Consider the following 489,211-nt stretch of genomic DNA (forward strand, 5'->3'; position numbering starts at 1 on the left):
TGACAGCTTAGGTGGTGTGGGGTTTTGGAGCTCCAGTTATACTGGCAGGAAGAGCTGCTTTTCAATGGTGTTTTTAAAAATGAGCTATGCAGTACTGGGGAAGGGGAAGCAGGGGGGTATTCAGTTATATTCAGAAACTGGCACATTAAATGAAAGTGGAAAATCACCTGACTTTTCGGGTAAGCTACAGTGACTGTAGATTCACTACAAGCCAAAGCTGACGGCAAACAGAAGGTTCAGAAGGCTTCTGTAATAGCTGTGGCTGAAATCCTTCCCTGTATTTTTTAGTGGTAGTGGCAGTAGTCTCATTCTGTCTTTCCCTACCCCAGCTCTACAGATGGTTGTGGCTGGTGGACTTTCATAGAGACCCTGTCCTTCCCAGACTCCCCTTCAAACTCCACTGTGCCAGGACCACCCCCCACGGGAGAGTTCTCCACCACACATGGATGGCACATGCTCCCAAGTGCAGGCCAAAACCACACCCGCGCTGAACCTTCACTGCCATTGCCAGAGAGGAAACTGCTGCCCTTTGCAATAAAGGAATACAAGCTGCATGCAATTAGTATAAACGTATTTTGCCCTTCCATGGCATGTTCTTGCTAGCACCACAGCAGCCTGTCATACTAACCCCTGTTAGAAAGGGGTGAGGTGGAACCGCTGAGGCTACCCAGCAAATCGGGAGCACTGGGAGCAGTACGCAGACCGTCTCACGCTTGTTCCCATGCCTTAGCTGAGAGCCCACATGCTGACTTCCCCGCTATAACTACAGCCATTACTGCAGTGTAAAAGGAAGTGGTAGATAAACTGGGGGAGATGTGGGAAAAGCCTTAATGAAAGCAGAAATGTGCGTGAGACTTTAGCTCTTCAAACACGTCCCAGACACACACATCTCCCAGCAAACTGTTTTAGTCTGTCTGGCACTAGGAGCTAATCCTGCTGGATCCTGAGCACATCCTGAGAGGGGCTGTATATCATAAAATCCCATGGGTGTTAGTGGAAGCTGCGGTTGCTCGGTGCCATGGAAGAGCTGCTCAGCACCTAAAAGGATTAGGATGTGATGTTGCTAAGCAACAGCTAGACAGCTGTTCTCTCCAGGCTGTGTATCTCCTCCTAGCCCCCACCCGGCTTGCCTCGGTAGGTACCGAGACATCCAGGATGCAGCACATCCTTTCCCTAGCGAATCGGTGTGAATGCAGACCTGTCTTCAGCTACAGCTGCAAATGAAAATAATGAGTCTCTGAAGGAAACAGCAAGTCAACTTTAGCTGTTCTTCTTGTGACCTATTAGAGACCATTCTTCTCTCTACAACTAACTGGCATGTTTACACCAGCGTGGCTGCCTAGCCTGGCTGGGATGACCTGAAGCTAAGCATCCCTTGCCTATTTTCTCCTGCCCATATGCTCCAGCCTGGATGTACATGGGCGAAGACACTCAGAGGTCATCCCTAGTGTCTGCTCACAAGCATACCAAAGACAGAGGCGTTCCCAGAAGATGCCACAGACCCAGGGGCTCCTGATAGCTCCACATTTTGGGTCGGGGTGGTTTGGTCTGAAATCAGGCTGAGCCACTCACCTGTTTTGTAGCACACCATGTCCCGGGCCCTTTGTTTCTCTGGAGCTGTATTTCTCTAGAACAGTGGTTCCCAAACTGTGGGTCACAACCCCAAATAGAGTCACAACATCAGTGGATGGGGTCACAGGACAGCACTCCCTCCTGTGCCAAGTCCCATCTGCTGGGCTGCAGAGGTCTGGGGGAAGGGCAGCAGGGCACAGAGCCCCAAGCCCACAGTGGGCATCCTCCCTCCTCCACCAAGGGATCCACTATGGTTGTGCTACCCATGGGCAGGGGGCAGGGAGCCGGGATCTATGCTCCGGCCTCGGCAGCTGCTGCCTTCTGTGGGGAGCAGCAGGGGCTCAGGCACTGCTGGGGTGGGAGGCAGGGGGCTGCGGGTCCAGGCCCTGGGGCACCTGGGGAGAGTCGGGGGCTGCATATCGGGAGTGAGGGGCACCAGCAGGGCCAGAGGGTTGTGGTTCAGGAGTGAGGGACAGTTTGGGGGGGGAGCTACAAGTTGGGAATGAGGGGCCATGCGGAGGAAATGGGGTCATGCTGAGGAAAAGTTTAGGAAGAACTGATCTAGAGTGTCTTTGCCGGCAGATTTCCAAGCATGGAGTGTGTGATCAGAAGCAGGAGCAGGAAGACCCAGCTGGGATCACCGCCCACTTCAGTGTAGATATGTCCTTATTGCAAAGGAACGATTCAGTGTTTTAAGAGTAGCCAGATTATTTACTTTACAGAATTACTTCATAGCTAGGAACCTCCCAATTCATATTTCACAGTAGGTGAAAGAAAAGGCAGTTTCATTAGAGCTCTTCTCTAATCACCGGTGCTATAAATGTCCAACCAAAACAGTTATGAGAATGGAAAGGGCAGAAGCTGCATCAAAACTGCAGTTGTTGGGCCATGTCTATGTGATAAACTTACCATGTCTGACAACAGCACTTCCAAGCATCCTAGGCTGCTGTGAGCAGGCTACCTCCCAAAGAGAAAGGAGTAGCCTCATCCCCAGGGCACTTCATGTAGGCTAATTAGGGCCGCTGAAGGATGGAGTCAACCAGCTCATCACCAGATTAATTAGCCACCTGCAGCACCATGCAGAGAGAGCTGCTGTTTTAAGAGGCAACCCACCCAGGGCACTGCCTTGTGCTTCAAGGCACTTATGCCAGGCACAGCAAGCTGACCATGTGGATGTATCCTGTGTCCCAGTGAAATAACTTCAGGAATCTCAGGACCACTGCAAGCTCCCATCTGTTCACTTAAAGGTCACTTGTACACGTGCCAGGGGTTTAGTTCACCCAAAATTGAAATGGTGGGTTTTTCACTGATGGGTTTTTAATTGTGTCGGTTAAAAACCCACCGTTTCAATTTAGGGACTTCCACTGTGATGGAACAGTGATGCCCTCTGTCAGCTCATGCCCCCCCCCACACCCCTACCACAGGTAGGCTCCATCGAAAAAGAAGAAAATAAAGCAGTGAGGGGCCCTTTTCTTTTTAATTTTTTTTTCTCAGAGCCTGCCCGTCTCTCCCATGGCCAGGGAGAGAATTGCCAGCAGACCCTGAGCTGTGGGGGCACCAGTCCATTCCTCTGTGGCGGCAGCACCTTCTGGGCAGCACCCGCGTCCGAGCAGCCCGCCAGGGCGGTCCCCAGGGGTGCCACCACCATGGAGGGAAGGACCGGGGCCCCCCTGCAGCTCAGGGGCTGCACTACTTGGTGGCAGCTCCACTGAGAAAAAAGAAAAGAAAAAAGTGGTGAGGGGCCTGATCTTTTTTTTTTTTTTTTTTAAACTCTTGGAGCCTGCCCACATCTCCCACAACAGGAGGATGAGCTGCCAGCACACTAAATGGCCCCTGAACTGCGGGGGACCCGGGTCCTTCCCTCCGCGGTGGTGGCGCCCCCCAGGACTGCATGCACAGGGTGCTAGCGGCCGGGTGCTGCCCCAGCGCACAGGCAGTACCTGCTGGATCCAACGGTGCAGGGGCACTGGAAGCCCAGGCATGCTTGGGGAAGCTTGGACTTGGCAGGCTTCCAGTGCCCCGGGCACCATCCCTGCCACCATCTCCGGATAGCTCGCTGTAATTTGTTACAAAGCAAACTCAGATACATCAGATGTGTTTTACTTTGCCACGTAACAAAGTCAGCTAAATCAAAATACCCCACTGCAGGTGTACGCTGTTACGAAATATAAGCACAATATGCCACCACACGTGTACACTGTGATGCAATTAAATCACTAAAAAGGGCAATTAAATTTTTAAAAGGGGGAATTTTGTCATGTCTGCAAGAGCCCTTCGTCACATGCACGAAGGCTCTTAGGTGTTTGTTTCACCCCACACCAGAATATTGACGAGCCTATCAATCAAATGCTATCTGAACTAATAGAATCAACTGTAGAGTATTTTCATAACAGTTGAATGCCTTGAAGCACTGTTAATAGCATACAATCAATTCTCTTCTTGCCTTGAGGGGGGAGTAATCAAAACTCCTTGTTGTTCAATAATTTAGATAAAGAGGATCGGATTCTTAACTCAGAGAAGTACTTACTGACTTCTTCACTTTAGGTCTGTGCTTAAATCCTATTGAACTCAATGTGAGATGGACCTGTTTTACACAGGGAAGTTAATTCAAGTTAAGGAAGGGGGTGAATTTAAAGCAAAAGATTTATTCCTGATTAACTTCCTTATTCCCAAACAAAAACATTTTATTTCAAGTAAACTTATTTTCCGAAGTAGATCAACCTCATTCAGAATGACGCAGCCTTATTGTAGAGTTAGTGGGCACATCTACACAAGATGCTTTACTTTAATTAGAAATTAGAGCTAAGTACTGCACATTAAGTGTCACCGTCTACATGTGCAGATGCTTACTGCTCAGTAATTTGCTCTAAGCCTGAGTAGATGTACTACCTGTAAATACAAGTAGCAAATTTACTTGGGAGTAATTGCACATGTAGACGGCTGACTGGGAGCAAATGTTCTCCTGGTCAGCTAGGCAGCAGGGGGCGGGAGCTGCATGCTACCAGGGCAGGCTCCACCACTGGAGCCCAGATGGGGACACTGTTCCCTGGCCCTGGCATCAGGGACCTCCCAGCCCCCACTTTGTGTTCGCAAAGAGTCTTATCTCCCAGCCTTGGCTCTGCAGTCACAACCAAGGAGCATGGGCTGGGAGCTCCCTGCTGCCAGTGCAGGGGGACATTGTCCCCACCTGGGCTTCAGCGGTGGAGCCCACTCCAGCTGCAGGCAGCTCCCAGGGGGCAGGGAACAGTGTCCTAATCCCCACCAGGAGGCAGCTTTCTCTTGGCCCCCTGCTCCCTACCAGCCCCTGGGCTAGCACCCAGGGGGAGCCTAAAGCTCCTTCTGTCTGCAGCAGGGGGCTGGTGCCAGGCCGGTGGGGGTGGGATCAGACTGCTGCCCTGAGCAGCAAATCTTCTCCTGTTTCCACACATGTGTAGATGCCTACCTAGGGTGAGTTTACTCTACTAGTAAATTACTCTAGAGTAAACCCACCCTGGAGCATTTGCACATGTAGACGTGCCCAGTATATCCATACATAAAGTTGATAAGGGATAGCTATTCAGGAATAATCTCACATGTAGATAAATCCCTAAGGGATGCATTAAACACACACATAAGTGCTTTTCTGAACTTTCCCTCCTAAAGCAGGCCTCAGTGATCTCATACACAGCAGTTTAACACCTGTGTAACATGCTGACTTCCCTGGTGTGAGTGAGATCATAATTAGGGCCTTGAAATGTTTGTTTGCAACGTTCCAATCACACAATCCCCTTGTGTAAAATAGCTAGGGCAGTGGAACTGACACTTCCCTACGAGATGAAGTTATGCAGTTATACATCTTGCCAGTACGAAGTAAAGTTGGTTCACATTGTAATTATGATATGGAAGCTTATTTTGTGGCTTCTTGTTTTATATTACATTCCTTGGCTTCAAGAATATATGAAGAAATATAACAACTTGTGTATTACCTTCACAAGTTTCATTTAAGAAATAAAACTAGAGTTGGCCAGCGCTGTTCTGACAGCATATCATCCAATCCATATTCTAATAAGATAAAAAATATACCTCAGGGTTTGCCAGAGATTCTATTTTCATATTAAAACCACAGCCCTCTCTGTCCTCCCTGATCTGCCTTTGCTAAGTGCCTGGAAAATGAATTATCAGAGTTCTCCGTGCACTTTTGTATGTGTTAATGTATTCACCTAAATTATAGGAGAAGAGACCGCTGTAGAATCACAGAAGCCCAGTGGTCATTGGGAGATAAATTGCTGGCTAATCAAGAATAACCAATTTTCATCTATCCTAATTCAGCAAATTTTGGACCAAATTCTTTCAAGCATCAGTTAGACATGCACATTCACATGTTTGTAAAGAAGACTTAGTTCCTAAGCTAAACAAAGGCACTGGTGCTTAAGTCTCTGTTACCTGGGGGTAACTAATTTGTTAATCCTGGTGCTAGTTTACATATGTTACTAACACATTTACCAAATGCACCTCACATTCCTAGTCCAGGCAGGCCTACAGAGGTCATGCAAAGCATTGCCTTCACAGAGCTTCCAAGGGGCCAGAATCAGGTCGTGGAAACCTGCTGCAGCAGGAAGTTACAGGTCAGCGTGCATGCACGCTATCGGCAAGCATGTTACCCTTCACGCTCAAGAGTATGTGCAGTATTGTTTGGTTCAAACCAGCTCACAGTTCTGAGCTTACCTCTAAATATACTGGATTATAATGGCCACCAAGACAAAGGCCATGTCTACATGAGACACTGACTGTGCAGTAGCTTGTGACTGCTGCACAGTAACGTCACATAGCAGGAAGCGTGACATGATACTACTGCACAGTAGTAATAAGCTACTGCACAATAAGTGTCACAAAAAAGCTGTTTGATGCTACTGCGCAGTAACTCCAGCTACTGTGCAGTAACCCCGGTTACTGCATGGTCATTTAGTACTTGTTTATACCAGTCATACTTGTTTATACCAGTTATACTAGATGACTGCGCAGTAACAACTATGCAGTCAGTGTCTTGTGTAGATACAGCCAAGGAGTCATAATTTTGCACTTGCATTGCCTCTGCTCCTAGTAGAGTTGGGAAGCAGAGTGCCAGTTCTGCACAAAATGTCAAGGTTTTGGAGATTTTTCACCCCAAATTCTTGTGGAATGCTTCCATTTTGATTAATCAGCATTTTCAAAAATTCCATGGGAACATTTCCAAACAGCTCTAGTTCCCAGGGAGAAGTGATTTCTTGCTGGTCTATTATTCATTGCCACAAATTTCTATGCCTTGGCTCAGCTACCATGGCTGGGAAATGGACTTCATTCCTGACCCTGTTCCTGCCAAACTGCTCCACAACAGGACTAAATGCACTAGTAACTCATTCATATCAAAGCACTGGGTTGCGCACACAGCAGTGCAAAAGGGAGTTCTTGTTTCATCCTGGTGGGGACGTGGAAAGAACCGGCATCTAGGTGTCTCTATTTTTACCCCTCCTCCGTGAGATAATTGTACAAAAGACACAGCCCAACAGAAGTACAGCTGTGCCACTGTTGTTCTCAGTCAAAACAGAACGTTCCATAAGGATTTAGATATTACAGAAATCACGCATCTTAGCTGTGCTACTTTTTTATATTACTTGGAATTTGAAGGGGGAATTACTTCTGCAATTGAATAAATCCGTGGTTCTCAACCTTTTTAGACTTGAAGCACCTCTGGATAGATTCAATGCAGCCCTTGGAAAATGCCAGCTCTGAGTTTCCACTCTTTTTTTTATCTATAGAAAAAAAAAGAGCAAATTTTCTGTTTCAGAGAACTTAGGCTACACCTATGGATTTCTGTTTGAAATCTCTGGGGTTATCTTGTGAATCATGTTTGTAAACCTAACCACTAATGTTGTGTGACACCGCATGGCACCCTTGAAAGGATCCAAGGCACCCCAGGATGCTTTGGCACTCTGGTTGAGAGTCACTGGAATAAATTAAGAGTTTTCTCTTTAATATTTAAACTTTGAAATATATTAGGTAATGCAAAATGTATCCAGCAAGTGAAAAAATGTTGCAAACTGTCAGGATTAGGTATAGTGAATGACTTGAAGTACTGTGAGACACACCACATGTACACCCCTTCACTTTAAAGTCAGCTTAGGATAATATCCAGGAAAATGTGAAATCATCTGGGAAAAATACATTCAGTCGCAAAACCATATCGCACGCATCTGGAAACCAGCTGGACAATTAACTCTGTTCCATAATTCTGCACTTCTTTCAGGTGTTTAATTGCTAAATCCAGTTTAAAAATTGTTAACAAAACAGTATTGCAGAGCCTAGAAGTCATTCAGCTGTGTGCTGCTCACTAGAACAGCTGCCTTCCAGAGCTCTCTAATGACAGACCTGCTGCTTCCTGCTGTACTCAGGGGTACCACATTTCTTTGAGTATGCAGCAGGAAGCCATGTAGGAAAGAGGCTGAGGAATATTCTAGGCAGAAACTTGAAGATGAAGCAAAGATAATGAGTCTTTGGGAATAATAGTAATACTACTATTTTCTTTTGTTAGTGTCAGAAGAAAGTGAGCTAGTCTTTACTGTTGTCCCATGCAGAAAATAATCATTCTTGACCACCATCCAGTACAGGAATTTAGCTGTGAATGGGATGATTCCCACGGGGACTGCTCACCTATCCCCATAACTGTTGCAGAACCAGGCTTGCTATTTGTAACTCTTCTCTGGTGACCAGTCACACAGCTCTTGTTACGAGTGTTCAGCATGCAACCAGGTTTTTGCCAAAGGAACAAAAAGGCTGCTACTCAGTTAAGCCATCAAAATACTTTGCCAAATGCTGTCATTTAAATACATAGATTCATAGATTCATAGATGTTAGGGTCGGAAGGGACCTCAATAGATCATCGAGTCCGACCCCCTGCATAAGCAGGAAAGAGTGCTGGGTCTAGATGACCCCAGCTAGATGCTCATCTAACCTCCTCTTGAAGACCCCTAGGGTAGGGGAGAGCACCACCTCCCTTGGGAGCTCATTCCAGACCTTGGCCACTAACTGTGAAGGAGTTCTTCCTAATGTCCAGTCTAAATCTGCTCTCTGCTAGCTTGTGGCCATTATTTCTTGTAACCCCCGGGGGCGCCTTGGTGAATAAATACTCACCAATTCCCTTCTGTGTCCCCGTGATGAACTTATAGGCAGCCACAAGGTCGCCTCTCAGCCTTCTCTTGTGGAGGCTGAAAAGATCCAGTTTCTCTAGTCTCTCCTCGTAGGGCTTGGTCTGCAGGCCCTTGACCATACGAGTGGCCCTTCTCTGGACCCTCTCCAGGTTATCCGCATCCTTCTTGAATTGCGGCGCCCAGAATTGCACGCAGTACTCCAACTGCGGTCTGACCAGCGCCCGATAGAGGGGAAGTATCACCTCCTTGGATCTGTTCGTCATGCATCTGCTGATGCACGATAAAGTGCCATTGGCTTTTTTGATGGCTTCGTCACACTGCCGACTCATGTTCATCTTGGAGTCCACTAGGACTCCAAGATCCCTTACCACTTCCGTGCCACCCAGCAGGTCATTCCCTAGGCTGTAGGTGTGCTGGACATTCTTCCTCCCTAGGTGCAGCACTTTGCATTTCTCCTTGTTGAACTGCATCCTGTTGTTTTCTGCCCACTTGTCTAACCTATCCAGGTCTGCCTGCAGCTGTTCCCTGCCCTCCGGCATGTCCACTTCTCCCCATAGCTTTGTGTCATCTGCAAACTTGGACAGAGTACGTTTCACTCCCTCGTCCAAGTCACTGATGAAGACATTAAAGAGTATCGGTCCAAGGACCAAGCCCTGCGGGACCCCACTGCCCACACCCTTCCAGGTTGATACCGACCCATCCACTACGACTCTCTGGGTGCGACCCTCTAGCCAATTCGCCACCCACCGGACTGTGTAGTCATCCACATCACAGCCTCTTAACTTGTTCATCAGTATGGGGTGGGATACCGTATCGAAGGCCTTCCTGAAGTCTAAGTATACGACATCCACCCCTCCTCCTGTGTCCAGGCGTTTCGTAACCTGGTCATAAAAAGAAACTAGATTGGTCAGGCATGATCTACCTGCTACGAACCCGTGCTGGTTTCCCCTCAGCATAATTTGTCCTGCCGGGCTCTCGCAAATGTGAGCCTTGATAATTTTTTCAAAGACTTTACCAAGGATGGAGGTGAGACTGACTGGCCTATAGTTGCCCGGGTCCTCCTTCCTCCCCTTTTTGAAAATGGGGACCACGTTGGCCCTTTTCCAGTCCTCCGGGACTTGGCCCGTGTGCCACGAGCGTTCAAATATTCCCGCCAGTGGCTCTGCAGTGATGTCGGCCAGTGCCTTCAGCACCCTCGGATGGAGCTCATCCGGGCCTGCCGACTGAAAGGCATCCAGTTCTTCCAAGTGACTCTGCACCATCTCAGGGTTTATGCATGGAAGTCTGACGCCTTGCTGCTGCCTCTCTACAACCCCAGTGAGAGACTTGTCCTGCCCCTCACTTAGGAACACTGAGGCAAGGAACTCGTTGAGGAGTTCAGCCTTGTCCCCCCGTCCGTCACCAATTGTTTCTGCCCATTTAGCAGGGGTCCTATTCCTCCCTGGGCCTTCCTTTTACTCCCTATATATCTAAAAAACAATTTCTTGTTGTCCTTTACTTGGGATGCCATCCTCAGCTCCATGGTAGCTTTGGCCCGTCTAACTGCCTCCCTACAAGCACGAGCAGAGGAGGTATATTCATCTTTGGTGATCTCTCCCTGTTTCCACTTTTTATGTGCTCCCCTTTTGGCCCTTAGGCTGCCCTGGATTTCTCTGGTCAGCCAGGGAAGCCTCCTGGCCCCTTTCCCTCTTTTGCCTTGCTTGGGGATCGTCTCGCTTTGTGCCCGAAGGATTGTTTCCTTAAGGCACAGCCACCCTTCTTGGGCACCCATCACTTCAAAACTCCTACTCTGCAGTGCGTCCTTGACTAATCGCCTGAGTTCATTGAGATCAGCTTTCCTAAAGTCTAGCACCTTCACCTTACTAGTTACCTTACCCACTCGCCGTCTTATGTTGAATTCTATTATTAGGAGATCACTGTCCCCCAGATGGCTACCGATCTGGAGGTCCGCTACCATGTCATCCCCCGTTGCCAATACCAGATCCAGTATGGCATTCCCCCTAGTGGGACCATGCACCTCCTGTGTCAGGTGGAGGTCCTGTGCACAGGTTAGAAACTTGCGTGAGCAGTGGGACTTTGCTGTCTGTGACTCCCAGCAGATGTCCGGGTAGTTTAGGTCCCCCATGACTACCGCCTCTTTAGCTTTTATGGTCTCTGAGAGTTGCCTCAGGAGCCCCGAATCTCTTTCTTCCCCTTGGTGTGGGGGTCTGTAGCAGACCCCTACCACCAAATCCCTTTCTCCTTGCCCCCCATGTAGCCTAACCCACAATCCTTCTACTTCCTCATCCTTGGATTCCGTCTTGATGAGGGTTGATGTATATTGCTCACTGACATAGAGCGCAACCCCTCCCCCTTTCTTCCCCGACCTGTCCTTTCTGTACAGTTTATAACTCTCAATATGTACCGCCCAGTCCTGGGAAGAATCCCACCAGGTTTCTGTTAGCCCTACTAAGTCATAGGTGTTTAGTGGAAGCAGGAGCGCTAGTTCATCCTGCTTGTTCCCCACGCTCCTAGCATTAGTATATAGGCACTTGAGCCCTGTGACTGGCGCCTTTGCTGCCCCCCAGCTCTGATTCCCAAAGGGCCCCTTATTGCTTACCTGCTTATTGCCTACCTGTGCTGTACTGCTGGCCGCCCCATGGATTGCAGGTTCCCGATGTTCTTCTTCTTCAGGCTGGGCTGTCCTTGTGGGTGCCACATGGTTTGGTGGTCCACGGCTTCCCCCGCCCTCATCTTCCCCTCCCCCCGATGAGCCTAGTTTAAAGCCCGCCGGAGGAGATCCGCCAACCTAGAAGAGAACACACGCTTACCTTTGGGGGACAGGTGAAGCCCATCCCAACTGAGCATGTCCCTCGTGTAGATACTTGCCTGGGAGCATCGACTCACTAGTAGTTTACTTGTGAGTAAATTGCTCCTGGATCTAATGCACGTGTAGACACACCCTGTGTAGCTCACGTATGTTTTGCCTGGTGCATAGATAACCCAGTGTGGGACTGGAATATTATTAGGCTGATAGAAACTTTGCATATAGAAATAGGAAACTCATGAGTGGGAGCAGAGGTAGTGGCACCTCTAGGTACAGAGGCAGTCACTCTGTAACTGGAACACTGTGTCCGTACTTCCAGGAAGTAGTTGGAAAAGTCCAAAGGCTTCAGAAAAAGATTACAAGAAGAATTCAGAGTTTGGAAAACCTGCCTTACAGCAAGAGACTAAAGAAATGTGCCAAAAGAGAATGTGAAGAAGTGACTTAAATCTAGGGTGGTAAAATTTTAATGGGGTAAATTCTGGATTGATGTTATCAGTTACAGCGCAAGGATTGTATGCGTAAGTGCATTCTCTTCAAAGAACCCAAATCACCATGATCTCCTAGCTGACAGTACAAGCTGCTGCTTATTTAGCATCATATTTACAGGACCTCCCCCTGGAAAGTGCAATGCTTAGATCTATTTTGTAGTAATGTTCAGTTCAAGTTTTATCCTTGGCAGCCATCAGTTTAGCTTTTCAAATCAACCCCATTCTTTATTTCAAGTCCAAACATCTTTGTTCAATGTGATACAAACATATTATAGTCTTAGCATAAAGCATCTTGCCCTCAATGCAGAGAAGAGAGAACAGAGGAAGGAGAAGGAGAGAAATCCTAGCCTACAGCCTACTTTCCCCTGAGGAAAGATCTGTACCTTTTGTGGATGGGTCTGTGGCTCAAGGTTTGGACTCTGAAGTCACTTCATGACCCATCAATGAGCCACAGTAGAGATCATTTTTAATTGAGCGATTGCCAATGGCGAGTCTTAGCAGGGTGCTTATATGTATTTTTGGGTAAATCCCCCTGCCAACTATACACAAAACCCTAGAGCATGTGTTTTTTCCCCTGTGAACCCATGCTTACCTATTTAGCTGGGGTGAAATTAAACCAGAAACCAACTTGGCAAGTTCTTGCAAAATCACTTGAGTGCTTACAGCCTTCCAATGCCCCTTCTGCATTTCTACTGGCTGGGACAGACAAGATTCACTCAAGTGACTGGGACAGAGTTTGTCACCAAGAACTATCAGCTGCATCTCCACACACACATGTGCCTGCAGAAACAGGGAAGACAGAGTAACAGAGTATGCGTTTACTATGAGAATGGTTATAATTCGGCCAGGCTAGCCAGATGTTTAGGTCTAGATGCCAGTGACCCAGACTGACTATGCAATGTAGACACACACTTGATGTAAAGAGCTTGGAAGCATTCTGGTTAAGGCTCTAGAGTAGAATTCGTCTTGCTTTTTGCCTCTCTTTTCAGTGTACTACAGATTTCTTCTGTGAATTTGAGCAAGTCGTTTTCTATGGGATGAATCCACAAAAGACTCAGAAAGGCAGATGTGTAATGATGCAGATGGGTGCCCAGGGCAACTGTGACACACAGGGACAGAGGTAACTTCTGGTTGTTGCCACTGCCAAGGGTGTAATTGCATGGCTGCAGCAGCAGCCATTCTTCTCTGGCCCCTAAGTCGATGCCCAGGGCAGCTGCCTCAGTCACCCCACTTTAGTTATGCCACTGCAGGCACTTGCAACCCCTGGGTCTTAAGTGCCCTGGCGCCTAGTAAAATCCACAGCCCCAGGTGCTCAGACTCTCTGTAAAATGCATGGAAAGAGTTAGGCACTAGCAAAAGTCATCCTGCCACATGGAAAGCTACTGATGTAGTCAATGGGAAATGCTAAAGAAAGGGGGACAGCTCAAGCCCAGCCTCTGTCATAAAACTACGTACCTAATTCTGAGCTGGGGAAGGCATCTTCCTCCACGCAGGATATGCAGCCATGAGCCCTTTCTGAAGCAGGTGGCTAACCAAGGGTAGTCCTTCTTTAGGGGGAAAAATAAGAACAAGGACGCGTCTCCTTCTTATGGCCAGCTGCCCATTAATCAGACCATTTAGTTGTGATATGGGAGACCTGACTTTAAAACCCAGCTTCTGTCAGGTATCATCTCTATATACAGTCTCTCCTTTATTTGTGGGAGCAGAGATTGAAACCAAGGTCTCCCACATGTATTTCTTGATCACCTCTCTGGCCCAATGGATATTTAAGGGTCTAAAAGTAGAACAGCTTCAGCAGGAGAGCCTGAGAGAGCCACCAAAAATATGTCTAGTTTTGTGCTTGAGGAACTCTCCCTGCTCCCAGCTGGGCAGAGAATGATTTAGCCCTGGGTCTCCTGCATCACAGGCAAGTCCTCCTGGTGCTGGCAATAAAGGAGCACCAGTAGTTCCTCCTCTCCTGCCGTGTTTTCTGTGAGGCCTGCTCTGAGAATGCTGAATAGATTTTGCCCAAATATTGTTGAATTTTGAGAAACCCAATATAACCAGACTTGTTGCTCAGAAACCAGAGCATGATTCAGAGCTTACACATGACATAACGGGACCATGGGGAGAAAAGATGAACAGCAGCTTCCCTTACTGCTCTGCTTGCCACTCCCCTTTTCTTTTTCATGGTCTACAATTTGCTCCTCAGATGTTGTCCTGAGAAGCATGTCCCACCCACTCGTGCCTGCTCCATGCACACCCCATCCTGGGTAATGCCCATATTGCCTCTTAGGGGTAGTGTAGAATATGTACCAGAGACAGAAAGCCCAAGACTAGGTCTGAGGGTGTATCCAGCATTGCTCTAAAGTAGCTGCATTGCCAAATTTCCAGGATTTAGTGCAAACAGAGTGGGAATGAGTAGGTGGGGTGGTCTTCTCAGCAGCGCTCTTGGAGTTGAGCACGGAGGTAGTCAAGACATGCCCAGGCATTATCTCCTTATGTACTTCACAGACTAACAATTATACCCGGTACATGCAGGTTAGAAACTGTTCGCCAGTAGTTTCCATTAGTCTAACTGCAGTTAAATTGACGACTGTAATTTGACAATTCAGTTATGACTTAGTGACAATCCCCCACTTCCTGCATGCTACAAACATAAGTAATGAGTCCCTTGCTTCACACTGTATAGACAAAGCTGCAAGCAAACATCTTAATAACAAGTTAATACAACTATTCTTAAAATCAAACTACTTGTGAAATAATGAATCCCTGGAAGCTAAAGTCCTACATTATACTTCCAGACTAAAAGCTATTCTCCCTGAAGACATGTTTTTTTGTAATTCCTCCTCTAATTTATCCACTGTATTTATAACAAATAACAAAAGCTCAGGCTTCCAACCCATTAGGCGAGGCGCTGCAATTCCTGATCTAGATGTGTTTAGGGACATTAAGTTCAGGCACGTAGGTGTCAAAGCTTGGATCAGAATGCACATCATGACTTCGCACAAGCAAGTCAGCGCCAGTTCTAAGGTCACAGCCCCTTTCACTGTATTGATTGCGCATTTAGTACATCCAGCTGAAGAAGAGAAAGGAAAGGCAATAAAGCTTGTGGCTAAACTGGAAACAATCAAATAAGTGGCCACAGTACACTTTATCAGTCAGCTGGACTAATCTGGTAAATGTGGGTGCTAGCTGAGAACTTCGCTAGGGACTGAGGAGCATTATAGATCTGCACAGATCTTGTCATTTGGTGAGAGCGTGGCATAGGCACATGAGCCTGAATCCCACCTTCTGACAGCAATGGAAATCAGGCACCAGCCACTCTGAGTTTTTCCTTTGTCTGACCACTAACAAGTGAACTTCAGCACACCCCTTTCAGATACCACAGTCCAGAACCCCAGTTCTGGCCCGGTTGAGAATAGATGTTGATAGAGACATTAAGAATAGAAATAGAAAGGGTTAAAAGTATGATGAATGTGATTAAAAATCAGTATCACATAAGGCATAACCAAGGAGATGTTGAGATCACTCTCTTCCACTATCTGTAATAAATCAGGGGTAACCAGATCATAGATATTTTCTGACCCGTGAAATGCCAGTGGAAAACTCCCTTGAAAAGATTAATGCCAGTCCAGCTGGCGCTGGGCGTGCCACAGAAAGATCACAGCATATCAAAAAGGGAATAAGCAATTCAGAGACGTGTTTTGTTGATTGATGTCTATATTCCCAATTATAAATTCTGGAAATATATGCTGTAAGACTCTGTTAGTTAATACACCAAAACACAGCTTTGATATTTTGTAATACATGTTGTCCCGCAGTCTGACACACTAGGTTTTTTTATTTTGGGTTTTTTTCCTATATGCTATATCATAGCCTGTAATATATGAGCTACAGTGTAAATCTGGTTAATGGTGGTTATTTCCTCATGTGCTGAAACCTTGGAAGGTTTCCTCTCAGTGGCTGGGTCTACATGAGCGGCGGACTGTGCAGTAACTGGGGTTACTGTGCAGTACCATCGCCACACAGTTTTTTCCCAAAACTAATGCACAATAGCAACAAGCTACTGCGCGGTAACTTATTACTACTGTGGAGTATCATCATTGCACAGTTAGTGCCTGGCAACACTACTGCACGGACACAATGAGCTACAGCACAGTAGCTCGTTGCTTCTGAGCCATAGCATCTCATGTAAGATGCACCCGGTCACACCAACTTCATTTTTTTTCCCAAATAAGCTCCTGACAAGAAAACAACTTATTATTAGCCTTATTTCACACTTGAGAATTGTTACTGTCATAATTTTACTGTTGTAGAGTCAATAATAGTCTTCAGTTTGTGAGCTTTGAAAGGATCAGCCATTTCACCAGAGGACACTTGGCTCTAAAGCTTGTCTGACCGCTCTCCCAACTATTGTTGGTGCAATAAAAAGTGCCACAAGAAGTCCTTGCCTCTCATACCATTTCAGCAATGCATTTTTGGGCACTGCTATGAAATGATGTGCAACATTTCATCAACACATGTTGTAGCTTTAGTTTTTCTTATAATGCAGGGAGGCAACATGACCCACTGTGACATATTTACCACTACTGTTATACGTATGCTTTGGATGTCATTTGCCAAATACCCTGGTATTATATTAATGACATATTCACTTGGAGGACCTGATGTTTGACCTGGAGATTTTTTCCCAGAATTGGTCCATGTGTAGTGCTTCCTTCACCCTTCTGGATGAGTAGCCCAGTAAGCAGTATCCACCAGTTGGTGTTTATCTCAGGGGATAAAGCAAACACAGAAGTTTCCCTTGAATGGACTCAATTGATTTGCACAGAAATATTTGTTCATTTTCTTTTTGTTCCCTGTAATTCTCACCTTATACATTAAGGACTTCATGTATGAATGAGGACGTACAGCCCTTACCATTTACTGCACAGGCTGTGATCACAAAGCCATTACCTTGTCACCTATCTGTCTTTGCTTTTTGACACCCAGTATCAAAACAGGCCTTTGCTTTTTGCTGTCAATGTCCTAACTACTCTGCTACAAACAAATGCATTTTTCTTATTATATGAACTCCAGCCCCTCTACAAAGGTTATCCTTTCTCTTGATCCTGGTGGAAACACCATATGTGTTCTTGAGTACTGCCCTGTTATTACTTCAGAAGCGGAATTTGAGGGTGTTGCCTATGGGCCAGCAACAATAAAAGTAAAAAGCTATCCCAATCCTCCCCATTGATCAAAATAAATTTCTGAATCATAGTTTTTAACTAACAGTTCGCTCTTTCTACCAGTCCAAGGAGAATGGGTGATAAGCAGGAATTCTGGTTTTCTGTGATAAAAAAAATCCCCTATTTTCGGATTTAAAAAAGTAACCCTGAATCCTCATTTTTTCATGATTAAAATGAAACACCACTAATATTCACTAATGAAACACCACATAATATGTGCCCTGGATTAGTGCCCTGTGTAGACAAAACGAGGGGCGTGTGCGCACAACACTTTAAAGCGGGCTAAACGCTTTTGCACCACTTTAATGGTGTTGGTGTTTGCACGCCTCGGTGGTGTATTGTGCATTAATTCAAGCCGCTGTAGGAAATTCGGCGGTGTAATGCACCTTAAATGACTTAGGGCACAGCAATATAAAACTCCTGCAAGGGGTTTTAGTTTGCTGCCCCTACAGCCACAGAGCGAAGCACCAGGCTCAGTGCAGCTCAGAGGCTTTGCAGGAAGCCCTCCAGGCAGCCTGGCAGCAGCCCGGGAAGGCAGGCTCTGCCCAAGAAAAGCAGCGAGCCTGATCTCCCCTCCCCGCCCCTGGAGCCTGCCTGCCTGAGCTGCGCAGGGGCCCTGTGCTCAGTGCCCCCCTCCGTGGCTACAGTGCCCCTGGGACCGCCCGAGCCACGTGCCTGCGGGCGGGTACTGCTTGGGGGGGCTGCTGCTGCCGCAGAGGGAAGTATCAGCCCCTCCCACAGCCCAGGGACCACTCCACCTGCCAGCAGCTCGCCCTCCCCTCCCCTCCCCGCCGAAGAGGCAGGTAAGTCAGCGGGGTGTGCACATGACACGGGGGTTTAATCGGCCCTAAATTGAAGCAGCGTTTTTTAAAAACCACCACTTCAACTTAGGGCCCCCATTTCATCTACACACAACCCAGTGGTAAGTAGTGGCCTCAAAAAATCTAATGTGCAACAAAAACGTGGTCCCTCCTCTTCCTCTGGCCTTAAAGGAGTCAGGCTTTTTTCAAGCATGGAATTATTTTCAGCATGTCCTCAGCAGTTTTTGCAGTAATCTTGGTCATCCTTTTTTACTGAGAACCACAAGCAGGCCATTTGTCCCGTTTTCCAGCATGTGTCCAGAGAAGTACATGCATCTGCAGAGACACCAAGGTAGGCAGATGATCAGAGAACAGGGGAAACATAATCTAGAACAGGACTCCACAATCATGATACTACATATAGCAGTCACTTGGATCTCCATGGACAAAGTAAAGCACCTGAAACACTAGTTCCGGCTTTTTAACCCAAAGGGGACTTTTCAGCAGTAGTTATTAGCAAAGGGCCTACATTAGAATTGCTGTCAGGCTGGGGTATGCAAAAAGGACAAGGAAGAAAACCAACAATAATTTTACTAACAAAAAATCCGGGCTATGTAACAAGTGTCCTTTTCAGCTGAAGGAGGGACTCTTCAGGGCTCTCTTTCTAGGGCAGTTAGCAAGGACATCTCTGTTTTTCCTTGTAATGTAAATAGCATTCAGCCTATTTAGCCCTAATATTGGCAACCTATGGCCCATGGGCTGGATTCAATCCACTTAGCAATTTCATCCAGTTTGCAAAGCCTGGATATTGGTGTCATTTCAGCAATGCAGCATTTTGGTGACAATTTAGTGGTAAGGGATTCTGTGATGGGGTCAGTAGCTGGATCATGCATGCCAGTGAACATGCTGTAGTGGGAAGAAGTGGCCATTAGTTTCCATTAGTTGCTTCCACAGCCCCTGTCTTCTGGTCCCAGGCTGAGGAGTGCCCTCTGCAATCTTTGGCTTGTAGTTTTTCCTTCCTGCGGTGAATTTTTCGCTTTTCTGGTGGGCCACACCTATCAGCTCTTCTCTCCCAGCCTGGCACATAATACCCTGAAGAAAGGAGTGGTCCAATGGGAAATTTTTAAACCACTTCAAGGTTCAGTCTGCCTCACCCCATCCACTTCCCACGGGTGATGTACAGTTGAGCAGATGTGGTTTCATCCAGCTCATTCATTTAATTACTACTGTTTAATTACATTAAGGACTAGAGTTCGAAGTCCATAGAAGGATCCATGGCAATTATTACTGGAAGATCTCATGTAATAATGAATGTTTCATATGTTCATGATTTTAGTCCTTGCTTTGCTACTATTTCCCATTTACCTGAATCCAAGGTGATTTTGAATTTGATTCTAGACATGGAAAAATGTATAACTTTGTTATAGCATCTAATTATTGAAGGGTCATCCTAAATTTGTCCCTCCTCTCTCCCTCCTCCCCACTGCTGCAGTGGAAAAAGCAGCAGGAGGGAGGCAAGCAATGGCAGGGGGCAGGCAGTAGGGGAGCCAGCGGTGGGGGGAGTCAAGCAGTGTGACCCCAGCCATTGCTCCCCCAGTACCTTGTGCCTGCTCCCCCAACCCTGCACTCGGCTCGCTCTGCTGCCTGCCCTCCACCCTGCACTGTCACTAACTCTCAGTTGCGGTTCGGGGTCCAGCTCCAGCTCTGGACCAGCTCCGGCCTGGGGCACACAACGCCTGGTGGTTCTGGCCCAAAATGCCAATAGGCAGCATTAACAGTGGTAAAAACTCTGGCCCTGATCCCAGCCTGGAGCTGGTCAGAACCAGAGCTGGGGCCAGAGCTACTGCCGCTGCCAACCCTGCTGCTAGGCTGGGTGGAAGTTACAGCCACCATGTGCTCCATGCCGCCGGGCTGAAGTGGGTCTGGAGCAAAAGCTGGAGCCATGACGGGGGGTAAGCATCTGGGGTGGGGGTGGGGGAAGGAGACAGCAGGAGGGACCAGGTGGGGGGAACAGAATCAAAGTGGAGGCAGTGGCTACGGCTCTGATCCTGAGCTCAGGTGGGGGCCAGAGCCATAGCCACAGCTGCCTGCTGTCTCTCCCCCCCACCCTAGCCTTGTACCTGAATCCAAGATGAGAGTCTTTTTTCCCCCATGTTGAATGGGTAAGGGCAGGGAAAACTCATCAAATCCAGTATATTGATGACCCAGTAGTTGGTATCTAGCTGTGCACGCTATGGGAGCTAATAGGTGCACTGATTGTACAAGATTTTAATTGATCTTCATTTAATCATATGCTTGAAATACTGACAGAGGTAATCTTTTTATGATCATATAATATAAAATGATCGTGTTTCAAAAAGGAATTCATATGTGCTCTACCTTATTCCATTCCATGGAAAGTGCACATAGCTTAGTGAGAGCAAATAACTGCTACTTCCCTTCTCATGATCTGTTTCCTCACCACAGGATGAAAATATTTCCTTGTTGCCTAGCAGTAAGACGGGAAATTTATTGATATGATTATGTCTGCACCAGTTCTTTAGACCTGGTGTAGTAATGCTAGGAAACCTGGCCGCGTCTACGCAAGTGGCAGACTGCACAGTTGTTAAGTACTTACGTAAGCAAGTACTTGCATAAGTACTTGTTAAGTATATCATAAGCAAGTACTAAATGACTGTGCAATAATCGGCGTTACTGCACAGTACCGTCGCTGCACGTTTTTTTCCTGACGCTACTGTCTTGTGTAGACACATCCCCTGGTTTTAGCATCTTGGCTCTGATCTATAGCTCCTAGAGGAACTAATCCAGCTCCCCAGACTCTAAAGGCTCTAGGTAAAAACCGTGAGGGGAGTGTCCTTCACTCTCAATCAATCAAGTTATTTTCCAAGACAGTCCTTTCTTCCACCTTCAGTCACCTGCATGACACTGATTGGTTGGCTCCAGTCATTTTGAATGTTAAATGATTAAATCCCAGTTCTAATTCCAAAAAGCTCTTTCATAAAATTGGTATCCTAGAGTTTTGTGTTTATTACCCCTTATTTTCCAGACAAAATCTTTCCTTGCAATTTAGCGTTTGCAAATCAGAATGGGATCTTTCTGAATTGCCCATGCCCAACAATGAGAGCAAGTCTGTTGGTAGTGCATGAGCCAGAACAGACACCAGCTTACTCCCCTTCCAGCTGCATTGGCTTTGCAGGGATGACAAGAGCAGTAACAATATATTTCTGAACCTTCACAGGGAGCAGGTCTGCTGAGTATCAAATGATGTTCATCTTTCAGAGCAGCCCTGTATTTTATGAGAGTTTTCATTGGCTGAGACTTGATTCTTAATTTCCCAGGGTTTGATCTGTTTTTACCAAAGCAAAGGTCATCTAGCTTAACTGCTTCACTTACCATGTTAATGAGCAGTAAAAAATGAATAGGTAGGGAAATGAGCTTCTGGGTAGAAGGCATCCATCATTCTGCAAATGATATGAACCAAGGAAAGGCATTTTACGCCGTTGTTCTACCAAGATGCCAAAACAGGGAGTTCCTTCTGGAAATTGTTAAAATAGTTACTCAAAGATACTCAGTGATTGAAGCTAATTATTCTTGAAATAACATTGCTGATTTGGGATCTGAAGGGGCCAGTTGAGAAACACTTAGGGGGAACACTTACGTATTCATCAACCTATGTTATTTTAACTGACGAGAATGAAGTACTTGGGATTCATACTTCATTTCTAATTGTCTTGCAAGTATAATCTGGCACTCATACTTCTCCTTAAACTGTCTGGCAGGGAGCACACATCATAGACCAGATAGTGCTGTGAGATACCTGGGCTCTACATGAAATTAGAGGAAATAAGGCCCACGGGCAGTCCTAAGCCTTGGTCTTCAGGACAGCACTGTACAATTCCAAGGTGCCTCCCCCTTGACAGCAGGGACTTGGCTTTGTAGGAACTCCAACATATCACTCAGAGCTGACCTGTTATATATGGACAGTCTATTAAGTGTTTATTTCTTCTGAACTTTAAAAATCTAGGAATTTAGATTGAAGGGTCTTCTGATCAAAACTGAGCAAAGCTGCTTCCTCATATCTACTTCAGTACAAATGATACAAGAAAATTATGTGAATTTTTGACATGACGTGACAAGATGGCTTTGTTGCGATGGCATTAATATTATTTAGATAGAACATTTTGTGCACCTGTGGGTAGAAACCGATCAATATTTAACTTGTAAATCACGGGCCAATTTTGCAGTGGCTAGCTCCTCAAAGCTAGATTGGCCCCTACAGCTTCAGGAATGATGTAATAGGCACAATTCACTTCATAGTTAAACTTGGTTAGGTTTTGAAATATTAAGACCCGGTGTCAGGACAGGCGTTGAGGAACTGCCGAAGCGGTACCTCGGAAGTTACAGTCTCGTGTTTATGTATGCAGTCAGTATTTAAATTTGGTGCCAACCCCAATGACTTAGTTAGGCTCCTCATTGCCTTTTTGTGCTTCTTTTCTTTCTAAATGGTTTGTCTTTGAATTTAGCAGTGGTATGAAAAAAATACCTTTTGTACCCATTCCTGTTCCCACCAATACCAACGGCATATGTCACATTGTTCACTTAAGCGTCACAAATGTTTCATCCACATTATGGAACCACAAATATTTAAAATGTTTATCCAAAAAAGGATCAATTCTTGCTTTAAAAACAGTTTGCATCAAAACATCAAATCTTTAGCTGATGCAAATCAACTGAGTTCTGTGGGTATCACTGCATCAGTTTGCAGTTTGTACCAGTTGAGGATCTTACCTTTGCATATTAAAAACTGGGTGATCAAAAACTTAGGCAAGTAAGAATGCAGACATAGACTTAGCTGAAGCTGCAAGACATATCTCCCCCTAAGTGTCCCACCCAGAGCTTTAAGAAAGAGATCCATAGCCAGATACTTTTAGATCAGTGCTAGATAAAATATCAGTATTTTCAAATTATCAGAAAATCATACTTGGCTACATCAATACATTTTTATATTAATTTCAGGATAATCTGGGCAGTATTTGATATTCATTCCTTGTAAATCCCTATGAGACCTTCTGAAAGCTTTCTATGTTAATTTTTAGCTTTCAGTTTTCAGATGTGCACTTCCATTTTTCTGCTAATTATTACACTTCTGAGCTAAGCTAATTTTTTTTCTGTCAAGTCAGAAGGATTTTGAACTTACATTTAGGATCAGAAATACAATACCCAATGATTTGTTGAATCCTGTTTTTTATTACTAATCTATTCAGCACACTGATTATGTGTAGCTAATCAATGTAACGATCATTCTTAACCAGTGTGGGAAATTTACTGACAAATGTGTTTTTAGTACGAATATCAGAAAATGTGTGACTACTGGAGAAAGCTGCATGTATGACCTGGGATTCAACACAGATTATAGAAACCTGCCCTGGACCCTGGGTATAGATTCAGCCCTTTATTGCTAGCCTGTGGAAAAGCCTATGCTGCCATGTCTTCACTGCCATTGTGAGACGTATTACCATGAATAAAGTCAAATCGGATATGCCTACACAAGCTGCACTGACACTACCTGTCTGTAGTGTAGATGGAGAGCAGAACTGAGATCAAACTGAGATGGAGAGCAGAACTGAGATTTTGACCTCTTCAGATCAAAATATTCTATACCTCAGGAGTGACTGAGCTTGCTGCTATATTGTAAATCTGGGAAATGAGCAATTTGTTTATGAAATTCTGACAATGAGAAATGTATCAAATATGTAATCAAACCTATTAGAAAAAATTATGAAAAATGAATGCAGCATAGCTTAACCTCTGTACCCTAGGAAAAGAAAGACTTATGTATTGAATTACAAAGTAAAAAAGAAATCAAGCTGGCCAAATGTTCTGTAGCAAGTAATGCATTCAGTCAGTCTTCTTTACAAATTATGAATTCTTTTGCAAAAAAGGAATTCAATCAGTCTTCTTTGCTGCTTAGGGATTGCCCAAAAGCCATTTATGATTTCCATAAATGTACTGCTTGATATTATTCACTAGATGATTTCAGTACGTCATCTGTCTATATGTTGTTTGTGAACAATTTTGTAATCATTCAGCATACAAAATATGAAATGAAAGTGTCTGATTAGCTGATTGGGCCTACACATCTCATGGTATAAATTGCTAACTGGTTAAATAACTCTTAGAATCATGTTCCTGGAACAAATACTTGTGATAACAAGGGTTTATACTTGTTCAACATAACCTTTCTAATGCATGTTGCTGAAAATGATCCAGGGGTCTAATCCTACATGCATATACTCATATTAATTGTCCTAATTGAGATGTACATACTACTTTTTAGGGTTGATTCTGCCCCTCAGTGGATTTTATCTTGGTGCACACCAAACACCAAAGGAAAGACAAGTAATGGGCAGGCTGATTCCCAGAAAGTTGCCCTTGACTTCCTCTAGGTCTCCCTTTTTGCAATCAATTGGGCAGCTACTTGTATCTCTCTTTTTGTGCTTGGCCCTGATTACAGCCAATAGAGAGAAGTAGGGCTGGAAAAGCCTTGCTGAAGGACCAGAAGTCCTAATTATGCAAGCATACTTGATATTTTATCTCATCAAGCTATCCAACTGGCAGCCTACTGGCCACATGAAGTCCACGAGGGATTAATCTGAAGTCCCTGGGCTCCCACCTAGTTGTCGCTCCCCTCATTGCTCTGGCTGGTCTCCAGGCTCCTCCTCCCTCCTCCAGCTTTTGATTCTTGCCCCTGCTGCAAGGGGTGGCACGGTGCAGCGCAGCACAGCACAGCTCACAGTGCCAGGGGAGCCAGAGGCTGGGGAGCTGAGGAAAGAGCCTCCCCACGTGTAGTATGGAGTGAAGAAAGAGGGAGGTACCGGGGGGGGGGGGGGGCATGGCTGCAGTCCCCACCTGCTTAGAAGTTGAGCAGCCCTGCCCTATATTTATGCACAAAGGCCAATTTCCAAAACAGGAACATAATTAGTGTATGCTTGGAGCCTGAAAAAGGGTCTTCAGATTGCAGTTGTACATTTAACTCCCCCCCGGTCATGTGTGAAGTCAGGCTACCTGAAAATGGGTCAACTTACGCAGGTACCCAACTAGGGGAACAAGGGCCTACGATTAGAAACCCAAGTTTGAGTTGGACTTATCCTCTCTGCCTCCATTTCTCAACGTATGTGGGGTAATGATACCGACTGTATGTGCCTCCCAAGGCAGGCATGAGGATTATCTATTTGGTTAATGTTTTCAAAGTCCTACAAAGACATGCACTGTGATTTTCAAAACTGTCTGAGGATTTTCACACTCGGGCTTCAATTTCCAACCTTTTGATAGGAAATCAGGTCTCCAATCCCACTTGTCAGCTTTACACATCTCAACCATAACATGTATATGTGTTGTAAATATTATTCCTAGAATTGTTATAATTTTCTGCCCGGCTCCATGTAACTCAGAAGCCACAAAGATCCACTGGGATTACAAAAGTCCTAGTACTAGTTTCCAGGCTTACGTGTCTCCTCTTATAACATGCTGGGGAGCCTATCCAATGTTTTCATATCTATAATTGCAAAATGACTTCTTCACCTATTGGGCTCCATCTCACACTGATTTCACAATGGGACAATGTAGTGAGGACATAAACAGCATACTGAATTCCCTATTTAAGATGCCTTTCATACTCCAAGAGGATAGCATTACTGAGGGAATGTACTTGGAGGAATGAAAAGACTCAAAGAAAAGGCTGAAAGTGCTCTGGAACCAATGCCATTTTTCATGCTCTACTTCTGATTTCACAGCACTAAGTGAACGTCAGTCATCTGATGTTGATGGGAAAGCCAGGCTCCCTACCAAAGACGAGCAAAAAGGTTTCAGCTTTGTCTCACGGGTTCTGAATGTTGCTTTTGTACCAGACATAGAAGCAACTGAAAAAATGCCAGTCGCTTTGCATCACTTTATTATTTTTAAAGAACTGCAGTGACGCTGAACTCGCCTGCACTGGTTGAAGTCAGGACTAAGGCTTCAGAAATCAGTGGAGTTACAGCAACATTACACTGATAAGAACATAAAGAGGGAGGAAGTGCCATGCTGAGTCAGACCAATAGTTCATCTAGCCCATTATACTGTCTCTGACAGTGGCAGGGGTAGATGCTTTAGAGGAAAAGAGTTGTACCCAATATATCTAGAGCAGTGGTTTTTAACCTGTGGTCTGCGGATCCATGGGAGTCCATAGACTATATCTAAGGGGTCCGTGAAAGGTGACTCTGATCAATCAAAAGTATGTGAATATCCACACTTAAAATCCAAAGGGTAGGCACCTCCATTCAAAATTTCCAAAGGGGTCTGCACCTCCATTCAAAATTTTTTAGGGGTCCGCAAATGAAAAAAAGGTTGGAAATCACTGATTGGGAGTGATTTATCCCCTATTTGTTACCATTCCTGGCATCCACCAATATTGGTTTAGAGATACCAAAGAAAACAGCTCCAACCATTCAGTTCAGAATTTGTCTAGTCCCTTTTTTAACCTGGCTGTGCTATCTGCTTCTGTCACCTCTTGTGGCAATGAATTCCACAAGTTAACCATGCACAGTGTAATAATAAACTACTTTCTTTCATTAGTTTTAAACCTATCTTCTACTAATTTCAGTTGGTGCCCCCTAGTTCTACTACTCTGAAACTTGGAGAACAACACTTTGTCCATACCCTTCATGATTTTATAGACCTCTATCATATTCCCCCTAAGCTGTCTTTTTTCCAAACTGACCTTTCCAAACTTCCAAAGGAGTCTTTTCTAGTATGGAAACTGCTCCAGACCCCTGACCATTTTGGTTGCCCTTCTCTGTACCTTTTCAAATTCTACTACAACCTTTTGGAGATGTGGAGACTAGAGACCAGTACTGCACACAGTATTAAAGATGTGGGCGCACCATGGATTTGTATAAAGGTGTAAAAAGCAAAGCAAGCCTACAGGATCTGTCAGCACACATAGGGCACACCGACACCACCTCCACTTCCTTTTCCACCCAGGAGGGAGAAAACTCTGCCAGCTGCTTTCCCTCGTTACTGGTGCACGTGAACCAGAAGGTTCTTCAAAAATAATGGCATGGACTTTGAAAACTGCCCTGGGATTGTGCATGCTTAGAACCAGACCTAGCGTCTGCAAAGCTAATTACTCCTTGTGCCCACACTCAGTTGGTTAGCTCAGCTAAGGAAGGAGCACTTGTATAACACAGAGGAGCCAGCTTTGTTGGCCTTTCTCCTCAACTGCAGCTCCTGCTCTCCTAGGATGCATCTAGTATTGATTGTTTATACTTTAAAGCCAGATGCGACTAAAACAGATGTGACCTCCTTTCATTGCTCTATACAGGTGAAGCCCAGTTGGCTCAGCACACGCAGGTTGAGAGACATACCAAAGAAATGCACTCTGACTCCAGATGTATCTCTAAATTACCCAGAATTACTACCAAAATATACATACTCCCAATCTTCAGAATGTAATCACTGTGATTATCCTGCAAAAGAAAAGACAATAAAGGAAATGAGGGGTTAGGATGGGTTCGCCTTTTAAAAGCAGATCTCTTATTATGAGCTTTGATGTGGTACAGATCTGTTTGTTCTTAGTCTTTGGTTTTTATAATTCCTGTATCATTTAGTTTCAAGTGAAATTCAGTTTTCCTGAGTATGATATGGGTATTCGGGTAGTCTAGGTAACTGCCTTGTGCAGTGAAATTTTGCCAAAGCAAAGTGACCTTGTGCATTTTTTACTTCTTTATGCTTGATTAAAATGAACTGGCTATACGCTGTGACTTTTGTAACAGGAGCGTGGCAGCCTAGCTTCGTGACCTTCAGGATAAAGAAGTCGAATACTTTCAAGCCTCATACTGGGAAGTGGGCTCCCGCACAATGCTGAGAACATGGCGTTAAACTTTGAGCTGTGCTATCTATTGTATTTGATGATAAACCAAGATCTTATCTGTGGGGTTTAGGGTCTCATGTTGTTTACATGGAAAATTAATGAAGATCTTTTCCCTTGAAAGAAACACGGGAGCTTTGAGAGACTAGATTTAAGCTAGCAGCCTACACAGCAGAGAAGCTCCTAGTAAGGACACTGCCCTTACTTATTAGTGGGGGTCAGGACTCCATTGGGTTTTTTTCCAAACCAGTTTATATGCTTTTACATTGGGTATTAGCTTCTGTTCAGTTCTGCTCAGTGTTTATTCTTATTTCAGCTACTTTGAACTGAGAGCTGAGAGCACAGGTAATAAATGGTATGAAAGATTATCTGTTCTAGAATTTCACTTACGGTTCTACCGATTCCTTCATCTCCTCAAACAGCACAAAGAAGGTTTGAGACATATTGAACCAGCCAGGGATAATCAGTAGCTTGCTCCAGACAGATGCTGAGCACCATACAAATGCACTCCATTCTTGCAGTAGCATCAGTTCACAAATGACTCCCAGAGGGCTGCATCTAAAGCTTTGTGAAGTGTATAGGTCTTTGAACTGAATTCATTGGGCTTTGGATGAGGTCCACAGTGGGTAATGCTATCATAAACTTCTTTGCTATATATCTTTCCTGCAAGGATATATTGCTACTAGCACCTCCTGGTTTTCTAGCCTACCTGGCTGCAGAGAAAACCTGGAAGGTGCAATCCCAAAGGCCCCCAAAACAAAAGACAAAATAAAAAGAACCTCTCTCTCTCTTTCTCTCTCTCATGAGGGTTTTATATTATATATATGTGAGTGCGTGTGTGATTTGTAAGCCAATATAATCATTTTTGGAGTCCAATTCGTGCTTTTTTTGAATGCCTTGGTTTGGCAATACTATAAATGAAAATGTCTACATACACGCATTTATGTTTCATCACAAATACCCTGGCAGCTAAAGCAAGAATTGTCTGCTTTTGTTTAAATGTTCATTGCAGTCTGAATATCCCACAGTTAGAGACCTAATAACAAACATTTTAGCATTGAATTCTTTTTAACAGTTCAGTTGGGTCAATGGGGCCTACTCATACTGAAAACAAACCTTGGGTCAATCTAACTGTAATAACAAAATCTCCATAAGGATGGGTGTCATCTTTGTTTTGTTTTCATTAGTCTCTTTCCGCTCCAATACAGCATCCCATGAAAACATCCCATACATCATGTTAGTGTGAAACCCATGGACAATCCACAAAGTCACTTCCAAACAGTTAATAGTCCCCATTGTGCTGTAGAAAAATCCCTGTACTGGATTTGTTGCTGGCATGGAGGAAGGAAAGCTGAGATCTTGCACTCAGCAGACTATATATAAACTCATGTTTCACAAAGCAAATAACACGCAGTAAAAAAAAAAAACCCAAGAAAAATAGGAAGGATACTTCAAAAGAACAAAGACTGGCCCACCATTGGGATAAAGTAAAAGTCTAACCCAATTGGCTAGCATGGTCAAGGCAAAGCCCTTTCTATCACTAGCAGCAGACATAGGAGTGCTGGAACTATAATGTGTTCAGCCTTTTGATTCTCCAGGCTAAATGGCCACATACCTTTTTACTGATGGGGATAGCCTTTAGCACAAGTCCGGAATGAGGTTCAGACTCATGCTTCTGGAGCCATAGGGTACAGTTGCACATTACACTTTGCCCATACTAAATCTGTGGAATGCTAAGCAGTGTTAAAGTCAGACTGTGCTGTGAGCAGTTGCACATGAAGCACATGAATACCATTTCTTGACTGCACAGCTCTGACTTGCCATAAAGGGCTGGCAAGTAGGGGCATGGCTACTCTAGGACATCCAGGCTCTGTCCCTGCTCTGGCTGGTGGGGCTGGCAGGGACTAGTGCATCCTCGGATACTGGAGGACTGCAAACTGCTCGTGTTATCTCTGTGGAGCAGACTGAAGTTACCCTAACACGAGCCAGGCAGCACAGCCCTCATGTGAAATGGCATATCTTTGAGACACTCAGAGGGCAGTTAGCACAAGTTAGCAAGCTTTGACATGCAGGTACTCATATTCTAAGTGCCCTTAGTATTGTCTAACTGTAACATGTAACTTCACCTACATAGAGACACCTTAGCCCCTTTGCCACTTAGCCCTCTAGTGCAAGCAAACTAAAATACAAATTAATTCTGGTATGCTTTGGTCTAAAATCTCCAGTCTAGTTGTGATCTTGATGTGAGCCCGTAGCGCAACGTTCTATCAATAACCATAACTTGAATTATAGCAGCTATGAGCTTACCTTGTCATGAAAATAGCCTTGTTCATGTCGATCAGAGCAGAAATAGTACGATTACATGCATGTGAGTAAAAGGAAAGACATTCTCCTGTATCTCTATGGATACATCGCGGCCCAAAGCAGTTCTCATTCTTCCAGGTTACTAAGGCCCTTCTTGCAATGAAGTGTTTACAAAAGCACTTGACATTCACTGGGAGGTCTAACTGTAAGCTAATTAGAATGATACTTTGCATTTATTTGGGGTGCTTCATCTCATAGCCTCAAAATGCTTTGCAAAGATTTCTGGGTACTTGAGGTACAGAGGCTGGACTTTTCAAAATATGGCTTGCTCAGATCATTGGTGAAACTCCCATTTGTTTCCATGGAAGCAGATTAGGCAGAGCTTGTAGCCCTGTTTTATTTGTAAGGGCCAGAATGTTAAAGGTATTTAGGACCCACATCCTGAAATAGGTTTAGGCGTCTACATTTCTCTGAGACTCTAAGATGCAGATTGGCCACCCAGTGAGATTATCAAACGGTACTGAATGCATATTGAATTCAATGACAGTTGAAGCCAACCAATTGAGTTGGTCTAATAAAAGATATCAGATTTATCCAAAGAACCTTGTCTGCCTATGTCCTTAAACCAACACGGCTACTACCTAGACCACTATTGACTTCAATGGCAGACAGCCTGTGAGGGTGAAAATCCTACTATCTGCATATTTGCTTCTGCCCTATTTGACTTTCCCAAGATCTTTGGCAAAGGCATGACTACAACTCAGATCTCCTTGTTCCCAAATGTTGATTACAACACACTTCTTCTCAGAAAAGAAGAGCCAGACATTAGCTTGCATGAAGCATGAGCCATAGACATAGAAAAGATAAATGTGCATTTAATATCAAACTAGGCCTATAAATACCTGCTGGTTTTTTGCAGCAACAAGATGGATTTTGTCTCTTGTTCCTTGTCCATAGTTCAAGGATTTTATTGGGTCCAGAGCCTTCAGTAGAAGGCTAATGCTCTTTTAAATCAAGTACTCCATTTCAGCCAGATACCAGGGGAGAAGGAGACTTGCATCCTCCAGCATTTCAAGCAACCTGAACTGATCCTGTGAGCTGATAGCAACAAGAAGATCTCTGAAATGACTCATGTGAAAAATGCTTGGAACCTTTACAGCTCCCAACTGTTGGTGCCAATAAATATTATCAACATCCCGGAGACTTTTTCTTCCCAGTGTGTAAATATTGTTAAATGAAGTGGCAGGATGAAGGAGGGGAGCTAAAGAAAGCACTTCAGATTCATTTAGCAGGGGACAAAGTAATAAGGTGAGGGGCAGGAAAATAGGAGAGCAGGAGTATTACTTCCCCCAGATCATCACTGTAACAAAACATAAAGGATCTACAATAGTAGCAGCAGTATGTGAAGATGTCAAATATGCTTCTAAGCAACATGAGGCATCAAGGACAGAAATAACAGTGAAATGAAGACTAGCACTTACCTAATCTCCTTCTTGAGTCACCGTCCCCACCAGAGGAGTCAGGATCCAAGGGCTGTCTAGCAGCCAACAGCATCAAGGTATATCTGTTGGCTCTGCTGCCAGTGCTGAAGAGTGAATGAAGAATCTGGAGGAGAGAGAAAGTCTACGTGCCTGGCTTGCTTCTGTCAGGTTAAGACTGTTTTCCCCAAACTCTTCCTAAATGCTGCACCTGTTCCCATGCTGCACACACACCAGTTCAGTCAAGCAAAAGTTGGGTGAGGAAGAGTGCCATATAGCCATACCTGGGACTCCACAGAGATATGAGGCCATGTTGTTTCCTGGCCTGTTTCATTTCACGTAGCAGGGAAATCGGGGCTTAAGGGCTTGATTCTCCCCTTTTGTTACACCAAATGATCCACCTAAAGGGCACAAGAGCATGGAGAATCAAGTCTTTCCAGCCACCTTTGTGTCTTCCCTTAAGCAGTGCTGAGCTCAGAAGCAGCAAAGCAGAAAACTATTTTAGATTCTTATGTGCACTCCACTACCATTGCACGAGAGCTCCCTTGCAGCTTGCTTACATCAGAAATGTAAGTCCCCCAGCTTGCTTACATGCCTTGCAGCTTGCTTACATGCTTACAGCTTACATCATCCATGTACAGGTTTTAAAGTACTTATCTTCACACTAGACCTTAACACCCTGGAAGTCAGGGGCAGAGCCAGGATTTTTTGAACCCAGATCTCCTGGGAGCCATGCTAACACCCTCCCATCGGGATCACACTTCTTCTCTGACACCATGATCTCTTACTTTTGAAATGCATAGACATCTTTTGCCTATGTTATTTTAGAGTTTGCTGTTTCTTGGTGTTATAATATTAAAAGATAAAAACAATAATTGCTAGCATTAGGATAATCTTTTTGCATTATGCTCTCAGCAGCACTTATAAAATAAAATAAAAGCCATTTTCCCCACCACTGCACAGAGAGGTAGAGGCTGAAGTGAACTAAAATAAACTGCGCTAATTCTGCAGATCTATGCTGAATCCTTAAATCTGCCATGTAAATATTCCAAAACTAACTCAGTGGTATGTTGCTGGCTCGTTTGTGAATACAAGGAAAGGGCTTATTTTAATGCTTTGTGAGTAGCGCTGTCCATGTGGGAAAATGTTTTTTGACCTTCTGTACCAAAAATTAAGGCTCCTTTTTCATCTGTTTTCAATTTCATTGTTTGTGCACCTTGTTGTATTTATTATTGAATTCCTAGTTTCTTCTCCTTGCCCCATGTTCCAGTAACTTATGAGAAACTGCTGATCCACTTATTGTCTTTGGCATCCGGTGACTCAGTTCAGATGGTCCCTTAAGAACCTGGAGGAATGCTCAGAACATCATCCGTGCAACAAAGGAAGCCCAGTGCCCTCACCAGCTGTGCCAGTCTGACCTGGGGGAAGATTGCTTCCTGACCCCAAATTTGGCAATGTTTATGACAGTGAGCAGAAATGCAAGTCCCCCAAGCCAGGAACCTCTGGGTTTTCCAAGTACTGGCAGGAGCATCAGCTCATCCTAGCCAAAAACTTCCAGCCTGAGCTGTGGCCAATGTCCCAGTGCCTCAGAAGAAAGTGACCTTTCTGCACCCCCCACTTTCCCCGTAGCTAGTAGCATTCATGAGAGGATGGTCTCTGTCCAGTTTTCAGGAGGTGAGCAAAGAAGGTGACTGACATTTTCAGTAGGGAGGCTAACACATGAGTGATCCAGGAAACTGTAGGGGCTCTCTAGGTTAGGACTGATTTATTAGGTCATAGTTGGTGCTGTACCTGTGAATAACCAACCCAAGGCCACTAGTCTCAGAAACTACTATTCAGCACCTTTCCTATGCATAGTTCACAGTAAGTTACTTGTGTTCCTTGAAGTTTCCTCTCACTGAAGACCTGCTTCTACATCATTAATACATTACAAAGATTTAGTGCATCCATCCTACCGTGCAGGGCCTTTTTTAGTACTATAACTGTCCCTGCTGTCAGTGTTTCATTAAGCATCCTGCTCCTAAATATTAGATTCACATATATGGGACTAACCTAAAACCCTGGACCCAAATGGCTCTGAGCTCGGGAGAAGATAAGATCTAAATTACAGGCTGGAAGCACATAGGCTTTGTACAAAGGTGCTGCTTGACTGCTATAGTAGGTATCTACATCTTTGCTCCAGGAGAGCTGCACTGACAAATGCTATTTTCTTTGCTTAATATGCTTGTGGAAGGTATTTTGGGCTTGATCCTCAGAGATCCTTCAGTGTTGCAGTGCAATTCTCAGTGTCACATTAGGTCTCCAAGCTTCCCAAACAATGCCTGGCAAGAGAAGGTACATTAGGAGGGCCCCTCCACAAACCAGCTGTGTGTGGAGCTACCCAGGCTAGGCAGGAATGAAAGATAGAGGAGAAGAAAATGCACCTGCAAAGACAGGCCTAGCTGAAGTCAGTGGTGCGTCTCACTGTTCAGGCTCCTGGTCTTTGAATCCTCTCCCAGAATTAGGTACCTAAAGCCAGTTTTCCCATCTGTAGAAAATTAGATTGCCCTCCCCTTCTCTATAATATCCAAAAGTGATTGAAACATTCCCTTGGAATAAGCGTTCAGGTTCTAGTCTTAATCAGACAGAGAAGAGATTTGAGCCAAAGCACCCGCATCCCTGATCTAACTGCTAGGCCATTGGCCATTCTGGAGGACACACATACCACTCATCCCCTGGCTCTTTTTTGGGGCTGGCAGTGGCACGTTCTGAACACCTGCAGAACTGGGCCATGCTAACAAGACAGGCAAGGTGAACACCTGCTCTGCGAATCCCACTAGTTAGGTTACAGTTGAATGGTGATTCTTGGCATTGACAGAGGCATTTCTAAATGGTGGATACTAGTGCTAAAGAGGCAGACACCTCAATATGCTTGAGGATCTGGGCCTTAGACAGGATGGGGTAAGAACCTGAATGGACTATGGGAAGGCCAAACCTCTTCGTGTTCTTTTCTGCATATCTTCACTGAACTCAAATATATATCTTGGGTCTTCACTGGACTCAAATATCTCAATAAGGTGCAGTTCACATGTGCAGATCCACGCTAACTCAAGCTGCGGGTGGAGCTTTGGGGTGTTTCATAGATTTCATAGATTTCATAGACATTAGGGCTGGAAGGGACCTCGGAAGATCATCGAGTCCAGCCCCCTGCCCAAAGGGCAGGAAGTCAGCTGGGGTCATAGGATCCCAGCAAGATGAGCATCCAGTTTGCTCTTGAAGGTGTTCAATGAAGGTGCTTGAACCACCTCTGGTGGCAGGCTGTTCCAGACCTTGGGGGCTCGGACAGTAAAGAAATTCTTCCTTATGTCCAGCCTGAAATGGTCTTGTAGTAGTTTATGACCATTCGACCTAGTCGTCATCCCTTGGGGCACTCTGGTGAACAAACGTTCCCCCAGATACTGGTGGTCACCCCTGATAAACTTATAGGTGGCCATCAGATCACCCCTGAGCCTGCGCTTTTCCAGGCTAAAGAGCCCCAGGGCTCTCAGCCTGTCATCGTAGGGTCTGCTTCCCTGACCTCTGATCATGCGCGTGGCTCTTCTCTGGACTCTCTCAAGCTTCTCCACATCCTTTTTGAATTGTGGAGGCCAAAACTGGACGCAGTACTCCAGCTGCGGCCTCACCAAGGGCGAGTACAAGGGGAGAATGACGTCCCGGGATTTGCTTGAGAAGCATCTACGGATGCAAGCCAGCGTTTTGGTCGCTTTACTAGCCGCAGCATCGCATTGCAGGCTCATGTTCATCTTGTGGTCAATGATGACCCCCAAGTCTCTTTCTTGCATAGTGCTAACCAACATAGCACTGCCGAGCCTATAAGGATGCTGCGGGTTTTTCTTCCCAAGGTGGAGAACCTTGCATTTATCGGCGTCGAACACCATCAGATTCTCGTCCGCCCACTTGCTGAGCCTGTTCAGGTCAGCCTGGATTGCCCGCCTGTCTTCTGGTGCGGATGCTTTGCCCCAAAGTTTGGTGTCATCGGCGAACTTGGCCAGTCCGCTTCTGACTCCAGTGTCCACATCATTAATGAAGATGTTGAACAGTATGGGTCCAAGGACAGAGCCTTGGGGGACCCCACTGGTCACCGGACACCACGATGAGTGACTTCCATCAATTACTACCCTCTGGGTCCGACCCCGGAGCCAATTTTCCAGCCAGTGGATCGTGGAGGACCCAAGACGACAATTGGCCAGTTTCTCCAAGAGGTGATCATGGGAAACCAGATCGAAGGCTTTTTTGAAGTCAAGATATATGACATCAATCTCTTCTCCCTTGTCCAGGTGATAGGTCACCTGGTCATTGAAGGAAATGAGATTGGTCAAGCAAGACCTACCCGCAACAAACCCATGCTGGCTATCCCTTAAGATGTTGGCGTCGGCCAGTCCATTAAGGATGGCCTCTTTAATAAACTTTTCTAAGATCTTCCCCAGGATAGAAGTCAGGCTAATGGGCCTATAGTTAGCCGGATCCACATATGAACATCCCTTTTGATTTTCCCTTGCTGTATGTTACCATTGCATGGCACCTCACGATGATCCCTGCCAGTGAAGACAGTGGCATTCTCCAGCTTGAGGTTTTCTCTCAAGGTTGTGTCTCCAGGCCTCAGCATCTGTAAATTAATGTCTAGCTGCACAGCTGCCTCCTGCTCAGTCTTGTCCTGCTTTAGGACCATTCTTCAGCTTCTCCCAGAACAGTTTTAGTTTCTCTGTTATAGTGAATTCAATGGAACCGTATCTGTTTACACCAGTTGAGGACTGAACCCATCATTATCCTTGGTTTGTGCCTGTAAATCTCTCTTTTCCTTTGTTCTATTAATTTTAAGTCATAGCTGCAGCTGTTATGAAAGACACTTAATGGAATAAAGTCCAGGCCTGCTCTCCCCAATCCTAAGGATGACCTTTGACTTCAGCAAGCATTTCTCATTCTGAGGAATTGCATTGTTTGTTTGCCTCATCGAAGGCCCTGGGACAGGGACTATCATCCACTGTGTACTGAGCAGTTTCTAGCGCGCTGATACAGAATAAGAACAATAATTTGTATTGTACTCCCTTGAGCCTGGAAGCATGTCTGATGAATGTTAACAACAACAAAGCATTGCCTTCCAGATGAAATCCTATGCACCATACTTAAAGATGGAGTCTTATATAAACCAGAGATTGACAATGTGGCATTCAGAAATTCTGACAAATCATACTCAAGAAATAATATTTCCCATGCCATGGAAACAAGTGAAGTCCCAGGCAAGGTCTGTGAAAAGCAAAATACTCACTAGTAATTTAGATATAGCATGCCATCTACTGGCACATCAATCCACTTGCAAGTCTGAATAAAACTACGTCATGTCTCAGCAAATAACAATACAAATGGCGACAGAGGAGGATTGGGCAAACACCAGGGCTAAGTACAGCCAGTCAAAAAGCCTGAGGCTGAATTGATTCAGTTTTTGCAGGTTGGTCTTAAACTGCATAGATTGAACCAATAAGTAAGTGAATACTATTCACCTTTGATTTTGGAAATGCAGACACATGCCTGTAATGGTTCAGGCCAGAAGGGGGGGTGGGAGGGGCTATAGCATGCTTCCCTGCTCAGCTGGAGCCAACAGCTTGGGCCAAGAATAGCCCGCCCACCCTGCAATGGGGGTTTGCAGAGGCAGTGCAAAGCATCCTGGGATGCTGGGGCACTGTGAGTTAACTGGAATCTGGAGGGGATCTGGGACAGAAGTTCAATAAACTGATTTAGTCTAAATCAGTTAAGTCTGATACTACATCCATCCAGGTTTATATTAAACGGGTTTCAGTCATTATGAAAGCAGCTTATGTGCACTGACCTTCTGTTGTGTTACAGATTTGAACAGGTTTCCAATCACTTATACCAGTTTATGTGCAATTTCTATCCCTAGCCTTTCTGCTGCTCAGATACGCCCCATCACTTGGCTGTTTAACTAAACCATTTGAAATCACTTGCCTCCCTGCCATGTATGAAACCAGAGAAACCGCAGAACTTAAGTACTAGCTGAAGTACAAGCATCAGTCACATAGGTGGTCCAATAAAAGTTATCACCCTTAGAAATCCTTGCCTCTTGGATAATTTCTGAGCCATCACAGCTACAACATCACTCTTACACTACCATTATTGGTCAGGCATTTTTATGAGAACTGAAATTCAGAACTGAGTTAGGGAGATTGTGCTTTGATTTCTTCTTTATCAGTTTGCTTGCTGTAGTTAGGTAGGAATTTAAGGAGCTGCTTTATTATTAGCTGGAGGACCCAGCTGAGATTGGGACTGGATCATGGTAGTCCAGACATAGTGCTGCAGAGTTCCTTCCCTAAAAAGCATACACTGTAAATAGTTGAGGGTGGATGTGGAAACCAAAGCACAGAGAAGTAAAGCAACTGCCTAGCATCCCACAGCCACTCAGGAGCTCGGTCACAGTCCAGTGCCTGCTCCAGGGGCTCATTCCGCCTCTTACACATAAGTAAATGTCTCATTTATCATTATAGCTACAGTGAAACTGCCTGTGATTGGCTGACATGTGCAAACCGTTTCCCATCATTTCTTTCAGAGCAAATCTCATGGCAATTGTTTGCTGTTCAAGATTTGTTTTCCTCTTTTAGAAAAAAACCCGATATGTAATGTAGCGCTCTGTGAATCACCGTATTTTGCACCAGACAGGAGGTTATACAAGGCTAACTAGGAATAACAATAGCACCTCCTGCTTTCCCCCACTGAGCTAGTGACTCAAGGGCACAGTGTAGCTCTCTGCCCTTGGTGGGCAGTGAAGGTTAGTACCTAACGGTTGTCAGGAAATGCCAATTTCCATACACTTGGGACTCACTTAAAATAGATACTAGCAAGCTGTTGCATGTGTTCAAGTGCCTATGAAAAGGGCTAGTGAGAGAAGAAGTAAAGAGAACAGGAAGGCAGGATGCAAGGAACATGAATATGAAGAACCAAAAGGCTGAAGGGAAAAAGGAGATGGGGAGTTTGATCCTGGCTGGTGTGGATGGTGAGGGATCTTACTTGCAGTGTGATGAGAGGAGAGAGTTTACCCTAGTCCTGGGGGGTGAGCCTATTATTGCCCTTTGGAATAGCCACTGCAATTTGGCTAATAGCTCAGTCTCAGGGGAAAAAAGCTCAGGGCATGGGCAGGTGTTTGTGGAGCTACAACATATCCCAGCCCTTTGTAGCATTATAAAAATATAGGCCTGTGGGATCATCAAACATCCCAGCCCCCATAACGTTTCCCTCGAAAGCACGCTCTCCAGCCAGAGGGAGATGGACTGGTTTTCTTGCCATGGGAAATGGGGGCTTTTCCTGGTGTTCTTGCAATGCTGGTTGCAGCTCTTTGTGCCGCTGCAGGAAAAGTAGCTCTTCCCACTGTCACCTCCCAATGGTGCAGGCAGCGGGGATCCAAGGTCTTTAACAGCTCTCCTCAGCAGGGTGAGCTGTCAGGAATCAGCTATTCTCCCTCCCTCCTTCTCCCTCCTTGAAGCACTAATTTCCCCTCTTGAAGCTGCTCCTGCAGCCAGCATGAAGGAAATTCACTTGAGTGGATTGCAGAGGAGGGAGCACAGGGGTGAAGGAAACAGGAGAAATTAGGGAGCATGAAGGAATATGAGACAAGTGCAGAGGGGAAGTGCCAGGAACTGGTTTGAGTTTGAAGTTCAAAACCATTGCAGAGGTGAAATCTTCCAGCAGATCTGTTCCTTAGCAGTAATAGCACCTCAAATTATCCCATTAGCTTAAGGCCAATTTTGCCTGCTTTCCTTGCCTCCCTGTGGGTGGATGGGTGGAACAGCCAGTAAATACGGAAACCTGTGGATCAGTTGATGTAAAGGCCTCTGGCTTTATTTCCCCGTTTCCTATTTATTTGACTTGCTACCCACGTACAGAGCCAGTTGCACACGAGACCCTGGGAAGTGCAGCCGCCTGGATCAGTTATGCTCTTTAGTCCTTAAGGTCTACATGATAGTACAGATATGTTCTAAAGAAGTGATGCTCAAACTTTTGGGCCTGCAGGTCAGATGAATGGCCCAGGGCCAGTCAGTGAGCAGGATTGGGACCAGCAGGACCTTGCTTGGCCCCCCTGCTTTGGTCCCACTTGGCCTGGGAACCCTACGCCACCTCCCCATGCACTAGTCAGGCCCTGTGTGCCAGGATCAGGCCCTGCACTTCCCTGTGCACCTGATGTATAGCTCAGGGCTATGTTATCTGGCCTGTGGGGCTCCCCACAGGTCCAGAAGTTTGGCAGTGGGAGAGCAGTGCCATCGCTCCACTGCTGCCAATGTTTTGGACCTATGGGGAGTCACATGGGCCGAATGACACAATGCTGGGGGTGGATCTGGCCCACAGGCCAAGGGCTGAGCATCCATAGTCTATGGCAGTGATTCTCCATCTGGGTGCTGCAGAGTCCATGAGATCCTTTTAAGGGTGCTGCACAACCTTAAAAGTGTGCGGCACCCTTAATTGGTGGGTGTGTAAACACCTATAGATGATTCGGAAGATAAACCGAATAGGAATCCACAGTGTCAATCAAGCCCATGCTGAGCTGTTGTGGTCTTTCTGAGTTCTTTGCAATGGAAGAATTGCTCTGTTATTTTTCTGTAGCCAAGAAAATGAGTGAAATCTAAGATCTGGCTAAGGGGTGCCTTGAGTCTAATGAGGGATAACCTTGAGTCTAAAAAGGTTGAAAATCACTGATCTAAGTAAGGCCTTGACTGTAAAGAGGAGAGTGTCTGGTCAGAGCTGAGAGTAGTCACGTAGCAGTGTGTTCTTGAGTTACAGTGTGAACCAAAGGTCATGTTATCATTGACATGCCTCAGCATTTCTGTGTGTGGCTCCCATTCCCACTAATGGGAGTTGCACATGGCAGCCCTCCCGGTGGATGATAAGAATCTAACCCTTTTTTCAGTTTCCAACATCTTGCTGGGGAGCTACTGCTTCTGGCATCAACCTGCCGAATTGAAAACAGAAGGATGCCAGAAAACAACCTGAGATTCTAGATAAAGCTGCATAATAATGTTAAACTGCTCTGTCTTGACAGCTGCATAGGAAACAGACACCTACTATATATCTGAAAACCAGACAACCAACACTAATGCTGTATTATAGTGGACTAGCTAGTGTGAATGTGCAATAATGAATCATTACTTCTGAATCATGGGCCCCGTGTCCTGTACTGGTGGAAATACTCCTGTGGAGAGAAGCACCCGAACTTGCGTGTTAAACTTTGGGCACAGGACACCATTTCTATTTTGTCAGTCTCCATAAATTTCCAAATGCCAAGGAATGCAGCTAACTGTAACAGCCACCTGTAGGGGCAGGCATGGATTGCAAATGTGAGTGACTTTGTTCACTACATGGATTCCTAGGAGACTCAACAAACCATGGGGGACTATTAACTGATATGCATGCTGTCCACAATCATATTAGCTAAGGTTTAAAAAAAAATCAATGCAGAACACGCAAGCCTTGTGCATCATCAGGTGCTAGTTACTAAGTGCCTGGGGTTAAAAAGAAATCTCTTCCAATTAAGGTACATTACGGCCTAATTGTCCACAGTGGGTGTTTTGCATCATCTTACATGGGGAAATCCCTGCTCTGATCCAGTACAGAGCTATTTCCTCGAAGGCTGTGTACTTCTAAGCCTTTCTTCTACCCCTTCTCACTTTTCATGTGCCAAAACAGGCCTCTGGGAACCATCTGGCCCTGGCTGTGGCAGAGTGCCAGAGACCTGGGATTCCAGGCCATGAAGGTGAGTAAAGTTGAAGGGCTTTACTCCATTAAAGTCAATAGCAAGACTCCCAATGGACATCCCGAGTGATAGGATTTCACCTGCTCTCTGCAGGTCTATTGCAGCTCCAGAAAGCAGCTGCTGGCATTTCACATGATGATCAAAGACCGCCACAAAAACCTCAGCCCCTGCTGTGGGAGAAGCAGTCTGATTTGTGAGTGGGCAGACCTTAAACTGTCACTGCCATCACTCCAGCTGTGCTTTTTTTGCTTTGAGAAGAGATCTAGCCACTGGGTGAACCTCCAGCCATGCATTTTGTGAGTGGCAAGCTCAGCTTGATTCTAATCTTGTTAATTCCTTAAAGAAGGGCACCTTCCTGGCCTAACACTTCAGGTTCTGTTTTGCTCGCTTCCTGGCTGGTCCCATATCATACCACACCTGGTCTGTTTGAAAGCAAAGTCTATGTAAAATTATAAAAGCACTATTACTCTTCTCAGGGTTTTCAGACATGCTTTTTCACTTTATTATGTATAGTGGCATCTTTTCTATGGCTTTAATGAGTGACACTAATCTTGCAAATAAACCCATTTGTATTTAAATGAGCCTATTCTCTTCCAAGTAGAATACATTTTTATTTTAACACTAGGTTGAAAAGTATATTCAAATACAAAGTTCATTTGCATTGTGAAATGTAATTCTGCTAAGATTTTTTTTTTCCTGGAGTGCTTGCACTGAATTGTATGCTGAGCTGTGCTACCACAGATTCAGTCTGGGCTAGATTCCCAAGAGAGAGCTAAATTAAGATGCTCACTTCTACTTATAAATTTACTGTTGCTCATGTCCTTGAGTGATCCATAGGTCTTATGCTAGCTCTGTGCACCAGAAGTGAATTTCATTTGGTTTAACTTTGGGCAGATCACTTAACAGTTATGTGCCTTGGTTTCCCCGCATCACAGGGATGTTGAAATGAGCCCACATTTATTTGACTCATAGCATGAGGCTTCAGCCCTCCTCCATTCCAACTAGCGTGATAAGGCAGTGTGAAAATGCAGCGTATATACAGATCAGAACTTTAAAGGATACAAACTTCTCATATGGCAGTAGATCTGAAAGCAGTTTGTTTCAAATGGTGACTGGAACATGGCTGTTTAGTTTAACAATTCAAAAAGTGCACACAGGTGAAAGCCATAAAAAGGTGGGCATTTGAAAATTTCACTGAGGTATCAGTCAGGGCACACAATCAGGGTTCATGGAATAATTATACCTTTTTTTTAAATATCAGGTTTAAAACCTGAAATGAGTCTGTTGCCAGTCTGTACCCGGCCATATCTGCAGAGTGAAGCTGCATTTGCTGTGAAATCCCAGCCCTTTGTTTTCATACTTTTGAATAATGGTAAGATATTGCACTTGGGCTGAATAGCTGCATAACAGGCAGCATGATTTAAAAGGAAGGAAAGAAAGTATGGCAATGTTATGCTATTGGGCTTGATTTGATTCAGGGTTATACTATTTAAGTGGAATGTTTTTGTTGTGTCAGCCTTTTTGAAGGACATATTACTGCCTGGAAATGTGACCCTTTGAATACTAGGTGGGCATATATTTTGGGATATAATCATTACTCATGTCACTTCTTGTTTAACTAAATGCAGCAATAAAAAGAAAAGAGGCTGGTGTGTTCCTGTATGTAACACTGGTACTTTACCATCAAAAGACTGTTTTTTTCCCTCCTTTCTAGTTAATGTTAGATTCCAAATGGTATATTCCTGTGAAAACACCTAAAAATCTGAAGAAAAACCTAAAGAATGCAACTGACCTCAGGTGAATTACTGCAGATTTATGTTGCTCTGAATTAAAGTTGAAGGAGAACCTAAGAAATTTTGCCTATAGATTTCTGATTAAACTTGGATCAGCTCTGCTGGCAAGATATTTCTTAGGTTCTCTTAAACTACATTATTATACATTTTGTAACAGTAGCAAAAATATTTGTCTTCAGGTACCATCCAACCTGAAATCTTGTCCACTAAAAGAGCAGTCCCTCATCCTGAAGAGGCACTTGAACTAACATTTTCAAAGCTAACCAGTAAGTTGGCATCTCAACTTTTGAATGCCTGGTTTGAGATGCCCAGAAGGGACCAGATAGTCAGTGAGTGATCAGCACATATTAAAGACTATCGCAATGACTTTTATTGCTTTCCTCAGTGTTGTATCCACATATACCAAGCCTATTCAGAAGTGGGAAGGGAATTAAGTTTGGTAGCTGGCAGTCCTTATCATACCCTCCCTTAAAAGTCTTGTACGATATGCATCTTTCAGAATCCAAGACAAAGAAAGAAAATACTCCTTGTCACCATACAGAAGGACCATACAACTTCCAGAGTAGTTGTCTACCTGTCTGCCTGCAGCAAAGTATACTATCTTGCTTGAGGTATTTTATTTTAAATATAATTAACTTGTCCAAAAAGTAGCTCAAAGCAGTTGCAGCTGATGATTTACAATTGTCCAATTTAGCTTGCAGCTCTTAGACTTATTTAAGTTGCTGTAGTTCCTCTAAAGGAAATTAAGTTATTTCAACAGGTAAGGACCTGCTGTCCGGGTTTTGATTGTTTTATGATGCAATTAAAAGCAAATGAGAACAAAAATGTAGAAGTTAGGCAGTGGAAATTTTCCAACTTCATCTTTCTCATTTTTCCTTGTTACCTGGAACTCAGAAAGTTTTGGTGTAGCATAATTAAGAAATGATGAATGAGCTGCACATTTTCAACAACATACTCTCCCTGTTGTATACTTCATTTGGATTTACATGGTGCAAACAGATGTCAAGTAGAACTTAAAAAATCCATGGCTTGGAATTTGTAGCATTTTTTTTCAATAGGTAATTTCTGTACGAGATGTCAGCAAAAAATAGTGCTGACATTCATAAGCACACCAGGAAGCTCAGCCTTCACCAGCTCCACTTACTCATAGCACTCAGACCTGTTAGGCAAGCAGAACATTTCAATATTATACTACAACCTCCTATTTTACTATAAGAATAAATACTGCATTGTTTAATCCATAGATATTACATGGTTACCTCATGCTGAGCTTACTTTGTAAGTGTGTTTACAGGAAATACTACGTAGATCCCATACCTATCTTTCCTTATTATGGAAGCTGAAGTCCTCTTGAATTAGTAAGATTTTATCTACCCCACCATTAACTTTCAATACAAGAAAGCAAATATTCTACTTGCACAGCTAATACTGTATTCATTAAGTGTTTGAGTTGGAAAAACTTATTTTGAAACAGGAGAGTGGTGGCAGAGTGGATAAGGTGTCTGAATTCAAGCAGTACTGTAAACTCAGCCTGAGGGCTGCCTCCCATTGATCCAGCTCTAAAATGGATACCTAACCATTTGGACTGGGGAGTCAAAAGTGCATGACACTAGCTCTCTTTTGCATTCATGCCTTATCCGTACCAGCTTGATGGCCTGCTAGGCCTCAGCTATCTTCTACTAATTCTGAAACACAGGGTACCCTACAAATAAGCACAAGTATCTAAAAGGGTAAGTTACACAGAGCGTAAGCATCTAACCTGGGACTAAATGGAATCACCCAAGGTTGATTCATGGAACCCCATTTCACCACGTAAATGCCTGTGTCTCCAGGCACATAAACTTCCTAGCAAAAGCCAGCAAACACCTGAAGTTCTCAGCATGTGCATCCCCACAGGTGTTACCATCTTCTCTAGCTAGGTGCCCATTTCCCATGCTATGCATCCCCATGCTTAAGTTCCCAGAGGACCCTGATATAGTAAGCACACTCAGAGCTCATTGAGTTGATACTGTGATGGCCATCTTTTGCATATTTTTATGGTTATAGCACTTGGGAAAGTGGGACAGTTGGGTTCAAGGCCCTCAGCCTGAGGGCTTCAAAACATCTGTCCTTCCTTAGAAAGTGACCCAACTGCCCAGGGCTGGGACAGAGGAATCCGCACCCCACCTTACAGGAGCCGGTCAACTGCAGTCAGAGTACAAGAGGTAATAGGGCCCAAGGGAGATCAAGTCAGATGAAACATGCCTATATCTCAGGGATGTTCAGTTTAAGTAAACATATACATATTAAAATAATGTAAGCTGAACATTTAGGGTGTCACAAAGGGACTTAAGGTAAGATGCATCTGAAATCCTGCCTCTCATAGGGAAGCAAAACTCAGGACACCCCCTGCTGTCCCCGCTGCCTTTACCACTGAGCTTCAATCATGTAAGACTTGCAGCTACATTTTACTTGTGATAAAAACACAGCATACCTGTTTTATATTCCTGTGGGGCTTATTTAAATTATTTAGTTCTGGGATTTGAAATCTGTTTTAAATGCAGAACTACATGGTTCCCTGTTTAGCACAAAACCAACAAAACCAGTATAGTCAAGATCAGGGGTGGGTAAAATGCAGCCCGCCAGGCCATTCTATTCAGACCATGTGGCCCCTAAAAAATTTAGAAAATTATTAGTCTGCTCTGGGCTGCCCTCGATGGCTTTCCAAAACTCAGTAAGCAGCCTTCTGCCCAAAATAATTGTTCGCCCCTGGTCAAGATCAAGGAATTAAAATGCAAAAATAACAACCAAAATGTAACATGCTTTAGATGGGAATCAGTAGGGATTTCTTTAGTTTATTTCACTGGAGAAGTTTGTATATACTAACATTTATTGTTTTTTAAAGCTGGTATTTTCAGTTTTCTACCTCAAAATGGAGATTTAGATAACTTGAAGATACCGAAACATTATGGGATCCATTTATTCCAATTAAAAAACAACCCTACTCCTGGAATATAACTTTAGACTTGCTATTTCCATGTAAATAATGTTGACTATCAAGATCTGCTTTTTTCTACTACAGCCCATAATATAACTGAATATTACTTCTAAGCATTTGAAGGAAAGATGTTTTTTCAAAAACACCTTCTGGGGTTTTTTTTGTTGTTGTTTTTTTTTTTTAAACAGGTTTCTGTTTTTGTTTTTAATAATTTGCTGTACAGTAATTAAATAGAGTTTTCAACACTTCAGACTGTAGTGTTTGACTATCAATCCAGATTGATGGTGACATTGATTTTTCTGGATCACTGAGATTCTGGTCTAAGAGGGCCCTAATGTCCCATCTCTTCCCCTGAACTTCAGAGGAGTTACTCTAGTATGAACTGATGAAAGAAGAGATTTGTAAATCCAGTACAGCTCACTCTACTGGCTTTTTACTGAGACTGCTAAAGAACAGGAAAGGTTAATAAACTGAACCACACTTGAATAGGAAGTATTTTCCTAAACAAGGTACAAATTCTTTATTCACCAATAAGTTAAAGTGCTCTCATAAATACTGGTTTAGTCTTTTGTACACTGTGTTTAAGATGATAAAGTAAGAGCTTAATTCATTCCTCAGATTCTGATCCCTCCTCATCTTGACTGATCTGGAAATAGCGCAGTTCATAAGTCTCCTTATCAGATGCAACCACACGAAGCCAGTCACGAAGATTGTTCTTTTTGAGGTATTTCTTTGTGAGGTATTTCAGATACCTTTTAAAAAAGTAAAAATATATTAACATTCTATCAGGGTTTACTGCGGTCTTGTGTTGCATGGCATCTCGCAGGTGACAATTCTGAATTTTGCAGCAATGAACGCAACAAGCAACACTGCATTTCCTTTTGGTGGTTACCAAACTTAACACTGCAAGTGATTCAAGTTATTGATTATATACATGTATTAATTCACATACATAATTTCACTTCTGATGGATAAACTTCTTGCAGTATTTGATGGTCTGCTATAGTCAAGCTATTCTCCAGTGATTTGACACTACTTAACACCAAAGTTTTACCTACAATTAGTTATCTATGATTGATAGAAGTGAAAAGTTCACAAACCCTACAGTATATGCTGGCATACCAAAGTCTTACTGCTAGAATAGGCTGTTTCATTTGGGGAAATGGCATAAGCTGTAAATCATCTCCTACTGGGACTCAAATTATATCCATACCAAAAAGAAGCAATATCTAAACAAGTCCTTAACATGTTTAAGTGCACTCTCTAGCCTAAGGGCTTGAGAATCACCCTTGAATGTACTAGGATAGGGACGGTTAGATGAGCATAGGTCTGTTTTATAATCTGAGGGATATAAGATGCATTCGTACGAGCTACCTTTTATAGCAGCAGAACAGAGACTCCATTCGGTGTTGCAGTAATTTAGTTATTTTAGTAAATAAACAACATACAGAGAACAGATTTAGCCTTGATATCAAGAAAAACTGTATGGTAAGGGTGGCCAAAATTTGGAATGGGCTTCCGAGGGAGGTGGTGCTCTCCCCTACCTTGGGGGTCTTTAAGAGAAGGCTGGGTAGGCATCTGGCTGGGGTCACCTGACCCCAGCACTCTCTCCTGCCTAGACAGGGGGTCGGACTCGATGATCCGTAGAGATCCCTTCTGACCCTAGCACCTACGAACCTATTCCATAACATGCGAACAAAACAGTTAAATTGGTACAGGAGTGGTACTAACAGGCCTATGTTACAAAAATTACCTTCAAAATGCCTCACCAGTTCAGAATCAGCTAAATCACAATTAAAATCAACATCTTTAGAGGCAGAAAAAGATGCCCACCTTTTCGAGAACTGTTTCTCAGATGTCACCGTGATCTTGTTCTTCAAACGTTCAATGTGAACGATGTTCCCCAGGTTTCCAGTTTTTCCATTGACCTTCACCTTCTCCTTCAGGAACTGCTCCTATTCCAACAAGAAAGAGAACACTAGGGAATGGTGCCCTAGGTGCGCGCCAGGGGAGTGACCCTAGCCACAGGATACATGTTAACAACAAAGGTTTAATTTGACAGGCTACATACATGTATACATTACAGTAAAGTCATGCCACCTGCAACTAAAACTAGGACTCGGTGTTTGAGCCATCAAATAAAGTTCAGTCAACTGACCAAATATTGGTCAAACCTGTAAAAAATTACTATCATGTCCAAATACTAAACAAAGAAGTGCCGTGTGTGTCAAATAACAATTTTTAAAAAGTATTCCTGTCAGACCAACTACAACAAAACTTTCTTTTTCAAAATCGCCATTTCTCAAAAAATATGCAATCAACCGAGCGCTCGATTGACAATGAGAGCGGTCAACGGGCCAACCCTAACCAAAACCAGCGCGTCAGAAATAACGCAGGAACCAACCGACTCGAAATCAAGTCGATACCGTTTTTCTCTAAAAGCCGTGTTAATTTTACAAAACTAAAAAAATCATAATAAAGTACTTACGAAGCTGCCCGAGTCGAAGATCCCGTCTTCCACGGGATGGGTGAGGTCCAGGCTGAACTTCCAGGCCGCCCGCTTGGCCTTCCTGTCCTTCTGTGGGAACAGGGAAGGGCGTGACGTCACGGCCGGCGGCGCGGACACACGTGACGTCACGGCCGGCGGCGCGGACACACGTGAACCTGGGGCGCACCACGCTGGAGCGGGACACGCCGGCCAAGGCCGCGCCAGCTACAGAGCCCCGAAGCCAGGGCCTGGGCCTAGGGCCCGAGGCGGAGCCGCCCCGCACTCCCACCCGCCCACGCCCGCGCCTGGCGGACACACGTGCGGCCGGACTCGGGCCGCGGCCCCTTTAAGCCGAGGGGGAAGAAGGGAGCGCCCCGCCACCGCGCCCGTTGGAGAGGGGAGGGGGAGGATGCGCGGCCTGTTTAAACAGCCGGGGGAAGGGGCTCGCTCGACACCGCGCGCCGCTGACCGCTCGCTCACCGGCGCCATTTTGAGAGCGCGGAGCCTGATGGAAAAGGCCGGCGTGGGCCCCAGGCCGGAACTTTATAGTTTCCCGGAGTTACGTCATCACGCAGAAACGCGAGCGCGTTTCGAGCGGGCAGGGGCGGAGCCTAACACGGCAAAACCTCCTCGGTCACATAAGGGGCGCGACTGCGCCTGCGCGCGCCCGTGCAATACCATTTTGCAGGGAGTGTAAGCACAGGGTCCTCCAGCGTCCCACAGTGCAACGTTCCTGCCCCTAAGCGGGGCGGGGTGGGGCGGGGCTCTGCTCCCCCCACGCGCAGCTGCGGGCGGAGGTTTGTGTTCAGGCGGGGTGTCTCGCTCTGAGGTCCCACCAGCAGGCGCCCTGCCCCCACAGCGCAGTGCAGGGAGGCTGGACTCAGGAGGGGTTGAAGCCTGGGAGAAACTAGGGTTGCCAACTCTGAAGGAAGCTATTCCGAGAGATTTCCCCCTACCCATGATGTAATGTCATTAATTTAATTTATTTTCTTAAAATCTCCCCTGTTGCTGTCAGTCACTGGGAGATGGATGCCAGCCCTAGCAGAAACATAGGAAGCTGGAAAGCACAAGGGAAAGGGGAGACGGGACCAGGAAGGAGGGAGGCACATGGCATGACAAAAGGCAGCGGCAATTCATCGACCCGGCAAAAGGTGCGCTCGAGCCTTGCCCGTGGACACGGGAAGTACCTGCACGAAGAGGAGGGAGAAAGGGCAGGATCGCTGGGAAGCCAGTCGGTGCAGGAGAGGAGTCCAGGTTTGCTGCCTGTACTTGAAAGAAGTCTTACTGGGAGTGCGGGAACAAACCATCCCGAGGCGCAGGAAGACTAGCAAGTATGGCAGAAGACCAGCTTGGCTTAGCAGGGAACTCTTCAGTAAACTAAATCACCAAAAGTAAGCTTATAAGAAGTGGAAACTTGCATGGAAGTAGGGAGGAGTATAAGAGTATTTCTAAGGCATATAGGGATGAAGGCAGGAAGGCCAAAGTGCAGTTGGAGTTGCGGCTAGCAAGGGATGGGAAGGGTAACAAGAAGGGCTTTTACAAGTGTGTTGGTAGCAAGAGGAGGATCAGGGGAAGTGTGAGTTCCTTACTGAATGGGGGAGGTAACGTGGGGTAGCACGTAGGGGGTGCACATGGCAGTGCACCACCTGCAAAAAGGTGCCACCAACACTGTTGGCACCTGCAGTCAGTCCACCATCGCCCCTGGCCACAGCCGGCAGCACCTGTGGGTGGTTGCCAACCCCTAGTCGGCGCTCGCCACCCCCGCCAACGTCGACAGCATCTGTGGGAGCTCCCTGCTCACCGCCACAGCCGTGCCCCCCCTAGCCGCCTGGCCCGCCATTCATGGAGGTAACCTTGAGACAGAGGATGCAGAAAAGGCTGAAGTGAAAAAGGCATTGAGCACCTGTCTTCATAGGCAAGGTCAGCTCCCAGACTACTGCACACAGCACAGTTTGGGGAGGAGGTGAACTGTCCAGTGGTGAAAGAACAGGTTAGGGATGATTTAGAAAAGCTGGACTGGTACAAGCACCCAAGGGTGCTGAGGGAGTTGCCTGATGTGACTGCCAAACCATTGACCATCATCTCTGAACACTCAGGGCGATTGGGGAGGTCCTGGATGATTGGAAAATAGCATATTGCCCATATATGAGAGAGGGTCCAGGGAACTACAGACCCGTCACCCTTACCTCAGTCCCTGGAAAAATCTTGGAACAGATCCTCAAGGAATCCATTTCTAAGCACTTGGGAGAAAAGAAGGTGATTAGCAGGGATCCTGGTTTTCCGTTATAAAAAAAAAATTAAAAATCACAAATTCTCCAATAAAAAGCCTAAAATCCATTATTAAAATTAAAGGCTCCCCACAGCCCCACCCCACCCCTGCTCTGCTTATTTCTCATTCAACCCCACAGCCCCAACAGCCTTTAAAACAGGGGGCCCCTTGCCCCCCACCCACAGCCCCTGCTCCCCCAGCTGCCAGGGCTATGGACCCAGGTCCGCAGTCCCCTACCACTGCTTCCCCCTGCTGCCTGTTGCAGGGTGAGGTGCTGGCTCCCGACTGCTGCAAGAGGGACGGGGGGGGGGGACCTGTGCCCCCCCAGATGTGTGTGTGGGACAGGCACAGGCTGCAGGCATGGGCTCCCGCCCTGCTGCCCTGCCCCAGGGCATCCACAGCCCAGTGGGTGCCATCTAGCATGGCAGGGCTGCATGGAGAAGCTTCTGGGAGCTCCCTGCAGCCCTGGCGATGCACTTTCTGCACATGGGGCTGTGCTAAGGGCTGTGGCATGGGGTTGCACCCCTCAAAGCAGCCCCACGTGCAGGAGGCATGTCACCAGGACAGTGGGGAGCTTTCAGCAGCTTCTTCACATGGCCCCGCTGTGCCCTGCTTCCCTCCCCCGGGGCCTCTGCAGCCCAGCAGGCAGGACCTGGCGCAGCAGGTCACAATGGGGTGCGCGGAACAGCTGCTCCCCTCTGTGAGCCCTGCACTGCCCTGGCAATGCACCACCTGCAGGCAGGACTGCTTTGAGGGGCACAACCCTGTACTGCTGCCCCCATTGCAGCCCTGCATGCAGGAGGCATGTTGCCAGGGCAGTGGGGAGCTCACAGCAGCAAACAGCTTACCTGTGTGGTCCTGCTGTGCTCTGCTGCAGTCGCGCCCACTGGGCTGCAGAGACCCCAGGGAAGGGCAGTAGGGCAGGAGCACACACCTGCAGCCTATGCCTTCCCCGTGCACAGATCTAAGGGGTGCAGGTCCCCCCATCCACTTTGGGAGTGGACACCGTGGTGGATAGCCACTCCCCACTGCAAAGACAAGCTGCCTGGGGCCCCATCCTGCTCGAGCCCTGCCCCCACCTCCCCCAAGCTGGGGAGCAGCCCCAGCCCTGCTCAGCTCCCTCCTTCCCTGGGCCTGCCAGCTTGCAGAGAGCTCATTGGAAAACTGGAAAATCCACTGGTTTCTCTGGCAAAACAAGATATTCACGTTTGCCTCTAGCAAGAGGTAAAATCTGCTGTTTACTCCATTTTTCCATGGGAAATGGAAAACCCGGATCCCTGGTGATTAGGAACAGTCAGCCTGGATTCACCAAGGGCAAGTCATGCCTGAACAACCCAACTGCTTTCTATTATGAGATAATTGAATGGATGTGGTATACCTTGATTTTTAGCAAGGCTTTTAATACAGTCTCTCACAACAGTCTCACAAACAAGCTAAGGAAGTAAGGGCTAGGTGAATGGATTATAATATGGATAGAAAACTGGCTGGAGCATAAAGCTTACACGGTAGTAATCAATGGCTTTATGTCTAGTTGGCAGCCAGTATCATGTGGAGTGCCCCAGGGGTCAGTCCTGGGTCTGTTCAGTGTCTTCATCAACAATCTGGAAGAAGGCAGAGCGTGCCCTCAGCAAGCTTACAGATGACACCAAGCTAGGGCAGGTGGGGGAAAAACAGTAGATACACTGGAAGGTAGGGCTAGGATTCAGAGTGACCTGGACAAGGGGGTACTTGGAAAGGGGCTGGGGGGTATGTGTGGGCAAGCAGGGACAGAGTGCCACCACATACCACCCCACCTTGCTGCCCCCCAGGAGCAGGGGTGGGGGGGGCAGGGGCAGTGGCTCCCCTCTGCAGGCTATATAGGGGCCACCTGGCCAGCCAGGGGTGGAAGTGGGGCAAAGTTCACACAGTGGCTGCCGCCACCATCCACCACCCTGTGCAAGCCCTGCTCCCTCCCACTCCGTCTCCTGCTGCTGCTCCACTCCCCACTCCGCCAGAAGTGTATCCAGAAGGGGTACACTCCTTAAAACAGGTTGAAAACCCATGACCTAGACAAGTTAGAGGATTGGGCCAAAAGAAATGAAGCATGAAGTTCAATAAGGACAAAGCGCAAAGTCCTCACTTAAGACATAACAATGCCATGCATCAGTGCAGGCTGGGGGCTGACTGCCTGCGCAGCAGCTCTGCAGAGGAGGACCTGGGGGTTACAGTGGACAGACAATAAGTTGAATATGAGCCAGCAGTGTGGGCTTGTTGCCAAGAAGGTTAACGGCATCCCGGGCTGTGTTGGTAGGTTTGCTGCTAGTGGGTCAGTACAAGTGATTATTCCCCTCTGCTCAGCACTGGTGAGGCCACATCTGGGGTACTCTGCTCAGTTTTGGCCCCCCCGACTACAGAAGGATGTGGACAAATTGGAGAGCCCAGCAGAGAGCAATAAAAATGGGGCATATGACTTATGAGGAGAGGCTGAGAAGACTGGTCTTATTTAGTCTGGAATAGAAAAGACAGAGGGGATTTAATAGCAGCCTTCAACTACCTGCAGGGGGGTTCAAAAGAGGATGGAGCTGGGCTGTTGTCAGTGGTGGTAGATGACAGAACAAGGAGCAACTGTCTCAAGTTGCAGCAAGGGAAGTTCAGGGTGGAGATGAGGGGAAAAAGAGAACCCTCATTTTAGGAGGATAGTAAGACACTGGAACAGGGTACCTAGAGTGTTGTAGACTACCCCTGCTTGGAGGTTATGACCCAGCTAGACAAAGCCTTGGCTGGGGTGGTTCTGCTTTGAGCAGGGGGTTGGACTAGATAACCTTCTGAGGTCCCTTCCTACCCTAATTGTCTAATTCTAAAGTCTATGCCATCCTCCAACAGGTTAAGCTACAATAGGTTTTTCCTTCAGGATAGCCTTCATTTGCTAATCATTTGTACATGCACACTGACAGTTTAAGAAGTAATTAAATTACATCTAACCTCATTAAGCATTCACTGCTCACTTCCTTATTAACCCTGGGGTTAAATTTACTGTGACCTATTCCTTCACCATCTTCACAGTGTCTGAAAGGATAAAAGATGGACTTATTTTAGCCCAGTAAAATAAGGCAACTATCAACCTCTAACTCTCCCCCTTGCATACTTTTTTCATTTGCTATTTGAGTTTGGATGCAAATAGATTGGATTCCTACATATTTGTAACAAAGGCTAGATAGCTCAGAACAGCAGTTGCAACCATTTTAGCAACTGCTGCCACTTCTTTTCTCTTGCTTCTGCAGCTACTGCTTCTCCCCATGACAGCAAAGAGAGCTACCATCACCAAAACTTCACCTCCATGGGCCAGATCAAATGGCCCCTATGGGCTGGATCTGACCTACAGCCTGTCAGTTGCCAACCCCTGGTCCAGACAGCTTTGGTGTAGTCATCTGCTTCAGCAAATACCATCTTCCTTTAAAATATTTTTTTGTTTTGTATAATACACCCCCCCCCCCAAAAGAACCAGTGGGCCTACTCCAAGCTCTATTTCCTTGCAAGATTGGATTTGATTCTTTGGAGTGTTGTCAATGAGAATTCTGCAATCACTTTAATGCATAAAATTTAAGTCAGTCTTTGGTGAGCTATAACTTAGTTGGATCCTCAAAACTGCTATACAGGGGAATATAGAACCAACTTAAGAGAGATACCCAGCATACACATGACAACATTATGAACAGTTAAATTAGAGAAAAGTATCAGCTTTTAGAACTTTGCTCTCTGTACTCAGGTCAGAAAGCGTAGAAGTACGCCAGCTTCCTGACAGAGTAAAATTATTGCCTTCTCCACATTGAGAAGAAAACAGCTCTATTAAAACTAACTTAGTGTTTCTCCAAAATGACAGGTTGCAGCCTTTCTGATCTGACATTTATCCTTCCAGCATGAGGAAAGAAACTTTTATACTCCCCAAGTAGAAAAACATTTTTTCATTAAATCTAGTTTTTACCCCATGATTCTTCACCACAAATTTGACTGAATTTTTTCTTGAAGTAACATACAACTATCACAGCTTGTGTCAAGAATGAGAGTTTATTTCCTTTGATAGGAAGGGAAACATTTTCTCCCATACAACTTCTATGACACGCCCTTCCAGAAAATATTTGTGGCAAAAACAGATATATTGCTAAAAGGTATTGAACAAAAAACCAAAACAAAACAAAACAAAAAACAAAAAAAAACCCCCAATACTTCAAGACCGGACCTTAAAATTTAGCTTTATTTTTTCCTTATTGTTCATGAACTTTGACTTTAGTTACATTTTATAAAAGCATTTTAGCGAACTTTAAGTGTTAAAGGCTTTCTTTAAAACAAATCTTTGTAACCTTAACATCTTTTACTCTTAGTAACTTTGAATACTTTGCTATTACAGAAGGGTAATGTACAGTTACATCTCTCAAATTACTGTTTGTGACTTGGAAAGCAAATATATCTTAACATATAAACATTTGAACCCTTCCAGTTGACCAAACAGATCCATTGCTTGCTTATCTCTAAGACTAAATAAAATAGCATACAAAGTATTTTTCTCCCTTATGGTCAGTAAAATGACCTTGCAGGTAGAGTTTCATTAAGAAACATCTCTCCTCTTCCCCAGACTTTTTTTTTTTTTTTTTTTATTAAAAGGTACACTGAATAGCAGTTGGTATGTTTACAATTTAACGTGCAAACAACAGGTATTGTATATTTAGTATTATGTGGCTAACATTTAAACTAACCAAAAATACTTACTTCCAATTTCACACTGGCTGTAAACCACAATACAGAATCATTCTCGTAAGCTAACTACTTTAGGGGGTAGACTAGAGACATTAAAAAGTGAGACTTCTGATGTTTTAAGTGTACCCTGCAAAATATTTTTAAAAATCCACCATATACTTAACATAATGCCTTTTAAGATTTATGCCTTCATTAAAAACAAACAAAAAAACAACCATCTCGCTATATATGTTCATTGCTATATTGCCCCCCCACAAGCCTTAGTAAGTGTAATTTTTTTTTAACCAGAGATTAATCTTACTGTGACACACTTCATTCTAATTATTCAACCAAAACAAAAAAAGTAAGTGACTGTCTGAATTTTGAAGCCAATTAACATTTAACATGCTTAACCTTCAGTAACCATCAGCTGACTTGTCACCAGTTTTGATTCTTGAACAGATTATGCAAAATACAATATTCTGAGATTGCAGACTATGCACCATTTTGGGCATGTTATAGATTTATGAATTAGAAAAACCCTGCAAGAGACTTACAAGCAGTTACTGTTAATGCAATGAACTTCAATTAATTAAAATTTTTAGTAAAAGCAGCCCTGAGAACATGGCTCAACTAGCAAGTCTAGTTGAAAAACCACCATAATCAAGCAAAAATTAGGAAGATCCATTTAAGTTGTTAAATAATATTTACCAATATTTGAGGCAAGTAACAGCCTACAGCTCTCCGAAGAACTGGAAAGACAGAAGGAAAAACCCCAGAAGAACAAAACAAAAAACAAAATAGGAGTAAAATATTTCCTAACTCCACTCCCTCCCAGTTTTCAAAGTCTTTTAACTTAAGCAAGTTACAGCAACTACTAGAACTTGCAGTTTGTCCCAATATTACAAATATCACCTTAAAAGTTAAATTTAGAAGCTAGTGCTACAAACCACACAAACATGCCATTAGTTTTAGAGTGGAGCTGTGAGAGGAAAGAAACTCTCCCCAGTCAAGTTTTGTTAAATTGCTACATTTTTCATGAAATATTTTACTGGAGCTAGTCAGAATTTTTTTTAAGTGGGCTGTAAATGACAGTGAGCTAAGAGATGTTGCTATGAAATACATGGTTCAAGTGTTTGTCTTGAATTCAATAGGAACCCTTTAACATACTTCACCAGTTAAGTTTTATGGTATTATCTGCAAGATGATTTAGCGCACACAGGTTTATGCATGATCTACAGGCAATTCCATGTATACGATAACTTTCATCGATCTTTAAGTGCATTATAAGGTGGATAAACAACAGGTAAAATTATCACATGCAATTAGATTCATATAGACCCAAACGGATTCTTTTAAAGGTACCAAGTCTTGCAGAATTGAGGGCAGTTTTACCCCTTAGGAAGGCATTTCTGACTACTTGAGAAATAAATCTTTAAAACTTCTAGAATTCAATTTATTTAGGTGCATCATAATAGTACCCAGAAGCCCCAGTCAGACCAAGACCCTACTACTGTACAAACCAAGGCAGGGGGGAAAAGGGTAGAAATGGAGAGGATTACAGACGACAACTAAAGTAAAAACATAAGAGTTGCAAGCAAGTTGTATCCAATATTTGACTGCATCAAATGTTGTTTTGAAGGCTGATACACATTTAAGATTTGTACTAAAGCACAAAGAGAACAGAAAGGACTTGAATTTGTCCTGCAACATTTATAGCAGTGATAGCATCTGGAACTTGCACTAACTAGGTTATATCACTGTTAGACTTTCCAGTTGATATCAGGCACCTCAACTTGTCATTGACAATATCAATAGCATTAGTCATATCTGAGCCATGTGATACCCGTCTTTCAGAATACACACTGCCCCTTCCACATAGTTTCCTATTAAAAGGGGCCAGCAAAAAAAAAAAAAAAAAAAGAAGAGTAGAGCAGTGCGAAGTGGCTTTAGCTATTAAGAAAGCACTTTTAAACCTACTTTAGTTTGGACCCATTTCAATCTGTAGTCAGGTCCAGAGCCTTGCCTTATAAATCAGATTTACCAATGTGTGCGAAAGAAGGCAGTTCCTATAAGGTCCTATATAAAGCCTATATGGAGAGGCAAGTAGGTAGCAATATTTACATGCTGCTAAGATTTAGTTACAGTTCATTGTGCTTTAATTATGGACAAGGCAGCTATTAATGGCTAGCTTTAAGCTGCATTGTGCTTCTCCCCATGTCATGAAGAGACTGGCAAATGGGCGCATCTTGTAGAGGCACACTTCAAATTGACTAAGGTTTACTATAACCAAGATGAGTTGTATGTACAAGTTTGTCTCAGAATAGCTGCTTTGACAACTTGTGAGATATGGAGAATTCCTACTGTGGGGTTTTTTGAAAATTAATTTATAGCAGCATAAAGTCTGGCTCCTACTACCAAAGAGAAGCAAGTGACTGAACTATGCATTTTTTTTTTGGTATGGCAGCACTCCAAATGTTTACAAGCTGTCCTCAATTAGTTAACAGCCATTAAAACTTCAAGGCAAGTTCATAAACCAGTCTGTCAATTGAAGTGTTACTTGTGAGGTTTAAGCCACAAGCTAAATGGTTGTTTTAAAAAGGGAAAAAAAAAAAAACACCCTCAATTTAAACGGAGGGATGAAGTTTTCAGGTGTAAGATATAGACAAAGCAAGCTAGTGACTCTTTGTCACCACTTTCGCAAAGCTTTTCAGGTTCGTTAAGCGTATCATGCATACATATTCTTGGTGAATCAGGAACAACTACTCTGCTGATGGCAGAAACCAGAGAATTTGTTGTGTACTCATAGTTAGATAAAGTAACTAACTTCTAAATTGAGCCATGACTGTTTAGTGGTGTAGTCTGCCAAGCCTAGAGTTGGCATTTCAGTTGCCCAAGATTCAACTTAGTTTCCTTTACATGAAAAGGCTGTGCATTTAGTTAGATGCTACAATGTATTTTGTTTTCAAATATTTTCAGTCCATGTGTTACAAAAAGCAAGTTTAACCTGAATGTTTACACCTAAACACTGGAAGCACTGCAACTGATTCCTGGGGAGTGTGTTACCCCTTTTATAGACCAAGATAAATACAATAGAAGAGAGCAATTGAACTGCATTTTTCTATTTTTATTTTTCCAAGTCTGACAAAGGCCTCGAGTGAAAGTCTGTAGCTTTAACATCCATTCTCACCTTTGTGTCCGCTTGACCCAACTATGCAATAACTACCCAACATTCTGATTGCCTGCCTCGACCACAGGTAGGCTTTGACACCATTTTTAATATATAACATTACAATAAGTAAGCCAACAAGTTGGCAAAGAAGAGTACAGAGGTAATACAGTTAGTTGCACATGGCCACCAGGACTTTGTCAAGCGAGCTGGCATTTTTGATCACTTGAGTTTCTTGGTCTAAAACTTGTGATTGGCACCTACAGGTCAGTGAAAGTCCCAAATCACAAAATAACATTTAAGTTAAAAAAAAAAAAAAATAAACCCCAAAACAAAAAACCACCACACAAACCAAACAAATAAACAAAACCCCCTACATTTATTATGTCAGTTCTACCTAAAGACCATGTCCAAAAAAGAACTATTTGTGCTCTAGGTTAGTTTTTAATCCTAGATACCCTCTATCTAAAAGCCCCCTGAATACTGTACTTTGTCTGTTTGGACAGACAAATGTTTTGCTCAAGCAAATAAAATATACCCATTAGTGACACCTGATCAGGTTTCTTAGACCTATGAACTGAAACCCACAGGAATGTTAAAAAGACAGTCACACAAGTCATAAGGAATTAAAACCTCAGTGATTTTGAAAACTGCCAGTTAGCCTGCAACATTAATCTAGAATCCAGCACTATTCTGAAACAATTAAAAAAAAAAAAAAAAAAAAAAAAGGAAAAAGAAATGAGGTTGTTTGTGAAGGCCAGAGCTTTGGTGACAATCAGAACCAAATTTAAAGATCTGTAGTTTGTCCAGACCTGAGCAGTTGCTCGAGCCTGGTGATCTTGTTTATTTGCAAGGCTTTATGGCTACAGCACATTCTTCATTCATTGCACATATAACTGATATCTAGAAGACAAGAGGAAAAAAAAAAGTGTTAACAATGAAGTACACAAGTACTCAAAACTGGGTACAGGACCATTTCCCCTTGCCCCCATGGTCTTTTTTTTTTTTTTTTTCTGTTGCCTTGTTAATTTGCTTCCTTGATACCCTTTTTTGGGGGAGGAAAGAGAACACTGCTTACAGATGGGAAAAACAAAACAAAAAAAAAAATCCAGTACCTTACTTTCAGTTCAGTGTGACAGCACATGCCCAAGAGTAGCAGCACATTTGTTGAGCCCAGTCAAACTAGTGTCTTTATAGATTGCATATTGTTTCAGTGGGGCTTTTTAGTGCTTGTATCCAATAGCTCACTGAACCAGCTTTAGATTAAAGCACCAAAAAGCCCTGCTGAAGTGCCTGATCTGTAAAGACACTAGGGAGATGGGTCAAACCGACGTACTTCCTCTTTTGGAGAAGTACTGGATATTTTTCCATATCTGTCACAGGCCATAATTGATGCAGCTAGCCCATCTGTGCTAGAAAGTTATTAGGAGGGGTTTGTACAGCTCTGGAAAAGGTTTGTGTCTTTGTTTATTTTTGCTGCTAGTCCAGCTTTTACTTACCCCCAAATGAAAATCAAGCTATATAAAGAGAGTGTGGCCACATGCCCCAAAAGGGTGGGCTTCTGCTGCCAATGTTAGCAGGCATGCAAGATTCTTTTACACCCCTAATTTCACTGCAGAAATGCATTTCAATCAGATACTAGCTCAACTTATTTTCAATGCCCCATCAGATGATGGGTATACTGAACCTAAATTGGAAATCCTGCAGAACCTTAAGGAGGTCCTGGCTGCTTTCTGAACATGAAAGTGGCTCTGCTGGCTCTTCAACCGCTTTGTATTTTCTTACCTGCACATCTTCACTTGCATTGAATTTCCCTTCTATTTCTTTGCCCAGGTCACCTTCTGGCAACTTCAGATCCTCACGAACTTCACCACTTTCTGTTAGCAGGGAGAGGTATCCATCCTGAATACCAATCAGCTACAAAGAAAAGTTGCACTTTATAAAACTTTGCCACTTATGTGCGCCATAGATTTGCTGTTTGATAAGTTTGTCTTGTGTTGAGTCCAAGTATCCTCTAGCAAAACAGATTAGAGGCCTCTTTAAGCACCAAGTACTAGGTTGCTAAGCACAAGCCATTTCATTTTAATATCTTCTAAAAAAGGGCTATTTTTAAGACTGAGAATTACAAGCATCTCCTAAGCTAGAGTTGCAAGTCTGACATCAGTGGTCAACTTTAAGACTCATTTACAAAGCACTTTGTAGCTGGCAGCATGACAATTTTACATCCTACAAGTCAGCTAGGCAACTCTTAGAATCAATGTAACCTGATGGGACGATGATCTGAAGACCACTCCAATAGCTCGTTTGGTTATTTAAACTTCTAGATGCAGCTACTATTTATGAGTCTCACGGCTGCAGTTTTAGTCAACTGCTTATTCTACACACTGATCTTCCATGGAAGAGCTGGATAGCATTGTTAACTGAAACATCTTAGAGGCCTATGACAAGGGGCAGATGATACAAGTGATATGCAATTTATCTGGTAAATTCTGGGCCACTGTTAATCAGAAAGTTGATTTCTATACCAAAAAGTTAAGTTCCCCTATTTAAGTAGGAACAGTAAGCAGCTAGTTCTGGACACAGCAGGCCAGAAGTTGCACATCGGGCATTAAGCATTGGCATTTTATATTTGGCACACTTATGGGCTTATAAGCCTTTAAAAGCCACTCAAGGGGGGGGGGGGGGGGGGGGGACCTACAAGTCAAGCTGAAGGAAAAAAAAAAATCAGAGTGGGAGAGTAATATTGAAACAGGAAACTTCAAGTTTAACACTTCCAGGACCGCCCCCCCAAAAAAGCACCACGCAAGCACAGAGCCAGGTCATGCAAATGACAGACACAAAAATATTTAAGGTACAGACATTTACATTTCAAAAAAGACTGGAGCTGTGAAATTCTAGGGAGTTCCTTGGACAAGCTGAGAAGGATACAAAATTAACAAGACTTCTAACTTTAACACTGGATGAAGCAATGCTAAAAATTGGGGTGGTTTTGCTACATTTGTATCCTTCCCAGTTAATCCACATAACACTTCAAAAAGGCCAGCAGCTGTTAACTCTTTAAAAAACTGTTCCAAAAGGGTGCATTGTCCACTCTACAGGGCAGAATACATGATGTGCATTGGAGCAATACAACAACTCACTTCACACTGGTGGGGAGAGGTTTGCCTGTCCATTCTCTACGCCCACCAGATCAAGTCTTTCAATAGATGTTGGTACAGTCTCGGTCCAGATTAGATGGACAGAGCCAATTTAGTTTATGATCAACATTAACTACTGTACCATCTCCCAACCCAATATTCCAGTATTAAACTCTCAGTAACTGAGGCCAAGTTACTTGCCTTTTCTTAGAAGCCAGTTTTATCGAGAGCAATTATTTCATATTGGATTTATGGGCAATTGACAGCTTAAGTGGTAACCTCTGCCAAGTGTAGTTCTTTCAGTTATGCAAGTCTATTCACGAAGCAAAGGAAGTTCCCCCCCCCCCTTTCAGACAAGTGTTACAACTACTATGACAGCAGTTTGTGAACATAGTCCCTTTTTCTACACTTTGAAGGTTGGTTTCAGGAGCAACAGAGTCTCTTTAGAAGAACTAGGCAACATACAAAAGTTAGAGGCTGAAGGCAAATTAAGTCTTACTCTCAGGAGTCATTTTTTCTCCCTAGACCACGTAGTCAGACTAGTCCCCTACGCTCTTTAGTGAGCATGGAATCTCCTGTCCAAATTCTTAGCTCATATTACCAGCTTGTATTGGCTGACAGCAAGATGAAGACTCCTCAGATTTCAGGGGAAGGTTTTATATAGTGTTGGCAGTATAAGGAAAACATAACCAAGAAAAGGTTATCATCCCTAAGAACTGGGAAAGTATCTTCATTTCATGAAAACACTGGACCCCATTATAAATTTTCTGCTTATAGAGTTATTAGCAGTGCATGAGCTTAGTTTCTGATGTTTTTTTAGTCCATTAAGTGTTACAAGCTAATTAATGCCAGGTCTCAACAGGAAGTTTGCTGCACCTCTAGGTCACCACTGCTAACCAAGTTCTTAATATCCAGAAGATTACATTATTTAGCTTAACAGTATGAGTTTACTTGTCTTGGTATCCAGGTTTATTGTGGTTACAGTTAAGAAATTCTGTAGTCAGTTCACCAACTCACTTGATAGTCACTCCTCTTGATATTTGGAACATCCATGTTGTGAGTTGATGGGCAGATATCTTCATATTTCTTACCGGTAAAGATGTCAATACCAACCAGATGGACCTGCAAGAAGCAATTAACATCAAAACAAAGAATAAAAGCCTCCACTGGCAAAATGCTAAAATCAGACACAGGGGGTGGAGAGATGGAAAAACACTGTTTTATGCTATGGAGGCATCTTTAATTCCACCTAGATGACAGAGAACCAAGAGATTATGTGCAATTTGAAATTTAACTGCATGTTTCTAGTGGGACAGAGGGGAGGGCAAAATTTTTTACAAATAGACTGTTTTCTGTGAAAAGAAGTCTTTGAGAGCCAGTTACAATGGCATCACTAGATTAGATATCGCTATAACTAGAGTCCTTCCACCAGTATAGTTGTACCAGCAAGTTTTCTAGTTTGGCAAAGTCTACTTTGGCCAAGTACAGGAATAAGCACCCCCTTCCACTTATTTCTACATTGGCTGCAATTCTAACAAATTGATTATTACCAAAAAACATGAATGGAGCCCCCCAATCAAGCACAGGCTTGTTTACTACAACGCAAAAGGTAGTTCTTGACTATGGCAGGCAGAGAAAGTAACACTGGACTAAGCTATTTGGATAAACCTCAAACACAAGCAAGATGCCTCTTCCAGCCAAACGATCCTCCAGGCTCAACCTGAAATGTTCTACTGATCTGCTGACGCTACAAGACCCAGACATTTCTAACAAGGACCTAACCTCTCACTCGCCACCAGTGACAGTTGTTTGATATTAGAATTAACTTTAAAAAAAAAACAACACAAAAAAAAAAAACAAAAAAACACTACTGTCTTTATCAAGAGAAAGCTGGGGGTCTGACTACAACTTTGACAGAGGGGCAATAAGGTTTCGCCGCTCCCAGAGGTGTCTAGTGAAAATGACCCAAGCTAGAGCGCTGTCTGCTAGCTAGAGCTAAGCAGCATGGGTTAGCGACTGTCATGGGCGGGATGGATGCGGCCCACGGGTCCCCTAAAAGATATTAGAGCATTAATATTTATCTGCCCCCAACTGCCTGTCATGCAGCCCTGAACGGCTAAATCTCAGTAAGTGGCCCTCTACCCAAAATTAAGCTGTCCGCCCCTGGGGTAGGTCTTTATATTTCTGCACCGTGAATGCCAAGCACATGGACTCAGCTCCCTGCAGCGGTGGCGCAATTGCCTGCCCTGGCGAGGCCTTTCCAGTTCTTGGCAGCCGCTTTCCCCCGCGGGGAGGGGAGAACCGGAGAGCCAGGGCACAGCCCCGGGGGCCAGGCCGGCCCAGAGCCCCGGGGTAAGGCTCGGTTAGAAACCCCCCCGCCCCCGGAGCGGCCCTACCTTGGCGTGGCCGTGCTTGCCGGTCTTGGACGTGGACATCTCGACGATCTTGCAGGGGCGGCCCTTGAGCACCACGAAGCCGTTCTTGCGCAGCGCCGAGCACTGCATGGGGTAGGTGGACGAGGCGCCCGCATCGCCCGTGGTGAAGTCCAGGTCGTCGGCCATGGCAGCAGCGCGGGGTCCGGCGGGGCCTGCGGGCGGCGGGGGTCAGCCACGTGCGCCGCCCTGCCCCCACCCCGGCGCAGCCCGCGCCGCGCCGCGCCGCGCCGCCCCGCTCCCCGCCCGGCGCGGCCCGCACCTCCCGCCGAGACAAGGCGCCGCGGCGCACCGCCGCCCGCCCGACTTACCTGGCTGCAGCGCCGGCGAGAAGGGAAGAGGCCGGGAGGGAAGGGGGGAGGAGCACCCACAGCTCGGGGCCCCCCCCCACTTCCGCTTTGAACCCGCAGGCGCGGCCCTGATTGGCTGCGCCGCCTTCCCCCGGCGGGGGGCGGGGCTCCGCCGCCCTCCTCCCTCTCCATGTGGCTCGGGGCGCACTCACTTCCGGGTTGCCGCCTTTCCCCCCCAGCCGAGCTCCGGCATTGGCTGCGGCCCAGTCACGTGGTGCGGACGTTCGTTTCCTCCCCCAGTCGGCGCGGCTCCGGGGTGGCGCCTCCCTTCCTCCCCAAGCACGTGGCTCGGCTGCGCCATGTCGCCCTTGCTACAGAGAGCGGAGTGGGTCATAATAGTCCCGCCGCGTCACGTGCTACGGGCGGCCATGGGGCTCCCTGTGCTGCGTCAGCCGCCAGGGGCCGCAGGAGGTCCAGAGCGGGGCTCGGGGCGGCGGTCTGCAGTGCACGCCCCGCTGCAGAGCAAGGCGCGAACCCCCTGACCAGGGGGAAAAGTCCTGCCTGACCCCATATGCCAGGGGTGCCCCCTAGCCAGGACCCCTGGGGTTTAGGTCCCATCCCAGCCTTGGCTGCAGCACCCTGCATTGCCTCTGAAAAAGGCTTTGAAACATCCCAAAAGAAATGCAAAACCCTAGAGCTCTTGGTTGGGAGGTGACCCCTTTTATTAGACTAAGAAATTGCAAAAAACAAATGATCTTTTTCTGCAGGCTTTCGGGCAACTTCGTTTTTGCACTTTTTTGTTTCTGTCTCTGGGGACTTTTTTACCACCTTTAATTTTCCTTGAGCCTGAGGAAGGGCACGCGTGCCCAAAAGCGTGCAGGAAATTTTTTTTTTTTTTTTTTTTTTGCAATTTCTTACCCTAACAGAAGAGTTCCAGAGTTTTGCATTTGTTTTGTCTCAGACCAACACGGCCACCAAACGCATCCCTTAAAAATCCTGGCACCTGTAGCTGCAGGAGGGGGGAAATTCCTGCCCTGCCCCAAGTGGGAGCCAGCAAAGCCCAAACGCATGGGAGATGCCCAGAGGATACCTCACTCTATATGTTTGTACATCAGCATTGCCATGGCAAGGGAAGGGACCGCGGAGTAGGCACATGTACGCCAATGACCACCCCGCCCACGACCCAATCATCCCAACCTGCAGTTATTTGGGGGTGTCCCCATCATGGATCCGACGTGGCGGGAACGAAGCCATCCTTGGTTAGCAGACATCCAACCACCAGTTGGCTTGTCGGCTCTGAGGTGATTAGCCACAGATCTGTAATGACCCCGACAAACGAGCTTCCAGCGGGCAGTAGCCACCCACTTCAGGACTGCTGTTGTCCCTTGACTCCAGTGATCCCAGGGGTGCCTTGAAAGCCTTTCACGGGTGTCTTTGGGTGCCACACAATGTTGTTAGCACTGTTAGGTTTGCAAACATGATTCACAAGATAAACTCAGAGATTTCAAAGAGAAATCCATAGTTGTGGCCTTTCTGAGTCCTCTGCGACAGAAACTACTGCTCCTTTAATTTTTTTTGCAACAGAAACTACTGCTCTTAAAAGTAAGAGCTGGCATTTCCCCAGGGGTGCCTCCTGCCTAACAAGGTTGAGAAGCACGGATGTAATCTTTGCATCTTCCTCTGTTCCTGAGCGGGGGAAGCTCCTGGCACCGCTTGAGGAATTGGCCTGTCTGATACATTCTGGGCCGATCTCCGGCGACCCTGTGTCTTGCGGTCTTATCACCTCATGCACACGGGCCTCATCCAGAACCACTGCAAAGCATGTCGAGAGGTTGTTCCGTCACCATGGGCAGAGAGAGAGAGAGAGAGAGAGAGTGTGTGTGTGTGTGAGAGAGAGAGAGAGAGTGTGTGTGTGTGTGTGTGTGAGAGAGAGAGAGAGAGAGAGTGTGTGTGTGTGTGAGAGAGAGAGAGAGAGAGAGAGTGTGTGTGTGTGCGTGTTCCCGCTCCACTTCCTTTCTGTATGCTTTGCGGCTTTGCGCACAGCCTGTCTTTTAAGGCAGCACCTCAATGCTTTCCTGTGGCATGCAGCCTCAGCCACGCCTTCCGTCACCACCTCTTTTATATACTCTTTTTTTATACTCTATTTTTATACTCAGTGTTTTCATCTTCCCAGGAAAATGAGAGTTGAACAAGTGCTGGTGGTGGCTTAGAGCAGGACTTATGCATTCCCTGTCACCAGCTAGGAAATGAGTTGCAGAAAGAAATTAGTATGCAAACTAGTTCAGTTTCCCCGCTCATACCATTCTGCCTGTGATCTCCAGAAGGGTCAGACAAGTCTCTCTCAAGACCCAGCCAAACATTCAGAAAACGGCTTAGGTCTAGTCTACACTGCAGAGTTCTGCTAGCAAATCCAAAGCTTTGTGACTGCAAAAAGCTCCCCCCTGTTTCACCACCTGTGATGGGCAGAGGAAGACACCTGCCACGGTCCAGCAGCCGGCAGAAGGCACAGGAGACGGGAGCCTTCCCAGGGTGCAAGTGAGAGATTTGATGCCATTGCTGGGGGGGATGTGTGCGCACTCTGGCAGCTAATAGCAAAGTGAGGCAAGTGAAGACAAGGCTGGAGTTGTACGAACCTGGAAGCTGGAACAGGAGTTGTAGGAGGAACAATTTGGAGGGTGACTCCAGTACGTGTCCAGGAAATTATACGTGCTGAGGCAATGTGCTGCAGCAGCGGGCACAGTCCACCACAAAGCTGGAAGCAGCTCAGGGATGCTACAGTCATTTAAGCAAGGACATAGAGCTCCCAGAAGAGTTTACAATAAGATTCAAAGGGATGGGAAAAACAAAAGGGCCTAAAAGAAGAATATGCTTGGTAACACTGAAACACGTACTGCACAGTAGACTATAGTCACTGCTTACCATCCAGTTGAGTCATGGCTGACTAGGGTTTATCAATTAGAGTTGAAGGGATTTGAAACAATCTTCATCTAGTTGCCTAACCACCAGATTACTTTTTCTCAGAGAAGCTAAACCAAACTCCCTCTCTAATTAAAAGTAGGCAGTACACTTGTAATTCAGAATGAAGAAATCTGGGTCTTAATCCCAACCCTGCCAGGCCTCCCGTATGACTAGAAAAGTCAGTTGATTTTGCTTGCTTCACCTTCCCTATCTGTGTTTACAGTGCTATAGTGAAGGCAAACTTCATTCACATCTTCTAAGGAGAGGTGCTAAAGAAGTGCAAAACATTAACAGTACTGTAGTTAAAGCTGAGAAGAGCAATTCATTTTCAGTCTTTATGTTTGCTCATAAAACTCTCCACGGGAAATGGCTCATTACAATATACCTGTTCTCTCTGCTAACCTCCTTGAACTCCATAACTAATAACATGATGCTTCCTTTTTGAATACTCTTACTCTTTTGTATAATTAGATGATGTATTTTAGTTGTCTTCTACTTGTTTTGTAGATACTTCTATTGACTTCTTTTTGCTCCACAGGTTTATTCTCCGCTTCTTTAAAGTGACCATTTTCATACAGAAGTTAAACATAAGTCCATATCTTATCTGGTATTTAGCACAGGCTGTATCCAGTTCTCTCTCATGCCTGAGGGAGGGGACTTTGTGCCTAAACTTTTGTCTAATATATCTCCCTACTTTACAGTCGGTTCTGCAGAAAAATACAGGTACAGCAGAGGTAAATAGCAGATGGACCAAGGGCTTGTTCAAACTATCACTTAGCACCACCTTCATTAGGGTAAGGTGCTAACAATCTGCTTACAACCACTAACAGAATTTATCCAGAGAGACAAAGGGACTTGCATGACACAGTGCCAGGGCAGATAGGCTCACCTAGCACATGGTAGACCCTAGTGAATAAATGAAGTTAGTTCAAACAGATTGGATTTTTGTGGTGCAAGGCCTGGCTTAGACGTCAATTTTGTTCCAGTAGAGTTCTAGTTCCAGCGTATTGCTCTGGAGTTTGTTGCTCCTGGCATGTGTTGGCACTTGGACTCAGCCTGTCAGCCTCCCCACACAGCTCAATGTCCCGCAGAGGGGCTGGCTGGGGCATGAGGGTGCTTCAGCGCTGGGCTAGCCAGCAGGCAGCTCTCCACACTGAAGCACTCTCGTGCTCCAGCCAGCTGGGGCAGCATCTACATGTGCACTGCTGCAGAGTAAATTAGTTTACTCCAGTCTAATAGCGGTGCACATCTAGACACCTAGATGTTTACTGTGCAGCTGATTAGTCAGCTAGAACAGAATCTAGAAAAAAAAAGCGGCAGTTTCTTGAAAGACACCCAGCATTTCAGCCTCCCTCTGAGAGAAGCCTCTGTTGAAAGCTTGCAGATGCAGTTTTCTGTTCTGATCCTGCAGATGGTGCTGGTGATTTCAAGTAATGGAGAACACCTAAGCTAAATAGACGGCCTGTCTGTTTATTATGGGCATTAATAACAAGCACGGTGTAGCTAATGGCTGGATGTGGGTATGGACGTCACGCCAAGGAGGCTATTGCAATAAGCAGCCTGACAATATTTTGTAGACACTTGTATTGGTTGGCTACGTGCAGGGAGATCTAACATTAAACTCAGTGGCATTTTTGATCTATACCACGACACCTTTGAGGATCACATCTGTTCAATTCCAAAATTTAGGGGAATATTTTAGGCATTGCTGGAAGAGCCCAACTGACTTGGATGATTGTTAAAACTCTGGAACATTAAGCAAGCTTCATTTCCACATAACAAATAAAACTGCAGGTTAGGCGTGAGGTGCTTTGACAGAGTTGACGGGACGTCGGGTTTCAGGATTGGATGAGCAGAGTGGCGGTATAGGTGTGAGAACAGAGGCTCTTGCTACATTGTGCTGGGTGAAGAAGGCAAGATCACTGATCTTTGTCCAGGTTTTAAACTGAGCGGTGCCTCTTGCATGCCTGGAGAAGGAAGATTTCTCTGTCTTCAGCAGCAACAAGCACCATCAGAAGGAGAAGTATGAGTAAGGCAGGCACTGCCTGCAGGGTGAGGGTTGAAACTTGGGCTGCCAGGGGAGATGGTGATGATGACACCGAATGATCTCTGATGGCACAACGCTTCCCGGCTCCTCTGCCTGCAACAGCCAGTGGTCACTGTCAGGATATGCCAAAAACCCTGCGAGATGCATCGTGCAGATACCTGCGCTAGCCTCCTCTCTTGAAATGGAAACAGCATAGCCATCTTGCTTGCAGTTGGGGAGCTAACGGTGGGACCCTCTAACATTGCTTTAGGGAAAGAGACCCCATTTCTGCCCCTTCCATCACCTGTAAGCTACATAAGCAATACAATGTGTAACCCTTTAGTTCAGCTGCTTTGCTGGAATATAACGGTCTCTGGAAAACTATTTTGGAGTAGGCAGAGGGCAGCAATAAGGAGAACTGGCCATACAGAGGGCTTGCCAGTGTCTGTCTGTAACTGCGATAAGATTTAATTGCCAAATGTTAGGGAATGTTCTTGGCCTCTTGGGCAGAACTTGGTTGATTTTGGTGGACACAGGAAACAATGAAAGGGGAAAATTGGACACGTGCACTCTCTGGCTTGGAGACCCAGCAGCTTCAGTCACCTCAGGGACGGTCTGTAGATCAAAGAAACAGGTAGCCTTTAATGTAGGGGTGGGCAAAATACGGCCTGCAGGCCAGATCCAGCTTGCCAACTGATTGTATCCAGCCCGTGGCTGTTCCCAGGGCTCTCCAACTTGCACCCACTGACGGCACTGCCCCAGCCCCAGCCCCTGCCAGCGCACGCAGGTGTGCAGCAGGGCTGCTCCCGCCACTGCTGCAGCAGCCTGGGTACTGCTCAGCTCCCCCTGCCTGCAGTGCCTCCTCCTCTTCCTGCCCCGGCTGTGCTGCTCTGGCAGCAGGTAGCATAGGGAGGTGGCAACAGCTGTGTGGATGCATGCTGGGCACCACACAGACAGGCAGGCAGTGGGGAAGCTGCAGCTAGATGGCTCCTGCCCCAGTGCATGGGGCTCCAGCTTCAGATCCCGGCCACCACTCACTCAACTGACCAGTGCAATGAGTGACCACCTGCAGGCGGCTGAGTAAATGCCAGGAACCTGTGCACACTGGCCAGGGCTGAGGCAGTGCCAGTGGTGGGTGTAGGCAGGAGTGTGGCACAGGCTCCCCTGGGATGGGGCTCAGCCCCATGTGGAGCACCATGAGGGCAGCCGCGGGCCGAATGGGAAGGGGGTCGGACCACACCTGTACCTGCGTTGTACCACCTGGGTAAGCTCTGCTGCATGTGCCCTTTGCCCCTACTTCCCTCCCTAACCCCCACCCCTGGCCAGCTCCCGGGACTCAGCATGTGGGCAGCCTCCCACACACACCCCACACCCACCTCCCCTGCCGCACACAATGTACAAGAGTAAGACTTCATTTTGAGCTATTATGGAATTGCCTGTATATATCCTACTCAAAGAACATAACATCAGGAAAAAATATACTTTTAAATAAAATTAAAATATGTTATAATAGATGTTTGATTTTAATGTGTACTTTTTTTTATCTATCATTTGATAAAATGATATCTTCTGAAAGATTTTACATGTGCGGCCCTCCAGAGCTCACCAGAACTCGTTAAGGGGCCTGCCAGCTGAAATAATTGCCCACCCCTGCCTGAATGCATCCCAACATAACAATACCCCCCACCTCAGCTTCACTCATCTTCCCTTACAGCTGAACACACTGTAACGAGACCTGCCTGGCAAATAGAAAAGAAAGAGAAGGGCAGGGTGGAGTGGGAGCATATACAAAACACCTGGTGTGGGGGGAAAATGATGGTGCAGGGGAGGAAGAAAGGGTCATACTCGGACCCCGCTGGCTTTGAGTGCAGAGAATGGCAGACCTGATTATGAATGGGAAGAGGGAGAGAAGGGGAATATCCTGGTATGAAGGTGGGGGCTTGGGGCTTACAGTCAGTTTCTAAAATAGTGCATGGCAGCGGGCACAGGGGAGCTTGCTGAAAGAAATGAGAGATGCATGGAGCTGCAGTGTGAGCCTCCAGAACCAACCCAATGTGCAGCCCCCAAGATCTTTGACATTTGGACACAAACCAGTCAAACATCCTGTGTGCGAGCAGGAACACTGCAGTCTTCAGACGAACGGAGATCCTGCTTATAGGTGAGAAGGGTGCAGGAGGTAAAGGCAGCTTTAAGAAGTCTTAATGCCTCCCTCAAAAGTAGACCAACAAGAAGCAAGCCAGTCACAGAGCAGCCGTAACTGGTGCTGGCTGGAACAATCCCCAAGAGACTTCCTAAAAGAGGCTGTCCAGCAAATCCTCTTCCTCTTCTGCTGGCCCTGTATAATCCAGGAGGGCCAAACTTTGCCAGCCCAGATGTCCCCAGGCTAGAAAAAGTCACAGATTCTCTACTGAGGCGTCTTTGAAGAACACCCAGGTGTCACCCGGGTGGCATGAAGTAACTTCAGCAGAGCCCAAGATCTGGCTGCTAAATTCTCTATTGCATTTTTCTATGGGCATGATCGATTAATATGCAAGTACTGATTGAGACTGCAGTGCTAATTACTCGCACAGTGCTTGGATCTGAAGTGGGTGCTTATGTCCTCTAAACATAATGGCAGATTCCTGTGTTTTTAATGTACTTGAGATGTCTGTGACATTTCAGAAGCATGGAAATGTGAGTCTAGGAGCTGGCACTTCTCTTTAATTTACCAGTTAGCTCAGACATGCTTTCCACTCTTTCCTTTCTTCCTTTGCAGTTACACACACATGCACACAGACGCACACTCTTTCCTGTATGACTGTTGGAGAACAGAGAAATATCTTTTTCAGTTCGTGTTCCTATGGGGCTATAAAAGCAGTGGGGTCTCGTCCCGTGGATGTATTGATTAGTTTAATAATCTTGAGACGCATTTTCCAGTGCAGTTGTTACAATCTCTTTGTGTCTGTCTAGGATGTTTTAACAAAATATTTATATGAAAGGCAAGTAGTTTTGACCCCCAACGTACAGTAATTTTGAAATACACTGGAGAATTTTGGGATATTTCCAAAGTCTGTCCGGGTTAGACTTTTTCATGGATTGTTTTAACTGCCAATGGTAAGGTGATATCCTTAGCTTCACTATTAGTTGTTAGAAAATCAGAAACAAGATCATTTTGCTAGTATCTGTCAGCCCAAGGCACTACAAACTGTTTAGAAGCAATGATTAAACTGATTTTAATTAATTAAATTCAGCTTCAGATGACTCTGGAAAGTGTGCGCCTTATCCATTTATCTTAACAGAGCAAACACAGTGGTGTCCTACCCATCACCAACTTCATGAATTGCATACCCCTAATTATCCTGTTTCTTACACATTGCTGTGCTGCCCATGGGAAGAAGTACTAGCAACCACCGTAATGTCACAAACGCTCTCATAAAGCTAGCAATGGGACCCAGAGCAGAGCAGTGCCTCTTAGTTTTTTGGTGGTTTGGTTTTTTTCAAATTCCCACATCAGTTCCTATTAGCAAGTCTGCAAAATCCATTCACTAACCCCTCTCCTCCCTTGGTAAAGAGCATACCCGCTTAATTACTACTGAGCTAGAGAGATCACCGTCAATCCAATTTATATAGCTGACTCCAAACAACAGGTGAATAACTGTGCTAAGTGCTGTTGTGCAATGTCCATCTAAATGCCACCCCCTGGTGTGATCACTAAATGGGATCTCCACTGCGAGACAAGGTTCTTTGGGTAAATCTGATATCTTTTATTAGACCAACTGCTATTTGCTTCCTATTACAGGGAGCTCTGTTTGCTTCATACAACTTCTCTTCTGTCCTGGCTGCTAAGCTGATCAATCTTCATTAATGTTTGAATGGATCATTGCCAATCCCTAAAAAAGGCTTTAATTTAATTGGTTAGATTCTTGTTTGTTTTATCCCACGATACCTGGGCCAAAGGTTTTGAGCCCATTGGGCTAGCGTGGTTAGGGCAGACCAGTAGTACGCAAGGGGGTGAAGTGGATAAGCATCAGGTCTGCCGGCCTTCGATGCCCCAGTCGGGTTGACATCCAGAACTTGGTGGATGGTGGCAGGGAGCGGGGCTTAGACTCATGGCCCTGGAGCTACAGCAAGACACCTTAACTTCCCTATTGTCCTCCCACATCATCCCCCCTTGCATGCAGGTACTGCCCAAAATTGTAAAGCATATAACAAAAATATAAGGCCTGATTTTCATTTACACCAGGACTCCATTGCAGGTCTCTGCCATACTAAGGTGGGAAGCCCCCTTACCATTACAGAAGGATGTAAAGGGGCTTTATTGTACAGTCTCAGAGTCCATTCATAGCCTGTGGAAAGTGATGGTTTTACGTGACACAGATCTGGTCTGTATTTTTCTCTTTACGTTCTATGATAAGCAGAGTCTGGGCTGGTGCAGCATAAATCATTTGTAACAGATGCCTGAGTCTGGACTATTTGTTAAGGGATTTTACTTGTGTACTGTACATTCGGTATGCAAAAGTGTCTGCCTATAGCTAGCTGTCCACGCTTCACTTCCCCTGAAATATCGATATCTAGCCAAATGGATGGAACAATTATTTTATATCTCCGATCCTGAGTTGCAACAGACTATGGCTGGGCAATAATGATATTTTCTTTGATCAGTTATCACATGATGTATTAGGATGATTTTCACAATTAGCAGTTTCATTTTAATGACTTGAAAATTGCTCCTCTTCAGAAATTAATTTCTTTGCTAATGTGCAAATGACTGGTTTCAGCTGTGATATACTGTTGAAACAAGCAACAGAACTAGCCAAAGACAATCTATTCATCAGTGAGTCAATAGAAATGTTATATACGCACAGAGTGGAATTTGGTTTCACCAATTGTTACTTGGATGGATCAACATTTACTTTCTAAACCCTGTTTTCTAATATTGTTGAAGTATTCTCCCTCACATGTACAGAACAATAGCAATTCAATTTCAAACAGAGCTTAACTGAAAATGTTTCAGGTTTTTTTCATTTTAATATTTCTTTCTGGGTCACGTGTGCTTAAAATTTTAAACAGTTGGGCCTTTCACATATCTTTTTGCCCTCATGGGATTTAATTCATTAAGCAGGAGTAAGTGTATCATGTGGTGGCTTTTAAGTTCTAGATAGCAATACAGGAGTTTGATATCTTAAAGGAAATGCAAATCAGACTTGAAGCATAGACAAGATGCAACTGTCTGGGGTGGAGATCTTTTTACCCCAAGTCCCTCCCATGGATCCAGTTCAGCAAAACTCTTAAACACATTTTTCAACCTTAAAGCAACTGTGACACAAACAGTTTGTGAATCAAGACTTAAATCTCTACCAAATTAATGAGGACTTTGCAACAGAGCTGTAGTCGAAGTGTGAGTCTCACTATAACCCTGAAGGACTTCCTTCTACCTTTTTCTGAATTCCCAAATCCTTGTATTTTCAGGTGTTGGCTTATCAGGTGACAGGGTAATCAATAATCTTTAAGTTGTTCGCCATTGTTCCTATTCTGCATGTTAAGATGTATTTCTACATTGCAGTTTCCTAATCATTATAGATGGCGCGTGTGTTGTGACTTTCCAGCTCTTCAGCAGTGAATTCAGAACAGTTATTCTGCTCAGCTCAGAAAGACTGTGACAAAATCAAATGAAACTAAAAGGAGACTCAGCCCTGGGCAGATCTAGGATTTTGAAAAGGGGAGTGCAGATGGTGTGGCACATCATCACGTATAATACAACACATTTTTCTCCAGTTAAAGAGAAACTAGATGCTTTACTAATATGCTAGGGGGCTAGCTCTATATTATTCAGTTTAATAGCAAAGCAAAAACAAATATACCTATTGGAATATGCACTATTTTGCTAGATGATATATTACAATTAAAAAACACAACAGGGCGAAAAAAGAGTCAAAACAGTCCAAAAGATATTGCATCAATCCTGTATTCATTATAGGTAAATGTACATCTCATTCAGATTCACAAAACAAAATCTAGTCCTCCTGTCTTGACAGTGCCTCCAGTACTTCACTGTCAGTCATTTCTACAGTTAACATTACCACACCTGAGTTAAGATTTTTAGCTAGACCTAAAAACAATCTGCAGGGCTGTGAAATAGTAGGCGTTACCAGGAATGGCTAACCGATGGCAAAATAACAGGAAAAAGAAAGATCGATTGAATAATGGAACATCAAAACCATTAAAAGATCAGAGGGTCGTTACCACCTGCGGAGTAGAGAGAGCTAAGCAGGAATCAGGGAGCTGATAACGAGCCATGAAGTCAACTGGTTCTTTCAGCACTATCTAAATAGAAATATGGCTGTTCCTCGCGGGCAGTTCGTTTTAAAGTTCAGGTGGAATAGGAATCAAAGAGGGTGTGCCACTGCGCACCCCCTCAATCTGCCCGTGGATTTAGCAGAAAACGTCCCTTGCACCTCTTGCAGATAGTGGTGGCTTTAATAAATGTATACTCAAGTGATTTGCAAGAAACAAATCCATGGCCTTCCTGATAAGAAATCCTCTCTCCCTGGCCCCATTCCCCCACTGCAGACTAGGCTGCATCCCTAGCTGGCCTTCCCCATCCACCTCCTTGTCAGTCATCCCTCACTGCTCCAGCTAGAGAGCAGAGGGGAGGAGCTGCAAAGCATGCTTGGAAGTTGGGGGACTCTGATTTAACTTGAACCAGGAAGGGGTCTGGGACAGAAGTTTCATAAACCGGTTTGACCCAAATCAGTTTAGTCTGAAACTACATTCAACCAGGCTTATCTTAAACCAGTTTCAGCCATTTTGAAACTGATTTATGTGCACTGCGCTTCTGATGAAGCACCCCTGGACTTTCACTTAATTTTAACCAGGGAACAGCTTTGTATGTTTTGAAAAAGTATTTTATCTAACCAAGGGCATAGAGTAGGTTGTTTAGGCTGGGGGAGATCGCTTGTTGCTTAGTTGCTTAATTGCTGGCCTCGCTAGAAGGAAAGCTGTATCAACAAAGTCCGGAGCTGGAAGGGGGGTTACTTGGGGGGGAGCTGGAAGGGGGGTTACTTGCTGGGCTTGCTATACATTTCATCACATCAGCAACTTTAACCTGTTACGTAGCTATATAAGGCAGACACCCACTGGGGTGTGGGTGCTTGCTTTGCGAATGATTGCCAAGCACCACTTTCTGCGCAGAAATAAAGATTAAGTTGGATCCTTCACCCCTGTGTGTTTATTGGCACAAGCGCACCGGGCATGAACTCACTGTCCTTTGGGGACAACACTTCTGTTGTGTTACAGGTTTCAACCAGTTTCTGATCACTTAAACCGGTTTGTGTGTAACTTCTGTCTCTAGCCTCAATGGAGTCAGTTAGTCACCATCTAAGATTCAGTTAATCTGTAAGATGCACCTCTACCTTGCCTTCTACCTGATTTCAGACTAACATGGCTACTTACCTCTCTGACATTTGCATACCATGAGCTTCTAACATGGCCTCTCCTGATCACTTAAGCATAGGAGGAAAAAAAATTTGTGATGAACTAATCACAACTGAGACTCTCATCAGAAGTCTGGGAACTAGATTTCTTGCAGTACATTGGTTATACATTTCAGCAAGAGGTAATAACGACAGAGGAGAAGCAGAACTCAATTCAACAGACCAATATTAATTAAATTCATAAGGGACAATTTTGACTCCATGCCTCAGCCTCAAGACAAGGGAGCTGGTGGCAGTAGGATTTGGAGAATAAGGCTAAGTACAGACAGCCAAAAAAGCCCAAGGCTGACTTCATTCAGTATTTTCAGGTTAGTCTAAACTGCATAGATTAAACTGAAACAGAAGTGAACAGATATTTACCTTTGATTAATGAAATGCAGCCACATGCTTGCAGTGGCTGTGGCCAGAAGCCAGGGGGCACTAGAGCACAGCTGTCTGGCATGTAGCCAGCATGGGCTATACGTTTGCTTTCTCTTCCTGCTGCCCCTGATGTCTCTGAGATTTGTAATCCAAAATCACAGCAACAGGATTCTGCAGAGTTGCTTATCACTTCCTCTTCCTGCTTCCAGGTGCCTCTGGGATTTATAATCCACAGTTGCAACCAGCAGTAAATTTGAGTGGGGGAGGGGCTATACAACTCCCCTCCCTGGCCCCAGATTCCAGCTGGGGTTTGCCTGGGGGGGCCAGTTCCCCCCACCCCGCAGACTGGGCTGCATCCCCAGCCGGGCTTGCCCCCTCCCACCCATTGTCAGCCAGCCCTCACTGCTCCAGCTAGGAAGTAGAGGGGTGGGGCCAGCCCTGCTCTCTGTAGCAGATGGCACATCCAAGCCCAGGGCTGCAAAACGTGCTGGGGACTGTGATTTAATTTGAACCAGGAAGGGGTCTAGGACAGATGTTTCACAAACCAGTTTGACCCAAATCAGTTAAGTTTGAAACTACATTCAACCAGGTTTATCTTAAACCAGTTTCAGCCATTTTGAAACTGGTTTATGTGCACTGAGCTTCAGTTGTGTTATAGGTTTAAACCAGTTTCTGATCACTTAAACTGGTTTATGTGTAACATCTGTCCCTAACTTAAAAGGAATAGATTCACCATGAAGGCTAGGAACAGACGTTATACATAAACCATTTTAAGTGATCAGAAACTGGTTTAAACCTGTAACAGAGGATGTTCAGTGCACATAAACCACTTTGAAAATGGCTGAAACAAGTTTGAGATAAACCTGGTTGAATGTAGTATCAGACTTAACTGATTTGGGTCAAACCAGTTCATATAATGTCTGTCTCAGACCCCTTGCTGTTTTAAGGTAAATCAGACTCCCCCAGCATCCCAGCATGCTCTCTGGGCTGGGCGGGGCTCTCTGCTCCACAGCAGAGCTGGCCCCTCCCTTCTGCTCCCTGGCTGCAGCGCCAAAGACTGCGGGCTGCTGCTCCCACCCCCTCACCACTCCCTGCTAAGCAGGAATTGCCCTCTCCCCTCTGCCTTGTGGAGAGGTGTCTGTGTATTAGCTAGCAGACCACACGCTGGCTATGGTCCATGCTGAATCAATAGACAGAATCAACAGGTAGCTGGTAATGTCCCTCTGCTGTTTTCTTAGTGGAGTGATAAACACGGAGTTGGGGTGATAAACACTGTTATCAATTCCCTGCTGGGCTAATCAGTGTCCTCCCAGGGCCTGGCCACGCCTCCCCTCCTCAGTACTGTACAAGGGAAGGGAGGGCTGCTGTAGCACCCCCTTGCCTTCTAGCCTGAGCCACTGCAGGTATGTGCCTGCATTCTGGGATGTCTGTCCAGTTACAAAACTTATTTAGCATAGCCAGACTAGACTAACCTGTGAAGATTGAATCAATTCAGGCGCATGCTTTTTGAATGTCTGTCCCTAGCCGAAGTAACCTTTTAGGAGGTGCGCTCGCTACATATCAGGGTAGTGAGGAGTTTAACATGGGCTGCAGCTGGGGAAAAGGGCAGGGCTGGTGGAATCCAATGATATGGAATTGTTTCCACCATAAAGCAGGGAAGGATGTAGTGGCCATAGTAGTTATCTCAATCCTGAGGCTGATTTAGAGCTACAGGATGGATTTTTTTTTTTTTTTTTTTTAAGATGTTAGGGTCGGAAGGGACCTCAATAGATCATCGAGTCCGACCCCCTGCATAGGCAGGAAAGAGTGCTGGGTCTAGATGACCCCAGCTAGATGCCTATCTAACCTCCTCTTGAAGACCCCCAGGGTAGGGGAGAGCACCACCTCCCTTGGGAGCCCGTTCCAGACCTTGGCCACTCGAACTGTGAAGGAGTTCTTCCTAATGTCCAATCTAAATCTGCTCTCTGCTAGCTTATGGCCATTATTTCTTGTAATCCCCAGGGGCGCCTTGGTGAATAAAACCTCACCAATTCCCTTCTGTGCCCCCATGATGAACTTATAGGCAGCCACAAGGTCGCCTCTCAACCTTCTCTTGCGGAGGCTGAAGAGGTCCAGGTGCCCCAGTCTCTCCTCATAGGGCTTGGCCTGCAAGCCCTTAACCATACGAGTGGCCCTTCTCTGGACCCTCTCCAGGTTATCCACATCTCTCTTGAAGTGTAGCACCCAGAATTGCACGCAGTAGTGGTCTGACCAGCTCCCGATAGAGGGGAAGTATCACCTCCTTGGATCTATTCATCATGCATCTGCTGATGCACAATAAAGTGCCATTAGCTTTTCTGATGGCTTCGTCACACTGACGACTCATGTTCATCTTGGAGTCCACTAGGACTCCAAGATCCCTTTCCACTTCCGTGCCACCCAGCAGGTCATTCCCTAGGCTGTAGGTGTGCTGGACATTTTTCCTCCCTAGGTGCAGCACTTTGCATTTCTCCTTGTTGAACTGCATTCTGTTGTTTTCTGCCCACTTGTCCAACCTGTCCAGGTCTGCTTGTAGTTGTTTTCTGCCCTCTGGCTTGTCCACTTCTCCCTACAGTTGTGTGTCATCCGCAAACTTGGACAGAGTACACTTCACTCCCTCATCCAAGTCGCTGATGAAGACATTAAAGAGTATCGGTCCAAGGACCGAGCCCTGCGGGACCCCACTGCCCACACCCTTCCAGGTCGAAACCGACCCATCCACCATGACTCTCTGGGTGCAACCCTGTAGCCAATTCGCCACCCACCGGACTGTGTAGTCATCCAAGTCACAGCCTCTTAACTTGTTCATCAGTATGGGGTGGGATGCCGTAATGAAGGCCTTCCTGAAGTCTAAGTATACGACATCCACCCCTCCTCCTGTGTCCAGGCGTTTCGTAACCTGGTCATAAAAAGAGACTAGATTAGTCAGGCATGATCTACCTGCTACAAACCCGTGCTGGTTTCCCCTCAGCATAATTTGCCCTGCCGGGCTCTCGCAAATGTGAGCCTTGATAATTTTTTCAAAGACTTTGCCAAGAATGGAGGTGAGACTGACTGGCCTATAGTTGCCCGGGTCCTCCTTCCTCCCCTTCTTGAAAATGGGGACCACGTTGGCCCTTTTCCAGTCCTCTGGGACTTGGCCCGTGCGCCACGAGCGTTCAAATATTCCTGCCAGTGGCTCTGTAATGACGTCAGCCAGTGCCTTCAGCACCCTCGGATGGAGCTCATCCGGGCCTGCCGACTTAAACGCATCCAGTTCTTCCAAGTGACTCTGCACCATCTCAGGGTCGACGCATGGAAGTCTGGCACCTTGCTGCTGCCTCTCTACAACCCCAGTGAGAGACTTGTCGTGCCCCTCACTTAGGAACACTGAGGCAAAGAACCAATTGAGGAGTTCAGCCTCATCCCCCCTGTCCGTCACCAATTGCTTCTGCCTATTTAGCAGGGGTCCTATTCCTCCCTGGGCCTTCCTTTTACTCCCTATATATCTAAAAACCAATTTCTTGTTATCCTTTACTTGGGATGCCATCCTCAGCTCCATGGTAGCTTTGGCTCGTCTAACTACCTCCCTACAAGCACGAGCAGAGGAGGTACACTGCTCTTTAGTGATCTCTCCCTGTTTCCACTTCTTATGTGCCCCCCTTTTGGCCCGTAGGCTGCCCTGGATTTCTCTGGTCAGCCAAGGAAGCCTCCTGGCCCCTTTCCCTCTTTTTCCTCGCATCTTATTGTTGTTCTACAACCTGGGGCTGGAGAAGGGCTGACTATATCAGTCTGGTTACGTGGGGTGTGCCTCGGAAATAGAATTTCTCAGCAAGGCCCTGAGACTCCCGGACCCTCCTGAGCATGCACTCAAATTCTGCTGAAGTTAAGCAAATGTCTAGGTGCTCTGCTGAATCAAAGCCTACAGCCCCAATCTCAGAAGGTCCTGGTACGTCCTCAGCTCCCACTGACTTCAGAAGGAGATGAGGATAGTCAGCACCTCACAAATACATAGCAACTCAAAGGATGAAAACCCTGAATTTAAAGCAGAACTGAATCCGCTTGTTTCCCATCAACTGCTTCATTCAGCAGAGAGAGGATATCCAGTTCAAAGGAAATCTTTGTAAACAGGATGAAGTGGGGCAGAAAATTCTGTGATAGATAATATGAAAAATGTTAATGGAACCAAACACCCTGAGCTTGTTGGAATAGGGAAGTTGGGCTAATTTTAAAATGATGCTTGGAGAGTTGGAAAGTGGATGTTGTCAGCCATTTATCTGACAAAACAGAAGAATCCTAATGGCAATAATCTCAGCACGTTAGGAAAACACCATCAAAGCTCTTGCTGACAGAATGCTTTTCCAGGGATTATTAATTATAACGCATTATTAGCTAACCACCGTACAGGAACATCCTTTGCATGTTAACTAAAGTGCAACGACCATTTAGCTAATAAGTATGACATGGTCTTCTACATTTTCTTAATGATTAGCAACTTAGTAAAACTGTAACAGTGAGAGATAAAAATAACAATTGAACAAGCTATATCTCAAGAACAAGTTTTAACTGGAGCTAAACATTTAATGAGGGCAGATAAAACAGCCGTTCTAATTGCCAAACTGATATGAGGAGAGAGCAGTAAACATGTTTTTGGATTGTTTCTCTAATGACCGTTTCCTTTGTAAGTCACCATAAATGTAATAAAGTACGTTTGCAATAGCCTAAGCTAAAGCATTATATTAACACTTGCAAAACGTCCTGCGTGCTAAAGCCCGTATACCATGTCGAATCCAGAACCTTTTCTGTATTACAGCCTGGTTCAGCGTTACTGGTAGGAAAGATGTTAACTAAACAACAATGATGGGATTGAAAAATCCCAGCGTAGACATAGCCCTCGTCTCAAGGAATCTGAAGACAAGTGAAGGGACTCTAGTAAAAACTGACCAAGGAATATTATTTGAGCACAGATGGAATTAAAAAAACCTCATAGGCTATAAAACAATTGAAATGCTTTCCTTGGTTTATACAGCAGTACAGGAGCTAAAGAAGTGAGATGTGGAGCTCTGAACCAAAAAACTCAAGGTAAATCTTATTTAGATCAGCTAAATCAAAGGATGCAAATAAGTTTATTGTAAATTGTCAATACTGTTGGACTTCTACTCCAACCCATGTGGGCATCACTTCTAATCTCAGTGTAAAGCTTCCCAATAATCAAGGGTAAAATGAAAAAAAAGAAAGCATTGCTTAAAAGTACAAAACACTTTTAATAGTCGTATTTCAGGAACCATTTAAAAAAAAATGGTTTTGGGCTCCTCAGCAAGATGTTACTTAAAATTCAGGAATACATTTATCAGTGTCATTTATTAATCTGATACATTTGCTGATTTACAGTAACTGAATCTGAGTTTTCATTGCCCTTCTTCTTCTTCTAATACACATGCTCTTAAATCAGGAAAACAGACTGGATGGTTCATGATACTCCCCCAGTGAGGGCCATCGTTTTTGGCAGGCATGCCACAAGGGAAGCCTCACACCCTCCCCAAGCACCGCTCTAATCCTGGTCCCTTGCCCCACGTGTTGCTGTGCTTTCTCCTCCCTGCCCTGTCTGTTGCTGTATTCCCTCCTCCCTCTTTGGCCTGCTATGTGCCACACAAAGAGGCTGCCCGTACCATTTGTAGCATGGGTGCCACAGGCTGGCCACCCCTGTAATAGTCTGAATCTAGCTCAGATTCACAGAGCACATTATATACTAACTGAACACCCTGGTCACCACATTTATGAGATATCGTTAAAATATTCAGAAAATAGAGAGCTCAGCTGAAATCAATCCAGAAGCTTAGTGACATTTGCTCATTGGGGTTGTACCATCTCCACCAATGCCTCCTGCTAAAATCTTGTTTTTCTTGAAATTAGAGCCGGCTGGAGAGTTATAATTGAAACTGGTATTTCTTCCGCGTGTGGGGGCGTGGAGGTTGGGGGGAGGAATAAAAAAAGAATGATAACACAGTTTCCTTGAAATAGGATCAATTTTCAGCTCACTATCCTTTGCCACCTGCCTTGGTCCAGTAGAGGAAGGCCTTGCCAAGGAAATGAAAGTAAGTGCCTCTTATGATTTTTGTTCATGGAAAGATTGAAAAGATTCCCTCCCTTTATATACTATGCCGTCACAAGGCTGTGCTTTGATCCGCCTGGAATACCTATATTCCATTCTATGTAATCGGCCCAAAGACATTGAAGGAAAGAATTTCAGATTTAATCCATTTTAAACGGTATTGTAACAATTTGGGGGACTTGGCTGCAGGGAGGGACTACTAGGTCAGTCAGATTAGGCCTTTTTGTAGTGCTGCTAGCGTTTCAGGCTGGGGTAGCCTTAGAGAACGTGAAATCTCCTGGAGACTGGAGTCTGACACTGGAACTTTTTCATGCAGAATTGCATCCAGCTGGGTGAAGGGCATGAATGCCGTGTGCCCCGGCGGCTGGTGGGGCATGGTGGTGCTGGCGGTGGCGGGAGCGCGGCGGTGGTAAGTGGGGAGCTCCCACAGACGGCACCGGCACTGTCGGCAGTGGGGAGGTGGTGAGTGCCGACCGGGGGTTGGCGACCACCCACAGACACTGCCGGCACTGTCAGTGGTGGGGGTGGTGAGAAGCGCCTTTTTGTGCGCAAGCTGTTGGAAGTTTGCCCTGTCCAGGAATCTCACAAACTATCATATTTTCCTCCGTATGAAAAATGATGAAGCATCACCTACCGGGAACTGGGGAGCAAAGGGGACAGGTCAGGTTCAGATGAATATGAACAGGAGGCTGGACTAGGATGCAGAAGTTTGCTAACAGCAGAACTGACCTCCTCCATGTCTTTCTTTCCTCAACCCAGACTGGGAGGACCAGGGAGCAAACTACTACTGTCCCCAAGAAACTTTTGCATTTAATACAGCCACTGGGACATATCATTTGTGCTGCCTGATGCAATGCTGGAATGCAATGACTATCTTGACAGAATTACAAAGAGAGCAGTAGATTGAAACATGAGGAAAGATGTACTTATGCTTGCCACATCTGTAACCTGGTTTTCTTTTAAAGAAGTGCTAACTTAGTAAGAATTAATCACTAGGGTTTTGTGTATGTTTTGCTTTTTTCTGTTGGATAACCTGTGATAGCCAAGAGAGAGGGACCAGAGACATGGTCTGGCTTCTGCCCTCCATGAAGACATCTTATTGCTTGTAATATCCTCCATAACAATAATTGTATTCATAACACGTAAGTCCTTCCTCATAATGCTGCAAATCCTCCCATAATACAACAAAGATGGTAGGCATCACTCACCCAGCTGCAGCTCTGACTTTGATGCCACTTCCTCTCCAGGTTTATCCCTGAACAACGCTGTGGTCTGTTTTGGGGTCTATCCCTGCACCTCCACCAACTTTTCCTCTAGGATCTTGTCTAGTAACTCCTCCAGGGATCCCCATCACTGTTTCCTCAGAAGCCTGCAAGCACCTGGTCAGATCCTTGTTGCAGAGGTAGGTAGAGGAGGAGCAGTTTCACGGCCTGACATTGGTATCTTTTGCCTTGCGGGAAGTGCTCTTTAGTGTGCTTTCTGCGTTGTATTCCATCTGCTTGATGCCCACTTCTGCCAGCCTCCTCAACATGCTTTCATCTGAGTACAGATTTTGAGTGTTTCGCCCCAAATCATGTTCCTTGCTGTGCTTACATTACAGATGAACCAGACTCCTGGCACGATCCTCCAGCGAGCTAGCAGTGCTCTGCACGGCATGTTCAAACGCTGTTGGCTCAGCCGTGCAGATCACTGCGTGACCCAGGGGATGAAGGGCTAAATGTGAAACAAGTGCATAGAAGCTGGTGGGTAGCTTCCATGCATACGAGGCTAGTGGGAAGTAAGTAGAAAGGTCAAAACATATAGGCCCACAGGAGCAGCATTGGAGGATTGGCTAAACAAGATCTCAGCTACGCATGCCGTATCAGCATCCATACCGCAAGGTGGGTCAGAGCCAGTTTAAAGCCTTTAACCCATAGTGCCAGGAAAGCAAGCTTGAATTCAAACCACAGACATAAGGAAGTGAAAGATGTATAATGGAAGAGCTATTGGGCTAACCCATAGGTAAGAAGTACAGTCCAGTCGTACCCTATGAGGTGGTGGCACAGCCTGGAGCACAAATTAAGGGGACATGCAGCTAATTCCTGATGACTTAAGGTTAATCAACCCAGGATTCCCAAGTCCCAGCCCCGAGCTTTAACCTTTGGCCCACACATTTTGCCCAGAGCCAATGCATTGCAATGTAAGGAGGGTACCGGCCCCGAGAAACTAGCCCCTGTTTTCAGGGGCTCTAGCTCTTACCTTCACCACTGACAGAGGACAAACAGCAGGAACAAAAGCCAAAACACACTGAAAACATCATGGACACTTTTTATGTAACAGACGTACATAACATGACTGAAGGCACAAACTTCATTTTCTTTACATTCAGAACAACTATTTTAATATTTAACTTACTGTGATATCCCTAGTGTAAAACTCTTGAGTCGGCAGTCTCAGCAGCTTGCCCTATGTGCTAGCTGTACTATTGTACTGTTGCCCTGTGGGGTCAGGCCAACTCTCAGTGGGTTGCGTCATCTTTTGTTTCTTGAATGCTGATGGGTGGCTCCAAGGGCTCAGTCATTGGTCCAGGTACTGGTGTTGATGTTTCAGTCATTCAGAGGGAGCTATTTTTAGACCCACTGCCATTGTCTCTCAAGCACCCTCATTCATCCCCATTCATTCAGGAACCAAGTTACGTAGGAGGAGTAGGTGTGAGTCATGGGTTACACAACCGAGCATGGGGATAAGATGGAGGCTTGACATTACAAGATGGAAACTTGACATGACTTATGCTAACTGACATATATAGGCCTAAAATAGTAATCACACAATATAAAAGCAGTAAAAAAAAAAAAAAAAAAAAAAATCAATACAAACATAATAATTATCACTTATAAAACAGTGGCTATCTATATCAAAATAGCAGGACACTTATTAGCAAAGAGGGGAGAGAAAAATAAAACTTACTACCTAAAATAAAATGTTAAAGCTTATCCTACATCTTAGCCTACTTATACTTCTCTATAGGGAATAGAGAGGGAGAGAAAAAAGTCAGAAATGGTTGGGGAAGGGGAGGGAATGCATTTTAAAATAAATAAAAAAAGAAAAACTGAGGGTTTTGCTACAGTACTTGTGAACAAGAGTTGCAAGGTCTGAGACATGGGAACACTAGTCCAGTGCCACTGATCTGCTGTCCTGTTCTAATGAATGGCAGTCAGCAGCTCTGGCTTTCTTATGATCTAGCACATTGAATTTCAGGTGTGTTCCCTATGACCAATTTATCACATGATATCTATTGGCTAAATTCCTCTCTAAGCATAACTCTGGTGAGGACAACTGGCATTACACCAAGGATGTATTTGACCTGTTATGCGCTTCTTGTTACTCAAATGTACAATCTGGAGCTAAATCCAGGTCCCACTGAAGTCAATGACAAAACTCCCCTTAACTTGAATGGCAGCAGAATTTAACCCAATGTCTTAAAGCCAAAGGAGTAACATCCAGAAAGGACACTGATTGTCTCCTGTGTGAATGGGCATAGCTCCTTGCTTTCAGTGGAGCTACCTGCACCTGCAAAGGACCCAGCCCTCGGTCATGCGCTCTCTGATAGTTTTCATTAGGTTTGATCCACTGAACATATGATTCAGTCAACATATGATATTCTCACTGCATCAGCTATAAACATAAATACTATTGACTTAGGTCAGCCTGTGCTTCACACTGCAATACAATAATGAGCATGTGGCATAATGTGCTCAGATGCCACCATGATGACTTGGTCCAGGGACCTCAAGAGGCATAGAGCAGGTATTTCACAGAGCAGCAAAAAACTAAAATAAATCATGAGTCAGGGTTTCAAAAATGCCCCACAGGTCATCTCTTGAGAGGCTGGAGCAAACGCCTCTGGAACTGAAGGATATCCAGGATGAACATCTACAGTTAGGGAAAAGCCGCACAGCTCTGATAGAGCCCATGAGGCTTGAAGTTAATAATACTACACGTACTACACAGTAGCTGAGGAGCTTCCCCTGCTTATAGCTGTTTAATGCTTGTCCTACCACAGTGCCTTAAAGCCCAAAAGAATGAGAGAGATCCTGCCCTGAGGAGCTCACAGTCTAAGCAGACAAGACGGGCAAGGAGGGGAGGGCAAACCGCAGCAGAGGTGAAGTGACTTTCCCAGAGTAACACGGGGAGCCTGTAGAGATAGGCATAATAATCCACCTCTATTCACTCCCGGTACAGGCAGGCCTGTGAGGCTACATTACTGCATGTTGATATCTCCTGAGCAATTGCCTCACCAAAAAGAAAGAGCAGTGAAAGATTTTTACCCACAAATATCAATGGGCAACTTCTCTGGCCAGGATTTATTAAATCTGTCTTCAAATGAGCAGTTCAGTTGGAAAATCCTTACAGAACCAGGCAGCATTTCTGTGACTATTTCATAGTAAATCAAACAAGCAAGGTTTAGGTCTAGCACATTTTTATGGGAATGGTATCCTGCCACTCGGCAGGGATTTGTCATATAAGACTAGGATGTGCATACACTCAGTCTTTTATCAGTAGCCCCTTCCATTTCTTATTGTTTTGTGCTCATGTGACCTCTACGGTAGTATTTAGTTTCTCAAGGTGTCACTTATTTAAGCAGAAGGACTCAACAGGCATGAGAAAGAAGGGTGGAATCATTACAAGTCTAAATCACCTCTTCTTTACCATAAATCCCCTCTTTCCTTTCTTCTGTTCCTTCTGCATGATGCTCCTATTCAGTCCTATACTATTCTCTGGCAAATGCAGAGTGTTATCCTTCTGAATCAATGCAGTGGAGCATAGAAGCCTACCTCCATATAGTCTTTCCTTTCTTTTCTAGATATCTCTTCATACAGCACACATATATTGCTCCTGAGAGTGTAATATGGATCTGAGTCTTTAGGGCGGTAGGGTACAACCTGCCAGTCCTGTTGGTCTGAAGGCATTATACTGGTTTAACCTACTAGTGTTTTTGCTGCCATATCTTTATAAAACAATGCAAGTTCTTTGAGATGCCTGTGAAAAACATGCGTCTTTAATCTCCTTCTTGTAGACATCTGGGAGTTTTATGCCTCTTCGGTCCCTCGAAGATCCTCCAGTTCAGTAGCAGCTTTGGGTCCTTTCATTGCCGAGCGTCTCTTGCGGCGAAACTCAGCTGAAATCTCTTCAAAAGACTTCCCTTTGGTTTCTGGCACTTTAAAGATAGCAAACACAACGAAGCCTAGGAGCAGAGCAGCAAAGATCACGAATGCGTAAGATCCACACAGATCCTGTCAGAGGCAAAGTGAAACAGAGCCATAATTAATACCAGCCTATTGCTTGCTTACCATTTTTAATGCATCTGTTAAGATTTTCAAAGCAGTCTAGAGCAGGGGTGTCAAACTCACCTGTGGGCTGGATGAGGGACATGGGCCCAGTCTGTGGGCTGCATCAGACCCACAGGCCAACCCCACGCACCAGAGGCAGCACACAGGGCCGGTCCAGTGTGGGCATCTCAAGCAATGTCCACCCCAGAGCAGCCCTTCGCACTACCTGCAGTGTTTGCTGGGCCAGGTCTGGGGCTTGTGCATGGGGCATGTGCTGCATGAGGTGCCTCCACCAGACCGGCCCTGTGTGTGGGGCTGATCTGGACCAGCCATGAACTCAGTATGCAGAGCTGGTTGGGTGGGCACCACATGTAGTGCACCCCCCCCCCCCACCAGACCCCAGTACCATGTGCAGTGTGTGTGCCTGGTCCAGGCAGGGCATGTACTATCCGTGTTACATACTACCTAAGGCGCCTGCACCAGACTGGCCCTATGTGGTAGCTCTTCCACTCAGGAACAACCTGTGGGCCCAATCCAGCCCAGTCCCAGAGCCAGTGCATAGGGCCAAGCCAGCGTGGATGACCTGGACCAAATGCTGTGCCATGTGCAGTGTCCACAGCAGCAGGTCCAGTGCATACTGCATGTGGTACATGGGCTCAGTCTAAAACCCACAGCCCAGATCCGGCCTGAGGGCCATATCTAGACACATCTCTTCCATTTATTTCCATGGGAGGTAGATGTACGTCTCCGTAGAGCTCCTTGGGAATCTCAATGACTGTTGATGCTCATTTGCAAGATGTAGGAAGGTTTCTTACCGCAATGTACTGGAAGCACATGCCGATGATAAAGTTGCAGGTCCAGTTGCAGAAACCAGCCATAGCGATGGCAGCAGGGCGGGGCCCTTGACTGAAGAGTTCGGCAACAATAAACCAGGGGATTGGGCCAGGCCCAACTTCAAAGAAGATTACAAAGAGAAAGATTGCTGCCATGCTCACATAGCTCATCCAAGCAAATCTTCCCTATAAAGACAGGAGAAGAATAGTGAATTTACCACGAGTGGTTACATGCACAATACATTTACCTGTGGTTATTGTCGTCGTATTTTCTTGCATACAACATGCCTTGAATAAAATATGCACCTTATATTTGAAGGGGAGAATGAAATCAAAATGATCCATCCTTGGAAGTAGTGTTAAGTACGGTATTTTCTCACAGAAAACACAGGCGTCGCACTAGCAAGGGAGCAAAACATTGTGGCTGCTCTGTTAACCCCTTAGCTGCAGGTATCTCAGCCAGTAAGCTGAGCCAAAGTCCCTAACCCCTCTTCCCTTCTGCAGCTGAGCTGTGTAGGCATCCAGCAGTGCCTGCCAGCTTAGCTGAAGACCTAATCCAACCGGGAGCCCCTGTGGACTCATCTGAGCTGATTTAACAGGAGCCTCTACCCCAGCCCCCGGGGCTCAGCTCTGCTTTGGAAATCCAGCAGAGCCAAGTTTCTATAGTACGAGCCTTTGCTGGGGTAAAGAGAAAGTGCCCACAGCCAGCAGCTAGGTAGACCCATGCGCTCACAGTGCTGCCCCCTGTGCAGCATGGGCAGCATTACTTTCTCCCCACCCTCCAGAAAGGCTCATGCTATTACTGTATTTCCTCACTTACAATGCACACCCCAATGTCCAACAGCTGATTTTTTGGGGGAAAAAAGGTGTCGTATGCAAAAAAAATGGTAATTACATTAGTGTTCGGTTGCAAAAGTTTCTTTTGACTTAAACAACAGGGAAAAATACCAGACACGGGTAATTAAATTTGTAACAGATTGAAGGCAGCAGGCCATGTCCTGCTCTCAGTCTTATGGGGGAAAATCCAAAGTAGCTCAATTAACTTGAGTTGAATTACTCTGGGTTCACTTGAGCTGTTTAAATTGGCATCTATGGCATTTCTGTGGAGCACTGCTGGATATGACCCTCTGAGTGAGGTCCTTAGTTAGCATAAATCAGTGTAGCTCCAGTGAAGTGATGGAGTGATACTGAGTGATGCCAGATGTAGATCTGGTTTATAGTGGATGTGTTGTTCCCTGCCTGCCATGAAGATGCTCCTGAGCATGTCCCATCCACTTGCTTCTGCTTGCATCCACCCAGCTCAGAAATGTGGTGGTGAAGCCATCACAGCTACTCTCAAGACCTCCATCTCCATTACATTTGAGAGCTTAATGGACACCCCGAGGAGCTTCATTATGGCATTTTTGGATTTGGTGCACGTGAGCAGGAGGGCATAACTCAGCAGCGTCCCTGCCCGAGAGCCCTGTGGAAGCTGTGTAGCTATACCCAAGGGGGCTGAGTCACAGGGGCTCAAAGCTGGTGAAACGTATGTGCTGTGCTTTCAGATAGATGCAAAAAGTAGCAGGAAAAGCAACAGGAAAATGCAAGGATGTGGTGATTAAAGGAAGTCACCCTTCCTTTATTTGATATTTTCCTGACATTGATTCAACAGGTCTTACAGTAGGAGGTTAAGTCACAGTGATCCAGAGGAAAGTGATAACACTGAGTGAAAGAGAAGTGTTTGGTCCTTCGTGACCTCTGCAGTTCTCAGCTCATGCTCTGATGCATGTTTTGTCTGCATCTACCTTACTGTGCATATCTGTAAGTGTTATGAAATGTCTCCAAATTGGCCAGCTCTCCAATTTCAAGGAATAATCTTGAATTTCCTGAAGGGCTGCATATCTGTGATGGTAGTTCCAACAGTCTCATATTTGTTTAAAGTGCAAGTTACAGTGTTCACTTGCATCAATTGTCTAAAGTACAAGTCGGGAGTATTTTATCTGACGTAGATGATGGCTCTTAGCTTGTGTGCGAGGGGAATTGCTTTCAGATCATGCTCCTTGAAATAAATTTGCTATATATTGTGTTGTAAATATTCATGGGAAGTTTTTCTTCCCTAGTCTATGAATTGGGGAACAAAACCAGAAAGAAAAAAAGAAGAACCTACCAGAAGTTCAAGTCCAACTGTCATGAGTATGGCACTTCCTAACATACCAATCAAACCAGCAATAAAGAGGGACCGTCTCCCTGCTTTCTCCACCAGGAAGACCTGGAGAAATGCAAGTAGTATATTGGAGTTATCAGCTCTGCTCTCATCAATCAGCACTCAGCAATACAACTTATAACAATGCAATCATGTTATCACATAGCTAGGCTACCTGTGTGATATACCTGGGCATGAAGCCTTCAGCACTTAGCAAACTCCAACAAGTACAATGTGTATCATTGGCAATTCAGGCTGCCCTCAGCAGACCAGTCTTGTCCTCCACTTTCTGAATTCGATTCACATATTTTGAATCAAGTTCAAAGACTTGGTCTTTTTCTTCAAGGTTTTCCATGGCCTGGAAAGGTCACCTGAAGCTCCAAGATGAAGACGGCATGAGCACTGACATAATGGCATTCTCTATGATAAAGATAAAGCCTGTCTGTGTGTGAGGCAGAGCTATACTGGGGGCTGGTTTGAGATGGAGTGAACTCCCCAGGAATGAAGGACCAGTACAAGTTTCAGGATGAGTTTGCTAGTTGGGCCTTGTTCACACGGGGGGTTTTATCCACACAGATTAACCACACTACTGAAAGTTTCAAGCCAGGTAATATGCAGCAGGCAAATCACGGCTTGCACTCATGAATTGTGTCCATCCTAGGGTTTGTACACACGCACACACAGTTACCATCTGATTCCTGCAGGTGGGCTCTGGACGTCTCCTTTGATAGCTCTCAACCTAGATTCTCTTTCCAATTGCCAGAAACCTTTCCTTCCTTTATACATAGCATACCTGGCATATGTCCACACTGTACCCTTAGCACTCCTGGGGAGGGCTGGGCTCAAGCCCATTCCACCCACCTGTTTCCACTTGCCTATACCAAATGTCGAAACACGACAGTGAAGCCACTCCAGCATGTCTGCCATTGCTGCTGTCATGCATACCAACAGGGAGCTTAAAGATTGGCCATGGAGGGTACCCCCAAATCCATTCAGCAGCCACATTTCTTGGTTGGACGCGAGTGGGAGTGTCTGGGCAGGATGTGCTCAGAAGCAGCATTCCCCAAGGAGCACTGGGGTACAGATCTGCCCCTGGAGACTGGCGGGGACCACTGGTTTTTCTAAAGGTCAAGATGGGACTTTCAGCTCAGGCAGTTCATCCTGCTGCCTCACTGATTTGCAGAGAACAGGGTCTGATTGTGATCTCTGCTCCCCATATCAGTGTCCAGCACAGCTGTCAGTAGGCTCTGTAGGCCATGCCTGTTGATCAGGACAGTCAGTTTGTAGTTGATTGACAAATTTTAGGTAATATTTAAATGCTCAGGGTCAAAGAAGTGGAGAGCAAACATTCCTAGATATGAAGGAAAACACCCCTGCTGCTGCTGTCCAATGACAGGAGAACCTCGTCAGGTCACAGGAACATGGGCTGAATGTCTCATTTCCCAATAACCCTCAACAAATCTTTTTCTTTAAGGGGTTGCTGATGTATTCCACTAAAGCACCTTTGCCTAAACCTTGGTGGGTAGATTTGTTAATGGAGGATACACTGGCTTATACCCTTAGATCACTGGTTGAAGTCCAGTCCTGGTTGTTAGTGCATAAAAAAATTATTTAAATGTGTATATTCACTTTCTATTGTATGAATGCCTGAATTAAATATATTTGACAAGTAACTGGAATGTTGTTAATATTGTAGATAAGTCATAGGGATGGGATTTTCGCCCCTACAAGGTTGAAGGTTTGAAAACCAATTAGGGATGTATACAGCTGCAGGAGAGATCTGCACGGGACCATGGTGGTTCTCCAGCTGAGTGGAAAAGTGATGCCTTTTAAATAAAAGCCAAGGAAACAGTTGCATGGCTTCTCCTACATTCAACAATTGCTGTGAAGTATGTGGTTTGTGAACCACCTGGATATGAATGATCTGGGCTCTTCTGTACCCTCACCAGAGAAAAATGATCAAATATAGGCTGTGGAGATTGGCCATGTTCTGTATCACTACAGAACAGCATCTAGATATTGCCAGGATGAGTACTATATAAATTTTATTGCCATCAAATAGCATCTTGTCATTACCAGAATAGGTGCTATATAAATACAGTAGTGAAGTCTAAAGATAAAAGATAAGATAGATGGCTGTGGCACACTGATATTATAGCAGTGGAAAGCATTCACTGTCACAGCCTAGGCTAAATCTGTCCTATAGACGAGGAGAAACTAAAGAGGGCTTCAGTCTCCCTAACTCAATTTGGGAAGTTTTAGCATAATAGAAGTAACCAACTAACAGAGGGTTGGAGTTTGCATGCAATGATGTGGAGTCTTCAATCTTGGTACATTTTGACAGTCTGAGCCACTACTCATACAAGTAAGTAAAATAAGGTTTCCAGGGTCAGTCATTTTTCACTCACTCTTTCAACCTCAGCAGCATAATGAAATCTTTAGCCTGTATGGAAATGATAGTATACATGCTTTTTACTGGTCCACTGAACTATCCAGCACAGAGATATTTACTTACAGAGATAACGGTGAAGACAGTGTTCACAACACCAACGCCAATGGTTGCATAAACTGGTTGCTGAACTCCAGCTCTTTCAAAAATATTTGTAGAGTAGTAAAAAATCTATCAAACACAATCAAATGAAGAGTTAGACCCCACTCAGTGCCCCTCTCTAGTGTCCTATTTCCCAGGCATGTGGGGAGACAATGGGTAAGAGTAGCTCCCTAGTCCAGGTGCTGTGAAGGTAAGTCCTTTGCAGACTGACTATGGTATTGTGTCCATATAAATATTTAAAACAGTGGCTATGACGTTGTGTCCATATACATATTTTAAACAGCTCCTTGGCTTTATGTAGAATACACAACCCTTACCTTTCCTCCCCAACAAATGATTTCAATGATTAACTCTCTCTTAAATACTGATGATGTAATTTAGCCTTAGATGTTACTAATAATATTGAGTTATGCACAGATGGTCCACTTCCAAATCCACTGAAGTCAAAAGAGACTCCTATTGACCTCATCGTGCTTTGAGGCAAGATCCAAGCACCATGTTGTACATGCCTTTAGGAAACGAATGTTGCTGGGGAACTTACTGCATTGATTCCTGAAAACTGTTGAGACACCTGAACCATGAGTGCCACGAGGATCGGCTGCCTGTAACTGGAAGAGGCAAAAAGCTTCTTTATGGAGACTCTCTTTTCACTGGCAGCTTCTTGTTTTTCCTTCTCCATTTCTGCAATCTCTTTCATGGGGTCATAGTTTCCTCTAAGCCTTCTCAAACCTTGAGAGAGAAAAAGATCATGATTTCTTTTCAAAGGAAATTTCACACAACTAAGAGTTCAGTAACAAGCAAATCTCTCCAATCAGAGCAAGGAGAGAACGAATGAAGGTTAACCATGTTACACACATGAAGGTCCCCATACTATGGCCCATGCCATTGTTCCATGAAGGGAAGGAACATGACATTGTTTCTCCTCTATGTGCCCGAACACACGCGTGCAAGCAATTCCTTTGCTGTCACATATATTGTGCAATTTCAAAAGTTGGTCATAGGACAATGTCTCTATATTAGAGTTGATAAATAAAATTCTGAGAGAACATTTCTGTTTGGGAAAATGATGACTTGTCAGATCAAAATCAAGTTTGGAATTGAGGAATTTCACACAAAACTGGAAATTGGTCCTTCAACCTCAGTCTGCATTCAGATGTAAACCACATCTGGAATATGGAAACATTCAACAGCTCCCACAGTTGAGAACATAAACGGTAACATATGTCAGGCATGCATTATTCAGCACAAATGCATTATTCAGTGAATATACACAGGTGTTTGGTGTCTGGGGCTGCCAACAGCACAAGCCTGATGCATGGGACAAGCCTGATACAAGCCTAAAAATTGTACTAGTTAGTGATCAGCCAGGTTCATCCTCAAATCTGGCACAGTTTTAAATACAAAATACAACTCAGAATCTGTTTCTTACTTTTTTTAGCTTCCTCCACCTTTCCTAGTTTAATGTAAAGATATCTTGGGCTTTCTGGGCACAGTAGAAGGAGGAAAAACTGAAGGACAGCAGCACCGCCAGAAAGGCTGAGGAGCAGAGGCCACATGTCATCATTGCCCAGCAGAAAGTCTAGTCCAAGGATCTGAAATGATAGATCTGGGTCAAACGTAGCAGATTAAATTATATCATAAAACAAGAACCTCAGGAGTAATATTGCACTTTCTGAAAACAGCTGAAGAGGAAGTTGGCAAAAATTGGAGCTCCTAATCTAGATTATGGACCATACTCAGAACAGAGAAGCTAACAGATGGCACGAAGTCTTGGACAAATTGCTTTGCTTATGCTGTGACCCAAGCTGTGCTCTCAGGACATCACTGGAAAGGTGAAGAAACACCAGGACTTCAATGGAGTTTCTCCATATTTAAACTTGTGTAGCTCACAGTTGAATTTGGTGTTCTGTGTCACTGGCAAATCAACAGTGCTTATACTGTAAAGCTAGCTTATGTTGTTAGCAGAGATAGGACCACATGAGTGACATCCTAGGCATGGTATTACTGAGGAAACTACTTCTACAGCCACACCATAAATAGGCACTTGCTGAAGTCAATGCATGAAGCAAATGAGAAATTAAACTTTTGGATGAATAACTCAAGAAATATAGAAATGCAGGTAAAATATGTTTGCAGATATGAAGTTTGCACTTTATGTGCACACATGAAGTCCTTCTCTCAACTTCTTTCACTCTCTGGTTAGAATCACGATGACTCGATGTAAATCTCAACGTGCCTGTGTAGGTATCCCAAGAAACTTTACAAAGGGCAACATTTTTTGTGACTAGTCCAACCATGAAGTGCATGCTGTATTGATTTGTTACACATATCAGTCACAAACCAGCACAATGTGAATTCTAAAACTGGAATACAAGATTTGCTTTCAGCAAATACTCAAGCTTAAAATCTGTTTTGCTTGCGTGTGTGTGTGTTTGAGCCATTGAGAAGTGACCATCAAAGGACTGGAAATACTTTCAGACTGAAATTCATTTTCTAAATCAAGCTAATATTAGAAAAATATCTCTGTTCTCTGTCATCTTAGCTCTTCTCATAGCTACAACCAAGGAAGGGAATAGCGTGTTTTGCTAACATTTCATTCAAGCTTTTTCCAGAAAGACACGGTGAGTGAAATTCTTTGGCCTGGATTATACAGGAAGCTAGATTAGGTTTACACAGGGCGTGTCTACACGAGATGCTTAATGTAGAGTAATTTTAGTGCGCATTAGCGTGCCACAGCAAAAACCGTGCTAATACACTAATGTGCAGTAGAATTAGTCTACTGCATATTAAGTGTCATGAAAAGACCATGCACCATTACTATTGCACTTTAACGTTGGCTACTGTGCATTTATGTAGTACCTCACATTAGAAGTACTAAACTTAATGCGCAGTAGCAATGGTGCACATGTAGACTTGCTTCCAGAGGGCCGAGGATCCATGCCAAGTCATCTCAGCTGACATTCTGGCTCTCTCAGTGACCCTAGGGATTACACATGCAGTATTGAAGGTAAGTGCGATTAGAAGTGTATGAGGACCTTGTAGGGAAGAGAGATAAGCTACTTGCTCAAGTATTTTTCACCTCTTGGTGGAGATTCATCTTTGCTGGGGATGATTTAGTATTCAGGAAGAAGGTGAGCACTGTAAGAGGCAGGGAAATCACCTTTGTTTCCATTTGTCAGTGGAATTTTAACAAGGGATTGCTCGGCACCCCTTGGTAGTAACACTACATCACTCGTGACTTCTGCCTGCATTCTCGTGTACCTGGCTGATGAGAATCCCGGTGACTATCGCCAGCTGGTGAAGTGTTCCTAGTGCTCCTCGAAGGGCTGTGGGCGATACCTCACCAACATACATTGGAACAAGTCCCGATGAAAGCCCTGGAAAAAAGCGTACATGTAAGTCACTTACCCTAAATGACAGCTCAGTAAAAACCTAACTAGTTTGCCAGGAAAAGGATTGGGGATCAATCCCATGCAATGCTGACAGGGCTGGACACAGGTGAACCAGGAGGCTGCCCGGACAGAAAGGGGGCCCGAAAATGGTGTAAATAATAATAATTATTATCATTATCACTGGCGAAGGGGGGCCCAATACTCAAAGTTTGCCCGGGGCCGCCAGGAGTCCAGGTACGGTGCTGGATGCTGATCATCTCCCACTGGGTTTTGAGTGCCTCCCATGCCCTTCTGTCTTAATGGAAATGGAAAGCCTGGCAGAAGGTGCCAATTCAGGGCACACCTGATTCAGACCACTTAAACTAGATTAAACGTGCATAAGAGTGCTCTGAATAATAAAATATATCTGAATCAGGACCAGAATTGGGCTCACAATCTGGATAAATCTATTCCCAATCAATACTTAAGCTCCATTTTCTACTTCTGATAAAACACCTTCTGAGATATGGTATTTCAATGCAAAGCTCCTACCTAAGATTCTGCTTGTCCATTGACCTTGTGGAGCAAGCCAAATGTATGGTACTTAACAGTGATAATAAACCAATTAAGGGATAATATGTTTTTCTGTAAAGTAGCGCCTTTCTTAATCTAAGGCACTGTCTTTCTGTTTGCACTCTAGATTTAAAGTATTACTGACCAAGATTTCAACAGCACCAAGTGCATATTATGACTAGAAATAGGAATAGTAGTAGTCGTAATACCAACAATAGGAACAGAAAAATTGATTAGATGAAGCCCCAGTACTTAAGATACAGCTCACTGAAGGCAAGATACAGCCAAGGAACTTCCAACAGATGTAAAATAAGCTCACTCTATTATGGGGGTGGTTCAAATGGTTTTGACAAAATATTGTTACATTGAAGAATGGGGTTTTACCCAGAATGAGAAGCACAACAGTGGTGAGAAGGGAAACCCTACAAAACTGTAAACACCCCTTTTTAATGAAAAAGAAGAAAACTCTCTCACTTTTTAAAACTATTTAAATGAAAAAGGAGGGGAAATTTAGAACAAAATGAAAGGGTTAGGCTTTGTTTCACAGCTCTGTTTCCACAAAGACAGTTGTATCCTCTTGAGTCAAACATAGAGTCAGCGGTTTTCTGCAACATGACTCAGCTTGAAAGACTTGTTCAAAGCTCTTTTCAAGCAGGTGGGTGATGCGATTGCGGGCGTACAGGATTATGACATCCCCTTTGTTTCCATGGAAAGAGCACGGCTACAAACATTACTTTACTCCTGCTAACCTTGCAGTTCCCCTGAAATACATTGCTCTTCTTAATTTTGTCTTCCATCTCATTCACTTTTTATTTGCCCTCTCACATTCTCTCCTGAAGTCAGAGCCTCCCCCCCTTGAATGCCTTTCCGTTACTTTCTTTTGATCATTTCCTCAAAAGAAGATTCACAGACTTTTCAGCAGTGAGACCTTTACAGAGCAGCTGTCCTGTTATGGCATACAAATGCACAAATGATTTTGCTTCAAATGTCTGTGGTTCCTTGAGTCTTTCCACGTCTTGAAGAGGTCTGACCTGCCAACATGGCTGTTCATCATTCCTTCTAAGCCCGAGAGAGTAGTTGATGAAACTTGCACATTGCTAAGACATATTTACTGCATTTACTTGAATCCAAGACGAGGCCTCCCTCCAATCAACATGGGGGGAGAAAAGCCTTGTCTTGGATTCAGCTATGGGTCCAGGGCAGGTGGTGGCTTACTTTGGCTTTGGCTCTGGGCTGAGCCAAAGCTGAGCCACTGCCTGCCTCGGGCTAGAGTGGTTCATTTGGTGGGGGACGGGGCATCAGGCTGGGAGGGAGTGTGCAAGAGGCCGTGGGGGCGGGGGGGATGGACCTGCAGCTTGCCTCCTCATCCCTTGCATGTGGGGGGACAGGGAGTGGGGGTGCAGTCACAGCGGGGCAGGTGGCAAGGGGGCATGTGGCAGGGGGCAGGCACAGATACAAGGGGACAACAGGCAGTAGGAAGTCTAGCCCGTATCACCCCCAGCTGCTACCTCCCCTTCACAGCAACAGGGGGATGAATTTAAAGACACCTTCCACTAATCAGATTCTGTACAAGGAAAATTCAAACAAATTTAAAATTCTCCATGTACAGAATCTAATTATTAGGAGGGTCATCTTAAATTTGAAGTAGTCCTGAATTCAGGTAAATACAGTAAGGCAATCGGCAGCAGGAACAGTAGAGTAATAAATAGATTTCTTGGCTGATCATTAGAAGTCATCCCTCTGTACTACATTTTGAACACCTGTCCTTAGAAGTCCTCCTCCAGGAAAGCTCATGTCTTGGTTTATGTGGCCATAATAACTGCCGGGATGCCCTGGAAGGACGGTCGTACCCAAGCAGATTTCTTCCCAGATATCAGCTCCTCCAAGTTAGAGGTGCCTCCTGCTTTTCCTTCTAGGGCTTCTGTCTGCTTCTGTCACTGTGGCTTTCATATCCGTTGCCAATCTTGTGCTCCTCATGGGAAAAGATCAGGCAGTACAAAAAATGCATCACATCTTCCAGTAAACTGGGAAACAAAAACCTTCCTCTTTCTGGTGAAAAGTGGCCAAGCTGTGGTGCTGAATCGTGGCTTTCATTCAGCAAAGTATCCAGGCAGGAAGCTGTACCTGTCTGGCAAAGCACTTGAGCACAGGCTTGACTTCAAGTTTGCCATGCATTCAACTGCTTTGTGGAATTGGGGCCTAAATACAAAACAATCCATTTTCCACTTTCAGAGCATCACCTTGCATTATCCTGGAGACCTGTTTGCGCTGGTTATATAAGTGAATCCTTATAGTCAAAATTTGGTGTGTCCTGATAGTTACAGATGGTTGCTTAATACCCTTCTCCCATCGGAGCGGCCCCTTAGAGATGCAAGCAGACGTGCAAGCTTATTACAGAGAGAGATGTTAGAACCATCCTTAACTTACCACAGTAGAGCCCTGTGATTGCTCTTCCAGTTATAATGAGGATGTGAGAGGGGCCAAATTTTGCCAGCCCCATGAGGAGGCTTCCAATGATTGAGAGAACATTCACCGCCAGCATGGCTTTCACCCTGCAATTCATTAAAAACAAAGCTACATTGGGATAGTAAGTCCAGCTCTGAAATCTGTTATGCTTTAGATTTACTGGCATTCTCAGTATGGATAGATGTTCCTTGCATAGCTTACATTTACGATTATTATCACCACCATGATTATCATCATTATTATTGTTGTCATCATCCTCATCATTCTGTATCCAATACAATGTATTATACATTACATCCTATACGATAGAGATATTTTATCTCATTCCAGAGTGCTTGAAATTGCTCTAAGAATAACAACAACAATTTCATTATATGAATTCTGCCAATCTAGTTTCATCCTTACAGCTAGAAATTATTTTTAAAATTAAATTATGGTATGAACCCAAATTAGAAATTGGGCACTTGCACACTGGGCAGGATTTCCAGTGTGTTGGAGCAGACTCCATTAATGGAGTCTGCTGGAGCATGTAAGTTGATGCGCTCTGGCTGCCTTGCGTGCGGGGTTTGAATTATGGGGAGCTTGGGGGGCTGAGCCCCCCCATAAGAGACGAGAGCTCCCTCATAAGAAATAAGCACCCCCCAGCCACGCCATGCCTTTCCAAGCAGCCCAGGCAATGGTGGCTGCCACCGTTGCAGCCCCCCCCAAGAGTCCAATTCAAACCCTGCCCGCACAGCACGTGCATCAGTGGCGCAGCGCACCTCTGTGCTGAGAACATGGCGGTGGCGCGCTTTGAACTAAAACGCGTTCAATGTGCTTTAGTTTCAAGTGCGCCGCTGCCATTTTCTCAGCATGGAGGCGCGCTGTGCCGCTGACATGCATGTTTCCGATGGGGCACCAGGCGCTTTTAATTAGCACGGCTCGCTAATTAAAAGCAGTCAGCACTGCATCAGGAACATGTGTAAAAACACCTCTGGGAACAGCTCTCAGAGGGACTAAGCACAACCTGTGAAGTGCCAAATGCTCGGCGTTGCTCTGTTTACAGCTGTGAAATTAAGATAGGAATCTTGCTTAAAATGTCTCAATACTATCTTCTTTACCAGGAGGGCTCCCATTGGTTCTGAGTGGCCTCAGGGCACCCCGAAATCACTGTGATGTGAGGACACTCACACTGGTAAGCTACCTGCGCAGGGCAAAGACTGGCTTGTTGCTTTGCCTGTGCTGGATTTAATTCTGGGCTTATTTAAAACGTCTTTGCTATTCACATCATTTTCTGTCAGTCAAAGTCACTTGCAGGAACGTTACATGTCAGCTTCCATGCCCCTTAAATGAGGGAATATGCCTGCTTTATAGGCATCGTAGTACCGAATTAGGCTGAATGTCAGCGATCAAGTCAAACCTAAAGGGTAAAGAATAACGATCACATGTACTGAAAAACATATGGCAGTGGTACAATCAGAAAAGCGACTGCACAAATATCCCCGCACAAATTCCTTTCACATATACTGCACTGCCTTTTGTTATGAAAAGACAAAACAGGACAGAATTACAACTTAAGAAAAGCTGTTCGCCTGTGGATTGTCTGGAGTGATAAAAAGTACAATAGAAAGTAAGCTTTTTAATTTCGGATTTTAATAAACCTGACTTAAATGATTTTAGGAGAAAATCTCCAAAATCTTGCTATGCCTTTGAATTAGGAAAAATAATAGAAGAGCAACTTCTGGAGGGAGATGTTTTCTAGGGAAAGTCAAATCTAGGGATTTGGAGTGTAATCATTCAAAATACTTGGAAAAAGGCTGGTGTAATATTTCATGCTTACAGTGAGATTTGGGGGCCCAGTTCTGACCTGGTGTCTTGATCAGACTGTCGCTGTGTACAAAGTCGCACGCATTACACACACACGCCCCCACCCCCTTTATTTAAATATAAGACGGTGATCCAGATCCTTGATCCAGTCGCTTGGTTCTGTTTTGTCTTAACTGGCTGTGGATCCCTGGGTGCCTGGATCAGCGCAGCTGACTCCCATCCCCTTCCACCTGCCCACAGCTTTGATGGTGATGATGATGATAACCTCTGAGATGTTTTCTGGCCACTGATGAATTTTAAAGAAAGAGAAAGTTTCTCACCTGCCTAACTTGTCTCCAATCCATCCAACAGTGAAGGAGGAAATCATCCCACCAATGGCGAAAGTGGACACAGACAGGGACCAATACATGGTGAGGGTGTTGTGTGCGCTTGCCGTACTCGTGACTATATCTGTTGCTTCTATACCTGGAAAGGCTGTACCTTCATCTGCCTCTGAGAAATTGATGGCACTTCTGTCCATCGGGGCAATGCCCAGCACACGTCTGTAATGGGCCTCTATTACCTGCAGTGGGAAAGGAATACAGCCAGGTATTAGTTCTTCTGTTCCTAACTACCCAAGAAGCTTTCTTTTCCTAGTTAGATTTCTTCCGCTTAGCAGTCCATAAAATGGAGGCTCTTCATACATTATGGACAAAATCCCAACTCCTTTCAAATCCTTTTTGCAGTTTTGCCATTGACATTAACCAAAAAGGTGAAAGGTCCTGCACCTACAAATCCATAGGACTAAAACAGTTAATGTAGTTTCTCCAGTTAGTGGCATACAACAGACTGATATGACTATCATTACATCCAGCTATTTTTAAGTCCTCAGCCTAAATAACCAAGTATCCATTTACAGTTAGGTCAACTGATGGTGATCTTTATCACACATCAAAAAGCCTCCAGCAAGATGCCTTTCTCACTCTGCCCCTCAACTGTGTTTCTATAGAGAAGTTGTCATATGGCCTGGTTTATATGACCTGGGTTTGGCAAACAGGGCAGTTGTTCCTCCCCCCGCAACAGAGCGGTCATTGGCATTTGCATATCCATATCTATCATGCGTCCTTGCTAAGTTTTGAACAGTACAACCTGGTAGCTATCCCCCTAATGCCTCAGCAGGGAAGAGAGTGCGGAAAGTGATCATGGACACTTTCAGGTTATTGTGAGAGCTCAGGAACACCCATTGCTGGGTCAGGGGAATATTCTGTCATCCCTGCTCTGTTCTTTAGATGAGTTTTTATGAGAATGGACCAAGGAATTCAGTCCCCTTCCTCTATGAAAGGAGTGGTCATGGACACATGACCTTGCAAATGTATTTGTTAGCTTAACACTTACACCATTGATTACAAATGCTTGGGGAAGACATTCTGCTTACCTATGCATTGCTTCAGTATCTAGAGTGCTAATGCTCATTGGACCCTGGGGTACTAATTTAATGGAAATAATAATCTAGGAATGAAAGGGGAGTGGAAATGATACTGCACATGGAATTGCATGTTCTGTACTTGCCTTTTGTGGCGCATTGATGACACCAAGGCTGTAACCGTACTGGAAGAAGCCCAGCACTGCAGTGAAGACAGAGAGAACCAAGGTTCCTGTGAGGTGCTAGGAGAGGATCGGGAAACACAAAGCAGAGTCACTTTTCTGCTCTTCAGCGTCGGCAACATTTCTGCAGTATAAACCTTGAACAGACTGGCCTAGATCCTGCTTTCACTGAAGCCGAAGGGTTTGCAGGGTATCAATTAGGGCAGAATTTGACCTGCTGTTTCAAATCAAAGCCCAGGTTCTCACCCAGCTAAGAGGATGCCCACAGTACCCTTCATTTTCTTGGTCTTTCTAAGTAGCTGTAATGCAGGAGAACTGGCCGATGGAGGCATTCCTCATCGAGGGGTGATTATGCAGTGGAGAGCAGCCACTGTTGCAGATCCGAGGCACCCCCATTTCTGCCAGGATACCTCTAGGAGGAGGGGGCTGTGTTCAGTTCAGAGGCTGATGATATCCAGCAGCCAGAATGAGCTTTGTAGCTAAGAGTAGCTTAGAACAACCCTGAGTTGTCTTTGTCTTATGCCCACAAGTCCCAGGATCATGATGCAGACAAAGGCAGTTCAGTTTGCTACCTTCATAAAGTAAGAAGGGCACATGCCAGGGATGGTGTCTGGAGAAGAAAGTGTGTCCAGAACCTTGTTGGAACAAGGCTGAAGGGTTTTGTTGTCAGGCGCTGCTTTATGCAGTCCTGGCATTGCTTTAAGCTGTGCTAGGGGACAAACTGGCCCCAGCACTAGGGAGTGCAAAGGTTGCTCTGTATGCTCCACATGTCACTAAACACCTTCTGCCCCAGTCACTATAGTATAACACATTGGGTATAGGAAGAGGTCTTTTGTAACGTGTCCATATGGGACTCTTCCTAATCTCAGAAATTTAAACTTATTGTTAAATATAGCTCCTTACCCAGTCAAGTAAAAAGACCTGCTATCTTGTTCCCTGGTGCTTTTTCACCCATGTCTGCCAGGGTTCCCCTTACAACTCAGAGGACCCAGTCTGCTGGGGAGGGGAGGCAGCTCAAGGAGGGAACCATATTATCATAGAAACAGAAAATTTGGGTTGGAAGGGAGCATAGGAGGTCACCTAGTCCAACCCCCTGCTCAAGGCAGGACCATCCCCATCTAGATCATCCTAGCCTTGACTTTGTCTACCTGGGTCTTAAAAACCTCCAAGGATGGAGCTTCTACCACCTCTCTGGGCAACCTGTTCCAGTGCTTTACTATCCTCCTAATGAGAATTTTTCCCCTAATATCTAACCTAAACTTCCCTTGCTGCAACTTGAGACCGTTGCTTCTTGTAAGCAATCATCTTCCAATCCAATCCCACTGCCATGAGGGAGAACCATAGGTAGCTAGCTATCCACACCGTCTCCCAGGCCCTTTCTGACCAGAGGAGTGACCTGATCCGTGAATCGCTGATCTGCAGTCCCACAGAGGAGTTTTCATTATTTTTTTGCAGAAGACTGATCTGTCTGTCAGCAACCAAGAAAGGTGCCGCGTTGACCAAGGCGACTCTGCTGACTCAACAGTCATTTTGAACAGGCAGCTTTCACCAAAGATCACTTGTCATGCTGCTTTTACAAAATGCACTGGCCAGAACTAGCACCACGGCAAGTAGTTTCCAGGGGCTACATGTACAGGGAATATCTTGGTGCTTCTCCCAACAGATCAGACCTCTCGGTCTAGTTTGATCCTACTCCCATTGATAAGAGTAGCAAATTTACCATTCACAACAAGCAGAACAGGGACTGTAAAACACACCCGTCATAGCAATGCTTGAGCTTCGTCTCACTCCAAAAGAAAATGGAAAATGCTGCAGTTTGGGGAACAGGAACCCACAATGAATACTTATTTGTGTCTGGTATTGTCATGTGAGCAGACCCTAGGAGTTACTGAGCACCACCAACTATCATTAAAATCAATGTGCAGGGGACATAGCACCATGCAGGATGGACTGCTACCAGCAGTAGTTCTTCATGGGGATCCTATCAGCTACTGAGTGCCTCTGGGGAGAGGTTGAGCACATTCAATGCCCTTTAAATTCATTGAGATTTGAGGGCAAATGCACATTCATCAAACTTAGCAGGATCGGGCCCCAAAACAGCAAGTGACATTAGGTGCATAAAGCAATTAGACAGGTATCCGGGTTGTGCAGGTTGCAATTTGCACTTTTCATTACGCCCCTACTGTGAAGAGAGATTGGTCACAGACAGGCAGATTTATACCCAAAAATGGATTCCTCCGCACTCCTAAACACATTACTCTGAAAAGAACAGCAGTCCAAGTGCCCTCCTTAACAAATATGCATAAAATTGTAAAAAAAAGTAAATACACAGCATTGCAGGCTGAGTTTCACAGGTTTAACTCAGGATGAAAGCCCACTGAAATCAGCTGCAAAATCAATTGGGTAGAAACTGACTGTCGAGCTACGTTTAGCTGTTTTCTCTGTGTTACTGTATTGCATTTCTACTGCTTCTATCACACTTTAAAACATTTTAGATAAACTGAAAACCCCTTCAAAAATATATTCCTAAGCAAATACCAAGCTCAGCCTTTTTTTCCCCTTGTTCTGGACAGTCAATAACTCGACCCTCCTGATACCCAGTATGTGTTCCCATAAGGCAGCCCAGGACTGACACTACAGTAAAATATCACTAAATCGGATTTACCTTATCTTGCATTTTACTTGTCTTGTCCATTCTTTTGGTCTTCAAAGGGATTCTATGGGTGCAACCCCTCCTTTGGGCTTATGAAACTTTCCTAAACCTTAGGACAAGGTTTATATCCTCTGTTTAAGAGGAGGGGCAGATGAAAGGAGATACAGGCAGGAGGGATAGGAGGAAAAATCTTGCTGGTCAGGAAGATGGGATTCAGTTTGAATGTTAATGAAAAACCCAACAGTATTACTACGTGTTGCTTTAACACTGTTTAACTCAGGACAATAGCAAAGGATAAAGAGATTTGTTATTCTGGGGAACAAATCGACAAACAAGACACACATTGAGAAGACGATATTGTGAATGTAAAACACCTCATAGAAAAAGCACAATGTCTTCAACTTGCTCTCAGCTCAGCTTCATTAGCAGAGTACAGAACAAGAGAACATCTCCAGTAATAAGTAAGTATATTGTGCTGTGTACCAGCAAAGCATAGGGCTTATGATATAGTTATATATTTATAGCAGGTGCTACTGGGTTCTAGGAAGTTCTGATACTTCACGATCTCTCTTGGCTGTTGTGGAGGATTTTTTTTTTTGGTTGCTAAATTGTAAAGTTCCTTTTTGCCCATTACCAAATGTCAGTAGGGAGATTGGAATGAAAATGTAACGGGTGTAGTAGACAGGAATGGAGAGGTGCCTGTAATTAACTGTTAATTAGCAAAACACCTGCTATCATTTACACACCCATATACATATACAGAGATCTCTCCATCTACTTCTCTGTACACACAAATACCAAAATACATATGCATATGGAACAAAGAACAAGAGATCTATCTACCCATCTCTACTCATATGCAGAAATACATGCATTTACCAAGATTTACTATAAGTCATCGATACATGTATTGCCTAGGAATGTAGAAAGTGATCTCTATGCATGTACACAAAAATCCTATGCATACAGATATATATTCATAATTTACATATATTTTCACATATTACACATGTTGTACAAAATTCACCTTAATCATTTAAAAAAAAAAATCAGTTCTCAGTTTAAAAGGTCTTATCCCTGGCCTTTCAGTAACAGTTCAGTGCTTGTTTCCTTCTTTACTGGTATTATTAACCTTTGGCTCAGGTGATTAGACACTAATCATGAGCTTTGTCCTTGTAGGTCACTGGCGTGATTCTGGTCTGGGCCAGTAGCGGGTGATGGGGGATGCAGAAGCAAAACCTGCGTTTGCAATCTTTGGCTTAGAAACTGGTGATATCATCGTTAAAAGACTGTTGCAATAACTAAAACCAACCCCACTGGCATCCGCATCAGGGAGGCAAAGGCTGAGGGACTAAGAGTGAATAATTCCTCTGCACTTCAGAGAGGGTCGGGGGTGAGACCCGAGGAATTTCACACGATGCAAACTCGGGCCCTACCTGCTCAGTGGCGAGAAGAGCTGCTATCAATCAGGCATCTTTCACAGGGGTCTAAAAGGTACTTTGCAAAGAAGAAAGGGGAAAGAAAAAAAAAGACCACTAATCTTTGCACTGGCTACAAGTAAAACTTTAACTTGAGGAGAAAGGTTCAGGCCATTAATCTATTCCAGTTGATTGCTGAGATCTCTGGGGTTTTGCCACAGGGACGGTATGTACCGAAGAGCATATGTATTTGACAGGGAGCTGGAGGCTAGGCTCAGCCTTTTGAAGTCTTCCTCATATTTTTAGCTTTTGTATGTCGTCTCCATTGTATTTGTCCATTCTTCCCTCTGCATGTGTGTGGACAGTGTGTGTTTGACAAACACCCTTTCTTTGCATTTTGTACTCAGGGCCTACAAAGTACCTACCTGAAAGCTGGTTATCAGGATACGGGAATTAACAGGTTTACAAGATTAGCTTCAAATGCAGTTCATTGGAGATTAGAGACAGGCCCAAACCAATATGCACCTTTGAACTGCGTGAAACTGGAGGCTCAGAACCACTTGTTGAGACTCATTTTTCTCCCTCTGCAGCAGGGGTAGGCAACGTCTTTTGGCCGGAGTGCCAAAAAACCCACAACATTTACCTTGGAAGGTGCTGGAGCGCCGACATGTCAGACCCTGGAGCAGCTGTTTGCAGCCTCCCAGCTGCAGCCGGCCCACGGAGCCCAGTCTGCTTGCAGCAGGGCTTGCAGCCTCCCAGTCGCCTGCTAGGAGCAGCCTGGGCTCCGTGGCTGGCAGCAGCTACTTAGAGCCCAGGCTGGCGGTGATGTGCCGAGTAAAATGGCCTTGCGTGCCATGCTCAGCACGCGTGCCGCGGGTTGCTGACCCCTGCTCTGCAGCTTATGCCTCTCATTCAGCCATGTTTCTTTTTAGGACTGGGTTGCCTAATTTTTTTGGTTGTCAATACACGTGAAAGACGCAGGGTAGGGCCTAGGGTGAGACATAAACCGTGGCAGACTAGTGAGAGCTTGCATTGGTTAGCACGTTGCAGGATTAGGGAAGTTTCATGCCTGGGTCAGTTTTTTAATGGTAATTTTTTCTGTAGCATTGTATAAAAAGAGCACAGCAACTGCTTAGGTGCAGATGTGCTTCTGGACTCATTTTAGGGCATAGCAACACACACAGGTCACCCGGAGGTAAACCAAGGTGGGAGTTTATACAGTGCTATAGCAAGGGGGGACGAGTGGGGTGACCACCACGGGCGCCAACAGGCACTGCCCAGCTGGGGCAGGCCATGGCGTGGAGCCACGAACCTCTCGTTTGGGGCAGGGCAGCTCCCACCGCTGCATGCACTCCTGGCCGAGCATGCGGAGGCCTGCGCCTCCTGGATCCGTGCACGAGGCAAGGGTGGGCTGCCTCTACAGGCTTGCCCTGGGCGCCAGACTTCCTTGCTACGGCACTGAGTTTATAGTTCTTTGGCAACTTTGAGATAGCTGCCCTTCCCTCACGACAATGGGAGGTAGCTTACCCCACTTTCATGACTGTGAGATGAGAGCATGCACATCGGCAGTTACCGTGGAGGAGCTAACGCACTGCAAGTAGCTTACCTCTTGATAACTTTTTTGTAGCCATATCTTTGGATGCAAAAAAAGGTGGAACTGTCTTCTAGGACATCCATGTCAAGAGGAGCTTGCACCCAGCTTCTGAGGTGAAGTGGGAGTATGAGACCCTGTCCAACCCCCAAAGATTTGTAGTTATGTAATTTCAGAAGTGTAATTCTGAATTTAAGCAAAACCACCTTAAAATCAGTTTGAGGAGGACCACACTGTGCACAGACAGGGCTTTATGCTGATTCAACTATACAAGCTTAGAAAACACTAGTTCAACAGGTATATTTTTATGTGCAGACAAAACCTGAATGGGGATCGAGGGAGTCTCAAATGACGAAAGTTATACGCCGAGGGAACAGAACTCGCTCAAGCTGCCGTTCATCCACGCTTGCCTGCTCAGCATATGGGACTTAAGCACATGCTGAAATGCTAAGCTGTATGGAGGAGGACTTAAACACGCATAAATGATTAGCTGAACCGGGACTTGTGACTCTCTTTTGATAACCCCTCTGCGTGCGGCTCTCCACCTCCTATGCCTGTATGGAAAAAATCTGTCATTCAGAAGATCCATTATAATTTAGAATTTGGCTCCACAAGCCACTTGTTGAAGTTTATCAACTTTCCCCAAATAAGACATGTTGAGTACTGACAGCATGAATCAATTGCCCATGGATGGTTTCATGGACTGACCTAAGCTTGAGGTTAGACTTAGCCTAGGAAAAGTGAGTGGAAATGGCTCTTCGTAGGCCTGAAGGAAATCTGGTTGAAATGAATGGGAAGACTCGCTAGAGTGGGCTGCGTTATCTGGCTTCCTAGGAAAAACTCTGTGAAGACCCTTAGATCAGTGTTACTCAAGATTTCAGCCCAGCGGGCTGGATAAGTGGCATGGGGCCAATCTGCAGGGCGGATCTAGCAGTGTGTTAACATGTGGGTCAGTCTGCAGGTGTGAGCCAGTTTGCAGGCTCGCTTCAGCACACCTGATCCAGCCCTGGAGCGACTCTGTGCACGGACATGCAGGGCCGTGTCATCTGGCCCACAGGGCTTCCCCCCCCCCCCGGGGCCAGAAATTTGGAAGTAAGGGAGCAGTGATGGTGTTAATCACTGTGGCTCTGCAATTCATGCTGCCACTGTTTCCCCCCCCCCACCAAATTTCTGGACCTGTGTGGGATGATACAGCCCTGTGGGCCAGATTCAGCCTGTGGATGGGAGGCTGAGCACCACCACCGCCTTGGATGAAAGCAACTGAAGCAAAGTCTATTAAGGTTTTCAAGCTGTACCCATTGCCAAAGCATGTGAAATGAACCTAATTGACCATTAATAATTTGTGTCATTTCAACAAATACAGGAGGAACACATTTATCTCATGGTAAATCAAACAATGCTGCAATGCAGAGGCTTGTAATTACACTTCTTCTGTAGATATACCTGTATTTATAGCATAAAAAAGAGAGAGCAAAAAGATTGCTAGTGACCGTATGAATGTGGGGCAGCGAGAGTCAGAGAGAGAAGCACACTATGGAGCCAACTCTGCTCTCCTTTATGGAATCAGTGGTGATTGCGTCCAGGTGACTTAGCAGAGTTTGGCTCATAATTAAAAACCAAGTCAGCAATACCAACAACTTTTACATTTTTGTCTCACCCTGACCCCCTCCCCTACCAAACTCCAAATGAAATCTGTGACCAGCCTGTACCAGGAGCTGCCTGGTTTACCCTCCATGTATCTCAGCTCTACAAGTCTGTGGGAAAGTAGCAGAGCTAAAGACCCGTCCATCTATTCCCCCTTCTTGTTTGGCCCTTCTCTTCCCCCCCATAGTTTCATGGATGTTAGAGGCTGGAAGGGACCTTACAGATCATCGGGTCCAGCCCCCCTGCACGTGAGCAGGAAAGACCCCTGGGATCAGATGATCTCAGCAAGATGGGCGCCAAGACAATTTTTGAAGATTGCCAGGGTGGATGACTGTACCAGCTCTGCGGGGAGCCTGTTCCAAACCCTCAGCACTCAGCTTGTAAGGAAGTTTTTCCTTATGTCTACCCTGAAGCAATCTTCAGTCAGCTTGCGCCCATTATTTCTTGTCCTCTCCTGGAGGGCCTTGGTGACTAGATGCTCCCCCAAACCCTGATACACACCCCTGATATACTTATAATCTGCCACCAAGTCCCCCCCCCCGAGCCTTGTCTTCTCCAAGCTGAACAATCCCAAGTCCCTCCATCTCTCCTCATACGTCTTGGTCTCCAAGCCTCTAATCATGCATGGCCCTCCTCTGGACTCTCTTGAGCTTCTCCACATCCTTCTTGAAGTGCAGCTCCCAGAACTGGACACAGTACTCTAGTTGCGGTCTCACCAAGGCTGAGTAAAGCGGGAGGACGACATCCTTTGCCTTGCTCAAGATGCCTTGGTGGATGCATGCCAGTGTTTGGTTATGGTTAGCTCTGCCAGCTACGGCATCACATTGGTGGCTCATGTTCATTTTGTTGTGAGTCATGACACCCAGGTCTCATTCAGCTGCAGTACTGGCATCAGAGCACCGCTGAGCCTGTAAGTGTGTTGTGGGTTATTTCTCCCCAGATGGAGCACTTTCTATTTCTCTGCATTAAGCAACATCAGGTTGAGGTCTGCCCATTTCACGACCCTGTCCAGCTAGGCCCATACTGCCATCCTGTCTTCGAGCATAGTAACGCTCCCCCATAGCTTGATGTTGTCAGCAAACTTTGGCAGATTGCTTGTTATACTTGAATCCAAATACTTAATGAACATGTTGAAGAGCACTTGTCCAAGTACTGACCCCCGAGGGATGCCACTGGTCACTCTCCACCATGAAGACTCAGTTTTGTCAGTCAGTACCTTTGAGTCCTACCATGGAGCTAGGTTTCCTAGCCACCAGACTGTGAAGTGGTCGAAGCCGCATTTTCCCAATTTGACCGTGAGGACATCATGAGAGACCAGGTCAAAGGCTTTTTTGAAGTCCAAGTATATGGCATCAAGCTCATTTCCGTTATCCAGGTGGCAAGCAACCTGACTGTAGAAGAAAACGAGGTTGGTCTGGCATGACCTGCCCGTGATGAAGCCATGTTGGCTATCCTTCAGGATACTGCCTTCAGTTAGCCCGTGCGTGATGGTTTCTTTGATGATTTTCTCCAGGATTTTACCTGGGATTGAGGTCAGATGAATTGGCCTGTAGTTTCCTGGGTCCTCCCTTCTCTCTTTCATAAAGATAGGTACTACAGTGGCTTTTTTCTAGTCTTCTAGGACCTCTTTGGGACCCACTTAGGGTGTAAGTTGGTTTGACAGCCTGGTTTGTTACGGGTCCTCTTTTTGACTATCAAGGTAAGGGAGTCCTAAGAAGGTACCTTAGTACATCCTTAGTTTCCTGAATGAGCACACAGGGCAAGTAAAAAATTAGTAGGAACCCAAAATATTGAGAGATTTTTAGGTCAATGGAATTACTCTCGATTGCTACTAGAGCAATCAGACGCAGAATTCAGTGTCCATCTGTTCTCACCTCTTTATGCTTGTGTCACTGAAAAATGATTGTTGACCCAATAGACGAAGCTAAGTGCAGCTGAGAGTGGTGATGACCTGTTTGTCTAAACTGGAGACAATAGACCGAAGCTGAGAACCAGGCATGATGGGCTCATGAGGAATCACTACTCAGTCAGGATGTTAAAACACTTTATTATTTTCCACAACTGTAGGTCCCTTCAGCAATCTCCTTTTCTGTTCAGTCATATCTTAAAAAGCAAAGTTCATGTATTAGTTTATACAATACTAGCTGGTGTCTTGTATTAATAGGATGTGAAATGTTGCTTTAAAGAAGGGTTTTTAGGCACACAAGACAGGAGGGGTGTGATCTAATTATCCAAGAGCAGACTTAGGAGCTATTAGCAACCAAAAAATCATAGACTGATGGCTTTCTTGATGGCCCCAGGCCTGTCACTTAACTTCATCTTAAAATAAGTATATAAACACACTGAACTATTTGCCAGGAAGCTGCGAGAACCAATTAGTTAATTCTGCATAGGGTTTTGAAAAGAGAAAATAGTAGCTATAGTCAAATCTAATTTCCCCATTATTAGTATTGGCATTAATCCAATTGGCCACTTGCACCGAGACGTTGTAAACTGAAGTTAACACTGTCAAAGTTAGTGACTCAGGTACTAAATAGCATGGCCTGATTTTTCAGAGACACAGAGCATTTGCCACTTCCATTGGTTTAAATATTAAATACAGACAGATAAGCTGTATTAGTAGCTTATGTGACTAGTAGGATCCATGTCATTGTTTTGATGAAATAAATCATTTTATCACCTGCTTTACGATTACTGTAGGGTTTTGTACCTTTGCTAACTAAGGGTCACGAAGCAAATAAAGAGAAAGATCCTTGCCTATGCCATCACTGCGGCTCAATTTCAGCAATCACAACAGTAATTGCATGGCTCCTCCAGAACAAGTAGCCTTTGGATCGTCTCCAAGAGAAATCTACTGTTATCAGTGGCTAGCCACCTGCGGAGGAACCTGCAAAGGCTTATTGCTAGATAGCATTTATCTTTGAAACAAAAAATAGTCCAAGAAATAGATGCTCAGACATTTCCATCATTAATTCAGGATGGTCCAATTCAGTGAAGAACCTGTATAAAGGCTCATATGTCTTGCCTATGTCTGTCATGGGTCTGTCACGTGCGTGAGTAACTGAAGAACGTAAGTTAGTAGAGCCCTAAACAATAATTCTTATCTGTTTCCAAAGACAGGCCAGTGTTTTGGAGCGATGGTTCAATCTCGTTTGAATGGACCAGAGGAAACAACAGTACGAACAGCTACTGACTCATGTTGCTTGAGCCCCTCCCATGGAAGTTTCCATTGACTCCTCAATGTGAACTAGGAAATCATGGTCTCGCTCTTAATTTGTTCTTGCTATTAAAGCTTTAGCTACTTTTATTTACAGTTTCAAAGCTGTCAAACTGATAATAGCTAAAGGCTACCTTTTCTTATATTCAGATACATTGAACCTTATTGGAATATTAAAAATATTTAAATGGCAAAAATTACACATTGCTTCACATGTTTGTATTAATCTCCATGATATATCTCCTTTCCATTAAATGATAACTATTTCACAATGGACATAATTTCCAGTTAGTAGTATTTGTAATGTGGGCAGTGGATGAACATTTGCTTTCAGCCTTTGTTTATGAACTAAAGTCCTGTAACGAAGGAACCATTATCTGAATTATTAGAGTTTGTTTGCCTCTTAAAGATACACTTGTACTAGCAGTCCTCTTTGCATTGGTAGGGACTTACCTTACCAGAGTCATTTTAAAGTCTCTGTGGTATAAAAGAGAAACAAGCTAAATTGGGTCACAACTTCCCAGATTAAAGTGCCCCATAAAGAAGCATATCTCCAGTGCACAGAAAAGCTAAGTATAGACAGTCAAAAAGCCCAAGGCTGAATCAATTCAATCTCTGCAGGTTAGTCTAAGCTGCGTAGATTGACACAATAGGCAAGTGAACAGACATCACTTTTGATTCCAGAAATGCAGCCGTATGTCTGCAGTGGCCCAGGCCAGAAGCTGAGGAGTGCTAAAGCATGCCTCCCTGCTCAACTGGAGCAGACAGCTTGGGCCACGGCTAGCCCACCCACCCTGCAATGGGGAGTTTGTGGAGGTGATGCAAAGCATCCAGGATGCCGGGGGACTGCGAGTTAACTTGAATCCAGAGGGGATCTGGGACAGCTGTTCAATAAACCAATTTATAAATCCATTAGGTCTGATACTATGTCTATCCAGGTTTATCTTAAACCAGTTTCAGACATTTTAAAAGCAGTTTATGTGCACTGAACTTCTGTTGTGTTACAGATTTGAACCAGTTTCCAATCACTTATATCAGTTTGTGTGTAATTTCTGTCCCTGAAAAGAGTGGCGGCAAGAGGTGAAGAACTGTGTCTGCTCTGGCAGAGGCTTCTTGGGGGGCAGGGGGAAAAACACCCTCTGTTCACCCCATCCGTGCCCCAACCCCATCCAGTCTCCCCAGATACACTGCTTGGTGTGGTGCTACCCTACCCAGCTCCCCTGCCATGGCAAAGCCTCCTGCAAGTGATTCTGGCACCCCCTCTTAACTGGTGTCTATTCATTACATAAGCTCAGCCCATTCTGGTTCCCTGCTCATCCCATTCTAGTTATGCTAGTTTCAAAAATGGTTCAAACTTTGATGGTCACTTTACTCCCCCAAATTCATGATGAATACGTTAACCTGAAGTACTGTCCCTGAAGTAGATTTCTTCGAAGAGTGAAGAATACTAACCCAGTGTTACCAACCCCCTGACCTCATGGAAATTCTGGAGACAAAAGCAGGCAGAGAGGTCAGAGGATTAGAAGAGGGATTTGGTGCAAGGATTTCAAGGTAATAATGGATACAAGTGTATGCTTAAAAGCAAAGGGAAAGGATCCAGAGGAGAGGAGGATGTCATTAAGATAAAGGTCAGAATGGGAATGACCCCAGAGGCCATGGATAACGAAGTACAAAGGGGTTCAGGACAAGGAAGCAGGTTGATGAATTACAAGCAGAAGGTGGAAGTGTTGCAGCTGCAACACTGCATGAAGGCAATGCTTTACCTACCATGCATTAGGCGATAACGTGAGCAGACACCATCCCTATTCAGTAAAGCAGTCTTCTTCATTAACATCAGCATCCGCTGCAGCAAATGTTCCCAGCCTTCAGCATCTGGACTGTGCTTCTGCACTCTGCTCCTCCTCTGGCTGACGTAGGCAGGATATTTTTGAATCGCCACATGCAGTTAATGTTTCAAGAGAGGATTATTTGTATTAAAAAAATATTGGAGTGAGGCAGGTGCTGAGAGAGGCCTGCAGAATATACACCAAGTATTTTGATAAACATCTCAGCAGAGGCTGGCATACATTATTGTTATGCACAGGGACATGTGTGGAAACCTGAAGAACTGTACTTTTAAGGTATTGCCTAAGGAGAAAGAAAGGTGCATGCATGTATGTAGAAAAAGAAGTGAAGACTGAAAGTTGTACTGCTCTGGTTTTATGCCAACACATAGAATACCAAGATGACGATCCTCTGTAATTAGGCACTAAGAAAAGGAGGTATTGTAGTAAGTGTCTACGAAGAAGAGAAACAATGAAATCATTGCCGTCTAGGGTGTGCCAAAAGCACTAACAGCATCCTTATTAAAGTTACTTCATGACAAGGAACCTCAGGAATCAGGGCCTGGGATCTCCCTAGAGCAGCCCTGGTCAATGCCCACAAATGCATTGCGACTCTGATGACACCTGGTGGTCCTGGAGAACCAGCTCTGGGAGAGAAATTATTACATGAGTTCCCATATAATAAAAGGGTCAAATCCTCACAGCTGCAAAAGGCAGCTTGAAAATGTGACCAGCTGCACCCTAGCAACCCAAGAAAACCCTAGGCAATGAAAGAGAACTTCACATTTATTCCTGTATAACATCCTGATTTTAAAGTCAAATCTCCAGTTACTGGTGGGACTGAGTGATGGTGGTGAATGTATGGGATGGGCAATACTGCAACACTCCCAAGGCCGAGGTATCCAGAACAGAAACACAAAGGAGGCGTTGTGCTCATCCAGTTGGGCCCCCTGTGTGATGGGCAGGTTGTAGGGCTTCCTTGAATTCCTCCTCATTTGAACTATAGCACTTTTTTAGGGGAAACCCCCTCCCAAAAAATTAGTCTTGATATAAACATTTTCACCACGACCATTGTTGGTTGTTCTAATGATTCATTGCCCTTGCTCTGAGGAGAACTGTGCACCTAAAACTAGGAGGGCACAATCTTGCATGCGTAAAAGAAATATTTTAGCCCAGTTCTGTCAGGTGCAAACCTATAATTCACCTTATACTAATTATTTCTTCTATAGCAGAGAAACCATCTTAGACCATGATAATTGCTTAGGGTTACATCTATTGCTGATTCTGTTTCTTTGCAAACGTGTCTTGATTTATTTTTTGCCATCATTAACCCACACAATGATTTGCATTTTTTTCTCCCCCCTCCCCCCAAGACATTGCAGGGCGAATGATCTATCAGTAGACTTTTTGGACTCTGGATTAACGTAGACTGCTGTGGCCAGGACATGGCATCCTAGGACATGCTCTAAGACAAGGGCTTTGGAATAAAATTCAGTCATCACAAGACATTGGTTTTGAGTAGTTTATGGATATTCATCCCCCCATGAGTAGATGTGATTTAGAAAGCCAGTGAAGATTATTTTTTTTGGCAACTCTCAGTACTTTTGCATGTACTCAGTACTTTCACTTGTCATTTCTAGGGTTCCACTGAAACAATCCTGGCCATAGTGTCATGGAGAAGGAGGGCGGGGAGGGATCTCCAGAAATCATCTAGTCCAACCACCTGCCTAAGGCAGGATCATCCTTATCCAAACCCTAATCTAAATTCTACATAAGACCACCATCAGCCCTGACACATCACAGACATAACGCCCTAACCTGCAGCAGTTAAACCAGGGGAACCACACAGCCAATATTGTCGGTATAAACTGGAGACCCCGAGGGTCTCCTTATGTGTGCAGTGCCTTCAAGTGTTCATTTTATCATCCTAGAAGTAGACAAGGTAAATTTCTGATTGATCTGGAGGCCCACATGTGGGATTGACTGCTGCATTTCATTCATCCGTGCTGTATAATGAAAGGCCTATACAATTCCAGTCTCAGTTTGCTCTTCCCATTTTAGGACTACACTGTATCCTGAGAGAGACCAGGCATGCTGTTGAAAAGTAATCCCCACCCATTTGTGCCTGTACTGCATGCACTTGAGCTCATGAATTTGCAGTTCTCAAAGTCATCTAATCTGCAGATAAGTGAGCCTGGGCAGGCCCAAGTGGGTGGGTTTATTTCTCAGTGGCATGTCCAGTCCCCTTAGGTAGGGACATACCTTTTCAGTCACCTGTTCATAAGAGGCACCATTTATATATCTTAATTGCATTCAGCGTCACTTAATCATGTATTATTTGGTGTTATGTGCAGGTTATAAAAGAATCCTCTTTTACCACATTCACCTGGGAAGTTGTGATGCATGGATTTACATTATCCATTAAACTTTGGGATAGGCACAGTGTAAATGTGCTCCTTTAAACTTCGACACTTGCACACTTCTCTTTCCTTACCCTCCCTCCCCCCGTACTTGCTGCTTGTTAAATTTGGATTGCAAAAAGGTTTAGTTAAGCAAAACTCCCTTGTCAACAAACGCGCCAGGTTGGAACAATTCATTTATGATGCATGAGCTGCCAACATGTCAATTAAATGAGAGTCAGGGTGAGGAAATGAACATCTTTCAGTGTTACTTTGTGTTTTGAGGCAGATAGCTGGAATTTGCAATTATATGGTGTGTGGAAATGACCTCTTTTCTGTCTGCAATAGACTCTCTTGTTTTAAGGTGCCTCTGAGCCAGGAAATTTCAATTCCATCCCGTAGAAACCCTTTTACGGTTAGTTAGATCAAGAGCATTAGACATTCCCCCAAACTGGCATATCCCTCAGACCACAGATAGGTATCCTATTCTGAGCCTGGACTTTCTGCTCTTATGGGAACATTTACCTTTATATAATAAAAAAAAAGTTACAGGAGCTGCCTTGCTATGGGATAATGACTTGGATCATACTCCCAAAGGAGGAAGAGGGAATACAAATCTACCTCATGTTCCCATACAAGGCCATCCAGAGCTTGGTTTCAAGGGTATAAGGAGAATGCATCTTACAACCTTCGTACGTCTCCTACACAGTACGACGGTGGAGTGTGGGCCTAGCAAAGCCCGGTTTGTAACCACTGTGTACTAGCAGGTGTAAACGGATCTGTCCTGGCAGGGAGGGAATTGCAAGTTCGAGGGGTATTTTCACGTCAACACTTCTCTTTGGTTTGATAGGGGTGTGGGAGGAGGAGGTCCATAGCCCTTTATAAACAGATTTCAAACCTAGATGTTTTATAGAACAGGCTTCAACTGCAGGAGCTCATCCTCCACATTGATGGGCATGAGATCAAGAGAAAACACTTTGATTAGCTGACAAGTTTTCTTGGTTACATGCATCAATCCCTATTGTCTCCCAGCTGAAGTCTAACAGGCGGTCCCCACCCTCCTGCCCCCCACAGCTCTACGTACATGCAGAGACACAAAAGAGAACAAGGGGAAAATGGCTTGTGTTCAGTCCAGATTTTTAATTTTGTTTTTAAAATTGAGTTTAGAAGGAAAATACAGACTCGAACAAAATGGAACCACAATGCATGTCCCTTATAGGAATCACCAGGATGACAACTAAGCCTGTAGGAGACTGGGCTGTAGTCCCCACAATGAAATTCCATGCAACACACTCATTTCATTGGAATCAAATATAGAACACAACATCTGAGCCCAATCCTGTTCTCCGCACATCCCCAAAACTCCTGCTAATGGCACGGGAAATTTTGGATGCACAAAGGATGCAGGCAAAGGTGCAACCAGATTTAAGGAAATCAAAGGGGACCAAGAATTGAGAATGCCCAAGTCCTGTAGCCATTTTGAGAGGGACATGAACAAGATGGAGGAGGAAGGGACACGACTGAACCTTTGAATGCAGGATTGAGCTCTTGGTTAGGTGGCTTTTCTGCAATGACTTGACCCCAAGCTTTCTTGACTCAGCAGGCAGCTGAAGCCACTTGGTGAAAATCAAGTCCTGGTATTAAAAAGACATGGAAGCTACCAATGAAAAACTTTAAATTTCACACATAATTAATAATAATAATAATAATAATAATATTATACAGCATCTAGTGCAATGCAGGTCCCTGTCCATGACTAGGGCTCCTAGACGCTATGGTAATACAAATAAATAAATAATAATACAGACCACTTCCTGAAATACCAGCAATTTTGAAGAGACTCATCTCTACCCAGAACTAGAGCCCTCAAAATGGCTCTCAGGGCTGCCATCCTCTGGTTTTCCTGTGTTTGTACAGCACCTAGCTAATAAGACCCCAGTTCCAACTGGATGCTATGATAGGATAAAAAACGAGCTGCCAAAAATGAGCTGCTCTGCTGACTCAGCACCACTTAGGTAGATGTGGAGGCACTCTCCGAAACAGCAACAAGTTTTAGGCTCTTGCCCAGTTTGGGATGCTGCCATGCCTACTTATTTAATTAACAGGAACTGGTTAGAAATGAAAGAGTGTAAATGCACATCAAGGTAACTCAAAAGGATTCTTGCTTTTATCAGGGCTGGAAGATTAGTATTGGCTTGCCCTTGTTTCTGTGGAAGCCAATCTGAGCTTGGCTAGCAGAAAGCGAGAGGGAGCTTATGCCCACAAATCCACGGCATGTTGCCTTTGCTTACTCTGCTTGTCATTTGTAGCAGCAATTTTGCAACAGAATTAATGGCACTAAAACACTCCTCAACACAAAAAAACCAGACATGTTTTACAGGTTACAAAGCCTGTATCTCTGAATGCACCACCACAGCAGATGTACATACACTTTTTTATACTCCACAGCTTGGCCACACACTGTATGTTGACTCTTCTCTGATGAATCAACCAATGGGAGTACTAACATGAATCCTTTTTTTGAGTGTTAAAACCAAAAATAATTGGTTCTGAATATGTAGTTAATCAGTATAGGTTTTTCTGCAATGAAGCATTTTTTTTTAAGTCTAAGCATTGACTACAGGAGGTTTTGAATTAACTTGGGAATTTGAGAAAGGATTAAAAATAAATAAATAAATAAATCAGGTGATCTTTACCATTGCAGAGAAAGACACACCTTCACTTAATGCTAATGCTCAGAGCTGTGCAGTTGTACATCTCTATTAACAATGCAAACAGGAAATTCAAATCAACGCTACAGAGATATTGGTATAGCACATTCCATTTCACAAGTCAATTAGCTACTGCATTTGTTACATTTTACTTCCACTCTGGAGGAATAGCATTTGCTTTTTTTTCTTTCCACACTAATCCCAATCAGAAAACTTTTCAAGGAGCTTCCCAACCACATTAGAAACCAGCACAGTCACATTCTAAGAGTGGGGATAGGGGCACGCAGACTAAATGATGGATACATGATAACACAGCATCACAAAATAAACAAGGGGATTCCTTCTGTGCACGAGCAAGTGCAGATATATCCATGTCTCCTGGATAGCAGGAAACGGAGAGGCCCAATCTGAAAAGCCTGGTTTTGAACTTCCCTGATATTCAGGTCTGGTGCTTTGATTCAAAGCTGCTTAATCTTTGCTAATTGTTTTACCAGTCATTAAGCATGGAAACAGGCTGTAAATAGCTTCATTAGGGCTGCCATTTAAATTAATTTTTAATAAAGACAGAAGCCTACTATTGTTCTCCCGTTCCCAAGCAACACAGCGGTTCAGGGAGGAGTGATCAGGACAAGCTCATGCTCCAGAATAGTAGTAGGGCTGATGAAATGGCTGGGGGGCAGGGGTATAGCTACACTGGGCCTCCAGTACTTCCAGGGAGTGCTGTTCTTGAGTACACTCTGCCCACCTGCTTCTGCTCACATGCACCAAGCCCAGTAATGAGGCACTGAAGTTGCTCTGGGGTTTACCCCTTGCAATACTCTGAAGGATGGAGATCTTTCGAGTCATGTTGAGGGGTGCCCATGACATGGCCCCTCTGCCTCATTTCTGGGAATGGCACTTGTAAATGGAGGGGGTGGGCAGGGCATGCCCAAGAGTGACAATTCAAGTAGCAGCCGAGATGTGATGCAGACACACTTTAGGGGCTAAGCTCTACTACTGAACTGTTGTGCGGAGTTGAGCAAGTCTCTTGACTTCTCTGCCTCAGTGTCCTCATGGAACTGAGGGTAATAATGCTCGCTTACCTCCTTAAACAGGAGTGCAGAGAAGAGCGCAGTTACGGATTGCACAGCCCAGAAGTGCTAAGTACAACCTCCTTACAAGAACAAGAAATGTTCTTTTAAGGCAGAAAAAAGGGTTTTGCCAATCTAATGCAGCTACAGCTTTCCTGTCCTACAGCGTACGGTACTGGGCACTGGATCAGAAAGGTTCTAGATTAAAGATATCACTGGATAGGAGCCATCTCACTTTGCCAACCAGGACTAAATTTGCTCCCTGTGGCAGGCAAGCGGTGGTTGTACTCACTATAGCTCTGCCTCTGGGGCTTACGGGAGTGTAGGCTCCACAGACCCCCTCTTGCTGCTTCTTTAGAGCTAAGTGGCATCCTGGCCTCCCTGGCTAGCGATACATATTTTGGGGCTGCCTTGGCAGCAGTTTTGCAATGTCACAGCCCCCTCTGGCTGTCCTGAGCTCATGGAAGGCAGTATAACCCAAGGCTGAATCCAGCCCATTGAGTACGACTGCCCTGGATGTCATTGAGAGTCTGAGCACAATGACAGTCTTGCACCAGGCAGGATGGCGTAACAAGAAGCTCACAACGGTGCACTACATGCAGGTCTGCTGAGCAAGGGGCACCTTTCATAAAAGTGATTATGTGGACCCAGGGGTGCGAGGCCATGTGGAATCTAGGGCATTCCAGAATTTTTGTTTTGATTGATTGTTAGTATGGGGGGATTGTGTGGGGTGGGGAAAGAGTTTGACTAAATAGTTTACAAAAAGGACCAACAGTTTAAGAACAGTGTGCATGATACTGCAAGAGCAGAAATCTCTTGAATGCAGAGGGACACATTGGTTAGGTCTTTCCCAGTTTCACATAAAAAGGATGTTAAAGAACAATAGCATTTCTTATTACAAGGACTAAATGACTCCTGCAGGAATCAAGGAGCTATTTCCACATCATTCTCGGCAGCAATGATGATCATCTGATCTTGTGCGGAGGATGCTATTTTCCTAAGAACTTCTGCTTTGTCACAGAACACTGATCCCCTAAATACCCTACCAGAAGCGTGGTTTATTTTACCTCTGTGGTTTGGTAGCGGGGAGTACCCCATGGGAAAGTGTTAGTACAAAAATATAAAAGGCATGACTTCATGTTGAAGTTTTGTGTTTTATTGTAGTTGGCACCAGAAACGCTTTTGATCTAGGTTATGTTCATGTACATATGCTGTAAACAAGACTGCATTAATATTGGTTTCTCATGATTTTGTTTCAATGACTGTATGGTTTTAAAAAATACATTCACAAACTACCTTATGTTTAAACACAATGATTCCCTTTTATTTCATAACTGTACCCAAAAACCCACAATAAAAAAATCATTTAAAGCTGTGTATTCTGAACTCGTCACTTCAAGGAAAAAAAAAAAAAGTTATCAGTTTGCAACATAATTTAAATAAGAAGATTCTGGTTTAAGGTAACCACAGTGAAAATATAGAGAGCTGGTGGCAATCACTGTCAATGATGAGATTCATTCTCGCTCCGATTTAATTCCAGTATCTATTACAGTAGTCGCTAAATTTAATAAGCCTGGTTATTGCTAAATTTGTTACACTGGAATTTCACATATTGTTGTACTACTGTGTATCCACTGCTGCAGAAAGAAGCACAAGTGGTGTCTAGATGGCAGTGAGAGCAGGGCTGAAGAGATAGTAAGAGGTAGGTCTTTTTTCTGACCATTCAAGGGCAGCTTTAGTTTGAAAGTATAGCATGCCTGAGTTATTTACCTGCTCTGTAATTAAGGACACTTTAAGTGCCCCCAGTGCTCTGCTGGGGCTGGTAGACTGAAGCCTTAGCAGAGTTGTTCTGGAGCCCCTTTAGGAACAAGCCTAAACTGAGCTGTTCAGCAAAACACAATTGCTGCTTGGAGACACCTGCTGAAATGTGCTCTGCAAAATTCCCAGCAATTCACCGTTTTCAGAAAAAAATTCTCTGTGGGCTCACTGAGAACTGCAATTACAGACAGTGTGCTAGCAGCGCACACAGAGCTGGGCAGTCATGAGCAAAGCAGCACAAGATGGTACCAACAGACTGCTTAGTGCCCGTCTCAATGAGGCCTCTGACCAATCCTGCCACAGGTGGAACAGCAGTGATATCAGAAACTGCGGACAATGGACCAGGGCATCACCACTGACTGAGTCTGAGGCACCGAAGTGATTACCCTTGCACAGGTCCTTCATGCGGAAGATGCATCCATTAAACCAACAGCACTGGATGGCACATTGAATTGAGATAAAGGTCTATGAATTATTTTTTTGAAATTATTATTTTTTTCTTTTCTCTAAGAAAGCTCCTTTGCGACTCTGCGTCAGAGCTTCAGAAGTGAAACCGTAAAACATGGACCGGCTTTCCTAACCTAGAAAGCCACATTGCTAAAAGTTTTAAGAATTATCTTATTGGGCGCTTGTACACGTGACGGGGGTTTAATCCTTCAGGGTTGCATTCTGTGCCCCCCGAATTGAAACGGTGGATTTTATTTTCTCTGTCACTGTAGATGTCATTGCTCTTAATCTCATGAAATGCTCCATCCACTATTCACAGTAAATTACTGCAGAGGGCACCACATAATGATCCACCCCGCTGATCTCTTCATGCTATATTACAGCAGGGGGTGCCTATAGCACACAGCAAGCCAATAAGTGCAGATGATTGTGTGGTGCCATTTAATTAATTTAGGTAATTTAATTGTCATTTCATTACTTACATTAATTTCATTTTTACACGTATTTTACACATTTTTTTAAATTTGAGTTTTTTCTCCCAATATTTTAAAAATGTTTTACTCTTATTTTATTTCTTCTTTTCATTCATATCTTTATTTTTCTTCTTATTTTTTATTTCCCCATATCTATGTCATCAAGTAAACTATTTCACGTGTGAATCCGTTTGGTTTTTTTTATTTCACTTGAACAACCACCCCTATGAACAGGGTGCTCACATTCTCCTATTATTTATATGTGCACAAATCTGCGTCTCATGAATTTCCTTATATATATATCTACCTATATCTATATATAGAGATAGATATCTATATATCTTTCCATGCATACTGGAGTTTTGTGGTGTGCTAACTGGAACTCCAGTAATGTGCTCCCTGCATTATTTCACAGGGGTCCCAAACCCTAGGAAAGGGACCGGGGGGTGGAGGGGTTCTCAACCTCTGTTTGTTTTGGGTTTTAGGTTTTTATTTTGTTCACTGACCATTTAAAATGACTTTAAACAAAACTGGTACCCACCAGTACAATAATGGTTTTGTGTAGTCTGTTATTGTACAGCAGAGACTGGCTCAGTGACAGATTTCTGCCCCCCCGCAATTAATGAAGGATTAAAATTTGGCCAATTACTGTTGACTTTTTTTTTTTTTTAATTCCTTATTATTAAATACACTGGAGATTGCCAACTGAGTTCTCTATATGTCCCTGGAGGCAACAGTGCTGTGATGAACAGCTAAATGAAAAACACAAAACGAGGTAGGTTAAAAACAGCAACACAGATCTCGTTATGCAACACCCTAATACCACAGGCGGCCATGCTTGCAGCTATTGAGAAAATAATCCCAGATACTCACTTAAAATTTAAATCAATTGAGCAGAGATTATAAGGACACAATTCAACCTGAACTAAATACACACACATTTCTGCACAGATGTTATCTTTCACTGTATGTTGGGTAATTCATAGGGAGTGGATGGGGCAGAAAGCGATTTCAGAATCTTGGCCAAAGAAACTCTAGTCTTTAAGTTCTTCACAGTCCATTTCCAGTAATACACCTCCTCAAATTGGGTTACTAGCTCATTCCCTCTTTTCCCTGCACTAAGGGGACGCAGGCCTCTCAGAAGTTTCTGACTTGTCCATCTCAGTGTTGGAATCTGGAGAAAGGGCTCGTGCAACAAGGTCAACAGAAGCCATCTTTTCACAAAAAACAAATCTTTCAAAGAGCTAAACACACTCCACTCCTTTTGAGATCAGTGGGAGTCTTGAAAACTCAGCCTCTCACGGGAGCCTACTTTCACGGCAGATCTGACCATGCAGCTGACCGTACCTACTTAAGACCTTGGTGTGACTGGATCTGAAGTTAGAAGCCCTGTCATCCCAATGGCTCTCTCCATCCCTCCATAAAGTTTGGTCACCATTCCCGTCCCACAGCCTCATGTTCCACTCCAGTCTTTTGCCCTACCCTCTTGCACAACGTAGCACAGGGGAAGATACATGAATACTCCCTCCCACTGTCTTCCGGAGTAACAACAAATGGCACTACTGTCCCTATCAACACACACCATTATGTGAAGTTCCATATAGAAATATGGACTGACAGACTGACAAAAATGGTAGTTGATTTTATTAGTCTAAGGCTAGTAGCTTAGCCATTTAAAATCCATTTCCCAAAAGAGGGGAAAAAACTAGTATTTTTTCTTCTTTAAAAATCTGTTAAGCTGTTGCTGCCAAAAGCAACATGTAAATGTTGGTGAAGGCAAAAGATTTCTAAAATTACCCAGCTATACGGTTATGGCCTTCATCACAAAGATAAAAGGTACATTTATTGTGCTGTCTCTCACCAGTTTTAATTGGTAACTTTACAACATACTATATATTTGATGCTAGCAGGCAGACAGAATTAAAAACAGACTTTTTGACACCATTTCCTTCCCCATTCTTACAAAGCATGGGGACAAAGAAAAAAAAGAAAAAAAAAATCATAACCCACTATAACACAGCCTAATCAGGAGACCTTAAGAGGTTCATTTCCCTAGTTCCAAGTGCAATATGTCCATTTCTGACCAAACACAGTGTTGCATTCTTGGGATCTCCAGTAAATCTTCTCTCTCTCTATCACCGGACTGCAACGATGAAGGTGTTCTGTATTGTGTAAGAGTGTGTAGGGGACGGTGTGATCCACGAGGCCTTCCACATCTGCCTCTAGAGTGTTAGTCCACATGTTTAATGTCCTTTAAACTAGAAATAATGCCATGAAGATAAGTGCCAAGTGCTCTTCTGTTACCAGTTCATCATGGAATTTCTGTTGAGGGTCATGAAAAAAACTTGGCTACTTCCTCCAGATCTCACCGATGCAAAAAATACCTATGGGGGGGGAGGGGGAAATAAAACAGGTGATTTTCTGACTGCAATCATGCGACCATTTTTGTCACTCATTTCATTTCTGCCAACCATCAATTTTCTTGGAGTCACACAGGATGAGCAACAAACCAGCAACCTCGAGATGGAAGGTCTCCACTTCCAAAACTAGTCTCCTCAGGCATTTTCAATTTTCCTTAAATGTATTTGCTTAGGAGAGCCAAACAGAGACAGGACACCTGATTTCTAGGAAGTTTGGCCAGATTTTTATTTATTATCTTGCTTGTGGTTCACTTACATTGAATGCAGTCTCTTCAGTACCATACTTGACCCTCACAAATTGCTGGTTTTCTCAAGAGGGCAATCACATTTTACAATGGATTTGTTGGAACTATCTCATGTTTGATTGTCTTAGCCTGAGGTTTAATACAGTCCCTCTAAGTAGGTGACACTACTCATCCCTATATCTCTTTGGTATGCAAATGGACAACCTTAAATGATAGTGTAGAGAAACTAGTATCAGATGGCAACACAGGGAGCCAATGTTAGTGTCAAAGGAAATCTGGGAGGTGATTTGCTTCCGCAGTGAACTGACGTTGGCTGTGTTCCAAGCAAAATCAAAGCCAGTGGAGACTGACCCAAGGAGCCAGAATATAATTGATATATATGGTAAAAAAAAAAAAAAAAATGTTGGGGCATTTCCGATTTCCCATCAATACCACCAGTACCAGGGTGAGGGAAGTGCAAAAATACGACTTTTAGTATAGAAAGGGCAGGTAGTGTCCCTATTAATGAGGCTGCTCGGCAGTTCCCTTTATACGGCCTTGTTTTCTGTTGTTTGTAACTAGATTTTAACCATTTGGTCAATGCTTTACCTGGCAGTTGACTGCCTTAGCCTGAACTATGCTAAATATTTTGGAGGGGGTGGGTAGATCAGTAACAATGGTTCAACTATTTTTGCGAATGAGACTATGGCAAATTAGATTGTTTTGCTAGGTTACAGAAACCTGGTGTCCTTTTCTGCTACCTGTATGTTTTACAGAAGAGTCTAGAAATTTGACAAGGATGTGCCTTTTTGCAGTCCTTGTGGAAGTCCACCCAAATTTGACCAAGTTAAAAGCTCCAGTGGAAAAAAAAAATCAAAAAAAAAAAATCAAGTTTGCACATGCTCATTACAGACTTGCTCAACTTTTGCAGCTTCTGCGCTAAGAACATTTAAAGCCTTGTGAACAACCTGTGTGTGTAGACTAATTAGCATATACCATCCCCACCGGTGGAAAATATGTCCGTGCTGGGTCTAAACAGTTCAACCCTGCTCACAATCCACTGGGTGTTGATGTTATGTCATATGATGGAGTTGCTGTGGTATATTCAGTTTGATTTTAAAACACTCAAGAAATTATGGCTGGAAAAAATGTTGAAGGAACATTATCAAGGTTGCAACATCAAATAATTGAAAAATTAGGAAATGCCAGAATTTGAGATAACTGTTTAACCTTACTGTGTCTCCCTGGCATGTAGGCATTATGTTTAGCAACATAATTATCGATGACTTCTTCTCCAGTCTCCCTGCCTCAGTCAGTGCTGAGACTTATGGTATGCTCTTAAACAACTAGTTACATCCTCAGTTTTCAATGGGACCCTTGGGCTATCTCCTCTGAAGACAGAATAATGAACTTCTTCATGGATGTTTCTAGGACGTTCATTATAATGGAATTCAAATGCTTCATAAAAGCTCACTGATCTTCATGACTCTTGTGAAGAAAGGGATTATGCATTATCCTCATTTTACAGATGAAGAATTGAGGCAGAGAGATTTAAGGTGAAAAGCTTCCACTAAGTTGGGATGTCCATTTTGAGACCCCTTGATCTGATTTGTGTGAAGTCATTCAACTGCAGCGCAACTGCTCAGCACTGTTGCAAACCATCCCCTAAGGTAATAGGTTGGCACTGAGGAAATGCAGAACCCATTACTGGGACCATCTGTGAAAAGCTGGGCTTATTTATGTACCTTGACCAGCATCATAAATGAACTCTGTGGCAGAAGCAGGCACAGAACCAGTTCTCCAGGGCAGAACTTATTTGCCTTCACCCTGACAGTATCCTCTCTCTTTCTGCAGTCTATTAGCTCATTCACTACAGACCTTCCAATTTCTGCAACAAATGAGGAGGGGGTCCTAAAGACAGGAGCCTCCTTTAGTACACAGCCCTGATTCACCCCCAGAACAAATTCCTTTTGTGCAGTGAATGAGGCAGGGGTTCTGGATAAAAAACTAGTATGTTACCATGTACTTAAGGACTTCTGACAATGTGGACAGAGGCAACCTTTCTTCTGGCATTTCCAATTTTTGCACACTTGGCTTTGCAAAGCAAAGAACACACTTTCAGTGTTGTGTTAGTGTGGGATTGACACTGACCTGAAAGACTCTAAACTGATTTAAAGGAGATGATTTGTGATGGTATGATATTTCAGAGTCCAGTTACTTAGGTAGGGCAGCTTGTACTGGACAATTAGTTTCAAGCATTTCCACTATGATGGATGGGGGATGGGTTACATAGAAAAATCACTATAATAAATGTTGTGTATAGAAATACAATTGATCTGCTTTGGTTGATTAAAGATTAGTAAATAGTCCCGCTGTATTCCATGCTGACACTTCCATTTGCTTTATCATTCACCCTTGGGAGAAATTCAAACTAAATCAATGCTGGTCCCTCTCTTCCCATTCCTGGCAGGAAGCCATATCTACCTAAGAGAATGACTTTGAGCAGGCTGTGGGTGGTGTTTTATTAGAAGACCTTCAAATTAATTACTTATTAACCTCAATAAAATGTGACCTAAGGTCTCAAGGTAGCTGGCTGGATCTTAAAAAACATAACGCACTGATGATGCAGGCTTTGGAGTAGACTTACCTTATCATTCCTCTCACATAGAAACTTTAACCTTTGGGCTCGTTTGTGCATAAATACTCCATCCAAATGTCCTGTCTCCACTGAACGGATCTCAATAGCTTTCTCTCCCCAGCCCATGATTTGATTGGAATGAATGTAGGCTGTCAAAAGGAATTTCCAACAACTGCATTAAAAACATTTGCTGTCCTAGAAATTACAAAAATGAGCAAAGCAGTTCTCCCCAGTCTTGCTCACAGATCATCTAGAGCAGTGGTTCTCAACCTTTTAAGGTTTGAGGCACCCTTTGGGAAATGTCAACTCTTAGTTTTCACTTTTTTTTAGACTAAAAGAAAAACAAAAGAGCAATTCTTCTGTTGCAAAGAACTCAGCAAGATCACCACAAGGCAGAATGTTTTTAATACTATGGATTCCTATTTGAAATTTCTGGGTTTAGCTGGTGAATCATGTTTGCACAGCTTTGCCATAGCATCCTGGTTGAGAATCACTGGTCTAGAGGAACTACATAGCAATATGCTCACCAGGGGTGGGGAAAGCCAGCCACATTGAGAGAAGGCACTCAACAGCAAAAGTTCTTGGACAGTGTTTTTCATAAATCTTATTGCTTTTTAATAAGTCAGCATCATTACCCTCATTTTATGGATGGGGGGAGTTAGATTGCAAGGGGAAGCAACTTGCCCAAGTTTACACAGCAGGACAATGGCAGCATCAGAAGGAGAACCCAGCTTCTCATGAGTTCCTGTCTTGTGCCCAATCTACTAGACCACAGTGCTTTAAACCAGGAGTCTTATGGTGCAGGACCAAGCCACGAATGCACATACATGTCCTTTATCTGACTGGAGAAGACTATTTTAGATTGGTGCTCAAATGACCCCATGGCTCCCCTGATCTCTCATCTTACTTTTTATTTGCCTATGATGAGGCAGAATGATTAACCTACCCACAGAAGTTGGCATTTCTCCCCACTGGAGCACCACATCTTTAGTTATTCGTCCATAGGTGTTCACATACACCCCTTCATCCTCATAGCACACAAGCATCTCCATCCCATCTGTTTTAGGCAGGATGACGATGGCGTGAGGAGTAATATTGCCCTGAATCTGAGGTTAAAATAAAACAAAGAATCAGTATGAAATTGAATTGGGAAAAAGAAGAGCCTTAAAACCCCCCAAAGCCCAGCACATAGACATTAAACAACTATGCACAGACATTTAAAGCACAGGCTTGAAAAAGAGTAATTTGTCATATTTACCCCATCATCAAAATGTCTCAAGTGTCAAAGGGAAACAGCCTCAGCAATTACAAGGAGACAGCAACATTCACACCCCCCCCAAAACACGATGGCTGACATTTGAGAGCAATACAAACCAAATGCAATTGACTGATAAATATACCTTATGTTCAAATTATAGGGGAGCAGAAATAAAGAATATTGTGTACAGAACTGGGGAGAAAATGGTTTTGTTTCTTGAATAATTACACTTGGAAAAAAGACAGAAACTAGGATGCAGCAACTCCCCTGACATGTCTTTTCTTCAGTGGCTAAAACAATATAATCATCCTAAGCTACACCTCTGTGCCTCTTCCATCTCCCACTCAAGTACAAGACAGGATACTCTCCAAGGCTGGCCATTGGTCTGATCGGACCTGACAAATATTATGCATATTTAAAACACAAGTCCAGTTTCTTATACAGTTTGACCTAACAGCTTGAAATGGAACTAAACCAGGCTGAAACCAAATGAAACTTAAACCACTGCCTTGTCAATAATACATGCTTAAACCAATGTAGCTGAAACTGAAGTGAATGAACATTAGTAGAGTTCAGGAAAGTCTGGCTGTAGGATTCTAGAGAAATGACTAGTTTCCTCATAATTTCTCCTCTTACTCAAGTTCCATTTCTATCTGTTAATCCTACAGGAAATTCTGAACTCTGAGGTTATTTTGTAAAGGCTCCATAGCCTAACCCAGTTGCACTTGCTCAGGAAAATTATTCTGCAAAGGGGCAAAGCAAAAGAGACGCGATTTGGGACCCCACTGAAGGGTGCCGCACTCTGGACACCCAAACACTTGGGATCCCATGCTGTTAGATGGCTCAACAAAGCCTTACTAGGGGTGCAGTGAATATCCCTGCCTCATTCATCCAAGCACAGCAAGTTATCAACATTTCCAGCACTTGACACTACTTCCCAGACTGTTTGGAAACCTGCGTCCTGCTAGTCATGCAGTAAAATTACTTTTTCATATACTCACATGAGATGGAATATAGATATCGTAAGAGTTCCCCGAATCTACATCGATCACGTGGAAACCAGTGTGTGATCCAAAGATAACCTTTAATCTTTGACCCTCCTCCACTGTGAGATCAACAAGCAACGGTTTGTGCTGGAGATCTGCAAAAGACTTTTAAAATCCCTTCAGTCAACTTCACAAACAGATCCCCATGCTGGCAGCTTGCTACAGTTACAGAACCATATTTCCTTGAATTTGTCTCTTATTAAATGTATCACTAGTTATATTCCTATTTTAATCTCAGATGCCTGGGGGGAGGGGGGAGGAGTATTTCTTGGTCACTCTAGCTGTCTAAGCAGATTTGCTATCACAGCTCTTTCTATAACAATATATCTTACGTGAAGTTCTGCTCTAATGTTTTTCCTTGCCTTTTTAAGTAACCATCAGGTTGTCTGACACGTTACATAAACGCTGTATTTTGCCATGCAGACACTGTAAATAGGGATTCAGATACAGAACAAGCTTGAAAGCCCGTGTGTCTCCATACGAAGATTGTCACACTCCTCTACCACCTCCTTCACCTTCAGAATACGAGTCCCATACACATCCCTTGTCTTTTCCTCACAGAGGGGCTTTTCAAACTTAGGAATATAATACCCTAAAATGCCCATATAGACAGCACAAAAGTACAGCTAATCTCTGCCTGTACTGGGGTTTTAAAACAGTTAGCTCTCATTCTTATGTTGTGGTACAGTCTTGCTAGAAGTACAAATAGCCTGCACAGGGTAGTATGGGCAAGGGCTATTTGGAAGTCCTGAAGTCACAAAACCCCTCAAGGACACCATAAGTTCATGTCCTGTCTTTTCATCTTATGGCTTGGACAAATCCCATCCCTTGCTGTCCCTTCATTTTGACAGGTGCCTCAGAAAAGCTCTTAGGCAGACAAGGTTCCTTGGGTGAATCTGATATCTTTTATTAGACCAACCAGAAAAGCTCTAGAATTTAGTCCTTTAGTCTCTTTTAGTTTTATTTCCAGTTTCCTTAGGCCCTAGCCACCACTGAATCTATTCAGCCTCCACGAGAAAAGACTGAGAGGGGGATCTGGTGGCTGTCTATAAACTCACCAGGGGGACCAGCAGAAAATAGGTGAGGCTCTGTTCCCCTGGGCACCACCTGGGATAATAAGGAATAACGGCCACGAATTGATTGAGAGCAGATTTAGGCTCGATATCAGAAGACATTACTTTACGGTTAGGTCTGCCAGGCTCTGGAATGGACTACCAAGGGAGGTGGTGCTCTCCCCTACCTCGGGGGTCTTCAAGAGGAGGTTGGATAGATATCTAGCTGGGGTATTACGATCCCTCGCTCCTGCTCATGGCAGAGGGTCGGACTTGATGATCTGTTCAGGTCCCTTCCGACCCTAGAAACTATGAAATTCCATGCCATGCATCTCCTGTAGTAGGGTGCAGGCAAAATAACCAAGGAGAGAAAGGGCTTTGTATTGGCCCCCTGAGGATGCTTTTTATTTGCAGAGTTCCAGAAAAAGGTGGTGGACACTATTTAGCCCATAGACTGGCAAAGTGGCTACTGAACAAATCAGCAACTTCATATCTCTCCTGAAGTGTGGGGAGAACCTGTCCCATTACAATTCTGGTTTATTCTTTGCAAGAAGCCCACTTATGCTGGGCTTTGCTCAGGGAAGGAAACTATGACCCTGTCCTAAATGAACCACATGCAGTAAATGGGTGCAAACTGCTCAACCCTGATCATGAAAAATTATCTGAACTTGCTGTTCCCTTGCAGATAGCGTTTGCACAGATCTAAACATGAAAAGTGCTTTAAAATGCAGATAGTGATGTATGAAAGACCAGTGAAAAAAACTTGGGGGCAGGGGGGGGGGGGGGATTGAAAAAAAAAAAGTGGCCTCCATTATGGATTTTTATACATTGAGATAAAAATCTGTATTGGGGAAACAAACCTCTTAAAATGCAAAAAACTGTATTATTATTATTCAAAACAAAAATTAGTGGTAAATGAACTAATTTATTTAATCTGTATGACAAAATTAATAGTAAAGAAGTAAGATGGCCAAACCACTGAGCAAAAAACACACACTAAGCACAAGTAAACGCTAATGATTAGCAATTCTTAGCTCTTTATCTTGCACCTTTTATCCATGATTTTTTATTTATAATTTGCAAAGGCAGATAAATACAGTATCTTAGTTCTCAAAGAATCCTTTTGGTTGCCTGAAGCATGGAAGAGTTACATCATTAAGACATCTGCCAGGTAATGTTTTAGTCGGTTCATTACATCATTAAATAAGTGAGCTGCCTCTCCTTACCTTGACCTGGTAAGAAGCCTGTAGACTATAACTAAAAGAGGTATAAATACTCTTAATCTGCATAATAACTATATTCCAATGCATTTATAATTATGGAGAATTTTTTAAAGTAACACAAACATACCTTAAATGCCATAAACTTGTGATATGGTTTAGGAGCCCAGGCATATATCTCTACAGCATTCTTTAAGGCAATCACCAAGAACTTGATTCTTTCATATTTCACTAAAATTAAAATAAAACTGATTTTTAAAATATCCATTTAATTAAAGTAAGATTGAACAACATATCTCAAAGAAGGGCTTCCAAGGCCATCTTTCCAATAGAGAAGTTTCCATCTGATACATATAGATGAATCTAAAGTTTAACTATTACTGTGGCATACTGAATTCCCCCCACCACCTTCCCAATTCCTGTAGTTGTTTTCAAAATACTATTTGTGAATTGGAATTCTGTCAGGCCAAATATCACCTACAAATAAAAAGGGGAAAAATTATTTTTTTTCTTTTTCGAATAAGCTTGACTATAGAACAAAAAAAATGCAATTTGATACATTTCTATTGTCATTAATGTGAGGTTAATCATATTTAAAAAGGAGAGATCATTTAATAATAAAATATTTTAAGGCAGTTTTCTTCCAAAAACTTTTCCATCAAACTAAATCTTCCTGAACTGTGGACTGTGAAAGCACCAGCTCATTCATTCATTCATTCATTCAAATTACCACCTGCTGTTACAATAGTCAGTATCACATTTCAAGGGGCGTTTGTGTTTATGCTTCATAGCATACATAGGTTGGTAACCATTTGCTAGCTAAGTTTAGGAAGAAATTGTCTCACTGAGCACAGAGGCAACTGTATACTGATACAAGTTTTAAATCATCTTGCAAAGCACCTAGCATCAAAGACAGGATTCTAGACAACACGGTTTATTAGTTAGTTTTGGTGTGGCAATGCTGGTATTCCCATCAGAAGAGTAGAGTATTATCAGGTGCCGCCAGGTGGTAACTTGAGCTGCTCAATATGGCTAAGGACAGACATTCAAAAAGCCTGAGCTGATTCAATCTTTGCAGGTTAGTCTAACCTGGCTAGGCTAAATCACTTTGTAACTGCACAGACATGCCAGACATGCAGGCACATGCCTGCAGTGGCTTAGGCTAGAAGCTGGGGGGTGCTAGGGCAGCCCTCCCTTCCCTTCCAAAGTGCTGAGCTGAGGGGGGGTGTGGCCAAGCCCTGGCACGACACTTTGATTAGAGAGGGGTTCCCCCCTTCTGACCAGCCCAGCTGGGAATTGATAACAGTGTTCATCACCCCATTAAGAAAACAACAGAAGGACATTACCAGCTACCTGTTGATTCTGCCTTTGTCATGTCTGCCACAGCATGGACGGTAGCCAGTATGTGGTCTGCTAAGCTAATGCTGAGAAGTGTCTGTAAGGCAGAGGGCTGGGGAGGGGAAAGGGGGAGCAGGGATGCCTGCAGTCTGTGCCAAGCTCCAGCCAGGGAGCAGAGGGGAGAGGCCAGCTCTGCTGTGGAGCAGAGAGCCTCGCCCAGCCCAGAGAGCATGCTGGAATGCTGGGAGTGTCTGATTTGACTTAAACCAGCAAGGGGTCTGGGACAGACACTGCATAAACCAGTTTGACCCAACTCAGTTAAGTCTGATACTACATTCAACCAGGTTTATCTCAAATGGGGCTCAGCCATTTTCAAACTGGTTTATGTGCACTGAACATCTGTTCTGTTACAGGTTTAAACCAGTTTCTGATCACTTAAACCAGTTTATGTGTAATGCCTGTCTCTAGCCTATGTGTAATTAAGGGTCCCCTAGATATGCAGGTAAAGGTACAATGGTATCTAATGTGTGATCCACACAATGCCACATGCATGGCAGGAAGCATGATTGTGGGATCATGCATTAGATCCCATTGAACCTTACTGGCTGTGCAGGAGGAACCCAATCCCTAGCTCTGGCAAGAAGCAGGCTCCTATGGTGCATGGTGTGTCCTCAAGACCAGAAGATTGCAACCATGCTCCACAGCTGCTGGGACCCAGTGTTCACAGCTGTGGGTCTCTGTCCCAGTGGCCCCAGGGTGTTACTGGGACCTAAAGTCTGCAGATGCCCAGTGCTGCCATGGCTGAGAGTCCCCTCAGCTGCAGGACTCAGTCCCAGCTGCGCATGGTGCACCCCTGCATCTGGGAGTTTTGTCAGCTGACAGGGCTCACAGCTGCAGGGGCAGACCCTGCTACATATGCAAATTAAAGCTGGATAGCAACCAGCTATAAAGTTAGTACACATTTTTGATCAACATCTTTATAATGGGTGGACCTTTTTATAGTGCGATAATTTAGACTGCATGTGCAAATTAACTAATTGAGCAATTAACCCTATGATTGCATGATACAGGGAATGTGTAGAGAGGGCCTAAGGAAACAAAGTCTCCTATTGGCACAGTTTGGAAGAAACCAGGGTAAAAGAACAGTCTTCAAAATTTTCAGTTGTTGAGAAATAAGGAAAACTGAATCAAGTCCTTCCAAGATTAATTGGAAGGTTAGTAACTGAGGGCCTTATTCTTCTATTGTTTATCCTAGTTTTATACTGCTAAGGCTTCACATACTTTGGGAGCATTACTCCCAATTTATACCAGTGCAGATGGGGAATTCAGGCCTTAAGGGTCATATAAATACCAAACAGAGTTGCCCATCAACTTCAGGACTACTGATGCATTACTCTTTTTTCTTCAATACTAGAGTAAACGTAACAATTTGTAGTATGGACTATGGTAAATTTCTCCTCCAGAGGGGCTAGATACAACATATAAACCGTGTCGCACTCACCAACTTTATAGTGTATGCAGCCTTCCAAGTCTCCCACAGTGATCCAGCCTTGCTTCTTTTCTACTTCAGGGTCATTGTGTAAAATCCTATTTCTTAACCATGAAAGGTAGTAAACTCGCAGTTTGTTCTTTTTTCCTATTGGAAAAATTAAAATACTTATTAAGACTTAAAACACAATGTAGCTACAATCTAATGCAGTGCCCTGCCTCTCTTCAGGAGTAGGTCTATACTGCACAGTGAGTAGCATAGAGATACCTCAGCTAGAGTTACTTGAATTTCTTTTATTTTTGATGCATCAGAATGAAACTGACACCTTTAAACGCGTCTTCATGGAAATAATGCACTTACATACCAGAATAAGGAGCAGAACTTAGGTGTCCAACATCACAGGTGCATACCTGAAACACCAGCCTACAGAAGGTCTCTTGATCACGCTATTCTCTCCTGTTCGAAAACTATACTTTCATTGGCCAAGAAGAAATGAGGCAAAAGCAGGCTCCCACATCCCAGCAGAGGTCCCTAACCACCAGACTATGGGTGCCTATACATGAGCAGCAAGGCTGCTCCAATGCGCGACGCATTACTCTGACACCCCAATACGCTGTTTGTTATCAATTGAGTCTGCTGGAGCATGTTAATTAATATTGCACTCCAGCAGACTCCAGTGTCTCATGTGTCATTGTCCCCACATTGAAAAACGGTGGTGAGAGAGCTTTAACTAAAGCTCAATCAATGAGCTAATTCCCTCCCCACTCCAGGAGCACATGTATAAACTCCCTATGCAGTGTTTGCCTCTGTCTCGCAAGTGAAAGCCTATCCTGGGAACCAAGGCACCTTCCTGAAAGTTTTACTGAAACAGTTAAGTTTCTGCAAAAAAATATAATGCTTTTGACGAATTTAAAAAAATGCTCTGACAAAAAAGTTTTGACCAGCTCTCCCAGCCACCACACTATTTATGCATTTGGGTGACAGAACTGTTTTTTAGCTCAGGCAGTAATGGACCTTGCTTTTGGACCTAGAGGTATTGTTGTCAACCCCTACCATTCTCAACTTCCTCAGGATCACTACATATCATAGCTTCCATGCACCATAGTATTTCAATCATCACCAGATGAACAGTCCTCATTTACTTCTCCCACATCTAAATCTTTCTGACACCTTCATTCACAAAGTCTTCCAAGCAGCTCTGCAGTTTTAAATCTTGCAAGCCAGCTATCACCATTTGAGGTAACAATATGCTAAATGTGCATGTCTGGCTCTGGAGTATAGATGGATTGTGAGATTTGCACAATTAGCATGCCCTCTGGTGGTCACACTTTATGTAGGATATAAACCTTAAGATTGCTGTTGCTAAGTGTCCATGTTTCAGGAGGTGATTTTTTTTTTTATTGGACCAGCTGTATAGTTGCGATAGAGCTAGAGAAGCTTTTGAAAGGCAAGACATTCTTTGTCAGGTCTTACTGTTGAAAGCTTCTATCCCAACTACACAGCTAGTCCAATAAAACATATCATGCCTCACAATTTCTGGACTATCATGGCTACAACATCACTCTTATACTACTATTGTAACATAGAATGTTACTGGTTGAAAACTGAGTTATAGTTATAGTGCTGTTTTTGGGCACTCTTGTAATTTAAATGCACCACAGAACCGGTAGACAAGTATTCAAAAGGAAATCAAAAGGAAAGCACAGTCTGCTTGCCGTGCAATCACCAGGGATCTGGGTTTTCCATTTCCCACGGAAAAGCGGAAAAACCCTGCGGATTTTCCCTATTAACTGAGAAAAACGCAGATTTTTAATTTTAACAGACAAACGTACACAATTTCCATTTTTGCAAAGAGCTCTCTGCAGGCAGGCAGAGTTCCAGCCTGCAAGGGGGTGGGGAGAGTAGGAGGAGGGCTGCCAGACAGGGGGCACCATGTGCACGTGGGGGATGGCTCCCTGCCAGCTATGTGCTCGGGGTGGGAGCTCCCTGCCCTGCTGCCTTCCCCCCAGGGCCTCTGTAGCCCACCGGGTAGGACCCAGCATGGCAAGGCAGAGCAGGGCTGGGCGGGGAAGCTCCTTGCCACTGCAAGCCACACGCTACCCTGGCGAGATGCTCCCTGCTCACTCGGCAGCAGTGAGGTGGCACCATGGTGTTATGCCCCTTGCTGTTGCCAGGTGGACACGGGACGTTTTGCTGTGGCAGTGCAGAGCTCCCAGCAGTGGCAATGAACTTCTCTGCCCAGTCCTGCTCTGCCCTGCTGTGCTGAGTCCTACCCACTGGGCTGCAGAGTGGGAAGAGCAGCAGAGTGGGGAGCTCGAGCCCACAGCAGGCAACCCGCACCTGCACACACCCCCACCATGGGCTCTGCCCCAGCCATGCTGCCCATGGGGGCCGGGGAGCTGGACTCCCCATTCTGTTCCCTGGGCTGCAGCAGCCACTGCCACCTCTGGGCAGCAGCTGCAGCCTGGGCTCTGCTGCAGGGGCAGGGGGCTGCAGACCCAGATCTCTGGCCCTGTAGCCCTGACAGCTAGGAACCCCCTCTGGCAGGGCTGGGGGGGGCTGTGGCTTGGGAGTGAGGGGTTTGCACCCGTGTCCTTGTGAGTGAAGGGGGCAGGGGGAACGCTGATTTTCCATGATAAGAAACCCAAAATCAAATACTAAATTTTATAGGTACTTCGAATGTATTTTTTTATAGTGACTGAGGTACCAGTAGGCTTCCAAATTGCTTTATAATTGTAAATGTATCAATAAAACATTGTGTTCAGTTGATACCTATATATATAGAACGTGAGTGAGTCCATTTTCATTGAAGATTTTGGGGTTTTTTTAAATCAGAGAATTTGCAGTTCTTATCAGAGAATGTACAAGAAAACCAGGATCCCTAGTAATCACACTGTCATCAAGCTTATTCACAGGGCCTGGATGTACAAGTTTGCATTTTTTTTTGGTTGCAGGAATACAAGCTGCAAATTGGCTATATGTGGTATCTTCCCTCTCCAGTAAATGAAAATATAATATAATGATGCTGAATTGCAATGAGATAGAACAAAGATGCCCAATAAGTGTTTTGCAGATTGAACATCTTTGATTCTATATTAATAAACTCAAGGTTAATCCTGTTATTCTTACTCTGATGCTAGTGAAGTAGGTCCTTTCTGAGGTTGAACTGCTCTCAGAAAAATGAAAATAGAAAGGTTTAATGAACTCCAAAACAGGATGACAGACATACCAGATATTGTTACAAGGACATTAAGTCCTTCTAGTACATCCATCTGCTGAAATCGCCTCCTGTTGATTAGGTTGTAGACCTTCCCTTGTCCACTTCGATCCAATAGCATCAGACCATTTTCTGTACCCACTAATAGGTTTACACCTGCATAAGAAACAAACAAATAGGACAGCTGAAACAGGGCTCCACTGTTGCTGCCTGAAGTGTCACATCCATAGCCTACTGCAGACAACAAGTTTTTCTACTCATCTCAGACAAAGGCAGTTAGCTGCGTTAGTCTCAAGTCAGGCAGAAGCATCTTAAAGGCTAACTTGTTCAGAAAAATGTAGGCTTTCGTAGGATACAGCCTACTTTGTCAATGCTACAAACCCATTTCAATGGACCATAGATCAGCTCGTCTGACTCATGCTCTGCTCCCTTAGATTCCCAGAAAGGAAGTAAACACAACTACAAAAAAACACTGTGAGATTATGTACCAGAAAGGTATAGGGAAATACTATAAGCATTAAAATCACTCTTACAATGAACAATCACTCTTATAATGAAAAGAGTTATTATAATAATTTACACTTTGATAGAACTTTCCATCCAATGCTATGAAAACCACCATTTAATAAACCTTAATTTTTGAGAGCTGACCCTACTCTGTTGGGGTACATGATATTATCCCTCTTCTGATTCAAGTTAAAAAGCTTAACTGATTTCGCCAATGGTATCCCAGATGGCAAGAAGTCACTATTGTTGACTCCTTGTCACCTGCTCTAGTTCCATTTTCAAAAAGTCTAAGACCCACTGACTTTCACTTAAGTCATTCTGCCATTTTTGTAAATTTTACATGTTGCCTCTTATTATCCTACTGCAAAACTGTAATAAGCACTGGAGGCAGGTGCACATAGTGCACACTGCTGGCTGATACACTATGCTGACAAAACAAACAAGGTGAAATGCATTTGGAAATGGAAAACTCAGGTTTTCAAACGTGTCTGTACACCCTTCGGGCACCAATCTGGAACTGGTGGTTCTAAAATGGCAACGAGGCAATTTTAGGTGCCTATGCACCCATATAACAGGCAATACATGTGACTTTAACAGCAAACACAGGTGCTCAAGGATAAGAAAATCAGCTGATCGCATAACATCCATCAACTATAAACTGCCCAACGTGCCTGTTGTGTAGCATAAGGCTGCTGCAGACTGAGACACAGTTGCATGAGGAAGCCTTAAGAATATTCACATCTAATTTTCACTCATAGGCTCCAGACAGCTTTGTGACAGACATTAGGTAGTTATACAAGTTTACCCCATAAAGCAGCACAGAGTATTTCTGAATTGAAGCGCTTCTTGTACTTCCGGATCTCTGGTGTGTCGCTGTGGGGACGGATATTTGTTGGGTTCACATTTACCACAGAGATTTTTCTTGCCTCGTTCAGCTTGGCCTGTTCTTGTCGGAGCAGCTCACTGGTAAACAGTGCTGAAAAAAAGAAAGACTAGCTCTTTAATCAACTGGCTATTTCACTAATCAGAAATATTCATATTATGTTTCATTTTTATACAGGAAAAAACAATATTAAAGAACCTACAAACCAGCTGGTGTTTGATTCAAGATCCATATTTATGGGATAACTGAACTCAGTTAGAAATGGACTTTTTGGGGAAAGCTTGAGGAGATGGTGTGCTCAGCCCACTGCCTGTCAGATTCACCAATATTACTGTCCTGTTTTCTTGGGCTACATCTCTGTCTCTGTGGGCGAGTCCATTGTCTCATGGTTTATATTTTGAGTACAAGCTCTTTGGGGTCTGCCTTTTTGTTCTATGTTCATGGTGACAAGCACAAAGTGGTTCAGATCCACAACCAGGGCTGTGCTGTTACAGCAATACAAATAAAATAAACAGCAGAAACAGCAATGTTTCAATACTGTACAAATCTCTATGAGATCCTACAAAAGGACCTCTCAAGTCAGAGAAGGATGGATAGATTTTCACAATTTCCTGCTTCCTGTTCCCTTTCACTATTTCTGGGATTCGGACAGAAAGTGGAAATGAAAGTAACACGAAAAAGAAAGTCAATGAACTTTTGGGAGCCTGAAAGACTTTTTGGGGTTGTTTATCTTGATCTTATACGAATCATATTGCCCACTTCTTGACTGTTCCCAGTACAGGCCCCAGTGCTTCCTACCAGTAGCAGAGGACTCTTCATCCTCATCTTCATCTTCATCAGTAGGGGAGGTCTGGTAAACTCTGGTATCCACAAATGGCGTGAAAGAGGCTTTGGTGCTACTTCCCATGCCATACTATAAAGTAAGCAATGGAGTAATGGCTCAGAGGAAAGAATTATAACAATGTTCTTCCTTTAGTTCACAAAAAAAAGTCACCCTTCCCCATAGCCCTCTGTTCAAAACCTCTCATTCCTGCTGTTACATCATATTAGGTTTTTATGTACATTTTCCCCTCCAAAAATAAGTGATCTCCGTAGACATTATAAACAAACAAATTCAGGAAGGCTTGTACAGCACTTTGAAAAAGAAAAGGACTATAATACACAGCATGAGGGCTGACTAGGGCACATGTGGCAATATGCTGTAAAAGGTTTAATGACAGAAGCCTGGCTTGGCTGAGGAGCTCATGAGCAGAGACATCCTCAGTGAATTTTGCTGGATCTCTCCAAAAAGGGTCAGAGATGACGTTATACTGCGCTGGCCTGCACTACTGCGTAACTGGTGTGCATCACATATGCCAAAGACAACAAAGCGCAGAAATGTTTGAGAGCACTTTACACCATGTTTACACTGCCGCCCTGCTGAGCCTGGGGCCACGGGCAAGAAACAAACCTACAGTTCTGGGACAGGGCACCAGCCTTCGGCACCAACTACAAGGGGGTGTGCCAGAACTGCACCCTGGGAAATATCTGCCACAGCAGGGCAGCCCCACACTGCCTGCTACAGGCAGAGCACTGCATCCAGCTGTGTATTTGGGGGGGGGGGGGGTGGAGGGCAAGCAAAATGGTGCTTCCCTCTTTCCTCTCCTTCCTGGCAGTCTTTGTCACTCCTGTACCCAACAGCGTATCTCAGGGAAGGAGGAGTGAACAGGGCACCAGCGGCAGCTCCCAGGGAGCCCGTGCCACAGGGTTGCTGCCATCCATGCTGATGCTGCTTCAATAGTGGCTGCCTTCACTGTGCAGACAGCCCAGGCAGGGAAGACTTCCCTTCCCCTCACAACTCTGATTTTTGGTATATGTGCACCCATAAAACTAAGCTCCCTGTATCAGCATAATTTCAACTGTAACTATCTTCTCCAAGCAGTGTTTCTCAAGCCATCCCTCAGAAAATGCCACCTCCTAGGTTTCATTCACTCTATGGCCATGGACGTATAATAGAGCAATTCTTCTGTTCCAAACAATTCAGCAAAGACCACAATCGGTCAGAATGGCTTGCCACTATGCAATCCCTATTTGCAATCTCTGGGTTTAACTTGTGAATTAGGTGTGCCAATGCATACACATAACAGTGCTAAGGTCGTGTGGCATAATGTGGCATCCTCAAAAGGATCTCATGGCACTGTCTCGAAGAGACAGAAAAAATAAGTAATAATGTTTAGAGGTTTCTGAAATGTACCTAGGACATTTTTGGAGGCATAACTTTTCTAGTTTGACTAGCCACCATCTTGTGATTAGCCAGAACAAACAAAATACTGCTAAAGGGGCATATGGTGGCTGTCTAATACAATTCCCATTTCTAGCTCTGTTAGTTTGTGCAATTACTAGATCTTAGATTAGAAGCATCCTTGATCCAGGACTGAATACTGTTCATCTTGAGCATCTGGCTACTTTAATTCTGGGAAGAAACCAAACATTTGGGGTGGAAGTAAATGTTTTTAGTAAATATTTTTAACGTTTTTTGTTGACAATCCAGAGACCTAAATCTTAGAAGCAGTTCCAGCTCTTGGAAGAAGTGAATTAGTGGACAGAACAACATGAGATGTACAAATACACACAATAAATAGAATTGGTCATATGTCTTTATCCATGGCTGTTTTGCAGTTTACCATACCAACCACTGTTTATTTCCTACGTATGTTATCAACTGCATAATACATCTTGGTAGATTACTTTACTGGGCTACTTAGTTTAAAATAAAAAGTTTAAATTCAATCAAACTGCAAAATTAAAGTTAGAGGGATGAAAAGGTCATTTTCTAAGCTAACAATATTTAACCTGGGAATGATGAAGCCGATACTCTTTGCAATACCAATCTGGAAAAAAGTTCTAATGCTGCACTGCTTTCTTTTTAAAGTCTCTGCTTTGTTAGGTCAAGAAAATGAGGCTAAGACCTTCTCCCCAGCAAAATGAAACTCTTATCTTGGGAATTGTAATGGCATGAGCTTTCCCCTAGTTGAGCAGCTTATTTTCCTATTACAGTATTTACTCAGGATATGTTACATTTATGACCTATATTAAAAGCTGTTACAATAGTAAGAGTCAAGTCTTCCAGCACAGAAGAAATTCATAGTTTTCTTCTTTAGTACAGATTTCCTTTAAGCCACTAAGGCCTAGAATCAAATCTGCTATCTATGCCTGAAGGCAAAATGCATGGCCATTGCATGCATACTGATATATCACACTTAGTATTAAAAAAATAGCCACTCAGCTAAAAGTGTATGCTTCTCTCCACGGTCGGCACCATCTTACCATGCCCTCAGTAAGATGCCGGAGTTTCAAGAAAGACTGCAAGATCTTTTGCATACAGGGCAGGGATTAAACTAATAAGTTCAAGAGTGAATATGTAGTTGAAAGAGTTCTTTGCAGTTTTTTTATGATTCAGATATTTCAGCTTATAAAATTCTCTTTCAAAAGGTTCAGTGAATGAATGCTATCCTAAAGTCTAACTTACAGTAAAGTCTGAAAGGTATTTATTTAGAAACAATTCTGCTTGGTCAAATTTTCCCTAATCTCTGCTCTTTATAACTAGATATATTTTATATTGGTATCTTTCTACTAATACTGAGGTGGCTCAGAAGATCATTTCTCCCCAGTATTCCCACTCTACTGAAACTGGTGCAGTTAAGATGGGTTGGCCACCTTTCCAGAATGCCCGACACTTGCCTGCCACAGAAAATTTTCTACAGCAAACTGTCAAATGTCGTACGCTCTCATGGTGCACCAAAGAAGCGGTACAAGGATACCCTAAAGGTGTCCCTAAAGAGTTCTGGCATCAACCTGGAGTTGTGGGAGCAAATCGCTCATAACCATCCAACCAACCAACTGGAGGTCATCAATCCAGAATGAAGCACTGGCTTTTGGATGGCAACGTATAGCAGAAGCAATGAGGAAATGCATGGCCAGGTAAACGAAAACCTCTTGTACTCGGTCCTCACTGCTTTCCTGCCCCTGCTGCAGCAGATTGTTCAAGGCAAAGATCAAGCTTATAAGTCACCTGCGTACCCATGTGACCTAGCCTCCACCCCTCCTCTCTCTTTCCCCTCTATTTCTTTTTCCTTCTTTCTCCCACCCTGTTTCTTTCCCATGTCTTTTCTCTTCCCCCCCCGCTGGACGTGGTCCTCTTCACCCACAAAGGCCAACAGCATATTTTATATTAGATAAATATAAAAGGTGAAGATGACAGTTCTTATAACTGAAGTAAAACGACTTGGAGCCTAGAGATGATGGCTTTAATTTTATGGGTAACATTTTCAAAGGCATTGAAGTGATGCAAGAATTACTTAGTGACAGCCAATGGCATTTAGACACTTTAGAAACTATTACCCTCATATAAAGCTTTGGTAAGGAATGATTAAAAGATGTCAGTAATATATTAACAGCCTACAAACAACTGAAGAGTTTCTCTGTGGCGGGTAATTTAGAATATAATTAAGGCTAAGGAGATTAAATTTAGAAAGTGAAAATTTAGGCCTAGTGTCAGGTGAGACTTTTTGACAGGAGGATATACCTGACTAGGCAACAGATTCACCCCAAAACGAAACAAAGGAAGCCTTCTTGCTTAGGATTTTTAAAATTAACTGGAGAAAGTACCTGAAAAAGTACTGAAGGGCACATTTCTGCACTGGAAAGGGAAAAATCAGATAATCTAGTAGATGTTTCCACCGTCTACTTCCTATGGTTCTTCTGTTGCTTTCTATCCATTTCCAAAAACCTTCTGTGACATCACTGTTTGTCTCTATAGTAACTGGTTGTGTTGTCAAAGTAAAAAATAATTAGGAGCCATACAGGGAATTAACAATCTGAGGAAATTAGTTCTAAAGAAATAAGTATATAGGCTATATTATATATGTAATATATGGTAACAGGGGGCTGTCCTGGGGCTGAGTATATCACTGGCCCACCCCCTGTCTAGGACAGCCCGCCCTTGCTCGTCTGCCATGCCTTTGATGTTGCCACAAATTGATGTTTACATGCAGGAGGCTGTCCATTTGTTGCCCTGATGCCTAGGGCCAAAATGCATGGCTCCAAACTCCCCCTAATACTGTGTCCCATGTCTCACAGATGGCATCCAAAATTGCCTACAACTCCCCTGGCCCCTTTGCTGGGCTTCACTCAGCCTTTAATACAAACCTGGCCTCAGGCCCCACTCTGTGGGCCTTGGCCTCCTGGCCCCTTCTCTAGGGCACACTATCCCACCTCTCACTGGGCCACCCACTCTCTGGTCAGGCCCTACTCTACATTGCCCTTCAGGTCCCACCCAGGTCCTGCCCTGCATGACCCTTCTGGCTCACTCTGCCCCACACTGGGTCACACTCTGGCCCCTACTCTGGGCCTTACGCCCTTAAGGCTCCACTCAGTGGACCTTGGCCCCACTTGGGCCCTCCCCACTTCTCCAGGGTCTCGGCAGCATTACTGCTAGATGCTTTTCTTAGGGTGTGCTCCCCCCTAGCCTTTCCCCTCCATGGGGTCACCCACAAGGGGCTGAGACTTTCTGGCACCCTATCCTTACCTTTCACTAGGACGGTGCAGGTGGGCATTTCCTGGGGGCTGCCCTACCACAGGCAGCCCCACCGCACTATCCAACCCCCGCAGGGAACAGTTTCAGGTCTTATCCAGGACCCACAGGAACCTCTTCCATCCTCATAGTTCCCACCCTAACATCCAGGTGTTACCAGAGCAGCAGTCCTCAGGTCAGGTGATGTTCATCCTTTGGCTCCCCAGTTGCAACTGCAAGCCCTGCTCCCTGGGTCAGGGCTTATGCTCTAATTGCCCAACCTTCCTCCAATCAGGCGGCCTCCTAGCTGTCACGTGACTGCCTAATTGGGCCTGAGCCCACCTGCCAGCTGCTTCACAGCCTACTAGCTCCTCCTCAAGTGGCACGCACTGCTTGTGCCCTGCCACATATACATACACTCTGTGTGCCTGTGGGTTTGTGTATGTGTGTGCCTGTGGGTATGTACACACACATCTATAATAAATATATGCATGCAAAATTGTTTCTGCAGAGTGTCTTTTTCAAAATTCTCCATGAAACATCAGCTTTTCTCTAGAAGGGAAAGCTCAATATTTACAGGGATCATTTCCAACTAAGAACAACGCACTTTCAAATGCATGACTTATGATGGATGAAATTCTCTGTTTGCATGCACCAATCCTTTCCTTTCTTTGCTCAGACTCAGCTGTTCTTCATCTAAGAAGCTGGCATTTTAATAACTTCCAAATCTGTTATTTAAATATTAAGACCTCATCTTCCTGCAGGTCCTGTTCAACCTTTTATAAACTTCTGTCTCAGCTTACCAAGATGCAGCATGAGATAATGCTAGGGTCCTTCCAATCTCTTTACCCCTGACATAACACAGCTGGATCTGTAGAGCTACATAGATGGAATAATTACTGACCTGTCACTTATGTTGCCTAGGTTCAAACCTGTTCTCAATTAAAGTGAACAAAATAAAAATAAAAGAAATCTGATTCTAAACAGAGATTGACAAAGGGTTCACATTAAAGCAAGCTAGGTAATTACAGTTCCCTTCCTACGCAACACAGGTACATTCTGCAGTCCCTCAGCTTTACCTTGGGCATTAGTCAGCATGACTGACGCTGTGTCATAGAGATGACAGTCTGAGTCTGGCAGAGGCCAAATAGAATAGACGTGTGATGGGGAGGTAAGGCAAAAAAATCCTGTTTCTCTTTAGCTATAGGACTGCCACCCTTCGAATACCTGCAAATGACCTTCCCATCAATGGTGAAATCTACTCCAGCCACACAGAAGTAGGATAGCCCACCTCCATGAAACAGAGCAAGGCTGTGGTGATACCTGTGCAGTTCTCTGCTGTGACAGGAGAATACTGCTAGGGGGACCATGAGTCATTTGGGAGTCTTTGAGCAGTAACCAAAACACTCAATTTGCACCTATCCTCAACTGGTCCAGCTCTACAAACACTAGCTTTGTCCCTTTCAGGATGTTCTTAGTTTTTTATACTATAAACACATGCAGTTAAACACAATTCTTGCTCTAACTTTTTAGCAGAGACTCAAATAACCAAAGAAAGATTTGCTTATACAAGCAGTTGGCTCCTCTTTCACTTAAAAAAAAAACGAAATACCCAAACATTTTGGGCCAAAGCATGAACATTTTTTCTTCTCATTTTATAAATGTTTAAGTCCAAGTGATGAGACAACGATATGATGAACAACAAGGAACCAATAAAATCAGTTGAATAATTAAAAAGAAATCAGAATAAAGTGGTAAGTCATTTAGTCTATGTCTTAAAAATAAAAAAAAGTCTTATTTTTTCCTCAGATAATCACCGACAGCCTCGAGTTTATTACACCCTTTTTCTATCTCATGCAAAGAATATTTGGCCGCTTCACTCCAAAACTAGTAGGACAGTTAACTTGCATCCTGAACAGAAACCCATGCAACTTTAAAGATGTGCTATATTTTTAGACACCTTTAAGTATTAGGCATCAGCCATATGATAAAATCTTGGCCTCAGTAATGTCAATGACTTCATTGGGACCAGAATTCCTCCTCAAGGTGCTAAGTTCAGACCCATATCTGGACTTCCACAAACTTCTGGAACATTTTGGTTAGGCCCATTATTCCAGATGCTAAATCAGCTTCTGCAACTGTAAATTAGGTGTGGGGTGGCTTCCACATCTAAAACCTATAATGATACACATACTACCCAAAGGATTTTGTTTTTCTTCAGTTACAATCATAGTCATAAACACAGAGTGCCAAAAAAGAAAAGTGAGATAGCTAGAGGCAGTACTGGCAGAGACCCTGTATCAGAAGTTGTTAATACCTGTTTAAAGCAGCACAAAAGGAGAGGGATAGCCAGATTAACAAAAAGCCCCCACCACCTACTTCCGCCACCGAGTCCATGTCTTGAGCATGCGTGGAGACTCGCCCCAGGGCCTCGGTCGGTGTGCCTGCAGGTGAGTGGCTTTGCTGCACCAGATCAGGGAGATTGATGTGGCCTGCAAAGCCATTGCTGGCTGTGTGGCCAGAGCGCTTTTTTTCACCAGAGGTCTGCAGAGACATAAGGTATAAGGAAGAAAGAAAAGAGAAACAAACCAACCAACCTACAAGTCTAGTCCAATAACCCAGTTACCGAAGCAAGCACAGAACAGGAGCCCTCTCAGCTGTATTCACCCCATGCAAATGTGGCAAGCAGAAAATTTGAAACAGAAGAAAGACAGAATGAATCACAAGTTAAATAAAGATATCATTAGCTGCGTTACACAAACAGGGTTAATACAGAAGCCGTTATATTTGTTTTAGTTTGATCTTTTGTGACAAGGAACCGTGGGCCAAATTCTACCCTCTGGCGTGCAGGTGCAAATCCCATTGGTCAGCATGACAGCTGTGGTGGTCACTTTGCCATTGACTTCACTGAGAACAGAATCTAGCCCACAGACTTCCATGGGAAGCACGTAGATGGCAGATTTGGCCTCTACAGCTACAGCAGTAACCTGATCACAGGTTTTCACAATTGCTAGTACAGCTCGTAAAGCATGTTTCTATGATACAAAACAGCAGTGAAGAGCATTAACACAAAGGTCCCATTGGCATCAACAAGGGTTACATGCCTTTGTGAACAGGAGAAAACCCTTTTTCCACGTACATTTTTAGATAGATGCACTAATGAAAGAAAGTTATATTTAATTCTTTCCTCTTCTTTCGGCTCTCACTGCACCCAACAAAGATGTCCTCTCCAGACCATATAGATCATATTCAATACCTTTTGGGAGAGTTATAAATTTGATAGACCTGCCAAGCATGGCCTTGTAAGTCCAGTCAGTTGCTGCTAAAATTGCAGTTATCAAAGAAATGACTGCACAGACTACTGTAGCTGAAAGATTGCCAGGGTTGTAACATGCAGCTGAAAGGTGACAGATCCTCCTGATCCTGACAGCTCTTAAATTGTCAGTGTTGTCATGTAGCAAAGACAGAGGAAGGAGGGAATGATTTACCTGAAACTCCTCTGGCACTCCTCAAAATTGGAAATGCAAGGTGAGACTCCAGGATAGAGCTGGATAGATTGCCAACTCATTGTCTGTTTCAAATGTCACTGAAGACCAGGGCTCTTCCTTGCAAACATGTAAATTACCCACACTAACCTGTGATTCTCTCATATGGACAGGTATTGTGATGACGTTTCTTCCCCAAACCTTACTTTTACTAGTCAGTTGGCACCCTGGACACTTTTCCGCCTGAGGCATATCAGTACATATAGCTAAGAACTGCCCGTTTGGAGGTGGATGTAGAAAGAATCCTCAGAACAATCAAACCTGGGCAAATACTGAGGCTGACATTTGCTCCGTCGCACAACTCCTTTACCAGTCATACATATCATTACTAGTTACCTTCACCTTGAATCTGCATCATTTCTGCCTAAGAGTATCCAGGACCCATACAAATCCCTTTCACTGATTTGTATGGGCTTTGGAGAAAGTAACAGAAAAATCTGCTTGTGACACTACATTGTATTGCCTGATAGATGCTTACTAACAAGATAATTCCAAAAGCGGTTGACTCATCATGGTAGCACCTTGTGTTTATATCAAGTGAATTAACTTCACTGGCAGGACAGACTGTAGAGGTATCACCATGCTCCAAAAATCTCTACTGAACAATGATGGATTAGATGAGTTTAATACAGAGTGCCAGTGTGCATTTCTGTCCATTTCTGACCCAGTGGCAGGATACAATACTATTTGTAAGGCTTCTTCTGCTATATGCTTCCTTCCCTCCAAAACGGTATAGCATTTCTCTTTTTTACTTTTGGTCCCCAAGGGGTAGGTTTTTCTGGTTATTTTAGAAGGTAAGGAAATGGCTGCCATTTTTTACATTCTTCTTGCACATGACTTCTTCCAGCCCAAAAGATGGTTCATGGAATGCTTGGGAATAGTATAGTACTTCTCTCCATTAGTGGCTTTTACATTGGTCCTTTTAACATCTTTCTGATCCTTTTAAACTTCTACATTGCTCATTTTTGTATGATTTCCCCTTCATAGCATTAAATATTAGCATAGCAGGGTTTTTTTGTTTGTTTGTTTTTGCTCCAGCTAAGATGCTGAATTTGATTCTATTATAATTATTATTACAGAGCAGATCTTGGACAAGGTCCTGTGTGTTACTCAGGATTAGATCTGTCATGACATGATGCAACAATTGACTGGAGCAAAAACCTACATCATCTATTCTTGGAAGATAAGTGTCTGAACCTGGTCACATAGGCTAGTCCACAGAGAGACTGGTAAAGGAAAAGATGAATTAATATAGCAAAAAAGCATCAATAAAGTATCCATCCAAAACTGTGTCCAGTTTTGGGCCCCCCACTACAGGAAGAATGTGGACAAATTTAAGAGGGTCCAGTGAAGGGTAACAAAAATGGTCAGGGGACTAGGGCACATTGGTTAGGGAAGCTGAGGGAACTGGACTTATTTAGTCTGGATAAGAGAAAGCTGAGAGGGGATTTAATAGCAGCCTTCAACTACTTGAAGGGTGGTTACAAAGAGGATGGAGCTGGACTGTTCCCAGTGGTGGCAGATGACAGAACAAGGAGCAATGGTCTCAAGTTGCAGCAAGGGAAGTTTAGGATAGATATGAGGAAAATCTCTCACTAGGAGCGTAGTAAAACACTGAAACAGGCTACCCAATGAGGTTGTGGACCATTCATCCTTGGAGGTTTTTAAGACCTGGATATACAAAGTCTTGGCTGGGGTAATTTAGTTGGGGACAGTCCTGTTTTGAGCAGGGGGTAGGACTAGATCTCCTGAGGTCCCTTCCAATCCTTGTTTTGTATGATTCTAATCCAATCTACTAAAAAAAACCCCCAATCTTTCCCTATGTGAAAATCAAACTCGCATTCTTCCTAGGCTTTGGTTTTATTTATTAGCAATAATATACAAGAGATCCACTCAAACCTACACCACAGATTTGTCTGCTCTTAAGGTTGCTCCCTCAGTTGCTCAATCCATACCGTATATTAGTGGGAATCAACCTTTTCGGCAGGCATGCTACGAATTAGCCCTGCACGCACCCCAGGTGCCAGTGATCCCCTTCCCACTGCTTTTGTTTCCTTCCTTGTGTCCTTGCCAGATTTGCTGCTTTGCTTTCTGTTTCCTTCCCGATTTACCACTTTGTTGCCTGTACCCTCCCTATGTGAGCCACATATAGAGGCTGCCTGTGCCACTTGTGGCACATGTGCTGCAGGTTGGCTAGCCCTACCCAACATTTTACAGATGCGCTCACCTGCAGGTTACTGAGTCACCTGCTTCATTAACTCAGCAGAACCCACTCATCCCTTTCCCAGCAGAAAGACTACCTGATAACAGAGTGGGCCTTTCAGGAAAATGCCACCAGCCTGTTGGGAACATATGCAGCATCATAAGAGGAATAGGCGACTTATCCAAGGTCCTTTTTTTTTTTTTTAATATGCCTTCCTCTGTCTTGCCCCACTCATATACCAAGCAAACCACAGAATAGTTTCTCCCTCTTATAAACCAGAAGTTAAGTGCATTGGCTTTTAGAGGCATGCTTCCCATCCAAACAGCATTCTATGTGCTTCACAAAAGCAATACCATTGATATTCATTTCAAGGGCCTTTTCTATGGTCCTTCCTGTATAGGAACCAAGGTATCACCAGTAAAGTATTCAGAACAGAGGCTGTAACAGCAGCAATTCCATTAGATCAACTCAATAGAGATAAAAGTAGAAAATGCAAAAGTGAGGAAACTTTGGGGCAGCTTCCAAACCTTGCTAATAACTGAAAAACCAAGGGAAACTTCAGTACCTGGTTTTACAGAAGAGTAAATCAAATCAGAATCACACTGCTGGCTTCTAGTATTACTATTCACTGCTGTTTGTAGCTCTGAAAAATCACATATGCTTATCATATTTGTTTAGCTGCATAATTATATTATTGAGTTGTTAATGAGCATAGTTGAATCATTTATTGTGTGTTCAGAACACAGAGTGTGATTACTTGGCATGCTTATGTGGACAAAAACCTCCTGAACATGTTACATAGAAATGATTAACTCTGACTTACCTCCCTTACCATTAAAGTTCCTTCCCTTGAAATATTGCTAAATGTATCTGTGTGGGATGTTTCCAGACCATGGGTTGCCACCATTCCCATGTTGTATGGCTCATTGCTTCCAGGAATTCCTGTTGGTCTGGTGACAAAATCAAAGACATTAATGGCAGAAGTTCACAATGCTAAAACAGAATCCATGTATTTCAATGCAATACTATTTCTAGATAGAGATGGCTTGGTATCTAGAAAAGAACTTAATGCTAGAGTAGCAATAAGATGAGCGGGCGGGGAGGAGATCAAGCCCAACATTTTGCTGAGCTTTTCTTGCACTCATTATTGCTAGCATTCAAAAAGAACTTCTTCAGTCTTTTTAAATGTAAAGGATAAAGAAAGACAGAAATTTAGATTCTCTACTCTGCTGAAGCCATTTGGTGTCACGGACTGATGCTAAGCAGCCAGATAGTGATAGTCATTCATCTACGTAGAAGAAAGAGTGCTGGCAGAAAGCACTGCAGGAGCATGGAAAGCATTCTGTGAGGGGGGCATGGTAGAGCAGAGCACCATTATATGTCTGATCCTTCACTGGCATAGGTCCATTGCCTTACATCAGTGACAGAAGTTACAAGGCTTCTGTTGCCCCAGCTTTCATCTGGGCAAGGCAACCAAGGACTCAGGAGCTTAAGCGGGTACCATCTCCATCATGCATTTTGCATGGAGGGGCAGAACATTTACTATGCTACTGGGCTCATAGATCTCCTTACAAAATCAGAGAGGGCTCAGCTGAAGGCATGTTCAACAGTGGGGAGGTAAAGAACATTCTTGCAGTAGAAGAGAGATACAAGAGCTTATCCACTGTGCAAATTCAAGTTATACTGCTTTATGTTTATACCATGGTAGAAACTATACTGTACATCTACAGTAATCTTCCAAAATGCTTTCATGAGCTGCTTGATAGTCTTGCAAGCCACAAGCATTCCTCTTCTGGTGTCATCTAAAGAGCAAGGGAAGCACTGTCTAATGCAAGAAATACAGCAACAAGGTCCTATAAATGCACTATAAACAAAGCACTAGAACTTTATAAACAGAGCAGGGCCTTACTAATTCCACTGTATGCTGGGAAGGAGCATTGCTTACTGGTTAAAGTATGATATCAGGAGTCAGGAGAGACCAGTTCTATTTCTAGCTTTGTCGTGAAGCACTGTTATTTTTTAAAAGCCCATAAATCATTACTTTTCACTTCCAACAGGATGTGTTGGATCTTCCAACATACAAAAGAGAATATCACTGTTCCAGTAAGGAGTGTTTTGCACCACCAAGTTCTAGGAACAGATCTGGAGCCAAATGCTGGCTCATTTAATTCCTCCACCTCAGAACAGACATAAATCAATTCTGCAGAAATAGCAATGTATTCAGCATGTGCTGGGATTGCCCTATGCTAACGATTAGTGTCAGGAGCATGTCCCGCTAAAAGCAACGTCACTGGAAGAGATGGATCTAAGAATGCTCTTTGTGCAATACAATATATATATGCTGTGTCCAAAATGCCTGAGGAGTTGAGACTGAGTTTGAGGGAGCTAGGACTGGGGGTAACTGTTACTTGTTGTTGTTCCCTCTGCAGCTAGAGTTTTTCAAGTGTATGTGGAGCCTGTTAGGGTTTGGCTCTGAAACTGCTAATGACAGCAAACAAGCGCTGAGAAACAATATTTCATTCTAAGTTGAAAAGAGGCAGCTGAAAGAGCTGGGGGCTCTAACTGGCCTAGTGCTAAATATATGCAGTTATTATGGGATGTTTATACATAAACAAATAACAATTGACATTCACTTGGTAGCCTGACTCCTGCATTTTTCATAAATCTGTTTATACAGATGAAATAAATATTAGCACAATATGGCCAGGTGGGCGAGCAAGTAGGGAAGGTAGTTGGGTATCCACTTTCCATTTTGCCACAAGCAAGCAGCATAATGTGTTGAAAAAACTGCCTCTCAAAGTCTATCCATACATCCTCAATGACACAGCTTCACCTAAATTTATTTTTCTGTTAGAAAAATATATACTTCGATTCTACAGATAAAAATGCAACTTTATAAAATTATGTTACACAGATAGCTGGAATTGTGAGGTATTTTTAGTAAGGGACTTTGTATTTGTGCCCTACAGGGTATGACTAATGTGGATGTAATGTGCATGCTAGCCTCCCTTATTGCTTACATCAGAACTTCAGAATTAGCGCTAAGCTAGCTTCTGCATTTGATAAGTACGTACGTGCCAAATGACAAGCTCTTCTTCATTTTAATCATATTAAATCCTGGAGTAGCTGCAACTTGATTCTGCGCAATGCTGACACCCTCAATTCTTATTGATACAGACCAAAAAAATCTAGGAAGACTCAGAGGTGAATGACACAGATCATCTAAGGCTGTCTGTAGTCCAGAGGCAAAAAAGTCAACAGCTGTAATGAAGTTGATGTTGATGAGTCCTGTAATTTTTCATTTAAAGCACTTTCACTGGTCGTTGTCAATCAATACGAGGTAATTTACTTTTAAAAGTGCAACTCAGGTGCACAACTGCTTGTCAGTAACTGGAGGAATGCAAAGCAGGTCAGTGAGTATAGCCTGTCACTGGTCTAATGAGGGGCCTGATACCACAGGGGCTCAATGCATGGAGCTCCCTTTGAAAAGCAGCAGAGATTGGTGCACAGCATGGTGCAGTATTATACCCTTGCCTTGCAATGCAGAATTTTTATAATATAAAGGAACACAATGGCACCAGGGCAACCCAAGGCATTTAATAATTCATTGAGCTTCTGCAGCATTTTCCATGTGAGAAGTTCAGAGCACTTTACAGTCATTAACAAACTAAGCATCACTACCTCACCATGGGTGGCACAGCCATACAATTATGCCAATTTTAGAAATAAGGAACTGAGGCCCAGAAAAGGGGAAGCAACTGCCTCAAGATCACTACAAGCAAGTGGCTGAACTGAGAAGTTATCCAGAATTCCTGAATTCTAGGTCTCTGCACTGACCATGAGCCTACTGTCTCTATTGTTGTCTAGTTAAAGCCACTAGTTTTTAATTTCCTACTCTGTACAAAATGGCAGCCTAGCTCTCCCTAAGGTCAAGATATGGCAGGTGGCATACTGGAGTGGGACAGCAGGTGCAGAAGGCAAACAAAAAGCTTTACCCAGGGGAGCTGGCCAAGGATGCACCCACTTATGCTCAGGTGCTATAAAGTCCTGTTTCTCAGTACCTGCTCTTGAACATAGAGCAGCCTTACTGTTATATTTGAGATTTGAAATATAACTTGTAAACTTAAGTAGGCAGGGCTCAGCTGCAGGTGTGGGTTAGGACTCAGACGTCACTGTTACTCAGGCTAGAAACCCACCCACTTTCTAGGAAAAGCATAAGGCTATATATCCTGAGGGCTGGGCTGGTAGTCTGAAAATGTTTTGCCACAATTCCTTTGCATGTCCAAAAAGGCAGGAAAGGTTTTCAGGAACTCCAGAGGGGCTCAGCTTACTGTTGTACAAAGAACTATGTAATGTGACCTTGGAAGTCCAAGGGACACATGAGCAAGTGCAGTACCAGTAAAGACAGGGTAACTCAAATCTGGTCCTACAGTGTAGTGGTTCAACTTGGACTAAGCTAAACCAGGTGCTGATCTCCCAGGTTCATTCTATAGTGAGGACATACCTTGGTAAGGCACGTGATATCCTGTACCAGCCTGATAACATGGCAGTATCCTGGCACAAACAACGAGAGGTGCTGAAAAGGGATCAACACCTTAATGTTGTATCATACAGGATTCTGCAGTTAAGAAAATGAACTGGGTGTTAATACCGACTCCAGCAAAGCTTCTTGAATGGCTTTGCACCGGTCAAATCAGCACAATTCCATCTTATGAGGAGGAAAGACCTGGCCCTTCATTTCACTGTGCCTCAGATGCCCATTTGTGAAACAGAGAACATATTGATTCTCTACTTCATACAGGCATTTTGAAGACAAGTCCATAAAGAATTTTGTGGTCCTGAGAAAAATAGATGTTGCAGAAAAGTGGATGAAGACAATGAGAGTCAAGGGAGCTCTGCATTTCACAGGGAACATTCAGTATCTCCTAAGCATTTACCCTGCTATAGGTTGGTCTTAGAAGACAAAAAAGATCCACAGCAATAACAACATCACTGGGCATGATTGGACTTCCACCACGCTCAGAGGCATTAGGTAGATAAGTTTGATTGCAATGTAGAAGATTTAATCTTTCCCATTAATTACTTCCAATGTTAGCCTGAAAAATGACTGATCTTCTAAGTGAATTAAACAACCAAAGCTACGGTGACATTTCTAATACAAGGCACTGCATCTAGAAGCTTATAATGTTGGCCTGACAATATAAGGAATAGAAAGGTCCCTTTCCAATGTATGAACCACATCTTCAACAAGCAAGAGGTCTACGGTCACCTCTCTTCCCCTTTAACTACAATGACAACAGTTGCGTGTACAACAAGTAACAACAAGAAAGCGTTTTCCTTAAACTTAACATTTTCACTGGTGACCCTACTTGCCTGTAGAGAAGTGGCTACAAGCAAAGAGAATGACCCACCCCCTGTAACTTGCCAGTGCTCTGAAGACTGAAGATAACAGACCAACGTGAGAACTGCTGTCTCAAGATAGTTATAATTTTTTTTGTAGTGAGAAGGAAAAGAAGCACACTGCAATTTCACCATCATGCCTTTAAAGAAATGATCGCTTACATAAGCCGTGGGATGTCACTGACAGGCACTGTCCCATCCTGCGTTTCATTTTCGCCATCTTCCTCTTCCTCTTCGCTGCTTTCTGATTCCTCACTGGACGAAGAGTAGTCAGTCACCTTTTTCAGGGGGCGATTGGTTTCTTCAATACGCAGCTCCCTCAACTCTTTCGCTAATGCAGTCAGGTCCTAATGGGGCAAAAAAGGAGAAACCAATGTGAATTGTATATAAAGCAAGGAGAAAAAGCTACACATATCTCTTCAAAAGCCAATGTTACAGCACGAGCCACAAGAAATAGCTTTACAGAATTATTACAAACATAAGACAAACATAAAACAATGTTTGTAGCACGTAGCATTTATTGAACAAAACAAAACTGATTTCATGTTTGCTGAAAATCAAGAGCTGACCTATTTTTTTGTTTTGAACACACACGTCGGTGTATATATACACACTGATATGTATATACATGTAAAAATTATATTTGTTGAAAAGGTGAAATTCAGTCACTATCATAGTAAACTGGAAAACAATGCTATTTCAAAGACAGGTTTCGAGAATTTATCCTGAAAGTTTTTCTTTTCTTTGGAACCTCTCTCTCAAAAAAAGAAAAAAACCCCTCTCTACTGGTGTTTGCTCTGTTATAAATGCCATTGGAAAGAAAGCAATGACAAAGTCTCGCACAAAATGGTGCAATCCCCAAGGCAAGATCCACTTCAATTATCAGTCTAAGCTGGCAGCTTGTTGCCAAGATGCAGTGATACATCATTAGAGTAAAAGTGCTCTGCTTGATGCAGAATCATGTTTTGTTGAATTTAAGTCATGACTCTGAGTCAACCACAACAATTAAAGTAGAATAGAATTTAAAAAAAACAAAACTCTCTTGGCAGAAATAGCTATAGCATGTTATGTGAAGTGTCACAGCCTGAAAGGCAAGGAGAAAGTGAAAAAAAAGTAGAAAGCGGGGGGAAGACCGAAAGCCCCAACCCTCAAAATAAATTTTGCAGTTTACCATGATTTGGATGAAACCTTAGATTTGACAGTTATACAAAATAGACAGTGTTATTTAAATACAAGAAACATTGCAGGCACCGTGTAGAAAATAGACTGTTTCTTATCTTACATGCTTTTATAGCAATGCAGGGGGAAGCAGTAGGGCAAAAAAGCATGAGAGCTCTAATTAGAATGGGTTAAAGAACTCTATTGCACAACGCATGCACATGACGAACAAAGCATTGCAATTGTCAGTCTTACCATTTCTCCCTATATTAGTGACCGATGTAGCCATCAGTGCATTCGGTCAGAGATAAAGGATTAGGGAGAAAGAAACTCATTGAAAAATACTAAATTCCACAATTTTCTTATGGCCATATTCTCTCTTTACTGCATTCCATAATTTTCCAGATTACCATTCCAGCAGGGTGACTAGAATAATGTTAATTAAGATGGTGTAGGGAGGTCTTAAAACCTATCTCTTTTCATTAGAAGAAAAAAAAAAATGTAAAAATATATAACTGCTACTCAGAGCAATTTCATTTTTCAATAGAGAATCTGTACTATTTTGCAGAGCAATCTGTACTTCTGTCATTTTCGTTTTAAAGACATCACCATCTCTTGCAGTCCTATTTGGATTAGAAACACAAAATGAAGCCCTCACAGCTTTAAATGGAGTAAGTAATCTTTCATCCCTAATTCCACATAGATCAAATCAAATGCTTTATTGACATTTAAATTTGCCCTAAAGTCGCACCTAATCGTGTCTGTTGCAATGAAGTGATCAGTCATTTGAAGGAAAAAGAAGAAACAGACTAACCATTTCATACTTTCAGAGGGGGTTTATTAAGAACCTGGTTTGAAATCATTATTTGTTTTCAGGGCTATTATTTAATATGGGGAAAGGCATACCTTCTACTCCCAAGTTATATCCTACTGACTGGCAGTTACAACCCATGCAAAACCACTGACTTTAAATTAATTCAAAATGGGTGCCCAGGAGTCTGTGCATCTGAGAGCATATTTTAGGCAGATACATTTCTCATTTGTCTGGCATTAAGCCATTGCCAGCTACGAAGAGTTCTCTCTCCCTCTCCCAGTATTTTTCCCCTGACATTCATTAATCGCTATCAACATGGTGGCAGAAGAAACCTGAGGATCATGTTACATTTTTTACATAAATCTATTATTGAAATGCATCTTCTTATGTATACTTTAAGAAATATATAAGAACATATTCCATATTAAAGAAAAAGCATGGATAGAGATTCATATCATATCTGAAAAGAGACAGCCTGTTTCAAAGCCTACTGAAGTACAGGTAAGACTCCCATTGACTTCACTGCACTTTGGATCAGGACCTACGTATAAACAAGGAAATACGAGTACACTGAAAATCTGTTTCTATTTGGCAGGGAATTCAGCTGACAGGCATGTTACGTATTAAAACCCGTCACCGCACTGTTAATTCCTTTATGAATATGACATTTAAACATTTCCTTCCAGTGCCAATAAATTTGTGATTGAAATACAAATCAAATCTGCAGTCATGAAAACTACTTGTTTTGATTAATGCTAAAGCTCATTCTATGGTTGCTTGTTCGGTATTTCTAAACTGAGAAAACAATGAAGTCAATGAAGACTAGAGTTGTTTATAGTTGTTTTCAGTCTATACAAAAAACACAGGTTAATTGATTAATCAATTTTCACTTAATTGAGTTAGGTCCTTTCCCACTTTCTCAGGCATTTTAAAAGAAAACTACATCCCCTTTAAAACTGTACGTCTTGCAACTGACCTTCTATTTCACATCTGCAAAACTCAAACCAAAATAATTATGGATACCAAATTAAACTGGTAAGTTTTCTACCCACAAACTATAGCCTTGATGTAAATTCTCTTGGCTATCTCTACTTCCCATGACACCATTAAAAACCACTGACAAGTAACTTGCTCTGCAGGGAGCCACATCGAACTGCATGAGGTTGGTCATTGTTAGTACATCTTAAATACGTCATAATCTAGCCCTTCAAAAAAAGCTGGTAGCTTCTACTGTATAGTAGAAAAATGTAGGCGTGTTAAAATCCTGCAATCAGATGCAGTTGATTCACATAACTATATTAGCAGTCTTCCATGTTCATTGTCACATTTTTTTTTATGCCTTCTGATTACATTTACATTCCTAATTTGGAAATGATAATACCAGTAATACCACCAGACCATATCAGGAGATAACCAATATTTTCCAGTTCAGACTTTGCTTTGGGATGATTAATTCTTTGATGCTATCATTTTCTCTAGATGATGACCACTTTACAGGGTTATTTTACTTCACTGTCTTGCTCTTGGAACAAAAGTGATCAGACAATTAGAAAAGAATGCTGTTTTGTTCCAAATATATTTAAAATGTTATTATTGAAGGTGACATAATGCAAGAGATAACATTATTAGTGCAATTACAATTTAGATGTCTTTAGACTTAATATTTTCTCGAAATATGTTCATTCACAGTCCAGAATCATAAAGCATGACATGAATTTTATGTTAATATGACCCCTATTTAGATATTGATTTATGTACTTTATTATTAGCAATCTCTCTCATTAAACAAAATACATTGCTTGGGTTCAAATCTCAGAGAATAAAGTATGTAACTGGCTAATTTTTTCTGCTTCAATTTCTTTCTTTCTTTTTTTTTTTTTTTTTAAATAGGAAACAGTTTTAGGAAGAGGTCCACTATAGCTTGCTTGGCATCATTGCCAGTACAGTTATCATTAACTGGAATAGTGCATGTGCAGATAAATATCAGACATTTCATCAATACTAGTTCAAAAACAGTTATTCTTTTCACACCAGCAATTTAAGAATTCAACACTGTCCACCATACAAATCTGGTTTTAAAAATATCAGCATAAGGTGAAATATGTAAAATTTTTATAACTTTTTTTGATAGAATGTAAGACTGGTATTGCCAATCGACACTCATAGTAACATTAGCTTTGAGCCTTCAAGATTCAGCTTAGTTATCTGAATGCCATTACACTGTGATCACTGCTGAGGTGACAGACAGATTTGAAAGGCAACATTATTAAACGTAAAAATGGACACACAGATCTCAGACAACCCAGATATCTCTGTAGTGTTCTAATCAGTTGTATTACTAATGAAATCCATGTGAAGAACATTGCAAGAGGCAGTCACCTCACAAGCCCACTCTAAAGACTTTCTGTATTTCTTTGAAAGCACATTCTGTAACTTTGTGCCAGATCCTGCTAAGTGCTAATTGCTTTCAACTCCTACAGAAGCCTAAGAGTTGAGGTCATTCAGCACCCTGCAACAGAGATGCTTAGCACCATTGCAGAATTTGACCTTTTCTTAGCATTTATCTATAGAGCATCAATTCACTCTTATTCTTCTGCATTACCTAGAATTAATAGCTGTTTAATGCAGGTGTCATTCTGATTCTAGTAATCTCAAGTGCTATCTGCAATGAGCTGAGGTCTCATTAGCCCCCCCTTCCCTCTTGCCCCCCAATAACCTATAGCACAGACGATGACTGCAGTCTTAAATTTTATTCTATGTGGCTGCTTGTCCAGTGAGAGGAAGGGAGTTCAGAATCCCTGCCAATTCAAACCTTGCTCCTTCCACCCCCATCAAATCAGCACCTAAGGGAATGCTTAAATCCTAATATGGATCCAGGTGAGTTTACACTAATAGCAAAAGCACAATGGACTTTCATCCATTTTGTAAACATTGCTTCTTTTTCCTTTTTATTTTACTCCCAAACACTGATTTTATTGAAAAAAATATTCCCCACGTGGGAAATGAGGGCATCTGGATGTCTATTCAGAGGTCCAGTTCCAAGATCTGAAATTAGAGGGCAGAGTATGGTATTACAAGCAAGGATGTCAGCATCTGGACCCTTTTTCCTCCATAAGTAGTAATTAATTCTCCATCTATGTTCAAGATTAACAGGAACTGCACCCGCTGATGGTCAGCAGTTGACAGCAGTTGTAAAACCCCAAATGCAGTGATTACCCCAATTTCAAGCAGAGGTAAGTGCAGCTGGTACCAAGGATGGCTTTCCTTGCTGCAGCTGGGGTTAACACATGCACAGTCACTGATAACTGAGTTCCAAAATATATACAATCTTCAAGTCAGAAAGCTTGGTTCTGGGCTGGTGTAAAATCAGCCCACCTTTGTTAATTAAAATGAAGTCCTGCCAATTTACAACAGCTGAGGGGCTGGTTCCTAAATTAATTCCTGCAGTTCCATCTTTTGCTGCCTCTCACTGAATCTATCTAAAGTCAGAGCAATGTACCACCAGAATATCAGCCTGGACTCATGCAGCTAAATGAACCGTGGTCATCAGGAAATGGTTTTATTTGAAATCTGAACAAATACTGATCTAAGTGAAGCTTGTACTTCCCGTCAAATCAACAGGGCCTCAGAGGGTGTAATGGAGAGCAATACTTGTCTTATATTGTAGTACATTTGGCTCTGCTTATAAAGGCTGACAGAATTGTTGGGGTGGCCCCATGCAAGTGGTCTGCATATGGATTTTGTCAAGCAATGTACTGAGCAAAATGCATTTACAGATCCATTTTGCCCTTTAGATTAGCTCACTGTATCTAAATACAGTCTTTCAGTTTTGAAATCCGAACCAGGATTGCATTACCACCTTCTGTAATGTCAGCACCAAGAAAACATGGTTTGATATAAAGTTCTAACTAGTCAACCTTGCAAAGGCATGACCAACTAAGAAAAGATATCACTAACCTCATCTATAGCTTTCTTATAGCTCTGGGAGTAAGGGAAGATTAATCAGCATCAGAGGAAACAGATCAGGACAGGAAAAAGCCAGAGGAAGGGCAAGCAGGTTAGAAATAAAATTAGAATTGTTAGCTCAATGCTGTGAAGTATAAAGAAAAAAAACAACATCAACAAAACATCAATACACATTAAAATAGAGAAACAGTGGAAATTCATTTTGTTATCGAGTCCAACTCACTCTGCAGTTTTAAAATACAAACGTCAAACATAACATTCAGCTGGAAAGAAACACTTGGATGGATTTTTCCTGGGCCTTTGCTAAAGTAGGAATAAAACAGAACTGCACTGAAATTACTGCAAAGTTTGTTTTTACGCCATGATGACTAGCTGTGGCTGGGTATCCAACCTTTACAAACAGCACACCCCCTCTGCAAGATTGCTTCAGAGGTTACCAGGTGGTACAGAACAGGTCTGATCCAGCAAAACACTTAAGCTCCTGCTTAACTTTAAGCAAGTGCTAATGTGCTTTTCTGGACTTAGGTAATTGAAAACCATGCAATCTCAAAGGACTCCCATCTCCCATTGCCTCTTCCTGTGCTGTAGATTTATGGTGGGGATGGGATTGGATTTTCCTCTTTCTACTGGTCCCTAAAGTTGGGTAAGTAAATGGAATGGAAACCTGGCCAGCCAGGTCTTCATCACTCCATCAGGAAATAATTTAAAACTCACAGCAGGTCGGCTTGGGCGCGTCACATCCCTATTATCTTCCTGTTTTATCTTAGAAGGCTCGTGAGAGAGCACAGGTGACCCCTCAGGCTTGGCGTTTCCTGGGCAAAAGCAAAACATAGGTATTAGCGAGAAATGAAGACTTTAATCCAGCAGCAGAACTGGAAACTTTTGCTATGTGACAAATCCAAGGTGGCACCTCTGAGAAATCCAGTTCCTGTTTCTTTAGGGATCCAGTTCAAAATCAGTATTACCCTTCCTGGTCCTAAAACACTTCATGGGTTAAATCTAGTCACAGATCTCACCTTTCTTGCTCACACAAGAAAGAAGACTGAACACACAACAGCAACACTTAGCACCTCTATTACACCTCTCTACTGGAGGTCCCAAAGTACTGCATTCACTGCAGTGTTAAGCCTTTGTCCCAGAGATTAAATTGTAGCATCCAGGTAAAGCTCTGTGTTTGGCTAATATGGGAGTGCCCTGGTGCTGGGGCAGCGTGGGGAAAGACTGTGCCTAAAGACTTTGCTTCCCCTCCACAAGTCCGCCTCTTTCCCAGGTAAGCAACCTACACCAGTCTGAGGGTGGATGGGTCAGTGCAGCAAGCCACCTTCCCATCCCCATCTGTGGTAATTTGTAGCTTCTGGGATGCACAGAAGCCATAGCAAGTGTTCCTCATTGCACAAGTTATTCATCGCCTTTGGATAAGGTGGGGAGAAGTCTTCTTGTGCCTGACCACTATTCCCAGGTGATAGACAGTCTTCCCCTGAGGAACTTGCCCCAGATCATACAGAAAGACTGTGATCAACTCAGAAAATGATTTGACCCCCAAGTCTATCAAGCCTAGGACTGGTGTTCGCCATCATTCTGAAGAGTCTTGCCATGCTTTCCTCCCTTATTTCTTCTGTGGTTTGGAAAAACCTTCCTGTAGCTCTCTGTTTAATTGCCTCTACATCGCAATGGAAAACGTATACACCATATTCTCTCCCACTCTGCTATAATTAAAAAAAAAAAATTTGGTAATTGTATTGCTTAGTTTGTATAGGCAATAGACACCATAAAGCCTGCTGCTGTGAAGGTGATTTGAAAGGCACTACATGCAATATAGCTGTGTTGTACTGTCTTCAGTGTAGCAGTAGTACTCCTAACTAAATCTAATAGCTGACTTAACATTACCATCTTTTTTTTCTATTGAAGAAACACATGCACTCTGTAAAAAGAGTGGGACATATGAGTAACTAGAAACACTGGAGGATCTAGCATAGTTAGGACATTACTTGCCAGAGAATTCTTCATTAGTAAAAAAACCCCCCAAACACAAAAGGACAATTGCTCATAAATCAACTACCTTGAGAACTGATTATTTCAACAAGAAGCATGTCATCTTACAGGCAAGTCATAAAAAATTCAAAGGATAGATATAGCATTTGTTTTACTACTCTTCAACTCTGTGGATTTATATTTCAGGACAGAAATGCAGATAAACTGGCTGAATTTGCTCTAGCAACTCCTTTTGTGATTAGATGTGGAAAAAGATCTTTAAGAATGGCTAGAAGATGCCAGGAAATAATCAGCTAGGAACATAAATCCAGTGTAAACATGGTCCTGTGTTGACAGAGTTTTAGAGGAAACAGCTTATGAGATAATTCATTTCTTTTCTCCCTGGAGGAGCGGTCTCTAAACACAGATGAAGTAAATAGAATAAAAACCCAACCACAAAGAAAGTTGAGTTTGGGTTAACAAAGGAAGAGTGTGTGCCCAGGATCTATTAGTTTACACAACACCACAACTGGCACCTCTTTTCATACAAGTATTTGGAAACCACACAGAATATTGGACCAAACTGATCATTTACCACCCAAAATGCTAAATAGCTTCTGTGGGGATTGGCATGACAACAAGACTGCTGTGAACAAATACAGCACCCTCTCAGACCATCAGAATGCGCTGGGTATGAAGGAGCAAGTATCAACTCAGTTTTACAGGGGAGAAAATGGAAGGATATTATTAGAGCCTAATTTCAGAAATCCAGTTGCTTAAATCAGGTGTAGAGCAACAGAAACCACAAAAGGTTTCTCAAATCAGCTTTACACACCTAAGTGACCAGAATCCTATAAGTTAAGGGCACTTTTATATGTGCTCCAAGGGTGGAGCTTTAATTAGAGTGGCTCTCGGAGCTCCAATTAGGCTCAGAGCTTTAATTAGGCTCTGAGAGCCGCTCTAATTAAAGTGCTTCTGTGTCTTGTGTATTAGCGTCTCTGTGCTTTAAAATGGCAGTGGGGGCGCTTAAACTAAAGCCCGTTCGATGAGCTTTAGTTCAAGGTTCCTGCCACCATTTTTAAGTGTGGGGATGCTGACAGGTGAGACGCAGGAGGCTGCTGGAGCACAGAAATCATCATGCTCCCGCAGACTCGATTAATCGAGCCTGCTTTGCAGCACTGGAATTCCAGTGCACTGGAGCAACACCAGCAGTTGTGTATAGGCGCCCTAAGTGACTTGTCAAAAGGTCATACAACTAGTAGGGAAGGACCACAGATCAGGTCTTAACAGTGGCCTAAAAGAAAAAGAAAGAAATGTTCTCACCTCTGACTCTGTTACGCTCACTGGATCCAGCCTGGGATCCAGGCTGGGATCCTCCCTGGGAGCTAGGCTGAGAGCTGGGGGTGCTGGAACTTGAGGAGCTGCCACTGCTGGTCCTCTGCAGGGGACTCTCAATGATGGGCTCTGTTCTCCTCAGGTCCGGATTGCTAAATGCACATTACAACAAAGCAGATGCTGTCATCATACTTCAGATGTTTTCTGGAGAGTTGTGAGAAAGTCTGAATGACAATACAGCATCACGGGTTCAACAAATCCTTTCCAAGCTGACACGAGATGGTCAAACTTACCACAACAACTTGCAATACAAGATGGCAGCAGTAGGTGTGTCCACTTTACACCCCAGCTTTATGGGTAAAATTATCCAAAAAAAAGTGTGAGCCTAAATCCCATTTTCACAAGTGCTTAAGTGACACAGGAGCTTAAATCTCAGTGAAAATCAGCAAGATTTAGGTTTGATGCATCTGTACTATTCTAGCTAACAATGTTACTAACGTGAGTTAGGGTGAAGATGCACATTACACTTAGACCATACTAAATCTGCAATGTTAAGCAGTGCTAAAGCTAGAATGTGAGCAGTTGCGCATGAAGGGTTAATACTGTTTCTTGCCTGCATACCTCTGACTTGCCAGGCGAGGCCTGGCAAATAGGAGCATATTTATGAGCAGAGATCCTGGTTTTCTCTGATCTGAAAAAATACCCAATTTTCAAATTAAAAGAACTAACCCAAAATCCATTTTCCATAATCAAAATGAAACACCACGAGAGAGAGAGAGAGAGAGAGAGAGAGAGAGATAGTGTGTGTGTGTGTGTGTGTGTGTGTGTGTGTGTGTTTGTAAAATAAATAAATAAAATGCTGGTTCATTTTATGGGAAAATACGAATTTAAGGTTACTTTTTTAACTGAAAATTGGGGATTTTTTTTTAAATCAGAGAAAGCCAGGATCCCTGGATTTATAAGACAGGACACATGGACCCCATCCCTGTTCTGGCTGGGGGGAGGGATTGGAAGCAGTGCATCCTGGGATGGTAGAGAACTGCAAAATGCTCATTTTACTCTCCAAGGAACACACAGAAGATACCCTAACACAACCTAGGTAGCATGGCCCAGAGTTAACCCTCGCTCCAAGTGACAGAAATTTGAGATGCTCAGAGAACATTAAGAATGATTTAACAAAGCTTTAACATGCAGATGCTTGTGTTTTAGGTGACCTTAGCGTGGGGTAAGTGTAGCATGCATCTTCACCCTTACAATCTTACGATGGCATAGCAGCTGGTAGTTTTCACACAAGTTAGCAGGATAAGCAAAACTCTTATAACATTTACCAAATCTAATAATTCAAGTGAAACCAGGTTTTAGGTAACTCAGGTTAAGAGCTCTTTTTTTTTTTTTCCTAATATAGACAAGGACTAAGCACTTTTGCAAATTCTTTTGCTTGTCACTAATTGGCTTCCAGTAAAGCAAGAAACAAAACATCCCACCTTAGTGTTTCAGCTACCCTAGACAATGGTGTCACGTTCCCTCAGCCTAGGCAGACATTTTACTGATCTTAATATTTGATTGTCATAGGAAAACCTATGCATGCCAAAGCCATGGCTGATACCATTACCCTCTTGTGCCTCTATAATTAGAAGGTCAATAACATTTGCATTCTGAACTATGGATCAGATCATCAGTTGGTGGAAATCAGCAGAATTTTACTAATGTCAATGGTTCTATGCCAGTTTATATCCATTGAGAATCTGGACTCCTGTTTTTAAGAGTGAAAATGGATTTTTTTCCATTGTGCTTGAAACTGCTTCCAAGAAATATTATGCAAAACAGTTTTATCTATTTAAATGGTTAGAAGCAGCTAAAATAAGATTCATTTGCTCTTGCCAAATTCTAAGTAAAAGAATTCTTTCATTAAAAGAAATCCCTACAATTTTAGATTTATTTATTATGAATTGGTCAAAAAAATTCTGTTTAAAGAAGCTGGTCCTTGCAGTTCACAGATTAGTTATGTTTTCAGCCTCTGCTAAAGTTTGCCATATGATTGCAAATTATTTTTTTGCTGTGCACTCTCATTCTCTGATTTTCATGGTTTCATATCTCAGGCATTGCAAACTGCACAAGTTACCAACCGTACATTACTACCTCTTCCTCTGTCTCACCCTCCCTTACAAATATACACCATTTTACATTTGGAACAAAAAATGGTTTTGGTTTAAACACAGCAACCTCATTTACAGCACAAAATCCTCATTTGGCACTGCAATAAGACCCAAAAACATATTCACTCAGGTTTACACAATTTATTTTTCTGCGATATTTTTGTTTATCCTTCAGAAACTTACTAAAAATGAATGGAAGCTTATTCCATTGCTTTCATTTAGGGTGCTGCATTATATAATGTGTAATTTTTAACACTGGCACTGAAGAGCAATCTTCAAGTGTGTTGTTCATATATTATAAGTGACCTAGAGTAATTTAGCCAGTGGGCAGAATAGTACAACTGGCATTTATTATAAGAAGTCATATTGCCATAATTGAGTTGTTGGCATCATTGTTTGGATACTGAGAAGGATGAATATTAGAAAATATTTCTGCCCAGCATGAAATTGTGTTTATATGGTGAGTTACATGTAAAGTTAAGATGACTGCAGAGAGAACATGCTTTCTGAGCATAGCAACTTCCCATGTTTGCTAAAGATAGCAAATAAGGAAAGAATATTTAATACAAAATTAAAATGTATACAAGGGAGGAATCCGTAATAAAAAGGTAGATGGATAAAGCAAAGTAAGAAGAGAAGACCCATTGGTGCTACTGTGATTGACCAGTTGTTGGTCTACAGAATACATGGTTTAGCTGGGGCTTCCTTGGCTAAGGGGTTAGTCAAGAAATGTCTTTTTAAATTGAAGCAAGAGATGCAATTATCTGTATTGACTATAACCAATACCGCAAATATGTTTCAAAAGCAAGATGCTATTACTGGAATTAAACAGTCCAAAACTAGCATTATTATTATTATTTCTCTCTCATATCATAATTACACTTATGGAAATGTCATTGCTTTTACAGGAGTTGCTTTATACTGCCATTCATAAATGGCATGAGATTCTGTGCTAGAGAACTGATGATGATTTAGTTATGGATGACAGGTAATAGAGATGAATAAATGTCCATGACACGGACATAGAGCCTTTCCATTCAGAAAAAAAAGCTTTTTTTAATATATATATCATAACACTCATAGCACTTATTTCAAGATGAGCCTGGTACACTCTCTGCAGTGCTACTTCTGTGTAATTTAGACATTAGACTGGAAAAATGGTTTATACTGAAAGTCATTATTAATTTAGCTGAGAAAATCCTATGTCATTTGAAGCCTTTGACCTTACCCTAAAGGACAAAGTGAAAGAAAGAAAACCTTCAAACATTTCCACAAAGAAAGTTATATAGAATACAAACATTTATCCTAAGATTTAAGCTGGCATTTCATTTGATAACATCTGTAGTTCTGTTCACAACACTATCACAGTCTGCAGATCAAATACTAGCTCTCACAAGCCTAAGCTCCATCTTTTTCCTTCAATTCTGAACGAGCTTGCTGTATTTTATATTACTTTTAAAATAGCCCATCTGCAACATGTTCTGCCAGCGCACAGGGGGAAAGAAGAGATGATAGTACAGCAAGGGCAGCCATTGGGGTGCAGTTAGTAGGTCAGGCTCTTTCCCAGGAGTAGTATAGTTAATTGTTCTCTAATGTCCACAGTACATGGTAGCCAGAAGTACATGCTGCTCCTATAAGACTTATTCTACATCCACTGACATGAAGGACATTTTTTCCTTCACTTGAATTTAAATATGATCTAACTTTCTGAGCAGCAGGGAAGTTGTCACATCACACTTCCCCCTGGCACCACTCACGGAATTCTTTGGGTAGGAGCAATACTGCAAAACATCAGCTGCCATCCCTGCTCCCCACTCACATTGCTGCTCCAGCCAGGATTTGGCCTCCAGAGGCATTTATACATGTGCTCCAGGAGTGGAGTGGGGGGAGAGGAGGGAGGAAGAAGGCACTGTTTTAATTAGAGTGGCTCTAAGAGCCACTCTAATTAAAGCACCCAGAGCATCTTGTGCATCAGTGTCCCCACACTTAAAAATGGTGGTGGGATGTGCTTGAACTAAAGCTCGTTTAATGAGCATTAGTTCAAGCACCCCACCACCATTTTTAAGTGGGGGGATGCAGATACATGATATGCTAGAGTGCTGTAATTACTACAGCAGACTTGATTAACTGAGCCTGCTCCAATGCATGTCATTAGTAGTTGCAGCATGTCAGAGCCTCACTGCTCATGTATAGGCAAGCTAGTGTGCTAAGGAGCAGGAAGGAGCTGAGAGGACCTAACCTTGATTCTGCTAAAGTTAATGGCCAAACTCCTATTTGATTCAATACAGAATTGAAGACCCTTTTAACTTCCTGGAAAGTTTAAAAACTCAGAAATTTCAGCTCACTAGGCAATTTGTACAAACAGCATGAGGCACATGGAGTCCAAACATTCACAGCCTTCAGTGCTAATGTTGAGAAAAAAAAATACTAATTAGTACAAACCGACTGTTTCCTAGGTCTAGGAAAGCAGTCCAGGTGGAAAGCAATTGTAATTTATCAGTTACAATATGATGAGAAAAAATAAAGCGCTTAAAAAAATACTTGTTTTTTTCTTGTGTTATCAGAAATAAAGATTCAGCTACATCTGCACTACAGTTCCAAATCTGGCAGGAGAATGGGTAGGCATAGATGAGTTTGCTTTAGTTAACACTAGTGGTAGTGAAAGTGTTGTAGCACAGGTGTCTATATACAGGCGTGTCGCAACTTACGCAGGGGTTAGGTTCCAAGGTCATCGCGTAAGGTGAAAATCGCGCATAGTCAAATCACCAGCGATTTGACTAGCAGCGACTGCCTCTGCCTCCAAAACCTCCCACCGCTGCTGCGGAGGCATGCTTGAAGCTGGCAGCTGCGCAGCGCGGGGTGGTGGGGGGGATGGCTGCATGCCGCCGGGCCACCCCCATGCTGCCAAAACCTCCCGCTGTCGCCGCAAACTGAAGCCCCGCCCCCCCTCCCACCCCTGTAAAGTTCAATTTGCACAAGTTAAACGTGCATATGATGCAATTGTACTGTAGGCTGTACCTACCCACCCGATAGCTTGGGACTTAACTCACTGGCTGAATCCTCTGCCACTGTGGTTTTCCTGTCACTGGTACTCATCAAACTAGTACAAGGTGCTGCAATCACACCTCTGGATTCCAGTATAGATGCAACCTACAGGTTGTATAGTGGAAAATGTACCATTATTTTGCCCTTAGCAGAATCAATTACTATGATGCTTGTTTTTCCATGACCAGACTCCTTGTTCCTCACTCCCTACTCAAAGTGGTAAACAGATGGCTCTAAAAGGAACTTCATGCAAACCTCCATGAACAACACATTTTCCATGAACTACAGGTGACTCTAGATCATGGCCCAATGTTTGCCCTCCACTTGGACATCTTGAAAACTGGCATACCAGGAATTAAAATGTAAGAGTAAGTGAAATTTTGCTCTCATTCTATACCTTGCTCTGATCGGTTGTGATCCTAGTCTAGTTCCCAACGCACTGCCATTTCCAGGAGAGTTCTTTCTAGCTAGAGCAGGGGATATGGAAGTTGTTCGTTGAGGCACCTGAAAGAAAAATCAGCACAGTCAAAGCTATTAAGACTAGACAATTAAACCGGGCTCTTCTCTTCTAATATTCGGGGAGATCAGGTTTCAGCAGGCTTTCTGATTTGATGTGCAATTAATTTCCCATGGAGAGAGAAGAAATATTTAGAGTGGTTATGAAACACAGAATTCTTGGCACCTACTATGCATCATAGAAATATGAGATAAATGCCTCAGTGGGTCTTTATTTAATCTTTTGCAAGGTATGGCTGCTCCTGAAGGCAGAGCGCTTCATGGAATCCAAAAAATGTATCCATTAATATCAAGCACGGAGATTTATCAAACATGGATTGCATAAGCTCCAAATTTCACAAAAACCCACATCTAAGCCAGAATGGTTGTTTTAACTTTGGCAAGGCTAAACTCCGGACTAGTCAGAAAGGTCATTTCAGCAGCCATTAAAAAGAAGAGTTCATGCAAAAATAAGTTATGCTGTGACAATATCAATGCAGTGCAATACAATACAATGCAGTGGTTATAGACAAGGGTTGGGAAGAGGAGGCCACAGGGTGGAATCCAGGCAGAGGCTTAATTCCCTTGATCAAATGTCTTGAATTTTCTGTGCTTCAGTCACTGAAGCCGTATAATGGCTGAAAGCCAGACCTCACAGAAACCCATATGTTCAGCCAGGATTGTTCACCTTATCGTAATCAAAAACCTAAACACACCTCCTGCAAGCCCTTACTTGTTACAAAACATTAACTCAGGAATTTTCTTTACAAGGTCAGAAAATATGACACTGATTTATCCCACTGCATTTAGAGATTCAATGCACTGTGCAGAAAGTTATGCAATACCTAGACCCCTTGGAAAGAGCTAAGAGTGATTCTTACCTGTGGAACTGCCTGCTGCAAGATGGCATGAAGGCCAAAAATTATTATTACTATTATTTTATTTTTTAGGTAACAATGAGAATATTCATAGTTGTATTAGGGAGGCTAAAAAAATTTGGAACAGAGAGAAGGAGAACATCACATCCATGGGCATACATACCTAGGCAACAACTGTTCTGGTTAAAAACAAAATTCCCATATGGATATATTACTTCGTCATTGTCTTTAATGAAATATCTTTCACCTTCCTCTGAAGCATCTGGTTCTGGTACAAATATGGTATGACAATTCCTATGGTTCTGCAGTAGGTTTGAGCGTAAATCCCAACTGTGACTTTATTGATGTGAGCCAGAATTTTCACAATAATTATTGATCATATTAATTTATAACAGGTCCACTGCCATTCTAGATGTAATCTACTGATCTAAATGATATTTTCCCCACATTTGGAAACATATACTCTGTGCACAACTGAAATGACCAACCAATTTTCTTTGAAGAACCAGAAACTGTGGTGTTACCAGCTTGAATATTACTGTACACAGTTCTACAGTCACAGTGAGGAAAATGCCTGAATCAGGAAAAGCACTGTGCATTCTTGTTGTTTTCTGAAATTAGACACCTATTTGGATCTCCAATGGACTTTCAAATTCAGCACTAAGAGTTTGGGACTCAGAAGCTACTGGTTCCGTGGGGTCCAACAGCAGAAGCATCCTTGCTGAATGTGTCACAAGTGAGAAGCTTTCTTTGCATGAACTAGATTGTTATGTGCCCCAGATTAATTAGGCTGTAGCAGACTGTAACCAGTTTCCTGAATTTCACCAAGAAATAAAATTGTGGCTGGTGGGGCAGTTATGTTGCCCACAGGTGTAACATGCTTGCAATGTAATGTAATTGTTGAGTTTGCCTTGTCTAAATGCAGAAAGCCACCGTTCTGAGCAACCTGCAAATGAAATATCTGAGTGGCTCTCAAGACTGACTTCTGACGGAAAGGAACATATATGAAAAGGAACTTTTGAAAGCACTGCCATTATCTGGGAATTCAGGAATGGTAACAAATCTAGTAAGACCCCAATTGCCCAGCACTTTGACGACAGGCAGACATCAGCTGAAGGTACAGACACAGCTCCTGTCTATCCTCAAACATCCCCCTCTTATCTGGATTGAGCTTATATCCACTAACTTTCATGCATGTCATTATCTCCAGGATATACTAAGAGAGAAACACTACGAGATGAAGATGGTTCTGTCCAGGCTCCACGAGAAGAAATGAGTACCAACAGCATATTAAATAAAGGGCTCTATTACTTATCTCACAAGCTCTCATAGTATCTTCATGTACACATTGAATAGGGTGTGAACTGCAGAAATTGCCATAAAACCCTGTAAGCAAGACCCCTTGGAGATGAGCAACTGCTTAACATAACACTCTGATAGTCAATTGAAGGACATTAATAACACCAGGTCAAAACAGTTCTTACCCAACCCTGTCAGATACTCTAAACAGATCAGTAGGATCTCCTAGCAGAGCACTGAAGAATACTGATAAGATGTCTCTAGTCATCCTATCATCATTGTCTATATTCCTGGGTAGATCATTTAACTGCCCTTTGCCTAGATCTGAATCTCTATTGCCTAGATTCCCAAAATCCTGGCAGGTAGCAGTTGTTACCAGAGCAGTCCTGCTCTCAACTTCAGAACAGCAAAGCTCAGGAATGGAAGGCTAGAGGCAACGTGGGAACTATTCAAGGTATTTGCATTTCTCTGAACAGGGGTTGTATCATGCCATACTAAAAGATTGCAGTCAGCTTGTTCTCCCCTTCAGGTATGCACTCATGTATCCTAATCACAATACAGTAACCAAAAATGTAAGTAATATTGAATGCTGAGGCAACATGTCACTATGAGTTCCACTATGAGTGCCTTGCCCAAGTGGCTGATGTTTTGTTTTCAGATTCAAACTGCTTATTTGCTAAAGCATGGCAAAACTCCATCTAAATCATGGAAAAATACTGTTCACTGCACTGTCACAATCAATTTGCGGAAATTTTTTTCTTCATAAATATGCTCCTGGGCTGAGAGCTTGTTCAGTCTAAGGGAAATCTTAACAGCAAAGTTATAATTCATCCCCCAAAAAGGTGTATAAACAATACGATTGAAATACTGTACCAGAAGAGTCTTAATTAAAGAAGGTCTGCCAGCAGCTGCCATAATATCAATGAAAGAATAAAGCTGCTGGAGCCTTTACAAGTCTTCCATTAGGTATTGATTACGACTGCAGGCAGGATACTAACCTAGAATGACCAGTCTTATTGAGTATGACAAATTTTATGTTGCTAATAATTCAATTTAAGCAGAAAGTATTTTTCCCCCCCTCAGGAAGGGAGACATTGATTTGTTTTGGATTCAAATCAGGCTCGAGAACTTTCTTTGCTATTTATCACAAGGCAATATTATTTAGTGGTGGTGTGCATGTGCCAGAGATTTGCTAACAGCATCTACTCAGCAACTTGTACTAAAATGTCAACCTAGTGCATCTCCTAGGCTTGCCTATATGAACACCGCTGCCAGCAGGGGTCAAACCTGAAAACTGCTGATCAGCTGCGAGCAGCTAGGATCCTTTCTGATGATCATCTTCCGAGAGCTTCAAAGGATCAGCCCCTGAGCGTAACAGGATGTGAACTCCACCAACTAAGAAAGAAGCCCCAGAGTTCCACCCTCTGCCCCGCAGCACTGAGCAGTGCTGAGGTGCCATGGGGGGCTAGCTCTGAGATGGCTTCTTTCTAGCTCTGAAAGTTAGGAGCGAGACAAATGTTACCTTTGGTGGAATGTCTTCCTCCTGTCGTAACCAAGAACTTCGGTCAAACTTTTCAACACGAGGGGGGAGAGGAGGGTTTTCTGAGGTGGGGTCCGAGTTCTGCCTTGGCATCTCAGTGCGGTGAGAGGTCACCGTCAGAGCCTCCTGAAACCCAGCCATCCCCTTTGCAGGCTGTTCATGCAGTGACTGAGAGCCAGACAAGGAGCTTCCTTGGGATTTCACAGTGACCAGATGTGGAATCTAAGCACCAAGTCAAAACAAAACTATCAGTACAAAATGAAAAAAAAAAAAGTTTAAAAAAAAGTCAATTAATAGGTCAAATCCATTGAAAAAAGAGCCCTAGGGTTTGAGATCAGCACTGCCTGTTGGTTTCAGGAACTTCTGACTTACAGAGGTTTTTTTGTTTGCCTGTTTGGCATGAACTGCTATGTTAAAGGAATGGTAAGGTTGCATAGTTCAGCACTTTAAAGACAGGAAATGCCAAAGTTAGGACTGCACATAAAAGCTGACTCTGGCAACTTATGCTTATGCACTTAGTATTTTCAAATATTGTAACATATACTTGCGTAGCTTATGAACGCTTAACCTTGGTATTCCTTGACTTTTACCTTCTTTACCATGCAACTTTAATACGCCGTAACCAGCGTTTTAGATGGAGTTTCTTAGGTATGTAAAAATAATTAAAGATAAAGAGATGGAAAAAATAAATCAAAGGAAACCGCTTCAGTTTCCAAGCAGTCTGAGACTGATGTCTTAAAAAAAAAAAAAAAATAGCAATGATGATGTGAATTTCCACAATCCAGCTATTTAGCCAGAAAGCAGCCTATCCCATAGACCTGTGGGAGAAAGAAGCTCTGGAGCTGGGAAGACACCAAGGATCATCTGAGAACTCCTAAAATGCAACAGTTCAGATCTCTTTCTCATGAACCTTGTGTAGACAGAGATAGCCCTCATAAGCTCATTTGTGCTTTACAAGATCAGAAGAGAGTTAAGCAAAGGCTCCTTTGATGTAACATAGACTCGGACTTTTTTTTTTTTTAACATCGGGGTGAACATGGAATTTATATGCATATATGTGTGCAAGTCTATAAACACATGGTCACATACACGTATACTACTCTTCATGGTTAAAACGTTCAGTCTGTCATCAGCATTTTAGTATATGAAAAAAATCTACATTTTAAATTGGTTGAAAGAGAACATCAGGTTGTTTCCAAAAAATCATAATAACCTGAAATTGTTAAAGGGACAAAGCATAATTCAATTTTGGCAGGCACAAAGGTGAATGTGAAATGGGATTTTATTAATTTTGACTCCATCTAAAAACAGTAAGAGATGGATACTGAAGAGTCATATTCTGTCCCACGGATTTCATTAGCTAGTTAAAGTTCAGGTTCTGTTACATGGATATAACTAAAGAGTCAAGAGGACGCATATACCACATATGGACAGAATTCGTCATCTGGGTATCCTTCTGTAGAGCTGGGGTAAAGACTTTGTATCCAATATTGGCTTCAGATATACAAGGAGCTGTGTTTGCACTTCTGATAGCAGAACAGTCCCTATCTCAACACTCTTACTACATTTTGTGGCAGTGTGCTTTTGTAACTTGTGGCTGGCATTAGCTTTTAAAGTGGTGATTGCCCACATATTCCTATCCTAATTCCACTAATTCCCTTTCCAGATGCATGTTCATGTATTTGTGATGATGCATTGATGTTAATCAAATGTAAAAGCAAATCTTCATGAAAAGAGTACAAAAGAAAAAAAAAAAAGAAAACAAGAAAACTCTATAAACCAATGACCCTTAAACTCAAGCCAGACTTGGTCCACAATACAAGACCCTCTGACTTTAATTCTTTGTATAAAGGGTTCCCAGAAGAAACCGAGGGATTGTCATACTGGACCAAACCAATGGTTCATCAACTTTACTTCAACAACAGACAACACCTGATGCTTCAAAGAAAGACCCAGACCACCATAATGTATCCTACAATCTTAGGTTATGCTGGCAGGGGAGGAAAAAGAGTATAACAATACTGTCCTCAATTCATAATCATACCACAAAGCACTTACAAGATCACAAATCCTTGTAATAGTATTCCATGTAGTATACATGCAGATGTTGCCCTTCTTTACAAGCACATTTAGAACTGAAAATTGTGTATTAAAATTTTATTTTGTTATGATCCACAATTGTTGTGGCTATCTTACCAGACCAACCAGCCTCTTGGTTCCTGTAATTAAACTCCCTGGCACCTAGAGTTAAAGCACCATACCTGCGGATCCACTGGTCTGAGCATGGGTGGTGTCCGAGCTGGCTGTACCCCACTAATGCTAAACGACTCTGAACGAGGAGGCAGGTTTGGATCAGATATCCTGTTAGCCACTTTGTGAGGCATGGCAGGGGAGCTCTGCCGGTTAAGTCGGGAACGTTCCTCTACCTGTGGTAACAAAGGAGTAAAAAATTAAACACAAGTCACCTTATTGCCTTTCCAGGGCATACTCTAAGCACTTGTATAGCCATTTTTCTTAATTTCCAATCAACACATTTTATGCACTTTTCTATACCCCAGAACCAAATGATTCATTAATTAATTCTAAGCAGCATACTGGGGTAAACTTAAAGAAGAAAGTGCTTCTATGAATGCAGATGAATGGAAGTGGTAATTTTGGAGCTGTAGACCCACCTATTTAAATAAAAGAAGCCTGGGAGTGGGGATGATGAAGCTGGAAGCTGCCTAGTTCCTCAGTGGGTTACACTAAATGAGACCCAGCAGGAAACTATAGACAGAAACCAGCACTGCAGCTGAGGTAGAAATAAAAATGTAAAGAAACACAACACAGAGTGGGAGGGTGAGAAAGAGGTAGGAAAGAAAAGGTCCAAATAACAAAGCTAACTTTGCAGGGTGAGCACACTTCTAACCTTTCTAGATAGGATTTATTTTGAATATGACATTCTCTTCCATACCTTGGATCTGATCAGTTGACTCCTTTCCACTTCCTACTGCCTCTGCCACTTCTTCTGGAGGTACCATCTCCTTGCTGATACCTTCCTTCCAATGGAATGGATCTTCTACATCTCTGCTACTTTTCCTGTCTTACCTATTTTCTCTCTTCTTCCTCTACCCTGCTCCAATCTTCCCCATCTTTCCATTTTTCTCTCCGCCTTATTTAATGTTTCAATCTTCTTTCCCTTCTCTTTCTAGACTCCTTCCCTCTCTGCAGCCTACCTATTAGATCCCATTTGCTTCCTGCAACATAAGTGGAGCATCAAGTAAGCTGTTGGATCAACAGTCAGGGTCAGAGGAGAAAGCTTGAAGTAGATAAGGGGTAAAAAGGAGACCTAAAAAGAAGTACTTCATACTGGCTCATTTTCCTTGCTGGACAGAAGAGCTGAGAGCAACTACTGTGCCACCAATGAAACGCCATGGATGCCTTCTGGATAAGCACCCATGTTCTGAAGGGCTCCCTAATCTGAGATCACATCCTTATTAATCTTCACTGTCTGAGGCCAGAGGGGCTGTGCCAGGTTTTCCCCGGCACAGACTTTGCCCCTATTAATATGGATGCGTTCCCCACTATAAAAGTTCAATTGTTATCTTAATAGTGTCAAGGGTATGTTGTATCCAAATGCCTACTGCCTCTCCAAAGCTTAAACTGAACTGTTTTCTTAGAATGTCTCTAAATGCAGTTCAGTGTTAGTTTCTTAACCCATATCCAAGGCGTCCATTTTTGTTTCATTGGGCATTTGAAATATGTTAGTATTATTTGAAAAAAACCTCCAAAATGGCTATACAAGTTGGCTTTGAAAGCAGTTCCCCAGCCCTGCCAAGCTTATCGCAGGCATAACTTGGTATTGCTCCAAGAGATTATAGCTAAAGAAAAGATTATATATTTTTTGCAACATGTTATATAGTACTGATCATCTGACTTGTGCTTGCAAAATCTGAGATCATAAATTGATCATATCACCAGGAAATCTTTTAATGGTAGCTCCAGCCTCTGAAAGAATAGAAAGCCCCACGAAAATAGTAAAAGGCAACTGAAAACCAAGTCATGCAAATATAGAAAAAACCCATATCCTTTAAATATAGTAGGCTACCATATGGAGTGTGAAATCCAAAAGATCAGGCAGATAGTACAGTAAATGCATTTTTAAGAAACCAAAAGACAACTTATATTTTGCACATATAACCTGTCCTTTTCAATCTGAAAGGGAAAAAACCAAAGCTTCAAGGAAACATTGCCAGCTGCAAGAGGGTGTGTCCAGAAGATGCCATCTGTAAAAAAGCTTTAGGAGATCAAAGCCCCGTGCTAACAATCAGCAGTGCATTCCCATGGACAGGAGTGCCCTTACCTCTAGCCATGAGCAACCAAGGGAGAGCTTTAGCTATATTTGAAAAAAAAAGCAATGAACATGGCAGCAAGAAGGTCATTTATTTTGATCTAGAAAGAATGATTCTATCATCTGCTTATGTACTGTGCACAAAAGGTGATTTACTAATACAGATGTTAAAGCAAAGCCAATTACTTCCAGCTAATCCAGGTGCAAATAGAGAAGCGTCAGGAAACACAGACAAACACTCAGTGGAAGTGTTACTGAAATCTGGTTGTACAGCATACTGTGGACAACAGTACCCACACAACATATATTTGTATAACTATGACTGTATATAGCTGCTGTCCGTCTTTCATGTGAACTGTGGCCTGCATAAACTGGTGTTAGAGATCAGCTTCTAAAACAATAAAAATTGCATGCATCTATGTGGAAGGAACAGCAACTTTTTCAAGTAAGAAAGGCAGCATAAAATGTTTAGAAGCTCCAATGTATTGCAAAAACTACTCTTCGAAGCTAATCTTCCAGACAAGTGAGTAAGGCTGCTTGTACACGCCACAGGTCAGTTTAGTTCTCCCTAAATTGAAACGGTGGGTTTTTAAAAATACCACTTCAATTTAGAGAGAATTAAACTGAACTAAACTCCTGTGGCTTGTACACAAGGGTGGAGGCCCGATCCTTACCTGCCTCTTTGGCAGCAGAGGGGGTGTGTGTGTGGGGGGGGGGGGGGGGGGGGGGGGGGAAGGGCAAGCTGCCAGCAAGCCAAGTGGTCCCTGAGCTGCATGGGGACCCCCCCAGGCGACACCCAGCCCAGGCGGTCCTGGGGGGCGCTGCAGCTGCAGAAGGAAGCACCAACCCCCTGCTGCAGCCATGGAGGGAAACACTGGGCCCCTGCACAGCTCAGGAAGACATGCAGGCTCCGGGGGGGAAAAAAAAAAGGGAAAAGAAAGAAAGAAAGAAAAGAAAAAGAAAATCAAGCTCGCCACTTTATTTTTCCTTCAGTGGAGCCCGCCTGCACAGGCTGCCGCTGGGTCCCACAGCCCCTGGGCTGCACGGGGCTACATGGGGCCCACCAAGCCTCAAGCACATCAGCTTCCAGCGCCCCGTACATGGTTGCACTTTGTTTTAGTTTGCTACCTAACATCTTGGAGATGTTTTACCTTGCTACATACTAAAGTCATTTAAAGCGGAATACGCTGCCAAGTGTGCAAACAGCAATGCCATTACAGCGGAGCAAAAGGGCATTTAAGTTGCTTTAAAGGTCAATTTTGTGGCATGTACAAAGGCCCTAAGAGACAACAAAGGAACAAACCCGATACGGGGGGGGAAAGAAGGAAGCAAAAGGCTATGTCCTTTGGGGATTTTCTCTGCTCAGAAAGTAAAGCCCTAAAAGGATTTAAAAGGATGTTTCTAAGGTAATGAATGACTATCTAATCTCAGTGTCCAAAAAGTGCAAATAAACTCTCCCACTTAGAGGTGCATTGTGCATAATATATCAGTGGCTGTTTGGAGATCAGTTCATCAACTCCTGCAAGAGAGTTAGCAGGGTATACAAAGCAGGAAGTAGAGCTGAGAGAGAAATAGCATTTCTTTTGAATAAGTATGTATATCTGCATAAATACTGGGATACAGGCCAGTCAACAACAAGCCTATTTCAATCTGTCACAAAGGAGTTCCAGTAAATCCACCTATTATTCAAGCCTCAGCGCTACAGCAGCCAAGAACGATGAAACTGGAGAGTTCTCCAGCCAACTTTGGGAGCTTGTTGACAGTGCCGAGCCATAATGTGTAGCTGATTATAGAGGATCTCACAGCCCATGTGAAGGAGGAAGGAGGTGGCTGGGGGATGAAAGAGGGAGCTATGGACTAGGAGAGAGACAAGGATACATCTTCCTCTGCCTACAAGCAGCTCTTTACAAAACACTTTGCTTCTACAACGTATCAGAAGAGGCATTTTTGGACTCCCCAGTTCAGATCCTCAGGAATCCTATTCGATTATCTCATTAAAGAGAGGGGGAAAAGTGCTCACAATGCAAGTCTCCAGGAATCTAATATCCGTCCAATTCACTGGCCTTTTCTTACATAATTCAAGATTCTTAATATCGCCTCAAAAAGCCGCTTCCCTGGCAGCAGCATCCCAGAGAGATGGAGAGTGGAAGCTGGATGCATTATTTAAGTGAAAAGGAACAACCAAAGGGAGGTAGACTGAGGGAGGAACTAAAATGTGAGTCTGATATTGCAAAGACCGGTATTTACAGTGACACACAGCTGCAGTGGAAACCATGAACCCTAAGAGAAGTATAAATATATGTAAAAGCACTATAAAGGCCAGTTTCTGCTGCTCTGAACTCCCTCAGGAACAACTGAATTGAGTCCTCCAATGCAGGACCAAAGATTCAGCATGCGGCCACCCTTCCCACTCTCCTGAACATTTGTACAAATTTTTCTACTGCATGATCAAGCTCAGGGCTTGTCTTACATGCAGTCAGTTCAATTTAGGTTGAGTAGGAGCAGTCACACTGCAAAACATCACTCCAGATGCACAGAGTGGTTAGATGAGCAGCACACAGTAACTGCTCCCTCAAGGCATTAGTAGCCCGAGCACCAGGAGCTTTTGATCCATTCCCTAATAGATCCAGTTAGGTTTAGCGTAAAACACCACTTAATCTGTGGGACAGTTAAGAGCCTAGGAAATGCTCTAGTCAGGGTTGTGACACAAGAGTGTTTCAGGTGACTCTGGCACACGAGCAGGAAGTTGCACCAGCAAGCTAGGATAAAAAGGCTTTAAATACACGAGTGAGGAGTATGAAAGAACTACCCGGGAAGCAGAAACTGGGGAGAACTCTGTGTCGATAATATAGCAAATTTAAATGTACACATCCCAGAGTGCACAGTGTTAAACCAAGTGATTGTGCACGCTGATAAGAAAGGGGTAAAGTGGTTCCATGATGCATTGAGATACAGCAGTTTTGAGCTGCGATTCCAAAGTTCAAATTTACTCTTCTTCTCCCGATTTGGGAGGGTTGTGGATAACAGGGAGTTCAGTTCAATAGTGAACTCTGCTAACACTGGACACCTTTGGGATCTTCTATACTGTAACAGCAACTGGCACAAGAAGGTGATTATGCTGGGGTAAAATAGGATATCATAACAGCGGGTAGTTACCCAATTCAGACCCTGCGTGTAAGCTGTATTTTGGATGCTGTACGGGGTTCCTGTAAAAAACAGCTGTTGTGTCAAGCCTACACTCCTGAACATCCACATTCTTGTCCCATCTGTTATTTGTTTTGTACTTCTTCAGGCCTCTATTTACAGCATAAATTTTATTTTCTGAGTCTTTTATTAGATTTTTTTTATACCTACTGCGCTATATAAGTGTTATAAACAACACCGAGGAGCATACCATATGGCATTTAGAAGCGTTTTATACCAGTGCCTAAAAACAGTTATCACCCCACTTATAAAAACACTGTGAAAATGATTAAAAAAGTGGATAAGAGCCTGGCTGTGATAATATGGCCCCAAACATATTAAACCTACTGCTCTTAACCCAAGAATAATTATGGAGAAAGCATGACAGGAAATCATGAAGAAACAAGGAGTTAAAGTTGGTATTTAACTTATCACATGAAAGAACCAGTTTAGTGTGTCACACAATTTCTACCATGTCCAAAAGCCAACAGGCACAACAGCATGAAATACCAGAGTGCCTGGAAGCAACCAAAAAAAAAAAGGGCATCTGTCAGCATGCAACAGAATGGGTGCCAGGGGAAAAACAGAACAAAAAAACCTGTGAGCACTAGTGATGCAAGGTACCAGAGGAACAAATAGCATGAGACAGCAAATAGCACATGCTGTATGCCTTGCAGGTATAGTTAAGAAATGAACCTCTCCACTTTGTGTACCTATAGAAAATGAAAAGACTTAGACCACTTGCAACTAGACTGAGTCATCCATTATCATATTATGCACCCTACAACAGTAGATCTTAAGGAAGCAAGTAGCTTAGTGCTTCCAGTAAGTTTGGGTGGCCCAAACTACCTCTTAAATACAAAATGAGGGGAGGTACTAGTGAAAATTCTTTAGATATTGGTATCTATATCTATAATTAATATCTAAGTTTTGCTGCCTATGTATGTGCATGGATATTCTCTAAAGTAATAAGTCATGTCTTCCAATATATCAGATGCATCTCATATTCCGTAGGTTAGTCATTTTTCTCCCTTTTGTTAGAAAATTGACCTTATCATAGGGGCAAATTAGTGATTAAAAATACATGAAATGTGGAAACGTTAAACGCAAGAGTAAATCACCATTTTCCTGCAGCGTGCAATTCAGCAGGAGGCTGAGGGGCAGATTCTGCTGCTTTTACTCACATAATGCACTTGCTTATGTGCTAGAACATGGGGTGACTTACAAAAAAAGCTACTACTCAAAAAACAACCCCACATCCCCTGCAAAAACCAGGCTCACCGGCTCTGGCAGCAGCCAGCGGGGCTCTGGGGCCACGTGGCAGAGCCTGGCAATTAAAAATAACAAAAAACTCCGTGTGCCCCGCCCCCCGGCACCCGAGCAGCAGCTGTCACATCGCGTGGGTGCAGCACAGCTTGGCAAAGTGCTGCGCGCTGTCCGGGAGCTGGGATGGCTCCAGGTACTGCTCAGTCCCAGCTCCCAGACAGCACGCAGCATCCTGTGAGCTACACTGTACCTGTGCCATGAGGCAGCTGCTGTGTGGGTGCCAGGCAGGGGGGCAATCCCCACAGCCCACAGGTTTTTTTTTGTTTTTGTTTTGGGGGGGGGTGGGGGGGGTTTGAAGTGCTGGGCAGGGGATGGGGCCAGGCAGGGCAGCCATGGGGGCTTCTCCCACTGCTCCCCCTGCCTGGGGAGAGGCAGGCACAGCCGAAGGAGCCACGAGAGAACTTGCAGCTGCCTAGTTGTGCCTGCCTCTTCCCAGACAATCTGAATCTCTGAAACAGCGTCTAAACTCCAAAACAGATTTGGCCGAATTGAAACGGAACAGTGATCCGCAACACCAAAACGAATCACTGTCCTCTGAAACAGCTGAATTCGAAATCAAAATGAGACATCCATTTTGCACAGCCCTACTACTCACCATGTCCATGACCAGTAGTAACAGAATCAGGCCCTTGCCTTTGAAACTAAAAGCCCTAACTAGGACTGTCCTCCCTTATCCCAAACAGCAAAGAATGTTTCAAGATTTGTTTTTAGAAATCTTTTCATAGATAGATTTAAAAATACTGAAATGCCAGAGGCATATGTAAAATATTCATTTAAAACAGGGTTTCTAAAGATGGAATTTCAGCCTGTTCCCCTGCTTGCTGCCACACATTTCCACCACCGCCAAAGCCCAAAAGAAAGCACCAAGTTTTATATACATTTGGCAAGCGCTTGCTCATTGGAACCAAGAGAAGATGTCACCCACCAGAGGTGGTTCAGGGCTATGTTGCCTAGCATATCTCAAATCAGGAGTACTTGATGACAGGAATGTCTTGTCCGCAGGCATATCTATAAACTTTTTGCCATTATGTACGTGAGGTAAAAGCTTGGGAGAACAACCAGAAATGTTAGAGAATGATCCCAGGGTTCTCTCTGAAGATGTGCTACTGCTACTGAAAGCTTTGGGAGACTGACTTAAACTGAAATTAAGGGGAGATATGAGAGAGTCCAAAGAAGGTGAACGAGAGCCAGAAGTTAAAGGAGCCGATATGGGTACATTCAAATAAGAACTTTGTGGGGAAAAGCCCAGAGATGCGAGGGGAAGTTGTTCCAGGCTCCGTCCTATTCTCTTTTGTATTTGTGCATGCAAGCGGTCTGTAGGTGTCAGGAGCCATGCTGGTGAACCTTCCTTGGAAGAAGTGTGATTCTGATTAAATGCTTGACACTTCATTTTTCTCAACAGGTGCTCTGGGCTGGACTGGCTTAAGTTTAGGTTATCACGCCCCTGTGGGCTGCCTTTTCTTGAGGGAACCAATGCACTTTTAGGCACATGTGAGTGTTTAAGCTTCCATCTCCTGTCCCCGTTACCTTCCTTAAAGTCCTTTTTTACCCCCTGTCGAGGCAAATGTGAATGCATTGCTTTTAAAATATTGGGAGAAGAAACACACTTCGCCTCCAGTTCGGATGTTCTGACTGGACTGCATCCTTGAGAGCGGGACCCTTTGAAGGAGAGCACAAAGCCCTTCTTTCTGGATTGTTTTCGAAGCCCAAGCCTATCTTGACAATATGCTGGACCAGCTTCTCTGCCCCTCTGGGTGTACTGCTGGACCTGAGGTGTTGGTTCAGAAATGGTAATAACTGGCAATACTGGTGTTTGCTTAGCAGTAGCTAACTGCCTCAGTTTCTGAGGATATGATGCTTGCAGGTGTTGTGGATTTGGTGTAGCTGAGGGCTGTGACTTGGAAAGATCAGAAGGCGGCTTAATGTTGAACTGTGAAGCTGCATCTCTGCCAGGACTGAAGGATGCCAATTGTCTGGCAACAGAAGAATGATTCTGCTTAGCTGGAAGAACAGGCGGGTTATTAAGAGATCGTTGTTGTACCTGGGAGTAGAATTACAAAATTAAACCATTAAAACAAGCATTCTAGGACAAACAAACAGCAATAATGCACAGTGCTCCTGCTAGCATGTGACCAGAACACAAGCGTAGGGAAAAGAGAAGAGGAATGGATACGATCCCAAGCGTTCCACTGCCTCTGCATGTGTTACCTCCTTCAAGGCTGTTCAGTTAGGTGGTGCTTAAGCATGCAGATTTTACAAATTCTAAAACAACCAGGAATTGATGCCATTCCCTATTTTTCTATGAAAAAAAGACTGTCAGCAGAGTTTACGTTCCTGAAAGCAGAGAACAACAGTCGCTCTACAAGACAAATTGCAATGCATAATCTCTGTAACAGGAGAAAAAAACCTTCCACTTGCAGCAATCACTGTACACACCTTGGAGCTCCAAGGTCAGCACGTAACTGAAGTCTGAACAGGGCAAAGGAATCCTCTTCAGAGTGACTGACTTGTACTTTGTCAATTGTCATCCAAAAACTGGCACCCTAGTAATAATTATACCACAGAACAGAGCCTCCTGACTCTATTCTTGGCCTGGCAGCAGGAACTGTCAACCGTAACTGAAGCACAAAGATAACTACAGTTGACATTCTTGAATCCTGTTGAGTTTCTATATGGAAACCTCTCTCCATACCCAGACCTCCTGTCAGTGTAATTAATTGCAAGCATCTCCAAACCAGGCCAGTAGAGTGACACAGGGGAAGACAATCTGGCATCTGACCCAGGAAATGTTGTGAAAAAAATATCAAACAGAACTGTGATCCGCCCCTGTTCTTCATGTATAAGGAGCTAACTGATAATACAAATGAGTAAAGAACTGGTGCCAACAAGTGCATCACACTTTCCTACCTCCTTGGCCCAAGCTGGCTTCTCACTGGCATTTATCCCCTCCTTGTAATGGTACAGTGGCTTCTTCTCTCCTGGCCTCTGTTCTTGTCGCTGTTGTTGCTGCTGCTGTTGCTGTAGGGACACCAGGTAGTCTCGCTCTTGCTGAAGTTGCCGCTGCAGCCTCTCTGCTTGCCGCTGTTCCTCTAACTGCTTGCGCTTATACTCCTACCCAGAACAACAATACAACAGCATGGGTCCACAAAGACGTATGGCTGAAGCCAAGCCTAGCATGTGACTTTTAATTTTGTCTATATCTACACAGATAATTAGGGTTGACCTTAAGGTCATCCTCAAGCTCACATCCACCAACCATGTCCAATGTCGACTTCTCAGCTTGACCCCTGGCTGCATCCCAGCCTGCCTCTGGCAGCTCTACTCAACTTCCGGGTATAAAGCAAATCCCAGTGTTCCTTGCCTCCTAGTCCTCCCATTTCTGCAATGCATGCAGGCCTTCAGCTCAGCAAGCCCACTGTTCTCTGGTTCCCACCTTCTGGCCCCTTCATACTCTACGTCCCCTTCCTAATGCTTGTAAAGAGAACAAGCCAAAGTGGAAAGACAAACAGTCCTTGGGCTTATTCCTAGAAGGGCTCCACAAGGGAAGCTCAGATATATCTTAATGCTGCACTCAAGAAATAAAGAAACAAAATGTGGATGTTTTTGGTATAGTTTGTGTGGCCTGGTAAAGCTATGGAAGGGCAGCTCATGTGTCTTAGGCTAGTTCTGGGTGACCTTCCAGTCAACCCTAAATATCAGTGTAGGCACATGTTAAGTTAGAGTCTCTGCAGCTGCTTCCGATATTGAAATCGGCTATAGCAACATGTAGCTTATTAAAAGGCATTGCAAAAAGTAGTTACTTCGGACAAGATTGCAAACTGCCTGTCTGTACTGGTGAGCAGCTGTTCACACAAGCAGCCCAGCCAGAGTTAATCATGACCTATATACATGGCACAACATTGTGTGACAGAGCAGGCTCTAACCAAACAGGGTAAATTAACTTGGGCAGAGCACTTTGCTACAATGGCTATGCTGCTTTGGGTACCTGCGGCACCTTGTTTAGAACTAGCATCTATGTTTCAAAACAGCACTACACTGTATTAGGCAGACATACGCTCAGGGCAAGCAGTTGTTACACAGAGCGAATGAAAGGTTCAGGCTTCTAAAGAAGTTTGAGAATTTAAGTCCAAATTCAGATTTGCCGTACGCAATGGAGACTTCCTTGCTCACTTCCCCCCCAACCCCATCGGGTTTAAACCTGGCTGAAGGACAACAAAATAGGTGCCAGGTCCTTTAGCTTTAAATCACTCATTTTTAAAGCCACATCTCAAATGGAGGTTTTGCCTTGAGATCTCCTCAGCAGCCTTTACGTTCCCCCCCGCCCCAAAAAAGAGAGAAGCAGGTTAATGCTTGTATAGAGTTGATCAAACAAAGCTACTCAATAATGTATGAACCTCACTGAGCTTAGAGTTGCAACAATTTTCCCCCAGATTTTTCAGTATGTGTATTTATTTGAGGGGGAAGGGGTCAACGGGCCAACCCAGATCAGTGTCATGTATCTTCAGTTCATACGAAGCCAATTGGACTTGATGGCACATAGAGCGTCATAAAAGCAGTTTATTGTGGCAACACTGGCACAGCCAAGACAATTAAATTCTCTCTTTGAATCCCTCAGGCTTTTAAAGGTTTAATTAATAAATCATTAATACTTAACAAGAGTATTTAAAAAGGAGGGATTTATAGGAGTTCTTTTTTCCTAAATAAAACCAGGGGAAAGAGAGACAAATAACGAGCTTTGTAGATTGGAAAAAACAAAACAAAACAATTGTTATAAATAGAATTCTTACTTGGGGGGGAAAAAAGGGCAATTGAGGAAATAGTGAATTTAAAAAGTAATAATGTCTGAAGGGTAAAATAGCATGTAGAGGGCACAAAATATTCCAGTCAGGAATGAAAAACTAGAAGTCTGCAAATAAAATATTGCCATCAAATTCAACAAGCTAAGCATGTTTGTTAAGTGCAGTTTTACTGCATTCTGGCACGCTGCAAACAACTTGAAAAATTAACTGGCAAGAAACAGAGGGAATGAAAAAGGGTCTCCTCTTATAATCAAGACAAATGCATGCCACCATTACAGAACCAGATGGAAGGGAGAAGGCATGCACAGTGAATGCTACCGAATCAGAGGTCACATAACTGATGAAAAACAGAACAGATTTTGGAACATGGCTCCACTTGCATCATGAAACAATGCTCAGCACATTTTTCTTTGCACACCGAAGTGATGGAGAACTGGATAGTTATGAGGTTTATGGGATGAAAGAAATTAAATCCATGTAGCAGTTACCCATGCAGTCAGGCTCTACAGCTCCACATTATCCTGCCCACTCAGAGGATGCAGGTACACACAAACAAACATATGCAAGCACACTACAGACAGAAAGCAAGTATGCAGGGATGCAGGTCTCCCCATTACCAGAAGTAGAGCTTGCTCCTGCAATAACTGCTGCTGCAGGATCTCTAACTGTCTCTGCTCCTCCTCTAACTGTCGTCTGATGTATTCCTTGGAGGCATGGGAAGCAGGGATCAAAGGGGAAAAGAGAAGAGAAGAAGAAACAGTAATTCTGAAGAGGAAGGAGCTGCTAGATGAAGGGCAGAAATTTCAGGCCTAGCTCAACCAGAGTTTTGGCTGAACAGAACCATAGGCAGTTCATTTAAGCTGTAAGCCCTGAGCATTTCACCTGCCTCCTGGTGAATGAAGTTACACAAAGCTTTACAGTTTACTGTACTTGGACAATCATTTTTTGGAGGTTTTTGGTTTTGTTGGGTTTTTTTTTAAAGAATAGGAACAGCTATAATTGAAGGGAAGCATTTTGTTTCGACTCCAGCATACATGCAGATCAACTTCATTACAACCTATGGAGACAGTCTGGATTTCTAGCGGGGAAAGCGGGTACTGAATTTGGCCCTTAGAGACTTCAGTGATAATTGCTCAATGTGAGCAGAGGAAGAGACATGCTAGTAGTCAGAGCAGAAAAACAAGTAGGAAATTTGTGAATGCTAATGTCATTCACGGTGTGCCTGGACACATGGCATTTACTCCTGTGCCATTTAGATCAGTGTAGTAACTAGGACCCAGAATGAACAAACATTCAAGCAACTCAAGTACCTAAACGCAGTTGGCTGCTATTGCTTGCCTTGCTTTGCAGAGGAATGGGTAAGGCCTGCTTGCCTTCAATAAACAGTCATCATGGGGTAAACTGCAGACACACAACACTTACACAGGTGTATCTTCCAAGTGTAATTTTATCCTGCCTTTTCCGATATTCTTAGATTCAAGTAAGTTACTCAGTGTAGGACTGTGCCATGTGTCTGCTCCTTGTTTATAATACTATAATGGTTTACTATACCACCGCAAAGGTATCATGCATCCAAGAGCAATGACTCTGTGGGCTTTGAACAAGTTATTTAGGGTGCATATATACCCAGTTCCCAGTGACTAACCATCTATCTTTGGGCTTCTGAAAAACTGCTTCTTTAAATTCTCTGCGTCTCCCTTACCTATAGAATGGGAATAATATATTTGTACCTTGCAGAGGGGCTGCAAGCCTCAGTTAGTTTGGAGATGATACCCATAAGCTCCTGCTCGTGAAACTCTCACTGCAGTCAATTGGAAACTCCAGTGGAATCAATGGGAATTTCACACACAGGGCTCCCATGGGATCTTAAGGCCTGTACAATGGTTTGAGGATACAATGCACTATAATTTCCATATGATGATTGCTTGAATAGCATAAAGTTTAAGGCTATTCTTAATTATATGAATTGTTGCTATGGAACAGCCTTTGGGCTTGGATTGAGTCTCTTTTTTGTGAATGGCTGGGGAGAGAGGGGAGAGGAAGTTGGAGCAAGCACCATATATATCCTATTCTAAAGCTGGTGCTGTTAAATCAGCATCATATATTCTTCAAGTCTCTTGACATCACTGTCCCAAGGAGCCAAGAGCTTCCAGTGCTATAAAGAGGAACTACAAGGAGAAGAGAGATTGGTACTGTGGAAGCCTGGGCATGGTAAATGGAGACATTAAACACTTTACATAGGGAGCCCTGGGGTAGGAAACTGTGGGTCAAGAGGCTTCATAATTACCAGCTAACAAATAGATCAACACAGAACGGAATTAATATTGTGAGAAGCAACAAACCAAGATAAGCAATTAAGCAATATGCTCCCTAGTGGTGAAGGTGGTGAAGAATGTGAGTAAAGAACAGCTTTGAATTTAACTTAATGAACTGACACCTGCTCACAAAGTACTAACACATTATCAGAAATCCTCAGTAGATGCAGTTTAAACCTCCCAGCTCAGCATTTGAGGTCAAGGACCAATAGGTACAGTTCCCATAGAGGGTTACCTGCTCATGCTCTGCACGTCGCCTCTCTTCCTCCCGACGCATCTGCTCCTCATAATGGCGCCTCTGCTCCCTTTCCTGCTGCTTCCTCATCTCCTTCTCTCTTCTCTGTTGCTGTTGGGGCAACAAACACAGATAATCTATTATGATACTTTCATGTAGGAATTCAAAGGAGGCAGGGGGGTACTTAAGTGACTTGCGAGTTGCTAATAGAAGCATTTCTTTCCAGGTTTGTCAGAAGGCTTTTTACATGATACTGGTATAAACAAGTCAGATAACAAAGACTCTGAAATAGGGCATGAACGTCTTCCATTGCTGTACCAGTCCCAGTCCAGAAATCAAGGTGCACTGTTATCCCTTCAGATGAACACAAAACTTCCACTGAATTCGACTGAACTTATGCATTTAATACAGGAGGGGGGAGAGGAGGAAGGGGTCAGAACCTAGACACATGGGTGATATCGACGGCGGTCCTGATCATGAGTCCCCAGACTAAAGCAAAACCACAAGGACAGAACAGAGGAAGTAAAAGGTATAATGCATCTGACCACTGTATTTTTGCTGTCAAACTTAAGTGCAATCACCCTGGTGATTCACAGGCACCCCATAGTATATGGCTGCTTGAACATTGCTCCTATTGCAAGACACGCCATAGAAATCCTGAAGCAAAGCAAAAATGGTGAACTGCATGGAAGAAGGTCAGTACTTCGAATGGACATCAGCTTGTTGTTGCATCACAGAGGAGCACATATCTGAGCTCTGAAACCCACCTGGAAGGTCTGGGGGATGTCTCTGGATGAACTTCCTGACTATGTACTGCAGGCAATAGCAGCACAGAGGCTGCTGTTACCTAGACTCACGCTGATCACCATGAGCTAGATAAGGGGCAACTGGTACTGACACATTTCCATCCTCAGTAATATACATAATGCTGCTGCTTCCTCACTGCCAGGGAAATACTTCCATTCTGTCTCAAAGAGAATAAATACCCATGCCACATCTATGTAAAAATGAGTGGAAAAAATGAGCAAGTGGAGATCTGACTCTGAGCCATAAGACTGGTGTACTGTACAGTTGAACTGGTCTGTTCACTGAGGAGGAAATACTGGCCTATTATTTTTGCTTGATCCAATATGTAGGAAGGGCTGAGCAAAATTCCAGATCATACTTTAAAAATTCTTTTTGGCAAGTTATCTTATTTACTAAGAAAAATAAGACTTTCAGTCAAGTCATTTGAAGATCAAACTGCTTTTTATGAGAAGGATTTGTACATTTGCAACCTCTTCCCAGAAATCAATACCTTTTTATAATTACATGCCACTCAGGCCCTACATGCAATGCATATCTAATATTGATCACAGCTAACACTGACATGAGCTCACGATGCACCCTAAGTGCTCCCAGATAGAAGCTAAAAAGTGTAAAAAAATAATTAGTTAGTAATGAGCTTAGTTGGTTCATCCACCTCCAGATGCAAAGATAATGGGTTGGCTTTCAACTTCTGATGTGCCATTCAACGTTTCCCAAATCTTCCCAGCTTATACCACCAGTTACTAAGTTATTTAATGTCTTTTCACCAGAGTATGCAGAGATATTTGGATGGAAGAATCTCTACTGCTACCTTAGACAGAGAAAGGGTAGAGAGAGGAGCAGAAATGACAAGTCTCCTGGAAAGCTAATTTATCTCTAACCAGAGACACCAAGTTAAGTGGCTTAGTGGACCCAGCATTGGAAAGGACTCAAGAGACCCAAGTTCTATTCTCAGTTTTGCTGCTAGATGACTCAGGTGGCTTCATCTCCCTGCGCTTCTGTTTCCTCATTTGTAAAACAGGAATAAAGTTACTTCTCTGGTAAAGCACTTTGAGACCTACCGTTGAATAACTCTCTAGAAACAGATTGTATCAACATTACAGAGAAGAAGATTCTGAGGTTTTCTGACCTTGTCTCTTTTGGTCTTCTCCCCTACATACTCATTTTAAAGAGGATTGATTGCTGGTAGTTACCTTTGAGTCATGGGCATTTAATTGTATTGGTTCAAAATAGTAGTACTGAGGCAACAAATACCCATGTGTTTGTGGGGACACCTGCAATGAAATCTCACAAGGCAAAGGAGGAACTTTCAGCTCCTCCTTCATACTAATGGCTGTAGCAAGAGTGTTACACCTCACACAAATAAATTAATTCCTTCAATTATTCAGGGCACCTCTCATAAACTCTGTTGAGAGACAAGTTATTCTCAGGTCCTTGGGGAATAGCTATGTTACTCTTGCATAACACTTTCCTCAGACCAAGGCCACCCCCATGAGAATTGTTCAATACAGCGGAGACTAGATAATTAGCAAACTCAGGTTTCTCAGCCCTTGCAAAGAGAAGGGTTTATAGGGATATATCCAGTTGCATCAAATGGCTGTGCAGGACAGCTGTGGTGCTTAAGCTGACTAGAAAAGTGGTTCTCTTAAAAGTAAAAATTGTATTTGAATAACTGTGTAGCTCATTATTAACTTGGCAACCTGCAACAAATTAGGCAGGTTTTTAGGAAAGATTGAATACAAATGGCCTGGGTTCTAATGTATCAGCAGCAAGGGAAGTCTTTACCAGCCCGAAAACTTCTTACAGCACCTGATTAAAGCCTGAGATAATGGGAGATCCTCATACCAATATAAAGCAATGATGAGCTCACTCAGCTTGAGCGATATGACAAGGCAATAGGAAGCAATCATAAATCTAAGAAATTGGGTGAGCCTCAGACTCAAGCAGCCTGATTCTGCTCTCCCTTCAGCTAGTTGTATTCCAGTGTAATACTACCATTTTTTTTTTCACCTGTATGAGGGGAAGGAAAAAAAAAATAAAAAAAAATCAGACGCATGACATCTAGGCTACTTTGGCAAACAAACAACAGGAAGATGATTGGCACTTGGCTGCTCTGTTCAGAACAATGTAAAACTAAAAAGCTAGACAACTCTTCTTCTGCTAGGAGCTTCCTAGGGACATGACCTATAAGAAGGCTATGAATCATGGGCAGATAATAATAGATAAAGCTGTATGTGATCTGCCTGTTTTATTTTCACATTATGTAAAACGGTCAGTTTCAGAGGCAGTATGAAAAACTGGCCAACAGAGGGCAGTAGCATGCAAACATAGGAGAACATGGATCTTGCAGGCCTGTCAACTTCAGGTATTCCAGTCACAACAGACACACAGCTGTAATAAGGAGGCAACCAACCCAAGCTTCCACGATTATGTGCATTGTTTTCATTGGGCAGTTTTGCCATTGCAGATGCAGAGAGACTGAGTGGACTGCAGTGGCTAGAAATCTACAGTAGGGCTCTGAAATGCACTCTATTAAATAAACACTACGAGTGACTTCATAATACAGCTGACTGCTCTTGATACTTAGGAGCTGGTTGATCTGTGGGGCGAAATAATACATTCTGTCACTTGCAGTGTACTTATGGATTTTTTTTTAATGCATCCTTTATTGCAGCATATGGGAGACTCCTGAGTATTTTCACGTTTTATTCTCTGTAAGTCACTAGTAACCTACACAAATGGACTCTACAAATGTGATTTTTACAACAATGTAAATTTAGTTGCACTATATATATCTTATACTCTTATTTTTAATGCACTTAAGTGTATCGCTTTACATTGTGAGATCTATGCTATTAAATGCACAGAATATTTAACATAGTTGAATTAATGTGTGTGAAAGTCCCTGTTTGAGAGTGTTCACTTGATTACTCAAATATACTTCTGATGAAAGTACTCTACCATTGGAAGCCACTGTCATTACATACATTCACAAACAAACCATAGGTATATATGGTCTGTTGTGCGCGCACACATACACACGTGCGAGCACACACCCCATCTATATGAACAGAACATACCCTTTGACTAACTTGATATATATAACCCTAAACTTCCAATTAATTACTGTGCACTGACATCTCTTTTTAAATCTGACTTGTTCTTTCAATAACACATTGCAGAATAAAATACATAACGCCCAATCCTGCAGTCAAATAATGTGACAGCACTGAAATGCGTATGCTTACCTAGCCTGAGAACATCAACCCACTGCCTGCCTTTCTGCTAACGCAACAGCCATTTATCAGCTCACATAAAGTGATCAGTTAAGTGAATTAAAGGCCATTTCCCCATAGCTGCTATGAATTACCAGAAAACCCAGTCTCATGAGGGACTGGAATTGTTTCTACTCGCTGCTCCATTTCTGCAGGCGGCAGACATCTGGACGCATCACAGCCTGGGTGAAGATTCTAGCACTGCACTGATTTCTCATCTACCCCTTCCTACACTGCTGCCAATCTCCCCTGCTCTGGCAGTGCTGAGCTGGTGCTGCTGGAGCTGAGATAGAGAAGCCCCTGTTTCAATCAGGGATTCAGAGCAGCAGAAACATGACAGCAAAATGGAGTGAATGATTAGAAAATGCCTTTCACTTGTCTTTTTTCCTCTGCCCATCTCAGTTTTTTTCCTCTCTGTCTCATGATATTGCTTCCCCAGTTTCTCTAAGCTCTAGCTCTGTTATCCAGACCTATTATTATTCAAAGGCGGCAAGACCACAGTTACTAAGGGTATTTATATAACTTCACAGGTGAGGCTATAGGCAGATCATTGGAAACTGCAACAGGATCTTATTTATGTTGCATTAGGAATGACAGGTTTTTAGTACTGATGAGGGAAGTCATAAAGTGGCAAAGCCATGGATGGGAAAGGCCGGAAGCCTAGCATGAAAAAGACCACTTCAAAAGATCAGCTGTTCACTCTGCTCATCTAAACCCACATGGAAAGAGCAAGAATATCCGAGTTCTGCCAGGTTAGAACTTTTCCACGAACTGCAAGCAAATATTGAAAGGCAAAAGTGCATGTGTGAAACAGCCTGGGGGGGAGAATGGCACCTGCTCCCAAACATAAATCTGAGTGAGAAAACAGGCACGAGGGGAATTCCAAGTTACGAAATACTCCAGAGGGGCCATGTCTTTGTGGCATCTTTCAAGGCCACTACTGACTGAGGCAGCATGCATGAAACACCATCTATTTGCATGGGTTGGGGACTAGAACATAGATAGGAAGTTCCCATTCATAGCTGGAGTTGCCAGCTATTTATTGCATTATTGCAAACAAGAGTCTTGCATCTACTGAAGCTGAGTGAGATCACAGTGAAGGCCCCTACTTTAAGAACTGATCCTTCCCATACCAAAATGCTGCTTCCAATATAATCTTTTGCAGGCAAAACTGAAATTAAACCCCAATTAAAGGGAGAGGGGAAACTGACCATCATAAAAGAGAAAGATCTACTCCACATTTCTGACTTAATGAAATTAAGAGAGAGAAGGCACCAGTCTGGCCTGTAAACTCATGAAAAACTATGATCCTGTTTATACCAAGGTTTTTTGGTATAAGGGTAGCTAGAGACAGAAAAAAAGGCCATGTAGGGGCACTGCATCAATGCAAGACCCTATACATTAACAAAACAAGCTGCCACGGTTCCACATTTCTACCATAAGAGTTTGCATTTGATGCAGTTGCATCTGTGAAAATTCTCCTAACTTCTACAAGCTGTGTGTTACTTGCAGTTACAGAAGGAAACTATGGGCACCTATACAGCACATCAGAGCAGCCTTGCTGCTCGTGTAATTACAGCACATAGGAACAGACTCAATTAATCAAGTCTGTTCGACTGTAGCAATTACCATACTCCAGCATCTTGTGCAGCAGTGTCCCCATGATGAGCTTTAGTTAAAGTTAGGGTTACCATATTTCCGGTTCTGAAAAAGAGGACACCTGTCTGGGGGACACCTCATTCCCAACCTGCAGCCCCCACATCTCGGTTGTTGCCCCTCACTCTCAACCCGCAGACCCATGGCCCTGTTGGTGCCCCTCACTCGCAAACCGCAGATCCCTCACCCCTCTAGGCTATGCTGGTGCTCCTCAGTCCCAACCCACAGCCCCGCAATTCCTGCTATTGATCCTCACTCCTGACCCACATCCCCCTGTCCCTGCTGGTGCCCCTCACTCCCAATCTGCAGACCTCTCTGCTCCCCAGCTCTGTTGGAGGGGTCCCCCAGCTACTCCGTTCCAACCAGGCCAGAGCGCAGCAGCTCCAATTCATGTAGGTGGTGGCATTGAATCCAGCCCGGGTGTGGGAAGAGGGGATACCTATGGCATTCCCCACCCTGGGCTGGGAGTCCAGCGCTACACCAGGCAGCCCAGCCGCTGCCCCTTCCCCCCACCCCCCCCCACTCCAAGCAGCGTCCCCCATCCAGCCTGGCCTGCGAGCATAGGCACCAGCCCCAGTGCCATCGGCCCAGTCATGGAGCTCCCTGCTGCCCTCAAGGGGCATCCCCCCCACACCTCTGCTCTGCTGCAACCCTGGCACCCAGACAGCTTCCCCCAAAGCTGGCAGGCACCACCCCCACCACACACCCATCCCCTCTACACACCCTTGACAGAGACACACAGCGCCCCCCCAGTCCCCCAGACAGTCCCCAAGTCCTGTCCCTCCAACCCCTGCACCCCCCACAAACATACGTGCATCTAGCTGCCGATGCTGCTCCCATAGCCCTGCCTGGCTGCATGCCGGCCATGTGTGTGCCCACTACCTCCAATCGCCCCCCCCCCCCCCCCCCCCCCCCCGGCTGCTGCCAGCAGAGCAGAGCAAAATCCTGGGCATTGGTTCATATTTAAAAAAAAAACCACTCAGACAGAGATTGGAGGGTCCAAAAAGAGGACATGTCTGAGAAAACCTGGACATATGGTAACCCTAGTTCCCGCTGCCATTTTTACGTGTGGGAATGCTGATACGCGAGATGATCTGGGCACTTTAATTAGAGCAGCTCTCAGAACCGCTGTAATTAAAGCACCCCTCTTCCCCCACTCCCGGAGCACGTGAATAAATGTCCTATGACAAGAGCCTTAAATGGTGCAAGTCTGTGAGTGGATGACTGCTGGACTCCATACGCATGACCTTTTTAAGTGCTTGTGATGAATGTTCAATTGTGTAGTTAGCATACATTTAAAGGAATCCATAATGGAGCTACAGCAATTTACACTTGCTGAAGATCAAGCCCTACAACTGGACTGAATTGAAGTCCACCTGCAAATAATAAGATGCTCACATCTGTCTTGCATATTCACTGTAAAGACTTGACCTTAGTAATTTCTGCCTGGGGGAATGGAGGGGAATGGAGGGGAACAGGGGAAAAGAAAAAAGAAAAAAGCTACAACAAGGTCCTAAAACACAGTTATTTTACATTTATATTTGTTCCCTTCTAGCAGTTGGGGTGCACAAGGGAAAACTACCTCACACTGCTAGAATTTCTATCACCAATACCAGTTAACTGGTTATTCCTTTATTTTAAGTGGTAGAGGCTTGTGTTCAGGTATGGAAAATCCAAGGTTCAATCTCTGCTGCAACAATTAGTTACTTTATATAGAGCAAAAAAATCTAAATTCTCTTTATCATAGGAATATTTTCTTTGATACTATTATAATCTTTGATCCTCTTTGGTCCTTCACACTTCTCTTAGCAAATAAATCTCTGTCCTGTTTTTAATGCAAAAATTCTATAGCAATTCTTGCACCTGTTTATTTTATTTTCAGAAGACAGGGCCCTTGGACCAAATTCTAGTCTCAGTTACATGATACCCATCGATTTAAGAGTTTCTCCATCTGATTCTGTTTCAAACATTGCTGGGGAGACGGATAAAGGTAAGTGGCACCTATGATTGTTGGCTACATCCCTGTAGGACAGAGTCCCAGGAATGAAGTTACAGCATTTTCTATGTCCCTGGGACATCATTTGAACTTCAACTGCATCGAATCAAAGGGCTACAGCTTTAAGTGTCACCAAATCCTTTTAAAATTAATAAATTGAGATTTGTTTTTTTACACAATAGAGAAAAGAGGTAAGACAACCTCAATTAAGCAGGTTTTAGGCAGTTCTTTCCTAAGCTAATAGTGAAATGTGCACTCACCTACACCACCAAAGCAAAAATTTCAAATATTTTCCAAATGTTTATTTGAAGCTAATAAATTGAAGGAAGAGCCAGGACTCAATCCTTCACCCTGGTATTCCTGGGCACTTCTTTCCGGCTACATTTATGGCCAATCCCAATGAGCACCAGTAGAGGTCATGTAGGGGTACGTTAGGTTCTTCCTGTGGCGCTGACTACTTTCTTTCCATCTTCCCTATGGCCTTTTGGGGCCACATCTTCCCATTCCTTGGGACGATGCATGCCACTCTCACTGACATTTTTCTCCCATACATCTCCTTGATCAGAAGTACAGGCCAATAACCTCGGATGAATGCAGGCTTGACATTATTCCATCCTGAAGAGATCATTCCTACACTAATGAATTCATATTCTGAGCGCACCACTCTCAGAGAGATATAGAAGAGATGAGAGGGAAGTCTGAAATCAGAATCATCACAGAAATGACCAGGGGCTCCTATACACATGCAGGGAGTCTGCTCCGACGCGCTGGAAACCTACTGCATCAGGGAAATGAATGCGTTCCAGCAGACTCTAGCGTCACGTGTATCAGCGACCCCCACGCTGAAAAATGGTGGCAGGGCACTTTGAACTAAAGCTCATTTGATGAGCTTTAAATCAAAGCACCCTGCCATCATTTTTTCAGTGAGGGGACGCTGATACATGTGACGCTCGGGCGCTTTTAATTAGCACAGCTTGCTAATTAAAAAGTGCCCCCTCCCTCCATGTGCCTCCTGGAGATGTGTGAAAATGCCCTAGGTGCTGAAGAAGGAGGCACAAATTTCTAAAGCTAGCTAAAGGTTTTATTTCTACTCATAACAGTGAGACCTGTGCATCTCAGTCTCAAGATATAAATACACACAGGTTTGTTAACTGATGGCTAAGGGGGATATAGTAGCTCTCTCTGGCTATCTGACAAGTATAGGGACCAAGGATAGCAGTTCTCAGACCATGGTCTGTAGACTATTGGTTGTCCATAAAGTTCTTGTAGCGGCCTGCTGTCATCTGTCATTCTTGTAGCGGCCTGCTGTCATCCTCATTGTTCTAGCAGCTAAACTACACTAAGGCTTGCAGGTGTAAAAAAACCCAAAACAACAGAAAAACAAAACAAAACCAAAAACCAGCGCTTTACCGTTAAACTTAGCACACCTGAGCGCTGAGCCCAGCGCATACCCAGAAAAGGCATTGTATTAGTTTGACCTGGCTTGCCCAACATCTATATAAATTGGGTGCTTCAGTAAGGCTTTTTGGTGCTTTTATCTAAGAGTTGATTTAGTCAACTATTAGATAAAAGCACCAAAAAACCTGCCTAAAGTGCTCAATCTATACAGATGGTATGGAGCTGGGTCAAATGGAAGTGTTGCTTCTTCTAGTACAATGGGGGTTTCTTCCCTGCATGTGTCAGCAGCCTAAAAGACTACTAATGGCACTCGGACCTTTTCTGCTGATACTTTTCTATGCAGGTATTTCCTGTCATTTCCAAAGGAAGGCTGTGAGATTGTGGATAGAAGGCCAAGTGGTCTTGAAAAGGCTTACTACTAAGGCGTGGTTGACATTATGAGAAAGTTCAAGAATGGCTGGTTTAGGAACATCCAGTGAGGAGAACATACAAGTAATGAGATGAAACCAAAACAAGGAAAAGCCTAGTATGGTTCTCAGGAAGAATTTCCTGTTGATGAGTTCTACTAGGACCAGGGCAGAAGGACAGAAGAAATCCATTTCACCTTTGGAACCCTAATTGGCCTTTCATAATCTCTAATTAATAAAGCTATATCATATAAACCTTGCACGTTTGGAATCTGACTACAGCATTCTTCTAGGTCGATCCCCTGGTGTTGCTCTGACTTCCAGCCGACTCATTCATTTATGCAGTTGACCTGGTGGATGGGGTTTTATTACGCATTTGGACTTTCTCTATTAACATTGTGATAGGTCTAGCACTACAAGACAAGATGACTTTGAAGCCACCCAAAAGCCAAAGACAAAGTGTGTTTATTTGTCATGGATGTTCCACCGAGTCTTAAAGACCAATTTTATATGAGTAAAAATTTGCAGCAGCAAATCCATCAGTTGCCTGCATCTTCAATCAATTTCACTTTCCTGCATCATACAAGAGTCATTTGCACGCACCTGACCCAGTTCTCTCAATCAAATATTGCTCTTAGTTAATCACCATAAATCAAGAATAATGTGACTGGAGGTGGTGTTAAGCTGGCATAAGCAAGTGAAGAGTCAGGTCTTAAGCAAGAATATACTGCTGCAGCTGAAATATTTGGATTTAATTCAATGTTTAAGTTAACAAAAGAAACTGCTAACCTAGATCAACCCAATGATCAGCCCAACAGCCTAGTAGCCTGTTTCATACAGAAGTCAGGGTCAGATACTTCAGAAGAAGATACAAACAACTTTGCAGTAGGCAGCTACAGAATAACCTGCTTTAGGGAAATTTTCCTTCTTAGCCTTACTAGTTTGATGTAGGCCTGTGCCCTGAAGTATAAGGGTTTATTTTCTTCTCCCAAAAGTATACCTTATTTTAAAATCCTTAGTACAATATCTCTAGATTTCTTGCTAGCCATGTTAATGACATCCAGTAAGTGGACCACTTATACACTAAACAACCAACCCTTGGCATATAGGCAAATACGTGTCCAAAATACTGATTCAAACGGTGCCACTTGGAGAAAACCAATGTGCAACTCAAGCTCCCATATCATGGGACTAAGTACCTTTCTGCACACTCTAGCCACACATGCATTTTTGTGGGTATTTCCATTGCACTCGCATTTCCAAATATGACCAACAGAAACGTATAAAGCAGCAGTACCAGCAATCTAGCAATGGCTAGATGTTTTCACTATCATGCTCTTATTTAGCAAGTTGAGAGAAAACTCCTGAAAAAGGAAGCTGGTACTCAAAATATCAGCCAAGAGCACAACATGCACTATCAGGTAGTAGGTTAGCAACTGCTCACTGCACAGCTTCTTGCTCCTGTCATGCCAGACCATGAGCTGCATCAAAAGTCTGAGTGTAAGGTCTCAGACAGGAGAGAAGCCCAGCAACACGCTGTTCTTTGTAAAACTCTACAGCAATTTTATTTAAGATCATGGAACAAAACATGATATTGCCATCTGAATCTGTCTTGGGCTGAGGACACTATTCAGTTTCAGTTGCATTTTCTTCTCTTCTGCTGTGTGACATGGCAAAAATAGCTTAAAGGCCTCTCTTTCTCTCTCTCTCTCCTCCGCCCACTCCCCCCCATCCCTTTGGCACAGAATATATATCCCTTTTATTTTAAAACCTAACATTTCATAGCAACATATTATGTGAAAGGGAAGAAAGAAGAGCCTGGGGGGGACAGTCATGTGGAACAAAGGCATTAGTTTCAAATGTTGGATGCAGTGATAATTACTTTTTAATGATGAGAAAGACCGGAAAGAGAAAAATGGCTGATATCTCCAGAGCCAAGTGCATACTATAGGCTTTATCCTGCAAGGTACTCAGTGCCTTAGCTCCCAGTGAAATCAGCTTCTCACAGAATGGAGCCCCCTGGAACTTTTCCAAGAGCTCTAAACTCAAACCTTGTTTGGGGAAGAGGAGAGGAGAGGGAACAATTTGCTTCAATTTGAAGAGAATATATTAATACGCTAGCAAGTATTGTATTCATTACAAGATTTCAGCTAATCTGGTGTCTGCTTTTATTCTTCTGTTGTTCCATTCCTCTAGTGCTTGCAGCAACATCAATTTACAATGGCAGCACTGGCTTTCCTTATGATAGTCCTTAGATTATCATTTACTGCTGCAGTGGATTTTTTGTTTCTTTTTTTTGCCCAATTTATTTCTCTTTTCAAAGCCACTCTTTTGACTGTCAATGGTACAGAGCGAAAAACAACCCTGACCTACAATTTATCGAGTGCAGAACATTCTGCACACTAACGATGTTACAGACCTACATATTTACCAGACTGAAAAATGCTCAGCTTGTGATTTGCCCCTCTGCTGTTTTTAGCCCTGAAGGAAGTTAACAGAACTGCCTTGAAGAAGAACCACTGGCTGCTCTAACATGGCACAATCAGTTGCTTGAAATTCTTTCATGTCTAAGCTTCTAGCCTACGGTATATTGAATAGAAACCTAGAAAGTAGACAGAGATTTAGGTTAAATATATCAGATGTGCTGTCTGATTCAAATTAATGCAGTGGATGCCCTGGTCATTCATTTGCTGCAAGTTCCCCCACCCCACAAGACCTACCAGTGACCTCTGAAAAGCTCATTTGATTGCATTTAATGCATGAACCCTTAAATGAGGCTGCCGGGATGACTTTGGGATGAAATGGATTATGGGCTTCTTGGTACAAAGCCAAATCACAAAAGGTAAAAAAACAAACAAACAGGAAACCAATGGCAGGTAGGTTCAAAACAAAATTAAGTGCTTCATGCATGGCGAGTATTTGGTCTGTGGGGATTTGCAGATACACAGAGCCACAGAGACATATACTGCAGCTGGATTCGGAGTGGGGTAGAGTTCTATGATCAATAGTGGCTGTAGTTAGTACATAAGACAAGGGTAACTAAATCTCATACCGAGGGATGTAAACGGATTTTTAGAGAAATCAGGAGACAATTTGCTCCTCCCCCTTCCATGCACCTAACTGCAGTTGGCAAAGACTGAAATTCAAAGAGAGGTGAAGAGCACTGCATGTGTGGGGCTGGGGGGTGTGGGTTTGAGTTTTCTTGCGGGTTTATACATATCAAGCATAGGCTACTGCAAAGGGAAGGATAATGAGCTTGATGCATCACTGGTATGTCTGGCATGGCAAAATTTAGGTTTCCATCAAAGGTGAGAGATGTAGTGCAACCAATGCCTCTGCAGTAAGGCATTTTTGTTGTTCTTTCCCTTATGGAGTATGTGGATGTGGACAGGGAAGCGAAGGCATGAGGGGATGCCCTCCTTGGTTTGAGGCAGGGCAGTGGGGAAGAAGGTGTGCTTTTGAGTATTAGGCTTTTGGGAGCACTGTTTTTATCTCATTATTTTAATATTTTTTTCTATTTCTGTATATTTTTTGTCTTATTGTAAGCTGTCCTGAGCCTCTTTTGAGAAAAGCGGCATGTATGTCACATAAATAAAACCTAAACCTGATGAAAGCTTCTGTGGACTCTTTTCAGGTCACTGTAATAAAGGGCTCATTATATTATTATTTTTTTTATATTATTATTGCATTATCTATGGAGAAGATAGAAAGTACTTCAACATCATAGAGGAGGGTGGTTTAAGGACATATATGGAACAGATGAACAGGCTTTTTGTTCAGTGTAACAAAGCATTTGGGTTTATGCATGAGTTTAGAAAATAGTCTTTTAAAAAACAGATGGAGAACAGTATCTCAGTGATTGCTACACATAAAACATTACGGCAGCATTAAAAGTCCCCTTGCATGACCCAGATCAATTACCTCCTCCAGCCTTCGTCTTTGCTCCTTCTGCTCCTCAATCCGTTTCTGCCGCTCTGCCAGGAGTTGCCTCTTGTGCTCTTCATTCTCTCGCTGCTGCTGTTCTAGCTGCTGCCGGCGCAAGGCCTCTGAGCGCTCCTTATTTGCTAGTTGAAGCCTCAAGAAATCCCGTCTCAGGGTTGATTCTCCAGGCAGATTGAGGATGGAGCTTCATGGGGAAGAACAAGTTGGAAAGCCTGTTTTTAAGCCTCTGATGACAGTAAAAGGGAAAATTCTGCATGTTTCTGTAAGTTTAGCTCCCTTTCCCTTTTGGCTTTGTACTTCACCAGTGAAAGCATTTGGTTAAAACAGGGTGGACAGGAGAGTGCTGAGACAATAACTGGTAGAGGAAAGGAGAAGATTACAATAAGAGGTGGGGAGGGCAGCTTAAATTCATCCCTCATTGCTCTTCAGTCTCACTGTCTTTGCAGTGATCCAAGAGAAAACAAACTTTTTGTGAGGGACCATCCTTGCATTTGTGGCTTAGTTCACACAAGAGAATACAGAGGAACCTTGCCCCGTTCACAAGCTCAATAATAACTTAATTCTTTAAGGTCTTTCCCCCTAGAAAGACTCCTAAGTCAAAGCCCCTAATGTTAAAGTGGCAAGTACTGTATTTAGTAGTTCACAAAACAGACGTAGTGTGAAATAGTGAAAATTATTAAAATACTACCTCAGAGAAATAACGGAATAAACTGCTACTAATTACAGTGGAATGGAAGACTTATTACAATGGAATAACCTGATACTAATTACTAATTAAAAAAAAAAAATCAAAGGAAGTTCTACTGCTATCATGCTTGAGGAAGCAATCAACAGTTTCAGAGTGAAAAACTAAAATATAATTATGAAACTATACATGGAAATCAAGAGGCACATTTTCAGGAACTGTCTTGAGATAGAACCTACAATTTTTCCACTTCTGAGTTCTCACACCCGTGGTTTTCTCACATCAAAATTATTGCAAATGTAAGCATCTGAGGGATGGCAAAATTCTTTTGCACATGTAAATTCACTAGCTCAACAACCTGGGGAGTTACTCTGACAACCTGATTTGTTTATGCAAATATTTGTATATATAGTTTTGGACTATTTAAAACAGCATAGATGCAATTTTAGAGGCTTGATTCAAATAAGTATATGGAAATATTATTTATTTATTGACAATCATTGGTAGTGAGCAGATAAAAGGCCTTGCATGTTAGTGAGCGAAACTGCTGATACAGCCTTAACCATTTGGCAAAAGTGAAGTATGAGGCATGCCTTGAAGCTGACAAGTTATACACTTGTCTGTACCATTACATGGAAGCAAAAAATACACAACCATGGTCATTCCTCCACGTTTATATATTTATAAATAAGAGCATAATAAAATATCAACCAAATAATAAATACAATTTAAACCCAGAATACACAGCTGCCAAGCAGTAAACAATTTAGTATGTGGGACCACCCTTTTCCTGTGGTTTTAAATAGGCCATACTGCAAACCACAAAAAAAAAAATGAGGCATCACTTTTCAGCTTTTTGGCTGAGGTGATTTACAGCTTCAATTCAATATCCATTCATCATATTGGTGGGACCATGTCTTGCCCTTGCAAAGGCTGGATTCAATGATCAAACTGGTCTTTTCCACCTCTGGCCCATATGATCTACAATCCTAACTAATTTTACACAGTCAGTGAGAAACAAGGGCAGAAATGAACATTTGATTTTTACCTGGGCTCGCCAGAGTCATTTTCTTCTTCTTCCTCTTCACTTCCACTGTACTCGTACTCTGTCTCATCTAGGAATATAACTGAATGTCAGTTTCCTTTACTGGAATCATTCATTTTTCTGTGGGTTGAAGACCCAGGGCTCTGGTGCGAGAACAGAAACTTAGGTGGAGAACCAATGTTCTCAAGTTTTCCCCCCAACAAGGTCTGACTCTGAATGCAGACTAGAAAAGCAAGAGGATGCAGGTCACGAGCACAGTGCACCCTGTTCTGCCCATGCACACAGCAGCCAACAAGTGGTGTCCATCTAGTACAGGGGTAGGCAACGTTTTTTGGCCAGAGTGCCGAAAAACACCACAAAGCCTGCCTTGGAAGGTGCCGGAGTGCCAGCATGGCAGAAAAACAAAATGAGGGCAAAGGGTACATGGCAGGATGCCCTGCTTATGCCTCTTGTCCCCCAACCAAAGCCCCTGCCCCCCAGCTGTGCCAGGCTCATCACCTCCATGCCAGGAGCGGGGGAGAGACCAGGGCTGTGCTGCCTCAGGCCCCGACCCCACTGCCCACTCCAAGGCGCGCCTGCACGTGCCAGTGCGGAGCCGATGCCGGAGCCCTGCACAGCTGTTTGGAGCTTCCCAACTGCAGCTGGCCCTGGCTCTGGGGAGCTGCTGCCAGCCAGGATCCTGGGCTGCTCTGAGCAGGCACCTGGGACGCTGCAAGCCCTGCTGGGAGCAGCCCGGGCTCCATCGCTGGCAGCAGGTTCCCAGAGCCGGGGCTGGCCACGGCATGCCAAGCAAAATGGCCTTGTGTGCCACACGGCATGTGTGCCGGGGGTTGCCAACTCCTGATCTAGTATCTGTTGGGAATTTACTTGCACAATGGGATGAGTTAAGGGTGAAGTTCAGTCATAAATTCTGGGTGCAGCATGCCAGCATCAATATGCTATGTGGCTTTACCCTGACAAAGCATAGATTCATAGATGTTAGGGTCGGAAGGGACCTCAAGAGATCATCGAGTCCAACCCCCTGCATAAGCAGGAAAGAGTGCTGGGTCTAGATGACCCCAGCTAGATACTCATCTAACCTCCTCTTGAAGACCCCCAGGGTAGGGGAGAGCACCACCTCCCTTGGGAGCCCGTTCCAGACCTTGGCCACTCGAACTGTGAAGAAGTTCTTCCTAATGTCCAGTCTGAATCTGCTCTCTGCTAGCTTGTGGCCATTGTTTCTTGTAACCCCCGGGGGCGCCTTGGTGAATAAATCCTCACCAATTCCCTTCTGTGCCCCCGTGATGAACTTATAGGCAGCCACAAGGTCGCCTCTCAACCTTCTCTTGCGGAGGCTGAAAAGGTCCAGTTTCTCTAGTCTCTCCTAGTAGGGCTTGGTCTGCAGGCCCTTGACCATACGAGATGCCCTTCTCTGGACCCTCTCCAGGTTATCCGCATCCTTCTTGAAGTGTGGCGCCCAGAATTGCACGCAGTACTCCGACTGTGGTCTGCCCAGCGCCCGATAGAGGGGAAGTATCACCTCCTTGGACCTATTCGTCATGCATCTGCTGATGCACGATAAAATGCCATTGGCTTTTTTGATGGCTTCGTCACACTGCCAACTCATGTTCCTCTTGGAGTCCACTAGGACTCCAAGATCCCTTTCCACCTCTGTGCTACCCAGCAGGTCATTTCCTAGGCTGTAGGTGTGCTGGACATTTTTCCTCCCTAGGTGCAGCACTTTGCATTTCTCCTTGTTGAACTGCATCCTGTTGTTTTCTGCTCACTTGTCCAACCTATCCAGGTCTGCCTGCAGCTGTTCCCTGCCCTCCGGCGTGTCCACATCTCCCCATAGCTTTGTGTCATCTGCAAACTTGGACAGAGTACGTTTCACTCCCTCGTCCAAGTCACTGATGAAGATATTAAAGAGTATCGGTCCTAGGACCGAGCCCTGAGGGAACCCACTGCCCACACTCTTCCAGGTCGAGACCGACCCATCCACCACGACTCTCTGGGTGCGACCCTCTAGCCAATTCGCCACCCACTGAAAAGGCAAAGGCACTGATTTCCATATAGAAACTGCCAATCCCCTTTGCTAATCTAAAAATATATCACTAAAAATATCAAATGTATAAAGTACAATCTTTGTAGCTCATTTGCATGAACAAGCTAAGTGTACTGGAAGACTTTAGAGCAATAAGATTTTAAAATTTAGATTTCAGTCCTGTTTGAAGGCATAAGCTTCCTTCTTCCTACATATATATGCCCCATCCCTCCCAGCTAGGCTGAGGGGTAAGTAATGTGACAGAATGAGTAAAACTGGCATCCAAGCCAGGGGAGAATCCAGAGACAAAAGTCAGGAGCTGAGCTAAGGGTCAGGAACAGGAAGGTCCAAGAGGAAAAACAGGTTGAGGGTTAAGATCCAGAAATCATTGTGAAGATAGTGCTGCAGTCCAGGAGAATGCAAGAAACTGAGATTTCTGGGTAGGAACAGAAGCTGGGCTAGGACAAGAACAGGGAGCAAGACTGAAGCATGGTCTGAGTACAGGTTGACTGGCTCAGGAGTGATGCATATTGCGCAGCTGCCTGGGTAGTCCGCAAGTCCGAATGGGTATGCTACAGACAAGACAGATAATCAGGTAGTCTGCTCCATCCCAGCTGGGGCTAACTGGGGCTTCAGGGTGACTAGTTGTGAGCGGACTTGTCTCCACTCTAGATGGGAGACAACCTTTACACTCTCAACATCCATATCAATATTTCATTGGCAATGAAGGCATCTATATAAATACCTGATTACAATGCTGTACTACATAAGGCGATTCCTTTATTAGATGAAGAGAATTATAGCAAAAGAAAGGTTATATACTAGATGCAAAGGCCATGTGTACCCAGTTACTTTCCATCTCTAGGGTACAACCTTCATCTGCCAGACGCATTTAATACTTAACTAGAACCTAGTTTTATTGTTTTGATTTTACCAAAATATATAACAAAGCACTGGATTTATGCATGGAAAAGCCAATATCGTTAACTAAAAAATTCAGCAATACTGTATTATGTTAATTGGCTGAATTCTACAAAGTTTCAGTTAATGAAAAAAAAATTATATTTGATTTTTGGTGCAATATCAATATATTCCTTTAACAAGCTTAGTTAGATATCAGATCTCCAAACATTTCCACAAATTTATAGCTGTAACAGAAATCACACTCAGGCCTTGCCTAACTGTGGCTTGAACACGTAACTGACTTTGGTAACTCCTGAAACTAATTTCAGGCTTAGAATGCCTACTTTGCTTAAAACAGCAAGGAATCATTTTAATGACCTTTAAAATCCATATTTACTCAAACATAAAATGAGCCCCCCCAATAATTTTTCAGGTATAGAGAATCTCCTTATTGGAAGGTTGCCTTGAATTTGTCTCCTTCCCACAGCTACAGCAAAGAAAATATTTTTTTTTTTTTTTGGGGGGGGGGGCTAGGTACTCCCTTTGCCCTCTACCTCTTCCCCCTGCAACCTTTTCTTCCCCTCTACACATGGAAGTGAAGCCCAAATTTGAAAGCAATGACCTTGAATTTAAACATAAACACACTTTTAAGAATTACTTGGGTATCTACTTATATCCAGGCAGTCCTCGACTTACAACGTTTCTAGTTACAACATTTCACGCTTACAACATTTATAAAGTGACACCCTGTTTGAACTTCATGATGCCAGTTTCAACTTTACAACGTTTGATCCGATGTGACGCCTTGCCAGTGAACAAGTTCGCTGTGTTGCTCATCTCCCTGGAGAACATCTGTCCAAACTTTCTTGGACGCTTTCTTTAAGAAAGTGGAGAAGACTCCAGAAAAACCTGAAGCTGAAACTCCTGAGAAGACTCCAGCCAAGAACCCTTCAAAAAGTCCAACTAAGAGCCCTTCAAAAAGTCCAGCAAAGTCACCTCAAAGGAGTCTTTCCAAATCAATATGATTGCTATTTACAATATAAATACATTAATGTAGCTATATTACTCATCTATAATTGATAAAGTACAAAATTTTGGGTTATGGGTATTGGGCCTTGGTTCAGGAACCAATCCCCCATTTATAACATTGTTTCTTATGAGAAAATTGAGTCTGAATTACAACATTTCGACTTAAGAAGCAGTTTTCAGGAACCAATTGTGTTGTAAGTCCAAGGACTGCCTGTATGGTACAGACTATGCGTGATAGTAGTCCAACACCAAAAGACTCATGATTTATCACATAGTTCATTGAGCTGGGCCCCACCAGAGTCAAAAGCAGCCACAGTGACCCCACAGGTCAGCACTGCTCAGTATGTGCATGTACTCCAGATACACCCCACAAAGGATCCATGTGCTAATTAGCCCCTCACTCATGACTGGAACCAGGTGTTCATGTCACGAATCCAGGGATCCTCCAAAAATGTATATGCAGATGAAGTGTAAGGTAACCTAGTCCAACTTCATCTCATGGAGATCAGGGCAACAATAACTATATGTGACAGGCTGAGAGAAGATTCTGGGTGAACTGTTTGGGCACCTGTTTGTCACACATTTAAGGCTGGTGAAAAACAGGAATCATTGGACATGGGAGAGAAAGGCACATCTCAGTTGTGGGAGTGAAGAGGAAGTCAAAATGTATGAAATATTTTGGCTCACCATAACTTGAGTCATTGCCAAGGGGGACTGTGTGTAATGGGCACTACCATACATCTTATTGAGGTGGGCGGCACTAATCTATCCTTGGGGTAGGTTCCCATTAGCATCCTTGCCCAATACGGCTCATGTGTTAAACAGTTGTGCTCAGTGTTGACTACATTTAATCAACTTCATAGATGGTTTCCATTACTGACCACATGCTGCTTTTGGCAGTAGCTTAATGATAGCCAATGTATTTAATGAGGTTTCGTTGTATGCAAATGTGAGACAAGAGACTTCTTCTGTGCTGATTAGAGAAAAAATGTCATTTTGCATTTGAGTAAATATGGTACATCCCGTTTAACATCAAGTAAAGGGTCTACACTGGAGGGCTGCACCCACTTAATCGAGTCAGCTCCCCACTCAGCTACGTTAAGTTGATCTAGTTAAACTGGAGTTCAGATTGCAAGCAGACAGGTTCCAAGTAGTACAATCTTAACAGCAACTCAGCAAGGCTGTGGGCACAGACTTAGGGCCTCTACCCAAACAGTTAGCAGAGGGGCAACCGATATATCTGTGCACATCGCAGGGGTTTTCAACCTTTTTGGATCAGTGTACCACTCGCAGTCGGACATGGAGCAGCGCACCCCCGGCAGCCAGACACCTGGCCTATCGGATCGGTACCGATAAAAGGGGAAATGACATTATTGGCTGTCTGCTTTTTTTGGCCATTTCAGCTGGTAATGTTTACCAATAATTATGCCTTCTGGCCAGGGCCCTGGACACCACTCTGCTCTGCTGCCTTTCCCTCAGGAGTCCCACACTAGCTGCATGCCCCTGCCTGCTCAGCAACAGTGGGGGTAGTGAGGTGTACCTCCCACTACCAGGCAGGCAAGGGGTGCACGGCCAACACAGGGCTCCTGGGGCAAGAACAGCAGGGTGGAAAGCCTTGAGTTTACAGTGGGCAGCCTGCAACCAACCTTGGCCTGCTCAGCTCTGCTCCACTTAAAAGGAGTCAGCACAGTGGCGGCAGTGCTTGAACTAAAGCTCAATCAACAAGCTTTAGTTCAAGCACCCCTGCTGCCATTTTTAAGTGCTGGGGCACTGATACATGTGATGCAGGAGGCTGCTGGAGCACACCCAAAAAAAGGGTTTATTTATGTCAGTACTTTAAAATGCACATTAAAGTAAATCAGTTATCAGATCGGCATCGACCGATATGGCTGATTAATAATCAGCTATTGTTATCAGCCATGAAAATCTTTTATTGATGCACCCATAACAGTTCGCTTCAGTGATGGAACTCCAGCTACCTTGAGCGAGAACAGCCACACAGTGAAACAATACTTGGGCTCCACAAACTGACTGGATTAGCAGACAGCAGGTTGTTTTACCTTTAGCTGTTGCATCACCACAGCATTATAGGCCCAAGGGAGCATCATTAGCAGCACCTCTGATAGGTGACCTGGCTGGAACTTAACACTATTCAACCTGAGACAGATTTCTGTCCAAGTGAGAGTCAAGTTGGGGCAAGACTTGCACTGATGCTGCTATGGAAATAAGCTATAGACTGGAAGCTTTTTGGGGGGGGACAGAATTTCTCTTCTGGGCTTTTTTGTTTCTATTCTTTTTCTCATGTGCTTTTACAGTGTTTAACCTGTAGGGGGGTGGAGGGGGAAGAGTTGGGTTGCAATTGATGTTCTCAGCTCTATATCATACATAATAAATCTATAATCCTGCATTGCTACTAACCTTTCTCTCCACGCTTCTTTTTAGTCCTGTCAATATGGTCCTTGAGCTGGATGCGAACCTGCCTTTCATTAGGCTGATCTCGGATGAATGGATGTTTCATCAGCTGTTCAGTTGTTGGCCTCTGACTGTGGTTCTTCACGAGGCAGCTTTCAATGAATGACTGGAATTTCTTAGACCTACCAAGAGAGAAGAATGCACAGAAAAAGTGTTGTACACAGGGGGCCGGAATTACACTCAAGTGGGGAAAAAAGGAGAGTATCAGGAATATCAGGGTAATTAAAAGGATCCTGTCAGCTTGAATTTTTTTGCACCTGACTAATTTTCAATACACCCTTTAAACGATGAGTGCTGACAGATACACAGGCCCCCCACTCTAACTCACAGCACTTTATGTAAAGTGCCGTGAGTTAGAATGACACCCCCCCCCAACCCAACCCAACTTGTTTGGGGGGGGGGGGGAGGGGGCGCGGAATTCAAACTCCACTTTGGAGCCTACCAAGCCCCCCGGGCTGCATCAGCACAGCCCCAATTTCATGATCGCTTGACCCTAGGGAACAGAAGTTCCTTAACATGCTCCAAAGTGGAGCACCTTCAACTAATCCCTCATTGATGAGGTTAATTTGTCATGTGATGGGCCACTTTTAAAGCACTCTGCAGTCATGTGTCATGGCAGGACTGTAGAGTGTTTTCAGGGGGCTGATCACATGACCAATATAACTTCTGTCTGTCCCCAGTGTTGCCTGAAATTCTTCTTTCTGCTCTTTAGTGGAAGTTACTTGAGGAGGCATTTGAGCAAGACTACCACATCATTCCTCAGTCTCCTCTCAACTTCACTTTCTGTGCACACACTTGCCAACTGCCACCTGTCTCTCCAATTTCAGCTTTGTAGGTGACCAGTAAATACCTTTTCCAAAAGCCCGGAGAATGGAACCCACCACTGACTTTCCAGTCAAATTGACTGTATACAACGGGTTATAAAAAGCATCAAACAAAAGAACTGTAGAAAATCAGGGCCATAAGGTCTGAAGTCACCTAGTTCAACCCCCAACTTCAGACAGGATCATCCCTGTGTAATCCATCCCAGTCAAATGTCTGTCTGACCGGTTTTTCAGAAGTTTCCCACAATGGGGATTCCACAACTTCCCATAATAATCTGTTCCAGTATTTAACCTTCCTTCTTAGACTGTTCTTTCTAATACCCAACCTACAGTCCTTTTGCAAAGAAACACTTCACCTTATTTAACCTCCCAATGTTCAGGGGTTGCAACAGTAGGTACGACATTTTTAGGTGCAGCTATACTTTTCTAATGGACTATTTCCTCTTTAACTCTATTTTACAATGATGGTACATTTTATTTAAGGTAACATATTTCTGGCTAAGTGGTTGCTTACATGTTACCAACTGATATTATGTGGATCATTAATTGTTTTTTAGTTGTGTAGAATCTCTTAGTAACTCTTGTTTTTCTTAGCTATTTCACGCTCATAGTGTGCTTAGACCTATAGGGCATCACTGCTTAGCTATAGCATGTTCATGAAATGTGCTGTACCAGCAAGTATGTTTCAACCTTCGGGTGCTCACAGATCAAGATGAATGGCACGCCACTCTAGGAGTACTGGTTGGATGGAAAAGTTAAGTGAAGTAATCTGTTCTCCCTTGCCTGCCTTCCTACAAACAGTTAAACTAAACCCCAGCCAAAGCAATTCCACCCAAATCTTAGTAAACAAATTTCTCTTGGCTTCAGATTTTGCATATCAAAAGTTGGCCTGGAACAATTTTTGCCACATTGTAAACCCAAGAGAATAGGGATTTACAAGAAAGATGTTGACAGACCACTAGAATGAGAGTTATTTTAGCAAATAGGAAAATTAACGTAAATTAAATGTCAGAAGCCAACAGATATTACAGAATTGCATTGAGAGGTAAAACAATAAGCTTTTGGGGATTTTGTTTTTAAACTGCCAGACTAAACATGCTTTATCTTTTAAGTATTAATCCATACAAATTGAGATGAGAAAATAAAACACTCAACCGGATCCAATTAAATCCCTCCTCTAGATGTATTAACGAGCAAGTTCCCCCACCTTGCCTTGTATTCAAGAAAAGAATGTCTTGCTGTCTTCCAGAGTGAACAGGCCAGGTGAAGCACTAGCCAGCCCCATTCTAAACAGGATTTTGTTCTGCAGGTCTTTTATGAGAGAGGGGGACTATGACACTGTAGTTGGAGCTATGTGAGCAACCCCCTTTGTTTATGTGGGGTTCCAATGACAGGGATATGCCTAATTGTAGGGTGGGGGCCTAGATCATTACAGGGAACCTCTGTAACCCCAAACTGTGACTGTCTGCTATCCTGAACACCAAGAGCAACTGGAAACAGGAGCTTATACCAAACACCTAGATTTGGTGGCAAGTAAAAGCTGATCCAGAATTTTGCAAAGATGGGTAAGGGAGCACTGAGAGGTGTTGCAGGAGTGACTGTACTCCCTTCTCCCAGATACCTCTCCACCCCATCAAGATGGGCAGACCTCACTGTGGCAGTAGCAGCTGGGGACTTTAAGTTCCCAAACTAGATAAAAACTCCCTCTCTTCCCCGCCACTGCTGCTGTCCCCACTGTACTGGGGCATTCCAGTGCCACTTCTGCTCAGAACCAGCAAGGCTGCATACGTGCTGGGCTCAGCCTGGACAACAGTGGCTGGAGGGTTCCCCCGCTCATACCTGCTCCTGAGCTGGGGCAGGAGGTAGGGGAGGGACACGATGACACTCAGAGGGAGCAGGAAGGGCAGGGGAACCCACCTGCCCAATACCACTTCCGCAAAATGTATTCACACATCTACAACAATAGGCCATTTATCCCTGTCACCAGTAATTTGTTCATTTGTGTTCCCGTGCATTCCCTTGGATTAGCACCTTCTGTTTTAATCAGTTTGCTTACATGTGGGGCACGTATTTTGAGATACACATGCAAATTAGTTAAGTGTTGGCACTATATGCCACTGGGCTCTGCTACAAAAAAAAAAGAGTCAGAAAGCAAATGACATATTTTCTCCAAAGCACAAACATCAGGGGAACAGATTATGTTCTGATGATTTCTGCTGTAAATCAAACGCATGTGCTGCATTGCCAGTCTAAGTTTGAAGGGAGTTTCTTACAACAGCAGTTAAAAAGTAGCCTCCCTTTGTGTCAGCATGAGCAAGATAATCTGTGCATACATTTCCCACACATATGCATGTGCCTGTAGTGAAATGTACACGCCTAGTTATGAAGCTACCCAGCCAGACCTGGATTTGGGCTTCGTTCAGGGTGGGGGAGGATGGGGAATGCCTCAAACCTTGTTACTCTCACCTGATTTTTGATCTTAAAGCAATAAACTTCAGCATTTTAGAGGAGATTTTAAAGGTTTCTCCACTAAGAACAGCAGCAACCCGGAGATCAGAAACAGGTATACCTAATTCCCAGTCTCACTGAGGCATCAGGCCTAGCAACGGATCCAGATGCCTTCTGTACCTTAGCACTGATATAAACCACAATCACTGGACAAAACAACATGGATTGTAACATGAGGTTCGTTCACTTGCAACTACCAATATCATATACACCATCACCTGCTTTTACAGTATGCCTCTGCCATCTACACTGGACAGACTGGGTGACGCCTATGTGAAAGAATGAATGAACACCGATCTGACTTTGGCTGTAGACAAACACATAGGCCTGTGGCACATCACTAACTTCCCTGGATACTTCCATCACTGACCCCAGGGTTGCTGTTTTTAGGTAGCAAACCTTTAAAAACTAATTTGAATGGGAACTTGTGGAACAAGAAATCATCCACAGACTAGACTGTGTAAATTATGGCTTAAACAGGGACTATGGATTCTTATCCCATTACCTGGATTAGTTTTTGTGACTTCTTGTTTTTAATATGGTTTCTTTGTTTTGCATCTCCCAGCACTGTCCTAGCACCCCTCTCCTCTGCCCTTGTAGTCAAATCTCTCCTTCTTATAAAATGTTCCTTGCACATCCTTTAACAGCATTTTATGAGTGAGTGGAAGCTCATTCATACACTCTCTCTCTTTACATTAGTCAGTCTACAAGGTGCAAATGTACCCTGCTTTCTACTTGAGACCAACGCAACCAGCTACATCCATAATGGAATGCCTACCCTCTTCTGGGAACTGCTACGAGAACTGTAAATAGCAGGTTAAACTGATACTCTAGGTACTCAAGAAAATACAAGATACGAGAATAACTATGCACCATCATAGCACAGCAATTTATGGCTTAACACATAACCCATGCACATTTTTCAGGGCCAAATATGTGCTGGTGTAACAACTGAAGTCAAGGAGTTTAAAATCAAGCAAAGAGCTTGGCCCTTAGTTTTGTATGTTTCCAACAGGAAGCCTCATGCAATGCATGAGATTCACATGATTTTCACTTTGAGATTATAGCAACTTTCAGCTGCAGAAAGGAAGGTGGTACCATGGGCAAGTGAACCCAGCAGGAATCAAGGAGAAAGAAAGACCTGGTCTTGCTTGCACAAAATAACCAGAAGCAAAACAGATGCTTCTGGCACAACTCTAATTAATTAAATCTATCTTACCAAGCAGGAAATGAGACAGGGAAGGTAAGTGACTTGCTTGAGATTACAGAGATTAATTTAGTAAATACTAGGAATAGTTGGTACTTAAAACCACCAGAATTCATGCCTCCCTGCTTTTATCTATTTTCTTTTCACTCTTTTCTCAAGAGGACTCTACCTCTCAAGTCAGAAAAAGGTCACTGAGTTCTCATCTGAAGGCAGATCAACAGAAGCAGGCCCAGCTGGGATCACCTGGGGCAGTCAGTAATTTAACCAGCCCACCAGCAGGCTTTCCCCATGTTTCCTCTCCTTTCCTTTCCCCTATCTCCTGTGGAAGAGGGGATAAGAAAAAAGTACCGTCAGAAAGGATGGTTGCATTCACAATGAAAGACGGAGTAATTCACATAGCTGGGACTATACCTGGCTACACCTACTGCTTCCTTGATGAAGGAACAGCAAATAACAGGAGCAGATGAATGTTCAGTTGTTACGAATGACTGAAATAATATGCAGTACTGTATTTGAGCATGTCTACATGCCCTTTCATCCACAGTGACACTCTCCCAGACAATGACAGACAAAGAGCAAAACAACATTCCGGAGTCTTGATTCAAGAGTCCCTTATTTGAGCCTCATCCTGCTCTGGCTAAAGTAAGCCCTCACTGTGTTGAAAGGGAGAGCACAGTATAACAACAGCTGCCGGCTGCTGGTGCTTATTCAGTCACAGACACGCAATAATGCAGTCAAGTGATGCCAGAACAGTTGAGCCCATATGTTTGCAACCCTTGTGTATTATTCATGGTAGATATGCCTCAGGCCTGCCAAGAACCACCAGCACCTTGTACAAATTAAAATGGTTTTCAAGGGCTAGAATGTAGTTTACAAGAGGGCATAGGGAGAAGTCACTGCCACTTTGTGCAAGTGCACAAAGCTTGCTCATGACTTGGGTCTTCCCGTTATCAGTTTCTCCAAAAGAAGAATGGAGGAGAAGACCTGCTTCAGCAGAGAGGTAGCTGGCTGCATGGCTGCACCCTTCCAAAAGGGCAACACAACAGCCATTCTGCCCATCACTGCTCAGAGCCAGAATATCTCCTGAAGCTCACTGTAGCACAGTGCAATACTTGCTGCTGGGTAGCTAGGGCTGCTTGAATGGCACAAGCAGACACTGGAAGTCTGCACTGCAGAGGAAAAGCATGGGTGTTGTTTATGTTTATGGGTCTGGCTCTGATTCACTAGGACACCTTAGGACAAGTCACTCAGCTCCCCTCTGTATATAAACACTGACACTGCTACTTCCCCAGCTCGTGGGGCTGTGTGGCTTGAATAAATGTTTGCAAAGCCTTTTAAGATGTTTGACTGTAAAGTGCCCTAACCAGTGCAAATACCACTATTAGCATTAACAAAGAGAGGTTTGTCATTTCTTAGTGGGGGAATGAACTGTTTATGGAAACAAACAGCACAAAAATGTCAAGCTCTATTTGCTTATGAAATTCAGAGGAAGAAATTTAATCTCCCATTTCATGCTGATTTTAACCAGAAGATAGAAAATTATAAGGAACCAGCTTTTAATTCCAAATAGGAATAGGACTATTTCAAAAACAGGTGCAGGGATTCAGCAAGAAAACAGTGTTTTTGTTTGGGACAGCAGGCTAGATTCCAAATCCTTTGCCACTTATCACTGGCATTTCACTGACTTCATCTTCAGCCATCAAGGGCTTTTCAGCCATATTTTTTCCTGTGGAAAAAATGATCTTCACACTAGTGCTTTAATGAGGTTGAATATAGTGGCATATGGAGAGGCTGACAGTCCTAAGCCCACTTAACGTTACTTACCTTGAGGCAGGAAAGCACAGAAATGAGAGTGAAGCTCATATGAGGTTCTCTCTTGTGATTTAAGTGCTTGTGAAAGAGGTCACATTTGAGCATTTGTCCAGATCCTGCATCCCAGCAGACAGGACAAAAAATCTTTGTGGGGTTGTGTACCCATAGCTCATCACTGACTGGGCTCCAGTATTACATCAAAATTTTAGTCAAAATTATTGACTTGTACTTAAGTTTTACGGTGAAAACATTGTTAAACCCTTCAGATTATTATGTTTCAAAGTCATTCAGCTCTGAGCTGAATCCAGAAGCATGAACCTAAGGAAACCTATCCACAAACCTCACCTGAATTTCAAATTCATTAGGAAACCTTGAAAAACATGTATAGCTTCGAGCTTCCTCCAGTACATTTCTCAGACCTCTGTCATCTAGTCAGAGGGAAAAAGCTACACTCCCAGGCCAGAAACAACCTTCAAAATAGAATTTTTCTAAACTGACTACTTAAAAAACACATACAGCTAAGCATATGTGGGGTTTCGTTGTGGAATAGTCCTTTCAGAGTACACCTCATTTTGTTGACACCCAACTCTGAGTCCTGTGGATTTGCTAAGTGAGCACTCAAGCCCATTACCCAAATCATTAATGATGATACTAAGCAATACCAGACCCAGGACAGAACCCAGGGGAACCCCATTTGATACCTTCTCCAAACTAGACACTGAGCCATTGATGCCTGTGTTGAACATGATGATCCAACCAGTTTTGCATTCACCTTACAATACTTCCGCCTAGTCTGTATTTCCCTAGCTTGTTAATGAGAATGTTGAGAGAGAGAGTGTCACAAGCTTTGGTAAAGTCAAGGTATATCACATCCCACTGTTCTCCCCACATCCACAGAGCCTGTCACCTTATTATAGAAGGAAATCCGGTTGGTCAGGTATAACTTGCCCTTGGTGAATCCATGTGGTTGTTCCCAATCACCTTGTTTTCCTCTAGCTGCTTCACAATAGATTCCTTCAGGACCTACTCCATGATCTTTCAAGGTACTGAGGTCAGACTGATTAGTCTGTAAATATGGGCACTATATTTGCCCTTTTCCAATCATCTGGGAACTTACCTGACCTCCACAAGTTCTCAAAGAGGATAACGAATGGCTTCAAAATTACTGTAGTGAATTTCTTCAGTACCCTACGGGGCATCCCATCCAGCCCTGCCAACATGAAGGTATCTAGCTTCTCTAAGTTATCCCTAACCTGTTCTGTCATTACTCTGGGCTCTTTGTCTCCTTCCCTACCTAACATTATTGGCAATTGCACTTATCTGGTAGCTACCCCTGTTTGTGAAGGCTGAAGTAAAAAGAAGGCATTAAATAGTTCAGCCTTCTCTGCATCATCTATAACTAGATTCCCTCCTGCATTCCATGGAGGACCTATGGGCTTCTTTGGTCTTGCTCTTGACATATTTGTAGAATTACTTTTTATTGCCTTTTATGTGATGGCGGCTGCTGTCTGCTGCCAGACTTGAGTCTAAACATAGCCCTAGTCTTCTCTTTAAGAAACAGAGGCTACAGGTATTAATGTTGTCAGGAAGAGAAAACAACAGCAAAAAGACAATGCAGTATTACAGAAACAGTATTTTAATCTAACCATAAGGATCCAGAAATTAGATCAAAATTCCAGTGTGTCATGTCAGTGCTGCTAAGAGTCAGGACAGTGGTGTCCATAAGCAATGTGGGGTGATATGTGAGATATGAGGTGGCTGCAAATTTGTCAACAGTCCATGGTCCGGAGACATTTAGATCTTCAGTGTCGGTTCAAGACCTTCCCTACTCATGAGATGCACAATTATTACAACTGTTCCAAATTTCTGACTTCAAGAGCAGGGAGAGTTAAGATACATAAACACAGAGATATTAGCTGGAATAGGAGGGAAGGTTTGTGTCTAATAATTCTCATTTGTGCAACATGAATTAAAATACTCCAGGGACAGAGATTATGACTTATCAGAATGTTGAACAAAATAAAACTCCTACTTCAATCCAATTTCATTGTAAAGGGGAAAAATGTTTTTGTTCGGAGCTTTCTTCCTTCATCTGCCTGCCTTCTGTTCAGAGGCTCAGATTGCCTTTGATGAATAAACAATGCATTATCATGAAAAATAACCCCCCTTGCTAACATCCTACAATCAGCTTTGTATCATCGCAGCTAATTCCAAGCAAAGTGAAGTGAGAGATTGGCAGCACCTCAGAAAGTGCGAGTCAGGACTGCATTCTGGGCCAAGAGAGCTGCAAGTATCAAAAGGCAGCTGTGCAAAGGGTATGTAGTTCATATAGTTCCAACATCTCTGTGAAGACTTCTAGCTACTGTGGCTACAGTTTACTGTGGCATTATATTAAGGTCCAATTAGTTGACGATTCAGCTGGCAAAACTCAATAACCTATTTTGGATCCTATGTGCACCTTTCAGGGGGCCTGAGGTTATTCGGATGTTCTTGTTTCAAACTCATGTGCAGCAAGGAATTGTGATCTCTGCCCTCTGCAGCACAGAAAACACTCTGGTATTCCTGCCATTTTGACCTCATTTCTCTTCAAAACCCATCTCAAACCATTCTTCCCTTTTTCTATGTCTTAAGACATGAAGCAGCAGAATTTCAGGCATCAAGACAACACTCTCACCTCCAACTCCACAGCCCTGGCGCTCAGTATTTTAACATGAAGTGGAAGAATTCTGCTGGTCTGTTAGGGCTAACCCACTGCTGAGTCTGGAAGGAGCAAACTATGCAAATTAAAGTCCAGTGCACAACACCTGCTGGGCTTCAGGGATTCTTCTTTTTATTTCTCCCCTCCCCCCCTTTTTTATTTTAAAAAAGAGTTTTTTTTATTGAAGTGGCCTGGTTTTCTTCAAAATACTTTTACATTTTCTTTCCTCCAAAATTTTAAAATAAATCCCAAACTAAGTTCAGATCTCCACATTCCTGAGCCTTCAAGATAAACTATCCCTTTCTGGCATGTCTAAATGTTTCCACTTGAAAACAGAACTTCGCTGGGAAGAAGTAGGAGCCAAGTGAAGCATCACATGGCTTCAGGCTGCTTAAACCTCTTCAGAAATCCAATGGCAACATTTATGAAATGGGAAGATTAGTGAGTTTTTCCCCTCCCTCCTTCCCAACCTTTCACTCTCCAAGTCAACTTGCATCTCCACCTCACAATGTAGAGATAAAAACTTTCTTTTCTTAGGAGCTCAAAGCTCAGTCTTGTGCTCATTGATATTCTGCTAAGGACTTCAGTAGGAACAGGACCAGGCCCTTAAACCTATATAAAGAATTTTTAATACTACTAATAAAAATAAGTGATAACCCCTACAAACACACACTTTCCAGCATCAAAATTTCAGTTTGGAAGACTCACCACTTCTTTGATTTCAGTCTAGGGGCTGGGTTCCTGGGAATGAGGAACAGAGCTCTCATGGGATGCATGTCGCAAAGAGCTGAAAGTACAAGAGCATTAGATACACCAGGGAGAATAACAAGGAACGAGCATTTCAAAGATAGAACATATATAAACATCAGCACTGATACCTATGGGATTTCACTGGAATTAAAAAGGCTCCAGTTCTCATGATACTGAGGACTTTGAACAACCAATATGCTATAAACCAAATAGTGATACAGATCTATAGCTGGCTGGAGCTGCTAATGTGGGTAGGAACTAAACTCCCTAAAGATTGAGGGAGCACCTGGCATTTTGGTTTGGAGTTAAGGGCTAGCCCTGAAGCTTGTAACTTTACAGCTTTCTGTTAAGGCACTGACAGGCACAGAAAGAAGGGATAGCTTAAGAATGTGTTGTACACTGAAGCGATACTCGTGTCACTGGACTCTCTGCAGGTCCTAGCATAAGGTCCATAGGATTCTTACCAAGCTTATGAGCCACTTAAATGCATCAGCTAAATCCAGTGCCTGGTTATGTACGTCACAAGGAAGTTCTTTAAAATAATAGTGTTATTAGTAATCCATACTTTCCACAGACCATTCATACCTGTTTTGTTTGGAGAAATGGAGACCCAATGCAATTCAGTGCATTATTCACTGAAACACCATGGCTTATTATGGCAGCTAGATTTTTTTCCCTACTATTACCCTGGGCTCCCTAGTGCATCCTCTCAAGGTTTGGGGTGGGATTTCTGGCGTGTTGTTTATGGGTACATGCAAACAGCAGTAGAAATCAATACAACAACAGTGAAAGCAAGGCAGTGCATTTACTTACGAGGAGCGCCTTCTGCCATCTCTATGGCTGTTATCCCCAAAGACCATAAGTCACTCTGAAACAGAGAACGCACAACATAGGGAAATATCCAGCATATCAGAACTGTATAATGATGTAGAGTCAGCTAAGAGGTACTGCATGGCACTCCATGGGAAAGGTTTCTAACACCAAAAATCCATATCATGCTTCAAATCATAAGTCCTTGAACTCCCAGATCAGAAGCTTTCGTTTTTTGTGCTTTGGAACAAGGGTTTCCCTCCCACTGGAGTTATTTTTTCTGAATGACTGAAAAACAAGTTGCCGGCGATGAGATCAGCAAATCCAAAGCCACATAATCCAATGTGATCCTCTTTCAATAATAAATGAATAAATCTTTCAAGTGTAAAATTCAAACCCACAGACGCACAGTAGTTCAGCAGCCTTGCTGGGCAATTCTGTTCTGACTTGTTTCCCACACTTCCAGCTTGTGGCAGCTTCAAACTCATGTGAACCTCTACATGCAACCTTACTGGACCAAGGCAGTAATGGGCCATGCAGATACAAAGCACAGCTGGACTCTCCAGAGAGAGGCATTGACATCAAATAGGAAGTCAATGAGATACAAATGTGCTCCCACAAATCTCTATAGATTCTCTCTCTCTCTCTCTCTCGCTTTTTCCCTATATTGTTCAACTCATACCAACCTCTGCAGTGTTGTCTGAACCCCTTTTATTATTTTACAACATCTGAAACATTTTTATTGGAATTTTTTATGTCTGTGAAAGAGGCCAAGTTGGAAACCCCATTGATTAAAGCTTTTCTATTGACAAAACCAGAAGCTGTAACTCAGGAAAAACTTTCATGGCTTTTAGTAGGAAATGTCCTTAGGATGGACTCAAAACCTGCAAAACAGATCATACTGACCTGCAGGCCAGATCATACAGATGCATGGCACGCTTATAGTCATAACTGAAATCTTCATACATATTTATAATTTTTTTTTAATCCTCATAGCTCTGATGAGCCAGCATCATGCCATATTCTCTCGCATACAACACACTCCCAAATAAAATACACACTTTGTTTTGAAAGCCGAAATGAAGAAAAAAGATCTTCCTTTGAGCACCTCTGGACTGGGGGGCAGGAAGCAGGGAAGGGAAGGGAAAGTATCCACAGCTAGCAGCTAGGAAGCCTTGCCTGCAACAGGTGCAGCTTTACTTTTGCTTTCCCCTGACAGAGACTTAAATACAAACATTGTTGTTGTTACCATATTTCCTTGATTATAATGCACACCGCCAAGTTCTAGCAACTGTATTTTGTGTGTGTGTGGGGGGGGGGGGGGGTTGGAATGGTGTGTTGTAGGTGAGAAAATACAGCATAACTGTTCCTGTTTCACAGATGGGGAGACTGAGGGAGAGGGGTCACTTGAGGTCAGCAGTAGGGCCAGGTATGGGCACTCGGATCTCCCCAGACTTGTCTACAGTAAACTATATTTCTGCTTCATCTGTATCAACACAGTTAATGTTGCAAATCTTCTTGGCTGTAGCTGCGGCTGGTCAGAAGTGCTTATGCCAGTACTGGTTTGGCAACCAATAAGAGTTCTAAGGTACAAGATCTGTAGGTTGGTATAACTGCAACTTCATTAGGGAGTTACTGATACAACAGAGTCAGGAAAACCCCTCACTCTTCACTGACTACTTAGACCAGTAAAAACTGGAAGTGCAGACCAAGCATCCTTCCTGCTTCAGCTGCTTTTCCTACCCTTTCCTAGAAAAGGCCCAGGAAAGGAAATTTCATTTGGTTCTGTTGAGAGGCAGGCTTTCCCCAACTTCCCTCTACAGAAGCAGCACTGAATCTGACCTCAAATATCAGGGAATATCTTGGATTTAGGGACCATCTGCAGAGATGTTCTCTATGAGCATCATCACCTTTTCCACCCCTATGGTAGAAACAGTAATGCAGCCTGCAAGGAGGTGGACTGATTTGGATCAATGACCACACAAGGGAAGAGAGTTGTGTATGCCAAATGCCCCTTTGGGCACAGGTTGATCCCTGGTCCGGTCCGCCCACAGGTAAGGATTTCAGGAGATGGGAAAGTCCAAATCTTGCAATGAGCACATACAAAGAAACCAGTATATCTGACTAACCACACTCTTGGGAAGAGGTAACCAGGTTTGGCCATACCCCATAAGAAACCCTGCCCCTTTCTCAAGAGTCAGCCACAAAAGCACTGAGCAGGATGCTGTCACTCTTACCACCTTGCTAAAGCTAAGACTTCACTTTGCTTCTAAGTCTAATCTTGGTTCTTGCTTGTCCCAAATCCTACTCCAGCAGTAGCTCTGTAACTGCTCAGTCCCAGTCTCTTTCATTCACACACATCTCATCCCTTACTAGGAGAGGTCTCTGCTGGGGGAGAAGAGGGAACTAATTTAGGTCCATTTAATCCTTAATTTCTCTGCTTAGGCTGTAAAGACTGAAGAGCTGTATGCAATGGGTGTGTGGTATGGACACTAAGATGAAATACCAATATCAGTGATTTCCACAGGGATTGGACTGAGATCCAACAAAGCTGGTTATGTAGAAATTTGGAGTTCTCAGAGATGCCTTTGTGTTACAGCTGAAACATGCTGGACTTGAATAGATGCACCAGTGGCCAACGGCTGCACTCTAATCTTGAGGGCAGCACAAGGCTGCCCTCTAAATGACAACTAACTTAACACTGCACTGCACCAAATGACTGGGCATCACAACAAGTTGTAACATCATGGCTCTCCTGTAATTCTTCCTGGCAGGACTTCAGTATTACAGGCTTCAGGTTCAATGGATACTTTGGCCCCTGAGGGGATTATACATACCCTAAGCATATTACTTTGGCCCTCAGCAAAATCTATATACTCAATTGATAGGTGCAGACTTCCTAGTTAAAATTTGATTATACATAAATGGATTCAATATAGTGCCCATGGGAAACAGGCTTCTAAGGACAGAGTAAAAATATGAGGCCTCCCCCTGTTTTATCTTTTGAAGTATACCTGGTTGATTTAACAGGAGATAAAAGAGCAACATTTCTTTGAGAAAGAAACACCTCCATGTACTTTATTTCTAAACCTTTGCCATGCTGAGAAACATATGAGCTGTGAATTTCCCTTTTATTCCACAACATCTAGAGCAATGGGGGAGGATTTTTTTGGAAGTTCATTTGATATCATATTTGTATCACTTCTCTTGGGATACTCCCATTTGCAAGTAGCAATATTCATATTTCTTGCTTCTCACCAGAAATAATTTGTCAGCTATGAGCCAAAGGCCTGGGCTAGAGAGTACAGAAGTCACTAACATTCTGCTTAAGCTTTTAGATCCATTACCAGATCTCCAAGCAACTTCAAGTCCTTATATACAGGAGAAAATACTTAACCCATTACAAGATGGGGAAGAGAAAAAGGGAGTGCATGTGCAGCAGAGAAAGATGGATAGAGAAAGAAAGTGGCAAGTTTCCTTAATGGCCATGGTACAACTTATTTTTGGAAAAGTTGGGTAATGCATTATTCCAGACACTGCGTAGGTAGAGCTGTTATGATTAATAACCTAGCACCATTTGTATTAAAAACAGAACACAGACTAATTTCAGTGCCTTCATCTAAAGTACAGCTTCAGAGGCATCTCCCAGGTTGGTCAGTAGCCAGCTGGCACCAGGAAGAGATTCAGCTACAGTAAAGCCAAAGAGCTTTCCTATCGATTCCTCTGCACTGCTGTGGAGCGCACTTTCAGGTACAGTCATCCACTCCAGTAAGAAGAGTCCATTGGCAGCCACCTCAGTGCCTGGCCCCTTTTGGTACGCAAGTTCTACTCTGTACTCCATTAAGTTAATTTCTTCTTCTCATTGATATGAAACCAGTGATCACAAATGTCATTATGAAAGTCACCTCCCCACACACTCCTGTGACGGCTCCTCAAGTGGCCCATATCTACTGGGTCTTTTTTGGGCAGGCCATGACTTAACAGCTTTTTTGGTTGTCCTGAGGCATCAGAATAAGAAGTCAAGGTCACTTTGGTGATATAGGTGAATTAAAAGGCTTCCTTCAACCACAAAAAATTAAAACTGTTGCAGATAAGAAGTCAACAACATAATACAGTGGTACCTGCAGAAACCTGATGGGTCAGCACAAACTGTTTTCCCCATAGAGATGGGGTTTCAACTACAGCTCAAACTAATTTTCACTGGAAACATTGGGGATATATTTTAATGTTGTCTCTTAAAAACTATGTTCCTGTAACGTTCTCAGAGGCTGTTTATGAGACATTGTCTTCAAATGCTGGCCTCCTTGTATTTGCTTAGAATTTTCCTGGCCTTACTAGCAATGGTGTAATTCCTCCTTCTTGGTCTGCTTTTCCTCTTGTGCTTCCCCTTCCTTCATCTCCCCCTTGTATTTTCCTTTACTCATTCCCCTGTCACATACCTGAAACACCTTTTTGTCCTTCCTCTCCTCCATTTTTCCCTTGTGAACTACCTCTCCAAAACCCAAGGGCCACAGAGTGGGCAAGGGAAGGCTTTCCAAGGCAGGTTTTTGGAGTTATTAGTTTCATATCAGGGAGTGATCAGATAGCTGGGCAAGTAACTTAAAAGGAGACAACCAATTCTACAGAACCCAAGAAATGCTGGGTAAGTGAAGATGTATTCTCTACCATCTCAGTACCATACTACAGCTGAGCAAGGCACGTTGTACCTGTTGAATGTGTGCTACTTTCAAATTGGAAGTAATATAGCAGGCTTAATGCAGTGCTGGATGCAAGCCAACAAGCTCTCTCTCTCTCTCTCTACTAATTTAGCTACATCACCTCAATTTTGGCATAGTATGCTTCACTGCAGCTCTCCTTAGTAAAGTACCAAGGCAATGTACATATGCCCTTAGATTTCTTCAGCTGGCTTCCTTTTCCTGACTCAGAAGCTCATTGCAATATGCTGAGGAAATTGAGTCAGAGAGAATGAATGAGTGGAGTGCATGTGGGAGACACCCTAGTCTAGAGAGAAGACAGAAACCCCAAACAATCTTTAAGAAGTTTAAAAAGAAATTCTCTTCTCCATAGGTCTGGCAAGGATGGCAACAACTCACCAGAAAATGCACAATTTATAATGATTTTCAAATTGTATTTAAGTTAGGAAAGTCCACCTGGCAAAGAGAAAACAGGCTTATATATTTGCATTATCTCATTTTAGAAGGGTAAATGACCTTGGTTTCCCTGGATACTGTATACATTGAAAAGATCTTTATAAACAAAAAAGGAGGAACTGCTAGGAGGAAGTAGAAAATACCCTCAACAGTGTGGGTTTTAAATTCGTCCTTTGTGGTGCGGTTTATTTTTGCAAGGTATTTGCTGTATCATTCTGTATATAACAGAGTCAGCTCACTTCAACTAAGAAAACAGAATGATCAGAGGCTTTTTTTTGTCTGATGGATGAAAACTAGTGGGTTCCTCTTTTTACTGTATATTATTCCAGTTTTTTGTATTTATTATCTTAAGCCATTTGAACAAATCTAATAACACCTGATTTGCATCCTTTTAAAAAAAACTGTCATTTGCAATTTTCCTTCACTTTGCATCTAGAGCATCAGCTGTAATACTGTGAACCTGCATCTGTAGTAGAGTCCAGTGGCCCACACATTTCAATGGGCTCTGAAAACATCTTGCAGTTCAGTGTCAGTGGCAATCAGTCTTTTGTTTTACATCCAGAGTAAAAAAAAAGCTCTGGTTAATACCAACTTCAGAGACAAAACATCTAGTTTGCTAAGAAGGTTTGATCTTTGAGGACAATGGAAGAACTCTGATCCCTGCCACTGCTCATCACTCTACTGAATATTAAGTGCTCTAGTTATTTTGGAAGAAGAAAAGAACTTCAGGGATTTCTGAGGATAGGAAGCTGGCTATGAAGATATAAACCCATGATTCTTAAACAACAATAACACATCTTGGAATTCCACATTCTCATTCCAGTGACTGACTGCTTTATGGGAATTAAGCCTCTCCAGACTGGAGGAGGAATACAAAATTTGACAGGGTATCTTGCTAGTGCTGGCAAGCCAGAAAATGTAAAGCATTTCAAGGGGAAAAGTCAGGCTTACAATTGAACCACTTAGTCTTACAATCCCGGGCTAGTCTCAGCTGTTGGAAACCTGTTCTGAGCCAGATAAGAGACTGCAATGGCAAGAAGCAGATATGATTTGTTTTTTTGGGGAAGTGGAGCCGTGCTGGCTGAAAAGGGCCAGTGAAGCCTGGAGAACTGCTAACTTCAGTGCATCAACAGTACACTCTGTTTGGGGGTAGGGGAAGAGAGAGATGGGTTCTTATATGATGGTAGCTAAAGAATAGAACTGCTCTCCCACACTGGAAATCTCCAAGTGAAGGTGATAGAAACACCATGTATCTTTTGCCGGAGGGAATATTCTCTCTCAGGGATACAAGGAACTGTAAAATTTACAGTTCCCTGTGCCCATTTTGGTGAAACCAAACCCACACCACTTAAGCAGCCATTCCTTGAAATGCTGTTGTTTTAGTGTAAAGATATGCAAGAAGTTAAGTTCTATGCTGCTCCTTTTTACTCAGCCAGTAGGCACACAGCATGTCTTCCATAAAGAATCACTGAAAACACCCAGAAAGCTTTGTAAGCTGAGCTAAAATGCTTACACAAGAATATGCCACAAGCAGATATTGTGGGTTACTCCTTAAAAAGTCAAGAATGTTCCTTAAATGAACCCTATATGAAAGAGTGCCTGGTAGCCTTAACCAAAGGCATGCTGTAGTGGTTAACCAAAGAAGACTGAATAATCGCAGGTCAAACTATTTGCAAGTGCATTTATTGGTAACAATTTATATAGGCTGAAGCACTGGGGGCCAACCTGTTTTGACCTAATCCCTGCACTCACCCCAAGGGGCACACTGATCCCAGCATTTCTCCTGCCCCACCTGCTGCTGTTCTCTCTGCTCCCTTCCTGATCTGTCATGAGTTGTACACAGAGGTTGACCATGCCACTTCCGGCACACATTGCAGATAAGTCACCTTGGGGCTAAAAGGAGGAATTCTGAGGCTAGGCAGCTGCTCTCAAGAAAACCATCAGTTGAGGTACTGGCTGGCAGACTTCAACATATGATATTTTCAAGACTTTTTTGTTCTACTTTATTTTTTCCAGTAGGTCAAATAAACATGGATCAATGCTGTAATGTTGTGTCAGACTGCTGAAATGTTTGCACATGCTGTGTGTCTAATAAATGTCTGTTCTTCTGTGTGGCCTTGTAACAAAGAATCTCAAAGTAGTTTACAAACATTAATTCAGCCCGTGACCTCCTGGGATGTGGCATCAGCTAACTGAGGCACAACAAGCTTTAGGTTTATTTTTAAGTATCTATGAATTTTGCCTAGTTCAAGACATCTCAGGGGATTTCTGCAATGTTGATAAAGCATGTATTAGAAGCAAAGGGTGTTCAGCTCTGCTAAAAATCAGATCCTAAACACTTTGAGCTAAACACCATGAAGTGAGGCAACCAGAATTAGTGGAAAGTTCTAGACATTCATCTCTGAACAGCTTGCCTTATGTTAAAGTAAGTCATGATCATGAAAAAAGTACTAGAGCCTTGACTTCCTCTAACTACCAGAACTGACTGACTTTTGTTTGAACTGCAACCTGAATGGTTTAAAGTTTCTGTTTCTGACTAATGCATGAGTTTGGACAATGATAACATAGCATACCCTTGGAAATACCATCAGGTAGTTGCACTCTTCAGAGCATATATTAACCAGCTACTTCCCTGTCACTGGAGAAGCAAGACATTGGCAGTGTCCTTGTCTTCTCTGATTTTACTAATGGCATCATAGATTCATACATGTTAGGGTCAGAAGGGACCTCAACAGATCATCGAGTCCAACCCCCTGCGTAGGCAGGGGAGAGTGCTGGGTTCAGATGACTCCAGCCAGATGCCTATCTAACCTCCTCTTGAAGACCCCCAGGGTAGGAGAGAGCACCACCTCCCTTGGGAGCCCATTCCAGACCTTGGCCACTCGAACTGTGAAGAAGTTCTTCCTAACGTCCAATCTAAATCTGCTCTCTGCTAGCTTATGGCCATTATTTCTTGTAACCCCCAGGGGCGCCTTGGTGAGTAGAGCCTCACCAATTCCCTTCTGCGCCCCCATGATGAATTTATAGCCAGCCACAAGGTTGCCTCTCAACCTTCTCTTGCGGAGGCTGAAGATGTCCAGGTGCCCTAGTCCCTCTTCATAGGGCTTGGCCTGCAAGCCCTTAACCATACGAGTGGCCCTTCTCTGGACCCTCTCCAGGTTCTCCACATCCCTCTTGAAGTGCAGTGCCCAAAACTGGACGCAGTACTCCAACTGCGGTCTGACCAGTGCCTGATAGAGGGGAAGTATCACCTCCTTGGTTCTGTTTGACATGCATCTGCTGATGCACGATAAAGTGCAGCTAGCTTCGCTGATGACTTTGTCACACTGATGACTCATGTTCATCTTGGAGTCCACTAGGACTCCGAGATCCCTTTCCACTTCGTGCTACCGAGCAGATCATTTCCTAGGCAGTAGGTGTGCTGGACTTTTCCTCCCTAGGTGCAGCACTTTGCATTTCTCCTTGTTAAATCGCATTCTATTGTTTTCTGCCCATTTGTCCAATCTGTCCAGGTCTGCCTGTAGTTGTTCCCTGCCCTCCCGCATCTTACAGGGTGCTCTCAGTGGCTTTGTAGTTTTACGTCAGGTTTTTGAAGTGGAAATTTGGGAAATTTATTGCGTAAATGACTGTCCAAGAGTAAAGGGGACTGGGTAAATGACTGCCCTGGGGAGCACCATTGAGAAGCATACCCATTCACCTGCTCCCATGCTGCACATCATACCCAAAAATGTGGCAGTGGAACTGCTCTGGGGACTCTTCTTGCTGGTGTTTTTGAGCATGTTGGAAACAGAGAGCGCTAGAGTGACAGCGGGACACCCCCAGAACTGCTTCACTGCTTTATTCCTGGGTTGGGTGCATGCCACACAGGACCATTCCCGAGGGCATCAAGAAAGCAGCATCAACATGGCAATTTGGAGTTAAAACTTCCATTTCACCATAGGCAGGGGATTGGACTAGATGATCTATGAAGGTCCCTGCCAGTTCTACTTCTCTATGATTTGTATGATTTCCTCTTGTTGTGACAGTACCCTCCAGAAAGAAACACAAGAAAGCACACAGCACAGAAAATAAGTATAAAACAGTACATAGGGGACCTCCTCCATACCTTTTAGAGCTTGGGGAAAGACTTAAGTGTTTGGACAACACAACAGAGAACACCTTAGACCAGACATCTCAGAACCTGTTGGGTGAAAGGCAGAGGATTCTGCACTTTCCTTTGCACTTCCAAGCTTTGAGAAACTGCCAAAATACTTAATCGAATTCCAGACAATTCATTTTGTTGGTGCTGGGATGTAACCCAGCTGACATTTATGTTCAGCTCAAGCTTCATCATGTCTATCATCATGATCCTAAATTCAAATGCTAACAGCATCAATCTAAAAGAAAAAAAATCCCCTAATCTGAGAAATTTTCTTCCTAAATCTCTGCTTGTTTTAATACCCTGACTAATTCAGACATCTTAGTAAATGCTTTTAGACCTCATAAATATTACTTTGTAGCAAGCAAATAAATATGACGGTGCTTCTTTAGGTACCTTGAAGTCATAAGTGGCATCTGGATTTTCATCACAAGCAATGACCTCAGGGGCCATCCAATAAGGAGTTCCAATGAAAGTGTTTCTTCTTCCCACCGTCCTGTCAAGCTGAGCACTGACACCAAAATCCACTGTGCATCAAAAAAGAAAAAACAATATGTCATCTTAAGGCAGGGAACCAAAACTAAAAGATACATTGCAGCTCAAAAGTATGAAGAAGGAAAACACTCCAAACTCAGGTTGAGTTCATGCAGACTGTCTATTCATTGTGTACATTCAGTAAAGAGACACTGAACCGAAGTCTTCCTTAATTGAACTGCATTGATTTCAGTAGAGCTCTACTGAGGATGAATTTGACTCTCTTTTAGTACTGTTGGGAACAAATCATCTGCTCCTCATTGCCAGGGTGTAGTGAGATGAGAGCACAACCCCCAGCACTACTGGAAAACAGGGTTAAAAACAGAAACAAACAACAGCTTTTTCTGTACTATTCCACATGAATTAAGGAAATTCTCCTTTTACTAATACTATTCATGGAAGTGACAAGATATATTCAACCAAGAAAATTAAAAGCTGAAGACAAAGGACCACAGCAACTGTAATTTAATTGATGAGAAAACACTATGGGTCAGATTCTCTGGTCTACTCTGTGTTGCACAATTTACAAATGGCTAGAAATTTGCACTAGAGAATTTCCTTGAGTGGAAACCTCCACCAGCATAAACCTGTGAAACCCTTGCCCCTGGGTTGTGAAGGGTTAAGCAGAGAGAAGCAAGGCCACTCCAAGCCCAGGAAAACCAGACCCAGGCAGCTGAGTTGAACTGTTATCAGGTTTCAATGCAGGGTTTGGTGGGTTATATTACAGATTGCGGTTCTTATGCCCATGGGTATACATAGATCTGACTTGTTTGTACTCTGCAGTTGAACTGCTGCGCTGCTGGGGAAACTGAGTCACCACAGCCACGTGCCTGCACCCCCTCGTGAGAGTGATTACACCTGGATAAGCCAGCTCTACCATCACCTAATATGGAATTTCCTTTCTGGGATAAAGTAAGGGACTTAGTAGTAAAAGAAAACTCTACTAAATCTGATTCTCCACTTGTTTAAGCTCTTTAAGGCACTTTATGTCAGTGGCACAAATTACAGTTGCCAGAAGGAAGCTTTAAGATACTGGTGCTGAACAACTGAGCCTTGTGTCATCTGTGCTTAATAGCAAACTGTCTTCTCTGTTGTCTTCTTCACTACAGTGATGTGGGGAGGGGATATGAACAACAGCAGTATTGTGATGGGTGACTGTAACACTTGAAAAGGAATGCAGAACCAGTCTTCCAACTGAATTTTTTTCAATATGTTGAGCGTGGCACCAACAAAGAGAAAACACATTAAAACAATTAAAGATTGTTTGATTGAATGATTGTTCAATGGGATTGTGATGAAATCTTCCTCAACTTAAATCTGAAACAGACATTATGATCATCATAAACGTCAATCCCTTGCAGTCGAAGATGACCGTCTTCCATGACCGTCTTATCTGTGGACCCAAAGATGGGTGATGAAGCCTATCTGGGGTCAAGAGACTGTTGCAGCTCAGGCATATTTTTCCATGCGGGGTGGATGGCTCTGGGTTCTTGGTTCAGCCCACAAAATGCTGTTTCTGCTGTCCCACTTTTCCGCCTCCTGCTGTTGTCATAAGGCTTCAAAGTACTGATATCCTTGCAGCAGGCTCTTCCTCCACTTGGGACAGTCTTGGGCGATAGCCTCCCATGAATTGATGTCAATGTTGCATTTTTTCAATGCGGCCTTGAGGACATCCTTGAAATGCTTTCTCTGCCCTCCCCTTGAGCATGCATCTTGACTGAGCTGGAGAATAAAGCTTGCTTTGGGAGTCCTGAGTCAGATATCTGGATAATGTGGCTGGTCAAGCAAAGTTGATGTCCAACGATTATCACCTCTATGCTCTTGGTGCTTGCATGCGAAAGGACACTAATGTTGGCATGTTTCTCTTTCCATTGGAATCCAAGGATCTTCTGCAGGCAGCATTGCTGGTACTTCTCCAGCAACTTGAAGTGTTTCCTGTATGCTACCCACATCTCAGCTCTGTACAGTAAGGGGGGTTGGGAAGGAGGGGGGTAGGAGGGAGTTACAACTGCCTGATAAGCCATGAGCTTGGTTTCAGATCTGATGCCATGATCTTTGAACACCCATTTCCTCAGGTGTCCGAAGGCCGCAATTGCACATTTGAAGCAATGTTAGATTTCTTTGTCTATATCAGCTATGTGCGAGAGATGGCTTCTGAGATATGGGAAACACTATGATAGGTCCAGAGTAAAAATATGTACTTGAAGATTTTCTATTTAAAGAGCTTAGAGCCATATGCAGAAATGAACATAAATATGTATGTATGGGTGCACAGCTACCCAGATTATATGTCCAAATTTAAGAATGGAACTCAGCAAAGTAGGTGCACGTGATTTTTTTGGACTTAGCTGTCAGCCAGCACCTGTTGACAATGTAGTACATAGTATTTCGTCAAGACTCAAGATCATTTTAATGAATCCAGCACAACACAGTAAATATAGCAGATGCCCAGGTCTATCCCCATTCTGAAAAGTGACAAATCAGCTACACCGTCCTTACTAATTTCATTCCAATATTCGAGTCAGGATAATTCCAGACTTCCTTACATTCTCCAAATCATCTCATCCATTCTTACCTAGTTTAACTTCTGCATTTTCTGTCAGCAATACATTCTGGCCCTTAATGTCTCGATGAATTACTTTGTGCTGGTGTAGATGACTCAAACCCTAGAAAAATCAGTGAAAGGTTAGAAAAGCTCAAATTCAAAGTGAATTAATTTGTAACATTCCTCCCCATCTAATTAGCTAGCAAAATGGGAGATTCACAGTTGGAATTAATACTTTCAAAACCCTTTTTTTATTATACATTCAAAATAATGTCTCACATTCCATTCTGGAATTACATCCCATGAAAATGAAACACCCGTTTATTTACTATGTGCATCACAGTAGATGTTTTATACCATGAATAAGAGCAGCCAAAAATTCTATAGAGGAGTAGGTCAAGCATTCAGTTTCCTCAGGAATCTGTATTAACCCCAACACCCTGATAACTATGGCTATGTTTTTCCATCTATGGGCCTGTTTTTTGCCTTAGGGAGCCATCTGTGTAGTAGAAATAACTGAAAATTTGGCACTTGCTCCCTCTCTCTCTCTCTCTGTATTTCACATCTCTTTGAACTGAAATACTAATCCTCTTGTTATATTGGTCCAATAAATGGTGTTCTGATGCAATAAAAAGCCTCATTTAAAAGAAAACCATGCAAATACAAGTACCAGAACATGTACATAAAACTAATAGAGATATAGCTCATATTAAAAGCCCATCTTGAAGACTAGAGGTAAACTAGCTTTCTGTTGTGAGTTTTTTTATTTGTTCATTAATTTCTTTTTGCAACCTGCATTTTTATTTCATCCATTTACTATTTCAGAGATTAAAAGTAATATCCACCTATATCGCCACTCCAATAAAATATGGATTACTTTAAAAACTAATTTTGTGTTGGTTTTACGTTTCATATTAGACATTCATATTTTAAAAAGAAAATAATTTCTGCTATCACTGCTGGCAGTTATTAGTCATTTTACGCTTGTTACCTTGGGATGACTCCATGGAACAATTTATAGAGAGATGCAGATTCCTTACTGCATACCAATTCTTAACTGCGTTACTGCTAGTTTTAGGCCCTTGTCCATTGATCCTTGGTACACTGAAGTCAACAGCAATGCCTCCACTGACTTCAGCTGTGCAATATCAAACCCAAGGTGTGATAAAATCGCAACATGCCTTCAAATTCTTAAGCAATATTTCTTAGGTCCTGCTCGTTACAGAGGCAAGATGAAGGTACTGATAGAATTAAATGCTAAGTAGGTCTTTCCTCCCCTGCACCTTCTCAATAAGCCTTATGACCTGCAGGTCAAGAAATAGCTCCCTCGAAGTATGACTACAAAGGAAGCGGAGCTTATGCAACACCCAGCTAGAAACTGAGCCTCCCCATCTAACAGTGGCTAGGTTCCGACTCACAGGGAGGCCTGTTTGAAGAAAAAGGCTTGCCAGTTCAGTTAAACTGAGCCTGTGTAGCTGTGGTTTCCCAAGACTGAAAGAAATGTCAGTACAACAGCTGATAAACTAGTGCCTGTTGTTGTGCATATCAAATTGAGAGTGTTGGTGGAGATGGTGGTGTTTACTGTAAATAAGCAAGGGCATGAGGGGCCTGGATCTGCATCCTAATGAGCAAAGGAGGTAGGGGAAGCTCCGATTTTCCACGATAAAAAATCTAAAATCAAATACCAAGTGTATAGATACTTAGGATTTTTTTTATTATAGTGACTGAGGCACTGGTTGGCTTCCCAATTGCTTTAAAATTGTAAATATATCAACAAAACATTGTGTGCAATTGATACATATACATATGGGGTGTGCCAAGTGGGTCATATTTGATTCAGATTCGACCCAATTCGATTAACTGATTTGGATCACTGTCCCAATTCAATTCGGCCGAATCAGAACCTGAAGATCTGATGCTGATTTGGAGAATCAGCGATTTGGTCATAGACAGCTTTAAATATTTTTTCTACATACCTCGAGGTACCAGGAGTGGCTTGTGAATGCCGACATGGCAGGGTGGATGAAGTGTCCCACAAGAGCACAGTGTCTGGCACACCGGGGGGAGGGGAGCTCGGTGGAGGACCCAGAAGCAGACCGGAAGTGCTTCTGGTCCGCTTTTGGGTCCACCGCTGAGAGCGCTGGGGGATCCCCCACCACATGGGATGCTCCATCTGCCCCACCACCTCAGTGTTAATATGAGCCACCTGGTACCTTGAGGTATGTAGAAAAAACATTTAAAGCTGTGTTTATGGCCGAATCATCAAATCTCTCCAAACTGATTTGGAGGTTTCCAATCCAATCTGGAGAAATTAAAGGGTCTCCTGATTCAATTTGGATTCGAAGATTTGGCTGCCGAATTGAGCTGAATCTCCGCTGAATTGAATCAACAACTGAAGTTCTGCACAGCCTAATATATGTAAACAGTTGCGTTTCATTTTAATTGTGGATCCTGGGGTTTTAAATTAAACAATCTGCAATTTTTATCAAAGAATTTGTGATTTTTAAACAAAGAAAACAATAATAAAATTATTCCCTTGTAATCACAGACTGACTTCAGGAATAAGGCAGCATTAACTATAGATGAACTACATACCAGGAAGACATATCTCACTACTATGGAACACTGGCGTAACGGCATGCCTATGACATTCAAACTCTTATCTTACCAATATAAAAACTTCAACATCCTCACTTATGCTAGACACACCATGCAAATTGAAAAATAAAACTGATGCTGTGTTTGAGTGGGTGCTTAATAAAATGCCTTTTTATAACACAGATTCCCTTCTGCAGACTTTATTAGGCCATTCATTTCTGTTAATTGAAAACATAATTCTAATTTAAATGCATCTTTGTGCCTATTAATATTAAACAGGGAATTATATTTTTGTGGAAGGGCAGAACAGGGTGAAAAGTAAGACTAAATGGAGTTAAGGATCAGTAAGTAGCACTTATGTATTATACATCATACAATCATTCACATCTACAGGCACCTAAGAAGTTCTAGTCTATGCCAAACAGCAACCATAACACCGTAAGAGCCATCTTATAAGTTTTGTCTTTTACGTGTAAAAATTGACTATTTAAACCAGCGGGTGACATTTAGAATGACAGGAGCTCACTTTGGACACGGACACGTACCCGTAAAATCTCCCTGCAGATGTATGCAATCCATTCCTCTTTCAAAGTGTTCCCTTTTGTGTTCTTGATCAGATCAGTGACGGAGCCAGCACCACAGAATTCCATCACCAGCTGGCAAAGGAAACAAAAGTGCAATTACTGTAATTAAACTGAAAGCATCCTCTGGGTTGCAATAACCCAATGTAGAACACTGCAGTTGAAAATGTATTTATGGTGCAATGCCACTGCAACAGAAAGTGATCATTAAATAATTTTACATCTATCCATTTTTAACTTGCAAGTTTTTATTTGTTTAAAAAAAGAAACTGGAAGGCTTGAAAAGCCTGTACCCCACCCTTCTCCCCCAGAAAAATCAAAAGAAGAAACTGGAATAAATTCATTACTGAAAAGCAATGAAAAATACTAGCAGTTTTAAAGTCTCAAATCCCAATATTATACATTCTATGTTCCTGAAAAGGAGTCTAGTATTGTATCAGTCCATACAAAGTACATATGGCTAACTTTATCTCTCTAGTTATAGGTATTCCAGACTTAGCTCTTGCTTTAAAATCCTTCGTATATAGATACCCTTAAATTGGTGAGATTTCTTCCTATAATTCCAGTTCTGTGAATTCATTTCCATTCTTACTGCATTCTGTATGAGTAAACCTCTCTTAATAGTGTACTGTGTTAGGTTTTGTTATATTCTCCCAAAGGATGCTGTTGATGCACTGTTGCTAGAGTTGCTTCAGGTTAGACTGCATACTTCTCTGTCACACTTCATTTGTTTACACTGGTCTATAAAAGCAAATATAAAGACCTCCAGGAAGAGGGCATGGATTTGAGTATCATTCTCAAAACCAGACTTAAAAATACCAGTCATCAGTCATGTAGTAAAACAGACACAACCAACACAGGGGGCCTGATCCTGTATTGTGTGCACATCTTGAATTCCCTCTTGTGAACACTAGGCTTGTAGGACTGGGTCCAATATCTATAAGTTCACAACTAAAATCACAGAAATCAAATCCTTAGATCATGTTGCATTTCTTTAAATATGTTTAATTCTAAAATTGTTTTGCATATTACTTAAGGCTTAAACAATAATGTGCATTTTCATAAGTGATGCTGTAGTAAAAATTGAGAGCCAATGTGAAACAAAAAGAAAGAAAAAGTGGAGAAGTTAGCCTTGCTCAAATAGCTCAGCTAATTAAGTTAAAATAACCAACTTATTCAAACTTAGCCACAATATGAAGACAAAATAGTTATAGTCTTGCAGCTTGGATAAAATGCTTGACTAGAATATTGGTGAATATTGCTGTATGAGCAGATGGGAAACCAGTCATCTAGTATATATGTTTGACAACTCTAGTTTTGATGTCTAGGGTCATCTGTTTCTCAGGTTTTTACAAGTCTGATAAATTCTTTGTACATCCATAAAGAAAAAAATTGTTTTGCTGTAAAGTTTGGTCTTGTGAAATAAAGCTGTGATTGGTCAAGTCCATGATGTGACTGCACAGGTAATTAGCACTACTGCTGAATTTGCAACTTTCCCCTTCTAATAGATGAGAACGGTCAAAATGCCAAACTCAGCTGACAAAATCATGGGGTACTAATTATTTCCCTGAAGGGAGAATAACTGCACATTGGTTTGAAAGCAGCTTTTCTTTTTCTCTTTGCTCCCTACCTGACTGACACCTGGGGAATTTCAAGACCTGTACACATTTCTGGTGAAGCAACTACTAAAGGTGTACTGTAAGAATGATAACTAGAGAACTTCCCTAGATAAGTTAAATGTAAATGTTCAACTCAGGACTCAAAACTGGAGGGTTTCACTGAACTATGGAGGCTGAGGAAAAATGCGTGTGAAAGGGAAGGGTTCTCCTAAGTAGATACGTGACTTCCAGCATCACCCCTCTCATCTTGCTACATTTGTCCCTCAGAAAGTCCTATTAATTCCCTGACTTAAATTCACCTGTGGGTTCACACAATCTTGTGTGGCTAAGTTATGGCAAGAAACTCAAAAATTCTGGGTTGAACTCAGCTAGAACAACGGTCCATTCGTCTTTCTCCCAATGGTGACAGACATTCACTGCATCCATACTGTCACAACAAACCAAAGCAGTGAAAGGAGCAACATTACATCGTTCAGTTTAAATCACAAAGTATTACAAAGGTGGATCAAACATCATTAAAAGTATCCAATTCAGCCAATCATTTGAAGGATTGCCTCTACGGTGTTAGCAACTCCCCCAGTCTAACACTTATGTCCTTGATTTCCATCTAATAAAGATCGAATTTGTAGCAATGTGTGTACAGTGTGGCCACCTGCTAATGATGGTCCTGTAACCCCCAGGCATGAAGGCTCCTTCAGATTTAAAAAAAGGGGAAAATCCCTGGTGCCTGTCATACCCCACTCCATTTTTGTAATCTCATAAACATTTATAAGAAAATAACCAGTGCTAGCAGAAATTGGCAATAACAGCATGGTGATCTAACTGAAGAGGGGGCCAAGGGGGCTTAACCATGAACATTTGCTGATAACTGTGCTATGAACTTGCTAAAGAGAAGGGGACATCAGATAGGTAACAAGGATTACAGATCTAAAAATCCCCACCACAAAATCCAGCAAAGACTTTTTAATTGAAAGAGTAAGGAAACAAGCAATTGCTACCAAAAAGGACAAAAACTGAATTTTTTCCATAGACAAACCCTTGAATTTCTTGAGTTTTTTTTAGTTCATGAATTAAATTCTGAAAAATTAAATTCATTTTATACTCTAATGCCCAACACTTTAGGATTTTTTTTTAAACTGATTGTGATACCGAATACAGAGCTGGGAACCAGTGACCACCTTTTCCATTCGTGCCTCCCACTGACTAGTCACAATAGTTGTCTGCACACACAACAAACTACTAGCATGATGTATCGCAACATTTCTATCCTCATGTCATTCCCTTCATTTTTTGCATAGGCTTGGAGGGGCCAAAAAATTCTTCCCTAGCATAATAAGAGAAGCTGCACTCACATCTGAGTTATAATTTAATCACTGACAAATAAAAGCAGGTGTTCACTGTGAGGGGAAAGAATAAATTAATGACTAAATTGGGGGAGCAAGCATCAAGAGACCTTGGCTCTGCTCTCAGATCTTTTACAAGCTTGAGTTTCCTCACCTGCAGAATGAAGGTAAAATTGACAGCATGCGTTACAGTGGGTTATGAGGAGTCATTCCCTCATATTCATACCCTTGTCAGAGATCATCAAATGGAAGCCATGTTATTTAAATGCCAAGTGCAATTTGTATATTATCCACAAATGCAGCAGCAGTTGCAGGAATAGTTAAGTATTCATGCCATTAAACATGGCACTAGTAAGACCTCATCTGGAATTTTCTGAAAAACCGTGGTCACCCACAGCACAGGACAACAAATGCAAATTGCAGCAAATTCAGAGAAGGACTAGTAGGATAGCCAGGGGATCTATAGAGAAGTTGAGTAACGTAAGCCTTATAGTACTACGAAAAGCAAATGTACTTAAGCTTGGCGTGTTTGTAGCACTACAAGACAAGACAGCAGATCTGCCTCAGTAATGGCTTTGAATCAACCTGATCAGCACTTGCTACCCCAGTGAGATAATTAAAGGGAAACAACTGTGTTGGCATAAGGAAAAGCACATATGAACTGGAAATTAAATTTTTGGCTAATAATTCAAAGCAGATCACTAGCCATTGAAAGAGTGAGGATCTGGGACAGTTTTCCCAATAGTTTTTTTCTTTGTTTGTTTTTCAGTTATTAGTTGATTTTGAAAAGTCCTCAGTTTTGTTCTTTGTTTCCACTGCTGTTAACATTAAAACTCCCACCGACATCAACTGGAGCAAAATTAGGCAAACAATGGGTGCGTCTACATGAGACGCTAACTGCGCAGTAGCCTAATAACACTGTGCAGTAGCAAGCCAGGCAAAAACCGTGCTAATGTGGTACCACGCAGTAGTATTAGCCTACTGTGCAGTAACTGTCACTAAAAACCTGTGTGCTGGCACTACTGCAGCAGCACAAGATACTATGCATTGATTTAGCATTTGGTTATTTAATGAACATACTGACGTGCCCACTGAGTGCTATTAATACCCCCCCTCCCCAATTTATTAGCACATGTTCCATTGCAGACTCCCTTACCGTGGTCTTATCCATCTCTAGTGACCACAGGCTACATCTGACTATGAATCCCTGCCCCATTAATAGGGCACTTACTGATTTCTGCTTCTTGAAGATAAACTGGTAAAGGCCTCTCAAAATGAACTTGTTGTTCACAGTGTGATGGTGCACAGCATTATGTGTTGGGGCAGGAGTTACTGCAGCCTGAAGTGTCCCAGTGTGTGCGCTTTAGGTACAGAAAGCAGTGACATAATGTGGCCAGGACAGCTGCCCTACAGGGATGCTGATGACTTGAGGTTGCCTCCACTGCTGCGCTTGTGACTGTGTGGCTGCAGCAGCAATTGTTATTTTGGCTCCCTCCTCTTCAGGAGGGGCCACTGCCCCAGTTACACCACTGACAGACAGGTAAGGAACTTGGTGAGACGTGGATACCAGGTCCAAGAGACCAGGAGACATGGATATCAGGTGAGAAACAAGCTGGATAGACACCCCACCACACACTCTGCAATAGGCCCTGCCACACCAAGAACCATTTCTGCGCCTGGATGCATAATGTGGGGAGGTGGTCAGACACCTTCAGTCTGTTGATCCCAGAAGCCCTTAAGGGATCACTGTACATTCATGACTCCTTTATAAAGACCCACTTTTTTACAATCACCCACATCATTACACTTTATACTAATACTACAGTTATTAACACCTGGAGCCAGTAGCTGAGCATTAAAAATGCAATAACTGTCATCTAGTAATTCTGCAGAAAAGCTGCAACTTGTTTCTGAATGTGAGAGAACAACTGATTTTGTATTAAGCATCGATTAAAATATTCTGTAGAAATGAATCTTCCCATTCAGCATGCTGAACTGAGACAAACAGATATTAACTGACTGCAAGTGCCACAGCTGGAAGAGGCTGCAAATTAAGTGGCATTACCTGGAGCTTTCTGGCTTCTACTTTTAAAGCACGGGCACCACAGCCACAAATATAAATGTCTGGCTGCTTTAGCCAGGAGGGTACAGAAATGTAAGCTGCTGACACTCCAGGCTCCTATATTTGAAGTAAGTGGCCTACAATACAAACAGTCCTTGTAGGCTTCCATACTCAAGTAATTTTCCTGGCTACCTTCTGTTAGTGCCTTCGAACAGTATGAGGCCAGACAAGCAATTCATATCACTTAGAAAGCCTGCAAATAGGTATTGTCATAACTTCTGAGCAGGCAAAAAGCTTTGGACTCTGGGAACAAGACAGAAATGAGTGGAGAAAGTCACAAGATTGAGAGTCCATAATGTTGACAATAAAAAGTATAATTCCTGCAGAAACAGCTTTGAACAGATGTGAAAATTAAATTGCTTTGGCTTACTTAGCCACAAAGGGGCAGAAAACCTTTCTTATGACAAACTCACTGTTCTCTCAGTCAGTCTCCAAAAAAAAAAAGTTCGTTTCACTTCAGTCTGCTTTAAGCTGCCTTTTTTTTTCCCCGCCAAACACTCCTTTCATATTTTACTCTCATCAGGTGCTCAGATCCTGTGGACTGAGACCACAAAATGCGTGCCATGAAGGAATAGACTCATTTTAAATATTTTCCTACCAAGTTTAAACATCTGATAATTTATTTTTTTGGGTCTCATAAGCAGAACAAAACCAATCTACTCTCAGCAGCACAAATGCCACCCTTAAATCTGATGGTTTTGCATGCATGTAAGCAAGAGCAGGATTTGGCACAGTTATTTAGCTTTTTTAAAGGGCCAGGCCCTCCGGTATAAATCTGAAGTACAGAGGGTGTTATGCTGGATTTACATCATCACTTTAGAGATGAAAGCTCACCTTTTCGGATTGTAAGCACTGAAAATACACTATAATTAAAAAGCAATGGCTGCAGGTATTAATGTTACATCTTAAAATCTCTCCTTTTCCATTTTTCCCATGATTTCCCTGTACATTTGCACTTCTGAACCCTAAGCATCTGTTGCCCTGCAATCTGATTACAGCTGGAGTTGTCTGCATTTAGAGTCATTCTTGGACGAATCACCCTCCAACAAGCTGTCTTAAGTGACATTACATCTTAGGGAAGGCTGACTGACTCGCCCTCTGTCCCAGCTGTGGCATAGGCCAGCAAAGTTGTGTACGTGTGTGGGGACTCTGAGGATACTTGTCAAGAACAGGTATTTTGAAGGCTGCATGTTTGCAATTTTTTCTTCTTCCTTATAAATCTACCTTCCAGCTCATTGTTAGGGTTGCCATGGAAGCAATCCATCTCCAGCTAGGAAGGCAAGTACCTCTCTCCCCTTGGGGAATGGCTGCTTTACCACTGCTCTGCCCTCAGCTGTCATCAGCCTGAAGCTTAGTCTGCATGCTGCATAAATCCAATTCTACAAGCAGCAGCAAAATCCAATGCTATTGTACATGCATGGCAGATCTTTCTCGGTTAATCACTTCAATACCATAGACGATAAAGACAGATGACAAACATCCTGCAAAGTGGCACCTATATTACCCTGTGGACGTATGCTATATGTTAACATATGGAAATTAAGAAGAGACTCTACAGCTTCCAACAGCATTTTCAGAACCAGGTTTAGAATATCAATGAGCCCAAAAAGAGTTCCTTTTTGATCAGATCACCTTTCCTATCAAGTTCAATATTATTTATTATCCCCTGCCGGGTCCTGCATAATTATGCTTCTCCCTAAAATCCATCATTTAGAACAGCTCACTTGGTTCCCTGCCAGCAATGCCAACCTCAATATCCCCATGTCTGCCTCTCTCAAATGACTCCACATTTTCTTCCATAATATTCTCTCATCATTTCAATCCTCTTTAAAGAGTCACTTTACACAAAGCCTACGGGCACCTTTCCTTTATTTATTGTTTTAGCCATTTTGTATAATAAATGTTTATTTTTACATGGAGAAGGAAGTCCAGCAATAAGAGATACAGTTATAAAGATGACTGGAGTTAAGGTTGGGAACCAATGCTTAGGGTGAGCAAAGGGGGAATTTCAGAGGGCTTACTTTAAAAAAAACAACCCTGTTAGCCAGCAAGCTATGTGCTTACCATCCCTCTGATCCCTTTGCTAATTACCACGGCCCATCACTGGTGTGTCTTCTCAGACTGCATGTTCTCCTGGGCAAGGACCATCTCTCTTTATGTTCAGGAGAGACAGAGCTACAATTCCTCTCCAAGTTCCCTCGTTCACCAGAAATGCACATGCTGCCAGCCACACTAGGCAATGGCTAATTAGCCAGTCAATATAGAGTCACCGTCTTATTTCCCCCTTCTGAAGGTGGCCTGTGGCACCAGTCCATGTCCTACCCAGAGAGGAGTGCTTGTCCTTGGTGATTAATGGGACAGAGAAGGGGGAAGGAATACTCGTATGTGTCTTATAGTCTCCATACCCATTCAGGCACAAACTGGAATTAATGGAGGAAGACTTCAGCTGACAAAACAGACCAGCAAACAAAGGCAGCTAGTGAGATGAGAGAGATGTTTTTACATTTCTCAGATTTTCTCTAGCTTTGTTTTCCAAAAAAAAACCATTCCACAGTTTTGGATGACCCAATACCCTAGTCCATCTGTTGGCTGAGCTCTACTGCCTCATACCCACTGCTATAGTAGGCCATCCCAGGGGGTACAGCTCCCTTCTTTGCTTGTCAGTGAATTTTCCTTTAACTGCATATATGGGACCCACATTAACACATCACCGGCACATGCAGGGAGTGAAGACTATCGAAGGAGAGACAGCCATCATGCACATCTGAAAGCTACATTTTAGCCAGGGTCCGAATTAAGGGGAAGCTCAGGGGGGGCTGTAAGAGACTACAGCCCCCCCTGTAAGATGTGAAAAATCAGCCAGGGGGCAGGGGTCTGCAATCAGATTGCTCCTTCACTTAGGTGGACTTGTTATTCAGTGAACCAGTTTAATTTTTTTTTTTTTGCAGACACTTTCCCCCCACTCCAAGAGTCAAAGTGTAATTCGAACCCTGATTTTAGCTATACTTGGTTGTAAAAGGTGAAATGTTTCTATTTGAATCCTTACAAAATCATCATCTTGCCTTTCTCTGCCTTTTTCTAGTGAAGTGGTGATTATTCCCTTTTAACCCATGTATCCAGTTTGTGAAATTGCAACTACTCTATATTGTATGGAGAGAGACACTAGAATACCCTGTGGGCTGCTTTCTAATTTGGTGGTTTAGTAAACTATTATTTCATTTCTGGTAGCTTTTATTTTATACGCTGTAGTAAAAGTGAAAGACCCGTTCATCTGAGGTGTGTGGCAAAAGCAATGATAATACTTTATGTTAGAAGCTTGCCATGTTTCCAAGGGATCTTAATCTCTATTGAAAGAGCTTCTTTTTTGATTTCCGTATCAGCCCTTTGAATGTCGATAAAAAGAATTACTTGGGCATTATCAGAAAAAAGTTTTATTTCCACAAAGAGCCAATGAAAAATAAACAAGCCTTTATCTCCAAAGCAAGACTGATAGAATTCTCACATGTTCCAATTCAATCAGATGCCAGGAACAACAGAGATTTAATGTGAAGACACAAACATGCTCTTACCCCCTCTGAAAGGCATTCCATGGAAAAACTCATTCAGCTCCAGCACAGGACATTCAGGGCACTGACAGACATGAAAAGAAAACCAAAACAGTGCTTTCCCAGAAGAAGCATTGCATTAGTTTGACCCAGCTCCCTAGAGTATGTATAGATCGGACGCATCAGTGGGGATTTTTAATGCTTTTATCTAACAAGATGATTCAATCAGCTGTTAGATAAAGTGCCAAAAAGCTCTTCTGAAGCACCCAATCTATACAGATGTTGGGCCAGCCGGGTCGAACTAATGCAATGCCTCTTCTGGGTATGCACTGTCTTAGGCGCAGGGGTGCACCAAGCTAGAAGTAAAGTGCTTTGTTGTTTTGTTTTTTCACGTCTGTAAGCAACCTCACTTTCCAAAATGCAAACACAACCGCTTTTAAATGTTAGATGGATGGAACTTCAAATTACTTTCATCAATAGCCTGCAAGCTTTAAATTCTGGCCATGTGCATAGATTAGATAGTTAAAAAGCAGAAGAAAATGAAAGCCTTTTTTGTCTACTTTGTATAATACAGGCCATAACATTTCATAGAGTTACATCTAGTTAAAGCAGGACCCAAACAAATGCAAAGGGAAGGGAACGTATAAGAAGTATCTCTTTTTATACCAGCGGAGAGGGTCACCAGAAAGCTTTGGCAGACTGTGGCTTGTATGTCTTCTTGTCCCAGCTGTCTAAGAGAGGTGGACTGTATCCGTTCCAGAGCCTAAAAAAAGCGACTGTTTGATCAAGATACTATGTCTGAGGGATTTTTCCATGGGACTTTTGGTCACTTGGGCAAGTTGTTGTATTTTTTTAAGCTATTAAAGGGGTTTTTTTTAATCTGCTAGTTCATAGCAGGGCCAAGAGGTCTTTGAACAGGAGATTCAAAAATAACTCTCCTGGTTAGATAATTGCTTTAGTCAGGGAGATACAAAACCAACATACACCAGCAGCAGAAACTTCAGGACTGACTGCTACTGCTAGAGCCAGAGGACTAACAGCAAAATGGGTAGCAGAAGAAAGCTACCATTGCAGAGAAGGGATGGCCATGTTGATGCCATGTGCTGAGTCAACAGGGCAGTCAGGAAGAATTCAGCCTTGGTCCCCTGTGAATTTAAGGGAAAAGGATAGGATGCTGAGGCAATGGATGTTGTCAGGAGAGGGTTAGCTCTGTATGTTACAGCTCAGCTCCCCACCACCCCAAGTCCAGCTGTTACAGCTGTTCTGGCAGTTCACAGCCATTCCCTATACAGAATCTGATGTTGATGTTTTGGTGGGAGTGGGAGTCCAGCTCTTCAGAAGGGTTGTCTGTTCATTTATTATTTTGGTGCACTGCCAACAGTCTTCCTGAAGAACACAAGTAGTGTACAAAAAAAGAAAGAAAGATAGTGAAAAGAAAACAGATCATTAAGAGCTCAACATGGACAAAACGTCATGGAACGCAAAAAGGCATTTTTCCTATCTTGATGGCTCTCTCCTAGCTCAATTTTGTAGGCCTGTTTCTAGGAACGGACAAGAAAGATGTTTGTAAAAGAAAGTTACAATAACTTTATAACAGAAAGATAGGGGACCTTAGCATCTACCCCACTGATTATTTTGCATTTTCTTCACAGGTGTTTAGGAGGCATATCTTCTGCTATTTCTCTCTCTCTCTCTCCCTCCCTCCCTTCCTCTATTTTCAGTTCTCATGAGTAGTTGACATTTTGGCCTGTGGATATTATAACAGACAGCTGGACCAATTTCACTGGGAATCTTCAAGAGCTGCCAAGTTAAAACTTGGGCTGCAGGAAAATCTAAGAAAACAAATGCTCCACAGTTGGGTTATGTGGATATGGAAGACCAGGCTAGGGGACTACTGGCAATAGCCTTAAGCTCTGAGCAACTAGTAGTCTATGCCTTTTCCCCCCCCCCCAGACATTAACCACAAAACACCATGGATTTGATTTGCCAGTGCTAGGCACCAATGCTTTCCATTGCTTTCTACTGGAATTGTAGGGTTTTCAGCATCCTCTGAAAGAGGGAGTCAGACCTTCACACTTTCTCAAGTCAGGCACTCAAAAAATCATAAAACTCACATTTAGTGAATAATGTTTTGGTTTTTTTTTTTAATGTAAGAGTGATGTTGTAGCCATGATGGTCAAGAAATTATGCAAGAAGCAAGCAAGGATTTTTTAGGACCACCTCTGTAGTTGGGATAAAGTTAGACAAGATTTTGAAAGCAAGACATTCTTAGTCAGGTCTCTGATCACAAGAAGCTAGGCATATTGGGAAGCCAGGCATAGCTGTGCCTATCTTCCTGTGACCAGAGACCTGACTAAGAATGTCTTGCATTCAAAAGCTTGTCTAACTTTATCTAAACTAAACAGCCAGTCCAACAAAAAAAAAATACAGCCTTAAGAAATCCGTGCCTCTCACATACTTTTTAAAAATAAAGCCAGCCTAATTACTTCAGAGGAGAAACCACTTGAAGGAAGATATGCTGGCCTGAGTTTACAAAAGGTTGACTCCAGTGTGACAACTACTATGTTTATATCTGTCCGTGGTGATCACAGCACAAGCACAATTCTAGTTACTTGCTGTTCTATGGGGAAATAAGTGTTATTCAGAATGGAGAATAATAGCCATGGGTGCTGTATTTAAGCTAGCTTTTCATCTCATTCTCTTTACCCTTTTTGACATGACCTCCCTGTGTCCTCCCCTAAAATTACCAAGATAAAAACAGAAGCTGTAATTAATGGGGTCGAAGGCTGATCACAGCAATGCTGTTGCTACTTGTTGGGGTTACCACAGATTTACGCCAGCGTAACCAAGAGCAGAATCTGGCACAACTTCTTTAATTATTTTTTAATGTCTCCAAGAGGTAAAATTGTCAAAGCACTTACTTGAATCCTGAATAGCAACACTCTTGCTAATGTTGCAGCCCTGGGTCTCTCCCCAGCATAGTTTCATAGTTTGTAGGGTCAGAAGGGACCTTGACAGATCATCAAGTCCAACCCCCTGCCATGGCAGGAAAGAGCACTGGGGTCAAACAACCCCAGCAAGGTGTTCATCCAGCCTCCTTGTAAAGACCCTCAGGGTAGGAGCTACCATCACTTCTCTTGGAAGCTGGTTCCAGATCCTAGCAGCCATGACAGTGAAGTAGCGCCTCCTGATGTCTAGTCTGAATCTACCCTCTGCCAGCTTGTGACTGTTGTTTCTTGTCACTCCTGGTAGTGCTCGGGGGAACAGGGACTCCCCCAATGCCTGCTGGTCCCCCCTGACTAGTTTGTAAATGGCCACTAGATCCCCACCTCAGCCTTCTCTTGTGGAGGCTGAACAGGTTCAGGTCCCTTAGCCTCTCCTCGTAGCACCTGCCCTGCTGCCCCCTGATCATACAGGTGGCCCTTCTCTGGACCCTCTCCATGCTGTCCACATCCCTCCTGAAGTGCGGCGCCCAGACCTGGACGCAGTACTCCAACTGCGGCCTGACCAGTGTCTCATAGAGGGGGAGGATCACCTCCTTGGACTTGCTTGAGATGCATCTGTGGATGCATGACAAGGTACAGCTGGCCTTCCTGACCACATGCCCACACTGTCAGCCCATGTTCATTTTGGCATTAATAATGATTCCAAGATCCTTCTCTGCCTCTGCACTGACAAGAAGGAAGTTCCCCAGCCTGTAGGTCTGTTGCTGGTTCTTCCTCCCCAGGTGCAGCACCTTGCACTTGTCAGTGTTGAAACCCATCCTGTTCTCATCTGCCCACCCCTGTAACCTGTCTAAGTCAGATGCTGCCAGATGTGGGCTGGACAAATATCAATTAGATTTTGGATTAAGATCATGACCATTTCCTTTCTAGGGGAAGGCAGATGTGAATCCCAAAGTCAGGGGGGACCAAATGACAGATGCTCACTGAATCCTAAGCTCTGCACTCAGGTGGAAAGGAGCAAGAGAGGAAAAGAGGAGGCTTCTGAACCAACTTTGGGAGGCGTTTAGCATTTGCAACCCCAGGTGGTGGGGAAGTGCAAGTGTTTAGAACTCCCAGAGTCTAACCATTCAACTTCCATCTTCTAACTGATAATGCTTTGGGCAAACTTCCTTCCCCCTGCCCCCAAAAATGTCACCACATTTGCTTGTCTTCATCCCATCCTATAACAAAGATATAATCCTGTCCCCAGCTGTTAACTGTGCAAAACAGAACAGTTTTCTGACCTTAGCTTGCAAGAGTTTTATAAAAGCATAGAAAAACATTTATTAAAGCATGGTTTCCAGGAAAGATCGATACAAAGTAACAGCTTTTTGGGTTTGCAGGAAAAAGAAAAACACTTACCCACAGTTGATCATCCATTCCCGGTGGGTTCTTTTTAATAAAAGCACCATAATATGTAGCAATATTACGGTGATGAGAATATTTCTTTAGCATGTTAATTTCCTGTTTGATCTCTTCCTCTTCATCCTGGGAGAAGAAAAACTCAGTGACACCAAAGGACACCTCACAGATTTTTCATGATGCAATTTCTCTTCATCTTTGTAACGGTTAATTTACAACAGGCCACATTCATACCCTCCCCTGTTAATTTTCTTATTCTTCTAATTTATGTATGCCTTTCACAAGTTCTGATCTGACAGAAGTAGATGTGATTCCAATTCAAGGGAAGGGGACCATATTTGAACCTCAGAAGTTTAAAAGTTATGACTACAAACATTTTAAAAAGGTAATTTTTATGTAAATTCAATGTTGGTGAAACGTGTTAGTTTATCGCTGTCCGAAGAACAGGAACAGCAGGAGCAAAAGAAGTGCAAGCTTTCCCATATCAACCAATTTACATGCCTCAACAGGGAATGCTACCACGATGGTGAGAAGTCACTTCACTGTCCAAGTACATTTAAATTTGGCCTCCTTTCCAAGTCAGATTCCCAGGTGAAATGAGAAAACTGATGTAGGACACCTGCACATTTTATACGGGCAACTAAACTGCCCTCAGGTAGTAAGAACTCCAAACCATGTCCAAGGTGGTCATGCTAGCCAGTGTATGACAGGTTTTAGAGATTATTACCAAAAACTCTTGAGATTGCTGAGCTCTTGACTACAAGGAGAGAATCTTCCTATGCCGAAATCAATGCGCTATTCAATAAGTTGTTGCTATTCACTTATATCAACCAATAAAAAATACTTTTTTGAAATAACAGATTTTATTGATATTACATGGAAAGGTTATTAATTGCTTACATGCCAGCTCAATTTGGCCTAAAAGCAGCAATGGCTGAGCTGGATTCTGGGTAAGAGAATTATGTGTATGTGCATTTTGAGAGTCCACATTTCATTATTTGCTTTTTCTCTCCTGCCACTGCATTTGATTGAATATAGTCTAATTTTGTTTTAAAGTGATTGAAATTCTACATGCTGGAATTCCACAGAGACCGCTTAGCTGGAGACCGCAGCTAACACCTTGCTGTTGATTAGCCTTATTCTACAGAGCACAGGATGACTGTAACTTCCTTCTCCTTCTATTACTCTTGTTTCCCCCCATCTGTTTTGTTCCAACTTCATTTTTATAATCTGAAGTCAGACAGAGACTTCAGCAAATGAAAAGATGCCCCGGTGATCAGCTAAACTGCATACGCAAGCTCTTTCTAAAGAACTGTATTTTCGGACCAGATGTCATACAGTACATGAAGAGAACCACTGATTTCTCTCTGAACTACTACAGAGAGAAACTAAATTACCATACTCTTTATGGAAGAACTCAGGGAGGAGCAGCAAAAATGATTAAGGGACTGGAGGAAGTGGTAAGAGGACAGATTAAGACCTAACTCTATACAGTTTGCGTAAACAATCACCAGTTTTAATGACTACTGTACTACAACAGGCCTAACACACCAGACAGCTAGAAAGTGGCACAAACAGCTGCAATTTAGAGTAGTGAGGTATCCTTAAAGCCCTTGTCCATCTCACCTTCTGTAGTTCAACTGAACTGCCAGATAAATATTGCTCAGGTTTATCTGCCAGAGGAAAGGTAGAAACTAGTGGTAGTTTATCTGATCTGCAGACAAATGAAGAAAGTCCTCCAAATATAGAAATTTTAATTTCTTAGCTACATTTTGACTCTAGCACATCTCTACTCTTAGGCTTTTCAATTAGAGGAAGGCCTGGTTGTACAAGTGCCAAATAGATGCATTTGGAGTTCAGAATTCTGTCCACTTAGGCAGGATGAGACCTGCACACTGCCAACACATGCACACAGACCTTCAGTAACTTAAAAAGTGTTAAAATTGCTGCTTTAATGAAAGCAGAGATGATCATTAGGGGCCTTTGTACACACCACAAAATTGGCCTTTAAAGCAGCTTAAATGCCCATTTGCGCCACTTCAATGGCATTGCTGTTTGCATGCTCAGTGGCATATTCCGCTTTAAATGACTTTAGTGCATAGCAAGATAAAACACCTAAGAAGTGTTTTAGTTTGCTACCTAAGAAAGTGCAACAGTGCATGGTGCGCTGGAAGCTGTGCTCAGGGCCTGGGAGGCCCTGCACTGCTCAGGGGCTGTGGGACCTGGTGACAGCCTGTTCAGGCAGGATCCACTGAAGGAAAAAAAAAAAAAAGCACTGAGCCTGAGTTTTTTTGTTTTGTTTTTTTTTTTGAGCCTGCCTGCCTTTCTGAGCTGTGCGGGGCTCCGCTGCTTCCCTCCATCACTGCAGGAGGATCAGTGCTCCCTGGGACTGTCTGGGCCATGTGTTCCCTGAGGGGTCCCCATGTAGCACAGGGACTGCTTGGCCCACCGGCAGCTGGCACCCCCAGCCATCACCGAAGCGGCAGGTAAGGATCAGGCCCCCACCCTTGTGTACATGCCACAGGGGTTTTGTTCGGTTTAATTCTCCCTAAATTGAAGCGGTGTTTTTAAAAACCCACCATTTCAATTTAAGGAAAACTAAACCGAATAATCCTCCCCATAGTGTGTACAAGCAAGCAGTCTAGGGCATTTGGATCCAAGTTTTATTTTGGATCCATCTGTAAGTAAGAGGGATTTTTAAATAAAGAATAAATGTGAAACAAAGATCAAACTTTGAAGAGACTATAAGGACCACAGAGATAAAGTGCGACTTCCGAGGAAATTAAAAGCTGCAGGACATAAGATAAAATGAGGAGAGGAAAAAAAAAGCGGAATTATTATACAAAGCTCTGGTGCTACTGTAGCTTCCCAACATCAATGTCTCAAACCATGGACAGTAATATCAGTCATTGTTACCATGCTTCTATTTCCATCACTTCTATTACAATTCTCCCTGTGAAGTGGGTTGTATTGCATGCCGAAGGGCCAACCCCTTGAAAATTAAATCTCACTTGTTAATTCAAATAGCAACTACCCAAACTGACCAAATGCTGTAATTTGTAGGCCTCTTGTTGCAACCTTCTGCACCATATAATTAGCTAGAACACAGTTAAGTTAAATGCATTAAGTATTGTGGTCAGGAGGATTATAGGTTTTAAGCAAAACAGGTTCCTTTTCAGTACAGAGACAATGATAAGGGTGATGGAGTAGCCGCTAGCTGATTTAACACAGGAATTTTCTACTTTATCTGGGAAGCTGTAGACGATTTCTTGATTTATGAACGTTTTCCTTCTGCAACTGTTCAGCTGATACTGTGATCCCTTGTAATTGGCATATTCTCCCACTCATTCATTCAGTCCAAAGGTAGAATGAGGATTAGGTGGAGCTAGAAAGTCGGCTTTTAATGGGGCAATGACAAGCAGAACAAAGCCCTGGTGAAGCTCAGTTTTCTGTTGATTTGATTTTAAAAAACAAGAAGAAGAAGGGAAAGTTAAAAATTACTGCTAATTTTGGTCAGCCCAGCCTTGCCTGCACCAGAGCTCTGAAATAGTAGTGCAGCAGATTTGTACTTGAATCTCTGTATCCCAATCCACCCTCAGGTAGTGGTTTGGATCCAAAACTAGCTAATATCAACCTATGCAAAGATGAGACCCAAGATATTTTGCAAAAACAATTTATCACTGGGTTTTGGCTACTGTCTTCCAAAATATGTTCACAGAAGCTGCTGCTGTTTCAGAGCTGTTGAACCAAACCCTGACTCTGACTTACCTAATGCTAGGCTAAGAAAGGAACTCTGAATGCTCTACAAAGGACCCCTCTACATGTGCAGGTAAAGGCATGATTGTATTTAATGCATGATCCACACAATTGCACCTCCTGCCATTCCACACATGCATGGCAGGAAGCAGAATTGTGTAGATCATGCATTAGACGCAACTGCACCTTATTGTTCATATAGGGGGAGCCCAGAATTGCGCTCCTCCTCCATTGATAAACACGTACCCACAGCTGGAAGCACCTTTTGCTAAGGGGCTCCTAGCTGCAGCGGCCATGTGCAGCCAAGACTGACAGCCCCGTCAGCTGTGGCTGTCCGGTGCAGCTGAGACCCAGAGACTTGTCCAATGTGGGACTCTTGGTCCCAACTATGGATGAAGCTCACCCGGGATCAAGACCCCTGTTTGGGTCTGGGTTCACCAAGAGCCCCGTGCGGGCCTGGGGGTTTCACATACCCCTGAGCTTTGTGGATCACAGCAGCCAGGGCTCGGGGGTTTCACACAGGGCTCCCAGCTGCAGAGGAAGCCTGCTAGACATGCAAATTAAAGCTCAATAGCAACCAACTATACAAGTTAGTACACATTTTTGAGGTCTAACTTTATAGCTGGTTTGAACTTTTTATCGTGTGATAGTTACTTTGCACATTTAGCTGGTCTCCAGGTAATTGTGCAATACCTGTAACATGTAGAGGGGGCCAAAGAGGCCTGTTTGGTAGCTCTGCCCATTCATTTTTATAAAACCTGACTTTTGGAGACAGTGAGGTAAACTACAACTTCCTTCTTCTGATCTCCCAGGTACTTACTTACACTTGGCTTCCATACATTTTTATCTCAGTAATACAAAGCAGATTGCTTATAGATGTTCTGAGGGTTCACAGATTTCATAGACATTAGGGCTGGAAGGGACCTCAGAAGACCATCGAGTCCAGCCCCCTGCCCCAGGGGCAGGAAGTCAACTGGGGTCAAAGGGTCCCAGCAAGATAAACATCCAATTGACTCCTAAAGGAGGCCAAAGTAGGTGCTTGCACCACCTCTGGTGGCAGTCTGTTCCAGGCCTTGGGGGCTCGGACAGTAAAGAAGTTCTTTCTTATGTCCAGCCTGAAATGGTCTTGGAGGAGTTTGTGACCATTTGACCTTGTCATCCCTTGGGGCGCTCTGGTGAACAGGCATTCCCCCAGATCCTGATCTACACCCTTTATATACTTATGGGTAGCCACCAGGTTCCCCCTGAGCCTGCACTTTTCCAGGCTGAAGAGTCCCACAGCTCTCAGCCTCTAATCATAAGGCCTGTTCTCCTGCCCTCTGATCATGCGAGTGGCTCTTCTCTGCACTCTCTCAAGCCTCTCCACATCCTTTTTAAATTGTGGAGCCCAGAATTGGATGCAGTACTCCAGCTGCGGTCTCACCAAGGCAGAGTACATCAGGAAGATGACATCCTGGGATTTGCTAGAGAAGCATCTATGGATGCAAGCCAGAGTTTTGCTTGCTTTACCAGCTGCAACACCACACTGATTGCTCATATTCATCTTGTGGTCAATCATGACCCCCAAGTCCCTTTTGGCCACGGTGCTAGCAAGCGTAGCACTGCCGAGCCTATAAGCATGCTGTGGGTTTTTCTTCCCAAGGTGGAGCACCTTGCATTTTTCAGTGTTGAATGCCATCAGGTTTTTTCGTCCGCCCATTTTCTGAGCCTGTCAAGGTTGGCCTGGATCACCAGCCTGTCCTTGGGTGAGGATGCTTTAAACCAAAGTTCGGTGTCACTGGCGAACTTGGCCAATCCGCTTCTGACACCAATGTCCACATCATTAATGAAGATGTTAAAGAGTACAGGTCCAAGAATGGAACCTTGGGAGACCCCACTGGTCACAGCGCACCACGATGATTGACTTTGGTCAACTACCACTCTCTGGGTCCAACCTCGGAGCCAGTGGACTGTGATGTAGCCGAGGCCACAGTTGGCCAGTTTTTCTATGAGATGATCATGGGATACCAGATCGAAAGCTTTTTTAAAATCAAGATATATGACATCAATCTCTTCTCCCTGGTCCAGATGATATATCAACTGGTCGTAGAAGGAGACGAGATCGGTCAGGCAAGACCTACCAGCAACAAACCCTTGCTGGCTGTCCCTCAGGATGTTGCCATCAGCCAGTTTGTCAACAATGGTCTCTGATATTTTTTTTCCAAGATCTTCCCCAGGATATAGATTAGGCTGATGGGCTTGTAGTTCCCCGGATCTACTTTCCTCCTTTCTTGAAGACAGGCACCACATTGGCCTTCTTCCAACCCTTGGGAACTTTGCCTGAGCACCACAACTTCTCGAAGATCTGTGCCAGGGTCTGAGCTGTGATGCTTGCCAGCTCCTTAAGTACCCTGGGGTGTAAACTGTCTGGGCCGGCTGACTTGAAGGTGTCCAGTCTTTTGAGGTGTTCCTTCACGTGGTCAACACTGATGAAGGGTAACAATTCTCATAGCATTTAAGGTAAATCTAAACACATTGCTGGGGTCTACTGACTGTACTCATACCTATGTAGCTAGGAAATTTCTAATATGCTGTATTCCTGAAAACCAATTAAAAACATGCGATTGCAGAATGTGGATAAAATCCTATGTTCCAAAAGGTATAGTTTCATTAACTAGAAAAAAGTGATTTCTTCAATAAAGCTCTTTCAAATGCATCTTCAAGTTATCTGCTTAGACTTCCGAGACTTACTGGAAAACTGCTGGGTTTTTTCCTGTGACCTCCTAGGATGTAATTAGGCCTTAGTCTTGTTATTTAATCAAGTTAATTTGTTATTTAACAAGTTCAAAATTCTCATTTTTTTAGTCTCGTATAAATTCCAAAATAGCCATGTTTTTGCAATACATTTTTCTCTACAGCTATAACCCGTGTTAACTACGAACACAGAGTGTAGCTGCTTCGACTCATTTATTAGTTTAAAAAACTGGCAGCTCCAGTCCTGAAAAAATTATATATATGAGAAGAGCTACAACTAGAACTATATGAATTTTTTCATACATTTTCCCAATGAAAAATGGAGATTGGGAAAAACAAAAGACACATGATTTTAATGTTTTAAAGATAAAACATAATACAAGTAATTCAAGTAGGTCTGTTTTAATAGTTTTGAAACAATTTCAATTTTTCATTTGAAGCAACTTTTTTCAAAATTCTTTAATTGTTTTTAAAGCATTCAACAGTTTTTAAGGAAGCTCAAAATCTTAAAAAAAACATTTATTGACCTTCTATGGTCTTGTGGATGAGGAAGAGCAATGCATGTGATTAACTTCCACTTCAATAAAGTTTTATGTGGTCTGCCATGATCTCTTGATAAGTGAACCAAGGAAACAGATAAGGTAGGTGAATTACTGGCTGAATAACTGTGCTCAGAGGAACAGCACTGATGATTTAATGTCGAACTAGGAAGAGGTATCAAGTACATCTTCCCAGGCATCTGTCATAAGTCCAGTACTTTTCAATATCTCCATTAATGTCTTAGACAATGGAATCAAATGAAGCCTTATTAAATTTGCAGATGACACTTAATTGGATGGGAATAGTGGCACTTTAGAGAATGAAGTTAGGATTCAAAACTACCTGGATAAATTAGAAAAATGGTCTAAAATAACTAGGATGATATTCAATAAGGACAAGTGCAAACACACAAATACAAAATGGAGAACAAATGGCTAGGCTGCAATACTGCAGAGAAGGATCTTGGGGTTATACCAACTCAACAGCAGAATAGGAGTGGACAATGTAATACTGTTGGAGGTAAAAAAAACCAAAACAACTAACAGCATAGCAGGCTGTATTAACAAAAGAGTTGTATGCATGTCAGTTGGCATGTCTATATGTGCTTTTATGCGCACTTAATGCGTATTAGCCTAATGCACATTAAGGTGATTTAGGCACATGTCCACACATGCATGCACCAATGCACACTAACATGGATGTGCAGACCAACTTGGGACTGAAGTTAGTCCCAAGTCAATGGACATACACCACATTAATGCGCATTAGTGCATCTCCATGCTCGCTAATGCAATTTAACTATTCATGCAGGTATCAAATTTAGGCTCAAACAGCCTCAAATCAATATTTTTAAAAGCGCATTAAAAGTGCGCACATGTAGACATGTGCCCTTAATGCACCTTAAAAAATTTGGGCTAATGCACATTAAATGTACATGTGTAGACACACCCAGAATGATTCTTATATTCTAGTCATCAGAGCTCAGGCCAAATCTGGAGTATTGTGCCCCGTTTTGGGCCATGCACACCAAGAACGTTATAAACAAATGGGAAAGTAGCCAAAGTACCAAAAATGATTATAGTTCTAAAAACCATATAAAGTCACAAAATGTTGAAAGATTTGGGATTATTTCATCTGGAAAACAAAAGGAGTGGGGAGGGGGAGATCTGACAAAAGCCTATAAATACAGAACTGGTAGTTGTAAAAAAGAATTGGGATGAATTATGCCCTGGGTCAATAAGGAAAGGGACAAGTGGCTTAAAATGGAATGTAGGAAATCTAAATTAGAAAAGAACTTTCCAATGATGAAGGCAGGAAAGGTTCTTTGGGCAGATGCGATATCTTTTATCAGACCAACTGAGTAGTTGGAACAAAGTTCTTTGCAAGCTTTTGGGCACAAGTACCCTTCTTCAGGCATAGGGAGACTGCTCTTGTTTTGAGAGCTCCAAGGAAACAGAGCAACAGTAGAGTCTCCCAATGTCTGAAGAAGGGTACTTGTGCCTGAAAGCTATGTCCCTAGACCAACACAGCTACAGCCAGAAACCCTTCTAATGATGAGGCAGTTAAGGCTGAAACAGATTACCTAGAGAGACCTAGGGAGGTCTCTCTCACTGGAAATTTTAAGTTGTAGACAAATATTTGTCTGGCATAGTGTACAGATGAGCCTTGATCAAGTGACACAGGAGTTCTTGAGTCCCTTCCAGCCTTCTTTCATTATCCTATGACCCAAAATTAATTTTCCAATCTTTTGTTCTCTAAAAAAATTGTAAAACAATCCATTTTGCTCTTAAAATGAATTTTTCTGAATTTGAAATTGCCTATGAACCCAAAATTGCATTTTTAACTCAGCTGTTCTGGTTGTGGTAGGATTTGGGCAGTGGGGAGGGAAAGGGGCTTTTGGATACATTTTCTACTTAAAAGCATACTTATTTATACAAAAAATGCATTTTGTACTTAGTCCTGCTCCCACTGGAGCCTAAAGCAATTTTGCCATGGACTTCAGTGCAAGAAGAACTGGGCCCTAAATACACTTGCCTCTTGTAAGCAGCAACCTTTTATGAGCCATCACATGTTTTTACATGCAACTTCTTTCCCATTCCTGTTTAATAATTTACAATTATAGAAATAGCAAAAGGAGGATACGTTACCCCAGTGACATCCATAACCTTAATAGCAGCAAGCTGTCCTGTCTTAACATGACGACCCTGTCAAAGAGAAAATGGAATAGTTTAATTTTTCATTGCTTCAAGTTACACACTGGCACCAAGAATTCAGTAGATTGGATGGTCATATTGTCTTCAATAAATTACTAGCCTTTCCTGATAGGCCCATAGTAAGTACTCTCCTTCATAAAACGCATCTCAGAATGTGTCACCATAACATTGTTTCAACAACATCCTTAAGCAATCTTACTTCTTTGGCAGCACTCCCAAAAATTTAGGTCATCTTCTTGAGCATCCATGATGGGAAACATATTTTCCCCCCATATGTTCAGTTTGTAAAGGATTCAGAGTGCTTATTACACCTTCACTGTAAAAAGAGCTCAGTTACTGTCCCTCAATTCTGAAGGACAACATGATTCAAACTCCCATTTTAGGTCTTGAACAAAGACCACCCCCCCTGTCCACGCAATTATGATTAAATGTCCAATGAAGTACAGACCGACAGCAATTCCATTGCACTGCTGTTCTGAACAGGCACGTCTGACCACCCTTCAGAGCAGCACGGTAATATGCTGGGACAACTATCCCTTGCTCACGCTCTCTCTCTCTCTGTGTGATCAAAGCTACCAATAATCACTCAGTCAAAAAGTGAACTTAAGACATGTGGGGTGCAATACATTACAAGGCTTACAAGAGAATTTAATACCGTTCAGTGATTTCATTGTCTCCTCTAAGTTCTGAGCAGGGCTTCGACCACATTGACATTTTCAGCAACAAACTACCTCAACAAAAGCATTAAGGATTTAAAAGAGATCGTTCTTCTTTCAGTTTAATTTTTTTTCCAGCCTGAAACAATAATTCACTTCATGACTGAGCAGATGAATGACTAATATACCTCTGAAACTGCACTTTGATGCTAAATGAGGTACTAGGGGTGGAACAATTAGAAGAATAGGCTTCATTTCATTTGATGTGGGCACACCACAAAATGGAAAGGGTGGTTATACAGCCTAACTGTCAGCTTCTGATAAGATGAGTCCCCAGAACTGAATGGGACTCAAAATTAGTCACCTGCTTACACTGGGAAAGTATGTCAAACCACGCATGGATTTAAAATATTGGCCAGACATGAGAGGGAAATTAAAGTAATCACCTGACTCAAACTGATTACTAATGGTAGGTATTAGCACAGTTACACTGAACATTCATGAAGGACACCAAAGATAAAATATATTTATCCACCACTTTCAGTGGTCAACCTTAAGGCATTTTTAGAAGTGCTTTATCCACCATTTAACCGATACCTACACCATATATTCAAACAACCTGATATTACTTGCTTGCGAAAGGCATTTAAGCAAATAGGCATAGATATAAATCCTGCCTTGTTCCTCGATTCCTTGCAACAGGTGGAGCCTTTTGGTTTTTCAGTCGCTGATAAAGTCAGCAAAGCTGTGAGAAGGCAGCTGTTGTGCAACACTCAACTCAGCCATCTTGTAACCAAAAAAAGGAGCAGAAGGGGAAAAAGCTCCAAAAAGGAAGTGAACTGACAATGGACTTTTAAAAATAACAAAACTGCTATCAAGTAAACCACAAAGTAAGAGCTGCTACCAGTCAGCATGTGTCAGCAGATAACGTCATAGGTTCTCAAAAACAAACCCTGCTGGCAGTAAAACAGAAAAGCTGAAGTGTAAAGAGCAAGGCTCTGAAAGGACTCATTTTCCTGATCTTTACAGACTATGAGGCAGCCCCCGAAAGGCTAGGTCATGTGCAAACCATCCTCTTTCTCATTATTATGAGACAAAAATAGATTGTGGTTTAGCATGTAAAGTACCGCATTTTGCTCTGTGTTTATTTGCTCCCCACCCTCCATCAATGAATCACACAGCCTTATATCAAAACTCTTCTCAACAAACAGTCCCCCCATTTTCTGTTTGAAAGAGCACATGAGCAGAATATAAACAAGAAAGAAAGAGCGCCTCTCCTCTAAGGAAGTCTGTGGGCCAGTATTTTTATGCCTTGGTGCTACACAAAAGCGCTCACACATTTTCCCAACTGTTGTTTGCAATACAGTAGCACTTTGAGGCCTCACTGAATAAGGCAGCATACACGATGCATGCCGTGGCAGCTCCTGTCCTTTAGAGTTTACCACTAATAGACAAAAGGGGAAATAGAGGCATGAAGAAAAGGGATTTGGTTAAGGTCACGATCAGTCAATAAGCCACAAGAAGAAGGCTGGTTTGCTGACCCACCATCTCGTGTTCTGTTCGCCAGACCATCCTGTCTCACATAGATTTTGACCACAAGGCCTTGCTACTTGAGGTTTAGGTGCGGCTCTCCTGCACTCTCATAGCAACTTTTAAAAGGAATGCATGGCAATTTGGAGGTGGGGGTCAGCTAACAGGGCCCAACAATCCCCAGATCCATCAGTCTGGATACTCCAGGCAGGCTGGGAGCAGGTGCACTGGAGGCACTGAAGAGTAGAGCTCTGATACACTCCATCTTTCCTGGCCTCTCAAATTAGTGAAAGGACCTGGGACAGTGAGAGCTGCTGGGGACTGAGCAGTGCAGGGTAATGGTCCTGCCAGAGGAAAGATATAATATTAGAGAAAATGTAAATACAGATGAGATTCTGCTTTAGGAAATGCCTTCCTAGCAGCTATCACATTCTTCATTTGTATGAGCTGAACATTAATAGAACAGAATGTCCAAGCTGAGGTAGCAGGTTTGCTTTGTCCTTCCAGAAGTATATCACATGGAAATATTCCACTTTTTTTGGTGTAACATCAAGCTCTGCAAGTTATATGAATAAAACTGAGTCACTGGAAAGGATCCCAGAGTCCTGGGGGAACAGCATTACTGTTCTGTATTTCAGGACATGTGCTTGGGTACACAAGAGAAGAAAACTGGAATAAGCGTGCAGCCAGACATTGATGAGGCACACTAGGCACTCTCAGCAACAGCAGAACTGAGGGACCTCTGGTCTGACTGCATTTTGGGGAAAGAAGAAAAAGCCAGAGGAATGAATGTTGGTATCTATTGTGAAAGTAACTAAGTTCTCAGTGTCAGGTTGTTCCAGAATGAAAATAGCGTAACAGCAGAACTTGTCCACATAGGTTTGATGCTGAAACTATCTCCAGGGTCTTTGGGGACAGCAGGTCTTTCAACATTCCAGTAACACTTTCCTGCAGATTACAATCATCTACAGCTTTGCCTCGACCTTAAGAGGGTACAGATTTACCATTCATTGCCTGGCATTAGGCTTCTCCTCCCCTAGAATTTATAGCCACAATAACACTGGTGGGTGGACTCTGTACAAAAAAACAAATCTACAGGCTGCAGGGTGATTTCTGAGAACACTACTGCATTTCATTCCATCTAAATGCTTATTTCAGTAGGGAACTAATTCACCCACTAGGATTTCTTGCTCATTTAATGATGGGATTTATGCAGCCAGAGCAGCAGTACATATTCCAATGGCAGCACTGTTTACAATTCAAAAAGTATGGCCAAGTTTAAATTTAGAAAGACAAAGAGAGGAGCAACAGCAGGTTTCAGGGCTCATATGTTGTTTCAACCTGTACATGCAAAAATGTCTACTAATTGAACACTGGTGGGTTTTATTATGCCTAGTGTTGGCAGGAATAAACTAGAAAGGAAAAATGACTCAAGGAATCAACTTCTTCAGCCACTGGTCACGGCACACCACAATGATTGACTTTGGTAGACTACCACTCTCTGGGTCCGACCTCGGAGCCAATTCCCCAGTCAGTGGACTGTGATGTAGCCGAGGCCGCAGTTGGCCAGTTTTTCTATGAGATGATCATGGGATACCAGATCGAAAGCTTTTTTAAAATCAAGATATATGACGTCAATCTCTTCTCCCTTGTCCAGGTGATGTGTCAGGTAGGCAAGACCTACCAGCAACAAACCCGTGCTGGCTATCCCTCAGGATGTTGCCATCAGCCAGTTTGTCAAGAACGGTCTCTGACAATTTTTTCCAAGATCTTCCCTGGTATAGAGATCAGGCTGATGGGCCTGTAGTTCCCTGGGTCTACTTTCCTCCCTTTCTTGAAGATAGGCACCACATTGGCCTTCTTCCAACCCTCGGGGACTTCGCCTGAGCGCCACAACTTCTCGAAGATCTGTGCCAGGGGCTGAGCTGTGATGCTTGCCAGCTCCTTAAGTACCCTGGGGTGTCAACTGTCTGGGCCAGCTCACTTGAAGGTGTCCAGCCTCTCAAGGTGTTTCTTCACATGGTCAACATTGATGAAGGGTAACAATTCTCATAGCATTTAAGATAAATCTAATAAATTAGAAAGGAAAAATGACTCAAGGAATCAACTTCTTCAGCCATTACATGTATACTCTGGCTACTAAGGAACAGGAGTGCAATGTAATCAGCAGCACCAAAGGGAATATCTCCAAGTAAATGATGAAGCAATAGCTGTCCTGAAGGTGGCCACTGATGATATGTAATGAAGAGGAATAGCCCCTTTCTTACTGCTTTCCTCCACCTATCCATAATGGGCAACATCCCAGTCCCACTGAAATCATTAAGTAAATTCTTCCTGGCTCCACTAAGATCAGGTCACTCAAAATTATTATGCGCTACTATCTTGTCTCCTCAGTAAAAGCCCCTAGACAAACATTGTTAAGTATCCATTGGACATTGTTTTTAGAAAGAGTTGGGAATACCTAGAATACCATATATTTAGATAGCACAATTTAGGAAACCAAATCCCAAATTTACCCTTATTTGCCCTGCTAGTGCACCAAAGTTAGGGCATCTTCATTAGTGTCAACAGAGCAACGGTGGGGATGCACTTGGATGCAATCAAGACTTACCGAGTCTTCAGGAAATGAAAGCCATGGTAGGGGAAGCAATTTGTGACACTGAAAACAGTGTATTTCCTGTTCTGTTTTTGACAAACACATGGCTTGCAATGGGCCTTGGGGTCTTTAATTCACATCTTTGACTTGGAACATTACAGTGTTACAGAAAGTAATTCTGGTGTTTCACACAACTGACAGCTCCATTAGTGAATACAGCAGAAAGAAGAAAAAAGAATAGTGGTGCTGTCTGAATCTCCTGGGGCTGTCACAATACTTATTTATTCCATAGCTCCTGTATAGCAATGCATAACTGAATGGTAAAGCTAGCAGCTCTGGAATTCTGGGCTTGACTCCGAGCACCCACCACTCTCCTTTCCCTCTATTCAGGATTTTCATGATTTATATATAAGCAGAATAAAGTAAAAATACCCAGTTAAGATACATTTAACTGAGGGGTTCTTTTTTAAATTCAAATTACAGTCAACACCATATTTTTTGCTTAATTGCCTGCTTGAGTTCCTTTTTGGCTACCACCTAAAAAGCTGCTTCTGCTTCTCAACCTGTGTGAACAGCCGACTGCAACTAGGAATTTTAGAGCCTTCTGACAGTCGTAACTATGCTGCTGAAAACAATGCATTGATTTATGACCCTGAAGTGCTGGGAAAATCTAATATCAGTGATTATATACTCTAGTTTCCCATCCTCCTTCAGTGTTTATGGGACCAACAGAAAAACACCACCTTTCCTCTGTGAAATCATAGTGGGGTTTTAACAGTCCTAGTTAAGACTGTACCAGAAAATTCATACTGAATTTTAATCCAGGGATGGTGGAATTTTGCTTATGATTTAAAGCCTGATCTACAGTACAAAGTCCTAGCAGTGTAGTTATATTAGGGCACAAGTTCATCAACAGAAGAGGGATCCCGTCAGCAACGGTGGTTTTCTTTCCTTAATACAGTTATAAACCCAGTCCCTTTAAGACCTATGATATTCAGTGTTGTTGCTGAGACCATCATTATGAATAATAAACAACAACAAAAATGTAATACAACTTGTGTTGAAAAATATTCTCTGCACTTTAAGCCAAAGTTAGATATTCCTTATTTTGAACTACAGTCATGAAATTCTTACCTAGGTTACCCAGAAATGATGCAAGTACCATGTACAATACAAGAATTAAGTTAGCATCCTAATTTTACATACTGAAAACCCTTGTGTATTAGCAACCGCATCCTGTGCTTTGTACGTGCAAACTAAAGTGAAAGCTGAAAAAGGGACCTTAGTATTATTCCAGTAGTGTTGCCACTGTTTGTTTCAACAGCACTTTATTTTAATGGAAACCCGTAATGAGTCTGGCTTAGGACACCAAGATGACATTTCTTCACAGCAGATCTGAACTCAGGATGAGTTGAGGTATCTAAAAAACTTGTGCCAAGTGCTAAAATTGCTTAGTGTGAACTTTGCACTGCCACAGAGAGGTTACAGATTGGTACTTAGACCTGATCATAAACCAAAGAGCTTCAGACCGTTCCAGCCAGAACCAAGGCTGCCGTTGCCTTCAAATGCTGTCAAATACAGACTTGACCCTAACCAAAGAAAAAACAGATCCCATTAGTTCAGAAGAATACATGGGAGCATGTTTTCATACATTGAGTCTTTTGGAAAGGAATAAAATTACTTTTGCTAAGGCCAGAATTCACTATGCTGGACCTCCTCTTTAAAGGGCTTGACATTAAGCTAAAACGGAAGCCAATGGAAAGATTCTCATTTAATTAAATGAACTTTGGGTCTGGTAATAGCACTGACAAAAGAAAGAGTGAATGTGAAAGTTCCCAAAGAACTTGAAAGATACTTAGACCATCAAAGACACTTAAGGCTACTGAAAACACTTTTTGAGTGATACAGCTGTAGTATTTATCCTATATACAAGCTTTGTTTGGGAACTTGCACGTGCATTGCCTTTTCTCATATTATCCATTCTCTTTAACTCCATTTTAAAGATAACGACGTTGCCTTGGCTTGTATCAAAGTGGATAAATATTCCATGCATCAAGGACCAGAGCAAGCAAATTTCAAAACTACCTTAAAGCTTGGGAGACCCCGTTTCTGGGAGCAGGGCATTCTAGAGTTTCTCTCGGCTCTTTCTCCCTCAACTCCAGACTATTTGCCAACCCTCCAACCACCCAAAATTCAACCTTCACCACTCATGTAAACACCTTCCACTAGGCACAAAAGCCAGGACTGATTGAGAAAGTTTACAGAAGGGAAGAACACAGCTGCTAGATCTGTGTGGCATTTAACTTGGCCTTTGACTTTATCTTGAGCTTTGCATAAGCATCAATCAGCAGAAAGCTGTGGCAGGATTAGGGTCTCTCAGGCTTCCCAAGAACAGCAAGGGAAGGTGAAGGTCACAAGATGGCTCAGAGGGGCAAAAAAAAAAAAAAACCACTTTAAGAATTTGGAGATCAGTATCTCCTACAAGGTCAAGTTGGATGTGGGGAATGGGGCTACCAATGTAATGGGTCATATTTGGGTATGGAAAAGGCCACTTGTTGCCATAAGAGTCCAGGTAAGAAGGAAGGAGATGAGAAAATCATCATCAGTCTCTTTGCCTCAGAAAAACAGCAGTCCTTCTGTGTATTCAGAAGCACCTGTCACTATAGTAATGTAGAAATTCCTGTGCATGTTCCACACCAATCTGTGTTACATTTGGAGTTTAACAATATATATTATCGCTTTGAAATAACATGTGCATCTGTAGAACCTTTGATCTAAACACACAGGAGTTTTCCTTTAAATCAATGTTAGAACTGAATGCCTGCATTCCTCTTCCATGTAACCACTCACAGATTTATCAAAACACTACTTGCATTTTCATTTAGGATATATTCCCCCCTACTGTGACCAGGAGGAATGCAATGCAAGCAAGGGTTAAGCCAGAAAAAAAGCAGCTGCAGTCAATAGCCTACAAGAAATCCTACGTCTTTCAATTCTTCCACTCACTGGCAATGGCAGAATAGACCACTGTTGTAGCCAGTGCCTGCCCCACACCATCAAAACGACTCACCTGCTACAGGGAACAAAGAAACAGCATCTTAGTTTTGCTTTTTTATTAAAAATGAACATAGGAGCCTAACATTTTCAAGTGGCTACTGGGTTCTGGTGTCTCTGTTTTTATGGGACTCAAGTTAAGAAGATGTCTCAATGGATCAATTTTCAATGGGAAGGTGGGGGCAGCACTTCTTCAAAGCCGGGATTCCCAAAGAGGTCTCCACTTAAAAATGGAGACACTCAACATCACTAGTCACTCTTGAATAATCAGGCTGCAGACCCTAATTAGTTCCCTGTTCCTTGCCTCCACACCCTTTGTCTAACCACAGAGGGGGCTGAGCATTCAAACCTCCTATTGGCTTCATCTCTCGTTAACTGGTCAGAGAATCTGAAGTCAAGCCGCAGAAGTGCTTGGATGCTTAGTACCCACAATCAAGGCCAGATTTTTCAGAAGAGCTAAACTCCCATTCAGACAAGGTTCCTTGGGTGGATCTGATATCTTTTATTAGACCAACCCAAATAGTTGGAGAATAGTTATTAAGCAAGCTTTCGGGTTCAAAAACCCTTTGTCAGGCTAAGGATATTTCAGCAGTTGGTGTGTGCTCTTCCTGGATGGAATGAAAAGTCCCATTCAAACACTTAACTAAACAGCTAGGTTTAGTGCACCACGTGAGAGTTTGAATACTTGGCTCTTTTGAATCAGGCCACATGTTTTTAAAACTGTCATTTGAAAATGGAGGAGCCCATACCCCCCCCCCCCCAAAAAAAAAAAAAAATCACTGGAATATGGCTCTCAAGGACTTATAACTTTTTTACACTAATAGGAACAGAACCTAGGATTCAACCTGCAACTATGAGACCATACTTCCTTCTCCAGACCATGTTTCTGACTGTGACATGCAATGTCCCAGCAGGGTCAAGGAAAGCTAAAGACAGCTCAGCACCTGTTAAAACCCTGTCCTGCTCCCATTAAAAGAAAAGCGTTGTTTTGACTTCATTAAGATCATTGGCCCTAAGGCTCCTAAGGAAATCAGAATAATGACTGAACAAAAGCTCAGATCTTCCACTCATCAGAGGAGCTGGGGAAAGTACCTACTGACAGCCTACGGAAGGTGTACGGTGTTCTCACTGCAGACTATGCTGCTTTGCACTCCTGTCTTTGGAATAAACCACGTAGTATTGATTTTGTTTCTTGGTCTCATACTGATATGTGACAGCGTTTCCAGCAAGGTGTCTAAAGGATTAAGCAGATGGGCCTACACTGTTTGCTACAGAAAATGCTGAATAAAATTGCAGCTGCTGTCACTGAAAGACAATTGTTGCAGCCCCTTTGAATCAGTACAGCATACATCTAGTCTCTTGGATGGATAACGTTCCCAACTAATGGAATAACATTTCCCTTCTGCATTCAGAAATGAAGGTGATCCTCCTTTATAATGGCATGCAGTAACAATAAGGATATATTAATTATTCTTTTAAAATTCTGTATTATTCTCCATCCAAATACAGGCTATTTACTTTGGGCCTCTTTACTTCTAACATTGACAGATTTAAAAAGGCTGTGAAATTTATATTTCAGCTCATCATATCTTTAGAGGCCATGCCTGGTAAAAATGAATGGCAGATATGTTGGCAAACATGCTTTGCTTTGCATAAAATACAAGCATTAGCTTTTCTGGCAGCACCTGTAAGGCTACGGACAGACATTACACAAACTGCATTAAGTGATCACAAACTGGTTTAAACTTGTAACAGAACATAATTTCAGTGCACATAAACCAGTTCCAAAATGGCTGAAACTGGTTTGAGATAAGTCTGGTTGAATGTAGTATTGAATATAAGCTCAGACTTAACTGACTGAGCTCAAACCGGTTTATGCAATGCCCTTCCTGGTTTAAGTTAAACCAGAGTCCCCCAGCATCCCAGCATGCTCTCTAGGCTGGGCTCTCTGCTCCAGTTGAGCAGGGCTGGCCCCGCCCCACCCCTCTGCTCCTCAGCCAGAACAGGGACAGGCAGGAGCAGGGTCCTGGGCTGAACTGGCTACAGAGAGATTTAATTCTCCCTTCCTATCCCACCGTCAGGGACCCGAGCCAGGCGCTCCCCCCTCACTGCTGCAGCAGTGGGGCTGGGTGTGGCGAGACGCCAGCCAGCATGGTCCCTGAGGCAGAGGGGGCAGGGAAAGGGCTCCTCCTCTACCCCCTCTGCCCCTGGGGGACTGCAGCCATATCTGCCCACCCTGACCGCTGCCGCTGCTCAGTGGCTGCTTGGGGCAAGTGGCAGAATAAACCCCCTCCTTCCCCCTCCACTGGATGCTGGAGGGAAGGGGGCAGGAGGGGGCTTATTCTGCCACTTGCCCTGGGCACAGAGTGGACAGCAGTGGCAACTGGGGCAAGCAGACCCCGCTGAGGTCCCCCAGAGGCAGAGGGTGGAAATAAGCCTGCTCCCTGCCCCCACCTAAGGGGTCCTGCCAGCCGGGCTCTGGCCCTGAACCCACCCAGCCACTGAAGCAGCGAGGGGAAAGCAGCTGTGATGGGGGCAGCAGCCTGTCATGGTTTTCTGGAACATGAGCCCCTTCCCAGTGGGTGAACGCCCACCCCGCAGTGCAGCCCCAGCTGGGAAGAGGCTCACCCTCCCTGGACACCGTGACAGGGGCTGCTACTCCCATCAAGAGCTCTGCCCCCTTGCCGCTCCAGCAGTCGGGCTGGGGCACAGCCAGAGGCTGGCCAACAGTGCCCCTTGGGGGGGTGAGGGGCAGGGGATAGGGTTATTCCACTCTCCCTCCAACATCTGGTGGAGGGGACAGGAGGGGGCTTATTCCTTTGCTTGCCCCAAGCAGGGAGTGAGCGGTGGTGGCGGGGATGGGCAGATCCTGCCTACGGTCCCCTGAGGGCAGAGGGGATGGGGGGAAAATAACCTCTCATCCCTGCCCCCTCTGCCTCAGGAGGCCATGCCAGCCAGTGTCTGGCCATACCTGGCCCTGGTGCTGCAGCAGTGACAGGAGAGCGCCTGGTGGACCCCGGCTCAGGTCCCTGCTGGTGAGATAGAGAGCGGGAAATTAAACCCCTCCATGGCCAGTTCAGCCCAGGCTACTGCCCAGGCTGGCCACCCCCTGCAGCACAGTTTCCCTGCCAGCAAGGGCAGACTCTAGCACTCCACGTCCTGTTGTGTCGTCCCCCCCTGGCCTGAGCAACTGCAGGCATGTGCCTGCATTTCCCCAGTCAAGAGGGAATGTCCGTGCACTTGCAAATTGGTTCAACCTGGGCACGTTAGACTAACCTGCAAAGACTGAATCAATTCAGGCTCCAGCTTTTTGAATGTCTGTCTCTAGCTTAAGTGACAAACAGTGCAAATGTGGATCTCAATGATTTCATTTTTCTTCATTCTTCTGTCCTCTTGACACAGGCTCAGTCTCCAAAACGATGACAACTCATCTACACATTGTGGAATCCCGAAGCAGAATACTACTCTGTAAAGCTATGAAGAGCATTTACTCTGAAGAGGATCTATCAGAGCCTGAAATGTATTTAATCAGCCCTCCGGGTTAATTGGGTAAATCTTTTATTAGACCAGCTCAAACAGTTGGAAAAATTCTTCCAACTATTTTTTCAGCTATTTGAGTTTTTCCAGCTATTTGAGTTGGTCTAATAAAAGATATCAGATTTACCCAAAGAATTTTGTCTGCCTGTGTCCTCAGACCAACACGGCTACAACATACACCCCTTTAATCAGCCTTGTTTCTCTACCTGCATGGATTACAAGAAGCTGCCAGGAGAGTTACCAAAGTGGAGGTAATTTAAGAATACTTCTATTCTCCACCCCACATTTTGCAGTATTATGTTACCAGCTCTCACCAACACAGGTAAGATTGGACTGACTCAGTACTTACACTGGAGACCCCCCAGGAACATCCATTCATTCAATCCTTCAAGCAACCCAGAGCTCCAAGTACTGCAGACACTGGGGTTACAGATGGCTGTGCTGTCCTGCGGCAAGTCAGTTCTGAGTAAATCAATCCCTACCTGGCTGTTAGGGAATCATGTGCTGCTGGGGATGCAGGCTCTTCCCATGAAATTAAAAAAGCCCCATGAGGTTCTGGCTCCTCGTGGTTATTAAAGAGAAGGTGGTTTGAGGGGGGGGACAAACTGACCACGTTCTAGCTTGAGTACACAGCATTCTGCCTAACCACAAACCCCTGATGCACATGATGACTTAAACAAAAAGTACAAATACACACACATTAGAGAGCGCATTTGAGAGAGCATGTGCACGCACAAGCGAGCCTGACATATATATCCCCTGCTCATGCTGGTTTAAACCCAAGTATAAACCCAAGATTATTCAAGTGTAAACTTCTATACCGTCATAATTTTTTATTAAACATTCATCTGAATATAAACTCATGCTTTAATTCCCTTCCAAATGTTATCCCAGCTATCACTAACCTGACAATGGCATTGGATTGTACCGAAATAACTCTAATGCATGTGAATAAGGAAGATGAGAAAAGTTGCATTTTAATGCTTCCATAGCTCATAGTCCATAAAACACCAAGGGCTAGCATGGGGAAAAAGTTGGTAAAGTAATAAATTTCAGTTGCTTCACTGAAGTACTTTGGGCCCTGACATTCTGATTACATTTACTCAACATTAGCCTGTGCAGATGTTGCTATTAGTATATCAGAAAAAAGGCCTTCTTCATACAGCAAACAAGTATTCCAAGTGAAAAAGAGAAAGGAGCCAACATAAGCCTTAGGACTTAAGCAAGGGTGAAACCATAAGTGGGCCTTGCGTTGAACCTCTTAGAAAATTTTCCTTTTCAATGGAAAAGACAGTAGTCACTTGACAAGTGTGGGGATAAAGGGCCTGATCCTTCAGTTCTAACTCGAGCAACACTCATCAAGAGACTGGGAGTTTTGCCTGTATGAACAGAGCAAAACTATTACCATCACACCATTATGGACTATTTGTCATCCACAGATTTCAAAGTGCTTTACAAAAAGGAATGATATATTATTCTCACCATTCTCCAGTGGTGAAACTCAGACAAATTGTTGGCCAGAAGTCACCCAGAGTGCTAGTAAAAGAGTAAGGAATGGCTATCTGGCTGCCTCTGAACTGATCACAATGCCTAATGGTCCTATTCAAAAGGCTCACTGTTTCTATAGACCAGAACTGATGAAATAGGGATGTCTCTCTCGCTTTTAGAAAGAGTTTCTATGTGCATACAATTAGTTTACAGCTGTTGAACCACTTAAATCCTACCTGTGACCTCCAAAGCTATTGATTACATAGGTATTACACTTACCGACCTACTGTTTGGTAATACACGCACAAATTCTTTATTAAAAAGGGTCTGATCCAGTGCCTATTGAACTCAATGAAAGAAGGAAATGGTACGATCACTCAAAACGGCAACATTCCTATTTTAGCCAGCGATCAAACCAGACATGGCATAACCACTCTGGAAGCATATCAGATTGCTTCCATCTCCCAGGCATACCACTCAAGCTGGAAAGCCCAAACCCTGTACATAATCCTAATGACAGGGCTTTTGAAGAAAACTTCAAAATGGAAATGTACAACTACAATCCAGATGCATTTTAAGATGGCAAGCATGTAAAATTTGCTGATATTTAAAGGCAAGAGGATCTACATGCTCTCACAAACTGTGCAGAATTATCTGAAGATTTCGGTGTATAACTGAGAAAAGAACGAGAACTCCTCTCCTTCCCATTGCTGAAAAAGAATGAATTAATACTAGACAAAGAGGCCTAATTTTTAACTCAATTCTAGAAGGTCACAGTAAACAGAGAAAATTGCTCAACAAAAAAAACCTCTCTTATAAAAGGTCGACAACTAAGTTTGCCAGGCCTGGAGACCAAGTAATTGTCTTCTTTTAAGTTCTTGTATGAAGCTAAAATAACTAACTAAAGTTTGCAGCCACCCAATGTCGTTTTTATTGACCATATTTCTCTCTGAATTGTTAGGTTCAAGGATACGCTTTTTAACCTATTAACAAGTCCAATGAACAAATGTTCTTTCCAAAACAGAATTAGAATGGTACTTTACAACTTTTGACAGGTGGGAAATCATCAATTACTTCTACCGAATTAATGTTCTGTTTACAACATACCACTTGTCCTGCGCCCAAGTTCTGCAACTGCAATGTCATGGAGCATCAGTGAGATCAGAGAGGGGTCTAATTTTGTAACGTCTTCTAAGCAAGGACCGTAGCCCTGTCTTTGGGACCTGGCACAAAGCTCTTGGGCTCACAAGGGACCTGTCACAGTGTGATCTTCACTTTTAAAGAGAATTCTGGTCCCAGTTAGAATCTATGTCTGGTTTTCTTCCACAGCAAAGTAGTTCTGGGACTTGTACTTTAGGAGTTATTAGTGTTGCAGGCCTGTAAACAGACCTTTATGGGCGAGGAAGTGACACATCCGAGCACTTTTATCACTGTGCAGGGAGACCTGGAATGAACTGTGAGGCTTATGACTGACTTTTGCAGAGAAGAAGAGAGAGGCACTATCCAGCCAATTTGAAGAAGAGTCCCTCTGCTTAGTAGATGGCATCTTTAAGATGCATATATTAATATTTTGTAGTATTAAATAATTACATTTGGTAAAATTAACTTAAAATATTATGAAATACACTGGTGTTGACAAATGCAATATTATGTTGAACAGTGAAATTAGGAAGTACCAGGATATGCAGCTAAACTGCCACAGTGAATGTTAAATGAGAACATTTTATAATGCCCAACAGAAATTTGCTCTTAGGTTTTACAAACTAAACTTGGTGGCATTAACTTATTTCACATCTAGAAGAATCTCAAGATCCTACTAAAAACTCCAAGAAGGCTGAAAAGCTCAATGAAAAAAAAAGGAATGGTTAAATATTGAAAAAACGGGCTGTTCCCTGTCAGAAAATGAGCATAAACTGTATTGTTCAACAGAGTACTCTAGCTTTCATTTGGTTTACAACTCTCTTTAGGCTTACTTGAAATAAATTTCTGTGTTTGAGGAAGTAAAAGCACCAGATACACTAAATATAAGGTTGGTGTAGGAAAAATTGAGTCAGCCAGCAAAGTGGGAAATTTGTAAAACATTTATTTTACAAAAAGCAAAACGTCTGTTCAATTAGAAAAGTAATGATAGGCCAAGTCCTATGCTTTCATGTGATTAATTCCCATCAACTTCCAAGGGAATTTTAAGAGAATGTGTTATAACTAAGTCTCATCAAGAAGGAAAAAGAATATGTATGCCCAAAAGGTACTCGCAGTGCATAAGAGTGTCTGCACTTGGTAGTCCAATACCATGCACTAGCTATCATTCTTTCCCTCAAATTTCCTATACAGTACAGGCAAACCCGAAGGGCCTGATCCGATATGGGGCATTTGAAAAAGGGAAGAGAGAGGTACCAGAAGTAAAATCCAGATCATTTATAAAATATTAGGTCAAACTACTGAAGAATTTTTTTGGGGGGGGGGGAGGGGGGGGCGCATTTTAGACAAGAAACCCTGATCAAGGACAGACACCCCCCCCAGTAGGCAGTATTAATGTATCACTAGAGCTCGGCAAACCGGGGGGAAGACAATTCTGCACCTTTGACTGGCAACAGCAGTTTTGTTACAGGATGCAAATAAAGCAGGCTTGGAGATTACCTTGCTATAGCAATCAAAACATTGCAGCAAAATTTCTGCCATTTCCATGGGGGGGGGGGGGGGGAGGAGAGAGAAGAATGGGGTGCGCTTTATCTCTTGCTTTGTAAGAAATGGTCAAATGTGTTTTTCCACAGGAAATCACATGAAAGGACACATTTCAACCGTATGTTGAAATGGGATAACTGTCACTGGAAGATAGGATTGAAAGAATATTTGCAAAAATATTAGCAAAATATGAGCATTTTTGGTAGGGAATCTATACTCTATAAAAAGTACCATATTTACTTGAATCTAAAATGAGGCTCCCTCCCCCACCAATCAGTATGGGAGGAAAAGCCCCTCGTCTTATGTTCATATACAAAGTGAAGAGTAGCAGGCAGCTGCCAAGGCTCAACCTCAGGCCCCGAGGCTGGGTCGGAGCCAGAGTCAGACCCACAACAGCCTTCTGCATCCTCCACCTCTGCTTCCCTTCTGCAGCTTCCAGAAGGGCTGCTGGAGCAACCTGGAAGACAGAAATGGACCCAGCTGGCACCTGCCATTCAGGCAGCAGCTCAGGGCCACTTGGCATGCACTAGTCAGAAACCCCACACTGCGAGGATAGTACCTAGCCAGCGCCTGCCTGGTCATTTTGAGCTGCATGCGCACTTTCTAGCCAGAAACTGCCAAAGAAAGTCAGCACACACCGGCAGGAAGCAGCTTGGAGTCACCCTGCAGTGGCCAGCCAGGAACCCTAAATACCAAGGGCGGCCTGGGCACCCTAAATGCTAACAACTGCATGTTAGGTGCCTGGCTGTGCTACCTCCTCACTAACCTTGATCCACGCCTTTTCAATTTTCAGGCAAGCCATATGCAAGTGTAAAATGAGGCTTGATTTCCCCCATATTGAATGGGGGGGAGGGGGGGGGGAATTTTGTCTTACAATCAAGTAAAAACAGTACTTAAGCACTTGCCATTAATCTCCATGGGAGTCTTTATCTTTAACATGTGTAAAGCATCTTCATAAAATCAGCACTCCAGAATGCAACCGCCTCTAATAACGGTTCAGCAGCTCTCCTGACTCGCTATCTGTACACGTGTGGAAGGAAGGCTAGTAGCATGAATCACTTTCCACTGCAAGGGACAGTCCACATGCATAAATGTACCCTCACTAGGGCGTGGAGAACAGTTTAGAGCTATGTTGGTGGAAGAACTTGCTTGCCAATTTAAGTGGGATCTTCAGTTAGGAGCATTTCTAGGTTTAAGAACCTTCTCAGACTTTGACACATTCACTGCTTATGGTATTATTCCATAGAACTGGGGTTTATTGTAAAGATCACTTTATTTTAATACAAACACATGTGTAATAGGAAGCTAAACTCCATAAAGAAGACCAAGCCAGAAAACATACAGCCACCCTCAACCTTATTCACTAATGCACTGACATTTCTGAAATATATTTTCTCTTTCCCTGCTCATCTCCACATGGATAGGCCTACAGTGGTTGCTCGCTTTTCAAGTGATCTGACGCTGTCCCCTTGGAGAGCAAAATAACTTTACTGAATAGGACAACCACAGATTTTATTCCTATTTCCCATCCTTTTCCTTTATTACTTATGAGGTTAAAAAAAAAAAAAAAAAGTCCAACACACATTCACACACATGCAACTTTTCACAAATACAGTCAGGATGGATATTTCCCACCCCCACTTTAACTGAACCTTTTTTTTAGGTTCGACTGAACAGCCAGAGCTTTCAGCACAACATAAAGGCTGGAAGCATATAAATCCTCTTCCAGCAGAGAAAGCTCTAATCGTATGAAACCAAACTAATGCTTCAAGTTGACCGAACAAGGCCAACCCTTGGAGTGAAATGTTCCTAATCCTCGGTATCAATCCAAAATATGACCGAGGCGTATAAATGGTAGAGCTAGAATTCCATTACAGCAGCTCTACAAGAATCCTGACATTAAGTAAAGCAGGGAAGGATTATTAGATTAGTGAACTAAATTGTTAAATTAACATATTTATACAGCATTAGGAATAATACTGTTTATAGTATGCAGGTGAATAGGACAACCGTAGAAGTCAGACCTCATTTCTAGAATTGCATTTAGTTTGCCTCTTATCTCTTCACAAGTTAACTCACGTTTTCTATGTTGAGTAGAAATGTTAACAAACAAGAACAGAACAGAACAGAATAGAATCCCAGCAAGGAAGAAAATGAGAATTTGGGAGGAAAAAAAATCACTGTCATTCTTTTGAGAGGTATATAGATGCTATGGTAATGGGCACCAATTTATGAACCTAACCTAGATAAACAGGGACCAAAACTGATTCTAGAAGCTGAATCTATGAGCCACTTCCACAGATGCATTTACAATCATCATCATCATCAGTTCATTGTTTGTAGTAGCACCACAAATGGACTAGGTGCTTTCCAGAGAACCGCTGGTCTATAGTTCAAGGAAGAGTGAACAGATGGAGGATGGACAGAAGTCATGGAAAGGGCATAACAAAAGGGATTACCTGAAAAGATCAAAACTGTATTCACTATAAGCAGCACAGCAGGAGGGTTTGTTTTGAAAAAGAACTTAAAACTAGGGACCTCACACCTTAGTTCACGGGATCAGCTCAAACAGAGGGGCGCACACAAAATGAAGATGTTGATGGATGTTTTCCTTGGGGGCCTGAAGGCTTTATCCATCATATCTGGCAGTCTCTCACTCCAGCTGGCTATCTTCAAAGGATGATACCCTCCATGCTCACAGTCATAATCACAGATATGCCACTGCTTTTACAGGCTGTCAAAGCTCCTAGACCCAGGTCACTTAAAATAATTTACTGAATAAAAATAAATACAAAGGGATTTCTGTTATAAATCTGCTAGACCTATATTCACAGTTGCTAATTGTCCACAAATTTAGGGGGAGTCCTTTAAAAAAAAAAAAAAGAAACTAAAAAGTCTTGCCCATGAAGTCCGTAAAAATAATAAGCTGTCCAAAAAAAACCTTAGAAACTGTGAGCTTGATTGAAGATCCATTGTCAAAACAAGGTTGGATGCACCAGTTGATGAGCTGACAGAGCAGAGCAGCACACTTGGGGCATCTACAGACATCCTCTGAAAGGTAGGGGTGGGGACAGGGGGCAGCAGCTCTTGAGCCACTCTAATTAAAGCATCCAGATTATCATTTGTATCAGTGTCTCTGCATTGTAAAATTTCAGTGAGGTGCTTTGAACTAAAGCTCAAATGAGCTTTAGTTTAAAACGCCCTGCTGCCATTTTTCAGCACGAGGACACTGATGCATGTGATACAAGAGCCTGCTGGAACATGGTAATTATAACACTCCAGCAGACCTGATTAACTGAGTCTGCTCTGATGCACTATAATTACAAAGCATTGGAGCAGCCTCCCTGAACATGTTTAAGAGCCCTTAGTGTCTGAATAGGAGTGCAGCTCCCCGTCAGGGCTTTGTGGCCTACAGTAGCTTCCATAGCTCCATCCTTATCCCCCTTACCAGCCATGTGCAGTTACTGCATCTGGTCAGCCATGGCCTCCCTGTAATGGCTGCTCATCTTGAAGGCAAGCAGGGTGACATGGTCCTGAGTAGTCTGAGGCATCAGGAAGGACAGGGAAGGGGTAGTGGAGCTGGGACAGAATTGTGGGGCAGGGAGGGGAGAGAGGTGGTAGGAGGGGGTCCATGCTGGGATGGGCAGAGCAGGCTGGCAAGGGTAAGGTTGTGGGGGGTAAGCTAGGTGGTAGTTCCCCTGTGATCGTTTGCTAGTGACTGAGACCTAATTGTTTTGGATTTCAGTTCATGTCTAATCATCAAGGTTCTCTCTAAGGTTGTGTTTTTATCCCTTCTTCCCCCCTATAATAAGCCTACTTCATTTGAATATTGCTTGCGAGTGGGAACATTTGTTTACGTTCGAAAACACAGTTGAAATTTAAATTTTCCCAGGTTTCTGGATGGGGGCTCAAGTCAGGATTTAGAAAGTTGGTGTTAAACCCCTAAATCTTAACCCAGCTCTTGTAACCACTGTCTGGAACCTCATAGATGGGTTACTTTTACATTATGTCAGTAAAAGAGTCTGGTTGTTAGTAAAACATTTGTAGATTGTCAGTAAAAAGAAAAAAAATATCTTTGGTTGGCAACCCTGCTTATATTATGGTGCTTCAGAACCCATTTCTAAACAATTTATTTCAAACATTAATTTCCAAGACATATAATGATTCTGCATCCTGTATACTACTGTGGTCCTCAGATGGCTTCCACTTTCAGACACTGAAAATATCAGCACAGGCAGAGTTTTTAATATTACAAACCCACAGATTTCTGTAAACAGATGTTCCAGATGCAGCTTACTATCCATTCTAAATATCTATTCAGAGACAGGAGTTGTAAAGCATGTACTGCACTACGGCAATACTGCAAAAGAGCAAGGTAAGCAAAGTCAGATGCCCAATTACCAGTAACGAATTATATTTATTTATATATTTTTATTCACACAGAGGTACAAAGGATTTTTTTCATACATGGTTGGGGCTATAGACTGTAGATTGCTGTGTGCGACTATGCATAAGAAGGATTTAAGCTAAGCAAGGTGAAGGATATTTACACCAGATGAATGGGGAGGGGGAGGAGGGGGAGGAGGTAGGCTATACCAATCCACAGGAAGCAAAGTTTCTGTCTTAAAAGGAGATTAAAATTTTGTTAGGGGGATCACAGGAAATATGGCTTGAAGGGACAGGCCACCGACCTGCCCCAAGGCGGGATCAACTCTATCTAAACCATTTCTGACAACTGTTTGTCTCTAACCTGTTCTTAAAAAACATCCAGTGATGCAGATTCCACAACAGATGCAACCTAAAACATAAAAGGGCCGGGCACCAGAGCGTGAAGCAGACGCTACCAGCAAACAGATGAACACTAGAAGGAAAATGCAAAGGAGACCAAATGCATAAGTGGAGGTTTCTTACAGGAAACCTCTGTGAGGAGGATAGGGTGTTGGTCCATGTAATGGGTACAGGATGAAAAGGTCACACATGAGTGGATGCTGCAGCATACAAAGGTTTAGCCTTGATCCACTGGGAGCAATGGTATCATCTTTCAAGACAGGGTGATGAGAAAAGAAGGAATGGAAAAGAGGAGTAGCTGGTCTCATTGCCTGGATTGTTTGAAAGCTTCCCCCAGAAAGCCACTCTCTATCCTCTCACAGAAGGAGATTTAAAGATGCTCCTTAAGTGAATGGAGTGGGGTTAATTTTGCAAACTGCCTATCACTCAGGAAGGAAAGGGTGCAGAAGAATGTAATACGAGGCAGCCAGACTTCCCCAACCAAGTCCCAAGTCACTTTATTGCGTATCGAGGATAAATGCATCACCCCGGTCACCATGCACACCCGCTTCTCTTCCACACACTCTCCCTGCACTGTTTTTGTTCTAGAGTCTTTATAATTTCATATCCTTCTTTCTGCCTTCTGTTCCATTCTTCTATGCTTCTCACCCATTGCAAAAAATCAAGCATTTCCAGCAACTACAAGAAGGCAGTACAGCCTGTTCCCAACAAAGCTAGTTCATGACAGCCATGCTATTACCACCCTTTAACACCCCCTCAGTGCTTCTGTTTCATACCATTGCCTATGCAGCACCACAGTATTAAGTACATACATTAAATCTCATTCTAAGAGACCCACAACAACACTCTTTTACAGAGGCCATGTTTCTGATAATGAGGCCAGATTATTCCTTCCAACAGGACTGGGATACATTGCCCTACAGCGAGAAACAAGGCTTCCTGCAGTCCTTTGAATGCTATGGGAAATGCATTCATTTTTAGACCCCATAAGAGGAAGAATTTATACCTAACAGCACAGGCAGGCAGTGGTGCCAGCCATGGGGGGTGGAAAACAGACTTTCTACCACTTAGAGAGTGGCTTACACTGAGTGGGTGCTAGCAGGGAGTACGATCCATGTGGGATGTTGCTTGAACCCTTTTTCCTCTCCCCCTCACAAAACCGCCCATATTGTAGGCTTCTCCTACCAAAGAAGGTGAACTATAGACACTAGTACTATAAGCGTGGGAACAAACCTCCTTTCCTCCTACTCCCACTCCCCAAGTAAAATGGGATCTTTAATATGTACAAGAAGTAAGACAGGCTTTTATGTTCACTTTTGAAACTGTTGGAAGCTAGTGAATTCCTATTCAGTATCTTAGTGGGGTAAAGGCCATGGTGACCAAGCCATGGTCAGAATGATAAAACTTAAAAGTGTTTCAAAATCTAGCCTCTCTCCTGAATTCACCTTCTGAATTCCAGGAGTACCCTTCCCTGTCACATATGAAAAAAAGGGGGAAAATCTATTCCAGGATACTCTGAAGCTTTCTAGGGCCTTTTAATATAACCAGAACTGTTCATTACCCTCAGGCAAGGGAAAGCAAGGTATGTCACTGTTCTCACCTACTTTTTAATATGCTGAGAGTAACCAGCATAAATTATTTCCATATCATTCAGCAGCAAAAAAAGACTCCAGAATGATAAGGAAAAAGTAGCTGTTTAAACACTTCAGGTAAAAATCCCATTTGTGACATTTATTCTAACATTATTATAAAAATATCTAGGTTCCACACGGTAAAAGCAAAACTACATTCTTCATCATCTTTTTTATAGCACATTTTACTTGCCTGGAACTGGAACTTGCCTATTTCCAAAGCTAAGCCACCATTCAGGGGCACTGATAAGGTCCCTACATCACATACACAAGTTTCAAATCTGTCACTGCTGTGTTCCCTGTAGCTGTAGCAAAGATAAACCCTTAGAAAGTATTGCTCCTTACATGCTTACTGCTCTAGGGTAGACATGCCTTAATACTTGCCAACATGCATTGTTCCCCCTATGCCTAACAATTTATCACAAAGTATCTGACATGCTATATGCAACCATTATTTTCCTAGGGCATTTGGCACCATATTTGTCTTTGCCATAAAATAAACACCACTGGATTTTAAATTGTTGATTCTAACAGTTTTATCATGCATTTTTATCCAGGCCCAGACTCTGTGACTGCATTGAAAACCTCTGACTTGAAAAAAATGCTCCTGGGGATAGAATACCATGCATACTGACAGAAATACAGCTTACTGAAACACCTCTATAATGCCATCTGTTTGGCTTCAGTTCCCATTTGAGAGTACCAAGATCCAAGTTTGGTGATGGAATGTGAAGTACAAGGGGGCCATGTGGTTTATCACCAGCAATAACAGTGGAGAAAAAAGATCACACAAACTCCTGCAAACCTGTACTACTTTCTTATCCCTGACATCTACTATGAATACCAAGAGGCATTCATGGCAGATGGCAGTGGAAAAAAAAAAGGGGGGGAAAATTGACATAATACTCTAGTCTTGAAACACCCTTGTACTAAGGGAGTTGTATCAGTGATTTAAAATTAATTAATATCCATAATTAAGTTTTAAAAAGTGTTAATGATTTTGCAGTTAATGGCAATTATATTTGTACATATGCATAGTGATAAAACACAATCCCAATTACCCAGGCGCACCAGGGATGTGAAGAACAAAAATAAGATTTTATTAAAGCTAATACAGACAAGGAAATGAAAATTCCAGACTGTCCATAACTATAATCAAAAAATATGTTTGCCTAGATCCACTAATGACTTCACAGTCAACCTCAACTTACTGCTGTGGACAAGTGTTTTGTCCACACTGCAGACTGCTAGCTATGCATCTACAATGTACCCATTCTCATACATGTGTGTCCCCACCTTCACTTTATGCTACTCCAAGTCAGATTATTTTTACTCTAAACATTTCTTTGGAAAAACTAAAATGCTCTGTTGTCCTGAAAATGGAAACAGTTGGCCTCCTTTGGAGATCTGAAAAAGAGGGCATTTTGCAACCAAGCTCTCCATCAAGACTCTCTTCTCACTCATGCTTCTGAAGAAGCCACTGGGAGATCAAGGCACCTGGCAGACATGAATTTCCATCCAGGCTCCCTGCATCCTGCTGCAGTTGGGAAGGAAGCAGGCATGTCAGATTGCCCTTTGAAACTCAGCAGGTTTTCCCAATTTAAAAGGAATACTGAGTCCAGTCTCAGTGATTGCACTCAGTTTTATCCAAGACTCCCATGGTATTTTATATTTCAGTTGGGAGAGGCAGCAACAGCTCTAGATGGTGGAGCAGCTCAAAAAAGTTTCTAGCCTGAATCTTCCCTGTTTCCTTGTCCTTTTCTATAACTACCTTAGCCTCCCAAGCAACATCTTTCTACACTTGCCCCTAATTAAATTACTTCCTGCCTGGTCACTATTACTTTTCTTTAGGCAAAGGTTTCCTGCAGAAAATTACCTGGATGATGGCCTGCAAAGCAAGTGTCAGTTTTAGTTGCACTGGGAGCTAGCTGCATACTTGACTGCTGAAAAAATGGTTTCTTATTGGCTAGCTTTAAGAAAAAAATTCTGCAGCCCTTGCTCAAATAAATCCCCCAGGATTTTGTCCTGAGCTGCTTAAATAGATGGCACAGAGTCATGTAACTCACAGCTTCAATCTTGCTCGACAGAGCCATTCAATCTCTCTTTGACTCCAGTTTCTTGGAGGCTAATGTTCAAATCCCTTGCACTATATATGCCCTATATTTTTTTTTCAAATCTGCTAGCTTCAGCTTAGTCTGCAGTACAATTCTTTGGAGCATGGGAGGAGGGGGGTGGGAAACTGCACAGCCTTCTAGAAACTGCTTAGTACCTCTTCTATGCTTTTAAATCATAGCACACACTTCTGCTTTGCTTCTTTCCTTTTTGTACAATCACTGTCTAATACCGATGAACACTGTGAGTAGGGAAAACACAACTGCAATTAAGTCTTAAAGGTAGGCCAGGATAATACAAAGAAATCTTGTATACTTGTAAAGGCCTCAATAGTGGGGAGCACAGTATGCATTAAATGAACGTTAACTGCCTTTTGTGCTTTTAGTTTTGATCTTCCTAAAAGTCTCTGCTTTTTAGATAACTCGTTTCAGAGTGTTGATAAATAGGATTTTACTGTGCTATGGACTAAAACTGAGGGTCACTAACTCCCATGTTTGAGAAGGTCAAAGTACAAAGCCAAATACCATAGTTAGCTCTTTTGGCTGCATTTCCAAGAGCAGGGATGTATGGTTGCCACAGGGAAAAAAAAGGAACAGCAAATTCGTGCCACTGCTTTTTGCCCTGGCACACACCCCGAACATGGAGTTAGCAAAGGGAAAGATGCTCCGGGTGCAGTAGGATGCCAAAAGATGCCTACTGGAGGTGCAAACAAGGATTAAATTAGGTAACCAACAGGAAGACGTATGAACGGTTACTAGGCCTTAATACTGTTTGTGAGAGGATGAGACCTGAAGCAGGTCACAGGTTAATACTTATCTTTGTGTGGTAAGGAAAGGGTGTAGGGGAGACGGAGACCTGTAAAGAATTGCTAGTCGCTCTACTCACTACCCGTAGCACACATCTCACCTCCCCTTATTCTCCTCCTTCATTTAACATCAAGGTGTGGCAGGCGAGCATTAAGGGAGACTACTGAGAATGAAGAGATGTGGAGGCGGATCAGCTGCCAAATAGAACAAGACTCCCACACTTGGTATCTAAAATTTTTCTCTGCACTGCAAGTATGCACTATGTAGAGCCAAGTAACATGCATGGGGTGTGTTCTGCAGTGCCTCAAAAGCCTTTGAGGTGCTGCAAAATGCATGTGCATGCTCATGTGGATATGGCCTTAGTGTTGCACCCAAATACGCCACACTTTGGACAAATGTGGATTGAAACTTTAAGGCTCAGGCCCAAAATTTTGGCCCCATAAGCTCATAGGGACGCCATTCCAGAAATGGGAGTCATGCTTCCTGATATCCAGAATCTGGTCTTTTGTGCAAATCAAGAACTATGAATGCAAAACATCAGACTATATATCCAGGAAGAGCACATACCAACTGCTGAAACTTCCTTAGCCTGATGAAGGGTTTTTGAACTCGAAAGCTTGCTTAATAACTATTCTCCAACTATTTGGGTTCGTCTAATAAAAGATATCAAATTCACCCAAGGAACTTTGTCTGCCTATGTCCTTAGACCAACACGACTACAACCTACACCCCTGCATACATCAGACCAGTGCTTTCCAAACTTTTCCTCAGCATGACCCCTCACCTCCTACCTCACAGCCCCCAACAACCCTCACTCCCCACCCACAGCCCCCTTGCCCTTACAGAGCCCCGCACTCCCAATCCACAGCCCCCCATTCTCCCCAGGTGCCCCAGGGCCAGGACCTGAAGCCCCCTACCTCCCCACCCCATCAACACCTGAAATCTGACTGCCGCTACAAGAAGCGGCAGCTGCTGAGGCCAGAGCACAGAGCCTGGCTCTCTTCCCCCTGCTCCCATCCCCTCCCCCATAGGCAGAGCAGCCAGAGCAGAGCCCATGGGCGCAGGAGGAAGGGGAGAGGGAGGATGCAGGTTGCCCACTGCGGGGTTGAGGCTTCCCAGCCCACTGCCCTTCCCTCGTGCCTCTGCAGCCCAGTGGGTAGGACCTGGCACAGGAAAGAGCATCACTCAGAGACCCCATCTGCTGATGTTGCAGCCCCATTTGGGGTCGCAACCCATAGTTTGGGAACCACTGCATTAGACACTTTCAATCTTCCTTTTCACTTATCACTTTCCTTCTCTTCCTACCTTGCTCAAATCCCAAACTGGGTGAGATAAGGTCAAATAGATCAGCCTTGATTCTCAGCTATAAGGCATGATATCATGACATTTATGCCAATTCTGAAACATAGGTTTTGTAGATTAATTCGTTACAAACAAGATTAAAAGTGTTCTTTTCAGAATGACTACTCTCAGTGCTTAGCAGAAGTAACCACAGTGCCTTTGTGTTCCACAAGGCTTAGAATAGATCACTGAAAATGCCACAGGCTTTCAATGTATATTGCTAGGGATTACTTCAATATGTATAAGAATAGCTAGAAAAGTAACCATGGATAAATCCATCAGGAGGTCATGGTGCTAACAAATTTAGGGAGCTTGCCTCTGTGCCCTGAAGATATAGTGCTTTGTGTTGCATGTTTGCTTCTATTTAGACTCTTGTTGTCTGTTCAATATTCCATATACAGGGAATTAAAAGAAGAGTTGTAATTTTATTTTATCCAGAGTTGTCTCCAGGGTTTTACTGCCCCTAGACAATCCTGGAAACATAATGTATGCCACACACAGCTCCAAGTCGCCTGCAATCAACAGTCAATAAGCAGTTCATAACTACCTGTGCACCAGTGATGTAGAAGAGAAAGGCCTTTTGACAGCATGTGTTATCAATATTCATATGACTGTATGAGTATTGAATTTATATCAATGCTAACAAGGGCTTTTTAAGTTGTCTGATACTTAAACAGTAACCTGGATTCAGTTGTTAGTTGTAACTTGGATGGCAGGGGGGTGGGGGGAGGGAAGTCAGGGTGTTAGGATGCCTGCTTCCGTGCTGCTGCTTTCCCCCCACAGTGGTGGACAGGGAGCAGGAGGGGAATTTGAGACAATCCCCCTCAATAATTACATTCTATTCTACACATGGAAATTTATAATAAGTTCATAATTTTCCACGTATAGAATATAATTACTGGAGGGGGTCATCTTAAATTCAAAGTCGTCTTGGATTCAGGTCTGCTACGTACCAGTAACAGATACTGTAATGTTGTACTAAAGCAGCTTTACAGCTAACCTTTAAAACAATTTGTTGAGCTGAAAGAACAAAAAATGACTGAGGCCTGTTGTCCACTCCTGTTGTTCCCTTCATTTATGCAGCATATGCATCTGTTTCTATGTATGGAATAAAGTTGAATTTTGTTTTCTGGAGCTGGTGCCAAACAGTATGACAGCAGCTTTTAGTAAAAGCTGCTGGTGAATTTTAGGATCGATACAGTTGATTTGTTGTTAGATTAAAATGCACCACATTGATGGACTTCCCTTTCCAAACTTCCCCTCTCAGTCAGAAATCTCTCCCCTGCCCCTTAGACAGAGGAAGTGGTTAACAATGTTAGTCTAAAATCAGGCAGAAAGTCTGGTAGGGAATTAGTCTGAAATTAGACATGTTAGGCAGAACTTTCATACTATGAAAAAATACTGCTACATCACTGGTTTCCTCATTCTCCCAAATGACCCTGGATTATAACAAGGCCCATCTCCTTGCTACAGAAGCAAAATACTAGGGGTACACCAATAAAGCTTTTCTTGGACAATACTAATGGCCAATTATTAACCAGCCATATCAGCCAATACGGATCTGATAGCCAATTGTCGGGACAGCATGGAAAGTAGCACCCTGCTGGTAAGTTATTGGGGGGGGGGGGGCGCAGATCAAGGCCCCCACAGACAAGGAGGGAGAGGGGCAGGGGCTGCCCAGCCAGGGCGGTAAATGGAACCCCAGGGTGGGGCATAGGACAAAGCCACAGGAGGCTCATCCAAGGGGTGCGAGGGGGAGGGCAGGGTTGGATAAAGGAGAGGGGGCAGCTCCCCACCACTCCATGCACCCATGGAGGAGGCATAGGGGCACATGCCCCCAGATTTGTGCATAAGGTGAAGGTGGGCTGTGCCAGCCTTTTCCTGGCGGGGGACTGGGCCAGGGCTGTGCTTTGGGCAGGCAGGAGCAAGGCGAACTTAGCTGCAGCAGAAGACCGTGCCCTGAGTGGGGGTGGTGCTAGGGGAGGGCTTGGGGGATAAAGCCACTGCAAAACTCCCTGTATCCCCCCTGTAGCCACCCTTCCCAGTGCTGCCATCCGCCCCCTGCAGCTAAGCCCACCCTGACCACTCTTGCCCCAAGTGCAGCCTTGGCCCAGCCCACCCCCACCCCAGCCAAGAAGAGGCTAGTGCACCCCTGGCCCCAAGCCCACAGTGGTCAGCCCACCCTTGCCCAGTGCACAAATCCGGGGGGTGCATGCCCCCCCCTATCTCCCCCAGGGAGCCATGCAATGGCAGGGAGCTGTCCATCATCCCCCCCCCCTCCCCTGCTGAATGAGCCACCTTCAGCTCCATCGTGCACCTCACCCTGGCTGGGCAACACCTACCCCTGCTCTGCTCTACTCCCTCCCCCACCATGAGGGCCTCAACCTGCACCCCCCACCCCCAGACTTACTGGCAGGACGCTGCTCTACCAACTGCAGGGCTGAATTCTTGGCTGTGTACATGCTGCCAAAAAAAGCTGACTGCCGATAATATTAATTGTCTTGTTACCAGTGCCAATCTAACGTACAACTGACATATCCACACACCTCTACAAAATACCCTAGGCCTACCTGAACTGTGTTTTGCAGTGGGAACAAGGGTATAGTACCACAAGCATATAATCATCATGCTGCTTTATATCACCCTGCAATAAAGCAAATGATGAACTGCCTCCTTTATCGAGCTGTGCTAAATCAGCACTTTGCAAAGGCTAAGAGGAGAAATCTACTAAAAAGTCTACTCTTGGTCTGGTGACAGGATCTGTGATGGAAAGCCTGTCCAACAGAGATGGCCAATGCAACATGCTGCTTTAGTCAGATTTGGAGAGAATAAAGCCATGTTATACTTCTCTGCAGCAAGGTCCTCAGTGGAAGCCAAACTAAAAGTTATTTCCCAGATCTGGAGGGTGGACAGCTCACATTGCACTGACTAATGAGCTCTTCCATTGCACTGACTAACGAGTTCTCCACTGTATGAAAACAAGGATGTACAGTTGTATGACTGATAAACATGCTGCCCTGCTTCCAGAGCACAGAATTCCTGCCATGTGCCACAGGAAATAGCTAAGAGAAGTGCGGGAGACTGACAGTTTGCCCATCAAAGCAAGTGCCCCATATACCGAAAAGAAGAGTGCGTCTATCTTGTGCATTGCCCAATTCATAGCAACTGTAGCCACCAGATGCAGCAAATGAAGCAGCCGTCTGCTGCATATGGTCACAAGTGAGAGGAATGGGGACTTAAACCCATCAGCTTCTTTACATTCCAGCAGTCTCCCAGTTCTGGCTGCCAAACCCTAGATTCTGGCTGTGTTCTAATCGTGCCTTTGTCCTTAGAGTAAGGTGAGCAGCCAACTGGCTGCCATCACAAACAACAAAGATCCCTTAAGCACAACACCTCTGTAGCATCGCAACAACTCAGATTTCTGAAAGGATTTTTGCATTTTCCTGCCTTTAACATTTTAACTAAAATTTTAATAAAGATACAGACTATTTTACCTAAACCACTCAAAACAAGTAGAAGAGCATAGAAAGGAGCAGGAATCACAGCTGGAAGTCTGATATTGTTTCAGCTGCCTCTCCAATGTCTCCTCATTTCTTGTTTGTTACTTAAAGCCCACAATATTTTTGCAGACTTATAGGAAAGAGTAGTCTCCTCAACCCCAGAGTCTGAAGACTGGCAGGCCAAGGTCAAGGAAAGGGACAAAAAGGATTTTTACAAAAAAAATACCTGAACAAAGCAAGCAACAAGCCCACCACTACCACAACTCAGATTCAGCCAGAATAGCAGAGGTAGGATTTTAAAGAGGGGCTTTCAAGTACAGAGAAAATACGTGTGGGGAAAAGGTCAAACACATGGAGCTGCAGAAAAAGCAGTTTGCTACAGCACTGAATGGGTGTAATCCATAAAGCTGCACTGCACTTCCTTCATCTGCTCAGTTCAGGGGAAAGAGGGGACAAGCTCTGCAATGGCACAGCAGATAATTAACTGTATAATTATTATGGGATATATCATTCTCTCCACTCCTTGGATTTTGGTTATCCAAATGCAGGAGAGGATAGAGAGTACTATATAACCATTAAGGATCCCATCTACAAAAAAAAAAAAACCTCACTCAGACACAACCGATATAGCAGTTTTAATGAGCTGTATGGAGGTCATGTGGCTTTTATTTTTGGCTACCTACCCCCCCCCCCCCCCAGCCATCTTCAAGCAGGACACCTGCTGGAACGTAGCAGCTCTCAGGCTGATGTTCAGATTTACAAGAAGGACCCACATGGGCATGGGGCGATGGCCTTTTATTCTACTGGATATGGATCTTAGTGGAAATCTGAAGGGATTTGTTTGTAACCTTATTCACAGCTAATCCAAACTTTATGCCGATTAAGCAAATACAGCGAGCATATTTGGAAAGAACCAATTTTAAAGGACAAGTCTTTCCAAATCACAAGAGCGTTTTTAACACGCACTCAACATGCAGTTGGCTCACTTAGTATTTGCATACCTGTGCAGAATTTGGGGGTGGGAGGGAGGGATAGCTAGAAGTAGAACAGATTTCTCCTTTGCCTCTTCAGCAGTACACCATCAAATAAATAAAGAAGAATAAAAAGGACAGGTTTTCAGCTACAAGCAGGGCAAGCACGCACCTTTCTCGACCTGCCCAAAGCAAAGTCTACACAGCTGTGTGGAGATCCCAATCCCACAATTTTGGCTGCATTAACAAAGAAAACAACAACTAATACGCCTCTCTGGGTTTGGCTGCTAGCTGTTTCTACCTTAATAATGCTTCGCTCACCCACTACATCCTCTCCAGAGCACTACTCCTACCTCTCTTGTATAAGCACAGGGCAATAAGTCACCTGCTGCAGTGAGTCAGCAGACCCCCCTGCACCCTTTTGCAGGAGAATCAAGGCCTGCTAAGTGGCAAACACTGCCATCTGCTACAGGCAGATTCAGATGAAAGATTCAGGTTTTCCTAAGCAGCGAGAACTGGCTACAGGATGGGAAAAAAAGTCACTGTTTGTTTGCTGCTTCGCATTTGAATTTGCCAGGAGACTGATGACATCTGAAAATGGGTAGGCAAAACTGACACTGACAGGTGAAAGTCAGCTGGCAGAAGATGGTAAAGACTTTCACGTCCCTTCCTTAGAAGAGAACAGACACTACCAACTTGTCTGCCTCAAGAAAAACAGCTTCTGAAAATATCTACCATATTTATTCAGATCCAAAGTGAGGTTCCCCCCTCACACATTAACTTACGGGGGGGAAAATGCTGGTCTTGGATTCAAATACCAGAGCTAGGGTTGCAGCTGCTGCTACTGCCACCACCTGGCCAGAGCAAGGGTGGCTTGAGGTGGCTGGTGTGGTGGAGTGCGCATGTGGCAGGGGAGATGTGGTGGTGGTAGGGAGTGGCACAGAGGAGACCACACAGTGGTACATGCAGCTTTAGCTCCAGCTCTGGTCCCAACCCAGCCAGAGGTGAAGCTACCACAGCTGCTTGGTCAGGGAAAGAGCTGGAGCCACAGCACCGGTTAAATGGCAGGGAGGTCTAAGTGTCAGGAGGGACAGGTACCAAAGCAGTAAAGAGGACAGGCAGATAGGGGGCAGGCACTAGCGGGGGGCAAGTGGTGGGGGCAGGTGGAGGAAGGAAGTCAGGGTGTCTGGATGCCTGCTTCCATGCTGCTGCTTTCCCTATCACAGCGGTGGGCAGGGGGCAAGGGGGGGAATATAAGACGATCTCCCCCTCCCCCCCCCCAATAATTACCTTCTATTCTACACATGGAAATTTGTAACAAATTCATAATTTTCCATGTATAGAATCTAATTACTGGGGGGGGGGGGGGGTCATCTTAAATTCAAAGTTGTCGTGGATTCAGGTATATACAGTAATATGTAGCAAAATGTAAAAAAACAAACAAACAAACAAAACAAACCTCACATTACAATATAATCTTAAAGAATTTAATGTGGAACTTTTAAATGCTTCATAGGCCATGTCTACACAAGGTGCTTTACAGAGCCATAGACTAATCTACTGCACAGTAAAATGTCACTGTTTACATGTGCAGGCACTTACTGTGCAGTAAATTAGTGTAGTGTACAGTAAGTTTACTACCTGCATATGCATATGTAGATGTGCCCAGAGAGACCTAAGATGCAATGAATGAAGATAATTTGAATGTATATTTTTCCTAGAGATACCATCTTAAAAGAATTGTGGGCCAGGACTAGAATATGGTATGAGGCACCAGAGCTGCTGGGCTCTTGTTAAAATTACAGTCAACTTCAAAACAGCCTTCAGCAAGTGACTTGCTTTTTCTTCATTTCAGTTTCCCCATCTATAAAATGGTCAAAATAATTCTGTAGTTGTCCTACGGGGATATTGTGAGGTTTAATGGCATACTGCAAAAAGCCTTCCAGTTGTTGGAGTGGGGAGGAGTATTAAATATTTCAGAGAAGTCTGAGCATAAAATGAGTCAGTGATATTTCATGCAACATTATACTGCTTTAATGCCCCAATTCATATGGCTTCAGAATAGCAGCACAATACCTACTATTGAATTTGTTCTAGTAAAGGACCGTAGTTTTCCAAGAGCTTTAACAAAAAATGAGCACAGTTTCTTTACATTTGTAATTCAAATGCTCCTACACAAAATTTCCACAAGACTGCTTAAAAAGTGCAGTAAAAAATGTAATTAAAAACTAATCTTCTATATGACATGACTCATGCTTCTTTAGGATTCAGACCTGGCCTCAGAAAAATATGCCAATAGAATGCTGTTTACTAAATTCACATAAATATGCCGGGGGTACTCAAAGATTAAAGGAACATTTGCAGAAATATTAAGGGCAAAAGGGGCATGGTGTTATTTTTGGCCGCACACAGACAGGCTGTCTTGTTGAGCTGTTGTTTTCCCCCTCCCTTACTGTATTAATGATTTTTCTTTTTCAGACAGGTATGTGACAGCAAAGACAGAAACTATCCCCATCAAATGTACAGTTGTCTGGTCAATAAATTTACAGTCATGGATGGCCTCAGAAAAACCACAGGGGGTAGGAGATGCAACCCTTCTATTACAGCAGCTGAAATTAGGTCATATGGATATCATATTGTAAAGATGACCCAAGTTCTATGATCAAGAGATGCCAGCTGCAAAGAGAGGGCATGAACTCAGAATGTTGCTTGTACTGATAAGGGCCAGGTCTGAATCCAGCAGTCCAGATAACTGCAGGGCGCAGTATGTCAGGGATTTTAAACAATACAAAAATCCCATGTATGCCTGCTTCCATTGCAAATAAGGTCCATTCCAGTGGGAAATTCAGGTTTGAATTTTTTTCAGCCAAATCCCATACAAGTCCTGTTCTCAAAAAGCTCTTCCATTTTCAGTTTGACTTAGAGAACTCAACTTCTCTTTGGTATCCAACTTGCTCTCCGTCCTCAAGCATTTTACTATCCAAAAGGAAAAATCTCATTAATGTTACCACCAGATCTCCATGCATTCCTTTTCAGAATGGATTGGTGACATTCCCTGCTCCGGTACAGCCAAGGTGATGAGGTTGCTATGACAGTCCTGGAGAGACGCGAGAGGCAAGAATTCTTGGGGGTCATCTCTTTTATTGGGCCAACTATAAGGTTGGTGTAGACATAGGCAAGCTTTCAGGTATCCCTCAGGGGCCTGAGGAAGAGTACTGTGGTATCCAAAAGCTTGCCTATGTCTATACGGTTGGTTGAATAAAAGATATTACTCATAAGACTTCTTGCCTTTCACATTCCCTGTTCAGTTGTTGGACATGGGTACCAGTGCTGATTAGTAAGGTTGCAAATGAGTGTTTGTGGGAACCAGCTCAGGTTCAGTTCAAGCCAGCTAAACCCAAGTTGGAATCGCCTCATGCAAGCATTCATTGCTTACCAGGAGGCAGTGTGGGCAGCTATTGGCAAAAACGAGAACACATTTAATTTAATTAGAAAATGTTAAGACTCAGGAAACAAAAGTGACAAAACCATAAGAGAAATACAGAGTGTCTGAGCAAGGGACTAATGTAAGAGGGGTGGGGGTGAAGAGGGGAACGCAACTAGGTTACGTAACTACAATGTTAGGCATCTAAGCCCAAGGGTGGGGGCCACTTCTAATAACCTGTCAAGACCAAATAATAACTAAGGCATTATCTAGATACTTTCCAAAAAATCCTTCATCTCAAAGGGCAAGGTTTTTTGGGGGGTGAGCTTGTTTATTGAACCAGCCATACAGTTTGAAGAAACATTAAGCAAGCTTTCTGGCACAAAGTTCCCTTCCTCAGGTCTGGGTCAGACCTGACCCAATCAAAACTCTTTCCCCAAAAGCTTGCCTAATAACCCTCGACTATACAGTTGGTCTAATAAAAGATGTCACCAAAACATCCTTGATCACATACGGATCATCACAGCTAGAAAACCACTCCCACCCTATTATTTCTCAGGAAGCCGACAAACACAAAGGCCTAAACGACTTTTGTTTTACTGCCTGACCAACTGGTTTAGGGACATCTTTATTATTGCGGCTCCAGGACTATTCAGAACAACTTGATCTTGTTGAATTCAGAAAACAGCCCAAGCTCCTCTTCCTATTTCAAACCCTTAAATTTAGAAGAGGAATAGGTCAAGAGGAAATGGACAGCGTTTGCAACATTTCCACAGTTTTCTAGGACATGTGGAGTAACATATTTTCTACTAAGTATAGAGGTGGGGGAACAAGCAAACAATCCAATCATAGCAAAGGATATCCCAGCAGGTGGCTGTCCAAATAGTGACCCTGTGATTTTGCCTTCATCACAGGAGCCTTTTTACAACATGGAAGGATTCTCATACAGAACCTAGCAGAGATATGAATAAAAGCCAACGAAGAGAACCAGAGATCACTGCAAAAGCTGCCAACATGAAGGTAGACTGGAGAGATGGTCTAGTCACATGGCTTGGGTGACCTGAAGAATCCCTCAAGGACCCACTTAAACGTCCCTCTGACAATCTCTGTAAGAGACTATAACAACAGAGGTTGGGGGGGAAGAACCTCAAGAAGGGAAAGAGCTGAAACCCAGAGAAAAAAGAAGATTCAGTAATTTAAAAGAAGCCTTTTTCCGCTGCATTTCCTAGTCTATCAAAGAGGCCCCCTGACTATGAGAGGGGGTTGTCTGATTGTAGCTTTGGTCTAAACTGTTTGGAAGGGACCAGTTTAATTTACAGCCATGTTATTAAATCACACTTGATCCCTACCTATGCTCACATCAGCCTCAGGTGCTATAAAGTCAACAGAGCTCTATTTACTTTAATGCCCATATGGTTAAATACACCAGCTAAGAAACTAGTCTATAGACAATTAACAAGACATTCAACTAGCAAATACAGCCAAACAATGACACAGAGACAAGAGGTTACTGAGACCTGGGTTGACTAGTGAGAGTGTTTAATGCAACAAACATGACTGATGATGACTGGACCCACTCAACCCCTCACTGCTTTACCTACCCTGCTGAGGGAAGAGCAGAAAAGTGGACCATGCAGAAAGAACAGTGATACTCTCTCAGGATAACAAAAAAGGGAAAACCTACCTCCTTTCTTTATATTTTATATTCCCACAGGCTAAGAGTAATTTATTTTTTGTGGGTGCTGCATCTGATTTTCAGAATAATGAACCACAATTAAACAGTCAAAGGTTTACCAATGGCAGTGTGATACAAGATTTCAAGATTAGCTCAAACCCATTTAATCGATTAGGAGAAATGGCAAATGAAGGAAAATAAATTTTAGAAGCCTAAACTGTTGTACTTTGGCATTTAAAAGAAAAATTAATCATGTTTTTCAAGCTGTAAAGCCATGAAGTAGTTTTGGTCACAGTTTTGTGAATTTTAAGACCTTGTGTGCTTTCAGCTTGCTACAACTACACAAATTAAAATCTTTCCCCCCAGCACTTATATAGATTAAAAAAGCTTAGTAAATATGGTCTGATTGAACTAATTCCTTTTTAAATCATACTCATTCAGAATTGCATGGCAATTACAGCCAATTGGAAAAAGAATTCCACTAAAGCTCAGTAGTGTGAGTTATTTCAGATGGGAGAAAGTACGTTTTGAGCCCAGCGTTGAGCTATGTTAATGGAGTTGCCCCAAACAGGGGATCTCAAGACAATCTCTTGAGATATGCTAATGGAGTTGCTGGTAAACAGTCCCAGTGTAACTGCATATAAACAAATATCTCTACAGAAAAACTACTCTGCCCCAGAAAAATTACACAAAACTGGAATCTTAGGTTAATTTTCCTAAGGGCACAACATGTGGTCACAATTTTTCCTTCCTTTGAGGCAGGAGAACATTTCCTGGTACATCCTGTTTGTGTGTCCATGGCCCTGGATAGGTTGAGAGCATAAAGCACTGGACTTGAACTCACGAAACCCAAAGTTGCACTTCATTTTGCCACTGGCCTGCAGGGTGATCGCTAGTGATTTAGTTTTCTCCACTTGTCATACCGACTTACTTCACAAAGTGAAAACTAAATGTCATACTAAACTTCCATTACTTCTTTAAGTAGAATCATGTTTTCATTGAGGAAAGTTCCTAAATGCTTTCCAGTCCCAATGCTAAACTAAGCAAAGACCTCTGGAGAAGAGGTGATAAAGGAATGAAAATGGAAAGTTCATTTCAAAATGACATGTAGTGTTCTGCATAAAACTACCCTTGTCAGACAACATAAATTTACACAGAAATTATTTGGGGCCAAGTTCTACCACAGCTTTAACACCATTGAAATCAGCCCTCTGTTTATTTAGAAATAATTGAGCTCTGAAATAATCTACCCCCCTGTTTACTTACAAAAAACTTTAGTTACCAGTTGCATTACTGATGTAAACTTATAGGCCCAAACAAGTAGATCTATGGGCAGAAATAATCCATTTATCAAGATGTAGTAAGTGTCTACCCTACTGGAATTTCTCTCTATCGTCCTGAATGTTGGGTATTCTTTGCAACCTCCTACCCATTTCCTAATTAGTTAACTTGCCAATTAGACCAGTGGTACTCAACTTTCTGACCCCATGGGCCAGATGAGCGGTGCAGGGCCTGTTTGTGGGCCAGACTGGTCCTGGGGACCATGCCCTCCCTGTCCCATGTGCCAGGATTGGGTTCTGGGGGCCTAGCACTGCCACTGCCCAGCCCTACATGCTGGGATTGGGTGCCAGAACCAGCATGCAGGGCCTGGGGTTTCCCACAGGACTGGAGACTTGGCAGTAGTGGTGCTACCCCGCACTGCCAATTTTCCAGACCCATAGGGAGCCCTGCAGGCCAGATGACATAGTGCCACAGTTTGTATCTGGTTGAGCACCCCTGCAATAGATTATCCAGGGCTATTAAGTCCCTGTTAGTTGCTTCTACAGAAAGAAAAAAAAAAAATAAATCAGATTACTTAGTTGTGATATGTACACTATCTTGCCACACCCTGCCTGCTCTCTTTAGTCATATTGTATTTACCCATAAATAAAAGATGGGGCAAATATCAATAGATTAGAGGCTCTTGTCCATCAAATCACAGGGAATATTTCAGTGCAGAGATTAGGGAAAGCACATGAGCCACTTGCTCACACCATGTATAAGCTCACTTCCAATCAAGAGATTAGTACATAAATTGATTTTTTCCAACAGTAACCTTGCATATAAGCTAGTAACTCTGTACTAGCAAACAGTTTTGGGTCTTTCAGTCATTAGGACTGTGATATTATTTACAGAGGCAGTGGGTAACAAGAAAGGGAAAGGTGTTTTTGTGCTATTATACAGCAGTGTCTCTTGCCAGCTACAACTGTATCTATAAGGCAGCTCTAGAGAGGAGGAAAGATTCTTACATTTCTTTTAAGGGATGCAGAAAATTCACAAAGGAAAATAATGAAGTGAAAAAAGGTAGAGTGCTGAATAGATTGGTGAAGTGGAAACTGTGCCCAATGCCCTCTTTTGCTGGCAGTAAGAGTGTGCGCAATCTGTATTTCTATTATACAGTGATGGAAAGATTCTGTCATCACATCGTAATTCTCTTGACCTTTCAGCTGACAGCATGAAGCCAGCACTTGTATACAGAGGTATTTTTATTGCCATATACTGTATATTACCTGTCAAAAGATAATCAATTTTTCCTCTCATACACACAGGCACACAAAACATGTGCACACTGACTTTACATTGCTCAAATGCTATGTCAGTAGTAAGTAAATCAATACCAACTGGTAGGCCATTAAAACACTCTGGGTCCTAAACTGTGCATTTAACCTTTAAAAGCAGTATACAAATGCCTATGAAAATAAGATGAAGTCCCTCAGCACATTGCTCTCTTTCTTTATAAACATATTTGATTAGATGGTTAGAAGTGTAATTTGAACCTTTTTCTTGAGAACATTGCCAGACTTCCTGATATTCCTAAAACAATTAATACTGTCTTTCCATAACTTCCCCTACAACTTTGTAGCTACATTAGTATTAACCATTCCTACATTTTTTTTTACCCACTTCCAAGGTAATTGTTCCTCAGAAGGATCCAGTAGATATGCTACGCCTCTACTTTCTATCTCAGTAAATTATAACACATCTAATTCACAGGTGATCACTCTACAATTCTGTGGAAGAAATAGAAATGAGCATTGTCGATAATGCTTAAATTAACAGCCTCTCTCTGAAGTTGGTAGAAAGAGACTAACATTCAGAAGAACAGCAGGAAATGCTTCTGAAATGGCAGGGTTGATCAGACAGGATAATACTCAGAGGGGGAATATCTCTGTGAGAAGAATGATGTCAGGAAGCCATAAACCAGAGTCTATAGACATACTTGTACTTTGTGTCATCCGCCTCCCATTTGTTAGAACTGGGCATTCTTGGCCCCACAGAAGGTATGCCCATCCCTCTTATTATAACATAATGAATCCACCCTTGAAAAGATATATTTGGGGCATTTTAATCTCAAGAGGATGATAACTTATAGGGGCAAACACTGTAAGGTACTGATAAGAAAAAGGAAGATAGATTTTTTGACATACTACATTACCTCCTGCTCTACATATAAAGCAGGGCTCTCCAACTGTGATGTGGCTGGGGGCCACATCTGGCACCAGCACACAGCCCCTATGCCATACACTGCCCAGGGCAAATTCAACAGCATTTCAACCCACAGCGACCCCACAAATCAGCACTTCTCAGTATGTGCATGTACTCCAGATACACACCTCCCCCTCTCCCCCCCCCAAAAGGATCCATATGCTGATTAGCCCCCCACTCATGACTGGAACTAGATCTTCTTGTCACAAGTCTTGGCATCTTCCAAAAACTTATATCAGGGGTTGGCAACCCCCGGCACATGTGTCGAGCATGGCATGCGAGGCCATGTTGCTTGGCATGCCACTGCCAGCCCCGGCTCTGGGTAGCCGCTGCCAGCCACAGAGCCCGGGCTGCTCCCAGCAGGCGGCTGGAAGGCTGCGAGCCCTGCTGCAAGCAGCCCAAGCTCCATGACTGGCAGCAGCTACCCAAAGCCAGGGCTGGCTGCAGCCAGGAGGCTGCAAACAGCTGCACTGGGCTCCAGCATCAGCTCTGTACCAGCGCGTGCACGAACGCCTTGGAGCAGATGGTAAGGGAGGGGCCTGAGGCAGCGCAACCCCAGTCTCTCCCCCACTCCTGGCAAAGAGCTGATGACTGGTCTCTGGAGCCCAGCGCAGCTGTTTGTAGCCACCCTGGGCTCTGGGCAGCTGCAGCAGGCAGTGGGCAGGCTGCAAACAGCTGCGATGGGCTCCACAGCTCTGGCATCAGCTCCATGCTGGCAGCGACTGCACGCGCACCTCAGAGCGGACAGAGGGTCAGCGCAGCCCTCCTGCTGTCTGCTCTGAGGTGCACATGTGGTCGCCCAAATGCTCGGCTGGCCTCGCTGCAGCCCAGGGGCTGGCTTCCCAGGAAGGCACAGGGGCTCCGGCAGGCCCAGGGCATTGTTGGGTTGGACTGTGTCCAGTGTGCACCCACGCATCTAGTTCTGTGTCTGTGTGCACACACGTGTCTGGTTCTGGATGTGTTCTGGTTCTCTGCGTTTGTTCACATGTGGTTGCATGTGTGCATGTCTGGCTCTCTCTCTGCTCTCCTTTTTCTTTCTCTTTCCCTCTCTCATTTCTCTCTCTCTCTCTCTCTCTCTCTCTCACTGCAACATGCTTAACAAAAAAGGAACAAACAACAACAAAGGCAACATTTATGATTATTAAATATACTAATATGCAGTGCGTCCCTGCTATGTACCACCCCCACTGCCCTCATTTTATATTTCTGGCATGCTGGAACTCTGGCACCTTCCAAGGTAGACACTGTGGGTTTTTTGGCACTCCAGCCAAAACACATTGCCTACCCCTGACTTATAAAGAGATGAAGCGCAGGGCAACCTGGTCTGGCTTTACTTCATGATGAATGGGGCCACAGTAATTATATGCACCAGCCTGAGGGGCAAATGGATGGATTCTGGGTGAATTGCACACTGTCACAGCTCACCATGACTAGAAAAAGAGAGTCAGCGGTGAGGGGTACTGCACTTAATGGGCACTACCATATGTCTTGTTCAGAGGGGCTACACCAATTTATTCTCATCATAGGTTCCCATCAGTAGGTTTGCCCAATGTGGGCTATGTGTTTTATAATCATGCTCAACATTGGCTATGTTTAGTCAACTTCACAGTTTTTTTCCATTGCTGAGCACATGCTGCCTCCGACAGAAAATTTAATAATAAACAATGTATTTAGTGAGATTTCTTTGTATGCTATTGTAAGACAAGGGCCTTTCCCATCCCCATGCCAAATGGGGGGGAAGGAGAGGGAAACAAACCTTGTCTTGTATTCAAGTACATATTGTACCATGCTTAGAAAGAATTGTAGCAGTTAAGTATAGAGAAGACTTGTTGGATGCTTTAGTCATACAACGTATGTAAGATGCCAATCCACATTCAATTAGCCACAGAAAAGCAAGTAGCAAAGATATGCTGGAGAAACAACCCAAAGTAGATTAAATAAAACATTCCCTTGCTTATCTGAATAATGACTAATTCAGGGATCACCATTTTCAATTTCAAGAAGCCAAGGGACAGTTCAAGGCAAGAAATGTTCCATTGCAAATACATCCTGAAAAGGCCTAGCAGTACCTAGCGGAAAGCTTCCAACCAATATATGTACTAGTGTATTTTACAACAATTCTACTGATACTGAATCTTTACTCAGGCAGAATCCCCATTGACTTAAGAAGCGTGTGTTTCATTTTCTGTACTCCTTTTCCCTTTTACTTTTTGCTCGTCTTTTGTTTTTGGATTAGGAGAAGGAGGCCAGAGTATCCTTCAGAAAAAACACTTAAAAATGGAAATCCCAAACTTGAGATTATTCACAGCAGTGGTAGCCTTATTATCAGTAAGTTTGTGCAAAGGTAAATTTAAGCCCCTTTTGCAAGTTTGTGCAAAGGTATATTTAAGTCCCTTCACTTTTAGTATAACAGTCCACTCTTCTGGGGAGGGTTATAATGCTATACCAACAACATTATCTCTAAATGGAAGAGTTTTCAAAGTCTCTAAAAGGTAGCTGTAAGCACTCTTTACCACTTGACTTGGGACCTGTTTAAAAGCCAGACATCTTTTTTCCCTTTAGTCCAACACTTTGAAGATGCAAAAAAAGCAATTCTGATGAGTAAAATCTAAAATATATTCAATAGGAAGTTTTCATCAAAGCAAACAGGTTAACCAGGCCCCGAACCAGCACCAGGGTTCCAAAACATACACAAGACAGAAGTTTGCTCCTGCTTAGAGAGAGAGGCTTCTTTTTAGGTCTCCCTACTCCTGGCCTCCAACTGCCTTTCCTCATTTCATTCAGAGGCATATGTGCCCTATATTTGGAAATAACCAAGGGAGAAAGTTGATTTACAGTTTCTCAGTCAGTTGCGTGCACAGGTGAGATGGGAAGCATAACAGAGCCAAGATGGGAAGATTTAAAGGGAATTTGTTGCCTCTTACTCAGCTCAATTCAGAAGATCCAAAATCCACTGTTAACCCACTCTCTCAATTTAAGTACAATGGGATTTCTGTGGTTAATGCTGATGCCAGCTATGTGGTTGAAAAGTGAGGTCGCTCACAACACTGGCAGCATAATGACTGTAAAAAGACTGCAGGGCAGATGACTATACAGCAAGTGCAATCCAGCAACTAAAACACTGCTGCCTACAAACTACGAATTTGCCAGGCTAAACAAAGAATGAGGAGGCATATTTTATTTTTACATCTATAGATATATCTATCTATATATCAATATCTCATATATATGTATGTGGCTGGATCTAGGATTTTGAAAAGGAGTGTAAGTGGTATAGTGTATCCTCACCTATAACACAACACATTTTTCTCCAGTTAAAAAGAAACCAGAAGATTTACTAATATGGTAGGGGCCCACTACTGTATTATTCAGTTTACAATCAAAGCAATAGATATATAAAATTTAATTGGAATGTGCACTAATTTGCTGTTTTATATTTAAAAGTTTAAAAAAAAAACCACAAGCTAGGTAAAGATATAAAGATATATAGATATCTGCACTCTACCCCACTCTGTATCACCTCTAATCATGACATGTGGTTATGAGTTAAATGAACATAGAACAGTACTGTTGTAAAAACAACCCCAAAAAAGCTTCAGAGAAAAGTGAATAATGTAGGTAAGCTGCAGTACACAGTGTCCTGGGTCAGTCCTTAGAGAAACTAATGGCAGATGAAGAGAACACAGTATCCAGACTTTGTTGCAGAGGTTCCTCACATCCTGCAAGATTTTTTTTTTGCCCCCATGAGAAAGGGGAGACTCCTCAAGTATTTACCATATTTGGCATTATATCTGCAGGCACCATTTTTACTCCTATGCTAGTATGAATTAATCTCCTTCTCCCCTCTCCCAGCCACCCCAACACACACAGTTAGGCCTAACATCTTGAGGTTCAGAGTGATTATCAGTAAGAACAGATGCTGCAAACCAGTTCAAGATCCAGAGTCTTTGCAGTGTAGGAAGAGACCTAAAAGCAATCTTGTTCAACCCACCTATGTATTTTTTTCTATATCTATTATAGGATGGTCCCACCTCCCCCCACAACACTTGGGATTTATGAAATGAATTTTTACTGAACACTCAAAGAAGAGAAAACCAATGCTTCATTTCTGAAGAATAAAATTACTGTCATCAATTCTCTCTGAATTATTACTGGGTATTTTTTGGTTGGGGGGGGGTTAAGTGAAACTACACTCATTTCTACTGGAATTGCAATTACTTTGCTAAAATAGTTATTTTAAAAGAGAGTCCATATGGACACTTAGCATAGAAAAATCAGTGACTAGATCCACAGATTCAAGTTCTCGTAAGCATGCTCTGATACCATACACTGCAATGACCTCTGAGTCATATCAGGGCATGTAAGGTCTGGCATGTCAGTGTTCCTCAGATTAACAGCTCCCTAAACACATATTGAGACTGCATACAATCTCATTCTGAAAGACCCATTACACTTGATCTGTCAGTGATCTGTAGATGATGGGAGCGTGTCATACACTTCCACTGAGACTATAATAGGTTCAGTGACAAGAAGCACTCTTAATTCTAGCAGCGTCCTTCACAAGGATATTATACCTATTCATCCTTACCTATTTTATTATACCAGGTGCTTAATAGCTGCAACACTAGCTGCAGTTCTACTCGAAACAGAGAACATGTAAAGATGGCATCTTCAGTCAACATCTCTGCTATGCAAGCGTATTCAGAGCAGCATCTCTACTGATAATCAGTTTTTGCTCTTTTCCAACAGTCCAAACTGCGGTGAAAACTGCAAAACATTGCACCTCCGCACTGAGTATGCACCAGGTGGTATCCATGAAATTGCAAGGTAAAGCCCACATTTTTAAAAATGGGTGCATCAAGTTAAGCTCCCAAGCCTTAAGTAACATGCATATAGACAAGTTACAAGCTAAGGCGTGAACGTGACCCGTTAGCTATTCAGTGGTAATTACCACTGTACATGCAATTACTTCAGGGTAAATAACAAGGTCAGTTACCCATTAGTAACATTGGAGGTAAGCTACCTTACATTTATTGCAGCTGAAGAGCACATACATAAGGGCTAGGGACAGACATTCAAAAAGCTTGAGCCTAAATTGATTCAATCTTTGCAGGTTAGTCTAACCTCTCTAGGCTAAACTGGTTTGCAACTGTCCAGACATCCTCTCTGGACTGAGGAAATGCAGGCACATGCCTGCAGTGGCTCAAGCTAGAAGCTGAGGGGCGCTAGAGCAGCCCTCCCTTCCCTTCCACAGTCCTGAGCAGGGGAGAAGTGGCCAGGCCCAGACAGGACACTTTCATTAGGGAGGGGTTCCCCCCAGCAGGGAGTTGATAACAGAGTGTTTATCAGCCTCTTAAGGAAACAAAAACCTCTCTCATCAGTCAAAGCTCTTCTTAAACAATTTTTTCCAAGGACAGAACCAAGGGACATTAACAGGGATGCAGAGAGCTGTTGATTAGCTCCAAAAAGCCCTAAGAAGACGCTGTTCTGTCTGCCTTACAGACACCCCTCAGCATTAGCTAGCATACCACATGCTGGCTACTGTCTGCACTGGGAGAAGGGAGCGGGGAAATCCCTGCTTGAGCAGGGAGTGGGAGTGGGGGGGCACAGGGAAGCCAGGCAGACACTGCTGTGCCTGTAGTCTCAGCCAGAGCTCTAGCAAGGGAACACAGAGGGGAGGGGCCAGCCCAGCTATGGAGCAGAAAGCACAGCCCTGCCCAGGGCTGCAAAGCATCTGGGATGCCGGGGGATTCTGGCTTAATTTAAATTAGGAAGGGGTCTGGGACAGACACTGCATAAACCGGTTTGACCCAAACCAGTTAGGTCTGATACTACATTCAACCAGGTTTATCTCAAACTGGTTTCAGCCATTTTAAAACCAATTTATGTCAAACGAACATCTGTTCTGTTACAGGTTTAAAAGTTTCTGAACGCTGAAACTGGGTTGTGTGTAATGTCTGTCCCTAGCCAAGTAGTTATATAGCCACTAGCTAAAAATGGCTTAATTATTAAAAGTACTAAGGAGCCCAAATTTTCACTGAAGCCAATGTCTGCAATACCCAACACAGGGCTATTCAGCACAGTAAATTAGACAGCAAGAAACTCTATATTTATGTACCTATACTGCCTACAGTATCTTAGCTAGTTTATTTAGAGCTAGCTCGGGTGCATCTACACTGTTCCGCATTGGGCTGTGTTGACGTGCCCTAGGCCAGCAGTCATGTTACTAATAGTTACACCTTTAATTTAAGGTATCCAGGGTTGAAAGTTTTGACCTAAGTTCTAGAGTTGAGAACAAACCCTGGCCACATTTTCACCTAGATATGTAGTTTATTTACTACTGATGATGATGATGCACAAGACAAAGAGCAAAGCTTGACTTTCAGAACATAAACTGATGTTACAGGATTATCCATTAAACAAAGAGACATTTATTTATTTATCTGTAAATTGATATTAAAGCACAAACATGAAACCACAGTATGTTGGTTTTTAGTCATTTTTCACAGTCAGGCCACATTTTAAAGTAGCACAGCAATTGCTACCACCATGCTCTGATTTTATCTTCCCCTGTCTTCCTGAAGCATTCACATTTTGATCTGATATCTTATACGTTTCCTTAAAAAAAAAACTAAAAAGAAAAAACCAAAACCAAAACAAATTCACAGAACCCAAAAGCAATGGATAAGCAGTGAAGGGAATTTTTTAGGAAATAGAAAGGACACATTTTTCTTTTTCCAAGAATACTCAGACTCTTTGAGATAAAGTTAGAACTAAAGCAGGAAAATTAGTAAGGAAGTCATTTTCACAATGGGCTTCTGTCCATACTTGTGATAAGCAAAACTAGTACTGGTTTAAGCAGGATTTGATAGCCAAGTACTGTGCATTGGCCATTCTCAAGAGAAAAATCTCTTGGGCCCCCAATCAGAATTATACTTAGCACATCTCCACTGACTCCACAATGACCACTCCTGGTTTGCAGCAGTATTAAGAAAAGGAAAGCAGTGCCCTAGGTGCACACTGTGGTACTAGCCAACTGCCCATCAAGAATGACCGGGGGGGGGGGGGAAGAGAGCCCTGTGCCACCCCCTGTCCAGGCCCACTCCCCACTTCCCTCGTGTTGTGGGGGGAAGGGAGGAGGGGCCCGGGCCTGATACAGGGGAGGATCAGGCCTGAGGCTGGGGAGAAGCCCAGCCACTATGGCAGGGGGGAGCAGTGGGCCTGGGCTGACCCAGGGCCAGCGGGGGGAATGGGAGAAGCGGGCTTGGAGCTGACATGGGGGAAGAAGGGGAGATGGGGGACTGGGCCTGAAGAGGGGAAGCGGGCCGCTCCTCCCCTTCCCCAGCCGCTGCTGCATCAGGCGCAGTCCTCCTCCTCCCTCGGACCCAGTCCCACTCCTCCCCAACCCCCCTTGCCCCACATCAGCTCCGAATCCGCACCTCCCTTCCCTCCCGCTGCCCCTGAGTCAGCCCAGGCCTGCTGCTCCCTCCCACCAGAGTGGCCCGGTTTCTCCCCACCCTCAGGTCCGGTCCTCCCCTGTATCAGGTCTGGGCCTACTGCTCCCCACCACCACCCCCACAGCGTGCCTGCTACTCCTCCCACTGCCGCAGAGTTGCAGGCAGCAATGACAGAATAGGGAAGGGCGGGCCGAGGCCAGAGCCAGTGGCCTCACCCCCCCCCCCCACAGCATCTCGACCACACACACACCCCAATGCCGCTGCTGTCACCTGCAAAGAGTAAGGGGAGTGAGGCAAGGCCAGCTCCAGTGGCCTCATCCCCCCTCCACTCCATCATCGCCACCTGCAAGGAGCAGGGTAGGGAGGGTGAAGTCAGCACTGCTGGCCTCGCCTTCCCTCTTCCATCCGCTGTTGCCCCTGCCTCCAAAGAGCATATTTGGGGGGGGGGGGGGGTGAGGCCAGCTGCATTGGTCTCACCCCACCTCCATCCTGTGTCCCCACCATCATGGCAGCACTCCATTGTGCCACCAGCTCCTGTTTGCCAGCCAATCAGAGCACAAATAAAGCAGTACAGACGGACTGACAGACAAACTTGGGCTTTTATAATATTAGATAGCTCTCAGCGCACAGCCAGCCAGATCCTGCCACCTTTTAATGTTCTTTGCCTTACTCATAGGAAAGTGTCATTAGTTAGGCCGTCTTTGCCTTAAAATATGTGACTCTGCTTATAGGCGCTGATACTTGTGGGAGGAGATAGAGAAGCTTCTGCAGAGTTATGAGGCAGGCGGCTCATTATGTCCACACCTGGATGGAAGGAAGGTGGAGGTCTTTCTAAAAAGGAAACACAGGACAAGCAGAACCCTAGACATTGCAACACTGGCCATCCAGGTTCAAAATGACCTTTGTGGAGGATTAATTCTTAATTCTATGCTTATGCAATCTGAGTAGGTCCCATTTCTACCGTGTCCTCACATATCAAGTCTAAACTCCCTTCCTTCATGGATTTTGTTGCATTTCAACTAGTGAGAGCTGAAAAAGGTATGTGCTTACAGTGAATAACTAGACTGCAGCGTATCTGCTGGTTCGAAAAGTTGACTACTTCAAGATTTCCCCTTCCTCAACCTTCTTCCTTCCCTACCACCCCCCCCACTTTTTTTTTTTTTTTTTTAAAGGAGATTGAATTTTAAAAAATCTAGCAGCAACACGACATTGTGGTGGCAGAATCAAGTACTTAAAGCTCAGGAAATGCCAAAGTTTAAATTATTCTGGCAATATTATAAGGCCACAGTGATAAAAACTTTTTCTGCCTGAAAGTATTTAGCTACCAGGGTTCTAAGTAACACCTCAGTTTCTTATAACTGAATAGGCTTTGGGAACCAGTTTTATTTCCCTTCATGTATACAGTTTATTTTGAGTGCACTGAGTTTCACTGTTTTCTTCTGCACAGGAAGTCTACAGTATCTTCTTTTCCCCCTTTAATATACAAGAAGTATATTATGGTCCATTTACCTGTCCCAAAGCAATCCTAACTTTGGAATCTCCCAATTTTTGATAATTGATTTCACAGCCTTAACTTTGCCTTGCTATTAACTTTTTGCAATAAAGAGAATAAGCAAATGAGTGTGTGCGCATGTATATGCATTGCGGCTCAGAATAAACTGCCAGTTAGTTTAGCTAATGAAATGCTTGAATTTGATGACTATTTATGGTATTCTAAGTATTTCCCGTGTTATAAGAAAATATAAGGAAATACTGCAGATGTTGAACTAATTTTATTTGTGTGTATTGGGCAGGGGGAGGCAACAAACTTTTCAGATTCAAAACTGTGTGCGTGGCTATATCTGTATTTTAAATACGTAGTATGGAGTTTTTGTATATGAAATGTATAGTATAAACACTGTAAGACTTGGGATGAACAATTATTTTTGGCAGTCTCTGTATTTCTTCATCTGTTTATCTTTACCTTTCTGCTTATAACATGTATATAAGCTGTCAGCCTGAAATCACACTGTTAGAAGTTAAAGATGAAGTATAGGTCAATTGTGACCCATTCATAAAAAGAATCCATTTCCTTCTTTCACCTGGCTTTACACAAATAGCCTAGCAAAATGGTTCAGAAGTTTTTTTTGTTTTGTTTTGTTTTGTTTAACCACTTAAGCTTTCACATTTGGATAAAGGTTTGGGGTAGGCTGCAATGATGTAAAAGGGAGTTGGGTAGTCAGTCAGAAATTAACAAACTGATTCAGTGATGTGAATGTACGAGTCATAATTTTAGGATTAAAAACCTATACTTTGCAAGGCCAATATCTTAAATAATAAAAAGACTAGTCACAATAATACAATGGCATTCGGCTCCATTAGCAAGTAACCGGCATGTTTAAGATCCAAATCAAAAAGCCAAAATGCCAGTGGCAAGAATTTGAAAAATCTCTGCTGTAAGCCCACCAACATCTTCCAACCAAGCAATATACACTCTTTTAAAGAAATGGATCCTAAAGATACAAAGGCAATCTGTCCCACACAAATAGTAAATTGTCTCTATCCTATATTGCATTTGCTGAGACCACCACACAAGACTCACACTGACTTGAGATTTGTAAAGGTCCCAACTGTTCTTTGTTTTGTTTTTCCAGATTTACTTAGTATTTTTGAAAACCTCAATATTCAGTGTCCTGGATACATACAGGAACTTTGGCATCTTTCTGGGCTCTTTCTAAACAGAGATACATCACACTACTATCTCTGAAGAGAAGCAAATGCACGGTTTTCAATATTTGTACTCACTGTATTGGTGCACATATGGAATACTAGCAAGCTGCCCATCAAGCATACTAGCAAATTGCCCCACTGCTCCGGGTCTGGCCCCGTTCAACTCCCCCCTTCCCCCAACTGCTCTGGGTCCAGCTGGGCTCCAGCCCCCACCCCTGTTGTGTTGTGAGGGGAAACAATTAACACCTAATTAGGGTCTCATTAAATGGCTGACTCCTCAGTCCAACTCACAATAGGGAGTGGTCTTTTGGCCCCATTAACGAATGGGACACAAGGTATCTGTCACTGCCAGCCCACCTGGCAAGTCAGAGTTGATTAATTAGGACCCACACACAGATAATCAATTAAATGAATGATAACGGTTTATTAAATACACAGATAGCAAACAACAGGTAAGTAATATTGACACTAAACACAGTACTCACACACTCTTATCAATAATATCCTTTACACCTAACTATACTATTCTATATCCAAGTATAATATATCTAGCTATAACTATCTATTACTTATACTATTATTAATTATCAAGGTGCAGAGTGGCATAAACTTTATTAAGAAAGGGAAGAGAGATCTTTATTAACCTCCAACCACTGCAGCCTCAGAGATCCTGAGGGCTGTCCACCTCACAAGTCCACTCCAAGCTGGCAGTGCCTTACCTTCCACTTATTAAACAGAAGTCACTTATACTAATACAGACCAGATGGAGAAGAAGGAAGTGGAGATGGGTGATGCTTACAACAATGGGGCAAAGGGCTGCTACAAGTGTAAAAGAAGCCTAATCATTTACTGTGGCCTGTGCACATTAGTAGGAACATAATTATTAAAAAAACCCAAACAGTACTACAAATGTGCATGTGCTATCTAGAGTCCTTTATTCCAAGAACACAAGAAAACAAATGAGTTCAAAGTGGAAAGGAAGGTAGGATAAGATGTCCAATGAATAAATGTCAAGTGATTTGTTTTTAAATATACGTTATTTTATTTTTGGAGACTGATTCTGACATACATCTCCATGGTATTTTACAGAGGAACATACATTTGTTATTAGATGCCCAAGACCGTTTTGAAAGTAATGGCAAAAAGAAGAGTTTCAGTCAGGAAAAGGTTATATTTAAGAAAAAGTCTAATTGTGGAAAGCCTGGGAATGTGATCCTGGTAGCCTTTTGGCCAGACAATTTAAGAATGTCCGGACTAAGTAATCTTAATCCCATGGCTCCTTCAAAGTTGCCTAGAGAAAAGATAACCTCCCAGAAGAGTATGGCCTTTGTAAAGTCCCAGGAATTCCCATCTTCCTTCCTGCATCTAAGCTTAGTCCTGCCAGCAAAAGACGAGGGAGTTCTTCACAGCTCATGGTTGGTACAGTTTATTCTCTAGAGGCAAGACTACTAGCAATTTATGACCTGTGGGCCAGATCCAGCCCATGAAGGGGACTGTATCTGACCTGAAGAGCTGGGATACTGCCCCACTACAGGAAATCAGCAGCAGCTGGGTTACAAAGTGGCAACCTGCTGTAGACTGATCTCTGTTATTTAAACCCACTCCTACTCAAAAGCTTGCTGACGCCTGCTCTAGAGGGTGCTTAACCCGATTAAAAATGCTTACTCTTAGGGCATCTAGAGTATTTGACCGTTTCAAATATTGCTGTCTTCATAAACTCTAATAAACAATGACTTATGCTAGACAAGGTTCCTTGGGTGAATCTGATAACTTTTATTAGACCAACCCAAATAGTTGGAGAATATTTATTAAGCAAGCTTTCAGGTTCGAAAACCCTTTGTCAGGCTAAGGAAGTTTCAGCAGTTGGTGTGTGCTCTTCCTGGATGGAATGAAAAGTTCCAGAGGCTGGGGAGTCAGTTGCCAGGCAGATTATAATGTACCAAAAATCCAATGTCTATGTTTAGTCCATGATCTCTAGTATCCAGGAGGTTGATGAAATGGAGCTCATAGGCTCATCTCTGGGAAGTGTTGTGTAAGTTTCCCTTGAGGATCAGGACTGAGAGATTGGAGAGAGAGTGGCCCTCCTGTGAGAAATGTGCCCCCACCGGTAATTGGGTGTTTCTGTCTTTGATGGATTTCCGGTGTGCGTTCATTCTGGTGCGCAGTTGTTGTTTGGTCTCTCCTACATATCTTCCATTAGGGCATTTGGTGCATTGGATGAGGTATATTACATTCCTGGAGGTGCAGCTGTAAGATCCTGGGATGCTGAGGGCTCTGTTGTGGGGTGTAGTAATTGTGAGGGTGGTGGAGATGTGTTGGCAGGTTTTGCATTTCTTTTCCTGGCACGGTCTGGATCCTTTTGGTGTGTTCTGGGCTTGAGGAAGTTTGCTTCTGGTGATGAGGTTGTCGAGGTTCGGTGCTTGTTTGAAGGCTAGGATGGGTGGCTCTGGGAAGATCTTTTTAAGAATAGGGTCTCTGTCTAGTACGGGTTGCAATTTTTTGAGGATTTTCCATACAGGTTCAAGGGAAGGGTGATACGTCATAAACAGCGATTCGTGGGGGGATTTCTTCTGTACCGCAGCAGTTCTTCACGTGATATCCAGGTGGCTCTTTCAAACGTGCGATCTACCTCTCTGGATGAGTGTCCTTGCTGGGCAAAAGCCTTTTTAAGATTGGTGAGGTGGCAATCCCGGGTGTTCTCTTCAGTACAAATGCGGTGGTATCTGAGGGCTTGGCTGTATATCACAGATTTTTTGGTGTGTTTAGGGTGATTGCTGGTTCTGTGCAGATATGTATGTTGGTCTGTGGGTTTCTTGTATACTGTGGTCTGTATTTTACCCTTCTGGATACTGATCATTGTGTCTAAAAAGGAGATGTTGGTGCTGGAGTATTCTAAAGAAACTTATGCTAAGCTTTTCAAAATGGCTAGTGATTCAGTGTGCTTGACTTGAGACATTCTAAGAGGAGCCTAATTTCTCACAAGTGCTGAGCATATGCTCTGTGAAAAATCAGGCACTACAGTGTCCATCACTGAAAAACTACAGTACTTAGTAGTCATTTTTGAGACCCTGTTTTGCATATCTAGTGGAGGAGGGAGGAGGGTTTGTGGTGGCTTTAAGATGCCATTGTGCCCTTCTGATCCTCAGCTGTTTTGGAGCTTGAAAAGGTCTCACGCAATTTAGACAGGCCTGAGACTGCCCTTTGGACTATGTAACTACCCACAATCTCCATGTGGCAATAAGTGTCCTCTTGCTCTTCCCTCCTAGTCCTAGCACTGCCTAAACACACCCCTAAGCTGGCAAAGGGGCAAGGGGAAGTCAGCTTTACTGCTGTGCTGCACAGTTTTGCAGCACCATATCCTCCCATGACTGGTTCTGTTTACCACTAGTCCTTTTATCAGCTGTAGGACGGCTGGAAGGAGGAGAAAGTGGCCTTGGCAGTGGAAGTGAACCCAGATTCCCGTTACTACACCTCAGGGCATCAGAAGTAGGCTTGCCTTGTCACTGATCAATCAGAAAAGTCAGGATTGGCTTTCAGTTTGGGGGGTGGGGAGAGGCAGCGGATCAAGGGCTTTAGGTTGGTGCCATGTCTGGTTGTCACACTAAAATATGTCATAGCTTGAAGAAAGTGTTTTTGCTGTTTACACTTAAAATTTACCCAACTCATGTCTTAGCTGATGCCAGAAGGATCACAGAGCAGCACTGAAGCATCTGGGCAAGCTGCCAGCCATCAACTTTCACAACTTTCAAACACGGATAATGTTGTGGCACTCCACTTCTATTCTCATAGGATCACTCCCTCACCCAGCCTACCCTCTCCCCCCTACCTTCACAAAAGCTCCTCAGTGTAATCTGAATATAGATGTGCTGCCTATACAAAAGCATCACCAATAAAGCTGCAGGTCAGTCTTAGTATTTATCCAATTGTTCTAAAAAAGCGCTGTTTCAGCACCAAATAGTCCGGCTTGTTGAGTGCCGTTTTCCATCAGTCAGATCGGGAATACTGACTCAGCAAGGTAACCTTCCAGGGCTGAAATCTGATCAGGCCAAAAGCATATAAGCAGCAAAAAAGACCCTCCTGTTGTTTAAAATGTCTAGGGCATTGTGTGAAGATAAAAACTGTCCATCTTTCAAATCTCTAATACCCAAGTATAACTTAGGCAGTATTTTGTGCTTCTTTTTTTTTAACCTACTCATTATATAGAATTTTGCAGGGCCATTAAAAAAAAAAAAAGAGAGAGAGAAAGAGAGAGAGAGAGAGAGAGTCAGTCTAATGTATGAATAATTTATGGCCCCAATCTGTATCATATGTTTGATTTTTTATTTTTTTTTTACTTTATTTTAATATAATTATCTTCCCTCCATTTAAAGTTATTTAGAATTTACGAAGTTTGAAACAAATAGATTCAGGCTGAAAATATACAATGGGAGTTACCAATGCTGTAGAGGTTAAAATTAGATTTTAAACTAGCTAATGTCAGCATCAGAGTAAGGGAAAGGATATAATGACAGGTCTAATTATTACATTCTCTTGTTTTGCACTTCTGACGAGCAGCAATTAAATCTCTGCTTAGACTTATAAGGAAAAACTAAGTGTTCTGCACCTGCAAAATGAATCCGATTACATTGGGAATTTCAGCTCCCCAAAGTACATTATCCAGGCCAGCCTGTAGAACACAATATGCCTCAATGGAAGAGCTCATCTCCGTTTCAGTAATGTCTTGTAATATTGTAGGACTAACTTGAAAAAAAAAAATCCAACCCTCCCCTTTTTCCCCCTCTCTCTCTTTGTCTCAAAGAAAGGTTCACCATTACCTACCAAAACATAGTCACAATTCACATGCTTTTGCAATATCCACTGCTGCAGAGTCCTGGCATATGGTGATAAATGCATCTTTTATTAGTAATCGTTTTTATTGCAGTAGCCTCTCGAGACCCGAACTAGGTCAGTTTCTCATTTTCCTAGCCACTGTACAAATATTAAGTGGTACAAGCAGTGTCCTTAGAAATAACAGGTTAAATAAGATGAATTTTGATAGCTATAGCAATAAAAGAGACTCCTACACCATTATAAGTTAAAGGAAAAAAGAAGGAGAGAGACAATATAGTCTTCACTGCTCTGGAGGTTTTTTTGTATTCAGAATTGGCAGCAACTAGACATAGTTAAAAAGTTGTTTCTCCTACAATGAAAGGTTTGCTTCTTCAGGGGAAATTCAGATACTGAAATGTATCAGTAGTACAAGTTCAGAATATTTTGTTTTGGAAAGAGAATTGTAAAGCAGCACGGCTGGAAAGGAACTCAGGAAGTCATCTACTTTAATCCCTTACTCAGGCAGGATCATCCCTGTCTAAACCATAGGCAAGTATTTGTCTACCCTAAATTGTCAAAATCTCTATTCTAAAATCTGGAGAAACAACCCTCAAGCACAACTACCAGGCACAAAACCCAACGCATCAAAAACACCCCTTAGCTTGTCACAGGCAAAGCAGCGGGACAAGGGCAGTGTCAATGCCCTGCCACTGTAAAGATAGGAATTGTTTTGTTAAGAGATCCTTGGAAGATTTTTCTCCTTCAGCATAGTGTCATCAGAGGAATTTCAGTTTGGTTCTCATGCTCCCATGGTCCACTATAAACTGAACCCCTGAATTTGCTTATTTCATGTTCTTATGAACTTTTTGGGCAAAGGAAGTGTAATTACAACTCCCATGAAACAACCCAAAAGCATGTCCAAATCAAAATATTTTGGGACTGTAGTCAAATAGTAATAAAACACCTTAAGATTTTTCCATGGCAAATAGTTACTTCTCTTGAAAAACAAAAAAGTGTTTAGTAAAAAAACCAAACAAACAAACACATTTTCCATTGAAAAAAAATCAGCCCTGTCATTGACTTTTTCAGAGTTGCATGTACATATCACTATCAAACACATATGGGACATCAGAAAAGAAGAACAATGTTTCCATAATGCCATTAAAAAGAGATGGGAACATGTTTCTGGAAAAAAATGTTTACTTATAAAAGGGAAAGACTGACTGGGAGTTTCCAATAAACCTGGGTGTGCTAAACTAGTTTATGCCTACCACTAAACAAATGCAACTCATCTTCAGTGGAAGTCTGGCCATAAATTCATATAAGGCCAAGTTCTGCTGTCAGAAAGTAATGGCCATTTCCAAAGCTGAGGGAAGCAATAGATGTTTTTCTATTTGCTTTTAATCCATTTCAAACCTCTCCCTCAATCCACAAATCTCAAACCTCTTAACGAAGGTATATGGATGTTGTTCTCTCTATATACAAAGAGGGAAAGCTTGAGGCAAGAAATGTGAACAAGTTGACATTACTCCAGCCAGGAACAGACACAAGGATCAAGTCCAAGTGCTTTGTCTTCTGTACTTCAACATCTTGTCTCATGGAAGATGTTAGACAACATGGAAATGAGGCCTTGTCTTTCTGGGAGTTACGCAGTAAACCATTTATTTTTCCAATTTCTGTGCAGAACAATGGCATGCCAATTTCTTGTATTTGAGTTTAATGTTTTTCCCCACAAGATTTCCTACTTCCCCTTCTATATTATGCTTTGTACATGCGTATGTAACTGCTTTCTCGAACTGAGCTAGTGGTTGTGATAGTCTTTTGCTATATGTAGAACTGAGGAAAATCAGGAAAGACCTCCTTTGCATGCTACTGCAGTACAAATATTCACTCATAACCAAAGAAATAAAGATACAATGAAGATAAAACCTCTAACAGACTTACTAACTTGGTGCATCAATTTAGGAGCCTATCCAAGTAGCCAAGAGTCTGTTTAAGTATTTTGGAGCACAGTTACATTAACAAGCGAACAGTAAATAGTACGGTAACCTACTTCCCACATAAAATGGCATCTGCTTTTAATTTACTGTTGACTTTACAGTTCTTCACAACTTCACGCAACTCATCATGCTATGAATGAATTATCTAACATAAGCTCACTATACAAGTAACTGTATATCTCTATATAGCCCTCTACTGCTGTCTTCATAATGGATTAAAATGATACAATAAAGTCTTTGTAAGGTACTTCATCACAGCAACCTGCCACAGGATAACTCCAGGGCGTGCTTCTGGTATTTTTCTTTACTTTAAGTTGTAACTTTATACTTGGCTCTAGCAACCAAAAAGATAAAAGTGAACATATTTTAAGCTGCATATCATGCATAGCCCTGTTCAGTGGGAAAGCCTCACATTCATGTCAAGGAAAAAATATTTTTGTAGTTGCTACTTGGTTAGAATTGTTATTAAGCCACATCACAGAAACAAGCAAAACAAGTCTCAGGAGAAGGCTGACAATTTTGGCATTCTCTTTCCTTTGCACTTAATTTGGGTTTTGTGCTTTTGTATATTGCCACTTGTTTTAAGTGTGACCATTAAAATAAAGTTTATTAGCTACCGTCTTATCAACAGACCTTGGATTCTAAATGCTTGAGAAACTAATGAATTTCTCCTTTCCAAAACCTTGCAAGGAAGGGAGTTATTAGTCTCATAATGCTGAAAAGAAAATGAGGCACAGAGTCACTAAGTGGCTTGCTCAAGCCCGCACAGGAAGCCTGTTACAAAGCCAGGAAAGATCTGTGGTTGAAAACCTGAAAAAGTGCTAGGCTAAAACAAACCACTCCTGAGGAATCAAGAGTGAGACAGCTCTTTCAGCAGCACAAACTAAAGGCCATAGGTCACAAGCCATAAGAAACAAATTTGTGTGGCCTTCCCTCTACACAGTGACAAATACACCATTAGTGCAGATTATATTCTCATAAAAAAAAAAAAGGGATTTAGGTTAGTATTTCCTTCCTGTGTTTAAACCCGAATGTAATAGAACCATGTTAACCCATTAGAACGAGAATGTGAAATGAATTCAGTCTAATTTCACCATCAAAGTTGAGTGCAATGAAAAAAAAAGTAAACAAGAGGCAAGTTTTTGCTGCCTTTACATGTTCTGAGCACAACCTTGCACCACTGTGTCCCATATGGGTGCTCATATTGTGTTTCTAGCATCTGTGGGCTTTTTAGTTGTGCATTAAGAATTAGTGGTCAAAGCACAAATAAGGGTGGCATAAGCCATCTCTACCTGATGAAAAATGGATTTAGACAATTTTGCTCAATTTAAAATGTTGCTCTTAAAAAAAAAAAAATATTTATCTTGAGCGATTCTCTCCAATTTTCATTAAACCTTTCCCCATGCCAGCAGAGGGTTAACCAACCTTGGTGAAAGGTCCCTTATCAACTCTATATAGATTATTGGTACATAGGTAGGTAGAAGGGAAAAAAAAAATCTTGGAAAAATTGTGTTTTCTGCCAGGCTCCAGAGTCTATAACAATGTCACAAAGCAAGTTTATTCCACTCCTTCTAAAATAATAAGTCTTCTGAATAGGACTGTGATTATTTGGGGAAAATATATCAACATACGCATTCTGGATGATTTTATAAAATAGGCATATCATTGTATGATCACATGCATCAGGAAGCACCGTCTCATCTCCCAGGGTAGGGTCAAAGATGAATGCCATATGCTCTCACATATAACAGGGCCTCAAATATAATAAGCACTTTGTTTTTGAAGGAAATTATGAAGATTTTCCCACCCCCGCAGTTATGACTGCAGAAAGGAGAGACAGCTTACTCTTTAGCTGACTCACCCTCCGTTTGCTGCTCAACTAAAAACCTAGCTGCTGCTGAAGACTTGTCTTCACAGGTGGACCCATGATCTTGAAACAAGATAAAAAGCTGTGAAAGAGAGGAAGAGATCAGAAGCTCTAGGAGACAGCAAAATTGCTCTAAAAAAAAAAAAAAAAAGCTTGATTAGTGGAATGACCATTACAAGAGAGAGGTGATTATGACGACCTGGGAACAACAATGGTACTTTAACTCAATGGCTGATTAGCAGGTCATTGACTCGGGTAGCTGTCTGAATAGTAATTGTTAGAGCTGCAGCATTGTGGAGCAGGCATTAAGAAAGGGCACTTCTACAACAGGCAAAAAAAAAAAACAACTTCCCCCCTCTTAATGTACATACCCCAATTTTTATCGGGGGGGGGGGAGGGGGACGACAAGTGCATGTTGTATCCAAGAAAATAATAAATGAAAGCTGGATGCTTCCCATTTAAATAGAGCACCTGAGAACAAGAAGATATCCATATTCTAGAGAAAGCCAGTTTTTCCACCAGCTTGGGACAGATTTAGAAAAAGAGTGGAAAATCCCCAAGCACAAAAAGAAAAGAAGTCAAGTGTCAATGCTGGGTCTTAAATATCACAAGGCTAAAACTGGAAGGTAGGGTAGGGCTCAGAGCACCACAGCAAGACAAGAAGCTTAGGTGGGGATGAGAAACAGAGGCCTGCTTTTGTAGGACAGGGATCTGGTTTGTGGGCATGGCTGAGATACAGAGAGATCCATGATGTGGAAGAGAATCCTTGTGCTTGAAAGGACATCCTGGACTCCTTAGAAGGACCCTAAGGCTAAAGCAGAAGAACACTGAAGAGTTTGTCTACAGCCATGTATTTCTTCTAGCAAAATACAGAGCGCCTGGGTTTCAGACGTCTTGCAAAATCTGTGCGTCTGTTTGCTCCAACCAGTATCTTCCCTGGACTGATAACAGAAGTGTATACAGTTGGGAGTTATAGGAAATGATGCGTTTATATGACTCAAGAGTCCAAAGGGGACAGCACTGGTCTTAAGTACTTAAAAAAAAAGCTGTGTCCTGTGGTCCCATTTCTGTGAAGTTCAAAACAAGGAGGAGTCTGTGCCCAGGAAGACAGGAAAAATAAAAGAGTTCTGGCTCTCCAGTTGGAGGGTGCTAGGTTTACTATACCCAGAGCAGAAAGGAGGGTGTTTGATTCCCATCCCCTCTGTTCCCATGCTTCTAAGCTTTGTTGGTTTGCCACAGAGGGCCAGGAAGGATTTCCCTCCAGCTCCTGTTGCTACAGGTGCAGGGTTTCTGCCTTCCTCAGAAGCATGGGTGTTGGGGATTTTGATTTTGCCAATGCTCCCGATGGAACTAAAACCCAGAAGTTCCTGAGTAGACCGTCTTACCCCTCAGCTCAGGGTGACATGGATCACCACATACAGGGTCAGGAAGGATTTTTACCCCATGGTCAGATGGATACAGACTATGAAGGTTTTGCTTTCCTCTGTAGCAGAGGGCATGGTCCTGTTCCCTGGATCTTTCAAGGGTATTTTAACAAAATTTGCACCAGTGAGACACTGGGAGTTCTCATCCCCCACTCTACCTGTGGCAGGTTAGGGTGCTTTTGGTGCAAAGTACAATATGCCCTGTAGTTGTTGTTACATCTCAGCTGTGTGTTCTTGGGAACCCTGGCACAGGATGCAGTCTGTCTGACTCACAAGGACTCACCCCCCTCCCTCCCCTCCTCTACATAAACGAAATTGATTAAGATGCAGTGACAGACACACCTAATACCCTCAAGATAAGGATGACAAGAGTGAAACAACTGCCCTAGGTCTCATTTGCTTCTGCGATGGAACCAGATGACCATTCATTTACATGAGAGATGGAGAACAGAAAGCCTGAAGCAGAGACTGCAGTGAATTCTGGGACCAGAGAAGCAGGGGAGCACTGCATGATGGGGAATCTGTGCTCCAAATGTTAATCAACCCATATTCACACACACCCAGCTCAGCATTTATTAGACCAGTTCTAATCTGGATTTACTAAGGACTTTTCACCCCCCAGACACACACACCTCTAAGTTTAATAGGCATCTCGGGCCGTACATTCCCCGGTCCCACTATGGGAGGCCTATTTAAACTTGATTGACTAAAACTAGGTTGCCAGGTTAGGAAATGCTGAGGCAAGAGACCGAGTCAGAGGGGGTACGGGCAACATTTGAACAATGGTTAAGGGTTCATCACAGCGTCCAGCCCGTTGGAACCCTAATCACAGGTGTTGTCATACTTTTCCCCGACACGACTGGTGGGAGTCCTCTCCACAAAAGGTTATGAGCACCTCAATAATTATCTTAAGTCTGTTTAAAGACTATAGTAAGATCTGGAAAAGTCATGCTAAGCTGAGGCTTGTGCACAACAAGTAAAAATCCAAAATCCTGATGCTGCAAGCTATCTATTGTTTCTGAAGAAACCATGAGCTATCCCATCAGTATATCTGCTATCCATAGGAATTTCAAGCTGGCTCCCAAGTATCTGGTAACTCCCTAACCTTATGTGTTTCCTGATTATCAATCAGTTTCTTGAGATGTTCCAAACCAGATAATCCCTTGTCAATAGAAAAGACAATGATTTACACAATTAAGGAAGGATGCTTTGAAGCAGCTGAACTGCAGGTATAAAAATCTGTAAAAAGTGTGTGCGCTTCAAGAAGAGGAGAGAGGTGCTTCAGAAAGAAAGAAAGACTTTTGACTTTTAAGAGACCTTTATTCCCGGGAGGGTGATAACTCGGAGCCAGCAAAGAGCATGTACGAGGATGCCCGAAGCTCTGGGCCTCATGGACAAGGCCTGGGCTCATGGCCTGCAAGGCCTGCCCGTACACTCTAGACAAAAAAAAACAACACAAGGAACATAAGGACTATTTACAGTATTTACAGTTCTGCCAGCAGGGACACCCATGGAGGCCTCCGGGGTCGACCCGCACGAGCAAAAGTCCAGGGCCTCGGCCCGCTTGACGCGTCTCTGCGGCTTGCGCAGCCGGTGGCATCCCAGTACGAGGATCAGGCGTCCCGCCTCGACTCGGCACAGCACCCCCTCGAGGGCCCAGCGCTCCTCAAAGGCGGGCACCGTCCGCCGGAGGACAGCGTGCTCAAACTCGAGCGAGAGGCGGGCCCGCACCAGCAGGCGGAAGAGCTGCAGGGCGTCGACCATCCCGGTGCCGGTGAGCTGGTTTCGCCGGCAAAACCAATGGCCCCTTTCCACTGCAAGAAGATTTGCTCCTTGTTAACTCACTCCTCCCAAGTCACCCCAGCTGGGACTTGAACTTGGCTCTTCTATGTGGTAGGTAGAAACTCTGCCACACAGCCACCAGTGCTCTTAAGAACTGAGCCCAGCACGTAGCTGACAGGATTCAAACCTGTATAGAAAGACACGAAAGGGTTTCGAGCCCATCGCTTTAACCTCTCGGCCACAGCTACCATTGCGCAGGGCCCATGCTAATCTTCTCTGTATCGTTCCAATTTTAGTATATGTGCTCCCGAAAAGAAAGAAAGAAGAAAACTCCTGTGCTGACACCATCCCCTGTTGTTCTTGGGACGCTGGAAGAACAGATCATCCCCCTTCAAGGACTGTGCCTGTCAGCTTTGCAGCCCGAGTACCTTGGACTGGTGAGATCCCAGCACTCTCTCTCTTTTCACTCTAGGCATAAATTTCTGAACCTGAACTGTATTAGTTAAGCTTGAACTAAGTTTCCCCAAATACTTAGTGAAACCAGGGTAGTACTGTAATTGTTTGCGTTTGTTTTTCTTTTGCATGTCTATTACTACTAGCACCATTATATATTTCATATGCTTAGCAATAAATTACTTTTATAGTCAAACTGGTAGTAATTGAGTATATTTTTCCTTCTCTGCTCCTCTTTCCTCCCGTGCTCTGCAGCAACGCTTCTTTTACCTAAGCTAAAGATCCCTGTGAAGCCCCAAAATACTGTGGGGTCTGCTCATCCAGAGGCCAAAGATTGGGACGTACTGAGTTTGAAACACATAAGGAGATCAGCTTGTACAGGCTGACTGACCCAGTTTGACTCAGACGTGCCATTATGAACTGAATGCTGGCCCATGAGGGTGTCAGCTAGACACCCAGCCGGATTCAGAGGGATTCTGTTTACCTGTGTGCTTGTGTCTGACTGCATTTTATTGCTGCTCTTATAAACTGATTCTTGGCATATGAGGGTGTCAGCCTGTCCATGCTGATCAGCCCGGCCAGGTCAGGCATGTCACGTTAATTTGTGTGCGTTTGTGTGTATGATTGATTTGGTGACTGGAGGAACCCAGTCCCATTGAAACTGAGTCCTGCAAGATAGCTCCATTGGGGGTGAGGGCTTGCAGAAGGGAGAGATACAGCTCCGTATAGTAACACAAGCAGCACATTGACAGAATCACCAAGACCCTAGAAACTATCCCTAATAAATGAGCACACCCCAAAGTAATGGGCAAATCTGGTAACATTGTGCAGACTTAATTATGTAGTTTTAACAGGTTAGACATGAATCTGTATGGGATTCTTTTTATAAGGATACCTTGCCTTGAGCAGGGGATTGGACTGGATGACCTCTGGAAGTCCCTTCTAACCCTGCTTCTCTATGATTTTATGAAGTGTGTTAGGGACACCAAAGACAGAGCCAGTGCTGCAGCCTACTCAGGCTAAAGGAAGCTTAATATTGGTAGCATGCAGGATCCAGTGTGGCAGAACCAAAACAGCCACCAACTGTTGGGTTACCAGCAGGGGCAGCTCTACAGGGTTGCATGCTGGTTGTTAGGAATCAACAGCCTGAGCATTAGGACTGGGTACAGACATTCAAAAAAAGTCCAAGGCAGAATCAATTTAAGTTACATGTTTTCTCCAAGTGGAGTAGTTTAGATTGGCAGCAGAGAGCATGTTAAACCCTTTCTTTGGCAAGGGCAATTCTTAAACCCGGTTCCATCATTTTTAAGCCAGTCTGTGTGTGCTGAACCTCTGTTTTGTTACAGCTATAGATCGGTTTGTGCGCCAAACTTCTGTTCCGTTTTGAGTACAAACTGGTTTCCAATCACTTACGCCAATAAAAGCGTAATGTCTGTACCTGGCCTAGGAGAAATCCCAGACTCCTGAGATGTAAGTGGACTGATTCACAACTGGCAGCTTGCCACCACTGTCAACCGAAGGTCACCAACAAGCTTCATGAATTAGAAATCTTCATGTTAGTTCTACAGCAGAATGATTCAGACAAGGCTATTACACAAGTGACTCAGACAGCAGAGCCCTCACCACAAGCAAGAGTAGGGGATACTGTATTGTATAGAGGGGCCTGAACCACAATGTAATCCTTTCTACAAAAAAACTCCGCAGAGTTCAAGCCTTGTTCCTTTTGTCTTGTCCCTAGCCCTGGTTTATTAGGACTCTATTGTGAAGGGAAGGATTTGAGAGAAATAGGAATATTGTGAATTTATCACGAACCAGAGTGAATGCCCTATTCTTTTGTTTGCCAAAATACTGATGTTGTTTATTGTTAGGCTTAAATCATGTTTTGTAATGCTGAAAAAGAAGCAACTGACATCGCTAAAAGAAGTTGGCCACTGTCCATATGAATAAAGCATCATAAATCACAGTAGCTATACATTAGCTAATTAATTCAGGTAGTTGACGCTCAGATCTTTAGAGCCCATTCAGGCACAAGGGTCTGCCAGCTTGGACTGGATTGCAGGACTGGAACCTTTTTTGGGTTGGATTGCAGGACTGGAACCTCATGGATTTTTAGTGCATACGGTAATGTTCTCAGATGTGGACAGGGACCCAACACGGACAGTACTAACCTACCCCTTTCTTTCTTCCTAGGCTGTAGTTGGAGCTGCTGACTTCACTTACAAGACCACAATTTTCTGCATTTACTCATGATTGCTCCGAGCTGACAACTAGGGGAGAATGATCTCAATTCTATCCTGGATCTCTCCTCATCACATTAAATATGGAATAAATGTGTGTTTCTGTTTAAGAAGAAGCAGGCAAGGCGTGGGTAGGAAGTGGAACCAGATAAGGGCAAGAAAGCAGCACTGTTGCATTAATGAAGCATTTTTCCAACAGAGATATGAGGTCACACTGCAACCGTCTCCTTCTGCACTTGTACAAAGCCAAGCACAACAGGGTGCTGGCCCATGTCAGGGATTGTAGGTGCTCCTATGAGCTACCCTAGTATGAATATATCCTAGTAGAGCTTAGCCATTACAAATTTAATTATTTGGTTAAAGCAATACACGTTGCTTTTTGCTTAGAATGAGAAGAATAAAAAAAAATGTAGCATCAAACACTAGGAACCAGACTCCCAAATTCAATGCTGGTTTTGGCAGTCAGCCAGTGTACCTCACATAATGACTTATAGCATCTCAGTGTCTAGGATCCTTCATTTGTAAAATACTACTGCTACAGTAGGGGGATGCTATGCGCTTTAGAGAGCGAGTGCTGGTACAATGCTGATGAAGTTAAGTAGGACTGAGAGGCCTCTCCACTAAAAAAAAACAAACCCAGCTGACAGCTGAAGGGGTCGGTGGAACACATGTTTTCAAGCTCCCTGCCTGTCCAGTAAGTCTGCTTCAGTTCCTCCAGCACTTCCAGACACTTCACTATGACTTTAAAGGAAAGCTGAACATTTTGCTCAGTCCAACATCCTGACGTGCAGGAAGCCCTTTTCATTGTAAACAGTCTGTGTAACTCTTTGGAAGAAGAGAGGGAATGTGCCAAACGCACTGTACCAGCCTTCTGAAGCTCCCACGGGGGCAACACCCCTTACTGTGAGGCCATGTCTTCGCAGTTACAATCCAACCCTAATTATAGACTTCAAAACATCAAGCGGATCTAGTACGAAAGCAGGATGGGAGCCTGGTCATCCTCAGTGGATTCTCCAAATGTCATGAAGTTGGCTCTGAAATAGCCATTTCTCTTAAGCTCAGCTACTGTGCTGCATCGACAGGTTTCTCCTACTAAAAATTTTTATAAGCAAAATTTGGAGGGAGGGAGGGAAGGGGGAGGAGGAAGGAGAGATTGCACACCTGCAGAATGATTTACCCAAAACAATCCTTTACCTGGCACGTGATTCACAAATATTAACAATATTTGTTAAACCTTACTGCCTTATGTACAGTTGTTCTGGAGACCATCAGGTCTATGCAAGTCACATCATAATAAAGGGCATGGATCTTATGGATTAAAAAAAATATATATATTCATGTAATAGTCTTTAAGGGCTTCAGTCTGACTCAATCCGTTTTCACCTGCAGTAATGGTATAATATGGGTAACAGCAGCAGTACAAACACTGTCCAAACTATGCAAACCAACTTGGAAGGATCATTTCTATAAGCAAGAGGTCATAAGGTAAGTGAGTTGCATCTTAATTACAAATGTCAGGGTGCATTTTCTCCACTGGGTAAATTCTTCCACTGGTAGAAATGGCCCAAACTGTTCCCCTTTACATGAACAAACTAGAGACTGGTAGAAGCTGCCAGTCTCAGAGCTGGTAGCTTTTACGTTCTCTTACTATTAATTCACTTTAAATGTTGGTATTTTTTTCCTCCAAACCAAGGTTTGAGAGTAAAATGGAAGTTATGCAACACAGAGAACTTTCCTAATAATATTTACAGAAACGTTGAAGAGGCTAAAACTCAGACAACAACATTATTCCAGGTTTGGCAATTTTTTTTTCTAAAGTTCATCTAAAAACAAAGTTACTTTTATCACCCCACCAGCCAACGAACATGAGACTCTCACACATCGTGCAGCATTTTGAGTAATATGTACAGGTGTAAGTGACAAACCTTTCAGAAACACCCCTTGTTTAATCTTACTGGCATGGAATAATAAGATTCCACTATATTACTTATTTCACCAGCAATTTCCCAAAATTAGGGGTGGACTGAAATCTTAATTGAAGCTCCAAACTACCAACATTTCAGTACCTAGTTACATACATAATATATTTGAAAGTTAGGCTATGTGGGAAATTGACACTGTGCTTACCATCCTCTCTGCCTTCATGCTTCTTTGTGAAAAGGCAGTTCAAATTTAAAGATTCCTTAATTTTTGTGCCACAAGAGCTCATGAAGTCAAATCTTTTCACTATACGTGTTCAGTGATGTTTATTAACAAATTTTTACAAGGGGCTAGGATGTAGCTTTGTATAAACACACACTTCACAAATATGCTATATGTGTACAAGGGAAGATGAGAATCTTTTGTGCAATGCTGATTTGAGCCTGGGTACCATGACCAGTGCTATAAAGATTCAGAACTACATGAGATGCACAGAAAAGTGCACACAATATAAATTCATGCATGCAAGTCTCAGATCCCACACAAGCTGAGTTATCTCCATCTCATGAAAAAGGTTTCTACACCCTAGCATTGAACTGTCCAACTGGTAGTCCCTGTGCTCCTAAATCACACCCCACCTTGCCCCGAACTGCTCCAGCTGCAGCAACAGACACGATCTCCAGGCTCCCCTTCTTTGCTCTTCTGGTTCCACTTCCTGCCCTGCCCAAGGAGGTGGGGCAGCACACCCAATGTGCTGAAGGAGCCTGGGGTACCCTTGAGGCATGGCGCAACAGGGGATCCCACAATCAGGGCACTGAAAGTGAAACCAGAGCATCTGTGCCTGCAGTGCAGTGAAAAGGCCTGCTATGTGTGAGGTGCAGCAGGAGGCATTCATACAGCGTGTAGCCTGTGGGACCCATGGCTCATGCTGGTCCAGCCTACGGACCACTTAGAAATTGGACCGCCTACCCTAGCAAATAAAAAAAAAGACTGTTATATTCTTCTGTAGTTAATTATCCTTAATTTGAAAGAAACATTTAGCACTTGCTCCATCACGCTACCATATTTTTGTTTCCTGTGAAGTGCTCGCTGGCTTCCTTCTGAACAGCAAAAATGACAAATTGACTGGGTAGACTTCAGTTCATCAGCGTTGCAAATTAAACTACAGCCTAAAACCCAATCCCAGCAATGTAACACAGTAGCTCTTCAGGGGCTGTTAAATGTCGATAGAATGGTTCAGCAATAAGGCACTTATAGGTACTTCTGAGCAGAAAAAAGTTTTACACCAGGTATTTACAGGCTATGATTGATAACTTTCTTTTTGGGTTAGGCTTGCCAGCAAAGAACATAGATCAAATTAATCAAAGATTGGCTTACAGCAGCAGCTTTGTCTTACCACACTTTTGTTACAGGGTTGGTTTCTTTTGATTCCCAAACTCTTAAGAGAGTAGCCATTTGTAATCACATTCCCTTTATAAACACACAATTACCTTCCTATTGCACCTCTCTACCAAAAAATATTCTCTTCAAAAAAAAAAAAAAAGAAAAAAAAAGGGGCAACTTCATGACTATTGGAGGAGAAAGCAGAGGCAACAGAACTGAATTATTCATCAAAGTGCAGAAGAATATGACATAAGCAACCATCCAACAAACAGGATGGGGAGCGATTAGTTGCCTATTAGAGGTTTCAATTAAAAGGTCAAAGTGAAGCATTTTGGAAACCACACAGATATGATTCCAAAAGAGGTTTCTTAAGATGGTGTTTGATCTTCAGTATCGCTGTCAATGCATTAAAAGATTAATTGATTTTTTTTTGCCATGAAATATTTTTAAGAAAGCTAAAATTATAGTGGACCTGCAAGTCCCAGTAAGAAAGAAATATAGCTAGCAAGTCTGTTACAATTCCTGTGCGTGTAGGAGTGGGGCTGGGTAGCAGGATACTAATGAGAAATGGCAGAGGTATCAGGAAGGCATTTGGCATGCTCTCAGAAACTGTAGTTACTGAAGAAATAAATGAGAAGTAGCATTTCGGCAAAAATTACCAGCAGTCATGAAGCATCCCAGAAGGATGCCATGGAACCACATTCTGAACTGTTACAATAGCATCAGGTCACATACTGTAGTGTTATTAAGAACCAAGTTGAGCATGATGGGTGGGCACTTGTTTTTTTTGGGGGGAGGGGGGGAGATTATTACTCTGGATCTAGATGCCAATTTTAAAAAATAAGATTTCTTAAAATAGAAAGTAAAACTAGAGTATTTTTATGCAGAATGTAAAACTGAAGCCACAGTACCATGGCACAGCCGAATGCAAGTGGAAGGAATGCTAGTTAAGACAGCGTGGCCTATATGATGTAAATACATGCCAGAGGGCTAGGAATTCTTGAGTTCTAGTCCCATTTCTGAACTAACTCATTCTGTGGTTTTAAATAGTCCATGAAATTTGCTACCTCAAATCCCACACCTGTAAAAAGGGTTAAGAATACTTATGTACCTACCCACAAGGGTAAGAGGCCATGGGGATTAGATGGTCACTTAGAGGATAGGATGTGCTGAGTATGAGAACTACTCTACATCTCGGCATGTTCAGCACTGGAAAGCAGTGTTGGTACACAGAAAACTGACTTGATTTAGCTGCTCCAACAACTAAATGTAGATTTGGCATCACTGTTGTGCAATGCAGCATTCCTGCTTTGAGTGACTGGGGAGAGCTCTGACCCCCTTAGCTAATGTTTGCTGGCACTGCTGCATTTAAAAATAGCCAACAAGCTTTTAAAAATAGAACATGCAAAGGAAGGATTTTTGTGTGCGCTTCCCCCCCCCCCCCCCCCCCCCCCCCAAATGGTACTTCACAGACCACCTCCAACTAAAATTCATCCTGTTCCTACTGTAGTAATCTACTCATTCTCTTTCATGTCCCCTGACAGGGCAGGGAAAGACTGAGTAATGTGATCTCTAACAGAATATTATATATTGTAATTAGTGTAACGAAGGTATCTGGATCGAAGTGTTTTACCACAGAAACCTAACCCTTCTCCTAGAAGGTTTATACTCATAGAAAAGCACAGCAGTGTGCACCTGATTAAGTAATAAATCTCCTAGACAACAATTAACAAGTTTCCCACACTTTGAAAACTTGATCCTACTATTATTGGGAATTTGGCCATAGACATCAATGGAACAGGACTAAACCCTTGTGTTTCCTTTTAACAATGAGCACGTTAAGTTTGGTTAGTATTTTACATTTGTATAACAGAAAACAGACTCCAGATCTGAATGTCTCTGCCCCTCTTCTCTAATTCCCCAAACCTTCATGAACTATGGGCCTGATTCTCAAGGACACTGACATAAAACTGAAGTCCAATGGACCTACACTGTACTCAGAAGTGAGGAAAGATGAACACAGTACAGCTATGTAGTAGGATCCCAGTTCAGCCAGGCCTAAGTACTGCTTTAGTCATGATTCCTGCAGAACATCAGTTGACAGGTGGGAAACATGATGCAGTGAAAATAGCTAGGGCACCAACAATGCAGAGGTTGTTATGGGATAAGTAATATCTGTGCTGTCCTGTGTTACAACACTTTATGCCAAATGGCACACAAAGGAGAAGTCCAAGGTTCATATGGAAAAAGCATGTGGTACAGCAGTGAATATACTTCCAACTCCCAGCTCATTCTTGTCTCACACATGCTCCTCCTTCCAAGCTACAAGGCTTGTATGTTATTTGATTAATAAACCAGATTTTTTTTTTGAAAAATGTTTTTAAAAACTTGCAACTGCATGACTAAGCCAATGAACAAGAGTCACAAGGACAGAGTTTGCAAAAGCCCTTTCAGACAAAGGTGCCCAAACTGTTGATCTAACATTTAAAAATAGTTAAACTACCAGAAATTCTACCCAAACCAGCCAAAATAAGTCAAGATGAATCAAAGTGGATCATTTCATAAAATGCCAGCAGCTCATACAAGACCTGCTCTTACCTCACCCAACAAGAAAACCATGAGACAGCTAGCAGCGTAACCCAGGCACTGGCTAAGAGGGGGTGCCAGAATCACCCGCTCACCCCAAGTCTTTGCCCCAGCAGGGGCAGACCTGTGCTGCCCCACCCCAGCCACAGGAGCCAGGCAGAGCATCATTGCACCAAGCAGGGTATCTGGGGGAGTGAGGGGGCTAAATGGATCAAGTGGACCCACCTACCCACCCTCCTGTGGGAGCCTGTCACAGCAGGTGCAGCCCTTCTCCCAATATGTATGTAAGAAGGTGGGAAGGAGGGGGAGGAACAAATGGGGCAGCTGCTAGGGAACCTAGACACAGGGCTGCTGCCCCCTGAGCAAACCTGAAGCTACAGCCACAGCAGTCTGGTAAAATAATCCTTCCCATCCCCTCACCCACATTCCCTCCCCTCACTCCCATCTACAGGCACTCAACAAACTCACTACACCTCTTGAGACATTCAACATGGACACCACATGGCTGATCTCCTCTCCTTAACAGAGAAGGAAATGAGTGCCTGCAAAACATGGTTGCTATTACTACATTTAAAGCAGGGGAGACATTCCCAACTGCACTGGCACAAAGGAGAGCTTTCAAGTTTCTTTCCTTGTCAGCTCCACATGTACAGCATTCATCCCCATAGAAGTGATTTAGGAAACTGTTTCAGCAAGGCACTTTCTGTCACTTGCAAGGAACATGCAGTTCATACTGTAAGGGTTTACTAGAAGCAGTGAGATGTTGCCCAGTTCTCTGTGTCCTTATTACTAAAAGCCTTCTAAGAAAGGAAACTGGACTTTCTAAAGTGCAGAGAAAGGCCACAGAACTGTATAAGCCTGCAAGTGATATCTGCAAGGTGTACTCATGCCAGCGGGTTTGCTTGCTGTAGAACTGGCAGCGTCTTCCTACCTCAATGTAGAGGAACAATGGGAACTGGAGGTGAAATACAGCATAGTCAGATAATGGTGCAACAAGGAAGCAGGGTGTCAAATGGCAATGCCAGACACACAGATACTGTGGCATCTTTAATTTGGGCATTTGCAAGTTGTTGTTTTTTAAAAGGAAGAACTGACCTTACTGAGGGGGAGCAGAGACTAGTAGATTTTACTAGTAGTTGTTATTTAAAATTGTACTCATGATGATGACGGTAACATCTTACTCAAAAGCACTCATTCTGAACCAGTATCATCCTACTTATGCACCCCAAAATTCAAGTACATAAGTAAGAAAAGGCTTCAACATAATTCCTGAAGTCAAAGTACAACATCTCTTTGCCCAACAGCAGCCAACAGTCAGCAGGATTATTATAATTTTTTTTTTAAGTTACAAAACACAGCTAACATTCTGCTGAAGTTTCCTACTCATACTAGTGGATGCTTATCTTCAAAATGTGTATCAACATGATCACAATTCTCAAAATTATTTAATCATGTATGGCAAACACCTTGGCTACTGTAAGGTTTTCCAAGTATGTAAGACAAGTTTCCAGCCTAGACTTTTAATTATTTAGAAATCAAACTGTATGAAGAGTTCTGCAACTAATATACTAAAAAGAAGTCTGATCCTTCTGATATTTATGAGTTTAATTCCATTTCCATGCTATAACAATTCTAAGGGTAAACAGGAGTATCCAATTCTAAGAGTATCCAATCTGGTCACTCAATACTTGCACATCAGCAATATTTTGAAACTAATCCATAGCCACAAAAGGCTTTGCAGTTGTTTCTATGCTGGACCCCACAGGCCATGTTGAATGTCACAGCATCAGCAACATCAGGGATAGAAAACAGTTCCTCTTGCTTTAAAAAGCACAACCAGTCTCCCTCAAACTCCTGAATAATCTCCTTTATCTGTTAGCAGCACAAGCCCTAGGATACACACACCAGCAAATCCAATTCAATCCATTAGGGGACAATGCAACACATTCAGTAGCCAATTCATTACACGACTGCAGATTAGCCATCTCTTATGTAAAAGATGATGAAAATTCTGATTAATTTCTTTAGCATTAAGAAATGAATGTTTGCTAGTGAACAGCTGGGGAATTAAAGCAATATATTAAAAAAAAAACCTCAGTTTATTTGGCAGTAATACTATTTCCTTTGGGGACTGCTCCTCTCCTCTCCACACGTGTCTCCCATTGTCATATTTTGTCTCTCCTTTTTTTTTTTGGTTTTTTGGAATTTGTTTTATAACAACTTGCATGAATAGGAGACACACTGTTTGCCATCTAAATGATGGTTATGGAGGTTATTTCACTTGCTTTGGTTAAAAAAAATGAAAGGAAGGTTTTTCAGGTTTACAACATAGGTTGTTATTGGAAGCATGGCTGAAGCTGGATATGTGGGTAACAAACTGTTAGGAATGCTTTTTCAGCTACACTTAGTAAGGAATCTAACCTCTTACAGTTTCACAGTTGGTAGGGTCGGAAGGGACCTAAACAGGTCATCAAGTCCGACCCCCTGCCACGGGCAGGAAAGGATGCTGGGGTCAAACGATCCCGGCTAGGTGATTGTCTAGCCTCCTTTTGAAGATCCCCAGGGTAGGGGCAAGCACCACTTCTCTTGGAAGTTGGTTCCAGATCCTAGCCACCCTGACTGTGAAGTAGCGCCTCCTGATGTCTAACCTGAATCTACTCTCAGTCAGCTTATGGCCGTTATTCCTTGTAACTCTCTTCTTTTGTTCTGAACCTTGCCACAGTGTAGACAAAGTTATACTGTCCAAAGAATTTACTGCTCACGAGTACACACCAACTGACCTACTGCACTTGTTTCATCTGTCCACTATAATCCCACAGTAAGAAACTACACTATCATCTGCCCTCACGTAACTTTCAATTGTCAAAGGACGGAAGTGGCCACATGACATGGCTATAGCAGATTCATCTGAACCCCGTTTTAAATCAGCATGCAGGTTTCCCTTGATTTATGCGGGTTCATAGTTTCATAGTTGGTAGGGTCAGAAGGGACCTGAGCAGATCATCAAGTCCAACCCCCTGCCATGGCAGGAAAGACTACTGGGGTCAAACGACCCCAGCCAGGTGTTCATCCAGCCTCCTCTTAAAGACCCCAAGGGTAGGAGCCAGCACCACTTCTCTTGGAAGTTGGTTCCAGATCCTAGCCTCCCTGACAGTGAAGTCGCACCTCCTGATATCTAGCCTGAATCTACCCTCTGCCAGCTTGTGACCGTTATTTCTTGTCACTCCTGGTAGTGCTCAGGGGAACAGGGACTCCCCTAATGCCTGCTGGTCCTCCCTGACCAGTTTGTAAACGGCCACTAGATTCCCTCTCAGCCTTCTCTTGTGGAGGCTGAACAGGTTCAGGTCCCATAGCCTCTCTTCGTAGGGCCTGCCCTGCTGCCCCCTGATCATGCTGGTGGCCCTCCTCTGGACCCTCTCCATGCTGTCCACATCCCTCCTGAAGTGCGACGCCCAGAACTGGATGCAGTACTCCAACTGCGGCCTGACCAATGTCACAGAGGGGGAGGATCACCTCCTTGGACCTGCTTGAGATGCATCTGTGGATGCATGACAAGGTACAGCTGGCCTTCCTGACTGCATCCCCACACTGTTGGCCCATGTTCATTTTGGCATCAATAATGACTCCAAGATCCTTTTCTGCCTCTGTACCGACGAGAAGGGAGTTCCCCAGCCTGTAGGTATGCTGCTGGTTCTTCCTCCCCAGGTGCAGTACCTTGCACTTGTCAGTGTTGAAACCAATCCTGTTCTCATCTGCCCACCCCTGTAATGTGTCTAGGTCCGATTGCAGCCTATTCCTCCCTTCTAGCATGCCCACTTCATCCCACATCTTAGTGTCATCTGAAAATTTGAACAGGGTGCTTTTTACACCCTCGTCCAAGTCGCTGATGAAGATGTTGAACAGTGTGGGCCCGAGGACCGAGCCCTGGGGGACCCCACTGCCCACATCCCTCCAGATCGACAATGACCCGTCCACCACCACTCTCTGGGTGTGGCCTTCCAGCCAGTTAGTGACCCATCTGACTGTCCAGAAAGATTATGTCCACTGCTACACCTGCGTCTAAGGATTTTGTGACCTGGTCATAGAAGGCCACCAGGCTGGTCTGACAGGACCTGCCTCTAATGAACCCATGTTGGTTACCCCTAAGCATAATCTCCCCTGCTGGCCCCTCATGGACAAGCGCCAGGATAATTCTCTCAAAAAGCTTACCCAGGATCTAGGTAAGACTAACTGGCCTATAGTTTCCTGGTCCTCCTTCCTTCCTTTTTTGAAAATGGGAACCACATTGGCCCTTTTCCAGTCCTCTGGCACCACGAGTGCTCGTAAAGCCGTGCCAGGGGTCCCGCTATGACCTCTGCTAATTCCCTCAGCACTCTGGGGTGGAGATTGTCAGGACCTGCTGATTTAAATATGTCCAGTCCTTCCAGAAGTTCCCTGACTAGGTCCTCATCGACTCTAGGCCTGGGTGCGCCTCTCCTGGGACTTATGGGGGTCCCGGGGGGGGTTGTTACTCAGTCCCTGCTCAGAAAAATGGAGGCAAAGAAATTGTTAAATAGGTTAGCTTTGCTGTCTGGTGCGACGACCAGATTTCCTAGCATGTCCTGCACAGCCTCACGTTACCCAGTACCTTCTTTTTACCCCCTATGTATTTAAAAAAGAACTTGTTGTCCTTGATCTGGGTAGCTAGTCCCAGTTCCATCTCCACCTTGGCCTTCCTGACCGCCCCCCTGCAGCCCCAAGCAACTGAGATATAGTCCTCCCTGGTGATGGCCCCTCCCTTCCATTAGGTGTATGCTTTCTTTTTAGCTAGGAGACATTCCCGTATGCTTTTGGTGAGCCATGGGGGCTTTTGTGTCCTATTGCCCCCTTTGAGCCGCGTTGGGATTACCTCCCTTTGGGCTTGGAGGATCGTCTCCTTAAGGAACAACCACTCTTCCTGGACACCCGACTCCCCTCCCCTCCAGGACCTCAGTACCTCCCCAACTATTCTCCTTACCTCATTGAAATCCGACCCCTTGAAGTCCAGGGCTGCTGCCTTGGGTTCTGTACATGCCAATTTGCTCTCATACGATGACCCTTTTTATATCCAAAATTCGTTATATGTGAGGTAAATTCACTCTTATGCTATTGACATAGGCACCCCCATAAGCAGGTAAGTTTGTGGGGGGAGGGGAAAGGGCCATGGGGCCAGGGCCTCATTCACCACAGCCCCTGCTGCAGCTGCTCTGGGAGTGTCTGATGGCAGCGGCCTACAGCCGCTAGGCTGCACAGTGCCCTAAACCCCTCAGGGCTCTGCTTGTCCCCACTCACCCCAGCTCCTGGGCTGCATCATGCCATGGTGCAGGCAGGTGGTGTAAGCCGCTCCTGGGGCCGCTGCAGCAGGAGCTGGGGTGAGCAGGGACAAGTGGAGTCCCGGGGAGTTTGGGGTATGGTGCAGCCCAGCAGTTGCACGCAGCTGGCATCAGCTGCTCCTGGGGCCATTGCAGCAGGGACCAAAGGAGAGGGAATTGTAAGTAGGTGCAGGGCGCAGCTCTTGCTGCTATATGCACTCCAGTAGGGCTGTGGCCTGCAGGGGGATGTGCCAGGCTCTTCCTGGTGAGCACATGCCCCCAGATCTGTGTGCAGTATGAGGGCCAGTGGCGGCACCAGGCTCTTCTCGGTGCTCGGTGGCAGCACTGGAAGGGCCAATTGGAGGACTACAGCAAATTTTGGGGTGGCAGCAGCCCCCCTCCCAGCAATGCCGCCCACCCTGAGCGCCGAGAAGAGTCTGGTGCTGCCGCAGGTTCCAGCCTGTAGCGGCAGCCCGCACTCATCCTGCACGCAGATCCGCTCGTCCTGCACGCGCCTCCCAGCCCGCAGCCCTCCCTAGTCCCAGCCGTACTCCCTCCCTCCCTCACCGCCGTGAGAATGTATCCCTATTTCTTACATTATAAGCTCATCCTCCTGCTTAACACAAATAATTACGATGTCATAGGGGTAACAGAGACCTGGTGGGACTCCACCTATGACTGGACCACGGGTATAGATGGCTATACCCTGTACAGGAGAGATCGAGTAGATACAAGGGGCGGGGATGTAGCTCTATGTTAAGGAAAGCTACGCATCCCTGCAAGCTGATATTGGCGACCAGGGTAGACGACTGGAGACCCTCCAGGCTAAAATCCATGGGGAACATGGCACAGGGGACACAACGGTGGGAGTCTACAGACCTCCCACCCAAAGTCAAGAGCTTGACCAGGAGTTTGCCTGGGAACTGGCTAAGGCCGCATGCTCTAGGACCATGGTTGTCATGGGTGACTTCAACTACCCAGACATCTCACGGGAGGATCACTCAGCAAAATCCAAGTGATCGCAAAGCTTCCTATCATACATGGATGACCTCTACCTGATTCAAGAAGTCTATGGGCCAACGAGAGGTAAAGCACTGCTCAACCTGGTACTGGCAACTAGGGATGACCTAATCAGTGACCTAGTGATCGATGGGAAGCTGGGTGACAACAACCATGAGCTGATCACCTTCACCATCTGCTGTAAAGCTGGCAAGTCAGTCAGCAACAATGAAGTCCTTGACTTCAGGGAAGCCGACTTTGACAAGCTCAGGAGGCTTGTCTGTGAAGCCCTAAGGGACCACGACCCCAGGGGGAGGGGATTTCAGGAAGAGTGGTCGTTCCTCAAGGGAGCGATCCTCAATGCACAAGCTAATTCTGTTCCATCTCAGAGGAAAGGCAGCAAGAGGGCACAGCAGCCCACTTGGCTCTCCAGGGATCCAGCAGACCATCTGAGGCTAAAAAGAAAGGCCTACAAAGGATGGAGGACGGGATTCACCTCCAAGGAAGAATATTCTGCTCTGGTCTGCAGGGAGCAAACCAGGAAAGCCAAGGCTGCAACTGAACTCCAACTAGCTTAGAGTATCAAGGACAATAAAAAGTCTTTTTTCAGATATGTGGGGAGCTGGAGGATAAGCAAGGGCAACATTGGACCCCTGCTGAACCCCCCTGTGGGACAACTGACACCCAGGAAAAACCCAACCTATTAAATGGGTACTTTGCGTCCATCTTTCATCAGTCCCATGGGATACCCATGCCCACTACGGGACAGGGAGGTCTGGGTGAGGGAGATTCCCTGCCCTCCATCAATGCTGACCTCATGAAGGAACACCTTGAGAGGCTGGATACCTTCAAGGCAGCTGGCCCTGATAATCTACACCCCAGGGTATTCAAGGAGCTGGCGAGCACCATAGCCCAGCCTCTGGCACAGATCTTTGAGAACTCCTGGTGCTCTGGTGAAGTGCCTGAAGACTGGAAGAAGGCCAATGTGGTGCCTATCTTCAAGAAAGGGAGGAAAGTGGATCTGGCAAACTACAGGTCCATCAACCTCTATCCCGGGGAAGATCTTAGAAAAGTTTATTAAAAGAGGCCATCCTTAATGGACTGGCCAACGCCAACATCCTGAGGGATAGCTAGCACGGGTTTGTTGCAGGTAGGTGTTGCTTGACCAATCTTATTTCCTTTTAGAACCAGGCAACCTATCACCCGGACAAGGGAGAAGAGATTGACGTTATATATCTTGACTTAAAAAAGGCCTTCGATTTGGTATCCCATGATCACCTCTTGGCAAAACTGGCCAACTGCGGCTTTGGATCCACCATGATCCGCTGGCTGGGAATTGGCTGCATGGTCGGACCCAGAGGGTGGTACTTGATGGAAGTCAATCATCATGGTGCCTTGTGACCAGTGGGGTCCCTCAAGGCTCTGTCCTTGGACCCATATTGTTCAACATCTTCATTAACGATGTGGACACTGGAGTCAGAAGCAGACTGGCCAAGTTCGCCGAGGACACCAAACTTTGGGGCAAAGCATCCACACCTGAAGACAAGAGGGCGATCCAGGCTGACCTGGACACGGTCAGCAAATGGGCGGACGAGAACCTGATGGTGTTTAACACTGAAAAACGCAAGGCTGGGAGGAAAAACCTGCAGCATCCTTATAGGCTTGGCAGTGCTACGCTGGCTAGCACTACCGAAGAAAGAGACTTTGGGGTCATCATTGACCACAAAATGAACATGAGCCTTCAATGCGATGCTGTGGCTAGTAAAGCAAGCAAAACGCTGGCTTGCATCCATAGATGCGTCTCAAGCAAATCCCGGGACGTCATTCTCCCCTTGTACTCGGCCTTGGTTAGGCCGCAGCTGGAGTACTGCATCCAGTTTTGGGCTCCATAATTCAAAAAGGATGTGGAGAAGCTTGAGAGTCTCCAGAGAAGAGCCACATGCATGATCAGAGGTCAGGAAAACAGACCTTATAACAACAGGCTGAGAGCTATGGGGCTCTTTAGCCTGGAAAAGCACAGACTCATGAGTGATCTGATGGCCACCTATAAGTTTATCAGGGGTGACCACCAATATCTGGGGGAATGTTTGTTCACCAGAGCGCCCCAAGGGATGATGAGGTCGAACGGTTATAAATTATTGCAAGTCCATTTCAGGCTGGACATAAAGAAGAATTTCTTTACTGTCCGAGTCCCCAAGGTCTGGAATAACCTGCCACCGGAGGTGGTTCAAGCACCTACAATGAACACCTTCAAGAGAAATTTGGATGCTTATTTTGCTGGGATCCTATGACCCCAGCTGACTTCCTGCCCTTCGGGCAGAGGGGCTGGACTCAATCTTCCGAGGTCCCTTCCTGCCCTAATGTCTATGAAATATATGAAACTGAGTTCCCTTTATGTGAATTCGATTTATGTGCAGTTTTCCAGGAACGCATGTACTACATAAATCAAGGGAAACCTGTAATTGTTCATCTGTCCATGTCCAGTCTTCCACCCTATGTAACTGGATTACTGTATCATGATCTACAAGAGACTAACGAAATATGACTGGAAACATCAACTAATGTTGTGACAGAAACCCTTTGTTACCAGCTTGGGTAGTGCCTTTCACAGGATGAAAGTATCTTTATACGCATACTTTTTTTTCCAGCAACATGCCAAATATCCACCACTTCAGAGGAGACTCAATTAATCAAATCTGCTCTGTACACGAGCTGTGGTGAACTATGCAGTGCACCACGTGCAGCTGTATAAGTGGCAAAATGCACGTCAGCATGCAGAAACTGGTGGTGATGCGCTTTTAAGCTAATGTGCCTCTGAGGTGTTTTAATTGAAAAGCACACCACCAGCATTTTCTCAGTGCTGACACACATTTCACCACGTATACAAATGCATGCATCACAGCACCAGGCACTTTTAAAAGCGCCCAGCGCTGCAATGGATACATTGTATAAAAATGCCAAAAGTTTTTCAGCTGTGTATTCTGAAAGCTCCGTGTGCAGATGGCAGTCCTAAAAAAAAAACCCAACTTATTAAAGCATTGCATCCAAGCTGTGTATATATACAGTAATAGAAGCCCTGCAGTGACTCCTTTTGCTCCTACTTTTGACAGACAGATAATTACATTGGTTTGATTCGTCTTGTTCCCCTAACACTTGGTTGCTTGCAAGTACACTCAGTCATCATATTAGACGCAGGATATTTGGAGTTGAGAGTCTTTATTACCAGCATCTGGATACCAATATTTGCCACAATCACTCCCCACCCCCCCACGGGTAAGGTCAGAAATGTAGACTTTAGGGGCACCAATACATGAGAAGTGAAGCTGCTTTGACACGCTGTAATTATGGCACATTGGAGCAGACTCGATTAATTGAGTCTGCTGGAGCGTGGTAATTACTGTGCCCCAGCAGACTCCAGCATCTTGTGTATTAGCATCCCCAGCTTCAGAATGGCAGCAGGGGCACTTTAACTAAAGCTTGAATAAACTTTAATTAAAGCGCCCCCGCCACCGTTTCGAAGTGCTGGGACACTGATACACAAGACGCTCTGGGTGCTTTAATTAGAGCAGCTCTTAGAGCCACTCTAATTAAAAGTGCCCCCGTGCCTTGGCAGACAAGGTTCCTTGGGTGAAGCTGATATCTTTTATTAGACCAACCCAAATAGTTGGAGAATAGTTATTAAGCAAGCTTTCGGGTTCAAAAACCCTTTGTCAGGCTAAGGAAGTTTCAGCAGTTGGTGTGTGCTCTTCCTGGATGGTATGAAAAGTAAAAAAGTTTCTTTACTTTTCATTCCATCCAGGAAGAGCACACACCAACTGCTGAAACTTCCTTAGCCTGACAAAGGGTTTTTGAACCCGAAAGCTTGCTTAATAACTATTCTCCAACTATTTGGGTTGGTCTAATAAAAGATATCAGCTTCACCTAAGGAACCTTGTCTGCCTATGTCCTTAGACCAACACGGCTACAACCTACACACGTGCCTCAGAGCACTTTTATAAGCATCCTGGGTTTCCAGACACAAATGAACGGAGAGATTTTAAACTAGCTTTCCAGTAACGTTCATTTTAGCCCTAATGAAAATGGAAATGTAAAGCGATTCTTCCCCCTACTCTCTATACTTTTTGCTCTAAATGCTTCTTACCTAGATGACAGGAACCTTTCATACAGATTACAGTGGCAAGTCAAAAGCAATTCAATATGACCTTGGGTTTTCTTAGCTTTGGTACTTTAGCAATATAAGGGTTATATACAGCTGACATATTGGTTGTAATATGTCCCATCTTAGCTAACTAGTGACCCAGTTCCACATGGCAAATCTGGATTACAGTTTTGATTGAGCCATTCAGGTTTTCATTTATAGCTTGCTAGCAAAGCAATGAAACAAGTCATCATTCTCAGTTGCAAGCACTGATGCAGCTTCATACTTACTGAAGAGTGAAGATTATCTTAGTAGTTATTAATAACAAGCTCCAAAAGCCAGAAAGTAAAAAATATATATATTAGAGCTATTAACTATACAATGTGGCAAACAAGCCAAGCTCCTGGATGTACAGTGAAATGTTTCAATCTTACCCTCGTGTCTGAGCATTACTTCTGCGCATACCTCCAATACAAGAGAGTCCACAAATATTCAACACCAAGATAGTTAGGTACAGTAGGTTAGCACATTCATTGTAAGCATTAGATACAGAATCTCTCAAGCTGCACTGGGCAATTATTGTTTCTCCTGAGAAAACAAAGGATTCATTAGTCATACAGTAGGCAATGAAGATCTTTTTTTCTTGAGGAAAAGTGATATGACTTCATCTGTGAGACATACTATATTATGCAACACTAAGTGAGATAATCTGTTTTAGAATAGCTGTGATTTCAGGTAGCATATGAATCCTATAAACAATAATTATAATCCCAGAGGTTAAAGATGGCCTGTTCAGCTGCTTCTTCCAACTCCTGCACCCATGCTGCAGAGTTAAAAACAGGAGCTTGATTTCCTTAAGATTTTCTATTGGGCAGCATTCTCATCTAGCCAAGTTCCTGGTATACAGCATTTTAAAACTGTGATATGGTAAACTATAGGAAAGCTATATTAGGTCTTTTTTTTTTTTTCCGGGGGGGGGGGGGGGGGGGGGGGAAGACGGACGGATGGGGACTGCTAGGGAAGTCCTGTATTGAAAGAGACTCTTCAATACCTTGTCAGAATTTTTTTTCTTTTATCCCCTTGGAAGCGTCATATGCTCCAGAGTATAGGATGAGGTAGTGAGGCATAAAAGAATAATCATCACCAACTAGAGATGAGCTATATATACTTAGGACATATCTATGTGACAATTGCCATGCCAGGCAGGGTTCTCAAACATGCTGCACTGCTTTGTGTGGGCTGCCTCCTAAACCAGCAGCAATGTGTCAGCTTCTATGCAACTCTTCCAGTAGGCTAATTAGCTCTGCTGAGTGATGGTGCCAATTAGCTTGCCCCATGCAGATATGGTTACACTGCTTCCAGGTTAAGAGGAAGCCTGTATGAAGCAGATGGTTTATCTGAGGAAGCCACTGCCTGGTGTACTACCTTGGCCATGTAGTATTTTCACTCACTCTAAAGCTTTCCTACTAATGATAAATGTATCCATCCTACTCAGGATGAATCTTGTATACAACACATTCTGTATTATTCTGTATTTTTCTGTCTGAAATGCACTTAAAAAGAATCAAAGTGAACAGGTACCCAAACCAGGACACCCCCTCTTATTCTGTCCCTAAGACATACCTTTTCCCCCTTTTCCTTATGGCAAAACAAACATTAAGCTTTAATTTGTGTCAACCAGCAGGGAGAAGTTACCATACCAGAGGAGCTCCTCACTGTAATGGGAAAAGAAATAACAAGATTCAATAGCTGGAAACTGAAGCAGACAAATTTAATTTGGAAACACAATGAGAATCTAAGTGAAGGTAATAAACTATTGGAATGATTTAGAGGTGACTAAATCTCCATCACCCAAGCGCTTTATATCAGGACTAAATGCCTTCCTAAAAGATTTGTTCAACACGAAGTTGTGGGCTAGATGCAGGAATTCCTGGGTGAAGTTCTGTGGACTACATCAGGGATTTTCAACCTTTTTAAATAAGTGTACACCCTGGACACAGGGGACGTGGTGGGGGAGGGGGCAGGGAGGAGGGATACATGGCTAGACACAGAGCAGGGTGGTAGATGGCAACAGCAGCTGCATACACGCTTCCCCCCTACCCCCACATCCAGCCAGCCAGGCAGCACCTGTGTGGCACACAAAAGGGCACCGCTGCCCTCACCCTGCCCCGGCCCTGTTCCTGGGAGGTTTGCAGCACTCTATCGCCACCCGCCCTTCCCAAGTACCCCCAGTTGACAACCCCTGGCCTACGTTATGTAGGGGACCAGATTTGCTGCTCAGAATGGCTTCACTAGCTTTAAAAGTCTGTCCGGCCTACAAGGAGAGCATGCTTAATTTTGCATCAGGTTGGCTTCAGTTGCTGTTAGAAATTGGGAGCCCAAGATCTTGGGCATGCACAATCCAAAGCCTCTTCTCAAGAATTGTTTCAATTTCTTTGGGTTTCCACCTTTTCCCCTTACATTTTATACCTGTCTTTGTGCAAGACAGATTATAAAACTCCTCCACAGGGATGCTTTAAGGTTTAAATAACCTAGTCCTACTCCTCTGCCTCTTGAGCACCCTTCCCCAGAGCAAGCCTATTTGTAGGAAGGCAGCAGAAATTAGAATGGGACTCTCTATCCTTCATTCCCTAAACGGCTGCACTCGCAAAGAAAAAAGTTGTGGGAATAACTTGGAAAAGGTTAACTAGAAGTTGAAGACTGTGAGGATTCATGTCTTTATGCTCAACTGTGGAGGTAGAGTCAAGTAATAAGTAAAAGAGAAGCCGGAACACAGCTGTTCAGTTCAAAGTAACCTCTGCAGCCTTCTGACCGGTCAATTCCAACATATACTTGTTGCCAGTCCCAAACCTTCATGACTAGTATCTAGCTGTTTGCAACCAAGTACAACTGCGTGCAACAAAGCTGGTAGAGTTGCTTTCCACCGCACCCAAGTTAAGGTTTGGCCCCTGATATATTTGTAGCACCAAAATACCCTCCCTGTGCGGAGTGAGTAATGGGTTTAAAACAAACAAACTTTGCAAATCATAACTGAATAGTCACAAGAGTGACTAGAGTGGCTGCCTTTGTCTATGATTCCCAATTCCAATTAGTACATTTAATTCTATCATAAATCCAAGGTACCCCTTATCCCCGTGACAACACTTTAGGTTTGAATCTAGTTCATTTCACTATTGGATGAATCACAAAGGGATAAACGCTCACCAGGTTCATTAAAGCTTGCAATCATGTACCCTTTAAAATATGGTAATGAATTCTTACCTTTGGAGGGAATTTTTTTTTTTTTTAAGATTAAAACTAGTAGGCATAATCAGCCCTGATCACTCATAAGAATGGTCATCAAGCACAGAATCAACTCAAAACGGTTTTCGTCAACGCTCATGCATTCATTTGTCAGGCTTCAGCTTTTGAATCTAATCTCAGGTATTGTCTGTGATTTATTGCTTATCTTCTTGAATGCCGGCAATTTCACTTGAAGTATTGTTTGTCATTCTGCAGCTTCCATTCTCCTAGCAGGCCACCTTATATCAGAGTCTGCAATTTAAATACCTTTAAATGAAAGCCTCCAAAGACACACTTGACTTTTTTTTTTTTTTTTTATAGACACATGTACCAATTTACTTTTGAAGACTGACAGACTGGTTGTGATAAATATAAAGGACCAAATTCATCTCCAGTGGCTAAGGATGAAGTTGGTCTATTCATTTTGAATGGGATTATTTTACAAGTCCATTATTATAATACACCAGCTAAGCTTGGGTTTAGCATTAAATTTTGCTCTTACATGCTCTGAGACATTGTCCCATTCTTTTCATCTCAGCCTCCTCTTTCCAGGCATGAGTGTGGCAAGTCAGATCATTTGAAGAGTACTTTATAATATAATTAGATTTGATTAGAGGGATTGGTCATCTTGTGTTTGAGAACGGGGAAAGTCTCTAGAGACTCCATCAGAAGTCTCCTAACTGAGCCAGGTTTAGTATGCTTTCAGGTCCCAGGGTGTATTAGCTGAGTGGCATTCGCTTGAAGCTGGACTAGGGAGACTGTCTTTGCATATGTGTTTTCATTATGCCATGGGACATGTATAACATGTAGGATATATTCTTTACTGAAACAATTGTTTTTTAAATTTCTAGCTACAAATAAGATCTATTATTCAAATTTAACTCAAATTAAGTAGGTTATATAATAGTGCTTGAAGTGGCTACATTTCCTCAGTTGTCAAAATAAGATACTCATGCACACATACAGACTGACAGACACTCAGTATACAGTTAGCAAAGTTTTTAATACTGTGCTTCTGGATCCATTACATTGGGAAGGGGGAATGCAAAACCATTATATTTTACATAAATATAAACTGGCCTTATGTTTTAGAGGTGGCTCCAAAATTTTTAAATCTAATCGTTAAAAAAAAAGTTTGGGGGTTTTGGTTTGTTTTTTTTTTACTCTTAATCACTGTGAGAAAAAAAAAAACAGGCTAACCAATAACTAGGGGTCATTTTAAGACTGCAGAGAAGCTGAAGCATTACCAAAGAACATATTGAGAGGCATGCCCTATGCATCAGAAGTCTCCAACTTCTAAGCCCCCAAGGGACCACATGCCTCAGGGTGCTGCATGCAACACAAGCTACACCAGGTTTGTACTCCACAGATGTTCCCTACTAGGGCGGTGAGAAGCTTTGGTCCCCGATTTGATTTGTCAGAGATTCGGCTCAATTTGGTGGCCGAATCTCTGAATCCGAATCAAATCAGAGGACCCTTTAATCTCTCCGAATCAAATCAGAACCCTCCAAATCTATTCGGAAAGATTCAGTAATTTGGACATAGACACAGCTTTAAATGTTTTTTCTACATACCCCTAGGTAGCAGGCGGCTTGTGAATGCCGAGATGCTGGAGTGCATGGAGTGTCCCACAGAAGCACAAGGGGCTCCCCAGCACGCTTGGCAGTAGACCCGGAAGTGAACCAGAATCACTTCTGGTTCACTTCTAGGTCCGCCAAGAGCGCCCACGGGGATTGCCCGTGCCCGCCCGGCTCAGCAACTGGTGCCTCCTGGGTGTGAGGGTGGCACCTGGGGTTCCCCAGCAGCCAATCACCGAGCTGGGGGTGGGGTGTGGGGCCCTAGCATGCTCCCCGGCAGACCTGGAAGTGGACTGGAAGTAGTTCCAGTCCACTTCCAGATTTGCCACCAAGTACGTGCAAGGTCCCCCTGCACTCCTGTGGGGCACTCCATGAGCCCCAGCATCGCAGCGTTCACAAGCCACACTGGTACCTCAAGGTACATAGAAAAAACATTTAAAGCTGTGTCCATGTCCAAATCAGCACTGAATCTTCAGTTTTGGATTCGGCTGAATCAAATTGGGCACAGCGATCTGAATCAACCAATCGAATCACAGTCTCCGATTCAGGCCGAGTCTGAATCAAATAGGACCTTCGCAAACCCCTACTCCCCACCCACCCCATGATGAACCTGTGTGAGGACCCCCCCCACTTCACAATGTGTGCCTGTGAAGGCCTCTGCCCCCCTTCCCTGCCCAACAAGCACAGCCCCCGACTGGCCTTCAGTTCTGCACACTGGTGCACTGCCCCATCCCTGGGGTGAGGGCAAGAAGGGCAGCAGTTGGAGACAGCAGGGAGCCCAGAGACGTCTGCTGCTGTTGCAGCCAAAGCAATGGGGAAGGAGGAAGTGGTGGCAGGGTGGGAGCCCAGGGGCTGCACATTAGTATTTTGTGGGATGCATGCAGCTTGCAAGCTGCCAGCTGGACAGCCCTGACCTTTATCATTTATGTTGAAGAAAGGTTAAATATGAAACCTAATAATGCTGATATTCAAGTTATCATGTACAACTGTTTCACTGCTAATCATTTTACCAAAAATCAAAAATCAGACACTAAGTTTCTCTTAAGAATCCCATAACATTTGATCCTTCATTTTCCAAAAATCTCCAGCTTCTGCTCCTGAACGTTTTATTTGTAGTTACATGTCCCAGCCGCAGTCACACATTGTCAAAATAAAAATCTTTCATGTTGAAACTCATAAGGAAACATCCTAAAATATACTGAGTGTTTAACCATACCAGTTTTACTCATGAAAATGAATACTGTCATCATTTATTAAAAATGTATATGTAGTTTGCATTAACCTGTGACAACCTGCTGCATCAGAACACCACAGAACCCACAAAATTGGCTGTAGAGTTTAGGTGCATATCACTGGGGAATAAATAGGTCCCTGGTTGTAACCCTTGCCCCACACAGGTGTTATGTGGTTCAGTCTCATTACGTAGAACTTACTTTTTTTTTTTTTATTTGCATCTATTCCTGCATTCATATTGGCAACAGGCATGTATAGCTTAAATGAACTGCAGAAATGACAAGGAGGCAAACTCTTTTTGAAAAAGAGGTTATCACCCTGGGACATTCCACATGGCTGAAGAATTTCCTCTGACCTTCATTCCTGATGCAGTGCCACTCACAATTACCTCAGCACGGTGCTAATAAAATGCAATTGATGTAACAAAAAAGCCACAGCAACCTGGCTCTATGGCTCGATAGTGCAAATTGATCCCAATTTACCCAAGGTTCGCCGCGGTGTCATCTCAAACTTGAGCCAGACTGAAAACCTGGCATCATGCACATGTAACTGCATTCAAATACTCCCAATATCATTTTTAATTTTACAACAGTTGACACGATCAGACACCTTATGAAACATCCCTGAACTCCATTTCAATGGTTCATAACGTTCTCTGGGTGAAATTCACCTTCTTGCAGAGGCCGATAATATCCTTCTAGCCCTTCACTGAGGTCTTAAGAATGACTTACCTTATACATAAATCTTTTGCATGGAAGCAAATTTCACCACCTGATAATAACTTACAATATTGTTTTTATGCTCAAGAATAAAAAAAAAGCAAGGGGGGGGGAGAAGAGAGAAGGTGAATCCATTATCTATTTGATTCCATTTGATTGCTTGATATGTGCAATTCTAAACACAGGGTATAGAGAACAGTATTTTTCCAATCATTAAAAAGACAACACACTGCTAACTATAAACTACCATGAATGAAAAACTAAAAGTCAATAAAATGTGAAGCAAAACCTAATTCATTTGTACAATATGACCTACTTTTCACAGGTTTTGATTCACATGAGTGACTGGAGCTTTAAGGTGGTGATTCGGCAAGGTCTGTTCATTTAAACCACTCTCTTTTCTTTATGGCTTTCAGCTTCAAGGAATAAGAAAACACAATTTCAGTTATAGGCATTCTCCTAAAGGGCCTCTTGGCATACATCTCAATGTGTTTAGGAAAAAGCATCCATATGAATGCAAATATAAAATTCAGAACTAGGGAAAAAACCTGAATGAAGTCTTAATTGTACTTGCTGAGGACTTCCATTAGGTAGAGGAATCCTGAAGTTGTTGCTGGATCCAGCATCAATGGCACATTTAAAGCAATAAACTAGTACTAAACTTTCCTATTAAAAAAAAAATACAGAAGAAAGGTTTTGGGGCAATCAGCTGTTTAGCTCTTCATCACAGTTTTAGTCTCAATCCTTATGCGTAGCTCAGTCTTTGGTACTACAACTGAAAAAAGCCACTAAAATAACAATTTTTAGGTTGGCGACATCTCATCACCAGTCAGGCAGCAGATCCTATGGGTGCTGCCTTTTTAATGCAAGCATGCCCCATGGCCTCTTGTACTGGAATCCATCCACATGCAGAACTGCTTTCAGAGGGGGCATGTTTGTATTTAGAAAGCTACATAGGACTGAATGACACCAAAATGCAGGAGGGCATATTTTTTCCATCTGATAGAGAAAAAAAAAAATATAGAAGTTTATTTACCTGAGATGCACTTATATTTTCCCTGTGCTCACACACCTGCTCACTTTCTTTCTGAACAAGTGTATATTGTTCTTTCCTTAACTTTAGTTGAGCTTGCAAAAATCTAGCTCTAACTCGCACTGAATTGAATGGAAAGATGCCCCTTAAATTTCACTGGCAGTTTGATCAAGGCCTTAGATCTCAATCTTGGCCATGTGACTGATTGCAACTTTAAGTAAGTAAATACATGTTTTGCATTCTTAGGTGCTTGTGGTATCAAAGCTTCAATGTGCTTAATCGTCAGTAGTACCTATCTAGTTATAAAATACTAGGCAAATACTGTACACATTTTTTGCAACAGGCACCCTGTAAATTGGACATCTTAAACTTGCTATTTGTAAATCTGAACAATGCTTCTCAAACTGGGGTACAGAGCAAGTTCCTAGATATATGAAAGGAAACAATGGGAAAATGGACGACTGGAAAGGGGGAAAAATGGAGTGAAAAGAAAAAAGAAGGAATGAAGACTATCACTTCAATCTCTTTGGTTGTTGAGATGTACAGTGTGGTTGCAGCAACAGTAAAGTATTGGGGTTTTTTTTCCTTATTAACTCTACAATAATCACAGGGGCACACAGTGGGCTTAGCAAAATTAAAAACAAGTATGTGATCCTTGGGACCCACTGGTCTAGAAAGTAAGTTATGCAATGCCTATTGTGTGGTTTTCATTGCAAGCAGACATCACATTCAGTTAATATTCTTTCCTCAGCTTCATACCATTCCAAATCTTCATGGCTCTTCACTTTTCTCCATATTACTCACTGATACCTCTGGTGACAAATCTACGAGTAGCTCCAGAACCTCACTGCAGCAAGTAGCTACTAGAAAAGCACATGTAGGGTCTAATCCCTACTGAAGTTAACAAAATATATAAGAAATTAATGTCATCCACTTATTTTAAGTTTTCAGTATCTATTTAAGCAAAATCTGAAGTCCACTTACAAATATTAACCAAGTTAGAAAAATATTAGCTGTAAAACATGCTTTAGAAATACCAGTAATACTTATGGGGCACATTGCACTCACCTAGAAATACTGCACAGACAGATCTTTGCAATCCCACAAGAGATACAAATATGGCAACAGTCACAGGAGAGACTATTTTAAAAGAGCTGCAATGTTGGCACATTCAGACTTCAAGGTGAGGCATGAAGTCTGCTGTTTGTTCAGTACCCATACCGAACACACAAGGTGTGATGCAGCCTTGACAGGTGCCTCAAGGTTCTGGAAAGTGTAGGACTGCAGTGCCCTTCTAAAAAACCTCCAATACAAAGGAAGAAGCAATACATGTGGGGGGAAAACCGATGAGAAATAATAAGAATAATAATAAAGAGAAGTTCAAAAACCTCATGATCAATCTTGTTCCAAATGTTTTTGCTACTGCCTTCAATCGCAGTAACACTAGTTCCCAGTCTGACCAACTGTTCACCAATCTAGAGATTTTAGGATCATCATATGCCCCCATTTTTAAAGGGCTCTTGTGTCCTAGGACAGAGACAGTTTGGGGGTATATTGATGGCATTATGATATATAATTGAATAGGCCCAGTTTTAGATGCTTTTGCTCCGGAATGATGGAGCCACTATTCACGTAAGTATTCATTATTTATTAACTCACCGATTACTTGCTTACTTGTATAAGTACGAGGTTAGTTTGCATAAGGAGTTTAGTTTGTATAGCCTGTCTGTCTCAAAAAGTGAACATGATTAAAACAAGAGACACAGAAATCACAGGGTTATCACGAGATGCAAAAAAAAGTGGTACTTTATCCCAAACTAATACCATATGACTTCTCCCTCTCAGAACAAGCAAAATTAGGTGGCAATCCCACAGAGAAAGGGAAGGTAGAAAAGACCTCTTTCTTGAGCTTTAAAAGTTCTTTGAAATATTAAATGGCTACTCTTTGGCATAGTTTTTGGTGGGGAGGAAGCAGCAAGAAGAACAGAGTATCTGTTACTACCTAAAATGACTGGAGCAGGTGTCAATGTTTCCACTGTGGCAGGTTTCTAGACGTTGATTTTTTTAGACACTGCTTTCTTAATTTTCTCCTTCCTTGAAATCATCACAAGCAGATCTACTTAAAAATCTGAGAAGTCTGTGATAATTAGCTCCACCATCAAATCAGCTCTTTAGCATTGCTGAGTAATGGGAAAAGTAAGTTGTTGGGAGAAAGGTCATGTCAGGGATCATGGCAGCGATCAGGTATGGAGCTTTCAGAAAACTAGAGAAGAACTTGCCAAAAAATAATAAATTGGACAAGAAATCCTTCATTTCTGTGCCCGTAAGTCATTGTTTGTTTAACAGCGTATTTCTGACTGGAAGACAAAGAGTTTTGTCGCCTCCACAACTGTTGACAATTAGGTGCTGTCATACAGGCTAGCCACTCACTTCTCAAAAATGGCAAAATGTTTGACCTTGGATCACAGAAGAGATGAGAAAATGGCATTCTTATCAAGAAAACAGAGGGCCTGGGAAAACCTTGGAATTATTGGATTTATACCTATTATTAGAAATAGAAAAAAAATGAAGCCCCCTTCCACAAAAACTAAAAGGGGGGGGGGGTATTTTAAAGAAAAGAATCCATCCCAAAATGGGAAGAAAGAAAAATGAGATTCCCTCCCCTCAAAACATGAAATTTCTCATTTTTCCAGTTAGAAAATGTTTCACCTGACTCAAAAAGTCCACCTGGGCAGAAAGCAGAAGAGCCATCTTTTCAGCTTTCCAAAAAGGATAAAAAAAAGTTTTTCTATTAGAAAAAGTAATTCTGATGGAAAAACTCATTCTGATGTAATTCCCAGTTAAGTCATTAAAAGTGAGTTTCACGTGACTAAGAACCGTAACATTAAACTAAAATGCTTCACAAGTTTCTGGCCAGTGCTCATTGAATGATCCTCAAAACCTGATCTGAAGTATTTCTGCTATTCTTATAATAGTTGACACCTAAAGGAAAAGCTTCCAAAACTGCACTGAAGTTTTCTGCTGTGTACAAATGAATCATAGAAACCTGGGGTTGAAAAGCACCTTGAGGATCCACTCCAACACACTGCACAGATACAGAAATGCTACTCCCAATGCCTCTCCTAAGTTTATACAGAGCTCTCCAAATGCACTGCATTGCAACTTAACCTATTGTAGAGTTTCATATTTTCAATGTAGTTCATCTATTATTTTAAACCCAATGGCACCAGTTTAACATCAAAAAAACTGAAAAGATTGTAGAACCAGCCAGTTTCCATCTACCTACAAATACTCTTGTCCCTTTTCTAAAACCGGTTGGGTAGGAAGGAGTGGCGTCAGACCCAAAGCGCAGAGATGGGGGGCCTGGACCTGAAGCAGAGGTAGGGTAGGAACGGGCCTGGACTTGGGCCTCTGTCCACGCCCTCCAGTCATTCTTGACAGGCAATTAGCTAGTATATCCATATTTTTGGTCAACAATATTTTGGGTTCACCAAAATCACAACACATAAATAAGGAAACCTAAAAAATCTTTACAAAGAGGAATGAAATCCAAGTATAAAGTGTAGGTAGAAAAAAAAATAGTTCTTTGTCTAGTTCCATGAAGTCTGAATTGCTGGTAGCAGAGAGAGCCAAGCTCATCAAGGTACAGGAACACGGACACACAAGCGTGCAAGGCTGTACTAGAGAGAAGATGGCTGTGATAGGAATAATTTGATACATTTGAAGTACACTTCTTTAGCACAAGGGAATATGGAATAGCATTGGGAAAGAAGGTCTGATTGCAACCTGGGACTCTGATGTAACATCCTGCACTGTGTCCCACCTAGAATGCCCCAGATTGTATCACAAACCAAAGCCAATGGGGCACAGGCAGGTTGCCAAAACTCTCCAATAAAACTGTTGCCTTGTTATGTACACTTGCCTCAGCATTCATCTAGAGATGGGCTTTGTATGGGTCACAGTCCTTTATCACTTAGCCTGTTTAAAACCAGCACATGTAGAAAGGCCTTTTTCTACTCAGGATGGTTCACTGAGCAGCAAACAATGAAACATCACAACTGACAGGAGAGATTTCCAGTCTATTACCAGACTTGGAACTTGCAATGCCCCTGAGTACAGTACTGGCTTGGCAAAGCTGTGGCCAAGAACAGGATGGAAAATGGATAATGAAGCAGAACACTATTTCCTATCACCTTCTATCTTGGCACAAGAAGATTTGCTGGTGCTGCTAAGGGTGGAATCTGAAATAATTTGACAGAGCTCAACTCCGGTCACTGACTTGGAACCACAAAATTTCTTTAATTTTACCCCATTCTCCCAATCAAGCCTGCCTGACACATCCTTTTGTGCAGGAATTTAAAAATCACTTCCATCATTTCAGAGACAGGTCTCACCTTTTAATTTTACTTTAATTATTGTAGATTCAAAATGTAAGACCTGAACCAAAGTTCAGGCAGCAGAACAATGCTGATTCTTAGCACTTCTCAACCATTGATTTCTGCAGGAATCCAGCACACAGTGCACTTCTTCAGGTGAGAACTCATGGAGAACCTGGTTGGGCATATTCTCCCGCTGAACTGTCAAAGACTAATCATTTCCTCCTTAGTGTTGGAGGTAACCCAGAAATATCCAGGCTACCAAGTCTACTAAAGACTAGCGTAATCCTACAGTGTACTGGGTTCTTTAGGTCTCACTGAGGTTGATGGGATGGAGGGGAATTTGACACCTCACAGGACTGTGCCCCCGTCATCATATACTTTTACTATTTTCAGTCTCCCCAGTGACAAAGGCTTCTTCTTACTCTAACAGGCAGCATCCACACTTATGCAAGATAGACAATTATTTGTCTCTGAAATTGCAGGCAATGATTCTCCATTTGGATGCAAAAATGCATGCTAGACTGTAGGAAAAAAAAGTGTGTATAAGCAGCATTTTTTGTTCTTTGTATGTGTAGCATAGCAATGCTCCGACTTACGAATTAGGACTACAAATATAAATAAATGTTCATTAGAGATATATCAACAAGTCTCAATATTTAAAAAACTCGTCACCTGCAAACGGAGCAGACTGAAAACAAGCCTTCACGAAGGATCATTGTGTCCGACTCCCTGCCCCCGGCAGGAAAGAGGACCAGGGTCAGACAACCCCAGCCAGGGGACTGTCAAGGCTCCTCTCGAAGACCTTCAATTTAGGTGATAGTACCACCTCTCTTGGAAGCCCATTCCAGATTCTGGCCACGCTTACTGTAAACATTTTCTTCCTTATGTCTAACCTGAATCTACTCTCCACTAGTTTGCACCCATTTTGCCTAGTTACTCCCTGCGGTGCTCTGGTATGCATGAATGCAGTATAGATAGTAACATACAAGCATCACCATACTGCCCAACAACAGTTCTCCCTGCTGCCAGAAAGGCACTCTTTAAAAGTTAATGTTGTAGGTTGGCCTTCACTCCCAGTCATCCTTTGCTTCCTTGGACAGGATGCTGACAGGTGAGTCTGGTAACTGCCTTTAATAGATAGGATCACCCCATGCCAGCTATCCATCATATTTCATATAGGCCCCACAAAGCATCAGATGATCACATTATTTTACCACTACCACACTAGGCAGATTTGGTCTGGGTTATTTATGGTAGAAAGGTGCTGAAGTCCAGTTGCAATAGCCAACAGCCACTATTTATTTACATATTCTACCCAAATTCATAGTACTGCCCCAGGTGCAGCATAGGATTGTGTTAGCACAAAGGATATTAGACTTCTAATGTATATACAAAATATTGCTTTCTTACACTGAGGAATATACAAAGCAACCAGGAATGCTTTCCAGTGCATTTTTAATTCTTTCTAGATCAATTTACATGGCTGTATGCTGAGCTGCCTAAGCCATGAGTCAGCTTCTACTCCTGTGGGGGTGAAGCTGTACTGAGTGGTATTCCCCTCCCTCTTGTACTGACCTTCCTGCTCCAGCCCTGTTTTGTATCATCAGTACATTTTATCACCTTGCTTTATGTTCCTTTTTCCAGGTCACTGACAGATAAAATGAACAAAATCAAAGTTTAAATGCTGATCTCAGTAGCACCACCCCCAGTCACCTTGCTCAAATGGTACTATTCGCAGGTGCCATCTGATTTTTTTATTTATTTTTTTGATATCCCAAGACATGTTTTTACCCACTCCAGAAGGCCCATAGCCACTGCCATGCCTACAGATGTAAAAGATATAGTGCAGCATTATATCAAACATTGTTTTAAGAATCTATGTAATTTATGTCCAAAGCTTCCATCCCAGTCAACTCTTCCTTTATTTTATGAGATTTTCAAAGCATCCCACTGGTTCTGTTAGACATGACCTCATTTTTATGTGAACCCACAGCTGACCCTCCTTGAATTAGAAAATAATTTCTTGGATCATGGGCTAGCAACGTTTTTGGGCAGAGTGCCAAAAGAACACCCGCAACATCAACTCGTAACATGTTGGCATTACAGAGGCGAACAGCAGGGAAGGTGCAAGGGCTCAATCCTTGCTGTGGCTGGCAGTGCAGCCCCAGCCCCTCTCCCACCTTCCACCCCAAGGCACAAGCCAAGCAAAGTGCCTACATGTGCCACACTGACACCCGTGCCAGGGGTTGCCTTGGGTATTCCCTTCTTCTGAATCCAATTAGGTTTTCCATGATCATCTCCACTGCAGAAGTCAAAACTGAGAAGTCTGTAGGCTCCCAAATACCCTACGAATCTTTTCCTTAAAAAGAATAATACCTTCAGCCCTTGAGAGCATGTGATTACTATCACTAGCAAGAATGCTTTAGAGGCTGGGGAGTAGCAGGGAAGCCCTTCTAGTAGTAGGCTTATTTTCCCTGTCAGGAGACCATTACCCATGCAGTACTGGGCAACAAAATGGAAGCAAGACAATCCACTTTCTTCTCTTCGGGTCATGCCCATGGCCTGCTCTTTCCTAATCCTTTATGTGAGAAAGGTAAAAAATACTTGTTTTTACATACTGCACACTGCAGTGTGTAGCACAGTATTAAAATATGAATGAATGCGTAGACCTTTTACCGCTCAGGTTCTGCACACTCCTATTTCCAAAAGAATAGTGTGCTCCAGGGCAGCTAATTTTTTGAAGCAAGTGGATCAATATTAGTTACTGGGACCCACTGCATTAGATCAGGGCCATGTTCCTCTACAAAACCTGTGAAGAGGCAGCAAGGTTCATATGGCAAGAAGAGAAGGGCGACTCCCAAAGAGAGAAGGAAGACCAATACTGGGAGAGACAAAGGGCATATACAACAAGAAATCAAAGCATTTAAATTCATTTACTAATTAGAACAAACAGAAAATGTATCCAACTGGAATTGACAGTCCTTGTCCATTCACTCAAGTGTTAAACAAGCAAGTCTGCTCTCTTTTGACACCTCTGTTTTATCTTGAAGATGGACTCCTTTTCTTTCATGTTTATCTGCAGATCCTTTTCTTTTGCTAAAATTGGTATTGCAGTTTGTGCTAAGTCTAATGGTAGACAATAATAAAATATGATGTACCTTCTAAATCTTGTGTTTTTCAACTATATATTAGTTTTTTCCCATTTGCTGCTATTTTCTGCTAAGACTAGGCTCAGCAGGGGAACGCCTGCATTACTGGTGTTGGCCAACGTAATTCAAATGGATGATACGAGACTTGTCACTCCAAAACAGTGCCTGCCTTAGTCCTTTATCATTTCTGAGGTATTTGTAGATTGAAAAGAGATTTCTTTGCACCTGTCATAAATATCCTTATTAAATCCATTAGATTTCTCCCACATTATTTTGTTGTTGAATGTATGTTACATGCATGACATTTTTTTTTTTGTTACAAGTCTTTGTCCCCCTTCAATATCCAAACAAAGCTTATGGACTTTTGTAATTGATGCACAAGAAATTAGGGGGTGGAAGGCCTGCTATACACCGGAATCACTCATTTTGTAGCATATTAATACAGTCACTTCTCGGCCTTTGAAGGCTCAGATCAAGTGTAGTAGGTATTAATAGAGTCCTTTGCGAAATTGTGGTAAAATCAGAAGACCATTGCTAGACAAAGTAGTACTTCATAGTATACAACTATTCAAGCAAATCTCAATGGAATTACTCCAGTTTGATACTTGTGTAGTTCAATTTTACTGCCAGAGTTAAACCAGCATAAAAAGAAGCAATAAAACAAGGAGCTAGGACTATGACTTACAAAGGGTTAATGTGTAAATAATGTCCCTTTATTGAAATAAAATCTCAAGTAACTAGCATGTGGTATACATACATTGAAATGTTTTATTGATTTAAAAGAAGAAAGATACAAGCAGAGCAATACAGAACAAATGCTTCATTAATAAATAACTAGGTGCCAACCTGCACAGGAAGGGAAATGATATTGAATTATTGGAAGACATCTTACTGAATGTTAAATGTATATTTTTTATGATAGTACTGGGATGATGTTGTAGCTGTGATGATCTGGAAGAAGTGGAAGAGGCTAAATAAAAGATATCACCCACAAAAATCCATGCCTCATTTTTCTGATGTTGCTTTAAGACCAAGAGCAATAGCAGACAAATTATTCTGATAGAGATATTTTGGGGAAAGATCAGAAGGGGCTATGTATACAGGCTCAATTTTTTTCAGGTTACTAGCCTTGGCTTGTTTTAGATTGCTTTGCCTACAGCATTACTTCTGGGGATTTTGTTCAACTATGACTTCTCATCAAAAATTCCTCCTTCACCCAAAACTAGCTGAAGTCATCAGAAAGATTCCCACCAACTGAAGGGGAATTTGGATCAATCTCTCAAAGCCCACAGCTGCACAGCTGGAGTTCAAGATCAGCCCTGTAATTGTACAACAACCTATTACTACATTGTTGAGAAACACGGTCTTTTGTTCAGAACATAGATCAGGGATTGGCAACCCCTGGCACACATGACAGAGCATGGCATGCAAGGCCATTTTCCTTGGCACACCACAGCCGACCCGGAGCCCGGAGCCTGGACCAGCTGCAGCCAAGAGAATGCAAACAGCTGCATGGGGCTCTGCAGACCTGGCACCAGCTGCATGGCTATGGCAACTGTTCATGCACCTATGGGCCCATGGCCAGGCAGGGACCTGGAGTAGCACAACTCTGGCTCCTCCCCGCACCCAGAGGCAAGTGTGCAGCTGCCACCACCATGGAGCCGGTGCCAGGGCTGTGGAGCCTGGCACAGCTATTTGCATCCTTTCAGCCACCCACTACAGCTGCCCAGAGCCTGGGCCAGCTATGGAAGGCAGCTGGGATGATGCAAACAGTTGCACGGGGCTCTGGAGCCCAGCACCAGCTCCATGGTGGTGGCAGGTACATGTGTAGTTCACAGTGCATGGAGGGAAGGGCCTGGGGCAGCACAACCCTAGTTCTTGCCCCACTATCCACCCAGAGGTGCATGAGCAGCTGCCACGGAGCCAGTGCTGGGGTTGCGGAGCCTGGCATAGCTGTCTGCAGCCTCCTGCTACAGCTGCCCAGAGCCTGGGCCAGCTGCAAACAGCTGTGCTGTGCTCTGGAGCCCTGGCACCAGCTCTGTGGCAGTGGCAGGTGCACACATGGCTCCCAGAACATTGTAAGGAAGGGGCTAGGGCAGCGCAACCATGGCCCGTCCTCGCGGAGGCATGTGTGCAGCCACTGCCAGCAATGAGGATCGAGCCCCTTGTGGCTCCCCCATTTCTGCCACACCAAGGCAAGGCAAGGCATGGGTGGAGGTTGGGGTGATTTTGGTAATCCGGCCAAAAATGTTGCCGACCACTGACATAGATTATCTTTAATCAATTTAATCTTGTTTCTAATTACCGCTTTGTTTGTATTGACCACCTTTTTTGCACAGTCTTAACTGCACCATCACAGCAGAAATACTAGCCATAGAAAGGATGAATCCTATAAATCACATAACAGTAAATTCCCCAAACTGGCTAGACTGCAAAGTCATATCACAAATGAATTTCTCTACATACTTCCAGTAGTATGGGAAAATACATTTACCAGTTTAATAGAGCTGACAGAGGAAGATAATTCTATTTTGTTGTCATTTTCAAGATTCTGGAAGTCTTTTTTTTCTCCCTCCACTAAGGAACAAGGGTTTTCAAATTACACTGGAATATGCATTTTTTAATGGAAAAAGAAAATCTTCGACTTTTGATTTAAGAGAAAGTTGAAGTATCCAAAAACAGTTGTGTATGTGGCATAGTTTGAGAGAAAAAGTTTCAAGTCTCAACTTAGTTTCAAAGCAGAGGTTTCATCCTGGATTACAAAGGAGGGATTTAATCTTGTGATTCACATCTCAGCCCTTAACTGAACATCTCTGGAAAACATTTGTCATCGATTAAAAAAAAAAAGATTTCCACAAAAGGGTATTTCTACAGGTGAATCATTTCAGCCTTGCGAGACTGAACAAGATGGCATGAGATTTCTTCTTAAGCAGTGGAGGCAGGGAGGAAATGATCTTTTCCCTCAGTCCTGTCAGTTAAGAGATTTGGTTTCTCTTCCATGAAATACTTATATCATCTTTGGCCTAAATGACATGGATGCATGTTTTAAAAGTATCCACTAATACATGAAAGGATAGATTTTCAGCAGTACTAAACTTATGGAACTGCAACTTACTTTACTGAGAGCAGAAGGCGCTCAAGTCTCCCTGAAAATTAAGCCTTTTTGTGCCTCAACTCAAAAATCAGATAGGATTCCTTTATAAAGAAGAAAACCTGTGTTTTAGTTTCCCTACCTGTAAAACAGAGTTGATGCCAGAATAAGGGGTTGGGACTAAGAGCCTTAAATAATATACTTAAAAACCTCTTAGATCATTAATTAGAATCGTTTAGGGAAGCAAATTTCCCCCCCCCCCCCCCAGGTTACCAAGCAGTTTTTTCTTCAATTTTTTCCCTTGAGAATTAGAGTTTATCATACACCAAAAGCTAAGCCTTCTTTCCTCCCAAATTTTGTCTTTATCATCTCGTTTCTCTGCATGATCACAAAGCACTTTCTATCTTAATTTCAGCTGTACTTTGAGAAGCTGCAGATGCCTGATCTGCAGTTGACAGCATGAGTCACTTATTTCTCTTCAAAAGCAGGCTACTTGACCTTACCATAACTTCTGCTTCTAGTTTGAACATTTCCATTTGAAATAATCACTTTCCTGTACCCTTCATTAAGAGTGAACTAACTGTACTTTAGTTTTTGGTATTCCCTTCCCTGCTCCCCAAGCGGCGTTTTTCCCGGAGACATATTATGGAGATTCAGATACTGACAACTACGTAAATTATGCCCAGGCAAGGGTTATTGATAACCTCATTCCAGTGAAGTATTAGATGATCAGAATGCCCCATGGTATTTTGATCATCTTGGAGCCCTGAAATTGAAAGTTGCAAGCTCAATTTCCTTTGAAAAAAAATAGCAAAAGACATTATCCATGACAAAAGCCACTTAGAGCATTTCTCTTAAATTATCCCATTTCACACCACTGGTAACAAATACTTGTTTTCCTTTATTAATAGACTCTCCCAGCTTGTAACTGTTCCCATTTTTCTAATTTTGAATTAAAATGCTTTCAGATTATTGATGCCTTTGGCTAGAATTATTTTATGGTAGTTCTATTGGTTCTTGTACAGAACCCAAGTCCAACGATATGAATAGTGAATCCAACATAACTACCTCTCAAACAGACTTATCTCCTGGGAGTTGCTGCAATTAATATCTCCCATACAACACAAGTCACATTCTTTAGACCAAGCTACAGCCACGTCTCTGGTTTCCTAAATTGGTGCTCCCAGTGCTTTTATTAAATGATATAATTAGTTCATCTCTTGTTAAGAACTGGTAGCTTGTGTTCAAAATGACTGTGAATTGTTCCCAACAAGAAAAAAAAATCTTAAGTCATACACTTGAGCTTTTAACAAGCCACCATTCACATTTGATTCGGCAACATTTCCCCAAGCATAAAAAGGTTATAAGACAACTGTGAAGGCATCACAATGCCAGCTATTTATTGCTGGGCTCATTGAAGATCCCTGTTCATGGCATCCTGAAGGGACTTCTGGAGACTGTGATCAGGATGACATTGTCTATTCTGAACACACCAAGCAAAAACACAGTGAGAAGCCATAGATGCATCTACATCAGCATACTACAATACAGTCTAGATGAATTCAGAAGATAAATACAGACTAAGAATATAACATTTACAGAATCTAATGACATCTGTAAGCAGTTAGCACCAGACTCATTTTCACCTTTACATAAGAACCTCTTAGGCATATGACCATAGTACAATGTTGGCACATACATGGTTTTTACATTTTTCCCCATCTATTGCACAACAGAATTGCACAGATATGCATTTACCTTGTAGAAGAAATCTGGAGGAAAAGGACCCTACCATCTTTTGCCAAGAAAGAAGGGACCATGGTTCCAGGTCCCCTTTCCCAAAGAAGGTTTGAACCTGCACCTCCTGCTTCCCACCAAGTGCCCTAATTACCAGGCCATAGGCTAGGTCTTGCCCCAAGCACCCTTCAGCTCTCCTCTTGAAGCTGCCCTACTGGATCACTAAGAGGGGAAGACGCATGGAGCCAAAAAGAGAAAATCAAGCCATAAAGAGGGTGGTCTAGCGAGATGGCCACAGCCCTGGAAGGGAGGGGCTAGATTCTGGTTCTTGTCCGGCTCCCTGTCAGGCATAGCCTATCCCGCTGCTACTTATTTATTTTATCCAAGGGATATTAAATACAGGGTGCAGAAAAGCTATTGAAGCCTATCCTATAGTTAACTGGTTAGGTCTTTTTCTGGGAAGCAGGATATGCAAGCTCAAATCCCCTCTGGAAGAAGATAACTATAACTGAGATCTCATTCTCCCTCCTTAATCTAACTACCTAGCCATGGGTCAACAACTTATAGCCCATGGGCTGAATCCAACCCCACAGAAGGTATGGATCCAACCTGTGGGTGTGGAACTTTGGCTGTGGCTGCCGTCTTCATGCCGCCACAGGGCCAAACACATGCTGCAGACAGGTCCTAGTGCCTGCTGATCCACCCATCTGTCTCCAACTTGGGGTTGGTCATTTTGGCCTGCAGCAGGAAGCTTGCTTATTCCTGCACTAAACTACTAGACTAAGTGGCAGGAGGGCAGCCCACCTCTTTCTGTAACAGTCATTATTTGCAGATTTCCACAGATACATATAATTTTACTCATGTACCCAGGCAGCTCTACCCTTTCCCGGAGCATATGCACCCATAGTACAGGCTTCTGAGCATACTTAAAAGGGAAGCACAGGATAACTGTTGCATCAAGGTTGCCAACTCAAGAAAACATTCAACTGACAAATCTGCAGGGCTTCTACTGACAGCCAATCTTTTTTAATGGCACATGGTTTTACTGATATGATTTATATAATGTAAATATAACACTTCTGCCAGGTCCTGCAGTGCTGTCAGGCCCCACTTAGAAGGACTGGCTTCAAATGTAGGGGTTTAATATCAACCACAGTCAAAAAGTTTAGTTGTCAGTAAAAAGTATGGGTTTTTGGGGGTTATTTTACTGCAAAGTCTTGGGTTGGCAATCCTGCTCGACTGCAGAGAGAGTTTTATACTGTGCTATCCTTTGCCCTGTCAGAGGCCCCCTACTGACCCCCACACCCTGATGCCATCAACTGTAACTTGCTGCCTCCCCCAGCCCATCCCCAAGCCCTACCCCTGCTGGCCCCATGTCCCCATCTCAGAATGTGACCTGGCAGTATTACAGACAACCTGGGATACAGAAGCAGCAGCTCATGGCTGAGAATGCTCCCTGCAGGGTGCTGCACTCCTGTTTGGACACTGGGTGGTGATAATGTGCTCTTTTTCTGTTGCAGCTTCAATCAAGCTACAGCTGCTTAGTGTTTTTACTGATGGCTAAAGGTGGGTTTTTTTGGTTTTGGTTTTTATAAACAGACTTTACTTACAGCAATTTTCAGCCTGATCTTTTACTGACAGTTGGAATTCTGATTGCTATAGACATGCAAGTAGATCCAAACTGTGTAAAGTGCCCAAAACTGCATGCTCCTTGCATACGAAGCTGAAGTGAGATTCAGCCCTTAATATCATGGCCCTTTATAAGCATAAGTTTGTGTCATTACTGCACGGTTAACTTTTTAAGAGAACTTATCTAGTACATGGCTGTATTCCCATATTCAGGTTTAACTGGCTTAACCCAGGGGTATGAAACTCAGTCCAGGCCAAGACTGGATTCAGATCACAGGGCTCCTGGGCCAAATAGGCGGGGCTGGCAACAGTGGATCTGCACAGCCTTTCCTTGTCCTCCTGTTTTGATCACTTTGTTCACAGGGCCTTGGGGGGACCCAAGTAGTGTGGCAGACCATACTCCTGCCTTGTCCCTCCCCCCACAATTTCTGGTACCCTGCCAGTAGCCCAACAGGCAGGATGGGAAGACTCTACATGGGGCAGATCTGGCCCATGGGCTGCATCTGACACCCCTAGCTTAACCATTCCTTTGTCCTCCTCAAGTCACAAGGCATCCTGTAGCAACTTCTCTTTTATTACTGGTGAGGACTTGCGTGCAGCACAGTAAAGTATTTTATTTGCTGCTGAAGCACTGTGGGATATCTGCCCAGATTTCCCCAGAATACACCAATACAAATACAGTTAGGCTGTATGAAAGGTGTAGAAGCATGCATACAGCTTAGCTGTAGTCAAGAAAGAAAAGCTCCAGTGTGAATGGACCACATCAAGCCCAGTAACCCAGGGAACAGAACTGAGGGAACAGAAATAAGTGTCCAATTGATTTAATACACAACTGTACTTGCTCAGGTCAAAGTTCCTCCCTGCACTGCACATGCCCTTGTTCAAATAATAAGTACTTTCACTGTCTCTTAAATCAGTCTGGTGCGTATGTATTCCATTGTGCATGGCTGCCTGAAAACAGACATATGCGGCTATTCGGAAATCTGTAGCCCTAATAGAGGGTCTGAAAAAGATGAAATAAACGCAAATAATGCTGACATTTAAAGGCAAGTCTCCTGTTGAACCGATATATTTCAAACTCAAATCCCTTCTTCTGTGTTGTCAGATGTTGCTTAAGAGCTGAGCAAGGACTACAACTACTACTAAACCACAGTGGTTGCACTGTGCTGCCCAAGTAAAATACTTTTAATGAACCAGCAGATGATCTATTATATCCAACTCCTTTTCACAGAAATGTGGCCCTGACCTTGCACTGAATCTTAAAGATCATTCCAGTGCTGAATTTATTTAAACAGCATCTATATCCCAACAGATGTTTATCTTGGTTAATTAAAATCCACAAGAGATGCTAACCAGTTGGGGCCATTTGCTGCTCGTCTGCTGTAGGATTATAGGTAGATGGTAAATTGGAAAGCTCATTTCTGTGCGACTGATCAGCTTTGTCTCCTAGATACCAGTCTCCTCGCTTTTGTATAGGCTCTTTTACGGTTGTTTTTCAAGTGATTTTTGTGAAGTGGGAAGAAACAAAGTTACATGCGCTATAGTAGAAATCGACCATCTGTAGACATATCTTCTTAGGTCAGCTCTATTTATATTAAACCCCCTTGTTCAACTTGTACATTTCACCAAGTTGCCATGTGTTACTGGCCCAGTCTTCTTTCCATGACTGAAGCATACAGAGAATAGATTTGAGCCTTAACCTTAGGCCCACTGAAGTAGAGTACAAAAGGTCAGATCATGAAGCATAAAGCTCTGGTCCTAAGTAGAAGCAATTCTGGTCACTATTACAGTCTCAGTATATTTTTAATTTTTCTTAAAGTCACAGATCCAGCAAACAAACAATTTGGTTACATAAAAAACTCTGCTCCATAAAACACAAACAAAAAATATGGCTCCTCGCCTTAAGGTTGTGGGGGGAAAAAAAAAACTTAAACTATAGCAGTGTGAGCCCTAAGTGATCCCAAACCAGAAGGCAAATAAGAACACGAATTTGGGTTTGGGGTTTTGTTTTCAAGTCTTAGGGGCTAGTCATGATTTTCTGCACCTGATTAACTCTTGGGTACCTGGATTTCACAATATCAAGCAAAGCATTTTATACCCAAGCAAAAATGTCATATGGGCAAATGAAATGCAGCGTGACATCAAAAAACTACCAATATGATTATTTGACAGAGAAAGAACTTCCTTTCTCTCCAGACAAAGGGGGTTAGAGGCAAAGAGCAGGAAAGAAACAAACATGTTCCATGGAAGCAACTGTTTCCATCTAGCTTCAGCTCTGAGATATGAGGGCCTCTGTCCATGCTGGCTAATATTTTGCAGAAGACAGGGTAGATTTGCACCTTAAAGAAGCTCTCTCGGGAAACAGAAGAGTAGATTAACTCTTCCACCAGCCAGGAGCCCAGGCCAGGCAGGTTTTACTTATTACCCAAGATCCACAAATCTGGCAACTCAGGACATCCAGTTGTCTCTGGCACTATCACAGAGGGAGTTTCTGACTATGCTGACTCAATCCTATTTCCATATGCCATGGGAGCTGTCAGCTATTTGAAAGATACAACAGATTACCTAAAGAAGCTAGCTTCCATTGACAAGCCTCCAGCTAGCGCCATATTAGCTACCATGGATGTTAAAGCTTTATATGCCAACATCTCCCGTGAAGATGGATTACAAGCTATAAAGAATATTATCCCCAATGAAGACAATGATTCTGGTTTCTATCACATTCCCATTTTGTCCTCACATACAACTATTTCAGATTTGGGGACTCCCTAATACCAGGGGTAGGCAACGTTTTGTGGCTGCAGTGCCGGAAAACACACAATGTCTACCTTGGAAGGTGCCGGAGTGCCAACATGCTGGAGCCCGGAGCAGCTGTTTGCAGTCTCCTGGCTGCAGCCAGCCCATGGAGCCTGGTCTGCTTACAGCAGGGCTTGCAGCATCCCAGCCACCTGCTGGGAACACCCCGGGCTCCATGGCTGGTAGCAGCTGCTTAGAGCTCGGGCTGGCAGTGGTGTGCCGAGCAAAATGGCATTGCATGCCATGCTTAGCACGAGTGCCGGGGGTTGCCCTATACCTACAAATGAATGGCAATGCCATGGGCACACACATGGCCCCCCATTTTGCCAGTATATTTTTGACAGATCTTGAAGTCCGTTTCCTCCACAGATGCCCTCATCCCCCTAAGGTACATTGATGACATCTTCATATGTACATATGGTAAGGATTCTCTAGAGAAATTCCATCAAGATTTTAAAAACTTCCACCCCTCCATTAAGCTGACTCTAGAATGCCCTTCCCAGCAAATTCATTTCTTGGAAACTACTGTGAAAGTTTGTAATGGTCATATCATGATGAAGTTGCAATGGCAGCCAACTGACTGCTGTAGCTAGCTCTACACCAGTAGCTCTCGTCCTAAGCATACCACTAGATGCATTGTCTACAGCCAATCTCTACATTACAACCTGCTCTGATCCCACTGGCTGGGTGAGATGCACACCTTCAGGATTGGGAGTAAGGATTCCTACAAATTCCAGTACAATCCTAAAACATTAGTCACTCATATCAACAGTGTCAGACTCAGACCCTGCTCCAACCTGCTACAATACCAACCCCAAGGCAAGAGCAACAGAATTCTACTGGTCGTCCTCTACAGCGCCCAGCTTGAACATCTCAGACGCATCATTATTGACCTCCAAACTCTCCTGGACAATGACAACCATCAAGGTAACCATGGGAACAAACCTGTTCTGACTCACAGGGAACCCCCCTCAACCTCAAATGGCATCTCTCCAGCAACAAACTACCTAGCCCATGTTCTCACCAAAGCACTAGACTTTGCTCTGGACCCAGATGCCAGTTGTACTCCCTCATGAACACAGACCACATCATTACTGGACAAAATAATATAGATTATAACATCCAAGGCTCATTTACCTGCACTTTTACCATTGTCATATATGCTAACACCTGCTTACAGTGCCCCTCTAATGCCTACATTGGACAGACAGAGCAATTCCTATGTGTAAGAATGAATAAACACCAATTTGTACCAATCAGTACCAGAAAGATAGACAGGTCTGTCCCAGCGTGGATAGCCTGAGAGTGGCTGTTTGTAGAAAACAAAACTTTAAAAACAAACTTGAACTGGAAACTGCAGAACAACAAATCATCCCCAGACTGGATTGTGTTAAACATGGTGTAAATTAGCCTTAATCACTTTTGGCCTCGCAGGCCAGGTGAACTGCGTGAAGCCAGTCTGAGGGCTGGACTGAGCCCTGCACACCAGTACCAGGCCCTAGGGATCAGCACCAACCTCTCCCTACCCTAAGCATTGGGATCACGCCCTGGGGCCTGGTGCCATTTTCATATGCTGGGATTGGGCCCTGGCGGCCTGGCACCGTTCCCTCCCATTCCCATGTACTAGAATTGGGCCCCAGGGCTTCTGGGGCTGGGTCTTGGGGCCTCTGTTGGCATTGGGCACCTAGTCCCAGAGCACAGTGCCACTGCTCCGCTAACCCCAAATTTCTAGACCCGTGTGGAAACCTGCAGGCCAGATAACATAGTGCCACAGGCTGCATCTGGCCTGCAGACCAGAGGTTGAGAACCTCTGGTCTAAACAGAGACTATGGATTCTTATCTCATTATCTGGATTAGCTGTTATAATCCCATGTTCTTTGTTTTTATAAACCCATGTCCTTCAGGGGGTTAACCGCTTTGTTTCTCTTCCTGCTACCCAGCAGAGATCCGTCCTTTTTTCTCCCTCCTTTCCTACCTTTTACATTCTAATCCTTACTTTCTATTTAGCAGCTCCGATTCCTGTAATCCCTTCACAGAATCTGATGAAGCAAACTGCTGCTTACCAAACTTTAGTTATACATATCTGATTTAGTCTATAACCGTGTAAGTCTTTCCAGCCTTCTGCTTGACTTCAGACTAATACAGCTAACCAGCTCTCTCTGCTAACGTTTTTGTAGGGCATTTTCTTGCCCAAGAAGAATGTAGAATGAACGAGGAAGAGACACGGATGAGCAAACCAAACACTGCCTTTTGTTTGTACCTACTATTCAAGTATTCAGAACAGTGGCCAAAATCAAGCAAGCTTTGCAACTCTTTTTGGTTAGCAACAAACAGATAAACCATTTCTTAACTCTATAGCCAGAAGTCACAGCAGTAAATGACTGAGGTGTAAATTTGAGATTTCTTTTCAACAAAGGGAAGCTGGGGAAAAAAAATTCAGCTGACTGACCTTCCAGACAAAAGGCTTTTATCATATTTCACCATTGATGAATTAATACTGACAGAGTGGAAGAGGACATCAGAGCCCGTATTACTGCCAAAGCACAGAGAAACCCAGAGAAGGCAGCTCGTTAGGCTCTAGTGCTGGTATGAAGTACTCTTGGATTCCCCTGGAGTTGCCAACTGCTCAGCCATTTGCAGAATCAGGCTGCAAATGAAAACTTAATTTATAATGATCTTTTAAAGGGTTTTTCCTCTTTTGTTATCCAAAGGGCAAAAACTATTAGGATTAAAGCTGACAGGATGAAACTGGACAGGCAAAAAAAATAATCACTAAGCAGTCTTCAGAAGAAGCTTCTGTGGAGGTAAAGAAAACAAAGCCAGCAACAACAAGGGGGGGGTCAAGTAAAAAATGTGAACAGATATCAACAGTCCATTAGAAAAGGGTTTGCTAGAGCCAACTTCCTATTCCAACCTTTTGTTTTTATTCCTACTCTGCATTTTGAGGTAAGCCAAATTCATGAAGCACAACGATATTCAAAAATATAATACTAGCAGCCTCCAGCATTCCCACGTCACGACTCTTTCAAGAAATAAGATTTTTTTATAATTTGGTTTTTGATTTCTGAGCCATTAGGATTAATATTTTTAAAGCTTGTCTCCATATGCTTGAGCCCTAGAAACTTTTATTTACAAAACAGGAATCTCATGTAGTCACTTTAAAAGCTTTAAGAGAAACTCTAATTACAAGACTTGATAAAATGCCACATTGTGGGCGCATCTACAGTCACTGATGCATATTGCGCCGGAGTTTATTGCTCCTGGGCACTGCGTCTTCACATGCACATGGGATCACATGCGCATGGGAGCGCAGCACATTAAGCTGGGTTGGTGCAGCCCCAGCTGGCAGGGGAACCAGAGCCCAGGGCTACTCTAACCCTGCTCGGCATGCTGCGGAGGGGCTGGCTGGTGCACAAGAGCACATCCATGCCCCAACCAGTCCCACTGTTTAAAAGTGTGTTGCTGCGCACTAAAGAAAGCCACCACAGTATAGTACTTGTATTTACAAGTATGAACCAACGACAAAGTTGATTAGTTTCCTGTGGCCTAACAGAGCCACATGACTAGATGTTAAGACTCCTGCAGAGCTAATTAGGCAGCCCCATAATAAACGTCTCACATAGATGTGCCCTGTATGTGAAAATGCCTCAGACACTCAGAGTACAGGGACAGTTATTACCAAGAGAAGTCCAGTTTGCACTGAAAAGCTTCTGCACACCAGATGCCCATCAGCAACTCAGACTAATGGATTGGTTTGGAGCCTTAGGAGTGGCACTGGAAGGCAGACTGTTGCCATAGGACCTCAGAAACATTGTATTTGGCTGGCTACATGCTTCATTCTGCTCCAGAGGATTCATTTCACCCTATGCCCTGCATGTTCCCAATTTTGTTCAGCCCCTAGTATATTAGCAAGCAATGGCCATTAAATGTCCCTTTGGGGGGTCACCATAGCTCCTGAGAAAGTAAGTATGGAGAAAGGTCTAAATGGCCATTATATAGGGTCCTGGAGGCAGAAGTCAGTCACCTCCCTTCAGGTTCCTTCCAACCCTCTTCCCAGCTTCTCACCTTGAGGCCAACAGATATCTTGTCTCTAATTAACAGCATGGCTTCTGGGGGCTTTCAATACAGTTTAGATTGGGTAGTAATGAACCAACCCTTCTCCCTCCCAATTCAGATGAATCACAGATACACTGCAGTCATTCCACGAAGGAGAGGCACTAAACTTGTAAGGAAGAGATTAGAGGTTTTACATCATAAATAAGTAAAGAGCCCTCAAGTCACAATTTTTAAACATGGCTATTGTACTGCGGAACCTCCATCTCCTTCCATTTTGACACTACCAAGACGAAACATATTTCTTTGCATTGACCCCATTAATAACTAACTATACCTCCAGGGAATGAAGCAGTTGCATCAAACTAGTACTATTTATTTTGGTTTTGACACTTGAAATTGTTAAAAAAAAGAATGCCCATTCTGGGCGACAATTCCACTAAGCCAAGCAAATGTACATTCAAATTTAAATCAAAACTGAGGCACACTATCACACAATTCCTACAACAGAACAAGTACTACCCACCAACATGCTGAAAGCATGAAGTACAAACAGTACTTTTGTACAGAGAAGGTGCATTGAATTCTTGACCTTTAACTCTCCAGTGGAAATAAAAAAAGTCAGTCCCATTTCCCAACTGAGTTAGCAAAACAATCTGTAAAATGAAATTAATTATACATATGTGATGTGTTTGTGTCTGTACCTTTCCCTTTACACAAACTCACTGCTTAACCCTGCACTGGATTACTTCTTCTCCCCCCATCCCCAACCATGTGTTCATCCCTTAAATTCAGGTTGATTGTAGTTTATTACTAAACCAGTTTAAAAATGGTCTTGGTTAGGACACTGGGAAAGATAACTTATTTGTAAAATTCACTGCCATAGAATGTTCTTGATGGAAATTCCTAAAAAAAAAAAAGTAAGTTAGAAACTTACAAGAGGAGGAAACCCTTTACACTTACACTGCTTTGGATAAAGGGTATACATCCCTCATGCTTTAAGGTGTTCACCAGCTAAGCTCAGGAACAAAGTACTCCCAACTAGACTCATACGTTATTTTGATCTCTTTCAGAGATACGAAGCCAGGCTAGGATGGATCTTTGATCTGTTCCAATACAACAATTCTAGAGTTTCCGTTCTACTGCCATTTAAAAAGTTATGTTACCATATTTACTCAAAGACAAGATGAGGTTTTTACCCCTCCCCTCCCCAAAAAAGTTGGGGAAAAAAGCCCCTTATCTTATATTTACATACAAAGCGGATGGGGGACACAGGCTGCTGTGGCTCTGACTCTGGCCCCAAGGCTGAGACAGGGCCAAAATCAGTCCCACAGCAGCCTCCTACTCAAGCCCCCCGCACCTCGCTTCCCTTCTGCGACTTCTGCCCCCCCCACCGTCTCTTCCCTCTCCTTTACGGTCAGATGCAGCTCAGCTCCCACTCAGGCTGGGGCCCCTCCTGGGCATGGGACACGTCGAAATACCTTCCCCTGCCTGGTCAATCAGCAGTTCCAACACTGCTACACAGCCAGGCAAGAGCTGAGCTTCCACGTACTGTGCTCCAGTGCAGGGAAGAGCAACCTGAGCAGTTTGGGACAGACCCCCCCCCCCCCCCCACCACACACACACACACACACACACACACACACACACACACACACACACACACACACCCCAACTCCCCCCCCGCCAACCCCCGCACCATTGCGTTCCATGCTGTAGCAGTGGCAAGCAGGATTGGAACAAGGCCAATGTGGTGCCTATCTTCAAGAAAGGGAGGAAAGTAGATCTGGGGAACTACAGGCCAAATCAGCTTGACCTCAATCCCTGGGAAAATTTTGGAAAAAATTAATCAGAGTGACCATTCTTGACAAACTGGCTGATGGCAACATCCCGTGGGACAGCCAGCACAGGGTTGCTGCAGGTAGGTCTTGCCTGACCAATCTCATCTCCTTCTATGACCAGGTGACGTATCACCAGGACAAAGGAGAAGAGATTGACGTCATATCTGGGCAAAGGGGCTCACTCTACCATATATATCTGGACTTAAAAAAAGCCTTTGATCTGTTGTCCTATGATCTCCTCATGGAAAAATTGGCCAACTGTAGCCTTGGCTACACCACAGTCTGATGGCAGGGGAATTGGCTCTGAGGTCAGACCCAGAGAGTGGTTAATAGACGGAAGTGAATCATCATGTCCCCCAAGGCTCCGTCCTTGGACCTATACTTTTTAACATCTTTATTAACCATGTGGACATTGGTGTCAGAAGCAGACACCAATACTGGCCAAGTTCACAATGACACCGAAACTTTGAGGTAAAGTGTCCACACCCGAGGACAGGCTGGTAATCCAGGCCAACCTTGACAGGCTTAGAAAATGGGCGGATAAAAACCTGATGACATTCAATGAAGAAAAATGCAAGGTACTCCACTCTTGGGGAGAAAAACCTGCATCATGCTTATAGGCTCAGCAGTGCTATGCTCACTAGCAGCACAGCCAAAAGGGACTTGGGGGTCATGATTGACCACAACATGAACATGAGCCACTAATGTGATGTCGCAGCTGGTAAAGCAAACAAAACTCTGGCTTGTATCCATAGATGCTTCAAGTAAATCTCAGGATGTCATCCTCCCACTGTACTCGGCCTTTGTGAGGCTGCAGCTGGAGTACTTCATCCAATTCTGGGCTCCACAATTTAAAAAAGGATGACCCTAGCTGACTTCCTGCCCCTGGGGCAAGGGGCTGGACTCTATCTTCTGAGGTCCCTTCCAGCCCTAATGTTTGTGAAATCTATTCAGAATAACCCCCTCCACCCCCCCAATGCTTAGATTCTATACCTGGAAAGTTATAACATTTATAGAAGTTTTCCATATATAGAATCTAATTATTGGCTGGTCTTGTATTCAGAGTCATCTTATATTCAAGTACATACAGTAAACAAAGTCCTCAAGAAAATATGTGAATGATAATTGAACAACAGAAGGCATTAAAACTGGTTCTTTATGTATGCAACAAAAGAGGATAAAGGAGATGTAGGTTAAATTAGGTCCAAAATTGCAGTCAGTTTCTTACAAGCTGTCACTTCACACTTCAGGTTTGAAAAGGCTGGGTTTTTTTGTTTGTTTTTTTAGCTGAAGCCACCAAGTCTTCCACTGGTTTGGGGGCTGAAACCATGGAATTCATCATGAAGCCATCCCAAAGATGAAATATTCATTGACTCTGCATTTCATTACCAAAAAAGAAAAACAAAACAAAAAACCTTCACACTACTAAAATCAGTATTAAAAGGAATCATAAAAGTAAGAGACTTGGTGCAATTCAGTTGCTCTTCTGCTACCCTTCCCCACAACCTAAGACCAGTGACAAAAGGTAAGTAAAAAAAAAAAACAAAAACCCAGATGCACAGTGATTAATGCCCCAATCCTACAGATCTCCACATTGGCACATCTTGAGCCCATTCAGGGGTCAGTTCATTTCAACAGAACAGTGCAGATGCGAGTGCAGGATTACACATAGATCACCCCAGTGCCTGTTAAGACCAGGTTCTTATGGAAAAAAGAGTCATGACTTTAAGGGACTGCAGTTTGAATTTCCCTCTCTCTAAAGAGAAACCCCCCCCACAAAAACTCATGGTCCTTTATCCAAATCAGCTTAAGACCACAATACATTTAATCATATTAGAGTAGTACTCAAGAGCTCCAGCCTTGGCAGAGGGTCCCATTGTGCTAGACAAAAATACGGGCCTTATCAAGAGTGTGCGAAACTGGACGTATTTTATTTGGATTCGGCCTGAATCGGGGGACAGAGATTCAATTTGTTGATTCAAATCACTGTCCCGATTTGATTTGGCAAAATCCAAATCTTAAGATTCGATTCAGATTTGGAGAACCAGCTATGCAGTCACAGACACGGCTTTAAATGTTTTTTTTGTTTGTTTGTTTTTTTTAAACATACCTCAAGGTACCAGACATAGCTTGAGAATGCTGCGATGGCGGGGCAGATGGGATGTCCCACAAGAACATGCGGGGCACTCCCCCACGCCCCCCCAGCTCGGTGATTGGCCACAGAGGAACACTGGGTGCCAGACCCAAGAGGCAACAGTTGCCAAGCCAGGGGGATAAGGGGTTCCCCCGCATGCTCTGTGGCAGACCCACAAGTGAACCAGAAGTGCTTCTGGTCCATGGCCGAGCACGCTGAGGACCCCTCCCATGCTCCCGTGGGACGCTTCATCTGCCCCACCATCTCAGTGTTCACGAGCTGCCTAGAACCTTGAGGTATATAGAAAAGAAACATTTAAAGCTGTGTCTATATCCGAATCATCAATTTGGAAAGATTTGATTCAGAGGGTTCCAATTCGATTCAAGAAATTAAAGGATCTCCTGATTAGATTCAGAGATTCGGCCGCTGAATCAGGCTGAATCGAATCAGCAACCAAAGCTTCGCACATCCCTAGCCCTATCCTAGTTCACAATGAAGCCAAGTGATCTTTATTGGTGCTTTATCTTCAGGTGTGCTTTTAAGCCACTACTTGCAACTATAAACAACTTTCTAATGGAAAGTGAACATAACTAAAATAACGACATGAATTATTCCTGTAGTATTCATATTTTGCCACAATGAATCCTCCTCAGCCCTAGAAATAATTTAGAACCTGGGCTTATAACCCAGGTTCCTCTTGGGTCTGGGGGCACAACTGTAGTTGCTCCCATGGTTCCTACTAGTCAGATCCACCAGCTATGCTTTGGGGTGATCTTCCAAGGTTCTCAGCCAGCAGGGTATCTCCACATCTTTACCATCTGCACAGCTTAGAAAGCTAGAGCACAAGGTACAAAAAGAAAGCATGAACAACATACATAGCCTGCAATAAACTCACTCTGGGGTTTGATCCATTTTTGCAGGGTGAATCAGAACTGTGATTCAAGTCAAATTCAGAGACAGCCAAAACAAAACAAAAAAAGTCTTCTCTATATTTAAGGTAGAGAAGTGATGAGAAACTGTTTCCAATAGTAATCCTTGCCTGAACTTGTTTATTACAGTTAGGTCCAGAATGGATTCCTGTTCTAAAAAGAAAGCTGATGTGACAGACAAATAACCTTCTCCTGTAAAAGGAAGACTGCCCGATTGTCCCTGAAGCAAGACTGATTTGACAGTTACAGGCATCAGGGAGTCTTAAAACAAATAAATGCATTAAAACCCTGAATTAGGGTAGTGTATATTGCTCTGGGATGGTAGTGAACTACATGGCCAAAAGCCTCTAGATCACCAGTTCAAACCCAGGTCAGTTTTGACCTGCACATTTAGTTACAAGAAGTCTGGTGTTACCAGTACACTCTGGTCAAATGTCCACAACAAAGGAAATATCAGAGACATGAGAGCTTTCATTCTGCCAGGCCTCATGTGATATGCAGCAGGCCCCCTCTACACATTACAGGTACCACACAATTAACCAGTTAATTGCACAGTAACCTAGAGCCCAGCTACACCTGTGTAGTACTTAACCACATGATAAAGAGTTCCAACCAGCTATGATGTTAGACCTTGAAAATATGTACTAACTTGATAGCTGGTTGCTATGGAGCTTTAACCTGCACATGTAGCAGGGTCTCCCCTGTGGCTGGGAGCCCCATCAGCTGACAGGGCTTTCAGTTGTAGGGCTGCACCTTGCCCAGTGTTAAACCCCCAAGCCCTGGGGATTGCAGCTGCCATGGCCCCCAAGCCTGGGGGTTTGTGAAGCACCCAGGCCCACATGGGACTCTGTTCCAGCTGCACTACACAGGACTGCGCGTGCATTCAGCACAACCATGAGCAGGAGCCCCATCAGGTGAAGGGACTCTGGGTCCCAGCTGCACTTGGCCCCCCATGGCTGGGAGCCTCCTCAGCAAAGGGGCTCCCTCTACACCAGCAATAAGGCACAACTGGCTCAGATGCACAGTACCACAATCATGCTTCGTGCCATGCATGTGAGGCATGTCAGGAGGTGCAACTGTGAGGATCATGCAATAGATCCAATCATGCCTTTACCTGCATGTGTAGAGGGAGCGGGAGGGGCATAAAAAGGTGGCTACACATGAGTTAAGTACTGGGTCTGTTTTCTCCATGCTGAGCAGAATTTTCAAGCCCTTGGCACAGCTGTTCTCTTGCTTTAACGTTGCAAGTTAAAACAAGAATGGGTTAGGCGTGCAGAATATTTATGCCTGCTGCCTTACTTATCTATGCTTTCCCCTCTTTGGCCTGGTTCCTGTTACTAAGCAGAGCTAACTTGGCAGTGCTGCAGCAGCTCTCACTAATGAAGGCACAGGTTCCCCCTGCATCCTTTTGTTAATTGCTTTTTACCTTTTGCTTTATGCGCAGGACTCCATCTGATACGCTGCATGGCTTGAAGCCCTAATTGACCTCTTTATTGACTAGCTAGCTAAGCAGAAAAACCAAGGACTGAATGGGATGGAAACTAAACTACTAAGGGCTACATGGTGAGAACTATTTCACTACTGCAGTACCTAGGTTGTAGAGAGAATTTCAGCCTCTAATGCTGTCTGTCACTCCAGATCCTTTGAGCAAATTCACACAAAAGAATTAAAAATAAACAAGCAAACAAAAATCAGGCTGAACTGCCATTCCAGAGTGAGTGGGAACAAACCCACAACATTCAGAAGCAACCAGTCTGTCTTTGGCACATTACATCCTGAAGTAATTAGTATAAAGGGCTTCTCAGGTAAGCCTAAGAATAAACTGCAGATTTCAAAGGAGACACTTATCACTGCAGCAAGCTTTCAAACATTAACTGGTAGGAGATGCAGAGAGATCCAACTGGCTCCCCCTTAGGCAGCTCTTCCTTTCAGTTCTTTAGAATCAGACCTCAGCAGAAAGTCAAACGGCATCAGAATTTCAAAAGATATTAAAAAAATGACAAGCAAGAAATGTCTCTGAAGACAAACACTCCTGCATCCATAAAAGCCTCAAAAAGCACAGTTTGAACTAAAATTCATAGGATAGCTTTTTTTTTTTTTTTAAAAAAACACTCTTCTTTAAACTTTTTTCAGTCTTCTCCAAGCAACAGCATCTGATGAAAGAGGCAAGATCTAGAGAGTGCCAGTGCAAAATACTTCCCAGGAACAAAATCTATTTTCAAAAGCATTTTTTTTAAAGCAGCATTTTGTTAGAATGACCTATTAATTGCAGACATTCATAGCACCATGCCTCTTACTGGGCAGTGACCAAATAAGGCTTTGTGGCTTGGCTATTTTTGTTAACCCCTTCCTAAGCTGCATTTCATCACTATGGAAGGCAAGCGTGTACATTTTTTAGCACTGCCTTAGAAAAATATTGGTACAGCATGTAGGACTGGAGCATATGCCATGCTTTTTGGATACCTGCAGAAACCCACTTGGCATAATGGCCAAGCATCACAGTCTTTACCTCAGGACATTTTTGGGAGACCATGAACTTTGCTTAGTTCCCCATTCATAAAATGGGAAAAACAGAGAACCTAAATAATGTGCCTGAGGTCACAGAGCAGCTATTTCACTCTTAAAAATAAGATTTTTCCCAGATATAACCCTAACCTTATTCACCTCCCCAAGGTATTCCCTTCTATTTAGAAGAGAGAACATGGTAACACAATCTGTGCAATGGTCACAAAAGTTTGAGTCACTTGTTTGCAGAAGTCCACATAAAAACAAAATCACACTCCTAATTAAAACAGTCCTTTTAAGATCACAGTACTTCCGTTTCTTTTTAACTAGAATTCTCAACAAGCGATCAACATTCTAAAATGCCCGATTTCAGCAGAGAACGAAAAAGAGACATTAACAGGTCAATTGTGATAGAAAAGGGATACTACTAAAACAACAAATCTGAAAGGTAATTTTTTTTTCCTCAGATGGATGCAGTACTCCAGGAAGCGCAAAGCCAGGAATTTCCTTCTCACCTGAGGTGTACTATTTAAGGCCGTGACCATGCAGTAAGCTATGTGCACTCCTGCTGTATTTTGCAACAGTAACAGTTTGGGTAAAAGAAGGTCTAGAGAGAGGATTATTGATTTATAATTACATACACAATCAAGTAAATAAATGAAGGTAGAAGGCATTTATGGAAGAAACTTGTTTCAACGGAGCCCTGCCTGAGAGATCAGCTTGCAAAAATACATTTAAAAAAAGCTAAAATTAAACCACCAAACAATCAGACACTTGCTCCAAAAAACCTGCTATACCCACTTCCTTGATGACTCCACTCTCTTCTCTTCTCTGAATATACCAACAAACCTGAAATTTTGCAAACTGCCACTCATCCCAGAGTACAGTTTTCTCTTGGGAAGTCTGGCAACTTTCCAGAAAGTTTCAAGTGTTTTGTCTGTTTTAGCGTTTTGAAAATGATTCATACATTCATACCCCTGCCCCCCCCCCCCCCCGCTTTACTTGATTGAACTCCTGCACCCAGTCAGTCACACAAAGGATTTTCTATAGATATAAACTCTTTCCACACCTTGTCAGGTCAACTCACATGGATTCATACAGGCATAAGAAAGGAAGGGCAGATCTATACTTCCCGGTCATGCCATGGCATCACTCACTACTACATGGGGAGAGGAGGGGGAGACAAGTCACATCCCAGTTGCTGCAAGGCAATGCTGCAGAAGCATCACTGTTTGCATTAACATCCTCGGCCTCAGCTGAGGAACCTGTCAAGCAAAAGAAACAATATCTAAACTTTTCTTCTCAGCCTCACAGCACAGCCATACGTATTGCAGAGGGGAGAACAAGAAATCTCCTCTGCCTCCCACATCCCCCTCTCTGCACAGCACTTGACTCTCACTCAGCATTTTGAGTGTATCCATCTTTATTCAAACAGTTGTAGTAATCTTTGTATTGCTTTCTGCCAAAAGCAGAGGGGAAAAAAGCCACAGCAACACAGGGAAAAAGTGGACAACGTCATCTCATAATCCCATAGTTATGTGGATGGCCCTCGCACTGTTCTTTTCCATCACGTTTTGAGGAAAAATACTAAAAATGAAAAATTATTTAGGAATATGTTTAATTACCACTTAGAACCCATGTTTTATAGGAATGAAATATAAAAACACCTTTCCCTTGTATTATTCAGAAAGCAGAAGTTAAAATGTGACATATTGGTGTGTGGGTGTGTGGGGGCTGGTTTCTTTGGGGGGGTTTTGAGGGTTCTCTGCATCTCTCAGAGAGATTAAGCAGTACAAGATGTACCAGTTGCTTTGGTAACAAAGCTTTTTTTTTTTTTTTTTTTTTTTAATGCAACAATTTTAAGCATTTTCCCAGTTAAGACTTAGGTGCTTGTGTGTGGTATAAAAATCAATTGAGACAAAACAGGCCCACGTTTGAAGGACACACACATAACCAATTCAATTCAGTAAAAGGAAGGACCCTCCCCTCCCTGCTATTAAAAATAGTTAAAGATAAGGGAGATGCCAACTCCGAGACATTTTCATTCTAAGCATCTGCTAGTATGTGTTATTTCATGCTAATGAATTAAAATTTCTCCTTTTTTGCTTCTGAACTGAGGAAAATTCACAGAAGAAATGTCTAAACGTACATATTTAAGGAAAGGAGATGATCCTTACTGGCTAATACCTGCCTCAAGATGTGCAGTGTCCAGACTGTTTTAATGCAATGACATTGCAAAAGTGAACTTCCATTTTGGTTAAGGGAGAGTGCCATAACAATAAAAATAAAGAGAGCATTTAATAGATTAAAGCACCTGGGATATTATAGGAGATACAAAAGGGGGAGTTTCTAGCTACCCAGAAACAGAGTATGATTGGTAGAGTTATGATTGCTGTCCCCAAGTTGCAGAGCAGAGTGGAGAGCATCTAGTATTTCCCATGCTGATTGTTACATGGGACCAGTATTTTTTTTTCCCTCTTCCTGTTGCTATAGGTGTCAGGGTTTGGGGTATCCCCACCCCCCTTCCACAGAAGCACTGGGTGTGTGGGCTGCAGCCAACCATGGCGATTTTGACTGGGGTGTGTTAATGCTACTGCTGGGACTAGAATTTGGAGGTTCCTGATTAGAGGATTGTGCCCCTTTTCTCAGGGTCAAACCAGTCTCTACATCTGGGAGAAGGAAGGAATTTTCTACCATGGTGAGACTCTGGAAGTTTTTACCTTCCTCTGTAGCAGGGGGGTAGCCCTCTTCCTTGGATCAAGCACATTTTAACCAAGGTTGAAACTGGACACTGACCACCACTGTCCCTCTGCTTCACTTGTGGCTATGCCATGTAGTTGTACAGAGCTGACTGTTGTTTTAGTAACAGGCAAGACAGATTTGTATGGGATGATTTGGATAGGAATGATAATACTTCAGCCAGTGTATTAGACTAGATCAGTGCTTCTCAAACTATCTATCTGATGTGACGGACCGGCAATTTTTTTTCCAGTGAGCCAGGGACTGGTGCCCGGTTCAGCCTGTGGCAGCAACTGCATGTAACAGCGCTACAAATGCGTGACCGGCTGTTCCTTTCTCTTTCCTCACCTCGCACGACGTGATGTCACCTGGAGTGTTGGAACGTACGAACTGTGGCGCTATGACATATCAATGTTATGCTTCTGAAAATATATTTCTTTCTTTCCTGGCAACTCACTGCGGACCAGCGAATATATTTCTTTCTTTCCTGGAAACTCGTTGCGGACCGGCAACCAGTGGCTTGTGGACCGGCACCGGTCTGAGGACCACTACTTTGAGAAGCACTGGACTAGATGACCCCTGGAGGTCCTTTCTAGTCCTTCATTTCTATTGATATATGAATATTGTAAATTAAAGGAGTTCAAGGACACTACTGCAGTATTCACTGGCAACACCTTGTGCCCTTGAACTTAATGGGATCCCTTAAAAGGACAGGCGTCTACCTAGGCAGGCATCTGATTATTGGATCTTAAGAGAAAAGACAAATAAATGACTTGGTGCCCCCTTACAGAAATGTTTGGAACAGGAAATTAATTCTAGGTCTACTGGAAGTCCAGAATGATTTTTTTAGATACTCAAATGCAACAATTCTGATTAGAATTTAAAAGTAATCAGGAGAGTTAAAATCCTCTCTCATGTATTTTTCCTAGTTGATGGAATCTATCAAACCATTGAAGACATGTAGTCATTTAGGTCAGCAGCGGACAGCACTATCAAACCCCAAGAAGGAAGCTGGTGGAGCAAAAGCCACAGGACTCATGTCACACTCAAGTTGGCCATTAACTACTCTACCTTAACCACATGATCTTGCCAAGATTTTGCCTCCCTTTTCTTCTCCTTTCTGCCATTTTCAAAATGCACATCTTATGTTCTGCCTTAAATTTCAGCTGTTTGTATGAAGCCTAGATAATGGGCCCCAAGTCCTAAATGGGGACTTTAGACACTATTTCAACAACAAAAAATAATAATTAATTATCTACATATTTCACACCTAAAAGCTGGGTCAGGAGTTCCTGCCATCTCTGCCACAGAATAAGTATTTAGACAAGGGGTGACCAAGCTTGTCAGCTGAGTGAGTATGCAGCACACATGGTTTTCAAGTACTTGGCCTAGTCTCCCAGGCAAGTCACAGGAGTTAGTTTTCAGACATGAAAGCTTTATATGTAAACTAGGATTAATTCTTTCTAGTAATGATACCCTTGGGATGTAATAATTTTGTTCAGCACTAACTTTTCCCACCCGGCTAAAGAATCAGTGATTAATTACTTAACTACTGACCATCAGAGAGATAATAAAACAACTGATTATTAAAACAATTAATGCCAACCTTGTCATGCATCTCTCATTTGAGCTCTCCAGGGATCTGCTAATAACAAGCTCAGGAATCTGCAGTGCCTGTTCCACAGTCCCAACGAGAACAAATCTCCAACCCAGTGTAGGAAAAGGCTTTCCATAATTACCTGGCTTCCCCCAGTGCTGCATGAGTGACAGGTTAAACACTGAATAAGCCTCAGCACTGCCATCTTTCTTATTGCTTCCTTCCCATTCCTCCATCTACCCTGCGATGGGTAAGTAGGTAGGTAGGTAGGTAGGTAGGTAGATATGTAGAATCAGAAGCTCAATTACATTCACAAAGCACTACCATGAAATAGCTATAAAATCAGCAGGGCATCCTGGGTATTGATATGCAAATAAGCACACACAAAATAGTACTTGAAAGCTGCCAGGCCTTACTGTATCCCAGTTTATTTGGCCGGCTATTAACCAGTCCTGGCCTCAGACAAAATTCCTGCTGCTTGAAGGATAAAAACTGACTGAAGATTCCTGAGGTTTGCTCATTTTAAATATACAGCACCCTAGCTTTTTACAGCAGTGTTTAATGGATAATAAATCAGAAAGACTACTTTACTTTTTATGTAGCCCTCTAATTTGGACCTAAAAGAAGAACAGGAACTAGGACAGTACTACAGCATAAACACAGCTCACAGACTAACTGTTGTAACCCATACTTCCTCCCCATAAACTCACATAGTTTAGTCAGAAAGTCTTAGGTTATGTCTTCATGAAACCAAATGCTTGTTGGATTAGGGACGTTTTATTTGCTCTGTGAAGGGCCAGGCATACCTGCTTACATAAACAATTAAAACAAAGCTATAACTGCTGGCACTCTGAAGCACCCTGGTGCAGGATTATGATCAAACTGACTGAACATTGCCTTATTTAGAAGTAATTTTAATATAACCCTTTCCTAAAAGAGTCTAAGCTCTTAGACGTCCAGTGGGCTAGAAGAGAGCCTATTTCTCTATTAAACAAAGTAAAACCACTGAGAAAAGCCTAAGACCAATCATTCCAAAAGGCATACTTACTTGAGCTAAAAATCAGTGGGGCCAACCTCTCTGGCAAGGTAAGCCTCGCCTCAAGTGCAACACCATTCCCCTTTCCATGCCCCGCTTGTTTCTCCGCTTTCTGCCTCCTTCCCTATGTCCCCTGCACAATCTGCTGTTCTACTTTCTGCTCCCTGCTCCACCTGTTCCTGTGTTCCCTCCATAATCTGCTATGTGCCATACAGATGCTGCCCATGCCATTTGTGGCATGCATACTGCATAGTTTCATAGTAGCTAGGGTCAGGAGGGACCTGAACAGATCATCTAGCCTGACCCCTGCCACAGGCAGGAATAAATGCTGGGTTCACAAGACCCCAGACAGGTGATCATACAACCTCTTCTTGGATTTGCCCAAGGTAGGAGCGAGGATCACTTCCCTGGGAAGTTGGTTCCAGATTTTGGCCACCCTAACTGTAAAATATTGCCATCTGATCTCTAATCTAAACCTATTCACCATCAGCTTATTACCATTGTTCCTTGCCACCCCAGGTGGTGCTGGGGAGAAAAGGGCTCTGCCTATTTGCTGTTGATTCCCCCCGATAAGCTTGTAGTCAGACACCAGGTCCCCCCTCAGCCTCCTCTTGCTGAGGCTGAACAGGTTCAGGTCCTTCAGTCTCTCCTCGTAGGGCCTATCCTGCTGCCCTCTCACCAAGCGGGTGGCCCTCCTCTGAACCCTCTCCAGGCTGGCCACTCCTGAACTAAACAAAATACCTTCTTGCATTTCTGTGGTAAAGGGGGATGCCATTTGCCTAAGTACAGCAGAAATATGGGGAACAAACTTCACAACAGAAGGTAACTGCAATTCAAACTAAACTGCAGGGCCCTGATCCTGTGCATGAATTCTATGAGACTACTCAAAATAGCAAAGTTGAGCATGCATTTAAGTTTTTGCAGGACTTGGGTCTAAGGCTATGGTTTGTTAAATATCTGCTTTAAGAAAAGTAATGCATGTTTGAGAAACATGCTGTCATGATCGGTTGAACATATGGTTGAGTAGGTGCACAATATCAGTTCAGTCGCATGCTTTACAATATTAAGAAATCCAGGAAGTTTGCACCTGACTTAACTACACATCTCAAGAATGACAGACAATAACCTGAAGCTGAATTCTGTACCAAGGTGAATGTCCATCTGGCCTGCTCACTTCTTCCCAACTGTCCTACTACCTGTACTGTGCTCTGGGTACATCTCTGAACCATTTGAGACCTCTGTGTGAATGCTACTATAGAGGGTATGGACACCAGCTTTCAGTTTGGGGTGGGGCAGCTGCACAAATGGTCTCATGCAGAATTAAGGAAACAAATCATGTCCTTTGTTGTTGCAGTAAATTTGAGATAACTTTAATTCTGTGTTCTGACACACATACATAGGCAATACACAGAATACTGAGCTAGCTATAATTAAGAATTAAAATGCCTGTCTCACAGGCTTCTCCCCAAGTTTTTAGAAGGACACTGCTTATATTCCATGCCCGATGCTACTGTCCTTACTTAGGATCTTGCCCTAAATTTATAGCTGTAGCATGGCTTTGTTTTACAAGGTACAAGCCATTGTACTATGGAATAACTCTATAATTATATAGCATCTATTGATTGTTTAATTAGGTGGTAAATGCCATATAATCACTAAGCCATTACATGGCTTATTCTGTCTTCTAAATTAGAGTGTTATGAGATCTAAAAACTGCAGGTCACATGGGCATCGTTGTTCAACTTACTTGGCAAGTGATAGGTGGGTGAAGGCACCATAGAACAAAGAGAAGTAGGTGACATTACTTCTGAAAGTCTCTACCAACATCCAATAATGTGCTTTGCAGAATTATATCATATAGTAATACAAAACTGAACATGAGACCACTGCACAGTAAAAAGAAATGTAAGAGATGTTATTTACACACACACACGATAATGGGGTGTTAAGCAGGGAGACGGAATGCTCAAGGTTAAATAATTCCTCCTACTTGCCACAGACAAGAAACAAAATTGTTGCCTATAGTGTTAGCCAACTACAATTAAAGTCTCCACTACACTTACATTATCCAAAGGCATAGTACAGGAGGTCAAATATACTTCAAACTGAACGACTCAAGTGTCTCAGTTTTATCTTAGCAGATATTTGATGGCTGAATGTAGAATTGTAAACAGTAAAAACAATGAGTCAATGGCTCAGTATTTTAAGGCCAATTAATTGTACTCAAGCTAAATACTTCTTTTAACAAGGCAGAGAATTAAAAAAAAAAAAAGATAACAACAGAACAACAACATCTTAAACTGACAAAGACCCACTAGCTCCTTTTGTTAAAAATATTTTTAAAATCTGCTCCATTAGATGTGGGATTATTAGAAAATAAAGTCTTCCAATTCAATTAAAGAGATAAACCATCACCAGTGTGGTTTCTCATTAAAATAAAAATCAAGCTATTCACAGGAGACAGTTATGCAGCAAATGAGGGTTTATTCATTTGTTCTGAAATTATCATCTGAAGCAGAGTGCTTACAGTGGCCACTTGCCATTAGGCAAGATACATGACTGGATTACTAATAAGGATTTTTTATTTTATTTTATTTTTTTTAATTATAAGGGCAGGTTACAGCTGACCTTTATACAAATAACCAATCAAGAGCTGTATCACAAACAAGCTTTCCCGTAACTTTCACCCCTTAGCAAAGGCCTTGGTCTAGAGTGCAGACTGAACTGTGCTAGTGTATCCTAAGGAAAAAAGGCCTCCAAAATGGACAGAGGGGCAAATACTTGCCTCTGGTCTTCCAGAGTATAGAACAGGGGTACGCAAAATATGGCCTGCAGGCTGGATCCGGCCTGAGAGGCCATTCTATCCAGCCTGCGGAGTCCCAAAAAATGTAGAAAATTAATACTTCTCTGCCCTTGTTCCTGTAATTTTTGACAGGAACCCAAGGGCAGTAGGACCCAGGGCAAGCCCAGCGGGCTCCAACAACAGCGGAGCCCACCACAGCTGCCCTGGTGCCGGAAGCTCAGGTAAGGTGCAGGGGAGGGACCCCAGGCAAGGAACGTGTGGGGCAGGGAAGCTGCTCCTCCCCGCCCACGCCCAGTGCCCCAGGCTGCAGCTGCTTGCAGCACGCATGGGGCTGCCTGTACCTGCTCCAGACAGCCCCACACATGTTGCGAGCGCCTACAGCATGGGACACTGGGCGTGGGGCAGGGGTGGCCCCCCCGCATGCTCAGTTTTTCCCTGGGCTCCTTCCCTGTGCGAAAAAAAGCAGCCCCTCGCCCACCACATGGCCAGCGCTCCCTGCTGCAGGCACTCACAGCCTGTGCGGGGCTGTCCAGAGCAGGCATAGGCAGCCCCAGGTAGCACGCATGAGGCTGCCTGTGCCTGCTCCAGACAGCCCAGAGTGGGCTACGAGCACCTGCAGCAGGGAGCGCTGGCCATGGGGCAGGCGAGGGGCCGCTTTTCCCCCACGTTCAGCACCAGCTTCTTCCCTGCTGGCAAGCAGGGGGTCAGGGCTGTGTGCTGCCCCCCACCTGTACCGCGGGGCTGGGGGGCACTGGGTGTGAGCGGGTAGAGAGCCAGTGGGAACACAGGGCACGCACTGGTGTACCAGGGCCAGTACCAGTGGGGCCCTGAAGAGGGTAGCAGGAGCGCAGGGTCCCAGCTGGCAGAGGCCAGCTCCCCACTCCCTGCTAGTGCAGCCCAGCCTGGCTCCACAGACCCCTGCCGGTCTGTGCCCCACTCTGGGCCCCACTGGTGCTGGCCCTGGGACATTGGTCCCAAGACATTGAGACTTTGGTCCCAAGATGGTGATTAGGGGGGCGGGGCTACCCATGCAGCCCTCAACAGCCTGCCAAAACTGGGTAAGTAGCCCTCCACCCAAAATAATTCCCCACTCCTCTCTCTCCAAAGGTATAGGTATAGCATCTCTCTCCAAAGGCATATTCACGCAGCAAAATGAAAGCATAACTCTAGTACAGGTAGACTAGCTTTAGTTCAGCTGGCATGGCTAACAACCATACAGTACATGTAGAAAGCCCTCTCTCCATCACACATTCTAGTTGTTAGCCTGCACTGAAATCCATGCCGCAATGTCTTCTCTGCTGCTAACTTTATTAAAGTTAAAGTTAATGCAGGCAGTCATACCTAGTTAGTCATACCTTCATTTGCTATGTCAATACACTCAAAGACAATCCCTAATAGTTGTGTTAGCTCAATTCAAGAAAGCAAGCCTTCCCATAAAGTTCAATGGATGTAGGTAAATACCTTTAGATCACTATGCAGTCAAAATGTATTTAGAGCTGTATGACCCAAGGTAAAAAAAACTTCGTCCAATATGATGGATGGATGATGAAATACCAGTCATTGATGTCACTGAATTTCAGCTGGAAACATCAAGCAAAGTATTCTAGTAATAATTACCAAAGTATTTCAGGGGCATTAATGTTCTGTCATATGGTGCCTGGCTCATGCACTATGGATAAAGAAAGCCTTTTCAGAGCAGTGTCACATAGGACCTAAATTAAACTAGAAAGCATGATACACTAATAGTCCAAAAATTCTTATTTGCATGTGGCAGTCTTGGTCTAAGTTGATGGGAAAATTGTTAATATCTTGAGCATTTTGATATGGTTTTTATTACCTTCCTCAGAGTCACGATCACCCCCCACACAGCAAATGACAAATGATGAAATGTGGAAAAGAGTTCCTCTAATTGCACTTTTTATTGCCACTGCTGTGGCTCCTCCTATTCTCTAGTAGGAAGTGTCAATCTTCAGAGTTCTCATCATGTCAAGGCAGTTGTATTATTCAGATCTCAGAATGCTGTATTAGTACAAGTGTAAGGGTTTCAAATTGCACTACAGACCCCACACACCCAGTCACTGAGAGACTGTTCTCTCCTGGTCATGGGTGGGGATTGACCCCTCATTTATACTGGCTCCTGACAGCATGCAGACAGCCAGGCATCTGCAACAGGTAAGTCTTTCAAGGAAGAGGTTGTGGCTGCCACTTCGCTTTTCTTGTTGACAACAGGGTGCCCAGCGCTGTTTGAAAAGGGAGTTGAATGCATGCCAGCCTTGTGCAGAGCAGGCCTTTGTAGGATGGTGTAGTCCAGAGAAGGAAGATGGGTGGCAAAACATTAGTTTAGTTTTGCCACCCATCTGCTGTAGGGCCCTGAACAAGTCATTTGACCAATCTGGGACATCTGCCTATACTGGGATGGTACGTCACACAACAGGAGCTCCAGGCAGCACTGGGACTTCTACGTTCTGTGGTAATCACTATATCACCTATTACTGGTTTGATGATTGGATTTGAGTTTGACTTAAATTCTTCGCACCCTTGGAATGGGGCATTATCCAGGTGGCAGAACCATCACTAATGGCTGCAGCAGGGAGAGAAGAAAACACAAGGTAGAGAAAGGGGGGAAAAATGGAGACAAATTCAACTGAAACCTAAGAGAGTTAAGGCCCCTTTGTGACATGATTGGGTCTAATTAAGAAAGTAAAAGGGATCCACTTCCTTACGTTCTAATCAGTAACAGACATATGCTCCCAAAGTCGCAGGACGCCGGACGGATTCCATGCGTCTTAATTCACTCTTTAAAAAAAAAAATCCCACACCACCCTCCTGCTTATAATGAGGAAGAGTAAGATGACTATATTAAAAGGCATGCTGTACAAGTGAGACAAGGTTCTTTGGGTGCTGTACAAGTGAAACATTTAACATTTCGCCTGAAGCAAAACTTGACAAAGTCAAATATCCAGTGTTTCCTTAAGTGAATGCAAATCATCGAGTAAGAATCTCAAAATGTTGAACAGGCTTGAAGTCCATGGTACACAAGCATCATACCTTAATATAAAACCAAACATACCACACACACCCTCTTGCCTGAACAAATATTGTGTTATACCAGAGCCTTTGCATTGTCAGAGTCAGTGGTTGGGCATCAGATTACTTTTTAACAGTGTAACTCTGGGAAGCATTTTTTTTTTTAAATGGGAAAAAGTGATTATTTTGGTGATTCAAAGTTTTCTTCTGAATATAGTTGTGGTCATTTTATAACCAGCTGTGAAGCTTAGTTACTCAGACCATATTAAAGCTCAGCACTGCCTATGAACATCAATATGAGAACTCGCTTGTGGCAAATAACTTGCAGTCAGTGAGTCTCTAAGCACTTTCAGAGACGTACTGGCATGCTCATTTTATGGAAGTGTAACTGAACAGTGAAAAAAGATGAATAGCTTTCACCAGGCTCTCAAAGTAACAGCAAGAAAAACAGAGGTCCCCCAATCTGCACCCGCTTAGCCTAACAACTGAACTGAACCACCCCTAATGTTCTGCAGTACATATATCCTGCCGTTTAGTCAGCACACATTGCTGTCTCAACGGGCAGATCTACACGGGCTGTTAATGAGCCTGAATAAACGCTGCTTTGCTGTCTGGACCAAGGATTATTGTGATGTGTTATGAGGAGTTATTTGAGGAACTCCTAAGGGTGAAAAGTCAGAAGTGAGGTTGCAGGCACTCAAGCCAGCTTGTGAAGTATTGCTTGGAGGGTCTGAAAAACTCCTAAGGGGACAAAGCCTACCTTCATGGCAGCAGGTACATCAGACTGCTTACAGACCTGGGATATTGTCTCTTCATGAAACCCGCCACCTTGTTCAGCACTGACAGCATACCAATATTTTTGCGTTGGTTTGATTACAAATTAATAGCCCCAGTTAAGTTAAACAATTAAGAAAGGGATGTTTTGCACAAAGGAGAAAAAGCAACACACTGAAATGAGCAGAAACTTTTACCTCCCGGAAAAAGCTAAGCATGAATAATTATGGACAGTGTTGGCTTATATGGGTACTTTGAAAGTGAAATATTTCCACAGGAAACACAATTAAGAGTCCTGTATAAAGAACACTGTAAGCTCTGGGTGCTGCGTTTCCCTTTCTGCTTTTCCACAAACACAGTATGCTTTCAGAAGGGATGTTATAGTCACATAGTTTCCACCGATTGTTAGAAATATGCACATGTGAAAATTAGGTCAACTTCTACAGCTATTTTACCAGCTGAGAAAAAAAAAAATAAATAAATCTCATGCTCATAGCCTCAGTGATTCAGGAAGAGCAATGGAAATAAAGACACAGTATCACTGACAATAAAAATAAAAGCTTCCCCACCAACAGGGAGACCCAAAATGCAAAAGGAAGGTTCACTGGAATATAACCTTGATAAGGCCAATTTATTCCAATTCAGAAATTCACATAGTTTAAACTCCAGAAGTTTCTGTTCATCCTCAGTTCACTTAAATTCTTTCATCCTCATATTGATGGGATTTGCCCATAGCCATGGGAGGATTCAAAACAAATATTTCCTGCCAGATAGCTTTTTAAGCAAACTACTTCTCCTTCTGCCTCATCTTGGGGGAGTTTAATACAGTAACATGACAGCAAGGACACATTTTCAAAGTGGCAGATGTGGGAGCAGGTATACATAAAGTCAGTTATTTTGGGGTTTTTTGGTTGTTGGTTTTTTGGTTTTTTTTTAACTGAGAAAATCTGTGCCTGCACTTCCAGGAACTGAGTTCACAGTTACCTGAGCCTCGCATGCAAATCTAAGTTCTGTGTATGTATGCACATACTCTGATATGGTACATATACAGAGGCTCTTGGAAAGTTTGGACCAGAGGAGCTATTGCTGTAGGTTAGAATCAAAATAGCATAGGTACATGGAGAGTTTACACATGCAGTTCTCTTGGTAACTTTTTAATTTTCATTGTTATACCATGTATGTAGCACACACGAGCACTGCTCCTCTACCCCACTGCAACCACCACATGCAACCAAGTTGAAGATTCAAATTCTAAAGAATCCCTTAAATTGGGTGGCAGGGGTAGTTTAGCAAATAGGGGGTCAACTGCAAGATTCTTGAAATCTATGTATAATTTTTGAAGTCACGACACTTCTCAGGTATTTCAAGTGTATTGGGCAAGATCCATGTTCCATAATCAAAAAGACTTCAAAGACAAACCTTATTTCTAAAGTTACCTTCGAGTTTTCTTTGCTTACATACTGTATTTACTTAGTAAAGATGGCAATTTCTTATTATGTGATTGTTTGTTTCGAAATGCAAACGGTATAAGTAGGCTTAAACTAAACTCACTTCATTTGTAAACTAACCGTTCTCAATTCAACTCTTCAGAAATGACGATCTATTAAAAGTGCAATCCCATCTACAATGCTCCCTTCCTCCACGTCACATTCAGGCATGAATTAAAAAGGACTTTAAATCAGAACAAATTAAAATTGCCAGTTTAAAAAGTATGCTATGCTGGAACATTGGCAAATGCAAGTATTAAAAAAAAGGGGTGAGGGAGAGAGGGAGAATGAATGCCACAAAGGTTTCTAGTTCCTGTTCAGGGATGAAATGGATCTAATCTAACATAAATAACCAACGAGTGTTCCAATATGTACGTACACCAGGAAAATCAAAATGGCTTCAGATACAGTTTTAAGACCTTACCTTATAGACCTGCCCATAGGTTCCATTGCCAACTAGTTCCACCAGTTCAAAGATACCTGCAGGATCCTAAAAGGAAAAAAAGAAAATAATAATAATAAAAAAAGATGAACAACAAACATTTACAAGTAGTCTCAAAAGCAGCAATCATTCTACAGAAGTGAAGTCAACATTTCATTGACAACTGCTGCAACGTGTTAATTGTTTCCTTTAGCCTAATCGTGGATTAGCAGCATTATAATATCATCAAATGGAAATATTATCCCACCCAGTATATCCAGTGAGCCAGTTACTTAGGACCTAGCCCTACAAACACACTGCCACTTAGCATGACCAGTCAGCAAGGGGATTCTTAGTAATAAGGCTTAGGTCTTGTAGTTGGGTCTGTTCTGAAACCAGCCTAAAGAAACAGTTGTCAAGATGGTATTCTGGTAGCAGCACTATCCTTTTACTGGCTAGAGCCTGAATATTCAGTACAAGTTTTAGAAATATTCGGTTAGATCTGTTAAAACGTCTTCAGTTAAAAACCAAACAAAACAACAACAAAGTCTTGCCCAGAGTCCTGGTTTAGCTTTATAGAAAAAATTCCATGTTCACAAGTTGGTTTCAACTGACATTTCTCCTGGCTCCACATCCTAGCTGCAAAATTCCCACTGTTTTTCCGCAAGCTAAAAGTTTTATTAAGATCTACTAAATTATTTCCATTAACCTGGACTGCACATCAATTGTGTAATATAGGCCAAGACATAAATCAAAATACTACTGCTAACAATAAACCTGAAACCAGGATAGTTTGCACTGCGTTCATTTTCATCGATAATGAAATTTGCTGTTTGTTGCCAAGGTCAATAGCTTAAGACTTAGCAGAAGCCACAGCATTAGTGACCAAAGAGTGACCAACACCAAAATGACTTCCATCAACATATAAAAAGAGGACACATGTAGCATTAAGCCAGAAAATTTCGTCTCACACCAATATGAGACAGTCAAACTTCTGATGTTATGTCAACATAACTGAGGTAAATTTAGACTTGCTACCTTTAGCAAATATGATCAAAAAGGCTAAATAAATGTGGGTTTTATCTCAGAAAGGAATGACGAAAGGTAAAAACCATCACAACACTGATCTAGTGACCAAAAGAACTATCTTCATGTCCCGAACATAATCCAATGTGCAATAAAATCCATGGCAGGATACCTTTACTTAGAGCCAAACCAAACCTGTAGAGTCCAAAATAAGCCCTTTCCATAAATACATTACTTTTGTTTTACATCAGTGATCCTCAACCTTCTTGGATTCAAGGCATCCCTCATTAGGCTCAAAATACCAGTCAGAAACACCAGCTCTTAGCTTTCACTTGTTTTTTTGACTACACAAAAATAGAGCAATTCTTCTTTTGCAAAAAAACTCAAGACCACAAGTCAAAATCTTTTTAGCACTATAGAATCCTATGTAAAGGTCTCTGGGTTTATCTTGTGAATCATGTTTGCACTTCTAACAGGGCTATCGTAGCGTGGTACCCTGCAGCGCCCTTGAAAGGATCTCAAGGCACCCCAGGGTGCCACAGCACCCTAGTTGAAAATCACTGCTTTAAATTAACAGAACACACCCTGCACAAGGGGATAACAAGCTTCTGGGGCTCTTTAGTCACAACCATCCTTTCCCCCCATCCCTGTCCTCTTTTCCCCCCTCACTGTGCTGCCTGTCCCCAACTTCCAAATTCTGCTTTAAACAAATATCCCCAATTCCATCTCAGTCCCTTCCTCCCCACTCTTCCTCCCACCCTCTTGCTAAGCTAAGAGTCTAAGGCTAGGTATAGACATTCAAAAAAAGTGGAATCAATCCAAGTTATGTGGTCTTCTGTAAGCGGCATAAATTCATATAGTTAATGAACAGAACACACATTTGTCTGGGGGTGGGGAAGGGGGCAAGGAGGGGAGGGCCAAATCTTAGACTTGGTTACTCCATTTTTAAACCAGTCTAAACGTGCTGAACCTATGTTCTGTTACGGCTATAGACTAGTTTAAGATCACTTATACCACTAAAAGTGTAATGTCTGTACCTGGCCTAAGTGTCTTGTAACAGCAAAGTAAGCTGTGATTATTCAGTCTTCTTGAATCAAGATTTCTAAACACACACAATAGGCTGCACTGTCTAGGATTTCACTCTGTTCCCCTTTGCAAAAGTCTCAATTTGATCGGGAAAAGCAGCAAAGAAATTAATGTGATTAATTGTTGCTAACAGTTGATATGTGGCAGCATGTTTAAAAAAAAAATAGCCCTGGCTATGCTGGTTCTCCACAGCTAGCTCTATGCAATTAATTCGGGACTTTCTTCGCAGCCCTTCACCAAGCAGGCCAATCCTTATTTCTTAGGTGTGACCCGCTCTGACTATACTGGATGCATGCTATCAAAGAGAACATATTCCTTAACTACCCTCCCTCCTTGTGCCCTGGTTCTCCTGGCTTTCCAGAGCATATGGATCGCCAGAGGCCACCAGGCTTCAGACAAGTGGGCAGTTGCCACATCCTGAATGGCACCTGAAAGAAACATGACGCACATACACAAGTTGAGAGGAGGCTGATGAGCACCAAGAGAACCAAATGGGTCCTTGGTAGTACTTCTTTGCAAAGAGCCTGACATCAAGAGATAGGTGCAACACTCCACCTAGTTCAAAATCTATAAGGTATTTTTTATTTTGTGGAGGGGGAGGAAAAGGAGGGTGTTTTGTTCTTCCCCTCTCCAACAAAGTGGAATTGAAACTGGAATTGTTTGATGAAGCTTCTGTGCCAGCCAGAATCTTACCTGCTGGATTTTTGAGCAGCAGCCATGTCTACTCAGCAAGCTAATGATGTGGCATGCTAGCAGATGAAAAGTTGCAATAAGCAAAGTCTGAGAAAGCAAGACGGTACAGATGAGAATCATACGAGGTAAGGAAAGGCCACATTTTGAGGGTGCTCCCTGGGAGGCAGAAGATAGATACCATCATCACGGTGGAAATATATTTCCTGAATCAGAGTTGACAACTGCCATAAGATGAACTCAGCAGTTAAACGTTGATTTTTAGGTTTGCTCATCGAAACCCAATAGCCCTGGATCACATGGGAGAAGCTAACTAGTTATGACAAGGGAGAACATTTTAATAGTCAAGAAGTGGAAATAGCCTATTCTATTAGTTAGCCCATCTCTCCACAGTGCACCAATATGTTTACTGGCATTTTGTCCAAGCCCACTTTACCTCCCTGCAACCCCACTGCACCGTCACAACCTTCCACTCTCCATCTTACCATACTGAACACTATGCCGACTACTCTGGCAGTCTTATTTTTAGACTTAAAATTCTGCCTTTAGTCATTACTTAAACATGATCACAGATTCCTGACAAGCAAAGCTGGAATGTTTTAGACTGTAGCTGGGATTTTTTTTAGCATATTAAATGTGTACCATAAAATACACATTGCAAGACATTCCTGGACTGCAGACATTTGTGTACTGTATAAAAGTCAGCAAATTACTAAGCCTCTGCTTCCACTGAGGAAGTTATAACAGCCCTACACAGTAAGACATAGTAATGTAGGCCTTTTTAATTTTACCTCTAACTGCCTGAGGCACAGAGGGGTCATTCCTGGGTCAAAATAAGTGTTCGGGGTCCATGTACCTTGCAGTCAGGAGAACTGCAGCATGTGTCAACTAGCAGAGGTATATACTTAAATCAACATCTAAAGCAGTGAAGCCATGGCAGCTGCAATCTGAATAAGCAATCTGTTCTGGTACAGCCTACATGGAGACCTGTACCACCACAACTTTCCTGCCACAAAGCTCTCTAGATTTAAGCTATCTTGGACCTGCTGCCATCACTCTGACTGCAGCACAAATATACCCGAAATCAGCTAGGCTGAAGAGTACTGCAGTGCAGGGAAGGAATGAACTGAAAATAGCAACAAAGCAATGCAAAGGCTGCTGTGCAAGCTCCACGCTGACGAAGCAGTGTTCTCTACAGAAAGGAAAAGGGACTTGGAGCCAGTTGCACACCAGGCTCTTATAAGCAGAAAGGAAAAAATAAAATCATGGCAGCTGCTGTTTTATTTTTGAGTTCTGCTTCCAGGAGTTATTTTGCTCAGTGCTGGAGTTGCAATAACCTTGGAAGAGGTGTATGTATTTGTGTGCATTTAATCCATTTGAGGGAGAGGGGCAGGGGGAGACCCAGTAGACCATCAAGTCCACTCCAGATCAAAGCTGCATTGCCTTCCTCAATATGATTTCAGGGGCTCTCTTCAGTCCCCACATCCCAAAGGGCACTTCTGGCAATTTGTTTTGCAGTCCATTTATTCTTTCCTTGCTAGGATCAAGTAAGATCAGTAGGCAGAATGGCAACTTGTGGAGCTGGCTCTGTATGAGCCCTCAGCTAACAAGGAGCAGTTGCAGACTCCTTCCTGCAGCCTAGCTGAATGCACAAGATGCCCCTCTGCCACCCAGGCCAAGGTCACTACAGATTCATGACACCTGGCAGTTCTGCATGTGGGCTAGATTGTGAACACACTAGTTTCTCACCAACATGTAGAAAGTACATGCCCAGTTATGCAATGACCCATCTTGGTCCAGACAGCTACTCTAGGTGGATCAAGATGGCACATCTGTGTGCTGCAGTCCTATACTAATAGAAAGGCACTAGCTTTATCTTCACACACATTTGGTTGTCAAGCTTGGCCTGTGCATCCATTTAATTATATACATATCTTTCCCTACTTGGCTCTGACACCCACTTTTCCACAACCAGTGTCATGGTAACCTAGGTAGCTTGCAGCAACTAACCTAGTGACATGTTTTGTCTGTATGCAGGCAAAAACAGTTACAATTTCAGTACCGCCATGGCAACACAACTGGAATATCAGTTATTGACAAATAAGGAGAGAGAGAGAGAGCAAGAGCAAGCACGAGAGCAAGATCTCCTCTTGCAAGCTTGTGTTGTGCCATTGCTTGGCCTTGCTTTTTAAATTTGTTTCCCCAGTGCAGCCTGCAGTGCCAGGAACAATGATTCTTCTGAGGTCCTTTTTCAAGAGGCCTTTCAAGTCTGTGTGTGAGGAAGCGTAATATTTTGTTTGCTTGCCTTTCAAAAAAAACATACAGCGGGGGAGGGAGGGCACAGAGAAAAGAGGAAATCTTTTTCCACCAGCCCTTAAAAGTCAGCCTTTATGTGGAGAAGAGCTTTTGCATCTTAATAACTACTATGGGATACATTGCCTTTTTGATATGAAACAAAACAGGGCTACACTTCTCTCCCAGGGCTGAAATGCAAATTGCTCATCACTGCAAAAATCTTAGCTGATGTGGTAGAGATACTGCAAGAACGTAGTAGAGAGTGACAGCAGCTCAGGAAAGTGCAGCTGACATTAAGGAATCAAAACATGGAAGCGTTAAAATGAAAGGGAGGATTAAATTATTTGGGGGATGGGGGGGAAGAGAAAGAAGGGAGAAGCCTGACAGAAGACCATTCCAGGACAAACAGCACATAAATCTCAAACCAAACCAACAGTCAGTTTTTCAGATGGGACTTGCACTCTCTGCAGCTTACAGCAATGTATGCTATTCTAGCGGTTCCCAATCTGTGGTACGGGTACCACCAGTGGTACACAGACAACCTGCCAGTAGTATGCATTAAGAGATTCATTACAATTACTTGATATGACAAAAATTTGCTGGTGATACTTAAGGTTGTATCATTTTAAGCTGGTGGTGAGCAATCTGTCAGAGTTTGGGAACCACTGCTCTATTCCATTTGGCAAACTTTTTTTTGCCTCAAAGCTCAGTACAGGCGAATGTTTCAAGACCTACTTTTACCTACTCTTGTTACTACCATTTTTTTCTTTTTTTAAACCAAACTGGCCTCAAGACTGAAATATTATTACTATGGGAGAAGTTACGCAACCAAACAGCTCAAATCTGCTGAGTCCTTGCAATTGTTCTTCTGACACCATGTATTTCTGCCTTTATTATAGCAAGAAGCTACATTGTTCAGGTTGCAACTCAGGTATTATTACAAACTACCATTTTTCATGTATTAAAAAAAAAAAAAATCTTTCCTTCATATGCTCTAAAGAAATCTTGTCTGAATTGAAAAATTTCTGAACACTTGACTGAACAAGAGGCGGGGGGAAGGGAGGGGTGAAAAAGCCCCAAGAAGCTGAAGCAGCAGCAGCGCAACACTTTCTTTTATTGTCATTTTACAGAAATCTATTGTAAAAGCGTAAAACATTTTTGATAAGTAACTATAAAACTCTATTTTTCTTCATTTTAGAAGTTATGCATATTATTCTAGCATCAAGAAGTTCCATTTTACTAGAACCTGCAAAAATACACTATGAAAGATATTCCTTTCCCTTGACAAGCTGACTGTCAAACTAGACAAAGGATGGGAAAGGAGTAAAAGCAAAGACAGGGAAGCAATGACTTGTTACACAGCAGGTTATTGGCACAGTGAGACCAGATTCTAGGTCCAATGAATCCCAGTAGAGTAGAAACCCAGAGCATAACTATAAATTTTTACAAAACCAACAGAAATTTTTGGTTAACTTACATATTATAGTTGCTATACGCCTATAAGAACATGAATATATTGACCTTCCTGGCATGACAGACATTAGTCAAGGCCTAAGGGTACATCTACAGACTACAACAGTGATGCCCAACCTTTCTGGTCCATGGGTAGGATGGGCAATGCCAGGTGCTGACACATGCAGATCTAGCCAAGGGGGTGCAGGAAGCCTGGTCCCAATCCCCATCAGGATGCATGGGGGGGGCAGCCCAGACCCCAATCCAGATCCATGGGGGTGGGGGTGGGTAAGGAGTGGGGCAGGGCACAGGAAAACAGAGGACAGCAACCATTATCTGGATACGGGGGGGGGCGGAAGGGTGGCAGATGATGCAAGGTAGAATGGCCCCAATCCAGACAACGTGGGGGGTATGGAAAAACATGGAGCAGAGCAGCCCTGATCCAGACAAGTGGGGTCAGGCCCAGCTCTGATCTCACTGCAGCACAGTGGCCTGGACAGGGCTGGATCCAGCTGTGTGGAGCTTCCCGTTCCCCAGCTATGGATTCCCACAGGCCAGATTTAGCTCATGGGCCAGAGGTTAATCACCCCTTGGACTATAGTAGAGCAGGGTGGCAGCTCACAAACCGTAAGTAGGCTGAACACAAGAACACAGGCTAATTTATCCTGCTGAGAACTTGGCCTGAATTGAGCTCTGGTTAGATTGTTGCAAAGGAGCTAGCTTGAGCTGTGGAAGCAATCTCAGGCATGTCTGATACACTGCAGACTAAGGTGTGGACATACTTTAAGTCAGCTGAGAATACTATTTGTCTAGTGGGAAAGAACTTGGGGAATTTTAAAGCTGTGCTGGTCAGATAACATCCTGCTTTGAAGAGTTTAACTCTGTTATTCTGGTTTTATTTCTGTACCAAGAGGTAGCAGGGCTTTGGCAGGTGCTCTTTGGCAAAGAGTTGCTTTCACAGTAAAATTAAATTAAACAACTTATGTTCTGAGTAAGGCAGGAGTGACTGGAAGAGCAAGTGTGAAAGTCTGAGAGCGTGCGTTCTCGCATCAGTACGTGGGGCTATTCTGCATCCTAGTCGTCTCCTGCTCCTGCCTGCTGTTACTAGGCTTGAAGTGCATTTAGTTAAGCCTTTTGTTTTGCACAATAAAGATGGTTGCCCTATAGCTCCACCTGTGATCTCTCAGTGTTGTACTGCATTGCACTAAACCCACTGTGGTGATGCATGGATTTCCCCATCAGCAATACATTTGTACAGTTTACAGCCTGTAGGGGGGGTGGGAAAACACCCTTAAAAAACAAAACCAATACAGCCACCCCAGCACACACCACAACTGAAAGGTGACAGGGAAGTGACATTTAATTTCCAGACGTCCAGTTCTACCTTTGGAGTCAGGAATGTGACTAAAAACCATTTTTCAACGTACACACAGCCCACATGCCCAGCAGCGTCAGTCTCTCAGCCAGAAATCCGGGCTCCCTTTGGGGCATGACTGATCAGGGCTCCCTTTGGGGCCTGACTGATCAGTTTTGTTTTGTATGGAAGGGGTTTCCAATCTTTGGGTTTTTGGATTTTCAGAGCCAAGTTCATGGACAGAAGTAAAATGCGCCACTTTAACTGCCATGGGTTCTCTCTCTTCCATTCTTCTCCTCCCCCCACACACTTTTTTTGCTTTTAAATTTGCAACTCTGTGGCATTCATTTGTTCTCCACATTTATTATATCCATCAAACCATCATCCAGCTCATGCTGCCGATGTTCTTATATCATTACTAGGTAAAAGGACCCAACCCTACCAAGTTACAGAAATAGCTCTGCCCACATAAATATTCCCCTCATGTTGGTGGCATTACAGAATTCTTCTCACAACTGGGTCCTAAACCAAAGCCACATTGTCATAATAAAGACTCCTTGAAGGCCAGGAAATCAAATTTGGATTTATACTAGTAAAAGTAGGAAGAGAAACAGAAAAGGTGACCAAAGTATCCAGAGCAAAAGCATTAATATGCTACAAAGAACCTGCCAGTTGCAGACAGGAATGCAGCCCAGGTGTACTCGAGTGTATACTCCCCTTCTCCAATTGAAGGGAATTGTTAGCTGGCAGATGTGCTGTGGGGGAACTGCACACCTATACCCCCATCCCTACAGAACCAGGCCAGGGCAGTCAGGGGACTTAACTATATACAAATGTATTTACATTAAGTTATCACAAGGAAAAGAAACATGGATATAAACATATGTACAAATATGAGACTTGCCTGTATCTGGAGCCCTGGTATAAGGTTTGATAACATTTACCAAGAGGGCATTGTTTGTTATTTGCTTGGATAGTGCATGCATGTGTGCGTACACGATATCCACACAAATAAAAAACAATATCCTCTGGGTAAATGCTATCAAACCTTATACCAGGGCTCCAGATACAGGTAAGTATCTGATCTGAAACAAGTAAACCCCTAATAAACATAGATAACCCACAGATAAAACTATAGGTATGTATAGGTGAACAGTAAATAACCCACAAATAAAATAGAAATAAACAAGTGAATAATAGCAAAAAGGGGTCCCAGCAGAGCCCAAGTCAAAGTTATACATTCAAGACTACTCATATTTTGTGAACGCTCATCTTTGTAAATTAGTAGATACGGCATATCACACCACATACAGCACAAGAACCTCAAAGAAAACGTAATCCCAAGGGAAAACCCCAATGCCCCTTAGGCCTTTTCCCAAACCCTTGAAGGAAGGAAGCTGGTACTTCAAGGGGGCCCTCCCAGTAGGACCTCCACTTTCAGGAGCCCTTAACTAACCAGGGAGGACTCCCCCTCCCCTGTGGGAATCCTTTTGCCCAACAACTCACAGCTCCCAGGCCTGGAGGGTAGCCCTCGTCCGCTGCGCCCAGCTTCTCTCTTGCCCACGGTGAGCTTCAGACTTGCTACCCCCCGGAATGGGACTCCACTATGCAGGGCTTCTGGCTAGGCCCCATCTGCTGGCTCAGTAGTCCAAGCACCATCTGGCTCCCTGGACTCAGCCTTTTGCTATGGGTTGGAGGCCCGGGCCACCTCATGCAACACCGGGGCTCAGTCCGCTCCCAGGGCCTCTGTGCAGCAGCATCTGCACCATCTGCGTCATCTGTAGACCTGAGCCACCTCAAGTGGCTCCCAGAGTCTCTCACCCTCCGTGCAGCACCTCCTGCACCGAGCTCCCAGCCTCATGCTGGGGCTTGGAGACCTGAGCCACCCAAGCGGCTCCAAGGATCCCACTCCATGCACCAGCCTGTGCACTGTCTCTGGCTGCACACCAGGGGTTGCAGACCCAAGCCTCCCCATGCAGCTCCTGGGGTCTGGACACTGTATGCTGCACTGCGTACCAAGAGCCTAGTTGCTGGAGCTGTCCACCACTCCTTGCTGACAGAAGCCTTCAGGGGCTCTTCAGAGTACTGCCTCACCCTGCTGAGCTGCTCTCATCAGCTCTAAGCCCTGCTCTTCTCTATTCTCCATCCCCAACACGTTGTCTCCCCGTGCTGGGCACGCAGCTCCTTTTATTGTCTTTGGGAGGCTCTGCCCCTGAAGTTTTGCTGGACTGGCAGTGCAGTCTCAAACCAGGTCCGAGGCTTCTTTCCCCCTCTCCCCTCTCTTTGCCCGGGGGGGGGTGGGGGGGGTGGCAAAGCCCCTCCCAACTGTTACCTGATCGGTGCCTGGGCTCCACCAATCATGAAGGATTCTCTGAGCCCAGACATGCCAGGCTGTATCAGTAAGTTCGCCACAGGAAGTTGAATACAATATACAGTAGTAGACACAGCACACTGCATGCTCATATGCAACTAATTGCAGATGCACTATCCCCACATATCTAGTATTTTCCCCTTTAAATTTAGAGGTCTTCCCTAGACTTCACATTTCTGTCACAACCCAAAGTTGTGATTTGTTGTTTGTGTGTGCTTCGGCATCGCTAAATTATTTTTCCCGCTAAATTGCAGCTTCTTTGCACGGTAGAGCTCTCTGCTGCAGAGGAGAGCTCTGGTGCAATGAAGTATTTCCCGCCAGATTTGAAGCTTTCTTTGCATGGTGCATTTCTTATTGCATTTGAGAAGTGCTCGGTGCAAAGAGTTCCCGCCATTTGTATTCAGATTTGCGCCACGTTATTGGCCGATTCTGAGTAAAGGCACACATGGCGGCTAGCTATTGGCTTGCTAGCCGTACAAAAGGCTTGGGTGGTTTCCGCCCAAGACGGAGAGAGAGAGAACTCGCCAGGAGGAGGAGACTTCGCGCTGCGTGAAGATCTCTAAGCGATGTGGACCCTTACGGACCCAACGCGCCTCTCTTAAGCAGGCAACAGAGGTCTGATCAGCCTCTAGCATCTCCCCGTCGCCAAGCGCAATCCTAGACGTATCCCTTTCCTATAAACCCAAGCCGGATCCACGGAGCCTTAACAACTCCGTGGTAGAAGGAACCGAACCAAGCCCGCAGAGCTTTAATAACTCCGGGGAAGATTAGTACTGTACGAACCCACGGAGATTCAGCCACTCCGGAGGGAACTGAACCCACGGAGCCTCAACAACTCCGCGGAAAAGAGCTGACTTGTCGTAATCCCCCAGCGGGGATTCAAGCGGAGCCGTGCCTGGAAAGCTGTCCAGCCTACACCACTACCATCTTTTGGTGTAAGTAAACAATCTTTTAATCAACCACTACGCATCCGTAATCAATTCTAGTTCGCCGCGGTCTTCTCCGGCCCCGCGTGCCCGGGCTGCTGGCCACAGCCCGCGTGTGCAAAGACGGGGTCCGGCTCGCCCCCGGTCGTCCCACACAATTTCCAGATTCACACATGCTTCAAATGGGATGGGAACTGAAGACAGGGACATGGAACTAACTCAGGAAATTCCTAAGGGTCCTACAGTGTGCGGGCCCAATCCTGACCTTGCTCCCATTTTAATTTTTTTTTTTGGGGGGGGGGGGGGGAAGGGGCTAAAATATTTTTAGAACAAAAGAAAATAATTCCTCCCCCCTCCATACACAGTGTTGTTTAGCAAAACTGCCATATGATTTTAAAACAAAATTACAGGTTTTCTGTATGCAAACCTTTTGCTTTATTGTATCTGGACTTTAGCAGCAACTCACAAACTACTTTTATCCTTTTAAAGAACTTATCAGTAAGGGATGAGAAACAATAGAATTCACAGCAGGAAGAATTTTGCAGTCAAAATGATTTAGCTTTGTATAACAGACCCCAGCAAAACTAATAGCAAAAAGAGGACACCTGTGGCTGTGGTGCAAGACTCCAATAACCGAGTCATGAAAAAGGCAACTTGTAACCAATTTGGTATTTAAATGATAACTCAAGCATGTTCTCTGTTTACAAGGTAATAAACTCCAAGCTGAATGTTGCAGGTGTTGCCATTACTGAATTAGCAAGGAGCACTCACAAGACCTCATTATACTAGAATGTGTTCAGCATCCTCCTGTGGTCAGTCAGCAACTGTCCTCCAAGCTTGCCATACAGGGCTAGGAACAAAAGTTACACATAAACCAATATAAGCAATCAAAAACCAGTTCAAAACTGTAACACAACAGAAGTTCAGTGCACGTCAACCACTTTCAAAATGGTCGAAACTGGTTTAAAATAAATCTGAATGGATTGTAGTATCAGACTTCAATGATTTAGGTTAAGCTGTTTTTTTAAACTTCTGTCCCAGAACCAAGTTACCTCAGTCCTCCAGCATCCTGAGATGCTTTGCACCTCCCCTTTAAACTCCCCCCTCGTAGGGCAGGCAGGCTAAGCATAGCCCAAGCTGTCTGCTCCAGCTCAGCAGGGAGGTATGCTCTAGCATCCCCCACCTTCTGGCCTGAGCCACCACAGGCATGGCTGCATTTTCAGAATCAAAGTGAATGTCTGTTCTTATCAGTTCAATCTACACAGCTCAGACTAACCTGAAAAGACAGAATCAATTCAGCCTCGGGCTTTGACCGTCTGTTCTTAGCCTAGGTGTCCACAAACATAATAGCCTCTAGTGCCATCCTTTTACCATATATTTGGAATGGGCTTCCAAGGGAGGTAGTGCTCTCCCCTACCTTGGGGGTCTTTAAAAGAAGACTGAATAGGCATTTGGCTAGGGTCATCCGACCCCAGCACTCTTTCCTGCCTAGGTAGGGGGTCGGGCTCAATCATCTGTTGAGGTCCCTTCTGACCCAAGCATCTATGAATCACCCCATACCCCATCCAAACCTCATCTATATTTTTTGAAGAAAGCACATTCTCCCTTCTGCTACTGCATATGTAGTGATTGCATGCAATACAAAGGATGATGTGGGGAGACCAGGCAGGATTGTTGTGGGAAAGCAAGTACATGAGAACATGGATAATACAGATATTGCTGTGGGTGTAACAATGGAGAAGTAACAAATTAGAACAGAAGGATTTGCATAAGCACTGTACAGATCTCCTTGGATTCTGAATAGCCAATTATAGCCCCCAGCCAAGAGTATGGAGAGAACCACAGTCATTATGCAAATTGTATACCCCTTCAGCCAAGGAGCAACACATTTCATAAGTGTGAAGTGCATACAGCTATGGGTCAGGAACTGGCCACAGTCCCTGTACATTATGTGGGGCAACTCCATTGCAGCAGATCTGCTTTCCCCTTCAAAGAGAATAAAACCTGTGCTACTAACATTTCCAAATGCTGTGATTTACTGCATCCATGCCTTACATAATAAAACCATCTACATTATGGACTTCCTTTAAACCAGAGGTTCCCAAACTGTGGGTTGCAACCCCAAATGGGAACACAACGTCAGCAGATGGGGTCACAGGGGTGGGCAGCTGTAGGTCGGGAGTGAGGGGCCATGCTGAGGAAGTTTGGGAAACACTGCTTTAAAAACAGAAGAATTAAAATAATTTCCCCCTCTCCTCCTCTCAGAGTTAGTCTTCAACAGGCTGTTCTAAAAATCTAGTTTTCAGCCATCATCTCTACCTTAAAAAAAAATAATAATAAATCAAGAGATAGCTGGTAACTGGAGTTGTAAGAACAGTATTTTAAATTGGGAAGACGCCAAACAAAGGGTCATCTCAGGGAGCAGTTGGTTCTTGTAAATTAATGGTAATGTCACAGTATGCAGGCAGTTCATGTGCATAGGAGAGACATAATCACTAGCAAGTGTCACAGAGCTTAGCATGGAACAGTGAATGTTCTCAACACAGGAGGTTTTGTTAAATGTACACAGCTGCTTGAAGCAAGATCTTTTTAGCTCATTAAACTCCAACCAAGAGAAGAGGCTTGTTAATTCAGAAGAATGAGAAGACCATACCACATATCTATTCTGTATATCATATCGTTGGTAAAACAATAATGAATATGACACAATCAAGGAGACTCATTTAAGGCTGTACAAAATGTCAACATAAGGGGAGGAAATTTCAAGCAGATTTCCTTGGCTTAGTTTTTTCTTTATTTTTTTTTTAAATCCTTTTCTCCTTAAGCAAAATAAATTACTGTTACAGCATATCCTTCCATCTTGCGACCTGTCCAAATTACAGAGATAAGAAGTGATATAAGGTAATTCCCATACCAATGCAGTACAACATAATATATTGGCCAGTTAAAACTGGACTTTCACCACTTCTCTTAAAAGGATCGAGTACCTGACAGGATCCTCATGATGTCACGAAGGGTGCCTTTTCGCCCGTTTGCTTGGGGCTTTTCCACAGAGAAGTTGAGTCAGTTTTCCCTTAATCATGGTGTATTTAAGTTCCGCAGCTGTGCCATACTGATCAATTTTAATACTTCTTTCTATTATACTTTAAATCACTTAGACACCTGATTTCACAGCCTTTAACATAAGCAGTCCTATTAAAATCACTGGGAGAGATTATACAAATAAGGCAGCTGGATCCAAAGATCCAGATAGTTAGCAAAAATTCCCCCAAGTCCTTTGGGTGCGGCCAAAAATATAAAGTTTGGCCACATTCTGAGGGCTTCAGGATTACACATTCAAATAACTCACTGTGACTGGTGCCAGCTACTTAAAGCCTCACAAATACTTTACCGACAACACATTCAAAATGTGAAACCAGCCTAAGAAGATCTCTGACTAAAGAAGATGAATGTGTTAATGCAGAAATCTAGAACTCTTGGTTCCAAAATGATACCTTTTATTAAACCAACTGAGAAATGGCACAAAAAAAACAAACTTAAAAAAAAAAATTTTGCGTGTGCCATTTCTTGGTTGGTCTAATAAAAGGTATCCTTTTGGAACCAAGTGTTCTAGATTTTTGCATTTCTTTTTGTCTCACACCAATACGGCTACCACATACATCCCTTACTGCAGAACTATCGTTTTTCATAATGGGCATAATCACAGCCATAGTAGGCGTGCATAGATTGGCAGAGCAAGCAGTAGTTTCCTGGTGAAGCAGTCCATAGTAGTACATGGCTGACAGCAAGAGAAGACAGGATTTAACACATACTGGAAGATATACTCCCGAGTTAGGACACAGCTAGTTGCCCGTCTCCAAGGTATTCCTTGCTAACATCCCTTTGAGTAATTATCAGAATACTATGAGAAATGAAGCAGGACAAGACAGAAGAGGGTCACCAACACAACTGCAAAGAACAGCATGCAGAGCAGTAATTAAAAAAAAAATAATAATAATCAGCCAGTCAGGGTTTTGCTATTCAGAGCTTCCACAACCAGAGATTCTTGATGCCTTTTCTAGCTTCAAGTGCCCCCTCCCCCACAAGCTTTCCATTCAATTTCTTTTACATGAAAAAGGAAGAAAAAAAAAAATGCAGCAATGCACCAGCCTGTGGAAGCAGCTATTGGTTGGAAAAGCACATGTCATGTTTTGGTATTTCGCCTTGGTTATAAGCCAAATAATGAAGCAGAACCACACTGGACCACTGGGTCCTATTCAGCCTTCACAGAGACTGCTCAATCTAATTTCTCTTTCTTTTAGCTTTATTTTTCCCCCTTCACCCACCCACCCACAGAAGCACAAGACAAGTAATCATCAATGCCATACACTACCGCACCTCCTGCCTACTCAAGCAATACAAGCTGCTTTACTTGGAATAAGCAATAAAGGATTTCACCATTTTTTTCTTCTTCAAGAAATAGTACTCTTATTCCTGGCTCCAGATACAAAATGAAGACATTTAATTAAGGAACAGCACTTTTAATAGTATTTCAAAATCATTGGCAAGGCTATATTTCTAAGAGGGGAGGAAACATAATGTAACAGCTGTGACAGAAGTCTGTTTACACATTTATTTCAATCATTCCTCTCCCATCTCTCAGAAAGATCCTTCTTGGGCCATGCTCCAGCCTATCTTCCTAAAACACATGGTGCTGGGTTCTACTTCAGGTCTCCCCTATCTTGTTGTCAATATCCAAAATAAGGGTTCACATACGCCCTTACTCTAAGAACAGGGCAGGCAAGTCAAACCCAACACGCATGTTGTTAAAGACAAAGAAAATAGACAATGTCCTTCACCTGTCACCTGTCCATTGTGCAGGACACAATTCAGTTTTGTTTCTATTACTCTTATAATTAGCATCCGAATAGGACATCTCTGTTCCTATATAAAGCTTAAAAATGAGTCAGAAGCTTTACACAAGTTGAACAGGCCAGCAGGAAGCGTGATAAAGGCAGGTCAGTTTCTACAGCCAACAGCACTCCAAAGTGACGTGGCTGGCATCACTTCCAGCACTAGCACTTCTCCTGTAGAAGAGAGGCCAAATTCTAGCTGGCTGTGGGGAAGCAGAAAAAGTAATAAAAGCTACTTTGCAGGCCATCCATAAAGGGGTGGTGCAAGAAACTTAAAACTATAAACATGCCTGGAATTATAAAAATAAAATATGTATATTTTCTCTTCTGACTATGTTAATATACATTAATGTGTATGTACGTATACAGATACAGGTTTACAGTAATATACACACTCTATATCTATACAGAGTTATAAAACCTGTAGCTGTACTTTTGGAGATGACAGACCACAGCCTGAACTATGCCATCTACACTAGGCAAGAAGCTGCCCAAGCCTACCTGCACTGAAACACATCAAGATGTTTCTGCGATTAGACTGCTTTTCTAGCAGGCAGGAAAAGGCTGCTTGAAAGCATTTGAGGCAGTAATTTCATTTTAATTAAAAAAAAAAAAAAAAATCCACAATGGGGACAAAGCCATCCTAGCTAAAACAGTGGGGAGGTTGTCCTTAAGCCTTTTCTGAAGAGGGGGCCATGCCTAATTTCTGATAGAAGAACATCTATAGTGAAGTGTTGTGGCCTACAGATTTCATATCTGATCCTGATCTCCACTATGCTGATTAAACTGTAGATGAACTTCATTGGAATCAGGGGATTTTCACCTAACACCAGTAAAACTGAAATCAAATCTGACTAGGGCATTAACACCTGACAGTAACAGACATTTAACATGACCTAACTGAGCAGATTCCTTGAAGTAGTTCTATCTAGATTTGACTAGCCCAGGAGGAAAAAAAAAAAAACCCAGCAAATTCCCTTATTTTGAAGATTTTCCTCCCAGAGCCCTTTATCACAGAGCATCTTTAAATGTCTGTTAGGTAAAGTATCTGGCAAATTATTTCTAATCATTCAATAGCCCATCTGTGTCCAGATGCTATGTAAGAGATCCTAGTATCAGCAAAGAGTAAGATCGTCGAGAGAAGCTTGATGTTTTCTAACTAAATGATGTGGCATGATTAGATGGTCCTGGTCTTCCACACCCATTTATAAAAGGACAATAATAAGGATCAGATATCCTCTGGAAGTGGGGGAAAGATGCAAATTATAATCTACAACATGGCTGCCACTTCTCTCCTTCCCCCACACTACAAATATGGCCTCAGTTCAGCCAACTACTTAAGCAAAAGCCTAGCTTTAAGCATGATCCTACTGAAGGTGCACACTTGAGGATTTGGACTAGAGACCCAAGTCTGAAAAGAGTTAGAGACAGCAATTTACAAATCATATCTATAGCCCCTAGATCTAAACCAGGTCAACTGTAACACTGCACCAAATTTATTAGCGTCTCAATAATGTAGCAGAAGTTATAGGATTCCTTGCTAAAAAAACACCCTTATCTGCAGTCTGGTGCTGATACAAGATTATTCTCACATCCTGCTGAAAAGTGAGGGTTTGATCTCAGCCAAGCGCTTGCACCCAGGTGAAATTGCTACCAACTAGTAAATGCAGGCAAAAGGTTTAAGGTTTCCCAAAGGAATTGGGATAATTAATTACAAGAACAGCTGTTTTGCAACAACAGCCTATTTTAAAAAAAGCCCACACACCTCCCAAAACAGAAGGAGGTTTCCAGCAGGTCCCCTTTAAAAGGTCTCTTAGAAAGCAAGTAACATTCTGACAAATGCAGTCAGCAATTTACAGAGCCAAATAAGTAGGGGTTGTGCATGCCTACAGAGCTGATAGGTTCAGCAACAGTTTGTACCATTACAGAACATCACAAGTTTGACATGGGCCCTCTGAAGTCTTTGGTACAAGACTACTGAAGATACCCTTATAGGGATTTTCTCAGTAAATGCTTTTCCTGTCTTTTTATGGCCTGCTGCTCCCTTTCCTTTTGTGAATTCTGGACAGATTGATAGACAAAGGTATTACTGATAATGGGAAAAGTTCTTACTTCTAAACTGATTTAGGAACTAACAAGCACAACCATCCTCAGGCCATCTGCTCTGAAAGCACAAAGTTTCCTTTGTGGTTTTTGGCCCATTTTCAGCTATTGCAAAGTAAGATCTAGCACTGATCATGGAAAAAGGTGTTCTAAATATATATCTATAGTCGCCATTGAAGTGATCTGGCCACCTGACCACCTTGGTGATGTGTAACCAAAAAGATTGGGCCAGAGTTCAAGAGGCCACCACTGAATCAATGGGAAAGTTGATTTCAAAGTGGAGTAGAAGCAGGCAGTATGGGACCAATTCATTTACACTGGCTCAATTTTAATGTCAGCAGACTTACCCCAACTTGAACAAAATGTCCTGTGTTTAAGGGTCAAGGAGAGACAGCAAGGATGGCAGAAAAATAAACACATTAAAATTAAAATAAATAGCAGTAGATGTGTACCTTAAGTATGTGCACTTAACATGCTTTGCCAGTTTACAACCCCAACCTCACCCCACCACCACTGTTTTATATCGGCAACCTGAAGCTCACACATCAGAAATTAATAATTAGAGTATGGATTTCTGGCAATCAGGACTTGTGGTAGAGATGATATCGTTTATTAGATCAACAAGATTTTTGCCAAAAAAAATTCTTTAAATTGCAAGCTTTCAGGCACATACCCCCTTCATCACGCATCAGAGAAGAAATTGTAAAAGTTCTGCTGGGTAGAAATGACAGTTCATATTTCATAGGATTTCACAGAGTCAACAGATGGAACAAGAGTAGCCTTTTGAGATGTAGCTTCAAAAAAGAAGGACTGACTCTAGTGTTGAGCTTTACCCTGGATTTTTATTTATTTTATATATATATAATTCAGGGTAAAGCTCAACACTAGAGCACATATATATGTGCACAGCTCCCCATCCTCCGGGTAAAGCAATCAAAAGGAGCTCAGCACTAGAGTCCATATTTTCATTGATCTTTTAGACATGAAAAGATCTGATGTTCTATTGCTAACACTTCCCAAATAGTTCCACCTCACCCTGTCTGTCACCTTGCATCAGTTCCTCACAACAGGTTCCATAACAGCTGGTTACCTGGAAGGAATTAGATAGCTCTCCAGTAGCAATTATTCCAAAAAAGACGATATGGTGAGCAAGTTAAATTGAATTATTATTCAGTGGCCCATTGGGGAACTATATAAAAATGCAGGCGACAGACTATAAAACCATTCAGCTCGATTGAATAAGCTACCAAAAGTAGTCGTTAGGAAAAGTTCAGGATCCTGATAAAAAACAAAGTTATAAAAACCAAACTGGAGAAAAATATGCCAGTTTATTCACACCCTTAGCACACAGAAAAAAATAATTATTCTACCTCTTCCCTGCGCCATTCCACAATCTACTTCAAATAATGCCAGATTCACAAGGCCGATTCAAATGTATCCTATTCACAGGCACTTTTATATGATGAGTATTAAACCAAAGAGCCAGACTCACCTAATACACACTGAGGAAGCTGCATTTTCAGAGCCATTGACTTCAATGTACTGCTGGTGGAGCAGCACTGAACTAAATTCATGCCCCGTGGGAAAAAATTGACTGCTGACCAGACCAAAAATTGTTGCTCTAAGTATCTACCAACTCATGAAGCAGTCATGCCTTCCCTTGTGGCTGACACCACGACACATGATTTAACCAGGAAGCTGGGTCTTTGATTATCCAGAAGTTTAGGTCTCCACACTTCTGGGTTGGTTTGCTTGTTCTGGAGGAACAAAAGCTTAAATATCATGTGATCAAAGCTTGTATCCTGCTGATATCTGATGTTATGTAGGAAAAGGAAAATCTTTCTGACCACAGACCTATCCAGTTGTGCAAGGTTCAAAGATGGGATGGGGCTGGGAGAGGATCTCTCCCATACCTGCACCAGGAGAGCTGCTCATCCTTCCCTAAGCAAGTGACACTGCAACTTTCTAATTTACTGATCATTGCTTTATGACATGTGCAGCTATGAGTACAGTCAAGAGTTATTGCTCAACATTTTCCCATTATCAGACCCTGTTTTCACTTGCTTGCAGCTTCGCCAAACATTAACTGGTCAGGCTTAAAACTGTCTTGGTAAAATATCAGCTAAAAACGACTAGCTCCAGGGATCAGATTAACTGTTTTTAATTTTGTTTTGCTGTGGTTAAAGAACATTTTAATGACCAAGCCATAGAGGGGATGTCCATCCTACATAGTAGTCCCAAGACCACTACTGAGAAACAAGTAGCTCCTGCTCCGCATGTTCTATATGCTGAAGGATGTTCTGTACTTGAATTTCAACATGATGCCAAGTATCGTCCTGGTGTAGGCATACATTTTTGCTCCACATATGAAGATTCACCTGAATATGGCCAGTTTCCAAATGAACTCTACAAAATGCCAGCTCACAATCACTGGAGGCTTGTTTGAGTCAGTAGCTAAACTCTGATGATTCTACTTGCACTGAGCATGCAGGCAGGGGGGAAATGCAGCTCAGCCTCTGCTGCTCTGGCCAGGCTTGTCCCGTCCCAAGAAGCACACGGCTCTGCCGCCGTTTCTGCTGGCTGGTGCAGACCTGGCCGGGCTCCTCCCGTCCCCAGTAGCTCGTGGGAAGCCGGCTTCAGCTGCATGCTGCTCCAGATGGGACGGACCTAGCCGGGTCAACACCGGCCAGAAAAAGTGGCATTCCGCTGAAGCTGGCTTCCCATGTGCTGCTGGGAATGGGAGGAGCCCAGCTGGGTCTGCACTGCCCAGCAGATTGGTATAACGTAACAAGGCTATGGCTGGGGAAGGGTCAGGCTCCCTAGATCTGAGACCTGATGTAGGCTATGGCACAGAGACTCACTCTGGAACGTGCTAATAAACTTGGGTTCCTGGCAGGTATAAACACAAGTAGCAGGTGGTTGATACCTGGTAAGCTCATGCGAGTAAAAACTGCTTATTACTTTCTGTGTGGCCTTCAAAACATTTTTATCCCACTAAAATATGCCATACTTTGTGAGATTCATTGCCTCTGTATAAGAAACCAGAATCATAGCCACTGAACTAAATTGATGCCCCGTGGGAATAATCACAATTCAGCAAAATGGGCGGGAAGGAAAAGCCAGAGTTCTCAGTGTGCACCCTAAAAGAGGCCACGACAGAGTCAGAAGCACAAGCTTAGAACCAGGACAGCTATCCAGTGACAGCAGTCCAGGAGGCATGATGGGAATCCTCTACTCTCATGAGATTTAGGAAAGCAAGAGGACATGAAAACAACATGTAGGCAGAGACAGTGTAGGGCCTTGGAGCCAGGTTAATAACTGAGGACAACTGTGTTTCCACTCTGGTCAGTGACTAATTGTGGATATGTATTCACTATCTTCAAGCCACTCAAACCTGCTGCCAAAAAATAAGCCCTTCCTACCCACTTACACTTTACCTGCTCTGAATTGGAAATGAGGCAGTAAGGGCCCTTCTAGGGTGGTCCAAGGACAGTAGAAGCAGATCACACACAGAAAGTGAGACGTTCCCAGAATGTCCTCACCACATTTCTTCTGAAAAGCAGGGATGTCCTGAGGTTCATTTAATGTTTGTAAAATGCTTGGAGAGCCCCACATAGATGCACTGCATAGAAATGCAAAATATATTTTTACTTATTTGGTTGGTACCTTGGGCTGAGATTTTCAAAGCTGAGTCAAAAGGCCAACTTCCTTTAAAATGAATGGGATTTAGAGGGCCCCAAATCTTTTATGACAACTTTGTAACATGCCTATCTACCCCTTTTTGCAAATCTCAGCCATAGTTTGGAAGCTCAGCCAAAGAACATAAGAGCATAAAAAGTGCCATGCTTGGTCAGCCCAATTGTCCATCTAGCTCAGTATCCTGTCCCGAACAGTGGCAGAGGTGAATGCTATAGAGGGAGAGTTTTGAACTGGTTAGACCCATTTCATTGTCACTTGCTGCAACTTCATTGGTGTCAAAGGTCATGTGACATCACTTCCTGATGTGATACCGCTTCCTGTGAGGTCTTTGAATGAAGCCCGCTGGCCCACTGGGTGATAAAAAGTACATGATCCAGTCGCACATTCAAAAAGGTTGGACACCCCTGTCATAGACTGTGCTTACGTAACTAATGACCATGGCACATGAGTTGGCTCAAGGGATCCCAGTTAAGGTTCAGAGGTCCAATTTGTGTGCTGAACTCTGTTTTAAAAGGGAGCCTATAATAAAAAAATAAAGAAACCCCGCAACTTTAAATTTGATCTTTGCACTACTCTATCACTCAAGACCCTCAAGAAATAGATACTAATTCCATTGTTTGGGCACCACAGAAACACTAAAATCTCCACTTTCAAAACCACCCTGTAAAGGACTGCAGCTGAATTTTGTAAAGGACTTTACAGGATCAATTTAGCTTCCAAACTCATCAGCATTTTAGATTCCATGGTTTCTTGGAGGACATGACACTGATGAAAATATATATGACTGGTCATCTCATGAGCTCTGGCTGGAAATCCTCCTTTTACTGGAGCGTAGACCCTCTTAATGTTCGTTGCCTCACTATGGCATCTGCACCTTATAGAGTTGGATTCAGCCTAAGGGTCAGAAGCACGAAGATTAATCTTCTGGGTGCAGATGAGAAAGGAGATGGAAAACATTAGTAACAGCTTATAAATTAATTGCAGTTACTGTTATTTGATTTGCTAAACCCTGTGGGGCTAAATTTTATTTTAGAAAACTATAAATGTAGCAGACTAATCAACTTAAAATAAAATGGGTTTGATTTATTTATTTCTGTTCTATCTATTCCCATTGGAGCCTGGCAAGTCACTGCATTCCTTCCACTCCACAGGAAAGAAAAGCAATTTTTCAACACCACAACCTTTACAAAGTACAACAGTTATGTGAATTGATAAACATGGCAGAAGTACTCCGGAAAGAGTACAAACAATAAAATACAGGTGTAGAACTAGAAATGGGCTTCATATTTCACACATGATTGCAGCCATGTTTGACCTTTCAAAACCCACCGTGGTGGGAAAGTAGAAATGAAACAGCTTGCAATAATGGCACAACTTGTCTCCACAAGTCATACATTCTTTAAATATTGCTTTAAAATAAATGGCCAAAGGAAGGCAGATCACAGTAGGCAACTCAATAGCATGGGACATCAATAACAGTGGTGCTAGCTGCACGGTATGTGTTTTGAAGAGTTTCTAGTGAGAAGAGTGCAAAACTTTGAACCAAAACATGTTTTATGGGGAAATCCTCTTCCTCATGTTTCCTCCTTCTGCTTCATGTTAAAGTCTGATTGGTTTCTTGTGGGACATCCAAGAACATAGATTCACTGACTACAAAGTTTTAGGACTGCAAAATTAAGAGAGATTCAGAGGAGTTAGGGGGGAGTAAGAGACCCTGCCCCAAGCACGACCTACTCATTTTTTATTAATAATTGGTATTTAAAAGTATTTTCCAAGGAATTTTCAAAACCTTTTAGGAAAGTGAGGCAGTATTAAGATAGAAAAGAAGTTAGGATAGAACCATTAGGCATTTATGCATATGTGCAGCTCTGAAAGCTGTGCTAATTAAAAAAGTGCCTGGAACATCACATGCATCAGCATCCCCATGCTGAAAAATGGCAGTGAGGCACTTTGAACTAAAGTTTGTTGAATGAGCTTTAGTTTAAAGCGCCCTGCCACCATTTTTCAGGGCAGGGACACTGATACACTTGACACTGGAGGCTACTGGAGAATATTAATTTCCACGCTTCAGCGGACTCGAATAGTCTGCTCTGATGTGCTGGAATTCTAGCATGGAGCAGGCTCCCTGCATGTATATAGGGGGCCATTAGGGCCGAAGCCACATAAAAAGTTTGTCCTATTATTACCTAAAAGAGATACATTTTTACCATGGGTTAATTCATGCATATTAGCTACCCCATTGGAAATTCTAGTGAAGATAAAGCACTGTAGTTTACTGGAAGGAAATTAAAGCGAGATCGTCACTACAGCCTTCTTACCTCACTCATGTCACAACAAAGCCTGTCTCTACTAAGATTATACAGCAGGCTAGCAAATACACAAGTTATCTGGCTTGGAAAAAACAACAAAAAGAAACAAAAAAAACACCAACCAACCCTAGGCCTAGAAGACATCCTCCTGCCATGTCTTCCTTGAGAAAAAATGAACCAAACAAGACAGTCTGGAAGAGGATCACATCTCCTTAAGCTACATCCAGCTACTAATGACTCCTGGTAAAACTGGATCAGCACCCGCCCATCTTTCACTTCTCAGCGCCATGGCTTGGACAAGAAGGAAGGAAACCCCTCTGTCAATAAATTAAAAGGAGAATGCATCAAATATATTTTATACTAAAATAAATTAATCTCATGTCCTACAAAATATTCAGTGGATTGCATTCATAGCTGCCAAGGAAAAACGTTGATTTCCATGTATATTGTTCTATTATTCACCTCTTACTTTTTCTATCAGAATAATTATGGTGTGATAAATTTCCTCAAAACCATATTATTCAGTTTGGACCACAAATGGTGTGAATACCAAGGAATTAAAGAGGGGATTCTGCATGGCTGGAAAGAAAGTGTGAACTCTTAAAAAGCAGCTCCAATAGAGCACAAGTGATATTTGGGGCAGATTCTCAAGTCCAACTTGAATCCCTAGGAACAAGATCACCTTGTAACATCAGTCTCCTTCCATTCGGGCCCTAGGAGAGAGACCACTGTGCTTGGAATTTGTGCAGAAAGAACATTTAAAGCATAGACTGAATTTCAAAGAGTCTCTAAAGAAGTTTCACAGGTAGCCAAGCTGGTCAGATGGCCATGGTGGAGCATACACAGGCTTTGGGTCAGTATTTCACCGTCTTGTGATCTCATGAAAACTTCTAAAGCAGTGCGAAAACCCTCAGGATAAGTCTTCACATTCCTCTGTTCCTCACCAATTCTGCTCACCCTCTACACATCTGAGAAGAGGGCGTGCCCAGAGAGTCCTCCTACACTGAGGCTGCATCCAGACAAGCAGGGGTGTTTGGTTCCCTGGGGACAAGGTAGCAGTGGTGCACCTTGTACGGCAGCTGCTTCTCCCCAGGGACTGCCCATGCCACGCGCACTTTCACTTGAAGCACGTTACCCCAGGGGCAGTAGAGGAAGCTGAGGCCAACACTGTGCTGGCCCCAGCAGCCTTACCTCAGGTCCTGGGGGCCTCCCCAGGGCTGCAGTAGCAGCAATCCTGAAGGCAGAGTCTAGCTAGCAGCTGCAGTGCAGCGCTGGGCAGCCTGGCTCTGCTTTTCAGTGGCACATGATGCCCATGCATGCGCTGCTCCGGGTTTCCCCCCTCCCCATGGTTTTGGATTTGTTTTTTTTACCCCTGGACATCCAGGGGTCAAAAAACCCATAGGTAAAGAGAGACAACCGGAGCAGACGTGCTTGCAGTGCCACGTATTGCACAGCCACGCTTATCTGGACATGCCCGGAAGGTACATTTACATATGCACTTAACTGCAGAGTAGACTAATTAGCTCCGCAGTAAAGCATCATCATCCACCTGTGTGCAGTATTAGGTTATAGTAAACTACTTAAGTCTGTGGTAAGATAGTACTGTTGGGGACAATACTGTCTTAGGGCAAAGTAATTTACTGTGCTGCAATGTATATGTGGACGCTGATCACAGTGTAAATTGCACCTGGTCAGCACAGCCAGCTCAAATTGCTGCTGTCTACACGTGTTCTTAGAACACTGCACCCAGGAGCAGTTTACTCTGGCTCAAACAGCTCTGGCATTCATTGCTTTGCATTAATTACACATGTAGGATAGGGTAGCAAGAGGTGCCCAACATACCCTGTGGGAGGGGTAATGGGTCTGATTTTTTATATCAGACACACACACACACACACACGCGCACGTCCCCTGCCTGGCCTTTCCTTACACATGCCCTTCCAGTTTGTTTTTGAAAAAGTATGTTTTGCCACTACTTAGATAGCGTTGCATCAGCACTCTTCAGTTCCAAAATCCAACTGTGACATAACCAAGCCAAGTTCTATCATTTGACCCTCATGGAATTTATGTATTGAATAATGATGAAAAAATATGAAGTACAATTAACATAACCTCCAGCTGCCAATGGGCTTTCTGTTACATTGAAGCAGAGTACAATTAGTTATTTTACTGCATAAAATAAAATTTGACATCTACAGCATTTTTACCACATGCTGCTTCTTCAGGCTGGGTAAGTGATTCACACACACTCCTATTCATCTGGCCCTTTCCTGTGGAAAGCAGAGGAAGCTACACAAGAGGTGTCTGTCACTTGGGTTAGCACTTTATTTCACTGGTATTCCCTCAGAAATTAAAATAGGCCTCAAGGAGACTAACTTGCTATTCAGTATAAGAAATAGTTAACCAGCAGGGCTCATGGTAGAGGTGATTATCTTTTATTAGACCAACAAGATTTTTACAAAAAAAAATTCTAATTGCAGGCTTCCAGGCAGTTTGTATCCAGAACCTTGCATCTGAAGATTTTTTTTTTATTTTTTTTTGTGCATAAAATGCAAGCTTCTGGGCACAAACTACCTGGAAGCCTGCAATTAAAGAATTTTTTTTTGTAAAAATCTTGTTGGTCTAATAAAAGATAATCACCTCTACCATGAGTCTCGCCAGTTGCTTTTTCCTCTAGACCAATACGGCTACAACTTGGATGCCTAAGGAATAGTTAGGATTTCGATAACCTGAGGCATACGACTTAACAGAAATTAATTTGTAATTAGGTTTTGAGTATGCAGCCGTTAAACCTGTAACTATTGATTCCCAACTTGCAATAGATGCATTTTAAGGGTCATTTATTTCACCAATACCCTTTCAAAACCTGGGAGGCGTAATTCCCCTGGGCCCAACACATGATGTGTCATTATTTACATCCCTGTAAAGTGCAGCCATTTGATTTACTAAAGCTTTGCATCTTCTTAGCAGAGGTGCTAATGACTCTGTAAAGTGCAAGACCACAGACAATCAGGCTTAAATATCTTTAAAAGAGAGAGAGAGAGAGAGAGAGAGAGAGAGAGCACGTGCACATACACTTGCTAAGAAAAATGTTTCCAACTATTTAAGTTGGTCTAATAAAAGATATCAGATTCACCCAAAGAACCTTGTCTGTCTTTAAAATATTAAACAAATTTGACTTGAAGACCTACCACCACAGGAGGGCCCAATTCTCACTTGGTGTAGACCCACATATCCACTAAAATCCAATTCACGTGCAAGGCTAGTGTAAACAGGAATAACTCAAGTGATGTGAGAAGTATTGCATTAGTGAAAGTAAGATCAGAATCAGACTGAAAAAAGGCAACTGACATACAAGGATGCAAATAAAAAGCAGATATTTCTATGATTTAAGCAAATTATTTAGATTTAAATGCCAAAGAGAGAAACCATCCTGACTGACTCTCTCAACTGGATTGGGAGGAGGAGGGGGAACACCCCCTCAGGAAGTGACCCCAAGAACAGATCTGGAATAAAGCAGATTTCACTGTCTGCCTACCCCAGACAAACCTTAAGAATTCAGCCCTAGACTGATGAATGGAGAGATTTATGCTTTCCACTTAAATCCATGCAGACATTAATCTGCCATAAAGAAACGTAACACGACTCCTTGATTTTATTTCCCAGTCTGCTCCCTCCCTCCCCCTTTTATCATTCTAGGACAATTTGTATTACACACAGTAAATGTCAGTGCTAATTTGAAAAATCTCATCTGATAAAACAACATACAATTTTCCACATGGGCTGGACAGAACAGAAATAATGGTCACAATACCAGATAACGGTGCTCATAACGGTGCCCCACAAAAGTTTCAGCAGCAGCATATTCTGATCAAGTAAATAAAACACTTAGTACAACAGATTCACAGCCCATAAGAACCCACTATGGGCACCACAACTCAGGCACAGATGTAAAGGAGCTTCATCAACAAATGATTTAAATTAGCAATTTTCCATTCACTTCACTAAGTCCATGAAAACATACAGCAGCTGAAGAGCTAGCTTTTTGTTCAAAGGTGTTAAGGAGTCTGTAGGAGACAGGGGGAGGGGAAATCCTGTAAGACTTCCAGCACCAAAATGTGAGCCTCATATTAAATGGGATTCAAGTCTTACTGTGCCACACTAAGTTTTAGTATAGATTTCTGGCTCAAAGAGACATGTCCTACCATACATTGTCCTGTCAGGTTAATGCAACTGAACAGACCAGAGCCCATGATCTGTCAGGGCCATGCTTTTACCCTAGGTAGGAGACTGCAGTAGATTTCATTTTAAGCAAAAAAATCCTCATCCCTTCTTCAGCAAGTCACCAATGCATCTCATCACCTCAGACAAAAAGTCTAGAAGGATGTAACAATCTGAAATCCAGCTTCCCCCACTATCCTTTTCAATATTATTGATCTTGAAGGGAAAGTAGAAGTGATGAAGAATTCTTTTTACAATATTAAAATTCCAAAGATTTTTCTAACACCTTAAGTATTCCTGTGCCAGGAACTGACCTATTTTTGTATTCTTACATTTACTGATGCTACTTGCATCAAAGTTCAGTGGAGCTGGGACAACCATTTTGTTGCAAGTTTAGGCACAGGCTAATAAAATGGTCCATGATGGAAGGACATGGGGGGCTGCCACAATAAAGTAGGAACAAAAATAAAATAAATCCATCTAGCAGCTGGATCCACCAGCAACAGATCACTAGGCCCAAACAAGGTCTTATCAAGTTCATCTTCTATGGAGGTGCCTCAGGGACATCCCAACCCTTCATTTTTTACACCTGGATAACAAACTGTTAAAGAAATTACGAAGCCTAGCACAAATGCCAGAAGACAACAACACTCAGTATGTTGGGTTTCCCATATCAGCCACCTCATTAAAAAGGTAAATAATAATATCCTCCAAAATGAGACTTGCTTCAGACCACTTGTTAGCTCAGATTTGTGCATGATAATTCAACAATGACCCGTGGGAGAAAGATATTCGAAAAGGAGCTCTGCCAATGAGAGCCTGGCCCCAGATGGCCAAGGCAGTTCTGCTCCACTGACTTCTCTACCTAAATTCTAGCTCCTCTGTGCTCATTTTTGGAATAAAGAATGGAAAGAATTGTAGACAGAGGAGCCTTTACTTCATTTCTGCCAGGCCAGAGCACACAATCTGACCTGGTAACAATGAAGAAGTTATACCAGTTCACACAAACCAAGTACCTGGCCCTTGAGTCACACAAGCTGCATATAATACAGCTACATTCAGTGCTATCTAAATTGCTTTTGTGCTGCTAGTTTTGGGGCACACAGCTAACGAGATTGTGTTTCTCATTCCAGATGGAAAGCCCTGCAGGCACATATTGTACTAACAGCCAGTTTCTGGGGAGTGGATAGGAGAGAACAAATGAGTAACTTACAAAAACAGGCTGTGCCTGCTCTGCAGGAATATCCCTAATATGCTATTGCTAAGCTTCATCCTAAAAACACAACCAAGACAGAGAAAAGTGGTTTTAGGATTAACAGTGTTACACAGGGAGAGAGAGGGCAACTGGGCTAGCAGAGAGATCCGTTTCAGGAAGGGTCAAAGGCAGCAGGCAGGGTAAATCTGCACCTTTCAGACTAATTACATAAGATATAGACAACATAAACTTTAGTTAACTCGAGTTCACTTCATCCGATGCCATCACCGTGACATTTCTCCAAGGCAAGTTTAACCAGCAAGGGGCCTAGCAGAGCTCTAAATCAGACTCCGGCAACGTGACACCTATAGTACAGCTGCAAAGTTCGTAGACTACTTAGGAGCAGTGTTTATTTAGGGGTGTCTTTACGCCCAAAAGCAGTGTCATACTGAGACGGTTGAGCTAGCTCTATACAAGAACAAGGCACAGCATAGCCACATGATCATGGTGCTCTGCCTTGACTAAGCCCACATGCAGTGCCACACTAATACAGCACATACAGGTGTAGATTATTTAGCTGTGCACAGTGCCTTTTTGCACCATACAAAAATACCCTCAGCATCAAATTTATCTTAAAAATGAAGAACTAAACATGGAATTGATAAGTTTCACAGTGGGATAAGCTCCAGAAAAAAAGGGGGGAGGGGGAATGATTTTTGGCATAAAGCACGGCAAAAAGAATGAACAGTTCGCCTCGTATTTCAGGGATAAGCACACAAAAGATGACATGCTGTTTATCAAAGGCATGAGTTAGTGGAGAAGGACTAGAAGATGGGGAGGTGTCCTCAGGAGGAGCTTCAGCCTGCAGTTCTCCCTGCTTTTGCCCTCTATTTACCATAAATATAGGTAGCTGCCTGCCTTACTACACGAACACCTCAACTGGGAATTCACACCTGCTGGTTGCTTGCTTCTCCTGCCAGGAATTAGATAACCTGTTGTTATTTCTCCATCTCCCTTTCCTGCTGGGAACCAAACCAGAAACTTATTCCCTCTCCCAAATGCCTCAACCCTAGGTCTTTGCCTGGGCAAGTACACAAGGCAAGCTTCTATTAAATATAATTGGTCAGATGTTGCAAACTCCAAGCACAGTTACACCACCACGTTATCTAGCAGCATTGTCTTATGGTTATAGCACAGGGTGAGGCACTCTATTCCCATCACTGGAGATATTATGGGTCAGATGTTTTATCCTCTTTGCACCAGAAACACACCAGTAGGTGTCCCTGCTATAAGAAGAGGGGATAACAATCCTCATCTTCAAAAGGGACTTCTATAACGCAGCATCATGTTTAATTTTATTAATATCTGCAAGGTATTTTGAAGCTTAAGAGGACATAGGCATGTAAACAAGAATGAACTGGAGGTAGTTAGCCATCATTAACTCATGCATCTGGACAATGATTCTATTAAGTGGGTCTAAATGGATTGAGTCATTAGCTGTTGTCAGGATGTTACTTATGTAGGACAAAAACCTTGCATCTTTTTTTCCTAGAGGAAAAGAGTTTGGGCTCAAGGAAAAAAAAAAAAAAAATCAAGGGAAAAAAAAAAACAACTAAAAATGAGATAAGGTTGGTCATTCAGTGCTCATGAAAGTTGTGTTAGGTAATAAATAGAATGAATGATACAGATTACCACTAATCTGAGCCAACAGCTTCCAGGATTGTTATCTGCATACAAAATTACTAGGGGCGCCTAGCTTTGTGCAGCTTCTATGTGACATCTTAGAAATGAGAAGATAACACTTAATTTCTCTCTTGAAACGACCATGAGCAGAAGGATGAGAGATGCATAGAAGGAAGGAAGCAAGCAAGCACACAAAAATTGTTCTTCACATGCACTACAGACAATTGGATGTGGACCTATTTGGAAAGAGTCTAAGCCCCTGGGGGGGGGCAAAAATCTGACTCCATGTCTTGTCCAAAGCATAACCCTCCGTCTCCATTTCAAACTTACACTCTGTCTGAGAGAACCTGTCTGTATTAGCAAATGTTTTTTGTCAGGGCCCAGAAAGCTTTTTTTTTTTTTTTTTTTTTATGGTCTTGGTAGGAATAGATAATTTTACCTATATGTACATGTTAAAATATCAGCAGTTTCCCCATCCCACGTTGTACAGTCATGATCACTGTACTAATCACAGTAAAGAGTAATTGTAACAGTAGGTGGGACTATTTCAGTACAAACACCTTTTCAGTCATTAATGGTTCCAAGAACCCCTTGCTTACGCACAAGCAGCAAAAAAACAAAACCTCAACTCTTAAGAAGTGTCTGCTTCTACCTAGTATTAGTGCTACTATTAGTGCTACCCTGAATCTCAGCTGAGGATCTGGCCTAGATACTTGCTTAAGAAAAATAAGGGTTCAGTTTCATTTTAAAAGGTGAGAGAACAAAGGAAATATACTTTTGATCTACTTGAAGTGCGTGTAGCTACTTACAGTAAAACAAAGTGAATGTTAGGAAGCACATTTCAGTATTTGCAAGTATAGTGTCTGCTGCTTGCACAATACTGAAATAATTGTCCCACGTGCCCAATCACAAGGCAGTTGAGAAACGTGAGATTTGCTACCTCATACAAATTGTGTAATAAATTCTTATAAGAGCTGCTTTTCTTGAAACACATTCTGCAACCTCCAAAAAACAGCCTAACTCCAATACGCCCGTGCAGGGAAGGTTTATCCTTGCCCTGTTGCCATAAAGGGTTAGAGGATATAGATGTACGAGGATAAATAATTCTGGCCCTGCTGCCACCTCTATGAGCATCGGGTCCTAAAGTCATTCTTCTGGCAAGAAACTATTCCATTCCATCAGCTTATTGCCTCAATAAAGGCCTGCAAGATTAGACCTTCTGATTTAAAGTGATGGCATGAACCAGTGAAGAAAAGCACCAAAAGAAAGCTGAATTACACTGAATTTTAAAATTAAAACTCCTAATTAGCCCTGAGCACCCTGACCTTGTTTCGGTCCTATAGCAACAAAAGGTGGAAGAACTTGACTCTTCTGTCATACTAGGCCTGATGACAACTCCATACTCCTCAGCCTTGGTGATGACTCACAGGGATCCTAGTTTTCCATTCCCCAAGAAAAAAGAGAAAACCATGGATTTCCCATTTTTATCAGAGAAAATGCGGATGTTTCCCTTTTAGAAGAGAAACCCACAGATTTCCCCCTTTTGCAAAGAGCTCTGCAGGCTGGCTGGTTCTTCCCCCACTCCCCACACAGATCTGTAGGGTGCGGGTCCCCCCTGTCCCTTGTGAGTGCATGCTGCCGCTGGGAGCTGGCTCCTGCTGTAGCAGCCACTGCCTTCCATTGGGGGCAGGGAACCGCAGACCTGGGACCCTGGCCCCATATCCCTGGCAGCTGAGGGGCAGGGGCTGTGGGTGGGGGGGACTGAGGGACACCAGCAGGGCTGTGGGGGGCATTTAATTTTAACCATGGATTTGGGGGGTTTTAATCAGAGAATTTACAATTTTTTATCACGGAATACCAGCATCCCTGGGATGAGCAAGAACCTACACATTTGAGAAGTTCCAATGTGAATCAGATGTTCAGCATCTAGCCCACAGAATTCACTGTATAGAGTAGCAGATTGGTCTTCTTCTGGTCATCTAGCTTCACCTTGGTCAACATTTGTTCACAAATTACTATTGCGTTTACTTAATCTGGGTGCTTAAAAGAGATGCTTCTCTTGATTCTAGATGACCTCCTGAGGTCCCATCCAACCCTTATTTACTATGATTCTAGTAATGAGTTCTGAGTCTTCTCTAAAAGATTTCTCCTCCAGTCAGTCTGAATGATTGTTTGTTTTGAACCAGTTTCCAAGAACAGATGAAAGAGTGAAAAATATAACCAAGATTTATCCAGACATGGGGTGTTAAAACACACAGCCACCAGAGCTGCTCTATCTGGCACATCAGGTTACTGACAGGTCGGCCACTGCAAACTGGAGAGGGCAGGGGGTGGTGGCCTGTTATGAAATTCAGGGCCTTTGGCCCCTCTAGCCATAGATACTGATGGCGAGCTGGGCGCATTGCTACTGCCCCCGGATCCCTCCTCCAGCCCCACTGGACTCCTCCCACATAGACCCTCACCACCACCACCGAGACGATAGAAGCAACCTCTGTACCCTGGGCTGGTTCTGGCCCACAGAGCCCCTTTGGTCCAGACCTAGCCGAGGGCCCCAGGTGAGTTTGTCACCCTTGTTCTAGAGAGTAAGAGGTAAAAAGGTTTCAGATTGTATTTAGGTTGCCTAGTTAAGTGTTTGATGTCACCTCAGGTTAAATCCATTAAGGCCTGACTCAGTGGGAATGACTCCTTTGGATTTCCCTGTGCTTCTCGTCAGAACCCATATAGGAAGTCCAAGATGCCATCCGTTGGGAGGAGTAAGTGGATGAATAACAAATGTCATCTAGCGCTGTGTGCCCAGACAGGGTCTCCTAGACCTTTTGGCCAGCAGGACAACTCTTTGCTTTTACTGCCTATTGTGCAACAGAAATGAGTAAGTCGGATGTCTACAGCATCCTGTAAAGCACTACTTAGGTTAACTGAAACTTGACCAAACAGACTCTTCCAGAAAAAAAAACCTCAACTTGAACCTTCCTCAGAGGGGAAGAGTAAGCACATGGCATGAATAGTCTGTGCTTTCGAGATAAGGGGCCTTGTGGCTGTGCCTTAAGGAAATGATCCTTCGGGCAGAGAGGGAGACGATCCCGATGTGAGGAAAAAGAGGGAAAGGGGCCAGAAAGCTTTCCTGGCTGACCAGAGAAATCCAGAGCAGCCTATAGGCTAAAAGGGGAGCATATAAAAAGTAGAAACAGGGAGAGATTACCAAAGAGGAGTATACCTCCTCTGCTTGCGCTTGTAGGGAGGCAGTTAGACAGGCCAAAGCTACCATGGAGCTGAGGATGGCATCCCAAGTTAAGGATAACAAGAAACTGTTTTTAAGCTATATTTGGGGAGTAAAAGGAAGGCCCAGGGTGGAATAGGGCCCCTACCAAACAGGAAGAAGCAATTGGTGACAGACAGGGGGGGGACAAGGCTGAACCTCAGTGTTCCTAAGTTCTCAGTGTTCCAACGAGTTCTTTGCCTCAGTGTTCCTAAGAGAGAGGGGCAAGACAAGTCTCTCACTGGGATTGTAGAGGCAGCAACAGGGTGACAGACTGCCATGCGTAGACCCTGAGATGGTGCAGAGTCACTTGGAGGAACTGGATGTGTTTAAGTCGGCAGGCCTGGATGAGCTCCATCCGAGGGTGCTGAAGGCACTGGCTGACGTCATTGCACAGCCACTGGCGGGAATATTTGAACGCTCGTGGCACACGGGCCAGGTCCTGAAGGACTGTAAAAGGGCCAATGTGGTCCCCATTTTCAAGAAGGGGAGGAAGGAGGACCCGGGCAACTATAGGCCAGTCAGTCTCACCTCCATCCTTGGCAAAGTCTTTGAAAAAAATTATCAAGGCTCACATTTGCGAGAGCCCGGCAGGAAAAATTATGCTGAGGGGAAACCAGCACGGGTTCGTAGCAGGTAGATCATGCCTGACTAATCTAGTCTCTTTTTATGACCGGGTTACAAGACGCCTGGACGCAGGAGTAGGGGTTGACGTCATATACTTAGACTTCAGGAAGGCCTTCGATATGGTATCTCACCCCATACTGGTGAGCAAGTTAAGAGGCTGCGACTTGGATGACTACACAGTCCGGTGGGTGGCAAATTGGCTAGAGGGTCGCACCCAGAGAGTTGTAGTGGATGGGTCGGTATCGATCTGGAAGGGTGTGGGCAGTGCAGTCCCGCAGGGTCCTATCAATACTCGACTGATACTCTTCAATGTCTTCATCAGCGACTTGGACAAGGGAGTAAAGTGTACTCTGTCCAAGTTTGTGGATGACACGAAAATGTGGGGAAAAGTAGAGACGCCGGAGGGCAGGGAACAACTACAAGCAGACCTGGACAGGTTGGACAAATGGGCAGAAAACAACAGAATGCAATTTAACAAGGAGAAATGCAAAGTGCTTCACCTAGGGAGGAAAAATGTCCAGCATACCTACTGCCTAGGAAATGGCCTGCTTGGTGGAACGGAAGCAGAAAGGGATCTTGGAGTCCTAGTGGACTCCAGGATGAACATGAGTGGTCAGTGTGATGAAGCCATCAGAAAAGATAATGGCATTTTATCGTGCATCAGCAGATGCATGACAAACAGATCCAAGGAGGTGATACTTCCCCTCTATCGGGCGCTGGTCAGACTGCAGTTGGAATACTGCGTGCAATTTTGGGCACCGCACTTCAAGAGAGATGTGGATAACCTGGAGAGGATCCAGAGAAGGGCCGCTCGTATGGTTAAGGGCTTGCAGGCCAAGCCCTATGAGGAGAGACTGGGGCAACTGGACCGCTTCAGCCTCCACAAGAGAAGGTTGAGAGGCGACCTTGTGGCTGCCTATAAGTTCATCACGGGGGCACAGAAGGGAATTGGTGAGGTTTTATTCACCAAGGTGCCCCCGAGGGTTACAAGAAATAATGGCCGCAAGCTAGCAGAGAGCAGATTTAGACTAGACATCAGGAAGAACTTCTTCACAGTTAGAGTGGCCAAAGTCTGGAATGGGCTCCTAAGGGAGGTGGTGCTCTCCCCTACCCTGGGGGTCTTCAAGAGGAGGTTAGATAGACATCTAGCTGGGGTCATCTAGACCCAGCACTCTTTCCTGCCTATGCAGGGGGTCGGACTCGATGATCTATTGAGGTCCCTTCTGACCCTAGCATCTACGAATCCATGGTTTGCCTACCAAAGCCTAAATGTTTTGGAGGTGGCAGTTTCAGGCACCTGTAGGTAAAATTAACGCTCTTCTCTACTGACCAAGAAGCTTCTCTCTTTCAAACACACTCCCCTCTAACTCAAGTCTCCTCTCTAACACTGCTACCACTATGATCCTTTATGATTTGCAATTTACCCAGTTAGCACCTCTTCTAATTCTGTCTGCACTGTCCAGACTTTGGATCTAGGCACAGAGGATCTGCAGGGTGCCTGCCTCCTCCTTGCTGGAATAAGCAGCAGGGAAATGAAATACAAATCTTGGTTCCTTATTCACTGGCCAATGCGTCTTGAGGCTGCCTGGAGAAGTCTATTTGCTGCTGCAATACTATCATGTCCCAGAAAGTAAAATGCACCAGTTAGTCCCACAATAACAGTCATTTTGATTCTAAAAGTTAATAGATTTGGTGTTCCTTTATTTGTCTTTTAACTTCCAATCCTTTTAGAAAGACAAGGTTCTTTGGGTGAATCTGATCTCTTTTATTAGACCAACTTAAATAGTTGGAAAACAATTTTTAAGCAAGTCAAAAACCCTTCGTCAGGTTTTTAAATTGTTTTCCAACTATTTAAGTTGGTCTAATAAAAGAGATCAGATTTACCCATAGAACCTTGTCTGCTTATGTCTTTAGACCAACACAGCTACAACCTACACCCCTGTAATACTTTTAGGGTACATCTGGGTCATGTTTTCAAGGTGGTCTCTTACAGTCATTAAAGCTAGAACATTAACTGTGCCTGGTAACTAGGACAAACCAACCCTTACCATATGAGGATTCCAGGACCCAGAGCTTAAAAGTAAACAAGACATGTGCCAAATACCACACACATGCACATACACAAGTTGGCTACTCTAGATCACAGTACTACTTCTCACCTCCTACCCTGAGACCAAAGAAGGAGTAACAGAAGCAGTTATGATCAAGACATGCATTTGAAATCACATCCACTTCTAGGGCTACTTGTCAAGGTATTATAACTAAACCTAAATTCACTTTCTAGCCTTTAGTACATGTGATTTGATCAAGGATCCGTTCCTTCTATTGGTATTTTTAAAGCCCCCATACAATGTCAAATAATCCATCACGTTTAAGCAAGCAATTCTGGTCCCCTCATGGGGGGCAGGAAAGGAAGGAAAGAGAGTCTTGCCAGAGACTCAAGAGAACTTGAGTGTTTCTGCTGTTTCTGCCATCACACAAATTCCCCAGGTACCACCAGTCTAAACCAGCACCTGCTCCAAATTGGTGCTTTGGACCAGTACCCACTTGCCTACCCCTAGTTACATCACCAATTCAAAGACAGAGAATGGTGATTAATAGCCACTAATAAAATAAATCAGGCAATATCTTATTAGACCAACTCAAATGTTCTTAGACCAACACAGCTACAGCCTACACCCCACTGTAGAAAAGAAGCCAATATGCTTCTTTCTATGCTTCTGGGGAGTGAAAAAGAGTGGAAATGGAGGAACACTGACCTGGTGATAGGATGTAGCTGGTAAAATGAAGACAGGTTACCTGCCATCTGATAACCCCAGGTAACCTGTCTGCATTTTACCAGCTACACATCCTATCACCAGGTCAACATTCCTCCCTTTCTACCACCACCCCCGCCCGCATCTACCTGTCTCACACCTATCTGTCTTCCATTCCCTCTGATCCCCACTGCCACACATTTGCATTTTCACAGACCTGCATTTTGCATATTGGCTTCTATTCCACCATGGTGAAAAAACACACCACAAGAAGAGTGTTTGTGCCCAAAAGCTTGCAAAAAACAATTTTCCAACTATTTACTGGGTCTAATGAAAGATACCACATTTACCTGAAGAGCCTTGTTTGCATATGTCCTTAGACCAACATGGCTACACCCAAAGAACCTTGTTTGCATATGTCCTTAGACCAACATGGCTACAACCAACTATTATAAGCACGTCACAGATACAATCACCTTACGTCAGGTTAATAACACTTGTAATATATCTCCAGTCACACCCAGTATTAAATATTAACATACAACAAGATCTTGCCAATATAATGTTGTGCTCCCAACTTCCACCTCTGAAATCTGTTTGACAGCTGGGAAGGTTGGCTAGAATTAGCACACCTTACCATCCCTGCCTTTCCACTATCTTTGCAGTAACCCAAGTACTTCATTCCAGTCTGTGGTGCACATCCCAAACAACTAAGCACAGAAGTATTCATAGTTCTAAACACCACTTTTTTTTTTTTTTTCAGGCAAATCATAGGAAAACCTTCCTTTGCCTCATTCTTGTACCACACAATGCCTGTTGTAAAGCAAGCTCATGTGTATCTCCAATTCAGCTAGTCTACAAGGTACATCTTTACCCTGCCTTCTGCTAGACTACAGACTAATACAGCTACCTCTCCGCTAATAGGAAAAAAAAAAGTTACTAGAATTTGATATTTCTTCTTTGCAAGCCATCATTAGCAAGTGACTTGTATTATTATTATTATTATATTATTACAGCATGAGTCATCTGAACCAGGTCACCATTATAAATGATAATGTGTCCTCAATGATTTCCTTTAAGTTTCATAAAAAGTGTATTAATTGCATTCATTTTACAGCTGTAATGGTTTTACCACAAAGTCTTTCCATCTATTATTACACTCATGGCTTGCTTTATCTTCCTCACATAGAAGTAACTGGAATGTTCAAGCCACATGCAGTGTCATCATGTACTCCTGCACCGAAACAAAATATCACACCCTGTAACCAGATGACTCAGAGATGGGTGTTCAGTTCTCCCTACAGGATTCTGACATGCAACACATGAATAAAGAATGATGAATAAAGAATAAAGATAGCCATTTTTCCAAGTTTTTATGTTATTTTCCTTGTTATATTTTTCTGTTCCTTGACAGGGTAGAATTCTAAGAACTCAAACAAAGTTACTGAAGAAACTGCACAGTACACATTTTAGCACCACAACTGCTACCACAGCAATAAAATCTGAGCAACTAAAAAAAGCAACAGAACGCTCTAATAAAGTATCCATCAGATTGATCAGGCTGTAAAACAGTCTTGCAATGCAGTGGATGAAGCACCATCAATAGGGCCATTTCAAGGAAGATCGGGTAATATACTAATATACAAACAATGCAAAACTCCAAAACTAGGGAACTTCACTTGTGCCAAATACAACTTACCTTTGAGAAGGCCAAAAGTAAAACACAATTAACACAGTTATACATAGGTTTAGGTTGCACACAAACATGCAAATGATCTGGGAGAGTTCTCCCAGGTTGGTTTCCCTGGTAGGGGAAAAAACAAACAAATGAAAAAAACACCACAAACTGAACTGGAGGCCCGTAAACAGATATTTGAATGCTGAGCCCCTGAAAAACAGAGTGCTTACAGTGCTGGTCCCGTGCAGCTAGGGGCCCCCAGCATACACAGCTCAGCACACTCTGTAGGCTCCCTCAGTTGGCCCAGAGACACGTGGCAGCAGTGCACAGGGCAGCCCTGATGAACAATTATGATTAGCCTGCATCTCTGTGAAGCACAATGTGGGGGATTGTGAAGGGGATGTATTCTGCTCCCTGCCTGGCTGGAGCAGCAGAGTCCAGCAAGTGACACCATGTCTCCAGGGGAGAGTGGTGGGGAGGGGGCTGGAAGACAGAAAAAGCATGAGCAAAGCACCCCAGGATGCTGGAGGACTGTGCTGTGGCGTCTCTCAGAAGAACCTATACAGACATTTTGCTCTCCCAGGAGAAACTCTCCCAGAGGAGATTGTTGTTGTTCCTAGGTTACTTTTCTCCCAGAGCACCCATTTTTGCTCCAAGAGAAAAATCCGTACACATCTGTATACTTGTGGTTTCTACTAGACCAGTTGCTCTCCCAAGAGAAACTGAGGGCATTTATACACATTTTTTCATCCCACAACGTGCCGGAGATCCGCCACTTCAGAGCCGACTTAATTACTTGAGTCTGCTCTGCACACAAGCTGACGTGCACCACATTGCACCATGTGCAGTTGCATAAACAGCTAAGTATGCACACAGAAAATGGCAGCAACGCACTTTTAAACTAAAGCACCTCCAATGTGTTTTAGTTCAAAAGTGTGCTGCCGTCATTTTCTCAGCACTGAAGTGCATTTTGCCACTTATACAACCAGAAGCATCACAGAGGCTGGTGCTGTTCAAAGCACTCGGCACTGTAGCACCTGAACGTGTAAAAATGCCCAGAATGTCTGTACGTGGCCTTAGAGTTCATCTGTATGTGTCCATCCTAGGGTACCCATTTGTTTAAAGGCAAACAGGTTGCTAGGTATTAAGGAGCTCATAACAGGAAGGCATCTATAAAATCCACCTAATATGCAAGTTACCCCAGGACAGCTGCACATCCGTGTTCCAAATCCAAGAATAAATTCACATACATGTATAAAACAGACGTAAAACAACACCTAAGCATATGTATATGGGGCTTGACTGGCTATGCTGCAGTACTACACAGGAAGACCCAGGGGTTACAACAGACCAGAAGCTGCTACAAGTCAGCCATGTGCACTTGTTAAAAAAAAAAAAGAAAAAAAAAAAGCCAACAGCATACTGAGTTGTATCAACAGAAGTATCTCTTGAAAGTCAAGGGAAATGATTCTTCTACTCTATATAGTGCTGGTGAGGTCCCACCTGGAATACTGTGCCCACTTCTGGCCTTCACACTTCAAGAAGGATGTGGACAGTTTAGAAAGAATCCAGTGTAGAGCAACAAAAATGTCTAGGGGCCTGGGAGGCAAGATTTTTGAGAAAAGGCTGAAAGGACTAGGGTTATTTAGTCTGGAGAAGAGAAAACAGAGGGGATTAGATAACAGTCTTCAAATACCTGAAGGGTAGTTACAGAGAGGATGAAGATGGTCTTTTCTCCATGACTAGGGGACAGAACTGGGAACAACAGCCTCAAGCTTCACCCAAGGCAAATTTAGGTTGGAGATGAGGAGGAACTTTCTCACTATGAAGATGGTCAAGTATTGGAACAGGTTACCTAGAGAAGGTTTGGACGCTCCATCCTTGGAAGTTTGCAAGAGCAGATTAGACAGACACTTGGCTGAGACGGTTATTCAGGGATGATCTTGCTTTGAGCAGGGGTGTGGATTAGATGAACTTGTAAAATCGCTTCCAGCCCAACTTTCCTATATCTGCTCCAACTTTAATCACATTACGTAGCATTTAGAGGATCCATACCAGGTACTGCATATGCATTCTTGCTAGTGCAAGAGTCCTTCCTCTGCTAAGGAGATGGACATTTGACTGCACAATTTACATGCTCAAGTGGCATCTGTCTGGACGCAATTCAGAATCCCAGGTTAAGGCTGCTTTAACAATGTTATCTTCCATTTTCTCCCTCCACCTCAAAGTTACCTCAGTAGGTCTTTTCCATTTCCAAGGCTAAAATGTTCCTCAAGCATTGTGCGCACATTATGCATAAACATCTGATTTCTAAGTCACTTTGCTGAGAATGAGCTGATACTAATGGAAGAAACTGATTCAGGCAAGGATTAAGTGCATGTTTAAATACTGCCTGGAAAAAAGATCAGTTTAAACATAGCCTTAAGTGCCATCTGAAGAACAACCATCTCTCTGGTCCCAACTCAGCTCCACGGGCTCCATTTCGTTTCTGCACCAGCCAGCTGCTTTTCCATTCTCATTGCACTGCTCGTGCCCATAACAATTAAAAAATATCAATTCTGTGCTGATACCCAAGATTTCCATGACTTGTTGCCAGAGAAGAGATGGTACTGAATTCAAAGTACTTGGCTTGGGAAAGTGTGGTTTCATCCATTTTGAGACGCATCCTTATAAGACTTGTCCAAATGGGCAGGAGGAAGGAGGCATTAGAGATACTCATGCTGCCTCAGAGTTTCACTTGGTAGAACATCTACAAACCTCTCATTCCTTGACTTTCATTTAGCTTCTACCCAGACTCTTTGAAGATACTAATATACTTTCTTTTGTTTGTGTCTTTGTGACAAGGTATTTAGTAGAATTTGCAGATTCACTGGAATATGACAGGGTTACACCATGAGCACTTCTGCTATGGCCTTGAACTTACAACCTCTGGGCTGTTGACTATGCACCTTAACGCCTATGTCATCCCAGCCCTACTAATACACTGGTCCCTATAGAATAGCAGAAGGAAGACCAGAATCACTGCAGTATTTGCTGTAGCTAATAAATATTTTATGGCTGAAGGTTTATTGCAGTGAAGGCATCTGGTCCACGTGGACAGAAAATGTATTTACAACCCTTTTCCTTTTGTTGGCTAGGTCCCTGGTTTTGGTCGAAAAGCATGGGTTCTCCATACATCCCAGTCATTTTCCCCATGGAGTACTAGCAGTTTAGAAAATGCAAAGTATTGCATGACTTGCTGGCAGAGACTTCAGCACTCCCATTGCCAAGAGCAACCAACTGTGAGGTGGGACAGGTGTGTACTTCCCACTGGATCCCTGGAAGTACCACTCTTTCTGGGGCTATTTTGGTTCTGGGTATTTAGTAAGCTACAGGTAGCTAACCCATGGCTTGGAATGCTTTAACTGTCAGCTAGCTTATGAAAAACTACTCTTATCTAGTCTTTATATGAGGGAACCAGTTAAGCTGCCTTCAGTAACTGTATAGACTAGAAAACATTAAGTGACAACTTAAATGGCTAAAGAGCTTTTGGAAGTATTTTGGTTCCCTCTTCAAAAAACTTTCATCCTATTTATCCAAACAAGCTCAGATGCATGCATTTTAGACCAAGATTTGTGATCATGGCTGCCTCAGATAAGTCAGCTTTGTGGAAGCAACCTGATTCCACAATGCCTCTGAAAAACCAGCCCATGTTACTTTGGTGCCTTACTTTAAGCATCCAACTTTGAAAATTTTGGCCTCTTTAAAAAGCTCCCAATTTGTGCCAGCATGCAGGTGGGGATATTTAGAAGCCCTTTGTACTGGCCTAAGTGAGCACTCATTGAAATCAACTTGATCTAAGTTGATTTCAATGAAGCAGATCTGGGCTAGTGCTAGGCACATTCGAAAAAATAAATCCCCCAAGCATCCCATTTATGTTCCCAAAATACATCTGTTGCTTCTGAAAGTCAGATGCGTCTAAAGCCAAGTTGCCAATCTGACCAAACTCACAGAAAAACAACTGGAGGGAAATAATAAAATTCAGTATCCAAATAATATCCTCCAATTTCACCTCTGACCATCTTGTTGTCCAGCACATATTTCAGTGATAACAATCGTGCTTGGCACTCCTATAGCTTCTACCATTTGAAAATCACTGCATTCATGATATCAGGGTGATGTCTAGTCACCACATCAGGCATGTCACATGTGGTACAAAGCAGTATCTAGAAAACTGGGGGAAAGGAACTGGGGAGGGATGTGTCCACTTGAATTCCCTTTTACCAGACAGTTTCATAAAACATTATGAAAGAAAAGGAGGACACAAACACACATTTACTAAAAAAAGCCACTATAAACAGTGCCCAAACTTGCAAGGATCCGATCCATAAATTATAAATTCTGAACATCTCTACAGCTTTCATCTCGTGTACAAATGTAGCAAGGCACAGTAGTTACTGTGCACATTTCACTGGATTCAAGCCATGCAGTTTCTTCAGCAACGACTCTCCATCTCTAATGGACCTACTTCGCCAGTCTCCATTTCTCAGGTTAAAGGCACAGTGTTAACATGAGACATTCCTTATTAAAGGCCTGCATGTCATGCAAGGTACCATGTTTGATGCCTTTAAAAAAAAAGGGACAGTTTGACTGATTGTAGATCTCCTGTCCAGTTTTGAGTTGGGGTCAAGCAAAAGTTTTTTGTTTTTTGTTTTTTTAAGTGTTGATAGCCACATTCATTTTATATTTTCTGTTTGTTTATAAAAGCAACATCCATGGCTTTCAAATGTCATTTCAAAATAAAAATCCAATCATTTAGCTCTTCAAACACACTTGACTGAGAAAACAGGCAAGAATGGTAAAAGTTGTTATTTATCTTTTATAACTAAAATAACCTCTCCCTGTACCAGTCCAGGCATACATGCACACTTTTGGGAGTGGTGCAGTTTACAACACGTTATACTAATTGAGTCAATAACAATTTACTCTTATGAGTAACTCATTCCCAGATTCTTGAGCAAATTAAGCAAAGTACTGTTCTTTCAGGACCCTAAGCTAGTTTTCAGCTCACAAGTAAATATACAGGAATTGTAGAACCACCTGGATTTTCCAGATCTGTTTTCCCAAGCAAGCCTACGGTCCCCAACATCCACTACTGTCTAATACAAGTTCAGTATGGAAGACATTTTCCTTATTCTAACAGATCATCAGGAGTGCACTACAAATGATTTCTTTACAGAGGGATGCCAGAAATTATTTATGAAGTTGTTGTTGTTCTTCCAGGCATTATCCCAGTTCCCAATTTATACCTACTATATACAACTCACCCACCAAGGCCAGGGGCTGGGTAAAATCCCAAATACAATTTCAAATCAGAGGTCTGGCTATGGAGGACATCAGTCCATTATCACAACAGAACTGTGACCTTTTAGAAGCTATTCCATTTGTGGCCTGGTAGGTAAATACAATACAGTACACTTCCCATCTGTGCCTGCTGCAAAATGCAACTCATTCTAATATAACCTCACTTAATAAGGAATTCTCATCACACTGAGACCCAAGAGGAAGGCAACAAAGAGAAGGAATCTGCTGCCATCCCTATAGGAGCACACTTTCTAGGTCAAGGTTAAGTTGGTTGTAGAGGCTGCCCTGGAGTGCCTGCCTGATACCTGCAAGATGCTAATAAATAGACCGAGTGACGTACACATCACATGCCAAAATTAGGAAAGGATTTTTAACTTCCATCCCTTTGTTTTAAGGTGTTACCAACCACAGGCTGGGCATTCACACAGGCTGGTTCACCTCTCTGCAATGTGTTCCACTGGATTTATGACTCAGGCCTGACCAGAGACATTTAGGTCTAGGGCTTCTATCAACTGTAAGCTGGAAACCATTTGGTCACGTCTAGCTGAGAGTTCTCCTTTCAAACCTTTTCTTTGAAAATAAATAAGTAATGAGTTCTTGATAAAATATTCACAGGAGTATCAGCTTCCTCAGATTTTTGTTCATCAGATTTCTGACAACGTAGAGATTGCTGTTTTATTTACCGAGTCGATGTTTTCCACCAAGGAACCCTACTTCCTGTTTTCTTGACCAATTCTACGACAAAGCAGGGATCAGGATCCATCAACACTTGTGCCTGGGTTTCACTCTGCTCCATCCTGTGCACCGGGAAAGGAAGTCAGCATAGTGTTTGCTCACCTACTCTGAAGGGAGGAAGTGTTTGCTCTCAACTACGTTAAACGCATCTGATACACTAACGCCAAGTGCTTCGTTATACACGTTTATAATTTATCATTGCTAATACGGACCTTGAACTTCTGGGTTTTGGCAGAGGGAGTCTGTGTGTGGGGTGGAGTGTGAGTAATGCAGGAAATTAACATCAGAAAGAAATATGCAGGATGGAAGGGTAGAAAGGCTCGCTATGCTCTGAAAGCATTTGGTATTTCAAAATAAAATCAGAAGTGCAGAAAATTATAATTCAATTATGATTGAACCACTTCAAAAAAAAAAAAAAAAGGGGGGGGGGGGGAGGGAATCCACCACTGAGGTTATAAAAAGCTATTTACCAAAGTAATTAGCAAACATCTTCCGGTATAAAAAGCAAAAAAGTGAGGGTCCAATCCTATGAAGCACAGGTCACCCTCCCTTCCATGCTAGGAAGACAAGCCCCTCCAAGAATTAGCCCTACACCTGGCTCAGGAAAATAAGTTGTATAGTTACCTAAGGGTGTGTGCTTTAACAATTCTCCCCCAGAAACCATAAGTTTTAACATCCTGCATGTAAGTTGCTTATCTCTAATACAAATTGTTCTACTTTCTGTCTCTTCTGTTCTCAGGCCGTTCCAGTGTGCAGCCAGAGTTCAAAATGACAAAAGGGTACAGGAAGAAGGAATACGAAAGGGAAAAAAAAAAAAAAGAGCCATCAGATTTATCATCAGTAAATGCAGCTGCTCACTTAAACCGAGCTACGTGATTTATGCTTCTCCAACTACATAGTACAGTGCATAGGAAAACACACCAGGTATCAGAAGGCCTGAATTCTCTACCACTGGTCTGCTATCAGTGACCTTGAGACACCAGTGGGAAGAGACATTCACCTCCCTCTGGAAAGCTGAGAATGAAAGCTGCATAGAAAAGCTGGGTGTGATTATAAGCATCAATTCCCCAAACCGTTTTACAAACTGGAAGAGAATTATAATATTACAGAACCAAAAGAAAGATTGGCACCTGAACAGGAAGGGGGGGGCAGGGAAAAGTACTGTTTCATGCCCAATGGGAATTGGATTCTCTTCTCCCTCTCTCTGATGCCAGTTGTGACTGGCAACTCTGACACTGGTAAATTGCATCAAATTAATTTTTATTACTCTGGATCACATTCTCCATTTGCTAGGTGCTGCTAGATTCCCCTATCAATCGAGCTCTGGCAAACCTAAACAAAGCTGTTTTAAAACAGCTCCTTGTTTATGTTTTAGGTAGGTGTAAATCAGAAAAAGAGATCAATATGCTACCCTTGGTCTTCAGAAATCAAGCAGAGCAATTGGCACTGACATTTAGAATCCCCATTGCAAGCCCAATTTGGGTATATTCAAAAGATTCAAACATGATCTTGAGGGAAGGATTTTCATAGATTGTCTCGGAATCTGCAGGGCCAAGATGCAAGAAAACGTTCTGTGCATCAGGGAAATATATGGCAACTTGCAAGTGAATCTCTTCCTGATGAAAACACAGCAGACTATTTTTCAATACATTCATGGCCAGTTCAAAGACAAGTTTCTTAACAATCTGTACCCACTACATTTAATACAGATGGAAAGACTCCTTCACATGGTTGAGGTCTACACTGACCAGTTATTCCTAGATGTGCAGGGAATCAGGACACACCTTATATATGCACCATTTTAATGGCTTTTTTACCACAGTCAAAGCCCAGTTGAGCACAACATGCAAGCACATGCAGATCTGTTCAAGCACATGGTTAACTTTATGAATGCCTTTACATGCTTGGCAGATTTGCACCAGTTTGGGAGTTTTAAAACAACTGCCTTGACAGCTGAGTTTAGAAGTGCACATACTGTTTGCCAAGAGCTGCATAAAAATACTATACACAACAGACCTCCAAAAGGAAAATGTGTCCATGAGACAAAGGCAACAACCCCAGTTATACCATTAGCAACAAATGGATAAACCTGAATCCACAATTCCAGAATCTAAGGGCATTTCAAATTAACTACTACTAGCTTTTATTCACAGAGTGAATATTTGATGCAAAAGAGATACTGTATATAACTTCAGATGAGAGGCAATATGTCAGTGCTACTTCCTACAATTCTCAGAAATTAGGAAGTCAGAAATGCAAAAGCAAATCATAAGATTATTTTACTTCAGAATTTAAACAACAATAGTGTTCACCTACTCAACATAAGATTTCAAAACATCTCACCCGAGTTGAGGTTTCAAAACATCTCACCTAAGTTGCCAAGACCTAGGAGTGGGGCATGGAGAGCAACCCCACTACACAAAGACTGAAAACAGGATATCATGCATACAGGATGCACAGTACCAACAAAGAGCTACCTGTGTTTTTAGCAAAATCCCCTACTCCTTGGCTTTCACTAACTGCTCGGGACTAGAAGATAAAAAGGAGAGACTGGAGATAGATCTCTTTCATTTTGCTTTAAACCAAAGCTCTCATCACACTAACCAACCTCTGGCAAAAATACATAAACAAAAAACAAAACAGAACACATACGCACAGTCCCCATTTGAAGACTACATGCTTCTTCACCATGGCACATAAGCATATTTAGCTTTAAGCATGTGCTAAACGTCTTTTTTCTTCCTAAAATAGGTTTAAATATATTTAAGTGCATGCATGTGCTGGAAGTGTTTATACTTGGAATACACAGCATATTGACAGTTCAGCACTTTGTTAGTTATGTGCAATAAGTGATGATGAAGACCACGTTAGGAGTTGTGGGGGAAGTGTCGTTCCCAAGATTTTTAAGAAAACACCTGACACTTCGGATTTTAGCATATCACGCAGAAGCAAAACACAAACAAGGATTCCTTCCAAAGCAGTCTATAGGCAGCAGGGCTCAGTCACTTCTAGTAGGGTGGATTCACAGGTGGCAGCATCCTTCCCCCTCATTTTAGTGACAACATTTTAATGAGGCTCTTTCCCAGGACTTCCCTCCAACAACACACTGGGACATACAATGTTTTAGAGTAGTTGGATGTAGATTTGATACATTATTATTATTTTATCACACATCTCTTACTGTATTTGATATACCCCAATTTGATGAAGTACTGGCAACAGTACAACACTACTATTTTTACTGAATGAGGAGCTTTTATGTTAATTGATAAAGATGAGCTAATGTAAATAAGTGGCTGTTGAAAATTTACTATAAACCACTAGAGACAGGGTTATGGGAACAACAAGTGACCTTGGTAGGGTTCTTCCAGTACTGACCAATGAGACCTGGTATCCTTGCTTCTGCAGGGTCTTCTCAAGGAATCACTATCAAGTCCAAGAGCTTTCAAAGTGACTAGAGATTGTGGGTGCTACTTCACGCACCTTAAAAAGGGATTGTTTTCAGAGGGCAGGTGTTCAGCACTTCTGGGAAGTGAAGCTTCTTTTAATGGGTCTAAAATGAGGCACCCAGAAATTGAGGTAGAAGGAACTAGCAAGACTTCACCAAAAACAAAAAAAGGAGCTTTAAACACCCAGGTGTATATTAGATCAGACTCCAACCTTATTGTGTTCCCCTTATATAACCTTATATAATCCCTGGACCTACTCTTCAAATCATAGGAAGTTATGGTTGGAAGGGACCACAGGACGTCAACTAGCCCAACCCCCTGCTCAAAGCAGGGCCCCCCAACTAGATCATCCCAGCCAAGGCTCTGTCTACCTGGGTAGTAAAAACTTCCAGGAATGGAGATTCTACCACCTCTGTGGGTAACTTGTTCCAGTATTTCACTACCTTCCTAGTGAGAATGTTTTTCCTAATATCTAACCTAAATTTCCCTTGCTGCAACTTGAGACCGTTGCTCCTTGTTCTGTCATCTGCCACTACTGAGAACAGTCCAGCTCCATCTTCTATGGAGCCCCCTGCAGGTAGTTGAAGGCTGCTATTAGATCCCCTCCCTCCCCTCTCCTCTTCTCCAAATTAAATAAGCCCAGTTCCCTCAGCCTCTCTTCAGAAGTCAAGTGCCTGAGACGCCAAACCATTTCTGTTGCCTTCCGCTGGACTCTCTTCCCAATCCGTCCCCATCTTTTCTGTAGTGGGGGAGCCCATATCTGGACACACTACTCCAGATGTGGCTTCACTGGTGCCAAATAGAGAGGAATAATCACTTCCCTTGATCTGGTGACAATGCTTCTCCTGATGCAGCTCAGTATGCCATTAGCCTTCTTCACAACAAGGGCACACTGCTGGTTCATATTCACCTTCTTGTCCACTGTAACCCCCAGGTCCTTTTCTGCAGAGCTGCTGCTTAGCCAGTCAGCCCCCAGCCTGTACCAATGGATGAGATTGTTCTGTCCTAAGTGCAGGACTCTGCATTTGTCCTTACTGAACCTCATGACATTTCCTTTGGTCCAGTCCTCCACTTTGCCCAGGTCACTGAATCCTAGCCCTATGGCTCCAGCATATCTACTACCTCTCCCCAGTTTGCTGTCATCTGCAAACTTGCTGAGGGTGCACTCCATCCCATCGTCCAGGGGACTGATGAAGAAATTGAACAAAACTAGCCCCAGGACCAACCCCTGAGGCACTCCAGTTGGTGTCCCTGCGGCAGATCCCAAATGGACATCCAGCAGTTGATTTCTACCCTTTGAGTCTGATGATGCAGCCAGTTTTCCATCCACCTGACCAGAATGCTGTGGGAGACTGCATCAAAAGACTTGCTGAAGTCAAGGTATTATCACGTCCACTGCTCTCCCTGCATCCACAGAAGCAGTCATACTGAACAGGTTGGACAGGCATAACATGCCCTTGGTGAATCCATGCTGACTGTTCCTAATCACCTTCTCCTCCAAGTGCTTAGAAATGGATTCCTTGAGGATCTGCTCCATGATTTTTCCAGGGACTGAGGTGAAGCTGACTGGTCTGTAGTTCCCTGGATCCTCTTTCTTCCCTTTCTTAAAAATTGGCACTATATTTACCATTTTCCAGTTGTCCAGGACATCTCCTCATCACCACGAGTCTTCAAATATAATGGCCAGTGGCTCTGCAATCACATTGGCCAACAACCTCAGCACCCTTAGGTGCATCACATCCAGCCACACAGACTTGTACACAGTATACATCCAACTTTGTTTTTTATAATAGTCCCTACCTAATCTATTCTTTCAACCATGTTGGCTGCTCACCTCCTCCCCAAATTGTGCTTCCAGGAGCAGTCCTCTAGGAGCTGACCTTGCCTGTGAAGACTGAGGTAAAGAAGGCATTGAGTACTTCAGCCTTTTCCACATCCTCTGTCACTAGGTTGCCTCCCCCATTCAGTAAGGAACCCAACATTTCCCCTGATCTTCTTCTCATTGCTGACACTTCTAGAAACCCTTCTTTTTACCCTTCACATCCCTTCCTTGCTGCTACTCCAGTTGTGTTTTGGTCTTCCTGATTTCATCCCTGCCTATCTGAGCAATACTCTTATATTCCTTCCTAGTCCTTTGTCCAAGCTTCCACTTCTTGTAAGCTTTCTTTTTTGTGTTAGCTCACTGAACAGTTCCCTAAGCCAAGCTGGTCTTCTGTCATACTTGCTCATCTTCCTGTGCATCAGGATGGTTCATTCCTGAGCTCTCAGTAAGGTTTCTTTGAAAGACAACCAGCTCTCATGGACTCCCTTCCCCCTCAGACTGGCATCCCAGGAGATCCTGCCCAACAGTTCCCCAAATGAGTCTCAAGTCCAGGGTCCTTACTCTGCTGCTCTCCTGCCTTCCTTTACTCAGGATCCTGAACTCAAGCATCTTGGGGGTCAGACATTGCCATCCCCTACTGTATTCCCCACCAATTCTTCCTGTTTGTGAGTAGCAGGTCAAAAGCACGGTTCTTAGTTGGCTTCTCCATCACTTGCACCAGGAAGTTGTCCTTAACTCTCTAAAAACTTCTTGGATTGCCTGCAAACTGCTGTTTTGCCCTCCCAGCAGATGTCAGGGTGACAGAAGTCCCCCATGAGAACCAGGGCTTGTGATCAGGAAATTTCTGCTAGCTGTTTGAAGCAAACCTCATCCTCCTGGTCAGCTGGTCTATAGCAGACACCCACTACAACATCACCCATGTTGCTCGCCCCTTGGATCCTAACCCAGAGACTTTTCTTGGTTTATGAAGTCCCATACAGGGTGCATCTACACTTGTATTAATGTGCCATAGTTACTGTGCATTAAGATTAGTACTTGCAAAACCAAGTACTAAATCAATGCACAGTAACTAGTGTTACTGCACAGTAGCACCAGCATACAGGCTTTTACAGACACTAACTGCACAGTAGCCTAATACTACTATTAGCACAGGGTTTGCCCAGCATGCTACTTTGCAGTGTTATTAGGCAACTGAGCAGTTTGCATCTTTTGTAGATGGACCCACATAAGACCCTTTTTTACCAATCAGAATAGGAACTATCATTATTATTACTTTCTAATTTGGGCCTAGCCCCTTCTCCTTCTCCTGAGTCTTTCCAAGGATGTAGCAAGTGATAAATTTGCTATGTAGTCCTTAAGGATTAAGTCATAGATAGGAACAAAGAGTACCTAGCACACTACAGCCAAACGGGACCATACAAGTCCAAAGGGCACTGTTTCCTAAAGCAACGCAACTATATAACTGGGTATTTTATAACACACTCTATGCTCAAGTAGCTGCAATATTTGAGGGGCCACCAACAACACTTGAGCTACTGCATTTTCCTTATGGTCATATCTGGTCAGCCACTGTGCAGTTTTGCCGAAATAAACTAAGCCTGCACGATACACAAGGTGAGGAAAATTACCAAAAGATTAGCTGTTAGGCACAAAAAAAAAGAAGGCCACCTTCTCAAAGGTTACAGGATCTTTCTACCACAAAATGGATTTATTTTAAATATACATTATACAGGGATGCACAGTATGCTGTTTACTTTGTACAAGCAGAGGGTCTTATTGCATCTCTAGTTACTTAAACTCTCATTTTTATTCTAAAAACCCTCCTCTTGGAAGTGAATGTCAATAGCCTACACTATTCCCAATGTTGAACATTATTCAGTTAATAGCCATGCCATTCTCATTCTGCTATTAAACATGTTGAAAGGCAAAATATATATATATAAACCCCTAATATCTCCCATCCCCATACAAAAGAACATTACTTTGTGATTTATCTAATCCCTGTGTCAGTATAATATGCCATGCTACCTGTTCAAGGGCCTCATCATTTTAAATTACAGTTTTCTGCAACATTAACAATACTCATTATTACCAGAAGACCTCTGGCAGATCAATATTTCAAGAATTCTTCCAACATTTATGGTCTCATCCTGCCTTTCCTTTTGAACCCAGCTCTTCCTGTTGCAGCTAAGGTACTGTGGTGATAAGTATTGTATAAATGATTGAGGGAGGCAGCAAAGAAGGTGGGTTAAACCCAAGAGGTACTTACCAGTTACCATGCATTTTATCATAAGGCCCCAGTGCTTAGTTTTTCATTGAGGAACAAAATTATTAAGTCATGTACACTGCCCTGCTGGACAATAGAGCACTGGCCAAGATAAAGCCTAGTTTGGTGAGACACAACAAGGAAGTGTTCAGACATTTGTAAATCCTACTTAAGCTAGTAGCCCATGGCTAAGAGCAATAAAACAGACTGGCATGAACAACGGCAGGCAGGATTATTTTATTCAAACAACACCCTATATGTGACTCCACATCACTGGAAGTAGAGGTGTCTGACAGGAAAGGAAATCAGAAGAGAAATATGCATCTGTACAGCAAAGATGATTAGTAGCAAAGGTAGTGTTATAGTCTACTTGTTTTCTTCATTAACCCGCATTTGTTAACTACATTGGGGGTGGGGACGGACAGGGTGTGAAAAACAACAACACTAATCGAGTCAGACATAGTGATGAGTTTCCCAAGCATTTCTTTCAAATATTTCCTCTGGCTTTTAGCATGAATTGTTAAATCAACTAGACCTTCATTGACTGTATGCCACATCCATTTTAATAGCTGTTCTTCACTGCTTCAAACACCTAGATCTAAGAACCATATCTCCTTCATCCAGGTATATATAAACCTGCAGCAGTGTGACACTTGCCTGATTTTCTAATCAAATGCGATTGTGACCCTTGTGAAATTACTCTGTACTGCCCTGTTTTGTGCTCAGGCAGCAAATTTACTATTGATTTCTGATGCAAACACTGGGGAAGACTGTGCCCTGCTCAATGCATCCATTGAATATTTGACCTTTAACAATTATTCTACGTACTAAATGCATTCAGTTTAGAAGAGCTATTTCACAACAAATTAGGATCCTACTCTTGTCCCACATGTAAATCAACCTGTTGCATAGTTTAAGTGAAAGTTCCATAAATAGGTTTCTTCCACTTACGTTATACAGTGGTTGAGATTCTCCCTCTTAGGGCTTTGTCTCTATCTAGGAAGTGTTTACCATTTTCAGTGTAGAAGAGACATGAAAGCCCAAGTGAGCCAACGCTGACCCGCAGGTGTAAAGAGCACAAAGTTAGACTACAGCTGCCTGGGGTTACCGCAAGTCAGTGCGGCAGCCCACCCAAAGCCCTGCTGACCTTGAAGCATTACAGAAGGTCAAGTGATTACAAAGATCGACAGCTCTTGAACAATTTATCTGATGTACTAGATGCAAATGGGGCTCTCTCCAATATGATCTGTCACTGTTTTGGGAGCTCTGAACAAATTCCCTTCAGTTTAGTACACGAAGATACACAAAGCGTGTTTTGTATTCTCCACGGTCCTCCTGCCCCCACCACTGAATACTGACACCATAAAATGGACACAACATCTAGCGTCTGTTGAGGTATATCTACCAGCAAAGAAGGCCACTTGATCCCATGGTTGATCCAGTTCATAAGACTACTTTTAGGGGCATGGGGCACAGCTAGGACAAGCTCCCTGGATAACATGTGGAATCTCCTTCATGGGAGACTTAAAAAAAAAAAAAAAAGAGGCTGGAAAGGCATTGGTCCTGGATGGTTTAGGAATAAACACATCCTGCATTAAATGACCACCAAGATCTTTCCAAGCCTAGGGTTCCACGATAAAGAAGCACATGGGGGAATCATAACAAATGCAGTTACAGTCGAGGATTTCTAATTTGTATTTGCACTGACAGACAATTCAGACTTGCTTTGGGTATAGTCCATGGAGAAAAAATAAATAATAATAAAAAGCTCCATCTGCATGAACACAGATACCTTAAAAACAAAAAGCAGGGATGTTATTTTAAGACTGGTTGTTACGGGCATTAAGAAAATTCAACTGCTGCTGTTCCCAAAACAAAATCCAACATGTAGGGGCTGATGCTCCAAGATGTTTGCTTTATAGGGCTATTAATTCCATTGACTGACATTTCTCCTGAGATACTGAGGCAGGGGAGGTGAACTAGAATTGAATGTTTGTTTTTAAACATGAAGGACCTCCATATTCCTCATCCTGTCCACACCTGCAACTGTGGAGCAATTGTTTACACCAGTGGTTTTCAACCTCTCTTCATGTGCAGATCCCTAAAAATTTCTGAATAGAGGTGCAGACCCCCTTGAATGGTAAGTCTATGTATTCATATACTTTTTGATTGTCTAAGGGGTCTGCAAAAGATGACTGTGACCATAGTCTGCAGACCCCCCGGGGGTCTAGGTTGAAAACCACTGGTTTACACTATTAATGAGCCAGGAACTAAGCAGAAAGAAAAGTAGGGCATGTGAATAAGACGGGCATCTTTTTGGGTTTGCCTTGAAGCAAACATTATTTGTAAAAAAACAAAACAAAACAAAAAAACCCCAACAAACAAAACAAAACAAAACAAAACCACACAACAGTCTTGGAAGTCTTCAGTGGGCATCACTTGATTTTATTTTTCTTAAACACCTGTACCAGCAAGGTGTACGCAGTCTTGCTGTAATAAAGGAAGGCTCCTTCAGACAACGTTTCAGCAGCCACGTCCAGATTAAACACTACTCCCCTAAAGGACTCCAGTAGTGGATAGCCGAAACCAGCAATAGATGAAAAAGGTGGGGGGGAGGGAATTATAGAAACAGGGGGAGAAAGAGACACATCACAATACAAAAACACTGGCTGCCATCTTTGATGTACCATATACATTTCTGGTTTATTGTAAATACAAATAAGAGTCTTACTTAGAAGAAGCGTGGGAGAAAAGAGCAAGGCTGGCTGATGACAGCAAATGAAGAGGCAAGAAAACAAAATACTCCGGGGCTCAGCATCAGTGTGCAACAATGTGCTCCACAGGGTGTGAACCAACCCACATCAGTGTTCCTAGATTCAGTACATGTGTAGTGTGTAGTCACACACACGTGCATCGCTATTAAGCATATATGCTTAAACCAAGCCTGAGGAGGCAGGGTGATGCCTGATGAAAAGGGCAAGGAGGCATATGCCCATTCCCTGGAAAGGACTGAAGATGGTGGTGATTGGGGGGCGGCAGAAATGGGGGCAAACATCCCCAGCTTGCAATGTCCAAATTTCACAGCAAAAAAATAAAAATCACATCAAGATGGACTCAACCCCTCTGGCCCCACGGCGGCCAAGGCAGTCGGCAGGGAAGCGCAAGCAGACCGGCGGGGGAGCTGCTACTGTAAAGAGACGCTGCATCCGAGGACAAAAAGAGCCACATCCTCTCTGCGCTACGGGTTTTTGTTTTCAACGCAGGGCTCCCTCAGGTAGAGGGGGAAAAAACAAACAAAAGACAAACCCACTTGCATTGGAAGGGCAAAGAGGGCGCTCTCCAGATGCCCCTGAGCTAGGGCGGGGGGAACAAAAAAAAAAACCGACAAAAAGACAGCTCAGCCTGAGCCTGTGCAAAGGCAACTGAAGAGCAGGCACCCAAGGGGGATGGATGCGCGGAGCACAGCGCTGCATCGACGAAAGGAGCACGGCAGCCACCGCTGCTCCAAGGGGGCACCTCTATGCCACAGCCATGCCGCACCCGGGCTGCAGCAGCCATGGGGCTGGGGGGCCTCGCGCTTCCCCCTGAAGACCCAGGCGCACCCCCCGGAGACCGTCCTGCTGAAGACACCCCCCGCCACTGCACCCCGGGGACATCGCAGCCCCGTCTCCTTCCCCTCCTGCGGGAGCATCAGTCCTGTGCACACCGCCCCCCACGCGCACACACCCATCACTACTTGTCTTACACACACCGTTCACCTCACACCATCATCCACCTCACCCCCCACCCCAGGAAGGCAGAGGACCCGCGGGCCGGGGGCGAGCACTCACCCGCAGGGCGGAGAGATCGATCTCGTCCAGGCTGCGAGCCGGGGAGTCGCTCGCCATGTTGCCTCAGCTCGCCGGGCGCCGCGGGACCTCCGCCGCCGCTGCCGCCGCCTCCTCTCCACGGCCGCCCGCCCGCACACGCGCACGCGCCGCCGCCGCTCCGGAGTGGGGGGGTGGAGGGGGCGGTGCTAAACAGGAGGGGGCGGGGCCTCCCTGCCCGGCCCCGGGAACAAGTGCAGCGCGCCCCGCCCCCTTCTCCCCTCCCCCCGCGGAGAAGCGAGGCTTGACTTGCCCCTGCCCTGCCGGGCTGCGGGCGCGGGCGCTGGCACTAGGGGCATGAGGACGCAGAGCGGGGCCGGCCGTCGGTCTCCGGCCAGGCTGGGGAATTAGGGGGTGGGAAGTCCAACCAGGAGTTGATCCTCTAAGAGCTACATCTAGGATTGCCCTGGCTCGGCACGGTCTTGCAATCTGGATTTGGGCTGCTTTGGTAGAGGAGCAGCGCACACAGGTGTTGGGTTTGGGAAGAAGCATCCCTCCGTTTCCAGGGGACCCGGTTTTCTCTTTGTCCTCATTTGTTATTCCTTATTCAGGAGCGGTCTCTCAAGCACCGGGTCTGGTCTTCCTGATACCATTTCTCGCTTCAGGGGGAGCACAGTGGGGTCCGTTATCCGATCTCGCAGGTGTGTGACGGGATCTCGCAACACGCAGAGTGGAGAAGTAGAAACATAACCCTAACACACTTGTCTCCTGCAGAGAGAGGCAGGATTTTTTTGTATGCATGGATTGAGATGCTCTTTTTTTTTAATTGCAAATAATCCTACAGTCGATAGGGCCACTTGACTGCTGCAACTTTTTCATAAAAAGCTGGTAGTCTGAGACACAGCACATTTATTATCTGAGCAATTTGGTAGAAGCAGGCTGCAGAAGAGACTGGCCTTGCAAAACAGAGTCAAGCTGCTGACATTTCCTCATCAGCAACAGGCTGTCTTAAACCAGTTGCAGAACTAGAGGGAGTTCATTGCCCAACTCTGCCGTATGCCCTGTGTTCAAAGTACCATGGCTATCTGCACATGCTAACTAAGCCTGCCAGGAGGTAGGTTCAAAGATCTGGAGCTGAACCTTATTATTAAGAGTGCTGATCACCGAGTTCCTGATACATGGTGAGAAATGGAGCAACAGCACCATTATACAATAGTGGAAGTTGCAGCATTGCCCCATACAAAATTCCACGTACAAGGCAGAAGGTATTTTTTCCAGGTGACTAAGTATTGCAGGTAAATGAAACATGCAGAAGTGGATGGAAAGCATGAGGTGATGCAGGGTGACAAACACATCACTGTCTTCAGTATAACAAATCCAGAGGCATTAATATGTGGTAGAGCAATTAAAACTTCCTGACATTCGAAAGATTATATTTGCCCGAAATCTTGAATTTTACATTCTACAGTCTTGAATAAACACTTAAATACAAGCAAGGAGCAAGCAAATTATTTCCAAGTCTCTCTCTCATTTTTTTTTTAACAATGGACTGGAACGCTTTGATGTACAAATGTTGTCTGCAGCGGTTGCAACCCAGACATTGCAATATTGTGATAATACATATAGACCTGAAAGCAAAAGTAGCTAGAAGCTAGTGACAAAGAAATGTGACTGCGGCAGTGCTGCTATAATTTTTTCAAGGGGGTGGGGAATGAAAAAGAATAAGCTGAGCAGAAAGTGAGAATGTGTTTTTCTAATAGCTTTTCCATTTAAAAGGCAAGGAAGGTGTCATTTGTAAAAACAGGTGTGGAAATGAGAGATTTCTTTCTTTTAAAATGATAGGCCCCAGTCTTACAAATGGACAGATTATCATGGATCTCTACATCCATATGAAGTGCCCAGGATAGGAGTTACTTCATTTGGGGCCTTTAATTAGTCCTTGAAGACAGTATATATATCTATATATAGATATATATATATATCTATATATCTATATATAGATATATATATCAGTAATGTCATAAATATAGTACATTATAGTAGGTTATAGGGGCAATGGAGTAAAAAATTCCAATTGCTTCAAAGTACTTCAGTATGCAAAAATGGCAGTTCCTGGTCCAGTAAACGTGTGTCAATAAGGCTGATTTACAAAAATTACTTCACCATTAGTGTATGGGTAAGGATATGTGACTATGTTATAATCTTCAAATTTCTGGGTGTTGTCTCTATGCTGCACAGACCTTCCTGGTAGAAATGGAAGCATAAACTAGTCAGGATAGTAAGGAATGATATTTTCAATGGAAAAGGAAGTTTCTACAAAATTTCATTTTTTCAAGGGAGAATTTTGATTTTACCATTTTGGGTTTTTATTATTATTATTTTCTGTCCATAAAAATCTACTCACAAAAATTAATTTAAAGTCAGGCTGATCTGAACTGGAGAATTTTAGTTCAGTAACTGGACCTAAGATGGGTCAGTGCAACATTAAACTACACTTTCCCTTTATGGTGTATTTCTTCAAATTTAGGGCCCCTGTTCAGTCCTATTGCTTAGCCACAGAAGGATTACATCTCTGATGACACTGAGTGGACTCCCCTTTGGCTGTGTGATGCACCATAGTGGACATGTGACTGTGTTGTCCAGTGCTCCTCTTTCCCCACATACTTGGTTCACCTGTTTCTATGTCCATTAGCTCACAATTACAGCTGGTGTAAAGTGGCATTTTGCTACTGATTTCCAGCTGATTTACTCCAGCTGAGGCTAGGGACCAGTGCTTTTACATGGATACAGCAGTTAAAAGGCACTGCCTAAACACACTAAAGTGTGTTTAAATATTAATACTCTATTAAATGCATAATAATTGGATTTCAAGCTAACATGATTACTGCTGCAGCTGTGTTAGAAGATACTCAGAAATTAATGGCTACTTGTGTCCAACCCGCATCTATTGATCTTCGCAAATGCATTTTAATTGATTCATCATCACTTTTGGATTGCTATCCCCTCTTACGCCAATGTGAGCTTTCACTGGAGATTTGCAAAGTAGCTGGAGGACAATCTGGGTGCTTTACTCTCACATATAGATCCTCTTGTCAATGTGTTGTTGTTTACCGTTTCTAATTTTTGCAAAACTATGGTATCCAAACCAATACTGAGAGGCTGCAGTGCAGGATTTCTGCATGAGCCTTATTTGCTTATCACATGAGTTCCTCCATGCCATGTTCAAAGCTAACTATGCATTATTACCAAACCTAGCCCCAATGATTATAAAGAAAAATGTTTGAATGTTCCCTGATACCCTTTATTACTGAGTCCGCATGCAGCCCGAAGCAAAAACTGTGGGTGTTACCTTGCTGGGAGGATGACCTTGAAGTCTCTGGCTAGAACAACTCTCATTCCCAGCAGTAGTGCCAAAACTTGTCTAAGGGGTCTCCAACAGGGAGCAAGAAGTTAAAACGGGCTTTTTGTAGCCATCTAGACAAGTCTCTTCACAACCAGATAGATGCCATTAACCACAACCTGCCTCTAACAGACAAGATCCAAGTTTTGTTATATGTACCTCTGTCAAAAGTAATTCCATTATTTCTCTCATCTGCTTGATGGAAGCACCTAAGTGCTTGCTAGGCCATATATCGATGAGGTAACTCCATTTGAAGCCCTGTGTATCACCGAAAGGTTTCATGTTTTCATAAAGAATTATTGTATTTGGTCAAGCCCAAAATGAGGTTTTATCCCCCATTTTACATGGGGAAAAAAGGTCTCAAGTTGGATTCAAGTCTGTGCCAGTTTGGGGGCAGGCAGCTGCTGTGCGTCTGACTCCAGCCCAACAGCTACCACCTGTCACCCACCAGCTTTACTCCCCCACCTCCTCTACTTGCCTACCTACCCCAATTCCACTGCATACCCTTGCTCTGCTCCAGCAGATTCTGGCCCCATTCCAGCCTGGCACAAGAAGCTCAGCCCCAGTCTAGTCCAGTTAGCAGCTCCAGCTGGAGCTGGGTCCAGAGTTACCACACTACCACCATTGCTACCAGGTGTGAATAGAGCTGTGCTCCATGCACCAGGTCTCCTGGAGCGAAGCAAGGATAAGCAGCTGAGGAGAAGTGGATTGGGGGGGTGGGGGTAGAGGTTGCAGGGGGAGAGAGCAGGGAAAGAGGGGTAGGGGGTCCAAGGCTGTAGAAGGGGGCAGGTATGGGCACAGAGGCTGTGGGAAGCAGAGGAAATGGGATACAGTCTGGCGAGCAAGTGATGGAGAGCCAAGCAACAGAGGACCAGGTATGCAAGGGGCAGGGGCCAAGCTGCTTGACCCACACCACAATGCCTGCCCTCATTGCCTTTCCTACCAGAAACCTACCCCCTACTTGCTTATCCACTGCCTGCCTGGTTACCTGCCACCTGCCCCTACTGCCTTTATACATTTTTCATGAGTAGAATCTCATTATTGGAGATGATGGAGGGGAAAAAGGCCAGGTACTTCAGAATCCCATTCCCATTCTAGTAACTGGGTAGCAGCCTGTTACAGTACACCATGTCTGTGCTTTGGCAGAGAATTAGCACTGCCCGTATCTTAAAACAGGGTGTGTATGCATGTAGTGGGGAAACTTCAGCATCATTCCTTGGAGAAAAAAATTACACAACATGCTGGAAGCGCAACCCACATAGGTAATGCCATGAGGCATAAACGACCCCTGGAAGCATCCCCAACTATAGATGTGTGGGAGCAAAATAAACATGCACCTGTGACCCTGGAGGACAGCCTGGGGGCAACCTGCCTTGCAGAACTTTTCCCAGAAACTCAGTTTTATGCTTGCCCCACCTGCGACAGATAAGCTGTTTCTAATTCAAAGAGAGACACCAAAGTTATGGGTTTCCACTTGATTTTGAATGTATGGAATATCCCAGTTCTGCACAAGTGCAAGGTGCTTTGATGTGCAAAAAACCAAAAAGGCCGACGGAAGTGGGGCCAGAATCCCGAAGCAGTCAGATTTTGAAAGGCCTTCATGTCAATTCTCCTATTCCTGATATCCCCACCACAGAAGGGAAAATTTTAGAGAAGTATATTTTCAGTCCATTTCTGACATCTTCACATGCACATGCTGGACCCAGCTCTATGAGGCACTGGTCAGGCCGCAGTTCTGGGCGCTGCACTTCAGGAGGGATGTGGACAGCATGGACAGGGTCCAGAGGAGGGCCACCTGCATGATCAGGGGGCAGCAGGACAAGCCCTATGAGGAGAGGTTAAGGGACCTGAGCTGTTCAGCCTCCACAAGAGAAGGCTGAGGGGGGGATCTAGTGGCCATTTACAAACTGGTCAGAAGAGACCAGCAGGCATTGGGGGAGTCCCTGTTCCCCCGAGCACTACCAGGAGTGACTAGAAATAACAGTCACAAGCTGGCAGAGGGTAGATCAGGAGGCACTACTTCACTGTCAGGGGGGCTAGGATCTGGAATGAACTTCCAAGAGAAGTGATGCTGGCTCCTACCCTGGGGGTCTTTAAGAGGAGGCTGGATGAACACCTTGCCAGGGTCATCTGACCCCAGTATTCTTTCCTGCCATGGCAGAGAGTCGGACTTGATGATCTGCTCAGGTCCCTTCCAACCCTACCAACTAAGAAACATGCTACTGGGATGTGGGCATACAAAGCCTTTACCATTGGGTAAAAGGTGCTGGGACCCTACAGTGCATTAACTGCTGTATGCTAACTGCCCACATTCACACAAAGCGACAACACAGTAGTTACCTCTCTTTTATCAAGGGTTAGACTGCAGGGTGTTAGCTCTGTAGGGTAAGAGTGTGCACATGGGTACATGGTCAGAGGAACATGCAATGCATGGTATAGCCCTGCCTTCTGTTACCCTGTGCTAAATTATTTATATGCCCATACCCTCAGTGCTGTTCCTTCTGTCATGACTCTTGTCACATTTGGGGTTTTTCTTACAGCCACAGCTCCTGAAGCCACTCAGCTAGCTGAGTATATCAGCTTTTCTCCGAGGAGTAAGGGAACCAACTGAAAGGTTTAGGGGACTGGCAAAGCAATCAGGAATCTTTCCTCCTTAGTGTATTGGGTCAGATTCATTGCATTTGATAGTAACTTCTGGTAACTATTGGGAGGTCTACATGAATCACATGATGTTCTCAGTCCTTTCCTTATTTTGTTTCACATAGAAATACCTTTGCAATGGACAGGGTGCCCAAGGCTGTAGGAGGGGACAGAGGCTATAGTGGGTGGGGGTGCAGAGCTAATGTGGGTACAGGCAGGTGGCCAAGTAGTGGGGGAGGATCAGGCAACAGGGGGCCAGGTATGCGGGTGCAAGGGACAGAGTTCAAACTGCCTTGACCCTCTCACACCCCCTGCCTCCACCACCTATCCCCCAACTGCCTGCTCGCTTTGCCTCCCCCACCACCTGCTTCTACCACCTTTATATGTTTTCCCTGAACAGAATTTAATTATTGGGGGCATTGTCTTAAATTCAGGGTCAGCTTGGATTCTGGTGATTGCGGCAATAGAATTCTTTTCTATAAAACACCTCATAAAAGGAAAGGTCTCTGGAATCATTTGGTATCTTTGTGTCATGCATTTTGGGTGGTGATTACACAATACAATTGGATGGGGAGGCACTATAAATGCCAGCACTGATAGGTATCCGTTGCCACAGAGAGGTACCTGCAACATTGGGAGTTACTTATCTGGGTTTTGGTTATACTGGGGTAAATTCAGGGCAACTCCAATGAAGCCAAAAAGTTAGAATCACTCTTGATGCCTATTCAGCAAGAGTGCTCTGAAATGGGAATTTGAATAGAACGTTTCCAGGCTGAATCCTCCTTAATTAACCATGCGAGCATTTCCCCTGCCTTCTTGGAGCTCAGCAGGACTGCTTGCATAAGCCAAGACAGCAGGATTTGGCCTAGAGCATATATACAACCTGGAACCCTCCTTCAAATAGAAAAAAATTGTTGCATCTCTTAAAAATGTTTCAACTACAAAGGTATGTAATCATTGCAATGGGGAAATCAGCATGGTCTCTTTGTGACAGCTAGCTCTCTAGATTTATACACGGAGAACAACTCTATGCCTTTAAATAGCAAAGCCTTAAGGCACTGTGCATGAAATTATATGATGGCACATTTTGCCAAGTGGTTCGTACAGCCCATTTTTCCCAGTGCATGTTCTTCCCCAGCAAATTTTGCATTGAGTTACAGTAGTTATTCTTTTGTGTGCCTGCCATTGCAGTTGTGCTTTCATCCTCTAGAGGACTTGTGTCTACGGCATGTAGTTTCACCAGCCTGAGGCACCTCCTACAAGCAACATAATGACATCAAGTGTATTCAGAGAAATGCTGCTGCTTCTTGTGCATGCAGTGTATGTGCGTTAGGCTTTCTATTGGCCTGTGTGGATTAAATGATGCTTTTCCAGGCTGGCAGATGTCAATACCCCTTACAGTAGTCCTGCATTATATAGCACACCAAGACTTATGCATGAATATGCAATGTTTATAATAAAATTGAACTGTATTTGCTGGGGCTTGTTTACCTTGCTTACTATGTGCAGGCTGACATTTTGTCTCCATGAGCCTCCTAGTATCCTGGGTATAGTAGTTGAAGCTTAATGCATTATTTATTTAGGTAACACATTTCCACACTGCTGTTCAGAACATGCTACTCTAGTGATACAGGACTTGGCTTAGTCAATTAACCTCTTCTCTGTTGTGCCTCTTCTCCAGAGAGATAAACCATCAAAGACCAATTGTGCTGATGGAGAGGAATTTATAGAATCTGTTAGAGGACCTTAGCTCCCACCAATTAGAAATGCAGAGAAAACCAATGAAAAAAAATCTATTTTCACACTGATTGCAGGAAAGTAATGCAATTGCACTCACCAGCAAGACACGTGGCCCCAGCTATGTGTGGGAATAGCAACTCAGTCCTTTATGTTGCTATCTCAAGTATTAAATTTGTGAATTAAACCTCTATGGCACACCAGCTATGGCTTTCTCAATCCATTCCAGCAACATGATTCCATGATATCTTTCAGATTACAGAAGTCTTTCCAGAGTCTATTTTCTAAAGAACCTCTGATCAGAAAGTTTGATAAAATCATCATATAGAGTAGGTTTGATTTTAAGGTATAGACCCAGTGTTTAGAAGCCATCTCTCCACCACTTCTTCCCTGGCTACTTTTACACATTAGGCAGCCCAAGATCTGGGAACCGCAAGTCCATATATACTATGCAATCTTCAATTAAGCTGAACCAGAAGCAGTATATCCATGTGTAGGCTACTTGTGGGTGCCGCTACAGGATACCCACCTCTAGATGCCTACTAGCACCTATACCCTCTAGTCTCTCCCCTATTCAGTAGTCTCACCCACCATGTCTTGATATTAAAATTAGCAGGGGAGGCTGCACTAAGGGCAAGGCACGCTTTTGAAGAGGCAGATCCTATCTGGTCAGAGGCTTCTTCCTGGCCTCGTCCCAGTTTTACTCTTGTCGAACCCTCTAGCTCAGGGCCCACTGTTCAGGGCTGCAAGCTCCTAGCTAGTCTGTGGTCCCACCCCATGACCTCAGGTTCCAGCATGCACAATATCTGCTACATAGGCAGGTGGGCCTTAAGTCATGTTTTTCCTGTGCCACCTCCTGCCTTAGTCTAGGCAAGTTTAGCTTCATGGGGTCACAAAACATACTTTAGCCCTCCCGCTTTACAGTCTGGGCAAGCTCGGCCTCATTCAGCCACAGAATACACTCCAGTCCTTACCCTCTGTCCACCCTGTGCAATTTCAAGTTCAGGGTGCCCCCAATCACTCCCTTTCAGTGGTCTCCACCTCCCCTACAGCTACAACCTGACCCTCTAGGGGACAAAATGCAAGCACTAATCCTGGTTCAAAGGGATGTCCCGCATGGGGTTCACCACACTCCACAGTGGCAGGCTCCAAGCAGAAAGAAAAACAAACCAGAAAGTGCCTGGGCTACTTAGCTTCCTCCCTTTGCAGGTCCCAGCTTCTCTTCACTCAGGGCTGCCTCGCGAGTCCTCTCACCCCAGTCTAGGCACCAGTCCTTATAGTTCCATAGATGTTAGAGGCTGAAGGGGACCTTACAGATCATCACGTCCAGCCCCTCTGCATTTGGGCAGTAAAGAATCATGCCTCTCAGAGGAGGTTTCATCCCCGACAGCTTCCACAGCCAGACTGCCTCCCCTGGTCTGAGGCCTGGGCTTATACAGGGCTCTCTGGGGCACGTGACCCCTCTACTTCCTCTCTCTGGGTCATCAAACTCTGCCCACACCTGACCCCAGTGGCCATCTTGCTTAAGTCTCCCCTACCTGTGAGATTTCCTCTGGTATTATCACTAGTGCACAGGCAGAAGAGACACAGAGATGAAGCGGGACAGAAGGTGGGGAATGAGAACCACGTAAGCAGGAAACCAGGGGGAAGGGACCTCTACTAGGAACAGGATGCACTGGCAAACACACAAAAGGTAGGATAGGAAAAGGTGGAGGGCAGGGGCTGAAGGAGGTTAAAAATGGCCAGGGACCCCTGAATCCCCTTCCCATTTTAGTAATGGGGTGGGGGCCCTGTTACACCACATCTGTGGTTTGGGCAGAGAATCAGCACTGCTGACTGCTGCTAATTACCTCAGTTTCTTTTAGTGCAGTGTACAAGATAGCTCACCCAGAGCAGCACAGTCTGAAGTATAGTCTCTTTCTAATGTAGATACAGGCTAAGTGACTTTCTGCTGCCTTTGGCCCATCTCTGGTGCTGCCCCAAGAGAATATGGCTCTATATACAGTCAAATTTAGCTTTTTTTCACATGCATCCTCAGTGGAACAATTGACACATGGGCAGAGACAAAGGTTGGGGCAATCATTAAACACAAATACATTTTTGGAGAAATGAACCTACTAACCAGGCTTTGGATCATCTTTCCCTCATGGTCCCAAGTGCTCATGTATCTTGCCCATGCACATCTGTCTCCGGATTCAACACTTCCAGAGGCATCTCCAGATTCAGCATCTATGCCAATTGCAACCGATGGTTTCATATGTAACCCTTTTCAAAAGAAAGGAGGTGAATTCTGCCTGTATTTCAGGACAAGGTGTGCCTGCACACAGCGGGGAAATGTCAGCGTCATTCCTTGGAAAAAAGATTACACAACATGCTGGAAGTACAACCCACATAGGTGATGCCCCGAGGCATAAACAGCTCCGGGAAGCATCCCCAACTATAGATGTGTGGGAGCAAATAAACATGCACGTGTGATGGTAAACGGCAGCCTGCCTTGCAGAACTCTGCCAGGAACTCATTTGTTTTGTTTGCCCCACCTGCAATGGATAAGCTGTTTCTAATTCAAACAGAGACACCAAAGTTATGGGTTTCCACTTGTTTTTGAGTGTATGGAATATCCCTGTACCAGTTCTGTGTAAGTGCAAGGTGCTTTGATGTGCAAAAAAACCAAAAAAGGCCAACAGGAGTGGGGCCAGAATCCCAAAGCAGTCAGGTTTTGGAAGGACTTCATGTCAATCCTCCTATTCCTGACATCCCCACCACAGAAGGGAAAAATGTAGCTTAAAATTTTAGAGAAGTACATTTTTAGTCCATTTCTGACATCTTCACATGCACATGCTACTGGGATGTGGGCATACAAAGCCTTTACCATTGGGTAAAAGGTGCTGGGACTCTACAGTGCATTAACTGCTGTATGCTAACTGCCCCACATTCACACAAAGCTGCAACACAGTAGTTACCTCTCTTTTATCAAGGGTTAGACTGCAGGGTGTTAGGTCTGTAGGGTAAGAGTGTGCACATGGGTACATGCTCAGAGGAACATGCAATGCATGGTATAGCCCTGCCTTCTGTTACCCTGCGCTAAATTATTTATATGCCCATACCCTCAGTGCTGTTCCTTCTGTCATGACTCTTGTCACATTTGGGGTTCTTCTTACAGCCACAGCTCCTGAAGCCAGTCAGCTAGCTGAGTATATCAGCTTTTCACTAAAGAGTAAGGGAACCAACTGAAAGGTTTAGGGGACTGGCAAAGTGATCAGGAATCTTTCCTCCTTAGCGTATTGGGTCAGATTCATTGCGTTTGATAGTAACTTCTGGTGGCTATTCGGGGGTCTGTTTGAATTTCGTGATGGCCTCAGTCCTTTTCTCATTCTGTTTCACATTGAAAAACCTTTGCAAAATAGGCAATGGGCAACTAATTTACCCTCTCAGCAGAAAAGCCAAGGATTGATTGGCCATGAATACCATGTTGAACCATTCTCTCCAGGTTAGAGGTAAAGCTTGTTATTAGGGCAAGATGAAGAGCTCTGCTCTTGGGCTGAATTTTAACCCCAGGCACCTGCTATGTAGTAATTCAGTAAAGCTCTCTGGTCCTCTCTACCTGCCAGTCTTGGTCATATAGATTATTAGTCCTTTAAAAGTCAGGAATACTACCTTACAATGTGCTTGTGCTGTCTTCAGTACAGCAAGGTTCTGATCTCAGTACTATTTTTACTTTCTGCTATTGTTAGTATTAAAATTCTAGGCATGTCAGACATCTCACTGAGCAGACTAATAAAGGAGGGGTCTTATTAACAGGAGAGTCTGGACAGGAGCATGAATGAGAAGCCTTTCCCTTCAGAGGGAAAACCTAGGGAATGGTACATCAGCAATACATGGGAAGTTGGAGGATACTTTCAGGAATTAATCATTTCCTGCAATCTGCCACAGACCATTTAACATCTACAGTATGAAATGAATGACAAAAAAAAATAAATAAAAAGGGAAAGGGCTCAGTCTGCTGTTAATATGCAAATTTTATTATTCAGAATTAATAATAAAACAACACAAAACAGTAAGTGAAGGGAATAGGGTCAAAGGTATCTTTGTATAACAAGTACAGGATGGAAGATTAAAATAACAACAATCTCAGCATGTGCACTGACTGACAAAGCGAGGGCTACCTCAGCCAACACGTACCAGTAAGTAATGCAGGGGTCACAGCCAAGGCCATAGATTCAGACCCAGAACGTTCAGTGAAGCAGCAATCACGGCCTTACTAGGCTTATGCTTAAAGTGGAAATTCAAGTTAAATAGGGTTGTGTGGATGGAAATGCATTCACTTTTTAAATGCAAGCCTTGTTTCAGTGGGAGATAAAGTGAGCCACACCAAATGGGATGAGGCATGAGAAGAAAGAGAACGCTCAGGATGTTCCTTAAGGCTGATAATTCTGGTAATAAGATACCCTCATGGCTCATAAAACTCTTTTCTACTAGAAAATTATCATCCATTTTGCATCTGTGTGAGGTAGGGTTCACCTGATGAATGTGCACATGAACAGAACTGAAGACTCCCTCGACCCTGTCCCTCTTTCCCTCTCCTATACTCACACAGCACTGGGCTTCACTTCCTGTCACCCTTGTTTGCTTCTTGCTCTTGCTTCTTCCCCCATGTTCCTCTACCCTTTGCCTGCACCCTCCCCAGTACCAGGAAAGATCTCTCAGACCTTGGGCAGCCTCTTCACCTACAAAGGCCAAGTCAATATAAACAAACAGCCATTCAAGAGGAAGTTTCCATAGGGATTTACAAACTGGCCCGGAGCTACAGGAATGTCACATTGAGGGGTCCCCAGGGCTGGCCGTGGTGCCCTTAGGGGTCTGTGACCATGCTTGCCCTGCCCTGCCCTGCCCTGCAGGTGTCTTCTCATCTCACCAGCCAGGTCTTGTTGGTTGAAATAGGAAGTTGGGAGGCTGCCCGTGAGTTTGTGCGGCCACAGGCCTGCTGAATCCCTCTAGATCCTGCTGCCTTTGGATTCCTTACCAGGACTCACTCAGAGTCTGTGCCTCTCAAGACACCCTGAGCCTTGTGGGCTAGATGCATGGCTCTGAAATTGCCCCTTTACCACACCCCATGCCTTGCAGTTGGCATTCAAACACTGTCCCCCAAGGCCTTAGTCTAGCTCAGCTTTCTGCCATCACTGGGCCCTTGTCCGTGCTCCCTCACTGGAGCTAGGCTCTCCGCTGTGCCCTCTAGTACTGGGGCTCTACATGGTAGTATGCCCCAATGAGGCCTCTCCTCGCCGATAGTTGAATCCAGTGAACCAGACTGAGGCTAACAATGTAAATACAAGCCCCTGGGCTATAACGTAACAGCAACCGTAACACTGGAGGTCACACTCTGTCCTTTTAAGGAGGCAAGCTTCTCCCTCAACAACGTGTGCCTCTTAGGCCCAGATACTTTAGGAACTCCTAAAGCTCATTAGTCTCACCAGCAGCAGAACAGGCACCCAGGCATCTCCATGAAGCTTTTCGCACCAACCCCGCTCCCCCTGGCAGCTGCCAGAGCACTAACTGCCTTCAGTCCCAGCCCCGGCGCTTATATGTGCCCAAGGCCCTGCCTTCTTCTGGTCAGCTGACCAGGTGCAGGTGCAGGCGGGTTTCTGCCTGGCTCTTAGGGCCTTCTCTCTAGCCAGTTTCTGCCCTTAACGGGGCAGGCACACCTTAGTGCCCTGCAACAAGGAGCTAAAGGAGAAGAACATCTATTTAGATGTCAGCTGCATCCTATAAATGCACTTCTGTCACTGAGAGGTAGATATGTGTTTGTCTGAAGTCAGACAGAAGGCAGGATAGGCCTCTCCAGTAACATTCGATCTCCCACTCATGGCTCCATGTAGTCACCTATACACAGCCACAGCCATACCCTGGACAACTGTGTTGGCTTGTTGGCCAAACTGAATAAAGGGTAAACCTTGGATGGATGTCCTTGTAGCACAGAGACACATCCATCTCCGTCTTGTGAACAAAATCTACAATGGTGGAAGAGGTGGACTCAACAATTATGCTAGTTTCCTTTGGATAGAAGGCACTGTAGCATGGCTTGGTGTAGGTCATCAGGTTAGGGCATCAGTCTTTAGATGTGTCACATACTGCCAGCCAGTCCCTGCTGCAAAACTCAACTCTTGACATCTCTACTGTGTCTTGGCATTGGATCTAGATGAGTGAGGTGGATGCACTACAATTCATTTTCACAAGAATCGAGTTCACACATAGCTTTGTTTCATTTCACTCTTTTTGCCATCTTTTTAAAGTCCTGTGACAATAGGTGAACCACAAAGCAACAAACCTATATACAAGTGATATGGAGGATGGAGTCTCTCTTCACTGTTGTGATACAACAGAGGACTTTTATAGTCCCATGGGTGATGAAGCAGCCTCACTACTCACCTCCACAGTCTGAGGAAAGGGTCAGACAAAGTACCTTGACAACCTGCTTCACATTCACTCTGGTCAGCCCACCACAGCTGACAGTTATTCCATTACAGCGGTCACATCAATAAGAAAATCATATTTGCTTCTTTGAATGCAGAAATCTGAAACAAACAAACAGGTCCAGACTAACACTTTTTTGACCAACAAGCAATTTCTCAGTGCCAGCCAGGAGACAGTTATTCCCTGGCCCCATTCTCCCTGCCAGCCCCGAGGCAAACACCCAGGGAGAGCCTAGTCGCTCCAGGGGAGCACAGCAAGATGGGATCAGCCCTTTCCAGGCTGCTCCCACTGGGAACAAATCTACTCCCAAATGTGTGCACATGGAGATGCCTGCCCAGGTTGGCATCCAGCAGCATTTGCATATGTAGGCGCACCCCCTGGGAAATGCTATACCATCATCACTGCCTATGCAGCTACAAACTCAGTGGAGGTCAGTGATAAGTTGTACAAATACCTGGAATATACCACATTTTAGGTAAAAGAGAGAACTAACTTACTGTCCTGGGTAATCCGAAACATGTGTTGGGTCAAACTCTTAATAGTTGGCACAGTATTATTGGCAAACATGTCATTGGAAAGTGCAGCAGGAAGGATCTATTACTGCTGAGAAAGTGCAACAATTTTATCATTACAAACACAATCATTCATGATCCCAATTAAGAAGAGAACTACCTAGATGTACCATCATTCCACACCTTGGCATTTGATCAATGATATCGTTCTCAGGCAGAAGCACTAATCATGTCAGAATTCCAGGCTCATAAGAAGAATTGGGTGGTGGACAGATCATTACTTCATTCATGCAACATCCATGCCAAACCATCTATAAGACATCAAGGGAAAAAGCTTCTGAAGAAATTAATTGCCGATAGGCTGAAGACTGATACTGCAAAAAAAAAAAAAAAAAAAAAAAAAAAAAAAAAAAAAAGAAAGAAAAAGAAAAAAGAAAGAAAAAAAGAAAGAAAAAAGCCATACAAAGCAGTGGAAATCCTGTTGGATGTTTTCAATACAACCTTTGGTGACATTGGAGCTGACTAGAGGTGTTTTAAGGATGCTGTTTACATAGCTACATCAAACACCTTGGAATAGTCTGGAAACATCAAGATTGGTTTGAGGAGAATACTGAAGATATAAGGAGGCTACCTGATTAGAAACATCTCCTTTAATATGTCTTAGATGAATGAGAAGACATCAATATCCAGGAAAATGTTCTTTATAATACATAACATGCCTTGGTCTAAACTGAGAGCTGTCCTTGATATCTGGAGACAAGAAAGCAAGTGTACTACACTTACACTTTGACTCAAAATACATACACTGTATGAAGAGTATTGTATAATGTATGTATGATGCTTTTCATATGCTGTGGGTGCATCTACACTTACAATTAGCATTCCAGTGCAGTTCATGCCAGAGTCTATTCCTGCTGGGCACAGTGTTTACATGTGTGCCCGGAACCAACGCACACTGAGCCAAAGAGGAGCAGTCCCAGCTGGCATTGGGTTGTGGGGTTAGGACAAGGGGCTGGTGGGGTCAGCCTGCCAGCCCAGAGTTGCTCCATCCCAGTTCAACATGCTGTGGAGGGGCTGGCTGGGGCATGAGGGTGCTACAGTGCAGGGCTAGCCTGCAAGCAGCACCCCACACTGTAGCACCCTCATGCCCCAGCCAGCCCTAGTCACTGTCTACATGTGCATTTCAGTGCACTAAATACCTTTGCCATAGGAGAGTACGGGTTCCAGACAGTACTATCCTAGAGTATACTTAATTAATTCACTGCGCTTTAATAGGGGCACATGTATAGACAGTGATGCTTTACTGCAGAGCTAGTTATTCAGCTCTGCAGTAAAGCGCATCTGTAGATGCATCCTGTATGTATTTCACCCAAGTGATTTAACTTATGCTATGAATTCAAATGGAAACAGCCTTGATTGAAAGGAATTAAATTTTAGAAAAATGAGTTGATTGCATAAAAATCTATTCAATAAGGAATCCAGCATAAGCTCTGAAGCTATGGATCAGCAACTTCACCATGCCATCGTGGAAATTATGAGCAAATATACTATTTCATAGACTGGAAAAGCAATAGTGTTGCTCTTATATGGCAAAGCCCCTAGCTCTGATTTTATCCTAATGTCTCATGAGTTCTTTTGGTTGCTGTGACACACACACACACACACACACACACACACACACACACACAAATGCTTCTGTTGCGTATACAAGCAAGAGGGGTAATTAGTTCAAATTTGATACGTAATTGGGGAAATTTCCCTATTGGTGGTTGCTGGCAAATTTCTTGTGAGAATCATGCTCGTTTACTGTACTTGCCACATAGCTGAGAAATTTTTGTCTGACAGTCTGTGGTTTCAGAGAAGAGAGGGACACAACAGATATGATCTCCACAGCATGGAAAATACAAGTGAAATGTAGAAAGCAGAACACTGACCTCTTCTGTGTCTTTTTCGGTCTTAACGTCATGTGTCATAGTCAGCAGAGAAGGCTTACAGAAACTTCCCCCTAAGAGTAGCTGTCCTGACAAATTCATTACAATGGTTAAACGAATTCATGATGAGATGTTGGCAAGAATGATGGAAGATGGGAATATCTCCAACACGTTTTCAGCAAAATAAGGCTGCATCTTGCAATCACAGTATTCAGTGTCTTATTTGCTGCCATACCGTTAGATGTTTTATGTGATCTTGATATAAGTATTCAGATGAGATCTGGGACTGATGAAAAGCTGTTTAATATCAGATGTCTGTGAACAATATCTGAGAAACTGGGTGAGGTTTTCTGTATGCTGATGACTGTGCTGAGGGTCCCATTCCCAGGGAGATGTGCTAAGTCAAGACCATGAACCACTCTGCAGCTTATGTTCACATTTTGGATTTATCAGTAGTCCTTAGAAGACAGGTTATGTACCAGTCTGCTCCCAAGAAACCCTACATGCCACAATTATCACCATAAAGAGCATGTGCTTCAAACTGTGGGTGACTTCACCTGATGGGAGCAGTTTTCTTATACACAGGTCAAACTAATGATGGAATGTTTAGCTTGCTAAAGCCAGTGCATTCTTCACAAGAGTGTATGAATATCTTTGGGGTGGGAAAGGCACAATGTTATAGGCAAAATTGAAACTGCAAGACAAAGTAGTATTCTGTGTCTAGTCTATGCTTGCAAATCATGGACAGCTCACTGCCACCATGTCAAGAAGATGGACTATTCCTATCTAAGTTGCCTGAGAAAATTAATGAAAATAAGATGGCAAGATTAAATCCCAAATACTGAAGTCCTCTGGTGAGCAAACATGCTTGTGATGGCATAATGAAGATAGTCTGGTCATTACTTAGGATATCTTAAAACCAGCTCTTTAAAACAAATCCTTTATGGAGTAGTGTTCTTTGCTAGACATGCATAAGGTGGGCAACAGAAAAGATAAAAGGACTGTTTCAAAAACATCCCAGAATCAACACAACACTGATGTTCAAAGATCATCAACCTATGAATGTAAGACATGGTGAAAAATGAGTGATGCCACAACTTGCTTTATGGATATACACGTCCATCAGTGATACAGAGCAAAAAATATTGATAGGGGGACTTGTTCCCTCGGCACTACTCCTCCTTCTCCCTACTATCATCTGTTCAGCCTATATGTTCCAGGAAAATCTAGGCTTCTCAGGCATCAGAAACTTGGTTGTTGGAAACCTTAACAACAACATGGAAAGTGTTCTTCGTCAACTACAAAATACAGTGACAAAAGTCATCGTTAACCAAAATTCCATCAGAGGGATATTCTGCTTCATTGTGTCTCCAATCCAACTTTTCTAACATGGCCAATTCCCAATATTCTGCACAGGCCACTGCTTCTGTTGTTGGTGTTGCCAAATCTTGGCGGCGCATTGTGATTCATAGATTCATAGATGTTAGGGTCGGAAGGGACCTCAATAGATCATCGAGTCCGACCCCCTGCATAGGCAGGAAACAGTGCTGGGTCTAGATGATCCCGGCTAGATGCTCATCTAACCTCCTCTTGAAGACCCCCAGGGTAGGGGAGAGCACCACCTCCCTTGGGAGCCCGTTCCAGACCTTGGCCACTCGAACTGTAAAGAAGTTCTTCCTAATGTCCAATCTAAATCTGCTCTCTGCTAGCTTGTGGCCATTATTTCTTGTAACCCCCGGGGGCGCCTTGGTGAATAAATACTCACCAATTCCCTTCTGTGCCCCCATAATGAACTTATAGGCAGCCACAAGGTCGCCTCTCAACCTTCTCTTGCAGAGGCTGAAAAGGTCCAGTTTCTCTAGTCTGTTCTCGTAGGGCTTGGCCTGCAAGCCCTTAACCATACGAGTGGCCCTTCTCTGGACCCTTTCCAGGTTATCCGTATCCTTCTTGAAGTGTGGTGCCCAGAATTGCACGCAGTACTCCAACTGCGGTCTGACCAGCGCCCGATAGAGGAGAAGTATCACCTCCTTGGACCTATTCGTCATGCATCTGCTGATGCACGATAAAGTGCCATTGGCTTTTCTGATGGCTTTGTCACACTGCCGACTCATGTTCATCTTGGAGTCCACTAGGACTCCAAGATCCCTTTCCACTTCCGTGCCACCCAGCAGGTCATTCCCTAGGCTGTAGGTGTGCTGGACATTTTTCCTCCCTAGGTGCAGCACTTTGCATTTCTCCTTGTTGAACTGCATTCTGTTGTTTTCTGCCCACTTGTCCAACCTGTCCAGGTCTGCTTGCAGCTGTTCCCTGCCCTCCGGCGTGTCCACTTCTCCCCATAGCTTTGTGTCATCTGCAAACTTGGACAGAGTACATTTCACTCCCTCGTCCAAGTCACTGATGAAGACATTAAAAAGTATCGCTCCAAGGACTGAGCCCTGCGGGACCCCACTGCCCACACCCTTCCAGGTCAAAACCGACCCATCTACCACGACTCTCTGGGTGCGACCCTCCAGCCAGTTCACCACCCACCGGACTGTGTAGTCATCCACATCACAGCCTCTTAACTTATTCACCAGTATGGGGTGGGATACCGTATCGAAGGCCTTCCTGAAGTCTAAGTATACGACATCCACCCCTCCTCCTGTGTCCAGGCGTTTCGTAACCCGGTCATAAAAAGAAACTAGATTGGTCAGGCACGATCTGCCCGCCACGAACCCGTGCTGGTTTCCCCTCAGCATAATTTGCCCTGCTGGGCTCTCACAAATGTGAGCCTTGATAATTTTTTCAAAGACTTTGCCAAGGATGGAGGTGAGACTGACTGGCCTATAGTTGCCCAGGTCCTCCTTCCTCCCCTTTTTGAAAATGGGGACCACGTTAGCCCTTTTCCAGTCCTCCGGGACTTGGCCCGTGTGCCACGAGTGTTCGAATATTCCTGCCAGTGGCTCTGCAATGATGTCGGCCAGTGCCTTCAGCACCCTCAGATGGAGCTCATCCGGGCCTGCCAACTTAAAGACATCCAGTTCTTCCAAGTGACTCTGCACCATCTCAGGATCTATGCATGGAAGTCTGACGCCTTGCTGCTGCCTCTCTACAACCCCAGTGAGAGACTTGTCCTGCCCCTCGCTTAGGAACACTGAGGCAAAGAACTCGTTGAGGAGTTCAGCCTTGTCCCCCCTGTCTGTCACCAATTGTTTCTGCCCATTTAGCAGGGGTCCTATTCCTCCCTGGGCCTTCCTTTTACTCCCAATATATCTAAAAAACAATTTCTTGTTGCCTTTTACTTGGGATGCCATCCTCAGCTCCATGGTAGCTTTGGCCAGTCTAACTGCCTCCCTACAAGCACGAGCAGAGGAGGTATATTCATCGTTGGTGATCTCTCCCTGTTTCCACTTTTTATGTGCTCCCTTTTTGGCCCTTAGGCTGCCCTGGATTTCTCTGGTCAGCCAGGGAAGCCTCCTGGCCCCTTTCCCTCTTTTGCCTCGCTCGGGGATCGTCTTGCTTTGTGCCCGAAGGATTGTTTCCTTAAGGCACAGCCACCCTTCTTGGGCTTCCATCACTTCAAAACTCCTACTCTGAAGTGCGTCCTTGACTAATCGCCTGAGTTCATTGAGATCAGCTTTCCTAAAGTCTAGCACCTTCACCCTACTAGTTACCTTACCCACTCGACGTCTTATGGTGAATTCTATTATTAGGTGATCACTGTCCCCCAGATGGCTACCGATCTGGAGGTCCCCTACCATGTCATCCCCCATTGCCAATACCAGATCCAGTATGGCATTCCCCCTAGTGGGACCGTGTACCTCCTGTGTCAGGTGGAGGTCCTGTGCACAGGTTAGAAACCTGCGTGAGCGGTGGGACTTTGCTGTCTGTGACTCCCAGCAGATGTCCGGGTAGTTTAGGTCCCCCATGACTACCGCCTCTTTAGCTTTTATGGTCTCCGAGAGTTGCCTCAGGAGCCCCGCATCTCTTTCTTCCCCTTGATGTGGGGGTCTGTGGCAGACCCCTACCACCAAATCCCTTTCTCCTTGCCCCCCATGTAGCCTAACCCACAATCCTTCTACTTCCTCATCCTTGGATTCCGTCTTGATGAGGGTTGATGTATATTGCTCACTGACATAGAGCGCAACCCCTCCCCCTTTCTTCCCCACCCTGTCCTTTCTGTACAATCTATACCCCTCAATATGTACTGCCCAGTCATGGGATGAATCCCACCAGGTTTCTGTTAGCCCCACTAAGTCATAGGTGTTTAGTGCAAGCAGGAGCGCTAGTTCATCCTGCTTGTTCCCCACGCTCCTAGCATTAGTATATAGGCACTTGAGCCCTGCGACTGGTGCCTTTGCTGCCCCCCCGCTCCGAGTCCCAAGGGGCCCATTGTTTCTTACCTTCTTGTTTCTTACCTGTGCCATAGTGCTGGCCTCCCCATGGCTTTCAGGTTCCCAATGCTCTCTTTCTTCAGGCTGGGCTGTCCTTGTGGGTGCCACATGGTTTGGTGGTCCACAGCTTTCCCTGCCCTCATACTACCCTCCCCACAACGAGCTTAGTTTAAAGCCCACTACAAGGCATCTCAGATGATCCATTGTTTGCTTCTCCTAACAAACACATTGGTCGCTTGCACAGAGGTCCCATGATTTCATGAGACTGTAGCATCTTCCAAGACCCACTCTCAATCTGCTCAGGCTTGTATGCCATTTGTTGTTTGAGCCGGATTCTAACTCCTTACTGGGGGTAATTCCTAAGCGGCTCCATTCAACAGCTTTGTTGTTTCTCTCATTCTTTTTGCCAGAGGGTAGTTCAGGCTAATTCTGGTGATGTGCTCAGTGGCAGGGTAGAGGACAAAAAACTATTTCTTGATGAGGGACAACAGGTTGACGTCCCTATAGTGGGTGATGGTTATCTGACTCTTGTACCTGTCAGTCAATGACACCTGCTACTTTTCTCCTGATGTAAGGGAGTGCTGTGCCAGATAGTGCATATAGGCAGGGAACAGGGGTGGGTTTTAGGCAGCCTGTTATAATTCTGCATGTATCATTTAGGGCAATGTCAATAATTTTACTGTGACTTGAGCATCCACAAGTGGTACAGGCATGCTCAGCCACAAAGAAACAAAGTCCTAAGGCAGTAGCGTGTATGGTGGATAAATATGCTCCCTACTTGGAATTTGTGAGCTTATGCAGATTGTTGTTTTGTGTGGTGACCTTGGCTTTGGTATTTAATATGTGCTTTTTGTAACAAAATGTACAGTCCAGTGTTACCCCTAAGTAGACTAGGTGTTTCTGAAGTTCCAGACTCTGATCACCCCAGCTGACATTCAGGTGTCATTCCACATCCCAGTTCCTCAGATGAAAAGTACAGATTTGGGTTTTGCTAGGGTTTGGTTTGAGATAATTATTTAGGTAATAATCTGACATCTCATTCAGTGCCCTCTCTAGGATCTTCTCTGTGTCCTCAAATGCTTGCAGGATTAAATATTCAAAACATTGTCCCATACTTATATATCCATGATATTTACACTTTAGAAGATTTAAAAACTGTCACACCAGGATAAATGTATTGGGTGTGATTCTGCAAGTAGATTTGTATCGCTAGTGCCATGTTACTAACAGGAAAGCAACTCTGCTAATGACCATGTCAATCCTCTGATCAGACTGTTTATGAATTAGGCATTTCAAGGAACGTGAGCAGATTTGCTTTGAATTTGTTACTTATACCTCTTCTCCAACCATCTGCCTCCTAAGTGTTTGCTCAATGTGATGGATAGAAGTTTCAAAGCTACATAGGAAATTTGACTGAAGTAATAATAATTGGATACCTAAACTTCTGCAGCTTTGAAAATCTCCGTCTCTGCTACTGATTTCATTGTGAATCTCATGTAGCTCAGCTATAGAAGGATTTGTCATAAGGTATTTAGAAATAAACTAATCACTAATCCTGCAACGCTGAGGCACTGTGGGTGCAGACAGAAGTGCAGCTCCCAGCTACAACTCAGAACAATTTTTACAAAGTGCTCTGAGTTACAACGTTACCCCAGACCAAACAGAAGTTCACTGTTGGTTGCAGGGGGAGGGGAAGCTACTTGCAGCCGGGAGCCTGCAGCCAAGTTCCCATAGCAACAGCCAGGCTCTCTACCAGTGCTCCCTGTTTTCACAATGGGAGGTGGGGAGGAGGCAGCAGAGGGAGCTTGTTCCTGGGGCTTCCCACCTGGTGCTGAAGGGTGGGATGGGGGAATTGGAGCCCCCCTGTCTCCACCCCAGGGGGGCTGTAATACACCTGCCCCACCCACTGAAACCCCCCCAGACTGAACTCCCTCTACTCCCTTTCTCCCTCTCATTCTCAAAATGTTGACAGGCTGGTAGCTGGGCAGACACAAGTTACAAAAGATGCTACATTTTGTAACATCTTTATCTGATACCTCAAGCAATGAGGCGTCAGATTTTCACCCAATCAGCCATTTTAAAGCTGTTTATTGCCATGCACTTGTGTTTGGTCACAGCTATAAACTGCTTTCTGTGGCCAGATGAGGTGAAAATTGTCATTTCTGTCAGAAACTTGTGACATATGTGGACAGTATGTACATACCTCAGCCCTGAGTATGAGAGCACCTTGCCAAACAGAGTGGGCAATTACAAACATGCAAATGAAATATCTGGAAAATATAATCAGAACCATTAATTGTTCTTTCATACTTACAGGTTATTTAATTAGTAAAGTATATTTCAGGATCCTATAAAATACTATTGAAGTGAGTTACTGGACTCAACAGTCTACTAGGAGTAAAATTGTTAAAAGGACCTCAGGGACTTAGATGTCTAAGTCCTATTTTCAATGGTGACTTTAGATACTTTGGCCATTTAAGGTCAGTAGGAATTAACTACTTGAACACATTTAAAGATCCAGGCCTCAGGATCTGAAATCTGATAATCAATAGATATAATAGCCTCAGTCACTTTGGGGGAAAATGTGGCTTAGACTTCCAAGTCAACTTGGCTGCTCTTGAAAATAATACCCTTTTGAGGTTTTTTCCAGCTCTAACTACTACAATTCCCTGTGAGAACTCAGATAACGTTGAGCTGCAAGTACCCACAAATAATCCTGAAAAATACTAATGTAGCCGGTGGAGCATATATTTCCTGCTGGATGTAAAGGTTCTCAAATTCTTTGACTGCTAAATCTTTGTAAAATAATAACTTTTTTTCTGCAGGGCTACATAGCTAATAGGAATGTATCCCCTAGCCAAAATTACTTGTCTACTTGTATTATTTTTTTTGGTATCTCCATTTTTCTGGTTGTCACTCCTATTTTGAACGGCCTTAGAACAAGATGGTCATGCCCTCTCTTGCACAGAATGTTAGCCTTACTTTCATTTTAAAGACAGTAAAAACAACCAAAATAGCTGCTGTTTCATCCTGAAGTAATAAGCACATGCAGAGCAGAAGCCCATGTTTTTGTGCAGTGAAGAATTAGACAGAGCCCACTTGGATTTTGTTACCAAAATGCTTGATGCCTATTAAATGCAGAGGTGAAATGAATTAAATTGAAGAACCAGCATAAGGTATGCACATCATCTAGGTCAGTGATTCTCAACTAGGATGATCCTTTTGAGGGTGCCATGCAAGATTACCACTGTTTGGTGTGCAAACACCTACATGAATCACACGATAAACCCAGAGACTTCAAATAGGAATCCAAATAGTGTCAAACACTTGTCGGACCTGCTGTGGTCTTTCTGAGATGTTGCAACAAATTAATTGCTCCATTTTTTTTTGTAGTCAAAAAACAAGTGGAATTAAGAGCCAGCATTTTTTGAGTAGTGTCTTGAGTCTAATGAGGGGTGAGTCTTGTGTCTAGATAGGATAAGAACTGCAGAACTAGGGCCTACTTTAATATCATCTTGAGGACAATGTGGGACTTAAGTGGCATAAGAACGTATGAATTGCCATTTACTGGGTCAGACCATAAGTCCATCTTGCCCAGTATCCTGTGTCACACAGTGACAGAGAGTGGATGCTGAAAGGGAAAGTGAAATGGCATTTTGGGTTTTGCTAGTCCACTCTGATAGCAGTGTCTTTCCAAACGGGTTCTGGGCCTTGGAGAGGAAACATGGCCAAGTTTAATGTTTTAATCACAAGTCTCGGGATACTTGGTGGTTTTTCTTAAACCCCCAGATCCAGGAGTCTTTTGATTAGGTCTTGTTAAAGAAAGGCTTCTTGCAGAAAGCAAGCTTAAAATTGTATCCATTGAAAGGCTCATAAATCAGAAGACAAATAAATAGCAGCCATAAGGTACTACTATTTTAAATATTATTTTGAGAGCTTCCCAACTCAAGATGCTTTAACACTGGGATGAATAATATTTTGGTAGCACCAGAAGATTGGGCAGAAGCAAATGCCTCTCTTGGAAAAAGGAATCAATTAAGCTTCTTTCAACTCCAGATTTACTTTAGTCTCACTTGAGTTAAGATATTGGTAATATAAGTAACATATTCAGTTACTGGCTATTTAGAAAAAAACCCTGTATAATTTAGCAAAGGACCTTTAGCTTGGCTTCACCAAAGGAAATTCCTTATTTAACAAATGTACTTGAGTCTTATGAGTTGGCAGATGAGGAATAAAATGTATGTGGATTTCAGGAAAGCCCTTGATATCCTGCCATGCCTCCAACAGACTTACAGGGCAGGAGAAAATGATGTAAAGGGAAATGACTCCTTTGACCTTGATTAAAAACACTTTCAGGAAATAGACCCAAAGGCAGCAGGTCAGAATGATGTGATGCAATGGGCTGCAAAAGCAGCTACTACAGTAAAGTTCTGCCTAACATGAGCAGGCTTTTCTCTTGGAAAAAGGTCAAGCACAGACTCTCTCTCCCTCTGCTGCTCTAGCTCATATGGCTCTTCTCTTTCTGACAAGGAAAGGAAGTCCCTTGCAGAGAGAGAGAGAACAAATGGAGCATCCCTAGGGGCCATCATTCAGCAGAAGCACTGATGTGAGCTCTCTCTGACCACTTGTACTTGCGGGGCTTTACAGATTCTATGGGGCAGCAGATATTTCATTATAGCCAAATTCAAATGTGGGTAATAAAATCCCCCTCACCCCCTGTATTGACAGTTGGAAGCAATGTTCACTTTTTTTATACTCATATTTTCCATAGCACACAACATTATATTGCCTCAGCCTTACACTGCCCCCATTGAGCAGTCCTTGACATCAAGAGGTTCAGATTTAGGCCCACCAACGCGGCACCACTGAACATCCTATTCCTAATATGCCTTGTTGCTTTTCAGCATCTGTTGAGTTCTACCCCAGATGTGGTCTGTCTGAAAGGTAATTCCTGCACAGAACATTTGTAGTCTGTAAGGTGCTTAAGGAGTTTTCAAGATGAAAGGGCTGTAGTAGGATTGGCTTTTTAAAAGCACCCAACATTAGTTTAGCGGTTAGACAGTGGTTAACCTCCCGTGGATTTCAGTGCAAGAAGTGCTGGAACAATGGTGAGAGCCACTGAACACCCTTTACTCCGACCTGCTAAAGTTATTACTATCGTAACAATCAATAGCATTGCTGGCCGCCCTTTGTTCACATATACATTCTCTTAAGTGATACGCACGAACATTTTTCTATAATTCCCCTTGTCTGCTTGTATAGTCTACTCTAAATACAGTTTTTGTACTGGTCTACCTCCTTCAATAAGCAAGTGGGCTTTTTAGTTAAATTGTGTAGTCAGTTTCTAGGTCAGCATTTAACTCTCTCTCTCACACACACACACACACACACACACACACACACACACACACACAAACTGATTTAACAATTTCTTACTTCTACAGATCATTCAGCAACTATATTTATAGTCCATGCTATACCATCACAAGCAACTTCATATTGGTACAACTGTCTCATAATTTTGTGGGAGTAATGCTCTTTTAAACTAGCCTGTTTGTATATTGTATGTATACTGTTGATAAAGTGGTACAATTTTAGTGTGTAACCAAGTCCTTAGAAGAGCTACTTGATGTTTAAAGCAGGAGTTGGCAACAGTTCAGGAGAGGAGGGCAAAAATTACCTAGCTTGGTCTGGCCCAGTCACCGCTGCTTCTCCCCGCTACCCAGTGGCTGCTACTTCTCTCCACCACTTGGCTACTGCATGGGCAAAGGCCTATGATGCCAAAACACCACAGAAGCCCCCTGGCACTATGACTCAGCAGAAGCCTCAGCTTTGTGGGCTTGATAGACTCACTTTACAAGATGTTATCTGTTCCAGATTCCTAGAATCAAAGGGAACTGAAATTAAATATTATCCTTGTTTCTGTTGCTACTGCATTTTCTAAATTTAGAGAAAGATAAATTGAGCATGAGACCAGAGTCCATCTTGGTGACCAAAAGCATTGTCTTCTGTTTTTCTTGTTCTCCTTATTGTCTTCTACTGAAGTTGCAACATCTTTTTGTTCAGTGCTTGCCCAGAAATGGCCTGGTCTGTGGCTTGGGCTCAGGTGCTGCTGCAGTAGAAATAGAAATGAGGATAATATGTGATTTCAGTTCCCATTGATTCTAGGAACCTGGTGGATGTGGCAAACCAGATTTTGAACTTATTTCAAATCTCTGTTAGAAACAACCTCTCTTAGCTCCGTGGGAACTTTTGTGGGGAGCTATTGTAAATCAGTCTTTTTGAAATGCTAAAGACAATAATAATGAAACAGAGAGGCCAAGAAAATGCAGAAACACAGCAGAAACCTAGTTCATAATAATTTGGATGATTCAGGCTTTTTAGGCCGCTAAGCAGCTTAAGCAGTTCAACACACACACACACACACACACACACACACACACACACACACACACGGTTTGGAGTTAGCACGTAGGTTTGAATGAATGATTCACTCCCCTGAAGACACAGTGGATGCACAGCCATGCCCATCTGTAACCATCTGGATCTCAGGAGAAATTCCTAGAGTGTGTAACTGTGTATAATGTGATCATTCTGTCGCAGGAAATGAGTTTGTAAGCAATTTTTATTCAGTCCAATTGATGTCATACAGATATGGTCCGCAACGAAACAGAGTGGAGAGGTGTATTGCAGTGACTCATTTGAGAGCTTATGCAGCCTCCTGGGAACAGCTTTTGAGGCAGTGAATGTATTTAAGAGACCAAACAAGTAAGGAATATGCTGGATTTCATTTTTAAATGTTTTCAAAACTACCATATTCCGTGACAACAGGGAAGAATCTTTAACTGAGGATTTTTGAAGAGCTTGAGACTGCTGATACAGGCAAATGTGTCCAGCAGGAAATACACATGGATGCATTTTAATGTGACAGAATCACATTTGCTGACATCTCAGCAGATCAGGCTCCTGACCCTTTCACTAGTTTTTGCTTTGGATGTTGTCAAATGAGGCACTCCTATTAGCTACTGCATTTGCACTTGTGCTTTTATAAAGTGTAATATTTCTTGCTGTAACAGGACACATACCTTGGTGCCTGTTACAATTAGGAGATCTTCTTCTGACACTCACTAGTGTCAGAAGAAGCTTACTTGTATGGGAAAAGCAAATTAAAGGAATGAGGCTATACACATTATTACTACCCCAGGTGTCTTTGATTGCCTCTCACAACCGGCAACAGGGAACACATGGGGATGGTACTGGTTCCTCATTGGTTCTGGGATGAAACCTGGAAGTTACCGGGTTGGCCCAAGGCCACTTGCTCTGAAGAAGGAACACCCAGGAGAGTTGTGGCTCCTGCAGCCTGTAAGGAGGCACAGTGGGGCAATCAGATTCATTAACTGTCAAGATTGGGAGATAGCCTGGGGACTAAGATGAAGACAGAGACACCTACCACAGATGACTAGATGGTGGGTGAAGCCCGAGTTGGTGAGTGAACAGTGAACCTTGGTGAGTCCTGCTTGGGTTACCTATGGGAAAGAGGAATGGGGCTAGGCTCCTGGGGACTTGCAAAGAGGGAAGAGCCTGCTAATTAGCTTGGGGATTAGTAAGTGAATCTAGCGTGTCCTGTGAGGTGAAGGTGTGGGGCTGCAACATGGGCTTTGAAGCTGGAGAGCTAGAAGAGTTAGCGAGTCTAAACGATTGAAGACAGTGACGACTAAAGTACTGAGACTCTATGATGCCTCAAGCATGAAGTGGAAACTATGAGGGTGGCTGATGAAGCACTGACAAACTGGTGCTGTGACAGACATGGAAGCCATAGTATCCTATGAACGGAGGTTATGATAGTAAGAAGGAGTTAAGTAGTATGACCGGGTAATTAGCGTGACTCAGGGGGGCTTGGCAAGTCATGTGTGGCCTTGTTCATGAAAAAAAGGATGAATGGTGTTAATACCTGGGACAATAGAGACTGGGCTAAATCTCCATTTTGTAGATCAGGGACAGCTGACGTATAGGTTGAACCAGACAACTAATCTGAAGTGAGTCACTTGAAGGTGCTTAGGGGATGGACAGTAATGACAGAAGTTACTGGCCTAGCAGAGCTCTGTGGTGTGGTGAGGACAGGGTGTAGGGTTAGAGGAGCCCTGTGAAGAGGCCACAGCCACTACTTAGATATTAACCAAATGAAAGATCTCACCTTCCAGTACATATTCCTCTTTCTTTGTTTTTTCCAACATCAAAGGCATGGCAGGAGAGCATATAAGGAGAGTAACAAGGAAGATGAGTAGTGGTCGAATATCGCCAGCAAGTGGGAGGTGGTCACACTTGCCAGCTTGGAAATAAATTAAATCCATCTCCACAGGCATAGGCAGGGCCAAACCCTCAGACCTCTTGAGTGGGTCCTCCCACAGTAGGGCTGTGCAAAACCACTACCCTGAAGATCAGCCAAAGATGCCCCTCTCCACAGAAGAATCTTTGGGTGCTGCAGACTGGCTGTAATCTATCCACAAAGATAATTATTAGCATAGAATCATAGAAAAATTGCATTGGAGGGGATCTGAGGAGGTCATCTAGTCCAACTTCCTGCTTAAAACAGGACCACCCCCAACTATATCATCCCAGCCAAGGCTTTGTCTAGCTGGATCTTAAAAACCTCCAAAGATGGAGATTCCACAACCTCTCTGGGTAACCTGTTCCAGTGTTTTACTACCCTCCTAGTGAGAGAGTTTTTCCTAATATCTAACCTAAACTTCCCTTGCTGCAACATGAGACCATTGCTCCTTGTTCTGTCATTTGCCACCACTGAGAACTGTCTACCTCCATCCTCTTTGGAACCACCCTTCAGGTAGTTGAAGGCTGCTAATAAATCCCCTCTCAGTCTTCTCTTCTCTAAATAAGCCCAGTTCCCTCAGCTTCACCTCATAAGTCATGTGCCCCAGCCCCCTAACCATTTTCACTGCCTTCCACTGGACTCTCCAATTTGTCCACATCCTTTTTGTAGTGGGGGGGCCCAAAACTGGACGCAGTACTCCAGATGTGGCCTCACCAGTGTTAAATAGAGGGGAATAATCACTTCCTTGACTGCTAGCAGTGCTCCTACTGATGCAGCCCAGTATGTCATTAGCCTTCTTTGCAACAAGGACACACTGTTGGCTCATATTCAATTTATTGTTCACTGTAACCCCCAGGTCCTTTTCTGCAAAGCTGCTGCTTAACCAGTCAGTCCTCAACCTGTACCAGTGCATGCTATTGTTCCATCTGTGTGCAGGACTTTGCACTTGTCCTTATTGAACCACGTGATAGTTCTTTTGGTTCTATCATCCAATTTGTCAACATCTCTCTGAATCCTAGCCCTACAATCCTGTGTACCTACTATGCCCCCCAGCTTGGTGTCATCTGCAGATTTGCTGAGGGTGCACTCCATCCCATCTTCCAGGTCATTGATGAAAATATTGAACAAAACAAAAACAGAAAATATTAACTGACCCCTGGGGCACTCCACTTGATACTGGCTGCCACCTAGACGTAAAGCCATTGACTACTACTCTCTGAGCCCAATGATCCAGCCAGTTTTTGATCCACTTGACAGTCCATTCACCCAGCCTGTACTTCCTTAGCTTGCTTGTGAGAATGTTGTGGGAGACCATATCAAAAGCCTTGCTAAAGTCAAGGTGTATCACATCCACTGGTCTCCCAGCGTTCACAGAGCCAGTTATCTTATCATAGATGGCAATCAAGTTGGTCAGGCATGACATGCCCTTGGTGAATCCATGCTGATAGTTCTTAATCACCTTCTCCAAGTGATTAAAATGGATTTCTTGAATACCTCCATGATTTTTCCAGGGACTTAGTTTAGGCTGACTGCTCTGTAGTTCCCTGGATCCTCCTTCTTTCCTTTCTTAAAGATGGGCACTATATTTGCCCTTTTCCAATCATCCAGGACCTTTCCCAGTCACCATGAGTTTTCCAAGATGATGGCCAGCAGCTTTGAAATCACATCAACCAACTCCCTCAGCACTATCACGTGCATTGTGTTCAGCTCAGTGGACTTGTACATGTCCAGCTTTTCTAAATAGTCCCTAACCTGTTCTTTCACCACTCCTGGCTGCTCACCTCCTTCCCAGATGCAGTAGTCTGGGAACTAACCTTGCCTGTGAAGACTGAGGTGAAAAAGGCATTGTGTACTTCAGCTTTTTCTGCATCCTCTGTCACTAGGTTGCCTCCCCCATTCAGTAAAGGACCCACACATTGTAAAGTGATCATTCTCTGTAAAGACTGAGGCATAAACAGTCTTGAGGAGCTCAAGGTTAAACAAGTTTTGAGCCTGCAGGGAATCTAGATGAGGGGCTGAGGCTGCACGAAGGGGGCAGAATCAAGGCACCTGAGCCAAATTCCCAATTCATAAGGATATTCATGTCTGTAGTCTAGGCCAGGCCAGAGGTTGGGAGGCAGGAAGTCCACAATACACAACAGGGTAAGCAGGAGAGAAGTTCTGGGGGTGCAAGGCATGAGCAAGGCAGGAACAAGATAGGAGCAAGGTAGAACTGCTGCAGGATGTACCAGACTGACCAGAAAACACACAGTTGAAGGGCCTAGGGTTGTATACTAAGCCCAGCCTATCCTGCAGGCAGCCATTTTGGGGAGGTATATAGTATTAGGAGAAAGCTGCAATATTTTGTAGAAAAGGTAATAAGAGCAACTGTGAGTCTTAACTCCTTTGGAAGTGGGTTCTGCAGTCCTTGGAAACAGCTCTGTTCCCTGCTTCCTCTGTGATTCACCCTGGTTGCAGCAGTTCCACTGGTCCATCTCCAGTGCCATGCTACATTCTGATCATTGAGGGAGACATACTTCTTGACATAGCTTTGACATCAACAGTTTGAGACCAAGACCATGATTTGGTCTGTTGCTCAAAAGTTAGTTAGACGGGTCATGTGTTTGCGCTGGTTTGATCATTTAACAGGTAGGTCACTACTACATGTTGAAACAGGGAGGTCACACAAACATGGATTGCCACACCCAGGTCTGCATTGGGATGGCAGGGACACATTTTTCAGGGCAGGCAATAATAGATGACAGCATTTTTAGTGACCTTTGCTCTTTGAGTCCTCAGCACCTGAGGGGCCCAAAAAGACTGTGAGGCTACATAGCTTGAGAACTGTCCAACCAGGTCCTTGATAAATCATCATGCTACAGAAGACATCAAGATCCTAAATACCTATCATGAGGAACCAACACTTTTTGTCATTGGAGCTCGTGATGGGGCACCATACATGATTTTTAGTGTGGGTACTTCAGAGTAACTAAGGTAGGTGCAGTGGGCATAATTTAATTACTTCATGGTTTGGTGCTTTGTGCTGTGGGGCTACGTGTTTATAGTCAATTCTGAACAAATCCACACAAAGCTATTGGAGTGGCTTTCAGTCTGCAGCATATAAATGAGATGCAGTGGTGTGCAAATACCGCGTAGAATCCATGTTGGCACTTGTCACTTCTTAATAAAAAAATGACATGTTCTTATATTGCACAAAGTCATGTTTTCCCAGGGTGCTGGGCACGTTTAGTTTCTAGCACCATCTAGAGGACCACAGCTGTATAGCTCTTATCAGGACCCAAATACATTTTTAAAAACATCTACAAGCTGCAGTTACTTCTTTGGACTATTTAATTTCTCTGTCTGCTATTATGAGCCTCTACCTTCTTGGGGAATCCATGTTAGTGGAACCTCACCTTCAACCTGCCTTAGTAGCCAGCCAGGAATCAGCAATGCAGGCTTTAAGGAGACATTCCCTGTGTTGATGTCTTGATAGTATGGAGGGTAGTGGTAGACAAAGGCAGCGGGAAGCATTTTGAAGTGAAATAGAGCAGTCTGTCATTAGAAGTAGGCAAAGACTTCGGGGCAGTAGTCTCAGGTGACCCAATATCCTGAATTGCTGCCCTGAGGAGTTCACGGCCTCTTTGGTATGCCTAAGTGCACATTGGTTTGTTCACTAGAGAGGTAAGGGGAGTTACACCACAAGTCCCATCCACTCCAAAACCCCTGTAAATGGAACATGGTGCTGCTTTTAGCTCAAACTGGATGACCCCTCATGGGGAACAAATAGGAGTGTGCGAAGCAGCTAGTATTTGCTTCGGATTCAGCTGATTCGGGGCACAGTGATTCGATTCGGTGATTTGAATCACTGTCCTGAATTGATTCGGCTGAATCCGATTTGGAGATTTGGCTGCTGCTGAATCTCCGAATTACCCAGGCCAGGCCCATCCCCCACCCACTTTCCTAGGCAGCAATGGCTGCTCCGCCTGCCCCAGCTCCCGGCACTGAGAAAAAAAAGGTCCTGACTCACCAGGTGCTGCCGGGTGGGGGCGATCCCCACTGTCCCCCACTACCCCATGCTGCATGAGGGGCTCTGCACAAGCCCCCCACTCCCTTAGCCTCCCCCCGCGCCCAATGGCTGCCTCACTTGCTGTGGTTCTGACCATTTAAGAAAAAAAAAAGCAAAAAACCCCAGGACTCACCGCTCAATTTCAGCTCTACGGATCTTCCTTTGACCCCTGGCAACGTGATTTTTATACATCCTCTTCTGCACCTGATTTGCAAAGGTGAATCTAGGCTTTAATCCCAGAGGTCTCCACTTCAATACCTGAGTTATCAGCCAAAATAATGGCACTTGCCTGAGGAGGCCACCATTCCAGTCATGAGTTGTGTTTCTGATGTTCTCAACAACAGCTCTGCTTCAGGGGAAGATATGCCTCAACACACTGTTATGTACTAAGACAATAGAAACTTGAATCCAATTCCAAATTCAGAGTCTTCAGCCCATCCTTCAAGAGTGTTTTCTAAAAAAGTGTCTGACAAAGCAGCTGGGCCTTTACCGAAAGGCATAGTTCAGAGTTGTACTCTGGTATAGCACTACTGTGCTCTAACTTGCAAGTCTGTTCAAGCCTCCTGTTGCCTTAGATAAAATACATACTGGGAAGGGAATGGCATTTCCAGTCAGTACCGGCTACCTCTCTGAGAGTGCATGCTCTTCATGAAGAATTCCTATTTGTGCTGTCTGCTTGAATTGTTGCATGCTACAAAAAGAAGCAAGTTAAAGGGAGCATGGGAGAGGCAGGACTAGGTAGTAGTGCACAACAATTACTTGAGGAATTTCTAAAGCGGGCCTGGCCTTCAACAGCTTAGTTAAATACTTAGTCCAGGAGAACAAAGTGAAAAGAGTAACCATAACTAGGCAGCAGCCATTGAGAGCCACTCAGCTGTTCCCTGCACATTGTGATTGTGATCTGCCCTCAGACACATGGGAGTAAAAACGATGCAACTAGGGCTAGGTCGAAAGTAGCCGTGTGTTTGCAAGCACTTATGTGACAAGGCATGCACACTGCAGGTGCACACCCTGAACACTGGAAATACCAAACACAAGGGCTTTTTTCCATAATGATTAACAAAAACAGAGCACTGCAAGGCTGTTTGCATTGGTTGTGCTCTGGATAGCCTGCAGTGAGGGTTGTCATAAGACGTTGTTTGAAACCTCTGGCTGTTGTAATTATTCCTTTTACCAGAAGTGAGGTTCCCATTTCCTCCTGTGTGCTTCTCCTGTGCATTCATTTACTGACATAGTGATGCCCACGATGTTTCTAACTGCTGTACAGTTTAGCCCTAGGGGAATTTAGGGAGGTGCCAGGCCAAGCATCCGCTGCCCGTTCCTGCCCATGCTACATCGTGAGCCCTGAGGTCTGAAGAACTTTGGCATGATTCAAGCCTCATTAACAGGCACAAACCTTGACCCAAGGCAAGGTTTCCCTGCAGGGGCACACAATATAGAACAGGTCTTCCATTTCCTGCTGGGCAGTGCTAATCTCAAGATAACAGAAACCTGTGAAGCCGTGATAACATTATCTTTGTGAGGTTTTATTTTTCACTTTGTCCTCAAAATGCTAACTCGCAGGGTGTTTAATTATTCAAATATTGAAAGGATTATCTATGTCTGACTCTGGTTATAAACAATTTACCACTGAATAGTTTTTCCTTTTTTTTATTATTCCCTCCTCCCAAGATTAATTTACGTACCAGCTTTGATTTTAACAGGCTTAATCATTCTGAGCTAAACATTGTGAGTAATCAATCAAAGCAGTGGAACCAATTTTGTAACCGTCACTTTTGATTTTTCCAGTACAAAATGAGCATTTTACTCATTGGGCTGGTGAGATTCAGGCTCTTAAAACCTTTGCTCCATTGCATCAGTACTTTGGAGACATCCCTAAAAATCTGAGGAGCTGGCACAATTTGGGAGAAACAACAGATTGATTTTTTTTAAAGGTTAAAGAAACTGTTGTTCTTTAAGAATCTTCAGACAAGTCTCCCCAAAACTGGACCTTTTTCCTTCTTTCTCTTTCCAGTTAGCTAAAATGCATTAGTAATCCCATGTTCTACAAAAGCCACATGTTAAGTGTAAAAGCTAGCATGTTACTGAGACTTTGGCAGATTAAATGTTCTGTTAATAGAGACCCAAAGAACTGATCTCACAACTTGCTGCTGGAAGGTAGTCACTCGCACAGCCTCAGAGCTGTTAGGAAAAATCTGCTGCTGCCGCTCACTATCTGACTTGCAAGCTAACTACAGAACCGTTTATTTGTTGCAAGGAGCAGTGTGATTTCTCTGTGTATAAGAAGGCTGGAGAGTATCATGCTGGTGAAGAAAATAGTTTATGAACTATACCAGAGATTGCTGCTGTTGTTCAAGTATATATGCATGCTGCATTTTCCCTCTGCAAGTGTGGAGGACTCCAAGAATGTTAAACTGGGTTATACAAAAAACTAGAATTTTTGGTTCCAAAATGATACCTTTTATTAGACCAACTGGAAAATGGCAAGAAAGCTGGGTTAGGAGATCATTTGCATTCTGGATGATAAGTGAATTTCTTAGTCTTATGAAGCAAATGGGAATTTTGCCACTCATTTCACAGGGGCCAGGATTTCACCCCTGGAGGCATTCCTCCTCTTCTCTTCCTCGCTGCAGGGTGTGTCAATAGTGGCATATAAGCAGAAACTACAGTTTGGAAGAAAAAACCACCAAGCAGGCAAGCACAAAGCATGACGATGAATCCCTGCTCATTGCACCCATCTGTGTCTGTGAGCAAAGCCAGTAACATTGAACTGGGCTTGCATTTACCCTTCCACCACTCTGGCTATGTACAGCGCCCTTCATTATACATGAAAATGAGTTCCATAACAGTAAATTCAAGGCTGGGTCTTGTTCATGGTAGTTGGACACAAGTGTAACCTCACATTGAGATAATGCAGCTTCCTGTGGTTAGAACAGGAAATAACTTGTCATTCACTGGTAGCTACTGATAAATATGGGCTTTTTAACAGGAACTATTATACTTCATTATTGTAATAACCAGTGGTCTCTTGGCTGGCATGTCCATGATGAGAAGTAGATGATAGCCCTCAGAGCGTTACACTTGTTCTTCACTGTTATTCGCACTTGGGTGATCATATAAATCTGATGCAGCAAAGCATATAATTAGCTTTGAGACTAAGAATCCCAGCAAGAAAGGACTAAGGTGTCAATCAATATCTGCTTGCTTTAGTTACACCAGCATACCACCTCATTGCAATTCCTTGCTCCCGTATCTCAGTGTATTGTGTTTTTTCTAGAGAATGGATTCAATGTGAAATTCCTGGACAGCGAGGGAACTGCTTGGTGTTTTTTAGAAGTGAGGGGTGAAACCTAAGGCCCAGTGAATTTCTGGTTTGGCACGATGGTTTGAAAATGCCACTTCTGCTCAAAAGTCCCATTTCCCCATTTTGTGCTCTCTTACTTTTGTGATTTCTCTCACCTTGAATAGTCAACAGGAGTGAAGTTAGTTTCTTTTTGGTGGAGGATCAGCCCCACTTCCAAAGTTTTCTGCTCTGGATCATTTGCTGGTTTCCAAATGCTGTAGGACAATTAAAACACTTCTATTAGATGCCCTAGCCCAGTGTTTCTCAGCCTTTTTAGGTTGGAAACTCCTTACTTGATGTCAAACCTTTCCAGTGTCCCTTCAAAGGAAGAGTCAAATCTGTATCATGGATATGGCTGCATTATTTGGGTGGGTCTTCCAGGTTGGCAGAGTATATTCCACCTTTAGGGGCAAGCGAGCGTGGAGAGTGGGATGTGCAAGATGTTCTTTTCTTTAGATAAAATTCTTAATACTTTTTGCCCCCCTCCCCCCCCCCCCCCCACACACACATTATGTT

At 43.4% G+C, this 489,211-nt stretch overlaps 4 protein-coding genes, 1 long non-coding RNA gene and 1 other non-coding gene across 10 annotated transcripts; 1 reads left to right on the plus strand and 5 right to left on the minus strand.

Annotated features, from left to right (window-relative positions):
• Positions 1 to 46,781: 46,781 nt before the first annotated feature.
• Positions 46,782 to 54,033, minus strand: RPL22L1 (ribosomal protein L22 like 1). 2 transcript variants are annotated; one of them, XM_059731142.1, is made up of 5 exons: positions 54,007 to 54,033; positions 50,963 to 51,016; positions 48,777 to 48,866; positions 48,122 to 48,243; positions 46,782 to 47,040 (listed from the first exon to the last, which is right to left on the minus strand). In XM_059731142.1, the coding sequence occupies exons 1-5, from the start codon at positions 54,016 to 54,018 to the stop codon at positions 46,896 to 46,898; spliced, it is 423 nt and encodes a 140-aa protein (XP_059587125.1). In that variant the 5' UTR covers positions 54,019 to 54,033; the 3' UTR covers positions 46,782 to 46,895. The 2 variants fall into 2 exon arrangements, with proteins under 2 accessions (XP_059587125.1, XP_014461673.1); XM_014606187.2 differs by lacking the exons at positions 50,963 to 51,016; positions 54,007 to 54,033 and adding an exon at positions 49,257 to 49,344.
• A 1,225-nt stretch (positions 54,034 to 55,258) lies between these two features.
• Positions 55,259 to 64,901, minus strand: EIF5A2 (eukaryotic translation initiation factor 5A2). The gene is made up of 5 exons (XM_014606228.3): positions 64,805 to 64,901; positions 64,458 to 64,648; positions 63,079 to 63,183; positions 60,710 to 60,841; positions 55,259 to 59,827 (listed from the first exon to the last, which is right to left on the minus strand). Exons 2-5 carry the CDS (start codon positions 64,620 to 64,622, stop codon positions 59,768 to 59,770), a joined length of 462 nt encoding a protein of 153 aa, XP_014461714.1. The 5' UTR covers positions 64,623 to 64,648; positions 64,805 to 64,901; the 3' UTR covers positions 55,259 to 59,767.
• A 21,100-nt stretch (positions 64,902 to 86,001) lies between these two features.
• Positions 86,002 to 107,188, minus strand: SLC2A2 (solute carrier family 2 member 2). Its single transcript, XM_006263544.4, has 11 exons — positions 107,049 to 107,188; positions 104,348 to 104,443; positions 103,120 to 103,361; positions 100,955 to 101,079; positions 97,845 to 97,960; positions 96,013 to 96,175; positions 95,125 to 95,312; positions 94,548 to 94,652; positions 91,997 to 92,098; positions 89,833 to 90,036; positions 86,002 to 88,981 (listed from the first exon to the last, which is right to left on the minus strand). Exons 1-11 carry the CDS (start codon positions 107,076 to 107,078, stop codon positions 88,778 to 88,780), a joined length of 1,575 nt encoding a protein of 524 aa, XP_006263606.2. The 5' UTR covers positions 107,079 to 107,188; the 3' UTR covers positions 86,002 to 88,777.
• Positions 107,189 to 107,334: 146 nt separating this feature from the next.
• LOC106739896 (uncharacterized) lies at positions 107,335 to 115,106 on the plus strand. The gene is made up of 3 exons (XR_001373262.3): positions 107,335 to 107,497; positions 108,216 to 108,530; positions 110,361 to 115,106. It is a non-coding gene; the product is annotated as an uncharacterized LOC106739896 (long non-coding RNA).
• Positions 115,107 to 124,043: 8,937 nt separating this feature from the next.
• Positions 124,044 to 452,083, minus strand: TNIK (TRAF2 and NCK interacting kinase). Of its 4 annotated transcripts, XM_059731143.1 has the most exons (34): positions 451,939 to 452,083; positions 394,878 to 394,943; positions 264,428 to 264,484; positions 255,252 to 255,377; positions 242,241 to 242,351; positions 239,128 to 239,218; positions 236,415 to 236,545; positions 226,734 to 226,788; positions 225,879 to 225,957; positions 216,068 to 216,243; positions 209,698 to 209,764; positions 207,944 to 208,148; positions 194,484 to 194,594; positions 192,551 to 192,637; positions 190,042 to 190,245; positions 188,060 to 189,175; positions 180,557 to 180,721; positions 178,278 to 178,517; positions 174,481 to 174,587; positions 168,871 to 169,034; positions 166,291 to 166,388; positions 165,568 to 165,591; positions 159,801 to 159,985; positions 155,062 to 155,188; positions 150,870 to 151,034; positions 143,738 to 143,852; positions 142,862 to 143,032; positions 141,562 to 141,705; positions 138,345 to 138,479; positions 135,636 to 135,736; positions 133,189 to 133,338; positions 131,876 to 132,035; positions 130,939 to 131,078; positions 124,044 to 128,031 (listed from the first exon to the last, which is right to left on the minus strand). In XM_059731143.1, exons 1-34 carry the CDS (start codon positions 451,993 to 451,995, stop codon positions 127,948 to 127,950), a joined length of 5,214 nt encoding a protein of 1,737 aa, XP_059587126.1. In that variant the 5' UTR covers positions 451,996 to 452,083; the 3' UTR covers positions 124,044 to 127,947. The 4 variants fall into 4 exon arrangements, with proteins under 4 accessions (XP_059587126.1, XP_059587127.1, XP_019356407.1 ...); XM_059731144.1 differs by lacking the exons at positions 188,060 to 189,175; positions 192,551 to 192,637 and having other exon boundaries at positions 451,939 to 452,080; XM_019500862.2 differs by lacking the exons at positions 165,568 to 165,591; positions 188,060 to 189,175 and having other exon boundaries at positions 451,939 to 452,080.
• On the minus strand, positions 326,074 to 326,175 carry LOC132251941 (U6 spliceosomal RNA). The gene has a single exon (XR_009463686.1). It is a non-coding gene; the product is annotated as a U6 spliceosomal RNA (small nuclear RNA).
• Positions 452,084 to 489,211: the final 37,128 nt, after the last annotated feature.

The sequence above is a fragment of the Alligator mississippiensis genome, chromosome 7 (genome assembly GCF_030867095.1).
Source record: "Alligator mississippiensis isolate rAllMis1 chromosome 7, rAllMis1, whole genome shotgun sequence".
Taxonomy (NCBI): Eukaryota; Metazoa; Chordata; order Crocodylia; family Alligatoridae; genus Alligator; species Alligator mississippiensis.

Excerpts from the sequence above, each read along its gene's own strand:
- TNIK (XM_059731143.1), bottom strand. The coding sequence starts at position 451,995 with ATGGCGAGCGACTCCCCGGCTCGCAGCCTGGACGAGATCGATCTCTCC. Across the intron at positions 225,958-226,733 it reads GATGGCAGAAGGCGCTCCTC|CTCTTTGCGACATGCATCCC; the intron begins GTAAGTAAATGC and ends TTGTACTTTCAG. Across the intron at positions 192,638-194,483 it reads GACGTGCAGAGCATGAGCAG|GAATACATCAGACGACAGTT; the intron begins GTAACCCTCTAT and ends CATGCCTCCAAG.
- RPL22L1 (XM_059731142.1), bottom strand. Across the intron at positions 48,244-48,776 it reads TCTTCGACTCGGGCAGCTTC|GAGCAGTTCCTGAAGGAGAA; the intron begins GTAAGTACTTTA and ends TTGTTGGAATAG. Across the intron at positions 47,041-48,121 it reads GAGAAACAGTTCTCGAAAAG|GTATCTGAAATACCTCACAA; the intron begins GTGGGCATCTTT and ends CTTTTTTAAAAG.
- SLC2A2 (XM_006263544.4), bottom strand. The coding sequence starts at position 107,078 with ATGGACAAGACAAGTAAAATGCAAGATAAG. Across the intron at positions 96,176-97,844 it reads CCGGGATTCTCATCAGCCAG|ATCCTTGGACTAGACTTTCT; the intron begins GTACACGAGAAT and ends CTATCATTTCAG. Across the intron at positions 88,982-89,832 it reads TGTGCTTCCAGTACATTGCG|GATCTGTGTGGATCTTACGC; the intron begins GTAAGAAACCTT and ends TGCCTCTGACAG.
- EIF5A2 (XM_014606228.3), bottom strand. The coding sequence starts at position 64,622 with ATGGCCGACGACCTGGACTTCACCACGGGCGATGCGGGCGCCTCGTCC. Across the intron at positions 60,842-63,078 it reads TCAAGAGGAGTGACTATCAA|CTGATTGGTATTCAGGATGG; the intron begins GTGAGTTGGTGA and ends TTTTCTTTGTAG. Across the intron at positions 59,828-60,709 it reads ATGCAAGTGAAGATGTGCAG|ATATCAGTTATATGTGCAAT; the intron begins GTAAGAAAATAC and ends CTTGTCTTCTAG.